Raw genomic sequence first — 453,741 nt, 5'->3', positions numbered from 1 at the left:
TCATCCTCTCTTTGTATGCCTTCCAGACGCGTACACCTGGATAGAGAAAAGCCTTTGTATTGCAACAGTAGTGTGGTGTAAATCGCCTCTACGAGGCCTGCCAACCCCATATCACACTGTGTCTGGGTCTTTTTTGCTTGGCAGGAGTATGGAGCCCTCGGCTCCCTGAATCCTTGGCTTCAAGAGACAGCAGCATGAGGGTATCCTATCAACTTCCTCAAGGGCCCAAACCCAAGTTCTTTCAGGAACTTGCCTTCCTCTCTCTCATCTTTCCAGAGGCAAACATTGTTTTAGGAAGTATGTCCAATTGCCTTCCAGGGAGAATGGAGGAAGGGCTGATCTCCCTAATCCCAACCATGGAGCAGAGCAAGGGTTATTTTTCTTCTTACTTCCTGGTCTCCAAGAGGCGTGAACGGTTTGGATTCATCCTGGATCTCCACCTTTTAAACTGCTGAATTTGGAGATTCAATTTCTGCATGACCACCCATTCACTCCATTCTCCAGTTTCTATATCTGGGCAGCCTCCAGGATATGTGGTTCCACATCGCTGTTCACACCTCCTACCAGCAGGAGTAGCAGTGGGTCACAGTCTTCCAGCTCATTACCTGACCTTTAGCATTTCCTTGGCCCCTTTGGTTTTTACATAGATCTCTTTAGTCCTGATGGTTCACCTTCATCTTCAACAAACATATTTCTATCCCTATTGAGACACTATTTTGATTTGAGCTTCAACACTAGAAAAGCTATGCAAGAAACAGCGATATAGTCCTGTGTTGTCTAACTCAACATGGTTTCATCATAAAAGTGAGGAAGGCTTATCTTAGATAAATCTCTAGAGAAGGCCTTCATGTGCCAGGACTGTCAAGTCTCTCTGCAGATTTTGTTAGCTGTCACTCTGGGGATGGATAGTTCAGTGGTTTGAGCATTGGCCTGCTAAATCCAGGGTTGTGAGTTCAATCCTTGAGGTGGCCATTTAGGGATCTGGGGCAAAAATCTGTCAGGGGATTTGACAGATCTGTCATTAGTCCTGTTTTGAGCAGGGGGGGGTGGACTAGATGACCTCCTAAGGTCCCTTCCAACCCTGATATTCTATGACCTCCCTTATCCCAGGATATGCCAAGCACTTTTTCAGTGTGGATACGCTGCCCTGGATTTCATGTTAAGAAACTAGTTAATATTCTATTACCCAGATCCAACTTTTTCCTCACCAAAATAATGTTCAATTCTTGATGTTAATGTTAAATTTCAGCCTCAGTCATTCTGCAAATCCAGGCACCCGCTTGGCTGCCTTTGCAGTTCCAATAAAGGTCAGAGGGCTTCAAAGCCTTCTCTCTCCTCTTGGATCAGGGACTGCAAAAGCTGACCAAGCTGCAACTTAGCAAGTTTATTTTTCTTAACATAACAGGACATTCTGGAAAGAGGCCTGGCCAGGAAAGGCTTTCAGTGCTCCTAAGTCACTTGGGCATTTTTGAAAATCCCACCTGTTGTCAATCTTAGAAATGCATAGAGCAGCAACCTTGTCATCTCCTCATACCCTCACTATTGAGTGGACCTGGTTTCCTCAGCTGATGTGGACTTTGGCTAGAAACTGCTCCAGAAAGTGTCTTAATTCCTTTAAGTGTGTGAATCAGTCTGGAATTTTTTGGAATGAGAGAAAAGCAGGAGGCAGAATTTGCCCTAACTCCTCTTTGCCAGTCCTTTAACTTAGTGAGTCTTTAGAACAAGTTTTTGTTTCAGCTCAGGACAGAGCGATAGGGCCTGATTCTCCACTGGTTTGTGCCTTCTCTGGTCATTTACACCGCTGCAAGGTGAGTGCAAAGTGGGTGTAAAATGTTACCAGTGATACCATTTTTAAGCCACTTTGCATTCCCTTTGTCTGGTACGAATGACCAGACAGGATGCAAGGCAGGGGAGAGTCAGGGCCAAAAAGTTCACAAGGGCTCATCTCTATCAACAAAAATACTCCGATAAACACAAGTTCACTAGTGAGGAACAAATTGCACATGGGATATAACTGAGATTTGGATAACTGCAGCCAAATCCTCATCCCCATCCTGCTCCTTTGTATACCTCTCAAGAGGTTCAAAAGGAGCAGACACTGCCTTTAATTTCCCTGCTAGGGACAACCTACCATGCAAAATTGGCATATCTGGTTTCTACACTTCCTTCCCCGCAGCCTCCAACCACTGAGTGAGTCGGTGTGGGGAGTGGTCATGGCCACAGTGCAATGTGCTCCAGCAATCCCCAGTTGAAATATGGTCACTTGAGGGCTAGAGACCACCTGTGCAGTGCAGACCCAGGGCTGCTTTAACATATGCCCAGCACAGAGGAATCTCTGAGCAGAGAATCAGGAAGCTCCCTGACAACCCCGTCTCTGCTGCACCTATCAGAAGCTGGGCATAGCAGGGAACCTGACTCCAACAGTTCAAGTAAACTGGATTCTATGTTAGCTACAAAATCAGTTTTCCAGAAGAATAAACAGATTACGGCTTCCCAGCTCTCCCAAAGCCTCCCTGTATAACTGGAAAACAATCAAAAGATGTTGGGCCAAATTCTCAGCCTGTGTAAATCAATATCTCCAGGTTACTTTGATTAGGCAACTTATGACTAAAGGTGCTTTTACTTTTATTCAGAAAATGCTTTCCTCGTCTTTCACGTGTTCCTCGAACACAGCAGCTGAGAACACACAAGCTCAACTGACTGACATTCTCCATTCTGCCTCCAGTTTTATTTTGTAGAATACCTTTCGCACCAACCATATCCTGTTGTACAGAGTTAAATAATACAGCCAGGGAGCTAAGAAACAATAGCAGAGAGGGAGAGAAATTAAGAGGCTGAGGAGATGGAGAAAAGATTATGCTTTCAGACAAGAGCGGATAAGAGGATGAAGTGGAGAAAGAGGAAACATTGCAACCACCTAAACATGTCAGTTTCCTTCTTTTATGGATATTCCTGCTCTAGCACAGAGTTTGGATAGGCCTGCTCACATGGAAACCCCCTCAGTTGCTCTGCAGATTGCTGTGTTGACTACATTCTTCTCCCAGCTGGTCCGTGGGCACCCACAGGCACTTGCTTGCAATCTTTTCCCAAATAACATTAAGCTTTTTAATCTATGCGCTTAGATGGCTCCACCATCAGAACACCTCACAAACAAAAATGAATTTCCCCTCACAACAGCCCTGGGAGGTGGAGAAGTATTACTGAGTGTCATTTTATAGATGAGGAACTAAGATGCGTTCATTTACCCAAACTCACGCAAGCAGAGCCAGGGGTTGATCCATGATATCCTGAATGCCAGTCTAGTGCCTTAACCAAAAGCTCATCCTTCCTCAGACCTTAACAAAATATCATCCCTGTTAGGTTCACACCCCTGAGTACCAAAACTCGTGTGTGTGTGAGAGAGAGAGAGAGAGAGAGAGAGAGAGTGTGCCTTTTCAGACTTTGCCAGTGTTCAAATCAGGTAAATGACTTAAATATAGTACTTTAAGATTTATTTATTTTTTGTTGGAGATGGTGGGGGAAAAGGTAAGGAAGGACAGGGTTCTAGGCCCCAATGGCTACTCCCATTGCCATCAAACAGACCATGATCAGGCCTCATCTGATTTGTGTGCTCCAGTAAATGTCAACCTGCACTACTATGGATGGCACTAAAAAAATTACCTCAGCAGAGAGATTCAACTCTCAGTTGGCTAAATCCAACAACTAGAGGTAAATCCATTTAAATCAGGTAAAAAAAACAGCTGTTAAACTGCATCCCCCACTGTTCATTTGCACAAGCCCAAGCATGCCTGTTTAAGAACAACTTCCCCAGATACCTCCGCCTCCACTCCCAAACCCTCCTTTGCCAACTTGTTTCACTTCAAAGCAAGCATGTAGATACATATCGCAGGTGCCATGCTGTGGGCAAGAAGAGCAGTTTACACTAAATAAAAACAGGACTGTAACAACTATGCATGTGGTCCCTGTAAGCTGATAAACAATGCTGTTTGGGAAGATGATAACGATACCATATATTTAACAGCATGGAGCTGCATAAAATGTGGTAAAAATTGTCTATAGCCTTGTTTAAAAGGGGAGTGATTTGAAAAAATCCTGTAGGTACATAGTGAAGTCTAGTCATTACACATGTATTCTAAGTCACTGTTTCTGCATAGTAGGAATTCTTTTATAAGAAGTCTGAAAGCCTTACTGCTTGCAGACCTGATGCTTGCTTTTGTCAGTCACTTTGGTTACTGTCAGGTATAGGGAACTTCAAGACTTATCTTTATCTTACTCTTAACATACATGTATAATTTATTTAATCGACTGTTCCATGACACCAGGCATAGTTTTGCCATCTGAAGCCCAAGCAAATGCTCACGAGATGCTGAACACTAAAATCCATTGCCTATGGGAATTGCCCTTCCCCCAGTGAAAAATAAATACTACCCCTTGTGGATACCAAATGAGAAAATGGCGAATACTGTGTTGCCCAACATGAGCATCTCTAGACAAGAGTAGTACCAGCAGTAATATCCTATCTCTAGTAACATCCAACCTACAACATACACCCAAAGTTCCACGAAAAACACACCTGGTAGTAAGGCACTAACTTGGGTATCAGTAACTCAGCCAGCATCACTATCTGGTTCTCTGAAGGCCCAAATGCCTCCACACCTGCTCTGTTCATCATTAGTGCCTGCAGGTGCCACAGAGCAAAATACAACTTTGTATCTATAGCAGCAGTTCTCAACAAGGGGTCCGGGGACCATGAGATTTTAGGGGGTCTGCCAAGCGTAGGCACCGACTCCGTGGGTGCTCCAGGGATGGAGCACTCACAGGGAAAAAATTGGTGGGTGCTCTGCACCCACCAGCAGCTCCCTGCCCCATCCCCCCATCCCAACTCACCTCCGCCTCCTCCCCTGAGCACACTGAGCCCCTGCTTCTCCCCTCGTTCCCAGCGCTTGCTGCTGTGAAACAGCTGTTTTGCAGCAGCAAGCACTTGGAGGGTAGGGGGATGAGGAGGACCACAGTGTGCTCGGAGAAGAGGTGGGGCCGGGGCTGGGATTTGGGGAAGGAGTCCAATGTGGGGCGGAGTTGGCGGTGGGAACTTTGGGGAAGGGGTTGGAATGGGGGCAAGGCAGGGGTCGGAGTCGAGGCAGGGACAGTGGGAGGTCGAGCACCCACCTGTGCCGGGAAAAGTTGGCACCTATGCCTCCAAGCAGGGCCAGCATTAGACTTGCTGAGGACCAGGGCAGAAAGTGGAAGTCCCACTGTGCAGGGCTGAAGCCTGGAACCCTGAGCCCGCCAACTGGGGCTGAAGCCCAAGCCTGAGTAATGTAGCTTGTGGGGGGAAGCTGTGGCAATTGCCCTGCTTGCTACCCCCTAACACCAGCCCTGGATTTTATAAGCAGAAAACCAGGTATTGTGGCACAGGTGGGCTATGGAGTTTTTATAGCATGTTGGAAGGGGGGGGTGCTGAGAAAGAAAAAGGTGAGACCCCTTGATGTATAGCATCTTTCATACAAACAACATGTCCAGAGATTTGAGAGCTGATAGTGTGGCAAAATCAAAATAAAGATTCATGCAAAGGAAGGAGAACAATTAAGCAGAATGAGCATGTGAGGAAAGAAAGGTGTTTTCAGCATTTGAAAATGGGCAGATAGATGAAGGGGAGAAATACGGGAAGGATGGTTCCAGGTACAGGAGGTACCAGGAAGAAGGTTCACACACTAAGAACGGCAAGATAGCAGGAAGGCAGAATGGAATAATTAGTGCTGGACAACAAGCAAGCAATGGGGATGGGGAAAAGCATTGTTTATGGAAAAGTAAAGCTGGTAGACATAGCAAGAGCTTAATAGGCATATTTATACACTAAACATGTGATAAGCATAGTATAAAGTAGACTCTTTTCAGGAATAGTATTGGTATGGCCTGCCAGAAGATAAACAGTCAGATCTCTAAAGCACAACAGTTATTGCACACAGTATATAAAGATGGCCTTGTTCATGATCTATGGTATGCCTAATAAATAATCAAACATCATAAGTGGGTTTTAGTTCTACCATAGGTTGAATTTTAGCTGTGCCTCATTCACCAGACAAATGGTTCTAGTTTCTTGTTGATGTATGGGACATATTTTGTACATAAGATTAATGGGAGTTACCCACATAACTCCCCAATACATTCACAGGAGAATAAACTTGAAAGTCTGAATCCTCTATCAACCAGCTGCAAACAGTAAGAAATGAAAAGTTTTCCCCCAAATACAGAAAGAAACTTAGGTGGATTCCTGGTCATGGCAAAAATGAAGCAAGTGTTAGAATAAATTCTAGACACACACATGCGAAAAATTAATCATACCACCAACACCACCACATATCCAGATACCGTTAGTGTTCTGCTCTGCTGAATTCTATTAAGCATTAAGTAAAAGGAAGTAGAAATATTGATGTCTAGGAAAATGGGGCCTTGGCAATTTATAGGAGTCAGACTTTGTTCTAAATTACAGTAGACTATCTTTTACAACCACCAGTTTCAATAATTTATTCAGCAGTTAAGTTTCTTAAAAAATTTAGACTCCCAAGGAAAGGTGCCTCAGGCACAGTGGCCCTGCTGTAATATCTAGTTGTTTTATCACTGAAACAGCTGGCAGGGGCTAGCCTTGTGAGACATTGGAGAATATTCGAATTCTAAAATTAACTTTTTTTTCTTCAATAGCGAACTAAAAATAGCTTTTTGAAAGACTGTGCAGGAAGAAAATACTAAGACATTTTGAGGGATTTATTATGCACATGTTTTATTCCACCTGTCTCTTTGCCTTTCCAGTCAACTCTTGTACTTTGAGCAAAAAAGAATCATAATGGCCAAAATTTTCAAACATAATGCAGAAGTTTAGGCACCTTGTAAAAGGGCTTTTTGATCCTTTTAAGATCAGAAACAGCCAGCCCACCTTGTCACTGGGGCTTGGTCCTCTAAGGCCAGGTTGCTGTAGTTCAGGCGGTGGTTGATGTAGGAGGATCATATGACCAAGAGGGGCCCACGACCGTCCTATATGCCAACTTACAGGACTGAGCTCCTGTACCAAGGAGGCTGGTGGTGCTTGCTATTAAAGGGGGTCATATACTGTTCTATGCTGCTAAAGCCATCTTTAGACACCTAGATAAAAGCAACCTGATTTTTGAAAACTATGAATCCCTGCAGCACCTAATGCTTTCAGTGGGCTTTGTGGATAACCAACACCTCTCAAAATCAGGCCTCTGATATTTAGATTGTCGGATATGGCTCTAGGAGCCTAACTTTGAGCACCCCGGTTAGAAAAATTCATTTTTCCTCTTGTTTTGATCTCTCATTCCACCGCCCCACCCACAAGCATCAAACGAGTTAGAAATCTTGTGATATTTGAACAGGCAAACACCATCGTGAGAAGCACAGCTGGATAAATGTTAGCATTAGCAGTACTCCCTTGCTCTGGGAGAGTGGCTAACATAGTGGCCGTTGCTATGAGTACCAGAGCAGCAAATGATAATAATAGCAAGACAGACTAGTGGAAAGGGGAACTCCATTTCAGGTTCAAACATGCCTTCAAAATTAACTGCGATGAATAATTTAGGAACTCAGATGACTTTTAGATGCCTCAACCAGTGAAATCCCTTTAATAGATGGCAATCACTGACAGCTTGTACCTGGTTTGCAATCAAACAACTTGAGGTATTTTTGCACAAAAAGATAGACCCAGCATGAAATAGTTCCCATTAAAAAGCGGCAAAGAGTCCTGTGGCACCTTACAGACTAACAGAAGTATTGGAGCATGAGCATTCGTGGGTGAATACCCACTTCCCATTAGTTATCACTAAATCTGCTGCTTTACTGCAATTTGCTCTATTTTTCTATGCTGTTAGCTGACTTTGTTTTGATAGTTTTTTACCCTCTTGACAGAAGTTCTCCATTTCCCTGGGTAACAGAACATTTATTTAGCTCAAACACACAGAGGGAAAAGAGTGGAGTTTTTTTTCCAAGTGGAGTCTTTGGATGACACTAGGACATTGTGTCCATCTTGGTATCTGAAGCTGGGAAAACTGACTTAGTTGAAGCAGCCATCCAATGGATACAAAGCCTTTGACCTGTTTTGCCTTCAGCTCCATGCAAAAAAAGAAAACTGTTGCAAAGAGATAGATAAGTGACTGCCTTGGAGATAATAGTATGCAGTGTAGTTGTAGCTGTATTAGTCCCAGGATAATCAAGAGACAAGAGGGGGTGAAGTGATATCTTTTACTGGACCAATTGCTGCTGGTGAAAGAGACATGCTTTTGAGCCACACAGAGCTCTTTATAAGGACTAGCAAAGTGCCTCCCAGGCCTGAAGAAGAGCTCACAGTGCCTCGAAAGCCTGTCTCTCTCACCAAGAGAAGTTGATCCAATAAAAGATATTACCTCACCTGCCTTGTCCCTGGCGATAATGCTATTATTTTTTGACTATACAATTAAGGTTACATGTTTAAGCATTGCTAAGATCAACAAATGCTAAAGTTAAAGTACTACTCACCACCTCAACTCTGCCCCCTCATGTATATGCATTATAATACTCTTTAATTACATGATCATATCCTATATACTCACTCACTCACTCACGCCCGTCACCCCAATCGGGGTATGGGCCGCCAACAACAGATCTCCAGAGTCCTCTATCCTGGGCCATTCTTTTTAATTTGTTCCAGGTATAGCCCATTTTTTTGCTATCAGCCTGAAGGTCACGTTGCCAGGTGTTTCTTGGATGGCCTCTTTTCCTCTTGCCTTGGGGGTTCCACCGCAGTGCCTGTCTGGTGATATTAGTTGGCTGCTTGCATATCCAACCCCACCTTCTCCTTCTGATTTCTTCCTCTGCTGGGAGTTGACAGGTCCTCTCCAAGAGGTGGATGTTACTGATGGTGTCTGGCCAGCGGATCTGGAGAATCCTTCTGAGGCAGCTATTAATGAAGGTCTGGATCTTCCTGATGGTTGTTTTGGTTGTCCTCCAGGTTTCATCTCCATACAGTAGGACTGATTTCACATTGGAGTTGAACAGTCGAATTTTTGTTGCCAAAGACAGCTCTCTAGAGCTCCAGATGTTCTTGAGCTGTAAGAAGGCTGCTCTTGCCTTACCAATCCTTACTTTGATGTCTGCTTCGGTGCCACCCTGCTGGTCGATGATGCTACATAGGTAGGTTAAGGACTGCACTTCTTCCAGGGGGCTTCCATTCAGTGTGACTGGGTCATTGCTGGTGGAGTTAATCCTAAGGATCTTGGTCTTGTCCTTGTGAATGTTGAGGCCAACCTGTGATGATGTGGCTGCCACTACATTGATCTTCTCTTGCATCTGCTGTTTACTGTGCGAAAGGAGTGCAAGGTCATCAGCAAAGTCCAGGTCATCAAGCTGGGTCCACAACGTCCACCTGATTCCGTTCCTATGCTCGTAGGTAGATGTCTTCATAATCCAATCGATGACGAGAAGAAAGAGAAGTGGTGACAATAAGCATCCTTGCCTGACTCCAGTTTGCACCTGGAAGCTGTTAATAAGCTGCCCTCCATGGATCACTCTACAGTGTATACCGTCATATGAGTTCTTGATCAGGTTGACCACCTTTGCTGGGATGCCGTAGTGCCGAAGGAGCTTCCAGAGGGTCTCTCGATCCACGCTATCGAATGCATTCTCATAGTCAACAAAATTGATGTACAAAGAGGAGTTCCACTCTATAGACTGATTGACTATGATGCGAAGCCTTGCTATCTGGTCCGTGCATGATCTGTTCTGCTGGAAACCTCCCTGTTCATCTCGTAGCTGTGGATCGACGGCATCCTTCATTCTCTCTAAGAGGACTCGGTTGAAGACCTTCCCTGGCACCGACAGGAGTGTGATTCCTCTATAATTGGCACAGTTGCTAAGATCTCCTTTCTTGGGGATTTTGATGAGATATCCCTCTTTCCAGTCTACCGGAATCACTTCTTCTTCCCATATCTTCTCAAAGAGGGGGTACAGCATTTCCACTGAAGCATCCAGGTCTGCTTTCAGGGCCTCTGCTGGGATGTTATCAGGTCCAGCCGCCTTCCTATTCTTCATCATGGTGATGGCTTTTCTGATCTCGTCTCTGGTTGGTTTATCACAATTAATTGGGAGGTCCTCATTAGCTGAGTTGATATCTGGTGGATTTGGTGGTGCTGGTCTGTTCAGGAGTTCCTCAAAGTGCTCCGCCCATCTGTTCATCTGTTGTTCTATTCCTGTTATAGACTTTCCCTGCTTGTCTTTAACGGGACATTCTGGCTTGCTGAACTTTCCAGACAGTCGCTTGGTAGTATCATACAGCTGTTTCATATTACTGCTGTATGCTGCCTGCTCCGCTTCTGCTGCCAGATCATCCACATACTCTCTCTTGTCCTTCCTGATATTCCTCTTCAATGCTCTGTGGGCTTCAGCATACTCTTTTTGAGCTTTGGCCTTTGCTGCTCTAGTCCTGCTGTTGTTGACTGCTGCCTTCTTCTTCTTTCTGTCTTCTATCTTGATCAAGATCTTTGTTGTGATCCACTCTTTCTGCTGGTGTTTCTTAATTCCAAGCACTTCCTGGCATACTGACCTAAGTGTGTCTCTTACTTTCTGCCATCTGTTTAGTACACTGTCTTCCTCTTCCTCAGACCAATCCTGTAATACTGAAAACTTATTCATCAGCCTCAGTCCAAAATCTTCCTTGGTCTTATGGTCCTTCAGAAGGCTGACACTGTACTTCACTCTTCTGTCTGACGTGTCTATCCAGTTCTTTTTCAGCTTCAGCTTCAATCTGGCCACCACTAAGTGATGGTCGGACGCCGCGTCTGCTCCTCTTCTAACTCTAACATCCTGCAAGGATCTTCTAAACTTCTTGCTAATGCAGACATGATCGATCTGATTTTCTGTTGTGCCTGCTGGTGATACCCAGGTACTCTTGTGGATCCGCTTGTGAGGAAAGATGCTACCTCCTATGACCAGGTTGTTAAGTGCACACAAATCCACAAATCTCTCTCCATTCTCACTCATCTCTCCCAGAGCGTGGGTCCCCATGACTTGTTCGTATCCTGTGTTGTCAGGTCCAATTTTGGCATTAAAGTCTCCCATAAGGATGATGATGTCTTTGTCTGGGAGAATCTCTAATATTTTCTGGAGTCTGTTGTAAAAATAATCTTTGTCCTCCTCTTTGCTGTCATTAATTGGGGCATAGCACTGAACAACATTCATCTTAATCCTCTTCATTTTAGTTCTGAAGGATGCTGTGATGATCCTGGGACCATGTGCCTCCCAACCAGTCAGTGCTCTCTGTGCCTGCTTGGACAACATGAAGCCTACTCCCTGTGTGAGGGGTGGGTCGCTCTCTTCATGTCCTGAATACAGGAACAACTCTTCTGTCAACAGTCCATGCTTGCGTCCATCTTGTCTCGCTAATGCCTAATAGGGTCAGGTTGTTGCTCCTCATCTCTGCTGCAGCCTGCGCCGTCTTTCCTGACTCGTACATGGTCCTTACATTCTATGTGCCTATGGTAATCCTCCTGGTTGCAAGAAGGGTAATCAGCTTAGTGGCTTCCTCATGGCTCTTACCACCCAGCGTCATGCATCTTCGAATTGAAGATCCTTCTTTTTCCAGGGTAAAAGTCTCTGTTGTCTCTATTGTTGGCGTTTCTGTAGCAGGATGATTTTTTTACGGGGTGGAGCTGCTAGCCCCACGCCCAACCCTCCTCCTTTATCCTGACTTGGGACAGGTAGATGGCCCCAAAGGACCTCTCTGGTGGAGTTTATCCTATATACTAGATAATACAATTTCATACAGTCACTTTTCTACAACCCAGTTACAGCTGTGTAGCATCTTCCAATGCTGAATTCTATCCACACAGAGTGTTCATGGAAGTGAGTTAGGAGCCTGATTCATACACTGCAAGGCCAGAAGAAACCATTGTGATCATCTAGGCCAGGGGTAGGCAACCTATGGCACTGGTGCCGAAGGTGGCACGCGAGCTGATTTTCAGTGGCACTCATGCTGCCTGGGTCCTGGCCACCGGTCTGGGGGGCTCTACATTTCAATTTAATTTTAAATGAAGCTTCTTAAACATTTTAAAAGCCTTATTTACTTTACATACAACAATAGTTTAGTTATATATTATAGACTTATAGAAAGAGACCTTCTAAAAACGTTAAAATGTTTTACTGGCATGTGAAACCTTAAATTAGAGTGAATAAAAGAAGACTCGGCACACCGCTTCTGAAAGGTTGCCAACCCCTGATCTAGGCTGACCTCTTGCATAACACAGGGCCATAGAACTTCACCAAAAGAATTCCTAGAACATAGCTTTTAGAAAAACAACCAATCTTGATTTAAAAATTGCCAGTGATGAATCCCAAGTGTTCCAATGGTAAATTAACCTCCCTGTTACAAATGTACAACTCATTTACCATCTGAATTTGTCTAGCTGCAACTTCCAGCCATTGTATCATGTTACACCTTGGTCAGCTAGACAGAAGAGACCATTTTAAAATTTTTTTTCCCCCAAGCAGGAACCTATGTATTGTAATCAAGTCACCCCTTAAACTTTGCTTGCTATGCTAAATAGATTGCACCCTGACTCTATTACTATAATGCATGTTTTTAATCCTTTACTCATTCTGATGGTTTTTCTCTGAATGCCCTCACATTTTTCAACATCCTTCTTAAATTATGGGCACCAAAACTAGACACAGTATTCCAGCAGCAGTCACACCAGTGCCAAATATAGAAGTAAAATTACCGCTCTACTTCTACTCACAATGGCCCTGCTTATGCATCCCATTAGCCCTTTTGGCCACAGCATCACAGTGGAAGCGTATGTTCAGCTGATTATCCAACACAAATGCAATTTGTTTGAATGGGCCCAATGTATCAAGCCAATCAAAAACTCTGTGTGAATACCCTGTCCTCATCAATATTTATCACTCTGCCAATCTTTGTGTCATCTGCAAATTTTATCTGTAGTGATTTTATATTTACTTCTAGATCATTGATGAAAATGTTGAATAGGGTTGGGTCTAGTATTAATCCCTGCTGAACCCCACCAGTGTAAGCAGAGTCAGGATGAGCTCTACCCTGACATCTGGTGGTGAATTATGGGAAGTGTGAAAAGAATTTCAGGAAGTGTGAAATCTCGAGTATTTGCATGGGCACACCCAGCATAGCCCAAGGCAACCTGGGACGGTTATTTTGACAGCTCTGGGATCCCCAATTTCTTTGTTATTGCAGCATGATAAATAAAGTGTTGCCACCTGATTATGTGAATAAGAAACTAGGAGACTGCTTTTTGACAGAGATGTCTCAATATAAATTAAGTGATACTTGCTAGACAAGGGACATCGGTTCCAAAACCCAGTGAATAGAGAGAGGTTGGGGACTGGTGTGTGTATCTGATTGTATGGGCCCCTTTTGAGAGCCTGGAACACCAACTGCACATCCTCCTCTCTCCACTGTTAAAGAGTAGAGCTAATTTTGATTCCATTAGGAGTCCATCTAGAGACTGCTGAGCTGAATTCACGTTAAGCCAATGGTGCACCAGCACCGGGTCTCCCCTACTAAGAGCTGAAATCACTGAAAGAGCTGAGCTGAGATCGCTGAGTGCTGTGTTAACTAGTGAGGGAGTCTGAAGACCTATCTTTAAGTGGCTGGCAGAGTGGAGCAGTTTGCAGCATGTTGGAGCAACCCATGGAACAGTGAGCGGAGTGAAGCGGTTTGCAGGGACAGCTGGAGGAGCGGCACAGCTGGTGTAATGGAGCTGGTCGTGGTGAAGGCTGCAGCAGAACTCCATGGAGAGGCGGAGCAGTTGGCCCTGGCCCACGTAAGGTGCTCCTTAACACCTTGTGTGGACTCCCCCTCCATTTCCACCCAGGCTGGGGGTGTAAAACTCTGCAGATAAACTTTTGAATTCTGGGGTGGCACTGACCAGAGACTTTCAGGTTGTTGGACTTTGGGGTGATTGGGCTTAAGACTCTAAGGGGGAAAGGAAATTGCCAAACATACTTGGAGGTGGGTTTTTGCTTATGGTTTGTGTTATAAACCTGTTTGTGGTGTTTCTCCAATGGAATACCGCATTGTTTCTTTCCTTTATTAAAATAATTTTGCTACACTCAGACTCCGTGCTTGCGAGAGGGGAAGTATTGCCTCCTAGAGGCGCCCAGGGGGGTGTGGTATGTAAGTGTCCCAGGTCACTGGGTGGGGGCTCGAGCCGGTTTTGCATTGTGTTATTGAAACGGAACCCCTGGACACTGAACCCGGCCCTTGTTGCTGCCAACTCAGAGGGGCAGAAGGGTTACACTAGAAACACCCCTATTCCATGATAAGCCCCAATGACAACTACCTTATGAGATCTGTCAGCTAGCCAGGTCTCAATCCAGTTAACATGTGTTTTATTGATTTTGTATCGTGCTAATTTTTTAATCAAAATGTCATGCAGTACTAAGTCAAATGCCTTATAAATGTCTAAGTATATTGCATCTATGCAGTTCTCTTTATTAACCAAACTTCTAATCTCATTAAGGAATGCAATCAGGTTTGTTTGACAAGATCAGTTTTCCATAACACCCTGTTGACTGGCATTGATTATATTCCCATCCTTTAATTCTTTATTAGTTGACTCCCATATAATCTTTTCCATTATTTTCTCTGGGATTGATGTCAGGTTAAATGGTCCATGGGTACTTAGATCATCCTGCTTAACCATTCTGAATACTGACATATCTTTAGCACTCTTTCAGTCTTCTGAAACTTCCCTGGTATCCTTAAATTAAAGTTTGCATCTCTATTTGCACACTATGGCCTTGATCCTGCAAGCTGCTCCACACAGTTTGGACTCAGGCAGTGGCCCACTGGTTTCTGGGATGATTGCTCATTTGTCAGAGCAATTTCTGCACTTTCTTCCTGGCTCACTGTTAGATACTGATCCTGCCCTGCATTGGGTGGCACAGGAGCACAAAAGAGTGTGCACCCTTCCTACAGCACCAATAACCAAAGGCCTGCACCTTTAGAGGAAATTTCCCAGTGTCTCCATCACTCTCTTTCTCTTTTTCAGTCTCCTATATATCCCAATCTTGTGCCCTCAACTGCAAGAGGGAAGAGGGATTGGAATTTGGGAAGACAGTAAGGATCACCAGGGCAGGCTGACTTCCTACCTATTCTGGCACTGCTAATCAGGTACAGAGTAACCATGGAGCAGGAAAAAGTTTCTTCAGCCCGCAGCAGGAGTAAATGCCCCTGAGGCAGCTGGCAACCCATAAGATAGAGAGCATTGTTGCCAGTTCTTCAGAGGAGTAATTTCTACACACACACACACACACACACACACACACACACAAATGGAATCTTAATCAATTCAGCCTCACAAAATGTGGCTTAAGTGGAGGAGTGATAACTATAAATATGGGAAACATTGCAGAGGAGAGAGAACTGGTTAGACTGATGTTATAATGGATGATAAATCATAGATTTTGTTTACACATCAGCCCAAACATTTTGGAGGATATTTTCAAAGTCATTCAGAGAGTAGAATGGTTTGTTTAGCAGTGTTGTTGTGGTGAAAATCATGAGGCATCTTTAAGGAAAAGAATAGCTTAATTTCTGAAAGGAGTCATGTGGGGTATATTTCTAGCCGATGCATGAACATGCACCAGATGTGTTCCAAGCCAGTAATCCATTATTCTGTGATTTCCTGATCCTCCTCTCAACTTCATACCCCTCTGCCAAGCTCTGATGCACAGAATTTAAAAATATATATATTTTGGAAGCACAAACTAGCATTTTTATATTAATCATTTGACTGAGCCATGTATTGAGCTTCAGTTATTCAATATACTGACTGCAGAAACCCAGGCCATGTCTACATCTAACATTTTGCAGCGCTGGTAGTTACAGCTGTATTAGTACAGCTGTATAGGGCCAGCGCTGCAGAGTGGCCACACTTACAGCAACCAGCGCTGCAAGTGGTGTTAGATGTGGCCACACTGCAGCGCTGTTGGGCGGCTTCAAGGGGGGGTTCGGGGAACGGGAGAGCAAACCGGGAAAGGAGACCAGCTTCGCCGCGGTTTGCTCTCGCATTCCCCGAACCCCTCTGCAAACCGCAGGGAAGGAGACCAGCTTGCTCGGGGTTCGGGGAACGAGAGAGCAAACCGGGAAAGGAGACCAGCTTCGCCGCGGTTTGCTCTCGCGTTCCCCGAACCACCCTGCAAACCGCAGGGAAGGAGACCTGCTTGCTCGGGGAACGGGAGAGCAAACCGCGGCGAAGCTGGTCTCCTTTCCCGGTTTGCTCTCGCGTTCCCGGAGCCACCCAGCAAACCGCAGGGAAGGAGACCTGCTTGCTCGGGGCTCCGGGAACTAGAGAGCAAACCGGGAAAGGAGACCCGCTTCGCCGCGGTTTGCTCTAGCGTTCCCGGAGCCACCCTGCAAACCGCAGGGAAGGAGACCTGCTTGCTCGGGGAACGGGAGAGCAAACCGCGGCGAAGCTGGTCTCCTTTCCCGGTTTGCTCTCGCGTTCCCGAACCCCCCTGCAAACCGCAGGGAAGGAGACCTGCTTGCTCGGGGTTCCGGGAACGCGAGAGCAAGCTGGGGAAGGAGACCAGCTTGATTACCAGAGGCTTCCTCCTTCCACGGAGGTCAAGAAAAGCGCTGGTAAGTGTTTACATTGGATTACCAGCGCTGGATCACCAGCGCTGGATCCTCTACACCCGAGACAAAACGGGAGTACGGCCAGCGCTGCAAACAGGGAGTTGCAGCGCTGGTGATGCCCTGCAGATGTGTACACCTTCAAAGTTGCAGCGCTGTAACTCCCTCACCAGCGCTGCAACTTTCTGATGTAGACAAGCCCCCAGTTTATGCACTGCACAAAAGTAACAACAAGAAACAGCAATACAAGTAGCACAGATATTTGGCAGTTGAAATTTCTGTGCACTTTTTTAAAAAAAGAGTGTATCAGCTAATAAGATAACCATGTGTGTCATGCCCACTCAGAGGGTATGTACCATAATGGCCTGTCATGTGAATTAATAACTGCTCGTGTTAAACAGAGCCTAGTGTAAAAACTAAAAGGTCATCCCTACAAAGGTGTGATATTCCTTTTTCCCCACTAGTCAGGGATAGGCAAAACATAGGCCCAATTCATATACCACTACTTGATGTTTCTGATGCAGTCTGAGGGCGGGGGGGAGGATGTGCTGTTTTCAAAATATAACTATACAGTTAATAATAAATGTCTGTGAACTTCAATATCAAGGGTATAACTAGTCAAACTACTGATTATAAATAATATTAATTACCCATGTTGCCTCCTCTTGGTTAGGAAATCATTTGCAAACTGATCCTGGTTTTCTCCAAGAGTGTTCATGACGTGCAAGGGTTCAACGGCAGCTTTGCAAGAAGCCCCAAGCAAGGGGCAGCTGGTTGTGCTGCCCTAGGATTTACAGTCTGCCTCTTGGGTTCCCCCATGCTCCACAGAGGAAGTATCCTGAGATAGCTCAGTACCTGGTGCAGCTTCATTCTCTGGGGCAGCAGGACAACTACATTAGCCCAAGCTCTGGAGAGCTGCTGTTCTTCCCACACAGCTACCCTTGGCATGGGAGCACCTTACACCTTCTTAGCCCTTAGTGCAGCCACAAAAGCTGGGACTCTATTTAGCCCTGGATAATTAGCCGCCCAGTCCTGCTCCAGCAGAGATCAAATGGCAAGGCTTCCATTGGCTTCAGGCTGTAGAATTTTTAGACCTCAGCTAGTTTGCAAACTGTTAACTTGACTCTTCATGATGAGCCCAATCCTATGAGGTGCTGAGCAGTGGAAGTGGAGGACACTCAGCACCTTGTCATCTGGGGTCCTGGTCCTTAGTGTTTTAAAATGATTGTTCACCTACAACAGAGTCTATTGCTTCTGCTCCCTGAGGCTGTGAATAAAACATTCTTAACAATGAAACATTTTTTAACAGGAAAGTCACGAATAACTCCAGACTGGTGTGACTTTTGAGAATATTACCCACTTATCCCAAAAATTCATGAAACCCTCAGAGTTCCAAATAGCTGGTGGTGGTTTGAATGGTGTAAGGAATTATATGATCCCAGGAATCGTAGCCAGCTGAACTCAGTGCTTCTAATAACAAATATATTTGCACATCAGTTAATTATCTTTTTACTATTCAGTCTGTTTTATCTAAAGCAGCACTTTGGCCTGCTCCCTGGGAAATCTAGAACTTTCTGTACCTGGTTTATGTATATATATAGCAAGGTTTTAGTGTTCATTTTTTAAATTATTCTTATATTAGTTATGGAAAGTTAACAGATAAAGGGTTGCACACTTCATACCTTATGCACACACCAGCGGTGCCATTCCTTACCCCGCAAACTCCTGTGCCACGCTCCCATCCCCCTCTATTTCAGATCTATTTCAGCCCCGTCTCCCATGCCAGAAGCTCTGCATGTCCCCCCACTCCCTCATTCCCTCCTACCCAATTCCAGAAGTTGTCGTTCCTCCCCCCCTCAAAGTACCTTTCTTTCCCCCACCTGAAGACTGGAAGAGATATGTAGGTAGGTGTTGCTCTCTCTCTTTTTCTTTCTTTCCCTCACCATGATTCAGACTTTGCAGAATGAGTGCATCAGGAGGAAGGAAGGAAGCTACCTTTGCTGTCCTCACTTTCTGGCTCCCGCTGCTGGTTGAGCAACCTCTCCCTATCTATTAGGGAAAGCAAGGAGCACCTTTGTAAGTGTCACAGGTGGTGCAGCAGGGGTTAATCCTTCTCTTTGGGTCAAGAAGACCATGCCTCTCCCCGCTCTGCTGGGCATGCTCCAGCTGGAACCAGGATATAAAAGTAAGCATCTCAGCACAGTCCGGGCTGACCGCTGGAGAGGAAGGAAGTGAGCAGCAGGTTCCTGCAGAAGGACCATCGACACTTCAGGACCCCCAGGCTGCGGACACCACAGAGAGAGGCGAGACCAAGGGAATGCCGAGACAGCAAGCCATGGACGAACAGGTAGGAAGTGGCGCAGGGAAACTTTGCGGGGAATAGGCTGTAGAAATGGAGAGTAGCTCAGCATGTTTCAGCAGGATCCTGGCCAAGCTGGTGGCAGGCAACCCCATCACCAACAGAGCCCTGAGTCAGGACCTGGTAGATCAGGGAGGGCCCGGGGCCCCCTACTTTGGCCGCCCCTTTCCCTCTCCCCTCCCCAGGGAGGCAGCCTACCTTTCCAACCTTATTGACCCTGGCTGTTAGGCCACACAGCACTGCCAGTGAGGGTCATTATATTGACTCCAGCCATCAGGCTGGACGGCCCCCAATTGAGAGGACTGCCTTAGGGATGCTGGTCATTAGGCTATATGCCCAGAGGTTAGGGACAGTCATCAAAACCCCACTGCAGGGGCATAAAACCCCTTCACCCCCAACAATGGCGATGGGGTGTACCAGCCCCATGACAGTAAGAGAAAATGGTTTTTGATGGTGTGATTTTCATCCAAATGAACAGAGCTCTGCCCACTGATACCTAGATCATTTCTTGAAATTTTGGAACTGATCAAGTAACAAAACAGATAGCTAAACTGGCATTGGGGATTTTCCCAATAACCCAGCTCTAAGGTGAAATTAAAAACTCACTCACAACTGACCATGAGATAATAAAGAAATGATGAACCCTTTAGTCTTGCTTGGAAAGAGGTGTCTGATAATATACAATGACTCACATTTTTAACTCAGGTGTGTTGGTTCAAGCAGGAGCAGAGGGAAATATCTATGCTGAAAAATGTCCTCTCAGACACAACTCCAGGCCTCTACTCATCCTCCCTGCTCTTTTGACACAGTTTATGTTCCCTTCCTTGATAACTTCTCTTCCCTAAGCTTTCACTGTATTGTCCTCTCCAGTTTGCCCTTCTACATCTCTGTCTGTTCCTTCAGCATCTCTTCTGGTAGTTCCCTCTCTCTTCTCCCACTGCAATAAGGGGCCTAAGGAGCTTTGTCCCCATTTCCCTCCCTATAACTCCTTGACATCCTTTCCTTGCATCATCAGATCTATTAAATACATTCTGGTGCCAATAGCTATAGCTGAAATACAAGTTTGCCTTTCAACTGACACATTAAAGCATTTTTTTCAAGGTATGTTTACACAGCAAAACAGTCTATCAAGCTAGTTTTAATCCAGCAGGGCTTCAGAGTGGGCTAGTGAGCTGACTACATACCCAGGGTCTGTGCCAGGCATGTAATATCTGTACTGAAGCCCATGCTGTGCACCCTTCGCTGCTACTATTATTTGCACTAGCTGAATTCAAGCTAGCCCCTACAGAGCTAATGCTGTGTAGACAAACCTTCAAACAAATCATGCTGTCAACCTGATACTAAGCCAGATTCTGTCTGGATTTACACCTTACTGGGGGGAGAATTTGGCCCAGAGACTCTTGCTAACATACACAGGCTTGAACAAACTGATCACAAAGTCTGGAGATGAAAAGAAATTTTCCCCAGTGACATATTGGCAGAAACTTTAGACTTTGCATTCCTCAGGAACACAGAACAAGACTGTCTGTAAGGATCAGATGGATATATCAAACACGAATGATTTTCTATTACAGCAGGGCAATGCTAGGCACAGGTGACTCAAAGTCCATCCCCATCTTCTATGTTTCTTTGTGTTCCTGGAAGAAATGCTCCAAATAGTTCCAAACTAGCAGTGCCTATCTGTAGCAGGTGGACAATTTTTAAATATATCAGTAGCATATATTCAACAGCAAAATTATGGCCAACACGTCATCCAGTTTTCAAATTTAAATAAGTAAGCCATTTTAATGAAAAGGAATACCAACCTGGCATAAACCGATCTCCAAACAGATGTAGCAGAGACTACTGGTCATGACTGAATATAATCAGTCTCTGTGTTTTCCTGGCCACCACCCTGAACACTAGGGTCAAATTATGGTATACAATATGGGCTAGAATGGGGAGCGGGCACCCACTTACCTTCCCTGTGCTCAAACACAGCTGCCAGCCTTCATTTGTCTCACTTTGCTGGCAGCTCTTATCAGACCTTAGCAGGAGTATCTGGACAGGGCCCTAGACTTGTTACCTCCCTACTCAACAGAGAGCAGCAACACTGGAACCTTGGGGAGAGCATGTCTGTTTAATGTGTAACAGGATCTATACTTCATTTCACCCCAAAAGCAGCCACCTTGGGCATTCTGACTTATACAGTCATTATGAGCTGCAATCCTTACACTAGCTCCCTCAGAGGCTCATTTTGTTTTCCACCTCTGAACTTATAAGCATCTATGACTCAATTTATAAGGCTGTAAATGGCTAATTCATTAAGAACATAAAAACAGACATCTAACCCCATTTCCCTCCCTATAACTCCTTGACATCCTTTCCTTGCATCATCAGATCTATTAAATACACTCTGGTGCCAATAGCTATAGCTGAAATACAAGTTTGCACGCAGTATTCAAAGTGTGGGCATATCATGGATTTATATCGTGGCGTTTTCTGTCTTATTATCTACCCCTTTCCTAGTGGTTCCTAACATTCTGTTAGCGTTTTTGACTGACACTGAACATTGAGTAGATGTTTTCAGAGCACTATCCACAGTGACTCCATGATCTCTTTCTTTAATGGTAATAGCTAATTTAGACCCCATCATTTTGTATGTATAGTCGGGATTATGTTTTCCAATGTGCATTACTTTGCATTTATCATCATTGTCTTTGATCCCCATTTTGTTGCCCAGTTTCGTGAGATCCCTTTATAGTGTGCTTTGGACTTAGCTATCTGGGGTAATTTGTATCATCTTCAAATTTGCCACCTCCCTGTTCACCCCTTTTTCCAGATCACCTATCAATACATTGAACAGCACTGGTCCCAGTACAGACCCTGGAGGATGCCACTATTTACCTCTCTCCATTCTGAAAACTGACTATCTAGTCCTACTCTTTGTTTCTTGTCTTTTAATCAGTTACTGACCTATGAGAAGAAGCAACTGCCTTCTTATCCCATAACTGCTTATTTGCTTAAGAGCCTTTGATGAGGGACCTTGTCAAAGGCATTCTGAAAAGCTGATAACAGGCACAGTAAAATACAGCATCAGAAGCTTTTCCCTTCTTGATGGTGATTATCGGGGCAGAGAAATAGCAAGACGCATCTGTCCCACTGTGTGTGTACAGTGTGGGGTTGGCCAAATGGTGCTTTTAACTGGAAACCGATTCAGTTGCCCTAGGGCAGGGCCGGCTCCAGGCAACAGCCCAGCAAGCAGGTGCTTGGGGCGGTCAACAGAGAGAGGTGGCACATTGGGCTCTTCAGCACCAATTTGGCGGCGGGTCCCTTGGTCCCTCTCGGAGCGAAGAACCAGCTGCTGAATTGCCGCCGAAGACTGAAGCAGCGGCGGTAGAGCTGCAGATCACGATCACGGCTTTTTTTTTTTTTTTCTGCTTGGGGTGGCAGTCAGAGGTTTGGAACACCCAGAACACTGCCCTAGGGTAAGGAAAAAACAAATTGTTCCCTTCCCTGCATTGACTTTATAGGATTGCTAAATGAAGGTCTATTACAATCTTAACAGCACACGTACCAGCTTAGAGTAAAAACAAGGAAATGTTTGTGACATGTTGGCCTATTTCTGAAATCGTTTAAGACCAGACTGAGAGGCCTTTACTCATCTCTTATTGAAATCAGTAGAGCTAGTTATATAATTGTTTGCCCATTGAGTCTGAGCCAGAGGAAATAGATTTGACACTATGAAAATCAGTGACAAAATATAGAACACTCCTGAACTTGCATCAGCTTCCTGGACACCAAGATCAGCTTCAACAAGAGACCCCTACAGACAACTACATACAAGAAACCAACAGATCACCACACCTACCTGCACAGATCCGGTAACCTCCTCATACACGCCAATACATTTGTTATCTATAGGCAAGCACTGAGATACCACAGAAAATGATCCAAGGAGAAAAGTCAGGATACACACTTTAAATCACTTAAAACCACCTTCACCAAACAAGGCTAGCCCACTAGAGAAGTAGATTGTATTATGGAATGGACCACCCAAAAACCCCAAGACAGCCTGCTTCAATATGGTTTTAAGAAAAACAACCCTCAGACCATACACTCCTAGTTGTCATCTACCACACCACACTGGAATCGATATAAGGTATCATTAAACAATTACAACCCATATTCAATGGGGACCACATCTTGAAAGAACTCTTTTCTTAACCCCCTCTTCTGGCCTTCAAAAAAATCCACCCCCACCTCTCCAAGCTCATTATCAGAAGCAAGTTCCCCAGAGACCAGGACTCACCAATTCTAACTGGCACCAGACCCTGCCAGAACAACAGCTGCAAAACCTGCTGACATATCTCTACTTCTATGATGACCTATACACCACTCAACACACTTTTCAAGAGCCATGGGCCTTACACATGCCTACCACAACATGTGGTGTAACTCATCCCAGGCACTAAATGCCCAACTATCGATTGTGCAGGTGAAACCAGACAGCCACTAAGCTCCCTGTGACAGGGTAAACTTACCCAACACAGGACAGGAAAGGATTAACTCCTCCTTCTGGGCTGAGGAAATCCCACCCCTACATCCCTACTGGGCATGCCCCAAGTGCAGTACCAGTATAAGAGTGAGCAGCTCAGCTCATTCTGGGCTGACTGCTGGAGAGGAAGGATGACCATTGCAGGCTGCAACCTAGGATCCATGGCAGCCCCTGACTGCGAAAGCCAAAGGTGCCGAGATCTCAGCAGACACCCTGGTACCTGTGGACATCCCAGGGATTTGGAGCCACCAGGAACAGCCCTGGCAGAGGAACCCTGAAGCCGCCCAGACTACGGACCCAGGAGTCATGGTAGGAAGTAGCCCAGGAAGGGACTAACCACAGTCCTGAACATAGTTGGTGTGTTGTGGCTGGATCCCCACTGACTCAGTGGCAAATGCACTTGCCACTGTTAGGGCCCTGGGCTGGGATCCAGTGGAGAAAGGAGGGCCCCAGGTTCCCCTACCCCAGCTGCCACCCACCTCCAGGTGGTGGCCCAAAACACTATTGACTCCAGCCACCAGGCCTCACTGCCCAGTGAATCGGGGTAACTCTGTTGACCCAGCCATGAGGCCTTACTGCCATACAGACCAGGGTGACCCTACTGACTTTAGTCCTTAGGTCTCACTCACTGCCTCAAGGCAAAGCACAGCTTGAGGGATGGGGTGAACTCACCCGCACTGGATGGGGACCCCACCCCATCACACTCCCGAATGAACTCACACTGCAAAATGATAAAAGACAAAAACACCATAAACCTGTGGGCAAACACTTTTCACAAAATGATCACTCTATATTTGATCTCAGTCCCCAATCTCAAAGGAAATCTACGCAACACCTTCAAAAGATGAGCATGAGAGCTTAAATTCATAATTTTGCTAGACACTAAAAATCATAGACTCCATAGAGACTCTGGATTTATGGCTTATTACATGAATCTATAATTCATTAACAGCTCTTTTTTGTCCTATGACTGCAGAGATGTTAACAAGCCACTTCACCTTGAATGGTCCCTAACAATATATGTTAACTACTAATACTAAACTCTGTTCCAGGTCTTTGTATTTAGCTGTAACACTCTGAGTACCTTTCCCACACCTGAAGAGCTCTGTGTAGCTCGAAATCTTGTCTCTTTCACTAACAGAGCTGGTCTAGTAAAAGATCTTACCTCACCCACCTTGTCTCCATGACAAAATCAGACTGTTTGAAGGAAAAAGGCAAAAGAGCCAGATCATCAGCTGGCATAAATGGGCCCAGTTCTGTGGGCGGCAATGGTGATATGCCAGTTCAAACCAAGCCTCCGAATCACATTCTTGTACAGTGCTTTGCAGAGATGAAGTGCTATGTAAGTGCTGAATGTTATTATGCCTCATGAAGAGGTTCAAAAGGTCGTGTTTTAAACCCCTAACCCCCCCCCCGACAAAAAACTCTTCTCCTACCACCCATGTCCCCCTCCTCATACTTCACACTGGAAACAAAACCATTCTTAATGGAAAACAGTATCCTGGAGATGAGCCAGTTTGGTGGAGGCATCGCACTGCATGTAAGAGACACTGCTTTGTGAGTAACCTGAAGGGTTTTTTACTTTTGGCTAGCAGAATCCGTATAGGGGATGTCTGCCCCACACTCAGAGGTGTGCTGATTGTAGCATGTATTGGCATACCCATGCTAGCTTTAATCTTGCTAGTGCATCTCAAAATAGCAGTGCAGGTGCAGTGGCACAGCCCCCGAAGCAAGCTAGCAACTTGTGTACATAGCCAGGGTCCCCGGCATGATTGTACAACCCATGCTGCAGCCCACCCATCACTTCTTCACTGCTGTTTTTAGCTGTGCTAACTAGACAAACACTAGTGTGGGCGTGGCAGTCTCTGTTGCAATCAGACCACCTCTTAGAGCATAGACATCCCCATAGTGGCAAAATTCTGAAGACCTTGGGAAAGCTGTACTAGGTAAAGGGTCAGTTTGCATTTTGCCAAGGGCTACCTGACAGTAGCCTGTACAGTTCACAGCCTTCATGGGAAGTGTGCAGAGTTCGCTGAGAGCGAGTGAGGATGCTTCATAAAATACCTCCCAGGGATAATGCGAGAGTGCAGACTGAAGTGATGAAAGGCCAAAAGATTTCTCGCATGCTTTCAGTGCCTATGAAAAGGAGAAGCCGCTTTGCTTAAACTGGACCTGATTTTGAGCTCTCTATCAGGAGTAGCTCTGCTGAAGTCAGTGCAGTTACACTGGTATAAAATTGATGCGAGCTCCGAATCGGGTTTATTATACCTGGAATATTTTGAAATGTAGGAAAGTCTGTCAGATGCCAGGGGGGTGGCTTGGGCTACTTCACCAAATAGATTTTCTTAGGGGGGGGGGGAAACAACAAAAAAAGAACAGTGCACAAAACTGTTCAACATCTGTAATTTTTCAGATAATATTACCCATCTAGATCAGCAGGTGTTTGGCCCTGTGTTGCTGACATGAGTCACAGTATTAGATGCTATGATCCAGCCAAGATTAGCTGTTTTGTTTAGCATTACACTACCTCACAACTACTGTTTTCACTGCAGTAGAAATGATAGATTTCTTTATTGAAAAAGAGAACCTATTATTATTTAAAACAGGAGATGAGCTCCACCTACTGGTTAGTAACAAAGGGAAAAAAGTTAGCCCTTTTATTTATTTATTTAATCATTATAATGACCAAAAAGTAGTGTAGGAAATGTGCTGCTGCCTGCTTCTGCACTTTTGGAACAGAAAAGGCTGTAGAAATTGATGCACAGGAGGAGAGGATGAGAACAGAATAGAATGGGAGAAGAAGGCAGCATGAGGTGAGGGGGATAAAGGCAGAGACAGAACCATTGTAAATGCATGAATTTGTTTTGATTTTTAATACAGAAGCTTCAGACTTATGGAGACTTGCAGCAGTTTTGGCAATGTGTTCCATGTGAACTTATTTCAGAAATCAGGGAGAACCAGGCTGTGAGCTCCTGGCCTCTTTTTTAAGTGTTACATTTAACACAGCTGATCACATTCTCCTGAGTGGCTTATTATTCTCCCTTATTGTTCATGGCATTTCTTTTGATGGGTCTTTCTCACCCCACCCCCATTTTCACAAGGCTCTGGCCTTGGCACAGGCTCCTTCTCCCTCTACAGCCTCTCTCTGCAACAATATCAATTTCCCTTTTTACAGCAATGCACACTTTCTGATTCTGAAATCTTGAATGATTGTGAAATGTGTTGGGTGAAGAGAGGGGTTTTTTAAGGTGCTTCCCCCTTGTTGATCTATTCTGTAGCTGCCAATAATGCTAGCCTTGTCTTCTCCTCCCACCATCATTTTTTTGCACAATGTCCCATAGGCACAAAACACCATCTCTGAACTAATCCGTAAGTCTACCAAGTTGTCCCTTTTCAAATCCTCCATCTAGCTTTCACTCTCCCCATCCACTGTACTGATCTCACTGGGTCCCAAACCTCTTCCCAGCCAGATCCCAGATATTTTATTCCATCCTAATTTCCTCAATCTCTCTGATACATCTGACTCAGTTGTTCACAACCTCCTGCTTGACACTGATCTCCCTTGGCTTCATGGCACTTCTTTTGGTGGTTCCTTCTCTTTTTCCCCACACCCATTTACATGTGCCTCTGTCCTTGGCACATTTTCCATGTCTCTCGCTACACCCTGTTTCTAGGTGATCTTAACTGCTCACACTACATCTGCCATTTTTATTGCCAACTCACAGATCTGCTTCCCCACTCCTGATCTGATGCCCTCCATTCACTGGGCTGGATATCTCACTATTAACATGTCCATAACTGAATTCCCTGTCTTTGCCAAAATCCTTCTCAGTCCCCTGTCTCTGTCACTGCAGTATTGATAATAGAGTCATCCTCACTGTCACTTAGGCCCACAACCCAGGAATCATTTTTGACTCCTCCCTCTTTTCCCCACACATCCAGACAGTGTCCACATTTTACTGCTTCTTTCTCCATAACATTGCTTAGGTTCCTTTCCTGTCTGCCCAGACAGCTAAAACTCTTATTATCATTCATAACAATTATTGTAACCTCCTCTCTGAGTTTCATGTTGCTTCTCTCTGATTTTAGTGGCTAAATATATAATTTTCTTCACCTATTGTGCTGCTGATGTCACATATGCACATACCCTGATGGGTGCCTATGGAGGGTTTCACACTTTCCTATGGTATTCAAGCTTCTATTAACCTTCAAGGCAATTTACAACTGTCTTTCACTACTACTTATCTGCCCTGGTCTCTTATCTCATTGACCTGTCCTCACTGCCAATAATGCTAGCCTTGCCTTCTCCTCCCACCATCATTTTCTTGCACAATGTCCCATAGGCATAAAACACCATCTCTGAACTAATCTGTAAGTCTACCAAATTGTCCCTTTTCAAATCCTTCCTCTAAACCCACTTCTACTCCAACCTACAACAAACAGTCCAGCTGAGAATGGATAGCTTGATAGACAGTTATGTATACGTATAGCTATATAATTTCATTGGATTTGTGCACCTACACCATTTAGGCACCTTTGAAAAATCCCTCCCCCCATGAATATATACCTAATGCATATATTGACTATAAATACAGTACACATGTGATGGCATCCCTTTAGGTGCCTATTTCACCAGGTGTTGAGCATCTGTTTCCAGTAAAATCAGTGAAAGCTGAGAACACTATCTATGGTACCTACATGGCCTTTAGCACCATAGTATCTGAGACCCACACAGTCCTTAATGTATTTATCCTCACAACATCCCTGTGAAGTAGTAAAGTGCTAATACCCTATTTGACAGACGGGGAACTGTTGCACAGAGAGACCAAAGGTAATCTTTTCCAAAGTGCCTAAATGCCTTAGTGGCTTAAGTCCCATGTAGGTGTGTAATGGGGACGAGTGGCCTCCCTGTGAGATTGACAGGCTTTAGAGATTATTGCTTAGAGGACCAGAGCCTTAAAGACTGTTAATCCCCCACCAATCTCTGCCCAGAGAGGGACCCAAGAGCAAGGGGAGTGACCTCCCTCTGAGATTGATGGGATGGCCACACACTCCTACAAAGTGTTTAGGGGTTTATAGTCTCATTGAAATTCAAGCTCCTGAGTGTCTACGTTACAGCTGAAAATAGGACTTACACTCCTTTAGCAAATCTTATCCTCATTGACTTCCCCAAGATCACACTGGATGTCTATGGCATAGAAGGAATTAAACCCAGGTGTCCCACTGCCCTGCCAATCTCTCTAATCAGTGGGCCATCCTCCCTCTCACTCAGTACCTCTCAGGAAATATTAGTGCACAGTACTGCAACTATAACTTCATCTAGTTTATTCCCACAGGGCTTTTCATTTGTCTATCTCTCTGCCCACAGCCATTCTTTTCTACTATTCTAAGCACATACTGTCAAAGTCCACTAGTCCTATGGAACTGCTGCAGGCTCAGTAAATGCTACACCCTCAAGTTTTCTTATTTGTTTCTATTTAGGAGGAAAACTGTTTTTTTTCATCCCCATACCAGTCTACGTACTACAGAAAGGATTATTTCTCTTTGACTGTATGAAATGTGTGATGGTGACATATTAAGAGTATCTTTTATCTATTGCTCCCTGTGGAAGCTTACAAATTATGGACCAGATCCTCAGCTGCTGACTTCAGTCATGCTATGTTGTTTTGCACCAGCTGAGGATCTGGTTATATATATATACACATCCGTAATATGTAGAGAGAATAACAAAATGACTGTTCCCAGATCTTACACTGTTCCCAGATCATGCATTAGCACACAAAGGGCACAGGGGAAGATTTTTGCTTCAGGAGATACTACTTTCAGTCAAGCCACTTTAGTGCTGTATGTCAGTGTGTTAGCGCAACAGGACAGATAGAAAGGAGAAAGCGATGACACGGGGAGACAGGGGAATGAGAGAAGAGCTAGCCAGGACTGGGGAATATAAATGACATAAGAGTGACAAAGAAGATTGGGGGATGGTAGACAATGACAGGAGGAGAGGGGGTGAAAAACAATGGGGGAGAAAAGGGTGAGATCAGAAATGTGAAGAGACAGAAGAAAGCACAAAAGGAGATGTCATTAGAGAGGAAAAGTGTGTCAGAGAAAATCCATCTTGACAGAAAGTAACAGCATCTTAATCAATAACAGACAGGACATGCTGTCCCCAGGAAGCTGCAGGAATAAAGAGCACCAAATCCAATGAAAATGGGGAAGAAAAAGAGAGATGCAGGGAATAAGAGGGAATGGCCATCCAATTACTTAGAACCATTTAAATGCCCTATCATGTAGCTATGTTCTTAAATTATTCCCAGTGGAATGACCCATTTATCTTGCTCTGTTGCCTTTGGTAGGTTTGGGATTCCAAACCTGCAGCAAATTTTAAATCTCCATTTAGGACAACCTTGCGGACTACTTTATGCCACCTGTGCTAGGGAAGGATTTTTTTAAAAAATGAGTACAAATCATTAATTTTTTCCCTCATCACCCAGTCTGCTTGCCCCACATTTCTGGGTGGAATAGTACTTTGCATGCCAGCTTACTGTGGCTGCCTTAGCTCATTTTTTCTCCCTCTGAATTCCCTCCATTGGCAATGCTGGCTGATTGCTCTGTGAGTGTGAAAGGCCTGTTTACACATGCGTTAGCATGTTGAACACCAATTAATTTTATACTAAAATTATACTCTGGCAAAACCAAGATCGGGTAAGACAAGTTGTTGGGTTTTTTTCTCATGATGTTAGTTCAGGGATGTGACCTTACTATTTGTAATATAAAGGTTCTTACCCTGACCTAGGGGTTGCCAAGACTAAGATGAGAAAAACAGCTCAAAGTTATTAATTATGAATAAATGTATTTATTTGTAGAATAAAGTATGCAACACCCAGCAATAGGTGTATTAGTTCAGTTACCACTTCTTTCATTTTTGTCTGTCTTGTCTAGGGTTGCCAATTTTCTACCCCCATAAAACTGAACATCCTTGCTTTGCCTCTACTGAGGCCCCACCCCCACTCACTCCATCCCACCTCCCTCTGTCACTCACTCTCCCCACCCTCATTTACTTGCTCATTTTCACCAGGCTGGCCCAGGGGGTTGGGGTCTGGAAGGGGGTGAGGGCTCTGGCTGGGGGTGCAGGCTCAGGGGGGCAGAAATGAGGAGCTCAGCATGTGGTGGGGGCTCTGGTCTGAGGCAGGTGGTTAGGGTATAGGAGGGGGTACAGACACTGGCCTGAGGGTGTGGGAGGGGGCTCCAGGCTAAGGTAGGAGGTCAGGGTGCAAGGGGGGTGAGGGCTGCAGCTGTGTGTACAGGATCTGGTGTGGGGCGAGGATGAGGGATTTGGGGTACAGGAGGGGACTTTAGGCTGGGGCAGGGGGTTGAAGTGTGAGGACTCTGGCTGGCGGTGCAGTCTCTGGGGTGGGGCAGAGGGGTTTGGAGTGTTGGAGGGTGCTCTGGGCTGGGGAAGGAGGGTGTCAGGGTTGCAGGCTCCAGGCAGCGCTTACCTCAAGCAGCTCTCGGAAGCAGCATGTCCCCCACTCCCCTGGCTCCTATGTGGAGGCACGGCCAGGTGGCTCTGTGCACTGCCTCATCTGTAGGCACTGCCCCAGCAGCTCCTATTGGCCACAGTTCCTGGCCAGTGGGAGCTGCAGAGCCAGCACTTGGGGAAGGGGCAGTGTGCTGAACCCCCTGGCTGTCCCTACTCATAGGAGCCAGAGGACATGCCTCTGCTTCCGGTAGTGGCACAGAGCCATGGCAATCAGAGATATGCATCAGAGGGATAGCCGTGTTAGTCTGGATCTGTAAAAGCAGCAAAGAGTCCTGTGGCACCTTATAGACTAACAGACGTTTTGGAGCATGAGCTTTCGTGGGTGAATACCCACTTCGTCAGATGCATGTAGTTGAAATTTCCAGGGGCAGGTATATATATGCAGGCAAGCTAGAGATAACGAGGTAGTTCAATCAGGGAGGATGAGGCCCTGTTCTAGCAGTTGAGGTGTGAAAACCAAGGGAGGAGAAACTGGTTCTGTAATTGGCAAGCCATTCACAGTCTTCGTTTAATCCTGAGCTGACACCATCAGCTCAGGATTAAACAAAGACTGTGAATGGCTTGCCAATTACAGAACCAGTTTCTCCTCCCTTGGTTTTCACACCTCAACTGCTAGAACAGGGCCTCATCCTCCCTGATTGAACTACCTCGTTATCTCTAGCCTGCCTGCATATATATACCTGCCCCTGGAAATTTCCACTACATGCATCTGACGAAGTGGGTATTCACCAATGGCAATCAGACAGCCTGCCTTAGCTCCACTGTGCCGCCGACCAAACTTTTAATGGCCCGGTCAGCGGTGCTGACTGGAGCCTCCAGGGTCCCTTTTTGCCTGTGCGTTTTGGTCAAAAATCGGACACCTGGCAACTTTGCTCTTGTCAAGAGCTTTCAACAGGAGATAAAGTTTCTGTAAGAGTTAGGTCCAGTTCCCTGCATGGGACACTGTTCTCCAGGTGAGATCAAACAGGATTTCTCTGAAAATTGATTGTCTACCTCAAAGATTTTCCAAAGCATTTAGCACTGACCTAACGCTGCTCCTGTTGAATCAAGGGGAGTTTACCATGGACTTCCAGGGGCACAGAATTAGGCTAGTGCCGAGCACTTTTGAAACTCCCAGCCAGTACATTTAAAGTTTGTTAAATTTGGAAAAGTTCTAAGCAACTAAAAATAGGCTCTTACAGTGGGAAGCGGTATGTAACCTTTATTATAGGCATTACCTGCATTACTCTCTTTTGCTCTCTGTATAGTATGTGTGTGTGTGTGTGTGTGTGTGTGTGTGTGTGTGTGTGTGTGTGTGTGTGAATATATAGATCAGATATTCACATGTATGTACACAAACACACAGGAAGAAAAGCAGATTTCCATTAAAAAAAGGAAGAAGGATGAGAGATTTGGGACAGGCAAGAACATGAGTGGAAGATGTAGCAAAATAGAATAGGGAAGTGAGAAATAGAGTGGCCCCTATATCTTCCTCTTGATGATCTTGAGAGAGAATAGAAGAGTCACAGGGAGAGGTGAGAAAGAATAAAGGAATCAAAACAAGTGTGCATGAAGTAGATATACAGAGTAGTCTATAGGCTGAAACAAATATATGAAAATGGAAACAGTGAGGTAGAAAGAGGAAAAGACATAAGGATCTAAAAGGAAAACACAAATCACATAAAACAATACAATAGACTGGAGATGAGCTGAAATACCTTAGAGAAAACTATTGAGCACACTATATAAGTTTCTTTTTAAAAAAAGAGGAAAATATATGGACAATTAAAAGAGATTATTAGTTAAAAGCAGGATATTTTGATTTATTTGTTTTGTGAAATGAGGAGAAGCCATTTTACACACACTGGGGAAACAAATGGAGCCGTGTATATTTTGGAGATTTTCTCCCATGCAGAGGGCAGGTCTGTACTACAGCCAGGAATGTGAAAGGCAGCTCATGTAGGCTTCCCTGTGTTAGCTATACTGTAGCTAGTTTGCTAAAAAATAGCAGGCTTCAGCACCTGCTGCACAAGTGAGTATGTACATGGGGTAGTCAGGCAGGCTTGCACAGCCAGTGCTGAAACCTGCGCCTTGGTGTCCTTGGATAGTCAGTGCATTAAATGCTTTCACTGTACCAGACTGGGCAGTCAGAGGTAGACTCTCTCCTTTATCTAGATTTTGTTTCATGATTCCTTAATAGGCATGTCCCTTTTTGGACTGGGTTCATTGCTTCAATTTGAGGCTGGAGGATTTTTTTGGTGCCTCACAGCAGCTAGGAAGTTTTCTAGTGTTTGATACTTGCTCACTCCTGCTGGCTTTGGCATAAGGACAGTTTGTTCTGTTTCTGCACTGGAGTGATCTCGTTAGTTCTTCTGTAGCAAAATTATTGGAAAAAGTCTTTGGAGCCACACCACTTCACTGCTCTTCTGCAGATGATTTCGCTGGGTGTTTTTTTATGCATTCTGAGGAGCACATACTTATTTTGTATCAATGAGTCCTCTGAAATAAGTTCATAGCTTTTAAAAATTAGTTTCAAGGTCAGAGATATCATGGTCAAATATAAGTGGAGGCCACTAACCACATAGTAAAGAGACTTAAGAGGTGTTACGATATCAGGAGTAGCTTGGGAAAGTTGTAGAAGAATAAGGTTTGGAATTAAAGTGGAGAAACTGGATAAGTATTTGGAGGAAAAATGATTCGTGAGGAAAAGACAGAGCTGGAGAAGATTTCTGAGAAGAGATATAGCAGGAGGGTAAATAAAATAGACTGAAGGGTAAAATAATGAAATTAAATTGTGTAGAAAAGCTATTTCAGTTACTGAAAGAGTTATAGAATTATCCTTATATTGACAAGTTAGCCTAATAAATGAGGTAACACCTGAGTGTGGCTCTGTGGTACTAGGATCTTAGATATGATTTGATGATGGTTGCCTGATGGTTTCTAAAAAACTGATTGCTTGAACCACCACAGAAATTAGGATGATTAAAAAATAACCCACAAACACCTTTTAACATCCTTTATAAACAGACCAACTGATAAGTGCTTCAGATCACCTGGGGCCTGATTCTGTCACCCTTGTTTGTGCTCGGTGGCACCAGCAAAAGCAGCATTATAGACACCAACAAATTCTTTCCAGACAAAGTCTCAAATAGTCCAGACTAGCTGTCTGTACAGATTACTCAGACCAGCAGCATAAGTCAGCTAACAGATGGGAGGTTTGTTCAGGAGGGAATGGATCCGAGAAGCATGCACCAACTACCCTGCTTCTGACCCTGGAAACTCAGGAGTCATGAGGAGGACATATCAGCTCTGAGTTTTTGAGAAAGTACTGTGTTCCTAGCAATTTCCTGACATTCCTAGGGGAAAAAATGAGCAAAATTCACACCTGCTTATACCTTACTGGGCATAGATGTGCACAAGAGAAGCTGCTATCATGAAGGAAACTACAGTGCTCAATTGTTATGCCCAATGGTCTCCCCGCTCCCAAAACTCATGGCATTCCCCATTGCAGGGAAATTAGATGGAGGGGGCCAGACATATAGAATGAGTAGATGCACCTTAGTCCGTCTTAGAAAAAGGAAATATTTAGAGAAAAATGTTTGGGGGAAAGTAGACTAAAGCCAGTGTTAAATAAAAATACTTGTTCATCCTTGGAGTAGATTATCATCTAAAAAGGACACATGAGGGTTAAAGCCTGTAGATCACCCTAGAGCTCTCTCTGACAAACTCCCAGCTAATGATATTAGAAACCATGGAGTTTGAGGATAATACACTTCTCTTTTTGTTACATTCAAACCAAATAAAAAATAACTTTTTATGTTATTACCCCACCCACATACAGATTTGAATCATGTTTTGTAATCTCACAAATAAATCGTACAATACATAGTTTAACACTAGCAGTACCCAAAATACACTAGCTCTGCCTGAACAGGATTTATGATTGCCATCTTTTTATACTGGGACCTGGGCATCACATAGACAAGTCAATGAAAATCTCTGCTCATAGTGCAGCTGCGGTCAAAAATGTTGAATAGAGATTCAGCGGCATAAGGAATGGAATGGTGAATATTGACCAACATTCATTGCTAGTGTGACAGCTTTGATTATCTGGCTCATTACTTCTCCTGACCCATTTGGAGCCTCTATTCTACAGGCTCCTCTTTTAAAACTTTTTTTTAAGGCTGGGCCAAATACTAGTTGGTACGTCCTCCAAAATCAGTGTTCTTTTTAGTTGTGTCCCTCTCTTGATGTGTTACATACATTGCTAATGCCTCATCTCAACATTTTATCTTGCCCTTGTTAGACTCCTGAAATGATGATTTAAATAAAGGAAGGTGATATGACTCATCAAGGAACAATTTGAATTATTATCTGTAGATAATAAATTAGGCACACATTTTTGTGAGATCCTTAAATCAGCAGGGCTTCTTAATCAGATACTTAAAAATGTTGTCTGTAATAACTAGAGATTTGACCCATAAATCAACAGACAGGCCAGCGGGGCCAAGTCATGTTTCACATTTTGCATTGTGAGAATGAGACACTTAATTATCACCAAGGTCATAAAAAAGGGGAAAAAAACCCTCTAACGCAAAGTTGTTTTCTGAGATAGGAGTACTGTCAGCACTCTTCAGAAAATACAGAATCACACAAAACAGAAGATGAAAATACTGCTCAGTGACACCAGTTCAATAATACTTCATTGATGTATCAGGATATACAAGGGTAACAATACCTCTGGTCTCTGTCAGAGGGAAGTAATTTCTGCCCAGGATGGGGCTTTACACTTTTTTTAGGCTTATTATTATGGGGGTTTAACTTTAGAACCTCTTATAGACAAGAAAAGAAGAGGATTGTTTGGTTACACAATTAAACTAGAGAAACACAGGCATATACTCAGTTCCCTGAAGAAGCCCATGTACCTCAGTTCTGACCTAATCACTCTGCTATTCCAGTCCTGGACCTGTTCTGAAACTCCACTGTCTATCCAGTGAAATTTTGTCAGGCTGGTCTGTAATGAGGACCAATAAGTGACTAAAATTAGGGCAACAAAACTCATTTTCACTTCTAGCCATAAGCAAAATTTGAAGAGCATAGAAATGAAATCTTAGTGCATTAGACCACTGTATTACCTTCCACCTCTTATTTTCAATGGATGGTATAGACTGAGGAAATACATGGATTTAAGAAGGGTCCAAATCTTCAAATATGGATGTCTAAAGCTAGGTTCCTAGATCCCTATTTAGGCACCTAAATAAGTGGCCTGATTGATGTTCAGGAGTGCTGAGCACCCAGCAACACCCATTGATGTCAAGAGGAGCCACTGAGTGTTCAAAACTTTTGAAAAATCAGGCCAGTATTTTAGGCTCCTACATAGGGATTTTGGAACCTAGATTCAGACACCCCTATTTGAAGATTTGGGCCCTGGGATTCTTAAATCCATACACTTCCTAATCCTATATCATATAGAGAAAATAAGAGATAGAAGGTAGCACAATGGGCCTAGCCTCTGATGGGTAGCAACAGTCACTTAATAGTTCAGTTCATTAGCAATGTTACCCAGCTCAGAATTTATTTTCTAAAAGAGGCCCTGGTCTGAACCCGGAACAAAAATATTGATTGAGCTGCCAAATGTATTGGAGTAAGTCAACTGCGCAGAAATTACAATTCGGGATTGTTAGCACTCATCAGTGGTTTGGCTTCTCCTCCTACTGTGTAGGCAAGATTCTTAGCTGCAGGCCCCTGGAGTCTGTCTACACTGCTGTTCTACTCCTCTTTCCTGGCAATCTGCCGATGAGCAAAACCCCCATTGTAGAGAGAGGGTGGTTTATGTGCAGCTGTGGAGGTGGAGTGAGCTTCTGCTTGTAGGCATGGATGTCTGCTGCTTAGGAAAGAGAGAAATCTCTGGATAGTGACCCTTCTGCTTCTAGCCCAGCCTAAATCTCACACCCTGTGGAGATGCATCTGGCTGTATTCTCCTCCTCCATGCCCTCAGTGGGATCTGCAGATTTATGTTCTGTCATATGCAGACGTGCAGGGGATCATTTCAGGTACCTGAGGCAGGGAGAGTGTCCCTTCCTCTATGTTGCATGCAACACAGGGCATACTTTTGTCTCTCCAGAAGTAATTAATAACAGCAATGATTATTAATACATTGAACTTGGCCTAAACATATTGCTTGCTTTCAGGCAGTGAACAAATCTAGAGCTTCAGGTACATTTTTATCTATGAGAAAAAAAGCTCAAAAAGTTAGAATGGATAAAGCCCGTCTCTGCTCACTATCACCCTAACTCCAGACACATCCCAACTCTTGGGGTTTACTGGAAGTAGTAGTTTAAAGGCACTCTTGAAAGCTAGACCATGGCATGCAGCAAGAAACCACAAGCAGTTTGTGAGAGAGAGGAAAAAAGAGGGACTATACACTAATTTTCATCCATCTCTGGTGCAAAGCAGGACTTGGATGCTGTTTGGATTTGTGTGTGGTGTGGTAATTTGCCGTAATGATTCTGATTCAACAGTGACTTCTTTGCCTAATTTTTCAAAATTCTCAGCCACAAAGGGTTTGAAGATAGGAAAGATTTATTCCAGCAGGGTCCAGCAAAAACCATGTCTGTCTTGATATCATTGAACATGATGCATTTGTTGAGCATATTCTTAGTCAGAATATAACAATCTCTGTAGTATATAGATGTTGGAGTGAAGATGTACTATACGCTTCTAGATATGGGCTTGAGCCTTTGGAGCGAAATAAAAGGTGTAAAGCATCTCACTTATCTCTGTGGCAGTAGTGTCAGCCGGGAGATGTCAGTCTCTGAAGTGAAGGCCTAAGATTAGGCACAATACTATAAGGTGGAAGTGCCAAAATATTATTTTCTTAAGACTGAAGCTTAAGTAGCTACATTTTACTTGGCAAAGATGGACAGCACTCAAAAAGACACTGTATCATTTATATTTGTTATAACAGCATTTGCCTCAGTTTCCTGACAATGCACTTGCATCAGGTGAACTTGAAACAGGAAAAATCTCTTTCCTGGAAGCGTTCTGACCTGGTTAAAGTAGCTATTTCTACATGTGTTGGTCTGATAGAGAGAGGTTTTAAGAACACTTGGGTTTTTGTCATTATTGCAACTCATACTTTTTTTTCTTCTTATGGCTACACTTGGAGGTGTGCAGTGCTGGGAGTTACAGCTGTGTTCATACAGCTGTGTAGGGACAGCGCTGCAGTGTGGCCACACTGACAGCTACCAGCACTGCAGTATGGCCACATTTGCAGCACTGTTGGGAGTGGTGCATTGTGGGCAGCTATCCCACAGAGCACCTCATCCCATTTTGGCGCCGTGGGTTGTGGGAAGGGGACGGAAGGGTGCGGGTCATTCCGCTTCCTGTCCCAACGCCCCGTGGTGCATCACTTCACATCCCAGCAGTTTGGTGCCATTGTGAGTCTCTGTGCAGCGCGATTTATGTGGGAAATGGAGCCCAAGCTGCTGAGGACTTTGCTGATGAATGTCGCCAGCACATCACATTTGGCAGTTGAGCTATTCCTTCAGCTCCAAAGTGACAGTTAGGATTCCGACAATGATATCGAGTCGCCTGATCCGTGTGACACTAAATTGCTTGTGGCATTAATGGACATGCTCAGCACCGTAGAACGCCGCTTTTGGGCTCAGGAAACAAGCACTGAGTGGTGGGATCACATGGTCCTGCAAGTCTGGGATGACGAGCAGTGGCTGCAGAACTTTCGGATGAGAAAAGCCACTTTCATGGGAGTGTCTGCAAGGACACGAGATTGAGAGCTGCCCTGTCAGTGGAGAAGCAGGTGGCTATTGCAGTCTGGAAGCTGGCAACTCCAGACAGCTACCGATCGGTCGCAAATCAGTTTGGAGTGGGAAAGTCAACCGTTGGAATCGTGTTGATGCAAGTTTGCAGGGCCATTAATCGCATCCTGCTAAGAAGAACCATGACTCTGGGGAACGTGCAGGACATTGTGGATGGCTTTGCACAAATGGGTTTCCCTAACTGTGGAGGGGCGATAGATGGAACGCATATTCCTATTCTGGCACCACCCCACCTGGCATCTGAGTACATTAATCGGAAGGGGTATTTCTCTATGATTCTCCAGGCGCTTGTGGATCACCTTGGGCTTTTCATTGACATTTACACAGGCTGGCCTGGAAAGGTGCATGATGCACGCATCTTTTGGAACAGTGGCCTGTTCAGGAAGCTGCAGGCCGGGACTTTTTTCCCAGACCAGAAAATCACAGTAGGGGACGTCGAAATGCCCATTGTGATCCTTGGAGACCCCGCTTACCCATTTATGCCTTGGCTCATGAAACCGTATTCAGGGAAGCTTGACAGGAGCAAGGACCGGTTCAACTACAGGCTGAGCCGGTGCAGAATGACTGTGGAGTGTGCTTTCGGCCGTTTAAAGGGACGCTGGAGATCTCTTTATGGGAAGCTAGACTTGGGGGAAAGCAGCATCCCTGCGGTTATATCCGCGTGCTGTACCCTCCATAATATTTGTGAAGGGAAGGGTGAAACATTCAGTCAGGAATGGACCTCCGAGGTTCAACGCCTAGATGCTGAATTTGCACAGCCAGAGAGCAGGGCTACTAGAGAGGCCCAGCAAAGGGCTACAAGGATTAGGGATGCCTTAAGGGAGCAATTTAAGGCTGAAAGCCAACAGTAATGTTTGGTGCCTTGCACGGGAGTGAAGTGGAGTGGTTACAATGATTTGCAGTGCCTGTTTTTTCCTTGGGGTATGGTATCTCACTTTCTGCAATAATAAAAACTGTTTTAAAAGCAAAGAAATTATTTATTGAAAAGAAAGTAAGTAAAAGGGCAGGGGGGTAGCGTGGTGAACTGTACAGTCAGAGGTTTGAATATGTCCTGCCTGGAGTGCTGTGCGATGACTGCTGCACTTCAGGATGAAAATGCTGCATGGTGATGGGGGTTGAGTGCAGAGGGTAAGGGTCGTAGTTATCAGGGCTGGTAGGTGAACGTACAGGTGTTGGGGGCAGCTGGTGGTGGTAAGAACCTGGATGCTGGAGAAGGGGGTTTGGAGCTGACATTGGGGCACAAGGGAGAGAGCTTTGGGACAGGGGGAGGGAGCAGCACGATAGTGCTCTGCCAGCATGGCTACCAGTGACTGCATACAGTCCGTTTGGTGTGCCAGGAGGCTTATCAGCTGCTTAGTGCTTTTCTTCTTAGCCAATTCCTTTCTCCTGCTTTGTGTTTCCGTCCACTGCTGAATCTTTTCTCTCCAGTCCTGAAGCCTCTTGCTCTCTCTGGCAGACTGATTCATAACTGCTTTCACCAAATCTTCTTTGCTTTTTTCTTGGTTTCCTCCTCAGGTTTTGTAGCTTTTCAGCAGTTTGTGATAGGGCCAGTATGTTACTAGTAGTCAAGGACACTGTCATTAAAAAAAAACAACAAATGGAAACATTTATTACAGAGGCTGCATTGTGTATAATCACAGTGAAGGAGTTTTTAGTCTCATTGTACCATACTTTACACATAGCAAGCACAGCACAGAGAGGCCACAGCAGCGAAGACATGGTGAGTAATGGGAAATGAGTGCTCTCACTGCCGCGGCTCACCTGGGAAGGGGAAATGCTTGGGTCAGGGCTGCACTGGGGTTTCTGTGCATTGGGGAAGGCAGAGAGCAGCGTGGTGGGAACTGCACTGAACACTATCCCTACATTTTACACAGGAGTTAATCCTGCCAGATATCTCGCTGCTGCGGGTTACCTGGGAAGAGCGGGAGGGTCTTCTACAGCAATGCAGATTCCGCCCTGGTCCCTATGCAGCTTGCCTGTGTGCAGCAATGATCCCCCCACCCCTCGTGGCACAGTGGCACAGACGCGTTAGCCTGACTGGGACAAGGACCACAGTGGCTCTCCCTATAAACTTGCGCAAGCGCATTGCCCACGCTCTGGCTGAAACTTTTGAAGAGATTACTGACGCCGATTACCGAGACGTGATAGACCACATCAACGGGCTATTCCACATCTAGGCATGCACGCATGCAGCCCAAACCCTCCCTGCTCTTCCGAAACATTTCCATCCTGAAAATATAAGCTGCTTACCAGGAACACGCTGCTTCTTCTTCACCAACAAGTTCCACCAGCTGCGACTGGCTAGCTTCCTCCTGGCTTGAGAAGAGCTCCTGGCTGCATGCCTCCTGGGACTCCGGGGTGTCTCCCCCCACCCCAGTACCCTCACTCTCTGTTTCCTCCCCCTCCTCCACCTCCCTCTCCTCTCCCTGCTCTGAACTGTCCATTGTGGTCCTCGGATTGGCAGTGGGATCACCCCCCAAGTATCGCGTCTAGCTCCTTGTAAAAACGGCAGGTCGTGGGGGCAGCACCTGAGCGGTGGTTTCCCTCATGGGCTTTGCAGTAGGCACTCCGCAGCTCCTTTACTTTAACCCTGCACTGCACCGCGTCCTGCTCATGGCTCCTTTCCAGTATGGACTTTGATATCTGCCCATAGGTATCATAATTCCTACGGCTGGAGCGCAGCTGTGATTGCACAGCTTCCTCACCAGAAACACTGATAAGGTCCAGCAACTCACCAGTGCTCCATGCTGGGGCTCGTTTGGCATGTGGAGGCATCGTCAGTGATTGATTGATTGCACTCCACACCTGGCTGAGCAAACAGGAAGATGATTTTTAAAATTCCCGGGGCATTTAAAGGGCAGGTCACCTGAGCTCAGGGCAGTAGAGTGCGAACTGATGAGCAGACTGGCTGAAAAGGTATGCTGGGATACCTCCTAATACTCTGGAGGCCAATAAAAGCGCTTTTGGTGGCCACACTTGATGAGTAGCGCTGCATCACCAGTGCTGCAATCGTTACACCCCAAGCAGGCCAGATGTACAGCCAGCGCTGCAGCCAGGGAGTTGCAGCGCTGGCTGTGCCTTGCAAGTGTGGACACAGAGTAAGTTGCAGCGCTGTAAACCCACCACCAGCGCTGCAACTCTCCAGTGTAGCCATGCCCATAGTCTCATCATGTGACACAATGGAGCATAGCACTTTACATCTTCAAGTTTGTACAACACACCATTAGCTAATTAAGCTTCCCAACACCTCAAGTATTGTTAACGCTGCTTTACAGTGAAATTGAGGGCACCAGTTAAAGGTGCTTCTAGAACTGATTATGTGGGGAGATATGGAGATGTGCTATCCCAAGAGCAGGGAGAGGTAGGCAGAGAATTATGCATCAGAAAGCCACAGTTCTTTGCCTACTTCCCACTTGCTCCAGAGTGATAGCAATCAGCTTCGGATCTTCCTTCCCAGGAGTGCTCGCAAGCTGGGTCAGATCCTAGAAGGCACATTATTGCCTGTTCTTCCACCAGTCTCTGCTCTGGTCATGGAGAGAAAAGTGCCCAGACCCAAGGTCTTAGGTCATCTTGTGTCCCTGTACAGGAATTCAGCCCAGTTGAGCTAGCCCTAGTTGACCACAGAGTGCCAGAACTCAAGAGTCCCTGGCTCCTTCTGCTGCAGGCAAACCTTTGAGAAACACTAGTTATTTCTGAGAACTGTCTCTTGCTATGTAATTATTATGTATCCTCATGAATAAAACAATATTCTGACATTCCTTTTCTTTTTATTGGTATCATTCATGTACATATAACAGGGACTATCAGAGATAGCAGCCAGGGTAGGTTACAGCATGGTCAGTGCTGTTTTACTTTATAAAGATATATCTCTTTTTAAAAGTGTCATTCAAATCTGCCTTATTATCAGTGAAACACTACATCTGGTTACTAATCAAACTACAGCAGTATTGCCAACTCTAAATATTCAAAGATCATGAGTCAAGCCCCAAGAAATCATGAGATTGTTGGTCTTAAATCATTAATTTTTTTTTTTAAATTGAGGGTGGGGGAGGTAATTTTTTTCTGGTTTCAGAGTCTTTAGGGAACAGTACAGTCACATAACCGCTTTTCTGTGCAATCATGAGGACTAGCAATTATTTTATTTTAATGAAAACTAAGATTTTCAGATACTCGTCTCCAGTATTCATTCTCTCTCATTGCATTTCTTACCTTCTCCCCAATGTCATGTCTCTTTTAGAACATGACCATACCACCTACGTAGAGGGTCTGAGCTTACAATTTGTAGAGTGACTCCTGAGAGTTGCTCAGCACACTCAATTTCTAGTGAAGTAATTGGGAGTTGAGTGTTCTTAGCCCCTGGCAGTAGGCACTGAGGCCAGATCTTCAAAGACACCTAATTCTCATTAGTTAGGCACCTAAATACCTTTGAGGACGTGAGGCTCAGCCTCTTGAGGGCCAAGTCCCGAAGTACGTTAGTTTCAAACTTCAGTGCTTTATAGTTCTTATCTGACACATGGTATTCCATTCTGGTTCTGGTGTTTCTTTTTGTCATTTTTCCCCTGTCTGTTTTATGTCTAGGTGTTAGATTTTTAAGTTTGAAAACTCACTGAATGTTAGGGCTGCTTAGTGTGATTTAGATTTTATTTATTTTTACCACCATTGGATTCCCCTAGATGAGAGAAAATTATACTAGCACAGAGTTGTCATAATTTTGTATGGTGTGCTTTGTCTTTTGTTTCAAATTCTGACTTGGTTTGGTTTCACAGAGCTAGAAATTATTTTATCCTTAAAACACTCCACAAACTCTTCCAGTATAATTTTTCGTGCAATTTTTTAACTGAGAATTTTTTGATATCCAAATTTTTGTTTCATGTATGTAAGTTGGTGGGTTTTTTTTTAATTTGGGCCTCTCTCTCGACATGTTGAGTATATCTGATCACATGCTTTTAAGTATCAAGATGTTAGCATATGATTTTAAAAATAAGTATACCAGGAGTTGGCAACCTCTTGCACGCAGCTCCCCAGGGTAAGCACCCTTGTGGACTGGGCCAGTTTGTTTACCTGCTGCATTGGCAGGTTTGGCCAAGCGCAGCTCCCACTGGCTGCCGTTCACCATCCCAGGCCACTCGGGGTGGAGGGAAGCAGCATGGACAAGGGATGTGCTGGCTGCGGCTTCCCACCACCCCCAGGGTGCTTACCCTGGTGAGCCGCGTGCGAGAGGTTGTCGACCCCTGGGGTATACAGTTAAGTCAGGTTATTTAAGTTCAAGATGGACAGCAATCACACTGTCTTAATCAGACTTAATGACCTAATGACAGTACAGTACTAAGTTAGAGACCTATTTTAAGAATGGTGATTGTATAGCAAAATACTATATATTGCAATCAATTTTTTAGCTGGTGAGTGAATGTATATTCTAATTATGATCCATTTTCATTAATTCCTATCTCTGTATCTTTCCTAGCACATAGTAAAGTTCTTTCTGTCACCATGTATTGGCATGAATTAAGTTGAGTGCCATTTAGAACACCATTATTTTTTGAAAATAAAACACTTCCAGAAATCTACACGCACATCTAATCTGTAAGGATCTCATGTTTGTCGTCTTTATTGTATATGAATTTTGAAGTTGCTTTGTCTTTGAATAAAACAATGATGGTGCAATAAGAATTAACAATAGCTGCAATAGACTGTGGAGCAGAATTTGACCTTTGTTTCTACTTCAATATAAATTAGAAATGAATTTTGAGAGGAACTTTGATGTCTGGATCTAAATCCATATTCAAATGTTATGGCTTGAACCCACCTTTACTATAAAATAAAATTTTACTCTATATAGGTTCAGCGTAAGCATGGTCCACAGTGAATTCTGAACAAAATTTTCAAGAGTCCCTAAAAACGTTCAGGCACATTATCTTTCAATGGGATGTAGGTGTCTCAGTCACAGGCGCTTTGAAACTGGTTACCCTATATTTTTGCAGTTAGATTTTTTTCAAAAGGATCAGCTTATTTCTGTCCCCACTGAAATACACAGGTGCTTCACCATTGGCTTCAATGGGAGCAGAGCTACGCCAATGCTAGAGCTTTTGAAATGCCGCCTCTGAAATTTTGTAGATTCAAAAGGGCAAATAAAGGAGCAATCTGAACAGACTTCTGATTTTTGCCCAATTTATTTTATAACCTGACAAGTCTGTGATATTTGAGGATATTTAGCATTATATTAATCAGTCTCTTGGGCTGGATTTTTCTCTTGGGTATGAGGAGGTTGGGTGCTAGATAATCCATATAGAAGTGTGATTTCTTTTTCCCCCATTATGGGCCACATCCTGAAGTCCTTCTTTGTATTTTAATTTGTGTTTATAATGATGTTTGGCTTTGTGGATAAGAGGACATTTTATAAATCACATTTATTGTTACATTGCTAAAATGTATAGTTCTCTTCCATTTCTCAGGGGATGCTGCCTCTTTAAAAATTCTACCTGATCAGTCACATAGCTTGGGATCATAAATTTGGCATTATCCTGCTGACTTTATTTAGTGGTGTTTCTAACTTCCCTAATCTGCTGTTTGAACAATGACACCATATTTCACTGTAGTGAAGGTAACACAGAATAACATATCATGTCTGGTTATAGCTGTTGGCTGTGTCAAATAAGATCTTATCCTGTCCCAAGAAAGTTCCTTCCAAGGCAATTCTGCCTGTTAAACCAGTATAGACTGAATAACACTGACATAGTTTATTAACTTTACCTTTTGTCAAGTTGTGGTTATTTACAACTGTTTTTATTTAGTATTTGTTTAGGGCTGTTCTCACTCTTGCATCAGCAACAGAAGTGTTAATCAGCTTCCAGTTTCATGTCCACATTTTCCCCTGTGCAACCCTACACATAACAAAGGATGAAATGTGATTGATTGGTTCCAGATCTTTCTTTCTATTGGTGATGCATGTGAATTGGAAAGAATCCAGTTTGATTCAGATCCCAGGTGGAGCTTGCAGGGATGGCAGCTAGAAAAGCCATCTTTTTACATGTAAACAGAGTAAACTGATCTGAAATCACTAAGACCCAATAAATATAAAATCCCCCATCACCATTTATACAGAAATACCTTCCAGTGTAGAATTACACTTTAATATGGCTACAATAAGCTCAGGTCTACACTACAAACTTATATCAGTATAAGTATATCATCCAGGAGTGTGAAAAATCCCCCTCCCCCGAAGCAACAAAGTTATATCCATCTACATCTCCCCTGCCCATGTAGATAGCACTATGTCAACAGGAGAGCAACATACCTACCCCCTCTTGGGATGGTGGAATACCTACGCTGACAAGAGAAGTATTGTCTTCACATACAGCATTGGTGGGGGTGGGATCAAGTGCCCCCCTCGATTGGCCTGCCGGGGGGAGGAAGAGGGGCTCTGTCGTCCCTCTGGGCCTTCCCCCGGCATGCTCGCCAGGGACAGGCAGAGGAGCAGAGGGGGCAGTACCAGCTTATCCCATTGACCACTGTGGGTCACTGCTCCAGGCAACGCAGCAGGTGCCTGCGAGAATCCAGCTTGAGTAGCAGCGGTGGCCCCCGTCCCGGACCTTGTTGCCGGGATAGGGGCTGAGCAAGCCAGAGCCCCCTCTGCCCAGCCAGGCTCTCAAGCAGTTGAGTCACATGAGAAACATCTCTGTCCCACTCCCTTCCCCGCCCCTTCCCCCCATCCCCCGCAAGTACAGCTGCCAGGAAGAGCAGCTGAACATGCACAGGGCGGGAGGAAGGGCTCACTGGGCAGAGGAGACATGTGGGACAGTCACATGCCCTCCCCTTTAGATTGTGTCCCCCCAGTATGGGAAGGTACATCTTTCTGCCGTGCTGTACATTAAGACAAGCCCTGAGATACCTATTAAGAGATCCCATCATGATTGCATCTAAGCAACAATAGTTTAGGCCTGGATTCAACAAGATACTTAAACGTGCCTAAATTTTTAAGCATGACAGGGTGGGTGAGGTAATATCTTTTATTGGACCAAATTTTTGGTGAGAGAGACAAGTTTTTGAGCTGCACAGAGCTCTTCTTCACTCACTTTGTCTCTCTTAATAGCCTGGGACTGACATGGCTACAAAAACACGGCATATAACTTTAAGCCTGTGAGTCATCCCACTGAGGCCATAATCAGTCAGTTCCCCATCAACCACTTGAAAGTTTTCCTTGTTTATTTTGTATTTCATTTCTTCTCAGAAGCAAGAATGCTATAACTCCATGGGAGAAGCTATTCTCTGCTCCGACGGGGGAAGCCAATCCATTGATTGACTGACTGAAAGACTCCCACTAGCTTCAGTGGGAGATGGATCAGACCTTACAGAAAGAAAGTCCTGGGAAATTAGAGAGAGAGACTTGTGAGACTGCCAGCCCGGTTTTGTGTGCAATGAAGTTCAAATATAAGCTTCCTTCGGTGCTTATCTGAACTGAACCATTTGATCTTCACACTTCCCTATCAAAACAGGTCCATTAGGGGAAAGCTGACGGTAACTTTCCTAGCTTTTGTTCTGTACTGTGTCTCCTTTCTGTACCAGTGAACCTGGGCTCATTTGAGTGGCGAGACATCCCATAGAAATCTAGGGCCAGATCAGTATAAATGGGCATCACTGCACTGAGCTCATCATAGGCATGCCAATTTACACCAGCTGCAGACATGGCCCTTTGTTTTTAGCCTAGTGCCTCCCCTAAAGAGACTGTATTCACAAGTGCATGAACACCTGGCAACATGCACCTCCCGCCCACATGTATCTCGAACTTTCACCCCCACCCCACCCCCACCCTCCCAGAGCTCCACACACATACACACTACATGCATCTGAGGAAGTGGGTATTCACCCACGAAAGCTCATGCTCCAAAACATCTGTTAGTCTATAAAGTGCCACCTGCTTTTACAGATCCAGACTAACATGGCTACCCCTCTGATACTACACATATACCGAGTTAGCTATGCAACCTCCCACTCTGTCCTCTTCCACACACAAGAGCTGGCTCTTCTCTACTCAGTCTCCATCTCCAGACAGACTGAGTCCTTCTTTCCCTCTCCACACAAATCCAGACTTTATTTTCCAAGTGGGGGGAAGATATCAAGGATACTAGACTCCTCTCCTCACTTAAAGGTGATTCAGAGAGCATTGGTAAGGGACACTCTTGGGTGAGAGCAGCCAATTCTCACAGTATTCTCCTACTGTTTCCCCACATCCAAACCTCAACTTTTGCTCTCCTGTGTGTTTGGCTCTAGCCTGAATGCCAGGCCAGGGAGAGAGATTCACTCAAATCTGAATCCCTACCTTCCTGCAAGATTTCATGGGAGATTGAGCTTCATATTTAAAACCATTCTCCCATATAAAATAAACTAAATCTACAAATGTAAACCTGTGGAATAAGTCAAATCATATCAAACAGCATATTTTAAAAGCCATCAGCACGGTTCTAATCTGACTGGGATTATACTCCGAGGTTTCCTTCAGGGGGCCAAATTTTACCCTAATATACACTTCCACCCATAGATGGAAGCAGCCACAGAAAAAATTTCAGGTGCTCAGCACCCACACATTGTGGCCCTCCCCATGCTGTGCCTCTTCCCCCAAAGCTCCTGCCGCACACTCCTCTTCCCCTGTCACTTATCCTTAAGGCAGAAAGGGACAGAAGAATGAGCAGCAGGCTGGTGGCCCTTGGGGGAGGGGGCAGAGAAGAGTGAGCGGAGGGAGGGAGGGTGAGTAGGTTTCCGGGGATGGGACAGAGAGACGCGAGCAACAGGCAGGTGGGGGTAGGCTTTGGGGGAACAGGTGGAACCAGGTGCAAGGATGTTTGGCGCCCTAGGCGAAACTTCCACCTTGCGCCCTCCCCTCCACACCCCCGCCCTGAGGCGCCCCCCCCCAGCAGTTCTCCCCCTCTGCCTGAGGTGCCCCCCCATGGCAGCTCCCCACCCCGCACCCTCCACCCTGAGGCATTCCTCTTGCCCCAGCTCACCCCTGCTCCGCGCATCCCGAGCACACTGTGGCCGCTTCACTTCTCCTGCCTCCCAGGCTTGCGGCGCCTAAGCTGATTGGCGCCGCAAGCCTGGGAGGTGGGAGAAGTGAAGCGGCCACAGTGTGCTCAGGAAGGAGGTGGGGCAGGGGTAAGCTGGGGCAAAGAGTTCCCCTGCGTGCCACCCCCCAACCCCTTACTTGCTGCAGGCTGTATATGCTGCAGGCTGCCCTCCCCATGCTTCCCTGCCCCAGCTCCCTCTTCCTAAATGCCAACAGCGACCAGGGTGGTCAAAGATTGGGCCACCACTGTCACTGCCGAAGAAAATGGTGCCCCCCAAATCCTAGTGCCCTAGGTGACCTCGTAGGTTGCCTAAATGGTTGCACCGGCCCTGGGTGGAGCGCAAGCGGCAGGGGGAGGCCTCAGGGGAAGAGGCAGAGACAGAGTTCCAGGGCAGGGCAGAGATGAGCACCCACTAGCAAAAACAAGTCAGCACTGTGCTTCATCCCACCTCACTGGAAATCAGTGGAAGTGGATCTGGGTTTAAATCAGCCAAATGATCCAGAATAGGAAGGTTTTAGGCTAGTGCACGCTTTATCCCTAAACTGTGTTATTTAAATATACTAAAAATGATACTTACAGCCAAAACTGGTCTACTCCAACTGGTTAACACCAAACGGCCATTTTTCTGAATTCTCCATACAGTTAGGTCACAGACCTTTCAAGGGTTATGGCATTTTATCTAACTCCCTAAGGTAAGTCTTCTCAAACATCAAGATTTTTCCATGTGGTCTAATGGTTCATCTCTCCTCACAGAAGCAGCCCTGGCACCCTTTATGTCCTCTCAGGTATTTCACCCCTTCTAGGAAGTAAAAAGCTGAAGAGTCTTTGGATGGCAATAGCCCAGACTTCAGGAAAACCAGCATTCATGAACACCATGATATTGCCCTCTCTAGTCCTGGCTGGCTTGTGAAAATAAGAATATGGAAAGCAGCTCTGAGAATATCTTTCTTCAACAACATGGAACAGGGCAGGAGGTCAGAAGACATGTAAGCTGTAGTTTTGTTAAGGGCACACACTTTCAGGCTTTCCTAGGCTGCAGGAGTGCAGCCCCTGCCTGCTTTCTCCTTTTCCAGCTCTCACTACTCATGCTGTGCTGCAAGACAACTTCTTTTGCCTTCTGGATATGCTGGAGACTAGGCAGGAGGAAATTTGTCTACTCCAGGTGCTTTCACTTCACTGCTAGTAAGGATTTATTTTGATCTTCCTGCTGACCTTCTATTAACCCTTCAGAGGTAGTTTCTTTGTTAGCACAGGATTGGGACCCAGAAACTGCTGACCGCTAATGCTCTCTGTGCTACTGGAGCCATCTCTGTTATTGGGTAAGTCACTTAACCTCTCTGTTCGTCAATTTCCCATGGAAACTGGAGTAACTATTTACCAACCTCCTGGGAGTGTTGTGAGGATTGACCTTGGAAAGAATTCAGCCTCTTTAATAGGGAATTCTTTAATAACAGCTACATTTAATTGTAAGGGTTTTTCTGCTTTCCTGATGATGGGAATTGCAATGGGCTTTTAAGCAGCAGAGGGATAGTAAGTCTGAGAGGGAAAAAAACAGCAAGCATATTCAGGCCTACCAATCCTTCTCCTCTCCCTGCCTTCCCCTTTCTTCCCTCTCTGTAAATGCCTGCTTGCTTCTTCAGTTTCACTGCAGCTGTTACTGGACCCAAGGAATAACATGCAAAGAGTGAGATCATCATACTAAGTGCCTGGGTCTGGGTGGCACCTGTAACCCACTGGTCAGTGTGGGTTATGCATCCCTATTTTTTATTTTTCTAAATCTAGAGAGATTGGAAGTCTATTATTGCCACCACTTAAGTGATGTCTGATAGTAGGGCTTGCTCCAGGTGCATCCAGAACTGAAAGTGTAACCCACACACCTCCTGGATATGGTGTTCTGTCCATGAGCAAGAGAGATGAGTCTGCTCTACAACCTTAGCTAACAAGTATATGGCTTGGCTTTTAGCTCATGCAGTAGAGGCTCATATACTAAGCTCCAGAGGTCCCAGATTCGATCCTGCCTGATGACCCAGGGCCTGTCAGTATTACAAAAGCACAATCTCTACTGAGAGAGATTGTAGCTGGGTCTGTCACAGACTCCTATTCTCTGTGGGTCAGGCACACACGTAACACACAGACCAGGGTGTTACACACTGATTATCAGCAAAACAAAAGAACTATACATAGGGTTCTGCCAAATGCACAAAGCCTAGAAATTGAAAAATAGCATTGTTTTTCTTCAGTCTCTTTCAGCTACAAGGTGCACTACCAATAGTGTGCACAAAGTCTTCAGGTGGAAACAGGGATGTGTACAAGGGCGAGCAAGCAGGGGCATGCCCAACCCCCAAATCTCCATGCCACCCAGCAGCCTGGGGAGGGAAACTTCTCCTCACACACTTATAGCTGCTGCTTCTCCTTCCTTGCTACTGGAGTTCCACCTGTTGGCCTCTGCCTGCTCTCCCTGACCTGTGTGTGGTCTGCAAAGCAGGCAGCAGCCGCTGCGACTGCAGTAGCAGGGAAGGAGAAGCAGCAGCAGTGGTAGGGGTGGAGGAGAAGCTCAGCCAGCCTCCCTGCTGCTTTCTACCTCCCTGGACTGCAGAGACACAGAGTGCCACTGCCTCCTCACTGCTGGGCATTCCTGCCGGAGGCATCCCAAGAAATCGGGATCCTCACTCACCTTTAATTTGTGTGTGTTGAACAAAGGGCTCAAACTTAAATTACCTCGCATGCCACTGGGTGGAGATGAAATAAGTTGAGGGTGTCCCTTTAATACTTATAAAACACTTTAAAGACAAAGTTTGTAAGAACTAGGAAATGCTAAGTAGTAGTATTTATTTATACAGAGCCCAAGGGTTCTAGCTACTTCAGAGACAGATTAAAAATGGTACCATGCCCCAGAGTTTACAATGCAATACCTCAATCCTGCAATTGGATTAATGTGAATGGACCTTTGCACTTGTGCAGAACCCCTCTGAAGTTATTGATGTGTGTAAATTTACTCAAACACATAATTGTTTGCAGGGCTGGGGCCGTCGAATACTTAAGAAGAAAACAGGCTGAGAGTTAGGGTAAGGGGGGATAAAGAATATACAGTAACAAATCATGCTTGCCATCTCTGACTGTATGTTTCCTAAAGGTACTGGATATTTTTTTTTCTTTTCTGTGGGCCAGATTGCATTATCCTTATTGATGTTGCATAGTACCTTCTTCCACAGTTATGGATTTGAGCAGGACTACTTGTGGAGGAAGATACTGCACTATGCAATAGTACCTACATTCTTTACTAGGTAAGTACTGAATTTTTACTTTACTTTATTGTATTAGCTGATTCTGGATCCCTCTGCTAAAATCAGAAGGCTCTATTAGGGTAAAATATCATCTACAGTAAATATTAAAGAGAACAATAGGAACAAGAAGGCTGCACTGTGAAGTAACTTAATAGATCATGGGCAGACTTCATTTTGAAAAGTACTTCAGTCCTCTAGTAATTTTCAAGAGATCACTGGGACCAGCATTTGACCCTTTTCTATAATACATGGTCCTTTAATTCACTGCAGCATCTCTGGGAGTTACAGCACAAAGGTTTTTCTTTAGGTCTTGAAACAGATTCCCCCCACCCCCGTATAAATTCATTGTCAGTGCTGTCACAGATGAGATGTTCATTTCCAGCCATGTGGCAGAAGTGGGTGATCCAGAGCAATGTCAGAACTGTTGGGAGTCTATTTTTCTGTGGATTGTAAAAAGGCTGTACATTTGCCAAATTTTGAAAGAACAATTCCCAGGACAACAAAAGACCTTTTTTTTCATGTTTTTTAACCCTGTAGAACTGAATGAGGCAGCTCTAGCAGACCAAGGCTAGCTGCACAAATCCTAGCCAGCTGCTCTGGAGAATATTACTGAGTCAAGAAAGAACAAGGAGCAATAGTTACATAAAAATACTAACCTCAACTAGACAAGAGCTGCTGCTGACATAGAGATGCCAACTTTCTAATCACATAAAACTGAACACCCCCGACCTGCTCCCTGCCCTACTGCTTCTCCAAGGCCCCACCCCCTCCCTCCATCGCTCACTCTTTCCTACCCTCACTCACTTTCACCAGGCCGAGGCAGGGGATTGGGATGCAGGAGGGGGTATGGGCTTTGGGCTGGGGGAACAGGCTTTGGGGTGGGGCTGAGGGGTTTGGGGTGCACGAGGGGAATCCGGGCTGGGCCAGAGGGTTGGGATGCAGGGGAGTGTGAAGGCTCCAGCTGGGGGTGGAGCTAGGGATGAGCAGTTTAGCGTGCAGGATGAGGCTCTGCACTGAGCCACGGTGGGGGGGATGATGGCGTTGGCTGGGGATGAGGAGTTTGGGGTGTAGGAGGGGGCTCCCGGTTGGACCAGGGGTTGAGGTGCAGGGGGGAAGTGTGGGGTCCTGGCAGCACTTACTGTGGCTCTGAGGAAGCGGCCGCCAAGTCCCTGCAGCCTCTAGACACATGAGCGGCCAGGCAGCTCTGCATGGTGAGCACTGCCTTCAACCTGCAGGCACCACCCCCAGCAGCTCCCAGCTAATGGAAGCTGTGGAGCCACTACTCAGGGCGAGGGCAGTGCAAGGAGCTTCCCTAGCCACCCCAGTGCCTAGGGGCCGCAGCAACCTGGTGGCTGCTTCCAGGCGCCATGCAGAGCTAGGTGATTTCTCCTCCTGCTTGTTGCCATCAGATGGTGGTGCTCCAGCAGACTTCTGCTGTGTCTTAGGCCATCCTTTTTGTTCTTGCTTCTTATTCATGGCTCCCCTCAGCATCCCCCTTTGATGGGTTTCCTGAAACAGTGCCAACTGCTGTTTGTTCTTCCATCTAAGGATTTTTATACTGCTGCCCCACTGCTATAATGTCTGAGCCCCTTCCACCTAAAATCAATGAGCAATTGAGATGTCCTTCATGGGATATATGGAGTAGCTGGCTCTTCTCCCTTTTGGGAGGAGTATAAAAGCTCTGCATGTTGAGAGTTCTGTTTTTCTGTTTGCTTTCTGTTTTAGAGGGTTAGTGTTGTGATTGTCGTTGTTGCTCTCATGGAGAGGCTTTGTCAAAGAGGAAGATTGTGCAGCATTTTCTAAAGACAGTGAGACTCTGGGTTATGTAAAAAAAGCAAAGAATCCTGTGGCACCTTATAGACTAACAGACGTTAAGGAGCATGAGCTTTCGTGGGTGAATACCCACTTCGTCAGATGCATGTAGTGGAAATTTCCAGGGGCAGGTATATATAAGCAAGCACGCTAGAGATAACGAGGTTTGTTCAATCAGGGAGGATGAGGCCCTGTTCTAGCAGTTGAGGTGTGAAAACTAAGGGAGACCTTAAGGTGGCCATCCTGCAGCAAAAAAACTTCAGGACCAGACTTCAAAGAGAAACTGCTGAGCTTCAGTTCATCTGCAAATTTGACACCATCAAGTCAGGATTAAACAGAGACTGTGAATGGCTTGCCAACTACAAAACCAGTTTCTCCTCCCTTGGTTTTCACACTTCAACTGCTAGAACAGGGCCTCATCCTCCCTGATTGAACAAACCTCATTATCTCTAGCGTGCTTGCTTATATATACCTGCCCCTGGAAATTTCCATTACATGCATCTGACGAAGTGGGTATTCACCCACGAAAGCTCATGCTCCTAAACTTCTGTTAGTTTATAAGATGCCACAGGATTCTTTGCTGCTTTTACAGATCCGGACTAACACGGCTTCCCCTCTGATACTTGACACCATGCAAGGCACTGCACTTAGCCGTATGGAGTGGAAATCCATCAATCTGATGAAGAAACTTGCACAAATACAGACAGATATCATCTTCCTTTCCAAATGCAAACGGATGGACATCATACCAAATGGAGTAAAGGTACAAAATCCACTGCTATCTACATACTACACAGACCACAGTGAGAGATTATGCCATACTCTATCAAAGAAACTGAGGAACCACCTGATCAACATCCTGTACAGCAAACAGGAAAACATCAAAAAAGATCTCTCCAACCTGGAGACTCTCATTAATAACTAAACTTCCATACAAACGGACTTCACTAAAATAAGACAGGAGATCTACATTACTCACTTCACCTCTCTACAAAGGAAAAAGGACTGTAAGTTGTCTAAACTCCTACCTGCCACATGGGGCCACAACCATGGTACCCCTAACCCACCCAGCAATATCGTCAATCTATCCAACTACACACTCAGGACAAGACTTTTCTTCTGGGCTATCTCGGGGACTCTCTTTCTGCCCTGCCACCCCCACCAATATGATACAGTTCTGCGGTGATCTGGAAGCCTACTTTCGCCATCTCCGACTCAAAGAATACTTTCAGGACAACACTGAACAGTGCCCTGATACACAGGTACCCTCCCACCAACAGCACAAGAAGAAGAACTCCATATGGACTCCTCCTGAGGGTTGAAATGACAGTCTGGACCTGTACATTGAATGCTTCCGCCGACGTGCACAGGCAGAAATTGTGGAAAAACAACATCGCTTGCCTCATAACCTAAGTCGTGCAGAACGCAATTGTCATAAACAGATAAGAAAAGTTAATAGCACAGACGTACTTTATATCTCTTTGACTGTAAAGGGTTAACAGGTTCAGTAAGCCTGGCTGTCACCTGACCAGAGGACCAATCAGAGGACAGGATACTTTCAAATCTTGAGGGAGGGAAGTTTTTGTGCTGTGCTGTTAGTTTTGGTTGTTGTTCACTCTGGGGGCTCAGAGGGATCAGATGTGCAACCAGGTTTCTCTCCAATCTCCCTGATACAGTTTCTTATAGATCCAGAATAGTGAGTACGAGGTAGATAAAGCGAGTTAGGCTTATGTTTGTTTTCTCTTTTTGCAAATGTGTATTTGGTTGGAAGGAGTTCAAATGTGCATTTGGCTGAAAGGAGTTCAAATTGGTATTTTGCTGAAAAGATTTTAATTTATACTTGTATACTTAGGCTGGGAGAGTATTCCCGTGTCTACAGCTGAAAAACCCTGTATCTATTCCATCTTAAATTTACAAGATCATTTTTACTGTTTTTCTCTCTTTAATTAAAAGTTTCTTGTTTAAGAACCTGATTGTTTTTTTTATTCTGGTGAGACCCCAGGGGTCTGGGTCTGGATTAACCAGGGAATTGGTGGGGAGAAAAGAGGGAAGAGGGAGAGAGAGGCTGATTTCTCTCTGTGCCAGGATTACTTTCTCTCAGGAAGAATCTGGGAGGGGGAAGAGAAGGAGGGAGGAAGGTGAATTGTCCTCTCTGTTTTGAGATTCAAGGAGTTTGAATCACAGTGATCTTCCAGGGTAACCCAGGGAGGGGAAGCCTGGGAGAGGCAACGGTGGGGGAAAGGGTTTGCTTTCCTTGTGTTGAGATCCAGAGGGTCTGGGTCTTGGGGGTCCCCGGGCAAGGTTTTGGGGTGACCAGAGTGTACCAGGCACTGGAATTCCTGGTTGGTGGCAGCGCTACAGGTATAAGCTGGTAATTGAGCTTAGAGGAATTCATGCTGGTACCCCATCTTTTGGATGCTAAGGTTCAGAGTGGGGAATTATACCATGACAGCAATGCCATCCACAGCCTTAGAAAAGAGGCTGATAAAGGAGGTGCTATTGTCATCATGAACAGGTCTGACTACCAAAAGGAGGCCGCCAGACAACTCTCCAATACCAGATTCTACAGGCCACTTCCCTCAGATCCCACTGAGGAATACATTAAGAAACTGCACCATCTACTCAGGACACTCCTTACACTAACACCGGAACAAATCAACATACCCTTAGAGCCCCGACCAGGGTTATTCTATCTATTACCCAAAATCCACAAACCCGGAAATCCTGGACGCCCCATCATCTCGGGCACTGGCACTCTCACTGAAGGATTGTCTGGATATGTGGACCCTCTACTCAGACCCTATGCCACCAGCACTCCCAGCTATCTCCACGACACCACTGATTTCCTGAGGAAACTACAATGCATGGGTGACCTTCCACAAAACACCATTTTAGCCACCATGGATGTAGAGGCTCTCTACACAAACATCCGACACACAGATGGAATACAAGCTGTCAGGAACAGTATCCCTGATGATGCCACAGCACAACTGGCTGCTGAGCTCTATGCCTTTATCCTCACACACAGCTATTTCAAATTTGATGACAATATATATCTCCAGATCAGTGGCACCGCTATGGGCACCCGCATGGCCCCACAATATGCCAATATTTTTATAGCCAACCTGGAACAATGCTTCCTCAGCTCTCGTCCACTCATGCCCCTTCTCTACCTACGCTACATTGATGACATCTTCATCATCTGGACCCATGGGAAGGAGACTCTGGAAAAATTCCACCACGATTTCAACAGCTTCCACCCCACCATCAACTTCAGCCTGGACCAATCTACACGGGAGGTCCACTTCCTAGATACCATGGTGCAAATAAGTGATGGTCACATTAACACCACCCTATACCGAAAACCTACCAACCACTATGCCTACCTTCTTGCCTCCAGCTTCCATCTCGGGCACATCACACGATCCAATGTCTACAGCCAAGCACTGAGGTACAACCGCATCTGCTCTAACCCCTCAGACAGAGACCAACATCTACAAAATCTCCACCAAGCATTCTCAAAACTACAATACCCGCATGAGGAAATAAGGAAACAGATCAACAGAGCCAGACATGTACCCAGAAGCCTCCTACTGCAAGACAAACCCAAGAAGGAAACCAACAGGACTCCACTGGCCATCACATACAGTCCCCAGCTAAAACCCCTCCAACGCATCCTCAGGGATCTACAACCCATCCTGGACAATGATCCCACACTTTCACAGGCCTTGGGTGGCAGGCCAGTCCTTGCCCACAGACAATCTGCCAACCTGAAACATATTCTCACCAGTAACTGCACACCGCACCATAGTAACTCTAGCTCAGGAACCAATCCATGCAACAAACCTCGATGCCAACTCTGCCCACATATCTACACCAGCGTCACCATCACAGGACCTAACCAGATCAGCTACACCATCACCGGTTCATTCACCTGCACGTCCACCAATGTCATATAAGCCATCATATGCCAGCAATGCTCCTCTGCTATGTACATTGGCCAAACTGGACAGTCTCTACGGAAAAGGATAAATGGACACAAATCAGATATTAGGAATGGCAGTATACAAAAACCTGTAGGAGAACACTTCACTTCAACCTCCCTGGCCACACTATTGCAGACCTTAAGGTGGCCATCCTGCAGCAAAAAAACTTCAGGACCAGACTTCAAAGAGAAACTGCTGAGCTTCAGTTCATCTGCAAATTTGACACCATCTGCCCAGGATTTAAACAGAGACTGTGAATGGCTTGCCAACTACAAAACCAGTTTCTCTTCCCTTGGTTTTCACACTTTAACTGCTAGAACAGGGCCTCATCCTCCCTGATTGAACTAACCTCATTATCTCTAGCTTGCTTGCTTATACATACCTGCCCCTGGAAATTTCCACTATATGCATCTGACGAAGTGGGTATTCACCCACGAAAGCTCATGCTCCTAAACGTCTCTTAGTCTATAAAGTGCCACCAGGATTCTTTGCTTCTTTTACAGATCCAGACTAAGACGGCTACCCCTCTGATACTCTGGGTTATGTTAATCTCCTCTGAAAGTTTATTCCATAGCCACAAGAATGCTTTGTTTCCAACTTTCGCATGTTTCATCCTAGGCCTTGGGATATTGGTTTCACTTGCAGCTAAATCAAGTCCAGCACTCATTGCTGGCATCTGTTATGAACAGGTAACTTTATATATGGCCCTCCTGTGATGACTACTCCATAGCCTCTACTTCTCAAGGCTCCCTTAGGTTGCAGCTGGCACTGTGACTGTGGGAAATACCTGGAGCCTTTATTAACTTTGTATTACCTCCAGTACTGGTGGATTTCATGTATACTGTGTTACAGGAGTATAGGGTGTCAGGTGTGGGTACATATATGGTATGTCCAGAGGACTGTGGATCAGACCAGGGCAGTACCGACTTCTTGATTGAGCAGGGTCAACATAACCTCAGCTCCTTTCAACAAACAGGGTGAGGAGTTTTTCCAAATGCTTTTGTAAACAACAGTTTTGGTTTGTAAGAAATTTTATTTAATTCCTGAAAGTAGGTCTGGGGCAAGGCGATATTCACCACTTCAGGTAGCTTTCTTTTAAGTCAAGAACCACCAGAGAGAGAATCAGTTAGGAGTTATAAAATGCTGTCTTTGAGAATGAATTTGTAGTATGCAATGACTGAGCAAGCTGGTGACAGGCCCTCTAAGGAGAGAGTGATCTCTTAATCATGAAGTGCTCAAGCAGCTGATGAGCACCTGAAGGATTTCATTACTGCATAATAGCAATAGGGACAAGAACATGCCTTTAAAGCAGAGCCTGGGTTGCAGTATGCTGCATGGAGGAACACGGTACCAACCAGGCATTTTTAGGGGTATTGTATCTAAACCCGGCATAGTGGCTTTAAGGATCCTAGAGAAGCATGGCCGCAGTCCCTGCTACATCCTTTTATAAGATAGAGAAGTAGAAACCCTGGCTATCAGCTCTTCTGGTGAATGTCAGGATGTGTGGGGCCATGACGGGGGGGGGAGGAAATGCATGTATTAGCCTGGAAAGTCTTTGACTCTGAGTACAAGGAGTGGGATTGTGTCTAGCTGCTACAGCGTTATAAGATGTGGGAAGCCTCTCTGCACCCCAAACACAATTTCATTCCTTTGCCACTACGTGCTGTAACAACTGTACATACTTTTCCACACATTTGCTTCTTCTAGCTTGATTCCCACTGTTCTGATTGTAGAGGTATCAGTACCAGTGTGTGTGTCTATTAAGAAAAACTATATCCTTACCTGTGAATTTGTTTGCTTCAGGATTCAGTGTGCATTTATCCCAACCAGGCTGTTTAATGAGTTATTGATTCCTGCCTCTGGCCATTCTCTTTGTAAGGTACACAATTAAGGAATCCATTCAGTGAACAGGCAGAGTTGAGAGTAATTATACAGCTGCTTTTTAATGCTGAAAATTATCTCTATTGTGTGGACTATATCCATGCTGTTAATGGCGGTGGGAATAACAAATATGATAGCTGTAAGCAATAAGATGTGCTAAACAATATGTGTTCCAGGGAGAGCAGTGAACATCCTGAGAACAGAGAGTGAAATTCGCCCTCACTGAGGAGGCCAGCAAAAAGCCTCTGCATTCCTGATCCTGCTTAAGTCCTGTTTTGAGCAACCTATTCTGAGGGCTGAAGCTGGACTCATGCGATGACCAGGCCTTGGGCTGGTCCTTTGCTCATGGATGAATTTTACCCACTCTGAGGAACAAACCCAAAGGCTGAGTGGATTCAACCATCCAAAAAGCATTGGGCTAGTCTCAGAAATCTTGTAGATTTGTCTAGGTTTGGAGAAGCTGAAGTTTCCTTAAATTATGGCTGCTTGTCCAGAGCACATCTCAAATTCTGAGGCCTACAAATGGGCCAGGTGTCAAAGTAAACCAGCTTAAATGCAGTAGTTAACATTAAGAAACTACCAGCGTAGTGCAGAAGATGGGAAAAAGTGTATTTCTGGTCTGAGATGGAGCCTGATTAAGAGTGGGCATATTGTAATGATGCTTGAATTGCACCATTGATTTCTTTGTCCCCAATCTTAAATAAGCTTAATGAAAGAGGGATTCCAACATGAGCCTCTGGGCAGAATGAAAAGCATCCCTGTATCACCTGCACTCTCACAATGTAGCATGTAGAATTCCATCTCCTTGACTGAGCTGTTGAAATGAAGTTTTCTACTTTTTAGCTAATGTCGAGTGTTAAAGTTAGAATCAAGACTCACAATTTGTCAGACCACTCTGTTTATTAGCGCAGCGCTTCGCCAATAACATTCAGAATATGTGAGCGGCCATGCAAGACCCAAACAGTCTTATTTATACAGATAAAAGAGCGGGAATTAGACAAAGGAACAAAGAAAGCAAAACAGGAAAATTCACCTGGGGCACAGCATGCATATCCTATTTCCTTACTAACTGTTATCGATCTAAGGCTAATGCTTCACCAATTGCCCTTAAACGGTGCAATTGTTCTATGTTAATGTCTGTATTCCTGACACCTGGTTGCAATATTCCAACATTTTTGCTTAAAGATACAGACAGCATTTCTTTAATCCTTTCTATTCTTAATATATAATTTATTTTACTTTCACACGAGCAAAACCCATGACAAGGCAGGTGAAAGGTGTGAAAAAACATTAAAGTAAAGTTAAAAAACATTTGCAACAATCAAATAATCCTGAGGAATGAGGTGGTTCTTATAATTTTATCCAAGCCAGTTCACTTACTCCTATCACAAGGTCCAAACGGCCTCTTAGAAAATATACTGCCTGGGCATTTGAGTGCTGCTACAACATTAAGATGAGTTAGACAAGAAAATGTGTTACGTGTGTGTGTATGTGTATGTATATGTATCAGGTCATATATATATATATGACTTTATTCTGTGGGGTCTTGGGCTGCTATGGGTGTAGAGGGGTCCTGAGCATCTTGTGAGATCAGGCCCTTCCTGGGGAATTAATGACTCTAGCATGGTTTACTTAACACAAATGAAACTGTCTGGGTGGCAGTGAAAGCCCTAAAGCAATTTCTTTATAGTCTATAACAAAGTACTAAGAAAGCAAATTCACAGGAAAATAGTACAGTGCTACCAAATATTCACTTCTCTGAACTACTGCCAGGTGATGGAACAATTTACAAACTGGAACAATTTATAGAAGGTCATGGTGGATTGTCCATCACTTCCAGTCTTGATTTAAAAATTGTATGTTTTTCTAAAAGACATGATCTAGGAATGATTTTGGTAAAGTTCTATAGCCTGTCTTGTACAGCAGTTCAGACTAGAGAATCACAATGGTTCCTTGTGGCCTTTATGAATGTGGTGGAAGAAACTTCAAATAATATTGACTGTAGTCTATATTGTTTTACATTCAATATACCATGTGTGATAAATGAAGGGGCGAGGGGATAGCTCCCTTTTATGAACACCCAGACAGCCCGTAGCTATAAAATCCCTCTTAGTAGCTGTTTAAATTGCTCTACTTGTAAAGGGTTAAAAAGTCTCACTGCTATGCATAGGTAAAAGGAAGTGAGTGGGCACCTGGCCAAAAGAGCCAATGGGAAGACTAGGACTTTTTAAAATTGAAACAAGACTCCCCTTTTGTCTGTCTGTCTTTTTTTTTTTTCTCCTGGGGCGAGGAGGACAGGACAGAGCTATGCCATAAGAAGCTTGAGCCAGGTATGAAAAAATCATCAGTATTATACCTAGAAGCTACTAATTTAAAACCCCAGATATAAGTAGATCAGGAAATGTCTAGGAAAATGCGATTAGGTTTATCCCTTTTATTTCGATATGGCTTGTGGATTCCTCTGTGCTAACCCCAGGTGCTTTTGTTTTGTTTGTAACCTTTAAGCTGGACCTCAAGAAAGCTATTCCTTTATGTTTAATCCTTGTAGTTGCTCTTTTAAAATTTAGCAATAGCCTGAGTTCCCAGATATATTTTCTTACTTTATTAATAAAATTTACCTTTTTAAAGAACAAGATTGGATTTTTGTGTTTTAAGAGGTTTGTGCATATGTTTAATTAGCTGGTGGCCACAGCTGATTTCCTTTTTTAATTCTCAGCTCTTCCCCCAGAGGCGAGGTGAAAGGGCTTGAGAGTACCTTATAAGAAGGAATTCCCAAGTGTGCTTTCCTGGACTCTCAAAGGTGTTCTGCACTTGGGTGATGGCAGCATCTACCAATCCAAGATCAGAGAGAAGCTGTGACCTTGGAAGTTTAATACAAGCCTGGAGCAGCCAGTATTAATTTTTAGAATCCTTTCAGGCCCCCACCTTCTGCACTCAAAGTGCCAGAGTGGGGAATCAGCCTTGACACCATGTGTGACCCCAATGGCTCTTTAAAAAACAAAAAGAAGGCTCACTTTTATGCACAATTGTCTCCATTTGTATATGTAATTACCATGACTGTACGTGTAAATCAGGTATTTACAGAAGTGAACAGCCAGTTAAGTGCCAGAATGGTAATTTGCAGTGACAAATACCATAATTTGTGTGCGCAGATACAGCAACTGGGTGCAGAACTGTGTAACTGCACACACAAATGGACCTCTACAAAACGTAGACTTTTGATGCTGAGTATAAAGGTGAGAAGAAAAAACAAAGTAACTATTACAAACAAACATTTTATTTATTAATGCACTGGTTTTCATTGTTAGACTTATCGAGCTAGTTAGAATTTGTGGGTCACTGTGAGTTTATGGGCATTCACTTTAATACTCTTAACTATGATGATGCAAGCAGCATAATATCAGGATGAACTCCTCACCCCCACCAGAGCCTCTTCATGCTAGGTGAAAGAGCAAGAGCAGTGTAAAGAGGCTATAAAAGCCTCAGTTCTGGCTGAGGGAGAATTCCCTGGAGGCAGGCACTGCAAATGACAGCCAGATGGACTGCCTTCTTAGGACCCCCTCACAAGTCCTGGGGCATTTTTGGGTGGGGGTCAGGCTAGGGGAAGGAGAGGCATGTCCAGGGCAAGGCTCCAAAACTGCAGAGATCCTGTGCAATGATGCAGTCCATAGGAAAGTCCCAGGAAGGCTGCTGTAACTTTGAGAGGCCCCTAGGGCTGTCTAAGTTATGTGGGGATTGGGGCTCTCCAGTCCCTGGAGCCCAGAATTGGGGAGAACAAAATAGGTGGATAAGCCCCTTGCTTCCTGCAGGATGAATATCATCGTTGTTTTTAGTTATTTCTGCACTATTGGAAACAATGGATTTTAATGCCGATGCCCACAATTTATGGCAACATTCCTCCACAGCTGCAGTTCAGAACAATATTTTTTAACTGTCACTACAACAAGTATTTGAATGTACCAAAAATGTAAACTAGAAAGAAGGGAGTACATATTGTACAGCAGTTTTGTATTGTCCTTCCAAAAGTCTTGCTGTGGATTCAACTGTTCTGTTGAAATGTTCTTTATTCTCTCGTTAGCTGGGTATACAAGGACCACAGCAATAACCACCTCCATGTCAGGGCCCACACACTGCTCAGCCTCTCAGAAATCAGGAAAACTGTCCCTAAGAAAGAGGGAGATTTTTATTCGCCTTGACTTACAAAGGGATTTTCAACACAAGGCTACATGCTGTTACAGGAAAAGGGCACCTTTTTGTGTGTGTTGCTTTAAAACAAATCCTGGCATTTCCTGAGGTCGCACCGACTGCTGGAGGAGAGAATGAGGGGGCTTTCCATTTAGATCTTGGGAAGGAATTGAGCGTTGTGCAACAACACAAAAATCAGAAATGTTAGGGCTTGTTTTTGTTTTATTTTTAACATCCCCCCACACCATTTTCAACTGAAGCAATCTCATAAACCAAAAGCCTCTCTGTGTAATTTAGCTCATAAGTAGCAGGTGCAGGCCTCAAGAGGTGGATCTCACCCCTGGGTATTCCACAAACTGGGGGGAAATCCTAGGCCCCTCCCCAATCAGTGGGAGTTTTGCCATGGACTTCAATGGGGCCAGGATTTTCCCCCTGGAGTTATTTAAAACAAATCAACAGTTATTTTATAATATTTTTAAGGTACTTTCCCACTTTCACTAGAGGCTTTTTCTGCTGCTTAGTGCTATCTGCTTGTTGTCATACAATACAGCTAAACACTAGATTTTCTTCATGGATACGAATGTACAGTAAATGCTGGGCAGTGTTGTGTAAAGGAACTGCTTTAAAATTCTCTTGTTATAGGCCCCTGCTGGGTATCAGAAGCATTATCCAACAGTTTATCTCAAACTATTAAAATTATTATTAGTCCTCTTTGTGTTTGGCCTGGCAGTTCTACTTCTGCTATGCTGTACTATAAACTAAAGACCTGATCATGCAAATTTCAAGCAATTTCTGAGAAGCTTTGAAGTCCCTCAGCTCTCATGGAAAGCGGTGTGAGTTGAGAGCACTCAGTTACCTCTAAGGTAGGGCTCAGAACCCTTTAGGATCAGGTTCTAAGAATTCCTCTGGACCCAATAGGCAAAAGAAGCCTCCCACCTGCCTATTTAAGCAGGTGGCAAAATCCATCCCTATTCAGCAACATACTTAAACAAATACTTAAGTTAAGCACATGTTTAAGTAAGTCCCATTGAAGTTAACGTGTCCTTCATTGCAACAGGAGAGGGGCCTGCAGCTCAAACTACGGAAAGTGATGACTGAGTATAGTATTTGATCACCCACCAAAAAGGAGCATTCTAAGGAAAAAGGTGAAGGAGCTAACAAAAGCAATTAAGTGGGTGACATAATCGTAGCTTAGCGACTGCTGGATAATATACTCTGGGGAAAAAACAATGTAAACAGAACATTGGTAGCTTATTTTTAAATGAAACAAGCAACACTGAACCATTTATTTTAGAAACACACATAAGTAGAATTTAGAACCAGCCATAAGAAAAAATATAGGCCATATTTGATGCCTCCTTCTCCTGGCAACATCCTTTAAAGCAGAGATCGACAACCTTCGGCACGCGGCTTACCAAGGTAAGCACCCTGGCAGGCCGGGCCGGCATGTTTACCTGCTGCTTCCACAGGTTCAGCTGATCGCGGCTCTCACTGGCTGCGGTTCATGGCTCCAGGCCAATGGGGGCTGTGGGAAGCGGTGCAGGCCGAAGGATGTGCTGGCCACCACTTCCCGCTGCCCCCTTTGGCCTGGAGCGGTGAACCGCAGCCAGTGGGAGCTGTGATCAGCTGAATCTGTGAATGTGGCAGGTAAACAAACAGGCCCAGCCCACCAGGGCTGCATGCCAAAGTTTGCCAATCCTGTTTTAAAGTAATCACATTAATGATGTTTAAAGCTAATGAATCATATGCTTTCAGGAAAATCGGCAGCAGTAGCAGCAGCATGGTAAGAATTGCCCTCCACCCATGAGGACTGACATGGGAGGGAGGGGTTATTTAGTACAAGGAGGTTTGATGCAGATTAAAAAAGAAACCATTTCAATTTGAGAAATGATCATGTGTCAAACACTTCCCATTTTCAAACAAGTCTGATTGCTCATTTCTGAAAGATTTATCATTTTCAAGGTTTTAGTACAGTCTGATTTATTCTGCATCAGGGTAAGTTATCTCTTCATCAGGGGGCACTGGCAGAAAGCAGCCAAAGGGCTGCTTCATTAAAAATGCCAGTGGTTTCCATAACATTTAACACAATTTCATCTGATGCCAACTTTCTGACAGGAAGCACCTACGTGACCAAAGTAAATAAAAGAACTAGTATCTCACTGATATAGCTGCAAGGTATTTAAGTGTCATCACCTGGCTGAAGTTCACAGCTATCAGTCTGAATATTAAACTTACTGATTACCTCTTTGCATATTTGCAAGGGAACAAATAGCATGCAATTGAATTGGTACAGAGTACGGTGCAATCTGCTCCTTTAAGGGCCAGAGGGGCCAGGAATCAGCCAGCCCTAGTCCAGGAAGAAGCATAGCAGGCAAGTGCTGGGAATCAGATGATTGGTGTGGCACCCTGAGACCCTAATATTCACCACTGCCATGTAATTAGGATATGTTTTGCACAAAGTATGCCTTGTGAGGTATCATTCTAAAAGTCTCGGTCTAATAGGCATTACTATCTCATTGGATTGTATGTCTTATTGTCATATGTGGAGTTATGAAGTTTGACTAGATGCTGATGGAACCTCTTACTTCCTCTCCTATCTTTAGTAGACATGGAAAACATTTGAACACCATCTTTTTTATAACAGCCTGTGATGGGGTGTCTGCCTCACACTGGCCCATAAAGGGTTAACAGAACCATAGGGAAGCTGTGCAGTAGGCAGCCAGTTGTAGAGGGCCTTAAGGCGGCTATGCAGGACAGAGCCAGTTAGACAAGGTCTGCGAGGAGCAGCCAGTCAGGGCCTGGCAGGCCCATATAAGAAGAGCTGCAAGGCAGAGTAAGATCAGTAGCTTGCTGGAACTTGAGAAGGGAAGATCAGGCTCCTAGCAGGAAGAAGGTATGCCAGAATAGTGGTGCTAACAGCAACTGGGGATGCTAATGATGGTTCCTGGTTGGTTACAGGGATTTGAAGGCTGAGGCCCTGAGGCGAGGGTGAAGAAAGTGCTGGGAGCCATGGGGAAGAGGCCTAGGGAAATAAACTAAGAAGTCAGAGCGGATGCAGTGAGTGTTGGCTACCTATAGGGCCCTGGGCTGGGACATGGAATAGTGGGTGGGCCCTAGTTTTCCTCCCCACCCCCACCCCCATCCCATCCCCACCACTGAGGAAGTGGCCAGATGATTGGCTGCACTTGCCACTGAGGGAAGTGGTTGGACAGTGGACTGCAGTTCCCCTAGAATGGGAAAGAACAGAGCATGATATGGCTGGAGGGCTGTGTTCTGAAGCGGATGCCATGGTCCTTGGACCAACATACCTCCAGGAGCAGAAGTGACTGCGTGTGAGACACCTCCAGATGAGGGCGCACTGGCTAGCGGAGCTAATCCCTGGGACACCCAGCAGGAGGCACTGCAGTGGTGAATGAATCCATGTCACACAGCACTTAACATATTTGAAGATGGTTATCAGGTCCCCACTCATTCTTCTTTTCTTAATAAGACCTCAGGTACTTGTCGCAGCCCTAAGCCTATGCTCAAACATGGAGTCTGTATGGCCAATTGTTGGTCAAAAGGTCACACTGGTACCGTGTGCAACACCATAGTGTGGTGTGCTACATTATAATGCCGTGTGGATTTTCCCACCTTTTTTCTGGTCACCTAGGGGTCAGGCTAGTGCCTTGTGCAAAAATACCAGCGTGCCGTGTGCATTTTCTCGCCTTTTTGCCTGGTCACCTAGGGGTCAGGCTAGTGCCTTGTGCAAAAATACCAGCGTGCCGTGTGCATAAGGGTAGTGTGCCATGTGCAGATCCTGTTTACGTGGAGGGCTCCAGCTCAGAACCTGGAAGGTGAAGGAGCTGGGGACCAATCAGATGCTGACACGAGTAAGAGAGCTTTCGAATAAAACTGTGTCTTGTGCCAAGATCTGCAGGAGTATCTGCATGTTAGCTGGAAGGACTGGATCCCCCTTCCAGCTAAAAGGGTCTCCTGCGGATTTTGCCGGCTCGTGTCGTGTCAGGATTATTTCCCGCCAATTCGTCATGCCCTTGGTATCTGTACTGCCGGTCAGCTGCGCCTGGAGTGTGGTATTTGCATTCTAATTTCTGTGAATATTCTGTTTGCTTAGCCTCTTCTCTTTTTCCCTCCCTTATTTGGTACAGAACTGTATATATTGTTGTTATTTGGTGCAAAGTTGTGTATATAGTATATGAGAGTTAAACTGTTGTATTAATTGCTATTGTGGATAATTGTTGTATTTTACAGTATTTGGTTAATGTGCGCTGAGTTTATTTAGTTTTTGTGTATCTGTTCTGGATTTTAGTAAGCAGTTATTATAGATTGTTTGTTTGTTTGATTTCTTGTTGTTGGATGTAAATAGATTGTTTCAAGTTGTGTGTAGATTCTCATTCTAATAGTATTGTTAGTTAGTAAAAGGGCTCCTCCCCAGCTCAAGTTGCAACTTATCTCCCATCAATAAATGGCTATGTGGTTTTGAACTTTCAATCTGTCACATTTTGATTTTCCTCACTTGATCAAATATTTACTCGAACCTGCATTGGTCTGAGACATGGCATCACGAACAGGATTGAGAGAGGAAAATTGTTCCCTGTCACCCATGCACTTTAATTGTCCGTGGCGAACCAAGGTCACTGACAAAACCCCCGATGATGAGTTTAATCATCTTCAATATCATGTCTTGCCCAATCGGGGGCACCCCGAGGCAATTAGTTGGAATTGCATTATTGGGAACCAGACTTACACTGTTAGCTTGTCTATCGGTGCTGCAGGTTGTCTTTTGACATGTCATGTGGGCCTTCGGCTAACCCCTACAGAGGCCAGTTATCGGCTGACTTGTATCAAGTCAGGGGAAGCTGGTACTGGGACTGATCCAGCGCATTTGTGGAGGGGTGCTCAAGGGATTTTAAAAGCGGTCAGAGGCACCTGTCCGCCCACCATTAACCCCCCGAGACTCCCGAGTGGAGGCCCCGCGCATGAGCTAGTAATTCAGCTCATTCAGGAGTTAGAGGCAGCTCTCAGTCTCATTGAGGCTATGCTGGCGCAATTGACACAACTCTGCACTATTATTGAGCATATCGACCCGGAGCCACCCCACCCCGGATCCGGGACGTATTTTCCCTTAGTCACCTTCAATAACCCGGAGGCCTTTGGTCAGTGGGTATTACGTTCAAGTTCTATAGTTGAGAAAAATCCCAGTCTAGCTGAGTTTAGTGCGCTGACCCTTGGATCATGTCTGATGGGGGCACGGCCCCCTCTACCCACTGTCCCTCTACCGACCAGACAGCAACTTACTTCATACCACCCTCGACCACCACCTTCGGACCTTTAAGGCCGATACCTTTAGTAGCCTCAAGGTGTCTTCTCTTACTTTCCCTGGCCCTCGGGATCCTTTTTTGACATAGATGCATGAGGAATGGGGGCACTTGCCTGGACCAGCCTTCTATCAGGTTGTCATGGTACATGGGCACTGTAAACCGGATTTGACCCGTTAGCACTGCAATAAAGTTATACGCGCTTGCCAGCAGTGCCAAGCGACCCATTATACGTCCCGACCCGTTATAACTGATGAAGCTTTACAACCCCTTCCAGCTGTTGTATCCAGACCCAGTCATTTCCCTGATGCATGTCACGTTGTGTGCGCTGGCCAGTCGGAGGCCTAGCTGGTTCATCATAGCTGGCTTAGCCGGTGGTCATAACGGGACCTGCCCTAGGGCTCGTCCTATTTTTTTCTTTTTCTCATTTCAGGTTTGCTCACAGCTACATCATCCACATCCAAACCCTCTGGTGAACTGGGTCCTAGCCTATGCCCGTCAGGAACTTCTGACTGCTAATTCAGGCGATATTTCTTCTATTCCCACAAATCACCATTGTGTAGTATGCTCTAACCCCCTGTCCACTCCTGGAGGGCCCTCCTTTTCTTTCAAGTTCCTCCCCATCGAAAATGTGTCTCGCGAGGAACCTGCCTCCCAGTGTAATGACCCTGATTGGCTCTGGCGATATTTGTTCACCTGTAATTCTTCCCAATCGGACCAATTTGAGACTCCTAGCACCCCTATCTCCATGTTTGATCCCAACCATCCTGCCGGTCCCTGTTTTGTATTTTTGGGTCCTGACTCTCTCCGTTCCTGGGGGACATATCCCAACTGCTCTCATTTCTATATGTTTCCAGCCCCTTGTCAGTAGTGTGGTGCACAATACAATTGCGGTGATTACTCCAATTGGCAACGGTCAACTTCCCCTAATTGGTATTGCCAAGCATTTGAGTCTACCTTAGCCATCCTTAATCAGTCCAATGTCCCTGTTACCATTTTTAATGCCACCTCATGGTTGTCCTCCTTCCATCTTGTATTTTTTACTAGAGGGAAAACAGTTGGCCTTAGGGCCGTTGATTGGGTGCATCATTACTGGATCACAGTTGTACACGACTCCATAGCTGTGAATTAGAGAAGTATACACCTTAAATGGACCAATACTTCTGACCTGTACTCCCCTTCTGGAATTGACTGGCTGTGTGGCTACGGCGTTGCCCACAATCATCTTCATTTCCCCAAGGGCATCTGTGCCCTTGGACAAGTTTTTATTAAGGGAGGAGGTGTCTTCCACAGACCCCATATTTGGCCCACAGAAACGTGAACTCACGTGGTGGACCTGTCTAAAATCTGCCACTGAGAACCTTTTTTGGGATTATGTGCAGTTTAATCCCCTTAGTTATGCTTTCACTCTCGACCAGCTCTGCAGTCTGTCCACAAATTTAGAAACACTCACTAATCTCACAGCTCTTGAATTCCAACAGGTTGATAATTCCCTCACTGTGCTAGCTGAATATACCAAGCAGAATCGCCTGATGATACAGACTTTATTGCATCAGGACTTTTGTGAAGTCTTGGAAAATCTCGATTCTCGCTTTAAAGGCCAATGTTGCCTTCGCCTGCCTCCCAGATGGAATAACATCTCCGCCATTACCCAACAGTTTTTCTTCGAGTGCTTGCTCATATCCATTCCAATTAGATGTGCGCGCGCCGCGTGCACGTTCGTCGGATAATTTTACCCTAGCAACACTCGGTGGGCTGGCTGGGTGCCCCCTGGAGTGGCGCCACTATGGCGCCGGATATATACCCCTGCCGGCCCAACCACCCCTCAGTTCCTTCTTACCGCCCGTGTTGGTCGTTGGAACTGTGGAGCGTGGCTTAGCTGATCTCCACATCCCTAGCTTACTCGTAGTTTTCTTCTCATCACTGTTTATATAGTTCATGTTTTTTGTAGTTATACTTAGTATTAGTGCCTAATTTTGTAGTTAGTGTATATAGGTGAAAGGGGGATCAGGGATTAGCCCCTTTCCTCCGCCCCGGTGCGGGCCCATGCCCAAGGCACCAGGATTCAAACCGTGCTCGGCGTGTCAAAAGCCGATGCCAATAGGGGATCCCCACGACTCCTGCCTGAAGTGTCTAGGAGAATCCCACCTTGTGGACAAGTGCCGCATTTGTAAGTCCTTTAAACCTAGGACGAAAAAGGAGCGGGACTTTCGTTTGAAGCAGCTCCTTATAGAGTCGGCACTTAGCCCCGCAGCAGCGCCCAGTGCCTCGGTACGGAGCGCGCCTTCGGCACCAGAGCGTCCCGGTACCGAGAAGGACTCCCGGCACCGACCTGTACCGGCACCGACTCCCCGGCACTGCTCCCTTTCCCCGACTGGGAAACGGCATGCTGCTACAACTTCATCCTCCCAGAAGGAGCAGTTGTTGAAGACGGTTTGCCTGGCACCGTCGCCCGCGGCGGCACCGCCGGTAGCTGCTCCTCCTGAAACGGCACCCTTGATTCCGGTCCCACAAGGGCCGTTGAGTCCGGTGCGTGACAGCTCCCCACCTACAACTGGGGTTGAGCTCGTTCTCCCTTCTACACCGGAGACCTTCTCGACAGCAAGGGAGCTCATCTCGATGACGGAGCCGATGCGTCAACCCCCGGCACCGCCAGTGCGGGTTATTCAATCCATCAGCAAGCCAACCATGATAAGGCCTCCGTCCTCCCTCCCTCTCGAGAGATGTCATTCCAGATCGCAGTCTCGCAGGCGCTCTCGATCTTGCCGCTCCCACTCCCGGCGCCGCTCGCAGTCCCGGCACCGCTCAAATTCGCGGTACCGGTCGCATTTGTGGCGTCGCTCCGCTTCACGCTCACCAGACAGGTACTCCGGGTACCGCTCCAGTTCTCGGCACCACAGTTGCTCCAGACATCAGGGCTCGAGATCCCGGTCGACCTCCTGGCACCGCCGTGGTAGAAGGTCCTGGTCTGACTCGCGGTACCGCCACAGCCCCCGGTACCGCTCTCCAGTACCACACAGGGATCGAGCGTCCAGAACAGCGCCGCCTTCACAGGTTTCATCAGCACCTCCATGGCCTTCGAGAGACACATCAATATCGTCTCAGGCCACTAGTGCATCTTACCATCACGAGGGTGACTCTGATGTCCCCAGCCAATTTCCGGAGGGACAAAGCCATGAACAAGGGCCTCATCACTGGTCCTTTTGGACACCATGGGCTTACCATCAGGCCCAAGGTGCCCCATCACTGGCTCCCCGCTCGGCCTACTCAGAATACCGGGCTCCGGAAGCGACGGTGAGCCACCCTCCCCCTGTGGGCACGGAGGAAGCTCCAGTTCCTTCCCTGGACTCAGAGGTTCCTCCTGATCCAGCTGAAGCTCCTCTGGTTCAAGACCCACCTCAGGACCCTTTAGTCCCAGGACTATCCTCCTCTTCCTTGCCTGACGAGGCAGTAGCAGGCACATCCTCCTCAGGACCTCTACCTATTGATCTTAGGCTCTTGAGGCGGGTGGCCCAGAACATGAATTTGCAAATCAAGGAGGTCACTGAGGTAGAGAACCCGGTAGTGGACATCCTATCAGCTGATGCACCTACCAGAGTGGCGCTCCCGTTCATCCACACTATTCAAGCCAATGCGGACACCATTTGGCAGTCACCAGCTTTGATTCCACCTACAGCTAGGGGAGTGGAGAGGAAGTATATGGTCCCCTCAAAGGGATACGAATACCTCTACACCCATCCACCTCCCTGCTCTCTGGTTGTCCAATCGGTGAACGAACGGAAGCATCATGGTCAACAAGCATCAGCCCCTAAGGCGAAGGAGGCTAAGCGCATGGACCTCCTAGGCCGCAAAATATACTCAGCCTGGGGCCTCCAGCTTAGGGTGGTGAATCAGCAAGCCCTCCTAAGTTGGTACAATTTTAACACCTGGGTATCAGTGGGGAAGTTCACAGAGCTTCTTCCCCAGGAGTCCCGTTCTGAGTTTACGGCCCTGCTCAAAGAGGGTAAAAAGGTGGCAAGAACCTCTCTGCAGGTCTCTCTGGATGCCGCGGACTTGGTGGCAAGAACTCTGTCAACCAGAGTGGCAATGAGGTGTATCTCCTGGCTCCAGGCTTCCACTCTCCCTCCTGAATTGCAGCAGACCATTCAGGATTTACCCTTCGAGGGACAGGGCCTCTTCTCCGATAAAACTGATCCCAGGCTTCAAAGCCTTAAAGACAATTGGGTCATCATGCGCACGCTGGGCATGCACACCTCAGAGACCCAGCGAAGGTCCTTCCGGGCCCACCCATACTGCCCGTACAACCAGACCAGACAGCATCAGGATAACACCAGATGGCGCAGCAGGGGTAATCGGCGCAGGCAATCTGGCCCTCAAGGGTCCCAAAGCCAAGGGCCCCCTAAACCACCGACAGGACCTAAACAAAACTTTTGATGGGACGCCCGAGGACGGCCCACCAGTCATCCTTCCAGATCCTTCTCGCACCTTTTTCAACCGCCTCTCCCATTTCCTCCCTACCTGATCCCAACTAACCTCTGATCGCTGAGTCCTTCGCACAGTGGAATTGGGATACCACCTACAGTTTATTTCAACCCTTCCTCCCACCTTCCCTGCCCGTCCCTCTTCAGGGACCCCTCTCACGAGCAATTCCTCTGGCAGGAGGTCCAGGCACTCCTACAGTTAGGAGCCATAGAGGAGGTGCCAAAAGACATGAGGGGCAAGGGGTTCTATTCCCGTTACTTTTTAATCCCCAAGGCAAAGGGAGGTCTACGACCAATCCTGGACTTGAGAGAACTCAACAAATTCCTGATAAAGTTGAAGTTCCGCATGGTATCCCTGGGGACCATCATCCCATCCCTGGATCCGGCAGACTGGTTTGCCGCCCTCAACATGAAGGGCACGTATTTCCATATCGCCATTTATCCATCACACAGGCGATACCTCCGTTTTGTGGTAAACTGCCACCATTTTCAGTTCACGGTCCTTCCCTTTGGCCTTTCTACAGCCCCAAGGGTCTTCACCAAATGCATGGCTATAGTAGCCACTGCCCTCAGGCGTCGTCTAGTTCACGTCTTCCCGTATCTCGACGATTGGCTTATTCGAGGGACGTCTTGGTTACAAGTATCACAGCATGTGTGCATCGTCAGAGACCTCTTCAGGAGCCTAGGTCTCATGATCAACACAGGAAAGTCTACTCTCACGCCCAAGCAGAGAATAGACTTCATCGGCGCTGTCCTGGACTCCACGTTGGCCAGAGCCTGCCTCCCCCAGCCTCGTTTTCAAACAATGACTTCATTAATTCTCAGTCTGCAATCATTTCCGACAACATCGGTCCGATCTTGCCTCAGCCTAGTAGGTCACATGGCCTCCTGCACCTTCATGACCAAGCACGTGAGACTGCGTCTCCATCCCTTCCAAACCTGGCTGGCTTCAGCATACCGCCCACCCAGGGACAGTCTAGATTCGGTGCTCACTATCCCTGGGAAAGTTCTCGACTCCCTGAGTTGGTGGCTAGACCCTTCTCTGGTTTGCGGAGGAATGCCATTCCACCCACCACAACCCTTGGTAGCCCTAACTACAGACGCGTCATCTCTGGGTTGGGGTGCCCATTTCGGGAGTCGTCACACCCAAGGCCTATGGTCGACCCAGGAGCTGTCCCTACATATCAACGTGAGGAAACTGAGAGCAGTCCGCTTAGCATGTCAGGTCTTCCAGGACCATCTACAGGGCCGTTGTGTGTCAGTGTTCACGGACAACACAACGGCCATGTTTTACATAAACAAGCAGGGTGGAGCACGGTCCTCTCTCCTCTGTCAAGAAGCCATCCACCTCTGGGAATTTTGTATAGCCCATTCCATCAATCTGGTGGCATCCTTTCTCCCAGGAGTTCAGAACACTCTGGCAGATCATCTCAGCAGGTTGTTCCTGTCTCACAAGTGGTCGATACGCCCAGACGTCATCCATTCTGTTTTCCAGAGATGGGGTTTTCCCCACTTAGACCTCTTTGCCTATCGAAAGAACAGGAAATGCCAGGAGTTCTGCTTCTTCCAAGGACGCTCCCCCAGGCTCCCTATCAGACGCATTCCTGATCCTGTGGAACAGACACCTACTTTATGCTTTCCCACTGTTTCCATTCGTCCACAGAGTCCTGCTAAAGCTCCGGAGGGACAGAGCCCACTTGATCCTCATTGCTCCAGCTTGGCCGAGGCAGCATTGGTACACCCTGTTGTTCGACCTCTCAGTGGCAGACCCGATCCCCCTGCCACTCTGGCCGGACCTCATAACACAGGACTTTGGCAGGCTTCACCATCCGGACCTGCAATCCCTTCATCTGACAGCTTGGCTGCTCCATGGCTGAGCCAGTTGGAACTACGCTGTTCTGCTTCGGTACAACAGGTGCTCTTGGGCAGTAGGAAACCTTCCACGAGGACGACATATCTTGCCAAGTGGAAGTGTTTCTCTCTCTGGTGCACCCAGAATAACTTGATCCCAGGACAGGTTTCTGTTCCCACTCTCTTGGAGTACCTGTGGTCCCTCAAGGAGCAGGGCCTGGCAGTCTCCTCTATAAAGGTGCATCTGGCTTCCATCAAGGGGAAAGCGGCACATCAATGTTTTTTCTCACCCCATTGTTTCCAGGTTTCTTAAGGGATTGGATCGGTTGTACCCTCAAGTCAGGCGCCCGACTCCTACCAGGGATCTCAACATGGTGCTATCCTAACTCATGGGTTCCTCATTCCAGCCCTTAGCCACCTGCTCGCTGCTGTACCTCTCCTGGAAGACAACCTTCCTTGTCGCTATCACCTTGGCAAGACGAGTGTCAGAGCTTCGTGCTTTGACTGTGGATCCCCCATATATGGTATTCCACAAGGACAAGGTACAGCTGCGACCACACCCGGCATTCCTACCTAAAGTGGTGTCTTCCTTCCACCTTAACCAAGACATCTTCCTCCCGGTTTTCTTCCCAAAGCCCCATTCATCACCCTGGGAACAACAACTGCATACCTTAGATGTCCGTAGGGCTCTCACCTTTTATATCGAGAGGACCAAACCCTTCCGGAGGTCACCCCAGCTCTTTATGGCTGTGGCGGAATGGATGAAAGGCATGCCGATCTCTTCCAAAAGGATTTCATCTTGGGTGACATCATGCATCTGAACATGCTATGACTTGGCTCACATTCCGGCTAGCCATCTCACTGCCCATTCTACTCAAGCGCAAGCCTCATCTGCAGCCTTCCTGGCCCATGTCCCCATCCAGGAAATATGTCGCACTTGGTCTTCCATCGACACCTTAGCGTCACACTATGAATTGGTCCAGCAGTCCAGAGACGATGCCGCCTTCGGCTCAGCGGTCTTACATTCCGCAACGTCTCGCTCCGACCCCACCGCCTAGGTAAGGCTTGAGAATCACCTAATTGGAATGGATATGAGCAAGCACTCGAAGAAGAAAAGATGGTTACTCACCTTTTGTAACTGTTGTTCTTCGAGATGTGTTGCTCATATCCATTCCACACCCACCCTCCTTCCCCACTGTCGGAGTAGCCGGCAAGAAGGAACTGAGGGGCGGTTGGGCCGGCAGGGGTATATATCCGGCACCATAGCGGCACCACTCCAGGGGGCGCCCAGCTGGCCCACCGAGTGTTGCTAGGGTAAAATTCTCTGACGAACATGCACGTGGCGCGCGCACACCTAATTGGAATGGATATGAGCAACACATCTCGAAAAACAACAGTTACAAATGTGAGTAACCGTCTTTTATCATCTCTGGCTGTCCACATCCGCAAGGCACGCCAGTCTTGGAACTGGTGGCAAACTACTTAATCAGGCTGGGGACTTGGACAATGGGCACAATCTTTTAAGTACTGGTTAATTGCTGCAGCAGTTGTTACTGTTGTCTTCTATTTAAGCCTTGCGTGTACCAAAGCCTTGGTGGTTAGAGCTGTATCTGCATTACCTGTTCAAGTTACGTACTCCGCCTTCCAGTCAGCTGACGACCAGTCAGACACCGAACCCCCTGTCTAAATTCTTTTTGTCCCTTCCCTAGGCTTGCCTCCCTTCCTAGGCGTGAACTGACCCTCTCATAATGGACTGCTAATCGACCACGGAGGCATGTCACAGTCCGAAGCCAATGCTCAAACATGGAGTCTGTAAGGCCAATTGTCGGTCAAAAGGTCACATTGGTACCGTGTGCAACACCGTAGTGCGGTGTGCTACATTATAGTGCCGTGTGCATTTTCCCGCCTTTTTGCCTGGTCACCTAGGGGTCAGGCTAGTGCCTTGTGCAAAAATACCAGCGTGCCGTGTGCATAAGGGTAGTGTGCCATGTGCAGATCCTGTTTACGTGGAGGGCTCCAGCTCAGAACCTGGAGGTGAAGGAGCTGGGGACCAATCAGATGCCAACACGAGTAAGAGAGCTTTCAAATAAAACCATGTCTCGCGCCAAGATCTGCAGGAGTATCTGCATGTTAGCTGGAATGACTGGATCTCCCTTCCAGCTAGAAGGGTCTCCTGCAGATTTTGCCGGCTTGTGTTGTGTCATGTTAGGATTATTTCCCGCCAATTTGTCATGCTCTTGGTGTCTGTACTGCCGGTCAGCTGCGCCTAGAGTGTGGTATTTGCATTCTAATTTCTGTGAATATTCTGTTTGCTTAGCCTCTTCTCTTTTTCCCTCCCTTATTTGGTACAGAACTGTATATATTGTTGTTATTTGGTGCAAAGTTGTGTATATAGTATATGAGAGTTAAATTGTTGTATTAATTGCTATTGTGGATAATTGTTGTATTTTACAGTACTTGGTTAATGTGCGCTGAGTTTATTTAGTTTTTGTGTATCTGTTCTGGATTTTAGTAAGCAGTTAATTATAGATTGTTTGTTTGTTTGATTTCTTGTTGTTGGATGTAAATAGATTGTTTCAAGTTGTGTGTAGATTCTCATTCTAATAGTATTGTTAGTTAGTAAAAGTGCTCCTCCCCAGCCCAAGTTACAACTTATCCCCCATCAATAAACGGCTATGTGGTTTTGAACTTTTAATCTGTCACATTTTGATTTTCCTCACTTGATCAAAAACTTACTCTAACCTGCATTGGTCTCAGACAGTACTGTGGTGATGGATGGTAGTACTAAAAACTCTAAAGTAAAAAGATCTGGAATTGTTTACATTAGTAAGTGCTATCATATACCTTGAGATCAAATCAACAGACTATGATTTAAGGATAGATAACAAGCACTATATTATTTCTTGTCTCGTTTTTATAGCAAAATCCTTTCAGAGCACCACAGGATCCTTGGTTCTTAGCTGCCAGCAAAACTTTGCAACTTTGTCATCTGTCTCAGTCAGAGATGTGAAGTTAATCACCTTTGCATTTATTCATGTTGCAAAATATCGTGGAACCATGGCCTTTATGAAATTAAACTTTGTACTTTCCCAGCATTTTCATGAAAAACCAGAACATTGCCTAGTCTTCGGGCAAAATATAGCGGAAAATTCCCGTAAGGTTTGAGTAGCTGGTGAGGTTTTTTTTGTTTTGTTTTGTTTTTAAATAAACTTTTTACAAGAAAATTTCCCTCTTAATCTGAATTATTTTAATAATTTTCAACCTTGGTTTATAGCCTCTTGTATTTCTCATTTTAAGAGGTGAGGCTAAGGAAGATTGAACCATTTGCCTAAAATAAAACTACCACATACTGCCTTAAACTTCTGTCGTTTCATATGGTTTGATCCACGCTGTTGAAATTTCTCAATTCCCCTGAGGACAAATGCACAAAACAACCTAATTTTTGGCTCTGGCTAGAGTAACAAATTGATCACATACATGTATCTACTGAAAATACACGAAAATATTTCCTTTCTGTTTCATTATCTCTGAAGATATTGAAAGCATGAAAACAGGTGATTCCACATTAGCCTACATAACAGAATATACTGAGGCTAAAGTTGGGTCTCCCACAGTTTTTGTATTGTAATCACTCTTATTTAAATTGATCACTGTTTAATATGACCTTGTATTTGATTATGATCCAAATAATTACCCTCTCATTAAAATAAAGTCACTGTAGACAAATATTATTTGAATCACTAGTTACAGAAGTTACCATTAATAAGAAGGAGGTTTAACATACTAAATAAAGTCAAGGAGGAACCATGGTAATGAAAGAGGGCTTAACTTGAAATTAGATCGTTTGCCACTACCACTGTTTTTATTTATAAACAAAGCTCTACTGTGTTTTGCAAGCTGTGATGTGCCCCCTGGTGGTCATATTAATAATAGCCACTAATTTTGACGAGTGTTTATATGGGACTTTAAATCAAAAGTCCCAATGTGTAGCATTGGACCTTTCTTTCTTTTTTTTTTCTTTTCAGAAACAGGGACAACAGAAGGGAAATCTTTGTATATCAGTTTATCTGAGAGAGATTATAGAAGTAAACAATTTTGCCTTTTTGTTGTGTCCAAGGGAAAAAAAAACACATGCATTTTGCTTTGACTTTTGGTCTGGTTCACCAAGAACAAAAATGAAACTGACATAACTTACTATGGAGTGGAGGATCTGAAGGTCAAAAGGGATGAAGTCCTTTTGTACTGACTTTATGCAATGCGGAGCTTAGCCACGAGATAAGCATTGTCCAGGTTCAACGCAGAGAACCAGGACAGAGAGAAAAAGGCACATTGGCATCTTAAGAATTGTAAGAAAAGCTCAGAGAAGACAATGTAAGAAGTGTCAGGTTGCAAATCTTGACAAGCTCTAGTCTGGTGCTGACACCCACATCATCCAAGGCTGTAATTTAACATATATCTAAAACTGCAGAACAGGAGAGTGTAATATAAGGATTTTATTGACATTCACTTGGGATGGCACATTAGTAACAAATGAGTGACAGTGTATAGGTCATTTTAAAGAAGGGCTGATGCAACATTTACACACTCTATCTAGGTACATATGTGATGGTCCCCCTCACTGTATTAGCTGAGCTCATCTGTGGCATCAAAGTGCCTATCCACATTGTATCGTCATGCATTCTGTATAGGGCTTGGAAATATTCAGATATTTCACTGATGGGGGGCCACAGAAGTAGCTAAACAGAGTTTATAAATGTTTCGTCTCCATGGTTTTAAAAAGGGTTTAAAAAAATGTTAGTGGGACTTTTTTGTATTCCTACCCTCATAAAGCCCTGGTACTTTAATTATCGTGGGCCAGCTTGCCCCCTTCCAGGGGAAATCCCACAGGAGGGAGTTCCAGAGAAGAAAATCTCTGAGGATCCCTCCACTGAACTTCTTTCATATTGGGAATGAGCCTACACCCGTGGAAGTTACTGGAAGTCTTTTCATTGAATTAAGCGGGCTTTGGATCATACCCTTTGTGTTGTAGGAGGGCAGGATTTGCCAGTGGAAATGCAGCTGAGTCCCCTTTCCACACATGGAGGATCCCCTCCACGTGTATATCTGGGGCAAGACCCCTTCCTTTGCCCTTTTGCTTTGTTAGTCTAGCCTTAAAGGGCTAACAAGACCTAAAGAAACCTCTACATATGACCTAATAACTCTTCTTAGGCCTAAAAATATGTTGACTTTAAATTTTTGAACATTAGAAACAAATGCTGTGTGTTATGTTGAAAAGTTAGGACTATTCCCCTTTTGAGTGGCATAAGATTTCTGTTTCCAGATCAGTCCTGCGCCAGTAATCGGCTCAATATCTTACAGCTTTCTGAATATTGTTTGTCCAGTGTAATTTGGAAATGGAGGCAGGTGAGGGGCAACAGGAATTCCACATTTGCCAGAGAAAAGTTCCCTCCTTTCTCTCAATTTTTAAAAAATAAAATAAAATGGAGGTTGTTTGAAAGGCCGCACCTTCCTGGAATGTCAGAAGTAGTCTAATTAGTGGGTAGAATGCAGGTGCAAAAGTCATAGGTGCATGAATATGTGCCTGGGTCTACACGATTGCATACTATGGTCAAGATTTTTAAAAAGCACTAATGATTTGGGGTGCCTCAGCTGGGATGTGGGGGGAGAATGTCCAACTCTGAGACATCTTAAAGAGGCTGAATTGTCTGAAACTGTTGAGCACCCGTTCTCTAAAAGCCTCTCAAGCTGAGTACCCAAAAATTAAGTCTTCAAAAATCATTCATTAACTTTGAAAATCTTGGCAAATATATTACACACCAAACACTACATTAAAAGGAACATTAAGGTTGCCAAGTCAAGTAGTCAAGCTAGGAAATGCCAGAATTAAGTTGCCTGTGCAACCTTCATTCAATCCCTTTGTGCATAGCTACTAACTACCACCGGGTCCAGAGATCTCTCAACAAACTTATCTGTCTGGCTCAGCTTGTACATTGAGACAAGCTTGCCTTGAGCCAGGGCAGCCACCCCCATTTTCCAAATGAGTTTTCTCCAGTTACATGTGTATATAATGGGGTTTGAATTGCTTTTTTTCCCTCTGAGATAGCCTATTGAGGATATCAAGATCCTTAATGATGATTAGTAGTTGCCTTTCAAGGGCTCATCCTCCTCCTAGATATTGCACCTCACACCTATCTATATTTCTCTGCCCCAGCTACTTTCTGTTGTGTTCCATGAAATAAATAGATTGGAATTGTCCCCAATACAACTCCTTCAACTCATTTTATGTTATGAACTATTAAAGACAAGATCTAGATATTAAAGGTCGTGCAGCCTATGGTTAGATGCCCACCATTTTCCATTCTAAGACCCTATTTTCAGTTGCTTATAACTTTTTGCCAAACTTTAACAGTACAGGATGAAATTTTCCATGCTGGGTGTCAGCTTCAGGCTCTTTTATTTGATTTTTTTTAATGTTTTTAATTTTCAGCCAGAATGGTTCAGAAATTGCTGAGAATGAGGTTAGAGAAAAATACATTGTTTTGCCCATGTTAAAATCGTGTTACAGCTGTTTCATTGAGAAGATCTAGTGCCTCCATGCTTTGTAGCTAGGGTGACCATAGAGCAAGGGTGAAAAATCGGGACAGGTGGTGGAGTGGGTTGGGGGAGTAATAGGCACCTATATAAGACAAAGCCCCAAATATTGGGACTGCAGCAGCTAAGGACTTTTCCTGCAATTGTTCCTCATGAGGACCAGGGGCTGCTGTGGAACCAGGCACAGGAAATGAGAGCAAGGAGACTGTCTATGCTGGCTTCTCAGTGCTTCCCCAGCTGGTGCCCAGGTAGCAGGGAGGCAGTCCATGTGGAATGCAGTGGGGGAGAGGCTGAGCCTATGGGTGACAAGGTGAAAATAGTTATAATGGAAAGTGATGGCCCAATTTAACTACAGGCATCACTACCTGCTCCTCCTTGTAACATTTTGCTGAACTCTGCTATAACATCATTTATCTTCCAAGTCTGATAAGTGTCTTATTAAAGTCACCACTGATGAGTTCTCCCTCCTCTCCTCAGCCCTGCAGGAAAATGGCCTCACAACATTGTGCCACCATGTATTCACAGCAAGAAGCTACGATGAGGGCAGAGAACAATTTATGCATACTTTCAAGGTTTGTGTTTTCCATGTTCTCTAAGTTTTGGGCACTTGGAACTGGCTTCTTGATTAACTTACAGTAATGTAGTGGTACTAGGAGACTCACTGTATTAAGCATTGTGGCAGCTGAAGCAGAAGAAACTACAGTTATTTTAACACTGTGATTACCCCAGAAAAATGTTTAAACATTTTCATTTCTCCCCAATGGTTATCCATTTATAAGCATGATTCTTGTTTCACACAGTATGACTTAAAAAAAAAAAGGAAAGAAAGAAAGAAACTTCACTTACTGAGAATTAGGTCCTCATGTATTTGAACCAATAAGCTGGCTCAGCAAAGCCCACAAGCTGCCTTGTAATTAATGTGAGCTCCAAAGATTGTGAATCAATCATTTAGATTGCCAGTCCAGCAAAGTTGCAAACTAGGGAATAATGAGGTTTAAGTTCTTGATGTGCCAGGGTAAAATAGTTCTTGCTTGAATTGGGGAAGGGAAGAACAGAGAAACTATTGATCATTCATACTGAGAAACACCATTTAAACCTGACTGGAGCATTTTTTCTTTTTTTAAATAATTAGGCCAGCTGGGGAGGAGATGGGGTGGTTAGCAGACCTGGAAGCAAGCCCTGCTTTGAGCTAGTGTAACAGTTGGGAGATTCTGTTACACATGCTTGCAAATCTAGCCTCAAGGTATAAGGGAAGGTAGAATGAGTTCTCTGAAGCATTTTATCTGATTTCAGATAAAAGTTCAAGGACTTGTTTTACCCCCAGATATCAGGATGCTTCTGCACCAGGTCATGCTGGACAATACTGCCTTCTGAGTAGCTGTAATGGATTTTCAGATACCCACTTTGACTCCAGCAAGGGATATGGAGCTATCCAGTGTGAAGCAAGTGAAAAGCACCTCATTTTCTTTGTAAGGCAAAAAGGGCTTCCACTGGTACCTTCTCACAAGAAATGAGCATATTAGGGCCAGATGCTGATCTATTACTTGACTGGAGCTCATGAGATCTGGGTTCTATTCCTAGGTCTGCCACTGGCCTGCTAGGTTTCTGTATCCATTTTCCCATCTATAAGAAAGTGATAATGATATCCTGATGAAAAGTGCTTTATAAGAGATGTTGTTGTTAATTTGACTACTACCTCACTCCAGAAGTACTCCCCTTTAATGAAATGAGAGTTACTCTGCTCTTTTAATTTAATTTGCAGCATAAGTGATTTTATAATTCCAGTGAGGAGGTTCAGAATTTAGCCTTTAGATGTTGAAATGCTCCTCAAAGCTCAGATTTTGGTGTGTGCCAACAATGGGGTGGCCTGCCCCTTTAAGACCTGGAGCCAGTCAGCACTATCCAATTAGTCCTACCTGCCACACCTAGAATGGAGTTGTGGGATGTAATCAGTAGAACCTACTGGGTATGGAGGTCCTGACTGCCCCATGTAGAACCTCAGGAAACTGCAGAAGGGTGGTGAGAGTGAGAGGTTTTAGTAGAAGCTTGCTAAGACAGGCAATGGCTGCTGGCAGTGAGTAGGCTCGAGTAAGGAGCCTTGAGTCTTCAGGGAGAAGGCTCCAGGAAGAGTGACTGAGAGCACCCCCTGTCCTGCTGGCAAAGACTGATTTCTGAACTTTATTTTGGGAATGATTTTTCTATTTTAATAAATCCAGCCCTGAGGAAGGGTATTGCTGAACCAGAAAAGGGTTGTTTTGGTGGGTTAATTGTGAGAGCCCTGGAAAGGGGGAAAATGAAGCAGGGGGCTGTTTGGCAGGACTACCGTGAAGCCATGAGGGAGGGGGTATTTGGGAAGTGGCTACCGGCTGACAGTTGTGTGCTCACTTTTAAATTGCCAGTGCAAACTATGAGGAAGCCACTGAAAAAATATTCTGCCTTTGTTTAATCTTCTTCTCTATCCTGGGGAAGAAGAGATAGGATTTGAAGCACTTGGTCTTGGCAGAATGTGTGCCACCAATTTTGAGTAAAATCACAGGTTCTTGAGGCAAAGACACCACCAAACCACTGAAGGAAGGAGAATTGACATCTGGCTGATGAGGTGGTGCATTATCAGCATCCACATTCTGTAAAATGGTTAGCACTGGCAAAGTGCTGCAGTGAGGGAGAGCACAAGCAAAACTACCTTGGGTCTCCAAAGGGATGCTTGCATGAGGAAGTCCAATGAAGAAGAAAAATAGAGAACAGAAGCCAGGGAGATGGCGCAACAAGTCGTAAGCAGCACATGGGCCAAATTCATTCTTTGTTTAAATCCTTTAATGTTTTGGGATCTACAAATTTAAAACCAGATAAATAATTTACTTTTTCTGTTCCCCCAGCGAAGGTGATGGGCCATATTCTGCTCTCAGTTACAGTTGTGTAAATCCAAAACAACTCAACTGAAGTCAATTAAATTACTCCAGATTTACACCATAACTGAGAGCAGAATTTGGTCAATAAGGACTTAATTCACTGCATACTGGATCTTTCCATTGACTTCAGTGTACCTGGTTCAAGTCTTAAGCCTTTGCCTGCAACAATCTTGCCACTAAAGAGAGAGAATTTCTTAACATGACATAACTTTTGCTTTTCTCAGTAGGCTGGTGTAACTTGTCAGCTGCTCAACAAGGCTCTCCTTAATACAGATGTGGCTTGGATCTGTCACCTGATGTGCTGAAACGACCTCTGAGCCTGTTTTCTTTGTCAGCTTGGGACTCCAGAACCCTGCCTTGTTGAGCTCAACATGCTACCCTGCTGCAACACAGACCCAGAGTCTGAACCATGTCCCCAAAGCTGCAAACTTAACTGAAAACAGCTGCGCAAGTACGCCTCTCTCTCCCGACACCCAGTTCCCAATGGGATCCAAAACCCAAATAAATCAATTTTACTTTGTATAAACCTTACACAGGGTAAACTCATAAATTGTCTGCCCTCTATAACATTGATAGAGAGAGATGCACAGCTGTTTTCTCCTCCTGGTATTAATCACTCTGGGTTAATTACAGGTTTCAGAGTAGCAGCCGTGTCAGTCTGTATCCGCAAAAAGAAGAGGAGTATTTATGGCACCTTAGAGACTAACAAATTTATTTCAGCATGAGCTTTCGTGAGCTACAGCTCACTTCTTCAGATGCATAGAATGGAACACACAGACAGGAGATATTTATACATACAGAGAACATGAAAAGGTGGAAGTATGCATACCAACAGGAAGTGTGTAATCAATTGAGATGAGCTATCATCAGCAGGAGGAAAAAAAACCATTTGAAGTGATTATTAAGATGACTCATAGAAGGTATGAGGAGAACTTAACATAGGGAAATAGATTCAATTAGTGTAATGACCCAACCATTCCCAGCCTCTGGGTATGGCTACATTTGGAATTTCAAAGTGCTGCCGTGGCAGCGCTTTGAAGTGTGAGTGTAGTCAGAGCGGCAGCGCTGGGAGAGAGCTCTCCCAGCGCTGCATGTAAACCACATCCCTTACGAGTGTAGCGTGCAGCGCTGGGAGCCGCGCTCCCAGCGCTGCTGCCCTGATTACACTGATGCTTTACAGCGCTGTATCTTGCAGCGCTCAGGAGGGTGTTTTTTCACACCCCAGTTGCAGCGCTGTAAAGTGTGAGTGTAGCCAAGCCCTCTGTTTAAGCCTGAGTTAATTGTATCTAATTTGCATATTGATTCGAGTTCAGCAGTCTCTCTTTGGAATCTGTTTTTGAAGTTTTTTTGTTGCAAAATTGCCACCCTCAAGTCTCACTGAGTGGTTAGAGAGATTGAAGTGTTCTCCCACTGGTTTTTTGAATGTTATGATTCCTGATGTCAGATTTGTGTCTCTTTAATCTTTGGCATAGAGACTGTCCAGTTTAGCCAATGTACATGGCAGAGGGGCATTGCTGGCACATGATGGCATATATCACGTTGGTAGATGTGCAGGTGAACGAGCCCCTGATGGCGTGGCTGATGTGATTAGGTCCTATGATAGTGTCACTTGAATAGATATGTGGACAGAGCTGGCATCGGGCTTTGTTGCAAGGCTAGGTTCCTGGGTTAGTGTTTATGTTGTATGGTGTGCGGTTGCTGGTGAGTATTTGCTTCAGGTTGGGAGGCTGCCTATAAGTGAGGACTGGCCTGTCTCCCAAGATCTGTGAGAGTGAGGGATCATCTTTAAGGATAGGTTGTAGATTTTTGATGATGCCCTGGAGAGGTTTTAGTTGGGGGCTGTAGGTGATGCCTAATGGCTTTCTGTTATTTTCTTTATTGGGCCTATCCTGTAGTAGGTGGCTTCGGGGTACTCTTCTGGCTCTGTCAATCTGTTTTTTCACTTCAGCAGGTGGGTATTGTAGTTGTTGGGTCATTACACTAATTGAATCTATTTCCCTATATTAAGTTTTCCTCATACCTTCTATGGGTCATCTGAATGATCACTTTAAAAGGTTTTTTTTTTCTCCTGCTGATGATAGCTCATCTCAATTGATTAGACTTTTCCTATTGGTATGCATACTTCCACCTTTTCATGTTCTCTGTATGTATAAATATCTCCTGTCTGTGTTCCAGTCTATGCATCCAAAGAAGTGAGCTGTAGGTCACGAAAGCTCATGCTTAAATAAATATGTTAGCCTCTAAGGTGCCACAAGTACTCCTGTTCTTTTTTCTGGTTAATTAATTACCAAAAGTAACTTTATTAAGTATAAAAAGTAGGATTTAAGTGGTTTCAAGTAACAACAGGCAGAACAAAGTACGTTACCAAGCAAAATAAAACAAAACACGCATGTCTAAGCCTAGTACATTTAAAAAAAAAGAATCAGGTAACTCTCACCCTCAGATTTTCCAATAAGTTCTTTCACAGACTGGACTTCTTCCTAGTCTGGGCGCAATTCTTTCCGCTGGTACAGTCCTTGTTAGTTCCAGCTCAGGTGATAACTAGGGAATTGCTCATGACTGGCTGCCTCTTTGTTCTGTTCCACCCCGTTTTATAGCTTTGGCACAAGGTAGGAATCTTTTGTCTCTCTCTGGATCCCTACCCCTCCTTCTAAATGAAAAAACACCAGGTTTAAGATGGATTCCAGTTCAGGTGACATGATCGCATGTCACTGTAAGACCTCCTTTATTACTTAGTAGCTGGGAGATGCGTACACAGGAAGGCTTGCAGGTTAACAAACCCATTCTCAGTTCATTAATTCTGAAGCACGCTTAATGGCTTCTGTCATAAACAGATAGCTAAGGGTTAATGTTCTTTTACCTGTAAAAGGGTAACACCAGTAACCTGAAACACCTGACCAGAGGACCAATCAGGAAACAAGACTTTTTCAAATCTGGGTGGAGGGAAGTTTTGGGTGTGAGTTCTTTGTTCTTTGTCTTGAGTCTGACTCTCTCGGCTCTGAGAGTGATTTTTCTATCTCCTGGCTTTCTAATCTTCTGTTTATAAGTTGTAAGTACAAGGATAGTAAGACAATAGGTTTATATTGGTTTTTTTGTATTTACATGTGTGTAGTTGCTGGAATGTGTTAAATTGTATTCTTTTTGGATAAGGCTGTTTATTCACTTTTTTTCTTAAGCAATTGACCCTGTATATTTTCACCTTTATACAGAGACTATTTTAATGTATTTTTCTTTCTTTTTATAAAGCTTTCTTTTTAAGACCTGTTGGAGTTTTTCTTTAGTGGGGACTCCAGGGAATTGAGTCTGCAGCTCACCAAGGAATTGGTGGGAGGAAGAAGTCAGGGGGAAAATCTCTTTGTGTTAGATTTACTAAGCCTGACTTTGCATACCCTCTGGGTGAGGGGGGAGAGAGATTAGGTCTCTCGGTACTTGTGTTTCCGGGACTGGAAGCAAGGAATCTCCTAGGGTCGTCCAGGGAGGGGAGGAAGTAACCAGGAAACAAGGGGAGGGGGTTATTTCCCTTTGTTGTACGACTCAAGGCATCTGAGTCTGGGGGTCCCCCAGGAAGGTTTTGGGGAGACCACAGTGAGCTAGGCACTGTATAATTCCTGGCTGGTGGCAGCTTTACCAGGTCCAAGCTGGTAACTAAGCTTGGAGGTTTTCATGCTAACACCCATATTTTGGACGCTAAGGTCCAGATCTGGGAAAAAATGTTATGACAGCTTCCACTTAACATGTTTCCATCAGTAATGCAAGTTTATATCTTCTTCTCCTAGCTCCAGACATAGAAATAATGCGTGCAAACAAATAGGATGAACACACTCAGTAGATCATAAGCTTTGTAATGATACCTTACAAGAGACCTTTTGCATGAAGCATAATCCAGTTACATTATATTCACATATTTCCATAAAACATATGGAGTGCAATGTCACAACAGGATTGGGTTCCCCTGTCCTTTGTGTCTTCGTCATTTTTTACTTTGCCCTTACACATTTCTGAACTGCAGCATGAAGTCCTGATTTGAAGTAAATCTCAAACTCGCTGCATACTACCTCCTTTCCTTGCAAGCTGATTTTAAAAAGAGGGTGGAGAATGGGACTGAATAAAGAGGTATGATCTTAAGCATAACCCTCCTCATGCTAACGAGTTGCATGGTTGTGTTCCCCTCTTTAGTCTTGACTGTTGTTACTATACAGGAGTAACTTGGCAGCATTCTAATTTAATGCAGGACCAGGTGCCCTGGTGCTATTCCACTTTATGCTTGTGCAAATCCCTTGGTTTCAGTGAGTTACTACTATGTAAATTGGACTAATGCAATGGGATAGCAGGGCCCCTGTTTTTAATCATTATGCTTTTAAGAGCAGCACTGAACACTTGTTCTAGCAGGATCAAGCCCCAGATGGGTCTGAATAGAATAACTTCCACCAATTTGGCATTCACTGAGTGTGCAGATGAGAGCTACTTACATGCCAAGGACAGAAGGTGAAGGTGAAAAGCAACTATCATGAAGGTGTAAAATAAAACCGGGACTTTACTTTAATTTATGACTCTACTGTGTTTAACCTTCCCCCTGGGCATACATTTAGCTGTGGTGTAAAGAGTGAAAGACCATTGTCTTGAGGGCTTTAGTCCCCATGGAATACTAAAGCAGGGATCTCCTTTGCTACTTATTCTTGTTTTATGACCATAGAAGACTAGAGTTGGAAGAGACCTCAGGAGGTCATCTACTCCAACCCACTGCTCAAAGCAGGACCAACCTCAACTGAATCACCAGTTGACACATGACTTTTAGTTTACATAAAATGACCAGATTTTCAAAATCAAAACCAGAAACACTTTTGTGGTGACATTTTTTCAGGGTTGCAAAAGACTCACCTCCACCCAAAACAGCACTTAAAAAAAAAAAGTGCTGTGATGGCTTGTAACTTAATGTTGTAAATGAGTTTTATCATAAAACACTAAACAAGTGTCATTAAGGTTCACTTTGAGCAAAAGAAGAGCTTTGCTAGTGTCTATACTCACTTTTCTTCTCACTCCAGTCACTCTTCATCCCACTGAAGGGCTTATTCCATGGGACCGTTTATTTCTGGTAAACACAGAGCAAACTCTGCTTAGTACAGCAATATTTCTTGAACAAACCCTTTTTTTAATTATATTCAATTCTTCAATCTTTTGATTTATGAAATGGAAAAAGTAGGCTATTCCAGGCAGCGCAAAAGAAGTTCTAAAGATACTGGGACATTATATGAAGAACCAGGACTGCCCTGTTGTGTTTTTTTTGTTGTTGTTGTTGTCTGTTTCCAAAGGGGCATCGTCTCTTTAAATTTACATTTATGCTAAATTCAGTCCATGAGTCTACCCCTAATTATCATTTACACTAAGGCCCCTTTGTGCTTCTCTGGCTGGCAGTGAAAAATGGCCTTATAAATGTAAACCTAATTGTAATTTACAACCCTATTCGAGGCCCTTTAAACTGCCAAAGCGATGCAAGGAGACCTTTAATATAAATAAGAATCACAACCTCCATATACCAATGGGCTGAAGTTGTCAAGATCAGGGGCTGCTCCAGGCCCCAGCATGCCAAGCGCATGCTTGGGGCGGCATGCCACGGGAGGCGCTCTGCCGGTCACCGGGAGGGCGGCAGGCTGCGCCTGCAGGAGGTGCACTGGCAGAGCGCCCCCCTACGGCATGCCGCCCTGCTTGGGGCGGCGAAATGTCTAGAGCCGCCCCTGGTCAAGATGCAGGATTTCTCTATTCTTGCCAATATTCCAGCAACATTTCTAGAGAATGGGTGTATTCTAATGCATGTATATCTACAAGAGTTAAAATGGACCAGATATTATCAACAGAGACACTGCCAAGACAAAAGTCTTTCCTTTCTTGTCTTACTGACACCACCTTTAGATTGTTTCTAGTGAAAGAAAGCTGCAAACCTAACTTACTTTCCATCCAATGGGAATTGAGGGCCCAAAGCACTTTGCACAGTCAGATTCCATATTACAGGTGAGGCTGGGACTTGGACTCTGAGGAGTCATTTCAATACTTCAGTCTAATCCTCCCTGCTGAGTAAAAGGGATTTCCGAAGGGACCATGGAGAAGAGGCTGGAGAAGGAATCTGACTTTTCTCTAAAGTTTCCACACAATCATTTTTTTTAGTGATTTTGAACTTGGCACTGTAACTTAGTGAACCTGAACACAATGGCATTGTGCTAGTATATAAAATGCTGGAGATTTAAACTGACTGGAGGCTAAGTGGACTACAAGTGCTATTGTAAACGGAAGTCAGGAGGAGTGGAGGGTGTTCAAGATTATGCCCATAAACTTTACTGACGTTCTCAAACTACCTGTAATATATTTGTACAATGTCGTAAGCTGTGTTCACCGTGACCAGGCTTGTCATGCCCTGTGTTCAGTTATATGTCTGCTGAACAAAATTAAGTAGATGTAAAGTAACTCTGACACCTACCTTTCCTAAGCAGCTCAGCCAATGTCAAAATACACTGCTGTATTTATTTCCTGTTGAAGCAGATTTGCTACTAGCCAGGGAATGTAAGTGTAAATTTGTAAAAAGGCTCCAGTTTAAACCAGATATATTGATTATCACAGATTTATGGATTGTTTCTGATGCATTTGTACAGTGCCTAGCACATTGAGGCTCTTTCTGAACTAAGGCCTTAGGGGACCTCCAGAATATAAATAAGAATAATAGAAGTCTTGTCTTGACCATTTCCTGTAAAAGTTGAGAGACAGTTAGGCAAAGAAAATAAAACATTTGCTAGCGGGAGATACTAATTCTATATGGACAGCAGATCTAGAAAACCTATCTAGAGAATGAATCATAAATTGCCTAATATTTGCCTTTCTTCTCAAGTGCTAAATCATCTGTATTGTACTTCAAGGTTATCTCCGACTGACCAAGTGAAATCAGTGGGAGTAGTCACCTGAGTATGGAGTGGAGAATAGGGCCCATAATAAAATAGAAGAAATTTCATTGTCTTTTGTGACCAATGTTCACTGTAGAACTGATATTGTCTAAAAGCCTCAGACAAGATGCTGTCACAGTGCTTATATTTGCATGTCCATCATGTGGATTGAAGTCCATCCACCTGAAGGACCACTGAGACTTCATCTTTCACACTTTTTAAGTTCCTCAGTGATCTAAATCGGGGGTCTCAAACACGCGGCCCGCGGGGCTATTTCCTGTGGCCCGCCAAGTGGCCCGCCCCCACCCCCCCAGCCTACCTTCAGGCTGGGGTGGGCAAATGACAGCCACAGACTTGCTCCCCTCGAGCCCTGCGCCACTCCCTGCGGCTGGCATCATGTCCTTGTGGCCATGGGGGTGGAGGACGAAAGAAGCAGAGGGCTCTGTCCGTGTGTTACCCTGGCTTCTAGGCACACCCCCCGCATTGGCCGGGAATGGGGAAAGTGGCCAATGGGAGCTTCAAGGGAGGTACCTGGAGGCACGACAAGCGGCACGCAGAGCCCTGCATCCCCCTCCCCCAGGGGCTGCAGGGACATGGTTCCAGCTACTAGCTGGGGCCAGGGCCGGCAGCCTACCCTGGCCCTGGTGTGCGCCGCTGCCAGCCCGAAGCCCTCCTGCACCCCACTCCCAACTCACTGCCCTGAACTCCCTCCCTGCACCTCAACCCTCTTCCCTGAGCCCCCACACCCCAACCCTGTGCCCTGAGCTCCTTGCTGCATCCCACACCCCTTCTGCACCCCAATCCCCTGCCTGAGCCCCCTGCCTGCACCCCAGCCCCCTGCCTGCACCTCAACCCTGTGTCCTGAGCCCCCTGCTGCATTCCATACCCCTTCTGCATCCCACACTCCTGAAGCACCTCAACTCCCTGCCCTGACCCCCCACTACACTCCCTGGTGCACCCCAACTCCCTGCCCTGAGTCCCCTGTCTGAACCTCAACCCCCTGCTGCACCCCAACCCCCTGCCCTGAGCCCCCTGCCGCATCCCACACCCCTCCTGTACCCCAACTCCCTGTCCTGAGCCCCTTGCTGCATCCCACACCCTTCTGCATCCTGAGCCGCCTGCCTGCACTCCAGCTCCCTGCTGCACTTCAACTCCCTGTCCTGAGACCTCACCACACCCCTCATGCACCCTCTGGGGACAGGGAGTGGGCAGAGTTGGGGTGGGGACTTCAGGGAAGGGGTTGGAATGGGGGCAGGGAAGGGGTGGGAAAAGGCGGGGTGTCATGGAAGGGGTGGAGTGGAGGTAAGGCCAGGGACAGCGAGGGGGTGTGTGTCAGTGATGCGGCCCTCAGGCCAATGAACTAGCCCTCATGTGGCCCTCGTGGTCATTTGAGTTTGAGACCCCTGATCTAAATGAAGTACCATAAAATTACTATTGTGTTTATCTTCACTGTAAGGAAGTCAAAGAGGAGATTTTTCTTTCTGGGGCTTCGTAATGTGATGTGTGTACTTCTGGACAACTTGTCATTTAATTATTGCAAGTGTCCGACAAATGCACAAAGAATACTAGAAAATAATGTCAAGACACATTCAAAAGTGTAAGGACTGAGACATGTATGGGCTGGTGCTAGGGAGCGCAGTGAATATTGATGAGATGTGGAATAACTTTCAGTTTCCAGCTAAATTTTTTAATTTCATGTGCTCAGTGGCAAAGTTAATGCACAAGCTTTTTACATCGGAAGTATGGGTCAAGTATGACATAGGTGGCTTTGTCTTTCAATAAAAATGCATTGCTTACCTTAGTTCAGGTACAGTCATTGACTGAAGAATATTTAGGTTTCTGGTAAGGCTGTTAGTTATGCCTAAGTATCTGGCTGATCGGGATAGTGTGATAGAATATGTGGAAATTTTCAGGGGGGTAAATGTGTTCCCTTTCCTGACCAGCTTTATCTTTAGTTCTTTGTGACTAGAACCAGTGCGAGGAAGGTTTCATGTGGCATCACTTACAAAGGATGCCCACTTCCTCCCCCACAGTGGTCAAATCAGTGTGGTTAGAAGTGTTGGTAGTAAACTTTCTTTTACAGAACAGGGAGAATAGGTGAAAAAGAGGCAGGAGCCTTCAGTAAAGGGAATAATCATGGGAGGTTCCTGGTAGGGGTAAGAAAAGAGACTGACACTGCTACCACATGGCCATCCTTGCACTTTTTTTAAGGTCTTGCCTACACACACAAGTTGTACCACTTTAACGATACCCATTTAGCTGTACCCATCCCATACTAGAATAAGCTCTATTGGTATAAATGTTGTTATACAGGTATAACTGCATTCACACTCTGTTGTACCAGTATAACCATTTTGATAAAAAAAAAAGTTAAATTGGTACAAAGTTTGCGTAGGTAAGTCCTAAGACTATGAGACTGGTATTGATTACAGACTAGACCAATGTAAGAAGTGTTGTATATCATATACTGATGTCCATCATTCAGAGCTTTTTCAGCTGTAACTATGGAGCAAATTCTTCTCTTTAAAAGATTTTTTTTTTTTTTTATCTTTCAAGCACCTCCTGGCAGAAAAATAAGACCTTAAATTACGGTGAAGGCACAACTGACTTCTGTTCACTGCCTTTAAAAGAGAATTGCCTAAGCATTCCACCTTTAACCACATGGTGGCAGAATTCAGAGCCTATGCTTGTGCATCAGTGCCTCTCAGTGTAACAAGTAATGCGGCAGTTCATAACACGTTTGCCTACCAATGTCAAAGAGAGGATAGGCATCTGTATGTTCTTTTTCTTTAGTAAAAATCATAATTTTCCTCGTTTGTTTAAAAAAAATCCTTTCAAAAATCTGTCCTCTGATCCTTAAAGGACAATTTAACTTAATTTAACCTTGTTCAGGGCACCGGAAGCTCAGAAAGTTGGCAGCCTTAATTGCCTTGGTGATTCTCAGCTATACCTTTATGCAGTGTTCCTTGTCACAAGAGCTAGTAGCTCTCCGTATATCTTGGGAGATCAGCATGTAGCTGGCTGCAGCATAAATCTGAATTCACCTGTCTGATGCTATACAAAAAGCATTATGGCTATGTCTACACTGTTCCGTAGTGTGAATTAATGCTGACTAGTGCGGCTGTAGTTCAGGAGAGATAAGATCAGCTAAAACATGATTGCGCCCTATAAGCTGTATGTAGTGGAAGCCCTCTGCACATACATGCCTCCTCTCCTATAACACAGTGGCTCTCAAACTTTTTTTTTTTACTGGTGACCCCTTTCACCTAGCAAGCCCCTGCATGTGACCCCCCGCCTTATAAATTAAAAACACTTGTTTATATATTTAACACCATTATAAATGCTGGAGGCAAAGCAGGGTTTGGGGTGGAGGTTGACAGCTCACAACCCCCCATGTAATAACCTCGTGACCCTCTGAGAGGTCCCGACCCCCAGTTTGAGACCCCCTGCTATAAAAGGAAAAGGGGGAAAGGTCATCTGCCTGCTTAGCACTGTCCTCTCTTCCCCCTGGCACTATGGTGCTGCATGAGGAAAGGGGGCAGAGCCTGTGTGAAGAGCAAGTTGATGGAGAGTCCAATTGTTTGGTTCACAGAGGGCTCAGATTTGAACTAGCCATTGCACTGTTATCCAAGGACTCTCTGCATTATTATATGTAGTGTGGAGAGTGGACTTGGGGAGTGAACTTGCAGGCTCTTCTACAGTTCGGGGGCCAGAGTAGCTTCTGTAGAGCTTTTGTGCAGGTGCTCTGTGGCCTTGAGGGAGGATTCTGTCTCCCCCACACCCACCTTTTGGCAGGGTGAGAGTATTTTCCTATCTGAACTAATATGCAGTACCCCACAACAACATATTTGGGTTTGTTTTTTTCATTTAAAACAGAGGAGATATTTACTGCTGTCCAAAAAACAGTATTTTAAAACGGACTTACAGTAACTGTCACAGCTTTAAAAAGCAAATCATTTCACAAACCAAAGAGGACTAAAGAATCTTAAACTAAATTTGCTAAAAGATTGCCCAAGATTATACTTGTTGCTGAAAATATCAGGCCCCATTTGAGTCTGACAGTTTTTACATTAGTTGAACTCCCAATTACTTCACTTGCAGCTCTGAATTATAACCGCTGGGTACACTTTTTAAAATCCATCTCTGTTAGTGACTGTGGTAAGTGTGCATTTCTCTTTTTAATTATTTCTATCCTCTGGCTACTTCTCACTTGGCTCAAGGAATTCTTCGCAGGTGTTGCCTGCAGATAAAAGCTGTGTGTTCATTTTCATAAATGTCAGTCGGGGCTCACATTAGTTGCTCTGTAATGTGGTCTACCCAACAGTTAAGTCCACTTAAGGCAGTTTATGTCAACCTAATTATGTCAGTGTCTAGACAACAGCCTTGCTCCCACCGATGTAAGTGCCCTACTACTCTGACATCATAATTCCACCTCCATGAGACGTGTAGCGCTTATGTCAGTGTAGCAGAGTCCCTACAGACATTGCCTTACTTACATCCACCTCTGGCTGTCATTCTTGTCAATTTCACAGCTCTACTCTGCAAGAGTGGATACAGGTGGAACTGTGAGATTGACAAGCAAGGCTGGTAGGCTTCCAACCATGAAATTGAGCCTCGCAGTGGGCTCACAGTGCCTCCCCCTGCTGTCAGTTGGGCACCAGACACACAGCTGGAGTCCCTGACCCCCACCCCGGGTGACAGCCCCAGCTGTGAGCCTGGTGCGTGCTGGGCTCAACTTCACAGCAGGGAGCCTACCAGCCTTTTTTGTCAATTTCATAGCTTCAGCTGTGAGCCCCAGTGTTCCCCTGAGCCTGAGGCAGCAGTGAAATTGACAAGAAAAACTGGTAGGCTCCCTGCTGTGAACCCTACACTGGTCTCACAGCTCAAGCTGTAACCCTGGGGCAGGTGGGGAGCTCCAGCTGTGAGCCTGGCTAGCGCCCAGAGCTCTCAGCTCCCCACTCCCTGAGAGCTAGCCAGCTGGAGCCAGGCTGGCACCAAGGCTCTTGGCTCCCCGCTCAGCTAATCAGCTGGGAGTGAGAAACCAAGAGTCTAGGTGGCAGCCTGGCTCAGAGAGCTGAGAGCCCAGGCTCTCAGCCTCTTCCCCCCCCACTGCCCCGCTTAAGTCAATGCAAGCACTCCTGGTGAGGAAACGCACCAACAAAGAGTACTATGGACATGAAAAACAGCTGTATGTCAATTTAAATTACGTCAACTTAAGTTTGTAGTGTAGACATTGACTCAGACAATTACAGTTGTGTCAGATCATCTATACTGTATCATATCTGTATTCTGCCTTTATTATTGCTTCTGAATGTCACTCATTTATTACTGAGAATGCACTCCAAGTGCATTAGTGCTAGGGAGCACCATATTACAATAAATTAGAGAATTACCCTTGTATTTTCAGATGAGATATTATTTTTTCCAAATTCCTTAGTGTTCTCCACCCACTTGTTATGAATCAATACTTTTTAATTTTCCCCTTATTACTTGAAGCTTTGCATCAGTCAGCTACGTGCTAACAGTCTTACATTCATCAGGCAGGCTGTTTTCATCAGTGGCCTAATTCATGTATTGCCACATATAACTCAAATGTATTTTTGCTTTTATTAAATGTAGATCAGCAACGTCTGAAATCTTCAAAACTGCTGTCCTTTTAAAGATACAACTATGACAATTTCAGTAAGGTAACACAAAGTACCAACTGGTGAGATTGAACAATACTGTATTTGGGACATTTTACAGATTAAGACCCCATTTGACCTACTGCTGTACCTTTTATTCCTGTATCTGTTTGCAAAGTCCAGGTAACTAGCTTTAAAGAAAAAGTTTTTTTTTAAATAAAATAACCAAACTAGCTGAAATAACCTTACAGTAACAAATCAGTGTGTGCAATGGAACAATACATTATCTGTTGCTTAGATGTTCTATGGTTTTCTGCTGGGTGTAATGTCAGAAGTACTCAAGGATTATGTTGTCATTTAGTGGTTGGCCAACAAAGGGGATTTAAGCCTTAAAGGTAAACTTCAAATGTGAACTGATTATTGCCTGAGTCTGTGACTGAACAATGCCCCTGACTGTAAAGAGCCAATAAGGCAGACCCATTTATATAGTATCAGTGGGAATTCTGTACATGGACTGAAGGCAGTGTGTGGGCTTCAACTATGGCTGCAGTATAAGGCTAGGTCCACACTACAGGGTTAAATCGATTTAAACAGCGTTAAATCGATTTAACGCTGTAACTGTCCACACTACAAGGCACTTAAAATCGATTTTAAGGGGTCTTAAAATCGATTTCTGTACTCCAGCTAAACGAAAGGAATAACCCTAAAATCGATATTACTAAATCGATTTAGGGTTAGTGTGGACGGATATCGAGTTATTGGTCCTATTCTTTTACTGAGCTACCCAGAGTGCACGCTCTGGAAATCGATGGTACCCTGGGACCATGGACGCACACCACCAAAGTAATGTGCCCTAGTGTGGACACGTAAAATCGATTTATAAAACCTGTTTATAAAATCAATTTTACTAATATCGATTTAAAGCTGTAGTGTGGATGTAGGCTAAGACTCATAGACTTTTCCCAAAGTTCCAGTCACTTGCAAACATTACATACTTAGTAAAAATATTAAAGGGTTCTAGTTTACTAGTCAGATTGTATTTTCCAAATAGTTGAATCAAATAGTTTTGGAAATCAATGTTTCATGTTGCAAGCCTTTGAGTAGGTAGGGATGAATTATTTTTAAAGTACTGAACAAGAGGAATGGGGATATTTCTTTCTTTAACAAGAAAAATAAGGAAAATATGAGTATTTAGATCTCAGTCCTGCGAAGACATATGCATGTGCTTGGCTTTCAACAAGTGAGTCATCCCACTGAAGTACTTTCAAGTATGTGAGTAGTTTCATTAAAATTAACCATGCAAAATTGTTGCTAAACTGGGGCCTTATTTACCATGGAAGACCTTGTAAATAGCTGTTGATGAGAAGCCAGTGAGAATATACTGCTCTGCAGCTGCAATAGGGGCATAAATTATCAGCATATGATACAAAAGAAAAAATGTCAGATTTCATCCTAGTTTACTATTTACTCCACAATGACCATTTACTCAGAGGCGGCTCCAGGCCAAGCGTGCTTTGGTGGAGCTGCGGGACCAGCGGACTGTCCGCAGGCACGCCTGCGAGAGGTCCACTGGAGCCGCGGAAGCAGCAAGTGGCAGAGCGCCCCCCTGCATTTACTTCAGTATTACTCAAAGATCAATGGAGTATCTTGCAGTCCCTCACTGCGTTATATCCTCAGAGAAGTCATGTATACTGTTAAAGATGTTTGCTTCAAAAAGAAAAGAGGGGAGCAACATTTTTGTAGCATATTCCATAAATGTCAGTGAAGACATAAATATGTCAACCACATGTTCTTTGATTGTGACATGCCTTTGAAGCCACACAAGTCACTGCTAGTATGACACAGCATAAGTGACGTGCCACAAAAAGCAAGTATGTACTATGCCATTATCTTCAATGGCATGCATACAACCTTCTAATTAATACTGTCAACCTCACTCAGATTTGGATCCCAAAATGGAAAAGAACCCAAAAATATCAAATAAAATTGGCAGGGTATAAAATTGGATTAGGAAAGCTAAAGATATTGATGAGAGGATTGCCTTAGAAATTAACAAACAGTATGGGTATTTGAAAATGCGTTTTGGTGCTTATGATAAGTTCTGAATTGATGTCTCTAGTGAATGAAGTCTTCTATTTATGCCCAGGACAGCTATAGAAGAGGCAGTAGGAATTCAAGTTTCCTTACAATGCACCACTAATGTACCTCAATTCTAATCTAGAATCAACATTTCTAATGATGATAGTATGTCTATGACATAGGCAGGCAGGTTTCCTTGTCCATTCAATCTTGGCTTTTAGATTGAAGTTATCAATACAGATGTCAGTTATTTATTTCATTAATTTCTATAGCTCAACGCCAGCTGTGTAATATCTTGAACTGGAATAAGACCATCAGTTCATTTCACCTACAGCTTGGAAAAGAAATCAGTTAGCAATGATTTTCCCTCACTACCACCATTGGCCAGGTTTGAACTAGTGACTAAGAAATAATATTTTACTTTGAAATTATTGTTATTATTATATGTATTCATTATGTTAAGTGTCACCAATGTAGTTGGAGCTGTGCAGGATACAAAATGAAACAGTCCCTCCCCTACACAGCTTCTTGTCTAATGGAGAGACATACAGAAGAATGGATACTCTGGAAGACCAAGGAGTGTTGACATAGGACAAGATGCTGCTCTCAGTTACAGCAATGTAAATAAGCATTGACTTCTAGGGAGATATTCTGGATTTATATTAGTGGCACTGAAAGTTACCTATCGTATTTTTATAACCTACTACCAAGTTCCCTATGCTGCTCACTCTGTTATGATAAGCAATTCTTTACATGGATAAGGGGGATGGGGCAGAAGTGATGAAAGAATCTATTAAATGTTAAAAAGATAGTCAAACTTACAGACAAGAAGATAACTGAAAAATTAATGTCTACACTACCCACTGGATCGGTGGACAATGATCGATCCAGCGGGGATCGATTTATCACATCTAGTCTAGATGCGATAAATCGACCCCTGAGCCCTCTCCTGTCGACTCCTCTTCTCCAGCGCCGCGAGAGGCGCAAGCAGAGTCAACGGGGGAGCACAGCAGTCGACTCACTGTGGTGAAGACACCATGGTAAGTCGATCTAAGTACGTCGACTTCAGCTACATTATTCACTTAGCTAAAGTTGCGTAACTTAGATCAGTTCCCTCCCCTCCCCAGTGTAGACCAGGCTAAGAGAAAAGAGGCGTGTGTTGCCAAAAGTGCAAATATTCTGACAGAGAGCAAGACAAAGGCATTAGCAGTTGCATTAGAACAGGATTGGTACAAGTTAGAATCAGTAAAGACAGACCAAGCTCCTTTGCCAGACAGGCTTCACTAAGAATCCTGAAGGAGACTGCAGAAAAGAAGATGAGATAAATGAGGGATTTTTAATAGCCATCTGGAAGGAGGGCCATTACTGAAAGAGTGCAGTTAAGCAAATACAGGCTTCAGCTTTTAAAAAAAGGACTAGGATGGAGCCAGGAAATTATAGAGCAGTTTGATCTCAGAGGTAGGCAAGATCCAAAAAATATTGTGATGAGATGAGATCACAAGGAATGCAGACAGGGCAAAGTGAGTAATGGACATAATCTACTTGGAGTTCAAAAAGGCCTTTGACACAACTGCAAAGTAAACTAATGCATAATGCTGGCAAGCATGACATGCAAGGTGCTGTGCTTGCATGAATAATGAAAGTGGAGTACTACAAACTGATATGAAGGCTGTAGTTTTGTAGGTAATAACTTAAGGAGGGGTCAGAATTTCTTGACGTGTAGCCTGCAAAGTCATTACTGATTTGGCTATAAATCACTGCTATCTTAAGATGGTTGCCCTCTTTTGAAGACATATTGGGGCAGATTTTGCTCTGTCACACTGGTGAAGTCAATGGAGTTGCTCCAGATTTACACTGATATAACTGAGAGTGGAATCTGGCCCACAGTGCTGCCTTAAGTCACTGATCTTGGACTAGCTGGCATGCTGTAGAACTCTTGCCATTTCCTATATTCATTTAGTGTGAACCACTCTGGCTTTTGTGTTTTGGTATTTAATCGCATTGCACCAGTTTTCTACATCCATCCTTATTATCCCATGGATGGAAATGCTGATAATACGTAAATGTCTTAGTACAACAGGTAATGTGAACATTTGGTGTGAAACTCTACTCTCACACTGGCGTAAATCTAGAAGAGCTCTCTTGATTTTGTTAGTATTACTGTGGATTTACACCAGTATAACTTCAAGAAGAATTTAGCCCTCCTTCTGTTTTACTAAATACTATGTGGGCCACAGTCTGCTCTCATTTACACTGAGATGCAAATCCAGTGATGACACAATGGAGTTCAACCAGCATAGGTGCTGGAACTAGGGGTGCTGGGAGGGGTGTGTGTGCTGCACCCCCTGGTTGAAATGCTTTCCATTATATACAGAGTTTAAAGTTGGGTTCAATGGCTCTCAGCACCCCCACTATATAAATTGTTCCAGCACCCCTGTACATGGGTGCTGCATCTAAATCTAGATTAAAGCATGCTAAAGACCTACATTGACTTTACTGCAGCAAGGATTCTGGCCCAGTGTAGCTGCACCAACAAACAGCAACAGAGAATTTGGCCCATGTGGCTCTGTAACTGCCAATCCAATACTTGGCCAACAGGAAGGCCCATGCTCTTTACAAATAGAGCTGTATGATATTGGAATCCTCTAGGATGTTATAAGACTCCCTTGGAAACTGTCAAGGCCGATAATTATGGCAAATATCAGTGACTGCTACAGTACAGTGGTTAAAAACTCTCACCCCCTCTCGGAGGGGGGAGTTGAAATGGTAGAAAAATTGCCACTGGCACTTGGGTGTTACTTCAGTTGGCTGAGTTTGTCATTACTATGTGTGAGATTGACAGTAAACTGTCGGTTTGTGATGAACAAAAGATAATGATAGAGGATTAAGTTCAATTCCACAGACTTGCCACCTGAGTGTGACATTATACACACTGGGCTGTAAAATCAATGGAAAAATCAGAGAGGAAGCTGATAACTAGAGACCTAATTCTGTAAAAACTAGCCATGTTTCCACATCATAAAATCTCACGGAAGGAGACGGGAACTGTACTGTCTGCTGTTTGTGCAGTCCTGCTGCAAGGGCATTTGGAGAACAATCCAAATTTTGTTCCAATGTGGCTGGAACATTAGACTGGAAGAGTTTGCAACAAACACAGTATGCAGCATTCTGGGTTTTTGAGTACATAAGTCATGGCATCTCCACTTTGTTACCATTGGGGATTTCACACCAGTAATGTGTTGGATGGAAACTTCTATTTTCATAGTCTTTGGGGAACATGACGTTTTTCACTTGCTGTGGCCATGCAGTACAAGGAAGTCCCTCAGGCTACTGCTCAAGTGGGTCCACAGTCCTGGATCATCTAGACCAGTGTTTCCAAATTTGGGACGCTGATTGTTTAGGGAAAGCCCCTGGCGGGCTGGGCCAGTTTGTTTACCTGCTGCAGCCGCAAGTTCGGCCGATCACGGCTCCCACTGGCTGCGGTTCACTGCTCCAGACCAATGGAGCTACTGGAAGTGGGGCGGGCTGTACTGGCTGCCGCTTCCAGCAGCTCCCATTGGCCTGGAGCAGCGAACTGTGGCTAGTGGGAGCCACGATCGGCCAGACCTGCGGACATGGCAGGTAAACAAATCGGCCTGGCCTGCCAGGGGCTTTTCCTAAACAAGCCGCATCCCAAATTTGGGAAACACTGGTCTAGACTTAAGGAACTAAACTCAGCAGCTGTTTTTTGTGCCTCCACCATACTCTTCTCAAAATATTGCTGTCATGGGGCCAAATTCACCCTCAGTTACACTTCTGTCCCCTTGCTGAAGTCATTGGAGTTGCACAGGTATGAACGAAGACAGAAGGACACTTTACTTCTAAGCTGGCCTTTATTCCTCATGGAAATGTCTGAAGGGTGTGTTTCAGGCTTGTGAACTCATGGAAATCTTTACAAAAAGAGTCAATCTTAGCATGTGAAATTTACTGAATACACCTGTCACTGTAAATAGTTTATCCAACAATTCAAAGTTGAATTATTTAACCAGGTGCTAGATTGTGCTATACTGTCAGTTGAAGAACATTTCATGCAGCTCAAGGAACACAGCAGTGTATTTAAGATGTTGTATGATATTCTAAAACTCCTCACTACACCTGAAAAAGACCTACACCCAGCAATGCAGGGCACTAGAGACAGTATTGACATATGATGATATGAGCGATATTGATGCGAGTGATTTAGATGATGAACTGAAAGCCCTTTCAAGATACATTTTAGCAGGATCAACTCCAAAGGCTGTTCTGGAATATATATGCACAAATGAGATGACCACCCTCTTTCCAAATGCTTTTGTTGCTCTGCGCATACTTTTAACACTTCCTGTAACAGCTGCCAGTGGAGAACGCAGTTAATAAAAACACATCTATGCTCCACAATGACACAGGAGAGGCTGGTCGGCCTTGCAACCATCTCAGTAGAGCATGAGCTAGCCCAGACTGTGGACCTTCAGGAAGCAGTTCAAATCTTTGCAACCAAGAAGGCACGGAAAGCACCACTTTGATTATTCAAACAGATAAAAATACCAGTGTTTACTATGCAGACAAGAAAAGTTACATTTGCTGTTCAGGCCTTTGAAAGGTAAGTGTTACTTAAAATTTTTGACCAAGGCATTTCAAGTTGTTAGTTTTCCTTGATTGGGGTAGGTAGCAGAGCAGTACCATGAGAGGAGTAGAACAGGAATAAGGCAGAATTGAGACCTTTCAAAGTTTTGGCCCAAGCAAGGGGGAATGGGGGCATCATTTGAGCTCCTGCCTCAGGTGCCAAAATGTTGTGGGCCGGCCCTGAGGGCTATGTGTTGAAGGGAAGTGTAATGGGTTGTGCTCACCACTGTGGCACCTTCTGCTGGTTGCTCAGGAATTAGTTCTGTCCATCAGCAGGGCACCTTCTTCTTGTGGTGTTTCACTTTCCGTCACTGCTTCTCTACCATCTCTGCTGTCTGTGGGGACCCACATCGCTCCCGGACCACAACATCCTCTTCAGAGCATGGATCCTCCAGCTGTGCCCCAACTCCGTTGTCTCCCCTCCCCACCCCCTTCCGGGGGAACTGGCAGTCCTTTGCCCGGCCTCCTACCTCAGTGGCAAACTGCAGCCTCTAGTCCAGCCCCTTGCTCAGAGACAAACTGCAGTCCTTTGGCTGGCCACTTCCTTCAGTGGCCAGTGGGGGAAAGGGAGGGCCCAGGCCTGCTTACTATTCTGGGCCCCGACCCAGGGACTCTATAGCTGGTAGCTGCTCACTGCTTCTCCTTCCCCTCTGCCACTACCTGCTTTCCCTGGGCCACTTCCCGTAGCCTGAGCACCTACTCAGTTCCTGTATCAAGGCCACAATCTAAGAGTGTCATAAACAGATAGCTAAGGGTTAATGTCTCTTTCACCTGGAAAGGAGTAACCTGAAACACCTGACCAGAGGACCAATCAGGAAACAAGACTTTTTCAAATCTGGGTGGAGGGAAGTTTGTGTGTGAGTCCTTCGTTCTTGTGTTCTGTCTGTCCCTCTCGGCTATGGGAAGGATTTTTCTATCTCCTGCTTTCTAATCTTCTGTTTCCAAGTTGTAAGTACAAAGATAGGAAGATCATAGGTTTGTTTTTTTTGTATTTACATGTGTGTAGTTGCTGGAATGTGTTAAATTGTATTCTTTGTGGATAAGGCTGTTTATTCATATTCTTTTAAGCAATTGACCCTGTATTTGTCACCTTAATACAGAGAGACCATTTTTATGTATTTTTTCTTTCTTTTTTACATAAAGCTTTCTTTTTAAGGCCTGTTGGAGTTTTTCTTTAGTGGGGAACTCCAGGGAATTGAGTCAGTGCTCACCAGAGAATTGGTGGGAGGAAGAAGTCAGGGGGAAATCTGTGTGTGTTAGATTTACTAGCCTGACTTTGCATTCCCTCTGGGTGAGGGGGGAAGAGAGATTAGCTCTCGGTACTTCTGTTTCTCCTGGAAACAGGGAGGGTGGAGTCCCTCTGTTTAGATTCACGGAGCTTGCTTCTATGTATATCTCCAGGAACCCAGGAAGGGAACACCTGGAAGGGAGAAGGGGGGGGAAATGGTTTATTCCCCTTTGTTATAAGACTCAAGGAATTTGGGTCTTGGGGTCTCCAGGGAAGGTTGTTGGGGGGACCAGAGTGCCCCAAAACACTAATTTTTTGGGTGGTGGCATCTTTACTAGGTCCAAGCTGGTAACTAAGCTTGGAGGTTTTCATGCTAACCCCCATATTTTGGACGCTAAGGTCCAAATCTGGGAATAGGTTATGACAAAGAGCCAGCCAGGCTGGAGCTCCGCTTGCTCCCTGACCTTGCCCAGCACTGCTCTGTTCCAGGTACTTCTCTCTATAGGCACCCAGTCCTTTTCCCTCAAGCTCCAGGAAGAGATTGTGCTCCTCTCTGCCCTGCAGTCCTTCTTATAGGGCCCAGCCTGGCTCTGATTTGCTGGGTTCTGCGCAGCTGCTCCAAGGGCTGCTATTAACCCTTTACCAACCAGTGAGGAGCAGCTGCCCCATCACAGGAAGGATTTGCTTGTAAGCATACAGTATATTTTCAAGATACTACATAAAGATTTTGATGAACAAAGCATATTCAAATAGGGTGTGATTCTGCGTGGTTAGAATTGTGTGACTAATTGAGCATCTTGCAAAATGAAGGTAGAAAGTGGGTGGGAAGAGCAACCATCTAAGCATAGAAATTAAATTATATAAAAAAAAGTTGGGCAACTTTAAACAATATAAATCAACGATAGTAAGAACATATTGACTGTATAATTAAACAAAATATGGAAGGAATGCCTCTAATTATCCATGTTCATTACCTTCTTAAAATGCTTTGGGGTGGAGTTTGGATTAGAGTAAGAAAGACCCACTTCAGCATATTGTTTAGGAAGCAGCTGAACTATTTCAGACTACAATGAAGATCAAATTTAGCGGAACCTATGACCAAAAGAATATTTTGATTTGACAGTTTCTCACTAAAGTGGCAAAACAGTGTGTGATAATTCAAACAAGTTAATAACACACAACCTCACAAATTATGGGCCAGATGCTGAACTCAGTTACATGCATGTAAGCCCATTGGCTGCACTGAGGCTGCACTGGTGTAACTGGGGCAGATATTTGTCCAACTATTCAGAGTGAAGGCCTGATTCTCCATTTTTTACACAAGTGACTACAACCAGGGCAAAATGCTACCATTCTGGTCCTGGGAGCATGACACACACTTTGATTTCACTCTGCACAGGTGTAAATGATTACACAAGGTGCAAGACAGTGGAAAATAAGGCCTTAAATACATACCATTTATTCTGTCCTCTTGTATAGGATCATATCTTCATCAGGTATAGTTCAGCATCACTCTGCATTGGCTTCAGTGGAGCTGTGCTGGCTTACATCAGTTGATGATCTGGTCTAAGATCTTTCATTAGATCACACAAATCTAGGCAATGTGATGTACTGTTTGGCAAAGAATACATTGCATTAGGGTCCCAGCAAAATGTAATGAGCAGAAGAGCCCCTGGGACTCAGGGGGGCTCTAGGGATTTTGCCGCCCCAAGCACGGCAGGCAGGCTGCCTCCAGCGGTTTGCTAGCGGAGGGTCCGCCGAAGCCGTGGGACCAGCAGACCCTCCGCAGGCAAGCCACCGAAGGCAGCCTGCCTGCCGCCCTCATGGCGCCGGCAGAGCTCCCCCCGCGGCTTGCTCCCCAAGCACGCGCTCTGGTGTGCTGGTGCCTGGAGCTCCCTTGCTGGGCCTGCATGGAGCCCCACAGAAGTTAACAGGGACTGTACAGGTACAGCAGTTTGGGCTATGTGGACCAAGTTGCAGTATTGGGGCTTTTAACTGACACTAAAAAAAAAAACAAAAGAAGGATAAAGATATAAGAGAATAAAACATAATTCAAAAAGGAACATTTTGGAGAAAGTTATAAACGGACGAAAGAAAGGCTTTTAGACGAGAATGGCCATCTCAGTCTTAACTCCAGGGCTCCTCATGCCAATATCCTCTTAAACTCAGTGGACAAAAGCCCTTGTTTTAGTTAAGATAGTAAAAGGAAAGTAATCTAAACATCCCTAAATATAGAGACTTTTCCTGTTCTTGGACTACTAGACATACAACCTCAAATTTCAAATAATGTAGCCTCTAGTAACCCAGACTTAGGCCTGGTCTACACTATGCGTTTAAATCAAATTTAGCAGCGTTAAACCAAATTAACCCTGCACCCGTCCACACAACGAAGCCCTTTATATTGATATTAAGGGCTCTTTAAACAGATTTCTGTACTCCTCCCTGACGAGAGGAGTAGCGCTGAAATCGGTATTGCCATGTCGGATTAGGGTTAGTGTGGCTGCAATTTGACGGTATTGGCCTCCGGGCGGTATCCCACAGTGCACCATTGTGACCACTCTGGAAAGCAATCTGAACTCAGATGCACTGGCCAGGTTGACAGGAAAAGCCCTGCGAACTTTTGAATTTCATTTCCTGTTTGCCCAGCGTGGAGCTCTGATCAGCACGGGTGGTGATGCAGTCCCAAATCCAAAAAGAGCTCCAGCATGGACCGTACAGGAGATACTGGATCTGATTGCTGTATGGGGAGACAAATCTATTCTCTCAGAGCTCCATTACAGAAGACAAAATGACAAAGCATTTGAAAAAATCTCCAGGCTGTGACAGATAGAGGCCACAGCAGGGACTCAGCACAGTGCTGCGTGACAAGTGTAACGGAAAGCCAAAGAATCAAATGGATGCTCATGGAGGGAGGGAGGGGGTACTGAGGACTCCAGCTATCCCACAGTCCCTGCAGTCTCCGAAAAGTATTTGCATTCTTGGCTGAGCTCCCAATGCCTGAAGGGTCAAAAACATTGTCCGGGGTGATTCAGGGTGTATCTCATCAATTTACCCCCCCTCGCCTCCCGTGAAAGAAAAGAGAAAAAAAATTTTTCTTGCCATTTTTCAGTGTCACCGTATGTCTACTGCATGCTGCTGGTAGACGCGGTGCTGTGGCGCTGAACAGCAGCATCCCCTCCTCTTCCTTTCCTGATGGCAGATGGTGCAAAATGATGGAAAACTGTCATCATCCCGTGAGTGCTCCTGGCTGGCCTCAGTGAGGTCGGCCAGGGGTGCCTGGGTAAAAATGGGAATGACTTCTGGTCATTCCCAGCAGATGGTACAAAATGCTTGGTGACCATCCTCATCATAGCAGCTGGAGGCTGAGCTCCGTCAGCCCCCCACCCTTTCATGTCTAAAGAAAAGATTCTGTACTATCATAGCAGCAGGAGGCTACGCTCTTCTCCCTCCCACCCTTTAATGTCCTGCCTGGACTATCATAGCAGCTGGAGGCTGCCTCCACCTCATTTTATCTCGCTAAAAAGTCAGTGTTTCTTATTCCTGCATTCTTTATTACTTCATCACACAAATGGGGGGACACTGCCACGGTAGCCCAGGGAGGTTGGGGGAGGAGGGAAGCAACGGGTGGGGTTGTTGCAGGGGCACCCCCTAGAATGGCATGCAGCTCATCATTTCTGCGAGATCTCTGGGGCTCTGACACAGAGCAGCTGTGCTCTCTGGTTCTCTAGTACACTTGCCCCCATATTCTAAGCAGGACTGACTCTATTTTAGACAAAACATAAAAAGGGATGACCCGGGGAGTCATTCCCATTTTTGTCCATGTGCCCCCGGCCGACCTCAGCGAGACCAGCCAGGAGCACCCATGACAGCAGCAGACGGTACAAAAGGATTGATAACTGTCATTGCCCATTTCCAATTGCAAACGGTGCAAAATGACTGATAACCAACATCTCATTGCCAGTTTACAATGGCAGATGGTGCAATAGGGATAGTAACCATCTCTGCTACCTTGCAAAGGCAAATGAATGCTGCTGTGTAGCACTGCAGTACCACCTCTGTCAGCAGTATCCAGTACACATACGGTGACAGTGACAAATGGCAAAACAGGCTCCATGGTTGCCATGCTATGGTGTCTTCCAGGGCAATCCAGGGGAAAAAGGGCACAAAATGATTGTCTGCCGTTGCTTTCATGGAGGAAGGATTGACGACATTTACCCAAAATCACCCGCGACACTGTTTTTGCACTATCATGCATTGGGATCGCAACCCAGAATTCCAATGGGCGGGGGAGACTGCAGGAACTATGGGATAGCTACAGGATAACTAGCCACAGTGCAACACTCTGGAAATCGACAATAGCCTCGGACCATGGACGCACACCGCCGAATTAATGTGCTTTGTGTGGCCGCGTGCACTTGACTTTATACAATCTGTTTTTAAAAAACGCTTTCTGTAAAATCGGAATAATCCCGTAGTGTAGACATACCCCTAGAGAGCAACTCTGCTGTTTTGGTATGTTAACAAACTTTAACAAGTCCATAGGTCTTTTCAGACACTGTTGTGGTCATTTGATTTCAGGGGCATTGGTCTCCTGAGAATATCACAAAGAAACTTGGATAAATCTCTCTGCCCACAGTGATAGCTGATTCTGAGAGACAGAACTGAAAACAAGTAAATGACGCTTACAGGTGTCTCTCTCATATCTAGGGAATTTGTCACTGGCAACTAAAAATTACACAGCAATCACAATATTCATGCTCTCATAATTCAAATGAGAGAGAGCTCACCTGAAAACTAAATAAAAAGAAGGATTTTCTACAGGAACAAAAATGTGATTAGCAATATTGTGAATTCTCATTCATAAAATATTTCTTGCTTTTCATTCTTCTGTCAGTGATTAAGGCCTAGACCCAGTGTCCAACAAAGTCCATTTATGTCACTGGTTGAATTGGTTGCAATAAATTTCTGGATTTTGAAATCCACAAAACAGAAAAACAAATCCCCATATGACCCATTTCAGTTTTAAATGTCTGTACATTATAAGCACTTTATACTGTTACCTTTTAAAAAAAATAAAGTGTCCAAAACTGGGTACATACAATTATTGTCCTAAAATCACCTCATTCTTAAATATAACCAAATGGTTGGAGACTCCAAGTATAAATTACACAGTGCTTGTAAATCCTGTTGACTTCAGAGGGAGTTCTGTGGGTCCTGCAGCTTCACTTAGACAGAAGCTGGTCTGATTGGCTTTTGTTTATGTAAAGACTGGCAAAGGCACCCATTGGTGGAAAAATTGCAATGGGGGAGGAATTTGAGAGGGTACAAACTAGTCTCAATCTCTTTCCTGCTGAAGGGTCCCAAGAAGCAGATGGCATCATCCAGGGAGGGGATGTAGCAGGGGCAGTGATTTGGGACACCGCTTAGGAAGTCACCACTGAGAAAGTTGCAGTGGTAGCCTGACTGCAACTTAAAACAGCCTTCCTACTCTTCCACATGAATTTCTTCTGGGTTGCAGGAGGAGTAACTTGTACAATGAGGTGTAATTTATGCACCTAGTCCCAGTTTAAGGGCAAGTGGCCCACGAGTTCAATGTGAGCAGGATCTGGCCCAATGTGAGTAAGTCTGAAACGGTATTATTTAAACAAACTGATAAAAATGGCCTGTTGATTTTGTACTTGTATGTACTATGTATACCAAAGAAGGCAATCCTATCAGTCTTGTATTGCCATGCTGTGTGTTCCAGCTCACAAGCCATCTCTCTGTTCAGGCTTCTTAAGTTTAGAATTTTTTCTTTTCCAATTTAAAATATATAAAATTTTAAGAAAAACTGCAGTATTTACACTACTCTGTTCAAGGATGAATAATGTCACTCTATGTACTGGAGAGCTGGAGTTATTCATCAATTCTCAAACTGGGTTGGGACCCCAAAGTGGATCGCAACCCCATTTAAATGGGGTTGCCACAGCTGGCATTAGACTTGCTGGGTTCCGGAGCCCAAGCCCATGGGCTTTAGCCCTGGGTAGTGGGGATCAGGTTTCAGGCCTCCTGCCTGGGGCTTTGGTTTTGGTCCCCCCGCCTGGGATGGTGGGGCTTGGGCTTTGGCCCCTCTGTCCAGGGAAGTGGGACTCAGGCAGGCTCAGTCTTCAGTCCTCCCTCCTGGGCTCATGTAGTAATTTTTGCTTTCAGAATGGGGTCATGGTGCAATGAAGTTTGAGAACTCCTGGGTTAGATTTTCAAAGGCTTCTAGGTGCGTGGTGTGTAAGTGCATTTAAACCTTTGAAAATCTACCCCTGGTCAAAAAAAAAAATGTGGTGTGGAGGAGGGGAGAGAGGTTGTGAACATTTTGTCAATTGTCCGTTTTTCATTGAAACTTGAAATTTCAATGAAATTTTTGTCAAAATTTCAAAATAAATAAATCTTTGACCTGCTCCAACTGTAGTAGTTATAGGCCAGGTGCTCCTCTCTGCTGAACAGTGCTGAAAAGAGGAAAGGGGCAGGAAAACTAGAGTGGACAAGAGATGGAAATAGCAGAAGGAAATTGGAAGTAGTAACTGTTGCATGTTCACTCCTCCAGCCAAGCATGTAGAAGTGCCTCCACAAAAGCACGTGGTACACAGGGCTCCACAGGAAGTCAAGGCACATGTGTATGGTCCTCCCTAGCTGTGACCCCGACTCTAAGAAGGAGTAGCTGCTACTCATGGTATTGGTCACATATACATATTTGCAAGAGAAAAAGTCCATGGATGTTGCATATTGCTCAGAGTAACATGAAGTTCCACTCTATGCATTTGGAGGGAGTAGGTGTCTGCAGGCAGAGGCAGGAGGACCAAGGGTTCACAGGTCTAGAATGAGACAGATTGTATGGAAAGAGGTGACCCTAATCATCATAGTTTGGGGACAGAATTTTCTATGGATCATTAGCCTGTGACCACACAATCTAACCCTCAAGGTGGTGGCTTACTCCTCCCCGCTAAGAGTGCTGATCCAGCCCCCACTGAAGTCAGTGGCAAAGCCTCTATTGATTTCAGTGGGTGAAGGATTGGGCTCTTAGATAAGAATCTGCTGGGTAAATCATTAATGCTCCCTCACCCGTCACCCATTGTATATTTCATTGTGAAAGGGAAGCATTTGGCCCTAGGGTGGTGTCATAAACAGATAGCTAAGGGTTAATGTCTCTTTCACCTGGAAAGGAGTAACCTGAAACACCTGACCAGAGGACCAATCAGGAAACAAGACTTTTTCAAACCTGGGTGGAGGGAAGTTTTGGGTGTGACTTCTTTGTTCTTTGTTTTGTGTCTGACCCTCTCGGCACTGAGAGTGATCTTTCTGTCTCCTGGCTTTCTAATCTTCTGTTTCCAAGTTGTAAGTACAAAGATCATAAGACAATAGGTTTATATTGGTTTTTTTTTTTTGTATTTACATGTGTGTAGTTGCTGGAATGTTTTGAATTGTATTCTTTTTGAATAAGGCTGTTTATTCATTTTTCTTTTAAGCAATTGACTCTGTATTTGTCACCTTAATACAGAGAGACCATTTTATGTCCTTTTCTTTCTTTTTTATATAAAGCCTTCTTTTTAAGACTTCTTGGAGTTTTTTCGTTAGTGGGGACTCCAGGGAATTGAGTCTGCAGCTCACCAGGGAATTGGTGGGAGGAAGAAGTCGGGGGGAAAATCTCTTTGTGTTAGATTTACTAACCTGACTTTGCATACCCTCTGGGTGAGGGGGGAAGTACTTATATTTCCAGGACTGGAAACAGGGAGGGTGGAATCTCTCTGTTTAGATTCACGGAGCTTGCTTCTGTATATCTCTCCAGGAACCTAGGGAGGGAACACCCGGAGGGGGGAAGGGAAATGGTTTATTCCCCTTTGTTGTGAGACTCAAGGAATCTGAGTCTGGGGGTCCCCCAGGGAAGGTTTTGGGGAGACCACAGTGCGCCAGGCACTGTATAGATTCCTGGCTGGTGGCAGCTTTACCAGGTCCAAGCTGGTAACTAAGCTTGGAGGTTTTCATGCTAACACCCATATTTTGGACGCTAAGGTCCAGATCTGGGAAAAATGTTATGACAGGTGGGGAACACAGATAAAAATAGTTACTTTCTTTCATTTTTGCACCAAACTGAAAGAAATAAGCTGGCTGTCAGAAAAGTGTTTCTTGCAGTGTTGCAGATGATCTCTCTTTGACTGCACACTACTTTCTCTGTTCAGAAATGAACAAGTGCCTCATTTTACATTTGATTGAGTGGCTTGATGAAGAGCACATTTCCAGGAGTAGATGGGGAAAAGGCATCATGATTATTTTCATCTACAAGAGCATTAATGATGATGACAAATGAAATGGTAAGCACAAATTAAACAGAGTGAATTTGTTTGTTCTTGTGCTGGTACAAACTTGGACATGAGCGAGAATGTATCACCATCCCTTTTTTCATCAATGGAGAGCTGCATCTCAGGGTGGAAAACGGTATTTACAAGATGCTATTTTCCTGCCTTATTTATCTGCAATACTCCATATTTTCTCTTCTCTCAGTCACAACACTACGCTTTTGAAACTGTTGAGTGGGAGAATACCACTTATGGCATTTGTGTTAGTGTTACTCAACAGCGCTAATATCTCCTCTTCCTCCTTCATTGGCCCATTACTCATGAAAAAGCTGCCAGAAAGCTAATCAGAACATATTTGTACACCCTTCTGACCTGTACAGAGGAAAGTCACTCATGGCTTGACTGTGATAGCATTGAGTAGCTTTCTTTCATTGTATCTGAGCACCTACTGTCATGAGAGATTTCATGCTGAATGTTCTGAGATACCTTGCAACACCTTAAATAGAGGCTTGCAGAAAAACCTTGGAATGGGTTTACATATCATATCAATTTTTACCTTTCCCAATTGACATAATTAAGGGGGTGACAGTATCAGGACACTTTGATTTGCATAAAACAGTGGTTAGTTTTAAGATTAAGACTATATAATTAAATAGAAATTAACGATAGTTCAAAATTAGAAAATCTAACATGGAGGATCAAAATGGCGGAAACGGGGATGACAGTGGAAAGTTCTAGATGGAGTATGGGGAGAAGCTTAGAAAGATCTAGACTCTGAGATGGTGTCAGAAGGAAGAGCTTAGAAAGGTCTAGAATCCAAGATGGCATCAGAGGAGGAGCTGTTCCTATCTAAAAATAGGTATGATGTCAGGGAGAGGAGCTAGACAGGAAGTACAAATATGCTAATAAAAAGGGGAGGATTTAGACAGGAAGAGGAATTAAACTAATATCTGGAAGCTGATTTGGCTGAGCAAGGCTAATAAATTATGTTAATAAGCAGACCTTGAGAGCAACCAGTATATATGGCTGGCAATCAGCAGGCTTATGTGTGGGATTTTGGGGGTTTGTGAAGATCAGAAGCCTCAACAAGCAGCAAGATCAGCAGCTGGGACAACTGCAGCAGCATCCTAAGAAGATTCTGGAGCAGCAGCGGAACTTTGAGTTTGCCTTAGCAAGGGCCCTCAGAACAGCTACCAGCAGCAGCAGCAGCCCCGTCCAGAGGGCAGCGGCTTTAGAACCTATTAGCTACAGAAGCCTCTAAGGCAGCAGAGACCAAGGCTTCTGAGACAATCATCACTGCAGCTTCCATAACAACCAAACAACTACCTGCAGGCAGCAACCGCCACTACCACAGCTTCTGAGATAGCAGCAGCAGCTGCAGTTGAATGCGCTACCTTTATCTTCAGTTTGTGTAACATCTAATTGACAGAACAGAAGGGCCATCAGACGTAATAGAGGGAATTTAAGAAGAAAGCGTGTAAGTCTGATTTTTCATATGTGTTACTAAGGAATGATTGAGTCTGTCAATAAAGCTGGATGAATGTGACTGAGTGACATATACTGCACCCCATTCTGCAACCAGCTGATCACTGCTCATGGAATGGTAATATTAAAATATAACATTATTTAAAAGTAATTACATTGTAATTATTGTATCCTCCAGACGTGATATGGGAATATTCTATATAATCTGTGTCTTTTATTTTGCTGTGCTGCTTTATTGTACAGTTCTTAAATATAATTCTATTACGTTTTATTAAATCCTATATATCTTTTCTTGCTCTATTAAACTTTTTGTAAGGCCTCCAGGATGTTGGCTGACATTACATGTTGTTGGAGTTTGGTGGTTACTGTTTTTATCAATCATTGCCCAGGAAAAGGAAGTTGGAGATGGGATGGTAGTTGGAGAGATCTTCAGGATCAAGTTTTAGCTTATTATTATAGATTTAGTTTTAGCCTATTATATTGGGCCTGATGCTGGTCTCCTGTGAAAAGTCTGAGTAAATGGCCCTTGCAAAGTGGCTTAGAATAGAATCTTCCATCCAAGTTAGCAAATTATATGAGATGTATGTAGCCATTCTGCAACCACTGTTCCAGCCCACGTACTGTAACAGCACTTAAAGCCTCTGTACCACTTTGGTAAGTTTTTTTTGTTTTGGCTGATTGAATCTGCATAGTCTGTGGACCCTACTGCTCATGTCCCTCCAACAAACCACTCTTTGGGTCTTCCCTATTAGTAATTAAACCAAGGGAGTTCTATAAAAATGGCTGAAAAACACAGTAGAATTGAATAGAATGTGAGGGTTTTGTTTTTTTTTCCCCTTCTGAACTATTGTATAGAATTATACAGCAGGGTTAAAATTCTCTCTTGATGTTTTCTGTTAAATTCTATAAGACTTTGCGTAAGATTTACACCTAGCCTGAAGGTGCATCCTGTCCACAGCCTAAGCACTCTGCTCCCAAACCTGCAGTAGACCCACACTGGCTGTACCATACTTTAGGCCTTGCATACCTGCTGGATGTGTAGGAGAGGGAGCGAAACCATGAAAAACATTTGGTCCTTAGCCAAATAATGTTCCTCTTTTTTTCTTGTGCAGCATCTTTCTACATGGCCAGAAAAGTTATATTTCTTATTTCCTGAAAGTACTCCAGTTAAGACTAGATTTGTAATGGCATTTCACTTATACAGCTTGTGTGTTTCTGGCAGGTTTCGGTGTTTCTGCCTGAGATTTCTCTCCCCACCAAGCAGAAATGATTCTACTGTATGTGATGTGTTGATCTGCTGGCTGCCTATTTTCATGCTCACATATTAAACTGGCATTGTGCCTACTCCTAAGCTGTCTAGCCAGTTTGACTAGGTCATAGATGATAAGTGATGATGAGCTTAGACAAGCAGTCAGTACAACTCAGAAAATACTATCTCTTTCAAATGCCTAAACTTTCACATCTCATGAAAAATCTCCTGGGTGGAAAAGCAGTGTCACCAAGAGAACAACTCAGTCACAACTAAATCCCATTAAAGAAAAAAATAAAAATAATATACTGATACTGAGTGGATGGCAATCCATCAAAGTCACCTACGATATGTGGTTAAGAGCGGGGCATGTGATGTTCTTTCATAATTTAGAAATATATAATACCTTTCATCCTTGAAGATTTCAAAAGGCTTTACCAACATATTTTACAAATTACATATCCATCCATCTAGATATATCTGTTTAGTCATAAGTTGTTTAGCCAGTCTTACTAGTTCACAGGTGGTGAGATGGATACACACACAAATGATTTTTTCCCTCCACAGATGAAGTATAGCCACCTCTGAGAAAAAGTGGCACCTAGTTTTATAGTGCACAATAATACCACACCACAGCATTAGAACAGGATCAGTAGAGTAACATCTCCAATTTAAATTATTGAAACTACAGGGATAATTCAGAATGTCATTACATGAGTTGGAAGGGCATTTGACCAGGACACCAAAGTTAATGAAAAGTGAAAAAGGGAAGTCTGTCAATCGTATCCCACCAAAACCAAACATAATTTCATGTAGGTCAAAGGCAACCCCCCCATAACAAATCCTCAAGTCCGTAAATCCTTTTCCCATTGTTATTACAAATGCACCTCTACCCTGATATAACACCTTCCTCGGGAGCCAAAAAATCTTGCCGCCTTATAGGTGAAACCATGTTATATTGAACTTCCTTTGATCCGCCAGAGTGCTCAGCCCCACCCTCCCTCCCACCCCCTGGAGCACTGCTTTACCACGTTTTATCCGAATTTGTGTTATATTAGGTCGTGTTATATCGGGGTAGAGGTGTACCTGTGAGCCTGAATATAAAAATGCACTGAGACATAAGCAAGAAGCCTGTCTTTTTAGGTTTAGTGGTCCCTTTAAGAACATTGTGACTGCCAGTAGTTCAGACCTCTTCCATGCTACCCACCTTGCTCAGATAATCAGAAAATACTCTTTGTGCCACCATGCTTCTTATTTTATAGATGTTTCATTGTCTTGATTTGCCAATGTTTCAGCACAAGTAGTGCTGGTGAATATGACTGTGGCAAAATAGTGGCAATAATGCTAGTTAATATCAGTAAAATAAACATGCCAGAATAATTAAGATTTCAGTTTTTCATATGTTTTGGGGGGGTGCATGCTGGCACCACCTTTGATGATCTTTGTAGTGTCTCTTTGGTAATGTATGTCAAAAGAATACCTTCAAAACCAGAGCATAATGCTGTCAATGCTTATTGCCACTCTGGGAAAATTAGTTACAGACCTGAAGAATACCAAGGTATATATACTTGATATTGTATACTCCTGGGAGCTGAGGCACAACAGAGATATGGCAAAGATCATTAACAGTCGTGAATAATCCCACTCATTTACTATGAAATGATATTATGTATTATATTGTGTATCCATCCGCAGGGCATATCAAATACCAATTGCTTTCAACTTTCAGAAGAATCCTGAAAGTCCTGGGTGGAGAAGAATCCTGTACAGGAACAAAACAAAAAAATTAGGCACAGGGCAATCTTAAGAATCTCTTTCACTTTCTCGGAGGTTTTCTTGGACCTCTCTACTTCTCTGTTGCTGCATTTATTCTTCCATGATAGAACTCTTGTGATCTGCATTTTAAAAACAGAAGCACTTTAACCCATGATCACTCCTAAACAAGAGAGAAGCTTTTTCTTCAGTTCCCTCAACGTCACATAAGTTGAAATGGAAAAATAATTAAGGCATCTGTCTTGGTTGTAATGCTCTTACTTCAAAAGGGAAAGAGGGATATAAACAAAAGTTAAGATTTGACTAAGTCTTTTGGGGATTTCACTCAAACTTCTTGTCTGAAGGGTACCAAACACTGTCAGATATTAATAACCAGAAAACATCAAAGATATATTTAAAATGGAATTATAGTAATAGAAATGAATGCTTTTATGGAGCAGTCCAATAAGATTTAACATAGAATGATAAACTGGTCTGAGAATTTAAAAAGACACTTATAGTAGAGATATAATATGTAGGTTGGTTTAAAAATTCTATAGAAAGGATATTCTTAATTGAAAACTCTAGTACTATAGAGTTGTAACTAAAGGACCCTATTTAGGCCCCAGTCCTGCAAAATCTTGTGTGTGAGTGTACCCTATTTTAAGTCAATGGGGCTTCATGTGGGCACAAGGATCCACTTGTGTGCAGAATGTTGCAGGACTGGGTCTTACTTTTTGTAGGTTTCATCCCGATTCATTTTTTTTCATACAGATATGAAATGGTACCTTCTGACTCTAGAAATCTTCTCCATGTCTTTTTGAATGAGGCCTGCTTAATTTACAGAGGAGAAAAAAAGGCTTTACTTCTTTTCCTTCAATAAAGTCAAAATAACAATGGAAGAGTAAGGTATATTCTGTTCTCCTTTTTGCATCATCAAATAAATCTGTGAGCCAAATTTCTGTGACAGAGTCTTTATTACTAGTCATGATGTAATGGGCAGAAACAACTCACCTTGATTTTTCTGATTCCAGTTTCAGCCTGTAGTGCTCAATTAGAAAATTAATCTTTTGATTTGTAAACTGAGCTAATTCAATATGTATTCCTGAGAACATTCTGTGCACAATATTTTAAAATTCTGCAAATTTTGTTTGTCAGATAAACGTAGAGGCTCCAGGATGGCACTGGGGAGCACAGGCCACTGGCTGCATAGAGGTTGGAGATCACTGTGCAGCTCACCCCAGAACACGGACGCAGCAGTGAGGCTGCACCCAACCCTGACATAATGCAAGGACTGGGCCTGCCCCAGAAACACCCCAGGGCCCTGCCCCTCTGTGCCAGGTGCACCAGGTAGGGGCATAAGAACATAAGGACGGCAATACTGGGTCAGACCAAAGGTTCATCTAGCCCAGCATCCTGTCTACCGACAGTGGCCATGCCAGGTGCCCCAGAGGGAGTGAACCTAACAGGTAATGATCAAGTGATCTCTCTCCTGCCATCAATCTCCACCTTCTGACAAACAGAGTCTAGGGACACCATTCCTTACCTATCGTGGCTAATAGCCATTAATGGACTTAACCTCCATGAATTTATCCAGTTCTCTTTTAAATGCTGTTATAGTCCTAGCCTTCACAACCTCCCCAGGTAAGGAGTTCCACAGGTTGACTGTGCACTGTGTGAAGAAGAACTTCTTTTTATTTGTTTTAAACCTGCTGCCTCAGCAAGGCAGGGTTCAAGTGTGGAGGAGTTAGAGTGGGAGGATTCAGATGTGGGTTGAGAGGTTCTGTGTGGGGCAATCTGGGTGCGGGCAGCTCATTGTGGGACTGGGTATGGGGGGATTTGGATGCACAGGGGCTTGTTGGGGGCTTCTGAGTGCAACAGTAAGGGGACTCTACAGGGGAGTCCAGGTGAAGGTAATCGGGGCTCAGTAGTGTGGGGTCTGGGTGTGGGGGGCTCAGTGGGGCAGTCCAGATGCTAGGAGAGTGCAGCTCAGTGGGGTGGGGATCCAGGTGCAGCTGGTTGGGGCTCAGTGGGGTGGGAATCCAGGTGCGGGTGGCTTGTTGGATTGGGCCAGGTGCAGGGGGAGTGGAGCTCATTGGGAGGGGGGTTCTGAGTGCAGAAGGGTGAGGCTCAGCAGGAGAGTCTGGGTATGATGGCATCTGGATGCATGGTGGTTTGGTGCATGGGGGAGCAGCTCTCTGTACAGGGATCCCTCCCCCTATATCTGAAGACCATTGGATGCAGGAAGCGGGGGGTGCAGAGTTTGCAGAACTTTCTGCAGCTGGGGGAGAAATCTGGGAGTCGGTGTGACCTGGACCCAGATACTGTGTAGGGAAAGAGGAAGTCCCGTCCTCCCCAGCCCAGCTGGGACTGTCAGTTGAATATGACGCAGGGTAGGAGACATCAGCCATGTCATCCACAGTTCCGCTCCTGTCCCACAGTGCTTTACCTCTCTGCTGGCTGCCCTGGGAACCTGAAGCATACTGCTAGGAAGAGTCATGTGACCGTTCTTGTGGCTTCCCTTTGCTTCCTCATTTTTCTGCAAGAGAGCAAAGCAATCTGCAGGAGACATAAGTTCTGCGCATGTGCAATGGCGCAGAATTTCACCAGGAGTAAATACGGAAATCATTGAGAGAAAATAAAAATGGAATGGTATAATGTCATTTTTATCAAGTAACTTTTCTGACTGTAATTCTAAGACACGAACACGCATGAAATTGCTTTCTTCCAAAATAGGAAAATGGGTCTTTCAGACTGCTATTCAGTAAAAAGAAACAGAAGCAGAACTAACTACATTTTTGTTCTGCTTAAAAATGAAGAGAATATGGAATTTAAATCCCAACCTGAGGCCTTTATAAGTCTGGTGATCATTACTGCCATAAGTAATAAACTCAAGGTATAAACTCAAGGGTAATTTCATCTGGAAAGTATGGTTTTCTATAACTAGATTTAACAGTGAATTTCATTCTCCTTTCAGTTACGTGTTTTAATATGAAGTATTGATGCCTATTTTTTCAAAGTATAATATATTTTACTTTTTTAAACAGACACACTAACATATTTCAGACCATTCTTTAATGCACTAGCTTTTAAACAGCTATTTGAGAAGAACTGGCTGGTGACACAATACCAGCTTTCCTTGTTTCCAGCTGCTAAATCACATTAAAAGAAGCTAAAATATATATTCAATGCTTTCCTAATATTAGTTTTCCATGTAATAAATTGCTGTAGTTGCCACATGAATAGGAGAGGAAGTGGTCTGTGCACTCTTGCAGGGGAGAGGAAGTGGATCAACAAGACAAACTTTCCTTTTAAGATGTGGTCCACGCCGTGTGAACATGTCAGAACCCTTTGGCTAAGTGCCTGAGCAAGGCATGAACCCCTAATACCTAATCCTGGTTTTGTTGCTGATTCATTGTGGGACTAATTAACTTGCCTCAGTTTTAACAGGAACCTAAACCCCAGTGGCAGAAAGTGTGAGGCACATGCCAGAGAAGCCAGAAGGATCAGTCCTACCTGTAGGGCTCACAGTCTAAGGACAAACAAGTGCTATGTATGGATCTATATCAAGAACAAAACAGCGAGGGCTGATGTCCTTTAGAAATTAAGCCATATCTTGTGTTTCTCGCACAATTGTTCTTTATGTCTTTGAGCCCAGGTGGCCACTATGCACCCTGCAATAGCAGAAACCTCATGACTCTTTGCCTTTGCAAACACTCTGGCCCCATTACAGCACACAACATAAATAGGTGGACAAATATTATTACTACAGCTAGAGCCCCATGTTTTCCACAAATGCAAAGTAACACTAAATAAGAGATTATATAAAATAGTTTCTGCAGCTCCTGTTCTGTGGCGCTGGGCTTGGCTTCCCATTCCAGGAATTGTGACTTGGTGCATGGGGTCGCAGGGCTGCTCAGGTGTGGCCCAACCACTTCTCAATTATGCTTGCTCTGCAACAACCTTGCCCCATTGCCTCCCACCCTTGGGGGCAGCACCTGCTATCCTGCCTCTCCCATGGTTGGGATGCCAACAGACCTGTGTTGTAAGGACCATATGTAATTTTCATGAAAAATTGGCTGCCCAATACTAAATCAGCATTGGACTCCTTTTATCCCATATTTCAACCCGTGCACTAAGTCACTCCACCATTCATAGATGGACCAAGAGTGAACAGCCAAATTTCAGTGGCACCAGCAGCTCTTCAGCTGGGAAGGGTAGAAGAGGAACCCTTTCCTAAGCTCCACATATGCCCTGTGCTTGCCATTCAGGATGATCCCAAGGTCTTTTCCAACCTTACTTTGAGTACCATTTCTATAACGTCCACTCACTCAAAACTCTCACTGGCCTCCATGGAAGTTTCTCTTCAAAAAGGGGTATTGGGGTTTGTCTCAGGAGGGACTTTATTCACCTCCAAACTGCATCTGCTCTAGAGTGAAACATGTCAGCCGTTCAGCTACAATACCGTATAGTGATTTAGGATGGGATGTGAACGGGAAGCTAATTATGCAATAGCAACTGCAGCAGAGGGGAGGGAGGAGATTTAGGGATCTCCAATGTAATTTTCCATATTGGAATTTGGCCAGGACAGTGGGATGAACGCTCCAACTTGTCATGTCCAGGCTCAGTTCCTGCAACTCTGTATCTATGGGCGGATCCAGCCACACAGAGAAAGCTCCAGTGGGACCGGATGCAGCAGCCTGGCTGCCTTGCAATATTAGTGGGAACTTCAGACAGTCCTGAGCCTAAACAGAAGAAAGAGACTATATAAAAACGTCAATGGGAAGAAAAATATAGCTGGGTAAAACCTGTCAGTAGCAATTCTGATAAAAGCTTTTGTACTTTGTGCTGCCATACATTCACTGATGAATTCCAAATGAATTCATCAGGCATAGAAGCAAAACTTATAGGAGAAAAACATACAAATTAAAGGTCTGACAAATATTAGCAAATTCTTTGTCTCTTCAAACACTGAAAGAGACAGAATTGCAGAGTGTGAAATTGCAGCTATTTACCACACAGTTAAATACAGCCTTAATTGGAAGAGCATGGACTATGGCAATATGCTTGCTTGCGAAATATTTTTGGGATTCCTACGTTAATAAATTGTCTTGTAGAAGAACCAAGGCAGAGCTATTAGTGACTAATGTTTTGGTCCCAAAGTCTGTGAGGAATTGTTTATGGGATTTATTGCCCTCACTATCAAAACAGCCTATGTATTTTGCCATAGCAACTGACACCTCAAGTAAAGAGAACAGATGTTTCTGATGTGCTTGCAATACTTTACCATATCACGTGGTGTTCAGTCAAGTTGCTCAATTTTTATGAAGACTATGATGAATCTGCAAGAGGCATTCATTGTGTTATAAAGACCAGCCTAGATAAACACAAGCTTAACATGAATTGTATTACTGCATACTCTGATGATAATGCAAATATGAACTATGGTAAACACAACTTGGAGTATCAGTTGTTATGTGCTGAAAATGATTGCATTCGAGATGAACTTCCCTATACACATAGCCAATCAAACTCACATTTGCAAGTATTGTGGGCTATCAGTTGACATAAAAATGATTTTATTGAAAATTTACAACCATTTTTCTGTCCCTGCAAAGCTCAGAGAATTCAGGGGTTTTTTTTGTGTTGAAATTGAATGGAAAGAAGTATGGTGACATGTGAATACAAGTGAGCTATCCCTTAACCCAGCAGTCAACTGACTTTTGAGAAACTGGCCAGCAATTGCAGCCAACTTCAAGTCACTAGGGGAGTCTTGCCAAGCAGCTTAAAAGAAAATGTTCACCAAAGATGGTGAGTATTCCTGCATTTACATGTTTTTTTCCACAATGTGGCTTGTGTCTTCAACTAAGTTTGAGGAATCAAAACTAGGCATTATTGATGTGTATATAGACATCCCATGTTAAGATGAAGATGTTGAACATAAAAAGAGGACTGTTTTCTCTATTCAGAGCCAAACAACTGACGGAAAAACTACTACCACACCAAAAAGTGAAGGTAAAGCAAGACTTCATTAAGTTTTATGACTTTGCATTTGTACATTAATAATTGGTTCAGGGCCTCTTCTAACATCATTATGATGTTTGAAATTGGCCTCCATAAGAAGCTTTGTTTGCCAAACCTTGAGTTATAAAAGAAGTACAAAGAATGAAGGAAATTATTAACTTGGATCAGCTCTTTAAGGAATTCTGCAACAATCAAGAAGGAATTGAAACATCAAAAAATGGTATTTCCAAACTTGCTAGTGAAAACTGAAAGTGTGGAAAAAAACTTCTAAAAATGTGCCATTTGCACTTAGCATACCAGGCTAAAACACAGTTGCAGAGAGGATTTCTTCCTTTAATGAGGTATAAATGGATCAACAAATGGAATAGATACAAGATAGATTTAATTAAAAGCAAACTCAAAATTTGCATAAACTTCAGTTAGCCTGCAAAGATTTCATTTCCAGATCCACACACCAAGGCCAGAAGGTACTGAGTGCAGCAGCAAATGATGGTCCTGGCTAATGTAGGTGAGTGCAGCTTATAATCAGCGGGCTTGTCTTCATCTTCAATGCTACAGCAGCTCAGCTGCCCCACTCAAGTGCTTTAACGAAGACTCTACTATGTGGACGTGAGATCTTCTCCCTCAGCGTAGTTAATCCACCGCTTCCAGAGGTGGTAGCTGTATCAGCAGAAGCAGCTCTCCCATTGGCCTAGCGCTGTCTACATGGTGTATGTGGTTGGTGTAACTGTGTCCCCCGGGGGGAAGGGGGGTTCACACCTCTGAGCCAGGTAGTTATACCAGCATCGGTCTGTAGTCTACTCCTGGCTCGAATGCAAACTAGACCCCTCCCGTTCCATGGGTCCCTCTCCCCACCCCATCAGGCAGCTCTGCCCATGTGGGCCTGCAGCTAGGGCGGGGCGGTGTGTATCACACCTCAGGGAAGAGAGTTGCCGGCCCTTCCACGGCATAAAATGAAAAACAACAACAAAAAAACCCGGCGAGACCCCCCGGCTCTGCAGGGCCCAACATGGGAGCCGCGATTCCACCGAGTGAGGCCTTAAATCTCACAGGATTTTTTTCTGGCTGGGCTGCAACTAACATGCCCCCGGCGGCACTCGCCGGCCGGCCGCCGCGCGTGCAGAACACTGGGCCTGCTCCAGGGTTCTTGGGCCCACGCTCGCTGCAGCGCCCGGACAGCCCCTGGCTCACCCCTCCCCGCCGCACGTCGCCGAGGGCCTTTTTCTCGTCAAGTCTCGCGATATTTGGACCGGCGGCCAGCCGGCCTGGGCAGCGCCATGTTGGCGCCTGGGCAGAGCGGGCTGGGCCCCTCCCCTTGACGCTAGGCCGCCCGCCCGGATCCCGGAAGCGCTTTACAGCCGCGCCCAGTGCTCTACAGTCCCCCCACCCCGCCCCCTCGTCTGAGCTCGCGCTGCCTGGAGACCAGTTCCCCGGTCCCCCCGCCGGACCCAGGAGGAGGGGGGCGTCCCGGGCAGCCCCCGCCCCTCCCCCGTGTATTGCGAGGGGGAGCCGGGCATGCTGCCGCCGCCGCCCCCCAGCGCACGGTAAGCGGGCGGGACTGTGCTGGTCGATGGGTCCCGGCTGCGAAGGGGCGCGAGGGCATCGGTGCCCTGGGGCTTGGCGGTGAACCGGGGGCTGGGCTGGGGTGACTGTTCCTTGTAGGCTCCGAGCCGCGGGGTGGGGGGGAACCCGCCGCTCCTCTGACGGGCTGGGGAGGGGGTGATGGATGCGTGGTGCCCCCTTCGTCCTTCCTTCCCTCCCTCCCTCCACACACTCTGGACAGCAAAACTTGGGCTCCGTGTGTTTGGGGGCGGCGTGGGGGTTGCCTGGTGATGCCGCGCGGGTCTGTGACTGGGAGGTGGCTTCTTGCGCGGGCCACAACTATTGTCTGGCTGTTTCTGGTGTAAGTCATTGCAGGTGGGAGAGTTGCCACCGCCTCTTTCCACTCTTCGGCGTGCTGACTCTGCAGCCTGCTGCTGCTGCGGGTTTGGCTCTGGCCGTAGAAGGGGTAACAATGGCCTGGTTGTGCTCTGTCCGGACGCCTCTCCCAGAGCTGGACTTGAGCTCCTGTGTGTTGTGTTCTGCAATCAGTCAAACATAGCAGAGGGGCAGACAGACCCTAATTACGCCTAATATAGATGCTTTGCTGCTGTTTTGAAATTGCTATTTGAGGGTGTGTTTACACTTCCTTCAGACAGGACATGTAATCCCATATCAGCTTTTTTCCGCAGCTAAGACTTTTTTTTTCCTTTTTTGCTTCTGTTTAATATGCCCAAGAATGACTGTATTTTAAAGTTGCAGAAATGTACTATACAGTTCCTTTATCTTTGGAAAAGTGGCATGGCCTATATGTGCCAGGTTTAAAGGTGGTTCTTAATAAAGTAAAACAAGACACTGTACTAATCTTTCTATAAGTCTACGTAAAAGTGGCTGTGGAGATTATTAAATGATATTGTCAGTTAACATCATTTGCTAATTGTCTTATGTCCTATTTTAAACTGAGGAATCATTTAAAAATGGTAGTTGCTTTTCTAATTATTACAGTAGGCTATGCAGTGAATATTTGTTGCTGAAGCTTTGTCAGCATGATTTTCTACAATGACTTTCATTTTTCATTTTATATGAACATTAATAGGACAAATCTCACTGCTGATTTATCAACTATCAGTGGAGAATCTTTGTTTTTAGCTCTGGCATACAGTATACAAAAAAAAAGTACAAATTGTCAATTGTTAGACTGGTAGCCTATAACTGGTATATATGAGCAGTTTACATTTTGAGTATTTTTTAAATTAAACCCTCTTACAAGGGAAAACATACCTTTTTTAAAAAAGTTTATTTTGGTAGTTAAACTACTGATTTTTTTCTACTTACAATAGAATAACATAACAAGCTTTCCTTTCCTAAGTAAAACTCCTGAAGTTTCTGTTTGCAAAGCTTCTGTTCATTTTATAAAATGAGTTATAAACGTAGTAGAAAAATGGGGTTTGTATTTTGTGTTTTAAGTATCTATATTATAAAGTGAAACTATAGCTTTTACTTGTAAAATAAAAATTCTCCTTCTCTCCTGTTCATGTCATTTTATATTCTGCAGGTTAAGTTATGAATTGAACTTGTGATAGTGAGGTTGCACGCATGGTGCACTACTATTCTGTCTTGTGCATTACCAAGGGATCTTTGCTGCCTTGTATAATAGTGGGGTGGCTTATAAGAAAAAATAACTATTGACTTGACTGAAGCTGTGTCATTACGGCAGAATGAGAATGGCCACTGTGAAATGTCACACTGCCTAACTCAGGTGTTAGGCTCTGTCTACACTACTGTGGTAAGTTGACCTACATTTCACAACTTCAGCTATGTGAATAACGTAGCTGGAGTCAACTTAGGTCGAGTTACCGCGGGGTCTGCACTGTCTGGTCGGCTTACCTTACTCTTTTTGTTGGGGGTAGAGTATAGGGGTCGACTGGAGAGTGATCTGTTGTTGATTTGGCAGGTCTTCAGTAGACCTGCTAAATTGACCACCGGTGGATGGATCTCAGGGCTTGTCTACATCAGAAAGTTGCAGCGCTGGTGAGGGAGTTACAGCGCTGCAACTTTGAGAGTGTCCACATCTGCAGGGCATCACCAGCGCTGCAACTCCCTCTTTGCAGCGCTGGCCGTACTCCCGTTTTGTCTCGGGTGTAGAGGATCCAGCGCTGGTGATCCAGCGCTGGTAATGCAATGTAGACACTCACCAGCGCTTTTCTTGACCTCCGTGGAAGGAGGAAGCCTCTGGTAATCAAGCTGGTTTCCTTTCCCGGTTTGCCCTCTCGGTCCCGGAGCCAGCCAGCAAACCGCAGGGAAGGAGACCTGCTTGCTCGGGGTTCCGGGACCGAGAGAGCAAACCGGGAAAGGAAACCAGCTTCGCCGCGGTTTGCTCTCTCGGTCCCGGAACCCCGAGCAAGCAGGTCTCCTTCCCCGCGGTTTGCTGGCTGGCTCCGGGACCGAGAGAGCAAACCGCGGCGTTCCCGGTTTGCTCTCTCGGTCCCGGAACCCCGAGCAAGCAGGTCTCCTTCCCCGCGGTTTGCTGGCTGGCTCCGGGACCGAGAGAGCAAACCGCGGCGTTCCCGGTTTGCTCTCTCGGTCCCGGAACCCCGAGCAAGCAGGTCTCCTTCCCTGCGGTTTGCTGGCTGGCTCCGGGACCGAGAGAGCAAACCGCGGCGTTCCCGGTTTGCTCTCTCGGTCCCGGAACCCCGAGCAAGCAGGTCTCCTTCCCCGCGGTTTGCTGGCTGGCTCCGGGACCGAGAGAGCAAACCGCGGCGTTCCCGGTTTGCTCTCTCGGTCCCGGAACCCCGAGCAAGCAGGTCTCCTTCCCTGCGGTTTGCTGGCTGGCTCCGGGACCGAGAGAGCAAACCGCGGCGAAGCTGGTTTCCTTTCCCGGTTTGCTCTCTCGGTCCCGGAACCCCCCTTGAAGCCGCCCAACAGCGCTGCAGTGTGGCCACATCTAACACCACTTGCAGCGCTGGTTGCTGTAAGTGTGGCCACTCTGCAGCGCTGGCCCTATACAGCTGTACTAATACAGCTGTAACAACCAGCGCTGCAAAATTTTAGATGTAGACATGGCCTCAGAGTGTTGATCCTGGATGTAGTGTAAATGTAGCCTTATTGTATTAACAGCTGAGAGTTCTGTTAACTGGAGCCTATGCCCCTATCAAGCCAGTCGGCTTGAGTTAGTGTTTTTTTGTGGTGTTGGGACTTGAGTTAGGGACAACACTCAATTTACAGCTCAAGTAAACTTTGCAGTGAAGACAAGCCCTGAGGCTATGGGTTTGCAAATAAGATGAAAAAGATGCTGAAGGAGCTCTTGAAGTAGGAGACATTGATAAGTCTTGATAGCCTAAATTGTATAGCTAAAAGTGATTTTATCAAACTGGCACTTTGTCCTAGGTGTTAATAAACTTGTCCATGCTTATTGATCTAGAAAGTCTCCTAAAAAGCAGGTTTCTTAGTTTAGGTGAACTGCAACAAAACTTCATATTGGGGTATTTTATCACAGGTGGTCCTGGCAAAGAATTTTCAGCATCCAAGAAAAGTAGTGTATTATAATGGTAGAAGGTATTGGAGAAATTATTAATCAAGACAGGTTCTGATACGTTTCTAGTTCAGTCTGTTAATTTACTGAATATGATGCAGGACTTAATAGGTGAAGTTCTGTAGGCTGTGTTATGCAGGAGGTCATATATAGGTAATCATAATGGTCTCTCTCTTGGCCTAAAAATCTGTCAGTATTAAGTTGAAGTATGCATAGAAAGTCTTTTTATGTCTCAGTTTTTTTTAAGCCTAAAACACAGTTCTAATCTGAAAACAATTTCATAAAAGTAGCAAGTAGTGTTTTGTTTGTCTGTGATTCTATATTACATTTTTCTCAATTTACAAATACGTTTTTTCCCCTAAGCAGCAACTTGTCTTGGAATCTGACAAGATTCCTTTCTTGCTTTTGCATTATCATAGATAATAAAGATTCTGCAGACCAAATGATATTTTCAATATTGCCTCCGCTAACCCTGTAGCTTTAAGTGGACTTGGTTAGGATGTAACTGAGATCCATGAGTTCAAGACAGATGCCCCAGTCCTGCAGAGATTTACACTTGTACTTGACTTGAAGTAGGTTGAGTAGCCTCCTTATAGTCTGGCCTGCTGAAACTATATTTCTGGTGGCGAGACACCATCCAGATACAAACCAGTCAGGTTTTTGAGTCCTGTAGTGTGTTGTTAGGACTTGTCAGTGTCATCTTATGCCCCCTTTGATATGGAAACACAATCAATAATAAACATGAACCTCCTAATACTATTTTTACTGAGAAAAAGTTGAGAATAAAACTTGTACTTGTAACCAGTACATCTCTAAGTTGGGTAACATTGAGGTTTTTTAAAAAAAAGTTTTTATTTTTACAGCAACCAACAATCAAACTACTAACTCAATGTTTGCTATACTTAGTACATTTTTTTGAAATCTAAAGCTGGTAAGTTTTAGTGAATGTCCAAAACTAATGAGTATATATAGTTCCAAACTTAATAAAATTTGAGTATGTTAAATGGGTTGTGTACACTTTCTCATGCTTTACTGTAGTTGAGTCTAGTGACCTATTTACTTTTAGAAACATCTTTCCAAAAATGTAAGATGAGCTTTAATTAATATTAAGAATCTGGAATAATTTCTTGTTGTAGTTGAACCACGTAATGTGTCCAGCTTGAATATATCAAGAAAAACATAGATTTTTGTCAAATAATCCAATAAAACATACATAATGGAGAATAAACCCTATGGAGAGGTTTCCTTTTTGTGTATCAGAGCCTCCATATTATTTTTTTCTTGGGCACCTTTTGAACTTTTCATTGGGGGTAATGACCCAAATGTATAAAATAAAAATTTCTGCCAATGTTTGTGCGTTTGCAGTTATATTCCCCCCCCCCCTCCGCCCTTTGGTGTGTAGAAGGCTCACAAAAACCAAGTGGGCAGTTATACAGCGGAAGCAGTAAAGTTGCCTAGGTCAGTGTAACCAAACTAATATTGGATGTTTATTTTCAGCAACAAATAGCAGCAAACAATCAGAGGTTAGTTACTTTTTTTCAGTTGAAGGTGCCCTTTTAATGGCTGTGTAATACATATCTTCTGCATGCTCCACATTTTAAAAACAATATATATTTTGTGCTATCTGTCTGCATCAAGAATATGGGAAATGAGGCTTTCTTGTGAAAGACTGATGATAACCGTTTTGCTGAGATTGCATGCTAATAGATGTCAAATGCCAATTCATATGTGTGAGGGATTACAGCTAAATGAGGAGAGAGTTAGACAAAATAAAAATCCCTCCTGGAGGCTGGGGCAGAAATTTATTTGACTGTCAGAAGTGCTTTCTCAAAATTATTTTCAGAACAAGATACTCAATAGATTCTGCTGAACCTCAGATAATTTATTTAAAGCAGGTCTTGCAAAGGAGAGCGAATGCTGAAGATGCCAGTAACTGTCTGCAAATTTGTCACATATCTGTCCTAAATTGAACAAATTATAGGCTAACATAGATGCAGAAATGTCTGTGATATTGAATGTCCTGTTCTGTCTACTTCATGAAGAATAAGCAGGTATCTTGGCTGTAGCCTCATTCTAGTATCAATCAATACTTAGAAGATGGGGTTCTGATGTTAACATTTTCATGCAATGGCTCTCAATCTTTCTAGACTACCGTTCCCCATTCAGGCATCTTATTTGCCTTACGTACCCCCAAGTTAAACCTCACTTAGGCCTGCTCTACACTGGGAGGGGGATCGATCTAAGATATGCAACTTCAGCTACGAGAATAGCATAGCTGAGGTTAATGTATGTTAGATTGACTTACTTTGCGTCCTCGCGGCGCGGGATTGACGGCTGCCACTCCCTCTGTCGACTCCGCTTCCGCCTCTCGCCTTGGTGGAGTTCCGAAGTCGACAGGGAGCGTGTTCGGGGATCGATGTATCGTGTCTAGATGAGATGTGATACATCGATCCTCGATAAATCGATCACTACTCATGTATCCGGCCGGTAGTGTAGACATACCTTAAACTACTTGCTTGCAAAATCAGACATAAAAATACAAGTGTCACAGCACACTGTTACTGAAAAACTGCTTACTTTCTAATTTTTGCTAAAGAATTATAAAATAAATCAATTGGAATATAAATATTGTACTTACATTTCAGTGTATAGTATATAGAGCATTATAAGCAAGTGATGGCATGAAATTTTAGTTTGTACTGGATTTGCTAGTTCTTTTTATGATGCCTGTAGTAAAACTAAGCATATGTGTAGATGAGTTGATGTACCCCTTGGAAGACTTCTGAATACCCCCAAGTGTACATGTACATCTGGTTGAGAACCACTATTTTAATGTCTACCAGGCACTTAGATTTCAGAAGTTTGCCACTTGAAAGACTGAAAGAAGTAGGCTAAAGTTGAAGAGTGCATACATATTCTGGATAAAGAAGAAATGTATGATGCTGGTATAGGTATTATAATCCAAAATTTTTGTAACACTGGGTCTTTAAGGGAAAAAGAGAGGTAAAATACTAATCTTTTTCCTTGATTCTGTCCCCTCTTGTACATATGTTAGACCTGATAGATCCCACTACATATGTCTGCTCTTCAGTTTACTGAATGTTTTAATTGACCCAGATCCAACAGGTGAGCAGACCTTTTCCAAAATTTAAAACAAGTTTTTAAAAACGATAGAATTAGTGCAGTAAAGTTCAATTGCTTGCAAATATAATTTGCATAGTAAGTAGACTTCATAAAATCATGTGTCAAGTTTTACCAAATAAGTTGATCCAACAAGCTGGGATTTTTTTTTTACCCTTATGTATTGTCTTACAATGACCAACATAACACTGTAATCATAGTTCAGTAGTTTGACAGTATCATATAAAAATGGAAGATTGGTTGTATGACAATGAGAAGATTCTTAGAGCACTTTATTAAAAACCTGAATTGTGATTGTTGTGGACTTTCTGAAGTCCAGCTTAGAGATTGCTATCCATATTCTTAGTTGCTGTAGGGTTTAGATGCCTGGGAAGTGGCAGTAGACTGTTGACAGAAAGCGACAAAAGAAATCAGACATTTCTTTTTGTGAATGCAGTCTAGGAAAAAGACTCCTGCGGCAATTTTTATATGCTTTCTATATTTTTTGCACTTCCCCTCCTGTTAAAATAAATACGAGAGCTTCAGTCTGCCTATCTTTGTCTCTAATCCACTCTGTTAAGTTTTTATTCTTCCTTTGCTTTGAATACCTTGTTTCCCACCCATTATATGTGTTTAGAGACATGTCCTAAAGATGAGCTTTTATCAGTTCTGATAAAATGCTGTGGAAAAAAATGGCTCGCACTCCATTTGTTTTATTCTTTATTTACTTTTTTGTAATATATGATACGAAAAAAACATAAACTGTAAAATATGTGGATTTATGTTTTCATTATGCCAAGAAATATAAATCCCCAATAGTATGAACATGTATTAAAAAGAAACTTCTGGTCATTTCCCTTTTTTTTACAGTGGTTGTGATAAATGTTAGGTGAGTGGCAGACACCAATGATTTGATCAACTTTATGTATCCTCTCTACACACATGCACATCGTACATCATTTGAAGGCTTATTGTGTCTTCTACAAGATAAAGTGTGATGTGGAGCAGTCAGATGGTGCTGTTATCATAGAAACAGGGATAACCAATGATACCATCAGCACGTTAAAATGACCACTTTGGAATATTTGCATTCAAGACATAAAATTGGATTTCTTTGTGGCCTCAAAGCATCACAACAACTGTCTGGTAAAACAAAATATAAGTTTGTACAGGTATCACTGAAATGTAATAGGGCTGGTGATATTTCTAATTGTCGTCATTATCATAACTGAGGCCCTTCCAAATTTATGACCATGAAAACCACATCACAGACCGTGAAATCTGGTCTCTTTCACCCTATACTATACAGATTTCATGGGGACCAGTGTTTCTCAAATTGAGGTTCCTGACCCAAAAGGGAATTGTGTGTGGGGGAGGGGGAGAGTGTCACAAGGTTATTTTAGAGGGGTTGCAGTGTTGCCATCCTTACTTCTGCGCTCCACCAGCAGCAACACAGAAGTAAGGGTGGCAATACGATATCATGCCACCCTTTACTTCTGCACTGCTGCCCTTGGAGTTGGGCAGCTGGAGAGCGGCGGCTGCTGGCTGAGGGCCCAGCTCTGCAGGCAGCAGCGCAGAAGTAAGGATGGCAGTACCATACCATGCCATCCTTACTTCTCCACTAGTGCTGATGTGACTCTGCCTTCAGAGCTGGGCTCCCAACAGGGTGGATTTGATTTAAAACACTAGTCAGGAAGACTTGATTTAATCATAGATTCCTACATAAAAGTGCATTCTTGTTGGTTGGTCTAACCCAGGGGTCGGCAACCTTTCAGAAGTGGTGTGCCAAGTTCACTGTAATTTAAGGTTTTGTGTGCTAGTAATACATTTTAACGGTTGTAGAAGGTCTCTCTCTATGTCTATATTATGTAAATAAACTATTATTGTATTGAAAGTAAATAAGGTTTTTAAAATATTTAAGAAGGTTCATTTAAAATAAAATTAAAATGCAGATCTTATCAATGTAGTGTGATCCTTGCCTGGGATCCTTGTCTGGGGTTCCAGCCACCAGCCCCACTCAGCGCGCTGGAACCCCAGACAAGGATCCCAGGCCCTGCTCAGCCCACTGCCGGTCTGGGGTTCCTTCCCCCAGCTCCTGCCAGCCGGGATCCCGGCCGCTGGCACTGCTCAGCCCGCTACCAGCCTGGAGTTCTGCTCACCCAGGCAGGCAGGAGGCTGAGTGGGGCCGACAGCTGGAACCCTAGACAAGCAGCAGGTTGAGTGCTGCTGGCACCCCGCTGAGAGCTGCCGGCATCCCAGACTGGCAGCGGACTGAGCTGCTCAGCCCGCCGCCGGCTGAGTGAATGGAACCCCAGGCAGGCAGCAGGCTGAGCGGCTCGGCCCGCTGCCACTCTAGGGTTCCAGCCACCGGCTCCTGCCAGCCGGGGTCTCAGCTGCCGGCCTGCTCAGCCCACTGCCAGCCTGGGGGTCCCCAGGCCAGCATCGGGCGCTGAGTGGGGCCGGCAGCCAGGACTCCGGCTGGCAACGGGGCAGCAGCCGGACCCCAGAGCAGCGGTGGGCTAGCCGCTCAGCCCGCTGCTGAGTGCCATCAAAAATTGGCTCGTGTGCCACCTTTGGCATGCATGCCATAGTTTGCCAACCCCTGTTACAACCTTAGTACATATTCTTCACAACTCAGATAGATGTAGGTTTCATTTTTAAGGGTACCCACTACATATATTTTTAAGTGATTTATTTTGAAAACTTTTCAGATTAGTTTTACAGCTATATCAGAAAATGAATAATTGGTTATTTCATTTACCAAAGGTAATTGAAGCAGATATTTATGAAGTCATTGGGAGGTGAACTATCTACAATTCAACAGGTTAATCATTAATATTTGGAGGATTTTCTTGCCATGGTGTATTAGGAGGAGACCATCACCAGACAGACATTGAAATTGTTTTATTTAACTAAAACTAATATGTATTCTGGATTTTTTTTCTTCACAGCAAACATATAGTATTATAACAAAGCAAGCATATGAATTTTTGAATTTATTTAAACATTCACGTCTTTAAAATCCGGTTTGTTTTTGTTAAGATTGTTTTTAATTAAAATAGTCTTTTTTTTTTTTTTTTTTAATATTTCATTTAACTACATCAGCCAGGTCAACATGAGAAGCTTAAAATATTGGCTTCTGCTGCGAACTCAGTTGTCTTCACCTTCATTTTTCTGTTTGTTCATAATCGGGAAAAGAAAAACAAGCTTTCCTGCTTTTTCAGCTCCCAAACAATTTCTCAATTTGGAATGAATTAGTCTAAAGGAAGAAAATATTCTTTCTACACCGACAGAAGAAGCTACTGCTGTTAAGTGAGATTATCACTTCAACAGTCTCTGAATTCAAGTGCTTAAGTGGCTTTCACCAGTTCACTGGTGTGACTTTCTTTGAAACATCATCAGCAAACATATATTTCTTGAATGGTTCACCCTTAGCTCTGAAGTATATTATAGTTGGCATTATGGAGGGATGATTGCTGGATGTCCATGTCGAAGCCAGCTCCTCCTCTTCAGCAGTTAAGGTTTGACGCTAGTACTGAATATTGAGAATATTTGCAAGAAAATGAGAGAGAGAGAGTGCTTGTCCCATTTGTTTTTTTAATGCTTGTAATTTAACTCTGTCATTGCATATTTCTCTTTTTAAGATCTCCCAGCGTTCTTCTCAGTTTTCAACAGCGTCAGCAATAAAACAGCTATTTCCCTGCATTTTGTTCAAGGCTACAGAAATAGGCTTCAGGGTACTCAGCATGTGTTCAACATTTCTCTTAAGACCAATGTTCAGAACTTTGGCTGTGACAGTTCCATACATTTTTTCACGATTTTGTTCACAAACTGTCGCCAGTTCCTCATATAGTGCTCAAAACAGTCCACTACTGAGTTCCATCACATGTCTTGTGGGAGAGTTAACTTGGTTCGTCCCACTCTTTTTCAAAGCAGCTGTTGTAAAGTGATTGTTACGGAAGTATTTTGCAATTTCAACATTATTAGCCTTTATTTCTGGAACACTGAAGTCTTTGGCTAGGAGGTGCATCAAATGAGCACTGCAGCCGTATATTATTAGCTTGGGACTCTCTTCTAAATAATTTCTTCTCATCTTGGATACATTTGCAGCGTTGTCTAGTATGCAGCTTGGTCACAGACATTTGAATTTTTAACAGTTTGTTATAGCTTTTACTGCTGCCACTTGTAAGTATTCTGCTGTGTGTGCATTTCCTGATGTATCAATTGTTTCTGTAAGTATGACATTCCCTTCTTCTGTTGTTACACAAGCACATACAACAGGATGATTGTGGACATTGCTCCACCCATCAGGACTCAAGTTAACAATTTTACCCTCTAGACCATTTGCACACTGCTCAATTTCTCTTTCATACACTTTATCCAGCAATTTGGTTGTGACATCTACCTGTTGGGTGGACTGTATCCTGGTCTTAATGACTGAACCGTGTTAATGAAGTGTGGGTTCTCAATCATATGGAAAGGAGAGTTTGTTGCATAAACAAACTGGGCAGTTTTTTTCATGAATGACCTCTTTTTGTAGTCTTGCTGGTTCTTAAAACAAACGTATCTATCATTGTTTCTGGATGATGATGATTTTTTTTTCTCTTGATATACTGTGGCTATGTGACATACATGATACTGAAACACTGTAATTGGCAGATAACTCTGAAACTATAAAAGCAGCAAAGAATCCTGTGGCACCTTATAGACTAACAGACATTTTGGAGCATGAGCTTTTGTACGTCAGATGCATGTAGTGGAAATTTCCAGGGGCAGGTGTATATATATATGCAGGCAGGCTACAGATAATGAGGTTAGTTCAGTCAGGGAGGATGAGGCCCTATTCTAGCAGTTGAGGTGCGAAAACCAAGAATGGAGAAACTGGTTTTGTAGTTGGCAAGCCATTCACAGTCTTTGTTTAATCCTGAGCTGCTGATGTCAAATTTGCAGATGAACTGAAGCTCAGCAGTTTCTCTTTGAAGTCTGGTCCTGAAGTTTTTTTTGCTGCAGGATGGCCACCTTAAGGTCTGCTATAGTGTGGCCAGGGAGGTTGAAGTGTTCTCCTACAGGTTTTTATATATTGCTATTCCTAATATCTGATTTGTGTCCGTTTATCCTTTTCCGTAGCAACTGTCCAGTTTGGCCGATGTACATAGCAGAAGGGCATTGCTAGCATATGATGGCGTATATTACATTGGTGGACGTGCAGGTGAATGAACCGGTGATGGTATGGCTGACCTGGTTAGGTCCTGTGATGGTGTCGCTGGTGTAGATATGTGGGCAGAGTTGGCATCGAGGTTTGTTGCACTTTCACAGGCCTTGGGTGGCAGGCCAGTCCTCGCCCACAGGCAACCTGCCAACCTGAAACATCTTCTCACCAGTAACTGCACACCGCACCATAGTAACTCTAGCTCAGGAACCAATCCATGCAACAAACCTCGATGCCAACTCTGCCCACGTATCTACACCAGCGACACCATCACAGGACCTAACCAGATCAGCCACACCATCACCGGTTCATTCACCTGCACGTCCACCAATGTCATATAAGCCATCATATGCCAGCAATGCCCCTCTGCTATATACATCGGCCAAACTGGACACTCTCTACAGAAAAGGATAAATGGACACAACTCAGATATTAGGAATGGCAATATACAAAAACCTGTAGGAGAACACTTCAACCTCCCTGGCCACACTATAGCAGACCTTAAGGTGGCCTTCCTGCAGCAAAAAAACTTCAGGACCAGACTCCAAAGAGAAACTGAGCTTCAGTTCATCTGCAAATTTGACACCATCAGCTCAGGATTAAACAAAGACTGTGAATGGCTTGCCAACTACAGAACCAGTTTCTCCTCTCTTGGTTTTCACACCTCAACTGCTAGAACAGGGCCTCATCCTCCCTGATTGAACTAACCTCATTATCTCTAGCTTGCCTGCATATATATACCTGCCGCTGGAAATTTCCACTACATGCATCTGACGAAGTGGGTATTCACCCACGAAAGCTCATGCTCCAAAACGTCTGTTAGTCTATAAGGTGCAACAGGATTCTTTGCTGCTTTTACAGATCCAGACTAACACGACTACCCCTCTGATATCTGAAACTATAGAAAATAATGCTGATCTTGAAGGTGGATACTCTTCAGAATCCTGTAGAGGATGGATTCTCCTAAACAAAATAAGTCAATGCAGTTACTTTATTATTATTACCATACTGCTCATTTGGTATTACTCATTGTATTCACTGACACTCAGTACTACTTTAAAGGTGAATTTGTAAAAGGAAGATCTGCCTATTTCAGCTATGTATTTTTTATCACAACTGCATCTAAAATGATAGTACACCTCTACCTCGTTATAATGCGACCTGATATAACACATATTTAGATATAACGCAGTAAAGCAGTTCTTCGGGGGGGCGAGACTGCACAATCCAGTGGATCAAAGCAAGTTCGATATAACGCTGTTTCCCCTACAACACCGTAAGATTTTTTTTTTTGGCTCCCAATGACAGCATTATATCGAGGTAGAGGTGTACCATAGAGTAACAACTATATTTTTTGCTCAAACAGAAGAATTCAAGATTAGTCCAGAAGGAAGACGGGCAGTCTTTATGAAAGAAGTATGAAATAAAAAAGTTTAGCAACCTGAAGATCCTGCGTGTTCAGACATGTTCCTTTCATCATCTTCAACACAGCTTCCTTCTGAGAAGGAACACTTCTCATGATGTTGTTTCATTCAGGCAACTAGGCCTTGCATTTCTTTGTTGCACAGTTTGCATTTTGCACACAAGCTTGTCCAGTTCTATCCCACCCCACCCCCCAACAATCTGCTGTTCATTGAACTTTTTGAAACACTGCAGTTTTAGAGAGGTAAGGGATTGACTCTGTGTACACAAATTTGCAGAGGGACTATAGGGTTGAGGTCTGTTTCTCACCTCTGTATGTATTTATATTTATTTATTTATTTTATTTTAAAAACATTTTTTGTTGTTAACAAGCATGTTATCTCTGAAGACACAAATCCACAGTATGAGAACTGCAAAACTAAGCGTCTCTAATGCTATCTTCTAAACTGAGCACTGAGTCCCAATGGGTAGATAGAAAGATTACTTCAGTTAATCTATACAGAAGCCCCTGGAATCCCATAAAGTTGGGTCCCCAATCCAAGAACTATTGGAACTCTCAACTTTTCTTAAACATTACATGAATATATTGTCTCATACTATAGAATTAGAATTTATAATACCTTTTCCATGACGAGATATCTCTGAGCTATAATGTATCTTATCTAAAACTATCTTTAGATAGGTTTTTTCCCGAGAAAGCATTTTATCAAAAAAATCTGATTTAAATAAAAGAATCTGATTTTTTTTTAAAAAAAAATCATTGATTTTTATCCATCCTGGTCTGTTCAGAAAATGAACACTGAGACCCAACTTATATGGCAACATCTCTCTGTGTGCATGGGAGATGTACTGAATTATGTGGCATAGTTAATTAATAATTTCAATAATTTTCAGTTATACTGAAATATTTCTAAAATACTTGAAGGTGGAAGTTAGTCTGGAAAGTGTATTTTACTGATCACTTGTCTATGGGAATTTGCGACTTCAGATCTGATAGTCTGCACGTCTTAATTGTCTAATTACCTAGTGGTGTTTACAGTATTAACAGTAAACATGTACTATACAAAATATTTGATGCTTTATTTATTTTCAGTAAGTGTTCTGAAGATAGTTTTATGGAGTATATCAGGGATCGGCAACCTTTGGCCCATGGCCTGCCAGGGTAAGCCACCTGGTGGGCTGGGCTGGTTTGTTTACCTGCCACACCAGCAGGTTTGGCTGATCGTGGCTCTCACTGGCCACAGTTCGCCGTCCCAGGCCAAGCGGGGTGGCAGGGGGCGGCGGCCAGCACATCCCTGGGTTCACGCTGCTTCCCGCTGCCCCCATTGGCCTGGAGCGGCTTACCCTGGCGGGCCTCAGGCCAAAGGTTGCCAATCCCTAGAGTATATTATTGAGAGATGTTACTGCAATTCCTTATTGGTATTTATCCAAGGTTTCTAGATATGTAACTTTAAATTTATTAACAAATGGGAAGTTGGCGGAGTTATGAAAAGCATAATAGGGAAATGTTTAATTGTATACATCTTACTAAACATTACAATTGTGGAAAAATTAGGAAAACGTTAAGCATATGTTGGCTGCACACATTTGCTTCTATGTTTTATGAAATAACTTACTTCCATGTAGCTGAACTGGATGTGGCATTCCTCATTATAGGCAGTAGTGCTGATGGAATCCTAACCATCTGCAGTGGATAACCTTCTGGTGGTATTTTTTCATCATCAATCAGGTTACCCAAACGATACGGATGTGTGTATAGCTGCAGCTGTGCCATGTTTCGGACCCTTCAGGGTCCACTGAGGGGATGTTGTGACATCAAGTTTGCTACAAAATTGTCGATCTAAAGAGCCACAGTTATACCAACTCCATTGTATGGAAGTGAAACGTGGAAGGATGAAGAACACTTCATGTTTCTGATTCTTGTCATCTTCGTCAGCTGGTGCATATCAAGAACGAGATCAAAAATGAGATAGTTGAAATCAAATCTAGCAACCGCCTCCATCAGCATTTGTTTAGTTTCAGTGGCTTTCTTGATATGGATACATTAATAGAACAGAGGATCAACAAATTCTGAAGTGTGTACACCAGTAAATGCTCCTATGTGACCAATAATTGCATAGGTGTCAAAATCTTTTTAGTGGCAAGGCAAGATTGCCAGTGATGGACATAAACTGAATATACAATCAGTCCACCTCAAGCACCTTGCCAGAGAGAGATCCAGGTGGAGCTCAGTTTGTGAGACTGTGTCCCTTTGGGATTTGCCATGATGATGGATTCCCTAAATTTGTGAGAAGTTTTATTAAAATTTACAGCATGTTGCATACAATTTAAGTTTAGATATTGGCGGTAATTGTCGTTCACAATGGAGTGTGCTAATTGTTGCCAGATTTGACATGTGCAGTATAGTGCTTAACAAAAGATACAAATAAGAAACATGGCTTTTGTCAACACTGTAGTTCAGAATATGAAACTGTGACCTAAGCTAAATGACCACTTATTTAATTGTAGACTCTTTTGGTTCTCATGCTCAGTTATTCTTAGAAGTTGTTAATGTAAACATCAGAAGGAAAAACTTTAATGCCTGTTTGGAAAACTGCAGTCTTTTAGACAATGACAGCACTTGGAATATATTTACTGATTGTTTTGTTTGTTTTGAAAACTGTGTAGCAAATTGCTCTTCTAATCAGAATAAATGCTTTAGAACCAGAGAAGAAATGAAGGCCCTGCTTCTGCAATCTTATTCTTCTGGGCAGATCCTGGCATCCATGCTGAGCACCACTAATGTCAATATGGGCTGAGTGAGTAAGCATCTGCACACATGGATCTTGATTGAAGGATCAAGGCCTCATGGATTTTTTTTTTTTTTCTTTTCATAGCATCCATGTGAAAAATATGTTTTTACTAGGGCTGTCAAGCGATTTAAAATAATGAATTCCATTTAATTGCATGATTAAACAATAGAGTACATTTAAATATTTTGAGATGTTTTCTACATCTTCAAATATATTGATTTCAATAATAACACAGAATACAAAGTGTACAGTGCTCACTTTATATTTTTTATTACAAATATTTGCACTATAAAAAATAAAAATACTGTGTATACTCATTCATAAGCTGCATATTTTTGGTAAAAAAAAGTCATGCATCAAAGAGCAGGGGTTGGCTTATAAACAGGTCTACACCAAAATTTGATGATTTTAAACTCTGTGAAATCATTGAATTGAATATTTAATACGTTCCCATTTTGTTTACCTGGAGCTTCTGCAGGCATGGAGGCCCTCAGCTCCCTGTGGCCGCGGTTCACTGTTCTCAGCCAGTGGGTCACTTCCCGCACCTCCCATTGGCTGGGAACAGCGAACCTCGGCCACAGGGAGCTGAGGGCCTCCATGCCTGCAGATGCTCCAAGTAAACAATGTCCTACCAGTGGCTTACCCTGATGGGCAGGGGGAGCCAAAGTTTGCCAACCCCTGAAATATAGGGTTGGCTTATGAAAGGGTCATACATTTTTTGCTCTTTTTACCTAACCATCTTGGAGGTCGGCTTATAAACGAACGGGCTAGTGAACAAATATGTAAGGCAGTATTTTTCAATTAACTTAATACAAGTATTATAGTGTAATCTCTTTATCATGAAAGTTGAACTTAGAAATGTAGATTTGGGAACAAAAAAATAACTGCATTAAAAAATAAAACTATGTGAAACTTTAGAGTCTACAAGTCCACTCAGTCCTACTTCTTGTTCAGGCAATCACTAAGACAAATTTGTTTACATTTGCAGGAGATAAAGCTGCCTGCTTCTTGTTTATGAAGTTATCTGAAAGTGAGAACAGGCATTCACAAGGCACTATTGTAGCCAGCGTCGCAAAATATTTATGTGCCAGATGCACTAAAGTTTTTGAATGCCGTTATGTAACAACAACAAAAATCTACATTTGTAAGTTGCATTTTCATGATAGAGATTGCACTATAGTACTTGTATGAGGTGAATTGAAACATACTACAGTATTTCTTTGTTTACAAATATTTGCACTGTAAAATGTTCAAAAATAATATTAAGTGAGCACTGTACACTTTGTGTTGTGTTGTAATTGAAATCAGTATATTTGAAAATGTAGAAAAACATCCAAACATATTTTAATAAATTTCAATTGGTATTTTATTGTTTAACACTGCAATTAACACTGATTAATCATGACTAATTTTTCTAATTGTGATTAATTTTTTTGTTAATCACGTGTTAACTGTAATTGACAGCCCTAGTTTTTACATTAATTTTTCTGAGTTGAATCTTTAAAATATTTTAATAAGATTAACTTTTGCATATATCACATTGAAAAAGTAGGATATTTTCACAATAATGAAGAGCTCCCCAGATGGTGCAAGCTCCTGCACATACTAGCTGACTTAATTGAGGTGCCATTTGATGTAGGTGGGCTTCTAGGGTCAGAATCAAAATGTGTAAATGTGGAAAATTTACAGATGATTTGGTTGTGACTTTGTAGTTAAAGTTTCATGTGGGTGTTATGAGCCTCATTAATTTAACACTCTCCTCACCTACCTCCCTACTTTGAGTTAGGAAAGCCTTTTCACTTTTCTGGTTAATGTTGGGGAGGACTAACAATATTTACATTTGATTAAATTCTGCAAGTGACTTTTGGATTATAGCTGTTTAAAAATGACCGTGTGAACATAACACTTACTGGAAAGAAGACCTTATGGAACTCTCAAACAATATTTTCACGTTTCTCCAGCAGTCTATAAGGAACAGAAAATATTTAGCTGAGTTCATTAGCTGCTTAACATGCTGCTAATATTGAAGACCTATTAGAGTAATATTGCCTGCAGTGATACCTGCCCTGTTGTGTGGGGAGACAAAGTACTAGCCAGGGATGAAAGGACAATCCTTTCATGGTTTTTCAGTGTTTTCTTTCTGATGTTTTAATGAAAGTCTGTAGCTGTTATGATGGCACATAAAATCTTAAAATTGTGACCTAAATTACAGTGATATCTGAGTTTGTGGAGAGTCTGAAGCAATGAACTCGTCCTCTTATATAGCTGGGTACTAACTCACTAGCCAGTGATGATACTTTAAATGCCAACATTAGTAAATATTTCCTTGCTCATGGAAACATGTCAGAATAAGAGAGTCATGTTATGCATATCTACACCAGTGTTGGCCAAAGTAAGAGTAGGTAGCCAAAGGGGGGAGTAGTTAAAGCAGCCAAGAAGATATTAAAATCAATGTTTTAACATGGTATCACTGCTGAAGATAAACTTGACTGTTTGTCAAGTGGTCAGGGACTGGATGTTTAATGGGGGGAGGATTTTACCTGAAACAGTGGCCTAACAGTCTAGACGGGCAGCATCTCAGCGCCTTCATTTGGTCATGAAAACTCATGAATCATGCCAACAAAAATAAACAAATCTAAACTCTCATCTGACACCCTGAGTGCCCTGGTATGTGTTCACAAGCGGTACTGCCAGGGGTGCCAGTACTCAAGGCTGAGTGCCACCTAAAGATCATATGGCCCATTCATTGAATGACGCAAGGGTCCTGTGGGGAAGAAGTGTGTGGTCAGGTAATCGGCTATATCATAATGCTTGTACAAGGGAGTCAAATCAAAATTGCATAGCCTTAATTCTAACATTTGCTAACTTTTAAGTGCTTACTTTACAACTTTAAATGTTCTTTTAACATGTTTTTACATAATTTCTGAATTTAAAAAAGCTTTAAAACCCCTCAGAAATTCTGTGATGTGGAACTACATTGACCCCAATTTAGGTCATCTTCAGGGTTTGGCCCTTTACATCCACAGCATAGACTTCTACCACTTTGAACTAATTTAATAACTGGTACCATTAATAGGCTATTGTTCTAGATGTGGACACATTTTGGGTTACACAACTTTTTGTCAAAGCAGATGAATGTAGAGACTCTGATTCAGTTCTAGGTTCTGAAAAGGAATGTGCTCGAGTGGTTAGATTCTTCTGTTCCTTGTGCTCCACTCTAGTTCCCTTCTTCTCCACAGTTTAGGCCCTAATCCCCCATATGCTTGCTTATACCACCTTTCTGGTCCTGTTTACCCCTACCATTCTCACCAGCTCCTGAACCCTTCCCACTGTCATCAGCACTCCATATTCCGGTGTGGTTGCTTTTTCCTTTTCTTCTGTGTTGTCTCGGTGCAGCAGACAGAGGCATTGAAAGGAGAGGAGACCATCTTAGCTCTTAATTCCTGTGCCCAGTACTACAGAAACCAGGAGGAGCAATTGCAGAGAAACACCTGCTCAACATTTGCGTTGCTAGTATGGAGCATGCTCAGTCACTCTGTGGAATGGCATATGTTCAGTCCAGTTGGCACAAGGCAGCTCTAAGGGGATGGAGCATGAGGAGTGCACCTGGGATCTTCAGAGAATTTAGCTTCCAAACTCTGGCAAGTCTCTAATGAGCATGTGCAAGCTGTGATTGATTATTTATTTATTTATTTACATAACTTGGTGAAATTTGGGTGGACATCCATGGTGACTACAAAAGGTGCAGCTCTAAGACCAGGGTGACACTCTTTCCCTACCTCAACCAAATTTCAAACCCTTGCTCCAAAGCCTGGAGGCAATAGTTTCTCAGTGAAACTACTACGATTTTTTTTTAACATGAGCAAAACTTATTTTTCCCCTAATCTTGTTCTTGTATATGGCTGATTTTTTTATTTTTTTTTTTTAAGCTGAAACTCACCAAAAAAAAGTGAGGTTGACTGAAGCAGACATCCAGCATGGAAAATTTCAGCATAATAATTTGGCAAAAGGATAAGCATCTGAAAATAGGGTCTTACAATAGGAAGTGTTGGACAGCTTTACTATTGAGGATGTTGCCTGCCTGTGTATTATAAATTTCCTTAGGTATATGTCCATTCTCCTACAGGTATTGATATTCTAAACTGAAATGTGTATCAATTAACAGCTCTTCTAGCACAGATCTGTTGCTATCTTCAAGGAATTGATTGCCTCCTTAATAAAAATGTGCTGATTGGTATTTTACTCGGTAGTGTTGAGATCCCTTCATATTTACTATAGTGCTCCTTTGTGCCTACAACTTTAATTAAATAGAAATACATTTAGCTATATAGTAATACTCAGTGCAGTCAGAGAATTCTACTCTTGGTTTTTAGATTTGTTTTTTTAATTGTTTCTGGACAGAAATATTGTCAAGTTTAAATCCAGAGTTGTTATGTGGCAGAGATTATATATAAACTTTTGATAAATTAAAATGGAAAGGCTTAATGGGTCATCTGCTATAATAAAACTTCTAAGGATGGTATAAGTAACATTTGTTTATAAAATACAGAAAAATTGCCATTATCTCAGTGAAAGGATTATCGTGATGTCCACTTCAGAAGTAGAAGACTCTTAATCTGTTAACTTACTGCTATTGTTTTTAGTGTTTTCTTTGTGACGAGCTACACAAATAATTCCAGAGGAAGTAAGTTGGTCTCTGGGCCCTGTAAAGATATGCTTTGCTGCTGCCATGGAACAAGTAGTGTCTTCTACCTCTATAAGAGGGCAGGCAAAGCCAACATATTAATTTAGGTTAAAGTTCAGTAGTGGGGAAAAAATGAAACTTTCTATCTATATAGGTTTTAAATAAAAACAATTATAATAAACCTATAAATAGGTTTTTACAAGTTCTCCATCACCATAGTATCTGAGCACATTAATATAGTAAGCAGTTCTGCTAGTACAGATAGTATTGACTGCATATATTATTTGTCAAAATAACACAATATAATCATGCCAGTTTTAATTTATTTTGGTAATTTATTTCAAAATACCTATCAACAAGTATGTCTGTAATAATACAGACAACAAAAAAGATTCAGGAAATGTTTTTTGACAAATAGATTCCTTATTAGGCATAATAATACAGAACTTTGAGTAATAATTCATTCAAACTACAATACAGAAATGCATTTCCTGAACCCCTCAGAAACAGTGCAAAGGCTTGCGGGGAGTCAGGGTAATGGAGGAGCTGAGGGAGAAGGAAGTCATTGCTGGGAAGGAGCCTAGGAGTGAACCTGGAGGGTTGGGTATAGATGGGAGAAGTATGGAACATTTTGGGGGAGGGGAGGGATTGTTAGAGAGTTGGAAAGCCTACCCATGAAGACCCTGGCAGACCCCTAGCAGCTCCCAATCAGTCAGGCACATCTGCCCCCGCCCACATGTGTCCCAGCACACCCATTCAGCTGCCCCTCCTCTCCTCGTCCCCATGTGTCCCTGCACCCCGACTCATTCAGCTGCTACTCCCGTCTAGCCTCACTAGTCCTTCTAAACCCCAGTCTGTGACCACCCACAGCAGCCCCGTGTACCCCACTCTCTTTTCCCTCCATCCCATATATCTGGTGCTGCCTTACCTGGCCCTGCAGGCTGTATACTGTGAGGAATGCAGCCTCTGCTCTCTCCATATCAGCTGTTGACTGTTGCAGCCCCTGAGTCAGCTGCCTCTGTTCTGGCATCACTGCAGCCCCTGGTGAGCGAAAGATGTAACTGTAGAACATCTCTGGCAGAATATATTTTCTGTGGAAAATAAAAATATCTGTGGGACACATGAATTCTCTGTGTGCACAATGGTGCAGATTTCCCTCAGGAGTAATATGTCATCCCTGCTTGTGTAATTTGGGGGACTGAAGCTGGGATCCTCAGAAGTAAAAGTAGGCACCTCCACCACTTGGCCTAAACCAGATGTCTTAGCATTGAAGTAATAGCAGAGTCATGAACCTCATAGCTGTAAGAGCTATACTGTGTTAATGTGGATTACAAAAGTACCCAATTTGAAACATTTCTTCTGAAAGACTGTTGGCAAAATGGAAGAGTTGCCTTCATTATATTACAGACTTGGGTTCTGTATTCTCTACTCCCACCGCCATCTGAAGTGCCATTGTGCAAGCTCCTTTACCTTACTATAAAATTAGTGCATAGTCCCCTTCCCCACCCCTAAGGGATGAAACCACGGCTCATTTTAAGCGTGGTTAAGAACAAAAACATTAACAGTAGCCTGTGGAAGAGCTGAGACTAGAACTCATGTTCTGTGGGTTTGCAGTTCAGTACATCTTCTGCTAAACTGCATAGCATTATATGTGGGAGTTCTCTCCTGTTCTGTTCTCCAAAAATGTGACAGGTGAAATGCTGTATCACTATGAGATTGCATATAATGGGCCAAAATTGTGGTGGTCATGAAAGCTGGCAAAGCTGATGGTATGCCTGGTTAACTTCGGGGTTCTTTTTTTCCAGCCACATCATGTATTTCATGAATTGCTTAATCAATAGCTATAGGTTGTGTGTACCAGCAAGTAAGCCAGTTCATGCCAGATTGCCATACAACTTTCTGGCTTCTGACATTTGGTTTATATGGTAGTATATTGTGGCTGGGGAGTCCTTAATTCCGTTGCTGTCTGGTTGAAGTAGAAATTTGTCCTAGCTTGCATCTTTTTGAGGCCCTGCAGAAATCTTCTGACAACCACTCTTCAAGTTTATGCAGCTGAGTTATGGGCAATGCATGTTCTTTCTGAACCCAAATGGGTTATCTGGGCTGTCAAATTGCAATGAAGCTTATATTTTTATCATAATTTTGGTCCCACAGTATAGAGGTGGGGATCCCTCATTGTCTAGTGGGAGATCATAAGTACTCAGAGAAACATTCATTAATAACAAAGGGGAAGTTTTGTTAGTATCTTACTTATTTAGAAGATTTGAAATGATTAAAGTTAAAATGCCATTATCTAAAAGCCTTGCTTGTTGCAAGGCTAGTATTGGTGATTTTAAACCTCCTTCTGTTGCTTCAAAACAATGAAATAAAAAAATACAGTTAACTCCAAGTAAAATGGCTGTCTTTGAGGGGACAGACATATGCCACGGTCATGATTCTTATTAGGGGATAAAAGGCCCATAGAAAGGAATATCAGTTTTGAACCTGATATTATATTGTTAATGAAATGTTCCCAACTTTTTTCCCTTAACAGCATCCCAGTGTATTGGGCAACCTGAGTATGCATCTGTTCCTAGCACTACTTAAGTTATGCTTGTCCAGGCACAATCTGTGTGTAGCAAATTTGCTTTGACAGCTTCAGAGAATTTTAATGTTCTGTGGCAGAAGAGGAAGAAGAATAAAAAGAAGATAATTTTGGATCCCATTTAGATCTTGATAGATCATGAGAATGATATCGTCAGCTCTCTTGGTCTGGAGGCCATTAATGAAAAGAACAGAGAGGCCTGGGAAGAGATTGAAAAAAGGAAGATGCAGGGAAAGATGGATGCCTCTTAGAGGATGTGGAATCAATAGTTTAAGGCAATGACTCTTGTGGTGCAAATAAACATACTAACACACTTGCTCCCAGACCACAGATGGAAACTCAACAGTGATCCAGCCCCATCTCCCATCAGTGTCAGAATATGTTCAGTGGCAATGATTCATTTCCTTCTTCTAAAACAAAGGACTCTGTCTCAGAAGTGCAGTCCTGCTTTCTATGAGTATTGTGAGGACAACAAGAATTATCCCCGAATGTGATCTCAGCTGTTAGTAAGCAACATATTTGCTTTAAATTTTCTTTTCCATTTCCAGCATCTGCTCTGTTTTTGAAAAACTTGTTTATCATTGTTGAATGAAGAAAAACCTTATTTTATAATATAGTTTGTCTGCACAGAATCCATGAAAACACTTTTCAGTCATAATCCTTTTATTACATACAGCAGTCATTAAATAGCAGCAAATGAATCTATTTTTTAAAACTACAAAGGAGTAAAAGATCATGTAGCATAAGCACAGGAACATGGAGATCTGTGTCCTCTTTGTATCTACTACTACAGTGTCAGTATGAACAAAATACTGGTATGTGGCATCCCTCATCATGCATACCTGCACAGTGTGTCCAACAATTGTAGTAATTTGCCTAGGATAAAAGGGAAAATCTCAATTTGTGTTCTTGGTTGTGTTTTCCCCTTTGCTCACAAATGTTATGGAGGATTTAGCCAAGACTGTAGAAACATATGTCAGGTCAATGTGATTTTGCTTCAATAGGCATCTACATCGACCCTCGGGATGCACTTAAATACCTATCTGGCACTAGAGAGGTTGTAGTTAAATTGCCAATTGTTATCATCTCGTAATCTTAGTATTGCAAGGCAACAGAATGTAAGCTAAGGTCCCCAAGGCATTTAGCACAGAAATACCACATTTCTTCATTTTACTGCAGGAGTGGCACCGTTATCTACTCTTTTTTTTTCTGCAGATTATCTAATTATTTAATATTCTGGTATCCTGAATCATGACAGGCGAGCAAGTGAAGCACCTTTGTGATCCACCACATCTTTATTTTATGATTGTAGAGCTCTACAGATTGAGAGGGGAAATGAACAAAGAATTGGGACATGATTTCCATCAGTAGCCCCAACATACTTTAAGAAGTCTCAACATCATTCACGGCCCTCAGTTACTTGATTGACATTGCTAACTTTAATGATGAATCAGTAACTTTGTTGCTGTACTATTTCTCCCATTGCCTTTCCCATGCCAAAGCTTTCAAGTGATGGTCTGCATTCTTGGCTAGTCTCCAAAGTGCTATGACAACTCATGTCCAGAAGGACAGTCTTTCTCATCTGAGAGAATTTCAGTTGTAAGGTAGTTGCTAATGCCACACATACAGTCTAAAGTGACTGGTTGTATTTTGGTGTCTTGGCCAGTTGCAGTTGGTTTAGATCATTACAGTTTTGTCCCAGCAATGGGCTGAGCTCTGTTTTGCCGAAAGTCCGCTTTCTTTGTGGTTCAGTTCGGCATTTTAAATGGACACAATTCTGTGTGTTCCCCTACCTTGTTTTCAGGTTACAACTGACTGTTCTTTATAGTGTAACTATCTCTGCCCAGTCTGCTTCCAAGCTGGAAAGCAGCAAACTCCAGAATCTGGAGGATGTAGTAACCTGCAGTGCTAGGAATGTCTCCACAACAACTGGTCACTGTGATCATTGAGGCAGGAGATGGAGTTTTGTGTAAATCACCCTGTAATCCTAGATGGATAATTTAGGGCAGGTTGGGGACTCTTAGAAAAGAAATACTCATAGTCATATGGCATTGTTTCCCAGAATACATTTACTTGCTGCTACTAAGTGGGGTGGTAGGTATGACAGAAAAGGTGCTACATGTATACACATGAAACCATATCGTTTGTATCCAGTTGCTGGAGTCTCAAGATATTTCAGTCAGCAAACACTTTTGTAGATACCACAGTTCCATAAGTTTGTGGTTGACTTCACCTTTTGGTAGAGAGGGTAAAGAGATTTATCTGGTATAAGTCTTGGAGAAAGCAATTTTTTGTTAGGGTTACACCAGGGGTCGGCAGCCTATGACACGTGAGCCAATTTTTAATGGCATGCGACTGCCTGCTGGGACTCCGCATGCCATTAAAAATCCTGCCAATGCGGCAAGCTGCGGGGTCCGCGGTCCCAGGCCGGAGTGCCAGCCCGAGCGCAGCAAGCCGCTGCCACCTCCCCCGCCTTCTGCTAGAGCCCTGTTGCTGCGCGTGCAGCGCTCTAGGGGCTGGGGCTAGGCGCTCCTGCAGGGCAGCGTTTGGCTCTGTGGGGAGGGAAAGAATGCTCCCAGTTCATCTGGAGCCCTGCTGCTGCGCACGCAGCTCTCTGAGGGGCAGGGCAGGGCAGGGCTATGCGCATGGAGGCAGCAGCGGCAGGGCTCCGGATGAGCGGGGAGCCTCATGGTAAGAGGGCCAGGTTCGGGGCCGGCTGGGGGTGGGGGTTGGGTAAGGGGTGGGGGCAGTCAAGGGACAGGGAGCAGGGTGGGTGGGATCCCAGGGGGTGGTTAGGGATGGGGGTCTGTGGAGGGGGCAGTCGGGGAGCAGGGGGGTTGGATGGGGCATAAGAGTCCCAGGGTCTGTTTGGGGGGTGGATAGGGGTCAGGGGATAGGGAGCAAGGAGGGTCCTGGGGGGGGGGTTCTCTGGAGGCGGTGGTCAGGAGACAAGGAGCTGGGGCGGGGGTTGGATGAGTCGGGAGTTCTGGGGGGTCCTGTCAGGAGGCAGGGGTGTGGAGAGGGATTGGGGCAGGCAGGGAGCGGGGAGGGGGGGTTAGATGGGTCCAGAGTTCTGGGGCTCCTGTCGGGGTGGGGAGAAGTTAGATAGGCAGGGGGTCTATCTGGGTGCAGGGGTGTGGATAAGTGTTGGGGCAATCAGAGGACAGGTAGGGGGTAGGGTCCTAGGGGGGCAGGCAGGGGATAAGGGGCAAGGGTCCCAGGACAGGGTAGTCAGGACAAGAAGTGGGGGAGTTGGGGGCTCTGGGGGGGCAGTCACTCAGCCCTCTGCCCTGAGCCCTGCGCCTCCACACACCCTCAGGCCCTTGCCTTGATCCCTGTACCACCCAGCCCTCTGTTGACTCTTTCACCCCCCCCATGACACCAGCCCTGACAGGCACCCCCACAAATACCCAGCCCCCCTACCCTGACACCTGCACCCCCCTCACATGCCCCCAGCCCTCTGCCCTGACTCTCGCACCCCCCACATCCCCAGCCCCCTTACATCCCATGCACCCTACCCATCCGCACCTCCACCCTGAGCACCAAACGGGAGCCCCTGCACCACCACTCACATTCCTACCTGCACCCCTCACACCAAATGGGAGCTGCCCAGGTGAGTGCCCCCACACCCAACCCTCCTGCCCCAACCCTCCTTCATTCTAGCTCCTGGTCAGACCCTTCACCCCCAGCCCTGTGCTCCGTCCACTCCTACGCTCAGCTCAGTGCAGAGAGAGAAGAAAATGGGCCAGACCCAGGGAGAAGGTAGGTACCCACTGTATGTAGGCAGGGCTGGGACCCCAGACCGGCACCGGGCTGAGCGGGTCCGGCAGCTGGGATCCTGGCTGGCAGGAGCCGGAGGATGGAACCCCTGAGCAGCAGTAGACTGAGCCGCTCAACCCACTGCCGGTCTGGGGTCCCGGCTGCTGGCCCCGCACAGCCTGCTGCTGGTCTGGGGTTCTGACTGCCAGACCCTTCCCAGCTGGGGTCCCGGCTGCAGGCCTCACTGAGTCCACTGCCGGCCGAGAGGAACAGAACCACAGACCAGCAGCAGGCTGAGCGCGCCGGTGGCGTAAGATCAACATTTTAATTTAATTTTAAATTAAGCTTCTTACACATTTTGAAAACCTTGTTTATTTTACAATACAACACTAGTTTAATTATATAATATATAGACTTATAGAGAGAGACCTTCTAAAAAACATTAAAATGTATGACTGGCACACGAAACCTTAAATTAGAGTGAATAAATGAAGACTCGGCACACCACTTCTGAAAGGTTGCTGACCCCTGGGTTACACCAATGTAATCGTTAGAGTGGTTAAATAAATGAAAATGTCACATACAAAACTTCTTTATATTTTTTCCCATTGCCAATGTAGCCAGATCACTTAAACAGTCTACCTAATTAATAGTTGCACTGCAGGCAAGTTTGAAGTTGAGCCAGTCTTGGTTGCAGAGCCTGTTCAAAGAATTAGAGGTGAGATTACATGATTACATCTGCAGCCAGGTCACATGCCAGTCATGTTTACAAGGCTATAATTGGGTGCAGATGACTACTGAATGGATAGTAGACATGATTGGGATGAAATGTTAAAGACCCTTTTTTTGGCCTACTTAATCCGTGATGAAAGAGGATTTAACTTGAGCTATGTTCAGATTTCATGGAGTGGAATGAGGTTGCCACTTCCATGTAGTACTTATTTATAAAAACTTTAATATCTTGGCAACCTTTCTTTCCTGGTCACTTGTTTCTACAATCCCTGTAAAATGCATAGCTGTAACAAACTGTCCTTACGAGGTTGCTGCAGTATTGAGGGGTGTGAGAAGAAATGATATATCTTCGCCTAGGAATATAGCCCAGACGTTTGACTAAGAACTTAGTCATTTTGGGGCTCTGCTCTGTTACGCAACAAACCAAAAATAGTAATATTCTTGTGTTTAAATTCGGTGCTTTCTAATTCTATTTTCTGAGCTAGTTTCCTTCTTGTCTTCTCATGTTTTGTTGTTGGCATACAGTTTATGGAAGATAGTCAGTTTTTCAGACGTATGTAACCAAAGCAGCAATGGAGCTGAGATAGTTTTATGCATATAATATCACATTTGGAATCAGCTGCCCCCATTGCCTACAGTGATTAGCCAGTGCCTAATCTTTTTAAGCAGAACTTTCCTGGAGCAGAGCATGATTTGGGCAGTGGCGAAGCTTAGGGGAGGAATTGAACAGCATCTTTCCCCTTAAGTCCCATCTCTTTCCAGCAGCCACACATCTGGCTCAGCTGCCAGGCAGTATTCCCTCATCTCTTCACCCCTAACACCAGCTTCAAAACAGATCCCAGCCAGCAGAACCTTGCCTCCCCGTTCACCAACCTTCATGTAAAAACAGCCAGTTTCTTGCCCTGATCCCACCTATGTGCTACCTTGGATTGTGACCACAAATGATAATAGAAATGGGGCCATAAATTGGATACTAGTCTGAGGGTCCTGAATGTTTGACAGCCTCTGCTCTAAAACTAAATTAAATCATCAGCTACCTCTGTTTGAGCACTCAAGGCATACCTGGTGTGTGTGTGGTTTACACCAGGGGTTCTCAGCCTTTTTCTTGCTGAGGCCCCCTCAACATCCTATAAAAACGCCAGGGCCCAGCGGGGAAGAAGAGGGACCCTTAAGCATAGGCATAATTTTACTTCTATTTGGGGGCTGGGGGCAAGAGCTGGTGGGGCTTGAGCCAGCTCCTCACAGTGGGGTCCAGGGAGGGAGCCCCACCTCCACCCCCTGACTCAGGAGGCCACCTAGCCTGTCTGGCTGTGGGGGACCGTAACCAAAAAAATCAAAAAGGGGACTCAGTTCCAAAAGTTTGAAAACTGCTCAGGGTGCAGAGAGGGTGCGGGCAAGGAAGTAGCTAAGGGTGCAGGGAGGGGAGTAGCTAAGTACTGTATATGGATGGGGGGCTCCCAGCGTGACTTCCAGCTTCGGGGGTGGGGTGGAGGCGCTGGGGATCCTGGCTTCAGTCTCCTCGCTCCTGGCTTGAGTGGGGAGGTTTCCTGGCTTCAGCCCCACAGTGCTTCAGGGGCTTGAGGGGGTGCTGGCATCCACGCCCGGCTGAGGGGTGGGGGGCCACCAGTTTCAACCACGCACTGCTCCTGGCTTCCGGGCAGAGGAGGACCACCGGCTTCAGCCCCACATCACTCCCGGCTTGAGCGCTGGGGCTCGGAGCACTGGATTTCAGTTATGGGGCTCTGTGGCCCCCCTGAAAGGGCTCGTGGATCCCCGCTGGTTTACACTATAACAAGTAAACATTCCTAGTGTAATGGAATATTTTCCATTTATTTACTCTAGTAAATCAAACCTCTGAACAACTCACTTCTTTGCCACTAGGCAGTTTCTGGGAATACTGTGTTTTGTAATGCCTAAATAATAGTATTGTTTCAGATTAGTTGTTGAATCTGACCTCTTAACTGATCTGTAAAAGTAATTTAGATATGGCTTGGAAAATACTTACACTTAAAGTAGACTTTTCTGAAGACTTTCTATGCTCCATAGATTACAAGAAATATGCTTAGATTACGTGTGCTAAGATTAAATGTCTGTGCTTCATATTTAAGATCACTAAAAGTATGTTGTTTTTCCCCTTCAGCTTCACTGGAATATCAGAGAACTGATTACGTTTGGTGTTTATGAGAAAAGAATGTACAGTGTTCTACTGGGTGACTTCTTGGTTGAGAGTACATTATTTTAGGACTGTACTTGCATTATTAGATGATTCCTAAATCCTTCAGGGTTACAGTTTTCTCATAAATCAAAGAAATATACAACGTGAATTTCTTTATTACTAATTTAAGTTAAGGATCTGCAAGCTTAATGGGCATTACAGATTGCAAGGTGGTCATTGTCACACAAGTCAGTCAGAATTGTTATCAAGATGAAATTATTGCTTTTTTTAGGACTGTCGATTACTCAGTTAACTCACGATTAACTTAACAAAATTAATCGTGATTAATTGCACTGTTAAATAATAGAATACTAGTTGAAATTTATTAAATGGATTTATTTATTTTTTGATGTTTTTCTGCATTTTCAAATATACTGATTTTTATTACAACACAGAATACAAAGTGTACAGTGCTCACTTTATATTATTTATTACAAACATTTGCACTGTAAAAGTGATAAAAGAAATAGTATTTTTCAATCCACTGTCCGCCACTTCCTGCAGCTCCCATTGTCTGGGACCGGCGAACCACGGTCACCAAAAGCTGCGGGCGGCCATGCCTGCAGACAGTTGATGATGTAAACAAACCATCTTGCGGCCCACCAGCGGATTATCCTGATGGGCTGTGTGCAGCCTGTGGGCTGCAGGTTGCCCACCATTGATTGGGTTAAGGCCAGGTCTATACTGTCATTTACTTTAGTATAACTTACGTTACTCAGGAGTATGAATAAGGTGATGTCTACACTAGCACTTTTGTCAGTATAACTTGCATTGCTTAGGAGTGTGAAAAAAACTCTGAGAGACAGAAGTGACACTGATGAAAGCACCAGTGTGGACAGTGCTATGTTGATGGAAGAGCTTCTCCTGCCGACATAGCTACTGCCTCTCATGGGGATGCATTTATTATGCTGACAGGAGAGCTCTCTCCCATCTTCATAGAGCATCTTCACCAGGTGTGCTACAGTGGCACAGCTGCACAAGTGTAGCACTTCTAGTGTAGACTAGCTCTTCCAAAATCAAGGGGAAATCTCCCTGTGAAGAATTGAGTCACAGAATGTGGAAACCCAGGGCACAGTAGATCAGTGAAAGAATTAACAATGTATTTGTTGCTGGTTGCTGAATTCTGTTATTGGTCATGGGAATGGGCTTGTAAACTTATACAATTTTTACAGTACTATCCGTTAGGTGGCAGTGCTGCAGCTTCCCATTGAAATTGTATGGAAAGGGCTGATTGGTAAAAACCAATAAAGGGTAGAGCGAAGGGACTAAAAAACTGGTCTCCAGCCCTGGGATCTTACTTCAGCCTGGTAGTTAAATTTAGCTCAGGAGCTTGCTCCAGTCTTGGGAGTTTGTTTCAGTTTAGGAGTGAAGTCCAGCTTAGAAACTTGGTTTCAGTTAAGAACTCATCCTTAAATATAGGCTTTCAGTCAGAAGCCGTCTCTTGTCTTTTAATGGTGGATTTTATTAAGGGATGTTTATTTTAAATACCGTTACCTGTAACGCTAAGTTAAATTAACATACATTTTATAGGATCTCAAATTGTTAGTTACTTTGATATTTAAAATAGATTCCAGATTATTTTCAATCTATATTTGAGACTATAATCTGCATTTTTTACACTATAATTATGGAGAGACACTCTTTACTAAATACTAAGCACTGTCCTAGCTGCTGCTTTAATGAAGAGAATATGATCTAGCAGTCCGTCTGAGCCTCCTTTGAGCTTTAGAGAATTGGATATGGTTTCAGTAGTTACAAGGTCCATTTAAAAAAAAAAGCCTATAATTTTTTGTTAGATTTCCAGAAAAAAAAACCCCACACATAGTTGTTAAATTAAAACAAATAGCTTTCTTTTTATATCATTCTGAAGTATGTACATGAAATTAAGATATATTGGAAAAGCTTTTTTATTTGAGAAGTTTAGAATTACTTTTTCTATAAATAAAAACTTATGCTATTCTAAAAAGTTGAAGGGAGATTTGATGAGCGCATCAAGGTTTTGGGGCTTATTAGGAAACAAGTTATAGAATTATCTAGAAACGTAGAGGGAAAGGGAACTTGGAGCCCACTAATTAGGCAGAGCAGTGTGAGTACTGAGTGAAGTGATCTCTTTTTGATTGAGGGCAGAGGGCTTGGTTTATTGAAACCTAGAAAATTCTAGAGGTAGCCAGGGCATTTGAAAACATGAGAAGTCACTAGAATTTGCTATTCCATTCTAATGTAGGAAATTTGAAAGCTGCTAATTAATATAAATATATGTAATTACCTAAAGTAATTGCCTAAGACAATATATGATATTCTTTTCTGACTCCACAAGTCTAAAGGGGTAGGAAAAAAGCAATTGGATGAACTGAAGTGCAAAGTAAATATGGTCAGGGTTAAAAAAAAAAATACTCCTCTGAAGAGTACAGGAAATAATTTCTTTGAATTCTTCATGATCTAATGTGCCAGTGGATAAAACTTATTGAAGGGAAGAACAAACGGGTAACAAGTTTGATCCACCATTAAAATGGATCAGATGTAGCTGCAGTGATCATTTAAGTCTTTGTTCCAGGCCTCTCGGCAGCTTTTAAACTGCTGGAGGACAAAGACATGAACTTGAGAGACAGAGTTGCAGCTTTCTTTTATGCTAATATTGTCTTTGATATAGCACAAAATGAACAGTTTTTTTAAAAATGACCAAAGCACTTCACTCTTGATGCATTCTTTTCAGGTACACTTTTAGAAGAAATGGAGAAAATCAAAGGAAGAACAAAAATAATTGTATTAGATACTAGGGCAAGAGGATTGGTTGAACGTGAGAAATGACCAGATATTGGTTACAAGTACATGTAAGGGGAAGAATAAAATCCTACTTAATGCTATTAATTTTACATTTGAAAAGAAAGCAGAATGCTAGCTATATTGCAAAAGACAACGTCTAGGAATGCTGAGGAAAGCACAGGAAGGAGGTCTGTTCCATTTTTTCATGTGTTGAAACTAAAGTGGAAGTAGAGGAAAACATCTGAAGTTCAGTCATTCTAAGCTTCTGATATGTGAGCACTCAATAATATAGCATATTTTTACATAACTGCTTCACAGAGAGGCTATAAATTTACAAAAGCAGTTAAAGGAGGCTTTGGAGGGATTTACTAGCTAGAGACTGACATTGCTGACTCAGTCTCCAAACCTGATTTCCACACACAAAATAAATTAATGGAAACACATAAGGAAGGCATTGGTTCTCTCACTATTGTACGGGTGACCCCTTTCACATAGCAAGCCTCTGAGGGTGACATCCTTATAAATTAAAAACACTTGTCTATATATTTAACACCATTATAAATCCTGGAGGCAAAGCAGGGTTTGGGGTCAAGGCTGACCGCTCACAACCCCCCATGTAATAAACTTGTGACTCCTTCAGGGGTCCTGATCCCCAGTTTGAGAACCCCTGACATAAGGACAAATTGGAAAATTATTTGAGAAGGTATGGGATCTTTACTAGGCATCATGACTGATCCAGAGACACAGGTTGAACCCATATCACAAGAAGGCTGAAATATTGCTCATGGAACATAATCCTAATTATATGCCTTTTAGGATTTAAAATTGAAGATCCAGATTTCCACCCTACATTTGTTGGTAGATTAAGTTCTCACAATTCATTGCTTCAAAATGGTGAAAAATGGCTGTCCAGCCAGCTCAGCATCAGTGAGCATGATTTTGAACACCATTCAGATTGATATGGTTGCAACTTCATAATAGGTTAGGTAATGAAAAAACAAATGAATTGATAAAAATGAATCAGTATTGTAGATCAGATACAAAGGAGAGAGAAGTCTTAATGGCTTGTAGCTTGGTGACTTGATCTTGTTTTACTTACAGAATTGCTGCTTCTTTTTGGACAATATCATCTTTTGACAAGGTATCATTTTTTGGCAGAAGGACTGCTATATAGCTCTGGATTAATAGAATCAGATGTAAAACAATTTTACCTGCTTAAACATACATTTTCATTTCTGCTCCATTGATCTCAATCGTCTCATTCATTATTAAAATATTTCCCATTCCTCAACAACAGGCATTTAGGCTTTCCTTTGTTTTTCAGGTAAGGGATTAGTATTTGGTACTTTTGTGTGTGATTCAGATTTCTGTTTTTTCAGGAAGAATAAAGAACTTGGAACAGTGGAATAAATATCACCCAAAATTTGCATATCCATCACATGCTGCTGCCAGTCATTGATCTGTAAACAGGGTTAACTGAGTTGTGAGTTGGCAAACTGAGATATGGAAACATACAAACAGCTAAGGACTAACATTGCAGCAGTGTGTTGCGTATAAAAGACTGTTGGAGTAGTTAGCTATTTCCGTATGCAATAAATATTATCTGTTCTGTCTTAACATCATTTATAGCAGTAATCCTTGTTTGTTCGTTTTCATCAGCATCTTGCAAATTTACTTATGGTACATCTTGAATGTGTCTACATCCTGCATTTAATACAATAGGGAGCAGAAAAAATTATGGAAAGGGGTAGCTTAATTCACTTCCAAATAAGTCTGAAAGTGCAACTAAAATCAATGTCACTTTTGATCTGTAAAGATACTGTATAAAAATAGCAACATCTTAGACATCAGATTTTCTCCCTGTATGTATTGAGTTATATCTGTTAACTTACTGGTAAAAATGCACATTTTACCATTTCTTTTATTCTTTTTTAGTCCTGCAGAGCCAATGCAGCGGAGAGAGGTTGAGCGGAATTCTTTTACTTTTTGTACACCATCAGAATTTGGTTGGGACTTCAAATGAGTTTTGGATGCCTTGGGGTTCAACCCAGGCCAAAAAGGGGTTGTCACTGCCTGTCCTGCAATTCTGGGTGCCTTCAGTGCTGTACTGCTGTGGCTGACAACCCTGACACCAACAGCCAACCTGCAAGCATACAGGCCACACCCTGGCTTCTGTTACTTAGGTTTTTTGTTTTTGTTTTTGTTTGTTTTGTTTTTTGCAGTGTAACTCCAACAACCCCCCCAACACAGAGTCCTGAATTTCTCCAAAAGTGTCTGCCTTGCAGTGTTCAACCTTCTCCCTGCAAACTTACAGAACCTTAAGTTCATTGCTCCTTTAAAGAGAGAATATACTGCAGCTCATTAATTTAATTAGATTGTGAAGAACACTTATTTCATTCACAGCATTGAATTGGTTTATAGTAAAAATAAAACAAGTTTATTGAAGTCATAGATTTAAATGGTACCGAGTACACTGAGTAAAGAAAGAGATGGTTACAAACAAACAAAAGTAAAAAACACGCTTTTGAGACTAAAACTTAATTTCAGCAAGTTACAGTCTTTGCCTAAGAAGATTTCTCACTTGTATTCAGTGCCCAGAGACTTCAGCCTCCTTGGATGAGGGATGCAATGTTCTGTGATTCCAAGAGCCCTTTGACTCTCACAAAGCTTTTTGTTTCTGCTTATCTCTCCCAAAGTTCATTAACCTTGTTGGAAGAGGCAGAAAGGCTTCCTGCTGTCCTCCCTTCCTGTTGACTTCCCACCCGCCTGCTGATTCGTATGGAAATGGGGCTTCTATTGTTTTGATTCCCTGCTGTTTAATTTACATTGAAGACAGGTAGAGAGCTGCTGTAAGCGTGTGCAGACTCACCCCTCCAGATTTGGAGACTTTTAGAGGATCCCTTCCCAGCTAGCTACTGCCCGTCAATGAGCACTTTCTCTTGACCTTTGAAGAAAGTGCTTCAGACAACGTTCTGTCTACTCTTTTGAAGTTAAGAGTATAGACTTACTGTGGCATTACTACAGAATTGAACTTCCTTTCCAGCAACTGAGCTCTGTACATTGCCTTTATGGCAGACTGTATTGCTTACACATATCATGATGATTTTAAAGACATTTCACCTCTTATGCTTGTCTTATTGATCCCAAACAAGTAGTATGGAATGTCAGAGGTGGCTTTCACTAATAGTATGCATCAAATGTGGCAGAAGAACAAACTTTTGACTTGGTGATGTTTCTGCTTTAATGGATATTAATTTCAGTGATGGAACTCTCCAAATAATGAAGCATTATTAGAGACTAAAAAAAGGGAAAAAATAGTGTAGAAGAGGCCTGTCAGAACAGAGTACTTGGAGCGAGGTGAGGAGTGAGAGGCCAGAGCTTTGCATCATACAAAAAAGAATTATCCATTTATGTAGATGAGAAGACTATCCAGAATTGAATATTAAAAAATATAGTAGACACCAAGATTTTGGAAAGAGTCTGAGCAGTTAAGCTTCAGAGGCACAAACCAACCTCTTTACCTATTGGAGGTTAGGAAGAAGCTTTGGGGGGGGGGGCGGTTGTGGGTAGTGTAGCATACAGAACACGGGACTTAATGGATCCCTTGTCTGATTCTGTATGTTCTTTTAGAGGAACTTGCATATTAGTGTCTGACGTTGCAGTCTATATGATTTTATAAAAATATGCTAATGGATGAATATAATGTAACTGGAATATGTTTCATGCAAAAGGTCTCTTGTAAGGTATCATTACAAGGCTTATTGTCTTCTGAGTGTGGTCATCCTATTTGTGTAAAGGTATCACTCTTTTGTCTGAAACTAGAAATATGAAATATAACTCTGAGGGCCTATTGTAATTATCCAAAGTGTGGGCCATTAATGGTGATTTGGAATCTTAATGACTCCCATCAACCAGGACAATTAACTGAGTGGCTCTGTTTGCATGCAAGCCTTTCTGTGAGTCAGGCTGGGAGGAATGAAGGCCTGGGATCTTACAGTGACGTGATCATGTCACATGAACTGGAATCCATCTTTACCCTGGTGCTTTTCCAGTGGAGTGGGTAGAAACCCAGAGGGACAAAGTATTCCCACCTTATGCAAAAGATATGTAAATGAGTGGAACAGAACAGTGGATGAGCCATCATGAAGAATCCCCTAGTTACCATCTGAGCTGGAAAAAGAGCTGTACTAGGGGAAAGAATTGTGCCCAGGCCTGGAAGGTGTCCAGTCTGAGGAAAAAACTTACTGAAACATCTCTGAGGGTGAGATTATCTGTATTCAGTTTGATTAGACATAGATTTGCACATTTTATTTTATTTTGCTTGGTGACTTACTTTGTGCTGTCTGTTACTACTTGGAACCACTTAAATCCTACTTTCTGTATTTAATAAAATCACTATTTACTTATTAATTAACTCAGTCTGTATTAATATCTGGGGGAGCAAACAACTGTGCATATCTCGCTATCAGTGTTAGAGGGCGAACAATTTATGAGTTTACCCTGTATAAGTTTTGTATATATTAAGCGGATTTATTTGGGTTTAGACCCCATTGGGAGTTGGGCATCTGAGTGTTTAAAGACAGGAACGCTTCTGTTAGCTACCTTTAGGTAAACCTGCAGCTTTGGGGCAGATAATTCAGACGCTCGGTCTTCGTTGGAGCAGATGGGAGTGTCTGGCTCAGCAGGACAGGGTGCTGGATTCCCGAGCTGTCAGAAGGCAGGAGCAGAGGTAGTCTTGGTACGTCGGGTGGCAACTCCCAAGAGGGTTTCTGTGATCCAACCTGTCAGTGTCCTTAAACTAAGGACCTATTTGCACTTGGTCTCAAACTTAGTTTTTTGAACTAGTGTATATATGGCTTTTTAAGCAGTTCAGTTTAATTCAATTTTAACACACTTGGCCAAGACTGTGCAAAGTTTAACCATATTTAACAACTGAATTTAAATATGGCTTAAAAACAGTTAAAATTGGGTTATATCACTGTTTGGCAGCTAGTCTGTTTCTGCCCTGAGAGTATCAGAAAATTGTCCCACCATTGCTCTAGGACTGATGGAAGTGCTAGTGCAATCAGTCACAGCTGTTTCTACCATTTTTGTCTACTGTTTGCCTAGATGAGATGGTGGTAAAAATTTCTCTTGTCAGGTCAACTCTAGTGATCACTGGATGTCTTCAGCGTTGGCTGAACTGAGTTAAAAATTTCTAGCATAAGTTTCTAACTGGACTAAAGCATAGTTTTAAACCTGTTTTTAAACATAGTTTAGTTACCTATTCAGAGCCCAATGAACAGTGTTTATAACCCAGTTTGAACACAGCTAGGTTTAAACCCTGCCTAGGAAATATGGTTCTATATTGAGGATAACTCTTCACAGACCATTCAGTGACCATTCAATATGGATCAGGACAAACCTTGTCTAAACAAAATGTGGACAGGCCAGAATATGTTAAATCTCAGTTTAAACAGTTTGACATTGTCACTCACACATTTTATACCAAGTTAACCTGATGCAACTTTAATTAAAATGATATGTTAAAGCATTTCAGCTGTCACAGTTCCTTTCTCTGTAGTTGGTTTAATGTGTTAGTCTCTGTAGTCTAACTATGAAGGGCTCATCGTTCATGAAAAGATGTTTATGCCTTTTCATATTTTTTTTTTCAGGTCTGGGTATGTTGCCAAAAGTGGCAGTTTCCACATAAAATAGTCATAAGAATATAAGAATGGCCTTACTGTAGGGATATTAAAAAAAGGTTTGTATTAAACATGGTTTATGTGAGAAATGATTTATTGATCTATTGTTAATTAATACTTTATAACTTAAGGTTTATGTTAGAAGTAAATTTGGGATGATTTATTGTTAGAAATAGCTGTGTCTGTGTGAAGCCTGCTCACAAGAGATACTTTGTATAAAACTTGTTAAACATCAATTGACTCTAAGCGCCTGTTCTCTAAGTGAAACTTTGTAGTCGCTACTTTAATTTGTAATAGCCGCTGTAAACTGCTAAAGTAGTCAATTGACTCAGCGCCCGAGCTGTCAATTGACTCTGTAAGCTGCTAATTGGTTAATTGACTCAGCGTGCAAACCGTCAATTGACCCTATACCTCAGGCAAAACTGTAATTACTACTTTGTAACCACCGCGGTAAGCCAAAACAGTGGCTATTATAGTATACAAATAGAGACCCCCACTTCTGTAAATTCATTTTTATCTAAAGACAGGGAGTCTCACACCCCAAAAGATAGTGTATGTGAATGAGTACCTAATTTAAATGATGAATGAATGGTTAGGGAGTTACCAGCTTGAAAAATTCAGTGTCAGCCGAAGAAGATGTCAAATGGGATCAACCAGATGACCCCCGGAGGACAAACTGGAATCCACCCCACGCACCTAACAAACATCTGACAGAATGGAGCCAGCCACCTGCTGATTGATCTAGCAACAGCAGAATGAAACAACTCCCATGAACTAACATAGGGAAAAATCCCTATAAAACTGGACTCTGAAGACTGAGGACTTTGAGTCTATGGGCTTGTCTACATCAGAAAGTTGCAGCGCTGGTGAGGGAGTTACAGCGCTGCAACTTTGAGAGTGTCCACATCTGCAGGGCATCACCAGCGCTGCAACTCCCTGTTTGCAGCGCTGGCCGTACTCCCGTTTTGTCTCGGGTGTAGAGGATCCAGCGCTGGTGATCCAGCGCTGGTAATGCAATGTAGACACTCACCAGCGCTTTTCTTGACCTCCGTGGAAGGAGGAAGCCTCTGGTAATCAAGCTGGTTTCCTTTCCCGGTTTGCTCTCTCGGTCCCGGAGCCAGCCAGCAAACCGCAGGGAAGGAGACCTGCTTGCTCGGGGTTCCGGGACCGAGAGAGCAAACCGGGAACGCCGCGGTTTGCTCTCTCGGTCCCGGAGCCAGCCAGCAAACCGCGGGGAAGGAGACCTGCTTGCTCGGGGTTCCGGGACCGAGAGAGCAAACCGGGAAAGGAAACCAGCTTCGCCGCGGTTTGCTCTCTCGGTCCCGGAACCCCGAGCAAGCAGGTCTCCTTCCCCGTGGTTTGCTGGCTGGCTCCGGGACCGAGAGAGCAAACCGCGGCGTTCCCGGTTTGCTCTCTCGGTCCCGGAACCCCGAGCAAGCAGGTCTCCTTCCCCGCGGTTTGCTGGCTGGCTCCGGGACCGAGAGAGCAAACCGCGGCGTTCCCGGTTTGCTCTCTCGGTCCCGGAACCCCGAGCAAGCAGGTCTCCTTCCCCGCGGTTTGCTGGCTGGCTCCGGGACCGAGAGAGCAAACCGCGGCGTTCCCGGTTTGCTCTCTCGGTCCCGGAACCCCGAGCAAGCAGGTCTCCTTCCCCGCGGTTTGCTGGCTGGCTCCGGGACCGAGAGAGCAAACCGCGGCGTTCCCGGTTTGCTCTCTCGGTCCCGGAACCCCGAGCAAGCAGGTCTCCTTCCCCGCGGTTTGCTGGCTGGCTCCGGGACCGAGAGAGCAAACCGCGGCGTTCCCGGTTTGCTCTCTCGGTCCCGGAACCCCGAGCAAGCAGGTCTCCTTCCCCGCGGTTTGCTGGCTGGCTCCGGGACCGAGAGAGCAAACCGCGGCGTTCCCGGTTTGCTCTCTCGGTCCCGGAACCCCGAGCAAGCAGGTCTCCTTCCCTGCGGTTTGCTGGCTGGCTCCGGGACCGAGAGAGCAAACCGCGGCGAAGCTGGTTTCCTTTCCCGGTTTGCTCTCTCGGTCCCGGAACCCCCCTTGAAGCCGCCCAACAGCGCTGCAGTGTGGCCACATCTAACACCACTTGCAGCGCTGGTTGCTGTAAGTGTGGCCACTCTGCAGCGCTGGCCCTATACAGCTGTACTAATACAGCTGTAACAACCAGCGCTGCAAAATTTTAGATGTAGACATGGCCTATGGTTCTGCTGCCAGCCTCCAGGAGCATCAGGTGCACCTGACCCGGACTCGGCTCCACTCTTGTGTACAGGGTACCTGGCCAGTATTCTGTCACAAGCAACTTTAGGCTGGTAACTATAATATCTATTCAGAACTTGTATGAATGATTGTGTGAATGGAGACTAAGTAGCCAAACAACATTGTTTGCTGTTATCTTTTATTTTATTATGATATTGACAATAAATGTGATAAAAGTCTTGTCCTCTTTAATAAGATCCTGCTGGTTTTTACTGGTCTAATGTAATTGGTGTAACATTACTGGGTCAGACCAGTGGTCCATCTAGCCCAGTATTCTGTCTTCCAACAGTGGCTGTCACCAGATGCCTCAGGGGAAATGAACAGAACAGGCTAACTTACTGAATGATCCATCTCCTCGTCATCCAGTCCCAGCTTCTGGCATTCAGAGATTTAGGGACACCCAGAGCATGGAGTTGTGTCCCTTACCATCTTGGGCTAATAGCCATTGGTGGACCTATCCTCCATGAGGTTTTCTGTTTCATTTTTGAACCCAGCTGCATTTTGGGGCTTCTCAACATCACCTGACAATGAGTTCCACAGACTGTGCTGTGTGAAGTACTTCCTTACATTTGCTTTAAACCTGCTGCCTATTAATTTCATTGGGTGACCTCTGGTTCTTGTGTTATGTGAAGGGATAAATAATACATCCTTATGCACTTTCTCCACACCTTTGATCAGTCATGTTAATTAAATCATACCAAATGTTACAGCCATATAATGCAACCAGGAAGACCATTGCATAGTATAAGAAAGTAGGTGTTGTTGAGACCATTCAGAATGCTTGGGGAAAATCTATTATCTCAGCAGTACAGCATTGCTGAAATTCATTTAAATATTTTTTATGCAGTACAAATATAAGTAATAAAATAGAATATTTAGTCTGTTTGTTTCTGCACCGTTCAACTGAGCTTTTCACTGTGGAATGACACTAGCATTTGTGTGACAGTGTTTCGCAGAATGTGTTTTGAAGTGCTCATTTTCTATTGATAAAATATATGCTTCAAAAATCAGATATACCAATACAATCAGCATCAAATGGTTCGAGTGAATATTGCTACCACTGAAGTAATTATTTTATAAATATTTTATAGCTGACAAAATATTATGTGCAATATGAAGTGTAAGATTCAATTTATAGTCTCTTGCTTAAGTGGCTATACTGAAGTATTGAAATTTTGAGAGGCATAGGAAGAAGCTTAATTTGGTCTTGAGTATCCTTTGGTAAGGTGGGTAGCAAATGCTCTTGCAATTTACTTTCAATTAAGATTCCCGTCTAGATGGTTTTTAACATTCCTAATGACTTGCTTACAGTGTCAAGGCTAAAAGTGTGGGAAAAATTGTCTACAAATCTGGCTTATAAAGCACATGCAAGATTCTGTCCACCCTAAAGTATGATAGTTTCATAATGAAATCTGGAGACATACAGAAGAATTTTGTTGTGCTGGAAAGTGCATAATCTTACTCTGAACAAAGAATGAAGTCAGCAACCCAGGCTGTAGAACACCCGTGTCTCCCTTCCACACCTGTCAGATGAGGATAATATTAACTTCCTCACAAAAAGGTTTTGAGGATTAGTTAATGTTTGTAAAGTATGTTGAAGTTTAGCTATTTCAAATACTTAATATTACTAGAGTTACTTTCTGGCCAGAACTGTAGAAGGCATCCTTGGCTTGGTATTTTGACTTCAGCTACAGTACTTCAGGCTAGTATTGTGTCGATGAATCTTAATTGGCAAACCATGTTTACTCAAGATGTATGTGTGTCCTATGTACACTCTTATTCTGGTTCAAATGCTACTTGTTATAATACTACTAGATAAAAGAATCCTGACACAAAAGTAGACACTTTTTTCTCTCTGTATTTAAATATGAAGGTGATAAATATTTTATGAATACCCAAGATAAATACTCACTGTAATCCTAAAGTCTCTTGGTCACTCTTCTTTCCCCAGTGGTATCTTGAATGGATGCTCACATCTTGAAGGCTTGAAAATATTATTTTCCTACCGACTGTACCTATTTCTATTTTGAATTTTTTTTATTTTAATATAATGGAATAGAAACAGACATGGCTTTGTTTCCTGGTGTGCAAGGTTGGATGTTGGCTAATTGCTTGAGTCAGCAAGAATTATTTTCCTGTATATGTCACAAAAATGGTGGCTGTATTTTTTTGTTCTTTCTAATTTTCTAATTAGTGGATGATATGAGATGGAAAGAGATTAAATCCAGAGAACATTTCCCTGTATTTTGAGCAGTTTTAAGGTAGGGTACATATTATGCCTGAACTACTGAAGTGTCTAAACAGACACTGTGTTAGAAAGTTGTCGACCTGAGCTGTAAAATCTGTTATCTGATATCAGCAGCTGCTGTCTAATTTTAGTTAGTGGTATATATTTAAAGGTGGTGGTTGTGCACTGTGGGAGTTGGGGAGATCTAATTATTAGCCAAAATACATAATTTAAAATACTACTGGTAATTGCACCACCCGGACTTTTACTCTGTCACTGTTACAACATAGCTCTGTTACTAAAATAATGAACCCTTGTATAGTACATCATATCCTCAAACACCACAAACTTTCAACTATTCAAAATGTCTTTGAAAAGTAAATTAGTATTAATCCCATTTTTATCAGCTGACAAACTGAGGCAGACTGAAATCAGAGAGGGAGTCTAATGCACATCTGGGATTAGAAATTCATGACTCAGCTCATGTGTTTATTCCACGCCCCTTTAATCTGTGAATCTAGAAAACAGTTCAGGTCATCAATTCACAAACTTCTCCCTCAACCAAATGAAAGAAGTTAGTTTCACTTTTACTTAGGATGAATTGGGATGTATTTAATAAATGGTCATCGTTGTCTGTTTTTCATAATAGAAAATGCCTGAAGCATCAGAGGATCATATCCACTGGAAGACTACTTGACTTCCATTCTTGAGAATCCCAGAACATCATCAGTCTGGCATGGCGCAGGGCAGTCAGCAGCTTGATGTGCAGGTACTCCATGACCTCCGGCAACGTTTCCCTGAGATTCCAGAAGGGGTGGTGTCTCAGTGCATGCTCCAGGTATGCTGCAGCAGAATACAATAGCATAGTAACAGTTGTGCCAGCATAAGTCCGTAATGTAGACCTGGCCCAAGGCTATGCAATATGTGAATTAAAAAGACAAACGAACCAATAGTCATTAGCTGACCTGTCATCACATCACATATTCCAAATATTTAAAACTACACTTCTACCCTGATATAACGCTGTCCTCAGGAGCCAAAAAATCTTACTGTGTTATAGGTGAAACTGTGTTATATAGAACTTGCGTTGATATGCCGGAGCGTGCAGCCCTGGCTTCCTCCCCCCCACCCCCCCGGAGTGCTGCTCTACCACATTATAGCCGAATTCATGTTATATCTGGTCGCGTTATATTGGGGTAGAAGTGTATATAAGTCTCAGGTGATAGTGTGTTCCATGGGACATCTCCTAGCTACCATCTTTCCCCCTCGTATCTGTCACATTATGTGATCTGAGGATGCCATGGACTCTTCATTGCATTCTGCTTAGATAGTAGGTGGGTGGCGGGCAGCAATTGCCTGTGCTCCCTGGTGCCTGATACTGCTCTCAGTTGCATTGGTGCTCTCTGTAATTATGGGGCTGGAACATGGGGACTCTGCTTTAATTCTGTATTACCTGCCACTTAGGACAGCTCTGTTATCCAGCAGAATACAGACGCAGAAATTGGTGTTAGGAGAATGGTGCATGGTGGGATGTGTCAGAGCCAAAGATGTGAACTGGGCTGGACTTCACAGGGCCAAAGATGAGAGAGAAGTAGATCTTTAGCTGAGAATGTGTATTCTGGTTATTGAGGTCATCTGAAATATAGTGCTAGAGTAAAGATGACTTTGTCTAGACGATTCGCAGATCACCTAAGTAGGAGAGCTAATTGTAACTCATAAGTCTATTGATATATATATATATATTGTAAGACAGTAAGCATCATAACGAGAGTACATTGATGGCTTTTAGTCAAACAAGTGAAACACCTTACAAATTAGCATTGATTCCTCAGTGCTGGAGAGTCGTTCAAAAATAGCATCAGTGGCAGAGGAGATCTTGATGAATCTATACGTTTACTTGTGCCTAACTAACTTATTTTTGACCTATTGAGATCTATGGTATGCTGTAGAAAATACCCATCTTGGGATCAATTTTGTAAAATGTATATGGTCAGAAATAGTCAAATGTGACTAAAGGTACCGATTAGATTAGGGTTTGGATTGAGGCTGAATCACAGTTTTTTTGTTTGGATTTTGTTCTAAAAATGTGGAAAAAAAGATTTCTGTGAAAAATAGTAACAATCGCAACATTTCCACAATTCATTACAATCTTGAGTGACTTTCTAATGTGTTTCCTATTATCTTGGGCCAAAATATCATTAGAATAGCTGTTGTCATAACACTTTGGCCATAACTAAAGTGGAGGGGGAAAGCCCCTTTTGTTTTTGACTCAGAACCAAAACTTTGCGTAGATTCAGGTCCAAGGTGTGCAGTTCAAACTGTACCCCTTCTGAAATTTGGAGGGGTTTGGATTCTTCATTCCTCTGAGGGCTGCACAAGCTTTTTCAGCATGCTTTTTTATTTCTATTAAAGAAAATATAATAGTTGAAGATGCAATGTCAGAATATAAGGAATTCTGGAAAATGTCTATTAGTTTCCAAACATTTTAAAGATTCTAAATTATTATATATTTATCAGTTGACCAATGTAGGATTTATTGTATTTTCTAGTTTACTTGATAGCCAGACCAGTAAGAGCTAATAGTTTGGGCAAAATGTCTCGGATTTCATTTTTAAAATTTGACAGAGAATATTGGTAGTTTATCTTTTAGAAAACACTCTTCACAAAAGACAGATTTCAATCTGTGTTACTGATAGTAAAATATTAATATGCACCATTTTCAGACTATTCGTAAGTAGTTTTTAAACTCTGTTTAGAAAATACTTCCAAGTCTCTGTATATTGTATTTAACATCTCAATCCTGTTGAGTATTTGTGGCTGTTTACTACATTGAAGCTATTTTCTAGAAAGAGGAAGGTGATCAGAAGAGTAAATTGAAATGGATTAGCCTAAGGGGTAAAGGACAGAAATCAGGGGAGGCCTTTTGCAGGGAAGGTTAGACAGAATACATTTGAACTATGAACACACTTTTACAATAAAATTTTTAACACTGGGGTTTATTTTAAATTGCAGCTAATGGGAAGAGAAAACCAAAGTTAAACAATATGAGTATTTGGATTGCAAATTCAGTAACCATGGAGACTGGATGGCTGTAATATGCTAAACCACTTTGAAACTCTGAAGTGTTCAAAACAATATTTCAAACTGTGAAATAGTTCTAATGTGTAGTATTTTCTCATTTGAAATAGTGTTAAATATATATACATCCTTTTCTAAAGAAACAGAAACTTGTCAGGAATAAATGCCAAAGCTATAACCATTACCAAATTCTATTTCCCCTAACTTGGGCCATGTCTACATCTAAAATTTTGCAGCGCTGGTTGTTACAGCTGTATTAGTACAGCTGTATAGGGCCAGCGCTGCAGAGTGGCCACACTTACAGCAACCAGCGCTGCAAGTGGTGTTAGATGTGGCCACACTGCAGCGCTGTTGGGCGGCTTCAAGGGGGGTTCCGGGACGAGAGAGCAAACCGGGAAAGGAAACCAGCTTCCCCGCGGTTTGCTCTCTCGGTCCCGGAGCCAGCCAGCAAACCGCAGGGAAGGAGACCTGCTTGCTCGGGGTTCCGGGACCGAGAGAGCAAACCGGGAACGCCGCGGTTTGCTCTCTCGGTCCCGGAGCCAGCCAGCAAACCGCAGGGAAGGAGACCTGCTTGCTCGGGGTTCCGGGACCGAGAGAGCAAACCGGGAACGCCGCGGTTTGCTCTCTCGGTCCCGGAGCCAGCCAGCAAAACGCAGGGAAGGAGACCTGCTTGCTCGGGGTTCCGGGACCGAGAGAGCAAACCGGGAACGCCGCGGTTTGCTCTCTCGGTCCCGGAGCCAGCCAGCAAACCGCAGGGAAGGAGACCTGCTTGCTCGGGGTTCCGGGACCGAGAGAGCAAACCGGGAACGCCGCGGTTTGCTCTCTCGGTCCCGGAGCCAGCCAGCAAACCGCAGGGAAGGAGACCTGCTTGCTCGGGGTTCCGGGACCGAGAGAGCAAACCGGGAACGTCCCGGAACCCCGAGCAAGCAGGTCTCCTTCCCTGCGGTTTGCTGGCTGGCTCCGGGAACGCGAGAGCAAACCGCGGCGTTCCCGGTTTGCTCTCTTGGTCCCGGAACCCCGAGCAAGCAGGTCTCCTTCCCTGCGGTTTGCTGGCTGGCTCCGGGAACGCGAGAGCAAACCGCGGCGTTCCCGGTTTGCTCTCTCGGTCCCGGAACCCCGAGCAAGCAGGTCTCCTTCCCTGCGGTTTGCTGGCTGGCTCCGGGACCGAGAGAGCAAACCGCGGCGAAGCTGGTCTCCTTTCCCGGTTTGCTCTCTCGGTCCCGGAACCCCGAGCAAGCAGGTCTCCTTCCCTGCGGTTTGCTGGGTGGCTCCGGGACCGAGAGAGCAAACCGGGAAAGGAAACCAGCTTGATTACCAGAGGCTTCCTCCTTCCACGGAGGTCAAGAAAAGCGCTGGTAACTGTCTACATTGGATTACCAGCGCTGGATCACCAGCGCTGGATCCTCTACACCCGAGACAAAACGGGAGTACGGCCAGCGCTGCAAACAGGGAGTTGCAGCGCTGGTGGTGCCCTGCAGATGTGTACACCTTCAAAGTTGCAGCGCTGTAACTCCCTCACCAGCGCTGCAACTTTCTGATGTAGACAAGCCCTTGGACTTGCTACGTTTTATGTGGGTCACTCAGTAGCTAATGTTATCATAAGATTTCACTGTAAGTAACATGAGCCACATACTTCTTATATAGCATGGTGTAACAGGGATTATCTTTAATTTATTTCAGGAATCAAGTATGCAGGCTACCGTGAAGTGTTATCCCTAAAATGTGCTCAAGCTAGGCTTAACTGGAGCTTAAATTGAATATACTGATTGGTGTTACTAATGTAATTTGAAGATAATTGGTGTCAATTCTTACTTCTAGAACAACAACAACCTTGAAGCATGTTGTCGAGTCCTTGCGCAGGAGAGCAGCAAATACTTATATATGGAGTACCATAGCCCCGATGACAGCAGAATGAACAGGAATCGCCTTTTGCACATTAACCTGGGTATTCATCCCCATACAAGCTACCATGCAGGGGAAGGAGCTCAACTTAACGGTGGTCGTACACTGGTACATAGCTCAAGCGATGGACATATTGAGCCACAGTGCACAGCAGGTAAACAGCTGATATGCTTAGTTCAAGAACCACACTCTGCTCCAGCTGTTGTGGCAGCTTCTTCTAATTACAATCCATTTTTCATGAATGATCAGAATAGAAATGCATCTACTCCTCCTCCGCAACCAACTCAACAGCCATCTTCCATACCACCAGGAATGAACACATTTGCTATGCAAGGCCCTCATCCTCCTTCATATATGCATATACCTCGGTACAATACAAATCCTATTACTGTTACGTTATCGCAAAACCTCCCCTCTGGACAAACAGTACCCAGAGCTTTACAAATTCTTCCGCAGATGTCAAGCAATCTTTATGGGACTCCTGGTTCTATATATATTAGGCAGACATCTCAAAGTTCTTCAGGACGACAGACTCCTCAGAATGCACAGTGGCATTCTTCTCCACAAGGCCCAGTTCCACATTATACTCCACGCCCGTTACCTGTTTATCCACATCAACAGAACTACCAACCTTCACAGTATTCCCCTAAACAGCCCCAGATCCCTCAGCCAGCTTATCAGTCACCACCTGCATCTCAGTGTCCTTCTCCTTTTGGCTCTCCTCAGCATCAGGTACAGCCTACCCAATTAGGTCATCAGAGTTCACATGTGTTTATGCCACCTAGTCCTTCAACTCTTCCACCCCATCCATATCAACAGGCGCCCCAAAGTTATCAAAAACAGGGTGGTCACTCAGTATCTTATCTCCCTTATGGACCTAGCTTATCCAAAGGTTCTATGAACAAGATAGAAATTACAGTTGAGCCACCACAAAGACCTGGGACTGCAATGAATAGAAGTCCTTCACCAATAAATAATCAACCATCTCAACGAAACCAGCACTCGCTGTATGCAGCCACTACTCCACCTTCAGGCTCTCCTTCAAGAGGTATGTCAGGTCAACCAAAACCGCCATTTAATCCGTTATATATTACCTACACACAACCAACTGGTGCACTAACACAGTCTCCCCGGGTAATGGTATCTCAGCCAAACTCAACAGTATTTAAAATCACAGTAGGTAGAGCACAGACTGAGAATCTTTTAAATTTAGTGGACCAAGAGGAGCGTTCTGCAGCACCAGAACCTATTCAGCCCATTTCAGTAATACCAGGATCTGGAGGAGAAAAAGGAATCCATAAATACCAGAGGAGTTCCAGTTCTGGATCAGATGACTATGCTTATACTCAAGGTAAATTTCTTGAACTGTCAACTGCTAATTTAATTTAATTTTTTTTTAAAATAAATTGAACCTATTCAGAAAAACATAGATGACTTTTGGCCTGTGTGATCCGAGAGATTTTGATGTACTAGAAGTTTTTAAAATATAACATGGAAAATATGAATTGATGAGAGAGTGGCAAATTCTAATGATTTATTATAAATAGCTCTACAAATCATCTTGTCCTATAAGAGAACAAGATGACATTTGAAGAAGCTGAAAGGTTGTGTGTTTTAAAACTAACAAAGGCAAATGCTTTTCTGTATAGTTCATTTACAAAGTTGTGTTGAAGTTTGACACACATATTTAAATACAGATCAGATAATTTTCATACACTCATAGAAATGTGGAGCTGGAAGGGATCTCAAGAGGCCATCAAGTCCAGCACCCTGCACTGAGGCAGGATCAAGAAACGTAGATTATCACGGACAGGTGTTTGTCAACCTATTCTTAAAAACCTCCAGTGATGAGGATTCCACAACCTCCCTTGGAAGCCAGAGTTTAAATACCCTTATAGTTAGAAGTTTTACTTCGCATCTAACCCAAATCTCCCTTGCTGCAGATTATGCCCATTACTACTTGTCCTTTGAATAAAATACATTTCAATAAATTATTACAGAAATATTTATTTGTTTAATAAACAAAATTATTTTAGGTGCTACACAAAACCAAAAACATTGTACCAAGACAAAACCAAACAAGCCAGACAGGGTAATAAACAAAAATGAGGAGAGGAAAGAGAGTGGTCAGGAGATAAAATATTACGGTTGCACAGTAAGGCGAATTCACGTCTTGATTAAATGTATAATAATTCAGTTATTTTAAGCTTTTAAAAAGTTATTTTATCATAACTGACGTGACAGAAATGGTTTTTCAGCAGAATTTGGATGCAAAGAGGAAGGATGTTTGGCGGTTTGTTTTTATATGATGGGGCAGGCAATACTTGGAGAGAGTCCTAATATCAAATACACCTCTACCCCGATATAACGCAACCCGATATAACACGAATTCAGATATAATGCGGTAAAACAGCGCTCGGGGGCGGGGGGGCTGCACACTCCAGCAGATCAAAGCAAGTTTGATATAATGCGGTTTCACCTATAATGCAGTAAGATTTTTTGGCTCCCGAGGACAGTGTTATATCGAGGTAGATTTGTACTAAGTAATTACAACTTAAGTAAAAGAGAATTAGGTGAAAACTACCCAAACATTTGAGCAGAAAAGTGCTTTCTTCAGAGTTGCAGCTTTTGCAACCTGATTGATATACTTGAACTCACTTGCACAGAGAAAGTTTTTAGTTTGCAAACATTCAAGCCAGTCAGCTGTAGTTGTCATAATGCTAATTAGCAGCAATTATTCAAAGCGTCTACTTCATATTTAGATTTCTAATGAGATGAGATTATCTGCCTTTCTTCTCCTCCTAGCCTGTCTTTTCACTTCATTTTATTCCTATTGCACATTATTTCATTATTATCTCTAACTCTGCCCTGCGGTATTTGGGCCCTCATTTCCCCTGTCACCTCAGAGCTATCTTTAACCTCTTAACATGGAATTGCTCTGTACCAGATTGTTTCCGTTCAGTACACACAGCATCCCCTGCTGATTCCTGGACTGAAAGTGGGCAGGAATAAACTTTGTGAATGGTAGAGAACAATAGGAGTGTGAATATTTACCCTAGGCAGTGTTGCCAACCTGGTCCTACCTGCCGGGGCCATACACTCTCTCAGGGTGTGCCCTTTAGCGGTTCCAAACAACCTTCAATAACTGGCAGAGTAACCACTGTTCCACAGATTAACTGAATTGTATAGGAAAAATATAACTGATTTCATGTGAGTAAGACAAAATATGGGTTCTGGTTTGCAGAATTACTTGCTAAATATCAGAGGGGTAGCCATGTTAGTCTGGATCTGTAAAAGCAGCAAAGAGTCCTGTGGCACCTTATAGACTGACAGATGTATTGGAGCATGAGCTTTCGTGCGTGAATACCCGCTTCATCAGACGCATGTCAGATTGCTAAGTAAGGTTTTATTTGCTGCTCAGTGTTTTTTTCACGCTGTTTTTTCCCCAAGATACTATTTTATTTTTTCTTTGGTAGTTAGAATACGACTACACTATGCGCCAGATTGGCGAGTAGTAATCGATCTATCAAGGATCGGTTTATTGCGTGTAGTGTAGACATGATAAATTGATCCCTAATCGCTCTCACATCGACTGCTGAACTCCAGCAGTGCGAGAGGCAGAAGCAAAGTCCGTGGCTATCTATCCAGCGCTGCAAGGACGCGCAGTAAGTAATTTTAATTTGATCTAAGATAAGTATACTTCAGCTACACTATTCTCATAGCTGAAGTTGCGTATCTTAAATCGATTCTCCCCCCCCCCCGCCCCAGTGTAGACCAGGCCTCAGTTGAGTTTCTTAGGTTTATATGATCGTTGGGGCAGAGAACTGTATCTTCTTATATGTTGGGGCTGCAGTAGTGGCTTTGTGTGCCACTGCAATATAAATATCAACAGCAATTATATTTAGCCTCTGCAAACTTATATTACACACTTACATAGCACAACTGAGATTTAAAGAGGAATATACTTAAAATCTTCAGATTTTAGCTAATTTAGGAAATTAATTTGTATGATTTTTTTATAAGTCTACCATGGTGAAAAAGTTACAGAAATATATAAAACACTACTGATTTTTTTTCTTTAGTGTGATATATTATATTGCATGATGATATAGCCTAATAAGATGCAGCACATATGGGCGAGCATTGTATGTCAGGTATAAACTGGATGATGAATGAGCATATAAAGCCAGGAACTGGTGAGCCATGTATCATTACCATTGTGAATTTTTTAAAATTAATGCTGTAATTATGATCTTTCAGACTCTTCTGTTGACTGAGACACATTGTTTTTATGAAAGGTTGTTGCTGGTTTTGTTGCTTTAATATTATTTAATAAGATATCTTGTTTTCAATCCCTATATTGCTACTAGCTTCTGAAATGCGAGGGTCCATACAAAATCCAAGTTTAGCATTTCTTCAGGTAGAAAAGTGGCAGCCAACAAAAATACCATATTTTCATGCTCCTGGCTCTTCCTCTCTGTTTTCTCTCCTGCCTCCGTAGGATCTGTCATGACTGCTCTTAGCTCTATCTGTGGAGTTTTTTCCTTTCTTTCAGTTAGTATATAATTGTATTAACCAAAACACTGTGTGAAAAACATTTTAAATTACTGTTTGCATTGAATGGAGGTCAGGAAGGGGAGAGACTGCAGGTGCCTCGCATGTAATAGCACTTTACAGGCTTCTGTGGTATGTCCTTGTGCATTCCTTTTTTCTGTTTATTTCACAGTGAAACAGGAATAACCTGCTGGCAAACCCATTACTTAGACAGTCTATCCATCTGAATACCAGCCGTAAATCTTTTCCCTCCTTGCTCAATTGCCCTTGTCAAGAAGGATCTTTTCTCTTCATTTGAGCATCCGTAGATCAGAAAGTGCAAAACCTCAGACCAGTGACCTGTATTAACTACTTCTGTTTGACATCAAAGTAAAATATTGAGGAAGAACCTGTCTAGTCTCTGTCAGAGAAGAATGAATATTTATTCCTAGCTAGTCGGATTATCTTTACCTACTCACCAACTGCCTCAGGAACCCATAACAGAAAAGGTCTTGTTAGCTTGAGGCCTGGTCTACACTACACGTTTAAACTGAATTTAGCAGCTTTAAACCAATTTAACCCTGCACCCGTCCATGCAACGAGGCCCTTTATATCGATATAAAGCGCTCTTTAAACTGGTTTCTGTACTCTTCCCCAAAGAGAGGAGTAGCGCTGAAATCGGTATTGCCATGTCGGATTAGGGTTAGCGTGGCTGCAATTTGACAGTATTGGCCTCCGGGCGGTATCCCACAGTGCACCATTGTGACCGCTCTGGAAAGCAATCTGAACTCGGATGCACTGGCCAGGTAGACAGGAAAAGCCCCGCAAACTTTTGAATTTCATTTCCTGTTTGCCCAGCGTGGAGCTCTGATCAGCATGGGTGGCGATGCAGTCCCAAATCCAAAAAGAGCTCCAGCATGGACCGTACAGGAGATACCGCATCTGATCGCTGTATGGGGAGACAAATCTGTTCTATCAGAGCTCTGTTACAGAAGACGAAATGACAAAGCATTTGAAAAAATCTCCAGACTATGATAGACAGAGGCCACAGTACAATGCTGTGTGACAAGCATAATAGAAAGCCAAAGAATCAAATGGACGCTCATGGAGGGAGGGAGAAGGTACTGAGGACTCCAGCTATCCCACAGTCCCCGCAGTCTCAGAAAAGCATTTGCATTCTTGGCTGAGCTTCCAATGCCTGTAAGGTCAAACACATTGTCTGGGGTGGTTCAGGGTATATCTCGTCAATTTACCCCCCAACCCCCCGGTGAAAGAAAAGGGAAAAAAATCGTTTGACTATTTTTAGTGTCACGTATGTCTACTGCATGCTGCTGGTAGACGTGGTGCTGCGGCACTGAACTGCAGCATCCTCTCCTCTCCTCTCCCCGGTGGCAGACGGTACAGTACAAAATAACTGATAGCTGTCCTCATCATCCTGTGAGTGCTCCTGTCTGGCCTCGGTGAGGTCGGCCGGGGGCGCCTGGGTAAAAATAGGAATGACTCCCGGTCATTCCCGGCAGATGGTACAGAACGGCTGGTAACCGTCTTCATCATAGCAACTGGGGGCTGCCTCCCCCTCATTTTATTTCACTAAAAAGTCAGTGTTTCTTATTCCTGCGTTCTTTATTACTTCATCGCACAAATGGGGGACACTGCCACGGTAGCCCAGGAGGGTTGAGGGAGGAAGGAAGCAACGAGTGGGATTGTTGCAGGGGCACCCCCTAGAATGGCATGCAGCTCATCATTTCTGCAGGATCTGACACGGAGCGGCTGTGCTCTCTGGTTCTCTGATACGCTGGTTCTCTAGCACACTTGCCTCATATTCTAGGCAGGACTGACTCTATTTTTAGATAAAACATAAAGGGAGGAATGACCCGGGAAGTCATTCCCATTTTTGTCTTTGCGCCCCTGGCCATCCTCAGCGAAGGCCAGCCAGGAGCACCCATGGCAGCAGCAGACGGTACAGAACGACTGGTAACCGTCATCTCATCGCCAATTTACAATGACATGGCAGACGGTACAATAGGGATGGTAACCGTCTCTGCTACCTTGCAAAGGCAAATGAATGCTGCTGTGTAGCACTGCAGTACCACCTCTGTCAGCAGCATCCAGTACACATACAGTGACAAAAGACAAAACAGGCTCCATGGTTGCCGTGCTATGGCGTCTGCCAGGGCATTCCAGGGAAAAAGGGCTCTAAATGATTGTCTGCCGTTGCTTTCACGGAGGAAGGAATGAGTGACGACATTTACCCAGAATCACCTGCGACAACTGTTTTTGTACTATCATGCATTAGGATCTCAACCCAGAATTCCAATGGGCGGGGGAGACTGCGGGAACTATGGGATAGTTATGGGATAGCTACCCACAGTGCAACGCTCTAGAAATCGACGCTAGCCTCGGTACATGGACGCACACCGCCGAATTATTGTGCTTTGTGTGGCCGCGTGCGCTCGACTTTATACAATCTGTTTTACAAAACCGGTTTATGTAAAATCGGAATAATCCTGTAGTGTAGACATACCCTGAGACTGAACGTAACAAATTTCATCCCAAAGGCATAAGTTTTTGAGGACATTATTAACGACTGAAAGAGATTTAGAAGGAATGGTTTAAGTTTAACTATAGAATTAAAGGTCCTGAAGGTCTTTAAGCAAAGATTCTTTTAACAAATTTATGTCTATCTTCCTTTAATAAGGGATTCTCCTTGCTCGTTAGTTTTGCCTATGAGCATTGGTGAATTTATAATACTGGCTATGAAACCTGCTACCATTCCAAAGGGCAACAGCAATTTTTAAAAACTTTGTTGTATAGTCTCTAATAGAACTGCAAAAATCAATACAGGGTTGGCTCTTGACTAGTACGTGAGACCTTCTGAGAAATCAGATGACGCTATTAAACAGCAGCTGGGTGAAGTCATGTTCTGGTGCAGTCTTTCAGACTCTGATTCTTGCCTCTGGTATTTATTCTTGACAGTGCAGTAATAGTATAATTAGGTTGCTATTTCATCCTGAGAAGCTCTCTCCTTGTACAGGTGCCTTTGTATTTTTGAGTGGAGAAAGACCAAATACAAAAAAGAAGCAGTGACCATAATGGTAATATGAACTTCAAATTACTGTCTAAAACATTATTTATTTTTATTCTGGAAGAACTTACTGTCCTAAACTATAATTCAGTTGGCATGACGCATCTTTACACTGATATGTGGCTGCATGTTTATGCTCACCTATTATTTTGGAAAGGTCACTTGTGTATATTACACACAAATTAAGACTTCTGTTTTTTAATTAAGTGCTTTATATTGACTGTTTATTCTCTATACTACTCTAGCCTTGCTATTACATCAGCGAGCAAGGATGGAGAGGTTAGCAAAAGAACTGAAGCTTGAGAAAGAGGAACTTGAACGGCTGAAAACTGAAGTTAATAGCATGGAGCACAATCTTATGCAGAGGCGACTTAGAAGAGTAAGCTGTACAACCTCAATCCCAACAGTAAGAAACTTGTATTTGTAAAAATCAGTTTTTTTTAAGCTCCCTTGTTCAATTATTGTTCATGCAAGCAGCTTACAAAGTACAGTATGTAATGAGATGTTTTGGAGATTAAACACTTGGAATTGGCAAGTGATTTTTACTCTTTGCTTTGTGGCTTGTCTGCAAGATCAATTCTTCCTTTGAAATAAACAGCTATTTGATACTTTAAGAAACACATATGGGCTACACTTTCAGAAACGTTGTTGTGCAGACAGTGATGCCTATATGTGTTTGCTTTTCTGTACCCCAGCATGATGACGGCTTTCAAATATGCTGTGAGTGTCCAGGAGGAGATTAATGAGAGAGTCTAGGTTTTATACCGAAGATTTGGCATGGACAGTTTGGTTATGCATGTAGGACTGATTTTTGAAAAGGAGCTTCAGTATGCCAGGCTACTGTCACTGCTTGGAATATATCTGTACAGCTTAGACCTCCCACTTCTTAACCTCTCAGTGTGGTAGCTCTGAGAGCACTTAGGGCTTCACTTGGCTAGTCACACCCGGGTATTCTCAAGTGTGTTAAATGGGAGTTAGGCTCCTCAGTTTAGCTGTACTCATTGTTAATCCCTGCTGTTAGTAATGAGTAGTTTTTTCTGGTATAGACAGGTCCATATGCATCATGACACCTACTTTCATTAATATGTGCAAATGTCAGGAATGGATCAGTTGACCCCTTACTTCCCACTATCCATTCTATGCAGCATTGTACAGCTGAGAAATGTTGGGCTAAAAGTTTTGGTGTAACTCATATCATCTTGAGGTGTGCAAATTCCTGATTTGCAGCTGCTAATATTAACATAAACTAGAGGTCAGATGCTGCTTTCAGTGTATAAGCATAAAAATCTGGAGTAACTATTGCTCGCGGTTTTTGGAACCCAAAGCAGTAGTAACTGTATTGTTTGTTTTTTTTTAGGTGGTATTAGGAATAAATTAATGGGGGTTTATCTTATGTGTTGGATAAATGATTGATGCAAGCAAGAGTGCGTTTATTTAAAACTATTTTTATTAGATTTTAAGTTCAGATACATACATATGCTGTTGCAGAAGTCTAGAACATTTAAAAACATTTATATTTACCTGAAGTTAAGAAATGGTATTGAAGGATTAACTTTAGGGGGTCCCCTCTTTTTTTTGACTGCCAGATTCTTGCCCAAAGAAAACTTCTTTGGACTGCTCCAAAGGAAATTTTTTCACCTAATTTTTTGTAGCCAACTTTAAACAAAACACAAATTTGATAGTGACTTTCAGTGGGTCACCATAACAACCCCTAATTTTAGAAAACCTACTTGTTTTTATAAAAAAAAACATTTTTAGTTATAGCAATAAAATGTACGTATCAAAGATGTTAGAGGCACTTAAGACCAAGGATGGCTGTCCAAATAAAATTATTTAATTTATACTTATTATTTTGATAGCAAAAATGAAAACATGCAGTTATTTGGCCTTGCTTCTTAGGACCTAAGATCTTCCTAACTATGTGATGTTAGATTTTCAGCTGGCAGTGATTGAACACACAAAATTGCTGACTGCAGTACTGTCAAATTCTGGGGTACATACAAGAATGTCAAATTTTGGGGTAACAACTGCACTGATTTTTCAGGAGTTAGACCAGTTCAACTGACAACAAAATTTGGTCATTGACCTTTCAAAGATTCTCAAGGCAATATGCTTCTGGTCTAAGGGTATAGGAGTACTGTAACTGCCATCATAGGTTTTGTAACTTGATAATTTTAAAAGCCAAGCACAATTTTCTTCCTGGTAAGTACTAAAACTGTGTATACGTTTATTTATCGCCAAAATGCCTAATGAAGAACTCCATTTAAAAAATATCTTTAAACATTTCCCTTGAAATCATGTTGACATTCGCTATGGATATTTTTTTTTTTCAGCTGCACTTACCCATCATTGGCAGCCCTCCCCCCGGTAACATTATTAATAGGAACTGTTAACGTATGAGACAAATAACATTGTTATATCTACATTAGAGTTGATGCTGACTTTCCTACAATTGCTATTTTGGGTCCTTTCTTACTAGCCTGAGGAAATGACCAGATTGAGAAGCCTGAATAGACAGCTCCAGATAAATGTTGACTGTACTCTGAAAGAAGTTGACCTCCTTCAATCTAGAGGTATAGACTTGATTGTTTTTGTAAAACGTAAGTTTTAATGTGGTGTGTGTTTAAATATGAGTAGATCTTTGGCTTTTTCTTTTCCTTTTTTATCAAAACTGGGTTTTACTGATATCAAGTCATTACTTCAGAATGAAAGACACAACCTGTCTTTTTTTCTTTGTCAGTTTTAAGCTGGTTGGATAGTGTGGTTTTTGTTAATAACATTCTCAATAAAAGTGGGCCCAAATTAAATTAAGTAATTACTTATAAATAGCAATTTGAAAGGACTTTGTCAAGATAGTTGAATCTAAAAATGGGCATATCTTGATAATGGTTCCATACTCAAGTTCTTGAGTTTGATATTTGTTGCTGCTGCAAACATATTTCTTTGCTGTGACTTATTGTGACACTAAATAAAGTGTAGTAAATAAATTGCTATGTGTGCTCTTGCTGTGTCACATCTGCCACTTTCAAACTGAGAACACACTTGCCATATCTGTATTTTGAAAACATATGCATCAGCCATACAAGATAAAAAGACCATAGTGATTATAGTCTAAAAAGTCTGGTATAAATCTTGTCTCATTTCTATGTTAGGACAAGAAAGAAGAAAGTAATACCAGCTAAACAATGTATCTTAACAATATGTTCCTTTGCTTGGCAGACTATTGAAGTTAGAGGGAAAAAATGGAAAATGAGGTCTATAAGACTTAGAAGAGCTAGCACCAAGGACCCTGAAAGTGATGCAGCTCAACATGGTTTAAAACCAAGAATCCAGCAAATACAAATAATTCTAATTAAAAGATACTTTCAAAAACTCCTAAGGAAATTTGTGGTAAAAGTATTACAAAAACAGTTAAATTGTAAATCTCTGGGGCCTTCACCCTAGAAGCTCTGTCCTGAAAAAGAAATTGCATTTTCAGTTATCTATGAAGCAATCCAGCACACAGAAATAGACTTTGCTGTCCAAATAGAAGCTGCCCTATGAATACAAAGCAAAACTGGAGACATGCAGGGAAAACCTCTGATCCAGAACAAAGTTGAAATAGAACATATAGAGGGGAAAGCTTTCAGATGACTAGAACAAAACACTTGTGTCCTGAGCAAATAAACTACCTCTCAAATGTAAACACTGGTAACAATACCCCAAATGTCTTCACATCAGTCCTTAAAAGAAATAGAACATGACTCAGATATGCTTGATCCTGCAAGTTGCTGAGTAGTTTCTGGATTGGTGAGTTCCTTCTTAGGGAGCTTAAGGTGCTCAATTCATAGCAGGAGGTTTTACCCAGTACTACTGAAATTCATCCAGCCCATCTGCCAGAGATGAAATTTTGGGAAGGATATTAGGAGATCTAGTGGCAATTCTTACAGAAAATGCCATGAGATCCTGAATGTCCATGCAGAGCAAACAGAATCTTATCTCCCCCCCCCCGCCCTTTTTTAAAAAGAATTATCTAGATGTTTCAGACCTGATCCATAGGCCCTTGCCACACCAAAGGAAAAAAAAAGAGAGAGAGACTAGAAGAATATGGAATGAGAATGTCCTCTAGCAGAGGACACAACTTGCAAAACATTCAGAGCAAACTGAAAAACAGATTCCCACGGTATACAGACAACTCATTCTCTGTGGGGACTGTGATCCCATTTTATAAATGAGCATATTTAAAATTAAATTACATATTAGAACACCTACACTGAAATGGGATTGATGGGTGTCAAATTCACAATTAGGCATATACACAATCACTGCTAACCACAAAATTAAACCTGTGTGCCAGGTCCAACTGAGAATATAGAAAATGTGAAAGACCGGTGAAACTGCACAGGATACATGAAAATGAAGAACAGAAACACCATGCGATTCATACCCAGAAGGGTATGAATAGAGAGAACTGCTCAGAAATGAGTGCTAATCTTCATTTAAATCCAAACTGATTTTCATCTGCTTTTCGAACCAACAATCTAGAAGCAGCTGCTATTTATCATCCTTTCTCTCCTGCATCTGCAGCTACAGTAGGTTTGCGCTACATTCCTCTACCAATTTATTAAGAGCTTCACCTTTTGAAATGAGACAAAGCAGAAGAAGAGAGACAGTGTAACTAATCTTGAGCAAGTAAACTGAAAATTTAGGAGACCAGCTGAAAATATCAGAGGAAAAATTAAAACACTGCAGAGGAGAGATCATCTTCATACAGCACTGAAAGTTGAACTTCTAAAGAACATGGTTTTTAGAAGCATTTTGGAGCAGCTGCTATTAATTTGTTTTTTTTTAAAAGTTAATTAGAACTTTAGTATGGCACCCCTAACAAAACAGTACCATTTTTAGGCCCAATTATTTTGATTCTATTTCCATATGGTCAAGGGGATCTCAATTTAGGTGTATAGTTCCTTTAATGATTGGCATCCTTATAGGAAATAAGATCGATGGGGTGAAACATTATCTCCTTTTTCTCTTAAACATTATTTGGCTTATTTAAACCTTTATTAGTTATCACTGCTATCTGTAGAATACTGCAGCTTTTATTGATAAACTTAGTTCTGAAGAGTGGCAGAATTTCAGAGAGATGTGGTAAGTCTGCTACAATTTCTTCAGTGTAGTAGTATGCCTGCAAAGTAAATGCTGCAATGGGATAATATGATCTGAGTCAGAGAGATATGGAAGATATAATAAGCTGTAAACTTGCATCATATAAAAAGGTATTACTTGTACATATACTCTCTAATATCCTTTCTTGGTATTGTTTATATCCCTCTTACCAGGTAACTTGGATCCGAAAGCCATGAGCAACTTTTATGATAATATAGAGCCTGGTCCTGTTGTGCCACCAAAGCCATGTAAAAAAGGTGAGTCACTAAATAAAGGCCAGGAAAACCATTCATACATCTCATTGTTTAGTAGTTCTCACATTGAGAAGGAGATTTCCCATGTGTTACAGTAAGTGTTAATGCATTCTTTTTATACAATCAGTAGTAGCAGGAAACATTTTACTTGTTTTTTATAAATTTTTACAAGCTGTGCAGTTAAGACACTTAAACAGATGTATGTTGATACAGCAACAGTAACACTGACACTAAAAGCTATTTTCTATCAATGTGTTTAAAATTAATATTCTGATCATATGTTTATGCATAATTCTGCTCACCGATAGAAAGTACATATGCTTTTACAGTTGATTTTAGATTAATTTGAACTTCCAATTAACACATTTTTTAAAATAAATAATTTTGGTTAAATCCTATTTAGGTTAGGATGCCTAAGTCTTCCAGTAGTGTTAATTATTGGGATTTTTATAAACATAACTGTAGTGATAGCCATACATAAATTAAATCAGTAATACAAATTCATAATTTGAATTGGTATTTTGTTTTTTCCCATTAACATTGTCGGCTCGATGGTCACTGTTTTGACCAGAATTAGAGAGAGTTAATTTCACAGTATTAATAATATATCAGAGCGGTAGGAGTCCCACTATAACCATATGCTGTAGGCTGTTCCCCCAAAATTGAAAACTTTGCAATGGCTAACATAGCCAGTATTATTTGCTCTGTGCTGTTCACACATCATTTCTTTTGTCTTGTGGATAGTATGATTGCAGAATACTATTGTGGTTAGTAGAAGAAAGCTGATCTTGTGGTTGAGGTGCAGAATTGGGACTTGGGAGATTTAGATTCAATTAATGGCTTTGTCACAGATACCTGGTGACTACAAGTCATTTAGACCCAGATTTTCAAAGGTATTTTGGTGTTGCTATACTGAGCATTTCAATGCCTAACTGATTTAGGAGATTCTCAGTTTCAAAAGTGATTGAGACATTTAGGAGCCTAAATCTAATTCAGTGCTTATTTAACCACATAAATACAGATTTAGGAACCTAACTTTAGGCCTTTAACTTCTTTCTCTTTGAAAGATGGCTAAAACTAGGTACATTTTAGTTTGCGCACGCAGCTTCCACACTGAGGAGTTAGTGCTCAGCATGCTAGGGTGGGTGAAAAATCAAGACATTTATTTAAGAGCCTAAATAGAGATTTTGGAGCCTAAGTTTAGGCATCCACATTTGAACTGTGGCCTAGACAAACCCCAGATTGTCTTATCACTTTAAACAGGAGTAGAACAGTGGGGAAGGTAATGAGGGAGAACAAAGTAGAGAATGGGCAGGAGTCAGGATATGGCAGAGAGTTGGATAAGTTTACCACAGGTACACCTAAACTTTGGTGTTTTTACCCTGATGCCTTGCAGGAAAACAGCACAAGGCAATTATTCCACAAGGTGTAGTGTTCCAAAAGATAGTGTGTGGCAATGACATGAAATAAGAGCAATGGATATTGATCCGTGCTTGCTTTTCTATCCTCTCTTCTTTCAGGATCTATTGGCTAGAAAAGTCAAGTGCATAGAAACTGAAGCTGGAGTAAGCTACTGAAATTATAGTAATGTTAAAACTGTTCTTGTAACAGGGAAAATCTCTTAATGGACTGTAACTGTCAGGCCATTATCATCAGACAGAGTGTACAGCTTAAATCGGTAGTTAGCAGAGTGTGGTGCCCGTAAGTCAGTTCTTTGGGCAGGGGTCTGATGTGTGCAATATCTAAACTAAATTAGTTTGTGCTGTGTGGTAAAAATGGTACATTAAATAGTCTACACAATAAGTGTTAACTAGTAGTTTGCTTGTAGGACTTTGACAATGCTGTGCAATTTTAAAAACTGGTAATCAATTTGTAGTTCATTGAACTTTTCAGACTTTGATAGGCTTGGGCCGTATTTACACCTTTCTAAGTATTTATTTTACTACTGTTTTAGAAAGTGCCACCCTAAGGGTAAAAATCAGGTTAAGTAATTTGTAAGAAATTTAAAGAGATGACAGCGAAGCAGTTAACAAGTAACCTGGGGCAAAACACTAATTTTCTGAAAAATGGGTGGTGATGTCTGAGATAAAGAAAAATGAAACCTGAGAATTCTTTGTCAAGACATACATACTAGAGCAATGTGACACATACATGGTTTTAGATTTTTGCAGAAAAACTTGCAATATAAAGGTTTGATTTCTAAATATATTTGATGGGTACAGATCAATTTTATACACTTCTATCATAACCTTAGTCCCAGATTTGGACCTTAGCGTCCAAAATATGGGGGTTAGCATGAAAACCTCCAAGCTTAGTTACCAGCTTGGACCTGGTACTTGCTGCCACCACCCAAAAAATAAGAGTGTTTTGGGGCACTCTGGTCCCCTTGAAAAACCTTCCCTGGGGACCCCAAGACCCAAATCCCTTGAGTCTCACAACAAAGGGAAATAATCCTTTTTCCCTTCCCCCCTCCAGGTGCTCCTGGAGAGATACACAGACACAAGCTCTGTGAATCCAAACAGAGTGACTCCCCCTCTCTGTTCCCAGTCCTGGAACAAAAAGTACTTTCCTATTCCCCCAGAGGGAATGCAAAATCAGGCTAGCAGATCCAACGCACACAGATTTCCCCTGATTTCTTCCTCCCACCAATTCCCTGGTGAGTACAGACTCAATTTCCCTGAAGTAAAGAAAAACTCCAACAGGTCTTAAAAGAAAGCTTTATATAAAAAAGAAAGAAAAAATACAAATGGTCTCTCTGTATTAAGATGACAAATACAGGGTCAATTGCTTAAAAGAATATTGAATAAACAGCCTTATTCAAAAAGAATACAAATCAAAGCACTCCAGCACTTATATTCATGCAAATACCAAAGAAAAGAAACCATATAACTTACTATCTGATCTCTTTGTCCTTACACTTAGAAACAGAAGATTAGAAAACAGAATTACTTCTCCAAAGCTCAGAGAAACCAGGCAGCCAGAAAACAAAGACCCCAGACACAAAATTCCCTCCACCCAAAGTTGAAAAAATCCGGTTTCCTGATTGGTCCTCTGGTCAGGTGCTTCAGGTGAAAGAGACATTAACCCTTAGCTATCTGTTTATGACAACTTCATAAAAAAAAAACCCTCAACATTTATTAGCAACTGCTGACACTCAGCTACTTGATACCAGTGAGAGTTGGTCATGCCCCAGTTCAGGAGGACAGGGCATTGCTGGAATGGGAGATAAGGAATACCTTCAAAACTCTATCGCCAAACTGAGAGAAGTTTGAGATGATTGCCCAACCTTAAAAGTTTTCCCTTTCAGGGTACTGTTGAATCACTTTTATCCCTGACTTTCACAAAAGACATTTCTGAAGAGCAGACTGCTCATGCACCAAGTCCCTTGAGAATTTATTTAGGAAAATGCGGCTCTGTGGAAGTTAATATGCAGTTCCTTATATAAGTGCCGACTCCGGGGCTGGAGCTACAGGTGCTGACTTTCCAGTGTGTCAATGGTGATCACTGCTCAACTCCGGGCTCTGCCCTAGGTCCTGACTCCACTCCGCTCCTGCCCCTTCCCCATCTCCACTCCCCAAGAGTCTCCTGCACGCTGTGAAACAGCTGATTGTGGCAGACAGGAGGCATGGGCAGGGAGAGGGAGGTGCTGATTGGCGGGGCTGCCGGCAGGCGGGAGCCACTGGGATCAGGCGGCGGGGAGCTGATGTGGGGCTGCTGACATGTTACTGTGGCTCTTTGACAATGTACGTTGGCAAATTCTGGCTCCTTCTCAGGCTCAAGCTGGCCACCCCTGGAATATACCCTCCCTCAGATCTTCCAACAAACTCCTTTCTCTCATTCATTCACTCACTCTCACACACGCACTTGTTCCTCCTTAATACTGCACCTTTGAGTGTAGCACCATCCCCGTATCAGTGCTTTAAGGAACAACGTATGAACATGTTTAAGCAAAGTGTACTGTATGCGCTTGTCTGCTTGTCAGGGTGTTGCCTTCGCTCTTTATCTTGTTTAGGAACACAGATTCCTCAGTCCCTCCCCTATAACTTCATGGATGCTAGTTCCATGGAATTTATCACTGACTAAAGCAGGGGTAGGCAAACTTTTTGGACTGAGGGCCTCATCTGGGTATGGAAATTATATGGCGGGCCATGAATTCCCGGTGGGAGAGGGGGACTCTATGGGATGTAGCATGGGTGAGCTCTCTAAGGGATGTTACCCAAGTGAGGAGAGGGAGGACTCAAGGGTGTGGCACGGGAGGGAGGACCTCTACAGGGGCGGTATGGGGGTCTCTTAGGGGCCATGCCGGCAGTGGCACCAAGGTGGCTGTACCAGGCACTGCCATTGGTGGAGGTACCCTAGCTGGGACAGGTGCAGCCCCTAGGCAGTTTTTAGGCTCTCAAAGGGGGACCATAGAAGACCGGGAGGGGATTGGGTGCACTGCTGCATGTGGGGGGGATCAATATAAGGGCAGGGTTCCGATACCGGAAACAGTGCAGTGTGGCTCTGCATGCTGGAAGATGGTCCTCATCAAGGGAATTGAGAGTCGGGGACTGGGGAGTGATGGGCAGGCGGAGGGGGCAAGCGGGCCTTAATTTGCTCACCTCTGGACTAAAGGAAGGGGTAGGAAAGATATGTGGCATTTATCTTCCTTTGAGACATCCTACAGTGTCGACTTTTGGATGCAGGATAGTGCATTAGACCATTTATTGGGGGGGGTGTTTATGGTAAATCTTTTGTTATGAATTACTGACAGCCTTTATTAACAACTATGGAAAGTATCAGAGGGGCAGCCGTGTTACTCTGGATTTGTAAAAGCAGCAAGGAGTCCTGTGGCACCTTATAGACTAACAGACGTATTGGAGCATGAGCTTTCGTGGGTGAATACCCACTTTGGATGCATACCACGAAGTGGGTATTCACCCACGAAAGCTCATGCTCCGAAACGTCTGTTAGTCTGTACGTTGCCACAGGACTCTTTGCAGCTATGGAAAGAAGACTGTTGGAAAAAGTCACTAGGGTAAAATAACGAATATGTAAATTGGATGCTGTGTGAAAGTATAGGCTTTTATAAATAAATTCTAGTTGATGGTAAGAATAATCTACTTGGAAAAGGAGTCATGTCTCAAAGAAAAAATATAAATCTTTTGGAATTTTTTTAAAGTTTTTGATCAAATACACAACTAAAAATAATTATCCAGCATCTGAAATTAGTATCTCTCTTTGTAATATTATGAAACACTCGAGATGCAGGTCAGGGGTTGGGAACCTGCGGCACGCGTGCTGATTTTTAGTGGCACTCTGCTGCCAGCCGGGGTTCCGGCTACCGGCCACATTCAGCCCACTGCCGGCCTGGATGGACAGAACCCTGGGCCGGTAGCAGGCTGAGTGGGGCCGGTGGCCGGGACCCCGGCTGGTAGGGGCTGATGGACAGAACCCCAGACTGGCAGTGGGCTGAGTTGCTCAGCCCGCTGCCAGTCTGGGGTTCCATCTGCCACCCCCACTTCTAGTCTGGGGTTCTGCCAGCTGGGGTCCCAGCCGGGTCCATCCGCCAGCCTCTGTAAATGTAAAATGTATTACAGTAAATAAATGAAGACTTGGCACAGCACTGCTTAAAGGTTGCCAACCCCAATGTAGTTAGTTAAATGGGTAAAAGGACAACAGAAGGAAAAACCATCAAACTCTTTTTCCTAAATGGCAGTTTTTTAGACACTATTAGTGGCATGTTTGTACAAACCATATTCCTAATGAGAGAGGACGTTATTTCAAAGCAAAATATGTTGTTTTACATGCAGGTTTAGTATACTGATTTACTGGCAACCAGGGCAAGAGTACATTGCAATGGACCTGCATGACGTCAAGATTCCTGCCATCAGCCCAATGGAGACTAGTTTTGGGGCTGAATGCCTGGCACTTAGCATGGAGTCTTCAGATCTCCTTTCTCGTAGAAAATTCCCCTCATTTGATACATGTACAGACTCATACATTGAATAGCATTTACTTGGGCCTTGGGGTGAATTCATTCCCTGCCAACAGTCATCCGCTTTGGACTGCCTTCTAAGTAGGTAATAAATACATAATGTATGTATTTTGTACATTCTGAATTTCAAATCCTAATCCAGTTGTACAGTGCCATTTCGATGTCTATGTAAAAACAGCTGAAAACTAGTAGCTAGTGGATGAGTATCTTAACCTACTCTTGTAAATATTTGCTAAAATTGCATAGTATGCTTTCTTATGAAGGCTTTGTTTGAAAAATAACATTATTTTTTCTTTAGAGCATCGAACCAGCTCCAAACAGACTCCACAGACTCAGCCAAGAGATGAAGACTTTGAAGGGGCTCCATGGAATTGTGATAGCTGCACCTTTCTGAACCATCCAGCACTAAACCGCTGCGAGCAGTGTGAAATGCCACATTACACCTGAATCTGGAAAGGGTCTGCATTAGGTTGAAAACCAGTTCTTGAACCCACAGCTGTAGGAGAAGGAAACATGGGGAACCTTTCAGTCCATCTGCCAGGCCTTTGCCAGTCAACTATTTTCAGATTACAAGGAGGGAGGAAAAGATGTGAAACCGTTTCCACTTGTACTGCACTAAAGAATAAATTTGGGGAGTGGGGAGGGAAATATTTTCTTATCCCATTGCAGTGAGCAAAGCAGAAGGGATTCACTCTTTGAAGAATGTATGCAGGAAAGCAGATAATTGCTGCCGTTTAATCCTGTGGCTGCAGTTACTGCTTAGTGGCTCTTAATTTTTAAATATAGAATTTTTAGTAATGATGTGAAATATTACAGTTATCCCGAAAAACTGAAGCCATAGCTGACCTGCCTGGTCCCAGCTAGCTGGAAAACAAAAGCTCCCTGTGCTTCTGGATTGTAAACTATTGAAAAAGAAGACAGGAAAATGCAACTGTAAATTTTACAACAGATAAACAGAGGGGTATTTGTAATTGCTGCTTTTTTACAGGGTGATTTAAGTGTATGCAAAATTTGCTGTTCTGAGATTGTGACTTCTGGTGCGAAAATCAGGTACTTGTATGAGCCTTTATAAAAAGTAAAATCGGAGGTGATTCTACAATCCCTTTTACTTGTATAGTGCTCATCAAGCAGTGTCAACACTGGTAATTAACTAAGAACCAATTCTACCATATTACTGATGAAAAGATTGCTGCATGCTTTTATTAGGCCATTGTGTGGTAAAGCTAAAAGTAAATTATGCTTTTATAAATAACGTTCTCCTAAGACTGCTCTGTAGCAGTACAGTGAACATATGCCAAATGCCAGAACTGTTCCAAATTCTGTTTTGGAAGTTTTGAGCTCAGCCATGGTTATGTATGAGGAGTGTTTGCACCCTGTTACTTAGGCCTTTTCAGCTTCCAATTTTGTGAAGAATTCATGATGTTTACAGCACAGAAGGTACTTTGTGCCCCAATCTTGATTTAGCTGAAAAAGAATCAATATTAGCTCTTCATTAAAGGTTTATTTGCACATTGTTAATAAACCAGCCTGTATAAATAGCAGATGGCAGATGTGGAAAAGTTGCACACTGCATTTTTTTTTTATTTTGGTCAGGAAATGTTTGCAATACAGTGAAGAATACAAAATACTTACTTGCAAACTAGAAACCATACTGGTACTTTTATGCATATAATATATTGTATTATATAAAATCAGTTTTGTTTAAATGCTTCAGTTTGCTGTAATAAAGCAGTCATTATTTGTGAAATCAGAACTTCTGGATTTGGGCAGCTGAATGATGTGAAATTGTGTGACTGATTGAGGATGTTTTTAAGAAGCTGGTACAATGCATTTGAATTTTTACACTGTAACTTTTGTTTAAAATCCAACATTTTCACAGCATTTGAAAGGGGGAGGGTTTTTTGTTGCTTTTGCCTGTATTGCCTTTCTGATGATGTCTTCCCTCCATGCAGTTTAAAAAGATAGCAGCAAAAACTGCTGTCTTGTGATTCAGATCTGGAACTGCCTTTTATCTGGTCTGATATTGAAGTATGTTCCTTCACTCCTTAAATCCTAAACATAATCTAAAATCTGTTTAAGTCTGCTTGAGATCAATTGAAGTGTGCATTATTAATAAGCAAAATGAAGTCAAAGGCATCAGAGTTGAGATTTCTTTTTAAGTTGATGATGATTTTGCACTGTGAGAGAAGGAGCTCATATCTGAAAGAAGAAAAAAATTCCCGCTGTCCAGATGAAGTTAAAAATAAGAGTACATTTTTGTAATTCTGTTTGTATAAATGGACAGTGTGGCAAAACTGAAGGGACAGTGTGGAAAACAGATGAGCTGAAGCATTTTACCTAAAACATTTTTCTTCCTTGAGAGATTAGCAACACCATTACCTGCTGTCTATTCAGGTATTCAATACAATACCACTTTTGTCATAGTTCTTCAGTGATGATTCCTTTTCTTTTTGTATGATTTCAATTTTCAATCCTATTTATGTTGACTTTTTAACTGCTTTAGTTTCTGCTGGAATAGCAAAAATGATGACTAAAATGAGTCATCAGATGAGAGTAACAGTAGCATGCTTGAGAACAGTTGTGCCACTTTGTTTTAAGACAGTGTAGATGCAAGCATTTTTCTTTTTTAATCAACAGCAACTCTCATTCTGTGAGCTCTAATAATCCTAAATGCATGGTTTCTGGTGGGATGAAGATATTCTAGGCTTAGTCATAGCTTTCACTAGTTAGCAGAAGACAAAAAAGAGGCAACTTTTGAGGAGATGCTTATTGGGAGGGTGAGAGAGAGTGCCATCAAATGGGCAAGTTGATTTTAAGAGCAAAGCTGATTTTTATTTGAGCTTTTTTTCAGTTCTTATTTGTTGGTTGTACAAAAAGTATTGAAAATTTTTTCTGTTGTACTCATTTACTTGTAAATGTCCATGCACAAACAGTAGCAGTAAAAGAACTATTTATGGTACTTGAATCTTCAGTTTGTTAGAACATAAGTTGTATTTGAATAATAGATCATTCATTTTACTTTCTGGAAGCAGGCAACACTCTTTCACACTCCAACTGAAATGTAGGCTATGCCAAAAAAGGTTTCTTTGTGTAATATTTATTTAATGCACACAAAACCCTAATGTCAGCTGGCATATAAAATGCACTGTATTGTATAAAATTTTGAGTGTGTTTGTGTGTGGATGGCAGGAAGCTGATGCTATTGTGGTGGTAATGCACTACTTATTTTTAATAACAAGCTTTCCCTCAACTGTGCTATTAGACTAGTATGGTTCAGTTGGTAACTTACTTGGACTTTAGGTATTCAAAAGGATTTCACTATTCATCTAAATTAACTTTTATAAAAACTTATTTTATATTTATCATCTATTAGTATCAATTATCCCTTCCTACTACCATAGTTCTTTAAAAGTTTTAGTCAGAGTGTGACTTGTGAACAGTATTTCAGGGTATAGCAAACCAAAACAAATCCTAAACTTGGCTATGCTTTGAATTTGATGTAATTATCAACCTTGCTTGTTTGGGAGGGCGTAGGGCAGATGGGGGCTAAGAAGAAAATAATTTGTAAAATATAGTCTAAGATCAGATTGAGTTGTGCATTTGTGTGTCTGTGGTACATGTGTTTTCCTGTAAGATGGGAGGTGTGATGAGAAGGTGTAATAATTTTTAAAGAGCTGGTCTCAGTCTTAGTACTTTCTAATCATGTGCTACTAAATCATGTTTTCTTAAAAAATATATTGCTTTCTTTCAGTTACTGTATCTGTCCCAGTTATACTCTCATTTCAGTTTTTCCATGGCAATACATGTGGACAATAAGAATGATTGTAAAATCCCTTGAAACTGAATTCAGAAATATTTAAGAGCTGAAATTGGGACAAAACAAAAAGGGGGGGGGAGATAAACAGTGTGAGAATATCAAATAAATTAAAAATGAAATTGTCATCTTGATCCTTTTTAATATTCACTGGGTATACCCAGGAATGTGAAAATGGCTTTCATAGTTCAAGGTGGACAGTTGGACTCATAGATACTTAACTGCTTCTCTGAGACTGTAAAATTTACGTGCTTTGATACTACTGTGACTCTCCACCCCATAAAGAGAAAACACGCACGCAAACAATGCATTTTGTAGTCAATATCGCTTCTGTGTTCTGCACCTATTTTATATCCTTTCCAAATGTTAACAAATTATTTAAAGTTGGCCATGATTGAAACTTGCTGTATGTTTTCGTTTGGGGCATTCTCATTGCTTGTCTATAAATATTAATACAAATAGATTTTTCTTGACTTGTTTGAATAGTAAGAGGTCATTGGAGTTAATGCAATATTATAATTTTGGATTTTCAAGACCTGAAAGAATTTTTTAAAACTCTGTTCTTGAAATTTATTTATTTATGGCGGCACCGATGTATCTAATCCATATTTCCTGCTGTGTGAAACCCTGTTAAATTTTTTCATTAAAACAACAAGACAAGATCTTGTTAAATTCTGTAAATATGATGTCTTCAGTTTTTAGATGTATATGCTGTGAATGAGATTATTACCAAGAGATGAAATTGTAGAAAAGCATTAAGAGGCGATGCATGCATGGTATCTCCAGAGTGCATACTCGTAAAGTTGCAGATTTCTGCAAAAAATAAATTAATAAATTAAGAAAACATCACTTCCTGCATTTGTTCTCGTATGTAGTAGAAGACATTTCCAAATTTTCTTGCTTTGACAACTAAACATGTTTCTGTTAAAGTGTAGCATTCTCCATAAAGCCATAGCTATATCACACTTTTGTTTGTGTCCTTGTAAATCAATATATTTCCCCCTGAACAACTGCTCTGTTGGACTTGGTCCCCAAACTTGCAAGTGGATCTACAGGGGCAGACCTTAGAGGTTTGTGGTGTCCCACTAAAGTCAAAGGTGCTTTGTGCAGATCAGATTGCAGGATTGGGATGGTGCACAAATCATGTTTACAAAGTGTTTTGGTCTTTCTCCCTCTCAGCAGTAAGCCAGAGAACATTCTGATTCCAGAAGATGCTGCTGTTAATGGCAGTTGAACATTTATTCTAGATTTCCACCCCACACCTCCCCAAAAGACTTGAGAAGAAGGTTCTTCTATTGAATGAATGGTGTAGAATTTTTTTCATTTTTTCCTAAGAATGACTCACGTGTGACTGTTGAATCACTGCAAAGGTAGTTTTCTTAGCACAGTATCTTTCTTCAAACTATAAAGTTTATTACATTGATTTGTTGTGTGATCTGGTAGGTTTTATAGGAATTATTCTGTTCAGCTGATCCTTTTAACCGTTCTATATGAAGTATGGTGCTAGGTAAATACTAGCTTTAATTGTGGCTTCTCAGGTTAAGTGTATCGTGGCTAGACAACTGACTTCATCTAATTTATATGAAAATCAGTCTCATATAGTGGCTTGCTGATGTCTATTGAATTCTAAATCAAAGATTTTCCGTTCTCTGAATGAGGACTATTCAAGCTCCATGAGCAGGATTTTCCGAGGTGTTCAGAGTTGGCCTAACTCTTCTCCCATTTAACTCATTGGGTGTTTAACCATTGACTTCAGTGGGAATAGTTAAGCTAACTAATCCCAAGCAAACTCTGGATCCCCAGTTTGATCTAGCTCAAAACTCTAGTTTGGGACTATTGCCTAAAATCTGAACCATTATGTTGTAACTAGGCAAGGATGGGTCCTCCTGGTGCTGCCAATGCCAGTGAAGAGAGCAATAGTTTTCACTGGGGAGCTACCTGAATGTTTTTGTAGTTTCTTGTGTTCTTGTTTTGTAGCAAATGAAGAAATGTTCAAGCTTCTAAAAAGCCAATGTAGCATAACTGGGGTGGGGGGGATAACCTGCTATGAGGGAAGGGATTGCCTTACATAATATTACCACACAAACTTGGCTGACTTAGAGTTAAGGTTGCACAAGTGCAGTTTGTATTACAGCAATAATAAAAAAATCAAGGAAGTCATCAAATTAGGCTACATAAATATCAAGGATAATGTCAATGTACAGATCTTCCCCACTTTCAAACACAGCATCCGCACGCAGACTCTTTACCTTCATGACAAACTTACATTTACTTTCAACATGCACAACATGCAGGTTCACTTCCTCTAGTTCATACTCGCTGTACAAGCTTAGCGATGGGTTCAGAGTTAAGTTTGTGTTTGTGGGCTGCATCCTTTTCTAGTGTGTGAGGAGCTGCTGATTAGCTAGGTGTGGAGAAGAACTGATGCAGCACTTGGACCATTGCCAGTCTCCCATACAGAAGTTTGGAGAAAACTAGCATTCCCTTGCTTTCTCCTTCACTCATCTGCTGGATGCTGCCTCAGGAGCTTTGCTTATGCCCTATACCATCATTGTTGGTCCCCCAGGGCATCTTCATACCTTGAGCCCCTTTCCCTCCCTCACATCAGTCCCCTGTGACTCCATTGTAGGCTCTTCCCTGCATGCTTTATTCCCCCATCCTACAATCACTAAAAAGGTGACCTCTTACAAGGAGCCTGACCTATAGAACGTGGCATTGACAAAACTTCCCATGTCCATCAAGTTTTTTGTGGAAGGAAGCCAGCTCTGATCAGGTAAACTTTGCTCCCACATAGTCTACAAATCAAACATTAATATCCGTACTGCAGCTGCAGTGTTTGTTGTGGCAATGCGGAAGAAACAAGATACATTTTAACACTTTGCTTTCAACAGAATGTGAATGGATGAAGCATCAGCTTAGCATGTGAGCTGGAAAATCAGCACCAAATAGAAATTGAAGTACTGAATTTACAGTATGGAACGAGATATAAATTTGTTCCACACTACAAACTCCTCTAATTACTTCACAGTGCCACATCCAATGTTGCACTAATTTAACTAAAGGTGTAGTTTTAAAATTAATTTATTTAACATGGTACAACTTGGGCTTGTTAGGGAAATGTACCAGAATTACTATACTGGTATATTATACCACCATAATTACTCACATAATGCCTCGTCAACACTCTTACAGTAACTGGACTTTTTTTGGTTTGCAGCCACAAAAACAATAATAATGGTTTAACTAGATTGGTAAATATCCTGGTGTAGACTAGACCTTTGTGTGTGAGAAATTTACATTGGTTTAAATCTGGTTTACGTTGGTTTTAGCTTTGATGCTAAAATAATATGAACAAGGTTTAAATTGATGTGATTGTCCATGCTGGGATTTGCACTCAGTACATTGTTTTTTAAACCACACTTTTAGTTAAACAAATGCGGCTTTTGTGTGTAGACAAGCCCTTAATTTCTCAAAATTAAAAAACAAGTATCTTTTCCTGAAAGCTCATTGTTATGCTACCTTCAGAGCATGCTTCATGGTGCTAAACGTGAACAAATAGGGGTTTTTTTTAATTTGAACATTAAAATAATAATGAAGTTAGAGTAGCAAATATCTGCAGTTGTTAAAATGTTGCAAAGGTTGATTTTTGGTTTTATCTGTGTCCTATAGTTTGAGATAACTAGGGTTTGTCTGTATTAAAAAAAATTTTAGTGGATTAACTAAATTTTTAAATTGGTTGTAGTTAAACCATTGCAAACCTCTAGATGCACTTAAAGTGGCTTATCCCTTATTTAAATTTGTTTAACTTAAACCAATTTTAAGTGAGGGTTACCCTGGTTTAAATTAAGCTAAATTACAGGTTTGAACCAGTTTAATTAACCCAAATTTTCTAATGTAGATCAGGTCTTAATTTATATACAGAAGCAAAAGGAAGCTATTTCCATAAAACATTCCTGTAAGTGGAACACTTCAGATTTTCAGTTGCATGAATCTTTTTCTTCTGGTATATTATAGGTCTGCTATGTGAAATTTTATAGGAATGGATGTTTAACAGGTAATTCCTTATTTAAAAGGTTTGCTAAATTGCTGATTATGCTATGTTGTCAGGTAAGTAAATACCAATCAAGTCATTAAAGAGTGTCCCTTCAGGAATGACAACACTTCACGTTTATTTTACAAAAAGGTTTACAAAGGTTCCAGAAAATATTTTAAAATAAACATTTCTATAAAAATGTGTAGGAAATACATCAATACACTTTTAGCAAATGCACTGTGCATAACAATATAATTAGTTTCTTTGCAGATAGTCAAAGGGCATAGCATGCCAGTAACTTGCTGTAGAAGTCCATAGGCTTATATGAGGGGTTTGTCCTGGATTCATTATTCCCATGCCATAATGACCTTGCTGAAGTTCACAAATAGTCCTTTGTTAGCTTTGCTAAGGGAAGAAAACCCATACAAAACATTTAGTTAATGTTCACAAAAGGTCTGTCTTAACCCCCACAGTAGTTAAGAACAAAATGCGGCTTTCCTCCCTTTCTCCAAATAAAGCATATGTATTGGGTGTATTTCATGATTTTTAATTAAAGTGAAAAATTTTCATTTCTGCAAATCAGTATAGCAAAATCTGGTTTTGCTAGCAGAATAAAATTCTGCTCTTAGTTCTGAAAGATCTGGATTCCAAACTTCTGTTGCTCCTAAATATGCAAAATTTCAACTGATACCAAATGTTGCAGAACTAACAGTAGACCTTTGCCCTAAAATCAAAGTGAAAACCATTTTTTTTCACCTTTGATTTGAACTCGGTCTGTTGATTCGGCCTAATGTGTATGTTATGAACCTGGAAGACCATTATGGCTTGACACCCTTTTTTGCTGGTCTGGTCTGGGAAATACTAAATGATTTGGTAAGTGCCCCAACTATTAACTTGCAAGCAGGGATAGGCAGCCATACCATGCATTGCAATCTTTATCCTAAATACATTTGAAAATTTATTCATTTGACCTTGTGGTGAAAATGGGCTCATTGTCTCAAGAATCATACTGTTCTTGAGGGAGAAAGTAGGGAGAAAATCACAGAAGATGTGATTTTTTTCTTATTGTTGTTGTTTCTGTTTGTAAAAACCTCAGAATTTGGAAGTTTCAAAATTTTCACACACTAACAAGAATACAAAAGAAGGACTGAAGCCTAAACAAGGGGCAGTAATAGAGAAACAACAAAAATGGATATCGTGTTTTGGATGCAATATGTATTTCAGTCTGTATAGTGGTTTATACTGATCAGACAATGGCATGCTTTAGGTTTGGGGGCAGTTTCTCGTTGCCAAAGGAGATGTTAATCTCTGAGTAGAGGTCCCATCCATTCGCACTGGATGATCCAGGAGAGCCAGGAGTCTTGATTTGTGCCCCTGATTATCATTAATGCTTCCTATCAATGTTAGTTGTGTAACTGGGATACCTGGGGTGACTCTGTATCTGGTCGTGTTCTCTGGTTCTTATTCTGGTGGCCCTGAAGAAGTCCCCTCAAATGAAAACTGACTCTCTGTTGGTTCCTAGCGCTAATCCAATTCAGTTTTATAAAGTGATTTAAGCTCGGGAAAACTTTGAGGAGCTACTGCTGCCTCAAGATCAGATGAAGAGAGATTTGCTTTCACTTTTTAAAATGTTATATATTTTGATGGGCATTCGGGTGTGTTCCATCACAGGAGATGTTGAGGCTTAACTGTGTTATAGGAATAGTTGCTGTTCAAGAAAAATCTAAAAACAATCTATAATAGGCATCTCTTGTGTTTCTTGATTATCAGAGAACCTTTGTCTTGGAAACCAATAACTTATCTGGGGAGTTGTGCCTGATCATTGGAGATGGAATCTTGTTAAACAGACATATTGAGTCATCCATATTTTGTTTTCTGTTTTCCATTTTTTTGAATCATTAGTTCTAAAACAGCAGTAACTGGTTAATCCAGCATATGCATATACTATACTTGTTAAACTATATTTGTATTGTAGTTCAGTGTATTATGCAAAATGGAAACATTGCTAGCTAAGCAATTTGTTTAATGGGTGACTATTCACTGTGGGGGAACCCCCCTACTGTTAGTTAATTGGTAAAAATCTAGGATACTTTTATTAAAATTGCATGTTTTGAGAAACATGACAGTAACTTGCTGACTCCATAATAACTCTGTAGACCATTCAGAAAAGAGGTAAATAGTACAGACTAGAACTGTCACCTCCGGTGCACCAACTTCTGCCAGACAAAATAAAATCTGCATTGCTCATTTGGTATAATAGAAATGAAATAGTAGAACAGGATCAATGGTTTTAAAAATACATTCGCTTTGTTTATACATATTTTGATTAAATAAAACCTAATCTATTTATCAGCAGAACATTATATTGTGACAAATATATTAATAATTTCTGATATTTATAAACCATAAATTACACATTTTTCAGGGGAATGGTAAGAGGCTTTTTTGTTTAAACTAACTATAGGGTTAATCTTACCAAAGATAGTATCGTGTTCCCTGAAATGTTCCATCATGTTTTCCCTCTTCGCTGCCCTCCAGTTCTACCCCAAGATACACATCCTCTCTCCCAAGCAGGTGCCCCAAGTACTTGATTGTTCCTTTACTGATTTTCCCTGCTGGATGGGAGAATTTCACCAGGTTCCCAACTTTCAAGTCTGTAACATTTCTTGGTGCAAATGGTCGTCCTGGTAACACCATCTTACCCACAGGAGTCCTGGTGTAAAAAAAAAAAAAAAAAATTAAAAGCAAAACCTTTTACTAGAAGAGCGAAACTAATTTTAAATTCTGAAGAAAACTGCGCTGGCTTCTTTTCAGAGTACCAAATAATTTGCATTTGTGATCCACTTTGATAAATGCTTTGTGAATTCCAGTTAGAATTCTTACATCTCTTAAAACTTCATTCTCAATTGCCAATCCAGAAAGATTTCTGTGGGGAGGGAGGATCTGCCTCACCACAACACAGAGGCAGCTCAGGTAGACTTGTTTTGCATTTTTCTCCTGTTTACATTTGTTCACTATAAAGGGATAGGAATGCATAAGCGGTCCCACTTCACTTCCTGATCACTGGTTGCCTGCATAGTTACTAACCACAGCAAAAAAATAATTTGCTTCTCCACTGGAACTGAGTTAGTGAAAGCCCATCACTTGGGGCTTACTAACAATGAATCGGACAAAGCACCAGAAATGTATTATATGGAGTAAATCTATTCTGTCAGGGAATGGAATAGGTGGCCTAGTAAATCTGATGTCACTAATTATTATGCCTCTCAATTCTTTCACTTCCCCTCCCTTTCGGTGCCTGCTGGACCAATTGCAGTGCCAAGCATTCCCCCTACTCGTGAGACTGTGGCTTAACCCAGCCCACTGAACTCATGGGAGCACCATGCCAAGATGCAGCCTTAAAACAGATCACCCAAATAGAACTGGGCCTGTTGAAGGCACGATGACACATAAGAATCAAAGAATTAAGCATTGTGAAAGTTAGGGAATGAGGGGAGAGGGAGAGCTCCTCTGAGGGCGTTGCAGATGTGGTGATTGATTTTTGCCATCTAGCAAAATTCCAGGCTAGCACAGTCACTCCCATCCTAAGTTAACGCTTCTGATTTCACCCGCCTTCTCCTTAGGCAGCAGGAGCCTAGAAAGGCATTCCAGATGAGAGGACCTGAACGAAGCATATCATGGTGGATGCGTACACCAAAATATACTGAATGAGTGGATCAGAAGCCTAACGTGTCCTGTCACTATCCTGAAATGTTCATGTATGTTCTTCCCTTCAGCATATTTCCCATTTCCCTCATCTCCAAGGGGCCAAAGTTCCAGACCTCTCAATTTCTTAATGAAGCATCAGCCTAAGTATTTATCATTGTGCCTGATAAAAACTTATTGTGCAAACAGTTTTAGTACAGGCGAACAGCTTTGGAGTCTGGTTTATACCAAAGCAGAGGGTCAAGAAATCCTCCAGCACACTTTATTGGACAAGATTCTGAACTATCTGTTCTTAGTTCAAGAGTTCTCTAAAACTAGGATTGAGGCCTCATTCCCAAATACAGAATCTCTGGAGAAGTGGAGTAGTGAGAAACCATGACTGAGGGGAAGAGAGACTGTGTAAAAGGTTATAAGGTCAGCGATAAAGAACCAATAAAGTTCTTCAAACTCAAAGTGCCTGCATCTATTCCAGTCCTGACAGATTCAGATTCCTGTGCAGATCTGAATTCCCTTTATATATGTTAAGTGAAAGAATGGAAGAGGCCTTTAGTTGAGATTGTGATTTATCAACTGCTTTGACTTTGTTACACACAAGACAGATCTTTCTTAGCCTCGAGCAAAGAAATCGACGGCTTGCACAAAGCTAAATCTACAAATAAATTTTCTTTCTAGGTCCTTCAAAAATGTATTGGAGTTTAAAGCAGGCAGTTCACACCATGAAGTGACTTGTACCCGCACTGAAAAAACAAATGATCATAGTGTAATGTGACATCAGCACAGCCAGGGTCTTACACGTCTGCAAGAAGGGACCAAAAGCCACCAATTTAGATGAGAAGCAATAAGCAGAGTATGCTGTGCTGTACATCTTTTCATCAGTCTGAGCAAGGGAGCTGCTGACCTGAGCAGATCAGACGTGGCTCCCAGGAGAAGTGTCAGTTTTGTGATGAATTTCCTATTTTTGTGACTGGAACTATTCAAGGAGTTGGATCTCTGCATGAAGCCCAACGGAAAGTTTCCTTTATTACTCATGACACTCAAGGAAATTTAATGACTACTGCCTTTCTCTGTGTTACAGGCTAGACTTGGATGAATGCTTGTCTTCTTTCACAGCGTGCCAGAGCACAGAGGCAGTGCTGAGTACTAGCTCTCAGTCCCATGTTTAGTCCATCAGCTCAGGAGTTATAATCCTGGTTCTGCCACTGACTTTGTGTGGCCTTGGGCAAGTCCACAAGCTTCTGCTTTCTCCTCTAAAATGGAGGTGATCCTATCAAGGGGGCATTATGAGGAATTGGGCCTGATCCTTCACCATCTAAGTCAATGGGAGCTTTGTCATAGACTTAAGTGGGCAAAGGACTGGACCCATAGTGCATGTTTGAACAGCTTGTGAAAACGTGATGCACCTGTAAGTGCCACATAGGGTATAAATAAAACACTGAGGAGTGCCAGCAAACTGGATACAGTTACTCCATGGGCCACCTGAACCACACCAGGCTAAAATTACCTGCATGTCACAAGGTAAGAAAACTGACCCCACAAAAGCTTTCCTGGGCAAAGTCCTGGGATGTTTTCTTTAGCAGTAGTTCACAAGGGCCAGGAGCCTGAGCCAAGACCGATGATGGAATTCTTGTTTACTTGGTGGTTGGCAACATTCTTTTGCCATCATTCAGTACAAATGCCAGAGGCAGGATTTACATTCACTGATGAATGAATACCGACAACCCAGGTGAACTGGCTTCTCCCTTGGAACTGTATCAGAGAAGTTTTAAATTGTACCCGGGACTTCATAGGAACCCCATTAATGGAAACTACTGTGGGGCTATGCATCCCTTAGCCAGGCTGCTTACTCAGCCAGTGCTGGCCCCAGCTAGCTCCCCAATGGGCATTCAATCCAGCTCTGCTATTGCAAAATGAAATGGCTATGGAAGTCTTGCAGGGATGTGTGGACGCTCTGTGATCCCTGGACCCAACAGGAGCTAACTCTTGTCTCCTAAGACCTACTGCTAGCTTTGTATCAGAGCTCCAGTTGCACAAGTTGTTTGGTTCTGCAAGTGCCACTCTTTTTCAGCCCCTCCAAGCTTCGTGCCTAGACCTCCTGAGTGAATGATCCTGGGCCGATTGCTCATGGAGAGGAAATTAATATTCTGGAGTTGTGAATGGGAAGTTTGCTGATTTAAGTGGCTGTAAGATGGAGGGGAAGGTGGAAATGATTTGTGGCTTGTGTGTTTTGCTCCCTATAAATTTGGAAGCATTTGTACTCAATCATGCCAATTCCATCCATGTACCGGGGGCTGTATAAATGCTTACCCCCCAAATATACAGCCATTTTATTGGCAATGGGCTAAAGTCACTGACCTAAGATTCCACTGAGGTCGACAAGTATCATGAAAACTGCTTATTTTTCCCTAACAGTAATAACTTGTCAAATATTACCTTAATTTTGTGCTGTTTGCAAGCTCTCCAATACCTTGTTAGTCTTACCAGACTGAATAAGCATGGAAACAGTACTACCCCCTTGCCCTTTGAGGTGGTCCTTAGAGAAAAAGGAATGTGCACACTGGCACAGTGATACAAGTCAGCATGCCCTGGGGTAGCCAGTGCCATCGTGGTTTTGGTCTGTGGTACTTCACTGACCTTGGGTGCCAACCTAGCACCCGTCATCACTAAATTAAATTGTATATAATTAGGCTGAGGTTTTTTCTATATTTTAAAAACAAACAGTATATCTAAAAATATCTCTTAAAGAGAGGGTTACTCACCCTGTGCAGTAACAGACATGCTTCAAGATGAGTGTCCCTGTGCGTGTTCCACTTCAGGTCAAGGTACATCCCATGCCTTCTATCGGAGATTTCTACAGTAGTACCCCTACAGGCTGCGCATGCGCTGTGCCTGCCTCTCGAGTAGTCAGTGTTTGAATAGCACGTGCACAACCTGGGCTCCTCAGTTCCTTCTCTACAACAGAGTGCATTATGAATTCCAAAGTAGAGGGGAGGAGGGCAGGTAGTGAAGCATCCACAGGGACACTCATCTCGAAGAACATCAGTTACTGTACAGGGTGAGTAACCTCTTCTTCACGCACCTCTGTGGGAGCTCCACTCCAGGTAACTGAAAAGCAGTACCCTTTAGGATGGTTGGGACTTCAGATGAGGCAAGAAGGCTGTTGACAAGACAGCTCTACCCATTTGTGTCGGACGCTGCAGTATGGATGAGAGCGTAGTGATTGGCGAAGGTAAGGTTCAATGCCCAAGTAGCTGCCTTGCATGTGTCAGGCAGTGGGACATTACGGAGAAAGGCTGTGGAGGTGGAGACAGCTCTGGTAGAGTGTCTCCTAATTGATGTAGGAGGGTGTATTTGCCTGAGTTGGTAACAAAGGCATATGCAGTCACCAATCCATTTGGAAAGTCTCTGTGTAGAGATAGCATTTCCCGGTGGGCACTGAGTAGTAGAGACAAAAAGTCTGGGGGGGGGGTGGGTTCCTAAATGGTTTTGTTCTATCCAGGTAAAAGGATAATGCTCTGCAAACATCAAGAGTGTGAATTACTGTTTCAAAGGCATTAGTGTCAGGTTTTGGGGAAAATGTTGGGAGGTTCATGGAGGTGAAAGGAAGAGTATATCTAAGTAAGAACTTTGGATGTGTGCAGAGTGTGACCTTGTTGCGGAAGAGTGTGGTATATGGAGGGTCCACCATAAGTGTCCCCATTTCTCCTACTCATCTGGCAGAGATGATTGCTATGAAAACGGCGTTCACATGGATAGCTGGAGAAGGGAGCAAGTAGCCATTGATTCAAAGGGTTTTATTCATCAGGGCTTTGAGGACTGGGGTAAATCCCAAGGTGCAGCAGGCGGTTTCAAGTCCGGGTATAACGTCTGGATACCCTTCAGGAACCTTTTGGTGATTGGATGGGCAAAGACCGTAATGTTGTCAATCTTATGGTGGAAGTCGGTGACTGCCGCAAGGTGGACCTTGAGTGAGCTCGTAGAGATGCCAGATGTGTTAAGGTGTAACAGGTAATCCAGTATCAGTGGGAGTGAAGCAGAAACCGGAGAGGTCTGTTTGTCAGCAGACCAAGATGTGAATCGTTTCCATTTATGCAGGTAGGTAGTGTGCGTGTTGTATATTTTGCTGTGTAGCAAGACAGTGTGCACTTGGTCCGAACATTTTAACTCCACATTAGAAACCATTGATCAGCCAGGCCTTCAGGTGGAGACATTGTACATTGGGGTGAAATAGTTGTCCCTGGCGTTGTGATAGGTTGCTGAGTAAGGGAAGGGGGATGGGTGGCTTGACCAACATGTGTAGGAGGAAGGGGTACCACGGTTGTCTGGGCCATGCTGGAGCTATGACAATGATGTTGGCTCTGTCTGTTTGTATCTTCTGAATTACTCTGTGCAATAGAGGCATTGGTGGGAACGCACACATGAGTGTTTCGGTTCATGGGAGTATAAAGGTGTCTGCCCGTGAGTGTTTCCCCAGGCCTGCTCTGGAACAGAATGTTGGACATTTTTTGTTTGTTGCTGTGGCAAATAGATCCGGTTGCGGATAACCTCAGGTTTGGAAAATGTTGGAAAGAATGATGTCGTTGAGTTCCCACTCTTGCTGTATGTAAATTTTTAAGAGCAGAAATGTTCTCTCGGGAAAGAGAAGAGACATTTCAAGCTGTCAGGACTGGGATATTCCTTCATCTAAGGCTTCCTCAAAGAAGTGTCTCATATGCCAGGACAGTTCAGAGGGTCATGCACTGAGTACTTTACATATGTCCCTTTTTAAACCCTTTATACAAAGAAAAACACCAAATTTACCAGCTGTGTGACGGGGCACTCCTTTACCCTTTCCATGTGTAATGCCTGTTGGCCAAGGAGGGGTAGGCGGTAGTTCAGAACAGTAGTCAAGTGTATGCAGGTGGTTGGGTAGCCAGAAGGTCAGTTGTATCAGAGGCAGTCCAGGGAAGTGGTCAGAATTCTCACATGGCTCAATAGTCAGATGATCAAATCCATGACGCTGGGTCAGCAGGTTAGGAAGGGGAGGTCAGGTGAGGTGGTGAGGCAGGGTTGGAAAGGCAGCAACCAATAGGCAATGTTCTATTGCTCAGACAGCGCCCTTTTCCTATTGGGGTCTTTTGTATAGGCCAGCTAACCAATGAGAATGCTGCCTGTCCATCCAATCAGTGGGCTTGGAGCATGGCTGTTGTGGGTTTGTAGGCATTTATTATTAAGATTGTTGGTCAGTGGCAGCATTTCAGTGCACCGGCATAGTGCAGTAGGTAAGGTTGCCACCTAGGGAGCCAGTAGACTTCATTCAATATCAGGGCCATAAAAATGGCCATACTGGGTCAGCAAAGGTCCATCCAGCCCATTGTCCTGTCTACTGACAGTGGCCAATGCCAGGTGCCCCAGAGGGAGTGAACCTAACAGGTAATGATCAAGTGATCTCTCTCCTGCTGTCCGTCTCCACCCTCTGACAAACAGGCTAGGGACACCATTCCTTACCCATCCTGGCTAATAGCCATTAATGGATTTAACCTCCATTAATTTATCTAGTTCTCTTTTAAACCCTGTTATAGTCCTAGCCTTCACAACCTCCTCAGGCAAGGAGTTCCACAGGTTGACTGTGTGCTGTGTGAAGAAGAGCATCCTTTCATTTGTCTTAATCCTGCTGTCCATTAATTTCATTTTGTATCCCTTATATTATGGGAACAAGGAAATAACTTTTCCTTATTCACTTTCTCCACACCACTCATGATTTTATAGACCTCTGTCATATTCCCCCTTAGTCTCCTCTTTTCCAAGCTGAAAAGTCTTAGTCTCTTTAATCTCTCCTCATATGGGACCTGTTCCAAACCCCTAATCATTTTAGTTGCCCTTCTCTGAACCCTTTCTAATGCCAGTATATCTTTTTTGAGATGAGGAGACCACATCTGTACGCAAGATGTGGGAGTACCATGGATTTATATAAGGGCAACATATATAAGTCATATATAAGTCTCCATCTTATTCTCTATCCCTTTTTTAATGATTCCTGTTTGCTTTTTTGACCGCCTCTGCACACTGCGTGGACATCTTCAGAGAACTATCCACAGTGACTTCAAGATCTCTTTCCTGATTAGTTGTAGCTAAATTAGCCTCCATCATATTGTATGTATAGTTGGGGTTATTTTTTCCAATGTGCATTACTCTACATTTATCCACATTAAATTTTATTTGCCATTTTGTTGCCCAATCTCTTAGTTTTCTGAGATCTTTTTGAAGTTCTTCACAGTCTGCTTTGGTCTTAACTATCTTAATCAGTTTAGTATCATCTGCAAACTTTGCCACCTCACTGTTTACCCCTTTTCCCCAGATAATTGTATGAATTTATGAGTAAGTTGAATAGGATTGGTCCTAGGACTGATCCTTGGGGAACTGAGGAGCCCGGGCTGTGCACGTTCTATTAGAACACTGACTGCTCGAGAGGCAGGCACAGCACATGCGTGACCCGTAGGGGTACTGCTGTAGAAATCTCCGATTGAAGGTGCTGGGACGCACCTTGACCTGAAGTGGAGCACCCACAGGGACATCTCTCTCGAAGAATTGTTAGATAACACAATTGATCTACTATGAGGCCATGACTTCAATCTCAGCCCTGATTGGTAGTAACCAAATACTATCATCATCATCTGATTGCTTATTACTGGCCTGTGTGAAATAACTGTTCAGTTCCTAATGAACAGCTGTCCCCCTCACAACAAGAAAAAGGACACCCTTTAACTCATGTCCTGAGTCCAACGACTAAATGGCCCTGGATACTCTTCCCCTTGGTCAAGACTAAGTCATGCTGGCTGCTGTGAAACCTGCAATACTCTTTAGTTAAGCAAGAACACTTTGATGTATGATAAGGGCACAGTACACAAAGCAAGTGAGGTACAATTTAGTTTTCTTGTTTGAGATAAGTTTTGTGAAAAACATTAATAGTTATAAACATTCAGAGGATCCTATCTTAGAAGGAGGGCAGAGGAGCAAATTCACAGAAACATCTTGTGGATGAGAATCAAGATGATACTGATGGGCATGAAGAAACATCTACTGTAAGGGGATGCCTATCTTGTACCTGAGGTTCATATTTGAATTTCCCACTGCCTCTGGGTTCCACAGTAGCCAAGGGTCTTTTCACCTACAGTTAGCTTGGAAGTTGTGACTTTTCCTGTCAGAGGTGGACCTCACAGCATTTATCCAAGCTTTTGCCACTAGCTGATGCTCTGCCATACACCAGTGGCTCCCTATGCAGGGTTGCCCATTTGAGAATTCTAGTAAGTGGGTGGTTGCTTACTTAAAGTGCTTTTAGCATAGTATGGTTTACACAGGTCCTCTGTAGTCTTGTACTAGTTATAAAGTAGTTTTCAGAAGCAATTCACAGTGTTGGTTCTGATCTACTAAAGCCCTGCCATTTTGGGTGATGGCTGATTATCTCTTCATGCTCCACCATGGTGATTCAAATAAACTTGTCTGTTGAGAAACTAGAAGCAGGATGTGTTGAACCCCTAAATCCACTTCACCCATTGGTTTGACAAAGCCACAAAGTGTAGCCCATCAGGGAACTCTGGAAGGCATATCATTACCATTACAGTTGGGTCTTTGCTTGAGGATGGTGACTTGATTTTAGCTGACGTTTTAACAATGGCTGTTGTACATGGGAGGCCGCTGGCGTGAGTGTCAGGAGACTAAGTGCTTTTAACAATATAGTGACTTAAGAAAGTGGCCATACAAGCAGGCCCTCAACCTCACACACCATTCCTAATTCCTCAGGAAGTGAGGGCAAAGATGGGAAGCTAGCCCAGTTACACAACACATGTTCCTAAGCAGATTTAAACATGGATTTCTTTTCACTGAAAATTAAATTGAGAGGGAGACCTTAATTCTACCAGTGCCTGAACAGCTGAAATGTTTCTGGATGTGCTCATCAACATCTCTATGTTAAGGTTTTATACTGTAGCCCATCACTAAAGCTTCTGAGCATCTTCTGGGAAAGCAAATTACTACTAGCCAAGTCTGTAGTAGACTTCATGGAGTCTCTTCCTCTTCTTCCTTTCCAGGTAATAGAAAGCTCTGCTTGGGGTAGGGTTTACTTTAGAATAGATTTTTAATAGGATTAGAAAACTTAAAATTTCTAGCAAAATTTTCTTGCTTTAAGTTCAATAATTAATTGTAATTAATGCTTAATTCTAAATTACCTGCTCATGGCACTTTTACTGCAGGTATCCATTACAGAGAGGCTGCCCGTTGTTACATCTGCATCATGCTGTAGAGAGTTCTGATGACATGTTCTATTTTGCTGACTGGCTGCAGACAAATCATCATCACACGGCTCTGGGATCTCCTCACATGCACCATCTTGAAAGCAGCAAAAAACGCAGCATGGTCAGAGGGTGCACTGAAGTTGTATATAGTTTGATTTTCTAAACCAAAGACTAGAAAGGTATCCTCAGAAATTTATACCAAACTTGGTTACATATGGCAACTTAGTCATCTGTCTGGAAGTAACAAACTGATGCATCAACAGAATGTCTCATAATGATAGTTGAAGTCCTTCAATACCAGTCCCTGGTTCAATTCCAGCTTAGAGCAAAAGTGGTTGTCAGCTGACCTATGTGAACTTAACTGCGGACACAATTCAATTTCTAATGGTCATATGTTTGATTTGTCTAATAAACTAAATATCCTATCATCACAAGAGGCAGCGCTACAGGTAGTCTCAAAGGTGGGTCCAAAGGCTAACTGAACTGGAATTATGTTCATACACAGAGAGTAGTAGGTCTCTAGCACCTTGCTGAAGTACTTTAAGGAAGTGCGGGGAACTTGAACAGCCACTGCTCCTGTCTACTAGTCATGTAGATTCAGCAGATTCAGTCTCCCGAATGAAAGAGCCAGCATTTCACAAGCCCTAACTTTGTGTAATTAAAAGAAAAAAGAGGCTAATGATCTATGAATTTGGAAATTCCAGATGACACTACAAAGCTAAGTAATCTCTAACAGCAGGTGTGCCATCCCTATTAATCAGATCCTTTCTTACCAAACAGCTCATCTCCCATGGATCAATGCACGTAGGGGAACCTCTGTGTGTTGGCCTTCCAGGAAGAAACAGCCACTACACCCCCCTGCCCTTTGAAGGCTTGGGGGAAGGGCAGAGACTGAGCTCCACAATCCTGAGGAAGTTGATCAAAAAAATAAATCAATCTGGGGCTGTGCTGCCAAGGAGCCACCAACACCAGAGCTGGTGCAGGGTTGCAAAACTTCCATGCAGATGGGTATGGGCTCCTGCAGGATCCCCTGTGATCTACAAGATCCCAAGTCATGTATGGTCTCTGGCCTCTTCTATGGGTGGACAAAGATGGTACAGTGAGGCTCCTCTTGTGGATTTTTCTTAGGGAAAACAGAGTATAAGTAAGTATAATACTTACAAAAGTTAAATAATTAGTATTTACTTTAAAAGCTAAAAGCTTCCTTGATATTATTTGTACAACACGCTTCCATATCTAAAGTACTTGCAGGATACCTGTCAATGCAGCATCTGAACCCCAGAGCCTACTGTATATGTCAGAGAACATGTTTGACTGCTATTGTGAATATTCAGCTTTTTCAAAAAAGTACTATTGTAATCCCAGCTGAGAAGCAGTGATCATTCTGATACAAATATTTCCCAAAAATATGAGTAAAGGGCAGTCACAATGCTTTGTTTGAATATTAAGACAACAGTAGATTGCCTGTGAAAATATGGCAAGATTATTTAACCAGCAGCAGGGTTCTGACCACAGAATTAACTCTTCTGTTCAGGTAGAATATATACTGATATAAAAGGTATTGGAAATAAAAATTCTATGTAATGCAATAGAAAAAGCATCAACTGACCTGGAGAGAGTTTGAATGAACAACTCTAATCAGTATGTAGTTAAAAAATGTACCTTTTGTGTTTCTCTTAGATTCTTTCTTTAAGCCTGTATCATGGTATCCAGTGATCAGAATCTCTGTAGACTCACTATTCATAGACACTGAGGAGGCATTGCTTTTAGAACATTCTTGTTGCCTTTCTAAAGAAAGAAAGAAAAAGGCCTGCTCATATTGACTTCACCAGCTCTAGATATTACTGTAAAGATGCAATTACTATTTTGATCAGTAAAAATTACTAAAGGTTAATAGTTATGTATTATTATGTTGTTCGTAATGGTGTAGCACCTAACAGCCACCATCATGGATGGTGGAGCAGATCTTAGTTTTAAACAGAAAGCGGAATTTGATACATTAAGAACAGAAAAGCTAAGCTGCTTATGATGAATCTCAGGCTTACTAGTACAATTACTATTCTATTTATTAATAACAGAATATACTAGGCTAAGCAATTTTTTTAAGAGGCTATTTTTTCCATTCTCTGAGACTTACACATGTAATTTTTGCCTGTAAATGTGTTTATTTAAATTTGAACGTTCTAATGCAGAAAGCAGTGAAACAATAGGAAAACAACATACTTAAACTCACGTCACAAATCACTTGTATATCAGTGTTTTCTAAACTGATGTACAGGACCATGTATCCTATACATTCTTAAGCAATATTTCTACTATCAGGAACAGCACATAAAAGTGATGAAGGTAAGAAAGCAAAAGAGAAGTTCCTGCTTATCACCTCTTGTAGACCAAGGCATCTCAGCATTGGTTATGGATCATTTAACTTTAACTGCAGTGTGGATGGCTTAAAAATGTGGGCATTAGGCTACCTGGTGTTAAACAAATTAAAAAATGAGGGAAATATTCAAACCATAAAAGTTACAGGGTATAAAATGTCTAAGGGGAAAAAATCTGCTTGTTTGTGTGTTTTTAAACTTACTGCTTATGGTGCTGGTAAGGAACACACTGTAACAGTAAAGTTCTTCATCAGAAAGACAAAATGGTAGCCGCCATATCTGGATCCTTTGTTGGCTCCTCATTTCACTTGTTTCACACCATAGCCCTGTCATGAGCTGTGCATAGGGAGCCCGCACAGAGCTCATTGCACATGCATGTTAACCCAGTAAGATCTCAGTTGGGAAGTTTTTGGAAATACAGCTAAGAATCCCAGTATCACACCTTTATTACCGAAGCACAAGACAGTGACGGCCCAATTTAAGATTTAGTTTTATATTTTAATCCCAGCATGGCAATTTGCAAACTCAGCGTCGCTTACCATCACATGCACGGGGGCTGTAAACTTTGAGTATAGACACCATTCTCCTGCTGGGAATTCCATTCGTCTCATCTGTTTGTGAACCTTCTTTCCTGCTAAGAGCAAAGATGGGAAAACACTACCACTGATCGTTTATTGCTCTTTAAAGAACATGAGGGATCATGACATTAGTGTGTTTTCTTTTCGTATACGGCTCCTATCACAACAAAGATTTCCAAAGCTGCTGAAAGCAGATGGCAGCTTGGAGAGAATTATACCACCTTATCAGAAATGCTCAAATCTTAGCACATCCTATCCAGAACGGATTCTGACATGGTGGTTGGTTAAAGCAGATTTTTGACTACAAGGTACAATTTATCACATTCTGTGGGTGGGAAACTGAATAAGATACATCTATTATGTATTTTCACTACTTGTATAGGTAGTAAAAACTGTGTGCCTATAGAATTGCTCAGCATAGATGGACATTCAGTACAAAAACAAAATACAAAAGGGGCTTGTAAAGGCTGGAGTGCAACTTGCTGTTCTGATAAGGGGGGAGGTAAATTGTTTGTTGTGGTGATACTGTTATTTTACACTTCATGCAGCTTTTTCCCACCATGTCCAGTTTGACTCATTTCTTCTCAATGTGTACTGCTTGCTTATAGTGTCATTCCCTGGTTAGCATAATAAGGTAATAGAAAAAGATTACATGCATTTCTCCCATGACTTACCCATACTGCACTGATGATAGAATTCTAGTCTGTGTGTCTTTTTTGCAAAGATCAGTCCAAGGAATTAATGTTGTGGTCTGGCCTAAAAAGAGTAGTTGAATGCAGAGTTTATTTTTTATACTGTCAATATGTCTATTGTTGAATTACCAGCCTTTCACTACTTGGTTTTTCTCAGGACAGTTTTTAGAGCAGGGGTCAGCAACCTTTCAGAAGTGGTGTGTCGAGTCTTCATTTATTCACTCTAATTTAAGGTTTCGTGTGCCAGTAATACATTTTAACATTTTTAGAAGGTCTCTTTCTATAAGTCTATAATGAAACTGTTGTTGTGTGTAAAGTAAATAAAGTTTTTAAAATGTTTAAGAAGTTTCATTTAAAATTAAATTAAAATGCAGAGCCCCCTGGACTGCTGGCCAGGACCCAGGCAGCGTGAGTGCCACTGAAAATCAGTTCACATGCCACCTTCGGCATGCATGCCATAGGTTGCCTACGCCTGTTAGAGATTCAAAAAGCGCTGGCATGAGATGGCAATTTTTACATTAATGACCATTTTCGAATAATAAAAATGAAATGAAAAAATAAATGGGCTGATTTCTGAAAATTAAGTTTAAACTTTGTAAAGGAAGGAGGTATTGATCTTTGAAGGATTTGAAACACCTCTAATTGCTAAAATCTATCCAAATTCCTACCATTTTCATCCATGTGCACTGTGCTAATTGATTGGTTGTTTGCTTTGTCTTGTTCCTTCCTTTTATCCCTCCAGTATAAGCCTTGCTCTTCCTGTTCCTCTCCATCCTTCATTTTCCCTTTATAGTCATCTCCCTCTTGCAACCTTTTCCTTGGCCTTCATTTGCCAATGGGGCTTTAGCTCTGCACTCAAGGATGTGTTGAAGGCTTTTGCTGAATCAAGGCCTTCAATGCAGCAAATATGTGGAACCTTTGGAATGTGTGCATGCTGCCATGCTCAGTAGCTCTTCTCTTATGAATAAGGTTTCCAGAGGCGCAAATGTATCCTCTCAGTAAATGGCAGAAGGGATAGAATCCATCTAAAAAACTAAATATCTAATTCATTTATAACTTTTTAGTGCTTTCTAATGAGCATTTGAACCAGCTTCTGTATGCACAGAATGGTGCCATTTCTTTGTCTATTCATTCTTGCATAGCTGTCCTTCACTCTCCCATCCCAATGACTTTTCAAGCTGGACCATTGGTACGTCCTGCTTTGCCCTTTGTACACACACAGGTTTTCCAATTGGTTTCAATCAGTCTCTCATTAGTTGAAGACCATTCAAACTGGGGCTCAGAACTTTTCTAAAGGTGAACTGCACCTTCAAAGAGGTGGAATGTTTAAAATGAGAGCAGCAGAAAGTTCACCAAATAAGATTATGGGGCCATTCTATAGGCCCAAAATCTGTCTTGAAAGGCTATTGGCTGTCCTGAGCCCTTGGGGTGTTGGGTACATTATAGAATTCAAACTGAATAACATCCATCCTGTAAAGGCGCATTTGCACAGTCTCAAGTGTGATTGGTATGGCACAGAGTTCCAATCATAACAAGAAAAATTGTTCTGACGTATACAGCCCTAGTTGTAAATTGTGTACTTATGCAAGGCACCACATTCACGATACAATAAAGGGAAGAAGAGTAATGACTGAAATCAAAACAAATTGACTAGTCTGTTTTTCCAGTAAAAGCTGAAGTCTTAGAAATAAAACAAGAGTGCATTACATTTCACCAAGACACTGTTTTATGGCTCTTGTTCTTATTAGAGCCTGGGGTAAAACAGTGTACTTCACGGTGGCAGAAAATACAGAACAGGGTTTAGAACACCCTGCTCTATATTTTACTTCCAAAATGATAGGATATCACATGCTGTACAGGGGAGCTACATGTTTTTCGTGAAGAAGCATTTTATTTAAACTCTAATCATTTCAAGTAGACTCATTAAAATGTTTCAGATGCCATGCATCAGTGTCATGCATTTCATTGCTTGTCTTTTCCTAGACCTCTAAGGAGCCTGAGAAATAAACTGTGAAATGACATATTTTGGGGCTGCCTGCTTTACCTTTCTTTCTGGCTGTTGCCATCTCTGCTAGCCGTTCATATTCCCTCTTAACATCCCATAGCTCTTCTTTCAGTCTGTGGTTTTCCTCATTTAGTTGGTGACAGAGTTCTCTCAACCTCCTGGACTCGCGTCTTAGTTGAAAAATCTCTTCATGCAGGTTCTGATAGGTTGCTAGTGGAGCGTGCCTCTTGCTCACTGTGTTCATCTTTAAAATAAAAATGGCATGGAATTATTTCATTGCCTTATAGCATGTAGATAATGCCTTGAGGGTAACTGTGGTGAGATTTTATATTTTGGAGAGAGAAACTCTGTGTGTGTGTGTGTGTGTGTGTGTGTGTGTGTGAGAGAGAGAGAGAGAGAATAAAGTATAGACATAAGAGTGGAAGCTAACTTCTTAAATGTGCTTTTGAAGTCAAATGCATCTTCTCTGACTCTTGTAATGCTCATTTAAATATAGATCTGAGTTAAAATAATTCATAGAATTGCTTTGAATTCTACCTGCATGCTTTCCACAGCAAAAATAATAGCTTGGGAAGTTGCAGTAGTATAGGAAAGCCTATAAGATAAAAAAAAAATGATTGAAATATAACAACAATGATACTAATAGAGTAATAGCAGGGTACTATGCAAAATATGGTTAAACTATTTAAGCGCAGGCTGGCTGTGACTCTAATAATCTATCAACCAAGGAGAGAAATGTACATGTGTTCATGAGCCATACAAATCAGCAAGTGTATCATGAAATCCTCATACTACGTTGCCTACCTTTAAAACTGAAAGCAAATTTTATTATAGCCATAAAAGATGTGGAGATGTTTCCCAGTAGCTTTCAGTGCTGTTCTTTAAAACTGGAACTGAAATATAACCATATTGCCCTGGATTGCTCATAAATACTACGAAAAACAAGTTTGTTTTACTAAAGTAGCTACTTTGTCAATATTGGGACATTTCTTACAGTTAGGGACCTACTCCTACAACCCATACGCACAGGGACCATCCCATGTGATGAAGGAATTGATTTCAATTGGATTGCTCTCAGGAGTAAAGACTTGACGGATCAGGGCTTAATTACTGTACACTTCTGTTATCAATGAGATGGAGCTGATGTCCTGTTGTAAGGACTCGAGGTACTGTATAAAAAAACACAGTACAAAGCCAGCATGGTGGGAGTGGGAGGAAAGAGAATGCACAGGCCTGAGTCTGTTTGATAAACCAGATATTCTCCTTGGTTCATTTTGCTACAATACAAGATAACTGTACATATATTTTATGCATTAAATTGCACAGAAGTCTCCATTTGGTTAGCCAAAAAAAGCAACAAAATGAAAAGGACTCTTGTGAGAAGGGACAGTCCTGTGAGACCACATCCCCTTATGGCTCTGCTCATTTTTCCCCCTCTTCCTCTTTCCAGAAGGTCACATATGGAATGGTTATGGGGCTGGATGTGGCTTTTTCCTGTGTTTGCCAGTAACACGCTGTCCATCAGCCAGAAGAGAAAGCTGGAGCAACTCTAGGCATCCAAATTCAAATTCCATTTGGCTTTGTTCCCACTGTATTACAGAGCTAGCACTGCCAGTGCACGTTCTCCTTACACAACTTTGCATCACCCTTCTTTCCCCGTAATCAGGGCCGCCCAGAGGGGTGTGGGGGGCAAGAGGGGCAATTTGCCCCAGGCCCTGCAGGGGCCCCTGTGAGTTTTTTGGGGGCGCCCTGGAGCGGGGTCCTTCACTCGCTCCAGGGGCCCTGGAAAACTCTTGCAGGATCCCCGGAGCTTCTTCCGCTCCCGGTCTTCGGTAGCAGGGGGTCCTTCTGCTCTGGGACCCTCCGCCAAAGTGCCGGGTCTTCGGTGGCAATTCGGCACTACAGACCCCAGGCCTCCTGAATCATCTGGGCGGCCCTGCCCGTAATACACCATATTCTGAGTAAGTAGCCAGCAGCGAGGCCAGGGATGGCCAAACCGCAGCTCATGAGCAGCATGTGGCTCTTTTACAGTTGAAATGCAGCTTGCAGAGCCCCACACCTGCCCATTCTCCACATACCGATCTGGGGTGGGGGCAGCTTGGGGTTTCTGCCCTGCAGCAGCGTGATGGTGCTAAGGGCTTCTGCCAGAGATGACTAGTACCTGCTGAGGGGGCAGATGCACAATTTAAAGGTTTTCCCCCTACAGCTTGAGTCATGCCCCCCAAACCCAAGCACACCCCTCTCTACTCTCAGTGGGCCCCTCCCTGCAGCTCCCAAGTGTTTGCTGCTGCCACTCCCAGCATGTTGGCTTCAGCAGCTGCCATGCATGGAGGGAGCCTGGCAGCAGCATGTGACTAAGTGGAGCCAGCAAACTCTGCAAAGATGGGGAGGTGGTACATGACCCTACATGCCCCCACCCCATGTCATCTCTCGCTTTTGCCCAGCAGGGTGGGGAGTCTTGGGGCTTCAGTAGGAGCAGGGCTAAAGCCCTGACCCCCTGAAGGTATTACCTGTGGGGCGGAAGACAGGGCAGAAACCTCAAGACCTCCCTCCCCCCCAGGGCAGGCGTGTCCCGGCTCTTAAACTTCTGAAGTTTGTCATATGAGGCTCAGAGCTACTCCTGAGCTAGGCTTTCTCGGGCCTGGGAGATTCCTTACCATTTCCTTGAGAAGATTATTTTCTTCTTTGGATTCTTTTATCTTCTGTAGATATTCAGATTTTAACTGAGCCATTTCATTTTTCAGTTGTGAAATCTCTTCGTCTGCATTTGCCAGCTCCAGAACAGTAGCCTCATTGGCCTCCAGAAGATCACCGACCTGATTCTTAAGACTCGCTGTAAAACAAATGTACCAGCATGTGTGACTTTGACTAGATATGTCAAAAGGGAAACATACCTCTTATTCTTTCTTTGACAATGCACTCCTAGGGAGAAAGAGCTGAAGCCTAGTGCCCTGAGCATCCAATTAGGAAATGAGAACTCCTAAGTCTTAATGACACTAAATCCATCTGTGGCCTGGGGCAATTCTTTAAATGGGGGTGGGGAGGGTGGGTAATAAAATGTAGCTGCATCTCTGGCAAAGGGATTAGAGGTTAGTGGGTCTCATACTGTAGATCAGGCCCCCAAGTGGGTCATGACCCCATTTCAATGGGGTCACCAGAGCTGGCATTAAACTTGCTCAGGCCCAGGGCTGAAGCCAAAAGACTTCAGCCCTGGGCACTGGGGCTCAGGTTACAACCCCCTGCATCTAGGGCTTCAGCTTTGGCTTTGTCCCAGCCTCCCTTCCCCCCTCACCCACCTAGGGCCACGGGGCTTGGGCTTAGGGTCCTGTAGTAATTTTTGTTATTAGAAGGGGGTTGTGGTGCAGTGAAGTTTGAGAAGTGCTTAATGTTTAGCCAGTGCTGAATATTATGCTTAATAAATACTGAACAAACATATATAGTGTCTTTCCAATGCAATATAGATGGAATGAAAGACAACATGAAGCTGAATACAGAGAAGGTTTCTTGAGGCTTAATCTCGCATACACTTATGTAGGTGCTTAACTGCTGGTACATGAGCAGTCCCCTTGAGGTCAATGAAACTATTAATGTGCCTAGAGTTTAGTAAGTACGTGTTTAGGGGATCGAGGTCTGTCTTAGTAGGAAGTTCTACTGATTAAAATTTGCCCATTCCCAGGTGGAAACGCTACCTTAGCAGCCACTGTTTTTGCTCATGTGATTCCTTATTTGTGTATTAGAGGAGAGAAATAATGAGTAGCAAGCTCAAGGGGAAAAAAATCCATTAAGTTTCTAAATAGTCTTTTTTCCTTTGTACTGTAGAGTTATTTTACAAATATTGGATTAGCTAGTTATGTTAATGGAGGGCAAGGTTGAGTACCAGGAATAAATGCTCAATGTGATTAGCTAAGAGTTTTGACGTGTGGCTCCCTTTAATGTTAGTAAGAGTTACAACTAAATTCCATCACTCACGGTACTACACTCATAGCATTTAATGTGGCAATATAAAGCAAAATACATGGTTTAGTGAATAGGGCACTAGACCGGGATGGGTTTACATACAAGTCACAGGCTCCTTGTATGATTTTGCATAATCAGTTAATCTGCACTGTAAACTGGGGGAAATATTTTGTTACATCATGAAGAGAGATGTGAGGGAAAATGCCATGATGATTGTCTGGTACAATGGTGATGAGGTCTGAGTAAGTTCTCAGATAGTACCTGGATAATATAACTACATGTATTTTCTGTAATCATGTGCCTAGACCAGTGGTCCTCAGACTTTTCAGTGACATTTCATACCCATATGTCATTTAGCAAATTCTGCCTCAGCTCCTTGTTTTAAGCTACAGCAGAACCTCAGAGTTATGAACACTTTTTGGGAACTGAGGTTGTTCGTAACTCTGAACAAAAAGTGATGATTCTTTCAAAAGTTTGCAACTGATCATTGACTTAATACAGCTTTGAAACTTTACTATGCAGAAGAAAAATGCTGCTTTCTCTTTATTTTTTAGTAGTTTACATTTAACACAGTATTGTCCTTTATTTGCTTTTTGTGTGTGTGTGGGGGGGGGGAGGTGTCTCTGCTGCTGCCTGATTGCGTACTTCTGGTTTCAAATGAAGTGTGTGGTTAACTGGTCAGTCCATAACTCTGGTGTTTGTAACTCTGAGGTTCTACTGTAGCTTCTAACTGCTGGGTAAAAGATGTCCTGCCAAAAAGGATGTGCTAATCTGTGAATGTGTTCAACAAAGAAAAGGAACAACAGACCCAGATAAAATGACATTGCTTCATACCAATTTGCTGCTGTAGTATTAAAGCTGAGTTGTGGTCCAAGTTGAGGTGACTGGGGGTTGCCATCTTTTCCTTAAAACTCCTTGCCTCCTGCTAATGAAATCCATTTGTTTAGCATTTATTACCAAGGAAATTTCCAGAGTTTTCTTCCCTTTATTACTTGGTTTAGTTTTCTTTTCATTCTTATTATTATGCATACATTTACTCTTCACCCCATGTGTCTCCCTATTGTTCTCCTTCATTCTTATGCTCCTTAGTAAATAAAAATGCGAAGCTGCTCTGAGTTTCAGTATTGCAGAGCCTCGTCTGTTCTGACCATGAATCTGCAGCAGCTCAACAGTTCAAAACTATTTTTAATCTCCTTTCCTGGCATTGCCATCTGTCTAGTGAAGAGCCCAGATTATCTGTTTCTAAAGCATTTCATTCCCGTGACCCAGATTTGCTACAGCCCTTTTAAAAGAAATTCCTCGCTGGTGTTAGCTGCATGGCTGTACGTTCTGATCCTGAGTACCACCAATTTACACTAGGGTTTTGATTGAAGTTGTTTGTTTGTTCACATAAGCGAAACAGAGAGGCAAGGAAACGGGATGAAAAAATAGCTGTTGTAATTGCTGCTGCTTTAAATGTTACTTCACAATATTCTGCAGCTAAACGATTAATTTTGATTTTATTCAAGGACTGATCCTTATATCAACTTAACTGAATGTATTTCAAATAACATTTTTTCACTTTGCCTGCTTGATGTTATGCACAGCATTACTGTTACAGAGTGCATTCAATAGTCATTAAGGGGGTTATGTCAGTTGTTTTTCCAGGTATCACTCAATCAAAACCTTTTATCAATGGGTAATATACACCGAGGACAAATTCTCATTTTCAACAGCAAGTGGTCCAAAATAATCATGTCTCCTAAGCTCTGTAGGATGTATGTCTGTGATCACATTAATGTATAAAGGCATGTCTTCTTTAGAAAGAGGGGGGGAGGAGGGGTATCAGAGGAGTGGGCACTGTGTGCTCCAATAAGTTGCAACAGAGTGTGCATTGATTGAGTAATGGCACAGTTCCAAGTATACTGCAAGACAGGAGGCCTTCAACTGCCCCAAAAGTGCAGTTTGGCCCTGATTGCATCATAGTAGCCAATGGGAGTTTTCCCAGTGACTTCAATAGGAGTAGAAAGAAGCCACTACTGGTCACTAATTTGCCCATTGGTACCTTTTGCTAAAAGACTTTTCTTTGTGAGGTGGAGCACGTGTGTGCAATGTGTCCTTCCCGCTAAAACACAGTTCATGGTGAAAGAATGGTTCTCTCTATTATTGTTAGCTTAGTTTTTTTTATAACACTTGTCTTATTTTTTTCTTCTGAAGATCTCTAGACTCTTTGGGTCCCTCTTTTCTTCTGTTACCCAGCAGCAGTTTCTGATTCAAATACCTCCTTCAGCTCACCACATCATTTCTCAAAAATGAAATTGAGGATATTGAATAACTAATTTTATGATTTTCTTTTTTATGACAGTTGACCATGACCAGTGGGCCACAACCTGCTGGCAACCAGGCATCTGAACTCCAGGAGCAGGGAGCAATTAACACTGCCACTCTCCCCGCCACATACACCCCCACCACCACCACCACCAAAAAGGAAGCACTCCTGAAATCTGTCAAACAGACAACTCACAGGGAACACAGGACCAGGCCTTGAACTGATGGTTTTAAATTGTGTGTGTGTGTGTGTGTGTGTGTGTATATATTTCAAATCTAGTTGACACTAAGCCCGCAAGGTATATTCTCTACTCAATACATGTACATAGCTGCACTTCTCATTAATGGGAATTATGGACTAGATTTTCAAAGGAGTTACATAGGACATTCCATGCTCAAGTTGCATTTAGTTGCAGTGACTGAATGAATCAGGTAACAGAGTTCAAAGGGCCGATTCAAAGAACTTTTACATGCTGATCTTTCATCTGCATATATAATTGTTAAACACACCCTGCTTGTTAGGAAAAAAAAAATCTAATCACATTTGCCCACTGAACATGTAGCATTCAGTAAAAAGCTATCACACCAAAGTATATGCAATGCAACAGCATCAAATCTAAAATTAACTGCCTTGCTATTGAGACAAAAACCCATACCTACATGGACACATCCTTGATTTTTGCAACCATCTGTTTATTCATGTGACTATTCTGGGGACGGCAAAGTGGAGAAAAAGGACTAATATCAACAAATTAATCTCCAATTATATAATTACTGTTTTTTGGATATCTTCAAAAGAGGAACAAATCTGGAATCATCAGTAGTTTATAAAGATTTGTTCCCAACTCTTAGGATTAGGTTCTGCCCAGACATCGTATTAAATATAGCTGAATTGTACTGGTCACAAAAGACAGAGGCAAAGGATTATGTGGATAACAAAGAATTGCATGTGCAATATCAATACATTTCATATCTTTCACATGTTGATATATCATATCAACACATATCATATCTATCTGCATGTATTCAGAGGTTTCACTTCTATACAATATTGGCAGGTGACTAATTTCACAGACATTTAGCAGCAGGAATGTTAAGTGCAGCATTACTACATCAACTTGTATTACTGGTATCAAACTAAAGAAATATGTCCTCTGTTCTAGCTGTCTCTCATTTTTTAAAGTGCTGTTATATATAATACCATCCTATATTTTCTTCTTTGACAGGGTTGCCATGCAGTAGATGGGATGGGTGGGGTGGAAGCAATAGAGGTGATATATATTGATTTTTAGTAAGACATTTGACACAGTTCCACGTGACATTCTCATAAGCAAACTAGGGAAATTGTTTAGATTAGATTACTATAAAGTTGGATGCACAACTCGTTCAAAGACCATACTCAAAGTTATCAATTCACTCTCAAACTGGAAGGGTGTACATAGTGGGGTCTCATTGGGGTCAGGCCGGGGCCTGGTACTGTTCAATCTTTTCATTAATGACTTGGAAAATGCAGTGGAAAGTATGCTTATAAAATTTGCTGATGATGACAAAATGGGAGGAATTCAAGCACTTTGGAGGATAAGCTTAGAATTCAAAATGACTGACAAATTAGAGAATTGGCATGAAATCAACTAGATAAAATTAAATAAAGTGCAATGTACAACTACAAAATGGAGAATAACTGGGTAGGTGGTAGTACTGCTGAAAAAGATCTGGGGGTAATAGTGGATCACAAATTGAATGAGAGTCCCCAATGTGATGCAGTTGCAAAAAGGGCTGATATCATTCTGAGCTGTATTAACAGGATAGTTGTATGTAAAACACAGGAGGTAATTGTCCTGCTCTACTCAGCACAGTTGAGGCCTCTGTTGGAGTACTGTGTGCAGTTCTGAGTGCCACACTGTAGGAAAGATGTTGACAAATAGTTTAGAGAAGAGCAACAAAAATGAAAACAGTTTTAGAAAACATAATGAGGAAAGGTTTAAAAAAAATGGCACATTTAGTTTTGAGAAAAGATGAGTGAGGGGGCCCTGATAACAGTCTTCAAATATGTTAAGGACTGGTATAAAAAGGACTGTGATCAGTTGTTCTCCATGTCCACTGAAGGAAGGAAAGAAATAACAGGCTTAATCTGCAGCAAGGGAGAGTTAGGTTAGACTTTAGGAAAAATTAAGGGTAGTTAGCTCTGGAATAGGATTCTGGGGGGAGGGGGAGTTGGTGGAAACCCATAACTGGAGGTTTATAAGAACAGGTTGGTGGCAGTCTAGATTCAGTTTCTCCTGCTTCAGCACAGGAGGCTGGACTCAATGACTTCTTGAGGTCCCTTCTAGCCCTACGCTCTTCCGATTCTGTGATTCCAAAACAAACCTTGCATGAACACATCATTCCCTTTTCAGGATTTCACAGCTATTTTTACCAGAATGAGGCATCACACACTTGAGATGCAGAAAAGGCACAGTAAAAAAAAAAAAAAAAAAAAGAGCAAAATCCTTTTACCTCCCTTTTGAATCTTTCATTTTCTGCAGAAAGTAGGCACCATTCCTCCAACTGCTGCTGGTTCTCAATCCACACTTTCTTTGTGAGCTGATTAATTTCCTCTGCTCTCTCAACCAGGGATTGCAGCAGATGCATGGATATATCCTGAGATTCTTCTGTCTCTGTTGCCTAGTTTTTAAAGTATAATAGAGGGTATTCTAGTTATTAACAGTCTGCTGCTGGCAGCAAAGTGAGAGCTCTAAAGCAGCTGAGACCACAGATACAATGAATGAGTTCATATGTTAAATTATGTATTAAAAATATACCATGTAGCTGAAATAGAAGAACCATTTACCATTTGACCCAGTGAAATATGGTATTTTAAATGTCAGGAAACAATTCTTAGCTTGTTACCTCTATAAGATATATCATAATTAGTGGCTGGTTGGTGTATCTGAACGAACACGTTAACAAGAAGTATAGTTTCAGAATGTTTATATTTCTATGATACAGATTATATTTTTCTTTTTGTCACTTACATTTGTATAGGGTAAACTTTTAAAGTTGAATAAACAGTTACACAAGCAAAGAGCCATTAAAATTAGATCTCAAAGACTAAATATAAATACAACATAAAAGAATTAATAGATAGAAGTGGGATCTTGGAGTAACATAGTGCATTCAAGATGAGAAAAGAAACCAGTCTGAAACTTCTGCAGTGGTTTAACAGTTTTGTTGAACCAAAAATGTCCCTGAAGGTAATGACTGTTAAGTAGATCAAATTATAAATGTATTTTTCTGGCAGATAATCAGTATTCAGGGTATTTAAACACTGTTTGCTGCAAAACATCTTCTAGGCATCAGCATATAATCTCACAAACATCATACTATGTCAGACTCTCAATAGCAACTGGAATGATTTATCTGGTTTTTACACACACAAGGCTTATTTTAGACAAGCTGCTATCAAGAAGGCCCCTTTCTTTTATTGTTTTGTGCACAAAGACTGTATTTCAGGTTTTTTGTTTTAATCCCTGTCCAAATTTAACAGCTGTTTCTTTCATTTTACCTTCATTGTCCTAGTTAGTCACTCTGTGCTCCTGCATCCCAAATTCAGCATCCCCAAAGCTCCTTGTGCGAGGCCATTACCTTCCATTTACATCCATATCACCCTTTGTGTTAGGCTTTAAATGACACAAAGCACAAGAGATGAGGCTTCAGCCAGCAAGACTGTTGGAGCAGCTGCAGTTGTGGCCTGCCATTAAAAATGTCAGTCAATACCAGGGGGATTAGAGGGTCTGAACAGTCACTCTGTAGCAAAATCTGATCATCACTTCAATGTACAGAGAAGGGGCAGGACTCATTAAACTGAGAGAGCCATTTCTAATTTTGGCCGTCTCCAACATTTATAATCATAACTTGTGTACTATCCAGCTACTTAAAAGGGCACGGTGCAGGGTGATTGTCAGCCTATAACAAAGGAGAATTTCTGCTCATGCTGTTTGGGATACCACCAAATCGAACCTTTCACAATAGGCTGGGACTTATACCATCGTCTGCAACAGCAGCATTTAGTGCCAGGTCGATTTACTCTATTCCTAAATATATAATATGTCTCTTGAGTGTGTGTGCTCTTCACTGCTTTTCTTTTGAGTTAATAGTACACAGGCAATTACTGCCATTACTCTCGATTAGGGCTGTCAATTAATCGCAGTTAACTCATACAATTAACTTTAAAAAATTAATCGTGATTTTAAAAATTGCAATTAATCACAGTTTTAATCACATTTGTTAAACAATAGAATAGCAATTGAAATGTATTAAATATTTTTGGGTGTTTTTCTACATTTTCAAACATTGATTTCAATTGTAACACAATATAAAATGTACACTGCTCACTTTATTTTTTTATTACAAATATTTGCACTGTAAAAATGATAAAAGAAACAGTATTTTTCAATTCACCTGTAGTGCAATCTCTTTATTGTGAAAGATCAAATTATAAATGTAGATTTTTTTGTTACATAACCGTACTCAAAAACAAAACAATACAAAAATTTAGAGCCTACAAGTCCACTCAGTCCTATTCTCGTTCAGCCAAACGCTAAGACAAACAAGCTTGTTTATATTTATGGGAGATACTGCTGCCTGCTTCTTACTCACAATGTCACAACAAAGTGAAAACATGCATTCACATGGGACTTTTGTAGCGAGCACTGCAAAGTATTTACGTGCCAGATATGATAAACATTCATATGTCCCTTCATGCTTCAGCCACCATTCCAGAGGATGTGCTAATATGCTGATGACGTTTGTTAAAAAAAAGTGTTAATTAAATTTGTGACTGAACTCCTTGGGGGAGAATTGTATCCTGCTCTTTTACCCTCATTCTGCCATATATTTCATGTTAGTCTTGGATGATGACGCAGCACATGTTGCAGATTTGACAAAACACAAAGAAGGTACCAATGTGAGATTTCTAAATATAGTTACAGCTCTCAACCCAAGGTTTAAGAATCTAAAGTGCCCTCCAAAATCTGAGAGGGATGAGATGTGGAGCTTTTTCAGAAGTCTTAAAAAGCAACACTGATGTGGAAACTACAAAACTCGAACCATCAAAAAAGAAAATGAACCTTCTGTTGTTGGCATCTGACTCATGATGAAAATGAACATGCGTTGATCTGCACTGCTTTGGATTGTTACTGAGCAGAACCCATCGTCAGCATGGAGGTATGTCCTCTGGAATGGTGGTTGAAGCATGAAGGGACATATGAATCTTTAGTACATCTGGCATGTAAATAACTTGCCAGATGTAACTGTTATCACTTTCAGGTGACATTGTGAACAAGAAGGGGACATCATTATCTCCTGCAAATGTAAACAAACTTGTTTGTCTGAGCAATTTTCTGAACAAAAATAGGACTGAGTGGACTTGTAGGCTCTAAAGATTTACATTGTTTTATTTCTGAATGCAGTTATTTTTTGTATATATTTCTACATTTGTAAATTCAACTTTCACGATAAAGAGATTGCACTACGGTACTTGTATTAGGTGAATTGAAAAATACTATTTCTTTTGTTTTTTTACAGTGCAAATATTTGTAATAAAAATAAATGTAGTGAGAACTGTACACTTTGTGCTGTAATTAAAATCAATTTATTTGAAAATATATAAAACATCCAAAATAATTAAATGTTTTTATTATTGTTTAACAGTGCAATTAATCACGATTAATTTTTTTTAATCACTTGACAGCCCTACTCTCAATAAATCTTTATTAGTAACTTGAAATTTAGGGGCCTGATTCTCACTTACACTGAGGCTTGAAGTAGCCTTGAATGTAAATAAAGCACATCTGAAGATCCCTTTTCACTGCCAGACTAATGTAAAGGAATCTAAATGCAAATGAGAAAACCAGGCCCTGCATTTCTTTTCCTGTGTTGACTCTCTTTGTTCAGTAAACTATATTTCTTAGAGCGAAGCTGAAGGTAACTCTCTTTGTTCATGTACTAATAACTATAATGAAGCTGGTTGTTAACGGTATTCTACCCCTTGATCACAGTATTGTTTTAAAATCTACCAGTCACCACCTGCTAACACGAGCATCACTAAAAATAGTCAAGTAATAAATAGATTTACATTGCTTTGGTTTGGTACAATCAGCATCAGTTTAATTTTCTCCCTAAGCCCAGCTTTGCACAGACAGTGGATGATGAGGCAGGCAGTAGGACATGGCAAATTAGAAGCCCTGACTCCTACTTCGATCTCTGAACAAGAAGACATGCTGCAGTGCTCCTTACTCCCAAGTGCAGCCCTGAACTGCTTCTGTAAAGTAGCTTCTCCTTCCTTATGCCCATCAACACACACACAATAAACCCGCTCCACACATAGCCCTTAACAAGAGTATCTGCACTTTTTACCCTGTGTAGCAGCTATTAAGTGTAAAGAAGATTCTGCAGCCTTACCTGACCCCTGCAATACTGATGAGCAGCTACTGTAAAGATGTTTCCCCCTTCCCGTTCCCCCTTGTTCTAAGTGTGTCATATTGCTCCCACATCTATCCTTGGCTTTTCCTGCACACTCCCTACCTCCATCCTCCTTTGCTTCTGGTGTGAGAGACAGCAGGCCTCTCTGTAAAGGCTCATTCTTTCTTTCAAGCCCTCCTGCTGTGTGCTTTAGAAATGGAGATGAACAGAAGCTGTTTATTCCCTTCCCTTTTGTTTTTAATGAGTGGATTTTTCTCAATTTAAGAGAATATATGTATGGATTAAAAAAAAAACAGAAGAAAAAAAACATTTTAGCTAGTTAGGCAGAGGCAGCAGGGAGAGCTGACAACAAGATTTACATATGGTTTCATGACTTTAAAATGTTTATGGGAATTTAGGGCTGACAAATGGCAGCGCTGGAGTCCCAGGTTCTTTGTCTATTCCCATGACAGGGAACAGCACACTATGCAACTGTCCCCATGAATTTATTTGCTCCAGGCAGTTTGGGTGAAATCATCTTTTGCTGTACCACTAGGTACAAGAGGTTAGTTCAATTCTTGGCCTCTTAGCTGACAGCCAACCAAAGCCAGTTGTTAGTAGCTTCTTGAGCTCTTCTGTGTACAAGGAGTGGGGACCACAGAGGTCACCGAATAGCCAAGTGATAAAACATTCAATCATTGGGTGGGATTTTCAAGTGTCACCAAAAGAGCTAGGGGCTCAACTCCCACTGAAACCCAGTAGGAGCTCTTCACTTAACTCCTTCAGATGATTTTGGAAATTCCATCCACTAGCAACGTGATCTGTATTTTAACAGTAACCTAGGGTGGAAGCATTCTATTCCAGTTCCAGTCCCTCAGACCATGAAAGTTTGAGTTTAATATGTTCCTGTATTCAATAGAAAATGCACTGCTTCTCAGCATCCTCACATACGTATGCTTTTAACCTTATGAATGTTAGAAACCCTGTCTGCAGATGATGTTGTGCCACTGCTATATGCGCTCTTTGACAATGCTGCAATCATCTTAATCCCATGGTTTAAACCAGGACTTTCCTGATTCATTACTGCAAAGGATCCATTAGAGGAGCATTGTGATGCTGTTATTTCTGTCTCTGACAACATCAGCGATTCATCTGAATCAAGCAAATTCTGCGGATTAGCTAAGATGACTGCTTGTCCATCTGGCATCCCAGCTTCTGAAAGCCCCTCTGACCTTGGGCAGGGTGCAAGCAAACAAGATGCAGTATCTGGAGAATGTTCTAAGTAGGCAGCTTCACCATGACTTGCTGGTCCAGTGTGTATCTGGGAGTAAATGTCTCTGGAAGTCATGCTGTGAGTAGCACCTGGACTATTATTATTACTAATCAGCTGAACAGGCATTTTGAAATCAACTTCATCACCTATTATATCAGCCACAATATCCGGAGTAGTATCTGCTGTTGGTTTATGTCTTCCATATGTGCCTTCTTCAGCTATGCTTGAGGAACATGCCAAAGCACACTGTGATTGCTTAGATCTCAATGTCTTCCTTTCAAGTGGGTTGAAAGGCTCAGAAGAAGCAAGAGACAATACGCTGTCAACTGACCCCCCTAGTCTATATTTGGAATATTTTAAGGATTCATCCTCATTCTCCTTACTGAGCAAAGTCTGCAAACTTCAGCTAGTTATCTGCCCCAGTGGTTCCCTGAGTCTTGGCTCCCTGGCTCCAGCAACCATGGCCCATGCCAGATTGTTCTTTTTCTTTCAGATCAGTATCATCTTTCTGGGCATCGCTGTTCCAGTCTGGAGAAGCCACCATGTTGTCATCCTGAAGCTGAGCTCCTTCAGCATTCCCTGAGGTCACATCTGATGCTGTGTTGGGCATTATGCTGTTCATACTTGTTTAATTCCATGAGGTTTATTATGAACTTGCAATATCAAGATAGCCAATCAGCAAAAGCTTTCTGCTCATAACCCTGACAAAAACGAATATGATTGTGTTAAAGTCCTGGAATTTGCCATGGTGCATCTCAGCCATGTCATATTTTCAATATACAAGTATAATACAAATGTGGGGAAAGGCAATGGATTGAGCAGCTAGCGAAAGAGACAGGGAGTCAGAATTCTTAGATTTGGTTCATGCTCTTCCCACTGACCTCTTATTTGACCTTCATCAAGTCTCAAGACTTCTGTGATCCAGTTCACTTATGTGTTAAATGGATGTAGTCTGTAGATATGGGAAATCCCCACTTTTGTATGAGGAGACAACTCAGTTGCCTTTGGTGAATTTAGCCCTTGACTTGTCTTGAGGTGAAAATCAAGATTTACCAATCCAAAGTGAAGCATAAATTGGTGTTTACTTTGAGGGATGACAAATCTTGAGAGGCATCTAAAAGAGTAAATGCACATTATGTGCCTTTGAAATATTTTCCTTTGAAATCAACACAGATATAGGGCTGCATTCTGTAAAGTATTGAGCTTCTTGGAGATGCTGAGATGGGGGATGAGGGTGATGATTCTCTCTCAGAATCAGATCCTCATAGTCTTATCACAAAACTCTTTTCAGCAACCATGAGCCAGGATATGAAAATATTTACTTCCCTCATAGATAATGTATTATTGTTATAAGTATTTTTATGCCCTTCATCACTACAGTATCTGAGCATCTCTCACAACAAATATATCCACACAATATTCTTGAGAGGGAGAGAAGGATTATTATTTTACAGAGGGAGAACTGAGGCATGGAAAGATTAAGTGGCTTGACAAGGATGTATGGAGCAGGCTTGAGAACCAAATCCAAGTGGTTCATCATAAATATTAAGGACCAGATTCTGATAGCAGTGTTCACTCTGAGAACAGCCTACTTCATCAGTATAGTCCCATTGATTTCAAAGAGAATACTCAGAGTAAGTACTATTCATCAGTAGCAAGGATGTCAGACTCTGGCCCTAAATAACTACAGCTTGTAACAGACACACTCTTTGTGATATGACCCCGATACACGACTCTCCAGAAGGAAATAATCACAGACCACAGACATTATTAACAGCCAGAATGACTTCTGGAAAATTGCTACTGAGGATGAACAAGCTGAAAACTTCTGATGTAAGTAGACCTGATATATTTATGAAATAGTGCTATCTAATGGCTTTATAGAGAAAACAATCATCAAAGTCCTTCAGTAAAATAGTTTGCATACAAATAGGTGAACTTTTAAAATTTGGTTTTAATAAGTTCTGTACTAAAAAACAAACAAAACACCATCAGCTCCTGAGATATTGTGGGGTATATCACAGTCTTGCAAAGAATGAGGAGGCTCCAGAAAAACCATGCGATAGCCAGGCATGGTGCTGCCCACAGAGCAAGGAGAGCACAGCCACTGCACAAGCTCATTAAGTGCTGATGTTTGGGCCTCAGTTCAACAAGATTTTGTTTGTGTGTGTGTGTGTTCATTCCCTTTTAATTCAATGGGACTAATTGGATGTTTAAAGATAACATCTTGCTCACGTGCCTTCCTGAATCAGGACCTTGGAAACCTATCACCTAGCAACAATAGAATTTAAATTAAGCCTTTGTGATTCTCATAGAATACAACTGTTTTATTGTATATCTCAAAGAAAAATGTTTTCTATTCCTTTTTATCTCTGAGTCCAAGCCTGGGAGGTGCGGAGACCCCTCAACTGCAATTTCTATGGGTGTTGAGGGGCATTAGCACTTTGTAAGATTGGGCCCTTGACAGTAAGACAGTAGTTCTTAGACTCTGGTACTGGTGACCCCTTTCACATAGTCTTTGAGTGTGCCCCCCCACTTATACATTAAAAATCCTTTTTTATATATTTAACACCATTATAAATGCTGGATGCAAAGTGGAGTTTGGGGTGGAGCCTGACAGCTCACGACCCCCATGTAATAACCTTGTGACCCCCTGAGATGTCCTGACTCCCAGTTTGAGAACTCCTGAAGTAAGAGAATCCACTTAAGGAAGCAAAACTGTGCAGCCACTGCACTCTTTAACAGGGTAGTTCAACTGCTGTTCAGCTTGTTCTTTATTTTCTATCTTCTCCATAATCTAGTGGTATTTGAACACCTATTAGCTGTCAGACTAAATGTCTATTTCAATTTGATAAATTAGTGCAAATTAACATACCATATGATTATTACAACATTTATTGAGAATTAACTGTTACTGATCTGAGTCTATGGCAATTACTTCTTCATAAACTTTAAGAGCGTATTTTATGTGCATGCAATAATTGTTCAGCCTGGCTTGAATGTGCATTTGGGAATCCTACTGTAAATTAAAGCAATTAATGAGTCTTATATAATGGAGAATAAAGACCTATTAGATTGGAACAGGGTTGTTTTTTTTTTTTTGCAAAAACCCTAAATTTTAATATGACAATAATCTGTGGGATAAAGTAACTCCAGCATTAGTGCAGCTCCTTAGTGCCAGCACATTCACATTGTGCTAAAACATCTTCAGTAAGCAGTGCAAAAGCAAAAAACAACTAACCTTCAGCCCCAGGTTTATGTGACTCTGATTTAGGGTGACGACACATCCCGTTTTGGCTGGGACAGTCCCTTTGTTAAGCCCTGTTCTGACCATGCCGACTTTACTGGCAAAAGTGGATTTATCCCATTTGTTCTTGACAACTGATCAAATCAAAGTGGAGTGCAGAGGAAGGCGAGCTAGTGGCCATGCCAGCCCTGCAAGGGGGGGAGGGGAGAGGGGGCAAGAGGCAGGGCTCAAGTAAGGGGCAGACAAGCCTTGAGTGAGCAGCGATGCTGGCTCCAGCCTGGGGTGGGGAGGGTGTCAGGCCTTGGGCGGGTGGCTTGGGCCAGCTCTGTGCTGGGTGGAGAAGCCCTCACACTAGCCCCACTTTGGGAAATATGGTCACCCTACTCTGATTTTATAACCAGTGGTTAAGCCTTTGAGCTAGGTCTCAGGAGATCTGGTTTTCATTCCCAGCTCTTCTACAGACTTCCTGCATCGCCTTCCTCTCCATTTTTTTATGTCTTGTGTATTCAGATTGTAAACTCTTTGGTAAAGGGGCTGTGTAAACAGTTCCTAACAATAACAACAGTAACTCCATCTTAATAGCAAAACTTTATGCCAAGGTAAGTCAGATATTATTTTATTTAATAAGCATAACACTTTATATAAAACAAAATGGGATGCTGTCAAAGCAGTAGTTAAAGTGCCTTTATTCTCCCCTTCTTCAAATCAGAAAATAATTACCTAGTTAGGTCTTCCAGTAACGAATCTCTTTATTATTTTTTGAAGTAGATACAGAGTGGATCCTCAAAGATTCATAAGATATTAATTGTACAATTAAATTCTTCTCTCTGTGGGAGAAAATGATAAGCTCATGCAACGTAGTAAACAGTTCTCTGATTGGAAAAAAAAAAGGGAAAGGCAAATGACTTGCTTTTCAAAACAAAAAGCAGATAAAAAATAACCCCCAAACTGATTCAATAAGAGAAATTAAAGTATAGGAAGACTAAAAGATATTGTAGCTGAATTTGAAATTTACTTTATTTCTATACGCAGTTAGTTAAAAAACATTAAAGAATTCTTAGACAAGGTGCTCAAGTACCAAGACAATCAGATAATCCTCTTCTGGAGAGGAACTTCCAAGTATAATTCATTTACATTCTTATAATGAAGCTCCTTGATCAGGTGGTTTTTCTATTGACTTGTGGTTTTTTTTAAAAGTAGTAATTTTTTGGTACCTGTTTTCATCTGAATGTTTAATGATGGTTTACATTGAGGTTGGCTTCCCAACACTTCAGGATATTCTACCCTATTGCTAATACAGGAAAAATTCTAAGGCCTTGGCTACACTGGCACTTTAAAGCGCTGCAACTCTCTCGCTCAGGGGTGTGAAAAAACACCCCCGAGCGCAGCAAGTTACAGCGCTGCAAAGCGCCAGTTTAAACAGTGCCCCAGTGCTGAGAGCTTGGCTCCCAGCACTGTAAGCTAATCCCCACGGGGAGGTGGAGTACCTGCAGCGCTGAGAGAGCTCTCTCCCAGCGCTGGCGCCATGACCACACTCGCACTTCAAAGCGCTCCCGCGGCAGTGCTGTACAACTGCAAGTGTAGCCATACCCTAAGGATAGAGAAAACTGTGGTTTGTAGTGGTCCTATTTCTCTCCTTACAGATAGTGCGGAGCCTGGAAATAATTACTAGCCTAAATCAGAGATTCATACCACACATTTTTGAATATGTAGATCATTTTCATTTTGGATGCTGTAAATACTATTGAGATAAGTAGCTATCTTTGCAGAAGTTTTCTCCTTATTAAAGTTAATTTGTTGGCAATATGGCCAAGATTTTCAAGAATGACAAGCGTCTTTGGTTGTCAATTTTTGGGTACCCAACTTCTGAGGTACCTTGACCAGCTCTGATTTTCAGAAAGTACTAGGATTTTACTTTCTGAAAATCACTGGTCACTTTTGAAAATATTGGTCAATGGTTACTGTGTTCAGAAACAATGATTGCCATTATATTTATCTCTTATATTATTTGTCTATGATGGCTGTGTGTTTATTTCAAGCTAACTTCTTGTGTTTGCTGAATGACTGAAAATGATGTAGCTATACCACCCTTCTGCGACCTTTATAAAAACAAACCAACAAAATAAAACATTTTCCCAGTGGCAGATTTAGAATTAGTAGGGCTCAGTGCTCAGCTTCCTTTTTGGGGCCCCTCCTTGGCACCCAGCCAAGAAAAAGAACCTTCTCTCTTATCTCCCCTCCCACCCCTATTTTTCATTCTTTTTTTCTTCATCCTTCTCCTATAAGCAATAGGAAGTAAATGAAAATAAAGTGAGGTACTTTGATTGTCTTTGTAGTCTAACAGACCACTTGAAAATTGCTGAGGGTCTCAGCAGACCACTTAATGATCTTTCCAAACATTGTTTGTACAATTAGCTAACTATTGTAAAGCACTCTGGATAAGAGTGCTTTATTAAAAAAATGTTGGGGTGCAGGGTCTATCCAGGACTTAGGCTGCAGGAGGGGACTCAGGGCTGGGGCAGGAGTATGGAGTGCTTACCTGGGGCAGCTCCCATTTGGTGCAAGGGGTTCAGGTGGGGATGTAGGGGGGCAGGGCCAGTGCAACCATTTAGGCGAACTAGGCGGTTGCCTAGGGCGCCAAGATTTGGGGGCGCAAAAAAGCGCCCCCAATTTTTTTTTAAATGGTTGACTGGCTGCTGCTGCCGGTGGCAGCCGACAGCCCAGGGTGTCCCCCGGGTCACGGTGCCACCGCAGCAGCCCGCAGCCCAGGGGTTCCCCCGGGTCAGGGCGCTGCCGCGGCAGCCCAGGGGATCCCCTGGCCCAGGGAAACCCCAGGCTGCCGGCTGCCGTGGAGGCGCACTGACCCTGGGTCAGCGCATGCCGCTGCGGCAGCCGGCAGCCTAGGGGCCCCCCCGGGTCAGGGTGCCTCCGCGACAGCCGGCAAGCCGAGAGGACCCCCAGCAGCCAGGGGCCCCCCGGGTCAGGGCGCCGCCGTGGCAGCTGGCAGCCCAGGGGGTCCCTGGGTCAGGGCGCCGCCGCGGCAGCCCAGGGGGTCCCCCGGGTCAGTGCGCTGCCGCGGCAGCCAGCATCCCAGGATGTCACCTGGGTCAGCGCACCACCTGTCTGAGGTGGAAGGGCAGGCTCAGAGTCAGTCTGCCCTGCCAGACAAGATGGGGGACACTAGGACCCTGAGGCAGCAGTTGCTGCAGGGAGGCAGCCTGGAGCAGCTTGGAGGAATCAGAGATGCTCTGCTCTGGGGGCTGTCCGTGGAAGCAGCAAGTTGGGGGCAGGGGACATTTGGGGGAGGGTGCTGGCAAGTGGTGCCGGGGGGACACCCAGCCCCAAATATTGGTGGAGCTGGGTCCGGGCCCCACCTGGGAATATATAGCTCGCCCCCTATGTGCTTGAGTACATAAAGTACGGTCATAGTGTTTTACTAGAAACAAAACTTTTACTGAACAATCAAAAATGTTTTCATTTCATTTCATTACTACGCTGTGAATGATGCAGGGCCTGTGAATGCCAGTTTCAGAAAAAGGAAAGAACAAGTTTTGCATAATTTCATGAGTCTTATTTTATTAGGTAGATGCGTCAGTGTGGCCCCACCTTTTTCCCCTGCAAAATGAAACAGATTTTTCCCAGTAAACTACTACTTTCCAAACTTACTTATGAGCAGAGTGGGAGCAGGCGCATCCTGATGTGATGCTGCATTCCCACTTCTATTATAAATACTTTTCTCCTCCTTCCCTTTTGCAGTTGCTCATTACTTTCAAATGAATTCCTTGCTAGAGGCAGTTGTTCATGCTTTGGCTTAACCAGAGGTAAAGGCTTTTTGGAAAGGAAGTGCAAATGTAATGCACTTAAGAACATGCTCAGTTCCATACATAACAGATACCAAGATAGCCCTTGCCCCAAACAGCTTACAGATTATGGCTCTGATCATTTGTAATGAGCTTTGTGTAGGCACAGAGGTACACCTGTGCTAAGCTGGTTGCAGCATCACAGCCAAAGAAAACTCTTTCTCTGATTGTGTGTGGGTGCAGTAGTGTTTTGTACTTTTGTTTTTCATAGTCAGACTAAACTTGATCTGAATTTTGAAATGGTCACATTTCAGCACAACCCACTCCAGAAAACTTCAGAGGTAAAAAAGGGGCAGGAGCTGGTGTGGACTGTTATGGGAACAGAAGAAAAGAGGACTGGAGCTTTACAAAGCGCCACATCTCTCTCTCATGTAACAAACGGGGTCCTGCCTGGAGTCCATATTCTGCTTCATGCATCTTTATATATAACCTTCCCTCATCTTACACAAAGGACTGAGAAAAACATTCTCCAAATACATTAGAAGCAAGAGTAAGGGCAGGGACAGGGTAGGCCCATTAGTCAATGGGGGGGGGGGGGAGGCAGAAGTGCTAACTGACCTTTTTGGTTCCAATTTTCACCAAAAAGGTTAGTAGCGATTGGCAGGGCTGATGCTACCATTTAGGTGGACTAGGCAGTTGCCTAGGGCACCAGGATTTGGGGGCACCAAAAAGCGGCGCCTTCTATTTTTTTTTAAGTGTTTGAGCGGCCGCTGCCCTGGGAGGGAGAGGGAGTCTGAGTTGCGTTCCCTGGGGTCAGCGCGCTGCCGCCGGCAGCCAGCAGCCCAGGGGTTCCCTGGGGTCAGCGCGCTGCTGCTGGCAGCCAGCAGCCTAGGGATTCCCCTGGGTCAGTGCACCACTGCCAGCAGCCCGGGGGTTCCACTGTGCAGTCGCTGCTTCGCTTCTCCTGCCTCCCAGGTTTGCGGCGCCAATCAGCTGTTTGGTGCCACAAGCCTGGGAGGAGAATTAGAGCAGGAGAGTGTGCTCGGAGAGGACGCGGAGCAGAGGTGAGCTAGGGTGGGGAAGTACCGCAGGGCTCCCCGGGCCTGGGGGGGGAGCTGCTGAGGGGGCGGGGAGCTGCTGCGAGTGGGGGGGCGCCTCAGGACAAAGGGGAGCTGCTGCAGGGTTGGGGGGGCGCAAGATGGAAGTTTCGCCTAGGGCGCAAAACTTCCTTGCACCGGCCCTGTAGGAGGGTGTGCAGGAATCAGGGCGGGCAGGGGGCTGGGGGTGTGGGGGGCTACAGGAGTCAGGGAGGACAGGGGGCTGGGGCATGTGAGAAGGGTGCGAGAGTCAGGAGGGCAGGTGGCTGGTGTGTGTGAGGGGTGCAGGAGTCATGACTAGGGGTGCGTGAGGGGGTGCAGAGTTAGGGCTGGGGGTGCAGGGTCTGGCCAGGAGCTAGGGTGAGGGAAGGGTTGCAGGGTTGGGTCAGGGGGTTGGGGTGTGGAGCACTTACCTGGGGCAGCTCCTATTTGGTGCAAGGGGTGCAGGTGGGAATGGGGAGGGTGCAGGAGCTCCCGTTTGGTGCTCAGGGTGAGGGTAGGGATGTGGGAGGGTGCAGGAATAAGGGCATGGGTGGCGGAGTCAGGGAGCCCAGGGGGCTGGTGTGTGTAAGGGGAGTGCAGGAGTCAGGGCTGAGGTCATGGGGGTGACTCATGGCAGGGGCTCGGGGGTGGTATGTGTAGGGGGAGTGCGGGGGCCTCGCTTCTTCTTCACTCTCCCCCAATTCCACCCCCTTCTCCAAGGCCCCACCCCTGCCTCTTCTCCTCATCCCCAGAGTGTGCTGTGGCCCTGCCTCTCCCCCTCTCTCCTGGAGCAACCTGAGCACCGGCAAACAGCTGTACAGCAGCAGGGGAAGTGCTGGGAGGGGGTGGGTGGGAGCATGGCGTGTTGTAGGAAGAAGGTGGGGAAAAGGCAGGGGATAGGGGAGCTTGGCTGCCGGTGGGGACAGAGCCTGCAGCAGGAGCCCCAGGAGCTGTCAGGACCAAGCTTCTGCCCGACAACTGCCAGCCCTAGGGCCCCGTCATTGGGGGGTGGGAGGGGGGCGCGCCAGAGTACCCTGTGTTTCACTGTAAATTTGCATCTGTATTTTCCCATATACTTTTCTATAACTGTCTTTGTGGTATGTTATTCAGTTATCTGATATTTTAAAAGTACTTTTAATAGTAATAGGGGAACAAAGTGGTGGGAAACTGCCTGTGAGGGACTTGCTTTTGGTCAAGTCTCATACCTCCCAAGATAAAAAGGAATTAAATCAGAAATCCCGGATAGCAATTGTCTTACTTCAACTTGAGTGGGAGGGTTTTGTAATACCTAGTAAGGTACATTCATGCACTCTTATGGTTTTAGCTAAGTACAATATAGAGCTTTCTTAGCACGTTCTGAATAATCTCTATCGTTGTGTCACATTTCATATGAGATTTACCAGAAATGCTGGAGGCTTATACTCAAAACTGTTCAGGACTGACCATTTATTCAACAAAGCTATTTAATCTTTACGCAGAAGAAATATCCCAATTTCAACAGATGTTGACGAGGCCATCTGGAAACAGAACTGACTGGACAAATAAGTAAAGTCTACTTCCTTTTATTGCTCCCAACAGAGCATTAACTAAAATGTTCTTTTAAATAAAAGCATCTGGAGCGATTTATCACAAATAGTTTAACAATGCTACTGCCTATTGAAGTAAAATACTGAAGAGAATTGACTAAAAGCTGTTGTAAAGCAATACCATAGGGAAAACTTAATTATTGGAGTTTTTGCTTCTTCGTGTCTTTCTAAATATTGAGCATTTAGGTAAACACCTGTTGATGCTAACAATACAAGAGACAGTGGAAAAGAGTAGAGAACACAATATAGGGAAAGAAAGCGTGAGCAATACAAGGAGGTGGAAGGAGAGAGAAAAGAAACTGACACTGAAATCAGCACCGTACGAGATACACTATGATCTAGTCAATTTGCATCTTTTTGTATAGATAACCATCCATTTATTTTTTAAATCAGTCAATTATTTTATATATAAGTTGCACACAAACTCACATTAAAAATACAAAGAATAAATTATCAGTTGTGGCTGCAAACTAACAAAGGAAAAAGAATTGAAGGTGCCAGTTGTTTAAACTAGCCCAAACCATTTAAAAAAAAAAAAAAAAGGAATGGTTCTGGGTGTGTGTGTTTGTATGTTTTGCTAAAATAAATTAAAAACAAATGTAAACGTATGTCTGGATGGTTGCCTGTGAGTATGTTTATGGGTTTAAAAATAAGTTAGATACCATTATAGTAACACTGTGTCAAAATCCCCTGCCTTCAGAACAGGATGAGAGCTCGTATATACTTAGTTATATTTTCTCTATCCATATTTTTACAAAATTATTCTGCTTGCATGGTTTTAATTTTAATAATTTAAGTTGTAGACATTGTGATGCTCGTAAACCAGCCCTGGCCAAACACTGACAAATTCATTGCTGGAAACCAGTCCTGCTCATCTGTGTGTTAGTATGGTTAAGATGGATATTGGACTTATAACCATGTGTTTAGACTTTATGAAATGCTTGAAAGCTGCTTCATGAATTAATCCTGCTTATGTCTGTATCCCATGCTATAAGGCAGTGTTTCCGAAACTTGGGATGTCACTTGTGTAGGGAAAGCCCTTGGCGGGCCTGGCCATTTACCTGCCATGTCCATAGGTCCAGCTGATCGCAGCTCCCACTGGCTGCGGTTTGCTGCTCCAGGCCAATGGGAGCTGCGGAAAGTGGCAAGGGCCAAGGGACGTACTAGTGCAAAATGCTAAATCCCTATGAAAGGCATTACCTCTTGCCCATTAGGAAGGCTATCAACACTAAATGGGCCACTGTGAGACATCACAATACAAAGACTTTGCTACTTGTCCCTGCACAGCCATGAAAGGGCTATGTGCAAAAGAGCTTGTCCCATCAGCTTGAATTCTGGAAGAAGGAAATAAAGATAGAGGACAAAAACATATTTGATCTCTTTGCTGTTTAGACTCTCACAGGGCTGGATCTATGAAACAGAAGCATAGATCCCCAGGGTCAACCTGGGTTAGCCCTAAAAGACATCCAGACAGGTAACTACAACTCTGTCACCTTGTGGAACCATAGACCGTAACTCATTTGTGTTTATACATTTGCCTGCTTTAACCTGTAAATAACTCTCTCATTTCTTTTTCCTAGTTAATACATTCTTAGTTAGTTTGTAGCCAATCCTATAGCAAGCATTGTCTTTGGTGTGAAATCTAAGGAACCGATTGACCTGTGGTAAGTGACTGGTCTCTTGGGACTGTGAGCAACCTGAATCTTTTTTGTGATTTTATGTGTACAGCAACCAACTATCACTAAGTCCAGCTTGCTTGGGTGGCAAGATAGTCCCCTTGAGCATTCCAGTCTATCTGTTACTCCATGGTAAGACTTACATAGTGTTCTAGGAGGTCACATTTGATATCGGGTTGGTGAAATCTAATTATAGAATATACAACCAGTTTGAGGTCTCTCCCCTGCTTTTTGATAGTCTGTCCTGAGGTTTACACTCATCATCGTGAACCACTCCAGACAGCATGGTACATACATCACAAGTGTTTTCTCAAGTCATTATTACAAAGGGGTATTATGAATATATAATTGATATGATACATGTGTGACAACACACATACAGACAATACAAGCATTTTCTCTCTTACTTTAAAGTCATGCATAAGAAGAAAACTGATGCGGTACTTAAGTCAGTGGACAGAGCCCCCAAGTTCCTGTGGCCACAATGATAAGAACAGATTCTGATGAGTCTGAAGTTAAATAAAATCTTTTAGGATCTTTGTGAATATACCAACATCATCATCATCTATATACCAACATCATCTATTTATTTTGGTTACAAACACATATGCCCCCTACAGAGCCAAATAAAATAATTAAGATAAATGGAGTGACTTACTGCCTATATTAGATTAACAATTGAGCAAAGATGGGCAAATGGGGTGAACTGGGTTTTAAACATCATTAACCGGTTTTACACAAAAACCAATCTGCATACCTACTGGGCTGCAGTTCTTCTATATCCCTTCACCTTTTGTATTTGCTCACTCTCTTTTAATGCTTATAAGAGGTATTGACAATCCTGTTTTAACTTTTTATTATTATGCATTTGGCAAAACTTGTTACTGTATTTGTAGTAAACATTTGGATTTACAAACATCCCTTTTTTCTTATTGGGTCTCTTTGCAAGTCTTTTCAAACACTTATCTTTTTATATTGTCGCTTTTCTCATACTTTTAGTTGCAGTTTGTTTTCATTTCTAGCGGTGGTAGTACATATCAGTCATTGGTTTAGGGCTCTGGGCCATATGTCAAATCTTTTTGGTTTCCCTCTGTAGGTAAGGAGAGCCTTGGAGAGGTCATAAGGGTCTGGACTAGGGCCCTCTCTCACTGGGATGTTTTTGGTTAATACTTAGATTCTAACAGACTTTTTTTAATTTTTTTTTTTTTTTACAAATATCCATTTTTTTCCTTTTGCCAGTCTCTCTGCACATATTTTTAAGTCCCCTGCCCCTTTACATTTTAGCCTATTCATTCTTTTAGCTGTTTCTTTATCATTTCTACTTATCAACCATTGGTTCTGGGCTATACACCTAATGCTGTTGGTTTCCTTCCTGAAGTGAAGAATGCCTTGGGGATCTCACAGAGGGTTGGGTCACGACCCTCTCCAATGAAAACATTCTGGAGCATTTTAGTTATTTACAGAGATACACTTTTTCCTTTATAGGTCTCTTTGCACATAGTCATAAACATCTCTCTTGCTTTACATTTTAGCTTTTTTTGTACATTGAGCTGTATTTTTTTTACCACTTTGAGAGGTGGGGCCATATGGGTTTTGGACCATACCTTAAATTCTATTCTTTTTCCTCTTTAGGTAAGATGGGACTTCTGGTTGAGGACCGGGTGTGAGACAAGGGTTAAGCCAGACTCTGGAAGGATAATTTAAGTCATATCATCATATCCTGTGACAATATAACTTCCTATGACATCAAGGTGAAGCAGGACTTCCAGTGAGATCATCATCCTTAACTTATCCATCAATCTCTTTGACATAGGGGCAATTTACTACTCTGGAGACTCTGGGTATATTTTACCTTAGTTCCTCAGGCTGTTTGGGTAAATTATTCAGTCTGGAATTACTATACAGATTTTGAAAAATTCTCAGAAAAAAAAGTCACAAACTGCAGAAGATTTTTAGTCAATAAGGAATAGAGAAACCTGGATTTGGACAGAATCCTTGAGTGTTCTCTGCTGGATCTGCAATACATTTATACCAGAATCCTGAATGGAAGTGATGATGGTGTCTCAGTTTTAGTCGTTAAGGCTTGTAACCAGGCATGTTCATATCCCTTCTATAGTTTTATATTAGAAGACATGAATGGGAGTGGGTCAGTAATCAGCTGAATAAAAGTTTAAAAATAGAATTTATTTAAATTTGGATTTGTCTGTATATTGGAAGTCAGAGAGGACCTTTATTTTTCAGAAACCATGAAACACACTGCAGATGTAACCTGTCTAATGGTTAGACCGAAACAGAGAAATTAGAGACTTGTTGCTTAGCTATTGAAAGAGCTCTTCCTTATATACCGAGTGGCACCGTGGCTTCCGAAGAATAAATATAGTAGGTGAGTTTAACCTTTAATACTGAATATTTGGAAGAACATAAAGCCTTTATCTTTTTCAAGGCTCTCCCATCTAGCCTAGTAATGACATGCAGTTCCCTTTCACAGAAGACTTAAAAATCAATACAGTGTTGCAGAATTGTTTTGGTACCTTTCCCATTATTAATTAGACTCCTTTTAGCATTTAAACCTCTGAAATATTTATTACTTTTCAAACTTGTTTCTATAGTATGCTTCTCCAGTCTTTACATTTATTAATCTAGAGGTAAGTTATTATTCCAAGACATAAGTTATTTCTGTGCTGTGGTGTATATACCAACCTTTTTCTTAGTTAATTCTGAACTATTCCTCTCAGCCATTGTATTAAGATCATTCTTAAGAGATACATGAATTGTCTTCAAGTACAAAGTGTATTCACATACAGACCTATTAAAATGTAAAATAAATTGTCAAACTAGATCATTATATTTGGTGTCTTCATTCTACAAAATGCAAGACATTCTGGGGCCCAATCCTGCAGAACACTTCAGCATGCGATTAAGCAGTGAACAGTCCCAATAGGGCTCTATTCAGGATGTGCTTATCTCCCATAGAAGTCAATAAAGTTAAAACATATGATTAAATGCTTTTCCTCAATAGAGATGATTTCCTGGATCATGGCCAGTATCTTGGTCCTTAGAGGACTGAGCCTTAGATTTTTTAATTCGTCTGCGTTGAAAAGATGGACATAATTCAGAAGAATTCCAGTTACTTTGGCAGAACAGGTACATCATTTAAGAGAAATCATTTCACAGCTTGTTCTTTTGGCAGATTACCACAATTGTTTGTTCTCTGCAGAAGTTCATGAGAAAAATGAAAATGTGTTTCTGTTCCTGAAAGCAGAAATGTATACTTGGTCGGAATCTAAAGACAGTCTGTCCCTTACAAAACTCAACAGTCAGCATTAACATGTAGGAATAACACCAACAGTGGTTGGCTGCATTGTAGCCAGATCAATGGATGTCATCAGAGACTGATAAAATGTCTGTGAATTACAAGATAATAAATTCATTTATGTTTAAAGTATAAGAAAAGTATTTAGTAGTTATTCCTTTTGTTGCTGTTCTATGGAAGCTGAGAAGGCTCGTAAGCTAGTAAACTATCCTCCTCTGTATAGTTTCTTCTAAATAAGATGTAAAATCAAGGTGCTGTCCATTCACAGTCAGTAAAGATTTCCTCTGACTGTCTGCTACAATTCCTTGTGCTACATCCTTTAAATATTTGTACAACATCCTTCCAGCAATGACTGTAAAATCCTCGGTGGAGGGACTATATCTTTGTGTACATAAGTCCATTTGTGGGGCTATATACGTTTATAACATGGATCGGCAACCTTTGGCACGCAGCCCCCCAGGGTAAGCACCCTGGTGGGCCAGGCCAGTTTGTTTACCTGTCGTGTCCGCAGGTTCAGCCGATTGCGACTCCCACTGGCCGTGGTTTGCCACTCCAGGCCAATGGGGGCTGCGGGAAGCTGTAGCCAGCACATCCCTCGGCCCGCACTGCTTTCCGCAGCCCCCATTGGCCTGGGACAGTGAACTGCAGCCAGTGGGAGCCGCGATCGGCTGAACCTGCAGACATGGCAGGTAAACAAACTGGCAGGCCGCATGCCAAAGGTTGCCAGTCCCTGGTTTATAATAATAAAGATCTTTTTCTAAGAGCATTAACTACTGTGTCCTAGTCATGTTCCAGTTTGTTTAATTATATCCTAAATACCCCCTGCAATTTCAGCTTCACATCTTATTCTAAACCAGGGGTCGGCAACCTGCGGTACGCGTGCCAAAGGTGGCACATGAACTGATTTTTAGTAGAACTCTGCTGCCAGCTGGGGTCCTGGCCACTGGCCCGCCCAGCCCGCTGCCTGCCTGGATGAACGGACCCCCAGGCCGGCAGCGAGCCAAGTGGGGCTGGTGGCTGGGATCCCAGACCGGCAGCGGGCCTAGCAGCTCACCCCACTGCAGGTCTGAGGTTTCATCTGCCACCCACGCTGCTGGTCTGTGGTTCTGTCTGCCGGCCCCTGTAAATGTAAAATGTATTACTGGCATGCGAAACCTTAAATTAATGAAGACTTGGCACACTACTTCTAAAAGGTTGCCGACCGCTGTTCTAAACTATCATGTAAGGTTATTATATTTTGTTATACTGCTGTCTTACTCCACACTAGAAGGTGGCTGCATTTCCATGCAGGAGGAAGTAAGTTGTCTGTCAAGCATTTCAGTATCTTTCAGAATCAAAGATGCTATGGCTAATTAACTAAGTAAATGTAAGATAATTTTCCATTTTTATCACAGTAAAATTAGGCATTAGCAATACTGTTTGTGTGTCTAAATTCTCCCTCATCTCATTAGGTAAGTACAACAGCAGGCAATAAAATAAACACCTCTGCAGGCTATGTACGTGATTTTAAATTGAAAAAGGTTTTTTTCTTTAACTAGGGCAGTTGAATGGCCTGAACCATTGCCCAATATGGAGCTGGCAATTTTAAGCTTGTGCCTAGTAGAAATATGGTGAATTAGCCATGCACCTTTGAAAACTAGGAGGAGATTATTACAGTGTTTGTAGACCTTACTCAAAAAGAGAAACTCATAACCCAGCAGAGGAGTGACTGACCAAACAACACCTTGGAGAACTCTTAATTTTGTATTCACCAAATTCACAGCAGCCCACTTGCCAGCTGCCAAATCCTCAACCTCATTCCTCACCAGTGAAAAGCCCTTGATGAAGTTCCTTGCAGAGGCCTTTCTCTTTGGTAGGGAAACAAAGCTCACTCCCCTTTCCCTTATGACAGCCTGTAGGGAAGTTGTGAAGCCTCAATAAATATGTTAGAAAATGCTGCTAGTGAGGCAATCCCAGAAGTTAGTTAGCAGCTCCTCTGGATCGCAGCATCTTCGATGCTGACAGCTTTGTTCCCCGTCATTTGTGAACTCGTCATACTAAGGCTCCGAGATCTGAGAGTGAGGCACAGAACTAAGTGCTATAAACCAGCCATGCTTAATGAACTGAGCATTCATGCAGCACTCCCAAAGTCTTGTCCCAGCATGAACTGTGTTCACCTCGCTGGGAACATTCTCCTCTTTGTTGATCCAGCCCTGGTCAGAAATTCAGAGGGGCTGTCCCCAGGGCAAGGGCATTACACTGACTTTTCTTCTTTTGCATTAAATACGTTGTTCAACCATTTTCTCCCCTTCTACTAGGGTGACCAGACAGCAAATGTGAAAAATTGGGACAGTGGGTGGGGGGTAATAGGAGCCTATATAAGAAGACCCAAAAATCAGGACTGTCCCTATAAAATTGGGACATCTGGTCACTCTACCGTCTACCTACATTGTTTTAGCTCTCTTCCAGGAGTAGGTCGCTGGCAAAATGCTCCCTCTACTCAAGGGCAGTTCATATCCCTTTTCCCCTAAACCTAGTCCATGTTCTTGGCAAACATTTTGCAAATCATCTCTTTAAATTCAGTCCAATTCCAACTAAACAATGCTGACACACACCACATTCTCCTGTATCTCCTGCTCCTATAAAGTAGCCAGCCAATCAGGCAGCGGCACAGACAGCTGCAGCGGCACAGCAGCCAGCAAACAGAGCTGTAAACGGGAGTTTCAGAGGGAGTTCTCTTGGAGGAGCAGGTTTTTGTATTTTGTGTGTAGTACTTTGTAGTTTGTATGTGTGGAGGCTGCTAGGGGCAGTGTGCTGGGAGAGAAGCTGAGCTCTGTTTAGGGGGCGGGGCTTGTCTGCTTAGGGGTCCTATAAAAGTAGCCAGCCAATCAGGCAGTGGCATAGACAGCTGCAACGGCACAGCAAACAGAGCTGTAAACAGGGGTGTCATAAGCGGATAGTTAAGAGTTAATGGAACAGAAGTACTTCATATCTCTTTTGCCTGTAAAGGGTTAACAAGATCAATGAGCCAGGCTGTCACCTGACCAGAGGACCAATCGGGGGGCAGGATACTTTCAAATCTTGAGGGAGGAAAGTTTGTATGTGTGCTGTTAGTTTTTGGTGGTTGTTCACTCTGGGGGCTCAGAGGGACCAGACGTGCAACCAGGTTTCTCTCCAATCTCTCCGATACAGGCTCTTATAAGTTCAGAACAGTGAGTACTAGGTAGATAAAGTGAGTTAGGCTTATGTTTGTTTTCTTTCTTTGCAAATGTGTATTTGGCTGGAAGGAGTTCAAATGTGTATTTTGCTGAAAGGATTTTAATTTGTACTTGTATACTTAGGCTGGGAGGGTATTCCCGGCGTCTATAGCTGAAAGACCCTGTAACATATTCCATCTTAAATTTACAAAGATAATTTTTACTGTTTTTCTCTCTTTAATTAAAAGCTTTTCTTGTTTAAGAACCTGATTGTTTTTTATTCTGGTGTGAGACCCCAGGGGACTGGGTCTGGATTCACCAGGGACTTGGTGGGGAGAAAAGAGGGAAGCGGGGGAGAGAGGTTAATTTCTCTCTGCGTTAGGATTACTTTCTCTCTCAGGGAGAGTCTGGGAGGGGGAGAGAGAAGGACGGGGGAAGGTGCACTGTCCTCTCTGTTTTAAGATTCAAGGAGTTGAATCACAGTGATCTTCCAGGTAACCCAGGGAGGGGAAGCCTGGGAGAGGCAACGGTGAGGGAAAGGATTTACTTTCCTTGTGTTAAGATCCAGAGGCTCTGGGTCTTGGGGGTCCCCTGGCAAGGTTTTGGAGGGACCAGAGTGTACCAGGCACTGGAATTCCTGGTTGGTGGCAGCGCTACAAGTACTAAGCTGGTAATTGAGCTTAGAGAAATTCATGCTGGTACCCCATCTTTTGGATGCTAAGGTTCAGAGTGGGGAATTATACCATGACAAGGGGAGTTTGAGGGAGTTTACAGGGGCAGGTTGCAGGGGAGACTAAGAGACCTAGGCAGAGGAACTGACAGGCTAGTGAAGGGAGTGGGTGGTGGTCTGTCAGTGTTCTGGTGCCTGTTGGGTGGTTTTTTTTTTGTTTTTTGTTTGTTTTTTCTTGGACTAACAGGTTTTAGGTGGGAAGGCTATGACTGATACAGAGGCAGCAGTGAAAGACACAATGAGAATGACTGGATGTGGAAGCTGCGGCATGTACATGATCCTGGAGGGGGTAACTGAAAAGAGTTTTGTCTGCATGAGGTGCAGAGCTGATGGAAGAAAAGATCCAAGGACTGGAGATGCAGGTGGAAACTCTGGTTGAGTTTACAAGGGGGTTCGAGCAGATGGTGGAGGAAAGACATGAGGAGGCTGAAGGGATAAGCTCAGACGTGCAGATGGAAGCAGGACCTAAGAATTCTGAGGAGAGACTGCTGGGTGAGGAAAGTGGATGGTGGAAGCATGTGACTAAGAGGACCAGGCAGAGGAAAAGACAGGCCAGCGAAGGAGAAATAGAACTCAGGAACAGGTTTGCACAGTTGGAAAATGAAGAAGGGGCACAGCAGGTGGTCGCTTAAGGAGAGAGGGCAAGGAAAAAGAGAAGAGCTGCTAGTCCTACAGGAAGAGGGGAGGAGTCAATGGAGACAACACCAAATATGAGTCCCAGGAGGATACGGGAAGGGTTGTGGAGGATTGCAAGGGTGAATAGGAATCGGGAGGATTTGCAGCCAGTGGGAGCAGAGGATAGACCGGAGAATCACACTGTCACCAAGAAAGGCAGATCTATGTGATTGGGGATTCCTTACTGAGAAGAATAGACAGGCCTGTAACTAGAGCTGATCCAGAGAACAGAAGGGTGTGCTGTCTGCCGGGTGCTAAGATATGGGATGGGGACCTGAGGCTGAAAAGGATCCTAACAAGAGCGGGGAAGAATCCGTTGATTGTCCTTCATGTGGGAACGAATGATACGGCTAGATTCTCGCTGGAACGTATCAAGGGAGACTATGCCAGACTGGGAAAGACGCTTAAGGAAATCGAGGCTCAGGTGATCTTAAGTGGGATTCTGCCGGTTCCTAGAGAAGGGCAACAAAGGTGTGACAAGATTATGGTGATCAACAGATGGCTCAGGCAGTGGTGCTATAAGGAGGGCTTTGGGATGTACGGCCACTGGGAAGCATTTATGGACAGAAGACTGTTCTCTAGGGATGGACTTCACCTGAGTAAGGAGGGAAATAGACTTCTAGGATGGAGGCTCGCCCAACTGATTGAGAGCTTTAAACTAGGAATTTGGGGGAGATGGTTGGGAGATGTCCAGGTAATCTCCACACCGGAATTTAACCTTGAGAGGGAAGAAAACAAAGTAAGAGAGGATACAGCCGTGGACAGAAGAATTGACATAAGGAGGAAGGGTAGTGTAGATACCAGTCTAATAGGTGATGCTGGTGGTAGAATGTCTGTGCCTAACAGGGTAAAGAATGTCAGTGAAGCCAAACGGCAAAAATTAAGATGTCTGTACACTAATGTGAGGAGCCTAGGTAACAAAATGGAGGAACTAGAGCTACTGGTGCAGGAAGTGAAACCGGATATTATAGGGATAACAGAAACATGGTGGAATAGTAGTCATGACTGGAGTACAGGTATTGAAGGCTATGTGCTGTTTAGGAAAGACAGAAATAAAGGCAAAGGTGGTGGAGTAGCATTGTATATCAATGATGAGGTTAACTGTGAAGAAATAAGAAATGATGGAATGGATAAGACAGAGTCCGTCTGGGCAAAAATCACACTGGGAAAGAAAGCTACTAGAGCCTCCCCTGAGATAGTGCTTGGGGTGTGCTACAGACCACTGGGATCTGATTTGGATATGGATAGAGACCTTTTTAAAGTTTTTAATGAAGTAAACACTAACGGGAATTGTGTGATCATGGGAGACTTTAACTTCCCGGATATAGACTGGAGGACAAGTGCTAGTAACAATAATAGGGCTCAGATTTTTCTGGATGTGATAGCTGATGGATTTCTTTACCAAGTAGTTGAAAAACCAACAAAAGGGGATGCCATTTTAGATTTGGTTTCGGTGAGTAGTGAGGACCTCACAGAAGAAATGGTTGTAGGGGACAACCTTGGTTCGAGTGATCATGAGCTAATTCAGTTCAAACTAGATGGATGGATAAACAAAAATAGATCTGGGACTAGGGTTTTTGACTTCAAAAGGGCTAACTTTAAAGAATTAAGGAAATTAGTTAGGGAAGTGGATTGGACTGAAGAACTTGCGGATCTAAAGGCGGAGGAGGCCTGGAATTACTTTAGGTAGAAGCTGCAGAAACTATCGGAAGCCTGCATCCCAAGAAAGGGGGAACAAAACATAGGCAGGAGTTGGAGACCAAGCTGGATGAGCAAGCATCTCAGAGAGGTGATTAAGAAAAAGCAGAAAGCCTACAAGGAGTGGAAGATGGGTGGGATTAGCAAGGAAAGCTACCTTAGTGAGGTCAGAACATTTACGGATAAAGTGAGAAAGGCTAAAAGCCATGTAGAGTTGGACCTTGCAAAGGGAATTAAAACCAATAGTAAAAGGTTCTATGGCCATATAAATAAGAAGAAAACAAAGAAAGAAGAAGTTGGACCGCTAAACCCTGAGGATGGAAAGGAGGTTAAGGATAACCTAGGCATGGCCCAATATCTAAATAAGTACTTTGCCTCAGTCTTTAATAAGGCTAATGAGGAGCTTAGGGATAATGGAAGGATGACAAATGGGAATGAGGATATGGAGGTGGATATTACCACATCTGAGGTAGAAGCCAAACTTGAACAGCTTAATGGGACAAAATCAGAGGGCCCAGATAATCTTCACCCAAGAATATTGAAGAAACTGGCACATGAAATTGCAAGCCCATTAGCAAGAATTTTTAATGAATCGGTAAACTCAGGGGTTGTACTGTACGACTGGAGAAATGATAACATAGTTCCTATTTTTAAGAAAGGGAAAAAAAGTGAACCGAGTAACTATAGGCCTGTTAGTTTGACATCTGTAGTATGTAAGGTCTTGGAAAAAATGTTGAAGGAGAAAGTAGTTAAGGACATTGAGGTCAATGGTAACTGGGACAAATTACAACATGGTTTTACAAAAGGTAGATCGTACCAAACCAACCTGATATCCTCCTTTGAGAAGGTAATAGATTATTTAGACAAAGGAAATGCAGTAGATCTAATTTACTTCGATTTCAGTAAGGCATTTGACACGGTTCCATATGGGGAATTATTAGTTAAATTGGAAAAGATGGAGATCAATATGAAAATTGAAAGGTGGATAAGGAACTGGTTAAAGGGGAGACTATAACGGGTCGTACTGAAGGGTGAACTGTCAGGCTGGAAGGAGGTTACTAGTGGAGTTCCTCATGGATCAGTTCTGGGACCAATCTTATTTAACCTTTTTATTATTGACCTTGGCACAAAAAGCGGGAATGTGCTAATAAAGTTTGCGGATGACACAAAGCTGGGAGGTATTGCTAACACAGAGAAGGACCGGGATATCATACAGGAAGATCTGGATGACCTTGTAAACTGGAGTAATAGTAATAGGATGAAATTTAATAGTGAAAAGTGCAAGGTCATGCATTTAGGGATTAATAATAAGAATTTTAGTTATAAATTGGGGACACATCAGTTGGAAGTAACAGAGGAGGAGAAGGACCTTGGAGTATTGGTTGATCACAGGATGACTATGAGCCGCCCATGTGATATGGCCGTTAAAAAAGCTAATGCAGTTTTAGGATGCATCAGGCGAGGTATTTCCAGCAAAGATAAGGAGGTGTTAGTACTGTTATATAAGGCGCTGGTGAGACCTCATCTGGAATACTGTGTGTAGTTCTGGTCTCCCATGTTTAAGAAGGATGAATTCAAACTGGAACAGGTTCAGAGACGGGCTACTAGGATGATCCGAGGAATGGAAAACCTGTCATATGAAAGGAGACTCAAAGAGCTTGGCTTGTTTAGCCTAACCAAAAGAAGGTTGAGGGGGGATATGCTTGCTCTTTATAAATATATCAGAGGGATTAATATTAGGAAGGGAGAGGAATTATTTAAGCTTAGTACCAATGTGGAAAGAAGAATAAATGGGTATAAACTGGACACTAGGAAGTTTAGACTTGAAATTAGACGAAGGTTTCTAACCATTAGAGGAGTGAAGTTCTGGAACTGCCTTCCAAGGGAAGTAGTGGGGGCAAAACCTATCTGGCTTTAAGGCTAAGCTTGATAAGTTTATGGAAGGGATGGTATGATGGGATAGCCTAATTTTAGCAATTAATTTTGGCAATTGATCTTTGATTATCAGCAGGTAAATATGCCCAGTGGTCTGTGATGGGATGTTATATGGGATGGGATTTGAGTTACTGCAGAGAATTCTTTCCTGGGTGCTGGCTGGTGAGTCTTGCCCACATGCTCAGGGTTTAGCTGATTGCTATATTTGGGGTCGGGAAGGAATTTTCCTCCAGGGCAGATTGGCAGAGACCCTGGCGGTATTTTGCCTTCCTCTGCAGCATGGGTCATGGGTCACTTGCTGGAGGATTCTCTGCAGCCTGAGATCTTCAAACCACAATTTGAAGACTTCAACAACTCAGACATAGGTTAGGGGTTTGTTATAGAAGTGGATGGGTAGGATTCTGTGGCCTGCTTTGTGCAGGAGGTCAGACTAGATGATCATAATGGTCCTTTCTGACCTTAAAGGCTATGAGTGTATGCTCCTGCGTGTGAGTCCCTCTCCCAAAGACCTTACTTTCCAGGAACAGTGGATTTCCTGTTAAATGTGCTAATAGGTCCTGATCCAAGCCCACAGAAGTTAAACAGAAAACTCCCGTTGACTTCAGTGGCTTTGGATCAAGCCTCTTGTGAACATTTTACTGGAAGAGCTTAGTAAATGCCACTGGATTATTTTAAATGACTAATCGTGGCTTAGAATAGCAATAATCTCCTCAAAATTGTCCCTTGCCAGCAGTTTCTTATGTGTTTTGTACTGCCTTTGGGTACTTTACATCAACAGTGCTCATTAGCTACCCCATGGCCAACAGGAGCTGCTAACGTGATTTTAAATTTAAATCACTGTGCAATTAAACAAAAAGTCTAGCTAGAATCTGTCTGAAGCTGTTGGGACATCATGGCACAAACTACCACTCATTTTCCATAAATAGTAAATTCTGCAAGTCTCGAGACTACAGTAATTAATATATTTATCCACACAGTAAAATTTTGCTTTTAGATGCATTTGCAAACCTCTTGCATGCTTAAAAAACACACACACAATCCCTTCTTTCTCCTTCTCTCCCCCCCCCCCCCAAATATATTAAAGGACAAAAATTGAGAGAATATAATCAATCATGATTTCGCCTTCCTCTGCACCGTAGGGCATGGGTCGCTTGCTGGTGGATTCTCTGCAGTTTGAGGTCTTCAAAAAGTTTTGAGGATTTCAATAACTCAGTCCTGGATTAGGGGTAGTATAAAAGTGGATGGGTAGGGTTCTGTGACCTGCCTTGTGCAGGAGGTCAGACTAGATGATCATATTGGTCCCTTCTGACCTATGAGTCTATGAGAAAAAGCAAATTCCAGAAAGCTGCAAATATCTTTTAAATAAAGATAGATATGGAGAGGAAGTGGGTGAAGATAACAGGCTGAAAAATCATCTGTTTAACACATTACAATTGAAGGGAAAAGTTGCTCCTGTACCACTTCACAAGGGAATATAGTGAAAATGTAAATAAGTTAAAGTACAAACTTTTAGTCCTCATGCTACTTTGTATTAAGGGGAAAAAAATATGCATTTACTCCAGAAAAGATGACATCAGTAGAACACAGCAGCAAAAAGTTTTTCCAAAGTCTAGTGAGGGAGAAGAAGGATGCAGCCTTACCAACCCCAAGTGTTCAAAAACCATGCTTCAGTCCCTCCAAAATCATAAGATTAGTTTTCAAATAATGAGATTTGAAAAAATTATAGACTTGATATTCTTGTTATTTGCCTTCTGGTTATTGGGCCTTTCGGATTAACATTTTCAAGCTTTTCTCCACAATCATGAGAACTACAAACTCACTTAAAAAAAAGGGCAAGCACATAATCACATTCTCATATAGTCATTTGATGCCAGGAGCTGGGCTTTAAGAAGAACATGAAATATTGTGACACTTGTCTTAAAATCACAAGAATAGGCAACCCTGACAGCGAGCCTGTATAATTGAAGATTAATTCTTCTAGATAAGAGTGATTAGGAAAGTGGAGAGATGTCCACCATTTGGAATCACTGATGAAGCGTACAAAACACCTTCTTCCCCTTTGCATTTCCCCGGGGTGTACCATCTTCACTGTGTTTCTCCCTCATGTCCCAATTTTGCAAACATGTAGGCACGTGTGTAACTTTATTTGCAGAACCAGAGCCTTAGATTGTAAGATTTTCAGGATATAGATGGCTCATATTTTGTATGTACTGTACAGAACTAAGCAGCTGGTAAAAATGGGGGATAGAAGCCTCCTTCCACCATCCTCTCCAGTAACTGGCAGAAGAAGAGGCCTGCTGGTGGTATAAGAAAATTGAGCCTTAGCTGGACGGAACCTTCCTCAACTCTCTGTGTAATGGAGATAGATGCACAGCTGAGCTCAGTGTTAACCTTGGACAAGTCACCTTTAAAAATAAATTGCTTAGCCTCTGTTCTGACTTCTGCAACAGGTTGGTTGATTTGGAAGAAAGTAGGCCAGCTGCATAAGACCACAAAGAAAAATACCATGTGGGCTCAGGAGTGGCAGAGGAGCTTGGGCCAAGATGGGTGAAATGAGAACACATACAGCTGTGGGACACCTATTTGAAAAAGCGTGCCCTCATTCTGGGTGCCTCTGTTTTGGGCTAGGTTTCTTGGTTTCTTAAATTGGCCACACAAAAGTGGAGGCACCTGTCATAAACAGATAGCTAGGGGTTAATGTCTCTTACACCTGGAAAGAAGTACCTGAAACACCTGAACAGAGGACCAATCAGGAAAACAGACTTTTTCAGATCTGGGTGGAGGAAAGTTTGTATGTGAGTCCTTTGTTCTTAGTCTTCTGCCTGTCCCTCTCGGCTATGGGAAGGATTTTTCTATTTCCTGCTTTCTAATCTTCTGTTTCCAAGTTGTGAGTACAAAGATAGGTTTGTTTTTTTGTATTTACCTGGGTATAGTTGCTGAAGTGTTTTGAATTGTATTCTTTTTGAATAAGGCTGTTTATTCATATTTCTTTTAAGCAATTGACCCTGTATTTGTCATCTTAATATAGAGAGACCATTTTTATGTATTTTTTCTTTCTTTTTACATAAAGCTTTCTTTTTAAGACCTGTTGGAGTTTTTCTTTAGTGGGGAACTCCAGGGAATTGAGTCTGTGCTCACCAGGGAATTGGTGGGAGGAAGAAGTCAGGGGGAAATCTGTGTGTGTTAGATTTACTAGCCTGACTTTGCATTCCCTCTGGGTGAGTGGGAAAGAGAGATTAGCTCTCGGTACTTCTGTTTTCCAAGGCTGGAAACGGGGAGGGTGGAATCCCTATGTTTAAATTCATGGAGCTTACTTCTGTGTGTCTCTCCAGGAACACCTGGAGGGGGGAAGGGAAAAGGTTTATTTCCCTTTGTTGTGAGACTCAAGGGATTTGGGTCTTGGGGTCCCCAGGGAAGGTTTGGGGGGACCAGAGTGCCCCAAAACACTCTAATTTTTTGGGTGGTGGCAGCTGTACCAGGTCCAAGCTGGTAACTAAGCTTGGAGATTTTCATGTTAACCCCCATATTTTGGACGCTAAGGTCCAAATCTGGGACTAGGTTATGACATGGTGTGCAGTGGTGAGATAGATAGAATCCAGAAGCCAGTAGGAATATTATATTTTTCTTTTCTCTGCTAGGGGCTTTTTAGCAGAGAGGGTTTGGTTTTAAAAGGAACCAGAGATAATTTTTTTTTCTCTGCTCTCTCTTGCAGTTTCTGGCTTGCATATTAAGCAAGCAACAATTAAGTAACTATTACGGGTCTTTTGTCACACAATAGCACTCCCATTAGGAGTCAGATACCAGCACTATACACATGCAAATAAAGTGGTTTTTCTGGTTTACTTTACATTGAAAAGATTAGCTAGAGGAAGAAAGGGAAAAAGGCACTGTTGCTAGGCAGACCCCAGGAGGCAACAGAGCCTGCAGTTCAGACAATAAACACCAGAGGGCACCCCAACACAAGAAAACAGGAACCATGCCTTCCAATACAAAAATGGAGGCTGAAGAACATATCAAAGAAGCTGGTTTTTCGCCTTCCCCTGCAGCGTGGGGCACAGGTCACTTGCTGGTGGTTTCTCTGCAGCTTGAGGTCTTCAAACCAGTTTTGAAGATTTCAATAACTCGATCCTGGGATAGGGGTTGTTATAAAATTGGATGGGTGGGGTTCTGTGGCCTGCCTTGTGCAGGAGGTCAGACTAGATGATCAGATTGGTCCCTTCTGACCTATGAGTCTATGAGTCTATGAACACAGGTGATTTGTACCACACTACAGCCAAATTGCTGCCCCACTGACCGACCTGACCAAAAAGACCCAGCCAAATGCAGTTAACAGGACTGATGAGTGTCAAAAGGCCTTTACCCAGCTTAAGGCGACGCTCATGTCTGACCCTGTGCTCAGGGCCCCGGACTTTGACAAGCCATTCCTAGTAACCACGGATGCATCTGAGCATGGTATAGGAGCAGTACTCATGCAGGAAGCTACGGATCACAACTTCCATCCTGTCGTGTTTCTCAGCAAGAAACTGTCTGAGAGGAAAAGTCACTTTTCAGTCAGTGAAAAGGAATGCTACGCCATTGTGTACGCTCTGGAAAAGCTACGCCCATATGTGTGGGGATGGCGGTTCCAGCTACAAACTGACCATGCTGCACTAAAGTGGCTTCATGCTGCCAAGGGGAACAACAAGAAACTTCTTCGTTGGAGTTTAGCTCTCCAAGATTTTGATTTTGAAATTCAGCGCATCTCAGAAGCTTCTAACAAAGTAGCGGATGCACTCTCCCGTGAGAGTTTCCCAGAATCCAGTAGTTAAAAAGTGTTCTTAAAATGTAAAAGTCTGTTAGTTATATACTTAGTGGTATATGTAAAGGTGCATGTGTTGTATTAATCTGTTTATTTTAAAGTTCTAGAAGGAAATCGCCGCCAGTGAGCTTCCCCACTGTCTGCAATTTGGGGGCATGTCATAAACAGATAGCTAAGGGTTAATGTCTCTTACACCTGGAAAGAAGTACCTGACACACCTGAACAGAGGACCAATCAGGAAAACAGACTTTTTCAGATCTGGGTGGAGGAAAGTTTGTGTGTGAGTCCTTTGTTCTTAGTCTTCTGCCTGTCCCTCTAGGCTATGGGAAGGATTTTTCTATTTCCTGCTTTCTAATCTTCTGTTTCCAAGTTGTGAGTACAAAGATAGGTTTGTTTCTGGGACTAGGTTATGACAGCACCCCAAATTGGTTGGCACTTTGCAAATATCTCCAGCTCCTGTATGCTGCACTTTAGAATGCTGAGCTCTACAGAGATAGTGAGTGGGAGGTGGGGGCAATCTTTTCCCTTCCCACACACACAGTCACCAGTCTGCGGAGTGCCCTGTGGTGTGTCCAAGGGAAAGGGAAAACTATGGCAGAGGTGGCTGGCCTTTCCATGGCTTCTGTGACATTTTCCACTTCAGCCCCAGGGTGGTGGGCATGAGCAGTCAATCAGTGGGGCCCCTGGAGTTCTGAGCCACCATGGGAAGCAGGGGCCCAGCAGCTCCCAGCCGTTACAGGGGGGAACTTGCAGCTCCGAGCTGCCAGGAACAATGGGGGGGTCAGCTGCCTGCCGTGGAGCGTCAAGCCAAGGCCTCGCTGCTCCGAGCCATCATGGGCAGCTGGGGCACCCTGGAGCTCCCAGCTACCACAGATGACAGAGGGACCCAGCAGCTCCCAGCCATAGTGGTAGTGAGTGTTGGACCCCCCCCCCTCACCCAATGGCTGAGCCCCATTTTGTCACTGTTATTTTTAGTAAAAGTTAGGAACAAGTCAGGGCTTCTGTCCATTTGTGTCAAATATCAGAGGGGTAACCATGTTAGTTTGGGTCTTTAAAAGCAGCAAAGAGTCCTGTGGCACCTTATAGACTAACAGACGTTTTGGAGCATGAGCTGTTGTGAGTGAATACCCACTTCATGGGATGCATGTGTTCATTTGTGTTTGTTGCCTGGGCCCTGTCTGTGACTTGTATTAAAAAGTAAACATGACAAGATCTTAAGCCTAGCCAAGATGGTCAGGGTGGCTCTAAGCCTCTGCGCATCTGTTCTGTTCATTCCCTCTGGGGCACCCAGCACTGGCCACTGTTGGCCCACAGGACCCTGGGCTAGCTGGCCCTTTGGTCTGACGCAGCCTGGCCATACCCATGTTCTTGTGGGGGAGCCCTGGGCTGGTCTGAGGGGGCAGCAGCAGCAGGCCGGCTCTTCGCAATAAAGGCCAGTCCCCCGCACTCCCAGCGTGGGGTAATTCTAGACAAATCATATTTTACAATTACAGCTGCCGCTCCCAGCCCCTCCCCTGCTCCGCCGTGAGCCGGCGGCCGCTTTCCCAAAAAGGAGGGACGCGCAGCCCCAGGCGCCACCTTGCGGCTAGTCTGTGACTGTGACCCGGGGAGTCTTTGCAAAGCACAGTGCTGCACCCCCGCCTCCAGCCAGCCCCAGCACCCCGGCCCTAGGGGCTGCCGTGCAGCGGGCCAGCCAGGCGCGGGGTGGCTCCTTCTCGAGCCCCCACCCGCTTCTGGCCCCACACCCGAGGCGGCGCATCCCTGCACCTACCTGCAAGGAGAAGACGCGCTGGGCCCTGGTGCCTGACGCCCGCTGCGGCTCAGCCCGGCCCGCGAACCCGCCGTGGGACGCCAGCAGCAGCCGCAGGGCGCGCCCCGTGCTCCGCGCCCCAGCTGCGCCCCCAAGGCATTGCCTGGCGTTGCTAGCCGACGCAGGTAGGGAGCCGCAGCTCTTCCTAAAGGACGGAGCAGGCTGGGACCTGCCTCGGGCCGGCGGCAGTGGCTGCAGCAGCCCCCCACCCCCACCCCAGGCCACAGGCATGGTCAGGGCTGCGTCTGCCAGGCTGCCCTGCTATTGCGCTGAAGGGGAAGGGGAGGATGTTTGAAGCAAGGGGATCTCCCTGCCTGGAGATGGCCGATTTCCAAGTGTGGCTGGTTTGTTTTGTTGACACGCTTGTAAGGGTTTTTCAAACAGACACTCCTAGTGATACCACGGGGTGGGGGTACGAATGTGGCTACACTATAGCTGAGCTCGACCTCCCGTAGGTGCTGGTCACGGTTTTCAAAAGCGATTAGCAATGTTGGGTGCTTCCCTTTTTCGGGTCCCCAATTTAAACTGCTTCAAAGGGGCATCTCCCCCTCCCTGTGAGTGAGTGCTCGGCAATTTCTGAAATTCAATTTGGGGTGTCTCCAATTGCTACCAGCCTGTGGCACGCTAAGTGTCCATGTGGCCCCTGCTGTCATGCACTGAAAGTTCTCTCATGCACTTTGATCTACTCCCTTTTCAAAGTAAGGTAGAACAAACTACACTAGAGCACTTTTAGTTTTCTTATGATTGGCTGCCCCTCCCTCCTGCTCCACCCCCTTTTATAGCTTTGGCACTGGGGGGGTACTCTTTTGTCTCTGTTGGGCCTCACCCCTCCTAAATGGAAAAGTACCAGATTTAAGATGGCTTTCATTATCAGGTGATGTGGTCACATGTCACTGTAAGACCCCTCCTCCCCAGTCTCCATTCCCCATGAGCTGGCCCACGCATACACAGGAAGGCTTTCAAGTAACTAAGGCCATTTACTTAATATGTTTACATCAGTGATACAAGTTTATATCTTATTCTCCTAACTCCAGATATAGAACTAATAAATGCAAACAAATAGGAGGAACACACTTCATAGATTACAAGCTTTCTAATGACTCCATACAAGGGGCACTTAGCATAAAGCATATTCCAGTTATGTCATATTCATAAGTATATTTCCATAAAGCATATGGAGTGTAACGTCACAGAGATAATGGTGATAGTATCACGGAGTGCTGAGAAGAAATGCCTAACATGCAGCAGTGACTCCTTTGGCAGAGTAAGGAATGGTACTGCCAAGCTTCAAAGGACATCCTGTCTGATCCAAATGGACAGCTATCATATGGAGCTGACAAGGTTAAAATGTGGGAAATGGGGTAAGAAACTTGCTGTGACAAAGTTGCAAAGGGGCGGGAGGAAGAGAAGCTGAGGTCATCTTAGGTCAGTGGTTCTTAACCTTTACTGCAGCCTTTTGGTTCTCAAAATATGTTCTCATACCCCTTAAACCTAAAAAATATGTTCTCACAGCCCTTATACCTATATATATATTACAGTTATCGTAAAAAAAATGTATAACGTTAATAAATACATAGGTTTGATGAAACAAAGTAGTTGTACTTATGTGCCTGTGCTTAATTTGTGTTTTCAATTATTTACCCTCTAAAAAAATCTGGTATGTCTTGCACTCCCAGAAAGGACATCTTGCACCCCCAGGGGGATGCATGCTCCCCAGGTTAAGAACCACTGTCTTAGATGCTTGGAACGTGGAAGTGAAGAAATCTGTAGGCTGACAGCAAGCCCCTAATATTACCTAGGTGCTTCTTACCACTAAGAACATATTACCTTTCACCTGCAGAAAATTAAGTGAATATATTTTATTAATCAATGCAGTGTTTTGAAGTGACTGAGTAATCGGGGCAGCAGAACCAGGGGACTATGGGAGCTAGAACCCTCCCACCCAGAAATACTGTGGGGGCTGATCTACATTAATTCCACCCCTGTCAGTCATTCTTAAATGAGGTTTTTTCACATGATTAGGGCTCCATGGCTGCTGGGAGTAGAGGTCACAGCATCTGGGGTTGGGCCAGAGACCAGGTAGGAACCAGGGTGATCAGAACAAGGCTGGGTATAGCAAGCCCAGGAGCAAGATATGAACTGCTACCACTGGCTTCCCAGCCTGGAGCCAGTTGCCCCTCTCTACCAAATTTCAATAGCTTCCCTCCTTTCCCACCCCACTCCTATCCCTGATAGTGACACTCCAAACTCCCCTCACCCCCAGCCTATGACTGCCCCCACACCCTATACAGAACACCCACTGTGGCTTCTCGTGACTTCTCCTTACTTGTCTCCCTCTCCCAGTGCTTAGTATGTTGAAGTTTCACTATGCGCCTCTGCTTCCTGCAGTCCAAGTGAGCTTTTGCAGCCTCTGTGAATAATGCCCTCTCCTATGCAGAGACATTTCTGCTGTGGCCATTTTTTTTCCTCAGGTTTTTCTCACTCCCTCTCCATCAGTAAAGCCATAGGGAAAATCATACTGAGTTGTATTACATAATTAATGCAAGTTAAACATTGGCATTTTCCATTAAAATCCTTCTGTCAAGGTATAATTATAAGACTCTATGAATTCCTTGTTTTATATAGCTGTGAATTTTAATTAAAACTTTAAACTGAGTTGCTTTACACAATTACTTGGTAAACTTGATAAATAGATGCAATCACAGTACTCTGGATTTTTAAATTGTTTTTATTTATTTTTGTCATAAGCTTTCACGAGTTTTAAGTGACACTTAGGGAAGGATGATGTGCCACAAATGGCTGAGCAGGACTTGTTCCTGAGCATTGTGCTTTTTCAAGGCAATGACTATAGCCCACCAACTGGTCAGTCTGCTAAATGTAGTAGCCTGCTGTACTCTAGCCGAGGAGTTGGAAGACCTGTGTTCAAATCGCTACTCTTTTCTTCTGTGACCTTGAGCAAGTCATTAAGGCCCAGATCCTCAAAGGCATCTAACTTCCATGAAAGTTAGGAGCCTAAATACCTCTGTGGATCAGGGCTTTAGCCTCTCTGTGTCTCAGTTCCCTATCTGTAAAATAGGAGGTAATAGCACTTCTCTACCTCACAGGGATGTTGTGAGGATAAATACGTTAATTGTGAGGTGTTCAAATACTAAGGTGATGGAGACCACATAAGTATCACTGATATGTAGACAGACTCCATTGGCATGTGTCATAAAACCCTGCCTTCCCTTATTCCCCCAATCTTGAGTGGGATCCCTTTCAGAGGTGACCTAAAATAATAAATATTTCAGAATAATTAAAGGTGACATTTGCCCTTGTACAAAGGTCCAACACAAGGACCGTGCATTGCTTACGTCCCATGTAAGCCTTGTTTTGAGGCAATAGGTATGATTTAATTGGTGCATAGCCAATGTTGCTGACTCTTGAGATTTTATCATGAGTCTTGCAATAGTTGTTGTTTTTCTTAAAACTCAAGCTCCTGGAGTTATGTGATTATATGAGTAGCTCTTTTTTTTTTTTAAATATCTTTATAGCTCATGCAGTTGCAGACAAAAGTTTGAAAATATGAAACCCTAAAAGCTCAAAAACCAGAAGGCAAGTAATAGAAAGAATCCATTGTTTTGTTAGTTTTAAAAATCATGATTTTTAAGCCAATCTCAGTTTTTGGAGGGACATGACTCATGTTTTTTTGAACGCTCAGTCATGGCAATACCATATAGGCTTGGTGCTGGACTGTTGGCAAAGGGTGATTCACCCTAAAAAAAACCCATGTGTTCATTAAAAGTCAAGCCTGCTTCCCTTGAGTCACCAAAACTCCCATTAGTTCTGCAAAGAGAGCCTGAACCTGATGTACATATGCACATTCAGGATCCTGAAGACCTGCAAACAAACAGGAGCCTGGACAGCTTGTTGACTGGCAGTGCAATCCAGAACTTCCAGTTACTGGCTTACTGAGTCAAATCTGGCTCTGGCGGCTAAAGGCAACTTCCCTTTAATGGTGCTGGCCTATAGGCAATGAGTTATGGGGGCTCTTTCAGTTCCTAGTGAATAGGTGGCTACACCACTCTTTGTAATTTCAAAAGAGGTGGCAGGGAGTGAACTGCCTTCCCTGTTTATGTGGAGCACGAGGGAGGACATTGTGATGCTTAGGCAGTCTGCTATCCATGCATGACTTGTTATGTGGCTACACACAGGCCTTCACATTACAGTGCTGTGAGTTGAGCACCTTTAATTATAAGTGAATTTAGCTTCCATGAAAAATGAGTGAAATCAACAAGTGTCTTGTTTTTAATTAAAAACAGCTGGTAATTTTTCAGCTAAAGCAAAAAAAAAAGGTGATTAAGAAAACAAAAATAATTCTCTGCTCTTTTGCTCAGAAAATATAATTTATGCTTGTTATACTTAATCAATCAAAGCCCCAAATTAAAAGCAGAACTTGCATAGCCACCTAGGAGCATTTCGTACTGCGACTGCCCTATAAACTACGTGATCATTTACAATTTGCTTGTGACATTTTCCTAATGCTAATTCAGTAAATGGTGAAAGACATCATCCAGCGGCAAAGCAAAGTTGGGTTTGTTAAAAATGAACATAAATATCACATCTGTGCCAATGGCTTCTTAGTACAAAGCACTGTTTACTCAAATAAAGCAAGCCCCATGAATTGGGCCGGCAGTATCTAGCTACCCAGCTGATCAAATAAGAGTTTTGTTTTTACAACCAGAACTGCATTTCCTTAACATCTGCTTGGATAGAGAAATGAAAGTGGAGACAAATCTGTTTTGTTGCACTGTTCTTTGGAAAAACCTTCAACCATGTGTGGTTCCAGTGAACAGGCTGTGATGAACTTTGTTTAGGAAAGGGAAATTAGAGATTGATGACTCAAAAAGGAAGCAAGAGGGTGCATCAAGTTTTATCAATCAATGCACCCAACTAATCACACAAACAGTTTTTAGAGGAACCCTGTCAACTTGTTGGGGTTTTGTAACTTACTAAGTTAAAGTAATTTAATTTTCTGGTATGCTTTAAATATGTAGCCCAGGGGTAGGCAACCTATGGCACACATGCCAAAGGTGGTACACGAGGTGATTTTTGGTGGCACTCATGCTGCCTGGGTCCTGGCCACTGGTCCGGGGGGCTCTGCATTTTAATTTAATTTTAAATGATACTTCTTAAACGTTTTAACATCCTTATTTACTTTACATACAACAATAGTTTGGTTATATATTATTGACTTATAGAAAGAGACCTAAAACGTTAACCTTAAATCAGAGTGAATAAATGAACACTCGGCACAGCACTTCTGAAAGGCTGCCGACCCCTGATTTATCCTCATCAAAAAGAGATTACATTACAATGACGATTTTGTTGGCTCTGTTTATATTTAGTGGCGTTAGTGGGTCAGGCCTGACTGCAGTACCATTAAACATATTCTGATAATGGGCAGGCATGGGCCAGGCCTTAGACATGCCACACTGTGATGGGCCTGGAGAGCTGGTAGCTGAGCACTAGCATGGGCAGTGTAAGCTACACGCTCACTGCACTGAGACTGTTGTTGGGAGATAGACTTAGTGCATGCCATGTGGGGAGAAGCTGAGAACAGCAGATTCAGCACATAGTTCAGGCACCCAGAGCTATGACTGGGTTGGGGAGCTGAGGACAAACATGCTTGGTACTTGTCACATGCAGTGGAAGGAAGTGATACTGGGCAGGGCTTGTGAATGCCACTAACACGCCCCCTCAGAAAATGGGTAGCTGACACAGGCAGTGCACGTCTAGGGCACACAATGCTGGGACAAGGGAGAAAGTTAAGAACGAGGAGCCAAGTGCGTGCTAAGGACTCCAGATGTAGAGACTAGGGTGTGGAGCTGTAACCAGACTTTCTCAGTGACTGCCACAGACAAGGAGCATTGCAGGAAGATAACTGGCACGCTTGGTGGATGGCAAGGGCATGCAGCTGTGAGACTAGGGTGACGGACTGAGACCAGGCAAACATGCTACGTGCCAAAGGCACACACTGCCAGGATTGTGGATTAACTGAGACTGGCATGGTGCAGGCACACAAAGCTAAGTCCAGAGTGGAGTGCTAAAACCAGGAAATGCATGCCACAGATACACAGCATTAAGCCCAGTGTGCGGAGCTGAGAAGGGGCAGGCTAGTCCCTGGTATAATCACATATTGCAAGGCAAGAGTTGTAAGTGCAGAACAGGCTTACTGGCTTATAGGCACATAGAACAGTACCCACAGCCTGGGAGAGGAGAGCAGACCAGGCAGGCAGAGCTGTGAGACTTGGGCAGGGAGTTCTGACCAGGCTGGCTCAATGCACGGCACAGACACACAGTAAACAGACTGGGGTGTGGAAATGTGCACAGGCAAGCTTGATGCATGGCACAAAAAGCAACTATCAAGATTTAAAAAACAGGTATATGCCATATGTACACAGCTCTGCACAGGGAATAGGACAGACACTCAGTAATGGGATCAGCTGACGGGGAGCTGAGCGCAGGCAGACTTGCGGTATATCACAGGCACACAGCATGAGGGCTGTGAACAGAAGATAAGAATGCGCAGGCTTGCTGTATTCCAGAAGTGTCACAAACTGATAGTTAAGGGTTAATGCCTCTTTTACCTGTAAAGGGTTAAGAAGCTCAGTAAACCTGGCTGACACCTGACCAGAGGACCCATAAGGGGACAAGATACTTTCAAATCTTGGTGGAGGGAAGTCTTTGTTTGTGCTCTTTGTTTTGGGTGGTGTTCGCTCTTGGGACTAAGAGGGACCAGACGTCAATCCAGATTCTCCAAATCTTTCTGAAACAGTCTCTCATGTTTCAAAATTGTAAGTAACAGCCAGGCAAGGCGGATTAGTTTTATTTTTGTTTTCTCAACTTGTAAATGTCCCTTTTTTGCTGAGAGGATTTTACCTCTTGCTGTAACTTTGAACCTAAGGCTTGAGGGGGTTCCTCTGGGCTATAGGAATCTGATTACCCTGTAAAGTATTTTCCATCCTGATTTTACAGAGATGATTTTTTTTACTTTTCTTTCTTTAATTAAAAGCTTTCTTTTTAAGAACCTGATTGATTTTTCCTTGTTTTAAGATCCAAGGGGATTGGATCTGGACTCACCAGGGATTGGTGGAGGGATGGTTAATTTCTCCTTGTTTTAAGATCCAAGGGGTTTGGATCTGTGTTCACCAGGGAATGGGCGAAGTCCCTCAAGGCAACCTAGGGAGGGGAAAGAAAGTGCTCCAGACACTGAAATTTCTGAATGGTGGCAGAGTTATCAGATCTAAGCTAGTAATTAAGCTTAGAAGTGTCCATGCAGATCCCCACATTTGTACCCTAAAGTTCAGAGTGGGGAAGGAACCTTGACAAGAAGCATGCAGAGTTACAGCTAGGGTTGGGAGCTGAGGTTTCTTTGCTCCATACCACAGATGCACAGCGCTGACTGAGCTGGCTTGGTGCCTGGCCTTGGCCCACAGAGCTATTAGCTGGGTGGGATGCTCAGAATGGACACATTAAGTGCAAGCCACAATCACTTAGTGTAGATAGATACACAGGAGGCGCTAAAACCAGGCCATCTGAGTTCATGGTACAGGTAAACTAAACTGAGTGTGGTCAGGGGAGCTGAGCACAGACAGACTCAGTTCATACCATGGAAAGCAAGTGCTGAGTCTGAAATGGGGAGCTGATAACAGGCGTGATTGGTGCATGGTATGGCACACACAGCACAGTGCCCAGTTGTATGGAAAAAGGATGGGGAGTTGCGCACAGACTGATTCAGGTACTCAGTAATGGGATCGGGTTGGTGACCTGAGAACTGACAGGTTTGGTGCATATCACAGCACCCAGGAACTGCTGCCTGGGTAGAGGGGAGCTGAGAATGGGCATGTGTTAATGTTGTTCCCAATCATAGATCTGTATGTTATATACACACAGCACTATGACTGAGGCTGGGAACAAAGACGGGGGTTATTTGGTCCATGCTACAGCTGGGGCAGGCACTGAGAACAGGCTGGCTAGGTGCACGACATGCTCATCCAGAACTACTATCTGGAGCAGAAGACCTGAGAAAGACCAGACTTGGTGCATGCCACAGGGACATACTGTTGATACACATAAGAGAGTCAAGAAATTGCCTAGGGAGGTTGTAGCTTCTCTGTCCTTGAAGGTTTTTTCCAGCGCAGGTTAGACAAACACATGTCAAGAATTGTCTAGTTAGTCTTGCCTTGAGTGCAGGAGCCTGGATTAGATGACTTGAGGATCCTTCCAGTCCTACTCTGCCATGAAATGGATAATTCAGTGCATGCTTGGTACGGGCTAAAGTGCCATCTGAGACTGCAGCAAATCAGTGCTCAGATAAGGCAGGCTCCGCGTATGACGCATGCACGCACACACACACGCAGAGTTTGGCTGTTGAAGTGGGGAGATGAGCATGTGTATGTCACAGGTACACAACACTGTGCACAGACACACAGCAAAAAGCCACAAAGCGCTAAGGTTGGGACAAGGAGCTGAGGGAGAGCATGGCACAGGAACATAACCTGGAGCCTATGGAGGGACCCTGAAAACCAGCAAGCTCAGCGCATAGTACTCACCAAACACCATAGCACAGTCACGTAAACAGTTTGGGGTGGGGAGATTAGAACAGAAAATCTCAATGCCTGGCACAGAGAGCAAGTGCTCAGACTGAAAAAAGGGGTTGAGAGAACAGTTGTGGTCAGTGTATGCTATAAGCCAGGGGTAGGCAATCTATGGCATGGGTGCCAAAGGCAGCACGCAAGCTGATTTTCAGTGCACTCACACTGCCCGAGTCCTGGCCACCGGTCCGGGGGGTGGGGGGGCTCTGCATTTTAGTTTAATTTTGAATGAAGCTTCTTAGACATTTAAAAAACCCTTATTTACTTTACATACAACAATAGTTTAGTTATATATTATAGCCTTATAGAAAGAGACCGTCTAAAAACATTAAAATGTTTGACTGGCACGCGAAACCTTAAATTAGAGTGAATAAATGAAGACACAGCAAACCACTTCTGAAAGGTTGCCGTCCCCTGCTATAAGTGCACAGCACTAACCCCCCCCCCACCTTACAACTGGAGTCGATAGTGGGCGGGAGCTGAAAAGAGGTTGGTTTGGTCTGTGCCACAGACAGCCCATGCTGCGCTTAGGCTGTGTAGCTCAGAATGGGCTGGCTTGGTGCCTGGCACAGCCAGGCAGAAGTGGTGTACACCACAGGCACCTTGTAGTGAGGCCAGACTAGGGTGCTGAGACTAGGTTTGTTTGCTCCATGACACATACACACAGTTTAGGCTTGGTCATGTAGCTCAGAACAGACAGGCTTGGTTCATAATACAGCCAGAAAGTGCTGAGACTGAAGTGGGGCACAGAGACCTGGTACAGTCACTATTTGCTGTACACCGGGGGTGGTGAGGGTCTGGAGGACCATTGGGGTGGGGGGGGCATGGCTAGGGCCCAGACAAACCCCACAGGGAGCAGAGAGGGAGTGTCACCCAGCTCCACTCCTGGTTCTAGCTGTGGCCCCAACCTAGGCACCTTTATCCCATCCATGTGGCCGTTCTCTCAGCTGAGCGGGGGGGGGGGGGAAGGGTGGGTTGTGTTCAGAGACTGTGTGTGTGGGGGCGTGCACCCCTGAACAGTTTGGGGACCACGCCTATAGACACACAACTCTGAGCTGGGCTGGTGGTAATGGCCTGGCTTGGAGCATGGCACAGACATGCAGTGACGGGGAGAGGTTTACAAAACTAAGGAGAGGTTTACAAAAGACCTGCAGCCTGGACTCTGAATCCCTGCAAGGAGCAAGGGGGAGGGGGTGGTCATAGACTCAAGGCCCAAAAGTCTGGACTGCTCTCTTTAGCCCTCCGGAGCACTAGTCAATTGCCCGTGCCTCTGAGACTTGCCACCATGGTTTTTTTTTTACCCCCTATGCCCCAGCCTTGTCTGGCACAGGGAGTTAAACCCCTAACTCCACTTGAAGCCCATGCCTGAAGTTAGGCATGTAAGCCTGGTCAGCCCTTTCTTGCAACAGGCTAGTAGCGTCAACCTTTTCCCCATAGCCCAGTGGTTCAGGCAGTCACCAAGGTTGTGGAAGACGGGGTGGTTAGGATACAGTGTTGTGATGGGACAGAATCGAGAATGGGCTGGCTCAGTAATGGGATGGGGAACTGAGACTGTGCAGGTGTGCGGCATGCCACGGGCACACCGCATTACAACTGGGAATGGTTGCTGAGAACAGATGGGCTTGTCCTTTGCCACTGACATACTCTGTGCATTGGCATAGAGCATTGAGCACAGATGGGCAGAACAGGCTCAGGTCATACCATAGAAAGCAAGTGCTGAGAGCAAAATGGGGAGCAGAGAACTGGTGTGGTCATTATATATTATAGACAGTGAGTAGACAATTGGCTGGCTTAGTGCATGGCACGAACACTCAATAACGGGAACGGGTAGGCTCGGTATGTATCACAGCCATACAGCAGTAGATCATGGGTTTGGGCAGGTTTTCTGCATGCTACAGATACACAAAATTACAAGTGGGATGCATAAGAATGGCCATAATGAGTCAGTCCAGTGGACCATCTAGCCCAGTAACCTGTCTTCTGACACTGGCCAATGTCAGGTGTTTCAGAGGGAAAGAATAGAACAAGGCAATGATTGAGTGATCCATACCATCTTCCAGGCCCTGCTTCTGGCAGGCAGCAGTTTAGGGACACTCAGAACATGCAGCTGTGTTCCTGACCATCTTGGTTTATAGCCATTGATGGATCTATTCTCCACAAACTTGTCTCATTCTTTTTTTAATCCAGTTATATTTTTGGCCTTCACAACTTCCCCTAGCAATGAGTTCCACAAGTTGACTGTGTGCTGTGTGAATAAACGATTCTTTAGATTTGTTTTAAACCTGCTGTTAATTTCATCGGGTGACCCCTGGTTCCTGTGTTACATAAAGGGATAAATAACACTTCCCCTACACCAGTCATGATTTTCAAGACCTCTATCATATCCCCCTTGAATCATCTCTTTTCTAAAATGTAACTCCCATCTTTTTAATTTCTCCTCAAATAGAAGCTGTTCCATACCCTTAATCATGACTCTGTACATTTTCCAACTCTAATATATCTTTTTTGAGAGAGTGCAACCAAAACTGAACCAAGTATTCAAGGTGTGGGCCTACCATGGATTTATATGGTGGCATGATCTTGTCTGTCCTTTTCCTAATAGTTCCTAACATTGTTAGCTTTTTTGCCTGCCACTGACCAGATGTTTTCTGAGAACTATCCACAATGAGAATGGATGGACTTGGTCCTCGCTGTAGACACATCTTGCTGGTACTGGTCCATGTAGCTGGGAATGGGCAGGTCCAGTGCACACCCCAGACACTCAATGCTGATATACACTGGGAAGCTGAGGTGAAAGCAGAGTGCATGGTGCTGATGACCAGCCCTGGCTGAGATGAGGCAGGCTTAGTGTAGGCCAGAATAGGCAAGCTCAATGCATGGCCCAAACACACACTGATGAGGTTTGGGTGTGGCATCTAGGAATGGGCATACTTGCTGCTTGCCAGAGGTGCACCGTTTCAACTGGGGCTGTCAGCTAAGAGCAGCTTGGTTTGGTCCATGCTGAGACTGAGACATGTAGCTGAGAATGGACTGGGTAGGTGCATGATTTGGTCACCCAGAGCTATAAGATGGGGAGTGGAAAACAGGCAGGTGTGGGGCATATCACAGGACCAGGGAGCTGGGACCAGAGCAGGCACCCAAGAATAGGCATGCTTGCTACGTGGCACAGACACAGAGTGAGACTGGGCATGGAGAACAGTGTGGCCTATACTACAGACTGTGTTAGACTTGGGTGTGCAGCTGATTATGAACTTGTTGGATGCAAGGCATAGTCACACACATCTATTAGCAGGGGGTGGAGCTGCAAATGGACAGGCTTAGTGCATGCCCCAGGCATGGGCTGATACACAGTAGGGACTGAGGACAGCTTCATGCAAGATACAGGCAAATTGTAAGGGCCGAGGTGAGGCAAGCTCAGAATATGCCATCGACACGCCACCAGGTATGTCTACACTGCAACAGTCTATAGCAGCAATCTCAGAGCCCAGGTCTGCAGACTTGGGCTCATATGGTTCATACTATGGCACCGAAAATAGCTGGGTAGATGTTCCTACTTGGGCTGAAGCACGGGCTCTGAAACCCAACACTCTCGCTGGCTTTTAGAGCACAAGCATGAACATTGTTATGGCTATTTTTAGCACCATAGAGCAACCAGGTCTGTAGTCCCAGACTCAGAGTGGCTGCCACAAGCGTTTCTTTGCAATGTAGACAGGCAACAACAGGGACCAGGAGCTAAGAACAGGAAGGCTTGGTGAATGGCAGAAACACATAGGATATTAAGACCAGGCAGGGTGCAGGCTGGGAACCAAGAGCAGACATGCTTGGCCCGCACCACAAGCACACAGTATTGTAACCACCATGGGGAACGGAGGATGGCATAACATTGGCTCAAAGAGATATAAGTGGGCCACAAGGGCCAAGAATGGGTAGACCCTAAGTAGGGTGACCAGACAGCAAGTGTGAAAAATTGGGAAAGAGGATGGGAGCCTATATAAGAAAAAGCCCCAAATATCGGGACTGTCCCTATAAAATCGCGACATCTGGTCACCCTAACCCTAAGAGACAGGCACTCAGCACTTCAGCTCAGCTAGGCAGACTCAGAACCATGCCCTGACAGCACTGAGCCTGGGAAATTATGTGAGGCTGAGCAAGCTTGGGCCACAAACTCTATGCCTTAGTTTCCTAGTCTGTAGGTGATTTTAGGTCTCCAGGGGCATGACTAACCTACCTGAGTCTCTTGCTATCATAACCTAGTCCCAGATTTGGACCTTAGCGTCCAAAATATGAGGGTTAGCATGAAAACCTCCAAGCTTAGTTACCAGCTTGGACCTGGTAAAGCTGCTATCACCCAAAAAATTAGAGTGTTTTGGGGCACTCTGGTCCCCCCAAAAACCTTCCCTGGGGACCCCAAGACCCAAATCCCTTGAGTCTCACAACAAAGGGAAATAAACCTTTTCCCTTCCCCCCTCCAGGTGTTCCTGGAGAGATACACAGAAGCAAACTCCGTGAATCTAAACAGAGGGAGTCCACCCTCTCTATTTCCAGTCCTGGAAACACAAGCACTTCCCTCTTCACCCAGAGGGAATGCAAAGTCAGGCTAGTAAATCTAACACACACAGATTTCCCCGACTTCTTCCTCCCACCAGTTCCCTGGTGAGCTGCAGACTCAATTCCCTGGAGTTCCCCACTAAAGAAAAACTCCAACAGGTCTTAAAAGAAAGCTTTATATAAAAAGAAAAAAAAAATACATAAAAATGGTCTCTCTGTATTAAGGTGACAAATACAGGGTCATTTGCTTAAAAGAATATTGAATAAACAGCCTTATTCAAAAAGAATACAATTCAAAGCACTCCAGCAACTATAGACATGTAAATACAAAACAACAAACCATCTTTGTACTCACAACTTGGAAACTGAAGATTAGAAAGCAGGAAATAGAAAAATCCTTCCCATAGCTGAGAGGGACAGGCAGAAGACCAAAGAACAAAGGACTCACACACAAACTTCCCTCCACCCAGATCTGAAAAAGTCTGGTTTCCTGATTGGTCCTCTGGTCAGGTGTTTCAGGTACTTCTTTCCAGGTGTAAGAGACATTAACCCTTAGCTATCTGTTTATGACACTTGCTTTGGCTAATTTAGTACTAATGTGCTTCTAAGCTTCTTAGAGGATCTCACAATGAAACTCATCCTGGGTTTGGGGAGGGATTTTGTGAGTAATTGAGGATGAGATACAGGAGAATGGTTTGGGATGCTGGAGGCCTAGGGAAGCCGGTGTTCTGCTTGGCGAGATGTAATTTTAGAGTGCCTTGCAAGGAACACTAGTACTCTATCAGAATTCCTTTTCTTTCCAACAGGACATTCCCAAAGTGCACTGGCACAGCTGTGAACCTCTTACACTGCTCTGCTGGCATATTCCTGAAGTTTCACTTGTATAGTCTGCAACAGGGTTTCTGTTTAAACACAGAAGTTGAAATAAAGCTGTAATGAATCCTACTTCTCGAGTTAATATTCACACCTGGTAGAAATGAAGAAAACGGATTGCGTGTAACAAATGGGGCTGGAAGAAAGAGATAATCCTGTAGTAACAGGAATGGACTGGAAACTAGCAAGAGGTCTGGCTACTAAGTGGGAGTTATCTTGTTGTTAGGAAAGAAGTAAGTGACCATAAACACAGCCTCTTTTATTCATATCTACTATATATACACACACAATTCCCTTGACAGATATGAGCTGTAATGGCCATTAAACAGCAAAGGATTAAACCCACACACTCAAAAAACTGTAACTGTCATACAACTCACTGCCAATTCAAGTGTCCAACCGCTTAAGGATCATATCTTACTATCCTCTCCCCCTACCGCCACTGTGAATAGAACTAGATGATTAATTTATTATAGGCTGGACAGGTGCACTGCATAATTAAGGTTGTCTGACACTTTCCATTGTAAGACCCTGTTTTATGTTGCTTATAATTTTACCAACTTGAACCATTTGAGGTGATGTTTTCTATGTTCATTTTCTTGCTCAGACTAAATTTGTTTTGGAAACTTTTAGCCAAAACGATTCAGCTGTTTCTGAGACTAAGACCAGGGGAAAATATGTTTCCCATTTAAAAAAAAAAAAAATGCTAGCAACCCTTTCTTTGAGAAACTAGCATTTCCCCGTTTCCGAGAAGGGACTTGAAACTTAGCAGAGGTGAACTTTAGGTCAAGGATGTGCATTTTGCTATTTCTGTGAAAATGTGCAAAAATGTAGCCAAGATATAAGCCTTTAAAAAAAAAAATCAGAGTTAGCACATGTTCAGTAGATGCTTAGCTTAGCCATTAATATCTCTGAAGATTCTGTCATCACTGCACATACTCAAGCCTCTGATAGATGCTAGTGTTGGCCAGACTATATATGTGCCATCCCCCCAGAGCAAATGAGCATGCTCCCTACAGCCCAGGACTGGAGCATGGACTTCCCCACAAGTGGCTGCTGCAGGCTACTGTGGGATTGAGCAATAGAACAGAGAGCTCTGAGTCTCTCCTCCCCACCCCATGTGCTTTCAATGACCCCCTGCTTGCATCCACGCAGCAAAGAGGAATCCATCTGACTGCAATGAAAAGGAGATATGAGGCAGGCCAGTAAGAGGAAACATGTAGACTGAGCAGTGTGCACTAAATCATAGGCCATTCATTGAGCAATGAGTTTAAAACTAAAATATGGAACAGTTACTTACGTGATCACCATCCAGCCTAAGCATTAGGCAAGGCAGAGGTCATGTGGGGAAAAAAAAATATGTGGGCACATAAGTAATTACTGTATTAATGCACACAGCTAAGGGAACAGAATTCCCCTAAATTTATAGGAATAAGCTACACAAGTACAAGGCACCGATCAGCCCAAGTGAGAGCAAGAGGCAAAGCCAATTAACCGAACTTTGGAAAATAAGATTTTATCAAGAGCTGAATAAATGGGGGGTGATTTAGATAGTAATACACTGTACATATGGTATACTGCATGTTAAGTTTTCATTCACGTTTTCCTCTGCAAATACATATCTGCAAGCAAGAACTGAGAAATTTTTAAGCCAATTTATTCATGGTATTTCAATGCCAATGTGTTTCTCGAGTAAGAATTTATAAATCTGGCAACTTATAGAAAAAAAAAGAGTCAGCTTCTATTCACACAATTTATTTGAAGAGGTTTTCAAGTTATTTACAGTTAATATAAGCTATTTGGTAGAAAATTAACAATGGTGTTGAAGTAACAGTTTTTAAAAAAATATCTGTAACAGTAATTTGAATCTCACAAAAAATAAGTTAGTCATTTACTCACAAACTGCAATTGGAACAGCATCATCTCATAACAGGTTTGATTTGTCAGAAAACCAGCAGAATCAATACTGTTTGCAAAAGAGATACACCAGCGTAAAAGGCAATACAATGAAATTAATGATTTCCAGTTCATTACTTATTACAGGTTTCCTGTTTCAGCATTATTCTGGAGAAAATAACCACCTGGGAAGTAATTTTGGCAAATAACTATTCAGAAACCCCATTTTCTAGAGTATGCACCACCCTTCATCAGTGTCCTCCTCCAAGGGCTATTAGCACAACATTGGTTCCTGGTGTTTGTCTGGCCTACACTGGTGGTTAGCTCAATATAGCTGCATTGCTCAAGGATGTGAAAAACTCACCTTGCAAAAGCGATGTAGCCATGTCGACCTAATTCCCTGTGTAGATGCAGCTAGGTCAACAAAAGCATGCTTCCATCAACCAAGATACCATCACCTGGCAAGGTGCTGTTCTTATACCAATGGAAAAACTTTTATTGGAGCAGGCTGCAGCCACAGTACAGAATTAAGATGGCATAACTACACCGTAGCTATGCCAATGTAGTCCCTGTAGTATAGATGTGAGGTTGAAGAGAGTAAGTCAAAGGGTATGAAGATTAAGAATTGTGTAAAGCTGAGAAGCTTTGTTGTTTTACCATTATTTACTGATGACACTCCTTCAGTATACTTCTACAGATACACCTGAATACATACTGAAAACCAGAAACCTTCATTGCTACACATATTCAAAGACTAGGTATTTACAGAAGTTAGTGTGGACAAAGTACATTCAAGTGACCTAAGGACTGAGTGAATAGATTATGGGTATGAAGGAAGGTTATATATTTCCACCAGTGCATCAGACTCCCATGAATATCAATTATACGAGCACCAATGGGAAAATATATTCCTCAGTGAACATTTAAAAAGCAGAGGTTTTCAGACTTCATTGCACTTGATAATAAAAAGGCAGTTTATATTAAACACATGTTCAGACCTGAACTTTTATGCAGCTCCAATACTTCCTATTCTCTACTTAGCTCCTCCTTTACAGATTATGGGAGAAATAAAGCTTTATTAAGGAATGAATGTGCTTTTGCACAAAGCAGACCAGGAGATATCTTTTGAACGCAAAAGCACTCCCTTTAGTTCCTAGTGCATCTATGAGAAACATTCAAAATAAATGACAGGAGAGTTCCCACACTGACCCTCCTCCTCAGTGTCACTGTAACATTAGTATCATTTTGCCTATTTTCTCTGCCCTATCAAATAAACTTTTAAATAATTTATGCTGCTACTGTCAGATTGTCACTATGCAAACAGGAAAAGTGAGAAGAACCTATAATCACATTAGATGACTATTTGTTCAGATATACAGGGTCTAAACTTTTAAGTGGACTGAAAGCAATTTCTAAATTTGTGGCTTAGACCTTAAGTGCCTAGTTTTGGATACTCAAGTTTGTGTATCCCAAACCTTTGATTTGGGCTTGCAATCACCACAATTCAAGACACAAAACAAGCTCACTGTGAAGTAAAAACATGGTGATGCAAATTCAGAAGCAGCTTTTGGTCCTTAAGATACACTAAATGTAATCAAGAACAGAAAGTGATGAGGGAGAACAACTTATTTAGAGTGGATCCTGTTTTGTAAACAGCAATAGCTGCATCTTTCTAAAGTTTTGTGCATCATGTAGTATCCTAAACTGGGATGAGAAAAGACCAAATGCAGCACTGGACAACAAGGGTCAATACATCCTTTTAACTGTAAGGGCTACTGGCTACTGGCTCCACCGTGGACAGTGTAAAATCTAGCTTTCAAAACAACGCAAAGGTACAAAAATGGCCTTTACAAAAAAGTTGATTTTGCCTACCCCCTTCCAAAAGAGACAGTTACGATTTAGTGTCTTAAATAGTTCTTATCAATGATCATCCCATGAATGTATGCAAGAGACAATAAAACAAACCTCATTTAATGCCGACATTACCAGCAGATATTAAAGTGTCCGGTACGGATTATACACTGAGTTAGTGTTAAAAAATAAAAACAAAAAAATCTATACCAATAGAGATGTTTCAATCCAATGGCTACTGAACCAAAAATGCTTTTAGAAACCATAGAAATATAACTACGGTAATTCACAGTAGCTGGGAAATAATTTTACTGTTTTATGACTTACTATAGTGCATTATAATAAAGTACCAACAATTAGAAAGGCTACAACTTCTATTTATGGCACGTCCTCAAAGTTAGGACCTATAGACCCTGAAAGGCTACTTAAAAGGTGGTGGTGGGGAATCAGGGAGGAGAAAAGACAGGTATAATTGTATGGGGGGTGGGGTGAGGGAAGTTTAGTTTCCTCATTTCAGGTTAGAAATCCATCGTATTGGATGTCTTTCTAGGTCAGACAACAGATGGGTTTATAAATTAACTAATCATACAAACAGTGACATCATATTGGGAGATAACTGTATTCTTCTCTCTTCCCATATAAACCAAACAGGCTGAATTCCGGTAATCCATTAAGTAGCCTCATTTGTCAATTCCTTAAACAGAAAAGATTATACATCAGAAGTACAGAATGTACCATAAAACACATCTTTATAACATGGAATCATTCAGTTATGTTATAAAAGGAATATGCCATATTTTTTACTAGCTCTTAGCCAATTTACAAAAATGAGGCTATAATGAGATGTTTCACATGGCAAATATATACAGCGGAGTCGCATCCTACACGGAGGTTAGGTTCTAAAGTCAATGTGTAAGGCGAAAATCGCATATAGTCAAAATTATCCTTGAAAATCCCGTAAAATCGCCCATAAAGCACAGTATACTCAGAGGTGAAAGTAAGCTGGTACGATGTACCAGCAAGAGCTGGTACGTGATGCCAGACTGGATCGGCTTCCCCAGGCTGGCGATTTAAAGGGCCCGGGGCTCCCTGCAGCGGCTGGAGCCCCGGACCTTTTAAATTGCCTCCTGAGCCCTGCTGCCAGAGCCCTAGGGTACCGGCTGCAGGGCTCCAGCAGTGATTTAAAGGGACCGGGGCACCAGCCGCTGCAGGGAGCCTGTCCCTTTAAAGCACCGCCCAAGCCCTGCCGCCACTACCCCAGGGCTCTGGCAGCCAGGCTCAGACAGCGCTTTAAAGATCCCGGGAATCCCCGCAGCCGAAGCCCCAGGCCCTTTAAAGCACTGCCAGAGCCCTAGGGAAGCAGTGACAGGGCTCCTGCAGTGATTTAAAGGGCCCAGGGCTCCAGTTGCTGCAGGGAGGCCCGGGCCCTTTAAATCGCCAGCCTGTGGAAGCTGGTCTGATCTGGTCTGGCATGGCATACCAGCTCTTGCCGGTATGCCATACCGGACTGTACCGGCTTACTTTCACCTCTGACAGTATCTTTAAACACTAGAACCACACTCAGAGCAGTGAGATGCTCACATTATGAGAGACACCTGGGAACTGAGACAGACTGAGGGACCATCAGATTCATGTCTCCCATCTCACGCTCACTCCGGGGCATACACTCATTGAGTGGAATGGTGGGCGGAATCGTTATTTCCCTTTTTTTTTTTTTTTTGCTGAGCACATATAGTTGAATTTGCATAAGTTAAATGCACATATGATGGACTCCACTATACTACTGTAACTCACTATGCCACAGAGCTTGGGCTGCGTCTCCTGTTGTGTGGTGGGGGAGAGGAGACAACACACAAGATGGGCAAAAGTCTTTAACACCACATAGAGGGGATGAAATGAGATGCTCTTAGCTTCATTTTCTTGAAATGGGGATTAGCTTTTCCACAGTTAAAATCCTAACTGAGCCAATTTGCACAGATTTTTCTGCATTTCTGTAGTGGGTGCTGTTATGCCATCTGTACTAGTTTGCAATTTCATAGCCATCTCTGTGGTTGAATGCAGTAGCCACCAGAACACACACCAATTTAAGAGACAAAAGTTGAGGAAGAATGTCTCATCCACAGGAATTTAGGTAGGCAGAATTATATGACATGTTTTGGAATATGGCCTCATCAGCAGGACTAATGCCATCTTTTGTGGGATCTTAACTAGAGGCAGCTAACCCCTCTATTTTATACTGTCTTTCAGAGGAAGCAACTGGGACAGCACGCTGCACCATGCAGAGACATTGCTTCAGTTCCAACTCTAAGGAAAGAATGCCAATTTTCATCAAAATAAGAAAATCACTACAAGAACTAATTAGTGCAACTTCAAACAGCACACAAGGTTTTATTTTATTTTATATTTCGTTAGAGATCTCACATCAAGTGACAAGTCAAACAGCTAAGCTTAAAAAAATAAATCTAATGAGACTACAGCACCAAGACTCAGCATGCTGCATAAGTTACAATGAAAACACTGTTTATTAGATGCACAATTAGTCTTTTTTCCCCCTGGAGCAAAAGGTCATACTCTGAGGTCTTTAGGTGTTGTTAATTAAGTGATTCCTGTTTGATTTCTGGTACAATGAAACACAGTGATGAAGTTACTAAATTAAGGACAATTTCCAATTTGGCAGCTTCTGTATAAATGTCCTTGCTGCAGTAGTGCTCCAGATACTGTACTAGCAAGGAGAGAGATTCTTCTCCCCCTGCAGTAGCTCTAGCACAGGGTTTCTCCAACAGGGGTCGCTGCTTGTGTAGGGAAAGCGCCTGGTGGGCCAGGCTGGTGTGTTACCTTGCCCGTCCACAGGTCTAGCCGATCGCAGCTCCCACTGGCCCAATGGGAGCTGCTGGAAGCGGCAGCGGGCCAAGAGACTTACTGGCCGCAAACCGTGGCCAATAGGGAGCTGTGATCATCCGGACCTGCAGACGGGGCAGGTAAACATACCGGCCCAGCTCGCCGGGGGCTTTCCCTACACAAGTGGCGACCCCTATTTGAAAAACCCTGGTACAGCATCACAAGGTTGCCCAGAAGGCACATGATTAACAACTGTGTTGTTGCCTGGTGCTGATTCACTGCATACAAGACAGGAAATTTAACCCTCTGTTAAATTAAGTAAATTATCTTCTAATTGACACTGCAGCTCCAACGCAATCATCAAGACTCAAATGAGTCAGTGGGGTTACACTGCTGTAAATAAGAATATGACCAAATGTGACTGTTTTAAGAGGGAAGTCCCTTCTAATAAAAAAAAAATTCCTTCGAGTTTGTTAACCAGTTTCAATTTTATATTTTTGCCCCTGAAGCCTACTGTGTAAATAATACATTAAAAGCCCATCTGTGCATGCCTGCCTTAATTTCTTTTCAACACTTCAGCTATATTTTTAAAGTTTGTCTTTAGTTAGTGAACCCTCACCTCCTGATAACTTGAAAAGAAGAGGAGGAACATGATCTGAAGGTCAAAGTGATTCAGGGATTCTGTTTTCCCAGGCTTTTATTCCTGCAGATGTCATGTGAGAGCTGACGAGACTTAATCTTAATTCCTCCCCACCCACTAAAACTGACATTGGTTCCAAGCATGTGAGTTTAGATATGCACTTAGGTTACTGGAGAAAGCATTTTTAAACAAATAAACCCAACATTTTGAAAAATAATAATCATAAGCAGAAGTGGGCAAAGTATTAACTTGCTTTCTAATGTCAAATTTCATATTGTTCTAGGTGTCCCATGTGTGCTCAGGAATCAGTACTGCAATTAAAACTGAAGAGTTTTCTCATTAAGCTTGTTAAAAATTTACCTATTTGTATAAATTTGTTTTTATAAAGTACTGACTTGTAACTGGGTTTTCCAGCCAGGGCCCTCCTTCAAGTGCTGTACTATCCACTTAAGCGGTAACTCATCAAACTCACTTTCAGATATGTTCCAGATTTTTTACCATAAAACTTTCTGACAAGTGCAGGCCACACACAGTCTTTAAAGACCATGGGAAAAAAACGTAGCATTGAACAGTATGAGCAACAGACTGAATTGAAACAAATTATTTTCAGATCATTAGAAAAAAGTGTTCCAGAGTCATTAAGGGTTTGGGTCAGTGTTTCAGAAACACTATTTCAGAAATTTATGGCCACTGTGCTGCTTCAGACTGACAGCTTGCCTTTTGTATTTTTTTAAAACAAAAGCTCAAAATAAGCCACGTGGGTCTCTATATTGTAAGAAAGCAAAATAAAGTATATAAATAAGACATCTGTGTTTCTGCTATTCAAATACACTATTTTTAAACCTTGTTGATCTACAGTTAACTTCCTTTTAAACAAAAGATCAACTGTGACTGAAAATAAATATTTACTGCACATGCACACAATTCTTCCTATTTAAATTAAAAATAATTTTTTTTTAAATGCATAGGCCTACTAGGCTCTCTTCTCTTTATACATACAGACAAGTCTAGTTAGTTAGATTGTAGGAAGCAAAGTGTATATGAGCAAAATAATGAAGCTGTTTAGTTTGCTAAGTCTGTACAAATAGACCAATAGCTCCAACTGGATAAGAACAGAAAACATTCAAATTGTTTGAACTCTTATATCTCTTGCAAGGAGAGCTAAAAATATATTTGCCTGTTATGACTAAGCCAGGCCCTCAATGTAGTTTAAATGAAAAGAAGTACAGGACACAGGCTAAAACGCTTATTTTAACTCTCAGTTATGCCATGCTACAGCAGAGAATATGATCCTCTGTCAGCATGCTCCAAAGGGTACACCTTGTATACTAGATGCACAAATCAAATAAAAAAAGCACCATGGACTACACTGTCCAAGTTTTTATGCAGAATTTTGCATAAAAACTTACAGCACAATGGAATGAATTCCAAATAGAGTTCCAGCATTCACCTGAATTTTCTTACCAATTATAGGTTTAATTCCCACCCTTAACTTTTCTTTGTGTGCATGAGCAAAAGAGCATTGAAAACTTTCTTGTTGAGAACAAACAAATGGAAGATAAATACATTTAAAACTAGTGTAGAGACCTTGTAGAATTATCTAGTTCAAATAACTAACCTGAGATGTACTTTGCTCCGATTAACATTATCATGCTACTCACTATATAAAAACCCAAAGGCAGACTAGAGAAGATACTAGAGTCACCTGATGTCATCCAGTAGAAGGAGTTTCCAGTCAAGCAAATCAAAAGAGAAATATATATAAATTGCAATATTTGTGTTAAGAATCACATGAACAGCAAAAAAGTTACAAAAGAGTAGTAACATCTGCCAAAATGTTATTAAAAGTGTTACATGCACACCGTATAGAGATAAGCCCAAGCCATATACATTTGAATCTGGATCCAGAATCCTCTAGCTTTCAAAGTTATTAGGTAGAGCCCATCTCTAATATTATTCAGTATAAAGCAACAAGCAGAAAGCAAGTGCAACAATTCCAAAACAAAAGGGAAGGCAAATATCAAAGATTTTCCCAGCAGTAACCTGAGATGACTGTAAGCAGATTTTGGTAAATACTTATATTCTGCTTATCACTTCAGGTGAAAAGGGAATTAAGCATATTTTTAAGGGCTAGCAGAATTTTCAATTCTGTTAATGGGGAAATACCCTGTATACACACTTAATTATCTGGCTGTTGGGGATTTTAGGGTACATAACATTAGTGTCTGTCCCAGGTAAGGCATCTCAGTCACAACTGACAGTTTATTGAAAAAGAACTTTTGTCATTTGTATTAAAGTTATGTATGTATTTGCTCTTCTAGGGATTCCAGATAAATTTGTTTTTTGCGCTTGTGACATTTGAAGTACGTTTACCTAGTCCAATCCTTTTAAAAAAATGACAATGAACTGAGTGTTTAAATGTACATTGAATTAATAAGATGTCCAATTAATATGCATTTAAGCTGTCCCCAGGAGCAAGGTAATTCCCTCTAGTTGCTGCAGCTTCCCTCTTTCAAAATGCTTCCTCCACAAACTCTTCATTTTCTCTTGAATTTGGTTTTTAAATCCAGTTTTTATAACATTGCAATATAGTTGTATTTTTTGTGTGCTCTAGAGAAATGCATATAGCATTGTGTGCTTTAAATCTCTCTCCCTCCCCAAATAAATTTATTATAATCCTAATTTGAGTAATCTAGCTCAAACATGGTCAGAAATACTTTCACTGATCTTAGGCCAGTGCATCATGTACCTTACTAACATGGTCTGAAAATGTCTTTTGCATGGAGCTTCTCTCTCTCTCTCTGAGGAAGTTTTGCCCTTTCATTGAGAGAGGGCAGCATGCCGCACGGACCTCTATTGCTCAGTTAGCTCAGATCAAAATCAGCCTTATTTTATAGGCCTGAATCTAGACTATTCTTAATTAGTGGATGATTACACTCTAAGTCCGGCAGCAGCAGTGGGACAGCTTTTGTTTAAATTGACCTTGCTAATACCACTCAGTATGAAATGATATGCTACTTTAAAAATGTAGCTACTGTTTAGTTGTTCAGAAAGCTGTTGCTTTCGCTGTATGGGGCATATAGTCAGTCCCATGTTATTTTTACTTCATAAAAATTAGTACATGGATTCTCAAGCTGTGGGTCACAATTCAGGTTTCAAGGGGTTGTGACCACCTTCCTCTCACACCTACCCACTTTTTTTTTTTTTTTTTTTTTTTTTTAAAAGAGGGACATGAGGGTCCTAAAACATTTTCCCTTGGTAGCGTGAGGTCATGTTCTGGAACTGTTTGAGAACCACTGTATTAACTCATAGCTGTCCCAGCTTTATACTGTGTCTTAATGCAGACATCTCTATTGATGCAGTTCAGAGGAAGCTACAGTCTGCTCTTGGTTTACATCCCCAAGATTTTAATATCTTTGCAGTGACTCAAATATTAGAAGTAAAATCTCATTAATAACTACATAGCAAAATGCACTTACTTCCTGTTTGATTTGTTTTACATCTATAGCCCTTTTACTGCAAATAATCTCTTTTTCAATTAAGCTAAAGGATAATGCCAACAAGGAAATAGGCCATTATCCTTTCAACTGTACAGTTTATTTTTTGAAAGGAATAATTAATCCTTAAGTTAAATAGCTTGTTTTTACATGATTTCAGAGCTCCAGCGATAAAAATTTTTAAATGTTAAAATGACGTTTTCTTAGAAGCAGAGCTAGACAGTTCTAAAATTTAATAAATTGCTAAAATTTTATAAAAAGCAATTTTTAAAAAACAAGTAGTAAGGATTTTTTTTCTGTCTTTTACAGGAGAAAAATACATTTCTGTAATAGAGGGCTATTGAGGTTTTGAAGGACATTCAACTTGTGCTAGTCACTGAAATATAAAATATAATGGTTTACCATTTGCCTGAGGTTCAGATATCTCCCAGCCCATTGATTTCATTACAGCTTTCTTCCACCTGGCATAGCGATATTCACTCTCTGGAATCACAAAGTGGAATTAATGTTCTTTAACTTTAGTTTTTCCACACCTTAAATTCATTATTAAACCTTTGTCCTGCAAGGATTTTCCAAAGCATACACAGCAGTTACTTAAGAACTCATCCCCATTATAACAGAATGTCTGAAGTGATAAAAAACACAACAAATAATGCATGAACAACTAGCAATTTATCAATTCTTCACAACTCCAAGCATTTACAGAGTAAGGATTACATACTCTATTCTCTACTGCACTTCATTTAGAATCATGGAAATGTAGGACTGGAAGGGACCTAGGTTATCTACCCCAGTCCCCTGCACTACAGCAGGACTAAGTATTATTTTGACCATCCCTAACAGGTGTTCGTCTAGCCTGCTCTTAAAAATCTTCAATGACCAAGATTCCACAACCTCCCTACGTAATTTGTTCCAGCACTTAACTACCCTGATAGTTAGGAAGTTTTTCCTAATGTCCAGCCTAAACCTCTCTTGCTGCAATTTAAGCCCACTGCTTCTTGTCCTATCATCAGTGGTTAAGGAGAACAATTTATAACAACCTTGTAAGTACCTGAAGACTGTTGTCATGTCCCCCCGGCCCCTCACTCTTCTCTTCTACAGCCTAAACACATTTGCTTTTTTCATTTCAATCTGTCCTCCCAGATCATGTTTTTTAGATTTCTAATCATTTGTTGCTCTCCTCCCTCTTGACTTTCTCTAATTTATCCACATCTTTCCCAAGTGTGGTGCCCAGAACTGAACAGAACTCCAGCTGAGGCCTTACCCCAGCTAATACATCCCAGAATGATGTTGGCTATTTTTCGGGAGACAGTATAACTTTGTAAATTTATATTTAGTTTATTGTCCACTCTAATCCCCACATCCTTTTCTGTGGTTCTCGTTCCTACGCAATTATTTGCGGTCATTCTGACTCAACTGTGACTCAATACAGGTGAAACTAAATATGCTGGGATATGGGCAGTGGAGAATCAGACTTTAAAACTCAACTTTTCCTCTACAAATTCCCTAGGCATATTTGGAAGTATAATCCAAACTGAAGCAGTAATAGTCAGTTTCAAATCCTTTGAAGTTAATATACCAAGAGGAGGAACTGATAGAAATTTATTGCTGTTAAAAACACCCAGACAGAAAGGTTGTGCAAAGAGCATGTGCTATCAAATATTAAAATCTCTACTAAAAAGGGAGAAATGCTTGAGTCTTGCATATTTATTAATTATAATGCCAAGTTTCTGTCTCCAGAAGTATCTAAGAACAGATGCAAGATAACACATTAGTTAGAACAGTGAGCTAATTTTAAAGATAACGACCTGCTCTACAAAGACAGCCCTAAAATTATAAAAAGTTGGCCCCTTCTGAAGCCCTGAAATCCAGCAACTGTTTAGAATCTTCAGGGACCACTAGCATCCTCTGCCAACAATTTTCAGCACTGTGGAATCAGAGGGGGAAGTGGGATTTCATCAGTTTTCAATTGGTTGAAACAAAAAGCCTCCAAATCAAGCCACACTAAATGACCAGCTCTTACATAAAGAGCTATGGTATGAAGTCATTTTTGCCTGCTCCATCATTATTGCCCAACTATTGGCAAAGCAAGCAGTTGGAAACCACACCTCCCTCCTAAAAAGCCAGGAGCATCAAGCACTGCAGACTTGTCACCACAGTCTGAGAACTCGTACTGGTAATTATCAATAACCATCTTTACACTGGGGTGTTCAACGGCTTCAAGAACTGACAGAGTTTGGCCAACCATTCAATTTAAATTTACATGTATGCTGACAGAAAGGGTTTGGAGGGTGGGGGGGAGAGGGTTTCGGATCATTTTAAAGTTCAAACTTCCAATTTCTTTTACCCTCAGGATTGATCTGTGGTTCAAATCGTTCCCATGTCACTGCTGTCAAATCCCCAGGATTCAGACTCCAAACTCCAACTCCTTCTGCCGCTCCAGCTGCCATTGCAGCTCCTAGTGCTGTTGTTTCAGGCATTGATGGCTTCACTAAAGTGAAACAAAGGACCACGAACCATTTTTCTTTATGGGTCAAAAAAGTGCACAGATAAAGAGGTCTAACTGGGCTACTATAGCTTCCCTAAGGTTTAAAGGGAGGTTTGCAAACTAACACAGTTGTCACAGTTCCTGGTCTAATATGTCTGACCTCTTTGGAGCACCCTCCTCCGCCCCCCAAGCTTCTAGGCTTCTCTCACTCTCAGAGTGGGCCTCGGGCTGTGGTTCCCAGATGCTAACCACTATTACCTCAACAAGCATGACTTAGGTTCAGTCCTGCAGTTCTGTCCCCTCAGTCAGTGACTTGTGGTTATCACAGTGACCATATAATAGCTTTTAAGAAGGCTAAGTATTATGTATTTAGAACAAAAACATTTCAGAGAAAACTAATATTAAAAATAATAGACAAACTATACACACATCTAGCTAAACAGGTCTCTATCCATCTTCCACAGGGGGAAGGGAAGCAGGAGGGAGACACTTCTCTCTCCTGTCTCTGCTCAGTCTTTCTGATCACTTCCCTTCTCAGAGAATACATCACTTCAATTCTTTACAACCCTTTGATTTGTTAACTCTCAGCAATGGCAAAAACAAGGCTGGCAACTTCAATGGAGACAGAATACAGGATTCTCAAAGTTATGAAATGTGTGCCAGGGCTTTCTTACCGGGGAGCCGTTGTGTTGCCTTCCTGCTTGTTTTTCCAGCAGCCCGTATTAAGCTAGCTCAATACACTGACACAGAAAGTGCTATGAACTCAATACAACTATACGGAAACTACTGTGGCGAGGTCAGATACCACATTAATAAATTATGTATCAGTATTCACAGCAGCTCCACATCCGTCACAACAGTATGACAATAGGGGTTTGGGAAAGGTGTTCTATTCTCACTGCTGCTGAAGTTCTGCAAACCTGTACAGTTTTCTGGTGTATTACTGCAAGAGGCTTTAAACAGCAACTTGCTTAGAGTAATGGCACTCCGTCTCAAGAGCTGAAGAGCCTTTTCACCACCATACAGTGGCTTTGCAGACCCAGCTTGATACTCTTTATTATAATCACGTTGCGTTGTTGTTGTATCAATACCTTTGGTCTCTGAAACTTCATTTGCTGAAGAAGTGGCTCTTCATTCCCCTCAGACATGCCTTGTCCAAGGGAGGCATCTTATCTAGGTTTCTACACTACATTCACCACGTTAATATAGTTGAGGAATTTTCCATTTGCTTCTCTTCCCTCTCAGCCCACCTCTTCATAGCCAATGCAGGAGAGACCCCTTTCCTCCCCACATCATTAGGTGCAGAAGACAGTGACATTTCGCCTCCATCTTTCCACGTTCTACACCAGGGATCAGCAACCTTTGGCCCGCGGCCCGCTAGGGTAAACACCCTGGCAGGCTGGGCTGGTTTGTTTACCTGCCGCGTCTGCAGGTTCGCCCGGCCATGGTTTGCCATCCTAGGCCAATAGGGACGGCAGGAAGCAGTGCGGGCCGAGGGATGTGCTGGCTGCCAGTTCCCACAGCCCTCATTGGCCTGGAGTGGCGAACCGCGGCCAGTGGGAGCTGCAATTGGCCGAACTTGCAGACGCAGCAGGTAAACAAACCGGTCCAGCCTGCGTACCAGAGGCTGCCGACCCCTGTTCTACACTGTGTCATGGAACTTCCTTCCACTTAAGCCACATGGAAGAGCTGGGAAGGCAGAATTGGGGGGGCGGAGGGGGAAGGAGTACAACTCCTAGCATCTGCCACCCTATTGGCGATTGTGTTTCGGGCTCCCCCATATGTATGATGCAGCTGGGGTGCAGTCTTGTGAACTGGCCTCTACATCAGATTCCAATGACCTATATGTGGGTTTAGAATCTGAACTCGGATGACAAACCTTGCCTAAGCAGAACCTGCATTAGATCTTAGACCTCTACTATGATGCTGTAATACTTCAGTAACAGAAGTCAGAAAGAGCCAAGTACCTCTAGAATACTACAATCCTTATTGGGCCTCAGACACTCCCCTCCCATAAACTAGGCTATACAGGGCTTTTCTTTAAAATCCCCACCCCACCTCGAACAGTGATGGGAAGGACAGCAGCAAAAAAGCTAATACCCACATTTGATGTTTGTTCAGCTTTTTAGACCCTTATTTTGTTTTTAAGAAGTCTAAACAGTCAGTTTGCACTTACCTACTTGAATACAGAGAATATCTGCTTGAAGCTGCATGAGAATCTTGTTGTTGGTCATTCCTCCATCTACTTGTAACTCACTCAGTGGTATCCCACAGTCCTTGTTCATAGCATCCAAAATCTGAAAGAGCACTACATATTATACAGTTCACTGTGCAGAAACACAAGATCCTCTTTCAACAAAAAGAAAGATTATTGAAGAGTTCCAGACTGAGAACACTCCTCTGAAGTCCTATTCCTCCACAAAACAGAAAGCAGGCAGACACAATACTGGTTTGCTCCCACATTACTCAAACTTATTCCAATATACTCTTAAAATGTGTGTATGGGAAAAGTGTTATATTCTCATTACTACTAGACATGTAGAGAGAGTCTACAAACCATGCTTAAAAGGCCTGTATACATAGGACCTAAATAAAAATAGATCTAACCTCTAGAGGTGAGAAGATGGCTTCATCTTCACAAAGAGTTGACCCCGGAGACTCAGACTACCAAATGGAGACCTCTGATTGCCTAGACAGGTTGTTTAGAGGTCTTCCACAGTTCCTTGGGCAAGGAAGAGGAACTGAGGTGAAAGAGAAGCTAAGGATTTACTGATGGCAGTTCATACAAAGAATGAACTTGTAATGTTGGGATTTATTGTAGAGGTATTTTACCTCTAACTTCAACTGGAATTAAAGCACAGAGAAATGTTCTGATTCTTTTTGTGAAAAAAGCAAAACAGGGACAGGGGAAGAGTATTTCTGTGACAAGTTTACCTGCATTTTGTGCGAGCCTCCAAGCAGAAAGAAAATAAAATGAGGAGATTCAATTTACTATTTTAGCACAGACAGACACCTAATAAGGGGCTCATATATTGTTGTGATGAGGGCCAAATACACACCAGAGAGAGACAAGGCTACTTAAAACAATCACAAAGTCAATGGGTCAGATTCACTCCTGACAGCATGGGCTGAGACACCAAGCTGCTTGCAACTTCATTCTCTGCTCTCCTATCTCAGGGGACTCAGGGTGCCAGTCAGCCCAACCTCAAAAGCAGGTGGTACCAGGCCAACCAGTAGAGGTACTGATTCCAACCTCTCTTAGGGGGCCTATATCACCGAAGCTGTATGAATCTTGAGGTAAAATTCTAGCTGCCTTTCCCCAGTAATATTCCTCACCCACTAGTGATTACAGCCAGGCTTGTAACCGCAGAAGTTGCAAACTGCAGTCCCCTATAACCAGTGTGTGTGTGTGCACGCGCGCGCATGTGCATTTTTATCAGTATAAAGATGCATGAGTGGTTCAGTGTTAGACGGTTGGCCCATCAGAGCAGGGACTGTGGGTTTTTTTTTTTTCTGTATAGAGCTCAGCACAAGGGGCCCAAATTAGCACCAGACACTCTCATAACAAGTATTTAATACTCCAAGGTGAAGCACTTACAGAGGAGAACAATTCTAGAGGTGGAATATGCACTATGGCCCAGATTTGTAAAGCTACCGAAGCACTGCTGTGCTCAATATTGCAACATCTACCTAAGTTAACAGCCTATTCTTAAATGCCTAAATCATTTTTTGAAAATGAGATTCAGGCTCTTAAATCAGGTAGGTGTTGCAACACTGAGCACAGCAATGCCTCGATACCTTTACAAATCTGGGGCTACTAAACTTAACTGGATCTTTTCATCAGTTTGTAGAAATTTGTAAATACCACAAATCATCATTGTTCATAGTCAAACTCAAAAACAAGAAAACCCCAGAAGTTAGGAGCAAGTTTGCCTTTACCTCTCGTGTTTGAAAGCAGACAGCCTCTAACGCAGCGAAGGCAATGTGGTTTTTATTTGTAAACTGAGTAAGGCCACAGATAATACTGTTAAGATAAAACAGATAATAAGTGACTAGGATCACTAATCTTGATCAGATTATGTTTAAGTCTTACACCTGAGATTTTCAAGCACATTTGTATTGCACTGTGTACAGATACTGTGGTTTAAAAGTTAAGAGCACCTAAAAATAGAAAAAAACCCTCTCATGGTAATGTTTTAAAATCCCACTGAATATTCTCCCCTTGGATGTTAATACTAAAAATTTCTGTTTCACATAGAGAACACGATTATCTTTATAACATGGACACTTCATTTCATTGCCTCACAGGGAAAAAACAAACCAACTAATATTACATTCTACTAATTTCACCCCCCCCCCCCAAAAAAAAAAAGTGTGCAAACAGGGTGACCTCCCCAGGCAAGCCATCTTACGTTTCAAAAGAACCTCTGATTTCCACTGTATACTATATATCTGTTCTTTCAGTTCTCACATAAGGGCTTCACTGGGGACACGACTATGTTCTTGGTATGTAAAACTGGTATGTTACTTGTTTAAAGCAGACTGGGTAATAGTCAAGAGTTCCAACAAAAGGAGGTCTGGGTCTAAGTAATGTAGTATTTGCCCTTAGACAAATTGCATCAAGTTAGGGTACTTCAAATATGATAAGCCAACCTCATTTCTCCAACAGTTCTGCATCTGAATGATGCATTAACATACACTACACATAAACCCAGTTTGACACCATAAGGAGTACAAGCCAATTTAGATATTTTAGACATTCTCTTAGAATTGATTTTGGCATGGGTCAGAGCTAATAAATGTTAAACAATGGCCTGAAAAATTAGCATCAGTATTTTTATACAGAATTTTGTATTAATAAAATAATCTTAAACAGGCAGACAAGAGGTTTAACAGGACTGCATAGGTGTGTCACTAAATGGGATGCCTATTTTAAAGTTTTAACAGGTGAGGCTACCCTACCCCCACTTTCTCCTCCTTCCCTCTTTTTTTTTTTTTTTTCAAAAAAGAATGATATATCATCAGGGTTGGAAGGGACCTCAGGAGGTCATCTAGTCCAACTCCCTGCTCAAAGCAGGACCGAACCCCGACTATTTTTTTTTTGCCCCAGATCCCTAAATGGCCCCCTCAAGGATTGGGCTCACAACCCTGGGTTTAGCAGGCCAATGCTCAAACCACTGAGCTATCCCTGCCCCCAAGGAAGAGTATGTGACCTCTTAAGAATTTTAAGAAAATTATTTCACATTTAAATAATGCTTGTGGTGCTCCCACATATCCCATTGCTAAGGCCCATTGAGACTGAGGAAAGTCAGCAGCAGCAGAGCGCAAACATAAGAGACTACTACTTGAAACAGCAGCTGGTTAAATCTGAAACAAAGATGGGGCATGGGAATTCACTAGACAGAATCCAATAGGCTGGAAAGAGGGAGAGTTGGCCATGAGCATATATCCTCCCCCAAAGGAATGACCGTTATGGGACCCATATTGAGAACCCTTCTTGCCATGGGATAGTTAAAAATACCCGGACGACATGTGGGGAGCACTGATGAACTGAACACGGAGAGTTCTCAGCACCAAGTTCCCCACTTCCTACTGCTGTTGCCTGCTGGTTCCTAGTGACTCTTCTAGAAGAGAGGAAGTAGGCCATGTACTGTATGTGCAGAAGTATGTCCAAGGAGACGAAGAGAGACAAGCTCTGCTTCCTTAATTCTTCCTGTGGCAGATTAAAAACACACCAGAAACCAGCAGGCAACAGCAACCGTAATGAAGGTTGAGATCTTCTGCAGTACTGCCCCCAAAACTCACCCATCATGATTAATTTCTGTCTCACTCTTCCTACCACAGACTGCCAGGCTCTTGGGGTAAGGTGGAGACTTTGGCTTCTCCCGTTCTCCCCTCATCCACAGCTAGCTGCATCTCTCAAGGGTAGGTTTCTTCCCTGCTTTCTCTACTGAGTTTTTTGTTTTGGGGAAGGATGCTGAACACAGAACTTCCTGCTCATGGGTGTATTGTAGACAGCTGTTTGTTTTGAGCAGCAGCCGCCATCACTACCACCAGTTGCACACCACAAGCAGCCCCTGCTCCAGGCCCCTTTTGGTGAGACAACAGAGGGCGGTGCTCTCGGGGGACCCAAGAACAAATCCAAGAAAATTTGTGTTTTGAAAGGTCCAGGATGGTTAATGGTTCTCTATGGATTTTTCACAACATAATTAGCCATTCCTACAAATATAATAGTTATCCTTACCCTCGTGCACTGGGTTCCCAGTATGGTGCATATAATCCTGAGAATGCTGGGACAAAGTAGCAGCCATATGAAGTTCCCACTTCTGCAGCAAGTTTTTCTAGCACACATACAAAAAGCCTTTAGTTTTGCACAAATACAATATGTAAGGCTAAAGAAATGTTTGATTTTGCCATCTGCTCCAGGGATTATTTAAGAGACAAAATGCTCAAACACACAACACATTTATGAATACAGTTAACAAAATCAACTGCAGTTAGAAGATACCACATGGCTATTCTGATACCTAGATGGTTGTACTATTGTTATTCAGCCAGTTACAGTGTTATTCAATGGAATTTGAGCACCGAACCCCACATAGGTCCCTGTGGAAAAAAACACGCTGAAATTTGTTACCAGGAACACACCAAAAAAATGGTATCACAAGACTAGGATCTATTTGCTTCTGAAAAGCAAGTTGTTTCAGTGTCTGAGCAATGCCCGATTATGTTATGTCTACACTGGAGCTGGAAGGTGCCTTTTCCAGCTTTGATAAATATACCTGCACTAGTTGATCAGAGCTAGCACACTAAAGATTGGTGCAGTGGCGGGACAGGCTAGTCACCTCAAGTACAATCCCGTCTGAGATCCTAAGTATATTCTCAGGGTGGCTAGCCTATCCGGCTGTCAGTGTAGGGAAGGCTACCTTGCTATTTTTTAACATGCTAGCTCAAATCAAAGCTAGCATGGGTATGTCTATCTGAGCTGGAATTTACCCTCCAACTCCTGTGCAGACATACCCTTAGATTTCAGTTATGAGGAGCCATTTTATTTCTCCCTTTGCAATTCTGGATATTTCATTTGGTTCTTGGAAGGGACAGTATATTTAAGAGTTGCACTTCTGAAAGTTTTACCTATCATCATTAAAGGTAGCAACTGTGCCAACCTTAACTGAAAAATGATGAAAAAGAGTATTGCTTTGTTTCCTCTCCCATCCAACTTATTTGCTTTTTGCATCTGACAATACCTTAGGGTCTGTTTTATAGTTTCCCCTGTACTGTGAAGTAAATTTCCCCTGCTTGTGTGGATCAAAACATAGAAACCAAGAATAAGAATATGCAATTGTAAAAAGTTGGTGAGGAGAACTTAGGGTCATGCATAGGATCTGCAACTAACTTTCAACTCTTCTGAAACTGAATAGATTTTATGCTGACAATGTCCTTTTAAAAAAGCATTCATGTGTAGACAATACATTTTCCCTCTAAAGAAGTTCTCTTGGATCAACCACAGATGAGAATAATAAAGGTATGTTCCTAAATGTTGAGTAATGCTCACAAAAACTGAACATTAAAATTTTCAGAAGTTCAGTTGAGTTGTGCAGGAATTATGCAACCCCAGCTCCCACTGAAGTCAGTGGGAACTGTGGATTCTCAGCACTTCAGGATATATCTATTTAGATGTTGAAATATGGATTTAGGAGCCTAACTTTAGAAAACAGGATTAATACTTGACTGTTACCATTTTTTTTTAATTGTAATACAAAACATGAAATCTGTTCACATTTGGTGTAAAACTGACAAGACTGTCCAAATGACTTTGGTCGATAACAAAAGGTTCCTTTCTTTTTCAAAATTTTATCCCTTGTATATGGTTAATTTTTCAGAAGTCAATTCTGTCCCAAAATTTCAAAGCATTACACATTTGCATTTTTAGTTTAATTTTCTAAGAATATTAGTGTTAGCTACCCAAGTTTCTACTGGCTAATCCATTCTCAGGCAAAATGGATTATTCTCAGATATATTACATTCACATTCCAAGTTAAATGCCATTTGGTAGAGTCCTGAAAATAGAGGTCTTAATCTTTCCATGAACTCCATGCACCCCTTGCACAGAGCACACTGCAGGTCTGGGGCTTCAGTCCCCCATTTCTTAGTCCAGGAACAAGTCTGTCGGTGTTGTGACACAATTTTCAGTGGACCACACAGTGATATGCGTATACTACTTATCCCAAACGTCTCAATACTAAAATGAACCAATAAATCTGCTATTACAGTGTAGCACAGCTCTTAGTAATTTCTACATATTTCAGCAGTAATGAGGTTTTGCTAGACTAGCAGCAATGCTATATGTAAAAAATGTAACTTTACATAAGCTTTTTTAGTAATTGCAAAAAGGTCTGGTATATACTTATACATGTTTTACTGTAGTCCCTCTCTGTTTTATTTGCATCTTTTGACCTTTTATTCAACACTAGAGACTCCAAGACCATGTTCGCCCTCTATTCAGTTTGAAAAACTTTTACAAGTTATGAATACTCACCAACTTCACTTGAAGACTTTACTATACCAAGATTGTCTCTTAGCCAACGAACAACAGCACCAGCTATGGCAACAGAGCCCTAAGGAAACAAGAACAGTCATACATGAAATTGACTAATTTCCAGCATAAAAAAAATCAAGAGTCCAAAAAGGTGGGACAAAAATGCCCGTCTATCAGCTTTGCAGAGCTCTAAATTGTACTTGAACAACCCTTTGGTGCACGGGCAGTCCAGCGGCTGGGGGAGTGTCAGAGCACAGTAATGCAGGGAAGTCAACACTACTCCTGTTCTCTAAAACATGGAGATTCTCCCTCCAAAGAATTGTCAAGATATTGGTCAGACTGGCTTTATGGCCCAGGCCTGAGCTGTCACATCTGGACTTCGATATACACAGTTGTGAGGTCTGAATGCCTTATGTATCCCAACCTAAGGCCTCCAAATCCTGATGATACAAAGGTGTGCTAAACTTCAGGCCCATGGAACTATTCACTGACTTCGGAGTGACTACTCATGTGCTTAGTGTTTGGAGGATCAATGTCTAAGAACATTGAGCCTTCCCACAGGTTTGGTAGATGCTCCTGATCTTATAGAAGTTTGCTCTAAAAAAGCACGGCATTAGATGACAAAGCAATACCTAGTCACGCTTGCCCTGAGTGAAGATGGTTAGTTTTAAGGGTAGCTGTGCGTATTTAAGAATGGAACAGAATGTTAGGACTTCCTCTTATTTTTTCCTTTTTGTTTACTGTATGTGTAAAGGTCTGTCATAAGGCTGGAAACATTCTGACATAATTAAGGTTTTTGTGCACACAGAAGGATTTACTCTTCCATCTGCTCGACAGTTTCTCTGAATCAAGATTCCAAGAATGAAAAGAAAAAAAAAAGGTGTCAAAAAGAGGGGGCGGGAGCAATTGCCACATATACTTACTTCTAGTGCATAACATACAGGTTTGTCTCTGCCCAGTTTGTAAGCCACTGTGGTCAGAAGGCCATGTTCAGACAAAATAGGCTAAAAGATAAAATATAGATAAACCATCAAGCGCTTGAATCGGAAAAGTCAGGAGTTGCATTTCTAAGAGAAATTACTGCATAAATACTGTAAAATAGTAAAATTAGGAGAGATCCTTATTTATAAAGAGTAAAGGAGAAAAAACAAATCTTTGGTATAACAGGTAAGTCAGTTCAGAAACTAAATTAGCCAATGTTTTATCACAGTTCCCAATCTGAAACCCATGGAAACTTGTTGATGCTGCTTATTTCCAGAAGCTTCCAGAGTCTTCACCGCAAAGAAGAACCTGGAGGCCTGCAGAAGCAGCTGGTAACAAGGATCAGACTCAAGCTTAGCTGCCTTTAGACTGGAGCTGTGAGGCAAGAAAGAAATTTCCAAGAAAACAGAGGGAAGGCAATGGAAGTAATCAAGAAGTATTGCCAAGGGAGTAGAAGAGGAGCAGACAGCTAAGGGAACAGGGAACCAGCAGGCAGAGAATCATGTAGGTAGAGGCAGAAAAGCATATGCAAAAGAACAGGTTGAGATTATGAAAGGTTGTCATTTCCCTTTTTAGCAATTTAGGAACCATAAAACAAGGAAATGGAGCCTTGGCAAGCCACATGTTGAATGAAATGTTGCTTTCTAGTCTTGTAGCTTACAAGATGCCCTTTTTCCGCACCTGTAGGAACTATATGAGCAACTTTTAAGTGAAATAAGAAAAACATGGCAGTTATTTTAAATGACTCATGCTTAACAAGACAGCGCATAAGCACACACGTGAGCTATTTTCCATTTAGACCTTTTGTATAGTCAATTGTCTATTATAATTTGTTCTCCATTTTAAAACATAAAATAATTTCACTTAATCTTGTGCACATTACACACTTTATGACCTTGCACCAAAAGAAAAAAAACAATAAAAAAAATTATATGGGGATAAGGAAGTGAAGTGACTCAAGAGATACCCACTAGGAAAATGTATGAAGGACTTATGGAACAAGACCTGCTTATTTAGCAAAAGAAGCAACTTGACTGAAAAATACATACTCCTAGCAAGCTATTTCCAATTCAAGCAACCAACCTTTTGACCTGTATTGCAAAGCAAGAAACATCCTGTTCCATACCTGTAGTGGAAAAAAAGACATAAGGTCGTAATTTATAAACAGAAAATGAAGAACCAAGAACAGAAGATAGACATTTTTGACATTCATTTGTCATAGTTGAGTTATAGGAATGTCATGATAAGGCAACTTAATATAGCAAAACATCATCACCGCCACCTTACAATTAGTCTAGGAGTAACTTGTAAAATGAGTTTCATATAAAACTTAACTGAATTATGTCTCCAACTTTTAACTGAGCATTTAAGGAAGAAGGGCAGTTTGCAGAGCTGGTAACAGGAAGAGTAATTTTAAGACTAACTACAAGAGTCTCACTAAAGAGAGAACATTTTCAGAAACACCACACAATGGGAGTGGTGCATTTTCAAATTCTCTAAGAAAATATGAAGCTGACAAACATGTTTTTAAAAAACTCAGATAAACTACAATAGGTTTTCATCATGTGTAACTAAAAACAGTGAGAAATTCCTCTGTAAGAAACATGCAGGCAACAGGTTAGTTTAAAATAGTAATGCATGAATTATTTCAGAGGTATATTTTGACAAAACAATTGATATGTCCATATGAAACAAGTAAAACGCATCCAGAAAAAAAAACACTTTTTAGTCACTGCATTTGTTTAAAAAAAAAAAAAAAAAAAGCTCTTACAGGTTAAAAAATTTGTGTCAGTTACGTAGATCACTGTGTGTTCCAGTAAAGTAGAAGACAACTAAATGGTAACTTAGGGTATAAACAGGTGGTAAAGTGGAGATTAATAAGGAAAGGATAATGATCAAAATGCAACTAGCAATGAGCACACATTCTTATATTGTGTTAAAAACCTATTTTGCATTAAGTTGGCGGCTCAGGCCTAATTTTTAGACCTGACCTGGACCAAGCTCACCCAATGCTTACAGGTCAAGTCATTTTTCTAACCCGACCCCGACCCTTCCTCCTGAACCTCAGGCAGCCCCACTGCTACCGCCTGCCCCAGGGTCAGCTTTCCTCTTCCTGCCTGTGGTGTCAGCGCAGCAGTGGCTGTACTACTATTTACCACCCTCTACTGCTCTGTGTGAGTGTACTGAAATTCCTTGGCATACTCGCCTTGCTGCACATGTGAGCTCAGCTAGGTAGTGCCCAGCTCCTGTTGGCTGCCAGACAGCTGCTCCTACATTGACCTGATCAAGTCTAGTTCTTTTCCTACCCAACCCAGTCCCAACACTTTTAGTCAGATTGCATCAGGTTTCAAGGCTATTTTGCATGTACCCATTTGCTCAATAAAGCACGCGATCGTGTGAGAAGTGGATGCTTAACTGAACAATAACTCAACTAAGCAGAGAATTATGCATCTGCTGAATGTTTAATTCCACCTCCACAAACACTTCAGGTATGTTTTGAAACTGTACTTCTCCTATTTAATTAATCAGCTATTCTACCAAGGGACAAGGCTGAGAGGTGAAGATGTCCTAACATTTCTGGCTTTAGGCTAAATGCTCCACCCAAAATGGAATCCTCCCTCCTGGTCTAGCCTGCTGGCTGAGCACTGAAATGTTTTCTTGCCATTCACTCTTACGCTGTAATCCTACCATGCTCCAGCACCTATGTTTGTTGTGCTTGGGCGATTCAATTTATGACGGGAGATTTTATAACTTTTGCAAGACACACCACTATATCCTGAGGATTCTTCCAATTTGATTTAGTTCCTTGCAGTAAACTTTTGGAGCGATCAAGTTTCAGTGTGTTCAGTATTTTAAACTGAGCCAGAACCAAGATGACTAACCTACCTACCATACGTCAGTACAATAGACCAGGTCCACCACAGTAAGGACTAGCCCAGCTTTTTGTTTAAAGCTTGACTCTATGGGTATGTCTACATTTAGGCTGGGAGATGACTCCCAGCTCACACAGATGTACCCATGCTAGCTGTCCTCAAGCTAGCATCGAGCAATAACAATGTGTGCTCTGCAGCACGGGCAGTGGGTGGGGAAGGTTGCCCAATTATGTTCCCAGGAGTGTCGGGTGGGACTGTACTCAGAGCAGCCGGCCCAAGTGGCTGTCCATAGATATACTGCTATTTTGAGGAGGCTATTTTGAGGAGGCATCTGAGCTCCTCTGCCTGATCCCCTTTGTGAGTTGGCAGATGTAGGGGCATCTGCCCAACTACTGGAATCTGACCCTTTCCACATCCCTGTGTGAGCAGAGAGCTAGTGGGCTAGTCCTCCTGAGGGCATCTGAGCCCCTCTGCCTGCCCCCAACCACATGAGAGTCGGGATATGTGGGAGGCTTATCTCTCTAGAAATCTCTCTCTATTCTCCCCACCCACCGGTGAGAGATAGGATGTGGTGAAGCCCTGCCTCTCTGGGTGGAGTAAGCTTAGAACAAGCATGCCTGAAGAATGCATCAAGACAACAATGCTGAGACTAGGGTGAGGATATGTGCATATCATAGGCTCCCTTGCACTGTGGAGGGGGATGGTAACACCCCCTCCTATGAGTTCACATGTCTCCGAGCTGTATTGCTGTAGGCCACATTCATCTCCATGCCTTGTTCTCATTCAGCTAAGAACATCTAAGGAAAAGGCCACTTCACACCACTGAGCCTCCTATGATGCAGCTGACTGTGTAGACCCCCTATGGCTAGGACTTAGACTATTCTTGGCTCTGTCACTGGCATGCTGGGTGACTGTGGCCAAGTCATGTCACCCTGTGCCTCGGTTTCCCCATCTATACAAGGAGAAAAATAACTTTGCTTCCTTGAGATCTGACGTAAAGCATTTGTAAGTGCTAACACTTATTACCTGTCCACAGAAGCATCTGAACTGAACATCTATGTGATAATTACAAATGCCTACATGACCACTAAATCCTATCAACATTTTTCTTAAAAAAAACCAAACCAAACCTAACCATAGGAAAACAAACATTAAAAAGCTTCATTAATCTAGAGTGAAGGTTGCCCAAACATAGCTTGTGCTCCTTCAAAGTGTTTAAGTCAGCAGAACTCAAAACTTGTGGAAAACAGGAAATAGTGAGTTAAGGTAAATGTCCATGCAACTTTAACTCTGTCCCCGTGGAGTGGTCAAGAGCCACTGGGAATTATCTGCATTCACTGTGTTAGCTGTAGCTGGTTGAGAAATAAGCTGGAGTACCTTTAAAGAGATGTGATTGCAATAGGAGATGATCAAGGATTTTGGCGTGCGTGTGTGCGCGTGCGCGTCAGCCCCTTCTCTGATCCCTGTGTGAGAGAGACCAAAGAAAAAGGGACACATGGGGTAGCAAGAAGTTCTGGTCAACTGGCAGAGGGGGTACATATTGGGATCCTATACATTAGATATATGCACCATTATATTTACCAGAAAGTGGCATGCGAGGTATCTACTGTAGTAAAATGAGGCCCTGAGACATACACCCTTGGTATCAGAGGCTGAACTGAAGTAATGGTCAAGACGTTGCTAACATAAAGCAAAGTTGGCCTGCCTCTGGCTCACAGCCTCTGCTCACAGAAGTTGGCAAGAGGAAGGCTGCTAAAAGAACGTGTGCCAGGATGTCCCACAAAGATAACAAGGAACAGGCAGACCCAGCCTAAAGATGGTCAAAAGGACAATACGATGGATAGATTTGTTTGTTCAAACCAACTTGTACCAAGAGAAAGGGAGCATCCTAATGCATGGAGGGGCTGTACCTCAGTGCGTTCAATGATGTGTAACCTGTTTGTACCTGGGTATAAGAATGTACACCTCAGTGGACGTCTTTGTATGGCCTAGGGGGCGGTGGAGAGTCCCGCAACTGACTGAGCTGGTCCATTGTCAGGGAGCACATATTTGTAGTATGTCCTGTAGAGTCTGTGAGGAACTACTACTGTGCTTCATTTGATAATAAACTTGGCCGGGTGCCTTTGTACCTTATCGGAGTCTGTGATATTAGGGGTTCTCTCAGAGTCTGCTGTGCCAGCGATCTGCAGAGCCGGGCAGCACAAAGGAACACATGCACGCAGCTGACTGTTATCAACACTGAACAAAGCAGAGCACCACACCAGTGGCATCTGACATTTACCAAGAACCAGTAACCAACTGGTTAGCATAATCAGTGCAAAAATGTGTGTGTGTTGTGACAAAGTTCCTCCTCTACCTTGGTGGGTCCTGCGCTTATCTGGCAGATTTGCTCACCTCGGTGATCTTCCCCCTAGTCTGGGGAAACTTCTCCTGTGTCTGATGAGGAGTTGGGAGGTTTAGGGGGAACCCGGGCCCGCTCTCTACTCCGGGTTCCAACCCAGGGCCCTGTGGATTGCAGCTGTCTATAGTGCCTCCTGTAACAGCTGCATGACAGCTACAACTCCCTGAGCTACTTCCCCATGGCCTCCTCCAAATACCATCTTTATCCTCACCACAGGACCTTCCTCCTGGTGTCTGATAATGCTCGTACTCCTTAATCCTCCAGCAGCACACCCTCTTACAGCTGGTCCACACTACGGGGGGGAAATCGATCTTAGATACGCAACTTCAGCTACATGAATAACGTAGCTGAAGTCGAATATCTAAGCTCGGATTACTCACCCGTCCACACCGCGCGGGATTGATGTTCGCGGCTCTCCCTGTCGATTCAGGAACTCCGTTGGGGTTGATGGAGTTCCAGAATCGATATAAGCGCGCTCAGGGATCGATATATCGCATCTAGATTAGACGCGATATATCGATCCCCGAGCAATCGATTTTAACCCGCCGATACGGCGGGTAGTCTGGACATGGCCTTACTCTCAGCTCCTCGTGCCTCTTGCTCCCAGCTCCCCACACGCACTTCTTCTCTTCTGGCTCCCCCTTGCCTGACTGGAGTGAGCTCCTTCTTAAACCCAGGTGCCCTGATTAGCCTGCCTTGAGTGGCTGCAGGTGTTCTAATCAGCCTGTCTGCCTTAACTGGTTCTAGCAGTTTCCTGATTACTCTAGTGCAGTTCCTGCTCTGGTCACTCAGGGAACAGAAAACTACTTATCCAGTGACCAGTATATTTGCCCTCTACCAGACTCCTGGACCCCACTGGTTTGGATCTGTCACAGTACATATAATGTTGAGAGAATTATGTACCTGTATTGAAAATCATGTTATTAAGGTATGAGAGCTAAGGCATGACCCCAGAAGGGGATAAACATGCTCCTGTTAGGTAGAAGGGAAGAGACATTTCTCTCTTTCTGGTTGGCCATGTGCATAATTGTGAGGTGTGTTTCACAATGGAGGTCTAGCTACAATTTGAGCTGAATTCACAATCTCTTGATTAGCAATTGACAAGAAAAGGACACAAAGGAAAACATAACCTGCAGGAGGGACATCCTGTTTCTGAGTAAGGACAACAGGTTTTTTTCAGGGGTAGGGTGGGTAATAACCCAAGGTACAGGGACACACCCTGGATGTTTGCACTGACAGGCAAGCTAACAGCATGCTTGTCTCATGAATGACAATCACAGCCAAGGTTGGCTGTAAAATGCTGGAAGGATTTTGTGAGAGCTTTTCACTATAAGTCATGACAGTAACTAGCTAAGTCAGCGTAGGTTCTAGAATGCGTGCTCTTTTATTTTATATGCAACTATTTGTTTCCAATATTTCTACTTGCTACCACTTAAATCTCTAACTCCATTAAATAAACTTTTACTTGTTTTCACTATGGACTTATCCAAGTGCCGGGTGTTAAGTGAGCGGTGATCCGAGGTGTATCTGGTATGCTAGGATGTACTGTTTTTTGGAAGCTGTGAATACTGCGAGTGTCCAGTGGACAATCCAGAGAGATGCTTGGAGATTGGAATGTGCCTATTGCTAACCTACAGAGCGATAGTGGAGCCTGTGTGCGCTGAGAGGAGAGTGCTTGTGTTGCCTGTAGCCAGTGAAGGGAGGGAGCTGACCCACAGCAGGCACACACAAGGATTCCTCATGCTAAGAGCAGGTAGTAAAGAGGTGCTTCATAATCCTGGGAAGCATCACAACACGTAACTTGGGATATCCAGTATGCCTCATTTCAGCACTGCGTTGTGTAGGCGATGTCACTAGCAGAGCATGGGGTGGTTTTGCCAGGGGAACCGTCAGCAGTTAGGTGGGAGATAAGAGTAGTCAGAGAGTCTGGTAAGTGAAGGCCAGTATTTGATGGCATTGTGTCCATAGGAATGAAGGAGCTTAGTAGGTGTGGTGGTCTTTCTGTGGAGTAGGCTAAGTGTGTGAGTGTAGAGCAGGCATAGGTAGCTCCTGTTCAGTACAGGGCAAAAGCAGAGTGCAAATACATGGGCTTACTGTGGCATCACTCAAAGCAGGCAGAGTTAAGGTTGAACGGGCACGTACTTTAACTAAATATTTCCTGATTTTCACAAGTATGAGTTTTGCTGAAGTAGATATTCAGGAAGGGCATGAGCTATTGCCAGGCAATCTTAAATGATAAAAAAAAATAATTCTGTTAATATATCTTTTTAAAAAGGAAAAGGAGCAAGAAGGAGAAGGAATTGCAGACACCTGTGTTCAAACTGCTAGTGTTTAGCCTTTGTAACCTTATCCAGTTTTCCCCCATCCCCACTGCATTTACAATGGAGGACAAAGATGATCTAGTATTTGCTTTCAATATTGTTGTGCTAACTTACGTGTTTTTTGCTTGTCCATCCTTGAAACACATTTGTCCAACTAGAGCAGCAGATTGGTCACCCAGGCACTGAAAGGACAGACATGTTCTTAGTAAAGAAGTGCATCTGAATCACTGTCTAACAACAATAACCTTAAATCAATTACTTCTAGGCCTATAATCCCAATTTGGGTCGTGTACACTGTAAATTAGAATGTAGTGAACACAAGTGCAGTCTTCATGAATATTCATTCCTTCTCCCCTCTACTGAAACCGCAAACAAAAAGTGCTAATTAGTACCACTAGCTATGGTAACAATTCATTTAGTAAAGTATGATCAAGTGCAATATCTGCATGTGTTTGACATTAGTCACCAAATTCTACGCTCACTTCAAGATTTGTGCATGTAGATCTGGTAGCCATATGACGATCTTTCATTTTCTGATGAGTTATCCATTTATGATGTTTACTTACTGTGAAGTGTCCTAGATTTCCATGGCACTATTTGAGAGAGTTAAATTGCTAATACAGTAGAACCTCAGAGTTACGAACACCTCAGGGGAATGGAGGTTTTGCGTAACTCTGAAATGTTGGACCTCTGAACAAAATGTTATGGAAGTTATTTCAAAAGTTTACAACTGAACATTGACTTAATACAGTTTTGAAACTTTACTATGCACAAGAAAAATGCTGCTTTCCCTTAATTTTTTTAGTAGTTTATGTTAAACACAGTACTGTATTGTATTTGCTTCTTTTTTGGTCTCTGCTGCTGCCCGATCATGTACTTCTAGTTCCAAATGAGGTCTGTGGTTGACCGGTCAGTTCATACTTCCGGTGTTCGTAACCCTGAGGTTCTATTGTACTTGTTTGCATGATCAGCCTCAATTCATTAATTCACAATGGTCTTCATTATTAATGTAAGTTAGCAAGTATACTGTACGTGTTTAAAATGATTGCATTTTGCTGCAAATATAAGTCAGTTTTCAAAAATAATCAGTTTATTTTTTAAATTATATCCAGTAAGGGTCTCTCCAAGCAGAGCCAAGTCCTCATGCCAAATTCAAATTGGAGAAGAACTCACCCCAGAAATTGGCACACCTGTCAGGGCTCCGGATTTCTGAGAAAAGTACAGAAAGACAAACCAGTTATTTCACACTGCTTGCTTATCAATTATTGTAACATTTAAGCAATAAAGGAAAGACAGTCCTCAGTTTTCAATGGAGATATGCATGCTTCAGGTGGGGACAGAAACAGCTCCAGCAAAGAGCCCTCGTACTAGAATGGGTAGTAACTTAAAAGCAAGGTGTGTCACTGCCATTTCAAAAGGCTGCTTTTTAAAGATTTAAAAAAAAAATAAAAGAAAAGTTTGCATTTAAAGGAAAACTGTGCCTTGACTAAAGAGTTTCAACAATACTGAAAATTTGCCCTTTGGCATAAGCTAGATATTATGTTGAAGAAGCCAGCTTGCAACGCTTTTCCTTTCACTCAGAGGCGCTCCACAAAAATATTGTAAACTCTTTCTGCTTGTTTGTGTTTTCACGCTTTTTCATTTTACTATCAATGCCATATGGTGTAACAACTGTCATGGATAAAAATGGCATTTATAGATCAACAGTCTGCTTGCTGATTTTGAAATAAAGATCTTTCCACTCTCAGGAACCCATAAAGTGTCACTGAGAGCTAAATTACTTGATCCAGCTCCCACTGACTTCACTTTATATCATAATGACATCTCTTGAAAGCTATTCCAACTTATTCCTCCACCAGTCAATCAGCTACATCTAACACAGTGAAAGCAGATAATTCCCACTGGCTATTATCACCAGAAAATAGCCTTCTCAGGGAGCGTCTATACTACAGGCATTACAGCAGCAACTGTACCATTGTTGCATAGATATTTTCTACATCAACAGAAGGCATTTTGCCATCAACGTAGGTAATCCACCTCCCAAAGCAACATTCCCTATGAGGGGAGGTGGCATAAGTGGCTTTCTCCTCTCTGCAGAACAGAAGAGAGAAGTACTGAGGCAGACTGATGCCTTCCAGTTAAGGGATAGAGCAGGTCCTAGTGTTTACAGGAGGAATTTGGATCGCTACAGCAGTTTGGTTTGAATTCTTGTGTGCACAGCACCTTTGCTTAATCTGTCAAATCAGGGCCTAAAATCAAAATAATAAATAGCAAGATTCATGCATTTACTCCACAGCCTAAGATAGAGGACTCCAGAAACCAGTTTTAGTCATTAGTTTTCCATACACAGTTAAAATAAAAAGCAATCTTGTTAAAATAAAAAACAGACCGTCACTTGAGGTATGCATGCATGTGGCCTATAACAATAAGGTTCAATGAGATACTATGAACAGATACTTTCTTATTACAAGTAATTGTGATAAGGTGATTTAACAAGTAAACAATAACAGAGATCTTATTTTAAGACCACATAGTGTTTTCAATGTAAGCAGTACTTCAAAAAACAACCATGTGCTAGAAAGATTCTTAAGCTGTATTCCTATAAATGACCACAGGCATCGCCAGGAATCAGTCTTAACAAAAGCATATTTTAAGTAACTAGTAGATTCTTTCTTGAGCTGTGATTATACATTTTCATTGAAGCCATGCATAAGACATGACAGTGCATTTCCAATTAGGAAATCTCAATAGTTTCCACAACTCCCATTTTAACTGACTGGGCTTTTTGATAGTTTAATATTAAATTTATTTAAACAAACATTACAAACCTTAATTCTATTACACTGAAATAACACGCTCTCACAAAGATAGACAGACCTGTTTCTCTTTATAAATATGAAATTGTCAAACTTTATTCAAACATACTAGTAACACTGGTCACTTAACCGCACTGTTTCAATCTGGAGATGCCAGTTGGATCTGTTACAAGTGTTATGTTGAAGCTTCTAAGTAAATGGAAATGCACTGTATCTGAACGGAATGGATGAGACATAACTTGTGGACAGCCTAATGAATGTCTCTACTCACCAGACTAGGGCACATTTTCTACAGTCAGCAAGAAAATAATAGGTAGGAAGGAGAAAGATAAAAAAAGATCATAATCAGCTATCCTGTCTTATTTCCCATGAACAGCTCTTCTCTTCTTCTTCTTCCAATTGCTGCATTGGTTCAAGTCAGAAAAAAATTCACTCTGATCTAACCCCTTCAAGATTAGTAGACATCAACTAAGATTCCTAGTAGCATTCGCATTTAGAACCTTTAAAAAAAAATAAATAAAAAGCTACAAGTCGTTTCTTTTTCTTTTTCAGTTTGTTAAATTAAGAGCAATCCAGAATCTTTTTCTGGAGTTAAGATAAAAGGACACCCTTGAAAGCAAAATAAGTTCCCAGTAGGTAAACAGGATCCTGTCCTGCAGCCTTTATCCAGGCATGAAGTTCTGTTACTAAGTTCTGCAATTGTGCACCACCTTTTTTCAACTGAATGACCACAGTTCAGCCTGGGGAAAGTCTCTGCAGGTGCTCTAAAAGAACCGTTTGATTACAAACACATCAGCAATGCTCCAACATGTTTTTGTAACAAACTTTACACACAATCAGCTAGAATTTACTTCTCAAAAGGAGGCAATCCAAGATGGAACCTGCATTTCTTCCAACTCCCACAGAACCCCACCAAATCCTTTACTCTATCCCACGGAGATAAAACACTGAACGGGACTAACCAAGCATTTCTGCCACGATAAGAGACTCACATAGAAGCTGCCCATGTGAGTTTTGGCTGTTCTGGGAGCACGGGATGGTGGCCCCAGGAAAGGCACTATTTGAAGTTATCTTATTACTTTTAATCTGCTGCTTATAGATTAATTCACCAGCTACTTATCAAAATTCAATAAGCAGTTCACAAGAATCAGATATTCACTAGTCTCAAAAACTTCCAACTGAGTTTTACTAGTTTGACACTCATCAAGAGTGCTGTTATCTGCAATTATCTTAATTTGACATACTATTAAAAGGCTAACGGATGCTGACATCAGATTCATACCATTTGATAAAGCAACGCACATTGTTCTAGAAAACTAGAGAGCTATTAGCTTGCTTTTTATCAGCGTAAAGTCATTCAATCCACTGCCCCAGCGCCAATAGCTATATCTTTGAGAGTAAGTTTAAGAAGAAGAAAACATACCATCAAACCATATATCTCAGAGGAACTCCGCACTTTTGGAAGTATTTCCATGGGAACATCAAAAAAACTGGAAAAAAATATTTTGTATTTAGTTATGCTAGGGAAATTGTTTTACATTTTCTACTTTGAGACAAATTAAACATAATGTAAAGGGAACTTTGATACCCATATCTTAGATCATGACCTAATGTCTTTCCTAGAAAGATGTGGGAAAGAATTGGAATGTCTGAGTTATGAAGCAATATTTGCTTTGCTGAACTTTTTAATAGACAGATCCAACTCCATTTTTACAGCTGGAAAATCATTCTTATTTTGAAATAAAATAAAGTGAATACATGCTGGGGTATCAAACAATTTTTTAAGTTTAAATTTAAAGTAATGAGACTATCATTTTGTACTATACTTGTATAATATGCTGAAGGAGTAGTCGGATAACTCAGAAATTAAAGGCAAACTATTAATATTTCAATCACTTCTGTGTACCAGGTTTTCAATATAGAAAAACCCTAAGATTTGGCCTCTTCATTAATCCAAACAAAAGTTATGCAGATATTTAGAGACAGGGTTACCAGATAACAACTGTGAAAAAAGGGGACAGGTAATAGCACCTATATAAGAATAAGTCCCAAAAAATGGGACTGTCCCTTTAAAAATGAGATATCTGGTCACCCTATTTAGAGAGAATAAAGCCTAATTGTTATATTCATACTAAATCCAACTAATCACTCTTAGTCACAAATGTGACCAGACAAGCATTGATGGAAGATTCTTATTCTGAAAAGCACAATTAGTGTCTGTCTTTTCATATAATTGATTTATACAGCTATTTCAATAGATTTAAATGAAAAAGTAAATTTACTGGCAGAGTTCAGAATCCCACTCCAAGGAATGAATGTTGAACAACATTGTTCTACTGGCATTGGTGACATCTGTACAATGAACACCTCCATTCTTCCCACCTGTCAAACTCTGGAAAAAGCAACCAAGAATGCTAGTAAAAATAAAATAAATAAATTAGTCAACAGTTCAAACAAAATAATCCAGTTACTAGCCCTCCAGTAACAGGTGGACGTTTGAAAAGCCACAGTTTAATAGTCAGTTTTATAGTTAGTAAGAATGAAATCAATAAAGTACTTTGAGAAACAGAAATAGTATTTTTGCACCCTTGCGATAAGTTGGAACTTTGATATCTTTGCAATACGCGAATGAAGAGCTAGACAAGAATATCCATAATGGACAGAATATATAATGCATATACACAAAACAGAGATTAGAAAAAAGGTTACCGATCTAAATTTTATGTAAGTTTTAATTTCTCCTCCACCCATATGATCTAAGGCATGTGATATATATATATATTTTTTAAGATTTCTTTTTTAAAATTTTGCTTGTAGCCACACAAGTACCAAGAAAGTTCCACAAAAGCATAGTTCTGGTTATGTGACCTCCAGAGAATGCTTTTATCATCAATAGTTGGTATAAAGATGGGCAATGAAAATCTGCTGTACAAAAAAATTTTTTTAAGAAAAGAACCCCCATACACATACCCATATAAGCCATGAATCAATGGTACCAAACATAGCTCGCCCATCACGAACAGCTTGCCTGATCTCTTCCACGTTATCTAGGAGCCACCGAAGTTTCACTGCACTGAAATATGTGCTAAGTGGAAGGCCAGTCTTGGTCTGCAAGAATGAGTAATTTAGGACATGCCATGAGTTAATTCACTCCAGTAACTATTGTACTGGTCTATGAAGTTAGGGAAAGAGAAAGGAAACTCAAGATTCTTTATTTAAACCTCATTTTTCTTCTTTTTTTAAATATGACCAAGCATTCCCAATACTGTAAAACCCTCTCACACCAAAACCCAAAGACCAACATGCCTATGAACAAAGATCACAACAACTGATCAGTTTACAGTTCAAAGACCTCTCACGTGGCAAAAAGATAAAGGCACATACAGACATCCTATCTTGTTTATGATAGCTGCCTGGGATAAGATAGCAAACATTGATGTTGCAATGAGCAACCTGACACTGAAAGGATGAACCTTCAGTTACATTTGTAGCTTGACAGCAAAGCAAGTTGATATGCTGGTTCACTAACCCACTACAATCAAATGTGGCTATAGAACAAAGAAGCAGGACATCGTTTGGCCAGTATACAGTCACCAGGTTAAAAGCTGAATGTGAAAGGAAGATGGACTCTAGTGAAACAGCTTCTCAACTCTCAAATTAGCCATATTAAATTAGTGCTATAAATTAAAAGCTACTCTAATAATTAATTTTTAGTATGAAAAATATGGGATGGGAAAGTGGGCTAAAGACAATATTAACTCCTAGTTCTAGCGGAAGCCTTAACTCCCAGTTTAGTGGGTTTAAAACAGGCATCTGGTACATAATGCCCAAGACTTTAAACAGAAAATAATTAAAACACACAGACTATTTGAACATCTTAATTTAAAGCATTACTAACTGGATATTCTAAAAAAATCCCTTACCTTAAAAAAGGATTTATTTTGCCCTGGAATTATTTTAAGAAGCCTCTCAACTGTTGGCTGGGTTCTCAGGTCAAGCCACACTACAAACCAAAATAGAGCACACACACAACACATTTATAATAATTCAACCACCATTTGCTATTTGTCAGAGCCAAAGGACAGTGGAATTGTATAGCTTCTGCTAAAAATTGCTGAAGTCCTTAAAGTCAGAAAACTGACACTAAAATATTTTTAGTAAAGAAAAAATTGGCAGAAAAGAAATATTCATATGCATATTTCTGCATCATTGTAAAAATATAGGAGGGACAGGTAACCTCGTTCTATTTGCAAGGCTAACTGGCCTGTAACATAACAATATGACTTTCTACAAAAATAGGCTACCATGGATATATTTTGTGCTTCTCAGTCTATTCGTGAACAATACAGAGGTCAAATAAGTGAGTAACAATACTTAATAGTTTACCAGAAGACCAAGGCCATTCAACTAGAAAGCTTAAAGTACATACAGTAATAGGTTGATTATTTACTATTTCTGTGTGAACACTCAACTACAGCAGCAAACAGTGTTAAAGAAGTACTGATGCTCAGCTTTACCTAAGATAAAGTCTTAAACATCACACACTTGAACATTAAACACAAAAAGCTACTTGGAAGAAAGAACTTAAATCCACTCTCTCAAAGCAATGCCAAGTTCAGATTTCTCAAAGTTCTCAGGACCCTTCAATTCTACAAAATAAGAAGGTAGAACTTCAGACCTCTGACAAACACAAACTGTGAACATTCTATTTTACTGAAGCCCTATTAAAAGATTTATTAAGCTAAATTGTGAAGTGTTAGCTCATCTTTATTATTTATCTTTATTTATTTAACTAGGATATTCTTCTGCGTAACTGCAGCATCAGTGGTTGCAAACATATGGCTTTTGGGAAAGGCCACTAAAAATTGTCACTATTATTAGCAGGTTCTAACAAAATTTAGATGGGATTTCTAAAAGTCTGCTTGTACAACTGCAGCAATGCTGTACTGAAAGGAAGAGTACATAAGCTTTAAGAAGCTATAGACACCAGGTAGGCACTGATACACGTACCAATAGCATTATAGAGAGGTTCTCCAGTTGTCTTGTCCCAAACCACAGTTGTCTCTCTCTGATTGCTGACTCCAACAGCTGGAAAACAAAGGGGGCGAGGGGGAGAGTACACTTTAGAGATTTTTAGAGGACAGGGAAGAAAAGGAAGTGAAAGGAAAATAAAACCCTTTTGGCTTATGCTTTTTACCTTCTTGGTATAGCACTTTTCTATCATTTCCAAAAAAATTGAACCCTGCTCTACATCTCTTATTCTTCTGTTTGATGTTCACGAACTAACATGAACAAAGAAACTAAAGTTTTGTAAGAGCAGGCACTTCAGTGTAATGTGATCAGTATTTTATCCATTAGCTGTCTAACCTTTTTGCAACCCCCAGACAGATAATTTTATTGGGTCTATTTGACAAAACAATGCACTGCTGGTAAGTGTGAACAATACCTTATTTCCCCAACATGCAGAGCTTTTTTTGACACGGGGCTAAATCCTGCTTCTTTTCTAATCACTGACTTCATTACTGGATGTTCTGATCTTCCTCAGTCCCAAAAGCATATTCTGAAAAGCGGCTAGTTACACATAAGAAACTGCAGCAATACCTTTTATGTTGGTGATGTCTATGTTTAGCTGGTTCAATTTCTCACATGTTTTCTCCACACATTCATAAACGGATTGCAAGATTTCCTTTGGATCTTGTTCCACCCATCTTTAACAAATATTAGACAGCAATCAAAAAAGAAGCTAACATGAGGCAGATGTTACATTTATGGAGAGCTGCATAAGAATTCTAAGAGCATTCCATAGAGTCACATGTTCACACTATTAAAGAGTATCAAAAAATTAACTCAACTAGTTTTTCCCTCAGGTCAACTTGTTCTGATTCCATGTCAGAATGACCAACGTTATTCTGCACCATATAGAAAGTGTTTGTTTAATCAAGCAGCCTAACAGTTTGAATAGTCAGTCTCACTTTCTCTAAAAAATGCGATGCGGATATTTCAAAATCAGAAGAGCCTTTTTCCTATCTTCTATAGATACATGTATACTGCCTCAGTACAGAGAGGGAAGAGTTTGGGGATAACTCCAGGTGAACAGTGTACAGCAAATTTAGAGATAGAGAATAAGTTGTGCAGACTTCATAGGTGAAGCTGGAGAATGTAAATGTAGGCAAGTCAGTCAAGAGAATGAGTAGTGTCACCATTTTAAGCAAGATTGGACAGTGGAAGAAAATGGGTGAGTGACTATTGTGAGGATTAAACTTCCATAAACATTTTTAGGAAGTAATAAGATTTCCATTAGGCCATACAAAGGAGGGAAATTTTTTTGGTTTTAAAAAAAGGATCTGTTAAATTATTCTTTCCTACCACTCTAAAACATTAGCAACCGATTCCATATTTTTAACAGATTACTCGCTGGCTTCAATTGTAATTATGCACACATAGATCCTATTAAATAGGCTTTTGCCATGTTGAAAGGTAGACAGAAACAGAATAGAAGATATACAGAGATCATACCCTTCTTTAGGGAATTTCTGTTTTATTTCTACTTGATGGTGACTCAGGAGCTCTGCTGTTTTCGCATTAAAAACCTGCAGATAAAAGGATACAGATTAAATAAATTTTTGCCTACTGGATTAGACAAACCATATATGAGGAGACAGGGTCCCTTTTTGACCAGGTGTTCTGGTTGAAAACCAGACGCATGGCAACCCTAAATGAGCAACCTAGGCCTGTGTGTAAAATTACACCAAGCAATGTTAGATGTGATAGCTGCTTTCTTTGTCCCCACCCATGCTTCCAAGTCAAGTAGCTAGTCATGAAGGTGGTAAAGTGATTTCATTTCTGTACTGTCCAGAGAGATAAAATTAAGCTCAGAGACTCATTCCTGCTATGATTGCCAGTTGTTCACCTGCTCCTGGCCTGGTAGTTATGTGGCATTACACAAAATATACTATGATTATGTCATCCTTCCTCCTCCCTCCATCTACGCATCTTGTGTTTCAGCCGCCTGTTCAGTCTTGCAATTAAGCTACACTAAACTCTTTGGGACAGGAAGGGACTGCCTATACTACAAGTCTGTACAGTGCCTTGCATCAGGACTTCTAGGTGCTATGACAATATAAATAATCTCTTCCTCAGTGCACCTACCTAACTTCCATTAACGATTACAAGGGCTTGTGTGCGCACATCAAGAGCAAAAAGATGAGATTTAAAAAAAAAAAAAAAAAGTCAAAAGCTTAGTAACAAAACCATTTCTTTCACTAAGACTCAGACTTTTTTTTTTTTTTTTTTTTTTTTAAGAAACACACATCTTTTGGCACATTAGCAACATTCATACTCTCATACATGCTCCCAAATGGAGGACAGCATATTTCTGTCTTTCTTTCGGCTAAGAAGGATGTTGGCACAAATGGGTGAAGTCACTCAGACAGTGTAATGTCAGCACATTTTAAGCCAAGACAAGCTTTCACTCCTACGCCAACAAAGGCTGAAGCACTAGGAAGGAAGTGCACTCATCCCCATTTCGCCAGCCTTGGTGTTGTTTCCCACATAACTATTTACCCCCGGCAGGATGCTGTCATCAATGCAGTCATTTTGCAATACACAGACTTATGTGCTCATTCAATTCCTAGCACATGTGATTACACACACATTGAATTCCATTATAATGTTTAGTCCCTAAAGGTATAAATAAGAATGGAGAAGCAGTATAAACTAATGTGGTTAAGGCCTGGTCTATACTGGGGTGGGAGATCAACCTAAGATATGCAACTTAGTTCGACTTACCTCGCGTTCTCATGGTGCGAGGTCGATTGATGCAGCTCCCCCGTCAACTTTGCTTCCACCTCTCACAGAGCTGGAGCTCAGCAGTTTAAGGGAGAGCGATGGGCGATCCATTTATCGCATCTATACTACGTGCAATAAACCAATCCCCAATAGATCAAGCGCTACCCACTGATCTGGTGGGTAGTGTAGACATACCCTAAGAGTAAGTCAAAATCTTTCTATTCAGAAGTGGAAGGTAACAATAGAGTATGAGAACAAACTGGTCAGTGTTTTATTATTGTATTTGTCATTTTGTTTACAGAGACTATGGACTTGGTGAATATTCCTTGCAGTGAAAAAAAGTTTACCAGATTCCAGAATCTACCTATCATCTCTAGGGAGAGTCAAACTATATGTTAGGTATGCCATTTCTTTTCTTTTAATGTGATTCTCCTTGTTAGTCTGAAAAAGTTTTGTTTTTAAGTTAAACCAGTTTTGTTGGTTTAAGTTGTGTCTTATGCTGTTTGGGAACTGCACAAAGGCCACCCCAAAAGAAAACAAAACCCTCATAAAAACAATCGTCAGCCTCTAAAAAGAAGTAGAAAAGGGTGTTTGGAGTCAAACAAATGGGATATTTGGTAAAAAGGGGACAGATTAAAAACTCCTCTCCCATAAACTGTTGCTTGCAGGGCTGCCACTTGACAGACACAAAGGAAGTGCCACCTGACAAAGGATGAAACAAATTTAAGGGACAAAAGGTGACAGTTTGCAGCTGTGCAGTATTTTACTTTATTTTTCCTTTTAAGTAATCAAGACATATCACAAGGTACCAGTTAGAATATCTGCAATATTTTAATTTTTTTAATTATTTTCTAGTTGGCTAGGCTCACATAAATTCTGCCTTGCACTAAGAAGTTAGATGACGCTATTTACTCTTGTCAGCTAGTTAACAGAATGAGGCTGAAAAGGTCACTTTAGTTACTGGAAACTAAGGTTTCTTTTAATTAATTGCCATTTTTGGTTACTCAAAGGAAGAGTGTTTACAGTCTGATGCAATTTTACCTTAAGTGTTCATTATATAAATGTTAAAACAGAACAAAGATTCTATTATAACACCACATCTCTTTTAAAGTGAGTACGCGGCAGGCTGACAGACCTAGAACCTGGGGTAACAAATTTAAGGGTATAGCTACATTTGGAATTTCAAAGCGCTGCCCTGGCAGCGCTGCGGGAGCGCTGCCACGGCAGCGCTTTGAAGTGTGAGCGTAGTCAGAGCGGCAGCGCTGGGAGAGAGCTCTCCCAGCGCTGCATGTAAACCACATCCCTTACGGGTGTAGCGTGCAGCGCTGGGAGCCGCGCTCCCAGCGCTGCTGCCCTGATTACACTGACGCTTTACAGCGCTGTATCTTGCAGCGCTCAGGGGGGTGTTTTTTCACACCCCAGTTGCAGCGCTGTAAAGTGTGAGTATAGCCAAGGCCTAGGTCACAATACAGGCAACAGTCACCGAGGTTCTCTGCTCTACCCAGCCAAAGTGCCTCAACCTTTACTCAACAGGACCCTCTCTGTGGGCGAGATGGTAAATCAGTCTTGATAGCCATCAATCCTTGGCCTCTCTGAAACTACCAATTAGTGATGGTAGTGTTGGTAACTTTGCGCTGTGGAAACCTGTCCAATATGAACAGGGATAAGTAAAAAACAAACAAACAAAAAACTCTCACTCTAATTCCCTGTCAAGTGCCAAATACTCCCGGTGATGAGACTGGGTTACACACCTGGGCCAGATTTTAATCCATTTAGAAGCATTTGTTTTGTCTACCTGATTTTTCCAGCCATGCTTTGAAATACGTTTTAGTAGAATCCAAGGGGTTTAAATGCAATGTAGGATTCACATACATTTTTCTCACTCACCTAAGGAAGAGAATCGCACAGCATTTTAGCTCCATGACCATATTTTTATTCCTAACAATAGCAAATATCACTTGGAAATTACTTAAAATCACATGGCCAGAGTAATATTCACACTTCTTCTACTAGTGCTTCTGCATTAATAACAGGAATAAGCAAGGTAAGTAACTGTTGCCTCCTACTGAGATGGATGATGCAGATATAAAAAGAAAGAAACAGAGTTGGAGATGATAGGGAAAGACATCTATAAAGAGGAAAACATGCATAGGAGCCAAGACAATAAGGTGGGCAGGTAAGAAGAGGCTCGATCTAGTGAAAAACAGACTAACAGAACACTAGACTTGTAACAGTAGACTGGCGTCTTGTAAAATGGTATGCTCCCTCAGCACAGTCTCCTCCCATTTCGTGTTATTTCTATTTTATACATATTCATTTATTCTGAGTGAATGGGGTGGTAGGGGGTAGGTTCCTCTATGCTCTTTTCACTATGCTGGTGTTTATGAGTTAACTCTCCGCTCACTGAGGTAAAAGAAGATATCCTGACACTCAAGTTCACGGCACTTTTTATTTTTGTAATATTTTAATCACCCTGCCATTTTCAGAGAACAGCAACATTTTGCAATTTATTAAGTTCAAAAAGAATTAGGAGTGGTCACAGGTACTACACCTGCCCTTGAATATCTATTTCCGGAAATTTACAATCACACTGTTGTTTTTTAAAAATATTTTTCTCTTCTTTGTGTATTTATAATAAAACCAAACTAATCTTGTAAGGGTGAAAGCTAGTCTGACTATACACAAAAAGCTGTCAAATGCACATATTTAAAAACAAAACTAACTCTTCATCCCCAGCACCAAAGTCCCAACTGGAACCTGCACCCCTTCCTCCACCCCTGATCCAATCCCCCTCCCACCCTCCGAGTCCCTCAGTCCCAGCCCAGAGCACCTTCCTACACCCCAAACACTCATCCCTAATCCCACCCCAGAGCCTGTACCCCAACCTCAATTCTGTGAGCATTCATGGCCCACCATACAATTTCTATTCCCTGATGGCCCTCGGGCCAAAAAGTTTGCCCACTCCTGCTTTAAAGAAATACTGCAGCACATATGCTATCTAAAGAAACATTCTTCATAAACCCCTAAGATAACAGAACATGTTACATGGATTTTTGTTTCCTTGTTTATAATAAAAATCACACACTGAAGTATTAACAAGCCTTTAAAATACCACAAACTTAAAATTTTATTTACAAAATTATTTGTTTCTCCAAATAAATACTGGAAATGGAATGTTTTTAGAGAATGCTGAAGGACAGGAATATTTTCCAACATATAAAGATAAAATGTAGTAAAGTTAATATTTGGAATATTTCTGTAACTGCAAAATGACATGAAAAAAAAAAAAGTGTAGGGTATCCCTCCCTCAGCTCCTGGCTGCTAAAGCACCTCTCTAACTCTTCCCTTTGCAAGCTTCCTGGTTCCCCAAAAGGCTACATTACTCTTTCCACCCAGCCTAACCAGGCCATCCACGTCTACTTGTGTGGTTTTAGAGCACACACCCAGAGATGAAGAAATAAAAATGGCCCATTCACTTACTTTGCTTCTAATGCCCTATGTGTAAGAGTATTTTGGTTGTAGAGGTAGCCTTTGCTTTGGAGTAACAAAAAACAAAACAAAAAAAAAAAAACTCAATGAATATCCAAAACCAGTTATAAAAGTCACACTTCTCTATGTTATGAGTATATCCCCTCCAGACACATTTCATGTGGTTCTTCTCAGAGGAGGGGCAGAATTAAACAAACAAAAAACCCTCACTCACAGAAGACAACATGCTTATCACACCACTACACTGATTTTTTTAGTACCCTTTCACTTTGGAAAGGGAGGGGGGCTTATTGCTCTTCTTAGACCTCAGTCCTGCAATTGGATCTACAAGCATGAAACCCCACATCCTTGCTATGCCTCATTTACTGCAATACAGCGGTAACTAGCATACCCAATTGTAGGACTAGGGCATTAAACTTTTGAGAACAGGAACCATTTCTTCCCATGTGTTTGTATAGTACTTAGCACAACAGGTCCCTAACTTTTACAGGTGGTCTCTGAGCACTTCTGCAGTAAGAAGCAGAACAGAGTTTGGCTTTTTAAATAAATAAGATAAAAGAACCATTACTGGCCTTAAGCTCTGTGCACTAGCTTTCAGCACCAATATATTTTTAGGTAAGTTGTGGTGCATACAAGGGCCTTATAATTTGAGGACCTATCAAAGGCCTGTAAACTAAAGACTTACACATATGCCTAAACTTTATGCACTGCGACAAGTCCATTTAAGTCACTAGAACTTCTCAGTGCGTAAAGTTAAGTGTGTGCTAAGTCTTTGCAGAATCGGGGCCTACCTGAGGCATTCGCAGGAGTCATTATTCACACAGGCCGAAACAGGCTTCAGGGTGGCAATGTAGTTGAGTCACTGTGCTATTTTACACTACTCCTTATCTGTAACTTTAAGGCAAGCCATGGGACGGATTCTGTGTAGGCACCTGGTTTACTCATTTCATATCCACACATGCCGACTGGGTGCACAGTGGATGTAAGCCACTCCCAGATCAGAAAAGCAAGATTTCATATCTGTCAGAAACAACACAAGCTGCAATGTATCAGCAGAGAATGAGAGCCAAGGGGAGAATCCTGCCACCACTGAACTCAGTGGTGAAACATCTAGTGGGTTCAATGGTGCCCTGCACACTAAGCTCAGGTCCACGGGACCCAGGATGATGTGGTCTCAAATGGCTAAGAATTGCCATATAGCCTTCAGGCTCAGGCTGGGGTCCAAACACTGAAACACCTCAAAAGGGGATAGTCTCAGAGCCCAGGCGCCAGCCCAAGCCTAAATGTCTACACTGCGGTGATTTCCCTACACTCCCCCTAAGGGGGGTGTACACCCCTCCTGAATTTCCCCAACCTCCCCGCCAGTTTTGTGAACTACTTACATGCCAAACCTGATGGCTGAACTTAGCGACTTTGTCCTCACCCACAACTATTTCACATTTGTGGACAATATATACCTTCAAATCAGTGGCACTTCTATGGGTACCTGCATGGCCCCGTAGTATGCCAACATTTTTATGGCTGATTTAGAACAACGCTTCCTTAGCTCTCATCCTCCTAATGCCTCTACTCTACTTATGCTACATTGATGACATCTTCATCATCTGGACCCATGGAAAAGAAGCTCTTGAGGAATTCCACTATGATTTCAACAATTTTCATCCCACCATCAAGCTCAACCTAGACCAATCCACACATGCGGTCCATTTCCTTGACACTACTGTGCTAATAAGAGATGGTCACATAAACACCACCCTATGTCGGAAACCTACTGACCACTATTCTTACCTACAGGCCTCCAGCTTCCATCCAGGACACATCACACGATCCATTGTCTACAGCTAAGCTCTAAGATACAACCACATTTGCTCCAGTCCCCTCAGACAGAGACAAACACCTACAAGATCTCTATTAAGCATTCTTAAAACTACAATACCCACCTGCTGAAGTGAAAAAACAGATTGACAGAGCCAGAAGAGTACCCAGAAGTCACCTACTACAAGACAGGCCCAACATAGAAAATAACAGAACACCACTAGCCGTTATGTTCAGCCCCCAACTAAAACCTCTCCAGCGCATCATCAAAGCCTATCCTGAAAGATGATCCCTCACTCTCCCAGATCTTGGGAGACAGACCAGTCCTCGCTTACAGACAGCCCCTCAACCTGAAGCAAATACTCACTAGCAACCACATACCACAGAACAAAAACACTAACCCAGGAACCTATCCTTGCAACAAAGCCCGATGCCAACTCTGTTCACATATCTATTCAATGGACACCATAATAGGACCTAATCACATCAGCCACGCCATCAGGGGCTCGTTCACCTGCACATCTACCAATGTGATATATGCCATCATGTGCCAGCAATGCCCCTCTGCCATGTACGTTGGCCAAACCGGACAGTCTACGTAAAAGAATAAATGGACACAAACCTGACATCAGGAACCATAATATTCAAAAACCAGTAGGAGTACACTTCAACCTCTCTGGCCACTCAGTAACAGATTTAAAGGTGGCAATTTTGCAACAGAAAAGCTTCAAAAACAGACTCCAACTACTGCTGAACTTTAATTAATATGCAAACTAGATACAAACAACTTAGGCATAAACAGAGACTGGGAATGGCTGAGCCACTACACACACTGAATCTGTTGCCCCATGTTAAGTATCCTCAGACCTTCTTGTTAAACTGTCTTAAATGGGCTATACTGATTATCACTACAAGTGTTTTTTTTCTCCTGCTGACAATAGCACATCTTAATTAATTAGCCTCTTAGAGTTGGTCGGGCAATTCCCACCTTTTCATGTTCTCTGTATGTATATATATCTCCTCACTATAAGTTCCATTCTATGTATCAAATGAAGTGGGCCCACGAAAGCTTATGCTCAAATACATTTGTTAGTCTCTATCTAAGGTCCCACAAGTATGCCTGTTCTTTTTGCGGATACAGACTAACACGGCTGCTACTCTGAAACATGCCAGTTTAATGATTGTTTGGAAATCTGAACTGAAATTGAAACATTAATACACACTTTAAAAGCATATTCAATGTATGATAAAATACGTCTATCTGAAAGTATAATAGATTTGAAAGTATGAATATAGACTAGCTTCCTTATACAGCCGTTGTTTTTTACAACAATGTCAGTGCATTCATTTCAGTGATGTTGGCCAACCTAATAATTTCAAATGATGATTTGTAAGCAAAGTCTAAATGAGCTCTCCCTGACAGCTAATGATAAACTGTGGCAAAAGGCTTCAGGACCAGATTGTATTTACGTTCACACCTAATCTACCTAGGTATCCAGCAAACAGAGCTGTGTTGCCCAAGTGACAGATTTTGGCTGGGGTTGGATTACAAATCACTTGAATGCGGGCGCGGGAGTGGCGGTGGTTTGGGAATGAAATGGTCTTATTATGAGTAAAGGGCAGTAGAACTGTACTTAGCCTGTGCTGATTGAGGGCATCAAAAGAGAGGGTGGGGAGCTGTCGCTCTCCACTGTTTAAAGACAGAGCTGATTAGGCTCCATAGATAGTGTTTTGTTCTGTTAAGTGACCACTGCAGCTGAAATCACTGACAATCAGGTCCAAGTGCTTAGTCCTGTTGTGGGGACAGTGTTCCTGTGGGTACAGTGTTTTTGTGTAAGAGACAACCCAGACTACATTAGCAGCGAGTGAGGTTCCCGCACGGAGAGCTCAGCAGAAATCACTGAGGGCTTGGCTACACTCACACTTTACAGCGCTGCAACTGGGGTGTGAAAAAACACCCCCGAGCGCTGCAAGATACAGCGCTGTAAAGCGTCAGTGTAATCAGGCGCGCTACACCCGTAAGGGATGTGGTTTACATGCAGCACTGGGAGAGCTCTCTCCCAGCGCTGCTGCTCTGACTACACTCACACTTCAAAGCGCTGCCGCGGCAGCGCTTTGAAATTCCAAATGTAGCCATACCATGAGAGCTGGTGGAACCTCAAGAGACCAACTCGCAGAGCTCACAGTGGCAGGTGGCGACAGCAGCAGGTGACTGCATAGGGCCATTGGCAACAGAGTGGTGGAGTGAACAGTGGCACAACGAACAGTCATGGCCAGAGCAAAGAGTGAGCAGCTGGAGGAACGAGCAAGGTGCTTTCTTCCTCCCCACCTGGGAGGTGTACTCACGTGAAAGCACCTCTGATGGCTTAAATAAAGGGCATGTTAAATAAACATTTGTTTGTTGGACTATATTTTAGTGACTTTGCTCCAGAATGCTAGATTTGTGACTGGGAACGGAAACTTATATAGATATGTTTCCTAGTAGGCCAAGATTTTTAAAATGCAGTGTTTGCCAAGGTTGTTATCTCACATTGTTGCTATCTTGAGAGGTCATTACGTTGGGGAGTTTCTGTACTAAACATTTTTATTATAATTAATTTTTACATAAGAATGGTCATACTGGGTCAAACCAATGGTCCATATAGCCCAGTATCCTGTCTTCCAACAGTGGTCAAGGCCAGGTGCTTCAGAGGGAATGAACAGAACAGGTAATCATCAAGTGATCCATCCCCTATTGCCCATTCCAGCTTCTGGCAAACAGGCTAGGAACACTCAGAGTATGGTGTTGCATCTCTCCCCATCCTGGCTAATAACCATTGATGGACCTATTCTCCAGGAATTTATCTAGTTCTTTTTTAAATCCAATATAGTTTTGGTCTTCACAGCATTCCCTGGCAAAGAGTTCCACAGGTTGACTTTATGTTGTGTGAAGAAGTACTTCCTTTTGTTTTTTAAAAACCTGCTGCCTATTAATTTCATTGGGTGACTGCTAGTTCTTGTGTTATGTGAAGGATTAAATAACATTTCCTTATTCACTTTCTTCAAACCAGTCAAGATTTTATAGACCTCTATCAGATCCCCCTTAGTCATCTCTTTTCTAAGCTGAAAATTCCCAGTCATTTTAATCTCTCCTCCTGTTTCATACCCCTGATCATTTTAATTGCCTATCTCTGTACCTTTTCCATTTCCAATATCTCTTTTTTGGGATGGGGTGACCAGATCTGCACACAGTATTCAAGGTGTACACATACCATGGATTTATATAGAGGCAATATGGTATTTTCTGTCTTATTATCTATCCCTTTCTTAAAAAAAACACAGGTTTCAGAATAGCAGGCATGTTAGTCTGTATCCGCAAAAAGAACCGGGGTACTTGTAGCACCTTAGAGACTAACAAATTTATTTGAGCATAAGCTTTTGTGGCCCACATCCAATGAAGTCGGCTGGAGCCCACAAAAGCTTATGCTCAAATAAATTTGTTAGTCTCTAAGGTGCCACAAGTACTCCTGTTCTTTTTTAAAAAGCAAACAAAATGTTTGATGAATGAATCATTGACTGCAGCTGCACATTGAGTGGATGTTTTCAGAGAACTACCTACAATGACTCCAAGATCTTTCTTGAGTAGTAACAGCTAATTCAGAGTCCTTCATTTTGTATGTATAGTTGAGATTGTTTTCCAATGTGCATTACTTTGAATTTATCAACATTGAATTTCATCTGCCATTTTTCTTGCCCAATCACCTAGTTTTGTGAGATCCCTTTGTAACACTTCACAGTCTGCCTGGGACTTAACTATCTTGAACAGTTTTGTATCATCTGCAAATTTTGCCACCTCACTGTTTACCCATTTTTCCAGATCATTTATGAGTATGTTGAACAGTAATGATCCCAGTACCAACTCCTCAGGGATATCACTATTTCTCTCTCTTCATTCTGAAAAATGACAATTTATTCCTACCCTTTGTTTCCCATCTTTTAATCAGTTACTGATCCATGAGAGGACTTCCCTCTTATCCCATGATGGCTTACTTTTCAAAAGTCAATTTAAATTAAATACATTTTTTTAAAAAATTATATGGTTTTAGAAACCTAAACCTGTTATATGTTTTGGTGTAACTTGCATTATCCTTATGTTAAATTTGCATTATCCTAACAAAACATTTACTTTATTCATATCTCTTTGATCCTGACCCCCCCCACCTCGTAAATTCAAACACCCCCCCCCAATTTCAATTCCTGGAGAAACCACTGCTACACTGCAATGTTTAGCCCCACAACCTGAGCTCCATGTGTTTAAGTCACATGACCCAGGGTCTGAGACACCCCATTGCAGCACTGGTGTACCCGTGTTTCCAAACCCACGCTTGATCACACATACTTAATTGGGAACCTGGGTTTACAATTGCTAGACCTAGTTCTCACAGTGCTGCTAACTCGGCCATAGTGCAGACCTTGTAACTCAGGCCTGCAAAGTGACAGGGCTTGGACCCAATTCACAAGGGAATGAGGCTCTGACCCACCCCTAAGCAGGCACCTGGGACTGCAGGTCCTGAGTCACAGCGATTTAGATGGAAGGGAGGGGCTTGGGGATCTCTCCCAGCGAAGTCAAACCGGGGTCAGAGCCAGAGCTCCGTGTGGACACTCGGGCTCCCATCCCAGGACACCGCGCCGCCCCAGCAGCAGGCGGAGCCCGCGCGGGTTACTCACCAGGAAGCGCGTGGAGCTGGTGCCCTGGTCTATCGAACCCACCAGCGGCCCCAGCACCACTCGGTCCGACGCAGCCATGGGAGCCGCTCGCGAGCCGCGTCTCCTAGGCGACCCTGGCCGGGAACTACCGGGCAAAACGTTCCCCGGCGCCTCCAGCGCGCTCTCTGCCTACGTGTGCGCCCGGAGCGTGGCTCCAGTTCGGGCTCAGGGGGCGGGGCGAGAGAAGGGGGCGCCGGCCGACACGCTGCGCCGCCGCGGCCAATCAGCGCGCGGGGCGCGGAGGGGGCGAGGCGCAGGATGCTGACAAGAGGCCAATGTTCGAGGTGCGCCTGCGCCTGCAGGCAGGCGCGTGCTGCAAACAGCTGGCTCTGGCAGTGGGTTGGCCAAGGTCCCTGGGTGGCAGAGGCCAGACGTGAAGCCGAAGGGTGGGGAGAGGGAGAATGCGGGAAATGTGCTATAGTTCTGTCTTCAGTCCTTGCCCATCCCTCTCTCTCTGGCAAAGCAGCCTTCAGCCCTTTCTCCTTAAAGAGCTGTGCTAACCTGGTTCAGAGTCAAGCCAAGAAGACTTTCAAACAAACATATTTCCAAACAAGTTCTCCCTTGCAGGTTGTGCTCCAACAAGCTGATGCCATCCTTGCCCCCTCTTAATTTGCTTTTCATGTGGATTCAGGTACAAATGAACTTCCCTTGTTTACAGCTCTGGCTTGCCTGATTTACAATGGAAACAAAGGCAAAACCACATTTGTTTGTCAAGAATAAACTTGTTTATCAGCTGCCTTCACACCACGTGTTGAGACCATATTACTAGCATACATACATAACTCTTTGTACACAACCCGTGCACATATCACAATGATTTCCATGACAAGTGGCTCACCAGTTTTTATCTGATATCAGGGGCGGCTCCAGGCACCAGCACACCAAGCGCGTGCCTGGGGCGGCAAGCCACGGGGGGCGCTTTGCCAGTCACCGCGAGGGCGGCAGGCAGGTTGCCTTTGGCGGCTTGCCTGCGTCCGCTGGTCCCGCTGCTCTGGTGGACCTCCTGCAGGTGTGCTGCCGAATCCGCGGCACCGGGGACCTCCCTCAGGCAAGCTGCCGAAGGCAGTCTACGTGCCGTGCTTGGGGCAGCAAAATACCTAGAGCCACCCCTGTATGATATGATACCTTATATGATGCCATTTGGCTAAATATTCTGACAACAGTTTGTTGGGTTTGCCAGTTGGCACAAAGGGGCTCTTAGGGTCACAGGAACCAAGAACACTTGCTCCTGATGCTTGTAAAATTTGATATTTCAGATGAATACATTGTATGGAGCTTTTAAATTCTCCAGCGCAGCTGCCATTTGAGCCTGCCAGAGGGGATAGCTAATGTTATGTTCTCAGCATACACATAGAGAAGTTAGAGTATTTTATGTTTTTCTTTTTCCGGAAGGTTGCAACATAACATTACTTTCTTAGAGTCCAGAACTCTAACACACAAAAACCAAAACCAGAGAGAGACAAAGCAGGCAGAAAGGCACAGCTCAATCCACATTGATCTAGGCTGGCTCCTTTCAGGCTGATTCAGTTCACATGCTTCCCTACAGGGTCCCCTAGCCTGCAAACAGGACCAGGAAATCCCTTACATATTAAAGTGAGAGCTTTAGTTTTAACACCATTTTCAATACACCACAGCTAAAATCTGAGAAGGTCTAGCCAAAAATGGTAGTGCTCTGACAGTACCCGGCAGTTATTTAAAGTTATTTAAATAACCCTGCTCATTTGCATTGTAATATAACATAACATACTTATTGGAAGAAGTCCCCTCTTCAGCATAGTCAGATTGGCTCTCCGCCTGCGATTCAGGGATCTCCTGGGTCTTTGGTACTGTCTCTGCTTTACTTTTTAGTGGGTTGAAGAGATCCTGGGTGTCTTGGTCAATCTCCTTCTGCTAAGTATTCTGGTTTGTGTTCCTGGGAGCATCCTCAGTGAAGTCCACAACATGCCAGGGTTTGATGGTGGCCTTCCTTTCAAAAATATAGCACAACTCCTCATAGTGGATGCTGGCCATACAAGATCTGCCAGAGATCCTGTTATTGTCCCTGATATTTTCGTACCCTAGCAGAGCTCCTTTCCTATGTTGCAGCAGTGGACTGAGTTCCAGAAGAAGATGCGAGAGGCAGAGCTGTTTAATTATAATGGGAATGTGTCCTCACCTACCTTATTGTGTGAAAATGTATCCCAAATGTTGGTAACTTGCTTACAAAATGGATTAATTAAAGGAGGATGAGACATAAGTTAATTTGAAAAAAAAAAACTTTTGTATGTAGAAGCAAAACATATTATCCCTCCAAAAATCAAGTTGATCTGAAACAACTCTCAATTCTAGTCAAACTTTGACTGGCAGTCAAGATACTGGTGTTGTCCACAGTGATTGAGAAAGGAGATAGTGGGAAGGATTTTGTGGGGGTAGATTAAAGGCTTGCCTACACAGCTCTGCAGTTTGGACTACAGGACTGTGAATTGCAATGCACACCAGAGTCCTGCACTGTAACTGCCCTGTGTGGATGGTGTTAACATGAACTAAAACTAAAGGTACCTAGTCTGTGTTAACATACTCCTGTTTGAAGAAGACTGTGTGTTAATGCGAACTAAGTATCTTTTAGTTTGGGCCAGCAGCATCTACATGGGGGAAATATACCGCAACACTTTGGTGCACTCTTCAGTTCACACCCCTGTAATCTGCACTATGGCATAGTGTAAACATAGGTTCAGTTCCCCGCCTCAGAGCTCTTTTTTAGCCATATTGAGTTTGAGCTGATGGCTAGACGTCCATGAGGAGAGTCAGGCCATGTTTTCAGTTTGGACAAAAGGAGACAGCAGCTTCCCATAACAAAAGGGACAGGACAGTTTGTTTTTGTGTACAATGGAAGTAAATTTGAGCCTAAAATGAAGAATGTCTCTTATAGGGATCCTTATAGAGGAGAGTTGAGACACAAGGCAGCATAGAAATGAAAATATTTAAGTGAGAATAAGTAACATTGAATCGTATCTGCTTGCAGTTATTAGAAAAATGTATCACAGTTTGCTGATGTGGAGACAGTAATTTGAGATATTTCTGAATATTTTTCTACTGGAATGTGTTGAATCTTGCAATTTACAAAGCTTATGGTTACTGCTCCTCCTCTATATGAAATGACACCAATACTATGATTTGTAATCATTCCAGCTGAGTTACTGCTATTTACGCAAAACAGGAACTTGAAAGATTACTGCCACACTTAAGTAACTCAATGAACTTTAAAAAGTTCATCTAAACTTTATTAAAGGGGCAATATCAGTCTATGTGTAACATTCAGGTTTTTGTAAATGTGTATATGCCTAACATTTTCCTTTGTAAAAGAAACAATATGTACAAGTCCAATTCCAATAGTTATGTAATTATTTAAAATAATTTTGTTTTGAATTTCAGTGAAAACATTTATTTTTTCCTAAGTTGACTAGAAATACATTAGTGCAACATAGCCCCCACATCCCCCAACAAAGCAAAAAAAACCCAAAACAAAACACCCACCCAAACAAACCAAACAACCCCACCACTGAAGAAGAATAAAATCACCAGGTAACTAAATTGTGAAAAGTGAATTAGATTTTTAAAATTTTGAAGTTAAAGTTGGGGGGTAGAGAGGACAGTAGGCAGGTGAAGTTGAACTGTCTAGAGCTGGGGTTCCCAAACTTGACGAACCGCAGCCACTGGGAGCTGGGAGCGGACGTACCTGCGGACGCTCAGATAAACAAAGCCTCTTGCGGCCTGCCAGGGGCTTACCCTGAACAAGCTGCAAACCAAGTTTGGGAACCTTTGCTCTAGAGGTCTTCAGAGACCTGGAGTTGGAAAGCTGCTGATGATATGTGTACTCACTCCTTAAAATCTATATCAGGATGTCAAGCAGGAATGACAAAGGAGAATATTCTAGACAAAAGCTCTCCCATGAAGCAGAGTTGTAGCTTTGTATTTCTTCTTCTATTGAAGTGCTTTGTTCAGTGTTAAAGAGAATAATTCCTTTGGTGATTGGCATGATAACCATGGGTTATCAACTGGCATTACCTCCAATCGTGGGTAACAATTTGACTTCTGCTTTTAGGGAGCATGGTTCAAACCCTGCATATTTCCTCTGCTTATCACCTCCAGATGGATAGACAGAATGGGTAAATCAAGTTTTAGTAGAGTGATTTTCAACCTTTTTTCATTTGCAGACCCCTAAAAATGTTCAAATGAAGGTGGAAGCTGCTTTGGAAATCTTAGATCAGGGTGTCTCAAACAGAGGTTGCTGCTTGTATAGGGAAAGCCCCTGGCGGGCCGGGCCATTGTGTTTACCTGCCCCGTCCACAGGTCCGGTTGATCGCGGCTCTCACTGGCCGCTGATCGCTGCTCCGGGCCAATGGGAGCTGCTGGAAGCGGCGCAGGCTGAGGGACAAACTGGCCACTGCTTCCAGCAGTTCCCATTGGCCCAGAGCAGTGATCTGCGGCCACTAGGAGCCGCGATCAGCCGGACCTGTGGACAGGGCAGGTAAACACACCAACCAGGCCCACCAGTGGCTTTCCCTACACAAGTTAGACATACTCTGTTGTTGGGGGTCCACGGATCACAGGTTATAAACTGCTGTTCTAGAACAATATCTCTGCTGCTTCATCAACTATCATCAAGATGACTGTCTCTGACTTTTGGCTTTCACCAGTTTGCTTACAATAACTCTGATCACAGACCAATCTGCCACAGTCCCTTCTATGCCAGTTATGGCTTCCACCCCTCATTTCATACATCTGTATTGCTGTTCTCCCATGTCCATGTGGCCTCTGATTTGATTCAACATGTCCACTGCAATCAAGAGGAATTAAAATCACACCTAAACTCTGCCAAGGAAGATAACAAACAATACGCTGACCATCAACAAGACCATCCTCCCTTGGCCATCAGAGAGAGGGTATGGCTCTCAAATACCTCTTGACCCTCAAGGAAACTAGGTGCCCATTACCTAGGCCCATATGGGATCATTCAACAGATTAACCTGGTGGGCCTTCAAGTCATCCCTGAACAAGAGCCTTTTTAAGTCACATATACTGAAGAACCATTCCTGTGCTAGGCTCCAGCCAGTCCACAAGCCAGGAACTGGTCTGATGACCCTCAGGGCAGGTATGTTAGCTTCACAGGATAAACAGCAGCTCAGTCTGCTGAGTGTCACTTCATGGCTTTGAACTCTCCCCTGCCTGATAGATTGTGGTAACAGATAGTGGTAACAGAACCACTAGCCTTTGCCTGCTCCACATTTACTCTTGCTTCAGCCACATTCCTAGTCCTGCTCCAGCTATGCTTTATTCCTGCTGTTGACTCCTGATTCCAGCTCTGACCCCCTGGTTTTGATCATTCGACCCAACTGCCACAGATCCAGCCACTAGGCCCCACATCCTCATCATAGTTTCTGATAGTGGCTTCTACATCTGCTCTGATAGTCAGCAGACTACCTCCTAGTTTGTGGTTTGGTTGGAGCCTAGCACAGGAATAACTATTCAGTGCATGTGGCTTAATCAGGCTTTAGTTCAGGGATGACTCATCACCTTATAGTTAGTGGGTTATAGATTGTTGTAATGAGCCATAAATCTGGTGTCTTTATTAAATTCATGATTTTTAGTGCAAGCAGACTCTGAATGAGCTCTCCCCTGACATCTAGTGGTGAGCTGTTGAAAAGGACTTCAGGAGCTGATCTTGTTTGCATGGACACACTCACCCTGCCTAGGTGCTCAGCATGATGGCATTGCTTGCCCAAATAGTCACTTTTGGCTGGCATGTTCAAAGACAGAAAGAATAAAGTGGTGAAACTCATTTAATTCTTCAAGGAAGGACTGTGTTCTGCATAATAGGAGGGGAAAGGGACATAGTCAGGTCACTGCAGAGTAGGTTTGACTGAGCCCTCAGACAAGTAATTCTTCCATCCTTCCTTTCCCTTGTTTTTATCTTTAGGTGCTTATGCAAATTATCTTTATATGGCTGATTCATTTTGTCTTTGTATTACAGCAGGAAAAGGGACTTTGCTAGCATACTAAGCTCCCGCTGTGGCACAAATGGAAATTGCCAATACTCAGTTCCTCTGACCCCAGGCTTTCTTTTGACAAAGCCAGACTCCTTGTTATTGGGGCAGGAGTAATAAAGGGTTGTTATCCTTGTTGTGTGAATCCAAGGCAGCAGAACTGTGCTTGGTGTTTCCCGATTGAGGGACTCACCCTCAACTAAATGACACTCGCTAGGTAGGAGACATGGGTTCCAAAGCCCAGTGAGTTGGGAGAGGGTGGGGACAGGTACTTTTGCCAGGTTGTGTGAGCCTTGCCTAAGGGCCACAGACACCATTTGACCCTTCTTCTCTCCACTGTGTAATAACAGAGCTAATATAGACTCAATTGGGAGTCTTGTTACATGCTGCAGAGCTGAAATCACTGATACCTAGGTCAAAGTATTAGACCTGCTTTGGGACAGTGTCTCTGATGCAGGAGACTTCCCAGTGTGCACCAGCAGTGAGGCTTCTCCACTAACAACTCAAATCACCGAGAGCTGTATTAAGTAGGGGGCCCTGAAGACATCTTGGCATGGCTGGTGGAGAGGCATGGCCAGCAATGTGCCTGGCAGAGAGGCGCAGCTGGTGGAGAGGCGTGGTGAACAGCCTTAACATCGCCCCCCTGCAGCAGCCAGGCTGGAAAGTGAACTCTGCAGATTTACCTCTGAACTCTGAGGCTGCACTGGCCAAGGACAGCAACTGTGAGTGGGGTGCAGAGAAGGGACAGGCACGTTAAAGGGACTTTTGGGTTGCTGGACTTAAAAACCTGAGGGGAAAAGGACACTGCCCAACTTACTTGGTGGTGGATCTTGTGCTCATGGTTTATGTTTATAAATCCTGTCTGCAGTGTTTTCCCCAAATTAATGCCATATTATTTCCCTCCTTTTATTAATTTTTTTGCTACACTTAGACTCTGTGCTTGTGAGAAGGGAAGTGTTGCCTCTTAGAGGCGCCCAAGGGGAGGTGTGTAATTGTCCCAGGTCACTGGGTGGGGGCTCGTGCCAGTTTTGTGTGGTATTGTTGAAAAGGAACCCCAAAATACTGAACGCAGCCCTTGTTGCTGCCAAGTCTGACTGGCAGAAGGGTTACATTAGTATCTAACAAAGTTCTGAATTTAAGCTTTTAGGCTCACCTTTTGAAGGTGTTGTGCAGGTTTCCTTTGAAGATGAAGACTGATAGGTCTTGATTTGTGGTTGAACATTCTCCCACAGGTCACAGGGTGTTTTTGTCTTTTACCAATTTTCTCTGTGAGTTCAATGAATAATGTAGTAATTATCTTGTTTCACCCACATAGTTGTCATTGGGGCACTGTATGAGGTACATCGTATGTTGTGCTAGGCAAGTGGATGGCATGGATCTTGAAAGGGATGTTGTGGTGGGTATTGATCATTATAGCAGTGGAGATATGTCTGCAGGTTTTGCATTTGTTGTTCTGGCAGGGTCTGGTACTGCTTAGAGTTGGTGAGTCCTGGTCTGTGAGAAGTTTGCTTCTGATGATGAACTTAGTGAGTTAGGGGGTGCTGTTTGAAAGCCAGAAGAAGGGGTTCAAGAATGATTTATTTCAGGATGTGGTTTCCATCAAGTATTGGTTGTAATTGTTTAAGGAAACCCTGAATGGGTTCCAGTAGGAGGTGGAAGGATACAACTCAGGTTGTCAGAAGGGGCTTTTTTTTTTCTGTATTGAAGCAGATTCTTTCAGGGTATTTGGATAGCCCATTCCATGATGTGATCTACAATCTGGTGGAGTGTCCTTGTTTGGTGAAGACAGTTTTAAGTGTGTTAAGGTGTATATGCTGGACTTTCTCCTTCGAGCATATTCAGTGGTACATGGGTGCCTGGCTGTAGATAACAAACTTTTTGGTGTGCTCAGGGTGGTTACTGGATCTGTGAACATAAGTGTGTGATCCACAGGTATCTTGTCTATAGTTATCTGTAGGATTCCATTGCTGAAACTGATAGTGGTGTGCAGGAAGTTGGTAGTTGTGTGGGGGTGTTGTAAAGAGAGCTTAAATATTGATCTATGTCAGATATATCATTGGTTCAATTGTGCATTTGTCCAGAAATTCTTCCTGCATGTGGCCCAGGAAAAGGTTTGCATATTGGGGAGCCATCCTAATAACCATGGCTGTTTCCACAGTTTGGACAATACATTTGTCGTTGAATGTAAAGTTGTTATGAGAGAGTTTGGCAACATGTTTGTGTGGATATCTGAGTGTTGTCCATTGTCTTGCAGATATTTGAGGCAGGCAGTGAGGCTCCCATTCTGAGGGATGTTGGTGTAGAGGGAGGTGACATCCAAACTGGCAAAAATGTTGTTCTGAGGAAGGCTGATAATGTTGTGGAGTTTCTGGAGGAAGTCTGTTGTGTCCTGGAGAAAACTATCCCTTTGTGTGGTGAATGGCTTAAGGATGGTTTCTATGAGTTTTGATACTCCTTCAGTAGGAGTGCTGTGGCCGGATATGATGGTTCTGTCTGGGGTTCCCTTGTCTGTGTATCTTGGGAAGCATGTAGTACATCCCTGGGGTGGGTTCTTATGGGGATGAGGTTGTAGAGTTTCTCGTGGAGTTGTTTGGGAAATTTGATGGTATTCTTGAATTCCTGGGTGAACTGAAGTGTGGGGTCTTCTCTGAGTCGGAGTGAGAGTGTCGGCCTCATCGATGTGGTCATCACAGTTGAGGATGACAATGGTGCCCCTTTTGTACGCTGATGTGATCATTATCTGCTGGCTGGATTTCAGGGACTGGAAAGATTGTGGTGGATGTGATGTTTGTCAAGTATTTCACAGTCCATTATTTTCCTGAAACAATAATGTAATGATCAAGCATGTGGTTTTGTCTGCAATGTTAGTATCCTGTCAGACTATTCTTTTTTCTTATGCGTGTCAGTGGTGACCTAGCAGTTGTGGGTGGAGTTGGCTTTGTTGCAAAATAATTATTTGAGATAAAGTCAGTGACTCAAAATAATTCTTTCACAAGAAAAATGACAAAGTTGATTGTGAAAGCAAATATTAAGAGCCATCTAAACCAATTTCTAGTGAGTTCTGAGTAGGAACCTGGTACATGTTGGTATCAATGACACAGGGAGTAGAGACTGACAAAATTTTTCAGACAGATGCTTTATTTGCAGTTTCTGGTTGACACAAATTCACTGACTAGCTTCAGACAAAATTTTTGTTTCAAGCTACAGTCACAAAAGGAATTAAACACATGCACAAAATCCAGTGGCTAAAGAACCTTAATCTAGTAGAAGAGAAGCAGATTTTCATCTCAGCAAAATGAGATGAATTCATCTAATTAAATCCTGCTCTTCCTAACTGATTCTTCTCTCTTGACCCAAGTAAAGGGCAAAATGTGACTGCACCAGGCTTGTCCTAGCATGTGACAGTGTAAATTAAGGCATAGATGTCAGCTGTCAACACAACTTTCCATGCTGGCTCTTAATGTGACTGAGAGTCCAGCGACTTGAATCCAAATATTCAGCATCCTACACAGATTTGTTCCAATTTTGTATTGACCATATTTCAACTCAGTTTGCACATTATTCCAAGATAGGTGCACATCATAAGCACTGATGCATACTCACTTTCTGGGTCATTGGTCACATGCGCTCCTGTGCCCTGCTGAGAGCATGAATAATTGTGTCAGAGTGCACTTGTTGGCACACAGGTTCTCTTAGGGTCAAGCGGCACCTACAAATAGATCATGCTCCAAATGCTAAGGCCCCACCTTAAAATGACCATTTTATAGTTCCTGTCATAAAGAATATGCAGGAGCTTCTCTGTGGATGTTGGGGAAGTCAAGATTAAAGTGGAAAACTTCCACTCCATGCTCGCTGTGCTGGGTTTTTTCTATGTGCAGCACCCTGCCAGCATTTCGCCAGAAGCATTGAATCATGAAGCTACAATTGTAGTGTTGAAATTTATAGCTGTGTTGTAGTATGTAGGCATTTTCTTTTGAACTGTTATGAAAGAATTGTTTGTCTCTTGTCTCATGATGACCTTTTACACAAAGGCTCTGTCACACATTGGTCAGTTTTTGCATTATTCTTGTGGCCAAAAGCAAATCTTAGATTAAATTAATTCAAATTTAAGAAGTAGAATATGTTGGACTATCTTGAGTGCTTCTTTGCTTAATTCAATAAACTCTTCTATGTAAAGTAATTACCAATCATATAACTAAAGGAAAAAAGGAAAACCAGGCAAAAATAATATATTAAAAGAATCTAATAGTTAGAAAATGAACATTTCTGGAAAACTAGAATAAATAATTACTGGAGAAATAAATACTTATGAGCAAGGTCTTGGGTATTCTCTGCCTCAGAACTTATAGCTATAAAACATTTTATCCCCTGGTTTGCATGCCAAAATTGTTGCCATTTATTATAAAATCCATTTCCAATTTTATGTACAAGCTAAAACCTCTTATGCTGCCAAACCAGCTAATAGTACTATAACAGTCCTATGCAGAACCTCAAACTGTCTCTAAAATCAAAGAAAGGTCTGTACTGTCTTTGGAAATGTGAAAGGAGTCAGGGCAAAACCAAAACTTCTTCAAGACCTGTAAATCAAAGTTACTACAGAAAACTGCAGAATCTGTAAAGGTGCAGGGAAGCTTTTAAGAGGTAGGGGAAGGGAGGCAACATTCCTGTGTCTTATGTATAATGAGAGGGGCTTTGGGTCTTCATAGCGTCTGAGATTATTATATGTTCATTGGGAAGAAGATGTTTCTCTTCCTGTAAGCTTTTCTTCATGGTTTTGGGGAAGAGCATTTGCTTCTTTATGGGAAGAACCTGCTGGGGGAATGGAGTGGGGGGAAGGGGTGAAAGAGCTCTCAGGTTTGATGTGTGGATTTTCCTATATGTTGTCACATATGGATGTGGTGTTTATGTGCTCCATGGAAGAAGCTGGGTGTTCAACCCCTGAACTCTCATATTTCAGGGTGATTCGCAGAAGGCAGAGAGCATCTTTGTGGATGCCCTTTCCCCTGTATTGCTGCATGATCCCTGGCAAGTAGGGCTTCTGCAGGAGTAGTGCTACTGGACACTCCACTTCACTCCCCACAATGTCCACAGAAGAAGGTTCCACAGCACAAGGAGTTTGAATCACAGTGATCTCCTAGTGTACCCAGGGCAGGAAAGATCTGGGAGGAAGAAAGGAGGGGAAGGGGAAATGGTTTATTCCCCTTTGTTGTGAGACTCAAGGAATTTGGGTCTTGGGGTCCCCAGGGAAGGTTTTTGGGGGGACCAGAGTGCCCCAAAACACTATATTTTTGGGTGGTGGCAGCCTATCACATCTAAGCTGGTAATTAAGCTTAGAGGAATTCATGCTGGTACCCCATCTTTTGGACTCTAGGATTCATATTGGGGAATTATATCATGACATGGTGGTACAAGTGGGATAAGAATCCGAAAGCCAGTAGGATTATTATTTTTCTTCTTTTCTCTCTGCTAGCTGTTTGTAAGCAGGGGAGAGGGTTTTTAAAACTACAGCCAGAACAATTTTTTTTTCTTTTCTCCTTTCTGGTTGCGCAGAGAGACTGCCTGAAGGCAAAGACATTAAGTTTAACAAGGGTCTTCTGTTAAACAACGGGACTCCAACTGTGAGTCAAGAGGAACTCCAGCAAAACACATGTGCAAATCAAAGGTTTTTCTTTTGTTCTAACTTAAACATGAAAGACTAGTTGAAAAGTGTTAGAAAGTCTGTTGCCAAGCAACCCTGAGCTGCAGCATTTCAGGTACTGAGCAGCAGGGGGCAACCAGCACAAGAAAACAGGAACCATGAGTTCCAAAAAAACCCTGAAGCAGGACCAAGCAAAGCTAGAAGCCATAGAAAGAGACAACGAACAAAAAAGGAAGTGGAACTAATAAATGCAGAAATAGCCAGGGAAGAGGCAGCCCACAGAAGAGAGCAAGAAGCCAAAGACGTGGACCACAAAAGAAAAATAGAGCTCCAAAGGGAGGCACACCAGCAGACCATGGAATTAGAACAGGCTAAACAGAAGAACACAGCCAATCCTACCAACCCTTCGCCATTCCCACTCCACTCCCTCCAAACTCCACACAGTTGGGACACTGCAGAGCTTCTATAGAAGCACAACCTAGGGCTTGCAGGTAGCTCTGGAAAATGCAATTTTTTTCACATGCAATTATTTTGCATGGGTTTTGTACATTTGAATATTCTACTTTAGAAGTGTACTTGTGAAGTCTTGGCATTCATGGCACACCTGTTATCTTTGAAAGGAAGACCAATGGTTTAAGAAAAAAGTACAAACCAAGGACAAAGGATGGTCTTGTGTCTGAGGCACAGGATTTTGAGTCAAGAGAGATGGTTCAGTTCTGTCCTCTGTCCTTAGGCACTTAAACTCTCCATGCCTCAACTTCCTCTTCTGGAAAATGGGGATAATCAGACTTTCTTCATAGCAGGGGTAGTCAATTATTATTTGATGAGGTCCAAAATTCATGGGCAAGGTCTAGTCAAGGTCCAGATTCCAGAGAAAATAATAATAAAAAATAATAATGGTAATAAGTAAATAAGAAGAGTTTGGGGTCTGTTCTAAAGCATCTGGCAGTCCAGATTTGGCCCGCAGTCCACCTATTGACTACCCTTCCTCACAGTGTTATTGTGAGGCTAGATTACTTTACGCTGGTAAAGAGAATTAGGATACATGGATGGAAAGAACTAAAAAAGTGCAAAGGAAACATACTGTAAAATTCTTAAGGTAAATTCAGTAATACAGTGCAAATAGACACATAGGTCCAAGTGCTCTGGTAGTAATGAAATTCAACAAGAACTGAGCCTTTAACTCCCTCTAAATTCACCACTCATTAGTGTTCAAAGACAGAAAGAATAAAGCGGGGAAACTCATTTACTTCTTCAGGGAAGGACTGTGTTCTGCATGATAGGAGGGGAAAGAGACATAGGTCACTGCAGAGTAGGTTTGACTGAGCCCTCAGATAAATAATTCTTCCTTCCTACCTTTCCCTGGTTTTCATCTTTATGTGCTTATGCAAATTATCTTCATATGGCTGATTCATTTTATCTTTGTTATTACAGCAGGAAAAGGGACTTTGCTAGCATACTAAGCTCCCGCTGTGGTACAAATGGAAATTGCCAATACTCAGTTCCTCTGATCCCAGGCTTTTTTGGACAAAGCCATTTAGAGATCTTCGTGTTTTCTATCTATTTCTTTAGGCAGACAACCATATTTCTTTCCCTTAGAAGCTCTACCATCTGTTTTTTGTTCTATGATAGTAAGTGTGTGGAGGATATTTTAAAATGAATGTCTGGTAAAAGGTGGACGGTGGCATTTAATAGAGAAAAGGAAAAGTAAGGCTCAAGCAAAGAACAGCTAGAATATGTACTAGCATCTCTCATTCATGTGTTATCCTCTTTTGCTACTGCTCAGGGAAATCAAGCAAAAAGGATTTATTTACTGAAATAAAATCCCACTTTAATTGCTGTATTATCAGTCGGTGAACTGATAAAGAAGTTCTTCATAGCAAATATCTGAGTTATATTCTGTAAGTAATTTACCATAAAACCAATGATAAATGAACAGTAACTGGATGAAATGCTATGCTTTTAAAATCAACATGGAGAAACTTTTTTTTAGAAATGTATAAAAATACTAATGCTCTTCTGCTGAGCTGTTTTTTCTGTTTTCTTTTTTTTTCCATCCACACTGATGAAAGTTTTTCTCTGTATTGTGCTGCAGAAGTTTTAAAATGAACTGCAATGTTTCTTGCAACAAGGCTTAGGCTTACCTGAAAGTACCATTGGGTTTCCCTGCCTCTGCCCACAGTCACTAACTGGTGTAATAATATCTACTGCATCTTATCATAAAGTTTGCAAAACATTTTGATCAACAAACCTTGAGATAATAATTATTTCAACCTGACCTGACCTGTACTGTCCTGGAAGGCTATTTCATGCCTTCACTGGTCAATCAGTGGTCACTATTGATTTAAGAGACTGTTTATGCTAGCACTTTCCTTGGTAAGCTGTACTTCATTCATTGCAGGGGATTCTGGGTCTTTTCTTTCATCATACAGGGTATGACCTCTGCTTCCTCATGGGGAGAAATGAAGAGAAATATACAAACAAACAATAGTTTGGTTAGTTCAGAAGCATTTGACTGTTGTAAGAGACACTTTGTAGGATCCTAGAATGAAAAAGCTTATCATATTAAAGAGAAGTGTTAGGTGAGACTGAGCCTTCTGCTAGTTTTCCAGAAGCCATGTTTTGTTTTCTATCTTACTGCTTTTGTCAACTGAATTCAGCCTATTCACATCCCAAAAGCACATGAGAAGAGTACAGTTTTCCCTGGGCTCTGTTCCTTGCACTGTCTTCCAGTTTAACTCCACAGAAGCAAGGCAGAGAGAATTTGTACAGTGCATCATTTCACATACATTGTTTTATAACAGACAGGTGAATGTTGCCAAAAATGATGTACAAGAAAAACGGATAGATTGTGATTAGTAGCAACATTTTAAAAAGGATGAATTATTGTAAACACCAGCAGCTGTCTGCTCTCTGTAAGCTATGGCTCAGGTAAGAACTGAAAATGAGTTTAGTGATTTTCATCCTAAACTCTAGCCGAAATGCATGCATAAATAAATTTTTTAAAAAATCTAGGACTGATGTAGCAGGGAATGACACATCAGGAACAGGAAGCATTAGCAGAGCTGTGTGAAAACCCCGAGGCTATCACTCTGTCTCAAGCTAATTTTATTAATCCTTCGCTGGTCTGAGCTCCACATTCACGTACAACTAATACAAATTAAATAAAGCAGAATAAATGAGTAGGATTTCAGACTGGAGCAATCACATGTCTACAGTGGGCTCTAAAAGTGAAATGGAGTTCAGCGTTGCAGGGTAGGTTATTTTATAACATCTGACAGCATCATTTATAGAAATATATTCATTTATAAAAATGTTTAAAAAGACATTACCAACATTCTCTCCCAAGCCTCTGCTGTTCTGCTACAGGGTGGCAATGATGTTGCTGATCCTGCAGTATGATATTTTATCTTCACGCAAGGTTTTGGAAATTCAGAACTGCCCACTATTTTAGAGTCTATTGATCTACCTTAGTTACTTATGTGACCCCCATAGTATCTGAATGCCTCACAATTTTTAATGTATAATCCCTGTGAGGTAAGGAAATGCTAATATCCCCATTTTACAGACAGGAAATCAAGACACTAAAAGACTAAGGCCCAGATCCTCAAAATTATTTAGGCACCTCATTCCCACTGACTTCTGAGAATCTGGGCCTGCGTGACTTGCCCAAGGTCACACACAGTTTGTGGTAATGGAACAGGGAATTGAACCAAGCTCTCTCAAGTCCAAGGCTAGTACTCAAACCACTGGACAATGCTGCAGTGCACTGAGCCCTCTCAACTCCTATTGAGATGATGTGCACAACCACCCAGGAATGAATCTTTAGAGTGGGTCACTATTTGTAGGATTAGAGTCTCATGTCCTTAAACTTCTCCTGTTGACCTAATCCCATTCCCTCAGAAATGTTTGACAATACTTCTATTGACTCCAGTTGGAGCAGGACTGAACCATCTAATAACATACTATATATCCATCAAGCATACAAACAATCTAGCAAGCTCTGCTCTTTGAGTAGTTTCAAATGTTTCCTTTTACACATTATGTAGTGAAGCTACCAGTCTAAGGCTTTGTCTACACTAGGGAACCTGACAGCTGTACTGCTGCAACTGTGCTGCTGTGAGGTCTCCCATTGGCATAGTTAAACCACCCCCAATGAGCGGCAGTAGCTATGTTGGCAGGAGATGCTCTTCTGCCGACATAGCACTGTTTGCACCAGCACTTTTGTTGGTGAAACTTATGTCAGTTGGGGGGGGGGAGTGTTTTTTCACATCCCTGACCAACAAAATTTTGCTGACTAAAGTGCTAATGTAGATAAAGCCTAAGGAATGGATATAGCCTGTGTAAGACATTTACATTTAGAAGCTAGAGTTCTATTAGTTGATTACATCCATGTCATTTAATAACATTCTAATAACTACAAAAGACTCACTTGCCTGCATATTCCCTTTTTGGGGGGTAATTAATATTTCATGATGTTGGCGTCAGATAAAATCCTAGGATCACCTACTCAGATAGTATAAGTCAGTATAGCTCCAGTGAAGCTAATAAAACTACACTGATTTACACCAGTTAAAGATTTTATTTTATTGCAAATCAAGGAAAATGACCTATGCAATGACATGACTCCTACAGAAGAGTTCATACCTGGCTGTTCATTTGGCACGCACAGGTTATATTTATGATGAGATAACACCAGTATAAAAGACATTTAATTGCAACCCTTACCTGCTTCTATGTTGGTATTTCCATCATGTTTCATGAGGCAAGAAGTCAGCTTCAGCCCACACTGAACATGAGCCATGTCTTTGAGATTTGATTTCATGTGCTGTATACCTAGTTCTATTATTTCTGCTATACACAATAGGGGTTGGGCTGTTATCCAGCTAGTAAAACAAGCTACTAGGTGCCTGGAGTCTTAGTTCACCACTGTTTGAATATTCAAGAATATTTATAGGCCAGCTCTCGCTCCCATTGAAGTGAAGGGGAGTTTTTTCATTGAGTTCATAAAGAACAAGCATGGGACCTCTGCCTTAATTTATGCCCAGTCTATGTGCTGTTTGGTGTTTGTGCTGGATTGAAATTTATGTGTTCTTTTTTTTGGCCATGTTTATTGTAGAATTAGCCTTGATTACAGAATTACTACAGCAAATAATACTTTGCTTGAGGAGCTTCATTAATTATCTCTGTATGTTTGTTGTGTTTATTTTATAATAGAATAGTGGCTACATTAAAAAACTAAGAATATCTGTTATGGACTTCTCTCCACCTAATCCTTATAAAAGCAATGACAGAGAACCATGAGACTGCTGTACATGAATTGTCAACAGGAACAGACACAGAAATGTGAACTATTTGATACAATGCTTTGTTTAATGAAAACTATGAACAATATTTGAAGGCACAGTCTGCAGTTAAATGGAGGATGCAGCTAATAAGTACCAAAATTACTGAGAAATTATATTGTGGCATAGTCAAAAGAATTCAGGCATTATATACCCAAAACAGTATACAATGATACATTTGCATGGGTTTAGAATTCCTTCTTTTCATTTCCTACTTTACAACATACTTTGGTCCCAGTCCTTATTTAGGGTCCCATCCTGGAAGATGTTGAACACTCTTAAGTCTATGAGAAATGAGGGTATGCAGCACCCATCAGAGGACAAAGCCATAAGTCCATTCTCATGCACTGATTACACTGATGTTTATGGGAGTCTTGCCTAAATAAGGACTGAATAAAAACTGTTTGAAGACTTCACAGGATTTGACCCTTTGTGATTAAAAGCTTTATTGATTCTATAATACAAGACAAACAAAAAACACACTGATGCAGTTAAAAACAAAGAGCTTGTTTTTGCATTAGAGTAGTACAAGAACACAGTGAAAATAGTAAAAAGACAACTAATTACCATGAGTAAATAATCCTCCAGATTATTGGAATATATATAGGGTTTATTTAACCAAATGTGTGTAACTTCCATTCATGCTAGTAGGAGTTAAACCATATGTCTGAATCAATGGGCTAATGCAACCCCAGTTGATGAGCTGCTAGAAGACCACAGTACAAACTATGAAATTGAAGAAGAAAACTTGGTCAGATAGCACACAGAATCATACATGTATTGGACGTGGACCCAGATAAACTGACCAAACCCCAAATTACTATAGACCATAATATTTATGAAACAAGCAGAATTATATGCTATTATACTTAGGCAATTACATCTATATTAGGGCTCTGTATAAAGACAAATATTCAGTTTTGTTTCAAATCTGGGGGCTCACTTTTGAATTGTTTCTGAAAATTCTGATCTCATTCTTTTTGAGCACCTGAACATCCATCGTCAAGACACTACACCCAAATCACTGGAAAGCTACTCTCAGAGTGGGTGACCTTTTTGTGAACCAGGCACGCTTTTCCTTAAACTTATGTACACGAATGGCACCAAAACAGGAGGATGTTTTTCATATTCATTTCAGGATGAATTGCTGCTATTTTTCCATTTGCTTATCTTTTCTTTGTAGATTTTGATATTAATAGCAAGATCCCTGTAATAAAAGAGGAGCTTTGTGGTGCAGTTATGTCATGCTCACTCTATATGTATGTGCTCAGGGCTGGCGCTACCATTTAGGCAGTCTAGGCAATCGCCTAGGGTGCCAGAATAAATGGTGGGCGCCGTTTTGCTGGCATCACTGCAGCAGCTCCACTGGAGCCACAGAGCACCGGACCCTCCGCAGGCACCACTGCGGCAACTCCAGTGGAGCCGCGGGACCAGCGCGCGGGGCGGCAAAATTGCCATCCGCCTAGGGCGCTCAAACCCCTAGCGCCGGTCCTGTATGTGCTGAAGGATTTATTTTGATGAAATTGATGATTAAGGCAGTCTAAGCAATGTTTGGTGGTCTCTGCTAATGCAGCATGTTGCACATGTAACCTTCTGGGGCAAGAGTGAAAGATTTAAGAATTACACAATAGCATTAATGATTGTACATTAAGGCTTGATCTGGGACCTAATGCAAAAAGACAGTTCAGCTACATATCTTGACAACCAAAGGAGACTTTTTTTTTGAAAATGTATGTATAGCTAACCCAAGGAAGATCTGTTTTTAGCACAGAATACTGGATTAAGTGGCCTGCCCAAGCAGGAATCCCATAATATTAAATGTGAGGCTTACACCATTGTGCAGGAACTATGTAGGAAGCAAGCTCTGAACTGTTTTTAGATGGTGAGGGTTATGTGCTGATGCTTGCATGATGTAAACATGAAACAACTACATATCCTATAAAAGTCAGATATGTAAATACTTAGCTGGGTGCTATGGGTGGGATCCCAAGAAAAGAGAGATGGTCACTTCCCCTGCACGTGGTATGTTCTACCCCAAGCAGAAACACAGCCAATGGGAGCTGTGAGGAAGGTGCCTGAGGATGGGGCAGCGCGCAGATCTACCTGGCCATGCCTCCGTGTAGGAGCCCAGAGTTCAGAGCCTGCACCCCTGACCCCTCCCCTCCCAGGCCCCAACTCCCAACCCCAGCCCTGATTCCCCTCCCACCCTCTGAATCCCTTGATCCCAGCCCACAGCACCCTCCTACACCCCAAATCCCTCATCTTGGGCCCTACATCAGAGCCCACAATCCCAGCTGGAGCCCTCAGCTCTGCCACACACCAACCCCCTGCCCCAGCCTGGAGCATCCTGCACCCTGAATCTCTAGTTTCTGGCCCAACCCTTGAACCAGCACCCCCAGTGCAGAGCCTGTACCTCCTCTCACACCCCAACCCCCGCCTCAGTCCAGAGCCTCCTTTCATACTCCAAACCCATTGGCTCCAACCCCCCAGCCCAGAGCCCCCTCCTGCACCCTAAACCCCTCATCCCTAGCCCCACCCCAGAGCCTGCACCCCCAGCCAGAGCCCTCACCCCCTCCTGCATCCCAGCCCCCTGAGCCAGCCCAGTGAAAATGAGCCAGTGAGTGGAGGGGATGGAGTGGGCAGGGTCTTGGAGAAGGGGTAGGGCATGGGCGAGGCCTCAGAGGACGAGCGGGATAGGGGGCCGGGCAAGAGTGTTCCGTTTTGTGCGAGTAGAAAGTTGGCAACCCTAGGCACAAATGATGCATGGTGGGAGGACATGTGGAGTCAAGCACCCCTCCAGATTTCTGCTTGGCCTGCCAGGGCGGGACGGAGAGGGGCTCTGTCCTTCTCCCACTGTGCCTGCCCCCCAGCATGCTCAGCCCCTGTCGCTAGCAGCCGGGCTCTAGCATGGAGCAGAAGGGGCAGAACCAGCCATTTTTCATGCCGGCTGCTCTGGGTTGCTGCTCTGTGCAGTGCAGCAGCTGCCTAAGAGAGAGCCTGGCAGGGGTGGCGGCCTGCCTTGCCCCCTCAGCTCCCTGTCTGAGGCTGGCTGCCGGGTCAAGGGCCGAGCAAGCCAGAAACATGCTGAAGGGGAAAGAGTGGGCTCCAGATCACTCGGCCCCGGTCCCCAGCAGACAGCCTGGGCAGGAAAGCAGAGGAGGTGGGGTGGGCCACTGCCCCTGCTAGGATCTCTCACAGGAAGCCGTCGTGTTGTGTGGAGCAGCAACCTGGAACTGCCAGCTTCAGCTGTGTAAGCAGTGGCTCAGTTCCGCTCCCTGCCTGGGCCTGGCTGCTAGGGAGAGCGGCCAAACATGCTGGGGGGGAGAGGTGGGGAGGAGGAGAGAGGAGATGCAGTGAGAGAAGGACAGAGCTCCTCTTCACCCCACAGGTAATTCTGATGAGGCAGGGAGAGTGTGGCAGCCCTGAGCTGGGTACAGGGTAGGGTGTTGCTGGGCAGACGAGAGACATGGGGTGTTCTCCCCTTTAGATTCCGTATCAAGAGCCATGAGTCATCTACAGCTATTGGGTTTAAAAAAACATCTCACCAGATATTGGAAAGCTAACTGCGCAGATATACCAGCCACAGGGCCAAGTGAGCAGCAACTTAATATGTAGCTGCCAAGGACACAAGGTAAGGATGGAGATTTTGTATACTGATTGTTAGGGATACCATGTGGTACCAACATGAGGCTCAACAGTCCTCAGATCCCTGGAGTAGCCATAAGATGGTGATAAAAACATTTAGATCTCCTTCATGGAATGGACAACCTGTCTTCACACACCCCTTGGCTGTTAATCCCCTGAAGTTGCAGACTTGGCAGCCTGGAAAGAAGTAATATCTTCTGATCCCGAATAAGAATAACCGTGAAAGGGCTGTTTCTTCTAGGCTGCAGGTGAAGCAAATTCTGGACTCCCAAGTGGCTGCATAACAGACACTTTTTGACAAAGGGCAAACAGAGTGTCACTGGTTGGGTATTCACCTCCCCTGCTCTGCACTACAAATATGCCTACTTTTTCTCATCACAACATGCAGTAGATTGCGGCCCTTCACCATGTATTACAGCAAGGGTGTGCAACCTTTTAAGCCTGATGGTCAAACATATTACCTCAAAAAGGCCAAAATTAATACTTACAAGCAGATTATCTGACCTCTTCTGCTCCCATTGTGCTCTGCTGTGGGTACCATAGCCAGATTGTGCATGTTAGAGCAGTCCACAGGGTGCTCTAACCTGTGCCAGGTCTGCAGGAGAGACTCTGGGGGCTGTAACTGGTGGATGGTTCTCAGCTTCTCCTCTCCTCTCTCCTAGGATGCCCTGGATGACTGTATGCAGGAAGAGAACCATCCTTCACTAGATCGTCTCCATGAGTTCAGGCAGAGATAGTCAATTCAGCTCTCCCTGAGGAATCCCACAGCCTGGTAGGGAAACAGGCAACAGAGCAGCTAGAGCTACTTCTCCCTCTCTCCCTCCCTTTAGATGCAGTGGGCAGCCAGCAGAGGAGCAGCTATTGAAAGCCAGGAGTTGGGAAGCACAAGCCCACCTGTGACTGAAGGCCCCTCCCCCAGCCTGTGGGGAGGAGCTACTGGACCAGCAGTTCAAATAATTTTGGGGAACAACTAATCTAGCAGAGGAGCAACTGTAGCAGCAAAGAGAAAGCAGCTGCTCATGAGCACCCAGCTCACTCTACAGCTGCCTCATGGGTTATAGTGCATATAATGGGAGGCACCTAGGGAGACAGCTAGTGCCCCACCTCCTCTCCATGGTGACAGGGGTGATTCAGCCATTTTAGTTTAAAAACCACAGGACAAACCTGAGGGGCCATATCCCCAATTCATATTCAAATACAAATTTTCTTTTCAAACACAGTTGTCCTTGAGGGCCATGGTTTTAAGCTTCCAGAGCCACATGACGGACACCACTGTAGTACAGCATGTGGAATTAGCCCATTCTCCGCTCAATAGCCCACATGCTCAGTATAAGTGCTAGGCAATTGTCCTGTTTCAGGGCAGCAAGCAACCCTGCGTATGCTGGAGGAGGACTGAATCCTGCATAGAAAGAACACAGTTAACTTCATGTCTACTGTGTCCTCACACAGGGGAATTATTACTAACAAAAATTCCTGAAACCATTGCAACATGTCTTTCATTTTGCTCTAAATGAAATGGCATAGGACGTTGTGCAATATATCACATGGGGGGAGGGGGGCTGAGTTTGAGCCATACTTGTAATAGTAGCTATAAAGCAGAAGGCAAAGTGCTCTCCTAGTGTCAGATGCTTCTTATCTTACCATGGTATTTGGGTGTGAATAATTACATTGCAAACATTTTTGCATTACTTTTACTTTGATACACAATAGCATTCAAAGTGCTTAGAGTCAACATCTCTGAGTTCCTGAGTGCTCAGTAAGTCTTCCTAAAATGGCTGCTCAGTTTGGAGCTGAAACCAATTTACATTCTCAATCCTTGTAAATCATTATCCAGACTTCATCCAGGTATGAAATTATGCAACAAAAACATACTGAACTGGTGTGGATACTAAAACACCTTTAATTTCTAATGATTTCTAAAGTTCCTTCCTAAAGCAAACTATTTGTCAACTCATTAAAGGTGCCAGCCATTTCTGGAATCTAGAGACGCATCTGGCCCTGAAATCAAGCATTAAGCAGCACTTAAAGCAAAAAAGTGTCCGTTCTTTGTCGTGGCAGGACAGCTTGCATGCTCTAACAATCCCCAGAGTTTGTGTCGGTGGGGGCTTTTTGCTCCTGGCAGGTTTAACCATGCTGGATTGGCCTGTGTGGGAGGGGCCAGGCAAAACAGACACCCTGGTCTTCCAGGTTGGGGGAGGAGCTAATAACCCTGTCCCATAAAAAACAAAATATGTTACGGAAACAGCAGCAGAGAAATCAACCATTACTGTGTGTGATTGGCTTCAGGAGTAAATGACCTGTCTGACTGCCAGTGATGAAAGCCAAAAGGAAGCCACTGGCATGAAGATTGAAGTGCTCAACACCAAGACAAAAACCAAACTTGTTTTTTTGATTGTATAGACAATGTATGAAACAGGGAAGGTAACTCGGGTCACAGCAGCTACAGCTTACATATCCTGGGTGTTAGCGAGAGCCGATGGACGGGATCAGGAAGATTAACAATAGCGTTGGAAGAAACTTTGCTGTATTCTGGATGAGACGATGGACAACACCATGAGGGTGTTGCCATCCTTTTGAAGAAGGGAGTGGAGCATGCCCTGCTTGAATGGAAATCCATCAGCAGCAACCTTATGAGAGACAGACTGAAAGGGAAACACAGTAATATTACTCTGATTCAGTGCTTTGACATATGACAGTGATGAAAAGCAAAGGACAAATTCTATCTCACATTACAGGCGGAGATAGAGAGAGAGTACTATGCCACGACCTAACTATTGTCATGGAAGACTTGAATGCCAAATTCGGTAAGGACAACACAAACAATGACAGAATAATGGTGTGGTACCATGAATGAAAACAGAGAGAGGCTTGTTGATTTCTGTAATATGAATGATCTAGTCATCGGCAGAACCCTATTCTAATATGGTGAAATCCACAAGCTGACATGGTGTTCTCCAAAAGGCAGAGATGAGAACTAGATTGACCATATGATGATCAATGGCAATTGAAATTACTTAACCTACTTCCTTCTTCTAAAGTTGGCTTTGCTGTACTGTATGATCTGACCTAATGTTTATTGAACTCACTTGTCTTAAACACCACTCTGAAGTTCTTTACTTTGTTTCCCTCCCACCCTCACGTGATCGAGGCCACAGAGATCACACTTTCCTTATCTATAGAATAATAATATGCTACACATGGGTAATACCTTTACTCTAAGGATTGCCAAGCAATTGATAAACATTGATTAATTTAATTTAAAAAACTTCTAGCAAGAGGGTATTGTTTTTATGGATGAGGAAGCTGATTCATACAGTGGTTAAATGACTCACTCAAAGTCACACAGGAAGCCTAGGACAGAGCTGAGAATCCAACTCAGACCTTGCTTTAACCATATAACTGTCCTCTCTTTATTCCCCAGCCAGCTGTTCCTCTGCCTTATCTCTTGTATTTATTTTATTACTTTTATCTACTCTGATAATTATACATAATGTATTTTATTTATTATGCTTACACAACTTTTTATTATGCTGCATTGGTAATACAGTGCATATAGATAATGTGATGATGATTAACTTTTCCCTAATACGTTTTAATCTTTAACCATTTGTAGCCTTGATCTTCTGGTTCTTGCAATCTCATTTCTCTTCATGGATTTTTGGAAGCTTCCATTGCAGCTACATTAGAATATAGACTAAGCACTTGACTCTCCTCCACTTCCCTCCCATCGCTCAGTACCAAAAAGCAGGCATATAAATATTCTATCCTCAAAGATTTTCAGGGCCTTCCTGTCTATTCCAGAATCTAGTGCACATTCTCTCCCTTCATTTTTGGAGATGCTCAACTGACTGGCACTCTCTTCCATCTTCCTGGGCATATCGTCTCATATTTTCTATTCTACCCCTAGAAATTTTAATTTTCTTACTACGTGTATCCCTATCTCGCCTCCTTCTTCCATGCTGATCCCTCTACCTAAAACAGCCTCTTTGTGCTTATTTGGATACCTGACTATTTGAATTCTCTCTTTTCTTCTAGGTCTATGACACTCTTTCAACAAAATCCTACTTCCTGGGCCTTCCACTTTACCCATATTTCACCAGCCTTCCAGAAATTTGTTCATGATAACCTCTCCTCCCTCACATCCATGAACGTCACTTCTACTGCATAATATAATCTTATATACTTGTAGTTTGAACTGATCAAGTTCATAGTGGCTGTCTCATCTCCTAATGTTTGTTTCCTCTCCTTTGGAGTCTGAAACATGGAAGTCAGCTCTAGAGAGCTGCTTTTACCAAAAGAACCCACATTTAACAACACTGAAAGCAATGCCTATGAGTGCCCTTCTGTGAACTGGTTGGCCATGTGGGAAAAACATTGACAGTACTGTCTTAATTACTCAGCAGTTCTACCACACTTGCTAGTGCTGCACTGAAATTTCCTGTACGGTGAGCCATACTCATTTCAGGAGTAACCCTACCACAGAGACTGCCTGAATTCAGACACTAATTTCACTGGAGTTTTACCCGGGATTAGTTTGGCCCAGTCTGAATGTTTATTTTCTTGGTAGCTGAAAGAAATAAGAGTAGCCAGGGCAGAGGAAGAGAAACGAAAAAGAGAGCAAAACAAATAACGCCCCCCCAATAAGATACAGTATTTGGAAAACACGTTATTTTAGTTAAGTTGCATGCAACTAAAGTATCACTAGATGGCTCCAAATAGCTAGTGCACACATCTTTCAGTACAGCTGAAATAACCAGCCCTTATGCCACAGCAGTCCTGCCTGAATTTCTCCAAATCTTATTTGGTATTTTACACACATTGTTTTAAAAATCCTGAGTTGTATATACTTCATTATATTGAACTAAGGATACAGTAAGAACACAAAAGGGAATGCCCCCATCTATTTCACAATCCCATTTCCAGTGAAAACCGCTCTGTGTAAAATCTTAAAATCTTCCCCCTAATAACTCACAGTAGTAGGTTGAGAAGTACAGTAGAAATGTGATGCAAGATTCCTTTTTGCACAATGCGACTGAATAAAAGCTTCTATGTTAGAATGTCTGTCTTATTCCAAGAGCTCAGGAGTCAGCTGTTTCATACTTTCAGTGAAAGTGTCATCAGAAAGCTTGACATTATATTAAGCCAGTTCCCCTTCAGAATTAGCCTGAAAATAATGGATTAGCTAAGGGAATCAGACCAGCTGGTTAATGGAGGGGGCGGAATGGAGATGCCTGGGCTCTAATGAGTCAGTCTTGGGGAAAGGAATTCTCTCCCCTGTTCCTCCCCACCCCCAAGAAATAAAGGCAAGTCTGCAACCATCGCCTCCTCATGCACTCAGGGCTGCAGCTCACTATCCTGTCACTGTTACACCTGAAATAATCCCTAAATTAAAGGCCTCACCTATTTTCAAGCTGTTGCTCCATTATTAACTTCCTCCTGGGCCTACCGATTGGTCATATCACAGGCCCAGTAATGATTCCTTTCTATGTGATGTGTGTTAAGAGTGGTTTAATCCAGGAGATGTTAGGAATAGTGTTTGGAGCCATTAGTACTTGTGAAGCATCCAATATAGTACCCCTTGTGTCCAAAGTGGACGTGGGTTCCACATCACCTCTGGAAATACAGAGAAGAGGTTTAGGCTCCAACATTTCCTTGTCCTGGGTGAACTGCCTTGAAATGCACGGTATTAGGGTGAGAGTGTAGGGTTGCCAGGTGTCCGGTTTTCAACCTGGAACGCCTGGTTGAAAAGGGACCCTGCCAGCTCCGGTCAGCACTGCTGACCGGGCCGTTAAAAGTCCGGTTGGTGGTGCAGCAGGGGTTTGAGGCTAAGGCAGGCTCCCTGCCTGCCTGGCTCCTTGCAGCCCCTGGAAGTGGCTGGCATGTTCCTGTGGCCACTAAGCGCAGAGGTGATCAAGGAAGCTCTGCGTGCGGCCCGCACCTCCAGCGCTGGTTCCGCAGTTCCCATTGGCCAGGAACTGCAGCCAATCAGAGCTGAAGGGGCAGTGCTGGTGGGAGCAGCATGAAGCCAAGGCAGGCAGGGAGCCAGCCTTAACCCCACTGTACCACCTAACGGGAGTTGCCTGAGGTAAGCGTAGCCCAGCCGGAGCTTGCACCCTGAATACCCTGCCCCAGGTCAGAACCCCCTCCCACACCCAAACTCCCTCTCAGACCCCATACTCCCACCCGCACCCCAACCCCTGCCCCAAGTCAGAACCCTCTCCCTCCCAGAGCCAGCACCTCGCATCCCCTTCCACATCCCAACCCCTCACTCCGGCCCTGAGCATCCTCTTGGCTATTTTTCTTGGAATTGAAGAATTGTTTTCCTTCCTCCATATCTAGAGAGGATGGCTAGTCTGAACCTTCATTGACTTTCAAGGGTACTTCTCTTGCATTGTTTTTCACCTTTTTATTTTCACCTTCAAAGACCTTGCATCCTGGAGATCTCTGCTCAGGCTGAGGAAGATTGGCTATGGCCGCTCTCTCCCACGTCTCCCCAAATAGGCAGGATGGTTGTGTGATTAGAGTGCTATCCGCCAACATGCACAGACTTCCTCTGCGGCTTTATGCAAGTCACTTTGCCTGTGTGTGCCTCAGTTTCCCATATGTAAGATTGGGATAATAGAACATCCTTACCTCAGAGGGTATTAGAATATAAACATTAGAAAATGTGAGGTGCTTGGTGTGACGGGTTCGATCCCCCATCTAGGATACCACTTGATGTGCTGGGGTCTCACTGAGCCCGCCTGTTCCACCAGCATGGGGATCCTCATCCTGCTTATGCTGTGCCAGGCCCTCAGGCCTTCTCTAGTACACACACGTAAGGCCACACCCAGCTGCAGACACAGACAGAAGTCAGCTCTGTGTGAGAGAATTCAGTTCGGAGATTCACCAAGCACTCACATGCCCACCTCCTTTGGGGAGTAAACCCAAAATAATATTGTCTTGCACTACACAGAAAAATCTGCACAGTGCAAGCTCATAAAAATTTCCCTCTCCCTCAGTGTGAAGAGAGAGATGCACAGCTTCTCCCCACCCCCATATGAATTGCACAAACTAGGTTATGTTATAAACAAGAAATAAGTTTATTAACTACAAAAGGTAACTTGTATGTGATAATAAGGGATAGCAAACAGAACAAAGCAGATAACTGAGCAAATAAAACAAAACACACAAACTAGGCTTAATACACTCAAGAAACAGGTTACAAAATGTAATTTCTCACCCTCAATGTTGTTTTAGGCAAGTTGCAGAGTTTCTGTAGCTTAGAGTTCCAGCTGTTTGTCTTTACAGACTGGACCACCCTCTTAGCCTGAACTCAACCCTGCCTTTCCCTCCAGGTGTTTTTAGCAGTCTTCCTTCCTGGCAGGCAGTGGAGGAGAGTGAAGATTAACCCCCTCCCCAGCCATACCTAAGGCGAGAATCCTTTGTTTGGTCCCCATCCCCCCTACAGTGGAAAAGTACCAGCAAGTTAAGACTTTGTCCTGTACCAAGTGACAGAGTCACTTGACCTGGCTGTGTCAATGCAGCATCCCAGTAATCTTCTCAGGAAGGAGTAAGATTAGCATTTTCAAAGTTCTATTGTTCTCATAAATGGCTCATCCAGACTCTTTGCCTCTTGTCTGGTGGGTGTTTCCCAGGTGAAAACACAGTTATAATTGTTACATATTTCATAATCCTAACTGCAGATACAGAAATGATACAGATACACAAATTGGAGAGCCACATTCAGCAAATCATAACCTTTCCAATGATATCTCACATGACCCATCTTGCATAAAACATATCGTAGTTATGCTATATTCATATCATAACAATATTTCTATGAAGAATATGGAGTGTAACATCACACTTGGATGTTACGGTGATGGGGGCCATACAAGTACCTTAGAGAAACAGTAAATACTCCAAGTGATCGTTTTACTGTAATTTGTGGAGCTTTCGCCATCCAAGGGTTGTGCACAGGGACAAACGAGACAATAGTAGGAGTTGGAGAAGAAACATGGAACATAGCTGGGTGAAGGGGATGATTGATAGCAAGAAGATAATGCAGAACAGCTTAGACAAAAAAGCCCTTAAGCCAGTCCTTTCTCCAATAAAACTCCCATTGATTTCACTGGAGATTTTGTCAGAGCAAAGTGTGCAGGATCGGGCACTTCAGCTGTAAGTTTCTGAGAGGAAAGACCTTGCCTGTCTTTTTGTCTCCATTTATATCTTTGGAACATGGGCAGAGAGTGTAAGAGGCCAGGGGAGGCTAAGCATCCCCAAACAGGATCTCCCCCTGGAGGCGTGCTGGCCTGCTGCCTTTGGAGTGCTGCCACTGAAAGGACATCTGGGCCATAGCCCTGCCTGAGCTTTACCATGAGACCCCACAACTGCTCATCCTCTTCCACTATGTCCTTGACCACACTGCTCCTCTTCCCACCCCTGTTCCACCTTTCCCCCCTGAGATCCAGCCCTCACTTCTCCTCTTCCCTTGAGGATCGCGCCACCAACCACTCGGGGCAGAGAGGCGCAAGCAGTGGGTGGGGGGAGGCCTTGAGGGAGGGGGCAAGGAGGCATGAGAGGTGGAGTCTCGGGGAAGGGAGCTAGGCCTGGGATGGAGTGGGAGTGGAGTGCGGGTGGGGCCTCAGAGTGGAGCAGGGGGTGGGGCCATGGTCCAGGTGTTGGTGGCTCCCCACTTCTAGGGAGCTTCTGGTGCTCACGCCCAGCCTCCCCAAATGCAGGAGTCACGCACCACCCATGCTTTGGAACTATGTAAACAAACTACATGCTAGATGAATGAGCAAATAAAAGGTTTACGTGATTTTAGGAAGAGAAGTGAAATATAAATAGAGAATAAAAATAAATATAAATATATCCATTCTTCCTTTGATTGAGTAGGAAGAGAAACTAAGGCGGTTAGTAGTTCTCTAATATTTGGCAGTCTGGAAACCACCCAGTGCCCTCTTAAGTCTCAATGGATCTCCTTTCTAGAGAGTCATGGATGTGATTATAGTATTCTGACAGGGTCAGTATGGCATCACTCATGGAATAACTAGCTAGAAGCAGCCCACAACTTTGGGCAATGCATCTGAGCTCCATTACATGGTAAAAATGAAAGAGCTAAGGTGGCCCTCAAACCTCAAAATGCAGTGGTGTCCTTAAGATGGCTTGATTTTATTAAGAAGATCTGACTTAAAAGAAAAATGGTAAATGTGTTCTGTTTTTCCAAGGGTAATCCTCCCAATGAGCCTGAATTATAGCTGTCCACTTCACCCTTTGGACCAAATTATGAGCTGAAGAACTAGAGCTAGATTCACAAAGAAACTTAGACATGGTGATGCTGAGTGCGACCCCACTTAATGGTTAGGCAGCTAGAAAATTACTGGGATTCACAAAGCCTGGGTGAGGCACCTAGGTTCCTTATAAAATGAATGGGGAAGATTGGAGATTTAGAATAGGATTCACAAAAGCCAACATGCTAGGCAGCTCTCACCTAAGCTAGCCAGTGGAAGATGCCAAGATGAGGGATGTGTCTTAATTTTTTAATGTAGACCAGGCCTAAGTCAGGCTGCAGGGAAGTGCCTCCCTCTGCTTGGGAGTCTCTTTGGATTATTTATACCTGCCTCTGGAAATTTCCACTACATACATCTGATGAAGTGGGTATTCACCCACGAAAGCTCATGCTCCAATACATTTGTTAGTCTATAAGGTGTCACAGAATCTTTGCTGCTTTCAAAGATCCAGACTAACACGGCTACCCCTCTGATCTTTGGATCAGATGCCTGAACCACGTATTTATTCACAGTGGAACACCTTCAGCTGGAGAGACTGAAGGAGCTCCACATCAGAATATCCCATAGCCAAATGGTTAGAGCAGGGGTAGGCAACCTTTGGCACGAGTGCTGAAGTCGGCATGCTAGCTGATTTTCAGTGGAACTCACACTGCCTGGGTCCTGGCCACCAGTCTGGGGGGCTCTTCATTTTAATTTAATTTTAAATGAAGCTTCTTAAATATTTAAAAAACCTTATTTACTTTACATACAACAATAGTTTAGTTATATATTATAGACTTATAGAAAGAGACCTTCTAAAAATGTTAAAATGTATTACTGGCATGTGAAACCTTAAATTAGAGTGAATTTATGAAGATTTGGCACACCACCTCTGAAAGGTTGCCAACCCCTGAGTTAGAGCATGCACCTGAGAGGCAGCAGTTCCCACTTCAAATCCCTTCTCCTCCTCAGGCAGAGGGGGGACTTAAATTGGGGGGAGGTATTCCATATCTCAAGTGAGCATCCCAACCACCCTAAAAGTTATTAGGGAGCTGCTCTTTCCCCTGCTGTCCTTTATGTGCACACTTACTTACAGGAATCAGATCTGGTAGGCGAGGCCTGAGCTAGCTTACCATATCAGGCCCTGCCAGCAACTTGGGCAGAGGAACATCTGTCTTATCCTGGTCTGTGCATTGTTCTGGGCTTAGGTGTCTGAATGCCTGCGGTGAGAATGCAGTGTGCATATCCAGAGGCAGAACTGTAAGTGCCTCAGGAATTTTTACTCCAGAAATTTAGGTGCCCAGTGACTTTAGGTATCTAAAGAGTTCAGAGCAGCTGAGTGAGAGCTTTGTAAATCACAATTGGGCCTGATTCTGGGATTTAGGTGCCTAAAATGGCAGTTAGGCGCCTATGTCCTTTTGTGAATCTAGCTCATATTTTCTGCTCCCCTCCCCTGCTCTCCAAAACCCAACACGCGTAGTTGTGCATGCAGAAGGTTAATTGCACATGAAAATTGGGCAGTAGCATATTCAACTACCCATCTGTGTGCACAGATTTGGATTCTGTGAACATGTTTTGCTTCTAGATCCATTTTGCCCAAACCGGGCCCTGTAAATGTTGAAGGACACACACGGTACATCCAGGAAATACACTCCATTATTAGGTATGTTCAGAATTCTCATTTCCTTGGAGTCTGATCCAAAACCCCATCAATTTCAATGGGAGTCCTTCCATTCAGTTCAGTGGGCTTTCAATGAGGCCCTGGAAAGAACATCTCACTACTGAGCTGCATACATGCACACAGTACTGGGACATGCATAGCAGCAGTGAAGGGGAATTTGCTTCTGTGTTTTTCTGATGCAGTTTTTTGCATGGGAGTAGAAGAATCAGCTGCAAATAGACGTTTAACTGAATGGCACTATATTTTATTTAGGACACTCTATTAATTTGCTTTCTATTAAGTACAGAGAAGGATGAGAAAGGAACTGTACAGAACCATGATATTTCTTCCTCACTGAAAGATTATTGTTGTTTTATTTAAGTAATTGATAGTATGTATGTGATTATCAATGTGTGAAAGTAGTGCTGGACTGTAATTAAGAAAGTGGTGTATTATGCAACTTGAAATATTGATTTTGCTAACACATGGTCACGCTTCTTGAATTATTCATGATATCTCTCACATAATAAATTAAGGTATTGAAATATTTGCCTGTCTTTTTTTCTAAGAGGGAAAAGATTCATAGCAGCCCTTTGTGATACTGCATAAAATCATAAGTAGAGTAGGCTATAAAGTTTGGCTATGTAATTATAACCTTTGCAGTTTCAGAGTCCCCAGTTAATGATATATGATCATGAAGGAGTTTCTGAATTGGTCTGGTCTGCAGATATGTCAGTGTGCACCTTTGTTCTGTACAGCTTGAATATATGCACCAAAAAAAAAAAATATGGACATCTGCATGCAAATTTATTTCCTACCAAAGGCACCGACTTTGTCCTTTCCTAGGGTTGTGTGTGCTTGACCCCTGCTCTACCCTCACTCCATCAGGCCCCATCCCCACTCCACCCCTACTCCCAAAGCCCCACCCCCGCCTACTTCTTCCTGCCCTGCCACATCCCGCTCCTCCTGTTCCCACCCCTGCCTTGCCTCTTCCCACCCTGTTCTGCCCCTCCCCCAAGCACATCCCACCCTCACTCTTTCCCCTACCCCCAGCACCTCCTGCACACTGCTAAACAGCTGATCCATGGTGAGTGCTAGGAGGGAGAGGGAAGCGCTGATTGGCAGAGCTGCTGGCAAGTGGGAGGCACTGGGGAGGAGGAGGAGAAGCTGATGGGGGGATGCAGCACATTTTTTTCCCATGGGTGTTCCAGCCCTGGAAAACCCACAGAGTCAGCACCTAATAATAATATTCATAACAATAGAAATGTATAAAGTGTCTTTCATCTCACTGGTTCCCGAAACACTGCACAAATTTTACAAAGACAAATAGCCTTTCACTCACTGCTGAAATGCAGCCATCTTTGCAGTGTTTAACTACGCAGGCCCATATTCAGCCTGTATTGATATGGGATCTCAATCATAAAGTTCACGTGGTGGAGTTTGTATGAAGTATGTGAAGCAGCTTCAGCCTTCTCTTCACGTTTGCAATAGTGCAGCATTACCACCCACAAAAGGTGGTCAACATTGGCTGGGGAGTAGGGAGGTCTAGGGGAGCCAGGGCTGAGCTATGTCGGCACATTCCTACTGATTATGGGGTCACAAGTAGGAATTAAAGTTGTCATTCCAAGGGGAATCCTCTCTCTCTTGCAGAGAGATGCCATTGAAATGGGCTTTTTGCCAGCGTCAGTGAATCTGGCTCTGAGTCTGCCTGAGACAGGTACACATTAGATGCCAAAGGCTATTGAGCATAATAAGTAAATGGAGCCACAAATATTCAGAGCAAAATTCAGATAATAATCTGAATGAGTTTCAAAGCTGCTGCAATTTGCACCATCATCTGAGCCCTCTCATTGTGGCAGTAATGCCAGCTCAAGCCAATTTAGGCACAGGATAAGGGGGGCAGAAGGTGATGTGTTACAGCATCTTAGAGTCCCTGCAGTGCACTCACCTTTCAGTTTGACCCTCAGATTGCTAAGGTTAAAGAACAGATTATAAATCAGAGCGTAACAATTCATGTGATAATTCTGCTCGCCTGAGGATAGCCCTTCAGATGAAGATGAATAAGGGCACTAGGAAACATGGATATCTACCAAAAGGTTGATCCTTGCTCTTGCAAAATATCAGGGTGTTAATACTTAACCTGTCTTATGAGAAAGTACAATATTAAAACTCTCTTCCTCTAGAACTTATAGCTACAGTAGGATGAATGAGAACAGACTATCATGGTTTTTGTGTCCTGTAAAGCAGTGAGCACTGGCTAATTTTTTCAAGCCGGGTGCCTAAAGTTAGGCCTTTAAATCCCTTGAGGCACTGGAATAAAAGTAGATAGATTTTCAATATTTCTGGAAAGTTGCAGCTCCCACTGACTTAGAAATGCTCATCTCTTTTGGAAATCAGGCCACTTGTATCTAGATGATGATATATGCATCTAGAAGCCCTACTTTAGACACTTAGTTTTAAAATTCTGATCATTCTTCTTAAGTTATTCCTGGAGGTGCTTTTGCATTAGCAAAAACTCATTTTTTGACGTTTTTATTCTCAGCGGAACTGTTGAGCTACCAGCTGTATGGAGCTCTGTAGAATACAGAAAAGCTAGTGATTCCCAGCAGCTCAATGGGTAATGGAGGTTTGAGAGAAGAGTCTAAAGTGGCAGCACATTAAGCGAATCATATTAATGGAGGGGAGGAGGACGCTGCATTATCTGTGGAGGAAAATTCATATTTTATCTTTCCTTTTCTGAAGATGGTAGTTTCCCAGAAAAGATAACTTGTAGCATATATTCGTCATTTTATAATTACCTGAAAATCAGTGTAATACTTCACAATATCACTCACTATTTGAACCTTTGATATGCCCTATTCCAGCTACAGAGCCAAATTTATCCCAGGCAGAGGGGCAAAACCAGGCCTGAATTTGCCCCCAAAGAATGAAGCTTGAAAAAACTACATCTGTTAAATGTACACATGTGATAACAGGTGTCTCTTGCCAGATTTTCAAGACTAAGGTTCAGAGGACATTGTATATTATTGCTACTCAGACTTAAAGTTGGACTAAATGAAAAAATGAGACACTGGCATCTGAAGTAGCATAAGGTGGGGTCTAATGAATTTGAGTTTCAAGGGATGCGTATGTATTATCACAATGAAGATGATTATCTACATATTTCAGATTTTTCTTTAGAATCTATCCCTGCTCTAGTAAAATGCAGGACCTTATTTGGGCTCTGTGGAAGAGCCATCATCGCCTAATGAAAATAGTTCCATGGTACAGTACAATTTCTCCTGAACAGATGAAGGGATAAGGAAGGCTGTCCTCCCCCGCAGTGTCCCAGGATAGCACGGATCTCAGTCTTTTTGATTGATTCCAGTTTTTCCAAGTGACTTACATAATTTAATCATGCTACATGATATACCTGCATATATACCTCAGCTGGTTAGCAGCTAGAGTTCTGTGCTTCTAATAAAACCTTAGACTTCTTAAAGAAAAATAATATAGGGTTTAGTTAAAAAAAAAAAGAGGAAGAAAAGTTTGCATTCATTTTCCCAGTACAAGAATCTGATAACCCCTTTTCAGCTAACTCTTATTTAGCCTTTTGGGGTCAATTCAGATGTGCCAATAGCATCTTGTACTGGCTCATTTGGCAGTAGGCTAGATGTAATAGGGTCTTTATGAGACCGTGTGCCTGCTAAGGAATGGATTCCTGTTTGGTCCTATGGTGACTTACCATCTCTGTAATGATGAAAAATTACATGAATAGAGTGAAGTTGGGGTAAGACACAACTGAATTCTAGATTATCCAGCTCTCTCAGATCGCTATATTTTTTCATTTCATTAACATCTCTCTTTACGGAACTGGCAGCATAGGCTGATGGTTACACACGTGTTATGTTGCAATATACTATTTTAACAACATTTAGTTTCACAACACAGTTTCATTTTGGCATAAAAAGAGGAAGAAAGAGTCTAATATGGTGTGGTTCTAATAAGTCAGTTATAAATCCTCCAAATCTCCCAGGGACTTCCCTTTAATTCTTCTGAGTAATGGAGAGTGAGAAACAAAATACATGTCAACTTTGCAATGTGAAAAAAGCTACATACAAGTGAGCTTTTAAACTATCTGGAAGAACTACAATTTTTCTCTGTATGGTCATTTGCTGTTGTATATCTTCTGTCTCTGGAAAGCAGCTAAGCTCTTGAAGGTAAGAACTAAAAGACATATACTATACAATTCTTTGTAAATATTTTTCTTGCCTCTACACTTGGCTTGTTAGTGTCTGATTGGCAATCACATTGGTAAAATCCAGATAATCTTTGTTTGATTGGCATGTGGATAGTGTAGGTTTTCAAGGATTTTACATAGCCTCTGTGAATGTCCACATGCAATTTCTGGTTCCTTCAGAAATCGTAAGTATATTACAAACTCCAGTCTAGTATATCTGCCTCCAGAACCATGAGTCACAATAGTTAGTCTTTGATGTGGCTTAAGGATATGAAAACATAGTCACTCAGATCCTGTGTAGGCTCTTGGTACATGACTAGGGCTCTAGGCACTACCATAATACAAGTAATAAAATAATAATAATCTACATTATGTAACACTTTTAAAGCAAGTGTAATTGAATGTGCTGCTTTTATGCTGGTCATACCATTTTTCATTGATGTGTGTGTATGAGTTAGGAAGTTATCCAAGCAACAGTTTAGAGGTAGAGTACTGCATATGCAGATTGTTTTCCCCAAGTAAAAAATGGATATTGTATATCTGTGTCAAAAGGTTTAGAATTTTTCTGAGCAACCCAATTATGGTTAAAATAAATATTACCCGTAGGACCTTTAATCCTTGCATTTTCTAGACTCACAGCAAATTCAGGAGTGCGCACGCGCACACATAAACACACACACACACACACACTCTCTCTCTCTCTCTCTCTTTCTTGCATTTAGTCCTCAGCAGATGTAACCCTATCATTCCATGGTCAGGTTCATGCACTCTCCTACTGTTCACTCTTCATAACATGGCAATAGTTTCAATAGTAATGTACTGTAGCTCTTTCTCTGTCCCCCACTCCTAGTAAGTGTAACACTTTCAGTGACAAGAGCATGAATCTATTTTCCCCTGCTCCAATTACTTCAGATGCAAAATATTAATGAATTATCACAACATGGATACAGCTTTAAAATGCACATACAAAATCCACAAAGTTAAGACTGACTAACCAGAGATTTAAATTTGCTTATAAGAGAGACATGCAGATGTGTAGAAACAAAGATTGTATCACTCTAAATTGTCTAGGACAGGGGTACTCAAACTGCGGGTTGCCAGTGGGTTTTAATGGGGTCACCAGTGCTGGTGTCAGACTTGCAGGGGTCCTGGGCCGGAGTTGAAGCCTGAGCCCCACTGCCCAAAGCTAAAGCCAGAGCCCTCTGGCCTGGAGTTGAAGCAGTGCTCAGGTTTCGGTTGCAGCCCTGGGCTGAAAATCTTTGGGCTTCGGTTTCACACTGGCAGAGTTAGTTATAGGTAGGTTGTGCCATGATTGCCCATTATGGAGGTGGTTTTTTTTTTCACCTTCCTCTGAAGCACCTGGTATTGACCACTGTCAGAGACAGGTTAGTGGATTCGAGACAGCAACTGCCCAATCCAGAATGGCAATTCCTATGTTCCTTTGTACCCCTTTTGTGCAGGCAAATGCATGTTCTGTATAATTTAGGCAGCTAGTTTGGAAGCTTTGGCCCATATAATTGTAATCTAGACAAGGAGAAGATTCAGAGGAATCATGATCACAGCTGGCAAACACCCTCAAGAAAGTTATACACAAGGGAAGAAAATAACTCCTACCTTTAGGTGGCAGTAGGCAAAGGAGATCGTGTCTGAGGCTAATGAAGACAGGTGTTTATTTGCTATTTGGAAAGGTTCTTAGCCATAATGGCAACAGAGCAGTATAATGAACTCCCAATAGAAGCACTTGAGGAACAGTCATGGTAAATATTTAAAAACAGCTTGTGACTGGTTGGATCACAGAACCCCCCCGGGAGCTGCCACCTGATGTGCTAAGACTACTTCTGCCACTGCTTTCCTGTTCTGGCAGTTTAGGACTTCAGTGCCCTACCTGGTTTGAGCCAGACCCACTAGCCTGCTGCAAACCCAGGGTCTGAACCACATCCCCTAACAGCTGTAGGCTTCCCTGAAAGCAGCCTACAGAAGTGCTCTTGTCTTTAACAGTCAAATGCCCAACTCCCAGTGGGGTTTAACCCCAAATAAAACCATTTTACCCTGTATAAAGCTTATACAGCGTAAACTCATAAATTGTTAGCCCTATATAACACTGATACAGAGATATGCACAGATGCTTGCTCCCACAGGTATTAATACGTACTCTGAGTTAATTAATATGTAAAAGGTGATTTTATTAAATACGGAAAGTAGGATTTAAGTGGTTCCAAGTAATAACAGACAGCACAAAGTAAGTCACCAAGCAAAGTAAAATAAAATATGCAAATCTATGTCTAATCAAACTGAATACAGATAATCTTACCCTCAGAGATGTTTCAGTAAGTTTTTTCCTCAGACTGGACACCTTCCAGGCCTGGGCACGATTCTTTCCCTGGCTCTTGTTCCAGCTCAGGTGGTAGCTAGGAGATTCTTCATGATGGCTCCTCTCTCCCCTTTCTTCTGTTCCATCCCTTTATATATCTTTTGCATAAGGTGGGAATACTTTGTCCCTTTCTGGGGTCCAACCCCCTCCTTCTCAATGGAAAAGCACCAGGTTAAAGATGAATTCCAGTTCAGGTGACATGATGACATGTCACTGTAAGATTTCAAGCCTTCATTCCTCCCAGCCTGACTCACCGGAAGGCTTGCCTGCAAACAGAGCCATCCACAGTCAATTGTCCTGGTTGATGGGAGCCATCAAGATTCCAAACCACCATTAATGGCCCACACTTTGCATAATTACAATAGGCCCTCAGAGTTATATTTCATATTTCTTGTTTCAGATACAAGAATGATACATTTATACAAATAGGATGACCACACTCAGTAGATAATAAACTTTGTAATGATACCTTACAAAAGACCTTTTGCATGAAGCATATTCCAGTTACATTGTATTTACTCATTAGCATATATTTATAGAATCATATAGAGTGCAACGTCACACAGCTTTGCTATAGGACTTTTCAGATGCAGAGTCTTGCAAAATGTAATTTAGAGTGGTTGGCCCAGGGAACCTTTTCTGACCTGAAATAAAGACCAAATTGGACAAAAGGTGTAGGGGACTGGAAACTTATTGGGGTTCCCCATGGACAATTTGTACAAGACTGTTCCATTGTGTACATGTTGGGTGGTGGAAGGGGGCAAGTTACTCCTCATCAAATGAGCAGGAGCAGGGCTTAAATTCTCATAGAGTATTTCCCAGAGCTCCCCGGGGCTCAGGGCTTCTGTCCTGTGGGTTTGAAAATATTGATCAGAGCTTTGCTCTGGACAGCTCCAGCTGAATTTAAGCCATGAGCAGGAGGTTCAGTTTCCTAAATCTGGGAATGTCAGGGAATCCACCACAGGTGTGGCCATCTTCATGGAAATCTTATGGCTCCACTCTCTTTCCTGACTCTTCCTAGCCCCCTATGCATCCTGCCAGTGAGGCCTCCACAGATACTGCACTGTCAGGACTCCACTTCCAGCTATAGCTCCTTAAGATGGGAATAGGAAGTAAGAGTGCCATAAGGCATAAAGGTAATACTGATAATCACTATAACTTTTGTATAAACTCCCCATAGGGTGGGCCTTTGCTCTACATCCTCCCACCAGGATCCAGACCTCATGGAAGGGCTTCTCTGAGTCCTAGAGGGTGGGAGAGGATTTCCTGAAAGGGATCCATAGGATTTTCATACCTCCCCGTCCCCCCCTGCCCATGAAGGGAGAAGGGATTATTTGCACCTATGATTCTAGGAAGCTTTGTGTATGTATAGGGAACATATAGCTGTTCCCTATACATAGGGTATACATATATACACATATATACATATATATACATATAACCCTATGTTATAGGGTTATAACAAAGCTGGACTCCAGAGACCAAACAGCATACCTGTAACATTATTTAGGACTGTACTTTGGGACTTTGCATGCCCATATGTATTTGCATCTGTCCCTTTCTAAAAGCCCCATTCCACATATCCTTTTGCCCATAGCTGTACTACATTCCTTTCACTTTCTCTAGAAATTTTCCACCTCACTCAGGCTTTTTAGGGGACAAGCAGATTTTATTATTACTCTTCTTATATATATATATTACTCCAGGCTCTTGCTTAGCCTAGGCCAGGCAGTCAGTTCAATTCTATATAGCTTCTCTATCAGCTATGCACTGGGCTCTTTGTACACACATTGCCATCATCTCCAAGCAGTGGATCTGCCAGTCTGAGAAAGCCTATGATATTTCTGGGTTCTGGGCATTTGTGCAGAGGCTCACTGTAGTCACACTAACTCTAGCAGCATAGATCAAAGGTCGACTCTTCTCTCCACTGAAATACAGAAAATACCCAGGTTAAGGCAGATGCCAGGGATTTGGGTTTAAAAACCAAAAAGATAAAGGTAATAAAGAATTTATAACAGGCAGTGCTTCTTTTATTCCTCCCCAGTGCAAGCTATGCTAGTATTCCTTTAGAATTTACTCAATCACCATATTAAAAAATAACAACCAAGCAAGGGAAAAGTTCAGCAGCCCTGTCTCAGGCAAAACATGTCAAGAGTAAAGACTGTGAACTAGGCCATCTGCTCTGTCTGTCCCCCTTGGAATGAAACATCCATGTGAATTTTTCAAGGGAGAACAGGAGAAAAATGAACTGATCTAAAGAAGCATGAAATCCTCATCGCTCCAACTCTGTGCAATCTCATATACACGATCTCTGTACATTTGGGACGCTGTGGTGTGCATGTGTATTGGAGGCGGGAGAAAGTGGAACTGGGAATAACTGTTCTTCCCTTACCAAAGAAAAAGCACCTTCAGGAAATAATGCTGATCCTTTCCACATGCAAATTCCCTCTATGTGGCCAGTTGTCAGTAGTGAGACTATGGAAACCTGCCTCTAGCTGAACGGATGGGCAGAAGATGTAGGGGATAATGTGAATGTATTGAGCTTCTGTGTAAATGTCCAGGCCCTCAGAATTGCCACTCACCTCAGCACGATTTCACTTGAAGGTCTGGGAACATCTGCAGGCTGAAAGGGAAACAATCCTCTAAAGCCCTCTCAGCCAACTAGATTTTTCCAAGTACTCTGTGGGTCTGAACTTGTTCAGTTTCATGACTTTTCTGGGTTCCCCCCATCAACACTGGGTGTGATCTAACCCTGAAAATAAGAACTACAGAATTTGGCCAAAGAAATGAAACCAGCAGTTTCAATTCCCTGCTACATCACTTTGTGATAGAAGAATGGTACACCTGGCAGCTGGGAAAACAATGATGACACATGCTACATAAACTAGGCACAGACTATGTACAATTATTAGAAATGGGATAGATCATGTAATGTAGTTTTACTTGTTTCTCAGTATTTACACCAAAAATAAGTATATGGGTCAGTATCACAATAATTCCATCTTTGCTCTGACCAAAGTTAAAGCCAACACACTACCCTTTCCTGTGAAAGACTACAGGAGAGAACTATTTTGGCATCTCCTCCTGCTATGAGGGAAGCAGAATTTATCTGGCATCTGCAATAGATTTTCATGGCTCTCTTAGTGTGGCTAATAAATAAAGTATACCAGCAGCAACTAATCCTAAGGGCAATTAACCCCCCGATAGGGTTTCTGTAGCTGTTTAAAAGGAAGGGATGCTAGAAACCAGTCATCTGAGGGGGCAAGGTGTCCTCTTGGGAAAGAGATCTCCCCCTCTCTGGAACCCTCCATGGACACGAGTCCATGTCTCTTCCTGTGTTCTGCTAACCACAGTTTCTGCAGTCACAGGGCTGTGGTAAACATGGAGTTGCCACAGGGAGAGAGGACAGCCAGGACCCAGAGTCCCTAACATATTTATGTAGATATTATCTCCACACATAGATTACCTTCTGAGAAGCCCTGGATGAATTGCTTTCTCCTCCCTGCTAACTCGGAATGGGTTCTTGCTCTGATGGGCCTGTTCTCTCCTGCTGACAGCTCCTTTCTGCCTCAGTTTCAGAGGATGGTTCCAGAGCCAGGACCAGGATATTTGTCCAATATGTATTGCCACATTTTGCAATGGCTGCAGTAATACAAGGAACGGCTTTTGGAGGAGGTAAAAGCCCTATCACACCTGCCAATAATGAGCAACAACAACAAAGTTGGCATGTAGTATCCCATGTGCCAAATAATGATACCCCCTTTCCTTTCACAGTTTGTATAAGCATTTTCCAGTCACTTGTGTGCTCTCAGTTCCAGTATTCTGAAACTGTCAAACTGAGAAATATCTATAACAGGTGTTCCTGCCTGTGGAGACAATATCTATGCCTATTACATTTTATAATTGGATTAAATATTAAATGAAGAGTTCTACACACTACTAAAATGAAGACTTTAATTTCTAACCAATCACTTGGTAGTTTTGTGATAAAAATGATTTGAACATGTGAAATCTGCTTGATAAAACTCAACTTCCTCTTTGCTATACCATGTGAGACTGGTCTAGGACCCGTTTCTTACAGGATATTTTCCTGTCACTTGTTTAGAAAAACTGATGTATAATTATGAATAATTATACTGAAATTGAATGATCAGAGTGCAGGGATGCTGAACATTTGCTGATGCATAGCGATGCATGTGTCTCCCAGTTACGCAGTACTATGCACTCCGACTGGTTTCTAAGTGTCTGATTTCAATAATCATTGTATGGCTATTTTTCTGTAACTATACTGTGCGGCCTAAATTCTTAAAACTAGCCAGTGATTTGGGATCCTTGATTTCTGGGTGTCTGATTGAGACAGTGTGACCCTGTCAAGGTTCCTTCCCCACTCTGAACTTTAGGGTACAGATGTGGGGACCTGCATGGACGCTTCTAAGCTTAATTACCAGCTTAGATCTGGTATCGCTGCCACCATCCCCAAGCACTACTTTTCTTCCCTGGGTAGTCTTGAGAGACTTCACCAATTTCCTGGTGAACACAGATCCAAACCCCTTGGATCTTAAAACAAGGAGAAATTAACCATCCCCTCTCCTTTCTCGCACCAACTCCTGGTGGATCCAGATTCAACCCCCTTGGATCTAAAAACAAGGAAAAAATCAACTGGGTATTTAAAAAGAAGGCTTTTAATTAAAGAAAAGAAAGGTAAAAGAAAACCCTCTGGGAAGATTAGCATACCAGCTACTCTCACAGACAACAGATTCAAAACACAGAGGATGTTCCTCTGGGCAAAAATCTTAATACACACAAGAATACCCAAATCTGATAATTCCTTTAATGGTACCAAGACAAGTTACAAAGCAAATAAACATAAACCTATTTATCCCTTTCTAAAATTTACTACTCTGATAAGAGGCTGGTTCCTTGATCTTTTTCACTCCAGCTGAAACTGAAACTCTAAACAAAGGAAAACTTCCCTCCTTCCTTTTGAAACATCTTGTTCCCCCATTGGTTCCTCTGGTCAGGTGTCAGCTAGGCTAGGTGAACTTCTTAACCCTTTACAGATAAAAGAGGCATTAACCCTTAACTATCTGTTTATGACAGACCCCATTTCCAGAACTGCTGAACATCCAAAACTCCAACCAAAGAAGCTGTGAGTACTGAGAATGTCTGAAAACCAGGCCCTAGCTGTCTCAGTTTGGGAACTCAAAGTGAGCATTCTGATTGGCTGATAACCATTATTAGTCAGTCTAAGTACAGAAATTTGTATAATCATAGATTATTACTGTTGGAAGGGACCTCAGGAGATCATCTAGTCCAACCCCCTGCTCAAAGCAGGGCCAATCCCCAAATAGCCCCCTCAGGGATTGAACTCACAACCTGGGTTTAGCAGGCCAATGCTCAAACCACTGTATAATCACTATATGGTGGGGTTTTTAAATTAAAAAGCAACCACGAAAATAACAATTATTCAGCCCGAGAAGAAGGAAGAAATTACACTCAGAACATGAATCTGAGATCCACCTTTTCCAACTGTGGCATGTGAAGGCCTCCAAGTTTTGAAATAAATCCCATAGCTTGAATGTGCATGGAGAATGGAAAAAAAAAATCACCTTTTACAGCCACCTGCTGAAATCAATACACTTTCTGCAGAAACTCCATAGATATAAACCACAAGCCATTGCACAAAATACCCTTATAAAACAAAAACACAGTATATTGCATGTGATAGTGTGCATAAAATTATTTTATCTGATTGGTCTAACATAGAGGTTCTCAAACTGGGAGTCAGGACCTCTCAGGGGGTCGCGAGCTGTCAGCCTCCACCCCAAGCCCCGCTTTGCATCCAGCATTTATAATGGTGTTAAATATATTAAAAAGTGTTTTTAATTTATAAGGAGGGGGTCACACTCAGAGGCTTGCTATTTGAAAGAGGTCACCTGTACTAAAGTTTGAGAACTAGCCACTCATTGCATTAACTCAAGCCATTTAAAAAGTAATAAACTCTCATGCTAATAGCCTGATCTAAAGCTAATCTATATGCAAACAATAACAGATTTTCAGGGGGAACATAATCAATACAAAAGTCTTTTTACAAACAAATGAACTATTTTCCTTTTCTTGTTGTTTTTCTGTTCCATCTTCCTGTTTGTTTATTCCAATTACGATCATCTAATTTAATCTTTTATGTCTCATTTCCTCTTTTTTCAAGAATGTTGTCAGAAGGGTATCTTTGTGGAATCCCCTATTTTTGTGACGACTTCTTGAGTTCTAACCTCTACAGAAAGCGAGCAGCAGAGGAGAAGGTGCATGAGATGAGCTCCACGTGTGGCTTTACCTATTCCTCCATGGATGAAACACAAGGCAGAAGTCTCTTTCAGAGGTGCAGGTCTGTGGGCAAGTTCTTTTCTTCAGTCCATTCCAAAGGAAGCAAACACAATGGAAGACAGAAAGAGACTTTACTGCAGGTTATTCAGAGCACGGAGTTTGAAAGGCAAACATCTCCAGTTGGGGATATGTCTGGAGGATCCACAAGTAGAGATACCTACCTGGTTCCTTCTTCTTGTAAAAGCATTTGCAAGAATTACAATGATTTGCACATTGCTGGTGGCCATGTGATGCCTATCAGCTCAGTAACAACAGATTTTACCTGTGACAGTGGGATAGGCCCATTTTTGGAGTCATCAGAGATTCCTCCGCCTATGGAATCCATGAGGATGCCACCCAATGACCTCATTCGCAAGCCCATCCAAGGGTACTCGTCATGCTGGCGATTGACCAGCATAATGCAACACCAGCAGCCCCTCTCCAATTCAATACTGAATGATTATCTAGAGCAGAAAGTGGTGGAGCTGTACAAGCAATATATCATGGACAGCATGGTCAACAGTGCATCCCCCACTCAGATCCTGGCCTCTGAGCTCATCATGACCAACGTAGACCAAATCAGCATGCAGATATCAAGAGAGAGGAATATGGAGACCACCAAGGCCAAAGACATGGTCATTAACTGCCTGTTACGACTGGCCAGTGGAAAAGTATCTAGTGAAATAAGCACCCCAAGTTTGCAAATTTCGCAATAAAGCAGCATCAGTGTATAGACTGATGGCATTAAGGTGCTCTGCAACTAGAAAGCTCACAGGTTTTGTAAATACAAATGTAAAGTTCTCAGTTTAGTACTTTTCTGGTATCATTGAATTAAACCCTGTTATAACGAATAGTATTGTTATTTGACCAATTTTTGTTGGCCAAAGAGAAAAGCCTTCGAGCTACACAGATCTGGTCCTGAAGAAGAGCTCTGTGTAGCTTGAAATCTTGGCTCTTTCATCAACCCAAGCTGGTCCCATAAAAGATATTACCTTACCCACCTTGTCTCACTAATATCCTGGGACCCACAACAACACTGCAAACGTTATTGTTATTTATAATTTGTACTGTCGTTGCACCCAGGATCCCCAGTCCTGCTAAGCTCTCCCTCCTGCTTGGAATCTGCCGTTCTATCATTTGTAGGGCCCAACCAAATTCACGGTCCATTTTGGTCAATTTCATGGTCATAGGGTTTTTAAAATAGTACATTTCATTATTTCAGCTATTTCAAGCTGAAATTTCATGGTGTTGTAATTGTAGGGGTCCTGATCCAAAAAGGAGTTATGAGGAAGTCGCAACGTTATTGTTGGGGGGGGGGTTTGCAGTACTGCCACCCATACTTCTGCACTGTGGCTGGTATCGGCGCAGCCTTCAGAGCTTGGCAGCTGGAGAGCGGTAGCTGCTGGCCCAGAGCCCAACTCTGAAGGCAGAGCCATCACCAGCACCAGTGCAGAAGTAAGGGTGGCACGGTATGGTACTGCAACCCTTACTTCTATGCTGCTGCCTGCAGAGCTGAGCCCACAATCAGCAGCCGCCGCTCTCCAGCTGCCCAGCTCTGAAGGCAGCAGCGCAGAAGTAAGGATGGCATGGGATGGTGTGGTATTGCCACCCTTACTTCTGCGCTGCTTCTGGCTGGGCACTGCCTTCAGAGTTGGGTGCTTGCCATCAGCCACCACTCTCTGAACACCCAGCTCTGAAGGCAGTGGAGAAGTGAGGGTGACAATACTGCAATCCCCCTAAAATAACCTTGTAACCCTCCTGTAGCTCCCTTTTAGATCAGGACCCCCAATTTGAGAAATACTGGTCTTCCTAGTGAAATCTGGATAGCATAGGGTAAAAGCACACAAAAGACCAGATTTCATGGCGGGAGATCAGGTTTCATGGTCCGTAATGCTTTTTTCATGGCCGTGAATTTGGCAGGGTCCTAATCATTTGTACAAGTGTGAACCTCAGCCTTCCTTCCAAACACAGCTGTGTCCAGATCTCACAACTATGACTAATCTCTATTTTCTGCCCCAACTCTATCCATCCCCTTACTTTCTTTGTTTCACCACCTTCCCTGCCCACTTTCCCTCAGATCCAATCCAAGGTCCATTCTGAGCCAAGTAGGCTCCCCAAGTGTGTGTATAAATTTGTTTTTCTCTGAACTGAACCTTTAAAAAGAACTGTGAAAAGTGATTTTCAATCACTTGGAGTCATTGGTTTTTTTTTGCCAGCTAGCTAGATACAATGCAGCTTGGGGAATAGAACTGAGCTTTAGAACATAGCACTCTACCACTTCAGCTAAAAGAGAATCTTCCTTCACTTCCTCTTTTCAGGCTGTTTAATGAATATTTTCTTATGAATCAAGTGGTGTAGGGTATTGAAGAGAGCAGAAAATCAGATTCATCGTAGTTGGGAGAATTCCAAGCTGCACACTAAAGGCCTGACCCATTGAAGGTAACGGGACTATTTCCACTGAATGCTTGAGGAAGTCTAAATATCCCACCCAACAGTGGGCAGCGGTACATGTACACAGCAAGCAGTACATTAAAGTTTGTTCCTAATTAACTTGTTTATTCAGAATAGTTTCCCTTGCTGTGATCACTGTCATGCACCTCAGATCACAGAGCCTGGTTCTTGATGTACTCTTATAAGGAAGTCCTTCCCACCCCCCAGGCTTGTATTCACATTTTTTAGACTCAGTTCTTTGTGGAAGGCACTATCTCCTATTATGAGTTTGTACAATAGCAAGCATAATAGGGGGCCAGCCCCTCTGTGTGCTACTGTAATACGATAAATTATTAATAAACATCCACCAGGTATTTTTGCTTTGGCAATTCGTTAGAGCTTAATAGTTGCCTTTGCATCTCTCTCAGCGGGATCTTTTTTACTTTCATTTGTACAGTTTTTTTTATCAGCGTGTAACATTTAAAAAAAATAAATGTTACTGTACTTAAAACTTCATTTTGTTGCCGCTCTCTTGTGACAAATTGCTTAGTGATAACATGTATACTTCCCTACTGTGTGATAATTTCAGGATGAAATGAATATTTGAAGTAAAAATTGTTGAAATTTGTAGATTTCTAATACCTTTGAAGTGAGGGCCCCATTCAAATACAGGGGCATTATATCTTGTTGTCATAGCAACCTACTATAATACTATTATGCAGCAAATCAGGAAAGGTAATCTTTCTTTTGTTACAGTTCAGGATACTTCAATGTTCAAATGCAATTTACAAATAGAAATGATGCTATTTTCCATCCAAGAAACACATTTTCATGGGAACATGTAGAGAGTTATGCAACATCAGTTAACAATAAACATCTCTTCAAATTCATTATGGTCTTCTTTAAACCTGCCCAGAAGAATATGGGCCCTTTAGAAGCTATTTGCAAATAGCATGTGGAGCACCACTAGAGTAAGTGAATAATGCAATTTTTTTTTAACAAATATGCATTTAGATTTTTAAATGAGTTTAGTTTGACCACACTTGTACCCTGTTTTTGGTTGCTTTCTGCTAACATCCAAATGATTACGTTTTACTGATACAAATGTTAGTAGAAAATGAATTGCAAAGTCAGAGGCATGAATATTCTTGCCCAAAGTGCTTGCATCCTCATCAAGGCACTGAAATTGTTTCTTGCAAACACTCAGCTCTAAGCATAGCATTTGCTGTGTGGCTTGTGATCACACAATTGACATTTTAATCAGCTGATTCTCATAAGTCCACAACTTGATTTATTTTTCCTTAATGGTGGGCACTTGATTAGTAAGTACAGTAAATATGTTTTAAAAAGTGTTTCCACTGAGTCATGTAGCATGGCAGGTATCCCCCAGATTCCTGAGATGCAACTGTAACTAGCTATAGTGAGAGGTGGTACGTAACCCGGCACAGTTAGATGGCTAAATGAGATAAAAGAGATTAATATATTGCAGTTTTGGCTGCTGTCTCATTGGAGTTTTGATTTAGAAGTGCATCATTGAAAAGGATGATTAATAATACGTTCTATTGGCAGTAGAGACTGAGGCTCCATCCCTCTGCCATCAAGTATTTGATGTGGCTACCTTCCACACAAGAACCTGCCACTCTTTTCTTCAGAATGGAAACATATGTTACATCAATACATCCTGCACTATTCAGGAATCCCAGTGGCTTAAAGCCCACAATGATCTCCAGAAGTCAGCTGCCTTGATCACAAGCCTGTGCAACACCCTATATTTTGCAATGCAAAACTTCACCGTGGACTTCAAAGTTGTATCTGTCCAGTCCACTCAGTCAAGGCCGGCTTTAGATTTTTTGCTGTCCCAAGCACAAAAAAATTAGGCTGCCCCTCACCCCAGCGCTGGGCTTTCACCTCCCCTCCACCAATGCCCTCCCCCACTCGCACTCCCTGCCGCCCCAGCCTGGGCTCTCCCCAACCAGTGCTGATTCTGCCCACTCCCCCATCACCTCCAGATGGTTCTGCTCTGGCAGGGTCGGGGTAAGCAGTGGGGGTCCCGGGCCGCACCTCAGACCAGGATCCCTCCAGCCAGGGCTCCCACATCCATGACTGGCTGGGACCCAGAAGGGCAGAGATAGGGGACCGCCCCAGCAGGGTGCAGAGGAGCCTGGGGCAGGGTAGTTCCAGAGGGAGCAGAACCCCAGAGAGCTGGATGTGGGCCCCACACGGCAGCGCCCTTCCCTCTATGGCCCCACTGCTGCTTCTGGCCTCCCTGCCACAGTCCCTCGGCTGCTCAGGCTGTTTTGCCCAGCCCCGGCTGTGGCACTGGAGGGCAGCCACCCTGCAGCACCTGCAAGCAGTTCTGTGTGACCTGTGGGGCAGCCCCCCAGCCCGAGTGTCCCCTGCTTGGAGCCTGCCCAGCCCAGTCACAAGGTGCGGGCGCTGTTCCCCCATGACACAAACTGCAGCAGCCCCAGGGCACTCCTGCGCGTGATGCACTGCTGCTGCCAGGGTCGGCTCTAGGTTTTTGCTGCCCGAAGCAAAAAAAAAAAAAAAGATGGCCAGAATGTCGCCCCTGAGAATGTGCCTCCCCAAGCATGTGCTTGGTTTGCTGGTGCCTAGAGCTGGCTGGCCCTGCACTCAGTGAACACCATTCTCAATCACTGTAAGAGCACATGTTTCTCCTGTGCTGCTGGTGGGGTAAGAGGGTGCAGATGAGCTTTGTAGAAATAACTCTGAACTATTTGCCTTGTTTTTTGGCCCTGTGCTGGTATTGACAAAACATACTCTCAGTTGCCTTGGAACTGCTTTCTTAAATTCCCCTTTTCTTGCTGTGAAAAGAGCAAGAGATAAGTATTCACCCTAGCCTCCATTTTGAGAAAAGGTTTTGGAATTAGCATCAGCACCTCTGGAATGATGGGAAAATCCCTCAAGGATTATGATAAGATGAAAATTTCACCTCTTTCCCCAAAATTATCCTGAGCTCACTGAAAACTCCCAGTAGCAGGTTTCAGGGAGTGGATTTGAGAACTGTAGGCTCAGTACTTACAGGGAAGTGCGACTGTAATAGTGTGTTAAAGTGTAAATGGGGATTGAGAGTAAAACTGAAAGAGCACAGTTAGAGCAGACACAACTGAATCTCTGGTACTTATATTGATGCTTTCTCATTAGATCAGCTACCAATGGTTCAGTTCTCTAGTGCAGGCACAGCCACAGTAAGTTTCTTGTCAAGGAAACTCCCCTTGATATATTCTTGAATGTCCATAAAGTAAGGGTGTTAATTTCCAATTGAGTATGAAAAGTTAAGGTGTTTTTTTTTATATAAGGACCATAATATTTGCACAGGTGCACTTATTTTGAGAAGCTGAATAATCAACCTTTCCCTGGACACAAACTGTTGTTTCCTTCTCCTGTATGAATGCTTACATATATCTTCCTTTTTTTTGGTTTTTTTAATATTGTATTGAACCTGCTCCTTGAGATAACTAGGTGTCATCCACCTCTTGTCCCTGGCCAGGATATTTTCAAAACATTATTTGAATTTAGGGAGGTATCACCTTAAGCACATGGATACTTCCTTAGATTACTCTGTACTCAGACTGAAGTTCATTCCCATATCTGTCTTTGTTCAAGCCAAACCTAACATCTCTTTTGTCACTACCACACTTGGTCTCACTTTCTTTCCTGGCTGAAAGCCCTTTGGATGCTAACTTGGCTCCTACTAAATTAAGTCAGGTGATTACCTAAAGCAGATTATCATTCTCTTTCTCTCATGGATGCTAAATTGAAAAGGAGAGCCTCCTATTTTCCAGTAACTCCACTGACAGTAATTTCTACCCTGTATCATATGAGCTCTTAACACATGAAGCTCCTTCTGTTACAATGTTTCTGGAGAATCAGCTTTAGCTCCTGTGGCAGAGCCTAGGCATTTTGAAAAAGATCTTGAATGCTACCCCCCACTTTATTGTAATCCCTTCCAGGTCCCACTTTGCATTAAGGGTACATTAATACATAGTTTATAAAGCTTAATAAATGATTAATAGATGTTTCAATGAGTGGTGAAGTGCGTGTTATAGTCTCCAACAAGTCAAAAGATTGATTACAAACATGACTTAAAACCATCTTCAATATCCTCTAGAAATGTACTTATAACTTTCTATACTACATATGACACATTGTGACCTGCTTATAACATCTGTTAGTCCTTTATAAACTGCTTATAAATGTAACCCTATGATGAAGCGTGCCCCTATTCTGTTAAGGTTCCATGCCCATCACCATCTGAATACTGTCACTGTGAAAATCCAAGTAGCCATGGTGTGTGGCGTCAAATGCGTAACCCGAAGGGGCCACAGATTTGTTGCAAGATGACACAGGTGTACCTGTGGCTCAGCTGGTCACAGGCTTGCCTTTCAATTCAAGTCTTGCACCTTAGACTTGGTTTCTTTACCAGTTCCGGTTTCCAGTGCAGCCCAAAGGGGATGGCTATGTAATGCACACATCTGTGTATGTGATATGAAAATGACCGTTTAATGCCAGGGTGGCTATGTTCAAATGAGAACAAAAAGCTTATTTACTGGCCACTTAATGACCCTAAATAAATTAGTTGACCTTTAAGCACCAAAATGCATTGATGAAAAGAGTTACAGCACTGCCTAGAGCCGGACACATTGCTGGGATTACATCTCAGGGCCAGTGCAGAGCCCGCTGCAAGGACTGAGAGGGGATGCTTTGCATCTCTTCTGTGCTAGGGCTGGAGCGACCCCTGGAGCAGGTTTGAGCAGCCTGAGCTCTGCCTTAACTTGCTCTCCTTGCTGCCATAGGCAGGGACATCCCACCATGCCTCCTTCTACCCCCAGCTTCCCCACTAAGTCATGGTTTCCTGTGGATGGGGCAGAAAGCTGGTGTAGATGGGCCTGTGCCTGTCCTATGTGGGCACCTCCTACTTTGCAGCCAGTTTTATGCTGGAACTGGTATAAAGTAGCCACAGCACAGTAATGAATTCCCCTTCCTGTGAGCAGGCGTTAGGAAAACTCCCTATATAGCTTTACTACAGATCTTCCATTGTGACCTGCAGCAGCCCTGTTATTCCATTCCAAAGCACTGCCAGTTATACTGGGTTCGAGGGGTGGTTTTTGATATGGCTCTCTGAACCTGCCAAACTAATTTATACTTGTGGCAAAGGATTGGAACCCAAGTGTTTGGAGGTGAAAAGCCTGGTGCATTTTCACTAATTTGCTCTGTTCCTTGCCTCAAACAACAAACCAACTCAACCAAACCCTTTTGATTAAAAAAGACAGCTGTGTCCGGGGCTGCTCAACAGCCCTCTATGGCCAGCAAAGGACAGCGGTGTAGACAATGATTTTAGTTCATTATCCATTTATTGTGAGATGTTATGATTACTTCATATGTCTGTATTGGTGGGACATATGACTGTATTGGTGGGACTACGCAAAGCCCTGTGGTGGCAGCAGACTCACTGTTAACAGAAATGAAAGAGCAGTGTGGTGTGGAGATGACTGAAGAGTTAAAGACATCTCTGCCGCACGGGGATTGTGAAATGTGCTCAGCTTCTGCAGGACATTCAGGAAATATATTTCACAAAATGGTTCCTGCTAAGAATTGTCTCACAGGAAACAGAATGTTCCAGCTATTCCTCATTGATTATTGAAGGGAGGACAGCAATATGGGGGCAAGATTTTCTAAAGTGACAATTTTTGCAAGGCCAGCTTAGAAGAGCTCTGATTTGCAGAAAACACTAAGCATCCACCTTTCCTTCATTTCCAGAGGAGAGTCAGAGCTGGGGACCTACAACCAGTTACCCAGTGTGACTGGCTGAACCCTTCTCACTGGAATAAGGAGTTTGGGCACTCTAGTAGTGGGAGTGAAGCACACGGAAATCCACAGGAACTTCTGCTTTAGGATAGACTGAGGCATTTTGTGAACCTGGACAAGCTAGCAGGTAGGGCTAGCCAAAACCTGGATATTTAATAGCCTGTTCCTTTGGTGAAGATCCTGGGCAGATAAATTACTAAGCAAAAATAGAATAAGGGAGATTTTTAAAAATGGTTTATGGGAAAGGAAGATTTAATGGGCATACAGCTCAGTTAGGCAGCATATTTTGTTGGTATAATTTCACTATAACAACCAGGAGCTGGAACTCTGGCTTAGAATCAAATTACAACAAGAGCTGATCTATGTACTTGCATTTATACAATCCTCAAACTTTTATCCTTTAAATGCAAACTATTCTGCTGGAAAGTGGTTCCTATTTTGGGGATAGGAGTATAAGAAGGAGCTGAAGAAAAAGTCAATAATAATTTATATGATACCTACAGTCTTCTGTCCACAATGGGCAAACTCCAGTGCATTTCTAAATGAAAGCTATTTATCAAAGGAAAGAAACATATTAAACATGTCACAGGCAGGCGTAGCAATAATTGGGGCTTTTAGGAAACTGAGGTTATAGGCTGTCAGTTCCACCACTTTAAACCAATCAGTCTCAAGTGTTGCTGAAGTATTTAGCAAACGTAGGTTTAAATGCAAAGCTGGCTGAAGTAGCACTCCAGAGGCAGACCATTTGACTAAAGAGATATTGCTGAACATTATTCAAAAGCTACCTTCATATATTCCTCTGTCATTCTGCCCATTAATAAGAGCATGTTGCAAATATATGGTACTGTCCCTATAGTTGGAGATGAACAAAACAGTAGTTTGAATTATTTGATTACAAATCACCAGCATCTATTTTTTTTTAAAACAAGATAGGAAAAAAACAGATCAGCTGAATAAAAGCATAGCATTTATCAAAAGAATCCAGTAAAAAAAAAAAAAAAGAGAAAAGATTAGCTAGGTAGAGACTGATCCTGAGAGGGACAGAGGCCCAGATCTTTAAAGATATTTAGGTGCCTACCTCCCATTTATTGCAATGGGATTTAGATACCTAGATTCCTTTGAAGCCTAAGCAACCACCAGTCAACGAGAGTCAGAGGTACTCATCATAGAATCATACAATATCAGGGTTGGAAGGGACCTCAGGAGGTCATCTAGCCCAACCCCCTGGTCAAAGCAGGACCAATCTCCAATTATCAGGCCCTCTGAAATAGCAATGCTTAAAAAGTCGCTCCCTGCACTTGGAGTCATAAATGCACACTTGGGACAGGGCAGGAGTCGTAGAGTGTTGAGTTCATTCTGTCTCAGGAGGATTTATTTTGTCCAATGTACAGAAAGGTAACACCTGTAACATTTAACTGCTTTGATTTTGATTTAACCGAAGATTCCTGATTTTGACATTCTTTGTGGTCAGCAAGCTTTCCCTGTGCACCTGCTGATTGCAGCCATGCAGTGGCACACTGAAGAATACTGATTCTCCCAAGTGCCCTATGATAGGTGATATTTTCTCCCCAACCACCTCTCACAAAAAGTCAGAAGGTTGTTTTCCTGCTCAGAATGGACTGCAGGGATTTTTACCTCAAAACAATGCCAGACTCAAATGTGTGCGTTAACAACAAGATTAAGAATAGAGAGAAGCAAAAACACATTACATTGAAAGGAATGGTATGATGATAGGGCGGACAAGCCTTGTGTTCAATAGGGCAGGAAGAGCTTAATTGTCTGTTGTGGAGACTGAGGTTGGAGATATCTCTAACCTCCAACACCTGTTAGCACTATCAAGCCTGGAAGGAATGACCCTCCCCCCTAGCTGGAGGAATAAAACAAGGGGAACGAAACAGGCTTTAGACCTGAGCTGTCCTGAATGAGGAATCTGGTATTAGATGTAGAGAAAACTTCAGGCTGAGCCTGAACTGAACTATGAATGCTAGGAGCAGAGAGCCTGTGAGCGCAGATGGACTTCATGTTGTCCTATTATCATTAGTTTGGTGACAAAGTCAAATACCAAGACTGGGATATCTCTGTCCCACAGGGTGTGAGAAAGACCTGTTCACAGGTGTGCATAACGTATCTCTTCTCAATCTCTGCAAAAGCTAGCTTAGATAGGCACCACTCCTTTTGATTATACAGTACCCTATAGTTCTAGAGCACCATCCTCTCTACAGCTCACTCGGTTCTTTCCCGGCCCTTTGCAGGGCAGATCAGCACAGATCCACCCTATGGTAGCAGGTGTCTCATGTCATCGTCCATCTTTGAATCTCCTTGAAATCCCTCATTTATACTTTCAGTCTACTCAGAAACATACCTCTACCCCATACCTACCTCCCTAGGTTACAACCCTGCTACATCTCAGCTGACCTCTTCACAGATCAGAAGCTTCTTGCCACCAAGCTCTAAAATTCTGTCCAAAATTAACTCCAAGCATTCAAAAAAAATCAGGAGGCACATTGCCTATATCGTGATATTTTAGACAATAATAAATGTTGCATTTTTAAATTTTTCCTTCTGGTTTCAAGCCTTTAGATTTCATATTTCATGATTTTCCCCATAAAGCCTAGAAACTTACTATTTTGTTAATATGAAAGCTGAGCTGCTCAATCACAGGCCTCCAGGAGTGGGGGCTTTAAGAGAAATAGCAAAGATCACAAGACACACAATATAATTGCGGGAGTTGGCAACATTTCCCACCTGATACTTGTAGACTAAGAATATCCCCTTTGCACACAACCGTCCAGGTCAGAAAATTCATCTTCCACATTCTGAACCCCTTCCTGACCTGTGTGATACACACCATTACCATCACCAAGATTAGTAATTCCCTTCTCTTAGTTTTTGGTAGGACTGGAAAGGAGTAGCAGAGGCAGCAGGAAAGGACAGTAGCTGCAGGGTGCTCCATATGGTCTTCAGTCCTTCCAGAAGCTGTATGGTCTGTCATGTGCTCCCTTCTCCTGCAGGATGCATGCCCTTTGTTTGCCACAAGGCCAGGTGTCCCATGTGGCATTCAGGTGTATAGCAGCCTTCAGGAGCTGAAACAGCTCCAGTTCATCATGAGACCTCCACTGGTGGTAGGTGATATTACACTGCCTAGTATATCTGCCATACAGATACACAGTGTCCATGGGGAATCTGATTAGGGTGACCAGATGTCCCGATTTTAGAGGGACAGTCCTGATTTTTGGCTCTTTTTCTTATATAGGCTTCTATTACGCCCCACCACCTGTCCCGATTTTTCATACTTGCAGTCTGTTCACCCTGTATCTGATAGCTGTGGTAATATTTGTGGATCTTATCCCCCATTATCTCAGAACCACCATCTGTAAGCTGCAGATCCACCTTTGGCCTCTAGTAGTCACTGTGAAGCCTGCTTTCAGGCATACTGTCTGGCTTCCTCTCTGCCTGCTCCCCCTGCTGGACTTGTGCAGAGAAGCCACAGATGCAAAGAGAGGCAGGGAGGTGGCCGCACAGCAGTCAGTTAGCTGGCAGGGGCAGAAGGGGTGTGTGTATGTGGGAGGGCTCAGTCAATGTTATCTTCAGGTTACTCCAAGCCTGACCTCTGTCCCCCAATAAGACCCCCTACTTCACAGTCAAATGCAAGACCCCAGCCATCATCCTCCGGAAAGGTTGCAGCTCCCCTCCTAGACACCACCTACCTGGCTACCCCAGCACTTCCAGCCCCCAATTACCACAGAAACCTCTCAGCATCCACCAGCCCAGCCACCTCGGAATCCACCCACCTAACCTGGCAATCCCACACGTCAGCAATCCAGCATCCCTGGACACCCTCCCAGCCTCAGCCTCAGCCTCATAGCTGCCAGATAATATGCATTTCCATGTTCTGCCTGCCTCGCTGCTTGGGAAACGGTGTATTGATCATACACTGAAGTTTATAATCATATACAAATAACTTGAAAATATGCAAATTAGCTATTAAATAACTAGCATAACATGTTACACATATAGCTGTACAAAACATGGCACCCTTGAAGCTGGGGCAGGAGGAATGGGAGGTGTCTAGGTATGTTGGGGCAGGCAGGGGAGGGTGTTTGAATTTCACATACTTATTTTTGGTTTGGTTCAGACTATTTTCAAAATCTCCATAGTAACCTGTAAGGCTTTCCTGAATTTTTCTAGCAGCCCTTCTACCTTATCAGCTATGTATACGTTTTCCTAATAATTAAAAAACAAACAGCCCCCAGACAAACATTCCCCCCTGTCTTCTATTCCTCCTGGAAGCTTACCCTTTGGATGTATCACATTGCCCTCAGCAACTTGTGTAGCTTGCTTTTCTGTGAAACAGTGATATCACAAACACTGTGGACACATTAATCAGGGACACACAGACAGTACACATTTTTTCATGAAGTTGATGGATTTTCCACTCCATACGGCTAAATGCAGTGCCTTGCATAACGACAGGTTTCAAAGTAGAAGCCGTGTTAGTCTGTATCCACAAAAAGAACAGGAGAGTAATCTGAGCTGCTCCCAGCCAGTGAGTATTTTTCCTTCCTACACTGTCTGTGCTGGGAGGCTGCAATATAACAACTTTAACCAAGGCAAGAGTATATGAAGGTGAGAGAGGAAAGTTATTTGCTAGTGGTTGGCATGCAAATAGCAGTGATGTTAGCTGAGGGCAAAATATAATTCCTTCTCACTCTGTTTTTTCTGGGGGCAGGGGGAAATAGGACAAAGCCACCATTTGTAATTTGAAAAAATCACAGATGCAGGCATTTTGGCAAATTAAATAAAACAGAAATGGATCTTCATGGATCATGAGTCTCATAAGCCAAAAAGTGGGTGTGGGGGTGAAAAAGCTTTGCAAGTCGCCTTTAACTACTCATAAAGCCAGTATATTCAGTAAGGTGAGACTGATATTTTAGTTCACTATCTGCTCAGCTAAAATTGCAGAAGGAGGTATATGATCAGTCTTTGGAAAAAGCCAATTAAAAGTAAGTATTAGAACAATACACAACTCTCAGCAAAAGCCTATTAAACTCCCTTTATTTCTATCAACTTATGGTCCTCTGCTCAAGGAAATTCCAGAAGGGTTCCTTGGACACAGAGTCTGCCTAAAGAGTGGACAGATGAAAATGCTAATCATTACCATCATATTCATTAAATCAACTTGAAACTATTAACATAATATACGCACCCCTCTGAAAACAATAAACATACTTTTTAAGTCAGGAACAAATGTATTTGCTAATGGTTTGATCACATTTTGGTGGTATTTGTGTAAGAGGCAATGAATTTGATGCCAGTTATCACTAAATACATTGCAAGCGTCCTTAGGCCACTAATACACTTAAAGGACTCTGTAAGGATTAAAAGACCAAAGACAGTTACAAGAAGATAATACAGTTCCACATTCTATTTAATTTACATCCCAATTGTCATGAGCTGCAAAATTAAATTCTTCAGTGACCTTGTTTCTGTATTCCAATAATAAAAGTATGGTCAACTGCATACAAGACATTAAATTATCTGAATTTTACCTAGATAACTTCATATGACATCTGATACTGGCCTGTTAGTTTTAATCAGCATTTCAAATTACAAGGGAGCACCCACAAATGAAGTAGGTAACCCCATCAAGTACAGATTTTTTTTAAAATGAGAATTAAAGGCCAACTTTTGGCCTAGCATAGGGTCAGATTTTGCCACCGTTACCCATACCAGATAGAACTTTCTGCTGTAAGTTACCCCCACTGACTTCAGTGGAGCTAATCATGGGTAAGATACCACTCAACAAGAGTTAAGGGCATTAAAATCAAGCCCTTACATATCATGCACCTTTAACAAAGTCAGGGAAACAAATTCAGCCTTACTGTAAGTGGATGCAACTCCACTGACTTGAATGGGAGCTGCGAGTGATCAACACGACTGAAAATCAAGCCATTTTCTCAGGTGCTTAAGGTTAGCTTTATGTTCCTAATATCAGGCATTCGAGTTTCCTAATTCTGGATTTTAAAAATATATTTTTTCTCTCTCTTGCTTATCACATTATGTACTTAGATTGTAAGTTCTTTGGTGGCAGGGACCATCTTTTTGTTCTGCATTTATACAGTGCCTGGAACAATAGGGTCCTGGTCTGTGACTAGGGCATGTAGCCTCTATGTTAAAACCAACATAACAACAGCACATACATACTTCTTCATAGTGAACCCCCTATTTGTATTATCAATATTGTTTGTCATTAGACATCCTTCAGCAGTTGCCTCTCCAAAGTCAGTATTTACTGCTATGTACTACATTGTGCTACCTAATTCATCATATGAGAGATTTCAAAAGCACCTAAGTGACTCACTACAAAAGTTATTTTTCCTCCCTTGGTATCCTACTGTTAATTGAATTGTCTCATTAGACTGACCTCCCACTTGGTAAGGCAACTCCCATCTTTTAATGTATTTATATCCGCTCCCGTATTTTCCACTCCATGCATCTGATGAAGAGGGTTCTAGCCCACAAAAGCTTATACCCAAACAAATTTGTTAGTTTCTAAGGTGCCACAAGGACTCCTCATTGTTTTTACAAGCCACAATGTGACTTGTGCTTTTAAGACACTTAGGGACTTTTGAAAATGCCAGCCCACAGCAATTTTCTAGAACTACATTGGGAAGCAACTTTGCTTACATATCAAAATATGTTGGTAAACTCTGACTTTTTCATGGTGACCCATATAAACACTATCTTGGGGTGAAATGCACTTAACTTGCATAAGTTGGGTAGTATGAATGTCTATTAGGGATGGTCTAGACAGTATTTGGTCCTGCCATGAGGGCAGGGGACTGGACTCGATGACCTCTCGAGGTCCCTTCCAGTCCTAGAGTCTGAGTCTATGAGTCTATGAAGTTTAAAGCCTTGTCTACACTACAAAATTAAGTTGACGTAAGTTAGGTCGACATACAGCCATTGCAATCATCACCAGGAGCGCTTCCATCTACTCATCTGTGTGGGGCAGTGTGGGACACTGACAGCTGGAACTTCCCCTCACCCCCTTTTGGGCTGACAGCAGGGCTCACTGCTGGAGCCCTGCCTCTCTGGGGCTCACAGCTCAGGCTGTTGGCACTGCATTGCCCTAACTACATCAATCTAAGTGCCTCTGATGGAGGTGGAGTTATTAGGTTGGTGTAGTGGTGACTTATATTGGCAGAAGCAACATTGAGGTGTAGATGCTTACAGAGTTAGGTCAACCTTATGCCTTATGTCAACCTAACTCTGCAGTGTACACTGAGCCTAAGATATTGTCTGCATCTATTTCCCTGGGATTATATTTTAGTACCACTCCATGCTATGCCCAATCCTGAGGCCTGATTGTTAAGCACCCAAGATAAGCATCCTCAGAGATTCACTTGATGCATTGTCCAAATTCCTTGTTAATTTGTCCCAAACTTACAAAAATAAATGAATAAATCTACCAAATCTACCATGGAATAAGTTGATGCCTCTGAAATTTCAGTTGGACAGCTTTTAGATTTGTAGACTTAGGATAGGCTGTTCAAAATCAGACTTATAATAATGGAAAGCTTGTTACAACTTCTAATGTGTGAGAGACTGGTATCTCTCCATAGCAACATCTGAATAAAAACGGTTTTTGATTACTATTACTATGACTTTCCTACTATTCATGATCGATCATTTGTATTCTTCCCACATCCTTATAAAAACAGATTAGACCAGTCCTTTGCAAACTGTCCTTTAGTTAATTATTTAAGGTGTATCAGTTAAGACTTCCATGTAGTTTAAGCATGTGAAACAATAAAAGCTGAGAGGATCTTTAACAACTCCCCAGTCCATAAAGCTGTCTTTCCTCAAATATACACTGGAAAAATGAAAAAATGGCTCAGTGAACTCCAGCCACTGTTGTCCCGCTTCCACACACCTTCAGTAGTTTCAATTGTAGATGCAGTTTTGTTTTACTAGAAATGTGCAGTGATGAAACTCTAGAATAGAGGTACTATTTGGAAGGCACCATTGACCATCTGCTGGTGCAAAACCAGAGAGAGCCAAAACAGACTCAAATCCTCAGTTGAAACTGGAAGTGAGTGACATTTATGTCACACAAAAGAAACAGAACTCAATGAAACTAGCACGCAGGCAGAATATACCTGACCTCATCCAGACTGATGAGGCACACTTTTCTTTTTTAAAGATGATGTCCATTTTAAAGGCTGCATTTGACTCCCAAAACTGATTTTTTTTAAAAGAGAGGACAAATCTTGACTCCAGGGCCTGGCTCAAGTAGCTGGGCCAGGTGGTGAACAGATGTACAGAGGAGCCCATGCCTCAGAAAAGTGATTCATCTTCATTAAAACAATGTTTCACCTACTTGCAGGACTCTGCAAAGTCAACATCTCACCATCCTCACTTTTCTTTAGATAAGGTTAAATGAGGAAACCAAGTGAACTGCGAAGCAAATAGTGTAGCCCAGACTTTGAGTTTAGGTATTAATGGAGTCATATAAGTGCATAAAATAAAATAGCTTCTCCGTGAACATTAGATCCTTAAAGGATGTTTGTGAATAATTAGTTTTCTGAGGTGTGCATGCTGATTTTCTTTATCTGAATTACTGTCACAGAACAAACACCACCACATTCATCACAATTAGCTTGACAACTTTTTTCCCTTTTTTTCCGACTGCAGAAGAAAAATGAGGCGATTGCAAGTTTTTTGAATGTAGTCATTGAAAAATATTTCTCAGTGAATTTTGGTATCTTTTATTACTCTATGGATTGATCATGAACAGGTTGTTGGGAGGACTCAGTTAAAATTCAAGCTGTGTTAGCAGATTGGTCATATAAGTGAAGTTAAATATCATTGTTTCTTGTCCTTGAGTGGAGGGCTTTAAATAAGCCCCTGGACCTCTAAATCGCTCAGCAAGAGGTAGCAGATAAATTGGATTATGGAATTTTAGAAAATTGTAAAGCTTTTATTTTCTGGGCCACACAAGCCTTACCCAAGGCATTGTTCCTAGAAAAATTAGACTATGCAAAGAATTATTGGTTAGGTGCAGAATTTACATTTAAATTTCTTCCACCAAAGTAATAATATGCATATGCTAGTCCCTGCTTGCCATGAGTGCAGTTGGTTTCTTGTCTGTATCACTTAGGCCCTGATCCAGCAAGGTACTTATGCATATGTGTAACTTAGGGTATGTCTACACTGGCAGAGTTACATCGCTGGCAGTTACATCACCGCTCAGAAAGCGCTGAGAAGGGAAACTGCTGTTGTGCATTCACACTATCAGCTGCCTGCACAATAGAGTGTTCAAACCTGCGGCACTTGCATCGGTATTCAGAGCTGTGCACTTTGGGCAGTTATCCCACAGAGCATCTCTTCCTCTTCTGCTGCTAAGAATTGTGGGAAGGCGGAGGGGGTCGCAGAGCATCCTGGGTCCTGTCCCAATGCCCTGTGATGCGTTGCTTCGCATCCCAGCAATCCCTGTGCTTCCATCCGCATTTGGAGCCATCTTTCAATGGTTTGTGTACTGTGAGCTCTGCCTCTTCACTCTGCAGGAATGGATGCAGAACTGTGGACCAATATGCTGCTCGCTCTCACTAACACATCACGAGTGGCAGAAGGAAAATGTTGTTATACATGCCACTTCTGTAAGGAGGAAAAGATGCAAATGGAGAAGGGAGAGAAAAATGCTGAATAAAGCTGTACTTTTCAACGATTTCCCTCTTCAGACTGGAAATTTGGAACAGTGTCACTCAGAATTGGGTAGCTGCCTGCCAGATCCCAGTTTCATCCATTCATTCCTGAATCTTTGTAGTTCTTCTCTGGTTGTGCTCTTATGTGAGGGTTTCTGAGCTCTAACTGCTCTAAATTCTAGTTCATATATTAGTACAAAATAGCCCCTGGAAATGAAAGATCTAATTTTTTCCCTGTTAGGATTTCATTTTTGGCAGCAGCTGTAGCAAATCAATTGTAAAGGACCAGCAGAAAGACGCATCATCACTCTGACATGCAGTTCACATATTTCATGTGTTAAAATATATTTTAAACCATTATTACTTCTCAAAGAGATTTTACAAGACAGATGGATTTGGAAGGCTTCCTACCTGGCTGAAATACAGCCATAATGATATATGAGACTTATAGCTCAGAATTCTAAGCACATCCTCCTCCCCGCCTAGGTTATGTGACATAACACCTGTCTAACCAGGACTAGCTCCCTGTAAATCCAAGGATGGTTAAGGGAAGGTGGCAAGGAGGATAACAGGATAAAACTAGACAATTGGGAGAGCTCAGGAGGTAGAAAAATGAAGGGGCTGATTTGGGACAGGGGTGATCAGTAGTTAAGGACTCCTACTATTTTAGTGGATTCTTGGCTTGTTTGCTCTTTAATCACGCTTTTAAAATATTTAAATCATTCAAAAGTGCCACAGCACTAGCTCACAGCACTGCAGTCTAGAAGGGAAATTTTCTCTAAACTCAGATTGTCATAGGAATAGTTAATTCTGAGTTGTGAGCTGCAGAAGTATCAGCTTTTTGTCCTTGCTAAGACCTTAACCTGAAGGTGAAAACATAGGAAGAAGGAAGGAAGTGGAGACTCATTTATTTTTCCTGATGTAAAAATTAATGGTCATCAGAAGCCTTCCTCTAATGACTTTCATTGAGGTACTATCTTAAAAGTATCTACTTAGTGCAGACATAGTGGGCACAGTCTCATCATTGTGTCACTGCAGGAAGTAGGCGTTGCACTCTTGTTCACAGGCTGCTTTGCTGTGCATCACTTTAATAACTATGATTTGCTACCATTTCCCCGGGCTTTTTTCCAAACAGCCTTGTGTGTTGTGGTAACTTTTAAGCATGGCTGGACAAATTTAAACAAACAGATCCAGGAGTCCTGGATTTCACTGAGAACTAAACTCTCAACAGAGGAATGGAAAGTCACAAAGATGACAGTTTTCTTAGGCACAGGTGGGAAATGAGGCACTTATCTCCCATTGCAAAAATCAAAAGGGAGTTAGGACACACAAGGGCTATTTATGTCTTTGAAGATCTCTCCCCAAATAGTTAAATATGAAACACTTTTGCATCCATATGCAGCAGTCCAATCAAATAATTGTTAGATAAGAGCCATGGGGTATAAACCTGAAACTTGATTCTCCTCCACACCAGTGTAACAACATTGAAGTCAATGCTATTATTCCTAGTGCAAATCAGGAAAACTCCATTGAAGTCAGCGGAATGAGAGGAGAAAGACTCCAGGAGTCTTGAGCTTGCAATCCTTTTCTCTAATCACTAATACCAGTGCTGCTTGTTCTATAACAAGAGTATATGGTCTACCCTTGTACATCACACACCCAGTTATAAGGCAAGGAATACTCAGTCCACACAAGCAACCATCTACTGGGGGCCAAGTTCGGCTAGGTTGGTGCAAATGGGTTGCAGGGCATGTAGGTAAGGACCTTGGGAAATGCCCTCATTACAGAGGCTCCGATGTCCACCTGCACAACAGCACTGAGTGCAGGTGGCATTCTGGGGCACGGTGAAGGCAGGTTGTGGGTAGAGCAGACTATAGAGGTGGATTGGGGGTGGGAGAAGTCATGGTTACATCAGACATGCACCTGGCTACTTTGCACACTTGCAAAGCCCCATCGTGCTCAATGAAGAAGGCATACAACTGAGGACTGCTCTAGCCTCTATCGGGGGCTAAACGCCAGACACCTCTGAATAGGGAGGGTGCACATTTTCCCTTCTGTGTCCCTGTGCCTGCACAGAATGGAGTCTGGCTCTATATCTATGTAGCTGTACCTTTGACCCCCTCCCTGGTGTCTGAATGCACCCTCCTGTGCCTGAGCATGGGTATTAGGCCTTTTGCCATCACCTTCCCTGGGATGGAATCCTGCGCTTCTCCCACTCCTGGAGTGGGTCTTAAGCACTACAGGACAGATCCTGAAAGGGATTTAGACTCCTGACCACTGCTAGTCAGAGTGTATCCTGGTACATGCTCCCCCTGCACAGCTCCATAGCATTCTGCCTCTCTGAAGCAGAATGTCTCCGTTGCTTGCCCTGTGCAGAGCAGCTCCACATAACCCCCAACCCTGTGCCTATATGGCACTGTCATAGCACCTCCCTACCAGGTGCCCCACTCTGGCATCCTGCAGTGCAGCAACCACTCAGTCTCAGTTTCCCAGCTGGTCTTCTGCTGCTCTGCCCACCCTCCAATGCCTTTTGGGTTGCAGAGACTTAGCTCCCTGGCTAGATCACTTACAGTTCTACTCCTTCCAAGGCACTCAAAGATCAAAACAAGTCTGAAGCAACAAACGCTTCCAATTCTTCCAGGAGATATGACAGGCAATAGGTCCTTTGCCTTTCTCCCACAATAAGTCCTTCATATCTTCTTTCTCTCTGTCTACCCCTGCCGATAGTTCAGAGGTAGGCAACCTATGGCATGGGTGCCAAAGGCAGCACGTGAGCTGATTTTCTGTGGTACTCACACTGCCTGGATCCTGGCCACTGGTTGGGGAGGCTCTGCAATTTTAAATGAAGCTTCTGAAACATTCTTAAAACCTTATTTACTTTACATACAACAATAGTTTAGTTATATATTATAGACTTATAGAAATAGACCTTCTAAACACGTTAAAATGTATTGCTGGCACACAAAACCTTAAATTAGAGTGAATAAATGAAGCCTTGGCACACCACTTCTGAAAGGTTGCTGATCCCTGCTATAAGGCAAAGGTTTTCTTTTTAAGCCCCTCCCTGGAGGCTTGCTTCCTGCTCCAGCTGTCTTAATTTTGACTAATTGGGCCTTTAGTAGCCCATTAACCCCTTCCTCCCTTGGGTGGAGGCATGTGTGCCCTATTACAGGCCCTTCTTCTGACTGACATGTACATCTGACATAGGCTGCCCTTTCTGGATTTGGACACACTCAGAAGTTAGAGGTTAGGTAGACAGTAGCTGAGCAAATGCCAGTTCCTGTGCTGCAATATTGAGAGTAGCATGAGCATCTTTTTCTACTTAATGGCTATTAAACAAGCCTGGTAAATTTTGGATGCTCACTGCCCATAGCAACCAATATACGCATCATTAGATTTTGCAATAATTAGCTTGTATGGGTTTCCTTACATGAGGCAAAATGATTTCCCTGGCATCACATTTTATATAAGTGTGCTGTTAGTCATATGTCACCGCTAGTATATTTGACTTGTTTGTTGTCTGAATACTATTTAAGATTTATTTTGTAATTTTCAGCATGCCAGTGTAAAACATATAGTTTTTGCCTACCTTTTGCCATCACGTTGGAATAAATTGCCTTTTGATGCAAAACTGCTGTCAAGTGTTGAAACTTCCCCATGATGGATGACTGAGGAACCGAATATCCCCTGTTCCTGTATATCACTTCTCTGACTATGATGTGTTTTCTGTATAATATTGTGGGTTTAATTTCCCTGTTTGTCCCCAGAATACCCTTGAAAATAAGAAGTACTGTCCCAACAATATTATTAGCTTGACAAAAAGATTCCAATTTTTTAGACAGTTATAAAATAAGTGTATATAGGCATAACATTTTAGTTGCTTAATGTAATACCAGGCACAGGTTACCAATCATGTAAATCAGATCACCATTCATTCAAAATAACCATAATTTGCAGTTAGCTTGTTCATACTGAGATCAAGAAATACACTAACAAGGTCAACAATTTGTGCCAGTGTTGAAAGTCACATTCAGTGGACTGGGCAGTGAAAACTGGGGCTTTTAATTCATAGAGGGCTCTTGCAATCCTTTTTCCTTTTAATTCATGTGAGTTCATATCCAATTAACTTTGTGATTGCTTGGGGATTGTATAGAGCCCCAAATTCAAAGAAGAATGAAGAGCTAACTGTGAATTTTCCTGTCATTTCAGGTTAAAACAGTACAGAGCAGCTATCCTATTTGCAAATCTCAAATCTGGCCTGACCTATGAGGGCATAGCAGAATTCACTTGTTTTATTTAGTCTTGGGCTTTCTTTCAAAATTTTTACAGCGCTTTAATAGCATCTTCTCCTTACATAGACCATTGGTCCCTTTCTTCTAACATGAATAAGCCTGATATGTAGCTCATCTTATCTCTGAATAGCTCTGCATAACATTTCTCAAGCTGGTGTATTTTAAAACACCTGGTTTGCTGATAAAAATCGGAGCAAAGTCAGGGAGGCAGAAGAGGTGGAAAAGGAAGTCTGAATGATTTTTGTGCCCTGTATATGCTAAGGTGATTGTATATACTGTTTCCGAAAGAAAATGACCGCATTTAAACGAAGTTTTTCATGTTCTGGATTAATGATTGTTTACGTTTATACTCCCATTCATGTTGTCTGTACCAAAGAAAAGTTTAGGTCACTCTCAGATTCTATAACCAGGAATTAAACTGGTGATCCAAAACATTTTGGGGAATTTAACCTACATCTTTGAAACGCTTTTATTCTGAAAATGTACCTGTGTGGATTTCACTTCTGTCTCTCACCACAAGATGTCACTATTCTACCAATATAAGCGTTGAAAGTCTACACTGCAGACAATTTTGCAATAATTCCTTTTCTTGGTATTTTAATGATTTCTTGAAAATGTATGCAGATAATTATCTAGATTTAGCTGCTAGAGAATTGGAGAGGATGGCAACCTGTCAAAGACCAAATCAAAAAGAGCTTTGTGACACCTTCTAATACCCCAGAGAGACTACAAGGACTGCAAGCTGGTTATTTGTGTAGATGCATCTAATATGGTCATATGGTTCGCTGGCTGTGAAATTTGGTCTTTTCTTATTATTTATTTCTGGATTTTTCTTCTGTGATAAAATGCAGCATTTTTAAAAATACATATCCAAATTAGGTTTCTGTTTTCTTCAAATGAATATCAGATTTATAGACAGTCTATTTGCGGCCTTCCTAATATATCTGACTGGGAGTGTTCTCTGGTCAATTGCTTGACATCAGCACATTGGATGTGGTGTTAGTGACTGTGATGCAGTGTCACATGCACTGGTAACATGAGTTTGCTGTGCCAACATCATATATAGGGACACTAATGCCATTAGAATGTTGCAACAAAGGAACAATTGGTTTCTCAGTATTTTAAACTGTATTTCAGAATTATGATGTACTCGAGCACCAATGCCAGCAAGCTAGTGTGTCCCAGCCAGGGCTCTGAGAATGGCTAGCCCTTCAGAGGATTTTCAAAACAGGTGGTTTGCTCCAACCGCTTAGCAATCCTAGAGGTCTCTTCCGGGGTATGCGTTAAGGGACTGGCTTTTCAGTCAGGATTTTCAAAATCACTCAGAGACTCTTCTGCCATGAACCAGGAGACACAAGTTAAATTGCTCAGGCTCAGCCATTCACTGGCTGCTAGATAGAGAGACACTATTCCTAGTGAATTTTAAATTCCCAAACTCTCAGACTAGTATGAATTTTAGAACAGGAGCGAGATTCACAGAGTCAGCCAGCCACCAGGAACTAGCATTTGCTACGTTTGGGAGACAGTGCAGGGAAGGAGGGAGAGTTACAGAGTTTAGCATAGGGAGATGTTTCTTGACATTTTTCCATCCTGAGATTTTCAGGCACAACTGTGCTCTCAACCTACCCGCATGGCCGTGGAGAGAGCATTTGGCTCTCTCACAATGAGATTTGGGTGTTTAAAACAGTCAATAGACTATTCCTGGTGTGCTTTGCCATATTGTCATCAGACAGACTTTTACACAATTCAAGGTAAGGAGAATATCCTCCTTGTTTATCACCCACATTCTAGGCAGCCTCAGCAGACCCCAACACTTGAACAAGCATTGGAAATGAACGCTCATCACTCCTAGCATGCGGTTGGTTCCTCCAGGTTAGAATAAAGACCCGGCATGTGGAAAGCTTACACTGGGCAGCCCCTGCTTCATTTTTTTCTGTGAATAAATATGTGGACTCTTCCAAAAGCACTAAAACATAAAAAGCATGGAACAGCTCAACAGGACCCCAGCTGATGGCAGGAGGACAATGGTTACTGTTGTCTTCCTCAGTCAGACTATCTTGGGAAGGTGGTAAACATGGCTCAGATCCTTTCTCTTTTTTCTGGTAACCTTGGGGGATATGCATTGTGAGTTCTCGGAAAATAAGCCCCTTAACTGTGGAACCTTTCTTTGACTCAATCTTTTATTAAAATATCAAGAACTAAAAATTAAGCTGACTCCCCCACTGCACCCTGTTTATCCCAGAGTCCAATTTCTATTTCATTCCAGCTACACATATTTTCTTCATCTTTGACATATGTGCAGACTATATCATGGCCTACTTGCTATTAAATGTTTCTTATTTAGCGCTCAATTCTGTGAGGCACACAGGGCCTTTGGGTCCTATTAACTTTGTCGACAAGGGGTACTCTAATCTGCCTACAGGATGGCACCCCAGTGAGGGATATTGATTCTTTCGTGTTTCATAAAACTTCATCTGTTTCCTTTTTGGTATTTATGAGCAGAAAGATATTTGGAGGCAGGTTTAAGCTTCTTTAGCCATTTCCTACTCTTTTTTTATTTCTATTTTCATTAGGTTTAAACCAATGCATTTACACTGTTAAATATTTAATTGACAATCAGTACTCACAAAACCAATATTTCCAGCTGAACTAGTTAAATCTATCACTGGCGGGCAGTGCATGACTCATGTCATTGAGACTGGAGGCACTGTAAGCTCTTTCTAAGCTGTTTAAAAGCCTCTCCAAGGCTATCAAAGGTCCCTATCACCTTTGCTAATGATTCCCAGCAAATGACACGGTGCTAATTGAGTGCTTTTTGACTCGTTCATAAAACCACTGCTCTCTACTGTAAGGATTTATTTAGTGTTTCCTCATTTATGTATTAAGCTTCAAACTAAAAAGAAAAATATAGCAAATAATGTATTGTACATTTGCAAGGGCCAATCCTGCTCTCACTGTAGTCATTCACAAACCTCCCATGAGTTCACTGGGAGCAGAGGCAGGCCCTTATATTGTGTACCAGTTTACTTCTATTGGTCCTAACTAAGGAAGGAGTGAAACTTCAGCTTTTTTGCCTCCTGATGTTTTAATAGGGAAATTTTGACTGTGGCCTTATGACCACTAGCAATGCTTCTGTGATTGTGGTTCTGAAGTAGAGAACTACTTCTCTTGAGGATTATAGAGTCCAAAGACTGTACATTACACTGTATGATCACACCCTATTTGGCCACAATATCTCTATTGCCAAGGACTAGTGTGTGGCTTCACTTTGAGTTTAAGTGAAACAGTATAGAAACCAAGCCCATAACCGCAATCTCTGAGAATATTTGTGTGTCACTCAGTACAGATAGGCAGAGAAACATGAGAAATCATTTCAGTGTTTAACTACTCCACCATCAAAATGGAGGGGGACAGAGTTAATAAATGTGTTCTTTTTTCAACAGTTTTAAAAGCTCCTGACTTATAGTAGCCAATCAAGAGTTGTTAACAAAATGATACATTTTGGTCCCCAAATGCCTTCCCTGCATTATCTTCAAGCACTTTGTCCAGTCTAATTTTACATAATGAGGTTTCTAAAAATTCAAGCCAAGATCCCCATGCATCACTAGGGGAAGGATTTATTTATAGGGTTTTTTAAAAAGATTAACCTTTGCAGTGCTCTCCAGGTTAGGCAGGTTGCAGAGACAGAATGTTCTCCATCATACACCAATGAAAGAGCCAATCCTAAATCTGTCTCTACACTTTTATTAAGCTTTACCATAGATGCATTGTCACCACTGACACCGGGGGGGAAGGAGGTCAGTAATGGGTGGGGTTTCCTAGCTGAACAGTCAAGTGTTACAATCAGACTTTCTATTCATTCTATAATTTCGTAAATGTTAACTTTGCTCTCAACTCCACAAAGAGCATACTGTTCAGGTAGACTCAAATAGCTGTGGTGTAGGTATCATTTGTGGAAAGGGGCAGAGCCAAACAAGTAAGAGACAATAATTTGACACCTCAGAATAATTCCTCTTCTCACTATAATCTGGCTGTTTCCGAGAACCATTTAAGAACCAGATATTTTTGGACCAATTAATTATGGAGACTTTTCTCTTTCCCTCATCTCTCCTTTTAAATCTTCATAATGGGGGAAATTTTCAAAGGCACAAATGGCAGTTCGTTGCCTAGGTCCCATTGAGAAGTAGGCACCTAATTCCCATTTGTGCCATTGGAAATCTCCCTGCAAGGTGCCGAACATCCTTCCAACAATTTCTTGATCCCCAACATTCACCACATTTCAGAATATCCCAGAGCTATGCTGACAAGGGTTAGCCATATATTTCAAAAATTAATAACCATAGGGATATATTTCAACTTAACAAGAACTCAGAATGGTCTCAGCATCCCACAGCAGCCATCAAGACTGCTGGTGAAAAAGGGATCAATTGAAAACATTATATAGCAAAACAATAAGCACAAATATCACCATCTTCCTTCTGGAAGGTCACTCTAAATGTGATCATATTTGTTATATCCCAGTAAGTAAACAGTTATTCATTTAACTCTAGTTTCTAAAGAATAAATCAGACCACAGTAACTCTGCATCATTTTTTTTTTGTTAGAACAACCACAATTAATGGATGAAGGGAAGGTAGTGACATACTTTGATTTTTAGAAAGCATTTCTGAAATCTTAGTCTCAAAATTAATTACTGTGTTTTACTCAGGAGAATTGTCATATGGTTGGAAACTGACTAGAGGCCTGTGAACACATGTAAGGTAGTGATAAATAGTAACATGCCAGTTTGGGGGGTGGTTTCTAGTGAAGTGCTGCAGTGTTCATTTTTGAGCCCTTTCCCACTCCACTCCTTCCCCAAAACCCCTATCCCTAGCCTGCCTTTTCCTGCCTCTGCTACGCATCTCTCCTGCTTCTTTGCCTCTCCCGCTCTCCTCCTCCCCCACAGCACTTCCCACAGACCACTGAACAGCTGATCACTGGTGGGCAGGAGGAGCAGCTGATCCACAGGTCACCAGTGGATGCTGAGCACGCACTATTTTTTTCCCATGAGCGCTCCAGCCTCCAAGCACCCACAGAGTCGGTGCCTATGACTAGGTTGATAGGAGAATTCTCTTGTGGACCTAGCGCTGTCTACACTGGGGGTTAGATCGGTTTAACTGCGTCACTCAGGGATATGCATTTTTGACACTCATTTCCTAGTGTAGCCCAGGCCTAAGACTATGAGTATGTCAACACTTTGGCTACGCCTACACTACAAAGTTAAGTTGACGTAAGTTACATCAACATTCATCCACCACTGTAATTAAACCACTTTTGCATATTCACGCAATTCTCCTTATGATGAGGGAGCATGTCCATAGTTGTTGCTCTTGCACTGACAGAGCAGTGCACTTGGGTAGGTATCCCACTGTGCAGTTTGCCACCATCTGCCACTGGGTGTTTTGGGAAGGGATCGCTGTGCTTCAGAGGGCAGACTCAGTGTCCCATGATGCCATTTTCTTTGTCCCATTATTTCATGGGCTTCCTACTATGTTTTGTGCTACTTTTCAATAGCCTCTGTAAACTGCGTGCCTGCCAGCTCTGTCTGAAAGCATGGATTCTGCACTGCTCTTCAGTCTTGTGATGAGTGTTCAGAACACAACACAGCTGATTCTTCAGTATTTCATGAGCTGCAAACCTGATGATGACACCGTGGTGTCTCCCCTGCTGTGTGCCATGGACAAAAACAATTCAAGATTGCTTTTGGCATTCATGGAGCAGCTGCACACGGTGGACCGTTGGTTCAAGGCACAAGAAACAAGCTCTGACTGGTGGGATCAGATTGTGAGGCATATATGGGATGACAAGTGTTAGGATATAGATATTCAGGCCTGTCTGCAAAGGCCTATACTTTAAGAATTTAGGTGGATTCTTATCACTTAGCTAGTTATAGAGGTATAAAAGAAAGAATCAAAATCACTGTCTGTTTGTGTAATGGCCTTGTCTTACTGTGACAGGCTAAGGCCTTCAGCTAAGCAGCAGAGGCAGCCATAAGCTGGGAAGCGTATGGTCACATCCTCACATTCCAAACTAGTCACATTGAAAAAAGGTGCTATTGGGTTGTTAGGAATACAATCCTGCCCTGATATTCCTATCACCTCCAGAGCCCAGAACATGTAAAAGAAAATTTAATTTGATAGTTTTCTGTCTGGTAAGAACTCATTTATCAAGACACAGCTGGAAAACCCTTATGTCTGTATAGATGTAGTTGTAAAATCCTCACTTTTGTATTGTTTTGTATGTTTATTTGCATGATCTCTGTCCGGTTCTGTGATTGTTTCTGTCTGCTGTATAATTAATTTTGTTGGGTGTAAACCAATGAAGGTTGTTGGATATAATTGGTTAAATAACCATGTGACAATATGTTAGGATTGGTTAGTTAAATTTCAGTAAAATGATTGGTTAAGGTTAACTGAGCAGAACTCAAGTTTTACTATATAGTCTACAGTCAATCAGGAAGCAAAAGGGGGGTTGGGAACAGGGACTGGGGATGGGGGAATTGGGATCATATTTTGCTAAAGGGGGAAATGGGAACAGGGGGTGGGAACAGAAACAGGGACACAGGCAATGCTCTGTGGTGTCAGAGCTGGGAAGGGGGACACTAAGGAAGGAAATTGGAATCACGCTTGCTGAAAGTTCACCCCAATAAACATCAAATTGTTTGTGCCTTCGGACTTTGGGTATTGTTGCTCTCTGTTCATGTGAGAAGGACCAGGGAAATGAGAGGGTGAAAGAATAAGCCCCCTAACAACAAGCAGTGGCTGCAGAACTTTCGGAGGCAGAAATCCGCCTTCCTAGAACTGTGTGTGGTGCTCACCCCTGTCCTGCAGTGCAGGGACACCAAAATAAGAGCTGTCCTAACAGTAGAGAGTGAGTGGCAATGGCTGTGTGGAATCTGGTCAGTCAAGAATCAGTTTGGAGTGGGGAAGTCCACCGTGGGGGTTGCAGTGACGCAAGTGTGCAGGGCCATTAATCGCCTCCTGCTATGAAGGACTGTGACTCTGGGCAATGTTCATGAAATAGTGGATGGCTTTGCAACAATGGTATTCCCTAACTATGGCAAGGTGATAGATGGCATACATAACTCCATATTGGCCCCAGACCACCTTGTGATGGAGTACATCAACAGAAAGGTTTACTTTTCCATGGTATTGCTAGCACTGATGGCTCCCTGGCCACGATGGACATTGTGGGATACCTCCTGGAGGCCACTTAAGGTGACGTAAGGAACGCAATGTGTACACTGATATTACATCACTCTAAGTACATTGTCCTAAGCGCTGTGCCTCTTGTTAAGGTGGTTTTATGATGTCAGCGCAGCAAGAGAGTTAAATCAGCGGGAAGAGCATAGCAGTGTGTACACCTCCACAGTTAGGTCAACTTTAGCAGCCTTATGTCAACTTAACTGTGTAATATAGATAAGCTCTTAAACTGCTATAGTGGCACTTCCCCAAGAGGCGGTAGCTAGGTCGACAGAAGAATTCTTCCATTGACTTAGCACTGTCTACACAGGGGGTTAGTTTGGCTTTGCTATGTCTCTCCGGAGAGAGGATTTTTCACATCCCTGCGATGCACAGCTATGCCGATATAACTTTTCAGTGTAGACCAGCCCTAACCCATTCAGGGAGTTCTTGTTCTGAGCTAAAGCCGCTAGGAACTTGTAACCACAGAAAAACCCTTATGTGGGATTTGAAGGACTGATCACTTACCAGAGCCATCATTGGAGTTGGGGTGATCGCTCGTAAGCTTAATAGAACATGTGTAGGTTCTTGTATTGGTTTTAATATGTTTTCTCTGTAATGCTTTCACCTGAAAAGTAAACGTGCATGCTTAGAAAGGGCTGCGTGGTAACCTATTACTGCTGCAATTGCAGCTGTTCATAGCCTTTGAAGAGAAGGCAAAACACAGACACTGGCCTAGTTAGGCAGTCCGGCATGCTGGGAATAATACAGTGTAGGCAAGGCACTGTTCAGTCTGGAAATACCCTGGTCAGGAGGGAGACAGACGCAGATCTCCACCCAAGAGAGGTGACAGCTGGGAGCCAAAAACCTAAGCGTTTGTGCTCTCGAGGGACCCTTGACAGAGAATACAGGTGCATTTGCCCAGAGCCGTGACAAATGTATCTGGGGAAAATAATCCCCAAATCACACTCTGTCAAGCAAATTAAGCAAAGGAAAATGAACAGGTCTAACACTATTATCTTCTTTTTAAGTAACTAATGATTGATTAACTTGCTGCATTGAATTAAGAGAGTAAATGTTTCCTTTAATAAGCTGAGATGCTGAATTTCAGAATATGTGCCTCTTTTTAAAACAGCAGAACTGTTGTCTTTTTCCTCTGTTCAGCATAATTCTCCAGGGAGCAACATAGCCTGATGCCCTCGGTAGAATTTCTGACTTCTGGTGCCTATTAACTGATTCTGTGTTCACTTGGCTAAACTGTGCAAACCCTTGTGGGAGGGTTTGTGTTATTATAAAAAGTCTTGCTGTATTTCCAATCACACGCCCTATGAATCAAAACCAAAAATGACCTCCTCCTCCTGTTTCTGTTAAAAAACAGTTGCAGGAGAAATGTGGCATTGAAATTTCCATTTGTTTGTTTTGTTTTTGCTAACCCCTTCCTCCCTCCCTCCTTTCCACATTCTTCTGTCCTAGACTGACAAATACTGTTATTTCAAAAGAGTTCTCTCATTCCCCTTTTGCCAGGACCTGGCATAAACTCAGTTCCCATTACAGAACAGCCTTGACTGAACAGTCCCACTCGTCTTAGGATACTGAGTAGCTAGTCTCATAAGGAACTTTCTCTCCCACAGCTTTGGGCTTGATCCAACATATATTGAAGTCAATGGAAAGATGCTGTTAGTTTCAATGGAGTGGATCAGGCCCTTTTTTCTGGACACTGCTCATATGGACTCCTCTCAGGCTAGGTCTACACTGTGTGTGTGTGTGGGGGGGGGAGTGTTGACCTAAGATACGCAACTTCAGCTATGCAAATAGTGTAGCTGAAGTCGGTGTATCTTACGTCGATTTACCTGGCTGTGAGGATGGCGACGAGTCGACCGCTGCCACTTCCCCGTAGACTCCGCTTTCGCCTCTTGCCGCAGTGGAGTTCTGGAATCGACAGCAGAGCAATTGGGGATCAATTTTATCACGTCTAGTGTAGACGTGATAAATCGATCCCTGATAGATCGATCACTACCTGCCGATTTGGCGTGTAGTGTAGACGTACCTTCACATCCCACATCACTTATGGGTGTACAGACTGATCAGTGCAGAGCAGACACAATAATATGTTGTTGTATATACTTAATATAAAGTAAATACAAAGGAAATGGGATTTTGTTTTTCAAATTAATGGAAAGCAGCCAGAGACCAAGGTATCAGCAGTGCAGCTCCTCCTCAGTTATTTTTATAACATGAAGATGTACATTACATAATTTACTTTAGTCTCCATTGTAATGTAAATCTCCATGTCATACATCAGGGTTTCTCAAACAGGGGTCACCGCTTGTGTAGGGAAAGCCTCTGGTGGGCCAGGCTGGTGTGTTTACCTGCCCCGTCCTCAGGTCTGGCCGATCCCGGCTCCCGCTGGCCGTGGATTGCTGCTCAGGGCCAAAGGGAGCTGCTGGAAGCGGTGTCCAGTAAGTCCCTTGGCCCGCGTCGCTTCCAGCAGCTCCCAATGGCCCTGAGCAGTGATCCACGGCCAGTGGGAGCTGCGATCTGCTGGACCTGCGGACGTGGCAGGTAAACACACCGGCCCTGCCCGCCAGGGGCTTTCCCTACACAAGCGGTGACCACTGTTTGAGAAGCCCTGTCCTACAGCTTTATTTCACAATTTTATATTAAAAAAACCCAACGAAACAGCTGATGATGGGAGCTGACTTCCTCACTGCCGAGACCTTGATCTTTGGTTGCTTTCTCATTAATTTGAAAATCAAAATCTCATTTTCTTTCACATTTCTCCCCTAAAAGCTTTCAAGAGATAACACATCCCCCGTTCCTTTATTGTCATGTAAACTTGAACCCATAAAGAGCATAAATCTTTCTCCTCCAGAAGTTATCTGCTGTGTTTCTTCTTATCCTTTGGATGACTGCAGTAACTTTTATACCATGTGGTTGGGAGTGTAATGGTAAGCACTTCATTAATAATGATTTGTACTATTGAAAAGTTTAAAACAGGCAGATCTTGGCAAGGAACAGACCTTATTTATTTTTGTTCTTTTTGTTAAACTCTGAAAAGAATGCTTTATGAGCAGATTTGCTTCTACTCTGAGATACTACAAGCAATATTTCACATGCCGCTGTCCCAGAGACTGTATTAATCAGCAGAACAGTAATGGGAGTACATTCTGATAATAAATATTTTCATGTTTTAGTAATAAAGGGGATACATTTTACAGTGTGGAAAAGGAAGAAACAAGTAGAGCTGGTGCTCTACATTTAGAAAGAGTGATAATTCCAGGGATTTGCTGATTGGAGAGTTAAGGAAGAACAAATGGAATATTAAAATCCAGGCTTTGCAGTCAGAGAGGACCTAGCACAGCAGTGGATCAAAGAAGGAGAGCAGTAGATGTGGATCAGAAAGAAGAGAGCACAAATGAATGGTGTTGCTTGACAGCTGGGGTAGACTTGTTTTCTTTGGGGTGAAGAAGTCTGAAAAAGATAAGGGTTTCAAGTGACTAGGAGGCAGAGAAGGAGCTAGGAGGAAAACTGTATCTTGGGGCTCTGAAATGTTGGTGCATCTGGATCCTGATAAAGCCTTGATCTGCTCCTGAGTTTTCTGGTACACATTCTGTTACGACAGGAGATGAGTAGAGAAGTCAGGGAATTGTATTAGTGAATGCAAATACTTCAGGGGGTGAAATATTCACAGCAAAATTCAGGATCCCAACACTCAAGCCTTTTCACATTTAATTGTGAATTCAAAATTGGTCCTGGTTTTGGCAATATTTTGTAGTAAAAGAGAAATCATTTTCAGAGAAAACAAGCACATTATTGAGCAAAATGATTTTCAGTGTAAAAACATGGGAAAGTGCAAAATTTGCATGTTTTTGGAAAATGTCATGAATATATAAAATTTCATGGGGAAAACAAAATTATGGAAAATGTGAAAATAATGTCCTCAGTTTCACAGAGGTTTATTTAAATACTCATTGTTAGAAATTTCTCAGTCTCTTTTACTTGTGTCATTTTGTTCCTCCACAGTGTATGCCCAGAGTAGAAAAAACTGTAGATATGTATATGGCAAGGATCTGGGGTGATAGTGGATCATAAATTAAATGAGTCAACAGTGTGATGTCATTGGAAAAAAGGCAAATATCATTCTGCGACATATGAACAGGAATGTTGTATGTAAGACATGGAAGGTAATTGTTCCACTCTACTTGGGTGGGGCCTCAGCTGGAGTACTGCATCCAATTCTGGGTGCTACACTTCAGGAAAATTGGAGATAGTCCAGAGATGAACAACAACAATAATCAAAGATTTAGACAATCTGATATATGAAGACAGGTTGAAAGACTAGGGCATGTTTAGTCTAGAGAAAAAAAGACTGGGGGGGATAGGGGGAGAGAGGGACATGATAACAGTATTCACATATGCAAAAGGTGATTATAAAGAGGATGGTTAGCAATTATTCTCCATCTCCAAAGAGAGTAGGGAAAACAGTAATCAGCTTAGTTTGCAGCAAGGGAGATTTAGGATGGATATTAGGAAAAACTATATGAAGTAGTTATGTACTGGATAAGTTCCCAAGGGAGGTTTTGGAATCCCCCATCAGTGCACGTTTCTTTAAGAACAGATTAGACAACCACCTGTCAGGGATGGTCTGGTTTTACTTCTTCTTGCCTAAGCATGTGGGGATGGACTAGATGACCTCTCGAGGTCCCTTCTAGCCCTACATTTCTATGATGCCATGATTACCATTTGAGTTGATTATTTTTGAACATTTGAGGCTTTAAAATCTTGTCTGTGAAGCTTTAACAAGGCCTTTGGAAACAGAGAGTAGGAATAAACGGCCTTTTCTCAGTCAAAAAAGAGGTCCTCCAAAAGTCAGTATCAAATTATGAAATAGCTTTGCAGGAAAGGAAATTAAATGCCAAACACTATATTAAAAGACTATCTGATTGAAACCACTAAAGAAATCACATTGTTCATAAAGTATCCACAGGACCATTGTTTTTCTTCACTCAGAAATGCTCAGAATGCTGTGCGATATAACTTATCACTGGCAAAATACTTACTTATTCAGCACAGACTAAGTATATAAAGGATATAACTAATTTTTAGCCTGACCCCAACCTACCCTCTGATATGTGGGTGTAATTTTGCACCTGCATTTAGCTGTGCAGCAGTACCCATTTAGATGCCTAATTACTGCCTGTAGGTACATAGTTAAGTGATTCTGTGGATCATTTATATTGGAGTAATACATACCTATAGATTAGATTGTTGTAACATAGGACCAGATTTATTTTTCTTTCACTGAAGCCAATGGCAAAACTCCCATTTACTTCAGTGGAATTAGAAGAAGATGCAAAAGGAGTAACTTAATTAAGATTTTGTTTAATTTGACATACAATAAACAAAGAAAATCTAGCTTTCAAATGGTACAACAAACCTGAAATAATAATAGTTTAATTTATTCTTAGATAGAAAGGAGAGATATGGAGGTATTTAGAGGGGAGAAAGAGGACCCTGGAAAAGAGAGTGAGGTCTACAGGGGCTGAAGGGAGAGAAAGAGCTCACTAGAGAGAGCAGGAGATAGCACTAATGATAGTCCCATAGAAAGGGAATGAAAGAGGCAATATCACATAATTATGGATCCTTCTGACAAGAAATAGAATTACCTCTCACTGGCTTTTTCAGAAAGCAGCAACCTTGACCCATTATTAATCTGTGGGATGATATTAAAGCTGTCAAAAGAGGGGAATGCATTTGCTCTAATTGACAGACAAAACAAAACATGAAACAAGACATGCTTTAAGAGATGTTCAGAACTAAATCAAATCCACAGAAAGGCCTGGCGTAAGATCTCCAAAACTAAGGCAATCCCTACAAACCTAATTCATCTGAAGTATTAACATTCTGATACAGGAGTGCGCTGACCTTACATTCATAACAATGTGCCAACAATGTTGGAAGTGTTATTCAGAAAATTCCAACCCACTTACAGCACCTCAAACATCACATGGCTACTCTTAAAGGCCCGTGAAAGACATTAACGAAATTATTGATCAGTTTGAACAGTATTGTAAACCCCATATAAATCCATTTCCCTTCTGACTAATGAAACTTGGTTTTGGTTGGATCCCTGCCCCCGCTAGGAATACCAGCCTAGAAGTCTCATTTCCACTACAGTGCTGATGCATAAAAAGAGAATGTCTGCTGAGAAAACGCCTAGATTAGACACATTCCCTGTGGAGCTCTCAGAAACCATTTCTGATAAAACATGTTATTAAAGTTGTTTTTCTTTTGTAATTATACTTCAGCTTGGACATAATATATGAAGGCTGCAATGTCAAACACATACTGTATTAACAGAAACAAAATCAGCTCAGAAGCTGCTTCAAGTCTCATTACTCATGCAGCTACAATGTCACAAATAGCCCAATTTCAGTATCTCTATTCCCATGCGCAGCACAGCAATGGAGGGCTGGAGGTGGGGCAAAATGCTGCCTTTATTGTGGGGTATTTTATGTGAGGCATACTCACCTCCTTCCCCATGAAAGTTAAAGTAGTCTCAGGAATGGTCTGATGCTCCACTTCTCATGACTTCCTAGGGGCTTTGGAAGCAGGGGATAAGCAGAGCACCACAGTGTTCCAGACACAACTCCTACCCTTGGGAAGCTGAGGGGCTTAGTTAAAGCTGCCTTGCCAGCTTTAGGCCACAGGGGAATCCTCTTAGCCAGGGGTGTAGGAAATCCATTGACTCAAAGACCATTTTATGCATCAGAGCAATGTAAATGGGCTTGAGTATGACAGAGCCCTATAACTCTAGTGGGATATGCACATATTATAATTTCACATTGTGTTTTTTTATATATGCATCTCTCTGTCGATATACACACATGTATTTATATAAACGTGTGTATGCTCACATATGTTCACATAATCTTTATCGTCTTGTCTATTGATATGCTGGTGTGTCTACTGCTATAGAAAAATCTGTATAACGATAACATTTTGCCCACCTATATTTCTTTCTATGAATGATAAATAATTAGTGTTATAGCTATAAAGCTTATATATTCCTAGTCAATGACACTTTCAAGGTCTCAGTGCTGCCTACTGCTTGACCTTGGTTTAAAAGCTCACAGAATGGAAACCTTGAAACCAAAATCAACAAGATTCATTCTGACAGAAACCAGATGCAGCACAATAGAGAAAAATAAACATTTAATTTTAGTCTTTTTAAAGTAATCCTCACTGTTACCAGTTCTTAACATCCTAACGTACAGACTGTCCTTCACCACGTGGAGCATTCGTTTTAATGCTCCAATTACATCTTGCTTGTACAGTGCTGTAAGTACAATAACTCTAACGATTCTACATTATTCTCTTTTTGCAGCTGGAGAACACAGAATGGAAACCCTCTGTACCATTGGCAATAACATAATAGGGTGCTAACAGCTTTAGAATGAAGCTCTTTTATTGAAAGACTTCTGACTTCATAAAAGAATACAATGAGAAACATTATATTTCATAACATTTGAACAAGTGGGTTATGAGGCTGTAATACCAAAAAAATAAAAAGTTCCATATAATGGATATTTTTGACCTCAAAGATGCTCCTATTGTCTTATGTTAATGTTCATTTGTACATTCTGTGTCAAGGCAGCTAATCTCATATAGGGTTTGATATATTTCTTATTTGGTATCTCAAAGAAAATGGAACAACAGCTCTAAAAGATGGGAAGCCGAAGCTGAGGTCAACTGTTTTGTGCTAAATCAATGTGGTCCATATTAAATGGAGTTAGAGTAGCTGACTAATCTCAAATCTGAATTGTGAATGGGGAACGAGCCATCCATTGAACTGATTTCACAGTGGTAGCTGTGTTAGTCTGTATAAGCAAAAACAAAGAGGAGTCCTTGTGGCACCCTAGAGACTAACAAATCTTTTTGGGCATAAGCTTTCGTGGACCACTTCATCAGATGAATGTAGTGAAAAATACAGTAAACAGTATATATATTACAGCACATGAAAAGATGGGAGTTGCCTTACCAAGTGGGGAGTCAGTGCTAATGAGGCCAATTCAATTAAGATGGAAGTGGCCTATTCTCAACAGTTGATTACTTTTGTAGTGCTAACGAGGCCAATGCACTCAATGGAGACGTCACCCATTTCCAACAGCTGACAAGAAGGTGTGAGTATCAGCAGAGGGAAGTGACCCATCCACTCTCAGTCTTTATTCAGACCTAATTTGATGGTGTCCAGTTTGCAAATGCATTCCAGTTCTGCAGTTTCTCATTGAAGTCTGTTTTTGAAGATTTTTTTGGTGAAGAATGGCCACTTTTAAGTCTGTTATTGAGTGTCCAGGGAAATTGAAGTGCTCTCCTACTGGTTTTTTAATGTTACAATTCTTAATATCTCATTTGTGTCCATTTATTCTTTTGCGTGGAGAGGCTGTGTCTAAAACTCTGTTTTCTTCTTAGCATTTCCTACTATCGTTACACCTGAGCAGCTCCATCAGCAGGGTTGCCACGTTTCTAATTACTGGCAGCCCGACCACCAAGGCCCTGCTCCTGCCCCACCTCTTCCGCCCAAAAGCAGCTACATGGCAGACCTTACAGCGGCGCAGTTGAGGTGGTTTAGAGTGCTGCTGTAAAGTCTGTAGTGTAGACAAAGCCATAGATTTGTCAGCTCTGAATGAATATATGATGCGTAACTGGGTTCACTCAAAAAACTTCAAAATCTATGTTGGTCACAAACAAATAAACAAACATCCTCTCATGATCTGTTATTTCATGTGAAGTGAATCCAAGACTGTACCTTAGATTTCTATAGTAATTTGGTGGGGAACCTTTGGGGATTATGCCACTTGAAATAACTGTATTTTCCTTAATAATTTTTTCTTATACTACTTCTGACTTTCTCATTTACTCGCATCTTTTGGATTATAGTTTGGAGTCGGGATTTATGTGAGTGAGTACAATAAACCTTACAACAAACCAAAATAAAATAATAAGGACTAATGTTTGGAGCTGGTCCAAACCTTAAACCAGAAATTTACTTTGTATTAATAATTAGCAATTATGTCGTGATTTACATGTTCAAAGCACTGTTCAGACATTAACTAATATTAATTTTACTCCCAATAAGGTATCGTTCAGTTGTTAATGTGATTTATGTCATGCATTAAGATATGGAGCCGAATTTGATTGTTCTGTTTATCTATTTAAACAAACAGTACAGGATAATACAATTATTGGCTGCCTAGAAACAAACATTTTCTAATGGTGTTAGGAACCTTGACACAAAAAGAGCTTGAAAGGCTGGTCAGTATCCATAATTCCCAGTAAGCACACACTTATAAACTTTTAATTTTTGTGTTTCCTGTTTACCGTTATTATAAAGAAAATATGAGTTAGTAAATTAATATGAATATTGCATAGCTGAAGCTCCCAAACTGCAAGATTCAGACCCAGATATTCACAATTCTTATTCTCCCTTTCTCCCTCCTGTAACGGTTAGGCCATGTCTACACTACCAATTTTTGTTGACAAAAGTGATATCAACACCGAAAAGGCGACATAATAATAATAAATCAGAATTTAATGTTCATACTTGCTCCCTCTGTCAGCAGATCACATACACTTTGGGGGCATCATTGTCAACAGTGTGAGCATTGCACTGTGCATACCTATACCACAGTCCAGCTCAACACCTTCTGTTGGTAGGTGTTGTGGGAAGGCAGAGCAAGTCATGGTGCATCTTGGGACCTGGCTAAATGTCCCATGATGCATTGCTTTGTGTCCCAGAACTCCATGGGCTTCCGGCCTTCTCTGGTAACATTTTTGCAATGGCCATTCTCTCTTGTGCACCCCAGCATCTTTGTGAAAAGGGATAGACCCCACACTGCTCTCCTATGCTCTGTTAACTGTTATGAAGACATCACGGATGGCAGTGCAGTTAATCGTCAAGTTCCTAACTGAAGACTTGCAGGCACCCAACATTCTGAGTGACATGGGTAGGAGCAACTTTAGATTGGCATTCACAGAACAGCTCATAGGGTAGACCATCGCTTTGGAGCTTGGGAAACAAGCACTGAATGGTGGGATCATAACATCATGCAGATGTGGGATGAAGAGCCGTGGCTATAGAACTTTTGGATGCAGAAAGACACCTTCCTGGAACTGTGTGCAGAGCTTGCCCCAGACCTGTGGTGCAAGAACACCAGAATGAGATCTGCCCTCTCGGCAGAGAAACATGTGGCAATCACTGTGTGGAAGCTGTCAACTTCAGACTGTTACTGGTTGGTTGCGAATCAATATGGAATGGGGAAATCGACTGTTGAGGTTGTGTTAATGCAAGTGTGCAGAGTAATAAATCATATCCTGCTATGAAGAACCATGACTTTGGGAAATATGCATGAAATAGTGGACAGCTTTTCAGAAATGGGGTTCTCTCACTGTGGAGAGGTGATAGACGATGCATGCATTCCAATTTTGGCACCAGACCACCTTGTAACAGAGTACATCAATAGGAAGGAGTACTTCTCCATGGTGTTGCAGGCGCTTGTGGATCACTTAGGATTTTTCACTAACATCAGTGCAGGGTAGTGCAGGAAGGTGCATGATGCACACATCTTCAGGAACACCAGCCTGTACAGAAAGCTGCAAGCGGGAACTTTATTTCCAAACCCGAAGATTACTGTAGGGGATTTTGAAATGTCCATAGTGATCCTGGAAGACCCAGCATACCCCTTACAGCTGTGACTCATGAAACCTCACGCAGGACAGCTGGACAGCAGTAAGGAGAGGTTCAAGAACAGGATGAGTAAGCGCCAGATGACAGTTGAATGTGCCTTTGATAGATTAAAGATGTGCTGGCGATGCCTTTATGGCAGACTAGACTTTAATGAGGATAATATTCCAATGTCATAGCTGCGTGCTGTACGTTGCATAATCTCTGTGACACTAAGGATGAAAGGTTTGTTCAGGGATGGAATGCTGAGGCAGACCTCTTGGCCGCTGATTTTGAGCAGTCAGATACCAGGGCTGTCAGAGGAGCCCAGAGGGGGACCATTTGAATCAGGGAGGCTTTGAGGCAGTACTTTGACAATGAGTACCAGTAATGTATATGTGTTAGTTTTCCTAGGATACAATGGTGTCGTTTTGGGCCTTATATTCCTGCAAGACAATGATTACAATGCCTGTGTATGTACTGGTAGTGCCTGCAATCTCAATTTGTAGAAAAAATTAAAGCTGATTCACCATTTAAAAAAAGGGAAAAGAACACTCATTCTCTACAAGGGTTGAGGTGCAGCATTCTATGGAAAAAATTCTAAAATTCTCCTGCATTTTTTCACAGGTGGGAGTCATTCTAACAGACAACTCACTGCTAAGGGTAAGCAGGGAAGCTAGGATACACCTACTCCATGCTTGTGGCACAAGCGTCAAGAAATGTGCCTGTAGGTATCAAAATTCCTACAGCTTAAGTGCAGTTGGGACTACACAGCCTCCTCTCCCTCTATACTGAGCAGATCCAGCAGCTCTACAGTGGTCCAAGCAGGAGAGTATTTGCTGCAACGAGCTGCCATGGTCACCTGGGAAGATGCGATGAGACCTATTCACACTGAGCCAACAAGAAATGGAACTTCAAAAATTCCTGGGGCTTCTACTGAAGAGGAGTGGATGGACGCATACCTGGCTGCAGGGCAGTGGAGTTCAAACCGCTGACCAGAGTGGTCACAATGGGCATCGTGGGACACCTCCTGGAGGCTAATTAAAGTGATGAAATCAAGCGTGGTGTCTACACTGGTACTTTGTCAAGAAAAATGTAGAGGAAAAAGATGTAAGTCTCTGATCAAGGTGGATATATTTAATTACCAAAACCAGGCATCTTTCCTGACAAAAGTTGCATTGTAGTGTTTACGCATGCACTGTTTGGTCGACAAAAGGCAGTTTTTGGTGACAAAACTTGGTAGTATAGACAAGGCCTTAGTAAAGCACTCAGGAGGCAGTCTGAAGAGAAAGAAGGCACGGCAGTTAATAATTGCAAGAATAATCAGCTCAAAGGGGTTTGCTCGAGTTTCTGGAGATCTCTAGTTTACACTGAGACTGCTCAGATCCTTTAAAAAGCATTAGCACAGTCACACCCATATTTTTTAGCTATTCTTACTCCTCCTAAACAGTAATTAAATAGTCAATTGTGGTCTAAATAATGTGAATTCAGTATGGGGCTGTTAAACTGTATCAACTAAAGCAAGAATGACTTTATTTGTTAGGTCAGAACTTTAGGTTCTGGGGTAAGATCAAGCCGCAAACTGCCTCTCTCACCAGTTCTGTTCAAGGTGGCCAACTTTCTAATTTGTTAAAACCAGACACTGAGTGCTGGACTCTTCCCAGCCTCCCGCTCTGCCTCTTCCGCACAAATCCTCACTCCTTGTTCCACCTCTTTCTCTGAGGCCCCAACCCTTGTTCTTCTTCTCCACCCCCCCACCATCACTTGTTGCTCTCTCCACCTCACACCCTCTGCCAGTTGAGCAGGGCTCTGGAGGTGGGGGAGAGTGGGGCAGGGCAGGGGAGTGAGAGCCACCCTTGGGGCAGGACGGGGGAGCCACCAGTATCTCTCTCTGCCAGAGCCATTCCTGAGTGTGCCTCCAGGCTCCAGCAGCAGCTGCTGCTCTTCCCACCCCCCGGTGGCAGAGGCCAGTTTCTGCAAGTAACTGGACTTTGTTAACACTGCTGACTGAACAATGCCAGGTCCCCTTTTCAACCAGACTTTCCTGTCAAAAACAACATACCTGGCAACCCTAGATCTGTTTGTCAAAACCTATTCCCAGATTTGGACCTTAGCGTCCAAAATATGGGGGTTAGCATGAAAACCTCCAAGCTTAGTTACCAGCTTGGACCTGGTAAAGCTGCCACCACCCAAAAAATTAGAGTGTTTTGGGGCACTCTGGTCCCCACAAAAACCTTCCCTGGGGACCCCAAGACCCAAATCCCTTGAGTCTCACAACAAAGGGAAATAAAGCTTTTCCCTTCCCCCCCTCCAGGTGTTCCTGGAGAGATACACAGAAGCAAACTCCGTGAGTCTAAACAGAGGGACTCCACCCTCCCCGTTCCCAGTCCTGGAAAACAGAATTACTTTCCTCTTCACCCAGAGGGAATGCAAAGTCAGGCTAGTAAATCTAACACATACAGATTTTCCCCTGACTTCTTCCTCCCACCAATTCCCTGGTGAGTACAGACTCAATTCCCTGGAATTCCCCACTAGAGAAAAACTCCAACAGGTCTTAAAAAGAAAGCTTTATATAAAAAGAAAGAAAAATACATTAAAATGGTCTCTCTGTATTAAGGTGACACATACAGGGTCATTTGCTTAAATGAATATTGAATAAACAGCCTTATTCAAAAAGAATACAATTCAAAGCACTCCAGCAACTATACCTATGTAAATACAAAAGAAAATATAGAAATCACTATCTGATCTTTGTACTCACAACTTGGAAACAGAAGATTAGAAAGCAGGAAATAGAAATTACTCCTCATAGCCGAGAGAGCATACAGGCAGACAGAAGACCCAAGAACAAAGGACTCACACACAAACTTCCCTCCACCCAGAGTTGAAAAAATCCTGTTTCCTGATTGGTCCTCTGGTCAGGTGCTTCAGATACTTTTTTCCAGGTGAAAGAGACGTTAACCCTTAGCTATCTGTTTATGACACTGTTGCCAAAGAAAACCTTTATATAGCACCATAGCTAGGCGTGACCCTAAAGTACAGAGATAAGGACAGAGTTGTAGGACTGCAGTAACTGCAATAAGCTGCTTGCTTTGCCTGCGCTTAATGTCAGCAATAAAGAGTCGGAGAAATCTGAACTCAGTTACAGTAGCATTATATTTATTCTATATTTATACAATAATAATAAGTCACTCCAGAGTGCATTTCTGGGAGATGACTGCATTGCTTTGATGACTGAAATCTCTGATCCCTCAGCCTTATGACTCACAATGTATCTTCGTGATGTTTTAACCTTCGGAACTTTTTACTGCTTAATACAGACTGTTGAGTGCAGCAACATCACATTACATAAACTTCAGAAAATTCTGTATTAAAAGCAAATCCACTTGACTCATTTGAAAACAGAAATCCCCTTTCAATTAATTCCTCTTAAACACTAAAGACTGTTACACACAGGTCTCTGCCATACTTGCTCCTATTGAAGGAGTTAATCATAAAAGTCTATGCCTATAAATAGAAGGATAAAATACATTCTTTCCCCTTTGCTTTGTTACATATTATAAAAATATATGACATAACTGAGATTCATGTAAGTAGGGTTTGGAAGATTTTTCATGGTTGCTTGAACTTAAAGATATAAACAGAGTTTGGGACTTACCAAGGATGGCTTTGGTATCTCAAAGTAAGCCTACATGGCAAAATATCCCCATGGCAGCGAATGGCAGAGCCCAGGTTTACAGACTTGAGCTTGTTCCACAGTGCTAAAACTAGGTGTGTAGACATGTAGGCTGAGGCTGGAGCTTGAACTCTGAAGTTCAGGGTAAGGGCTGGGTTTCCGAGCCCAAATTCCAGCTCCAGCCTGAACATCTACCTACATACCTATTTTTAGTGCCCTCCTGTTAGCCCCGGTCAGTAGATCTGGACTCTGAGGTTCATTGCTGTGGGATTTTCCCCCCCACCCCAAACATACCCTTAGGGTCCAAAACTGCCCTCTTGACCATCTTCTAAGAGTTTTGTGCAGGGCATCTAATCAGAAAGTTATTGCAGTGGGAAGGGAAAAGAACACTTTCTTCCATTGGGCAGCTCAGATGCATGGATGGTTTAATCCTGTGGATCTGCTTATAATGAATTTACTGGCCATCCCCCAATCCCTCCTCTACACTGTTGTACAGAGAAGCTGCACAGAGGAGCACAGTGCAGGATTTGAGTACTGCCAATCCCAAATATCCAAACATCTTAAAGGTAGACTTAAAAATCATGAGCGTTTAAGAAGAGGAGTTGCACTGTATTTTGTTTGGTTTTTGATTTTTTCACTTACCTCCAACTTGTGTGTGATTATCTCAGGATCAAAATTCAGTCTTAAATATGCATGAATAAATGCAGACCTCCCTGCTTACTGCTCCTTATCTCCACTCATCCCTCGAGCTGGGGAACTATCATTCTATCCCTCTCTATATCCCTTCCTCCATAGACAGGACAGAGTGACAGATGTTACACTGATGTTCTCCTTGCCTGCTCCCCCAGAGACTTCAGTCTCCCACCTGCCCTACTTCCACATTCAGTCACCTCTCACATTTCCCTCCCTTTCCCTTCACAGCCTTTTATCCACCCCATTCTCCTATTCATCTATGCTATCTTCCACTGTTCTGCTTAATTTGCCTCCAGCTCGCACACACTTCTGTGTCCCCACGGTTTGCCTCTGGCTCCTAGCCTTCCCTTGCACTCCCCATTCTAATACATTCTTCCTTTCTGCTCCCACACAGTTCCACTGCTGACATCTTCAGAAATTCCCCTGTTCCTTGCTTGGTACTCCCATGGTGATTATTTGGCCAGCATCTTTTCTGAGTGCAGGTTGGCTTCAGTCCCCTTGGAACAATGGGTGAGTACCTTCATATCACTGAAGGCAACCTCTCTAATCTAGAAAGATTAAAGAATATGGTGGCTATCTTGAGGGCAGCCTTTGGCTTCAGCCCCATTGACTGTACATAATGGGAGATAGCATTAGCCATTTTGGATAACGACAAAATTTGAGAAACTGAAGCCAGAAATTCACAAGAACCCTTTAAAAAGTGCAAAATATTGTAACAGTTGGCAACATCAGGATTTTCAAGAGCCCTCAGCATTGACAGAAGTCTGCTTCCATTGAAGTTTATCGCAAAACTCCCACTGACTTCATAATGATAGACCAGAACTCAGTGCTGTTGAAAATCCCACCCATAGAATCTTGTTTCTGATATATCAAGCACATTTTGAGAGAACTGAAAATAATTAATTTGATTTAGTACTATGTTTATTACAAGCTCCCCAGGTTAAAATGGAGGACATGACTCTCTAGATTAGATACAGTTAGTTTTGGGCAGGAAAATAATAAAGTATTAGACTGTTGTAACTAGACAAAAAAAATAGGGCCTCAAGTTAGACACCTAAATCCATTTTCAGGAATCCAACAGGAGCTTCTTAGTGCTTAGGACTTTTGAAAATGTAGGGTACCTTTTTAGGTGCCTAAAGGTGTATGTAGGAGCCCAAATGTAGGCACCCGTTTTTAATATATATGTACAAATATCTAGAGTTCGTGACAGATACTTTATAAATAACTGTCTGAGCATTTTACAAGTTATTGCCATACGAGTGCCAAAAACTGAAACACTAACCATTACAAAAATGATCTTAGGATAGAGACACTATGCAATGACATATTCAAGTCTATCTGTTTGACAATAAATAGCAAACAGCACAGAACACAAATAATAAACAATAATAAAAATCCTCATTCTTTACTCAGACACATTCCTTTTAAATATTTAAATAAGATTCTTCCCACTTCTAGTGAATAGGTTTTATGCCCATCATTCATTAAATATATGGAGAATGATCTAAAAATCTTAATCATCCTTCACTACTATCTTATCTTTTTTTTACACAGGGAAACTATGTATGATATCCAAAGAGTAACAGATGGTATTAACTTTGGCCAAAGGCATGTCTAACCCAATTTCATCAGATTATTAAAAAGGGAGGCACAGCGTTTTATGAGCAAATTAATAATAATACGTGCCCTGCCACTTTACCAATATTTTAATCTTAGACATTTCATTGTTGAGAATTAAAAAAATCATTTGTCTAGTGTGTCAGATTACGCTGGGAAGGCTCTACCGAGATTGGTAACATTGATCATAAGAAGGGGAAATCTTTTGAGGCAGGCACAATTTTGAGGCAGGCAGTGCTTTGCGGGATGGCAAGCCAGGGCAGTCCTGGCTGCACCCTTTTTCAGGATGCCGAAGTGTATTCCCCCCCACCAAGTGGGTCCAACTCTGCGATTGGTTCTCCTTTGCCCTGCCAAATGTACTTTGGGGAGCTAACACTTCTGTCAATGCTAGTTTTAAGATGTAATTGCATTCCTGACTTTGGACCATGAAGAGGGGGGGAAAGGGTGAGGGAAGCCTCCTTTTCCTCCCCTGTGGATTCATACAAAACCAAACACAATCTGGCTCATACTCTTTAGTACATACACTGTAGAACCCTGCTGAGAAATCTTCATCTGGTTTCTTCAGAATGTATACTAGAAAGCACAGGTGTGTCTATCTGCAACAGTAGTTTGTAAACTTTTGATCTCTAAATTCTCTCTGCCATTTGGTACATACCAGTATGTAACTTTTGTTTTGGTCTTAGATCTTCATGTCTCACACAAAATCCATTCTAGCCCATGAGGTTAATGGGAAGATTTGCAAATATCCCAGTAGCTATTAACCTCTTTGCATCATTAGCAACATCAAGTGATATGATGGAGAATCACCTGAACACAAAAATAATGTAAGAATATCTATCATAAATACTTTAAAAGATATCTGACTGTAGGACAGCCATCACTAAAGTAATCTACACAGATAATGTATCTTACCTTAAAGTTGTTATCCTCTGGTGGTGAATGTTTGATACATACTAAATAAAGTTCCTATTAAGGTGGAATCACTTGCCTTCAGAAGAGATTGAAAGTTCTCTTTCATCCCTCACATGAATCAATCAACTCAGATAATGAACCTTATTGTAATTGACATTAATGCTTCAAAGAAGATTACATTTACACTCACTTTAGGCTTCTTTATGCACATGTAGATTACATTTGCACTCACTTCAGGCCTTAATGCAATTAATTATCAGGCCTGAGCTTTAGAGTAGACTTTAGAATAGAAAATTTATTTAGCCTCCTCAGACCTCCCTCTTAGAAGCAGTCTGTATATATCCCCTGTTATTTAAACATAAAATGTAGTGCCCATTTTCTTCGCAGTGCAGCAGATTATCATATCACAGTCTGACAGACAGCCTGCCTTTTCCTCTCCTACACTGTCTGTCTGATCCTTGCAACTTGCAGCTATCTTTTCTCCAACAGCTGCTGACATGAGTAAATCAGTTGAGCTAATCATTTGCATTATTGTTTTGCAGGGAGTTTGAACCAGTCACGAGGCTCATCAGCAACATATTCCTTTCATGTACAGCAAGGGCAAGAGCTATTCAACTGACTTTCCCCAGTGGAGTTATATGCTAGTTATATTAGGCTTTACACTAGCACTCTTGTTGGTCACCATCAGGGGTATGAAAAAAACATGCCCTCTGATTGACCTAAGTTTCACCAACAAAGTGCCAGTGTGGACAGTACTATGTTGGTGGGAGATGCTCTCCCACTGACATAGTTACCGCCGCATGTTGGTGGTGGTTTAATTATGCCAGCGAGAGAGCTTTCTTCCACCGGCATAGATCGGCTACACAGGAGACCTTACAGTGGCAGTGCTACATAGTGTAAACATAGCTTTAGTGTAAGCAAGCTTAGAATGTGGTCCTAAATGGCATAGCATGGTTGACTGGCTGTTGTTATGGGGAAAAGGGAATCTCTGCTACTCTACCCATCCCCTAGTGTTTTCCAGGAAAATGACAAGGCATTATTTGAGTGGTAGGTAGAAATATGAAATGACTAAATATTAATTAGGAGAGAAAATGAGAGATAAGAGTCTGATTCTTTCTACAGTACAAAAGAATAGCCATTTTAAAAAATGGCTTCCTAGTACAGCTGTATCTCCAGTGCCAAAGGAAGTTATGTCCCATATACTCAGGTAGCACAAATGTTCTTGCCGAGCCCACTTTTTAAAAAGTGGCTGCTTCTGTAGCATAGTTGGAGCTACTAATATCACTGCTAATAGAAAATTCAATCACATTGAAATGGAAGCCTCCATTCCTATATATTTAGTGAACATTTCATCTGTTCGCAATGTTCTGGTGATATGATGTCAAATCAGCTATGGAGGACTGTACAATGTAGCAAGACTAGGACATGCACAGTGGAGAGGCTTTAGAAAGTTACTGTGTAGAGGTCTAATACTGCAAATCGATAAAGGTCCCTGGGAGGTGCTAAGAGCCCTCAGCTCCTATTGACTTCTATGGTATATGAAGCTGTGCAGCATCTTCTAGGAGTGCTCAACCCCTCACAGAATTCCCTCCCCCCTAAAAAAAAAGATACAGGTACTTTGGTGATTAAGTAAAAATATGTAAAGCAATTCTAAAATCTCTCCCAGTCCGTTGTTACCAATTAGCATCTCTAGTCAAGGCTAAAAATAAATTTGTGTTGTTTTATCTGAAATTCATTAGGATGTCAATTAACTAATCAAATGTAACCTATTAAACAAGGACACAAATTCATTCAAAGGTTCACCTTGAGCAAATAACAGTCTCCTCATATCACAAAGGACTTGCAAGTATAGGAGAAAACAATATGAGAGAAGTAGTATCAGGTAGGCCATCATCCCCATGCACTCATCACCGTTAGCTGAAAAAAGGGAGAAAAGCTGGAAAAGGTGGATGGGGGGAAAGAGCCCTGAGCCAGTATTAAATAAAGATGACGCCAAAATGTTTTATAGATATTACTCTCAAAAGCTACAGAATTGTTATGAGTGGGGTGAAACCTTGTTATAGGTTGAGTTAAATCCTCATTGAAATAAAGAGTGTGTTTACACCAATCAGTGTAACTTTAAGGATAACCCCCTACCTATCTACCTATGACAAAAGAAATGAGTGAACCCACCCAGCAGTTTTGGACTGAGTGGGCAGAGATGATTTATCTTTTTTTTTTTTTTTGGCAGGGTGTGGAAGAGAGGAGGGAGGATAAATTAGGGAAGACAGAAGACCAGAAAGCCACACAGACAACCTGAAGGAGCACTGGAAAGTATAGGGTATGACACTGGAAGAAGTTTGGGGAAACATTTTTGGATTGAGGGTACAGGCTGAAAAGAGTGTTTTTGGTGCTGTGAGCCAAAGCTGTTTCTTGCTATTTGATTCTTTCTGTGTTCAGAGGCACAGGACTTCAAATGTTCTCTGTAAATAAACAAAACTGCATAAAAGAAATACCTGACTAACTGTAACAACCCACTAGACCTCAATTTTTGGGGCAGTCACTCAGGTCAAAAGGGCTAAGACAATTTAATGGAAAGGAATATCTTTCCCATATAATTTTTAAACCATTCTCTAGAGCCACATTTCTCGAACGGGGGTCCGCAAGGGTACTCCAGGGAGTCTAGGGGCGCCACTGATCAACTCCTTCCCCTCCCTCCTGCAACTTCCTCCCTCTCAATGCCCCCTGCATTCTGGGGAACATGCAGGAGATGCTGGGAGGGAGTGGGAGGAGAGGGTGATCAGGGGAGGGGATGGAAAGAGGCAGGGAAGAGGACGGCTATGGGTGCAACAGAGGTGGGAAGAGGTGAGGTGGGGGGATCTTGGGGGAAGGGGTGGAGTGGGGACAGGGCCTGGGGTCTGTGACAAAATTTTAAACCAAAATGGGGGTCCTCAGGTTACTAAAGTTGGAGAACTTCTGCTCTAGAGCCCAGTCAGCACACAGCTGTGGCCCATGTGACATCCTCAGAGACATTCAGTTAGTATATATATTGTGTGGATATAGCCTGAAGCATATATAACAGAGAACTACTGCTCTAGAGTGTAATAAAGCTTTATATCCCGGCTATAGAATTATTTAGAACTGTTTAGTGAGGGGAGGGGATTGCCTAACAATGAAGCCTCTTGGCAGAGGTTTGGGATCACCTCAGGAAACTGATCCAGGAGTCTCCTGACAGAGGAATGGAAGGTCATAAAGGGCAGGAACTGATATATTCAGGGGTTTTCAGCCATTTTCACCAGCTCAAGCACAGGGAAATCCCTGCAAGAGCCTGCCGGGGGGCGAGGGTGGGGAAGGGGTGAGCTCTGTCTACCTGAACACAGATGGTCTCCCAAAGGAAGGGTGAGCTATAGTGAGGGGTATTGTATTTAGGGTGTTGTTTGTTTTCTATATGATCTGTGCATTGTTGTATCTTTTGTGCATGAAAATTCCATAGTCCAAAAGATTTTGGAGTACACGCAATCACTGCTTTAAAACACCTATATAGAGTATCTGCCTATAGTAAACTCAAATAAACCAAACTGGGAATTGTGTAATATTCACTTGAAGAAAGATTCCTTACTCCTTTATCCAAAACTTCACATCAAGGAATTACCCAGGTGTACTGGAATGGAGATTATAGGGATCGATTCAGCAATCACTGAACTTTCGGTATGTGCTTAAGTGCTTTGCTAGATTGGGGCCATAATAGGCTTATTTGGTTCTCTGAAAAGTCATTGCTTCCTTCTTCATAAAAGCATTGATCATACTGAAAGTCTGGTTAAGAGAAGAGTCTTATGCAATGCACCCATGTAAGTCTCTCTCTCATAATAGACCTACTGGGAAACCATATTGCTCTAGGGGTAATTCTCAATTGCAGCTGGATAATCAGAGGATAAGAGAGCAACACAGTCTTCAAGTCAACAAGTGACAGCTGGAAGCATAGTTTGATACCACGAAAGGCAAGAGCTGTGCAGCTGCAGTAAGACAACTAGAGAATGAGAAGGAAAAAGCTACGCAGAGTTTGGATGTGTTGTCATAAACAGATGGTTAAGGGTTAATGTCTCTTTTACCTGTAAAGGGTTAAGAAGCTCAGTGAACCTGGCTGACACCTGACCAGAGGACCAATGGGGACAAGATACTTTCAAATCTTGGTGGAGGGAAGTCTTTGTTTGTGCTGTTTGTGTTGTTCGTTGTTTGCTCTTGGGACTAAGAGAGGCCAGACGTGCAACCAGGTCTTTCTCCAATCTTTCTGAAACAGTCTCTCATGTTCAAAATAGTAAGTATTAGATAGAAAAGGCGGATTAGTCTTATGTTTGTTTTCTTAACTTGTGAATGTGTATTTTGCTGGAAGGAGTTTTACCTCTGTTTGCTGTAACTTTTAATCTCAGGCTAAGGGAGAGGAAGTCCCTCTAGTCTATATGAGCTGAATACCCTGTAAACATTTTTCCATCCTAATTTTACAGAGATAATTTTTACTTTTTTCTTTCTTTAATTAAAAGCTTTCTTTTTTAAGAACCCAACTGATTTTTTTTCTTGTTTAAGACCCAAGGGGATTGGGTCTGAACTCACCAGGATTTGGTGGGGGGGAAGGAGGGAGGATGGTTTATTTCTCCTTGTTTTAAGACCCAAGGGGTTTGGATCTTGGGTTCCCCAGGGAAGGTTTTGGGGTAACAGAAAGTGTGCCAGACACTATATTTTGGCTGGTGGCGGCGCTATCAGGTCTAAGCTAGGAATTAAGCTTAGAAGGGTACATGCAGGTCCCCACTTTTGGACGCTAAAGTTCAAACTGGGGAAAAAATATCTTGACGTGTGCATGACATTCAAACTATCACTTCATTGAAAGTAAGGGTTTAAAAAAATCAAGTCCTTTGCCTTAGGAAATGACGTTATCCCTCCCTAATAAAGACTTACTTATAAATCTTCGAAAACCACCTCAGCTGGAAAGATGATAAACTTCCCTAACAAAAATGTTTTAATAAAAAGAGACAGTTTGTTGGAGCAACAGAGGAAAAACGGATAGCAGCTACAAATTTTAAATGATGGTTTGACAAGATACAATATGATGGTGCCTCAGCATTTTAGAGATAAAAGGGTCTATTTTTATCACAGTGTGCGGGAATTTATGCGTGTAATTCCCCTTTTGATAATTAATCCTCTGTTAGAAGGAATTAGGCATTCCTGCTCTATTGCTAATGAGAATGGATGCCTAATTCTTTACACATCATGTAATACATTAATTACCAAAATAAAGTTATAGCCATTGTGCTGCACATTTTGAATGCAGAGCCACACACCTGCAGTAATCTGAAGGTTTAGTAATTGTACAAAATTGCTTATTTTTAAAAAAATATATAAATTTCAATTACACATTACTGTGCAAGGGGCTTGGAAGATTTTACAATCTCCAAGAAAGTCTCCATTGAAAGGTGTGTACAATGAAACATTCCTGTCACTGTCATGAGCTTAAAAGGCTGTGACTGGTGACAATCCCATCAAGCTAACTACAGAACATCCCTTTCATAGTAAGTCATGTTTCCACTAGGCTGGGGAGAAACAATAGGGTTGCCAGGAATTCAGTTTTCAACTGGAAAGCCTGGTCGAAAAGGGACCCTGGCACCTCCGGTCAGTACAGCTGACTGGGCCACTAAAAGTCTGGTTGGCCACAGTGGAGCAGGCAGGCTCCATTCCTGGCTCCGCGTGGCTCCTGGGAAGTGGCCAACACGTCCCCCTAGCTCCAAGGTGGAGAGGCAGCCAAAGGGGCTCTGGGCATTGCCCCCCCCCGCCCTCAGGCACCACTCTAGCACCAGCTCTGCAGCTCCCATTGGCTGGGTACCATGGCCAATGGGAGCTGCAGGGGCAGTGCGTGTGGACAGGTGCAGTGGCTGTTCCTCCGCCTAGGAGCTGGAGAGCATGATGCTGCTTCTCTGGAGCCGCTTGAGGTCAGTGTGGCCCAGAGACGGCACCGTTAACCCCCTCCCACATCCCAATCCACTGCCCCAACCCTGAGCCCCCTCCCACACTCCAAACCCCTTAGCCCCAGCCCAGAGCCCCCTCCTTTATCATAGAATCATAGAATATCAGGGTTGGAAGGGACCTCAGGATGTCATCTAGTCCAACCCCCTGCTCATAGCAGGACCAATTCCCAACTAAATCATCCCATCCAGGGCTTTGTCAAGCTTGACCTTAAAAACCTTTAAGGAAAGAGATTCCACCACCTCCATAGGTTACCCATTCCAGTGCTTCACCACCCTCCTAGTGAAAAAGGTTTTCCTAATATCCAACCTAAACCTCCCCCACTGCAACTTGAGACCATTGCTCCTTGTTCTGTCATCTGGTACCACTGAGAACAGTCTAGATCCATCCTCTTTGGAACCCCCTTTCAGGTAGTTGAAAGCAGCTATCAAATCCCCCCTCATTCTTCTCTGTTGCAGACTAAACAATCTCAGTTTCCTCAGCCTCTCCTCATAAGTCATATGCTCCAGCCCCTTAATCATTTTTGTTGCTATCCGCTGGACTCTTTCCAATTTTTCCACATCCTTCGTGTAGCGTGGGGCTCAAAACTGGACACAGTACTCAAGATGAGGCCTCACCAACGTTGAATAGAGGGGAATGATCATGTCCCTTGATCTGCTGGCAATGCCCAACTTATACAGCCCAAAATGCCATCAGCCTTCTTGGCAACGAGGGTACACTGTTGACTCATATCCAGCCTCTAGTCCACTATAACCCTTAGGTCCTGTACCCCAAGCTCCTCATCTCTGTCCCTACCCCCGAGCCCATAACCCTAGCTGGAGCTCTCATCCTCTCTCACATCCCAACTTTGTGTCCCAGCCCAGAGCCTGTATCCTCTCCCACACCCGACCCCCTACCCCAGCCCGAAGCCCCCTCCCAAACTCCAAACTCCTCTTCCTCATCCCCCAGCCTAGAGCCCACTTTTGCACCCCAACCCCCTCATCCCCAACCCCCCCGAGCCTGTACTCTAGTTGGAGCCCTCATCCCCTCCCACACCTCGACTCCCTGCCCCAGCACTGAGCTCCGAATTGCTTGGTCCAAGGCCCCCCTAGCCTGGAACCGCACCCCACACCCCAACCCCTGCCCCAGCCTGGTGAAAATGAGCTAGTGAGTGAAAGGGATGGAGAGTGAGTGATGGAGGCAGGGGGGATGTAGTGAGTGGGGGTGGGACCTCAGAGAAGAGGCCATGGCTTGGGAGGGGGTGCAGGGACAAGAGGGGCGGAGGGGGCAAGTGTGTTCCGTTTTCTGCAATTAGAAAGTTGGAAACCCTAAGAAACAGAGGGAGAAAGAATCACAGTCTCACTTTTTCTTGTCTCAGCCTCAAAACCACTGCAGAGTAGAATGCTTGTGCCTCACCAGCCACTGCTCGAATAGTCAACAGAAGGAAATAGTGGTATAAATTAAAACAGAAGGACTTTCTCATTTTATGAGTAGGAATGAGCTCCTTCTAGATATAAGAAATGGTAGGTATAGAATAATTAACTAGTACTGAATTTGTAGCGGTCATATATTAAAACAATCCACCATAACAAATAAAGGATATTTGATCCCAAGAAAGCCATTCTTTTCATTTGCTGTCTGTCAACTAGCCGTGTGTTGGTTTGAAACTCAACTCCAGAAATGTGATTTCTGAAGGCTTTACGAAATGTTGCTCATCCAACTGGCAGATTAAAAGAACAGATAAGGAGAATTTAGGTTAATATCTTGGAAGGTTTTGAAAGACACAAATGGTAATTAAGTGCCTAAATGCTATTAAAATCTTAATAGTGATAATGAGTGTAGTGGGAATGAAAATTTTTAATTCTGTTGTTGCCATTTTTTATATGGCAGAATGTCTTCATGAGTCTTTAATACTTATTTGCATAGGAATGGAGGCAACATTCACATTTTACATCTACTATATATCAGTGAGTTTCCTCTTCATGACAAACAGTTTCTGCTTTAGGAAGAGATGAATATATACCTTTGTGAGGGTGAACAATCAGACAACAGAGTGATTCAATAAAGACACCGGTGTGAAACAGGGCTTCATTTTATCTCCCTTGTTGTTTGGCATTGCCCTAGACTGGATAATGAAGTCTTTTAACAACACAAACACATGTATAGCACGGGCAAACGCCAGAAGACCTCACAAAGTTACAAAAACAAGCAACTTGGCAAAAAAAAAAAAAGGCAGGCCAAGTGGGGCTCAGAATTACTTATGCTACAACAAACTTCTTTGAAAACCAGATGTCAAGCAATAACATCACATTAGAAAGCAAAAATATCAAGAAAGTAAAACAGTTCATCTACCCATGCAGCACCATATTATCCACTGGAGACCTCAAAAAGGAAGTGACACCAAGGATAGGAAAGGCATTCCCTAAACTCAGCAACGTACAGAAATCAAGAGATATACAGTCCAGAACAAAACTGAGAATTTTCAATTAAAAATAATCTTGATGCTAACATCTGGCTGTGAGAACTGGAGAGCTACTAAAAAATGGAGAGAAAACTAGACACCTTAGAAAATAAGTGCCTGGGAAAGATTCTGGGCATTGGTTGCAGAGACTTCGTCACCAATGTAGAGAACTGAGAAATCACAAACCATTATTATGTTTCCACCAGAATCAGAAGGAAATGCTGGACATATTTGGGCCATATACTCCGAATAGCAACACCAAAACTCCCCCATGAAACTGTCAAGTGGAAACCAACTGGTGTGAGAAAATGAAGGCACCCAAGAGAAGCTTTATGAAGAATGCTTAGCAGGAAGGGCAAATGGAAGCAGCAGAGGAATGGGTGAGAGTGGTTCCTGCTCTTTGCACCCACATTGGCAGGGAAGGATATAAGCGAGACCTCTTGTATAGAGTATAAAGAAATAAAATAATAATAAAGAAGCTTTGTAGTCAGCACATATTTGTATTAGCAAGATTGCCAAGATTTTCAAAATGGATGCCTAGATTTAGACTCATAAGGCCATATTTAGGCACCTAAATAAGCAGCTTGATTTTCAGAAATAATGTAAGATACCTGGTCAACAATTTAAAATTGGATACCTAAAGTTAGGTTCCCAGATCTATATTTAGGCACCTAAAAAGTGGCTTGATTTTTCAAAAGAGATGAGCACCCAGCAGCTCCCCATTTAATATTGCACCTTTATCATTATGACCACTTTCAAAGATAATGAATGAGAGGCAAATTTTGGTTGTAACATTTGCCCCCCCTCCCAGTTAGTTATGTCTGGTACATTTCCCCTTCTTTTCTCATCTAAAAGTAAAATGGATGCTGGCAATTTCATTTATTTTTCATTTCCTTAATTATAGAAAATCCCCTACTGAAATATGCAATGCACCACAGCATGACTGTTTCAAGCAGCTGGAAAATGGTAAGATTAAAATGGCATTTGTTTCCCCTGAGATTTTTGTTTCTTCAGGGAAAGGTCAGGACCCCAAATAATAATTTTTACATTCTTATTTATTAAAAATTGTGTAATTTTTTGTATAGTGCCTTTAATAAACATTACCCCAGAATGCTTTACAAACCTATGCTACAGTTACAGAGTTAAGTAATGAAGCGAGAGAAAGCAAGAAATACAGCAAGAAAGAAAATGTATATTTTCTCTCAGATCCCAAAAATTATTTGTCAGACAGTATATCGTATGAATAAACCTCAATGTTCACATTCATTATGTGATGGATATCAATTAACCAGAGGTAGTTTTGAGATATGAAATAGTAAAATTGATGATTAATTTGAAATTGTGAAGGGCAAGCTTGTCACTCATCCCATGCACCTCTGCAGTAATATGGTGTGAGTTTCCCCCTCTTATTCTCCTGCCTGGGCTACCCATTATGATGGGAGGACGGCCTCTGCAACCTCCCCATATGCACAAGCGAGTGTGGAAATTGGGCAGACAGGGGCAGGGGCAGTGATGGATGGAGCCTTGATTTAGTCCCTACCTCTACAATGTACCAACCAGCACAAATGACCTGGTATGGAGGGAGATGTACACATAAGTTGGCATATAGCTGGTGCAGATTGCTCCTTCCTTCCCACCCTGCTCCTTTGAGGACAAAGTGGGAACCAGGGACCATATTATGTCACCTGGAGTCACAATATGGTTTCAGATCTGCTCCTTGGGCAGTGCATGCAACACGCTGCCCCTCAAGGCTTTTTGCAAAGCCACAGTTTAGCCCAGTGTTGTGCCAAGGGTCTTCCAGGCCCAGTTCAAAGACTAAAATCTGTCCCTGACCACAACCCCCCCCCCCAGCATTCACCACAAGGTACTTTTACAAATGGACTTTCTTAGTCTTCTCTGAAGCAATGTCATTAATTAGCTCATGCCCAGGGGCGGCTCAAGGCACCAGCACGTCAAGCGCGTGCTTGGTGCGGCAAGCCGCGGGGGGCGCTCTGCTGGTTGCTGCGAGGGTGGCAGTCAGGTTGCCTTCGGCGGCATGCCTGTGGAGGGTCCGCTGGTCCCGTAGCTTCGGCGGACCTCCCGCAGGCTGCCACCGAATTTGCGGGACCAGGGACCTCCCGGAGGCAAGCCACCAAAGGCAGCCTGCCTGCCGTGCTTGGGGCGGCAAAATGCCTAGAGCCACCCCTGCTTATGCCCATCTATCTACCTTGCTCCTAAGTTCCTTATAGCAATAACTGTCAGTTTGCTAAACTTTCCTGCCCCATAGATGTTCTTAGGTAGGTCTTGATTAATTTTAGCTTGCTGAAATACCTTGCATTAACAGCCATAGTTACACAAAGACAGCAAAAAATACACAGTGCTGTTTCTGTGTTAGGGAGACTCAATTCTAAAGACCTTTTGTGAATGTAGCTAAGAAGATCAATTGGTGCCTTTATTTGCTTGTCCCCCTTTAAGATTTGCTTTCAAAAACCGGTGAAGAGCTCAGTTTTGTTCTCAAAACTATCGGGTTTAAATCCTCAGTGAAGCTGCTTCCAAAGATGTGAGTGTGGTTCTTCAGGTCTTTGCTGCTGAGAGTTTTCAGTTTCTCTGCCCATCAAAAAAGCAAACCTTTCCCTGACTCCATTGCACTTACACATCTTATCAGGCACTTGTTTTAATATTGTATCTAAGATTGGGTTGAAAACCTCATATTCAAAATTTTGGGGGGGATTTGATGAGTCTTTGTCTGTTGCAAATTCACCTATTAATTCTTTCCTCCTTCAGGATATTCTCTTTTTGAACTGGTTGGTCATCCCTAATGTTCCAGCCCATGAAGAAGCTGCTTTCTTATATACAATGAATCCTGAAGACCATAATTCCAATCAAATTTCTTGAAGGCCTCCATGAGCTCTTTGATTGTCAAGTCCAGACCATACAATGTTTTGCTCACAATGTTCATTTTTTGTATACGATATGGTACAGTCTTAGAAAAACAAGAAATAAAAATTCAGAAATGTTTGTTTGCAAGCTATCAGTTTCCAACTTAAGTTCCAACTAGAGTTGCCAACTTTTTATTTGCATAAAACATCCTAGCCCCACCCCTTCTCTGAGATCACGTCCCCTTCCTTGCCCCTTCTCTGAGGCCCTGCCCCCCGCTCACTACATTCCCCCTCCCTCAGTGGCTTGCTCTCCTTCATCCTCACTCTCTTTCACTGGGCTGGGGCAGGGGGTTGGGGTTCAGAAGGGAGTGAGGACTCTCTCTGGGGATGCAGGCTATGGGGTAGGGCTGAGGATGAGGGGTTTGGGGTGCAGGAGGGGGCTCCAGGCTGTGGGATGGGCAGAGGGATTCAGGGTATGGGAGGAGGCTCTGGGCTGCGGTAGGGGGTTGGAGTGCAGTGGGGGTGAGGGCTCCATCTGGGGATGCAGTCTTTGGGGTGGGGCTGGGGATGAGGGGCTTGGGGTGCAGGAGAGGGCTCCAGGTTGGGGGGGGAGCTTAGGGCTTGAGGTTGCAGCTCTGAGTTGGAGCGCGGGCTTACCTCTGGCAGCTCCCAGTCAGTGGTGCAGCATGGGGGGCTAAGGAAGGCTTCTTACCTGTCCTGATTCCGCACTGCACCCAAGGAGCGACCAGCAGGTCCAGCTCCTGAGTCCTAGGCGGAGGTGCAGCAGATGACTCTGCAAGCAGCTCCCACCTGCAGGTACTGCGCCCCGCAGCTCCTATTGGCCACAGTTCCCAGCCAATTGGAGTGCGGAGCTGGTGCTCGGGGCAGGAACAGCCCGCAGAGCCCTGTGGCCCCCCACCTAAGAGCTGGACCTGCTGGCTGCTTCTGGGGTGCAGCACGGAGACAGGATCTGTAGAGACTAAACTGCCTTAGCTCCACAGCACCACTGATTGGACTTTGAATGGCCTGGCCATCAGTGCTGACCGGAGCCGCCAGGTCCCTTCTTGACCAGGTGTTCTGGTCGAAAACAGGACACCTGGTCATCCTAGTTCCAGCATAAAAATCGATCTCAACCCAGTTCTGTTGTGGGTGGATTGCCATCATCTTTGTTGACCAACTTGTTATGTTTTGGCATTTTAATGTAATGGTCTTATGAATTTTCAATAACCAGTGGAAGTGAAAAACAGGGAATACAATCTTTGAACAATTCCAGAAACTGCAACAACTTGGGGAACCACCATTGCAGAAACGTCTCCAACGAGAGTCAGTGAGTGGGCAGGACATGGATGAAAGACATGTACTGATTTACTAGGTGATTTTGAATTTGAACATCTTTGCATGCTGCAGCATGTTTAGTTCCATGATTTTGTTCCCTGCAGTCTGCAATATCTAAACTGCATTTTTTTCAGTTTCTCTAAAATAATCTCTGTAATACCCTCTCTTGTTTTGCTGTGGATATTAATAAAATCTACAAAGCATTAAATGGAGCCCCTAATGGTATATTTGGAACAATAAATGCAGCCCAGAGTATACCATATGGAGCACTAATCAGGGCCCCAAATACACAATTCAGGGCAGTAAATGGGACCCTGAATGGTCCATCTGAGGCACAAAACAGAGACGGCTAGGACCCCAAAATGGAAGAAAAAGCAAGGTGGTTTATTTATTTTTATTTATTTTTTTAAAAAGGGCCTTTATGGGTCCAGGGCTGCTACTTCTGGATCCCTTTGAACTGCCATCCTCATGGCTCTGATTCAGCCTTAAGAAAATAAAGCAGAGCACACTACATGTTGTTGAATATCTTGCAGTGATTTTGAAAAGGGAAATTCAAAACATTTTATGCAGTGGCGCTGTCTGCAATTTGTACACAATGAAGAACTCTATGCCTGTCCCAGTAAATATTTGTTGTGGGTTTTAAAAAAATTTTTCCTCAAGTCATGCCTGACCTTGTACATGTCGTTTTGTTTAGCGTCCTTGAGCATGGCTTTAATCTTAAATAAAAGCACAAGAAATGCTACTTTTTCAAAGACAAAGCTGAAAGGCCATTGACGACAAATATTGTAATACTTTCACTCCACTTCACTAAACTCTTCTCCTTGTTACAAGCTCTGATTCAATCCAGCTAACAAGGTTATCAGATTATACGTCTATTGTCTTCTTATGACTTCCTTGGCTGAGATCCTGCAGTAAACAATGCTGATGTGATGTTTTATTCAAGTAGGAGAACAGGGGGGAGTTAGGGGGAGGCAGGGAGGGGACGGTGGAGGAATGAGGGTTATGGAACTGTCAAGGCCTCCACAGCGGTGGCGGTGCATCAACTGTTACCTGCGGTCAATACTAATCAGTCTCTTGCTACATTTGCTCTTGGAGGTGACAAGCACTCTCTGATAGCATAAGAGTAGAGTTTGGGAATCCGCACAACATGCTGACCGTGATATAAGAGAAAGAGAAGGGAAGTAATACAGAGAGAATCTAAAAGTGTATGTTGGGATTAATAGATAGTGAAACCCTCAGAGGAAGGAAATTAAGCCCATGCAAAAACACTGAACTGTTTTATTAAGTGTGTCAGCATGCATTTCCACTCCCTGAATTACATAGCAAACAAACTGCTCAAGGGACAAGGGTAACTGCCTTTCCAAGGTTCAACAATCTGGTAGAAGGGAAATGTCATTGCACCCTACCATCTCTGCTCCTTCTAGGTAAAAACCACGTGCATTCAGATTTCTGCTAGGCTCTGTCAGAAACCTGCTGTGGCCCAGTTGGCATAATTAAGATATGCAACAGTTGCTATTTAAATAACAAAGAATGGCCAAGCAGCTGTTGAGCAGTTTGGAGAACTCCTGTCAACATCACTTCTGTCAACTAGTAATTCTGACTCTTTTTATAAACAGTCATGATACTTTGGGAAGAGTGTTGTAATTCCTGTGAAACACCACATGGAACTATGACAGGAGTTAGCTTCACAACTAAGTGAACTATCACAGAATTTATCTGGACCTATGAAGTAAATATATGAAAACCAAAGGAGGAAAACAAAATCACACCAGTATATATGTTACAATAATTGGAGATATACCAATCTCTGAGAACTGGAAGGGACCTAAGGTCATTGAGTCCAGCTGCCTGCCTTCAGTAGCAGGACCAGGTACTGATTTTGCCCTAGATCCCTAAGTGGCCTCCTCAAGGATTGAACTCACAACCCTTGGTTTAGCAGGCCAATGCTCAAACCACTGAGCTTTCCCTCCCCCCATGTTACTACTACTATTACATCTTGGTAACTATAAAATTAGCTCAGTGACTCAACCTTTCCAGACTACTGTACCCCTTTCAGGAGTTTTATTTGCCTTGCATACCCCCAGGTTTCACCTCACTTAAAAACTACTTGTTTACAAAATCAGACATAAACATACAGAAGTGTCACAGCATACTGTTACTGAAAAATTGCTTACTTTCTCATTGTTACCATTAAATTATAAAATAAATCAGTTGGAACAAATATTATACTTACTTTTAAGTGTATAGTATATAGAGCAGTATAAAAAAGTAATTGTATGAAATTTTAGTTCGTACTGACTTCGCTTGTGCTTTTTATGTAGCCTGTTGTAAAATTAGGCAAATAACTAGATGAGTTGATGTATCCCCTAGAAGACCTCTTCCTACCTGTACCCAGGTTGAGAATCACTGAATTAGCTCAGGCCACATGCTCTGTAGGGCCCTCACTCATGTATGAAATAGCATAGGTCAGGGGTTCTCAAACTTTTTTTTTTGACAGGCCTCCTTTGAAAATATTTCAGGTTGTGATGACTCTTCTCAAAAGTGAAAGCAAAGTATTGTACATATTCATAGCAGCATACTCATGGTACTAAATATCAGAGGGGTAGCCGTGTTAGTCTGGATCTGTAAAAGAAGCAAAGAGTCCTGTGGCACCTTACAGATTAACAGAAGTTTTGGAGCATGAACTTTCGTGGGTGAATACCCACTTTGTTGGATGCATGTAGTGGAAATTTCCAGGGGCAGGTATACAGGGCCGGTGCAAGGATGTTTTGCACTCTAGACGAAACTTCCACCTTGCACCCCCCCACACCCCCGCCCTGAGGCGTCCCCCCTGCGGCAGCTCCTCCCCTCTGCCCTGAGGCACTCCCCCCGGGAGCTTCCTAACCTCCTCCCTGAGGCACCCCCCCACTCCAGCTCACCCCTGCTTGGAGCACGATCACCCCAAGCACGCCGTGGCTGCTTCACTTCTCTTGCCTCCCAGACTTGCAGCGCCTAAGCTGATTGGCATGCTCTGGGAGGAGGCAGAGCAGGGGTGAGCTAGGGCAGGGAGTTTGCGTGCATGCTGCCTCCCCCTTACTGGCTGCAGGCAGCCCTCCCCGCGCTCCCCCCGCCTAAACGCCGGCGGCAATCGGAGCGGCCAAAGATCCGGCCGCCACGGTCGCTGCCGAAGGAAATGGCACACCCCCAAATCATAGTGCCCTAGGTGACCTCCTCGGTTGCCTAAATGGTTGCACCGGCCCTGCAGATATATATATGCAAGCAAGAAGCAGGCTAGAGATAACGAGGTTAGTTCAATCAGGGAGGATGAGGCCCTCTTCTAGCAGCTGAGGTGTGAAAACCAAGGGAGGAAAAACTGGTTTTGTAGTTGGCAAGCCATTCACAGTCTTTGTTTAATCCTGAGCTGATGGTGTCAAATTTGCAGATGAACTGAAGCTCAGCAGTTTCTCTTTGAAGTCTGGTCCTGAAGTCTTTTTGCTGCATGATGGCCACCTTAAGATCTGCTATTGTGTGGCCAGGGAGGTTGAAGTGTTCTCCTACAGGTTTTTGTACATTGCCATTCCACTCATGGTACTATCACCCTTACTTCTGCACTGGTGCTGGCAATGGCGCAGCCTTCAGAGCTGGGTGGCCGAAGTGCGGCAGCTGCTGTACCCTCTCCCCCACTCCCTCCGGCAATATTTTTTTGTGATCTTGCGACCCCTGCTACAATAGCCTTGCAACCCCCTTTTGGGGCGGGACCCCCAGTTTCAGAAACGCTGGCATTGGTGAACCCTTAAAAGTTCAGAAGTTTAGTTCAGCGTGGGTTTGAGTACTTCTCAGAATACCTTATATGAACTCTGTGAAACTCTCGGGCTTGACAAATTAGGTTATAATTATCTCGATGGCATTTTCCTCACAAAATGTCAGTTCTAACTGCTTGTTCCTGATTGGGATGGAAATATTCTACTGAAAGGATATGTTTCTTGCGATGTATCTGCAGTTCATCTCTGAACTGACTAGTAATCTCTGGGATCAGGAAATTCAGAAGTTGGCAAATTAACTTAAAAACAAATTTATTTCTGCATTTTAGGCAAAGGTCAGGGGAATTCATTTTATCCAGATCAGTTCATCCACCCCTAAAGTCCAGAAGTAGCTTGAGAAGAAGATACATTGCACTGCTTATATATAACTTGCTCTGATCACAGTTCTGAACCTTAAAATGATGTTGGCCAAAACGTGCTCAGGGATTATGAGTTTTCTGAGCGCTCTCTGTGGCTAGAAACTTGTCTCTTTCACCAACAGAAGTTACTGCCATGAAAGATTTTACCTCACCCACCCTGTCTTTCTGAGCCTGCAGAGATAATTTGAAATGAGTCATTTAAGATAATTACCTGCAAATCCTAAAGGCCCACCCTATCCACAAACAAGGGTCTAACTGCAGGTATATAGGCTCTTAATGAAAGCAGCCACTCCAGCCTGCTCAACACCACTCCTTTGTTGCAGATACTCCCTGCTGCCTAGTAGTTCTGACTGAATGTTCCTGCCCCTGCTCCAACCTTCTCCCTCACCTGTGCTTGCTCCCACCATGGCTGGTGGCCTGGCTATCCTGACTGCATGGGGTGCTTTTGTTGAATATAGTCAAATTAGACATGTGATGTCTAATGTAATCATGCCAGACATGATGCTGACTAGAGCTTAGTGGTCCAGAACAAATCATATTAAGCATTATGTCAGTGAACCATGATTAAATCTAATTTGTCCTGGTCTACACTGACCATCAAGTCATGGTCAGCCTCATACCAGCTAACTCAATTGTTCACTATCATGTTCAAATATACTTCTATTTTTAAATGCAGACAAGTGTTTACTGCTGCACATTATCTTCTGCAAGAAAACCTTGACTTGCTTTGCCAAATTCTGCTACCATGGACATTCTGTGCCAAAGTAACTTCACTGGGATCTAAGAAGGTGTGAGGACAGAAGTTTGCCCGCTGCCCTTAAAAGTGTCAGTGCAAAATTTCTGTACTGGAAGTGCTCAGTAAAGTTCTCCACAGATTTCCACACGGAATGTCTTGAAAGATCTATCTGAAACATTGCATGGTATTTCTTGGGAATTCCTGCTGATTGCGACAGTAGCCCAAATGAACTGTAAAGCATTTTATTTGGTTTTATATTAGAGTGGATTCAAAATTTATTTTTCCAGTAGGAGAAGGGCCAAGAAGAAGGGAGAGGATGAGAACTATAAATATAGCTCCCCATTTGTGCCTTGTTATGTTCTGAGAGGACATTTATGAAGCAAGTTCCATTATATGACTTATCAGTATGGCTACTGTCCCTTGTCTGTTTATCATGTCTCATGAGCCTTAGCTTTGGGAACATTTTGTAAATACTCTTTATTGGGGGCATCAAACTATTTTAGATTTGTGACTCTTGAATTTCCAAGTCTCTTGTCTATAGACTGATCACCTCTCAGCTAATGCTGGGCAGGATATTTCTTCTCTTTCCACATGCCCTCCAGTTCTTGGTTTTACTTTTATCACCATATGCTATGGACTCTTGTCAGAATTTATTAGCAAGGGAAAACACCCCCTGACTTCAAAGACAATTGTGACTGAGTAACAGGAAGTGAGGAGTGCTGAATACAGTTGCCAGTGAACACAACATAAGTGAGTATGTTTCTGTAGTATTGTAGGAGAAGTGGAGAAGCAGCATGCAGGGAAATTAGAGATTACATTGAAAAAGAAAGCCATTTGAATGACTTCAAAACCAGAATCTGTGTATTGTATCCCACATGTAATTTATCTAGATCAGCTTTTCCAATGTACTGTAACATTTAGGAGGCTGTAAGCACGTGTAAAACAATATGCTCTGAGCATGGACATAGACTATGAGAAATCATAGGTCATTTGTGTCATCTTTAAACCAGAGTGGACCTTTCCCCTTTTGTACCTCTCTTTTCCACCTCTCATTTATGTTTTGCCCCCTTCTCTGCTTGTCCTCCCTTTCCCCATCATGCTCTGAGAAGGAATAAAACATGTTCTTCGAAATGTATTCAGATGCCTTCACTGACTAAGGCAATAAATTCCACTCTTTATTTTTAAAAACAATGTACTAAAATGTATTTTGTCTTTTTTTTTTTTTGCAAATGGCAACTGTTGTGACCTACTGTAAGTTTCTTAAACATTGAACTTCTGTCCACAAACAGATATGTGCTAACAGAAGCGTGAAGCCCCTGACATACATCTCCTTGGGTCACATTCATTTCAGTCTTTTCAATAGCTGCCTCTGATATTATTTAACACTACTATCTGTCTAGCAGCCAAATACTACTTTACTTTCAGAGCAGATGCAAATACACTTTTTATTGTCATTATGAATTCAATAACATTTATAGAGAGTCAAACATGATCCCTCCAAAAAAGGGAATATCATATAGTCAGAATTTTAACAGACTGAATTTTAAATCTGAACTGTTAAGAATTTTTTGTTTGAAACTGTATTTTTGTCTTTTGATATTATTTCACCTTGACAACACTCATATAGCTAATCATACCGATAAAGTCTCATAGACTTGAACTAAAAACACTGCATGAAGGGACATTTTCATCAAAATGAATTAGCCAAATAGGTGTAATCGTCATGGTTTGGGTAATTAGTGACCCATAACTGGAACACCAAGTGCTTCAGAGTTTTTGAGTTCTCTGTTGCCTTGAAGATTTTATTTCCCATATGCTGGTGACCAACAGAGCAAGAGCTACCCTAGAGCTCAGGAGGCAGCCCACCTAGAGAATGTCTACACTTGTGGACTCAGTGTTTCTAAGCCTGTGTTTGAGCAGCCACATTGCAAAATGATGGTGCTTGGAATGGAATCACAGTAGGACTCAAGTTCTGACCCACCTCCCTCCTACCAGGGCGGTAGGACCTGGTCCTGAGTACTTGCTGATCAGAGTCAGACTGATTTGTGTGTGGACATAAAGGGGGGGGGGGGGGCTGGGCTCAAACTGGAGTCAGAGACCAGGCTTAGTATGCAGTGTAGACATACCTCTAGGAGCAACTCGTTTGGGAATGGGAACTTCCAGTTTTGACATACAGATCACCAATTCACTGGAAGTTGTGACAGATTTTCTCTCAAAATGTTGTTTTTGAATGGCCTACTCATTGTTGCCTGGGCAATGAGAGCTCATACATATTGCAGAAGCCCATGTTCTGCAAGGAGACACTAGAGTAAGCAGTAATATAGAAGAAATATTAAGATTCGCCTCAATAAGGAGATTATAAGAAATGTAGAGTATTTGGTTATCATGTCACAATGAAGTACTATGTTTCCTGTGAGTACTGATACATAGAAGTGCAGTGTGATGCACTGATTTTCTATGGAGTTTAAAACCTTTTAAATATAAATATATGTTTTATGTTCGGCATTTAGGGCCAAGTTTACAAAAGTATTTAGGTCTTTAGAGATGCAGATAGGTGGCTCCCAGAATTTTCAAAAGTTCCAAGGTAGGATAGGCACCTAACCCTCACTGATTTTAATGTTAATCAGGCATGTGAACTGCATAGGTGTTTTTGAAAAATCTGTCTTGGTCCCTGTGTAATGGGGTAGGAGGCTGCTGTGGAAATATTATATCTGATTATATTACATTCCTCTTCATCTTGCAGCAGTTTCATTCTTTGCTAAAGGACAGGCCAAAGTTTGCTTTTTTCAGGACTTTTCACAAAGTATTTTACAGAGTTAAAATTTTGGCTAGGATATGTAAAAAACCTGAAAAATAGGCAAGAATAGATCTCAGTCAACTTCAAAGAGAGAGAAACAAACATTTACTGCACACAGAACATAGTGTAAGTAGTATTTGGCATATTATGAATAACTTTTAAACAAAAGCTGTTAGTTAATCTACTTATGTTCACCATACAAACGTGCCCCTTTTTTGCTGCTATATATATTTAAATAAGATTCCACTATAGTTAAAGAGGAGAATTCAGCAAGAACAAGAGAGTAGAAGAACTATTCCACAACAAGAATATGAAGACAAAAACAAGGAAGTTAAAAAAATCAGCCAGAGGAGATGAGAGAATGGATGGAAAATAATGCAAGAGAATCTGAGGAGAAATATAAAAGAAGAGATTCTAAAAAGCTTTTTCTAGTATCTAAGCTTACATCATAATTCACGCATCATTGTTGCTTTGTGAAGGTTCAAGATGGTACAGTTTTAACCCCAGAGGAAGGACATAGAGCCCATTGAATGGAAATTTCTAGGCTGCGCTCAGTCAACGAGAACCACATAGTGAGAGATGTGAAGAAATAGCATACTTACCTATATCGCTAGAAGTAATGGCCTTTGAGAAAGTAACTAAGGCCATAAACCAACTGAACAGTGGTAAAGTACCGGGCTATGATAAGATAGATGCTGAAATGTTAAAAGCTGGATAGAAAGTGATGGTGAATTACATAGCGAGGTTGTACAGAATGGTTTGGGAACAGGAGAGATTGAAGAAAGGTTAAATGCCAAATTCCTAAAAACGGGGACCAGCTTATTTGTGATAACTGGAAATGGGTGACACTCCTAGCTGTATCTGAAGAAGCGTTTTGCGTTATCATTTTGAATAGAATGAAAATTGCTGTAGATAAATACTTAAGGAATAATACGCTGGATTCAATCTGCTAGGTCATGTTCAGACCAGATTTTCACCTGGAAAACAACTTATTGAGACAGTCTTAGAAAGCCAGCAGAAGATTGTTTTTAACTTTCTTGATTTTACAAAAGCACTCCATAGTGTATACCAGGGGTTGGAAACCTTTCAGAAGTGCTGTGCTGAGTCTTCATTTATTCACTCTAATTTAAGGTTTCACATGCCAGTAATACATTTTAACGTTTTTAGAACATCCCTTTCTATAAGTCTATAATATATAACTGAACTCTTGTTGTATGTAAAGCAAATAAGGTTTTTAAAAATGTTTAAGAAACTTCATTTAAAATTAAATTAAAATGCAGAACCCCCTGGACTGAAGGCCAGGTCTAGGGCATTGTGAGTGCCACTGAAAATCAGCTCACATGCCGCCTTCGGCACGCATGCCATAGGTTGCCTACCCTTGATGTATACAATCCCCACTTCTCTTCTCAATTGTCATAGACTTTGTGATGAGAAGCAGAGGCGGATTAAGATTTATTCAGGCACTGGGCATAAAAAATATTTGTCCCTCCTCACACTCCAGGGGCCCCAGGGGTGCTGAAACTGGGTGAGGTAGTTGAAAGATCATGACCTTCCCCACTTTTAAAAGTGGGAGGGCCAAGCTCACTCAATTTTTAACAAGTGTGTATTAGCCTTGGGCAAGCGCAGAGCAACAGTGGCAGGGACTGCACTTCGTGGTGAGGTAGCTGATCAGGCGATCAGCTCTGAAGCCACAAAGCACAGCCATTGCTAGTGGCACCAGCCTCTTCTCGGTGTGTGTGTGTGTGGGGCTGAGGTGGATGTTAGCCCTCTTTCGCGATGGGCCCTGCCCTCTGCTCCTCCTCTTCCCCTGGAGACTTCACCCCCTGGCTAGTCTGGATGGGCCATCGTAAGAACCATCCAGAAAGACATTTCCTCCCTGTGATACATTATATAATATTAGGCATACTACACAGAAGGGATTTAGGCTTTCTTCTGAAGCATCTGCCACTGACTATCGTCAAGAAGAAGACATTGATCTGTTGTGATTTGCAATTCGTATAATCCAATTCAAAACAGATTTGATAGTAAAACTCAATAGTAAAATTTAAGAAACGCTGACATTTGCTCTATTTGTTTATTGCTAAGTAGCCATAAACAGCCACATCCTATAGCCTTTACTTGTTGATATGACTGAGTGAAGAATTTGCAGGATTTAGCTCTATAGAAGTGATGGTGAAGTGAAACATCAACTATTTCTTCCAAAGAAAGATAAGCCAGATCCAGCTGTTCAAATAATGTGTTTTTTATTCTTAAAGTTACAAGTTATTCATTTTTATTATTAAGAATGTGTCAACTAAGAGCTCCCCAAACAGGTCTGAATGAACTTCTTATGTGCCAGAGGACTTCCGAGAGTCAGAAAAATCATTATATAATTCTGACTGGCTTCTGAAGGGCTCTTATATTTACACTAGAATCAGAATTATCTTATTTCATGCCTTAGTCTGACCTTGTTCACCTAGATACCGTAGAAAGCAACCTTATTATTTTTGCACACTGCCAAATATGTCAAGATCACATTTAATCAATTAAAAATACTAACAAAACTCCTTTGAACAAAGTCTTCTCTCAAGAAATATTACAGTTCTCCAGTGTGTTATGCCATTTATTTTATTACTTCTGCATTTTACCTCTCAGTTTTACATAGTCTCATTTTCATTATTCTCCCGTGAGACTCCAGCCTTTGCTCTGTACTAGTGGTAGGAAAGCATAAGCTGGCTTTTATATTACATCCTATCAGAGAGCATTATTATGTAGAGTGTTTGAGTTTATTTCAATGGCTTACTTCAATTACATTTAATTCTATGTTAGGTATTGCAGAAAATATTGTTTCTGAAAACTCATACTGCATTAAACCCCTTCTAAGTTCTGATAATTATTTTTCCAGTACAATACAATCATCTTTAGCATTTTGTAGAAGAAAAATAAAGTGGGAAATTTTCAAAAGCATCTTAGCAATTTAGGACTTTCAATGGAACTTGTATTCCTAAATTCCAAAAGCATTTTTGAAGATCTCCCCCAAAGCTTCTGGTTTATTAGGGGTCTCCTCAACCTTTTAGAGAGATACTTCCCTCCTTATTAGACAATATGTAGATTCAGCCATATATCTATAGTCCCCATTACCATAATATCCAAGTGACTTATAATAGTTGATGCACAGAGAAACCAAGTGACTTGCCCAGAGTCACACAGGAAATGAGGGCAGAGTAGGAATTGAACCAGCATTTTTAGAGTCCCAGACTAGTGTTCTGACCATTTGACTCATAGGCATGACTTTTCTTTCAAAATCGTTGATGAAGAAATGTTAAATAGTCTCAGGAATAAAGGGCCCATGATTAACACTTGTCTATTCAGACTTGCTAGAAATATTGCAATTGGTCTTTTCATTCTCTAATTTGTATTGTTTTCCTTTTATGTTTACAGTTAGTCTTGTAAGCTGTAGTGGGTAGTTGAAGACGAAAGGTCCTGGCTGAAGTGGTAGAGTGAGACAATGCATTAACTTTTTAACTTATAGCTTAAAACCAACTAAAGGTTTCCTTAGGAGCGCTTTACAGTTCATAACAAAAGAAAAGGGAAAGAAAATCTAATAGCAATGGTTTTGGTTTTAGTTTTCTTTCATTTTCAGTACTGAAAAATCCACACCCCTGAGAGACATAGTTAAGCTGATCTAACCCCCCAGTGTAGACAGCACTAGGTCAATGGAGGAATTCTTCCATTGAACTAGCTACTGCCTCTTGGGGAGCTGGATTATGTACAATGACAGAGAAACCCTCTCTTTGGTGTAGTAAATGTCTACTGAAGCATGATGTGGTGCAGCTGCAGCACTGCAATTGTGCTGTTGCAGTGTTAAAAGTGTAGACATAGCCTCAGAAACTGAAAAGGTTGCAGCTGATCTGTTCAGCACGGTCCAAAGTGAGGGAACAAAAAGGACTTAAATAGCTATTGTCACAAAATACGTCATCAGTCTGCATATACCTTAACATAAGAAGAACATAAGAACAGCCGTACTGGGTCAGACCAAAGGTCCATCTAGCCCAGTATCTGTCTACTGACAGTGGCCAATGCCAGGTGCCCCAGAGGGAGTGAACCTAACAGACAATAATCAAGTGATCCCTCTCCTGCCATCCATCTCCTCCTCTGACAAACAGAGGCTAGGGACACCATTCCTTACCCATCCTGGCTAATAGCCATTAATGGACTTAACCCTCCATGAATTTATACAGTTCTCTTTTAAAGGCTGTTATAGTCCTAGCCTTCACAACCTCCTCAGGCAAGGAGTCCCACAGGTTGACTGTGCGCTGCGTGAAGAACTTCCTTATTTGTTTTAAACCTGCTGCCTACTAAACTGCCTATTACCTTTGACTGGCTTTTTTCAGAATTTGGCTTGGCAGCTTCAGTGTTGTCAATTCTTATAGTTTTGTCATGAGTCTCCTGATAATTATTGTTTTCCTTAAAGCCCCAGCTACTGGAGTCAAGTGGATATGGGATGATTTCAGCCTTCATTCTTGAAGAAAAAGTAAGTTTCTAGTCTTCCTGGCTGTGGAGAAAGCTTCAAAATGCGACCCCGAGTGCACATTAGAGGGACAAAGCACAGATGGCAAATAAAAAGAACACTAAATCTATTATTTTTACATGATCTCATGATTGTAAAGATAATCTCATGGTGAGCCTGACTCATGATTTTTGAGCATTTAGGGTTGGCAATACTGCAGATGGGGCATTTCTTCACATCTAATAAAATCACTATGGAGCATGTAATTTAATCATTGCCGAGGAACTAAAGAAGATACTCATCTAGATAACCAAGCTGTACTTATTTGCTCTTTGAACCCTTCTCTACCCATGTGAAGCACAACAAAATAGATAGGCAGAAGTCACAATATTTGGATCTGGATTTCAAAAATCTAGCCTGGTGCCTTCAGATGTGTGAGAGAGAGATACTCAGCCGGTGTGAACAGGCACAGCTCTGCTGATGTCAGTAGAGTGCCAATGACTTACACCAGCCACGGGCCTGTTTTTTATTTATCCTTTTATAAATATAGGGGTCATCTGTAAAGTTTGAATGTGGGTGTGTATTAAGTATTTCCATTTCAAACATCCCCAACATTCAGGAATATTTAGATCCAGGGTTTTGTTCAAGCCCATCTCTATTTAAAAAACACATGGGGGGAGGTACAAAAAGAGGAAAAAACATGAAATAAATATCATCACCATGTTTCCTTCACCAGAAAAGGATTGGACATTCTGAAAAACTAGAAAAGCACATTTTGTTATTATCTAACTATACACTTAGCCTCCCACCCGCCTCTACTGGCCCACATGGTAATCGGAATGAAAAAGAGAAGAGATAGGAAAATATATTGTATATCACAAAGAAAAGAATACACATCTGTGAGACTATAACAGTGCAGCATGACCCACAGCATGTTATCTCTAAAAAATGCATCCCACTCATGCAGTGACATCATAGGCATTTTCAACACCTTTTAAAATGTACACAGATCCTCTGACCTTTGACTTTGTGTGCTTTAATGAAGGAGACTTAACTCAGCAGACAGGCATACAAAAATGGGCCTGTTTTTATTCTTCCTCTGGTTTTCTTTTGTTGGATATGCTTTGATGTCAGGGAAGCACATCAGAGACTATTTTCCAGTGTGCTGCAGAAAAGACCTTCAAATTCAGAAATAAATAGTCATTGCACTGAATCACGTTAACATTTCAGTGGAGTGCAAAGATGTTGTGGTAAAGCAACTTCAAAAGTTATGCATCAAGCCCTTCCTGAATCATGGTTCAGGATGCCAAATTTCATAGAAAAAAAAAGGCCAAAGTCACAGGATAGATGGAGGTATTGCATTTTAATCCCCACCAGTTTCTGAAAATGCCTACGAATCCCTTCGAACATGGCAACAGCTAATCCCATCTTCAATCTGTTGGTCCCGCCTTCAAGAAAACACAATGTCTACTATGTAGCCCACAAACCGGGCTAGCTCCAGGCACCAGCTGAGGGGCAGCCCAGGCGAAGGGGCAACACTTGGGCTCTTCAGCAGCAATTTGGCAGCGGGTCCCTCAGTCCCTCTCGGAGGGAAGGACCTGCTGCCGAATTGTCACTGAAGAAGAAAGTGGCACAGTGGAGCTGTCACCGATCAAGGCTTTTTTTTTTCTTCCGCCACTTGGGGAGGCAAAAACCCTGGAGCTGGCCCTGCCCACAACCACCATGAAAGAGCTTTGACTCTATTCCACCTCCAAGCCACAATCCCACAAAGACTGTGACGATGAGATCACACCGTTCTATTGCCCTATCCCCAGGGTAAGAAATAGAACTCAATCCTACTTCCCAATGACTGAACATGCTGTCAAATCCCCCAAAGAAGTGATCTTTCTCAGGCTAACAACTCCCAGTGAAACTACAAAAAATAATGGTGAAATAACAAAAATGCTTAAAATCAGAGATGCTGAGAAAAGTCGTGGTTTTGGGATAGAATGACTCATGTCGGACCTTTATCAAAAGCCCATACGGTAGAGCTAAATTGTTATTATTGCTTGTATAGCATAGCAGCTACAGTCATGGGCCAGGATCCCACTGTGCTAGGTCATGTACAAACACAACAAAAAGATGGTCCCTGCCCCAAAGAATTTACATTTGACAAACCACATTATTCAAGTAACCATCACTTGCCAACCCCAATTTAATGGTCTAGCTGCAAAGTCTTGATCCTGAGCTGTCCAACCACTGTACCTATCCACAGCCTGATTGACGTCTGTAGGGCTCTATGTGGATGCAGGATGCTGCCCAAGTAGAGCAGTCATTAATAATGAATTATTTTTTTGACAAATTCCACCTCATTTTCTGCTGGTAAATTGTCCATGAACAGATTGTGTTTAATCTCAGATTTATTAATTGTTTACAGTTATTTTCTGTGACTAAATCTTGGTCCGGAGACTGTTCACCTGCAGTTCATTGTTATCTTTCAATATTTGCACTGTTTTGATTGGAAACATATATATGATGAAGCATATACATATGATTACATTATTCACTTTCTGTGGATATTCAGAAACATTCGCCTAAATGTTGCTATATGGTTGAACCTTCCTGCCAAATACACATGCATGCCAGCATGTTCATGGAAAGTGAATACAAAAGGGTCAAAAGGGCTTCAGAAGGCCAATTAATGTACAAATGTGAATAAATATATTTACAGAGAAATTTTTGCAGCATTATTCACCTTTAATTGTGATGCTTGATTTAAGGTGGCCTGAAATAAAGCAGCAACATTTAGTATTAATTATTTATATAGGCAGCAGATTTAAAACAAATAAAAGGAAGTTCTTCATGCAGCGCACAGTCAACTTGTGGAACTCCTTACCTGAGGAGGTTGTGAAGGCTAGGACTATAACAGCATTTAAAAGAACTGGATAAATTCATGGTGGTTAATTTAAGTCCATTAATGGCTATTAGCCAGGATGGGTAAGGAAGGGTGTCCCTACCCCCTGTCTGTCAGAGGGTGGAGATGGATGGCAGGAGAGAGATCACTTGATCATTGCCTGTTAGGTTCTCTCCCTCTGGGGCACCTGGCATTGGCCACTGTTGGTAGACAGATACTGGGCTAGATGGACCTTTGGTCTGACCCGGTATGGCCGTTCTTATGTTCTTATGTGACCCAGCAGCCCTACTCCTGGACCAAAAGTCCATTGTGCTAGGCACTGCACAAACAGTACCTTATGTTCTTATGTGACCCAGCTGTCCCAAAGCTTACAATCTAAGTAGTATGTCATAGGCAAAAAAGGACACAACAAGGCAATTGAGTCAAGCCCACATACATCAGATCCTTATTATTACCACTAATAATCATCCGAGTAAATGGCACACCCCACTGGTGATAACTAAGCTTCTGGAACATGTTCCTTAAGATGTTATTATTTTATAGAGATGATTGTTATTAAACTTTTTTCTTTTTGAGTTGGAGGTGTTAAATCCTAGTCATGGATCAAATGCCATTTAGCAAAAATGTCTGGACTATCCAAAAATAGATGGTGCTTTTGTAGAGAAGGGTTTTTTAGATGGTGCTTTTTTAGAGAAGAGGGTCCTATTTTAAGGATGTGAAAAATCAGTTTGGATAAAATAGGAACTATTTTTTTTTATTAAGATTAAAAATAAGGCTGCTGTGTTTGTTTTTAACATTTCCTTGCTTTTAGCACTTGATGGTTTGGACCAAAACCCAGCAAAGGAGGCTATTTGTGTTCAGAGCAAAGTACACATTTAATTGAGAGAAAGAGCTGATCACATGGGTGTGACAGAGCTATGATTCAGCCATACAAACAGAATATTACTCCTACTTATATGAGTGAATTCTCTCCTTTTCCCCATACAGTCTTTCTGAAAAGATTATTTTTTATTCATCTTACTGTAGTGCCTGCAGACCCCAACTGAGATCAGCACCTCATTTTGATAAGTGCCTAACAAACACTTTTTGAGGACAGTCCCTGCCTTGAGGAGCTTACAATCTAAAAGACAAAGAGGAGAGAGAAGCACAGAAAGGGAAGTAACTTGCCCAGGGTTACACAGCATGTAGTCCTTGCCTAGAGTAAGATTTAAAGCAGTAATGTTAGCAAAAACACACTACTATGTTTTAAGTCTGGCGTAGACAAGGCACACTGTCATTAAAACATACTAGGTGGCCGAGTTAAAGCCTGGGCTCCTTTCTGGCTTTAACTCATCCTTTAGCATGTATTCACTGCTTAATTTGTGCCAGGGCTTGCCAGGGCTGAGCTCCAGTACCTCTAGGCTTTGCAATTCATAGCCCTGGCACCCATGGACTTCATGCATCAGTTCTGAATGTAAAAAAATTGCTTGAGACCTGGCACCTCTTTCATTACAAATTAAGCAGTGCATGTGTTCAAGTCAGAGGCCAAGATTTTCAAAATTGACTAGTTATTTTAGTTGCCTCTAGGGTTGCTAACTGTTTACTCACAAACCCAAGAACCCTTGCCCCACCTCCTGCCCCACCCCTTCTTTGAGGCCCTGCTCTGCTCACTCCATCCCCCCCCCCCCCCGTTGCTCGCTGAGGGAGCCTGCCTTAGCTCTGCTGCGCTGCCAGACTTTTAGCAGCCTAAAATCTCCCAGTTAGGCGTCAGCAGCCTCTGGAACATAGAACCCGATTCCAGGAGACACCTGGCTAAACCAGGAGGGTTGGCAACCCTAGGTCACTGCCCAACTAGACACCTCTTTCAAAGAGTTTGATCTTCTGAGGATGGGAGTTCAACACTTTCTGAAAGTCAGGTCCTGCAAAGCCTCTCAGATTTGACACCCAAAAGTGAGGCTCCCAAAAGTATAAGTAAGTTTTAAAAAAATCTGTGTCATTGTGCCTTGTCTACACTAGACTTGTAAAACATTTTAATTAACACATGCTAACATCACAACCTAAATCCTGCACTAGTCAAGGGCTCAGAGCTGGGATTAGAATTTGTCTCCTGACCACATGCAGTGCTCTAGCCACTATCTCAGGTGAACAAGAGTTTGGGGAAAGAAGAAATTCTCCTCCTTAGCATCAGCACTACTCAGTGATATATACTTCTGCTGTGTCTTTGGCATTAATCATAAGTAATACCACTACTATTACAGTATGGACAGACAATAGTTTTGTGATCAATCTATAGTTAGGGCTGCCATCAAATTATATTGTAAGTCCTTTTTTTAGCCCCCTGTAACTTTGACAAAATTGATTTGGCCTGAAAAATTCAGATTGTTTATTCTGAACAGACAACCTTAACTCTGGGCAGAGAAGTATCATAATAACCACAACTACTAAAAATGTTCGAAGGCACACAGGAAAGTCATAACTGGATTTTTGAGTCTATGTATGGAGAGTAAATAGGATAGATTGAGATTCGAGGTAGAGGGTAAAGGCAATACTAATGGTGTGACTGGCTAATAATGGGTGGGTAAACTGAAAGATGGTCTCTGGTTGAGCCTGGGGACCATATATCATATGTAGGATGGAAGAAGGAGAGTTTCTCATCTATTTGACACTGGGTAGAAATACAGGGGCAGCATGAAGATTTTTTCTGAATATGCAATATAATATTTTACCTGTGTACATGTAGGTGTTTATATGAGCAATGAGTGTTGTGACAAAGTTCCTCCTCTATCTTGGTGGGTCCTGCGCTTATTGGCAGATTTACACACCTCACAGATTCACCCTGTGGGTCCAGACACAGCCCAGAGACTTTCCCCCTCTAGTAGAAGCCACAGTCCAGGTCAATTCTTCCTGTGTTTGATCAGGAGTTCAGAGGTTTCAGGGAAACCTGGGCCCACCCTCTACTCCAGGTTCCAGACCAGGGCCCTGTGGACTGCAGCTGACTAGAGTGCCTCCTGGTACAGTTGCGTGAGAGCTACAACTCCCTGGGCTACTTCCCAGTGGCCTCCTCCCAACACCTTCTTTGTCCTCACCACCAGACCTTCCTCCTAATGTCTGATAATGCTTGTCCTTCTCAGTCCTCCAGCAGTATGCCTACTCACTCTCAGCTTCTTGCACACCTCTTGTTCCCAGTTCCTCACATGCACTTCCTCTCCTCTGGCTCCCTTTGGCCTGACTGGAGCAAGCCCTTTTATAGCATCAGAGGTGCTTTAATTTGAGTCAGGTGATTAACAGCCTCACCTGACTCTTAGCAGATTAATTGGAGTCAGGTGTTCTCATTAGCCTGGAGCAGCCCCTGCTCTGGTCACTCAGGGAACAGAAAACTGCTTCTCCAGTGGCCAGTATATCTCCTTTATACTACTCTGCTGTTCCCAACTGGCCTGGGTCTATCACAGTGTATTCAAATACTTATCTTATTTTAATTATTGGGTTCCTTGCTCTTAAATGCTTAGAATTTTTAAACTGTAATATTACTTGGTATTTGATCCTAATAGCAGCCTTAACTTAAAAATGAGGAGGCTTTTTGCCTGATTATCAACACTGATAACACTGCTCTACAGCCAAAATGCTTCTGAAATAAATGTAGTCCAACTTTACTAATTCTGGGTCACTGAGAACGAAAATTATGCTTAAAATTGTTGATTGGCTCTAGTTTTCAAGATATGCTATTGGGTCAGTATATACGACCCTTGACTTGGAAATGGCGGAGGATAAGTGAGTTATAAAGGGAAGGGATCTCAATTTAAACCAGAAATGACTAAAATACATCTTTGACTGGATCTATGAATAAACCTATGACTGGGTTTGGACAGTACTTGCTTTTGAGGCAAAACAATGAATGATGCAATCTGAAGCTGGTATTGCATCATACATGATATGAATTGCATCATGTTATTCCTAGAAGTCATGGATGATGCAATCATAACAAAGCTTACATCACTCTGCTGAACAAATTGCTCTATATCAGCTCTAGAAATCATGCAGTGTCGTGCTCTCTTCTTTGTCAGTGTTTGATTTTGCAAAGGGACACATTTCTGTTTAGCCAAAGTGAGCAGAGATGCCTCGTACTTGTGTGAAGAGTGCAGATAACTTCTGCTATGTTTGTGGTGAAGTGACTTTTGCATCACAAAAGCACAGTCTAACCACTATGGTTAAGAAAGCCTATCAGCTTTATTTTGGCTGCAAAATTGGAGATCAGGACAAGAGGTGGGCCCCACACATATGCTGCAACACTTGTGCAACAAATCTTCGCCAGTGGTTGAATAGGAAAAGGAAATCTATGCCTTTTGCAGTGCCAAGGAGAGAGCTAACAGATCATAGCAGCAATTGTTATTTCTGCATGGTGCCTCCAGTTGGGAAAGGTGTGTCAAAGAAGAAAAAGTGGACTGTGCATTATCCAAACATTCCATCAGCTATACGCCCAGTACCCCACGGAGAAGGACTGCCGGTTCCTGATGCACCAGAATCATTCTCACTTGAGTCAGACGAGGAAGAGGAAGAGGATGAAACTTCTGGTCCTGAACCATCAATGTCACAGGACCCACATTTTCTCCCATCCTCCTCCTCTGAACCACACCTTATAACACAAGGTGAACTGAATGACCTTGTCAGGGATTTGGAACTACCCAAGAGTAAGGCAGAGCTGTTGGGCTCCAGACTACAGCAGTGGAATCTCCTGGCAGGCTATCAGGGCAAATGGAGCCCATCAGTGCTTGCAGACTATTGCTGTACAGTGACAAGAGATGCTCCATTTAATGAATACAAGAGAAAAGCCAAGAAGCACTGAGTAGACATTGAATAGGACTAAACTATGTACGTAATAGTTTTTTGCCTTTTGTTTCATAATACATTTTAGTTATAGAACCCTTTTGCTGATTTTTAAAGTGTTACATAAACAGGACAGGTGAAATATTATCATGTAAAGCAACCATAAACACATGAAAAGACCTAGGTTTACAATTTATGATAAAACTCTACTATCTACACAATATACATAGACATAAAATGTAAAAACTTAAATATCTTAGAAACAGTAGCCAATCAGTTGTTTTAATTGTCATATTTGAATTCAGCACATCAAAATACATAATAAATATCACATTTTATCTCTGAAGCAGACGACTTCTCAAAAATTGTAGACCAGTGTAATTAAGGAACCTTAAGTTGGCTCATAGTTTGGGTTTAGATAAGCACCTAAAAGATTAGGTAGTTTCTCACGTCTGCAAAACTGTGCAGGAAATCTCACAACACATGATTGTAAGACTTCCAATCTTTCTTGTTGATAATTAGGGTAGTTTTACTACCAGAATGCCCTTTTCTCACAATATTTCTGCACTTCCAATTCCAACTGTGGCTGGACCAAGAAACACAGAATCACAAGCAAAAAGCCACAACTATCACCACCACCATGACGCTGCTGAACTTTGAGAAAGATTTGGCAGGAGTTCTAATTATATCTGAGCCAGTTCATCCATTCCTAATCAATTTATAAAACACCTCCAAGAAAAAGATTGCTGAAGGATGGGAAAATCCAACTTAGATTACATGAAAGTTAAAAAAAATATGAATTCCAGAAATCATCCACCTATGACATCTGTGAAACAGGAAGTATAAGAAATGATTGTCCCTGAGCAATAGCTATATGCCCTTGCCCAGGTCCAGATCCTAATATATCAGGCTGATAGTCCCCTTGCAAAAACTGTAGAAGAAAACAATTTTCAGGATTTTTGTATTCAGACTCAAATACAATGCACAGCCCTACATCTGATAGGCATGAACTTAAAATACAGTAACATCTCAGTGTAATGAAATCACAAGCTGTAGATTGGTCTGCTAGAATTTTTAGCAGTAAACTTGAAATACCTAAAGTGTATGATATACTTAATTTCAATAAGCTGGTGATATTGAAAAGTTTGAATTGGAAAATGATTCACTCCAGGAGGCTCTTACTATACAACAGACTGCTGATAAGTCAGACATGAAAGAATTTGTAATTCAGATTAAAAACTTGCTTCAAATAAAAGACAAATTATTGCAGCTGAAACCTGAAGATTAGTGTTCTAAACTGTGAGAAGCCAGCAAGACTATGGTGTGAAATATAAGCAATAGATCTCAAATAAATTATGAAAACATGCCACATATTGCTAGGTTCTATAGTGAAGAGAATGCATGATTAAGTACCCAAAATGCTCATAGAATAAATAAGACTGACAAATTCAAATTGACCCTACAGAACATCAAACAGAAAATGGCAGCTATTGCAGACTTTCCTTCTATCCCCTGATATGCTTCCATGGAAGGGGTAAGGAGAAGATGGCACAGAACTTGGCCTTTGCATAAATGCACCAGCAGGGAGTTCCTTTTTGACAGGGGAGTTCTCTGCCTGGCTATGCAACCAGATCACAGAACCATAGAAATATGTGCCTGGAAGGGATCTCAGGAAATCATGTAGACCAGCCTCCTGAGCTGAAGAAGGACTTAGAGATACCTAGATGATTCCCTCAGCCTGTGCCACTTCCAGCAGCACCCATTGGCCCAGAGCAGTGATCTGCGGCTAGTAGGAGCCGCGATCAGCTGGACCTGTTGATGGGGCAGGTAAACACATCGGCCCAGCCCGCCAGGGCTTTCCCTGTCTTATCATTTTTGTTGATCTTTCCTGGATTCAGTTCAAATTGTTCATTCGTGCCCAAAACTGGACATAGTACTCCAGCTGAGGTCCCACCAGTGCTGAGTAGAGCAGAACAATTACCTCCTGTGTCCTACTTATGATACTCCGGTTAATACATCACAGAATTACATTTGCCTTTTTCATTGTTGATTCACATTCAATTTTTTGATCCACTATAACCCCCAGAACTTGTTCAGAAGTACTGCTGCTTAGCTAGCTATTTCCAGTTTTGTATTTACTCATTTGATTTTTCCTTCCTAAGTGTAGCACTTTGAGCTTGGCTTTAATGAATTTCATCTTGTTGATTTCAGACCAGTTCTTCAATCAAGATAATTTTGATTTTGAATCCTGTCCTCAAAAGTGCTTGCAGCCCCTCCCAGTTTGGAGTTATTGACAAACTTTATAAGCATATTCTCCACTCCATTATCTGAGTCATTAATTAAAATATTGAAAGCTACAAGACCCTAGACAGACCCCTGTGGGGCCCCACTTGACACATTCTTCCAGTTTGATAGAAAATCAACTACAACTACTCTTTGGGAATGCTCTCTCAACTAGTTGTGCACCCACTTTTTAGTAATTTAATCTAGACTATATTTCTCTAGTTTGCTTATGAGAATGTCATGTGGGACT

At 42.7% G+C, this 453,741-nt stretch overlaps 4 protein-coding genes across 21 annotated transcripts; 2 read left to right on the top strand and 2 right to left on the bottom strand.

Annotated features, from left to right (window-relative positions):
• Positions 1–125,959: 125,959 nt before the first annotated feature.
• On the top strand, positions 125,960–197,747 carry TAB3 (TGF-beta activated kinase 1 (MAP3K7) binding protein 3). Of its 8 annotated transcripts, XM_030575429.1 has the most exons (8): positions 125,961–126,136; positions 169,760–169,948; positions 174,007–175,138; positions 175,304–175,441; positions 181,954–182,114; positions 184,188–184,281; positions 187,027–187,110; positions 193,383–197,747. In XM_030575429.1, exons 2-8 carry the CDS (start codon positions 169,847–169,849, stop codon positions 193,529–193,531), a joined length of 1,860 nt encoding a protein of 619 aa, XP_030431289.1. In that variant the 5' UTR covers positions 125,961–126,136; positions 169,760–169,846; the 3' UTR covers positions 193,532–197,747. The 8 variants fall into 8 exon arrangements, with proteins under 8 accessions (XP_030431301.1, XP_030431289.1, XP_030431285.1 ...); XM_030575425.1 differs by having other exon boundaries at positions 169,760–169,879; positions 174,007–175,441; XM_030575435.1 differs by lacking the exon at positions 175,304–175,441.
• Positions 197,748–200,918: 3,171 nt separating this feature from the next.
• On the bottom strand, positions 200,919–262,048 carry LOC115657440. Of its 3 annotated transcripts, XM_030575322.1 has the most exons (12): positions 262,019–262,048; positions 236,502–236,608; positions 227,317–227,484; positions 223,348–223,438; positions 221,214–221,389; positions 218,596–218,800; positions 216,534–216,615; positions 215,821–215,915; positions 214,566–214,691; positions 212,838–212,997; positions 203,408–203,644; positions 200,919–201,336 (listed from the first exon to the last, which is right to left on the bottom strand). In XM_030575322.1, exons 3-12 carry the CDS (start codon positions 227,449–227,451, stop codon positions 201,279–201,281), a joined length of 1,365 nt encoding a protein of 454 aa, XP_030431182.1. In that variant the 5' UTR covers positions 227,452–227,484; positions 236,502–236,608; positions 262,019–262,048; the 3' UTR covers positions 200,919–201,278. The 3 variants fall into 3 exon arrangements, with proteins under 3 accessions (XP_030431182.1, XP_030431163.1, XP_030431173.1); XM_030575303.1 differs by lacking the exons at positions 236,502–236,608; positions 262,019–262,048 and adding an exon at positions 228,365–228,531; XM_030575313.1 differs by lacking the exons at positions 236,502–236,608; positions 262,019–262,048 and adding an exon at positions 228,365–228,531 and having other exon boundaries at positions 223,348–223,435.
• Positions 262,049–262,087: 39 nt separating this feature from the next.
• Positions 262,088–372,828, top strand: C1HXorf21 (chromosome 1 CXorf21 homolog). 6 transcript variants are annotated; one of them, XM_030575341.1, is made up of 5 exons: positions 262,088–262,182; positions 276,048–276,347; positions 282,109–282,246; positions 317,345–317,442; positions 371,457–372,828. In XM_030575341.1, exon 5 carries the CDS (start codon positions 371,458–371,460, stop codon positions 372,325–372,327), a length of 870 nt encoding a protein of 289 aa, XP_030431201.1. In that variant the 5' UTR covers positions 262,088–262,182; positions 276,048–276,347; positions 282,109–282,246; positions 317,345–317,442; position 371,457; the 3' UTR covers positions 372,328–372,828. The 6 variants fall into 6 exon arrangements, with proteins under 6 accessions (XP_030431201.1, XP_030431209.1, XP_030431218.1 ...); XM_030575334.1 differs by lacking the exon at positions 262,088–262,182 and adding an exon at positions 268,858–268,893; XM_030575349.1 differs by lacking the exon at positions 276,048–276,347.
• Positions 277,841–327,246, bottom strand: GK (glycerol kinase). Of its 4 annotated transcripts, XM_030575262.1 has the most exons (22): positions 327,055–327,246; positions 315,772–315,845; positions 314,857–314,963; positions 314,266–314,343; positions 313,179–313,258; positions 312,226–312,363; positions 311,538–311,647; positions 310,679–310,745; positions 309,527–309,544; positions 307,613–307,648; positions 306,554–306,621; positions 299,928–299,970; positions 298,787–298,867; positions 297,864–297,942; positions 295,569–295,665; positions 293,264–293,348; positions 291,501–291,621; positions 289,184–289,327; positions 287,239–287,319; positions 284,958–285,044; positions 282,099–282,165; positions 277,841–280,555 (listed from the first exon to the last, which is right to left on the bottom strand). In XM_030575262.1, exons 1-22 carry the CDS (start codon positions 327,130–327,132, stop codon positions 280,549–280,551), a joined length of 1,746 nt encoding a protein of 581 aa, XP_030431122.1. In that variant the 5' UTR covers positions 327,133–327,246; the 3' UTR covers positions 277,841–280,548. The 4 variants fall into 4 exon arrangements, with proteins under 4 accessions (XP_030431122.1, XP_030431142.1, XP_030431132.1 ...); XM_030575282.1 differs by lacking the exon at positions 282,099–282,165; XM_030575272.1 differs by lacking the exon at positions 309,527–309,544.
• Positions 372,829–453,741: the final 80,913 nt, after the last annotated feature.

This window comes from Gopherus evgoodei, chromosome 1 (genome assembly GCF_007399415.2).
Source record: "Gopherus evgoodei ecotype Sinaloan lineage chromosome 1, rGopEvg1_v1.p, whole genome shotgun sequence".
NCBI classification, from domain to species: domain Eukaryota; kingdom Metazoa; phylum Chordata; order Testudines; family Testudinidae; genus Gopherus; species Gopherus evgoodei.
The sequence above is the reverse complement of the archived record's forward strand: the minus strand, read 5'-3'. Positions and strand labels throughout refer to the sequence as shown.

What these genes read in the sequence shown, in the direction of transcription:
- LOC115657440 (XM_030575303.1), bottom strand. An exon ending in ATGAAAGATTCAAAAGGGAG is followed by an intron (nt 223,439 to 227,316) that starts GTAAAAGGATTT and finishes GGATTTCATTAG; the next exon opens with CAGGAGGCAAGGAGTTTTAA. An exon ending in GGAACACGATACTATCTTTG is followed by an intron (nt 201,337 to 203,407) that starts GTAAGATTAACC and finishes TTCTTCCCTTAG; the next exon opens with CAAAGCTAACAAAGGACTAT.
- GK (XM_030575262.1), bottom strand. Translation starts at nt 327,132, where the DNA reads ATGGCTGCGTCGGACCGAGTGGTGCTGGGGCCGCTGGTGGGTTCGATA. An exon ending in CAGAAATTCCCTAAAGAAGG is followed by an intron (nt 314,964 to 315,771) that starts GTATGATCTCTG and finishes TATTTGTTAAAG; the next exon opens with ATGGGTGGAACAAGATCCAA. An exon ending in CGGAGCAAAGTACATCTCAG is followed by an intron (nt 282,166 to 284,957) that starts GTTAGTTATTTG and finishes TTCTTTCCTTAG; the next exon opens with AGTTGGAACTGAAGCAATGT.
- C1HXorf21 (XM_030575349.1), top strand. Translation starts at nt 371,458, where the DNA reads ATGTTGTCAGAAGGGTATCTTTGTGGAATCCCCTATTTTTGTGACGAC.
- TAB3 (XM_030575390.1), top strand. Translation starts at nt 169,847, where the DNA reads ATGGCGCAGGGCAGTCAGCAGCTTGATGTGCAGGTACTCCATGACCTC. An exon ending in TGTCTCAGTGCATGCTCCAG is followed by an intron (nt 169,949 to 174,006) that starts GTATGCTGCAGC and finishes TCTTACTTCTAG; the next exon opens with AACAACAACAACCTTGAAGC. An exon ending in ACCAAAGCCATGTAAAAAAG is followed by an intron (nt 187,111 to 193,382) that starts GTGAGTCACTAA and finishes TTTTTTCTTTAG; the next exon opens with AGCATCGAACCAGCTCCAAA.